Source organism: Cladosporium halotolerans, assembly GCF_011745625.1.
Source record: "Cladosporium halotolerans strain TM138-S3 chromosome Unknown Sca15, whole genome shotgun sequence".
Taxonomy (NCBI): Eukaryota; Fungi; Ascomycota; class Dothideomycetes; order Cladosporiales; family Cladosporiaceae; genus Cladosporium; species Cladosporium halotolerans.
Genome location: NW_027191466.1, coordinates 1 through 510,862, shown reverse-complemented (window position 1 = coordinate 510,862; position 510,862 = coordinate 1). Strand labels below are relative to the sequence as shown.

General features: G+C 56.4%; 182 protein-coding genes across 182 annotated transcripts in view; 92 read left to right on the top strand and 90 right to left on the bottom strand.

The window, feature by feature from the left end:
• Window positions 1-638, top strand: part of WHR41_05551 (uncharacterized protein) — a gene marked incomplete at its 3' end in the record, with an annotated part of 2,904 nt that extends 2,266 nt beyond the window's left edge. Inside the window, exons 1-2 of the mRNA XM_069374156.1 lie at window positions 1-535; window positions 597-638. The exon at window positions 1-535 is cut by the window's left edge and continues 2,266 nt beyond it. Of these exons, the coding sequence (XP_069229283.1) occupies window positions 1-535; window positions 597-638 (577 nt within the window). The remainder of the gene's footprint in view (window positions 536-596) is intronic.
• A 626-nt stretch (window positions 639-1,264) lies between these two features.
• On the top strand, window positions 1,265-2,301 carry WHR41_05550 (uncharacterized protein; the record flags this gene model as incomplete). The annotated part of the gene is made up of 2 exons (XM_069374155.1): window positions 1,265-1,334; window positions 1,391-2,301. 2 exons carry the CDS (start codon window positions 1,265-1,267, stop codon window positions 2,116-2,118), a joined length of 798 nt encoding a protein of 265 aa, XP_069229284.1. The 3' UTR covers window positions 2,119-2,301.
• Window positions 2,302-2,315: 14 nt separating this feature from the next.
• Window positions 2,316-3,143, bottom strand: WHR41_05549 (uncharacterized protein; the record flags this gene model as incomplete). The annotated part of the gene is made up of 2 exons (XM_069374154.1): window positions 2,705-3,143; window positions 2,316-2,645 (listed from the first exon to the last, which is right to left on the bottom strand). Exons 1-2 carry the CDS (start codon window positions 2,993-2,995, stop codon window positions 2,316-2,318), a joined length of 621 nt encoding a protein of 206 aa, XP_069229388.1. The 5' UTR covers window positions 2,996-3,143.
• A 3,137-nt stretch (window positions 3,144-6,280) lies between these two features.
• On the bottom strand, window positions 6,281-7,684 carry RPS0 (40S ribosomal protein uS2). Its single transcript, XM_069374153.1, has 2 exons — window positions 7,417-7,684; window positions 6,281-7,265 (listed from the first exon to the last, which is right to left on the bottom strand). The coding sequence occupies exons 1-2, from the start codon at window positions 7,584-7,586 to the stop codon at window positions 6,518-6,520; spliced, it is 918 nt and encodes a 305-aa protein (XP_069229387.1). The 5' UTR covers window positions 7,587-7,684; the 3' UTR covers window positions 6,281-6,517.
• Window positions 7,685-7,779: 95 nt separating this feature from the next.
• Window positions 7,780-9,013, top strand: WHR41_05547 (mitochondrial 37S ribosomal protein uS15m). Its single transcript, XM_069374152.1, has 2 exons — window positions 7,780-7,898; window positions 7,948-9,013. Exons 1-2 carry the CDS (start codon window positions 7,811-7,813, stop codon window positions 8,877-8,879), a joined length of 1,020 nt encoding a protein of 339 aa, XP_069229392.1. The 5' UTR covers window positions 7,780-7,810; the 3' UTR covers window positions 8,880-9,013.
• Window positions 9,014-9,485: 472 nt separating this feature from the next.
• On the top strand, window positions 9,486-14,309 carry WHR41_05546 (uncharacterized protein; the record flags this gene model as incomplete). The annotated part of the gene is made up of 1 exon (XM_069374151.1): window positions 9,486-14,309. The coding sequence occupies one exon, from the start codon at window positions 9,486-9,488 to the stop codon at window positions 14,307-14,309; it is 4,824 nt and encodes a 1,607-aa protein (XP_069229391.1).
• A 191-nt stretch (window positions 14,310-14,500) lies between these two features.
• Window positions 14,501-15,883, bottom strand: WHR41_05545 (uncharacterized protein; the record flags this gene model as incomplete). The annotated part of the gene is made up of 1 exon (XM_069374150.1): window positions 14,501-15,883. One exon carries the CDS (start codon window positions 15,881-15,883, stop codon window positions 14,501-14,503), a length of 1,383 nt encoding a protein of 460 aa, XP_069229390.1.
• A 571-nt stretch (window positions 15,884-16,454) lies between these two features.
• On the top strand, window positions 16,455-17,863 carry WHR41_05544 (uncharacterized protein). Its single transcript, XM_069374149.1, has 2 exons — window positions 16,455-16,821; window positions 16,880-17,863. Exons 1-2 carry the CDS (start codon window positions 16,710-16,712, stop codon window positions 17,179-17,181), a joined length of 414 nt encoding a protein of 137 aa, XP_069229389.1. The 5' UTR covers window positions 16,455-16,709; the 3' UTR covers window positions 17,182-17,863.
• WHR41_05543 (uncharacterized protein) lies at window positions 17,232-18,149 on the bottom strand (the record flags this gene model as incomplete). The annotated part of the gene is made up of 1 exon (XM_069374148.1): window positions 17,232-18,149. One exon carries the CDS (start codon window positions 18,147-18,149, stop codon window positions 17,232-17,234), a length of 918 nt encoding a protein of 305 aa, XP_069229396.1.
• Window positions 18,150-19,239: 1,090 nt separating this feature from the next.
• WHR41_05542 (uncharacterized protein) lies at window positions 19,240-20,211 on the top strand (the record flags this gene model as incomplete). The annotated part of the gene is made up of 3 exons (XM_069374147.1): window positions 19,240-19,435; window positions 19,594-19,686; window positions 19,738-20,211. 3 exons carry the CDS (start codon window positions 19,240-19,242, stop codon window positions 19,998-20,000), a joined length of 552 nt encoding a protein of 183 aa, XP_069229395.1. The 3' UTR covers window positions 20,001-20,211.
• A 1,141-nt stretch (window positions 20,212-21,352) lies between these two features.
• On the top strand, window positions 21,353-24,195 carry WHR41_05541 (uncharacterized protein; the record flags this gene model as incomplete). The annotated part of the gene is made up of 3 exons (XM_069374146.1): window positions 21,353-21,512; window positions 21,564-21,992; window positions 22,048-24,195. Exons 1-3 carry the CDS (start codon window positions 21,417-21,419, stop codon window positions 24,193-24,195), a joined length of 2,673 nt encoding a protein of 890 aa, XP_069229394.1. The 5' UTR covers window positions 21,353-21,416.
• Window positions 24,196-24,669: 474 nt separating this feature from the next.
• Window positions 24,670-27,505, bottom strand: WHR41_05540 (uncharacterized protein). The gene is made up of 5 exons (XM_069374145.1): window positions 27,167-27,505; window positions 26,947-27,115; window positions 25,910-26,894; window positions 25,668-25,854; window positions 24,670-25,615 (listed from the first exon to the last, which is right to left on the bottom strand). Exons 1-5 carry the CDS (start codon window positions 27,309-27,311, stop codon window positions 24,795-24,797), a joined length of 2,307 nt encoding a protein of 768 aa, XP_069229393.1. The 5' UTR covers window positions 27,312-27,505; the 3' UTR covers window positions 24,670-24,794.
• A 1,052-nt stretch (window positions 27,506-28,557) lies between these two features.
• On the bottom strand, window positions 28,558-33,376 carry WHR41_05539 (uncharacterized protein). Its single transcript, XM_069374144.1, has 7 exons — window positions 32,778-33,376; window positions 32,642-32,711; window positions 32,519-32,581; window positions 30,709-31,435; window positions 30,434-30,604; window positions 29,616-30,294; window positions 28,558-29,549 (listed from the first exon to the last, which is right to left on the bottom strand). Exons 4-7 carry the CDS (start codon window positions 31,388-31,390, stop codon window positions 28,829-28,831), a joined length of 2,253 nt encoding a protein of 750 aa, XP_069229485.1. The 5' UTR covers window positions 31,391-31,435; window positions 32,519-32,581; window positions 32,642-32,711; window positions 32,778-33,376; the 3' UTR covers window positions 28,558-28,828.
• Window positions 33,377-38,463: 5,087 nt separating this feature from the next.
• On the top strand, window positions 38,464-39,434 carry WHR41_05538 (uncharacterized protein; the record flags this gene model as incomplete). The annotated part of the gene is made up of 2 exons (XM_069374143.1): window positions 38,464-38,796; window positions 38,874-39,434. 2 exons carry the CDS (start codon window positions 38,464-38,466, stop codon window positions 39,318-39,320), a joined length of 780 nt encoding a protein of 259 aa, XP_069229486.1. The 3' UTR covers window positions 39,321-39,434.
• Window positions 39,435-39,646: 212 nt separating this feature from the next.
• WHR41_05537 (uncharacterized protein) lies at window positions 39,647-41,719 on the bottom strand (the record flags this gene model as incomplete). Its single annotated transcript, XM_069374142.1, has 1 exon — window positions 39,647-41,719. One exon carries the CDS (start codon window positions 41,717-41,719, stop codon window positions 39,647-39,649), a length of 2,073 nt encoding a protein of 690 aa, XP_069229479.1.
• A 1,398-nt stretch (window positions 41,720-43,117) lies between these two features.
• On the bottom strand, window positions 43,118-46,201 carry WHR41_05536 (uncharacterized protein; the record flags this gene model as incomplete). The annotated part of the gene is made up of 2 exons (XM_069374141.1): window positions 45,129-46,201; window positions 43,118-45,013 (listed from the first exon to the last, which is right to left on the bottom strand). Exons 1-2 carry the CDS (start codon window positions 45,264-45,266, stop codon window positions 43,118-43,120), a joined length of 2,034 nt encoding a protein of 677 aa, XP_069229480.1. The 5' UTR covers window positions 45,267-46,201.
• Window positions 46,202-46,879: 678 nt separating this feature from the next.
• On the bottom strand, window positions 46,880-48,560 carry WHR41_05535 (uncharacterized protein). The gene is made up of 3 exons (XM_069374140.1): window positions 48,040-48,560; window positions 47,605-47,982; window positions 46,880-47,540 (listed from the first exon to the last, which is right to left on the bottom strand). The coding sequence occupies exons 1-3, from the start codon at window positions 48,173-48,175 to the stop codon at window positions 47,194-47,196; spliced, it is 861 nt and encodes a 286-aa protein (XP_069229477.1). The 5' UTR covers window positions 48,176-48,560; the 3' UTR covers window positions 46,880-47,193.
• Window positions 48,561-49,997: 1,437 nt separating this feature from the next.
• On the bottom strand, window positions 49,998-53,816 carry WHR41_05534 (uncharacterized protein; the record flags this gene model as incomplete). Its single annotated transcript, XM_069374139.1, has 1 exon — window positions 49,998-53,816. One exon carries the CDS (start codon window positions 53,814-53,816, stop codon window positions 49,998-50,000), a length of 3,819 nt encoding a protein of 1,272 aa, XP_069229478.1.
• Window positions 53,817-54,818: 1,002 nt separating this feature from the next.
• rpl-15 (60S ribosomal protein eL15) lies at window positions 54,819-56,036 on the bottom strand. Its single transcript, XM_069374138.1, has 4 exons — window positions 55,961-56,036; window positions 55,744-55,830; window positions 55,487-55,643; window positions 54,819-55,432 (listed from the first exon to the last, which is right to left on the bottom strand). Exons 2-4 carry the CDS (start codon window positions 55,828-55,830, stop codon window positions 55,065-55,067), a joined length of 612 nt encoding a protein of 203 aa, XP_069229483.1. The 5' UTR covers window positions 55,961-56,036; the 3' UTR covers window positions 54,819-55,064.
• Window positions 56,037-56,196: 160 nt separating this feature from the next.
• WHR41_05532 (uncharacterized protein) lies at window positions 56,197-59,171 on the top strand. The gene is made up of 3 exons (XM_069374137.1): window positions 56,197-57,450; window positions 57,503-57,646; window positions 57,745-59,171. Exons 1-3 carry the CDS (start codon window positions 56,587-56,589, stop codon window positions 58,774-58,776), a joined length of 2,040 nt encoding a protein of 679 aa, XP_069229484.1. The 5' UTR covers window positions 56,197-56,586; the 3' UTR covers window positions 58,777-59,171.
• A 132-nt stretch (window positions 59,172-59,303) lies between these two features.
• On the bottom strand, window positions 59,304-59,822 carry WHR41_05531 (uncharacterized protein; the record flags this gene model as incomplete). Its single annotated transcript, XM_069374136.1, has 1 exon — window positions 59,304-59,822. The coding sequence occupies one exon, from the start codon at window positions 59,820-59,822 to the stop codon at window positions 59,304-59,306; it is 519 nt and encodes a 172-aa protein (XP_069229481.1).
• A 2,808-nt stretch (window positions 59,823-62,630) lies between these two features.
• WHR41_05530 (uncharacterized protein) lies at window positions 62,631-65,131 on the bottom strand. The gene is made up of 5 exons (XM_069374135.1): window positions 64,733-65,131; window positions 64,253-64,682; window positions 63,726-64,202; window positions 63,277-63,635; window positions 62,631-63,212 (listed from the first exon to the last, which is right to left on the bottom strand). The coding sequence occupies exons 1-5, from the start codon at window positions 64,796-64,798 to the stop codon at window positions 62,826-62,828; spliced, it is 1,719 nt and encodes a 572-aa protein (XP_069229482.1). The 5' UTR covers window positions 64,799-65,131; the 3' UTR covers window positions 62,631-62,825.
• A 1,284-nt stretch (window positions 65,132-66,415) lies between these two features.
• WHR41_05529 (uncharacterized protein) lies at window positions 66,416-69,148 on the top strand (the record flags this gene model as incomplete). Its single annotated transcript, XM_069374134.1, has 2 exons — window positions 66,416-66,536; window positions 66,594-69,148. The coding sequence occupies 2 exons, from the start codon at window positions 66,416-66,418 to the stop codon at window positions 69,146-69,148; spliced, it is 2,676 nt and encodes an 891-aa protein (XP_069229378.1).
• WHR41_05528 (uncharacterized protein) lies at window positions 69,112-70,492 on the bottom strand. The gene is made up of 3 exons (XM_069374133.1): window positions 69,849-70,492; window positions 69,488-69,797; window positions 69,112-69,435 (listed from the first exon to the last, which is right to left on the bottom strand). Exons 1-3 carry the CDS (start codon window positions 70,286-70,288, stop codon window positions 69,205-69,207), a joined length of 981 nt encoding a protein of 326 aa, XP_069229377.1. The 5' UTR covers window positions 70,289-70,492; the 3' UTR covers window positions 69,112-69,204.
• A 545-nt stretch (window positions 70,493-71,037) lies between these two features.
• Window positions 71,038-72,237, top strand: WHR41_05527 (uncharacterized protein). The gene is made up of 3 exons (XM_069374132.1): window positions 71,038-71,436; window positions 71,487-71,825; window positions 71,875-72,237. Exons 1-3 carry the CDS (start codon window positions 71,198-71,200, stop codon window positions 72,107-72,109), a joined length of 813 nt encoding a protein of 270 aa, XP_069229384.1. The 5' UTR covers window positions 71,038-71,197; the 3' UTR covers window positions 72,110-72,237.
• A 2,508-nt stretch (window positions 72,238-74,745) lies between these two features.
• Window positions 74,746-76,243, bottom strand: WHR41_05526 (uncharacterized protein; the record flags this gene model as incomplete). The annotated part of the gene is made up of 3 exons (XM_069374131.1): window positions 74,746-75,228; window positions 75,284-76,040; window positions 76,104-76,243. 3 exons carry the CDS (start codon window positions 76,241-76,243, stop codon window positions 74,992-74,994), a joined length of 1,134 nt encoding a protein of 377 aa, XP_069229383.1. The 3' UTR covers window positions 74,746-74,991.
• A 793-nt stretch (window positions 76,244-77,036) lies between these two features.
• On the bottom strand, window positions 77,037-78,384 carry WHR41_05525 (uncharacterized protein; the record flags this gene model as incomplete). The annotated part of the gene is made up of 2 exons (XM_069374130.1): window positions 78,047-78,384; window positions 77,037-77,993 (listed from the first exon to the last, which is right to left on the bottom strand). The coding sequence occupies exons 1-2, from the start codon at window positions 78,233-78,235 to the stop codon at window positions 77,037-77,039; spliced, it is 1,146 nt and encodes a 381-aa protein (XP_069229386.1). The 5' UTR covers window positions 78,236-78,384.
• Window positions 78,385-79,080: 696 nt separating this feature from the next.
• Window positions 79,081-79,908, top strand: WHR41_05524 (uncharacterized protein; the record flags this gene model as incomplete). The annotated part of the gene is made up of 1 exon (XM_069374129.1): window positions 79,081-79,908. The coding sequence occupies one exon, from the start codon at window positions 79,081-79,083 to the stop codon at window positions 79,906-79,908; it is 828 nt and encodes a 275-aa protein (XP_069229385.1).
• A 57-nt stretch (window positions 79,909-79,965) lies between these two features.
• On the bottom strand, window positions 79,966-81,485 carry vma-6 (V-type proton ATPase subunit d). The gene is made up of 3 exons (XM_069374128.1): window positions 81,263-81,485; window positions 80,300-81,195; window positions 79,966-80,227 (listed from the first exon to the last, which is right to left on the bottom strand). The coding sequence occupies exons 1-3, from the start codon at window positions 81,384-81,386 to the stop codon at window positions 80,144-80,146; spliced, it is 1,104 nt and encodes a 367-aa protein (XP_069229380.1). The 5' UTR covers window positions 81,387-81,485; the 3' UTR covers window positions 79,966-80,143.
• A 155-nt stretch (window positions 81,486-81,640) lies between these two features.
• WHR41_05522 (uncharacterized protein) lies at window positions 81,641-83,307 on the bottom strand. Its single transcript, XM_069374127.1, has 2 exons — window positions 82,634-83,307; window positions 81,641-82,573 (listed from the first exon to the last, which is right to left on the bottom strand). The coding sequence occupies exons 1-2, from the start codon at window positions 82,983-82,985 to the stop codon at window positions 81,897-81,899; spliced, it is 1,029 nt and encodes a 342-aa protein (XP_069229379.1). The 5' UTR covers window positions 82,986-83,307; the 3' UTR covers window positions 81,641-81,896.
• Window positions 83,308-83,754: 447 nt separating this feature from the next.
• WHR41_05521 (uncharacterized protein) lies at window positions 83,755-85,270 on the bottom strand. Its single transcript, XM_069374126.1, has 2 exons — window positions 85,124-85,270; window positions 83,755-85,062 (listed from the first exon to the last, which is right to left on the bottom strand). Exons 1-2 carry the CDS (start codon window positions 85,192-85,194, stop codon window positions 83,850-83,852), a joined length of 1,284 nt encoding a protein of 427 aa, XP_069229382.1. The 5' UTR covers window positions 85,195-85,270; the 3' UTR covers window positions 83,755-83,849.
• A 484-nt stretch (window positions 85,271-85,754) lies between these two features.
• Window positions 85,755-86,981, top strand: WHR41_05520 (uncharacterized protein; the record flags this gene model as incomplete). Its single annotated transcript, XM_069374125.1, has 1 exon — window positions 85,755-86,981. One exon carries the CDS (start codon window positions 85,755-85,757, stop codon window positions 86,979-86,981), a length of 1,227 nt encoding a protein of 408 aa, XP_069229381.1.
• Window positions 86,982-87,223: 242 nt separating this feature from the next.
• ubc2 (Ubiquitin-conjugating enzyme E2 2) lies at window positions 87,224-88,238 on the top strand. Its single transcript, XM_069374124.1, has 2 exons — window positions 87,224-87,527; window positions 87,590-88,238. The coding sequence occupies exons 1-2, from the start codon at window positions 87,421-87,423 to the stop codon at window positions 87,936-87,938; spliced, it is 456 nt and encodes a 151-aa protein (XP_069229475.1). The 5' UTR covers window positions 87,224-87,420; the 3' UTR covers window positions 87,939-88,238.
• A 136-nt stretch (window positions 88,239-88,374) lies between these two features.
• WHR41_05518 (uncharacterized protein) lies at window positions 88,375-91,497 on the top strand (the record flags this gene model as incomplete). The annotated part of the gene is made up of 2 exons (XM_069374123.1): window positions 88,375-91,149; window positions 91,212-91,497. Exons 1-2 carry the CDS (start codon window positions 88,760-88,762, stop codon window positions 91,495-91,497), a joined length of 2,676 nt encoding a protein of 891 aa, XP_069229476.1. The 5' UTR covers window positions 88,375-88,759.
• Window positions 91,498-91,763: 266 nt separating this feature from the next.
• Window positions 91,764-93,144, bottom strand: WHR41_05517 (uncharacterized protein). The gene is made up of 2 exons (XM_069374122.1): window positions 92,569-93,144; window positions 91,764-92,498 (listed from the first exon to the last, which is right to left on the bottom strand). The coding sequence occupies exons 1-2, from the start codon at window positions 93,017-93,019 to the stop codon at window positions 91,888-91,890; spliced, it is 1,062 nt and encodes a 353-aa protein (XP_069229471.1). The 5' UTR covers window positions 93,020-93,144; the 3' UTR covers window positions 91,764-91,887.
• A 603-nt stretch (window positions 93,145-93,747) lies between these two features.
• WHR41_05516 (uncharacterized protein) lies at window positions 93,748-97,501 on the bottom strand (the record flags this gene model as incomplete). Its single annotated transcript, XM_069374121.1, has 3 exons — window positions 97,083-97,501; window positions 95,576-97,010; window positions 93,748-95,077 (listed from the first exon to the last, which is right to left on the bottom strand). Exons 1-3 carry the CDS (start codon window positions 97,114-97,116, stop codon window positions 93,748-93,750), a joined length of 2,799 nt encoding a protein of 932 aa, XP_069229472.1. The 5' UTR covers window positions 97,117-97,501.
• A 725-nt stretch (window positions 97,502-98,226) lies between these two features.
• WHR41_05515 (uncharacterized protein) lies at window positions 98,227-100,293 on the bottom strand (the record flags this gene model as incomplete). Its single annotated transcript, XM_069374120.1, has 1 exon — window positions 98,227-100,293. The coding sequence occupies one exon, from the start codon at window positions 100,291-100,293 to the stop codon at window positions 98,227-98,229; it is 2,067 nt and encodes a 688-aa protein (XP_069229473.1).
• Window positions 100,294-101,156: 863 nt separating this feature from the next.
• On the bottom strand, window positions 101,157-102,873 carry WHR41_05514 (uncharacterized protein). Its single transcript, XM_069374119.1, has 4 exons — window positions 101,879-102,873; window positions 101,753-101,829; window positions 101,341-101,698; window positions 101,157-101,282 (listed from the first exon to the last, which is right to left on the bottom strand). The coding sequence occupies exons 1-4, from the start codon at window positions 102,749-102,751 to the stop codon at window positions 101,226-101,228; spliced, it is 1,365 nt and encodes a 454-aa protein (XP_069229474.1). The 5' UTR covers window positions 102,752-102,873; the 3' UTR covers window positions 101,157-101,225.
• Window positions 102,874-103,292: 419 nt separating this feature from the next.
• Window positions 103,293-103,970, top strand: WHR41_05513 (uncharacterized protein; the record flags this gene model as incomplete). The annotated part of the gene is made up of 1 exon (XM_069374118.1): window positions 103,293-103,970. The coding sequence occupies one exon, from the start codon at window positions 103,293-103,295 to the stop codon at window positions 103,968-103,970; it is 678 nt and encodes a 225-aa protein (XP_069229467.1).
• A 464-nt stretch (window positions 103,971-104,434) lies between these two features.
• WHR41_05512 (uncharacterized protein) lies at window positions 104,435-106,993 on the bottom strand (the record flags this gene model as incomplete). The annotated part of the gene is made up of 1 exon (XM_069374117.1): window positions 104,435-106,993. The coding sequence occupies one exon, from the start codon at window positions 106,991-106,993 to the stop codon at window positions 104,435-104,437; it is 2,559 nt and encodes an 852-aa protein (XP_069229468.1).
• A 613-nt stretch (window positions 106,994-107,606) lies between these two features.
• WHR41_05511 (uncharacterized protein) lies at window positions 107,607-108,492 on the top strand (the record flags this gene model as incomplete). The annotated part of the gene is made up of 2 exons (XM_069374116.1): window positions 107,607-107,709; window positions 107,777-108,492. The coding sequence occupies 2 exons, from the start codon at window positions 107,607-107,609 to the stop codon at window positions 108,490-108,492; spliced, it is 819 nt and encodes a 272-aa protein (XP_069229469.1).
• A 3,380-nt stretch (window positions 108,493-111,872) lies between these two features.
• On the top strand, window positions 111,873-115,402 carry WHR41_05510 (uncharacterized protein; the record flags this gene model as incomplete). Its single annotated transcript, XM_069374115.1, has 2 exons — window positions 111,873-112,313; window positions 112,407-115,402. Exons 1-2 carry the CDS (start codon window positions 112,064-112,066, stop codon window positions 115,400-115,402), a joined length of 3,246 nt encoding a protein of 1,081 aa, XP_069229470.1. The 5' UTR covers window positions 111,873-112,063.
• A 3,785-nt stretch (window positions 115,403-119,187) lies between these two features.
• WHR41_05509 (uncharacterized protein) lies at window positions 119,188-120,932 on the top strand. The gene is made up of 2 exons (XM_069374114.1): window positions 119,188-120,490; window positions 120,545-120,932. The coding sequence occupies exons 1-2, from the start codon at window positions 119,879-119,881 to the stop codon at window positions 120,569-120,571; spliced, it is 639 nt and encodes a 212-aa protein (XP_069229376.1). The 5' UTR covers window positions 119,188-119,878; the 3' UTR covers window positions 120,572-120,932.
• Window positions 120,933-121,860: 928 nt separating this feature from the next.
• Window positions 121,861-122,721, bottom strand: WHR41_05508 (uncharacterized protein; the record flags this gene model as incomplete). The annotated part of the gene is made up of 1 exon (XM_069374113.1): window positions 121,861-122,721. The coding sequence occupies one exon, from the start codon at window positions 122,719-122,721 to the stop codon at window positions 121,861-121,863; it is 861 nt and encodes a 286-aa protein (XP_069229375.1).
• Window positions 122,722-126,361: 3,640 nt separating this feature from the next.
• WHR41_05507 (uncharacterized protein) lies at window positions 126,362-127,048 on the top strand (the record flags this gene model as incomplete). The annotated part of the gene is made up of 1 exon (XM_069374112.1): window positions 126,362-127,048. The coding sequence occupies one exon, from the start codon at window positions 126,362-126,364 to the stop codon at window positions 127,046-127,048; it is 687 nt and encodes a 228-aa protein (XP_069229374.1).
• A 1,198-nt stretch (window positions 127,049-128,246) lies between these two features.
• WHR41_05506 (uncharacterized protein) lies at window positions 128,247-131,332 on the bottom strand. The gene is made up of 3 exons (XM_069374111.1): window positions 129,855-131,332; window positions 129,397-129,803; window positions 128,247-129,345 (listed from the first exon to the last, which is right to left on the bottom strand). The coding sequence occupies exons 1-3, from the start codon at window positions 129,957-129,959 to the stop codon at window positions 128,712-128,714; spliced, it is 1,146 nt and encodes a 381-aa protein (XP_069229373.1). The 5' UTR covers window positions 129,960-131,332; the 3' UTR covers window positions 128,247-128,711.
• Window positions 131,333-132,429: 1,097 nt separating this feature from the next.
• WHR41_05505 (uncharacterized protein) lies at window positions 132,430-136,725 on the bottom strand (the record flags this gene model as incomplete). Its single annotated transcript, XM_069374110.1, has 1 exon — window positions 132,430-136,725. One exon carries the CDS (start codon window positions 136,723-136,725, stop codon window positions 132,430-132,432), a length of 4,296 nt encoding a protein of 1,431 aa, XP_069229372.1.
• Window positions 136,726-137,615: 890 nt separating this feature from the next.
• WHR41_05504 (uncharacterized protein) lies at window positions 137,616-140,315 on the bottom strand (the record flags this gene model as incomplete). The annotated part of the gene is made up of 7 exons (XM_069374109.1): window positions 139,559-140,315; window positions 139,482-139,503; window positions 139,220-139,420; window positions 139,047-139,168; window positions 137,920-138,988; window positions 137,828-137,844; window positions 137,616-137,772 (listed from the first exon to the last, which is right to left on the bottom strand). Exons 1-7 carry the CDS (start codon window positions 139,705-139,707, stop codon window positions 137,616-137,618), a joined length of 1,737 nt encoding a protein of 578 aa, XP_069229371.1. The 5' UTR covers window positions 139,708-140,315.
• A 2,292-nt stretch (window positions 140,316-142,607) lies between these two features.
• Window positions 142,608-144,099, bottom strand: WHR41_05503 (uncharacterized protein; the record flags this gene model as incomplete). Its single annotated transcript, XM_069374108.1, has 2 exons — window positions 143,109-144,099; window positions 142,608-143,003 (listed from the first exon to the last, which is right to left on the bottom strand). The coding sequence occupies exons 1-2, from the start codon at window positions 143,793-143,795 to the stop codon at window positions 142,608-142,610; spliced, it is 1,083 nt and encodes a 360-aa protein (XP_069229370.1). The 5' UTR covers window positions 143,796-144,099.
• Window positions 144,100-144,304: 205 nt separating this feature from the next.
• On the top strand, window positions 144,305-146,098 carry WHR41_05502 (uncharacterized protein; the record flags this gene model as incomplete). Its single annotated transcript, XM_069374107.1, has 1 exon — window positions 144,305-146,098. One exon carries the CDS (start codon window positions 144,305-144,307, stop codon window positions 146,096-146,098), a length of 1,794 nt encoding a protein of 597 aa, XP_069229369.1.
• On the bottom strand, window positions 146,090-147,589 carry WHR41_05501 (uncharacterized protein). Its single transcript, XM_069374106.1, has 3 exons — window positions 147,402-147,589; window positions 146,900-147,337; window positions 146,090-146,828 (listed from the first exon to the last, which is right to left on the bottom strand). Exons 1-3 carry the CDS (start codon window positions 147,441-147,443, stop codon window positions 146,319-146,321), a joined length of 990 nt encoding a protein of 329 aa, XP_069229368.1. The 5' UTR covers window positions 147,444-147,589; the 3' UTR covers window positions 146,090-146,318.
• A 592-nt stretch (window positions 147,590-148,181) lies between these two features.
• On the bottom strand, window positions 148,182-150,224 carry WHR41_05500 (uncharacterized protein). The gene is made up of 6 exons (XM_069374105.1): window positions 149,325-150,224; window positions 149,140-149,266; window positions 148,968-149,088; window positions 148,830-148,909; window positions 148,492-148,773; window positions 148,182-148,435 (listed from the first exon to the last, which is right to left on the bottom strand). Exons 1-6 carry the CDS (start codon window positions 150,052-150,054, stop codon window positions 148,288-148,290), a joined length of 1,488 nt encoding a protein of 495 aa, XP_069229367.1. The 5' UTR covers window positions 150,055-150,224; the 3' UTR covers window positions 148,182-148,287.
• A 1,060-nt stretch (window positions 150,225-151,284) lies between these two features.
• Window positions 151,285-152,301, bottom strand: WHR41_05499 (uncharacterized protein; the record flags this gene model as incomplete). Its single annotated transcript, XM_069374104.1, has 1 exon — window positions 151,285-152,301. One exon carries the CDS (start codon window positions 152,299-152,301, stop codon window positions 151,285-151,287), a length of 1,017 nt encoding a protein of 338 aa, XP_069229466.1.
• Window positions 152,302-152,842: 541 nt separating this feature from the next.
• chsG_0 (Chitin synthase G) lies at window positions 152,843-156,396 on the bottom strand. The gene is made up of 3 exons (XM_069374103.1): window positions 155,910-156,396; window positions 154,141-155,848; window positions 152,843-154,091 (listed from the first exon to the last, which is right to left on the bottom strand). Exons 1-3 carry the CDS (start codon window positions 155,967-155,969, stop codon window positions 153,127-153,129), a joined length of 2,733 nt encoding a protein of 910 aa, XP_069229465.1. The 5' UTR covers window positions 155,970-156,396; the 3' UTR covers window positions 152,843-153,126.
• Window positions 156,397-156,936: 540 nt separating this feature from the next.
• WHR41_05497 (uncharacterized protein) lies at window positions 156,937-157,701 on the top strand (the record flags this gene model as incomplete). Its single annotated transcript, XM_069374102.1, has 1 exon — window positions 156,937-157,701. The coding sequence occupies one exon, from the start codon at window positions 156,937-156,939 to the stop codon at window positions 157,699-157,701; it is 765 nt and encodes a 254-aa protein (XP_069229458.1).
• A 1,045-nt stretch (window positions 157,702-158,746) lies between these two features.
• Window positions 158,747-160,678, top strand: WHR41_05496 (uncharacterized protein; the record flags this gene model as incomplete). Its single annotated transcript, XM_069374101.1, has 1 exon — window positions 158,747-160,678. One exon carries the CDS (start codon window positions 158,747-158,749, stop codon window positions 160,676-160,678), a length of 1,932 nt encoding a protein of 643 aa, XP_069229457.1.
• A 1,140-nt stretch (window positions 160,679-161,818) lies between these two features.
• On the bottom strand, window positions 161,819-162,973 carry WHR41_05495 (uncharacterized protein). The gene is made up of 2 exons (XM_069374100.1): window positions 162,572-162,973; window positions 161,819-162,408 (listed from the first exon to the last, which is right to left on the bottom strand). The coding sequence occupies exons 1-2, from the start codon at window positions 162,770-162,772 to the stop codon at window positions 161,962-161,964; spliced, it is 648 nt and encodes a 215-aa protein (XP_069229460.1). The 5' UTR covers window positions 162,773-162,973; the 3' UTR covers window positions 161,819-161,961.
• A 396-nt stretch (window positions 162,974-163,369) lies between these two features.
• On the bottom strand, window positions 163,370-164,527 carry WHR41_05494 (uncharacterized protein; the record flags this gene model as incomplete). The annotated part of the gene is made up of 1 exon (XM_069374099.1): window positions 163,370-164,527. One exon carries the CDS (start codon window positions 164,525-164,527, stop codon window positions 163,370-163,372), a length of 1,158 nt encoding a protein of 385 aa, XP_069229459.1.
• A 617-nt stretch (window positions 164,528-165,144) lies between these two features.
• WHR41_05493 (uncharacterized protein) lies at window positions 165,145-166,868 on the bottom strand (the record flags this gene model as incomplete). Its single annotated transcript, XM_069374098.1, has 3 exons — window positions 165,145-166,220; window positions 166,274-166,284; window positions 166,342-166,868. 3 exons carry the CDS (start codon window positions 166,866-166,868, stop codon window positions 165,145-165,147), a joined length of 1,614 nt encoding a protein of 537 aa, XP_069229462.1.
• A 1,388-nt stretch (window positions 166,869-168,256) lies between these two features.
• Window positions 168,257-170,109, bottom strand: WHR41_05492 (uncharacterized protein; the record flags this gene model as incomplete). The annotated part of the gene is made up of 7 exons (XM_069374097.1): window positions 168,257-168,401; window positions 168,460-168,635; window positions 168,692-168,912; window positions 168,983-169,250; window positions 169,313-169,561; window positions 169,623-169,717; window positions 169,791-170,109. The coding sequence occupies 7 exons, from the start codon at window positions 170,107-170,109 to the stop codon at window positions 168,257-168,259; spliced, it is 1,473 nt and encodes a 490-aa protein (XP_069229461.1).
• Window positions 170,110-170,831: 722 nt separating this feature from the next.
• Window positions 170,832-172,088, bottom strand: WHR41_05491 (uncharacterized protein; the record flags this gene model as incomplete). Its single annotated transcript, XM_069374096.1, has 1 exon — window positions 170,832-172,088. One exon carries the CDS (start codon window positions 172,086-172,088, stop codon window positions 170,832-170,834), a length of 1,257 nt encoding a protein of 418 aa, XP_069229464.1.
• Window positions 172,089-177,435: 5,347 nt separating this feature from the next.
• WHR41_05490 (uncharacterized protein) lies at window positions 177,436-179,601 on the bottom strand. Its single transcript, XM_069374095.1, has 2 exons — window positions 178,740-179,601; window positions 177,436-178,680 (listed from the first exon to the last, which is right to left on the bottom strand). The coding sequence occupies exons 1-2, from the start codon at window positions 179,146-179,148 to the stop codon at window positions 177,527-177,529; spliced, it is 1,563 nt and encodes a 520-aa protein (XP_069229463.1). The 5' UTR covers window positions 179,149-179,601; the 3' UTR covers window positions 177,436-177,526.
• A 252-nt stretch (window positions 179,602-179,853) lies between these two features.
• On the bottom strand, window positions 179,854-183,647 carry WHR41_05489 (uncharacterized protein; the record flags this gene model as incomplete). The annotated part of the gene is made up of 3 exons (XM_069374094.1): window positions 179,854-182,759; window positions 182,813-183,215; window positions 183,276-183,647. 3 exons carry the CDS (start codon window positions 183,645-183,647, stop codon window positions 179,854-179,856), a joined length of 3,681 nt encoding a protein of 1,226 aa, XP_069229364.1.
• A 208-nt stretch (window positions 183,648-183,855) lies between these two features.
• WHR41_05488 (uncharacterized protein) lies at window positions 183,856-187,434 on the top strand (the record flags this gene model as incomplete). Its single annotated transcript, XM_069374093.1, has 2 exons — window positions 183,856-184,834; window positions 184,923-187,434. The coding sequence occupies exons 1-2, from the start codon at window positions 184,134-184,136 to the stop codon at window positions 187,432-187,434; spliced, it is 3,213 nt and encodes a 1,070-aa protein (XP_069229365.1). The 5' UTR covers window positions 183,856-184,133.
• A 914-nt stretch (window positions 187,435-188,348) lies between these two features.
• On the top strand, window positions 188,349-189,420 carry WHR41_05487 (uncharacterized protein; the record flags this gene model as incomplete). The annotated part of the gene is made up of 2 exons (XM_069374092.1): window positions 188,349-188,491; window positions 188,543-189,420. 2 exons carry the CDS (start codon window positions 188,349-188,351, stop codon window positions 188,946-188,948), a joined length of 549 nt encoding a protein of 182 aa, XP_069229362.1. The 3' UTR covers window positions 188,949-189,420.
• A 1,601-nt stretch (window positions 189,421-191,021) lies between these two features.
• WHR41_05486 (uncharacterized protein) lies at window positions 191,022-193,093 on the top strand (the record flags this gene model as incomplete). Its single annotated transcript, XM_069374091.1, has 3 exons — window positions 191,022-191,475; window positions 191,537-191,658; window positions 191,713-193,093. The coding sequence occupies 3 exons, from the start codon at window positions 191,022-191,024 to the stop codon at window positions 192,778-192,780; spliced, it is 1,644 nt and encodes a 547-aa protein (XP_069229363.1). The 3' UTR covers window positions 192,781-193,093.
• Window positions 193,094-193,635: 542 nt separating this feature from the next.
• Window positions 193,636-194,406, top strand: WHR41_05485 (uncharacterized protein; the record flags this gene model as incomplete). The annotated part of the gene is made up of 1 exon (XM_069374090.1): window positions 193,636-194,406. One exon carries the CDS (start codon window positions 193,636-193,638, stop codon window positions 194,404-194,406), a length of 771 nt encoding a protein of 256 aa, XP_069229360.1.
• Window positions 194,407-194,656: 250 nt separating this feature from the next.
• WHR41_05484 (uncharacterized protein) lies at window positions 194,657-200,038 on the bottom strand (the record flags this gene model as incomplete). Its single annotated transcript, XM_069374089.1, has 2 exons — window positions 199,819-200,038; window positions 194,657-199,762 (listed from the first exon to the last, which is right to left on the bottom strand). Exons 1-2 carry the CDS (start codon window positions 199,882-199,884, stop codon window positions 194,657-194,659), a joined length of 5,172 nt encoding a protein of 1,723 aa, XP_069229361.1. The 5' UTR covers window positions 199,885-200,038.
• Window positions 200,039-200,555: 517 nt separating this feature from the next.
• WHR41_05483 (uncharacterized protein) lies at window positions 200,556-201,200 on the bottom strand (the record flags this gene model as incomplete). Its single annotated transcript, XM_069374088.1, has 1 exon — window positions 200,556-201,200. One exon carries the CDS (start codon window positions 201,198-201,200, stop codon window positions 200,556-200,558), a length of 645 nt encoding a protein of 214 aa, XP_069229358.1.
• Window positions 201,201-201,876: 676 nt separating this feature from the next.
• On the bottom strand, window positions 201,877-205,836 carry WHR41_05482 (uncharacterized protein; the record flags this gene model as incomplete). Its single annotated transcript, XM_069374087.1, has 1 exon — window positions 201,877-205,836. The coding sequence occupies one exon, from the start codon at window positions 205,834-205,836 to the stop codon at window positions 201,877-201,879; it is 3,960 nt and encodes a 1,319-aa protein (XP_069229359.1).
• Window positions 205,837-206,257: 421 nt separating this feature from the next.
• WHR41_05481 (uncharacterized protein) lies at window positions 206,258-209,198 on the top strand. Its single transcript, XM_069374086.1, has 6 exons — window positions 206,258-207,171; window positions 207,255-207,749; window positions 207,809-208,036; window positions 208,126-208,273; window positions 208,328-208,451; window positions 208,508-209,198. The coding sequence occupies exons 1-6, from the start codon at window positions 207,068-207,070 to the stop codon at window positions 209,062-209,064; spliced, it is 1,656 nt and encodes a 551-aa protein (XP_069229356.1). The 5' UTR covers window positions 206,258-207,067; the 3' UTR covers window positions 209,065-209,198.
• A 192-nt stretch (window positions 209,199-209,390) lies between these two features.
• Window positions 209,391-211,053, top strand: WHR41_05480 (uncharacterized protein). The gene is made up of 2 exons (XM_069374085.1): window positions 209,391-210,008; window positions 210,065-211,053. Exons 1-2 carry the CDS (start codon window positions 209,514-209,516, stop codon window positions 210,767-210,769), a joined length of 1,200 nt encoding a protein of 399 aa, XP_069229357.1. The 5' UTR covers window positions 209,391-209,513; the 3' UTR covers window positions 210,770-211,053.
• WHR41_05479 (uncharacterized protein) lies at window positions 210,986-212,295 on the bottom strand. The gene is made up of 3 exons (XM_069374084.1): window positions 211,716-212,295; window positions 211,348-211,664; window positions 210,986-211,289 (listed from the first exon to the last, which is right to left on the bottom strand). The coding sequence occupies exons 1-3, from the start codon at window positions 212,271-212,273 to the stop codon at window positions 211,112-211,114; spliced, it is 1,053 nt and encodes a 350-aa protein (XP_069229408.1). The 5' UTR covers window positions 212,274-212,295; the 3' UTR covers window positions 210,986-211,111.
• Window positions 212,296-212,746: 451 nt separating this feature from the next.
• Window positions 212,747-215,389, top strand: WHR41_05478 (uncharacterized protein). Its single transcript, XM_069374083.1, has 5 exons — window positions 212,747-213,077; window positions 213,133-213,758; window positions 213,815-214,571; window positions 214,627-214,852; window positions 214,907-215,389. Exons 1-5 carry the CDS (start codon window positions 212,903-212,905, stop codon window positions 215,025-215,027), a joined length of 1,905 nt encoding a protein of 634 aa, XP_069229407.1. The 5' UTR covers window positions 212,747-212,902; the 3' UTR covers window positions 215,028-215,389.
• WHR41_05477 (uncharacterized protein) lies at window positions 215,069-217,112 on the bottom strand (the record flags this gene model as incomplete). Its single annotated transcript, XM_069374082.1, has 2 exons — window positions 215,069-216,101; window positions 216,156-217,112. 2 exons carry the CDS (start codon window positions 217,110-217,112, stop codon window positions 215,136-215,138), a joined length of 1,923 nt encoding a protein of 640 aa, XP_069229416.1. The 3' UTR covers window positions 215,069-215,135.
• Window positions 217,113-217,577: 465 nt separating this feature from the next.
• Window positions 217,578-219,478, top strand: WHR41_05476 (uncharacterized protein). The gene is made up of 4 exons (XM_069374081.1): window positions 217,578-217,825; window positions 217,876-218,097; window positions 218,150-218,201; window positions 218,260-219,478. Exons 1-4 carry the CDS (start codon window positions 217,681-217,683, stop codon window positions 219,332-219,334), a joined length of 1,494 nt encoding a protein of 497 aa, XP_069229415.1. The 5' UTR covers window positions 217,578-217,680; the 3' UTR covers window positions 219,335-219,478.
• On the bottom strand, window positions 219,463-220,655 carry WHR41_05475 (uncharacterized protein; the record flags this gene model as incomplete). The annotated part of the gene is made up of 2 exons (XM_069374080.1): window positions 219,796-220,655; window positions 219,463-219,746 (listed from the first exon to the last, which is right to left on the bottom strand). The coding sequence occupies exons 1-2, from the start codon at window positions 220,628-220,630 to the stop codon at window positions 219,463-219,465; spliced, it is 1,119 nt and encodes a 372-aa protein (XP_069229414.1). The 5' UTR covers window positions 220,631-220,655.
• Window positions 220,656-220,883: 228 nt separating this feature from the next.
• Window positions 220,884-222,787, bottom strand: WHR41_05474 (uncharacterized protein). Its single transcript, XM_069374079.1, has 3 exons — window positions 222,768-222,787; window positions 221,360-222,700; window positions 220,884-221,307 (listed from the first exon to the last, which is right to left on the bottom strand). Exons 2-3 carry the CDS (start codon window positions 222,546-222,548, stop codon window positions 221,096-221,098), a joined length of 1,401 nt encoding a protein of 466 aa, XP_069229413.1. The 5' UTR covers window positions 222,549-222,700; window positions 222,768-222,787; the 3' UTR covers window positions 220,884-221,095.
• Window positions 222,788-225,512: 2,725 nt separating this feature from the next.
• On the top strand, window positions 225,513-228,615 carry WHR41_05473 (uncharacterized protein). The gene is made up of 4 exons (XM_069374078.1): window positions 225,513-226,121; window positions 226,181-226,397; window positions 226,459-227,644; window positions 227,702-228,615. The coding sequence occupies exons 1-4, from the start codon at window positions 225,856-225,858 to the stop codon at window positions 228,487-228,489; spliced, it is 2,457 nt and encodes an 818-aa protein (XP_069229412.1). The 5' UTR covers window positions 225,513-225,855; the 3' UTR covers window positions 228,490-228,615.
• A 2,019-nt stretch (window positions 228,616-230,634) lies between these two features.
• Window positions 230,635-232,062, top strand: WHR41_05472 (uncharacterized protein; the record flags this gene model as incomplete). The annotated part of the gene is made up of 1 exon (XM_069374077.1): window positions 230,635-232,062. The coding sequence occupies one exon, from the start codon at window positions 230,635-230,637 to the stop codon at window positions 232,060-232,062; it is 1,428 nt and encodes a 475-aa protein (XP_069229411.1).
• Window positions 232,063-235,500: 3,438 nt separating this feature from the next.
• On the top strand, window positions 235,501-237,846 carry WHR41_05471 (uncharacterized protein). The gene is made up of 2 exons (XM_069374076.1): window positions 235,501-237,067; window positions 237,124-237,846. Exons 1-2 carry the CDS (start codon window positions 235,902-235,904, stop codon window positions 237,368-237,370), a joined length of 1,413 nt encoding a protein of 470 aa, XP_069229410.1. The 5' UTR covers window positions 235,501-235,901; the 3' UTR covers window positions 237,371-237,846.
• A 3,636-nt stretch (window positions 237,847-241,482) lies between these two features.
• Window positions 241,483-242,087, top strand: WHR41_05470 (uncharacterized protein; the record flags this gene model as incomplete). Its single annotated transcript, XM_069374075.1, has 3 exons — window positions 241,483-241,564; window positions 241,745-241,813; window positions 241,876-242,087. The coding sequence occupies 3 exons, from the start codon at window positions 241,483-241,485 to the stop codon at window positions 242,085-242,087; spliced, it is 363 nt and encodes a 120-aa protein (XP_069229409.1).
• Window positions 242,088-243,768: 1,681 nt separating this feature from the next.
• Window positions 243,769-245,780, top strand: WHR41_05469 (uncharacterized protein; the record flags this gene model as incomplete). The annotated part of the gene is made up of 3 exons (XM_069374074.1): window positions 243,769-244,802; window positions 245,043-245,477; window positions 245,540-245,780. The coding sequence occupies 3 exons, from the start codon at window positions 243,769-243,771 to the stop codon at window positions 245,778-245,780; spliced, it is 1,710 nt and encodes a 569-aa protein (XP_069229294.1).
• Window positions 245,781-246,465: 685 nt separating this feature from the next.
• On the top strand, window positions 246,466-247,742 carry WHR41_05468 (uncharacterized protein; the record flags this gene model as incomplete). The annotated part of the gene is made up of 2 exons (XM_069374073.1): window positions 246,466-247,109; window positions 247,165-247,742. The coding sequence occupies 2 exons, from the start codon at window positions 246,466-246,468 to the stop codon at window positions 247,649-247,651; spliced, it is 1,131 nt and encodes a 376-aa protein (XP_069229295.1). The 3' UTR covers window positions 247,652-247,742.
• A 5-nt stretch (window positions 247,743-247,747) lies between these two features.
• Window positions 247,748-248,107, bottom strand: WHR41_05467 (uncharacterized protein; the record flags this gene model as incomplete). Its single annotated transcript, XM_069374072.1, has 1 exon — window positions 247,748-248,107. The coding sequence occupies one exon, from the start codon at window positions 248,105-248,107 to the stop codon at window positions 247,748-247,750; it is 360 nt and encodes a 119-aa protein (XP_069229300.1).
• Window positions 248,108-248,819: 712 nt separating this feature from the next.
• On the top strand, window positions 248,820-250,082 carry WHR41_05466 (uncharacterized protein; the record flags this gene model as incomplete). Its single annotated transcript, XM_069374071.1, has 1 exon — window positions 248,820-250,082. One exon carries the CDS (start codon window positions 248,820-248,822, stop codon window positions 250,080-250,082), a length of 1,263 nt encoding a protein of 420 aa, XP_069229301.1.
• A 143-nt stretch (window positions 250,083-250,225) lies between these two features.
• On the bottom strand, window positions 250,226-252,124 carry WHR41_05465 (uncharacterized protein; the record flags this gene model as incomplete). Its single annotated transcript, XM_069374070.1, has 1 exon — window positions 250,226-252,124. One exon carries the CDS (start codon window positions 252,122-252,124, stop codon window positions 250,226-250,228), a length of 1,899 nt encoding a protein of 632 aa, XP_069229302.1.
• A 442-nt stretch (window positions 252,125-252,566) lies between these two features.
• Window positions 252,567-253,745, bottom strand: WHR41_05464 (uncharacterized protein). The gene is made up of 2 exons (XM_069374069.1): window positions 253,023-253,745; window positions 252,567-252,895 (listed from the first exon to the last, which is right to left on the bottom strand). Exons 1-2 carry the CDS (start codon window positions 253,538-253,540, stop codon window positions 252,886-252,888), a joined length of 528 nt encoding a protein of 175 aa, XP_069229303.1. The 5' UTR covers window positions 253,541-253,745; the 3' UTR covers window positions 252,567-252,885.
• A 1,153-nt stretch (window positions 253,746-254,898) lies between these two features.
• On the top strand, window positions 254,899-255,783 carry WHR41_05463 (uncharacterized protein; the record flags this gene model as incomplete). Its single annotated transcript, XM_069374068.1, has 1 exon — window positions 254,899-255,783. One exon carries the CDS (start codon window positions 254,899-254,901, stop codon window positions 255,781-255,783), a length of 885 nt encoding a protein of 294 aa, XP_069229296.1.
• A 463-nt stretch (window positions 255,784-256,246) lies between these two features.
• On the top strand, window positions 256,247-257,734 carry WHR41_05462 (uncharacterized protein). The gene is made up of 5 exons (XM_069374067.1): window positions 256,247-256,474; window positions 256,541-256,780; window positions 256,840-257,058; window positions 257,145-257,203; window positions 257,270-257,734. The coding sequence occupies exons 1-5, from the start codon at window positions 256,429-256,431 to the stop codon at window positions 257,495-257,497; spliced, it is 792 nt and encodes a 263-aa protein (XP_069229297.1). The 5' UTR covers window positions 256,247-256,428; the 3' UTR covers window positions 257,498-257,734.
• A 134-nt stretch (window positions 257,735-257,868) lies between these two features.
• On the bottom strand, window positions 257,869-261,769 carry WHR41_05461 (uncharacterized protein). Its single transcript, XM_069374066.1, has 4 exons — window positions 261,473-261,769; window positions 261,249-261,292; window positions 260,871-261,194; window positions 257,869-260,689 (listed from the first exon to the last, which is right to left on the bottom strand). Exons 1-4 carry the CDS (start codon window positions 261,538-261,540, stop codon window positions 258,096-258,098), a joined length of 3,030 nt encoding a protein of 1,009 aa, XP_069229298.1. The 5' UTR covers window positions 261,541-261,769; the 3' UTR covers window positions 257,869-258,095.
• A 6,967-nt stretch (window positions 261,770-268,736) lies between these two features.
• WHR41_05460 (uncharacterized protein) lies at window positions 268,737-271,173 on the top strand. The gene is made up of 3 exons (XM_069374065.1): window positions 268,737-269,796; window positions 269,944-270,042; window positions 270,098-271,173. The coding sequence occupies exons 1-3, from the start codon at window positions 268,811-268,813 to the stop codon at window positions 271,050-271,052; spliced, it is 2,040 nt and encodes a 679-aa protein (XP_069229299.1). The 5' UTR covers window positions 268,737-268,810; the 3' UTR covers window positions 271,053-271,173.
• A 242-nt stretch (window positions 271,174-271,415) lies between these two features.
• Window positions 271,416-272,996, top strand: WHR41_05459 (uncharacterized protein; the record flags this gene model as incomplete). Its single annotated transcript, XM_069374064.1, has 1 exon — window positions 271,416-272,996. The coding sequence occupies one exon, from the start codon at window positions 271,416-271,418 to the stop codon at window positions 272,994-272,996; it is 1,581 nt and encodes a 526-aa protein (XP_069229426.1).
• A 1,919-nt stretch (window positions 272,997-274,915) lies between these two features.
• On the top strand, window positions 274,916-277,843 carry WHR41_05458 (uncharacterized protein; the record flags this gene model as incomplete). The annotated part of the gene is made up of 1 exon (XM_069374063.1): window positions 274,916-277,843. The coding sequence occupies one exon, from the start codon at window positions 274,916-274,918 to the stop codon at window positions 277,841-277,843; it is 2,928 nt and encodes a 975-aa protein (XP_069229425.1).
• A 954-nt stretch (window positions 277,844-278,797) lies between these two features.
• Window positions 278,798-279,823, bottom strand: WHR41_05457 (uncharacterized protein; the record flags this gene model as incomplete). The annotated part of the gene is made up of 2 exons (XM_069374062.1): window positions 278,798-279,181; window positions 279,335-279,823. The coding sequence occupies 2 exons, from the start codon at window positions 279,821-279,823 to the stop codon at window positions 278,798-278,800; spliced, it is 873 nt and encodes a 290-aa protein (XP_069229422.1).
• A 1,490-nt stretch (window positions 279,824-281,313) lies between these two features.
• WHR41_05456 (uncharacterized protein) lies at window positions 281,314-281,676 on the bottom strand (the record flags this gene model as incomplete). The annotated part of the gene is made up of 1 exon (XM_069374061.1): window positions 281,314-281,676. The coding sequence occupies one exon, from the start codon at window positions 281,674-281,676 to the stop codon at window positions 281,314-281,316; it is 363 nt and encodes a 120-aa protein (XP_069229421.1).
• A 764-nt stretch (window positions 281,677-282,440) lies between these two features.
• Window positions 282,441-283,409, bottom strand: WHR41_05455 (uncharacterized protein). Its single transcript, XM_069374060.1, has 2 exons — window positions 282,981-283,409; window positions 282,441-282,929 (listed from the first exon to the last, which is right to left on the bottom strand). The coding sequence occupies exons 1-2, from the start codon at window positions 283,406-283,408 to the stop codon at window positions 282,536-282,538; spliced, it is 822 nt and encodes a 273-aa protein (XP_069229424.1). The 5' UTR covers window position 283,409; the 3' UTR covers window positions 282,441-282,535.
• A 3,479-nt stretch (window positions 283,410-286,888) lies between these two features.
• On the top strand, window positions 286,889-287,587 carry WHR41_05454 (uncharacterized protein; the record flags this gene model as incomplete). Its single annotated transcript, XM_069374059.1, has 1 exon — window positions 286,889-287,587. One exon carries the CDS (start codon window positions 286,889-286,891, stop codon window positions 287,585-287,587), a length of 699 nt encoding a protein of 232 aa, XP_069229423.1.
• A 202-nt stretch (window positions 287,588-287,789) lies between these two features.
• On the bottom strand, window positions 287,790-290,042 carry WHR41_05453 (uncharacterized protein; the record flags this gene model as incomplete). The annotated part of the gene is made up of 1 exon (XM_069374058.1): window positions 287,790-290,042. The coding sequence occupies one exon, from the start codon at window positions 290,040-290,042 to the stop codon at window positions 287,790-287,792; it is 2,253 nt and encodes a 750-aa protein (XP_069229418.1).
• A 275-nt stretch (window positions 290,043-290,317) lies between these two features.
• On the top strand, window positions 290,318-291,049 carry WHR41_05452 (mitochondrial 37S ribosomal protein bS21m; the record flags this gene model as incomplete). Its single annotated transcript, XM_069374057.1, has 1 exon — window positions 290,318-291,049. The coding sequence occupies one exon, from the start codon at window positions 290,318-290,320 to the stop codon at window positions 291,047-291,049; it is 732 nt and encodes a 243-aa protein (XP_069229417.1).
• A 243-nt stretch (window positions 291,050-291,292) lies between these two features.
• On the bottom strand, window positions 291,293-291,991 carry WHR41_05451 (uncharacterized protein; the record flags this gene model as incomplete). The annotated part of the gene is made up of 1 exon (XM_069374056.1): window positions 291,293-291,991. The coding sequence occupies one exon, from the start codon at window positions 291,989-291,991 to the stop codon at window positions 291,293-291,295; it is 699 nt and encodes a 232-aa protein (XP_069229420.1).
• A 162-nt stretch (window positions 291,992-292,153) lies between these two features.
• Window positions 292,154-294,322, bottom strand: WHR41_05450 (uncharacterized protein). The gene is made up of 2 exons (XM_069374055.1): window positions 292,465-294,322; window positions 292,154-292,407 (listed from the first exon to the last, which is right to left on the bottom strand). Exons 1-2 carry the CDS (start codon window positions 293,980-293,982, stop codon window positions 292,345-292,347), a joined length of 1,581 nt encoding a protein of 526 aa, XP_069229419.1. The 5' UTR covers window positions 293,983-294,322; the 3' UTR covers window positions 292,154-292,344.
• Window positions 294,323-294,633: 311 nt separating this feature from the next.
• WHR41_05449 (uncharacterized protein) lies at window positions 294,634-296,244 on the bottom strand (the record flags this gene model as incomplete). Its single annotated transcript, XM_069374054.1, has 2 exons — window positions 294,634-295,920; window positions 295,972-296,244. 2 exons carry the CDS (start codon window positions 296,242-296,244, stop codon window positions 294,634-294,636), a joined length of 1,560 nt encoding a protein of 519 aa, XP_069229304.1.
• A 1,389-nt stretch (window positions 296,245-297,633) lies between these two features.
• On the bottom strand, window positions 297,634-300,726 carry fox-2 (Peroxisomal hydratase-dehydrogenase-epimerase). Its single transcript, XM_069374053.1, has 4 exons — window positions 300,422-300,726; window positions 300,027-300,363; window positions 298,534-299,970; window positions 297,634-298,484 (listed from the first exon to the last, which is right to left on the bottom strand). The coding sequence occupies exons 1-4, from the start codon at window positions 300,581-300,583 to the stop codon at window positions 297,697-297,699; spliced, it is 2,724 nt and encodes a 907-aa protein (XP_069229305.1). The 5' UTR covers window positions 300,584-300,726; the 3' UTR covers window positions 297,634-297,696.
• Window positions 300,727-301,259: 533 nt separating this feature from the next.
• WHR41_05447 (uncharacterized protein) lies at window positions 301,260-302,832 on the bottom strand. The gene is made up of 2 exons (XM_069374052.1): window positions 302,146-302,832; window positions 301,260-302,088 (listed from the first exon to the last, which is right to left on the bottom strand). The coding sequence occupies exons 1-2, from the start codon at window positions 302,394-302,396 to the stop codon at window positions 301,365-301,367; spliced, it is 975 nt and encodes a 324-aa protein (XP_069229308.1). The 5' UTR covers window positions 302,397-302,832; the 3' UTR covers window positions 301,260-301,364.
• Window positions 302,833-303,698: 866 nt separating this feature from the next.
• WHR41_05446 (uncharacterized protein) lies at window positions 303,699-306,032 on the bottom strand (the record flags this gene model as incomplete). Its single annotated transcript, XM_069374051.1, has 1 exon — window positions 303,699-306,032. One exon carries the CDS (start codon window positions 306,030-306,032, stop codon window positions 303,699-303,701), a length of 2,334 nt encoding a protein of 777 aa, XP_069229309.1.
• A 571-nt stretch (window positions 306,033-306,603) lies between these two features.
• Window positions 306,604-307,764, top strand: lap1 (Leucine aminopeptidase 1; the record flags this gene model as incomplete). The annotated part of the gene is made up of 1 exon (XM_069374050.1): window positions 306,604-307,764. One exon carries the CDS (start codon window positions 306,604-306,606, stop codon window positions 307,762-307,764), a length of 1,161 nt encoding a protein of 386 aa, XP_069229306.1.
• Window positions 307,765-309,429: 1,665 nt separating this feature from the next.
• On the top strand, window positions 309,430-310,642 carry WHR41_05444 (uncharacterized protein; the record flags this gene model as incomplete). The annotated part of the gene is made up of 6 exons (XM_069374049.1): window positions 309,430-309,535; window positions 309,590-309,758; window positions 309,811-309,955; window positions 310,013-310,184; window positions 310,238-310,510; window positions 310,566-310,642. 6 exons carry the CDS (start codon window positions 309,430-309,432, stop codon window positions 310,640-310,642), a joined length of 942 nt encoding a protein of 313 aa, XP_069229307.1.
• Window positions 310,643-311,039: 397 nt separating this feature from the next.
• WHR41_05443 (uncharacterized protein) lies at window positions 311,040-311,735 on the top strand. The gene is made up of 3 exons (XM_069374048.1): window positions 311,040-311,228; window positions 311,298-311,375; window positions 311,443-311,735. Exons 1-3 carry the CDS (start codon window positions 311,139-311,141, stop codon window positions 311,548-311,550), a joined length of 276 nt encoding a protein of 91 aa, XP_069229312.1. The 5' UTR covers window positions 311,040-311,138; the 3' UTR covers window positions 311,551-311,735.
• A 370-nt stretch (window positions 311,736-312,105) lies between these two features.
• Window positions 312,106-313,794, top strand: WHR41_05442 (uncharacterized protein; the record flags this gene model as incomplete). Its single annotated transcript, XM_069374047.1, has 4 exons — window positions 312,106-312,296; window positions 312,347-312,809; window positions 312,862-313,572; window positions 313,634-313,794. The coding sequence occupies 3 exons, from the start codon at window positions 312,106-312,108 to the stop codon at window positions 313,546-313,548; spliced, it is 1,341 nt and encodes a 446-aa protein (XP_069229313.1). The 3' UTR covers window positions 313,549-313,572; window positions 313,634-313,794.
• On the bottom strand, window positions 313,726-314,937 carry WHR41_05441 (uncharacterized protein; the record flags this gene model as incomplete). Its single annotated transcript, XM_069374046.1, has 1 exon — window positions 313,726-314,937. One exon carries the CDS (start codon window positions 314,935-314,937, stop codon window positions 313,726-313,728), a length of 1,212 nt encoding a protein of 403 aa, XP_069229310.1.
• Window positions 314,938-315,510: 573 nt separating this feature from the next.
• Window positions 315,511-316,991, top strand: WHR41_05440 (uncharacterized protein; the record flags this gene model as incomplete). Its single annotated transcript, XM_069374045.1, has 2 exons — window positions 315,511-315,702; window positions 315,753-316,991. 2 exons carry the CDS (start codon window positions 315,511-315,513, stop codon window positions 316,989-316,991), a joined length of 1,431 nt encoding a protein of 476 aa, XP_069229311.1.
• A 274-nt stretch (window positions 316,992-317,265) lies between these two features.
• Window positions 317,266-317,979, top strand: WHR41_05439 (uncharacterized protein; the record flags this gene model as incomplete). Its single annotated transcript, XM_069374044.1, has 1 exon — window positions 317,266-317,979. The coding sequence occupies one exon, from the start codon at window positions 317,266-317,268 to the stop codon at window positions 317,977-317,979; it is 714 nt and encodes a 237-aa protein (XP_069229436.1).
• Window positions 317,980-318,364: 385 nt separating this feature from the next.
• Window positions 318,365-320,225, bottom strand: WHR41_05438 (uncharacterized protein; the record flags this gene model as incomplete). Its single annotated transcript, XM_069374043.1, has 5 exons — window positions 320,020-320,225; window positions 319,531-319,963; window positions 319,316-319,479; window positions 318,904-319,222; window positions 318,365-318,849 (listed from the first exon to the last, which is right to left on the bottom strand). Exons 1-5 carry the CDS (start codon window positions 320,077-320,079, stop codon window positions 318,365-318,367), a joined length of 1,461 nt encoding a protein of 486 aa, XP_069229435.1. The 5' UTR covers window positions 320,080-320,225.
• A 260-nt stretch (window positions 320,226-320,485) lies between these two features.
• WHR41_05437 (uncharacterized protein) lies at window positions 320,486-321,950 on the bottom strand (the record flags this gene model as incomplete). Its single annotated transcript, XM_069374042.1, has 4 exons — window positions 320,486-321,262; window positions 321,316-321,333; window positions 321,384-321,850; window positions 321,908-321,950. The coding sequence occupies 4 exons, from the start codon at window positions 321,948-321,950 to the stop codon at window positions 320,486-320,488; spliced, it is 1,305 nt and encodes a 434-aa protein (XP_069229430.1).
• A 625-nt stretch (window positions 321,951-322,575) lies between these two features.
• WHR41_05436 (uncharacterized protein) lies at window positions 322,576-324,892 on the bottom strand. Its single transcript, XM_069374041.1, has 4 exons — window positions 324,467-324,892; window positions 324,307-324,411; window positions 323,125-324,247; window positions 322,576-323,072 (listed from the first exon to the last, which is right to left on the bottom strand). The coding sequence occupies exons 1-4, from the start codon at window positions 324,665-324,667 to the stop codon at window positions 322,657-322,659; spliced, it is 1,845 nt and encodes a 614-aa protein (XP_069229429.1). The 5' UTR covers window positions 324,668-324,892; the 3' UTR covers window positions 322,576-322,656.
• Window positions 324,893-326,003: 1,111 nt separating this feature from the next.
• Window positions 326,004-327,334, bottom strand: WHR41_05435 (uncharacterized protein). Its single transcript, XM_069374040.1, has 3 exons — window positions 327,163-327,334; window positions 326,587-327,094; window positions 326,004-326,532 (listed from the first exon to the last, which is right to left on the bottom strand). Exons 1-3 carry the CDS (start codon window positions 327,203-327,205, stop codon window positions 326,166-326,168), a joined length of 918 nt encoding a protein of 305 aa, XP_069229428.1. The 5' UTR covers window positions 327,206-327,334; the 3' UTR covers window positions 326,004-326,165.
• A 1,002-nt stretch (window positions 327,335-328,336) lies between these two features.
• Window positions 328,337-329,101, top strand: WHR41_05434 (uncharacterized protein; the record flags this gene model as incomplete). Its single annotated transcript, XM_069374039.1, has 1 exon — window positions 328,337-329,101. One exon carries the CDS (start codon window positions 328,337-328,339, stop codon window positions 329,099-329,101), a length of 765 nt encoding a protein of 254 aa, XP_069229427.1.
• Window positions 329,102-333,020: 3,919 nt separating this feature from the next.
• WHR41_05433 (mitochondrial 37S ribosomal bS1m domain-containing protein) lies at window positions 333,021-335,168 on the bottom strand (the record flags this gene model as incomplete). The annotated part of the gene is made up of 1 exon (XM_069374038.1): window positions 333,021-335,168. The coding sequence occupies one exon, from the start codon at window positions 335,166-335,168 to the stop codon at window positions 333,021-333,023; it is 2,148 nt and encodes a 715-aa protein (XP_069229434.1).
• Window positions 335,169-335,511: 343 nt separating this feature from the next.
• On the bottom strand, window positions 335,512-337,443 carry WHR41_05432 (uncharacterized protein; the record flags this gene model as incomplete). The annotated part of the gene is made up of 1 exon (XM_069374037.1): window positions 335,512-337,443. The coding sequence occupies one exon, from the start codon at window positions 337,441-337,443 to the stop codon at window positions 335,512-335,514; it is 1,932 nt and encodes a 643-aa protein (XP_069229433.1).
• Window positions 337,444-337,954: 511 nt separating this feature from the next.
• met-2 (Cystathionine beta-lyase) lies at window positions 337,955-339,292 on the bottom strand (the record flags this gene model as incomplete). The annotated part of the gene is made up of 1 exon (XM_069374036.1): window positions 337,955-339,292. The coding sequence occupies one exon, from the start codon at window positions 339,290-339,292 to the stop codon at window positions 337,955-337,957; it is 1,338 nt and encodes a 445-aa protein (XP_069229432.1).
• Window positions 339,293-339,681: 389 nt separating this feature from the next.
• WHR41_05430 (uncharacterized protein) lies at window positions 339,682-341,183 on the top strand. The gene is made up of 5 exons (XM_069374035.1): window positions 339,682-339,940; window positions 340,073-340,584; window positions 340,649-340,672; window positions 340,724-340,839; window positions 340,895-341,183. The coding sequence occupies exons 1-5, from the start codon at window positions 339,785-339,787 to the stop codon at window positions 341,014-341,016; spliced, it is 930 nt and encodes a 309-aa protein (XP_069229431.1). The 5' UTR covers window positions 339,682-339,784; the 3' UTR covers window positions 341,017-341,183.
• Window position 341,184: 1 nt separating this feature from the next.
• WHR41_05429 (uncharacterized protein) lies at window positions 341,185-348,103 on the bottom strand (the record flags this gene model as incomplete). Its single annotated transcript, XM_069374034.1, has 3 exons — window positions 341,185-342,574; window positions 342,624-347,430; window positions 347,482-348,103. 3 exons carry the CDS (start codon window positions 348,101-348,103, stop codon window positions 341,185-341,187), a joined length of 6,819 nt encoding a protein of 2,272 aa, XP_069229322.1.
• Window positions 348,104-349,768: 1,665 nt separating this feature from the next.
• On the bottom strand, window positions 349,769-351,453 carry WHR41_05428 (uncharacterized protein; the record flags this gene model as incomplete). Its single annotated transcript, XM_069374033.1, has 3 exons — window positions 349,769-350,033; window positions 350,089-350,476; window positions 350,532-351,453. 3 exons carry the CDS (start codon window positions 351,451-351,453, stop codon window positions 349,769-349,771), a joined length of 1,575 nt encoding a protein of 524 aa, XP_069229323.1.
• A 735-nt stretch (window positions 351,454-352,188) lies between these two features.
• Window positions 352,189-353,973, top strand: WHR41_05427 (uncharacterized protein; the record flags this gene model as incomplete). Its single annotated transcript, XM_069374032.1, has 1 exon — window positions 352,189-353,973. One exon carries the CDS (start codon window positions 352,189-352,191, stop codon window positions 353,971-353,973), a length of 1,785 nt encoding a protein of 594 aa, XP_069229314.1.
• A 1,380-nt stretch (window positions 353,974-355,353) lies between these two features.
• WHR41_05426 (uncharacterized protein) lies at window positions 355,354-356,025 on the top strand (the record flags this gene model as incomplete). Its single annotated transcript, XM_069374031.1, has 1 exon — window positions 355,354-356,025. The coding sequence occupies one exon, from the start codon at window positions 355,354-355,356 to the stop codon at window positions 356,023-356,025; it is 672 nt and encodes a 223-aa protein (XP_069229315.1).
• Window positions 356,026-356,441: 416 nt separating this feature from the next.
• On the bottom strand, window positions 356,442-358,109 carry WHR41_05425 (uncharacterized protein; the record flags this gene model as incomplete). Its single annotated transcript, XM_069374030.1, has 1 exon — window positions 356,442-358,109. One exon carries the CDS (start codon window positions 358,107-358,109, stop codon window positions 356,442-356,444), a length of 1,668 nt encoding a protein of 555 aa, XP_069229316.1.
• Window positions 358,110-359,137: 1,028 nt separating this feature from the next.
• On the bottom strand, window positions 359,138-360,178 carry WHR41_05424 (uncharacterized protein; the record flags this gene model as incomplete). Its single annotated transcript, XM_069374029.1, has 1 exon — window positions 359,138-360,178. One exon carries the CDS (start codon window positions 360,176-360,178, stop codon window positions 359,138-359,140), a length of 1,041 nt encoding a protein of 346 aa, XP_069229317.1.
• Window positions 360,179-360,626: 448 nt separating this feature from the next.
• Window positions 360,627-362,211, top strand: WHR41_05423 (uncharacterized protein; the record flags this gene model as incomplete). The annotated part of the gene is made up of 2 exons (XM_069374028.1): window positions 360,627-360,662; window positions 360,715-362,211. 2 exons carry the CDS (start codon window positions 360,627-360,629, stop codon window positions 362,209-362,211), a joined length of 1,533 nt encoding a protein of 510 aa, XP_069229318.1.
• A 302-nt stretch (window positions 362,212-362,513) lies between these two features.
• WHR41_05422 (uncharacterized protein) lies at window positions 362,514-364,385 on the bottom strand (the record flags this gene model as incomplete). Its single annotated transcript, XM_069374027.1, has 1 exon — window positions 362,514-364,385. The coding sequence occupies one exon, from the start codon at window positions 364,383-364,385 to the stop codon at window positions 362,514-362,516; it is 1,872 nt and encodes a 623-aa protein (XP_069229319.1).
• Window positions 364,386-367,729: 3,344 nt separating this feature from the next.
• Window positions 367,730-371,096, bottom strand: WHR41_05421 (uncharacterized protein; the record flags this gene model as incomplete). The annotated part of the gene is made up of 2 exons (XM_069374026.1): window positions 367,730-368,742; window positions 368,801-371,096. The coding sequence occupies 2 exons, from the start codon at window positions 371,094-371,096 to the stop codon at window positions 367,730-367,732; spliced, it is 3,309 nt and encodes a 1,102-aa protein (XP_069229320.1).
• Window positions 371,097-372,355: 1,259 nt separating this feature from the next.
• Window positions 372,356-374,454, bottom strand: WHR41_05420 (uncharacterized protein; the record flags this gene model as incomplete). Its single annotated transcript, XM_069374025.1, has 3 exons — window positions 374,179-374,454; window positions 373,144-374,119; window positions 372,356-373,091 (listed from the first exon to the last, which is right to left on the bottom strand). The coding sequence occupies exons 1-3, from the start codon at window positions 374,252-374,254 to the stop codon at window positions 372,356-372,358; spliced, it is 1,788 nt and encodes a 595-aa protein (XP_069229321.1). The 5' UTR covers window positions 374,255-374,454.
• A 5,064-nt stretch (window positions 374,455-379,518) lies between these two features.
• WHR41_05419 (uncharacterized protein) lies at window positions 379,519-380,644 on the top strand (the record flags this gene model as incomplete). The annotated part of the gene is made up of 4 exons (XM_069374024.1): window positions 379,519-379,568; window positions 379,728-379,822; window positions 379,888-380,483; window positions 380,567-380,644. The coding sequence occupies 4 exons, from the start codon at window positions 379,519-379,521 to the stop codon at window positions 380,642-380,644; spliced, it is 819 nt and encodes a 272-aa protein (XP_069229438.1).
• Window positions 380,645-381,394: 750 nt separating this feature from the next.
• WHR41_05418 (uncharacterized protein) lies at window positions 381,395-382,189 on the top strand (the record flags this gene model as incomplete). The annotated part of the gene is made up of 1 exon (XM_069374023.1): window positions 381,395-382,189. The coding sequence occupies one exon, from the start codon at window positions 381,395-381,397 to the stop codon at window positions 382,187-382,189; it is 795 nt and encodes a 264-aa protein (XP_069229437.1).
• A 1,475-nt stretch (window positions 382,190-383,664) lies between these two features.
• Window positions 383,665-384,859, bottom strand: WHR41_05417 (uncharacterized protein; the record flags this gene model as incomplete). The annotated part of the gene is made up of 2 exons (XM_069374022.1): window positions 384,604-384,859; window positions 383,665-384,536 (listed from the first exon to the last, which is right to left on the bottom strand). The coding sequence occupies exons 1-2, from the start codon at window positions 384,719-384,721 to the stop codon at window positions 383,665-383,667; spliced, it is 990 nt and encodes a 329-aa protein (XP_069229440.1). The 5' UTR covers window positions 384,722-384,859.
• Window positions 384,860-385,709: 850 nt separating this feature from the next.
• On the top strand, window positions 385,710-386,600 carry WHR41_05416 (uncharacterized protein; the record flags this gene model as incomplete). The annotated part of the gene is made up of 1 exon (XM_069374021.1): window positions 385,710-386,600. The coding sequence occupies one exon, from the start codon at window positions 385,710-385,712 to the stop codon at window positions 386,598-386,600; it is 891 nt and encodes a 296-aa protein (XP_069229439.1).
• A 188-nt stretch (window positions 386,601-386,788) lies between these two features.
• Window positions 386,789-391,867, bottom strand: WHR41_05415 (uncharacterized protein; the record flags this gene model as incomplete). Its single annotated transcript, XM_069374020.1, has 2 exons — window positions 386,789-387,225; window positions 387,287-391,867. The coding sequence occupies 2 exons, from the start codon at window positions 391,865-391,867 to the stop codon at window positions 387,079-387,081; spliced, it is 4,728 nt and encodes a 1,575-aa protein (XP_069229442.1). The 3' UTR covers window positions 386,789-387,078.
• Window positions 391,868-392,980: 1,113 nt separating this feature from the next.
• On the top strand, window positions 392,981-395,557 carry WHR41_05414 (uncharacterized protein; the record flags this gene model as incomplete). Its single annotated transcript, XM_069374019.1, has 2 exons — window positions 392,981-394,515; window positions 394,570-395,557. The coding sequence occupies exons 1-2, from the start codon at window positions 394,106-394,108 to the stop codon at window positions 395,555-395,557; spliced, it is 1,398 nt and encodes a 465-aa protein (XP_069229441.1). The 5' UTR covers window positions 392,981-394,105.
• Window positions 395,558-395,994: 437 nt separating this feature from the next.
• On the bottom strand, window positions 395,995-398,964 carry WHR41_05413 (uncharacterized protein; the record flags this gene model as incomplete). The annotated part of the gene is made up of 1 exon (XM_069374018.1): window positions 395,995-398,964. One exon carries the CDS (start codon window positions 398,962-398,964, stop codon window positions 395,995-395,997), a length of 2,970 nt encoding a protein of 989 aa, XP_069229444.1.
• Window positions 398,965-399,178: 214 nt separating this feature from the next.
• WHR41_05412 (uncharacterized protein) lies at window positions 399,179-400,843 on the top strand (the record flags this gene model as incomplete). The annotated part of the gene is made up of 1 exon (XM_069374017.1): window positions 399,179-400,843. The coding sequence occupies one exon, from the start codon at window positions 399,179-399,181 to the stop codon at window positions 400,841-400,843; it is 1,665 nt and encodes a 554-aa protein (XP_069229443.1).
• Window positions 400,844-402,121: 1,278 nt separating this feature from the next.
• On the top strand, window positions 402,122-404,032 carry WHR41_05411 (uncharacterized protein; the record flags this gene model as incomplete). The annotated part of the gene is made up of 2 exons (XM_069374016.1): window positions 402,122-403,551; window positions 403,618-404,032. The coding sequence occupies 2 exons, from the start codon at window positions 402,122-402,124 to the stop codon at window positions 404,030-404,032; spliced, it is 1,845 nt and encodes a 614-aa protein (XP_069229446.1).
• Window positions 404,033-405,007: 975 nt separating this feature from the next.
• WHR41_05410 (uncharacterized protein) lies at window positions 405,008-408,596 on the top strand. The gene is made up of 3 exons (XM_069374015.1): window positions 405,008-406,033; window positions 406,087-407,393; window positions 407,447-408,596. Exons 1-3 carry the CDS (start codon window positions 405,667-405,669, stop codon window positions 407,969-407,971), a joined length of 2,199 nt encoding a protein of 732 aa, XP_069229445.1. The 5' UTR covers window positions 405,008-405,666; the 3' UTR covers window positions 407,972-408,596.
• Window positions 408,597-408,883: 287 nt separating this feature from the next.
• WHR41_05409 (uncharacterized protein) lies at window positions 408,884-410,162 on the top strand. The gene is made up of 2 exons (XM_069374014.1): window positions 408,884-409,418; window positions 409,479-410,162. Exons 1-2 carry the CDS (start codon window positions 408,980-408,982, stop codon window positions 410,012-410,014), a joined length of 975 nt encoding a protein of 324 aa, XP_069229324.1. The 5' UTR covers window positions 408,884-408,979; the 3' UTR covers window positions 410,015-410,162.
• A 1,034-nt stretch (window positions 410,163-411,196) lies between these two features.
• WHR41_05408 (uncharacterized protein) lies at window positions 411,197-413,031 on the top strand. The gene is made up of 2 exons (XM_069374013.1): window positions 411,197-412,596; window positions 412,667-413,031. The coding sequence occupies exons 1-2, from the start codon at window positions 411,297-411,299 to the stop codon at window positions 412,855-412,857; spliced, it is 1,491 nt and encodes a 496-aa protein (XP_069229325.1). The 5' UTR covers window positions 411,197-411,296; the 3' UTR covers window positions 412,858-413,031.
• An 871-nt stretch (window positions 413,032-413,902) lies between these two features.
• Window positions 413,903-416,151, top strand: WHR41_05407 (uncharacterized protein). The gene is made up of 4 exons (XM_069374012.1): window positions 413,903-414,608; window positions 414,706-414,901; window positions 414,958-415,079; window positions 415,133-416,151. Exons 1-4 carry the CDS (start codon window positions 413,953-413,955, stop codon window positions 416,031-416,033), a joined length of 1,875 nt encoding a protein of 624 aa, XP_069229332.1. The 5' UTR covers window positions 413,903-413,952; the 3' UTR covers window positions 416,034-416,151.
• A 129-nt stretch (window positions 416,152-416,280) lies between these two features.
• Window positions 416,281-418,083, top strand: WHR41_05406 (uncharacterized protein). The gene is made up of 2 exons (XM_069374011.1): window positions 416,281-417,032; window positions 417,089-418,083. The coding sequence occupies exons 1-2, from the start codon at window positions 416,413-416,415 to the stop codon at window positions 417,960-417,962; spliced, it is 1,494 nt and encodes a 497-aa protein (XP_069229333.1). The 5' UTR covers window positions 416,281-416,412; the 3' UTR covers window positions 417,963-418,083.
• Window positions 418,084-418,274: 191 nt separating this feature from the next.
• Window positions 418,275-420,201, bottom strand: WHR41_05404 (uncharacterized protein; the record flags this gene model as incomplete). Its single annotated transcript, XM_069374009.1, has 3 exons — window positions 418,275-419,849; window positions 419,899-419,994; window positions 420,046-420,201. The coding sequence occupies 3 exons, from the start codon at window positions 420,199-420,201 to the stop codon at window positions 419,826-419,828; spliced, it is 276 nt and encodes a 91-aa protein (XP_069229331.1). The 3' UTR covers window positions 418,275-419,825.
• On the top strand, window positions 418,328-419,961 carry WHR41_05405 (uncharacterized protein). The gene is made up of 2 exons (XM_069374010.1): window positions 418,328-418,816; window positions 418,875-419,961. Exons 1-2 carry the CDS (start codon window positions 418,493-418,495, stop codon window positions 419,703-419,705), a joined length of 1,155 nt encoding a protein of 384 aa, XP_069229330.1. The 5' UTR covers window positions 418,328-418,492; the 3' UTR covers window positions 419,706-419,961.
• An 84-nt stretch (window positions 420,202-420,285) lies between the features above and the next one.
• WHR41_05403 (uncharacterized protein) lies at window positions 420,286-423,664 on the top strand (the record flags this gene model as incomplete). The annotated part of the gene is made up of 2 exons (XM_069374008.1): window positions 420,286-420,533; window positions 420,588-423,664. The coding sequence occupies exons 1-2, from the start codon at window positions 420,485-420,487 to the stop codon at window positions 423,662-423,664; spliced, it is 3,126 nt and encodes a 1,041-aa protein (XP_069229328.1). The 5' UTR covers window positions 420,286-420,484.
• Window positions 423,665-423,990: 326 nt separating this feature from the next.
• Window positions 423,991-425,407, top strand: WHR41_05402 (uncharacterized protein). Its single transcript, XM_069374007.1, has 4 exons — window positions 423,991-424,124; window positions 424,180-424,385; window positions 424,442-424,756; window positions 424,812-425,407. Exons 1-4 carry the CDS (start codon window positions 424,105-424,107, stop codon window positions 425,300-425,302), a joined length of 1,032 nt encoding a protein of 343 aa, XP_069229329.1. The 5' UTR covers window positions 423,991-424,104; the 3' UTR covers window positions 425,303-425,407.
• Window positions 425,408-426,052: 645 nt separating this feature from the next.
• On the top strand, window positions 426,053-429,502 carry WHR41_05401 (uncharacterized protein; the record flags this gene model as incomplete). The annotated part of the gene is made up of 1 exon (XM_069374006.1): window positions 426,053-429,502. One exon carries the CDS (start codon window positions 426,053-426,055, stop codon window positions 429,500-429,502), a length of 3,450 nt encoding a protein of 1,149 aa, XP_069229326.1.
• A 1,506-nt stretch (window positions 429,503-431,008) lies between these two features.
• WHR41_05400 (uncharacterized protein) lies at window positions 431,009-431,215 on the bottom strand (the record flags this gene model as incomplete). Its single annotated transcript, XM_069374005.1, has 1 exon — window positions 431,009-431,215. The coding sequence occupies one exon, from the start codon at window positions 431,213-431,215 to the stop codon at window positions 431,009-431,011; it is 207 nt and encodes a 68-aa protein (XP_069229327.1).
• A 1,576-nt stretch (window positions 431,216-432,791) lies between these two features.
• On the top strand, window positions 432,792-433,613 carry WHR41_05399 (uncharacterized protein; the record flags this gene model as incomplete). Its single annotated transcript, XM_069374004.1, has 2 exons — window positions 432,792-433,249; window positions 433,313-433,613. 2 exons carry the CDS (start codon window positions 432,792-432,794, stop codon window positions 433,611-433,613), a joined length of 759 nt encoding a protein of 252 aa, XP_069229334.1.
• A 3,384-nt stretch (window positions 433,614-436,997) lies between these two features.
• Window positions 436,998-441,683, top strand: WHR41_05398 (uncharacterized protein; the record flags this gene model as incomplete). Its single annotated transcript, XM_069374003.1, has 1 exon — window positions 436,998-441,683. The coding sequence occupies one exon, from the start codon at window positions 436,998-437,000 to the stop codon at window positions 441,681-441,683; it is 4,686 nt and encodes a 1,561-aa protein (XP_069229335.1).
• A 1,208-nt stretch (window positions 441,684-442,891) lies between these two features.
• WHR41_05397 (uncharacterized protein) lies at window positions 442,892-443,823 on the bottom strand (the record flags this gene model as incomplete). The annotated part of the gene is made up of 2 exons (XM_069374002.1): window positions 442,892-443,001; window positions 443,076-443,823. The coding sequence occupies 2 exons, from the start codon at window positions 443,821-443,823 to the stop codon at window positions 442,892-442,894; spliced, it is 858 nt and encodes a 285-aa protein (XP_069229342.1).
• A 451-nt stretch (window positions 443,824-444,274) lies between these two features.
• WHR41_05396 (uncharacterized protein) lies at window positions 444,275-445,276 on the top strand. Its single transcript, XM_069374001.1, has 2 exons — window positions 444,275-444,569; window positions 444,677-445,276. Exons 1-2 carry the CDS (start codon window positions 444,479-444,481, stop codon window positions 445,000-445,002), a joined length of 417 nt encoding a protein of 138 aa, XP_069229343.1. The 5' UTR covers window positions 444,275-444,478; the 3' UTR covers window positions 445,003-445,276.
• Window positions 445,277-449,319: 4,043 nt separating this feature from the next.
• WHR41_05395 (uncharacterized protein) lies at window positions 449,320-451,041 on the top strand (the record flags this gene model as incomplete). The annotated part of the gene is made up of 1 exon (XM_069374000.1): window positions 449,320-451,041. The coding sequence occupies one exon, from the start codon at window positions 449,320-449,322 to the stop codon at window positions 451,039-451,041; it is 1,722 nt and encodes a 573-aa protein (XP_069229340.1).
• A 1,832-nt stretch (window positions 451,042-452,873) lies between these two features.
• On the bottom strand, window positions 452,874-453,938 carry WHR41_05394 (uncharacterized protein; the record flags this gene model as incomplete). The annotated part of the gene is made up of 1 exon (XM_069373999.1): window positions 452,874-453,938. The coding sequence occupies one exon, from the start codon at window positions 453,936-453,938 to the stop codon at window positions 452,874-452,876; it is 1,065 nt and encodes a 354-aa protein (XP_069229341.1).
• A 573-nt stretch (window positions 453,939-454,511) lies between these two features.
• On the top strand, window positions 454,512-457,961 carry WHR41_05393 (uncharacterized protein; the record flags this gene model as incomplete). Its single annotated transcript, XM_069373998.1, has 1 exon — window positions 454,512-457,961. The coding sequence occupies one exon, from the start codon at window positions 454,512-454,514 to the stop codon at window positions 457,959-457,961; it is 3,450 nt and encodes a 1,149-aa protein (XP_069229338.1).
• A 280-nt stretch (window positions 457,962-458,241) lies between these two features.
• Window positions 458,242-458,961, bottom strand: WHR41_05392 (uncharacterized protein; the record flags this gene model as incomplete). Its single annotated transcript, XM_069373997.1, has 1 exon — window positions 458,242-458,961. The coding sequence occupies one exon, from the start codon at window positions 458,959-458,961 to the stop codon at window positions 458,242-458,244; it is 720 nt and encodes a 239-aa protein (XP_069229339.1).
• Window positions 458,962-462,940: 3,979 nt separating this feature from the next.
• WHR41_05391 (uncharacterized protein) lies at window positions 462,941-464,230 on the top strand (the record flags this gene model as incomplete). Its single annotated transcript, XM_069373996.1, has 1 exon — window positions 462,941-464,230. One exon carries the CDS (start codon window positions 462,941-462,943, stop codon window positions 464,228-464,230), a length of 1,290 nt encoding a protein of 429 aa, XP_069229336.1.
• Window positions 464,231-465,693: 1,463 nt separating this feature from the next.
• WHR41_05390 (uncharacterized protein) lies at window positions 465,694-467,594 on the top strand. Its single transcript, XM_069373995.1, has 3 exons — window positions 465,694-465,876; window positions 466,050-466,559; window positions 466,615-467,594. Exons 2-3 carry the CDS (start codon window positions 466,066-466,068, stop codon window positions 467,465-467,467), a joined length of 1,347 nt encoding a protein of 448 aa, XP_069229337.1. The 5' UTR covers window positions 465,694-465,876; window positions 466,050-466,065; the 3' UTR covers window positions 467,468-467,594.
• A 720-nt stretch (window positions 467,595-468,314) lies between these two features.
• WHR41_05389 (uncharacterized protein) lies at window positions 468,315-469,478 on the top strand (the record flags this gene model as incomplete). The annotated part of the gene is made up of 3 exons (XM_069373994.1): window positions 468,315-468,830; window positions 468,890-468,999; window positions 469,058-469,478. 3 exons carry the CDS (start codon window positions 468,315-468,317, stop codon window positions 469,332-469,334), a joined length of 903 nt encoding a protein of 300 aa, XP_069229448.1. The 3' UTR covers window positions 469,335-469,478.
• Window positions 469,479-474,847: 5,369 nt separating this feature from the next.
• On the top strand, window positions 474,848-476,230 carry WHR41_05388 (uncharacterized protein; the record flags this gene model as incomplete). Its single annotated transcript, XM_069373993.1, has 1 exon — window positions 474,848-476,230. One exon carries the CDS (start codon window positions 474,848-474,850, stop codon window positions 476,228-476,230), a length of 1,383 nt encoding a protein of 460 aa, XP_069229447.1.
• Window positions 476,231-479,434: 3,204 nt separating this feature from the next.
• WHR41_05387 (uncharacterized protein) lies at window positions 479,435-480,709 on the top strand (the record flags this gene model as incomplete). The annotated part of the gene is made up of 1 exon (XM_069373992.1): window positions 479,435-480,709. The coding sequence occupies one exon, from the start codon at window positions 479,435-479,437 to the stop codon at window positions 480,707-480,709; it is 1,275 nt and encodes a 424-aa protein (XP_069229450.1).
• Window positions 480,710-480,800: 91 nt separating this feature from the next.
• On the bottom strand, window positions 480,801-481,835 carry WHR41_05386 (uncharacterized protein; the record flags this gene model as incomplete). The annotated part of the gene is made up of 1 exon (XM_069373991.1): window positions 480,801-481,835. The coding sequence occupies one exon, from the start codon at window positions 481,833-481,835 to the stop codon at window positions 480,801-480,803; it is 1,035 nt and encodes a 344-aa protein (XP_069229449.1).
• Window positions 481,836-482,355: 520 nt separating this feature from the next.
• On the top strand, window positions 482,356-484,059 carry WHR41_05385 (uncharacterized protein; the record flags this gene model as incomplete). Its single annotated transcript, XM_069373990.1, has 3 exons — window positions 482,356-482,469; window positions 482,715-483,697; window positions 483,765-484,059. The coding sequence occupies 3 exons, from the start codon at window positions 482,356-482,358 to the stop codon at window positions 484,057-484,059; spliced, it is 1,392 nt and encodes a 463-aa protein (XP_069229452.1).
• Window positions 484,060-484,319: 260 nt separating this feature from the next.
• WHR41_05384 (uncharacterized protein) lies at window positions 484,320-485,517 on the top strand. The gene is made up of 3 exons (XM_069373989.1): window positions 484,320-484,747; window positions 484,814-485,125; window positions 485,183-485,517. The coding sequence occupies exons 1-2, from the start codon at window positions 484,495-484,497 to the stop codon at window positions 484,864-484,866; spliced, it is 306 nt and encodes a 101-aa protein (XP_069229451.1). The 5' UTR covers window positions 484,320-484,494; the 3' UTR covers window positions 484,867-485,125; window positions 485,183-485,517.
• WHR41_05383 (uncharacterized protein) lies at window positions 484,892-486,210 on the bottom strand. Its single transcript, XM_069373988.1, has 2 exons — window positions 485,362-486,210; window positions 484,892-485,305 (listed from the first exon to the last, which is right to left on the bottom strand). The coding sequence occupies exons 1-2, from the start codon at window positions 486,074-486,076 to the stop codon at window positions 485,193-485,195; spliced, it is 828 nt and encodes a 275-aa protein (XP_069229454.1). The 5' UTR covers window positions 486,077-486,210; the 3' UTR covers window positions 484,892-485,192.
• Window positions 486,211-486,328: 118 nt separating this feature from the next.
• Window positions 486,329-487,678, top strand: WHR41_05382 (uncharacterized protein). Its single transcript, XM_069373987.1, has 3 exons — window positions 486,329-486,585; window positions 486,643-486,936; window positions 487,013-487,678. The coding sequence occupies exons 1-3, from the start codon at window positions 486,466-486,468 to the stop codon at window positions 487,367-487,369; spliced, it is 771 nt and encodes a 256-aa protein (XP_069229453.1). The 5' UTR covers window positions 486,329-486,465; the 3' UTR covers window positions 487,370-487,678.
• Window positions 487,679-487,779: 101 nt separating this feature from the next.
• WHR41_05381 (uncharacterized protein) lies at window positions 487,780-489,615 on the bottom strand (the record flags this gene model as incomplete). The annotated part of the gene is made up of 1 exon (XM_069373986.1): window positions 487,780-489,615. The coding sequence occupies one exon, from the start codon at window positions 489,613-489,615 to the stop codon at window positions 487,780-487,782; it is 1,836 nt and encodes a 611-aa protein (XP_069229456.1).
• A 368-nt stretch (window positions 489,616-489,983) lies between these two features.
• On the bottom strand, window positions 489,984-491,034 carry WHR41_05380 (uncharacterized protein; the record flags this gene model as incomplete). Its single annotated transcript, XM_069373985.1, has 2 exons — window positions 489,984-490,475; window positions 490,533-491,034. The coding sequence occupies 2 exons, from the start codon at window positions 491,032-491,034 to the stop codon at window positions 490,183-490,185; spliced, it is 795 nt and encodes a 264-aa protein (XP_069229455.1). The 3' UTR covers window positions 489,984-490,182.
• An 818-nt stretch (window positions 491,035-491,852) lies between these two features.
• On the top strand, window positions 491,853-492,907 carry WHR41_05379 (uncharacterized protein). Its single transcript, XM_069373984.1, has 2 exons — window positions 491,853-492,170; window positions 492,255-492,907. Exons 1-2 carry the CDS (start codon window positions 491,933-491,935, stop codon window positions 492,845-492,847), a joined length of 831 nt encoding a protein of 276 aa, XP_069229352.1. The 5' UTR covers window positions 491,853-491,932; the 3' UTR covers window positions 492,848-492,907.
• A 129-nt stretch (window positions 492,908-493,036) lies between these two features.
• On the top strand, window positions 493,037-493,983 carry WHR41_05378 (uncharacterized protein). Its single transcript, XM_069373983.1, has 2 exons — window positions 493,037-493,610; window positions 493,689-493,983. The coding sequence occupies exons 1-2, from the start codon at window positions 493,114-493,116 to the stop codon at window positions 493,750-493,752; spliced, it is 561 nt and encodes a 186-aa protein (XP_069229353.1). The 5' UTR covers window positions 493,037-493,113; the 3' UTR covers window positions 493,753-493,983.
• On the bottom strand, window positions 493,708-495,558 carry WHR41_05377 (uncharacterized protein). Its single transcript, XM_069373982.1, has 6 exons — window positions 495,397-495,558; window positions 494,956-495,337; window positions 494,814-494,892; window positions 494,637-494,765; window positions 494,486-494,580; window positions 493,708-494,436 (listed from the first exon to the last, which is right to left on the bottom strand). Exons 1-6 carry the CDS (start codon window positions 495,542-495,544, stop codon window positions 493,905-493,907), a joined length of 1,365 nt encoding a protein of 454 aa, XP_069229348.1. The 5' UTR covers window positions 495,545-495,558; the 3' UTR covers window positions 493,708-493,904.
• A 272-nt stretch (window positions 495,559-495,830) lies between these two features.
• On the top strand, window positions 495,831-496,915 carry WHR41_05376 (uncharacterized protein). The gene is made up of 3 exons (XM_069373981.1): window positions 495,831-496,189; window positions 496,253-496,523; window positions 496,579-496,915. Exons 1-3 carry the CDS (start codon window positions 495,983-495,985, stop codon window positions 496,626-496,628), a joined length of 528 nt encoding a protein of 175 aa, XP_069229349.1. The 5' UTR covers window positions 495,831-495,982; the 3' UTR covers window positions 496,629-496,915.
• A 513-nt stretch (window positions 496,916-497,428) lies between these two features.
• Window positions 497,429-499,060, top strand: WHR41_05375 (uncharacterized protein; the record flags this gene model as incomplete). Its single annotated transcript, XM_069373980.1, has 1 exon — window positions 497,429-499,060. The coding sequence occupies one exon, from the start codon at window positions 497,429-497,431 to the stop codon at window positions 499,058-499,060; it is 1,632 nt and encodes a 543-aa protein (XP_069229350.1).
• Window positions 499,061-499,821: 761 nt separating this feature from the next.
• Window positions 499,822-503,290, top strand: WHR41_05374 (uncharacterized protein). The gene is made up of 2 exons (XM_069373979.1): window positions 499,822-502,016; window positions 502,066-503,290. Exons 1-2 carry the CDS (start codon window positions 500,109-500,111, stop codon window positions 503,116-503,118), a joined length of 2,961 nt encoding a protein of 986 aa, XP_069229351.1. The 5' UTR covers window positions 499,822-500,108; the 3' UTR covers window positions 503,119-503,290.
• Window positions 503,291-503,597: 307 nt separating this feature from the next.
• On the top strand, window positions 503,598-504,125 carry WHR41_05373 (uncharacterized protein; the record flags this gene model as incomplete). Its single annotated transcript, XM_069373978.1, has 2 exons — window positions 503,598-503,943; window positions 504,067-504,125. 2 exons carry the CDS (start codon window positions 503,598-503,600, stop codon window positions 504,123-504,125), a joined length of 405 nt encoding a protein of 134 aa, XP_069229344.1.
• A 1,497-nt stretch (window positions 504,126-505,622) lies between these two features.
• WHR41_05372 (uncharacterized protein) lies at window positions 505,623-507,305 on the bottom strand. Its single transcript, XM_069373977.1, has 2 exons — window positions 507,076-507,305; window positions 505,623-507,018 (listed from the first exon to the last, which is right to left on the bottom strand). The coding sequence occupies exons 1-2, from the start codon at window positions 507,215-507,217 to the stop codon at window positions 505,730-505,732; spliced, it is 1,431 nt and encodes a 476-aa protein (XP_069229345.1). The 5' UTR covers window positions 507,218-507,305; the 3' UTR covers window positions 505,623-505,729.
• A 119-nt stretch (window positions 507,306-507,424) lies between these two features.
• On the top strand, window positions 507,425-508,126 carry WHR41_05371 (uncharacterized protein). Its single transcript, XM_069373976.1, has 3 exons — window positions 507,425-507,641; window positions 507,714-507,783; window positions 507,903-508,126. Exons 1-3 carry the CDS (start codon window positions 507,528-507,530, stop codon window positions 507,944-507,946), a joined length of 228 nt encoding a protein of 75 aa, XP_069229346.1. The 5' UTR covers window positions 507,425-507,527; the 3' UTR covers window positions 507,947-508,126.
• A 1,117-nt stretch (window positions 508,127-509,243) lies between these two features.
• WHR41_05370 (uncharacterized protein) lies at window positions 509,244-510,782 on the top strand (the record flags this gene model as incomplete). Its single annotated transcript, XM_069373975.1, has 1 exon — window positions 509,244-510,782. One exon carries the CDS (start codon window positions 509,244-509,246, stop codon window positions 510,780-510,782), a length of 1,539 nt encoding a protein of 512 aa, XP_069229347.1.
• Between the last annotated feature and the right edge of the window lie 80 nt (window positions 510,783-510,862).

Here is a 510,862-nt window from a genome sequence, read left to right as displayed (position 1 = left end):
GCTCTCTTCCAACGACCGTGGTATCCTTGACGCTGCCGTCAACGTCTCCAGCTTGTCTGGCAGCACCGAACCTCACACCCTCACCCAGACCTACCAGATCCCTGAATCCATCGCCAAGCTATCCGTCACTCAAACTCGCCAGGGCATTACGTCCCGCCAGCTCCTCGCTGTACTTGCGGACTCCAGCGCCATCGTCGGTATTCCGCGCGGCGTCATCGACCCCCGCCGCCCCGTCGGCCGAGACCCCACCAAGAACGAACAGATGGAGGGCCTGGTCCGCTACGCGCCCGTGATCGAGTTCGACCCCAAATGGCACCTCAACCACGCGCGCGAGGTGCTCGGCATCAAAAACGTGGTCACCAGCCCCGCGCTGCTGGAGAGCACGAGCTTGATCTTCGCGTACGGCCTGGACGTGTTCGGCACGAGGCTTAGCCCCAGCTTCAACTTCGACATGATCGGGAAGGACTTCAACAAGTTCCAGATGCTGGCTACGGTGGCTGCGCTGGCTGTCGTGACGTTTGTTGTTACGCCTTTGGTGAGTCTTGCGCAATGAATACCTGATTCAGACTTAGCTCAGAATACTAACGATCTTTCAGGTGAAGCGGAAGCAGGTTAATGCCAGGTGGCAGTTTGCATGAGCGTTTTGCATTTGTCGGAGATACACAATAGACTGCCTGTACGATGCAACCTGCTACAAACGCCGCAGGTGTCCATTCATGAGCCGCGCATCCGACGCCTACGTGGGAAGCCATTGCGCAATGCCACAGGATTTTAAGCCTTCTCCCCAGGAAAAGCTTAGCAATACGATTAAAGGCTAGCCGGCATCCCGACCACGCTTAAGCGAAGCGCATCGCTCGGCGGAAGCCTTGCTTCTTGCAGCTCTCTGGGTGGGCAGTGGACATAAGGCAGGCATGTTTGTAAGAGAGCCATCTTTATTTACAATTTATTTCAATCGGATTTTCGTTACTCCAGCTGATCGTACAGTAAGGCGAGCGCTGAGTATGCTCCAAGCAAACGTCCCGGTGTCGAGAGCCGCGCAACTACCGTGACGTGATGTCATTATCTCCGCCACTTAAGTCCGCGACATCTTCAATGTCCACACTTCTTCAGCATCATACCAACTGTTAAATCAACGTTGCTGCCTTATAAAGAATACGCTGGGTCTGCTCTTTATCAATTTCATTCTATCTCACCACCAACATAGATCAATCTTTTTAGCATCTGAATCTTTCGATTCATACTAAAAAGAGCCCAAACTACAACCATGGCCGACCAACAGAAATACACCAACAAGCTCCAAGGCAAGAACATCCTTGTCATTGGCGGCTCTTCAGGTACCCTCTCACCCATCTCCGACTCTATGGCCAACCATACTAACATCCACTCCCAGGCATCGGTTACTCCGTCGCCGAAGCTTCCCTCGAATACGGCGCCACCGTAACCATCTCCTCCTCCAACCCCTCCCGCGTCTCCACGGCCGTCACCAACCTCCAAACCGCCTACCCCTCCGCCGCCTCCCGCATTACCGGCCACGCCTGCGACCTCGGCACCGAAGCCACCCTCGAATCCAACCTCGCCACCCTCCTCAACAAGACCACCTCCAACGCCACGCAGCCCCTCGACCACGTCGTCTACACCGCCGGCGACCCCCTCGCCTCCATCAAGCTCGCCGACGCCGACTTCGCTTTCATCAAGAAAGCCGGCATGGTGCGCTTCTTCGCGCCCCTGCTGCTCGGCAAACTCCTCCCCGCGCACCTCCGCCCCGGCCCCGCGAGCAGCTACACGCTGACGACGGGCAGCGTCTCCGAACGCCCGATTCCGGACTGGAGCGTCGTGGGCTCCTACGCGACGGGTTTGCACGGCATGACGCGGCAGCTGGCGCTCGACCTGAGGCCGCTGAGGGTCAATCTGGTCAGTCCTGGCGCGGTGGAGACGGAGCTCTGGAGCGGGATTCCGGAGGCACAGAGGGCGGAGATGATGAGGGGTTTCGAGGCGAAGATGACGACGGGCAAGGTGGGGCAGCCGGGGGATGTGGCGGAGGCGTATTTGTATTGTATGAGGGATAGGAATGTTACGGGGAGTTTGATTAGTACTAATGGTGGGCATTTGGTTATGTGAGGGGATGACGGAGGGATCGGGGATGGCAGGGATATAACGATCGAATGGGAGGAATTTGTTCACGTGTGAGAGAAATGTATCGTTCGTATCATTCTATCGTGCTCTCTAAACTCCATGCTCTCGCTGAGGAGATTCCTCTATTCAGATAATCATGTACCATGCACATGAACGCTTAAATATCGACTCCGTCCACCTCTTTACTTGCCATGCACAAACAGCCTGCCACCCAACGGCTGCTCCGCCCTCTCCGCCAGCTTCTCGCGCGCGCCCTCCTGCAGGCCGCCGAACACCAGCTGCGCCTTCAGCTGCCACTCGAGCGGGATGTTCCAGATCTCGCTGGCCTTCTGGTCGGGCAGCGGGTTGTAGTGCTGCAGGTTGGCGCCGAGCCCCTCGGCCTCCAGCGCCGTCCACGCGGCGTACTGGTGCATCGCGCTCGTGTGCTCGGACCAGACGGGGAACTTGTCGGCGTACATGGGCAGGTTGGTCTGCAGGGTCTTGACGGGCTCGGGGTCTTCGTAGAAGAGGATCTGAGGAAGGTTGGGTCAGCGGCTGCGGTGGTTTGGGGAGGGGATGGAAGGAGGCTTACGGTTCCGTAGCCGGCGCGGAAGCCTGCGATGCGGTTGCCGGTCGACTCCCACTTGTCCTCGGGCACGACGGCTTTCAGGATGTCGCGCACGACGTCCCAGAACTTGTCGTGCTCGTCTTTGAGGAGGAGGACCAGGCGGGCGGACTGGGAGTTGAAGGACGAGGGGGTGTTCTTGACGACGTGGGTGACGATCTCCTCGATGCGGGCGTCGGAGATAGGAGAGGTCTTGTTGAGGGCGTAGATGCTGCGACGGTTGGTGGTAGCGTCGAGCAAAGACATGGTGGATGCCATCTTGGTGTTTGTTTGGCCTGCTTTGGGAGTGGATGAGGTGAAGGCGCGGGTATTGAGAGTGGATCTGAGTGGACGGGATGTAGAGGAGATTGAAGGTTTTGCGAGGGAGAAGAGCGATGGCTTTTGTATCAAAGATCGTGTATTGCTCAAAAGCCTGGGGAGTAGTGGGGCAGACATGGCGGGACGGAGTGAAGTGGAGGGGCTAGAAGATGATGGAGCAGGAAGATGTTAGGAATAGAGTGTGCCGGGGCTTTCGCGTGCTCTAGTGGGAGAATAGCGCGATGTGGTCGAAAAATTACCTAGTCATGAATGCGGCATTGATACCGATCTGGCTGTTGAACAGTAAGGCTCGCGTTGTTCGGCGTTGAATGATAACATAAGCGTGCTAACTTTTGGGCGGTTTCTATGAACTGGTTGGAAATCCAGCGCGGAACGGAAGCGAGCGATCAATTTAGCGCCGGCACGTGGAGTCCCCGGCTGCCGGGCGGCTGGAGGCGATAGGCAGATCGTCAGAGCATGCATAACTTGTCTTTCTTTCACTCTATACCAAGAGAAACAGATTAGGTGATGTTTACCTATTGCCGCTTCACAGGTGCTCTACACTTAGGTCGCCTCGATCAGCCTGCTGCTCCTGCAGCGACAATTCGATCGAAATAGCCACGCGGAAAAGACAGACTCTAGGATGTATACGTCGACCTGTACCTCACTTGGCCGGCCGATTCATATCTAAAGCCATTCCACTAGAACGAATGAGGAAACATCTCAAACCATTTATTACTACCCCGAATCTACACTTTTCCGATCTTCCTCAACATCCCCAACGCCACATCGACAACATCATGCACCATCCAAAGCTCCATGTCGCCACTGGCCGCTAGATCCGCGCTCACCTGCGCCAGCTTCCTCTCATAGTACCTCGCCTGCTGATCTACACCGGTGCTCATGAGATTTCTCAACTTCGGTGAGATGGTCACCACATTTTCAAGTGGCGCTTCGCCGGTGTAGAGCCTGTGCCCGAAGTCGCACGCCGTGATATAAGCTTCATGGTCTTGCGGCAAGGACTTGAGGCGTCGACGTGAGCCGACGAGCTTGCCTTTCTTCCGTTGAGGCTCTTGGGTCCTGATTGGGGTAAGGGTCTGGTTGAGATGTCTTCGAGAGTTGGGAGACGATTTCAAAGCGGAGGGGCGGACCGCCGCCAGGGCAGCTGCGCGCCGACGAGTCGTGACTGGCATCGCTGGTATGTGAAACTGGGCTGGATGTGAAGGTGAATGCTCTGATCCACGTTGATGATATCTATTACCAAGGGCAGATTAGGGTCCTTGGTTTGATTTGTGGCGAACAAAGAAATGCCTGCCTTTGACCGGATTTGGCGCCGGAATTGATGGATTGACCCCCAGAAACAAAGAGCTTGCCTCGCGAAGATCGGATCATTGGCTAGAGCTCGGCAGAATGCGATCCGAATCACGAGAACATGACATCGAAGTGCTGAACGGATTGAAGATCAACAGGGCGTGATGACGATAGCTCCTTAATTGACTGCACCTATGTATCAACCTCTCTTCCGACCACGACCCAACGGCGCCTGCATGCGATTCACCGCCTTCAAAATCCGCACTCGATCCTCCAAAGACTCAATCACCTCCTCAAACGTTTGTCGTGCGCCAGCCAACTTCGCCGCCAACTCACCGAGCTCGTCGATCATCTGCGCCCGCTCGCGCCTGACAGTAGCGACAGTAGGGCGCTTGAAGGCCTGCGCATTGCTAACAGACACGGGCGTCTCAGGCGACTGGCGCTCAACCTGGTCAACGATCCCACGGACGACGCTACTCGTGCGCCGAGACGATTTGCGAGTTGGGGGTGAGGCTGTAGGAACCTGCGTGAGGATCTCGCGCACGACGCTGCTGTCGCGTCTTCCTGCTTTGCCTTTCTTGCTTGCCTTCGAAATAGAAGGAGCAGGAGCAACTGTTCCTACGAGAATAAGATCAGACGAGCGGCTCGAAGGCCGTGAAGCGTTACTCGATGGATTGCGAGTTGCCGTGCGATCAACATAGGTTGGAATGTCTGCAAGCTCCAGTCTGGTTTTGGGGCTCGAAATGTGTTTATAGGCGTTGCGTTGGCCAGCAGTGTCCTCGAAATGCACGCTTGGTGGGGAGTGCCTACCCGGCCTCTCCACGAATCCCAAGCCATTGTACGGATGGACTGCAGTCGGCGGTGGAGTAGCGGTGATGTGAGGCATACCTGCAAGGAAACCCCTGGAAGCAGGTTTTTGACGGCTGTTACCATTGGAGGATGAATCGCTTAGGCCGTGGATCGAGAAAGATCGTGGCACTGGCGCGGGTGACACGCTCCTGGCCTTCTTCCTTCCACCCGCTCTCGCCGAGCTATACGTGGCAAACTCGGGACTGTCCAGATAGGGTAAGATGCGGTAGCTCTCGGCCAACTCCCAGTCGTCTTCTAGAGGCTCAGGAATGCTGGGCTCTGGCATCCGCCGATCGCGAGAGCGTGTGGCACTAGTCGTCACCATGAGCGGGAGCTTCGTCGCTTTTCCTTGGTGCTTCTTCTTGCTCGGCGGCGCCTTCTTCGCGGGCTTGCTGATTTTGGCGGCAATGGCTTTCTTTCCACGTCTTGCCTTCTGCACTTTGCCAACCTTCTTCTTGGCAGCGGTTGGGGCAGCGGTTGGGATAGCAGAAGCCTTCGGGGTCTTAGAGCGTGTGACTGGAGCCATCTTGTGGAAATGTTGATAATCAAAATGTAAGCGCTGTCAGGAGGCGTGCACGAAGCATTTGATATTCATGTATCGCTTACCCTGAGGTTCTTTGTTCGAACAGTGCCGCGACTCACGAGTTAGCCGGAAACAGATGCAAAGGATCACATTCCCCTTTGTTCGGGGATCACTCGACACAGTGCATTGCCAACCTTGTCTTGGACTCAGGGTATGCGACAGGAAATGCGGTCTGTTTGCCCGCCAATCCACATGCGAGGGTGCGTCTCTCCCTGGAAACGGATGGCTTTGTTGGTCAAGAGACATGAACCACAATAGATCTTCCGGTGTCATTGAGAGTGCAAAAGGACGGGTTTTGCAGTCGCACTTCTGCATTCAAGCTTGTTTGCATCTGTAGACCGTTTACCGGGGGTTCTGCGTGGAATGAGCGGCTTTGGGGAGTGGGCAACGATGACCAGAGCACAATCAAGATTCAACCACGAAGATGTTCCGCAAGTAAGGATCAGAAGCGAGCTCAAACGTTCACAACGTCAATGAGTACACAGGATCAAGTAGTCAAGAAGCGGGTTGCACGGATTGTATTTCTAGGCCTGAGCAACTGTTACGTCCGCCCACTCCTCAGTCCTAGGTGCAGGGCTTTCCCCTCCCTTCTACAAAGAAGGCAGGTATCTTTCCCTCATAAAGCACCGAGACATATTGTAGCCGAGATCGTGCAAGCTGGGGCTCGTTTGTGCGAGAATAAGTTCAATTGGTTTTTTGATGGTAAGTGTCCAGCGCTCTCTCTAACGTGGCGACTGCATTTACCACTGAGACTCAGGCTGAGTCTGGGCACCGGCCTGCTCGGCCCAACCCTGGTTGCCAGTCTCGACGGGAGCGGAGCTGGCGGCCCAGTCGGCACCATCAGCGTCCCAGGTGCTGGCGGCGGGGGCACCAGCGGTGTTAGAGGCAGCGGCGAAAGCACCGGCGGTGCCGCCAGAGACCTCCCACTCGTTGTTGAAGCCAGACTCGACGGCACCGGCGCCAACCTCCTCAACGCCAGGGACCTTGGCCTCGTCCTGGCCAGCGGAGTCCTTGTTCTCCTCGGCCTCAGGGTCGCGGTAGAAGTACAGATCGGGCATGACGTCCCACTCGGCCTCACGGCTGGCGATGGTGCCACGGAGACGGAGGACCTCACGGGCGAGCATCCACCAGACCAGACCAATGGAGTGACGGCCCTTGTTGTTGGTGGGGATGGCAACGTCGACGTACTCGGTGGGGGAGTCGGAGTCGCAGAGGGCGATGACCGGGATGTTGACGTAGGAGGCCTCCTTGATGGCCTGGGCGTCGGTGCGCGGGTCGGTGACGACGATCAGGCGCGGCTCCTTGAAGGAGCGGGTGATGTAGTTGGTGAAGTTACCGGGGGTGAAACGACCGGCAATGGCGCCAGCGCCGGTGTGGGCGGCGAACTTCAGGACGGCACGCTGACCGTAGGGACGGGCAGAGATGACGCAGACGTCGGCGGGGTTGTCAATGGCGGCGATGATACGGGCGGCCAGGACAATCTTCTCCCTTTGGTGGAGTCAGCATTGAATTCTCTTGATACAAGGCTTGGCATATCCGTATGTGTAGATGCTGCGAGCGGCGCAAAGTTGCTCATGTCGTTGCGATCGCGCCGCTCGCGCGCACTTCCTTGCCAGACATATCGCCATAATCCACGTACCAGGTCTTGCCAACGTTCAGGACGTTGATACCGTCGGCGCGGGTCTTCCACAGGTACGGCTCCATGTGCACCTGCATGTTCTTGCTGCCGAGGTGGCACTGGGCAGACAGGAGCATCTCCATGTCCTGGGAGGTGGCGTTGAACGCCGCGGGAAGGTTCTTGGCGGCCATCTTGATTGTCGGTGTGTCGAGAGAGTACTTGCGACGTTGGTGTTCGAGATGGTGGGAGAGAACACTTGAAGCTGCCCGCCAAAGTAGCGACGAAATTCGGTCGGCGTTTTGCGATTTGGTGCGCCGACCGCACAGTGCGCGCTAAACCCTGTTTAGCACCACCCCAGCTGCGGCCTTGGCGGCCAACCCCGAGCGGGCGAGAAGTCGGGCATGCGCTGGAGTGTATGGCAAAGGTTGGTGTTGCGCATATCATCCCATCAGCCGCCATGCCGCCCAGGATACCCATCTTCACGTGTCTTAAGGCACCTGCCGGTAATGCCGCCGATTCCATACATCAACATCTTGCGCTGACCCTCAACAGCCCAGCCGCCCTCCTCTCTCCACCGCGCATTCTCTACCACTCCTTCTCACTATGCCTCGACTGTGACCCAGCGCAAGAAACACCGAGACCCATATGCGATTGCTCAGGCAAAGGCGCGCAAAGATGCCAACTTGAGCAGGCGTGAGGTCCTGACCAAGCAGCGAGCCGCGGAACTTGGAGACCCCATCAGAGGCATCGAGACACCGTTTGTCCGGTCATTCGACACAGCACTCCCCTCAGAACCAGAACCACCTTCGACCGCTACTAGACTCCGCGTGGACCAGTCACCCGACGTCGACGCTCCGGGACCCTCTGCCGACCGCGACGAGCACCTCAACTTTTTCCTTACCAAAAACGAGCTAGACCGGGGCATTGAACACAGCAACTGGTTGATGTCACCGTCAGAAGCGGAAATCAGTGGCCCCAACGCCAGGTTCGAGACTGGAGAAATCACAGAAGAGGAGTACCGAGCACAGCTCGCGCAAGAGCAGAGCAACGCGTCTGAGGCTCTGAAACGCATTGCTTCCCTGTCCATTGGCAATTCCAAGGACCGTCTGCGCGTCAACACCCAGCGCTGCATCGATGCTTTCGGCCGTCACAACACCGACCAGGTACTGGACCCTAAGCCTGCTGGAGCCCATGCTGGACCTGTGACGGAGAAGAAGGAGCGTGCTGGTCCCGACACTGGCAGCTCAGAGGTGCAGGCTGCCATCCTGACGGCCAAAATCAGGACGCTCGCGGAGTACTGCGAGACTAGAGGGCGAACGGACAGAGTGAACAAGAGGAACTTGAGGTTGCTCGTACACAGGAGGCAGAAGCTCCTGAAGTACTTGAGGAGGAAGGAGAGGGGTGGCCCTAGGTGGCAGAACCTGATTGAGACTCTTGGTCTGACTGAAGGTACATGGCAGGGTGAGATCTCACTTGGCGCATAGATGTGGAATTGGGCATAGCGTGGCGTATGGGACTGTATAGTATCGCAACATCAGACGGCCCAAGGGCGTCCAATGTATCATTACGAAAGAATTATCGCAAGGCGACTTGTAATCGATTTTTGGTTTTGAGCTCACTCATGTCAATGTAACGAGTGTCCTAAAACTGGATGTGAATGGGCGAAAAGTAACGTTCTTGCTGCCCATTAGCTACATTTGCTCGTATACGAACGAGACTCGAATCCCGCGAGCATCTGCCATCAAAGTTGAGCCAATGATGGCTGCACCAAAGTGAGCACCGACAGCGGAGACCCTGGCGTTTTGGCGGAGAAGAAATCTCCCGGCTGGCGCGCACGGCCAGCGTCGTCAGAAGGTCGAGATGACTCGATTGCCGAAGGGAATAGCTCCATACTTTCACGCCATTGAAGACCATAATAATATTGAGTCAAGCCAGCTTTTGTTCGCTATGTCATCGTAGAAACCGGCCTTGTATGCAGCAACTTCGCCTCTGGGATATACTCAGCCTACACTCGACCGACCTCATCCTCGCCGATTCGGCGAAACAACTCATATCCGAACAACTGATCAGCTAAGGCACTTCAGTTCGCCATGGCAGTACCCAATGGCACAGCATCCACCGCAACGAAAGTCCCGATCCTGGGCAAGGAGAGCATCATTGTCGACTACGGCCTCTGGAACAACTACATAGCCCGCGACTTGCTCGAGAACATCGTCACGTCGACGTACGTCCTTGTCTGCGACGAGAACCTGGCCAAGCTGGACTATGTCCCGGCCTTCACGAAGAAATTTGAGGAAGAGAGGGAGAAGCTGGGCAAGACCGCAGAGGACACGAGGCTCTTGGTCTACGACCGCGTGAGGCCCGGCGAGACGTCCAAGAGCCGCAAGACGAAGGCCGATGTGGAGGACTGGCTGCTGAAGCAAGGATGCACGAGAGACACTGTCATCCTGGCTCTGGGCGGTGGTGTTGTTGGCGACATGATCGGCTTTGTCGCTGCCACCTACATGCGCGGCGTGCGCTTCGTCCAGATCCCCACATCTCTGCTGGCCATGGTTGACAGCAGTATCGGCGGCAAGACTGCGATCGACGTTCCCATGGGTAAGAACCTGATTGGGTCTTTCTGGCAGCCAGAGAGAATTTACATCGACCTTGCTTTCCTGGAGACGCTCGACAAGAGGCAGGTTTGCAACGGCATGGCCGAGGTCGTGAAGACCGCTGCCATCTGGGACGAGAAGGAATTTGAGCGCCTGGAAGACGGCGCAGATGCGATCATGGCTGCACTTGAGAAGCCCGCTGGTCCGGGCAGATTCGAAGGTATTGAGGAGGTCTTCAAGAGAATCGTCCTCGGAAGCGCAAGGGTCAAGGCAGAGGTTGTGAGCGCGGACGAGAGGGAAGGTGGATTGAGAAATCTGCTGAACTTTGGTCACTCGATCGGACACGCTTACGAAGCTATATGGACCCCGGAGATTCTGCACGGCGAGTGTGTCGCTGTTGGTATGGTGAAAGAGGCTGAGCTTGCGCGTTACCTGGGTGTGCTCCCTCCCGGCGCTGTCGCTCGATTGACGAAAGCCATTTCGAGCTACGGTCTTCCTACTTCGCCTAGCGACAAGTTCATCACAAAGAAGACTCACAAGCAGTGCCCTACTGAGGAGCTATTGCACCGCATGGCCGTTGACAAGAAGAACGCTGGTTCCAAGAAGAAGATTGTTCTGCTGTCAGCCATTGGAAAGTGCTACGAGCCTCAAGCTACCAAGGTCGCCGACAAGGACATTCGCATTCCTCTGAGCTCCTCGGTCCTTGTCAAGCCTGGTGTTCCTAAGGGCTTGAACGTATCATGCAAGCCGCCGGGAAGCAAGAGTATCTCCAATCGTGTCCTTCTTTTGGCAGCCCTCAGCAAAGGCAAATGCAGAATCGGCAACCTTTTGCACTCAGACGACACTCAGTACATGCTGAGCGCTATTTCCAAGCTTGGTGGTGCCACATACGGTTGGGAGGACGAGGGCAAGGTCCTTGTCTTGAACGGCAACGGCGGTGCTCTCAAGGCGTCGCCGGAGGAGATCTACATCGGCAACGCGGGCACAGCGTCTCGCTTCCTCACCACCGCCCTTTCTCTCGCCCATGCGACCCCTGAGGCATCTCACACCGTTCTGACTGGCAACGCTCGTATGCAGGAGCGTCCTCAAGGTCCTCTTGTTGATGCCCTGCGCTCCAACGGTGTTTCCATTGATTACATTGGCAAGCCTGGTAGCCAGAGTCTGCCGGTTCGCATAGCTTCCACTGGTGGCTTTGAGGGCGGTGATATTGAACTCACTGCCAAGGTCTCCTCCCAATACGTGTCGTCGATTCTGATGTGCGCCCCGTACGCAAAGAACCCGGTCACCCTCCGTTTGGTTGGCGGCAAGGTCATCTCGCAGGCTTACATCGATATGACCATTACCATGATGGCATCTTTCGGCGTCCAAGTCACCCGCAGCAAGACTGAGGCCAACGTTTACCACGTGCCGAAGCAGCCCTACCAGAGCCCGGCCGAGTACGAGGTCGAGAGTGACGCTAGCTCGGCGACGTACCCTCTCGCCATGGCAGCTATCACTGGTACCACTTGTACGGTCCCCAACATCGGTTCCGCATCTCTGCAGGGTGACGCCAGGTTTGCCGTTGATGTGCTGAAGCCCATGGGCTGCTCTGTTGAGCAGACCGAGACTAGCACTACTGTCACCGGCCCTCCGATGGGCGAGTTGGCCCCTATTCCCGAGGTGGACATGGAACCTATGACTGATGCTTTCTTGACCGCGTGCGTACTTGCCGCGGTCGCTAAGCCGGGCAAGCAAGGTGCCACCACCAGAATCACTGGTATTGCAAACCAGAGACAGAAGGAGTGCAACCGCATCAAGGCCATGTACGACGAGCTGGCTAAGTTTGGCGTCACCTGCCGCGAGCTTGAGGACGGCATTGAGGTTGATGGACGCGGTATGGACATCCAGCAGGCGAATGATTACATTCACTGCTACGATGATCACCGTGTTGCCATGAGCTTCGCGGTCCTGGCATCTGTTGCGCCCAAGCAGACACTTGTCACTGAGCGCGAATGCACAGGCAAGACATGGCCTGGCTGGTGGGACGTTCAGCATCAGACCTTTGGTGTTGAGATGGAAGGCACGGAGCCCGAACATCACCAGCAGAACGGTGCTGTTCAGAATTCCACTGGCAAGCTAGCACCTGGTGAGATCAAGAAATCTATCTTCATCGTTGGCATGAGGGGTGCTGGCAAGACAACATGCGGCCAATGGGCGTCGAAGATCCTCGGCTGGCCGGTCGTTGATCTTGACACCGAGCTCGAGCAAAACGAGGGTATGACGATCCCGGAAATGCTCAAGGACAACGATTGGGCAGGTTTCCGCGAGAGAGAGCTTAACCTTCTGAAGAAAGTCATGCGTGAGAAGCCCGAAGGTTACATCTTCGCTACCGGAGGCGGCGTTGTCGAGACGACAGAAGCACGCAAGCTGCTCAAGGACTGGACTAAGGAAGGTATGGTCCTCATGGTCACCAGGGATATCAAGCTTGTCATGGATTTCCTGCAAATCGACAAGACCCGCCCTGCCTACGTTGAGGACATGATGGGTGTCTACCTCCGTCGCAAGCCTTGGTTCGAGGAGATTAGCAATCTTCACTTCCACTCTCAGACTGTCGACCCATCTCAGATCATTGCAGGCTGGAGCAGCCCGCTCGACGATTTCGAGCGTTTCCTATGGACGATGACGGGCCGTAAGAGTGCCATCCAGAAGATCAAGGCCAAACAGCACTCGTTCTTCGTGTCTCTCACTGCGCCCAGAATGGACCAGATCGTGCATCTGCTCCCTGATGTCACCACTGGTGTGGATGCCATCGAGCTGCGTGCTGACCTTCTTGCCGACCCCAAGTCTGCTGAGGGTCTGCCTACGCCTGACTACCTCATCGATCAGGTTGCTCTGCTTCGTGCCTCAACTACGCTTCCACTTATCTTCACTCTGCGCACTGTCTCCCAAGGCGGCCGCTTCCCTGACAAAGACCTCAAGGGCGCACTGGAGCTTTACCGTGTTGCTCTCCGCATGGGCTTCGACTTCGCAGACCTTGAGCTTACTGCACCTCAGGAGCTGAAGGACTTTGTGCTTTCGCACCGCAAGATGTGCACCATCATTGCGTCGCATCACGACCCGAAGGGCACCCTTTCGTGGGCTGACGATGCCGCGGATTGGATCCCTCACTTCGATGCTGCTCGTGAGTACGGTGACATTGTGAAGCTCGTTGGCGTTGCCAAAAACTCGGACGACAACGACGATCTCAAGGCTTTCAAGAAGCGCATCGCTTACGAGCTGCCGGATCTCCCTCTTATCGCTATGAACATGGGCGAAGCTGGCAAGATGTCCCGCGTTACGAACGCCTTCATGACACCCGTGTCGCACCCTGCTCTCCCAGCCAAGGCAGCCCCTGGGCAACTCTCTGCAACTGACATCCGCAAAGTGCTCGGTCTCGTGGGCGAGATCGTTCCCAAGGAGTTCACCATCTTTGGCTCTCCCATCGCCCACAGCAGAAGTCCTGCCTTGCACAACACCCTCTTCGACCTCTCCGGCCTCCCGCACACCTACGGCCGCCACGAGGCCACCAACGCCGCCGACGTGAAGAGCATCATCCGCTCCCCCAACTTCGGCGGCGGCAGCGTGACCATCCCCCTCAAACTTGACATCATGCCCCTTCTTGACGAAATCGACCCCGCCGCCAAAACCATCGGCGCAGTCAACACCATCGTCTGCACGCCCAACTCCACCTCCTCCCCCACCCTCGTCGGCCACAACACCGACTGGCAAGGCATGATCCTCGCGCTCCGCAACGCCGGCGCCGCCGCTTCCTCCACCGCCCGCCCGGAACCCGGCATGGTCATCGGCGGCGGCGGCACCGCGCGCGCCGCCATCTACGCCCTCAAGAACATGGGCTACAGCCCCATCTACCTCGTCGGCCGCAACAAGGCCAAGCTCACGGACCTCGCGTCGGCCTTCGACGACTCCTACCACGTCCGCCTGCTCGCCAGCGACGAGGACGCCCGCGCCCTCAAGCCCGCCGAGTACCCCGTCGTCGCTGTCGGCACGATCCCCGGCGACTCGCCCATCGACCCCAGCATGCGCGAGATCCTGTGCCATATCTTCCAGGCGTCCGCGCCGAGCATTACGGGCGTGAACAGTGGTGGGGCTAAGGTGTTGCTGGAGATGGCGTACAAGCCGGCTGTCACTAGTTTGATGCAGCTTGCGAGCAATTCCGGGTGGAAGAGTATTCCCGGTTTGGAGGCGCTGGTTGGGCAGGGGATTCATCAGTTTAGGCTGTGGACGGATATCGTGCCGACGTACACTGTTTGCCGCGATGCGGTGATGGGGAAGACGGAGTAGGGCTGATTTTGAAGAGGTGTAGGGATTTTGGTTGAAGTGATAAAAGCTGATGCTGCTTGCGTGTATGTATATGGGTATAAGATACTAAGAAACACGTAAAATACTCGCTCCCCAAAGACATCAAATCTGTGACGTAGCATTGGTAGTCCGAGACACCAGATGGATAAATCAGCTACTCGTTTCAAAATCCACTACTCCTCCTCGCTGACGTCTTCATCACTCTCGTCCACCCTCGCCAAAGGCGCGGGCTCTTCATCTTCCTCCTCAGCCGCCATTGCCAAAGCCAACTGCGCCTCCATATCGTCTTCGTCATCCGCAGCCGGCACAGCAAGGCTCGCCCGCCTCGACCGCGGCTGCGCCGCCGGCTGACGCGGTGGTTCCGGTTGAGGAGGGCTTGGCACCACCGAGTCTTCCACATCGCCATCACCGCCAACCTCGTCATCGTCATCGTACGAGAACTCAAAGTGATGCTGCTCCTGCTCTGGACTGCTGTCGCCTCCAATTTCGAACTCCTCCCCTTCCTGCTTCGCGGCGCCATTGAGATGCGGCGAGTTGATTCTGCTGGCAGGCGAGGAGGCGGCGGAACGCAGGCTGATGGGCCCGGCGCCGCGGCTGCCGAGGTGGCCGGAGAGCGCGAGCGACATCGCGGAGAGGTGCGTGGGTTTCTGGCTGGTGTCTGGCGTGGAGTTTTCGAGGATGAGCTCGCCGTCGTCTTCGTAGTCTGGCTGCCCTGATGGTTGCGAGGGTTGTTCGATCGACGGCGCGGGAAGGGTGGCTTTCCGCTCGACACGGACTTCGGGAACGGGTTGGGTTTTGGGCTTGGGTTTGGTGGATGGTGTGCTGGTGGGGGTTGGGTCTTCGCCTGCTTTGACGCGCTTGGGGTTGGGTCGGGTTGCGGCTGCGGAGGGTGTTTTGCGCTTCTTTGCTGCGGCGGTCGATGGTGCTGGTTTCGATGGTCGCGAGGTCGGTGTGCTTGTCGGTGGTTTGTGTAAGGGTGTCCCAGCGGTACTTCTATTGGGTTGTGAGGATGGCTCTTCTCGTTGAGGCGTGGCTTCGACTGATTTCAGGAAGTGTCGAAAGTCGAAAGGATTGTCGGCGTCTGGTGCTGTGTCCCTTGGCTCTTCTTCCTCGCCGAACATTCCCTCATCGTCATTGTCGCTATCGTTCTCAACCAGGTACGGGTGCTTCTGTGCCAGACTCCCTCCATCCTTATCCTCCGGTGCTCGGGTCAGGTTCATGGTATGTGAACTGCCTAGCCTCTCCAATACGACCTCCTTCTTGCCCTCCCCGCTAATGACCAAGACATACATGTCCTCATCCTCCCTGTTCCGACCCGTGTACTCCCATTCTTTGTCGCCGTCTTTCACCGAAAGCATACTGGCATCGGCCTGCTTGCCGGGCAGCAGCTTGCTGGTGACATTTGCTCCTTTCGTTGACTGTGGCTTATGATTGTAACGAACGTTCCTGTATCTTCTGGATTCGCCGTCTTTGAGCACGCTCGCTCCCAAGCGTACGTGAAAAGTGCCGGGCGTATTGAGGTCGATGGCCGACGCCGGCACCACCGCGGCAGCCATGTTCTGTATCGGCAGGCAATTGAGGATTCCAGGTGGTTGTTCTTGCTGGTGAAGCGAGTTTTGGGTGATTTAGGAGCGGAGTAAAGAAAGAAAAGGCTGCATGGTATGTTTGCCTGGAGAGGGGTGTGTCGAACAAAGGCGAGGCGGCGGCTTGGGTCTGGCCGTGAATAGCATCAGCCATCAGCCATCGGCCGTCACCAACAGGGCGACCCACATCGGAGCGATTGCGCCGGGCTCGTGGCGCGGGCGCTAAGCTGTGGGGAAGAGTCCATCTCCCGCGCCTCAGGCAGAGGCCGCTGCGCGCCCGCTTTGTGCAGGCGTTCACGCCACGGGCTGCTGTCCTGCAGGTCATCTACGCATCTGGACCTGCGCCTCACCGTTTCATGGCTGGCTGACTGGCCGCGCAGGACTTTGATGCTTACCAGATATGCTCTGATCGTCACTGATGGGCGGCCCTTCTCAAGACTAAATGTGTATGGTACAGTTGCTCCGTCCCTTTGTGAATATGCGTAGGGACAAGGATCAGGCACCTCTTCAGCAAACCAGGTAGTCATACGATGGTTTGTCATCCTGCATATCGTAAGACAGAGTTCAGCTTACCAGTCCTCATTCTGGTCGAAGCAAGTCTCGGCTGCGTGGCGTACTCCTGTACCAGCACCACTTCAGCCCTTTGAACGGTATGCATAATGCAGTCATAAAATCTACATACGGCCAGGCTCAGCCACGCGTGTAGAACAGATATAAAATCCAGCAACCATATCAGCATGAGCTTCTCTCTTTCGTCACCCGCATCCACACAGCATCGCTCCGTTACTCTTCCATCGCCATGTCTCAACCTCACTTCAGCTCCTACGAAGGCCTCGGTGAATGGGCGAAGGCAAATATGCACTACAGCCAGGCCGTCCGCATCGGAAACACGATCAAGACTTCAGGCCAAGGTCTCTCCTCAGCCCCCTCTCTTGCCCGCGAAGCTCGTGTCAGCTGACCTCGCACCAGGCGGTTGGCACCCAACCACTGAGCCCATCTCTATCTCCTCCAATCTAGACACTGAAATCGACCAAGCGTTCGCAAACGTCGATCTCGCCCTAAAAACCGCAGGCGGTAAGGGCTGGAGTCAAGTGTACAGCGTTAGAAGCTTTCATGTTGCCCTCGACGAGCAAACCACGGCAGCTATGGTGAGCAATCTACGCAAGTGGTGTGGTGAGGATCACATGCCCATTTGGACCGAGATCGGAGTAAGCACTCTGGCTTTGGAGGCAATGAGAGTTGAGATTGAGGTGGAAGCTTACGTCGGGTGATGATGCAAGCTGTAATGTCAGGCTCAATCATCCTGCAAACAAATTGAAGACTACTTCCACTCCCGCATACCAGCGAACACAGCGATCGCAACACCAACTCCAGCAGCTAATCCCGCGCCCACCATCGTCATGTTCTTCCTGATTCCATCTTCCGCCCATGCCCCGAGCTGCGCGGTATTCTTCGCGAAGACTGCAGTGTCGTTGCGCCTTGGGAAAGGCTCATCGGGCACGCTCTCGCCCAAAAACCTACACAAAGGGGTCCAGCCTTCTTTGACGTTGAACACCAGCAAATTTTCCTTCGGCACGATGGCCTGAACCTCCGCATTGTAGTCCTCATAAGCCTGCTTAGCAGTCGTCGTGCCATTATGGAAATCATTCCACAGCTCCTTCCGAATCGGCGAGTGGTACATAATAAGCTTAGCGAACTTGACCGTCGTCGAATCCCAAGGTGCAAACAGTACTTTGATCCTATCAATCCAGCCGGACGGCAGAATCTGCGTGGCGTACGGAATAATCGTGTTCATCTGCGACCTGTGCCACTGGTCCGCGCTATCGCGCACCGTCAAGACAGCTTTCGCATCCGGATACGCCTCCAGCAGCTCGCGGTAGAAAATCGTGCACGGCGTGTCCGTGGCCGCCTGGCAGTGGCCCAGCAGCGCGTCCCACTCGGCCTTCCCGTACGGTTTGCCGACGCCCTTGAGCTTCGCGTCCAGGGCTTCGACCCACAGCTCGGCGTCGCGCGGGTTCTCTTGGATGATGCTCGCGTAGTGGTAGCAGTCTTTGTAGCCTAGGTCGACGAGCGCTTGGCGGAGGGAGGTGGTGCCGGTGCGGGATTGCCCTAGGCAGAGCACGCGCAGGGGTACGGTGCGCGTGGCGTGGCGCCGGTCGATGTTGGTCATGTAGGCCATGGCGGCCATGTCGCCGGGGTCGTAGACGTGGTCTTTTGGGGGTTTGGTTGGGTTGGCCATGGTGATTCCGGTTGGCTGGCGCTTGTGCTTGGAGCTATCTTTCTATCTGTCAAGAAGATCCCGGCAGTACTCTTCTAACTGGCATTCGCTGACGTTTATCAAAGAAAGGAGCTTGGTGTGGCCACAGCAGACATATATGCCTCAATAATATCAACCTACCTGCCAGTTGAACAGCTCTAAGTCTATCCCGTGCTGACTGACAAAAAAGGGAAGTCGGTCTGTCCACGAGACCTAGACCACGATCCTGAGTGAACGCGTTGTCATTTGATGCCATGTCATGGCACCTAAGAACTCCAGCTGAGCGCTAGGAAGAGCTTCTTTTCATAGCAGGTAGCCGGATGGAGCTTGATGACTGTAGATCATGGGAAGCCTTAAACCCGCACCTGGGTAGGGCTGGAGATAGTCTACGCTCAGCTGAAAGACACGGCGATAACGTTACATTTCCGCGGTAGTATATGTGGGAAGGAAGGATGAGTTGAGGTGCGTCGGTCGGTTTCTATACGGGGCTGAGGGCTGAACCCTTGGTGGCTGAAGTCGACTGCTTGGGTTTCGTAGGGTTAGGGTTGGGGTTGGAGCTCACATCAGATTTGACGAACGCGCAGAACGACACTCGTCTCAGGGCTCATGTAAAGCATATAGACCTTCCGTATGATATTTTGGTTTTGGTAGGTGAGTTGTCTAGGGAATCGTGCTCACATTAGCATGGTCATCGATATTCTGAAGATGGGATGCCGTTGCGTTGAGATCTGCCTCGGCTTCTTGCACGGAGCTACCTTATGTCGTGCAGCTGCACAGCGATCACAACATTTGCAATACGTTACTTGTGATTCGAAAAAACGGTACACGTTTCGGTTGCTTACCATCAATAATCTGACCTATCAACACAGTGACATGATGGGTGAGTAACTTCACAAACTGCCAGCAAAGTGAATCTGGAAGCAAGCAGCAGAGACCCTTCCTCTCGCCAGTGACGCAAAGCTTCCCGCAAAGCTCCCATGTCCAGCACCGTAATGCTCCATGTCCTCTTCTTAAATCACACCGCCTTGCCCATTTCTTCGCCCGCTTGACAGCCCGGAACAAATCTGCCAAGATGGCTTCGCCTCTGGACCGCAGCACAAGCTCGCCTTCGGGCCAGTCGAGTGCAGCGATACTTCTCGCAAAACAGTTCAAGCAGATTCAGACCGACAAGGATATTCCTGGGATCAGCTGCGGGCTTGTTGGAAGCAATGTGTTCGAGTGGGAGGTCATGCTCATGCTGAGCGATGATCAGGATAGCTTGTACGGAGGTGAGTAAGAGGAAAAGGAAGATTGGGACACACGAAGGCCCAGAGAGAGGGTCCGGTGCGGTACGTCCGCCTCGCATAATCGGTGCCAGGAATATGGACGGAGCAAGAAGAGGAGATCAGGGTTTGAACAATTCGAGAGGGCTGCTGACGAGTAGCAGGCGGTTGCTTTCGAGCAAAGATGACTTTCCCGCCCAACTATCCCCTCTACCCTCCCAAGATGAAGTTCGAGACTCCAATCTTCCACCCAAATGGTAAGCGAGCCGAAAATGCCCCTAAATGTGTCATGTCTGACAAGATTCCAGTCTTCGAGAACGGCGAGGTCTGCATCTCCATCCTCCACCCACCCGGAGACGACCAATACGGCTACGAAAGTGCCAGCGAGCGCTGGTCACCCGTGCAGTCACCTGAGTCGATCCTCCTGTCGGTCATCAGCATGCTTGGGAGCCCCAACGATGAGAGTGCCGCCAACATCGAAGCGGGGAAGCTGTGGCGCGAGGACCGCAAAGAGTTCAAGAGGAGAGTGCGGAGATGCGTGAGGGACAGTATGGAAAATGCTTGGGACTAGCCTGGACTCGTATACTTTCATGATTCGTTGCGGATAGCTGGCGTTATTGGACATTGGGCGGCAATGGAGTCCATCCACGGGGTATACCATAGCGTTGTAAATTTGCGAATTTGCGCAAGAAAGCAGTGTTCTGATGCAAGGTATTACGACTACGATCTTACCATTTAGCTCGGTGTATAGGTGCTTCAAGCTGAATATCGTTCCGAATTGATCTTTAGGCTTTATATCAGTACTACATATGGGATCGCCCGATACCATCGCAGACCCAAAGTTGAGCACTATCGCGTATCCGAAAGCCTGTAGGCTTTGGCAGACTACGACGCGTTCTGGGGAATGAATAGATTTGACTCTCCGATTGAAACTCACTCTCGGTAGTCGACCAAAGAAGGTACCTAGTACCACGTAACTTCCCATTCTTTCTGAGAAGTCATGGCTTTGCTGTGAAGCCTTCTGAACTTCAAATTTTCGGACAAACAAAGGTAATCGCATTCATCTCGGATGAATCCACCGGTAGGCAGCCCGATCCCTGGATAACTTTTGCCTGCTCTCAGTGCAGACAGCGACGCATAAGCTGCCATAAACTGATCAGGGGGCCAAATAATACCTCAGTGGCACAGACCTGCATCTGGGTATTGCTTAGCCATCACAGCACTCTTAGGCCCGTGAGGTTTAACAGGTCCAAGCATCGCAAGCAAAGCGAAGGCCACGATGCCAAGTCGCGGTGCCCCATGGAACCCACAGTTTCCGCATGGTGGAGGATCTCATCGTTTTCTAGTACATATGTCAGGCAAGACGGCTCTCGCATCGTCTTATCCACATCTATCCGATGAGGGTGAACCTGACCCTGCGCCGCGGAAGCCGCGAGCAGGGTAAATTAATGCAGGGAGTGAATCAAAAAATGAACGGCATTGCTCCTCACGGCAGGATAAGCACGTCTGATGATCGGCATCAACGTGGCTATGCATGTCAATCGTGATGCCGGCAGCCGGCAACGAACGCGAGAGGCATTTGAACCGTCGGATCTTCGGTGCCGGAAGCGAAGGCACGGTTTCTTCGCCGTCACCAACCACCCGTGCAAAGGCCCTCAAGATCACGGGAGGAGTGGGTATGTCAGCGAACGGAATTATTCGAAAACTCCGCCCTCGACCACTCCTCTCCGTTTCCCTCCACCTCCAGTCCCCACCATCTCCAAATCCCGCAACTCGCAACCCGCGCTCTTGAACAGTGCGCGTCCAACTCCATCGGCTACTGAACTCATGGCTCCACATCAACGGTCATGACGACCTCTCTGCCCTGATCGGCGGTCGAGCGTGTCATGTACCGTTCGATGATGGAAAAGTAGAAATATGTCGTACCTGCAGGTCTTACGGTAGGTTTCTATCAACTCGTCATTTTCGTATTTCGTATTGTATCAACATGCGTTCTTTCGCATCTGCGGCCCTGCTGGCTGCGACTACAGCATTGGCCCAGGATAGTCAAGATTTTTCCAACAGAGGCAACTTTGGCTCTCCGGTACGTCCTTGAAATTCCTCCGAAAGGAGGCATTACTGACAAATAGACCAGTTCCCCAATACAACGTACAACGAATATGTGAACGATAACCCAGTCGTTGCAGCCGGAAGCAATGGCCACCAGATGAGCCCGCCTAAGTACCCTTCACCGTGGACTGAGGGTCTTGGTGATTGGAAAGAGGCGTACGACCAGGCTCGCGAGTTCGTGGGTCAGCTCACCCTCGAAGAGAAGGTCAACCTCACCACTGGCACCGGATGGCAAGTCGACCGTTGCGTCGGTCAGACTGGTTCTATCCCGCGTCTTGGATTCCGTGCCATGTGTCTTCAGGATAGTCCTCTCGGTATCCGCTACGCAGACTTGGTGTCTGCTTTCGCAAGCGGTGTGAACCTCGCCGCCACGTGGGATCGCGGCCTCGCTTTCGCGCAAGGTGCTGGTATGGGCTCTGAGCACAAGGGCAAAGGTGTTGACTTCCAGCTGGGTGTACGTAACACTCTCTAGAGAACTGCTAGACGTGTTGAGACTGACAATCATATAGCCTGTCGCAGGTCCGCTCGGAAGGACCCCTGAAGGTGGTCGCAACTGGGAAGGATTCTCGCCCGACCCAGTCCTGACCGGCCAGCTCTTTGCCCAAACGATCAGAGGCATTCAGAGCCAGAATGTCATGACCAACCTGAAACATTACATTGCCTATGAGCAAGAGCACTTCCGCCAAGTGCCTGAAGCCAATGGCTTCGGTTACAACATCACCGAGCCGTCTTCTTCCAACCTGGACGATGTAACCATGCACGAGCTCTACCTCTGGCCCTTTGCAGATGGCATCCGAGCTGGCGCTGCTTCTGTTATGTGCTCTTACAATCAGATTAATGGCTCGCAAGCCTGTCAAAACTCCTACACGCTCAACTATCTGCTAAAGGGAGAGCTTGGCTTCCAAGGCCCCGTTATTACGGACTGGCTCGGAGGCCATTCTGGCGTCTCTAGCGTCCATGCGGGGCTCGACATGCTAATGCCAGGTGACTCTGACTCCTACAACAATGGGTACTCGTACTTTGGGTCGAACCTGACCATTGCTGTTCTCAACGGCACTGTTCCCGCGTGGCGCGTCGACGACATGGCGATGCGTATCATGGCCGCATACTACAAGGTCGACGCCGACACCAACAGGACAGATATCAACTTCTCCAGCTGGACCAAAGACACCTACAACTATGAGCACTACTACGTGGGTCAAGGGTGGACCAAAGTCAACGACCACGTCAACGTCCGTGCGGACCACGGTGCACTTATCCGCCACATCGGCAGCGCTAGTACTGTGCTGCTCAAAAACGTAAACAATACATTGCCGCTCTCTGGCAAAGAGCCTCTGACTACAGTGTTTGGTGAGGACGCTGGCCCTAGCCCCCATGGACCGAATGGCTGCGATGATCACGGTTGCGATGATGGTACCCTTGCGATGGGCTGGGGCAGCGGGACTGCCGACTTCCCTTATCTCGTGACCCCAGACACTGCTATCCAGAATACTGTGCTGCAGAACGGTGGATCCTACGAATCCATCTTCGACAACTACGACCTGGACACCATCGGAGCGCTTGCTAGGCGCTCCAATGCCTCGATCGTTTTTGCAAACAGCGATGCTGGCGAGACCTTCATCCAGGTGGATGGAAACCTTGGAGATCGCAACAACCTGACATTCTGGCAAGGAGCCGACGACATGGTTGCGACGGTGGCTGGCAACTGTAGCAACACAATTCTGGTCGTCCACTCCGTTGGACCTGTCCTCCTTGAGGAGTACAAGAACAACCCTAACATCACTGCTATTCTTTGGGCTGGCTTGCCTGGCCAAGAGAGCGGCAATTCCATTGCTGACATCCTCTATGGCCGCGTCAACCCCGGTGCCAAGCTTCCGTGGACTATTGGCAAGAAGAGAGAAGACTGGGGCACTGACATTCTCTACAACGACAATGATGATGCAGGCGTTCCTCAGATCAACTACAAGGAGGGCAACATCATCGACTACCGTGCCTTCGATCTCCACAACAAGACTCCGACGTACGAATTCGGCTTTGGTCTCTCTTACACCACTTTCGAGTACTCCGACCTCAAGGTCGAGAACCTGAACGCCTCCGCCTATGTGCCCTTCATGGGACACACCACCGCGGCACCTACCTTCCGCAACTTCAGCATGGACCCGGCCGACCACACTTTCCCGGCCAACTTCACTCGCGTCAACCTCTACCACTACCCGTGGCTGAACTCGACCAACCTCACCGAGGCCTCTGGAGACCCCAACTACGGTTCCTCCGACTTCTTCCCTGAGGGCGCGCTTAACGGTTCCGCGCAGCCCGTTCCCAAGGCCGGTGGCGCCCCCGGCGGCAACCCCTCCATCTACGATGTCCTGTACAGAGTGCACGCGACCATTCAGAACACCGGCTCCGTCGTCGGCGACGAAGTTCCGCAGCTGTACCTCTCCCGCGGCGGTCCTTACGACCCCGTCAAGGAGCTCCGCGGCTTCGAGAGATTATCCATCGCCCCGAACATGACCGCCAGAGTCAGCTTCGACATCACCAGGAGAGATATTGCCAGCTGGAGCACGGTCGAGCAGGACTGGTATGTCCAGAACACGACCAAGCACGTCTGGGTCGGCAGCTCGAGCAGGAACCTGCCCCTCAGCGGCGTCCTTGCTTGAAGGTTTAGTGAGCGAGACTGAGTGGTTCACGCTTTCATGACATGACATACATAGATATAGACGTACCTATAATACGGTAATAAGCACAGCGAGGCTGTTGATAGTACTGACACTCCGTTCCACGTGCGATTTCTGCCGATGTTGCTTTCGAAATATTCTGTCGAATGATGATGGAAGGGAGTTGCCCACTTCTCATCAGGAAGTGGGGGGGCTTCCTGCGTTAATTCTGCATTTGCGTATGCTCAGTATGTTGGGCTCCGAGAAGGAATCAATCCTGGATAGTCCAGAGAAGAAGGTAGCAGCACGTTGGCAACAGTCTCTTTCGAGAAGCCAGGAGCCTTGAACAAATCATTTCACAATGAAAATCATCAACTTCAAACTATTGAATGAGCAAGGACAGCATCTGCACAGAGAGTGCTGGGATTCCAGGACCTACTTTGATCCTGCTACCGTTCCATTGACCAAGGAGCGTATCGTGTGTGGTCACAAAAAAAAAGATTCTTGTAGTTATCTTTCTAAATGACATAATGTGATATGCTTTCAGATTCGTGAAGCTCATGTTGATGCACGAAGGGCCTGAGGCGCAAACGTGATAGCTGTTACACCTCGATAGTGCCAGTCAACCTGATATCCCTGCTACTCGCGCCAACATAGATAGGATATTGACCCTTCTGAAGCTTCCACTTCTGAGCAACCACGTCCCAAATACTCAAGTCTCTCCTTGTGACCGGGAATGTCACCTGCTCTGTAGCGCCGCAAGCGATGTGGACGCGGTCGAAACCGCGCAGCTGCCTAGCTGGAGCCGTAGCGATATTGACGTACAGCTGTGGGACTTCGTTGGCATCGACGTCGCCAGTGTTCTCGATGTTGACCGTCACATTGAATAGCACATCCCAAATGTCTGAGGGGCCACCCTGTGGGACGGGCACCTGCTCAGTGGGGTATTCGTTCGTGTTGCCACCTAGGGAATCAACGGAGAGGTCCGCGTAGGAGAAAGTGGAGTAGGACAAGCCGTAGCCGAACTCGTATCGAGGCGTGATGTTGTGCTTGTCAAAGTACCTGTAGTCGATGTACAGGCCTTCGGTGAAGTTGTCTTGAGGGTATGGACCCGAGCCCACGGTGGAGTTGAGGAGGTGGCCGTAGTCAGACTCGTTTCTAGCGACAGTGAACGGCATTCGGCCGGAGGGAGAGATGTCGCCGTACAGGACGTCGACGATCGAGTTGCCTGTCTCTTGGCCGGGGAGGAGGCCGTAGACGACGGCGGTAATATTGGGATGCTCGATCCACTCATCCACAGTTCTGATGCCGGCAGAGTGAATCACGACGATGGTGTTCGAGCAGTTGGTCGCAACATTCTTCACAAGCTGGTCGCTGAACTCATCTTGCAGGGAGAGTCTATCGAAAGCCTCGCTCGCGTAGCCTTAGATACGTTAGCTGGGTTACCATGTGTTGGGAAGCAGTTGACGGTTTACCGTTGATGAAGACAAGGCATGCCTCGGAGTTTGCATAAACTGGCGGGTTGATGGCCGCGAAGTCCCATCTGACGGTGCCTTGGTCTTCCATGACACGCCTCTGGATAGCGTCGAAAGGGGAGATAAGGTAAGGAGGGGTGCTAGTGCCAGAGCCACCACCCGTAATTAGAGTACCGTTTTGTGTGTTCTGTATGACTGAGTGTTAGCGTGCTCCCAATGGCAAGACATTCGGTATCTCATACCCAGCCGAAATTAACTTCATAGCCCCCGCCAAATCGAGCTGGATTTTCCCAAGGCGAGTCTCCCAGTCTTGCATCATAGCCGTAGACGCTGAGATATCTTGGCTTCTTCAAGGGCAGGGTGTTGTTAACGTTCTTCACCAGAATGTGACCAGCTGCACCAATTTCGCGGATGAGCGCTGCATTGTCCCCGCGAACATCAACGATCGGGTGTTGTTCGGTGTAAGGAGAAACTGCAACTTCAGGGTAGCCATCGTCCTGTCCAGTGTAGTACCAAGCAGCAAGGATACGAGTGACCATGTCGTTCAGACGGGTCTCGGCAACGGAGCCGTTGTTGACCGCTTCCGTCAGATTTGGCCCCCAAAAGGCCTGGTTGGGCATAACAAGGTCCATGCCTGCGTTAGCCGAAGCGACACCGGCATGCTGCGCATACCAGTCAGAGGTGACAAAGCCTTGGAAGCCCAGCTCAGTCTTGAGGATACCATTCAGAAGCTTGCTGTTCTGGCAACCGTATGAGTTATTGACCCTCTGATATGAGCACATGAGGCTTGCGGCACCTGCCTTCAAGCTGTCCATGAACGGGAAAACGTAGAGTTCATGGATCGTGCGGTCATCGGCGTTGGAGCTCAGCGATTCGCCCTCAGGGCCAGGATTACGTCGATACTCTTGCTCGTTGAGCAGCCAGTGCTTCGACTGGACGATGACGCCCTGATCTTGGACGCCAGTAGTAACGGCTTTCATTCCAGCGCCAGAGAGGTAGGGATCAGCCCCAAATCCTTCCCAGTTGCGGCCAGCACGAGCAATTCTTCCCAAAGGACCAGCGACCGGTAGCAAAGCGACGTTGATACCCTTGCGGAAGTATTCCATTCCCATCGCTTCTCCAAACCTCTTCATGAGGCCGCGGTCGAATGTCGCGCCAACCGTGATCTGTGCCGGGAATGCACTCACGAACTCCTGACCTCTGATGCCAGAAGGGCCATCGGCAAAGCTACACGAGGTCAACCATGTGAAGCGCGCATTGTTTGTCGTCATGAACTCACCATAGTTTTGGGATACCCAGACGCTCAATGCTGGGAGTGTTGCCGACACAGTCTCCCTCGTGGCCATGGGTCATGTTGACCTTCTCATCAAGTGTCATCTGAGAGACAAGCTCACGGGCTCGAGCGTATGCATTCTGCCATGACTTATCAACGCCACCATCACCCTCAGCTAGGTGCAGGTCAGAATGCGGTTCAATAAATAGGGCTCTTGTGTTCTTACGTGTTGGGTATACAGGCGGGCTCTGTCCGTAATAAGGGTCAGGTACCTCAGTGAACCCATCAAGGCTAGCGACTCGAGGGTCGGACTGCGCAAGGACCTGGTGAGACGACAGGAGCAAGCCCCCCAAAAGTGGAATGGACTTCATGATGGGCAAGATACTGGCTGCTCATCCCGCAGAAAGGCAGCACCTCTTATAGCTTTTATATGCTGTAGATCGATGCATCACCCGGGCAGCCATGCTGCCATTTTCTCTTGGCCTGAGGGGATACAGAAGATCATCGCTGGCACCTGTGGATCCCCTGCAGCGACCGGACAACAGAGCGCGAAAAATTACGGCGATATCGCAGTAGAGTGCTGGATCGGCAATTGAAGTATTCAAAGAGGTTGGTTTTCGTGATGCAGGCCAAGCTGCGGAGTCTTTCCATCGGGCGGAGCTTGTGGCGGCATCTTGACCATCGCATGGAGGCAAGACCCTCATTTTGACCGGCTCGGATGAGCTCGTCGGCTATCCGTTCGGTGCTGGCATGGAACTCACTCTTTCTCGCCGCGGGAGATGGCTGCTCATAACGGCTCTATCTGGAGATATTCCCAGAATGTAAGCTATCTGAAGCGGTCATACGATGTTTAGTATACCATCGACGCCCTCACATTTGCTTGCTTCTCCCGGGATATTGTCCGGAGTGTCCGGCACCATTTGTCGTCGGCCAAGGATGAATCAACCTGGTCTCCGGCGAAGAAGTCCCTGACTCAAGGTTGACGGGGACTTTGTGGGTCTTGCGGAGACCCCGCTGCACCAAGATCTCGGGGCATCAAAGGCCGAGGACATCACGCCTTCCAAGGATCGCCGAAGAACCTCTCAATGGACTTAGGAATGACGACAGATACGACGAGTCAGCGAGATTGTCGCGTTGCTTTGCACTCAACAAGCTTCCCCCACCTGCAACCTGCCATTGGCTGGAAGACGTGCACGTCGAAACAAGCCTTGGGCGAAGCAACGAGAGCAAGCAAGCATTGCGAACTTCTTGGTTGGTATTAGCCCAGAAGCGACGCTGACTCAATGGAGCACCTGAAAGAAAAAACATGTCTCGAGCGCTTGAGAAGACCCCGATCTCGGCAAAAAGCAGTAGCACCACAATCGCTCGTCGGCCCAAAATCGTCGGTGATCGCAGTATCAATGTGGAGAGACGCATGGCAGAATCGCATATAGACAAAGAATAGCATCAATGGCTTCCATGTCATGCTATCGAAATATTCGAATCGTACTATGCACCTAGAAGACTTTCGCAAGGTGCTCCGCCTAGATTGTCAAGACATCATGCAATTAGACTCCAGAAGAGCGGGTCACAATCGACTAGGGGTGATCATCACGTCCACAACACTGTTCAAGATCATTACAAGGAAAATTGTAGTCGCATTTCATCATCTGTCGCTATGGTCTTACGTTCTGTCTGCCATGCCTCCCTTTTGAGCACCCGAACCAAACCATGTAAAAGAAACACCGAGAAGTCTGTCTGTCTGTCTGATATTTGGGCCCGCTCATGCGTAGCATCAGATTTCCATTTTTGTGTCTTGCAAGCACCAATAGAACAAAAGAGATTCATGTCCTCAGGCCTCAATCCCAAGATCGGAGTCTGCCGGCCGTGATCGAGATTCTTGCATCGTCTAGCGACGGAACATGCCGAGGGCGTCCCAGTCGACGTTGGTCTGGTAAGGGTTGATGCGACCGAAGTCGCGCTGAGCGACGCCGCCCTGCTGGCGCCCGTTGTCGTTGTCGGTGCCGTTGCCTCGCTGCTGTTGCGGAGGCTGAGAGCCGATGGGCTGGGCAATACCAGCCTGCTGCGAACCGCGGCGCTGCGACCCGATCGGTTGCATCATGCCCTGTGGAGCTGCCTGAGTTCCGATAGGCTGCATCATGCCTGGCTGAGTCTGACGACGAAGGTTCATGGAGTGCGGCGGGACCTCGTACTGCGGCCCCATGGAGAGCTGGCCCAACTGCTCCCAGAGGGAGTTTTCCTCCGCTGTCTGCTGCTGCATAGGCGGCCCCACGGGGTAGGAGTTGGGCATACCCGGGATGCCGGGGAAGTTCGGGTTGTAATTGTTGTATGGAAGAGGGTATGGAGGAATGGCACCATAGGGGTCAGTGTCGATGCCGTAGTTCATGGTGTAGGTGTTGTCGAAGCCTGGGCCGGAAGACGGATGGTTGGTGATTGCACCAGGGCCGATGCCAGCGGGCGGCTGATTGATGGCGTTCGGAGAGAAAGAGGCTGGGTTGACCGCGGACATCCACAAGCGGACCTTATAAAGCTTGTAGAGGTCGTTGACAAGATCTTTGAAGTTGACATAGTGATCAGCGTAGTAGTAGAAGATCAGCTTCTGCCAGTCCCTATGTAAGATTAAGTCAGCTAGTGCTGGGTATGGATCTGGCCAGCGGGGTCGATGTATGGCTTACCACTGAAACTCGGCCTCGAGAATCTCCATGTCAAGATGATGCTGGAACACCTTCTGCTGGCAGGCACGCTTGGCTTTGGCCTCGTTCCCTTCTTTGTCTCTGAGCATGCGGATTTCGTGCGGAGCGGCCATGCGCTTGATTGCCTTGGCTTTGGCGACGGTAAACAGCTCGCGCGGCGGGCGCGTGGAAGGAGCGCCGGCGTTGCCGGCGGTGTTGGCCTCACCATAAACCGCTGCGTTTGGATTGACAGCCCCTGCCTGGTTGTTTTGTGAAAACATCATAAGCCACTTGTACTGCTCTTCGCCATACTTGGCGAGCAGGGTGCGGGCTTCCTCCTGTGAGATTTCCGCGTGCTGAACCACCCCAAGATCCTGTCCGCGGTCAGCCTCGACGATGACCATATCGCCCTCTTGGATCACAAGGCCGGTGTTGTCGAGCAGGAAGAAGACCCCGACACGCGAGCACTTGAAGGAGATGAGGAAGAGGAGCTTGCGCGGGCGCCCCCCGTTGGCGTAGGGGAGCGCCAGGGCGCGCTCGGCGTCGGTGGTGCGCTCGTGGGGCTCCAGAGCGACGTGCGGGACCTTGTAACCCTCTGGTAGAGTGTAGGCCTCGTTGGTGTTGGTACGTTGGACGCGATCCATGGTCGCGTCGTCTTCTGTCTGCTGTGTTGTGTTGAGGTCTAGGGAAGGGTTAGAAAAGGTGTGGGAGACGGTTGATATAGCCCGCTGTCACATGTCACCTCCCGCACGCTACAGTGAGGCAGTGAACAGGCAGGTTTGTCGCCACGTGTGGGTCAGGCCGACGAGGTGCGCACTTACAATTGTTATTGAACATCCCAGTGGCACGCAAATCACGATTCCCGTTGCCAGCGATAGTACTACGTCTAGTGGGCAGTTCCGCCATTGAGTGGCGGCGGCTCTCACTATAAGTGGGAAGCTCTTCCCAACCAAGCGAGGACTGCCATTGCGGGCGCCTATTAGGCTGATCTGCTGGCACTGCTGTCAGCACAACATCACGAAACGTGCATCAAGGCCACGCGCGTTCCTTCTAGAAACAAATAGGCCTGATGTTTGGAATTTGGAAGGTAGCTCACCATATTCACTCAAACTCGGATCACCAAACGGTACTTCGAAGCGTCGGTCAAAGCCGCTGCCATCAAAAGTATCCGAACGCCGCGGATTGCTTGACGCAGAGAACGGCGAATCGTATTGCGTTGGCAAGGTTGAGGTTCGCTGAAGGTTGCTGAACACCGGGTGCGAGACCGTCTGCGTCAACATGCCACCAAGTTCAGAATCACGATCAGACTCTCCATCTGCGTCCTCGACTTCTTCGTTCAAAAGGCCAAGGGGCAAGACTGAAGGCCTCTCCATACCCCCTACAGCCTGCTGAAGGCTGGCACCAGTGGATGCTGGCATCTCACGCTGGCCTTGGGAGTGAGAAAGGGATCTGCCGGCCTTTGGCGTTGGCTGCAATGGAATGGAAAAGGGCAGCGAATTTGCTCCATGCTCACTGCTCGTCGCAGGAGATGGAGTATTTGCAGACCTGGCCGATCCACTCGTCGGAGCTCCCAACCGAGCCTCACGCGCGGCATTACGACGAGCCTGCTCCCCTAGCTTGAAGGACCCACGGGACTGGCTCGATGACCAGATGCCGCCACCCAAGCCTGGAACGCCATTTTCCTTCCTTGGGAGGCTTCCAAAGGTCGTTGCCGAAGGCCACGGCTTCTCATCCTCTGATGAGGCCAGCGCCTCAGAATCTGGTGTTGCTCGCCGCATTGTCAAGCGTTGGTGGTCGATGCTGTAGTTAGGGTAATTTTGTTTCTGTGGATGGCTCGTTAGTCAGCAAACATTGAGAGACTAAATACAAAGCAAAAACAGCTATAGAACGCTAACTGTGGGGCCAGATAGTCAAAGCCAAATTTTAGGCCATCGCCGAGAGGGTTGGAATGAAATCGAATGGAAGAGACTCCACATCGAAACCATTCTATCGTTCTCATAGGGCCAGGTAGGCATGTCCAAATCTGGGATAGAGCCTTCGAGACGCGCTCCAAGCCATGAGACTCCTGCAGTAGCGATAAGGCGGAAGTGCTGCATGATGCAGCCTGTGCCACCGGACCAAGGACGGTAGAAGGGCAACCGTATAGTCGCCGCCTTCGATCATGCGCATTGTGGCTTTGTTTTCCACAACGCGCAAACATCTTGCCTGGAACAGGAATGACAGAGTCTTCAGTTGCTGCCAGAGCTGCAGCCGCTTTGCAGGCACCGCCAATCCGGCGGTGCCCCGTGAGGTGCCTCTCAAAAGCGCACTCCGAGAATCCACCTTTGACGACCCTATGGATTCAGCGCAGGCCTTCAGTCCGACACAACCTCCACCGCAGCAAATTCGGACCATCGTCCAGGGACCCAGAAAAAGCCACATCAGGTCGTTGCAGCGAGAGGAGGTCGACCTTGAGTGGGTCGGTGAGCCACACCCGATCGCAGCAAAGGCACGCGACAGCTGGAACGCGGTCGCGCCGGCGACAGGACACCTTGCGACCGTCCGAGTAGGCGGCCGATCGAAGACCTCTGATGAAGATGGCCAGAATCATGCCAGGTGAGCGAAGAGCCTTGAAGCCTTTCGAACCCGCAAGCCACCGGGTTCCGTCTATTTGCGCATCGCGCACACGAGGTGCATACTCCTTCAGCGTCCTCGCACCACGCATGCGGAGCGGCAACACCGATGCAATGATAGTATTCCCGCCACAGGAATACCATCAAGTAGACAACGCGAGAGCCTTGCGATACCATTCGGCCTCTTCGATCTTGCTCCGTCGGCAGACACCAGTGATGCCCGTAACACCTTCAATAGCCCAACCAGCAACAAAAACAACATTCAGACAGAGCGCGAAAAAGAGCTATACATACCTAGTGGTACTTTCTGTCGTAAGAGATCGTTGCGGCGTATAATCTATGTCTACAATTGCAAGGCTGAGTCTGTCAGCAATCGACCTCAAACTCATGGTCTGACGGGGCATGCGAAAGACTTACTGGATACCGACAAATATTACATATCCCATAAAGCAAGAACAAGGAGGAGTCTATGTCGTCTCGTCGTCTGCTTCGGGGCGGTCAGCATACGTCGCCATAACAGCAGGGGAAGCTCGAAGGGAAGCTGGCGACTCACTGATTCGCATGTCCAGCGCCCACCACCGCAACAGGCCTGGGTTCCCGGCAGAAACACAAAATGGTACGGCGTATGTCTGTCAGAAGCTACTCGCGGCTCACATGAAGGCCACAACCACAAGGAGAAGTGCGAGTTATGCCGCGTGGCTCGGCAGAGACCGACTAGGCGTGGCAGGCTATGTCAACAAGGTTGCTCGCGTGTGCGGAGACGGGACTGTGGGGAAGATGCTCCCTGCGCGTGATAGCCACGGCGGTTTCTCACCCCAGGCCCACGGGTTGCCGATCCTATGCTACGCCGGCTGAAAGACCCAAGCTGTCGACTGTCACCGACACGCGGCCAAGCGTCGTGCTGGATGCCAGAGCAGGACGCAGACGGCGGAATCGGGCTCCAGTGGCGGGGGACGCAGGCGGTTGGCTTTCTGACTGTGGAGAACGAGTTCCGCGAACGGGCTGCAGGCTGGCCAAGTGCTGAGGGGCGACACGGCTGGCGTTCCTCTTCCAAAGTTCGCTTCGAGGCAGGGTGTACCTGTCGCAACGGAGACTGTCGTCGCGGTTTTGCTTCGATGTGGCGGTCCGAGAGAGTCGTGCAGAGGCTCTGCGCTACTACTCGGGCAGGCAGAGAGTCGGGCGGGCGTGATGCAGCTAAGTACGCTCCGCGACGCAAGACCCAGACCATCGCCCTGCAGGGCCAGAGCCAAGGGTCAGGGGCACAGTGGGTGACCCTCCTGCAAAGAATGCGGAGACGGAGAGCTGGTGGGCGACGCCACCTCGCCAGCGGAACACCAGGCGTGTACGGACATGTCACGAGAGCGGCCAGAAGCAGCGCTGAGAAGCTATGGGGCTGTCCCTACCCTCGAGCCAATGGCTGACATGCCCATGGCACCTTCGTGGGCACTATCCAGCACAACAAACATGGCTCTCGGGAACTGGAAGGCCTCGCTCACGATCCAGCCGTGCCAGCGGTTTTTGCGCGGAGGGCGCCTATGACAAGTTGGCTTTCAGCTGGGCTTGCCCTGCCTCCGCGGTCGACAGAGCTGTCATTCTCCTAGGCCAATCAATCTTCCTTCGGATCATTTCGCTCCAGCACGCTAGCGTCGCATTTGGCATCAATTGTTGACCTTAAATTTTGCCGACTTCAATTTACTAGAGCCGTGCGCCCAATAGCCCTGAAACGCAAAGCATCGTTGGTAGCGACGCCTCAGAGGTCACGAGGCCACTCCGCGCTGATCACGCCAATGCAGACCTGCCACCAGTATGCGGAGAACCCGGCCTGCCATGAGGGGTTCGCGTTGCCGGCCGAATGATCGCCATGGCGCACAGAGCCAGCATATCCATGAAGGCTTAGGGTGCGCACCACAGTCGAGAGAGTAACTTGATGAGACGCGAAGAAAGCATGATGAACGATCGCCAGATTACATGCATTCGTCCTCGGCATGCGCGCATGATGATTCTTCCCAGGGTCTCATTTCCTATTGATCAGACGGCCCGCACTCTGCGACTCTCCAGAGCGTACACTTGTACCTTCCTGACCAAGCTTTGGCACCCTTCGCATCTTTACGATCTGTGCACGCGCTCATTTGCGTCGAGGAGACACAGCATGCTGTATCTGACGCTTGCAGGTGGGAAAAGCTAGGCTGCTGCTGCATGTACTTGCGGGGTGCAGCATGTCTTGTCCTATGCTCACAAAACCCGCGGACTTGGGCATCTTGCTCATGCAGCCGGCTAGGCCTCGGTGGACTGTCATCCAATGCTCGGTTTAGATTATAAGGTTCGCTCCGACGTTGAAGCAAGCCACTTGCTGATGCTTGGCTGTCGGCGTGTGAACGGTGGCGCCGACCCTGACTGACTTACCCCCATGGCAAAGCTTAGGGCAGGTATGGTCTTTCTGAATCCGTTGAACTGCTGGGTCCGGGTCCCCTCGGACAGCGGCAACTCGACGGTCTGACAGTCATGTCATGCACAGGAAGCTGTGGAAGCAGTGGCATGCGCTGATGTTTCGGCTCCGGAGATGCCAATGCGTGATACCCCTGGGTTTCTGAACCTGCTGAGCGTTCATTCATACAATGGCCGAACATCTGACACAGAGGTACCACCATTGTCAACGCATTTCGTTCGACCAAGTTAAGCATGATGCCACCATGCGGTTATCCTCAAGCTTGGTCCGGTTCCAAGTCCCCCACCCAGTCTTGAAACGAAACAACAGGACCGCTCGTCATGTGTCGCCCTCACCATGGTTCGAGGGCATGCCTGGGTACACTGCGCGTTCATGAGACCCTCGATTCTCTGCTCTTTCGTGACACTGGGATGTCTGGCGACGCCTGTGCTCGTTCGACGATCGAGGTGAAGTCAAGGCCGCCATGCAAGCTTATGTCGGCATAGGGCATGCACGCTGCCCGTTAGGACTCACAGGATCGTCGCTACTAGGTTTACAGTCGTCCTGCGTGATTATTACAGTGCCTGGCGCGTACTGAGCAGGTATAGTCGTTCCAAGACCGGTGTTTGCGTAATGCTCTTGCTGACTTGCTTCAAGACAGAGGGCAGGACAAGTTGCATCCGCGAGGTACCGCTTTTTGATCGACGATGCTGTGGCACGCGGTTGAGAGCCGGATCAGTCACGGTATGTCGGCTGGTCAGTAACAAGTATGCGTGAGCAAAGGTGCGTTCGATGGCGCCATAGCGGTCGAGCCAAGGCGTCTTTTGCCGACGCTGCCAGGAAAAGGCCGAGAGGGTCGCTATGCTTATGACATTATCCTGGTTTGTTGAAGCTGTCCGGTCACTGGAGTACTATACCGTGCTGACTTCGTTCATTGTAGGAGTTGGCGCAGCCGAATCGGTCGTGGACTGGAGCTGGCAGCCAGGCGACCTTATCTTTCGTAAATCACTGTTCAGATGACGATGAGGATTTGAGCAAAGACATCAAGAACCATGACGGGAAGACCTTATTACTCTACTCTCGGATTCAGAAAAATTGCAGGCTGTGGATGCGCGTGGTGTTGGTCGCGTTTCCGGAGCGAGCTGGAAGTTCGCCGGCGTGAGCTCACACGACCCCCAAGAGCGCGACTGCAGAGCCAGCCCGCCAAGAGCTGCTTGACTCGATGCCCACCAACCTCTGCGTGGTGACGGTGTATCTATGGCTTGCTATTAATGATAGGAGTCAATCAAGCTACGCAGAAGCACCTCCAGCGCTTCTTGTCCCTTCTTTGTGCACTCTTCGAGAACGTTGGCGAGCGAGGGCACAGAGCGCCTATGAACCTGCCCAGCAGCGCCGACTAGCAGTTACTTCAAGCCCAAAAGCCCTTGCCGCTTGCACGATTCTTCCTTCCTTCCTCCCTTCCTCCCACGCCCACCCACAGTGAATTCGACATCACCAGCCATCTTCCACGCCAGACAATCCATCAACCCCAAGCCCTACTCGAGTATTCAGAGCCTCTGTTCATCTTCCAGACCTCTCTTGACTCGTCACCCGCTTAAAGGACTCCTCCCCAGAATTCCCCCCGCTGTCGCTGTCCACCGGACAAAGAAGAGCGAGCGAAAGCCTCGCAAAACACAACGTCCCCCTGACCCGTGAGAGGCCTGCAAGACCCTCCGAAGACGCTATCCCACAGCCTCCGATCAACCGCCACTCGTCTACTGCAGGCAGATTCTCGAGCTTCTGCGGACTGTTTGCCAATACGAACCATCCAGCGCTGGTGGTGAAACAGACTCACTGTCGACCAAGTCCTTCGGCAACTCAGATACCAAGCCACCATGCAAACATTGTCTTGAGCAACGAATCAAGCCCTCAATATATCACGTCATGGCATACAGAAACTGTTCTATCAACCTGGAGCGGCAGACTGAGCCCCAACAGCCAGACAAGTGCCAACCACTGGAGACCATCGCCATCGAGATCGATCAGATCACATGTCCACTCGACATGCCATTATTTCACATGGGGCGGGGTCATATAGCCTCGCCCATGTTACAAGACGTTACTCGTCTTGATACTCCGCTCTCTTCGGAACCCCGGCTCGAGCCTGGGGTTTCCATCCCAGGCTCCCGCCACCCCTTGACTGCCGCAAAGCGCAGACCACCAAGACGAGGAACGTCTCTCACATGAAGCGAGGTTATATATCCTCGCTTCATGTGGAAGAAATGCGTTCCTCGTCTTGGTATTACGTTCTCCTTTGAACGCCGGCTCGAGCCTGGGTTTCTACCTCAGGCTCCCGTCACCACGTGACTGCCGCCGCGCGCAGGACGGCAACGCGCCTTCCTGTTTTTCTTTCACACCTCAAAAGAGGTGCTGATTCTGTTGCTGGACTTTCTCCAGCGACATCACACTTCGAAGTGCTTTTATCAAGCACCATCAATTACAAAGCACCACTACCACCAAGAACACTTGGAAGACAACACCACCACAATGCGCAATCGCCCAAGCGCTACCATCGGGCCCGCCGCCGCGACCGCCGACCGCGGTCGCAACGAGTCCGAGCGAGCCATCGAGAACGGCTACGCGAAGTGGCTCGACGAGATGCGCGTCGAAGACAAGCGCTTCTTCGCGAACCTGCGCGAGATGACTGGGCACACGGATGCCCTGATGTAAGCATTGTCATGCTATTGGTACTGCCGCTGGTGGACATTGCTCATGCAAGCAACAGCAAATCCAAGGAGATCGCCGGCCGCTCGGCCGAAGAGGAGACCAAGGGCCTTTCGGCCAACAAGTACGCGCTGCATTCGCTCAAGATGATGCGCGCCCAGCTCGCCGGCCGTGACGAGGCGTTGGCCGACGCCATCAAGTACGTCGAAGGGGCCGCGACGCCACAGCAAGTCGCCGGGCGCATGGCGGAGGAGACGAAGGTGGCCGAAGGGTATCTCGGCGGCGAGAAGGCTCGCGCGGTCAAGGTGCACGGCGATAAGAGCTCTTGGGGCAGCATCGTCAAGGCTGCAGAGAACGGGACGTTGGAGTTTTCGAAGGGCATGCCTGTTTCTGAGCGCTGAGTGAGGTGTGAAACGGAACCATTAGCTGAGGGATGACGAGGCACCATTGAAGATAAAGACCAAGGAGAGAAACGACGTTGCTGGCTTCGAATGTTTCTCCAATCCACCGATTGATCCTGTGCTCGTATCCTCAGCTCTGGAATACTGTCAATGCTGCCATGCCATTGAAAGCCCCTGGAGCGCTTACCATCAACTCTAAATAATGGCGAAGGATGTAGTGCCATTGAGATGCTCGCATGGCACAGTAATCAGTCTTGACAGGGTGGCGATGTACAAATAGCAATGAAATACCTTCTCCAACAGTGGTCAGCTGCAGATTCATCAGAAGTTCTTCTCGCGATTTTCAGTTCACGAGCATCTGTAAGTAGCTAAGTCCTTCAACAGGGTCCCTATCGCAGTGAGATATTCTTCAGCATGCTTCCATCGAACACCCACAGTAACCAATTGATATCAAGCACGCATCCTCCGAAGTTATGCATTCACTTGCACTCGACCACCAAAGCCAACGAAGTGAAGTCCCAACCAGCCAGCCACGACCGATCTCGCAGCCGACGTTCGGCGCGTTCGGGTCCCTTGCAGATTGCATTGCAGCCGCATGACGCCATCCTCAATGCAATAATCCCAGAGCCCTCAGTCCCCAAAAATCACAACACCCCTCCCAACTCCCCCCAAACCAAAGCTCCCATCAAATCCAAACCACAACAGCAAAGATGGCCTCCCTCTTCGCCCGCGCCCTGCGCGCCCCCGCCGCCTCCAACCCGGCCCTGACCACCCTCCGCGCCTCCAAGACGCCCACCCTCCGCCGCTTCCTCGCCACGCCCGCGCGCGGCGAGCAGCCCCGCCTGCGCATCGGGTCCGAAGCGCCCAACTTCCAGGCCAAGACGACGGCGGGCGACATCGACTTCCACCAGTGGCTGGACGGCAAGTGGGCGATCCTGTTCTCGCACCCGGCGGACTTCACGCCGGTGTGCACGACGGAGCTGGGCGCGTTCGCGAAGCTGGGCGGGGAGTTTGAGAAGAGGGGCGTCAAGATGATTGGGCTGGTGAGTTGTTTGTCGTCTTGCGTTGTCTTGAATTTGCGTGGATCCTAGGGCGATCTGCTAACGAAGTTTCCCTTCAGAGCGCCGACGACCTGACCAGCCACTCCCAATGGGTCTCGGACATCAACGAGGTGTCGCAGACCTCCGTGCAATTCCCCATCATCGCCGACGCGGACCGCAACGTCGCCTGGCTGTACGACATGATCTCGCAGCAGGACATCGACCGCCTGGCCAAGGAAGGCGGCATCGCCTTCACCATCCGCAGCGTCTTCGTCATCGACCCCGCGAAGAAGATCCGCCTCAGCATGATGTACCCTGCGTCGACGGGCAGGAACTCGGCCGAGGTGCTGCGCGTGATCGACAGCCTGCAGATGGGCGATGGGCAGGGCGTTGTTACGCCGATTGATTGGCAGAAGGGCGAGGATGTGATTGTGCCGCCGAGCGTGAGCACGGCGGACGCGAAGAAGAAGTTTGGCGAGGACAAGGTTACGGAGTTGAAGCCTTACCTTAGGTTCGCCAAGGTGTAAATGGCGGGTGTTGGATGACGAGTGTAAGATGAATGGGAGATAGATGTGATATATATACATGAACAAGCTGTATACCAGACTTAGATGATCCTGAGATGAATCTTTGCCTACGCATTGAGCCAGCCGTTCGACTTTCATGCGTTCTAGATCGCCACGTCAGACGTCTTCCCTGCCCTCATCAGCACACTTCCACCTCACCTCCAAAGCTCAAACAATCCGCCCGCCTAAATATACACAAATACCTTTTTAGATCTCCCAACCACAATACCCAACACCCCCAAATGCAAAACGAAAACGCTCCAAACCAAAAACAAATCCACCAAATCTCACCGTCCATTCCCACTCCCCCCTTCTGCCCCCTCCTCCTTCTCCTCCGCCTCCTCTCCGGGCAGGAAAATCTCATGCCCGCTGCCATTTCGCACCCAATACGCAGCAACACAGCCCAGCGCGGCAATCGACCCCACGATCCACCACGCCATACCGATGACGCCACGCTCCATCCAGACGCCGAACCACCAGCCCGCGAGCATGGGGCCGATCGTCCTGAACGTCGCGGAGCAAGCTTGCCCGAGGCCGTGGATCGTGCCGAGCACGGAGGGGTGCGGGGAGGAGTTGTTGAGCAGGATGATGGTGGCGGGGAGGGCGAAGGTGCGGGCCGCGACTTGCAGGAAGAGGACGAAGGAGATGCCGAGCCAGACGGGGGCGCCGGAGGCGGGGTCGGGGGCCTTGGAGGTCGACGGGAGGAGCGCGATGTAGGGCGCCAGGTAGTAGGCGGCGGGAAAGAGGACGAGGGAGCCGCGGAAGCAGCGCATGAGGCCGAAGCGCGCGTTGGCCCAGGGGTAGAGGAGGAATTGGAGGGCGACGCCGATGAAGCCGATGATGGCCATTGCGAAGCCGATGGTGGGCGGCGGGAAGGCGAGGCCGGAGGCGAACTTGAAGGCGCTGCGCGGGGTGGGGTCGGGCGGCGCGTCGTCGGGCACGTATTCGCGGGGCGTTGCGAGGAAGAGGATCCAGAGGTTGGCGAAGGCGCCCATGTGGAAGTCGAAGATGGCGATGCTGACGAGAGTCCAGAGGACGTTGGACGTCCAGATGCGGCGGAAGGCGAGGCGCTGGACGGCCGGTTGAGGCTCGGCTTTCTCGCCATTGGAGTGTAGGCGCTCGAGCTCGAGAGATCCGTTGCGCTCGGTGGTGCTGAGGAGGCCTTCGCGTTGCCATTCCTGCGTCTGGCGGTATCCGTGTGCTTTGGCGTGCTGGAACTTGGCGTATGTGTCCCTCAGGAAGTTTATAGGCTCGAAGGGCCTCTTTCCCTTCAACGTTTCGTCCAGACCGTAATGTACAAGAACAGCTTCGAGGAGCAACAGTACAGTACAGAGCAGATTAGGCAAAGCATAAGGATACGTCTTCATCCACTGCACCCCATCCGGTCCACCAAACGTGCTCCCCTCCCCAAACAAGCGCGGGAAATTCTCCAGCGGCTCCGACAGAACACCGCTGAGAATCGGCCCGGCGACGTTCGCAACATTGAACGCCGCAGGCAACAAGAGGAACGCGCGCGGGTGCCAGGGCTTAGGCGTGCACTCCGCGACCATCGTGCGCGCCGACCCCACGGTGCCATTGATCGCGCCGCTCATTACTCGCCAAAAGACCGCCTGGCCGAACGTGCGGCTGAACGCGACGCCGATGCAGCCCAGCGCGGTGCCCACCAGTCCGATATTCAGCACCAGCTTCCTGCCCACGTCCGGCTGATCCGCGGCGCGCCCCCAAAGTATGCTCGTGATGATCTGCGACGCCGTGAAGGCGCCCTGCAGCATGCCGGCCTGGTGTGAAATTGTTCCGTCGGGGAGCTCGGGGTCGAAGGACCGCAGCTGGTGCACCATGTACGTCTGCAGCGCGGCCATTTGGAAGAAGTCGACGAAGCGCGACGCTGCGAGGATGGCCAGTTGGCCTTTGTTCGGCATGTTCAACCACGTTGGCGCCGGCGGCTGTGCAGCAGACACCGCATCGTTCTGGCTCGAGGTGGCCAGCGTGGGCGTGCGCGGATCCGATCGCTGTCTCGACAGGGAAGCCGGGCGGGGCTCGAAGGCGGAGCTGGACATCTGGCGCGAATGCTTGTTGCTGCTGTTCTTCGGCAGCACGCCGTTCTCCGCCGCGGCCAGCGTCCAGTCGTCCTCCTCGCGCACGGCGCGGGCGGGGTCGAAGTGGGAGTGGGTGTAATCTTGCTCGTCGTCGGCGGCGGCCCAGGAGCCATCTACACGGGGAGACCTGCGGTCAGTCACGCTCCGGCGGCTGTGCTTCAAATCATCGGCGCGGAAGGAGTCCGAACCGTGGCGTTGGCGCAAGTGTCCCGAGGCATTGCGCTGGTGCGCGAGCGACGCGGACGCCTGCCGCTGGTGTGCCATCGCCCGCACGGCGTCGCGGCGGCGGCAGGCGAGCTTTTATGTGTGTGCGAGGGCGGGGAGCCCGCGGTGGTGGGGTCGAGGCAGTGGCAGCCGGCGTGGGATGGGCGTGTGGCAGGGCGCAGGGCTCGCGAGCGGTGCGATTGCGTGATCCGGGGACAGGCTTCTGGTCGTCCGCGGACGGGTTCGAGAAAGATGTAGCGAACTTGGAGAGAGGGCCGGGCGATTCTGGGATTCGGACTAGGCCCCGCTGGAGATATGAGACGGCGGCGAGAAGGGTTCTGGCACGTCGGCAGAGGCCGCCAAGCTACCTGGTATACCGGGCTTGTAGACGTGTAGCGGACGGAGCTGTATTGTATTGTATCACCACTGCAGTCCCTCCGACTCTGGTGCTGCCGTCACAGGTCCGAACTGCGGCAGATCCAATGCGTAGGCACTCGCGCAGCCGACTTCGCAACAGCGCAGGCGTGGTTCGTCGTCCGTCGGCGCAGCAGGATGTTAGTGCAGCTCACGGCGCGTGAAGACGCAGTTTACCCGAGACCGTCCAGCGATGGCCCTCGGCGCGCGCTCAGACAGGAAGGGCTGCAGCAGTAGTCGTCGGACTCGCAAGCTGCGGAGCGGAAGAAGGGTGCCGCGCGCATCTTGGCAGGACGGGGCCAGGGCAGCAAAGAAGGTGTCGAGGAGAGATGGAGACCGGCCGGGATAGTGGATCGAACCCTCTAATGTCATTAGATCGTGCGTCTGCCGGCCTGAGCTTGGGGCGGCGCTTGTCGACAGGGGGGGACCGCACTGCTTGCGTTTCAGGCTTCGTCATCACAATCGCTGGCGCACCGTCCACGTGTGTTTAGCTCTGGCTAATGAGGTGGATACAGACATCGGCCCTGCCTAGTTCGACGTGTGCACGCCGAGGCGTGGGACGTAGGGCTGTGTGATGGACGCTCGTCCACGTCGCACGATAATAACTAGTGATCACAGCAGCCACAGGAACACAACCACGTACGTGTCTGGTTCAATAATGTCACACGTAAGCCGACTCGAAACCTGCAGCTTGCCCTATCTGTAGCACAACTCTACCGAAAAAGAGCTGGCCGCATTTAGGATGGCCAAGAGCAGGCTGGCCTTGTAAGGCCAGCCAAGAAGGGTTCAATGGAGACATGTCTCATCGAAAAACAGCGCCCCCGTAAGAGATGTTGGAATAATCAATGTTGAATTCTAGATGCTGTAGTGGTACAGATGACCGGAGGATTATCTATGAAACAAATAAAAAAAGAGAGCGTTCGTCAGGCCTCACCCATAGGTAGCCCAAAACTCCATGCCAGCGCTTGCGAAACTCGCGGCAAAATGCATATCCGCAACGATAAAACTTCAATGAAAATGCTCCAATAGCGCACCCACCCACTCTCACGACTGATGCCGCCAGTGCTGCCTAGGGCTCGCCAGATCCTCATCCATCTCCTTCTCCTCAACCCTGGTATACGCGCCCAAAACGCGGCTGCCCAGCCCCGTCCGACCCAACTCTTCCCTCAGCCCCATCGCCCTCTCCCTCAACCAAAGCGGCAGAACGTTCTTATCGTCGTCCCCCTCCCTCGCCCCGCCCAGAACCCTAAGCCCCAGCACGCCCACGGCGCCCACGAGCGCCACCGCGCCGAGGAAGACCGCGACGGCGGCGCCCATTCTCGCACCGAACGACCTGCGTGCGCGGCCGCGCGGCGAGTCCTGGTAGTAGTGCGTCGTGTCGAAGCCGCGGTTGGGCGAGAGGTACTTCTGGTCGACGAAGACGCGGGCCTCGTAGCCCGTGCGGTTCTCGTCGGGCGTCTTCTCGGACATCGCGCAGCCGCGGTCGTCGCAGAAGTTGACGAGGCCCGGGGAGGGGACGAAGGTGCGCTGGAAGGCGGAGCGCTCGATGGGGTGGCCGGCGGCGTCGACGGCTTCCGCGTACGCCCAGGGCGCGACGGCGGGGAAGGAGTATTCGGTCTCGAAGCCGGTTTTGGTCGCGTTGCCGATGAAGGCCCAGGGCCCGGCGGAGGAGTTGGCGGCGAAGAAGTTCCAGCCGCGGACCTCGGTGGCGCCGTTCCAGGAGACGAAGAAGCGCATGCCGCTCTGGCGGTCGCCGGTGCGGGAGAAGGTCCAGAGGGCGGGTTTGGTGAGGGGTTGCGCGGTCCAATTGTACTTGTTCGAGCGATAGATCATCACGTTAGAGTCGCGTTCGGCGAGTTTAGCGTACATGACCGGGGTGCCGTCGGCGGTGTGCTCGGAGAAGTAGGGGTGCTCGCCCCAGCCGATGTGGACATTGCCGCTTTGGAGGAGCTGAATGTTACCCTGAGAGCCAGAGAGAAGGCCACCTTCCTTTTCAGGCGCGCCCCATTGCGCAATCTTAGTGGCAGTGTTGGCGATGTGGTTTATAGAAATGATCCAGCCATGAGAAAACTTCCCGGTAGAGTTGAAAGTGTTGCTCGCGTTGTCGTAAAATGAAAGAATAGTGTGCGTCGAGTTCTCGTAGATCCAACGCGCGTGATGCTGGTAAGAAAACTGGAAGTTGGTCTGGTTGAAAGTCGGGTTCAAGCCGCCCATCTCCCACATGATGTGTCCGTCCACGCCAGAAAGCTTGTAGATGGCGCTCATGTGGCGCGCGGAAATCAGGTAGTCGCCGTCCTCGTTCTTGTCCACGCTATTAATGTGGAAGTAGTCCCAGGGCGACTGCTCGTGGAGACCGTCTCCGCTGGTGTCTGTGGACTGCGGGAGTGTCCAGCTCAGGCCGGGATCGAAGTGGTCCAGCGAGCGCCATTCGAACACCACGTTGCCAGTCTCGATGTCGATCTCCTGGAAAACACCCTCCACAATCCAGCCCATTCCATTTTGCACATTGAATCGCGGGTTCGTGGTCAGATCGTACTGCCTAGGCTGGTAGACAGTCATGAGCACAGTGGTGCCATCGGAGTAAGGTGCCATCTTGAACTCGTGCATATCGCTGCTGGCGCCTGCGCCAGAGCTTTCCACCGTCTTGACTATCCTGTAATTCTTGTCCATAATGACTCCGTGCCCTCTCGCGAATCCCTGATGTTGCTCGCCCTGAAAATAACACAAGTGGTCCTCTCCCTTGTACTGGCAGACGCGCGGTGTATGCGCCGTCTTGGGACCGGAAGAGCCGGCACCAGACCAAACCAGGTTGCCATTGTTGTCGTAGATGTAAGGACCAGGATCGAGGTTTCGGTAGGGAGCGAGGAAGATGTAGCCGGGTGTTATGAGTTCTGGTCTAAGAATGGAGAAGTCTACTATGGGTGCGTGAAGGTCGGGTCGCTGGGAAGAAGGGCTAGGTCAGCATATAATTTTGGAGAAGCCCAAAGTGCCGTCCCTGAGCATAGCTATACTAGCATGTTGACTCCGCGGAGTCCATGTCTGTAGAAGTACTTACCGACTTGAACTGTGATGTAGGGCTCGTCGCATTATTCAAATCCGCATTCACCCCACTGCTCCCAAGCAGCGCCAGCAATGACAGTCCACATGTCGCGCTGCGCACAAAAGCGCCCACCGAAGAAGAAAAGCAACGCATCAGGCCGCGAGATCCAATATGTTAATAAGCGTCCAAACCGGTAATCGGGCAATCGGCGCGGCGCGAGTGGAGCGGAACAGCACGCAATCGCAGGGAACGATGTCGACAGACTTCCTGGCCGCTGTGCAGGGCGAATAACAGGCGAAAGAGACAGAAGATAGATAAGGCAAGGCAGTTGAACGTGCCCCACGGCAAAAGAGAATGTGAGTGTATAAAGGAATGTGGTGGTCCCCGCTGCGCTCTCTGCTGCGAGCCCTGGTCGCCCTCAAGAAAGCGGATCTGGCGAAGTCGGCCTGCTGTTTCAAGCGCCTGGGTGGGTGAAGACTAGGAGCGAATAGTCGGCGGCTGAAGCGTTTCCCGGTGGCGTGCACAAGCGCACGGGTGTCGCAGGCGAGGGCGCGCGGTACGTACACGGCTAGTCGTAGGGCTAGCGAAAGGGGGATTTGCTGATGGTATGCAAGAATGGAAGTGACAATAACTCAGCAGACCGACAACGTGCACTGCAGCCAGACAGCAGTAACAGAAAGCTGAAACAAACCGCGGCGCAGCCTCCAAAACAGCCAGATGGCGAAAAATCCAGAGTCCCATCCCTGAGCGGCGATAACAGATCGGCGGCGCGCTTCCAGAAGCAGCCTGCTCGCCTCACCACTGGACAGGGCCGCGCAACCATCGACGTTGTCGTTGCAGCAGCCGTTGGAGCAGCCCGCCCAAAATCCCGACCCATCTCCACTCCACCCGCTCACCCTGACCTTAGCACGCCTAGCAAGATCTCGCTCCCGTCGCCCTCACTCGACGTCTTCTGGTCCCACCCGGAGCACGCTGCACACATCAGTGGCACCGTCGCTCGCTACCACTCTACCCGCAACGGAAAGAATCCAGTGGCGTATCTGGCGCCCGCCCAGCCGGATCCCAAGGCCAGTTCTGCCGGCCTGGCGAACCAGCAGAACGCAGGGGTACAGCTCCCGGCGGCAACATGGCTTGCAGCCCCAGAAGCGGCCAGGGCGGCCGGCCGGCGTGCGTGATGGCGTCGACGAGGAAGCTTTCAGCCAGAGTTCGTTCTTCGCCGTTCTGGCGCGCGCCTGTTGGCGATTAGACGTTCACGCTGCTGGAGGTCTACCAGAAGCCAGTATAGCCCAGACGACAGTGTGAAGTCCAGCCCGTGACCATGTCAGACTCGCCGCCGCAGCTAGACTCCCTTGGCAGCTCTGAACAATAACTCTCAAACGAGCAGATCATTGGCTGGCTGCAGCCCGAAACCGCCTAATCAATCGCGCGCAGAGAAAGGGCGACAGGCCCGGCCGGCGAAGCGAAGCGAGCGCAGTGAGCATGTGGGGCTCTACCAGCACCGCGCGATCCGCGAGTCTATGATCCTGTCAACCTGTAATACCCCCTCACGTCCCGTCGATGGATAAAAGCAGGCGGATAGATAGGCGAGCGCGGTTTAGGCGATGATTTGCGATGGGGGAGGAGAGCGCTCCGACGGCTTTAGGGCGAGTGAGGTACCTAGGAAGCTGGGTTTGAAGGCGGCGTTGCCGGGCAGGTCGTGCGCATCTTTTGCCACTCGGTGTTGCTGCGTTGGCTGACCCGGGCTCGAGTGAAAGGTGAGATTACAATTCAAGGTAGGTCAATGATGTTGGATTTCTGTTGGACACATCTACGTAAAATCGAAAAGCCACCTTGTTAACACCAGTGGCTTTCTGCTCACAAGCCCTCTTTTGAGTCAACGCCGTCGAATGTTGTAGAGCCCAAACTGTGAGCGCCTTGTGCTTCCCCAAGGCGCCGTTGGAAGGAAATATGCCGAATAACCCGTGACACCTGTCAAGAAAAACGCCACTCCAGATCAGGAGAAAAACCAAAGAAAATAACCAGGCCCCCCAATGCAAATGCCTCAGCCTGTCGAAACCCCTCTCATCCCCAGAAAGCTAGCTCAAGCCCTACGGCCGAAGAACCTCCTCACAGTCAAACCGGCACCAAACACGACAGCCGCCAAGCTGCCGCCGACAACCGCCGCGCGGAACGCGACGTTGAGCATCTGCATGCGGTTGCGGCGCTGGCAGCGCTCGACGAAGCCGTCGGTGTCGTTGGTGCGCGGGAACTTGCGGCCCTCGGGCACGGGGACCTCGAGGAAGTCGCACAGCGGCTTCCACCCCTCGCCCATCTTGTACTCGAGCAGGTTCTCCGCGGGCACGAGCGAGCGGATCTCGTCGTAGTATTCTTTGTAGCGGCGCTTGCCGTTCTTCTCGAAGTCGCCTTCCCAGAACTCGGTCCAGAATTCTGTTGGGGTTTGTCAGTGAACTGTACTGTGACTGCAGGTAACCATGGATAATTGGTGACGTACTGTGAAGCATAGGCTGGTACATGCCGGCAGCCCAGTCGAACTTGCCGACCATCTTCAGCTCGGGCTCCGTGGCGCGCCAGTGCACCGTCTTCATGGTGCTGGCGTGCCAGCTGTCGATGTCTCTGGTGGTGACGAGCACCTTGGCGTCGGGGTATGCCTCAATCAACTCTTTCGCGAAGGCCACGGCGGGCCAATCGCACACGGCCTGGCAGTGGCCCAGCAGCTGGTCCCACTGCTCGCGGCCGAAGGTGCCCTTGCCGTCGTACTTCGCCGCGAGGGCGTCGGACCACATCAGGCAGTCGGGAGGGTTCTCGACGGAGGCGGACATCATGTGGTAGCAGTCGTCGAAGCCGAGTTCTGTGAGGGCGCTACGGAGGGCTGTTTGGAATGGTCAGTGTTGGCCAATGGGTGTCGCAATGCGCTGTCGCAACTTACAGGCAGTGCCGGTGCGACCAAGGCCGAGCGCGAGGACGCGCATGGGCACGACACGGCGGCATTCTCTGCGGTTGATGTCGGTGTCGTGGGTGAAGATGTCGGTGACGGGCTTCGGGGTGTAGGGTTGGAAGGCCATTGTGAGGTGTGCTTGGGGGATGCGCCTCGAAGAATGAAGTGTGGAGGTATTAAATTATCGGAGGTATATCAGGCTTCTGCAGAAGGCGGGCAATGGAAGGCTCGATGTCGGGCGCAGTGACGTGCTTTGAGAACCCGTGAGCCAGATCTGAAATGGGTGGATGCCGAGAAAGTGAGAAGGACCTGGGCGTCAGAAAGAGAAAGTATGGGTGGTGGCTGTAGGAGTAACGAAGGAGTAGCAGGCTAGATGGATCGAGCCAGCGAGCGGTGACAGACGATCAAGCTAGGATGGAGAGAAGCAAGAGCCAAGAAGAGGAGGTGTGAAGGGTCAGGACAACATCTTCCGCGGCGGCGATAAGAGAGAGGGTATATGGCAGAGCGCCGCGACGAATGCTGGGTGTAGCGAATGCCCCACAACCCGCGGCGAGGCACCCCTAGGCAAAGGAGGCGCTTCAATTGACGATCTGCACACCACGCCTGGGCAAGCCACGGCCGGGCTCGTTGGCCCGCCGCCCTTCGCTTCACGCCGCGTAGCCGCTTGGCGGGTGATTGTACTTCCCCTGCCACGAGTCGCCCCCACGCGTACAGTTATTACCATGCCGCATACCATACGGCCCACCTCATGCGTGTGCTGACGACTTGCATCTTTGCGCCCCAGGAACAGCTCCTCACAGCGCCACCGTCAGATCCGTCCGAACGCAGCCAAAACCCCATCGAAACCCTCAAACACCCCATCCGCCCGCCGTCGCGGTTGCGTAGGGCAAACAGGCTCTAGACGGCGCGGTCTCCGTGCAGGCCACGCGTGAGCCCAAACCCAAATGGACCGCTCAAACGGTCCCACCGTTCAAGCCTCGAAATCCCCAAGGCCCACTCCCGCGCCGTGGCCCACTCGGCCCCGGCTCTGGCAAAAGGGCGCTGTGGCTTGCAGAACCGGGGCATGTCATCTCGCATGGAACGCGAGCCCTGTCAGTAGTGGTGCCATCAACCGCACGCAGTCTCGATAGCCTGACAACCACACCACCAAACCACCCAAAGCAAGACAAACCGACAGCCCATGACGTCGCACCGCGACGCATCCTGAAACCTCCCAACCGTGCGCCGATCAAACCGCTGAGAACACGTCGTCAGGGCTGAGACAGCGCCAGACAGGCCCAGCAAAACGCTTGCGTCGTCGCGCAGCTGGCTGCTGGCAAGCCGGGGTTTTGCGGGCGACGACGTGAAGCTCAGGCCATGTACACGTAACGGGGATTCGTGGATTTCACCTATATTCCTGTACTGTATTCTGATCTGCTGTGTTGAGGACGATCCGACGATTTGCGGTCGCGCGCGCGCGCGCTCGTCTACATGGCTATATGGGTTATTGCTGTATACGCGGCGGTCTTCTGTCGGTCTGTAGATTATCGGTCGATCGGGCGCGGTGTGCTTGGAGTCCGGACTGCGGTGTGAAGCATGAAGAACGTCTAACGAGATGGCGATTTTCTGCTCCTCGAGCCCGCCTTCGCAGTAGCTCAAGATGAAGTGATGAGTTTCGACTTATTGTTAGAAAGGAATCTCTCATTCATCCATTCTCAGGGTAACACATCTACAAATAGTGTGTAGGTAGACAGAACACCGCATCCTGGCATGATCGTATACCTCGATGCCCCAGTTCATCTGCAATGTCGCTTTTCCAATGCCTTCTGCCAAAAGCTGCAGTGCATGCAAATGCTCCCAAGCATATCCAAAACGCCTGATAAGCCAATACATTCGCAACACGCAAACGAAAGTCTGCGCAAAAAGAAAGATCCCTAGGAACGACGCGCAACCACGTCTCTCTTTCTCTCTCACTTCAACCCAAAACCCTCGCTCTCCTCCACCGCGCCCCAAAGCTTCGCCTCCAGCACCGCAGCGCTCGGATACCGCCACAGCACCAGCATATTGAAGCACGTCCTTGCAACCGGATAGCGGTCCTGCTCCTCGCGCGTAGTGCGCACTCCATCGCCACCGCACACGATCCTGAGCACCAGACTCGTCGCGCCCACGGCCGGGATGCGGTCCGAGCCCGTGACGAACGTCAACAGCTTGCGCTGGCGCGCCGGCGCCGCAGACGCAAAAGCCGCCCAGAACCAGGCGACGACGGGCTCGGAGTCCGCCGGCCGCGGTTGCAGCAGGTGCGGCGGGGCGGGCTGCTTCCAGTTCTCGTAGACGGCGACGGCGCGCAGGGAGTCGACGTCGAGGGCCTCGTCGGAGCCGCGCACGAGCAGCTCGATCTCCTCGGCGCGGAAGAGGCTGAGCGCGTTGCCCGCGCAGACGGTGAAGAAGCCGCGCTTGAAGGGCTCGAACTGGCGCGCGACGGCGCCGTCGAGCAAGTGCCGGATGTAGAGGTCGACGAACTCGGCGCGGTTGGCGTTGGTCACGGGCGTGTTTTCGCCGTTGGAGATGAGTGGGTGCTCGACGACGGTGCCGTAGCGCTCGATGGGCGCGACGAAGGACCAGCAGTAGGTGTTTTCTACGTCGCCGTCGTAGTCTAGGAGCTTCTGCAGGCCGGCGGCGAGGGATGGGCGGTATTCTGCGAGGTCGGCGATGGTGTAAGTCATCTGGCCTTTGGTGCCTGTGATTGAGGTGATGTTGCTCGTTGCAGCACTGGATGAAGCAGACGAGGGCGCTGAGGCGAGAAGCTTGCGGAAGGCGAAGGGAGGTAGTGCCACATCCAGAATGGTGCTATTGTAGATCGCCAGACCAAGGAGAGCACCAACGAGGTAATACTGATCGCTGGTCTCGAAAGTGTTGGGATTGAAGTAGCAGGTCCTGCTCTCATCATCGTAGACGAACAGACCGTGGTCCGCGTCGAAGACCTCCCTTGCCACCATCAGGAACCATTCTTTGCGTGGTCCACCGGCATCCACACCTTCTTCGCCAGAGAAGTGCACCCGAAGGCCTTTCTTGAGTTCGTCCTGACCAGCGCCGACTGCTTCGCTGATGGCTCGCAAAGAATCGTCAACCATGCAGTCTCTGCGAACCCGCAGGTGGAAATATCCATCGATCGCTCGTTGACGGATGACTTGGTCGAAGTAAGCCTCTCGTGCTTTGATTTCCATTTGCCTCCGAGCATCGTACTCCAAGATCTTGATCTTGGCACCCATACTTAGGAACAAAGGATACTGGCAGAACGCGAATTTGTCCCTCCTGCTTTCCCACACCTTGAAATCTGCGATCAAATCATGATAGTCCAGGAGCGTATTGTAAAAACAGCTTGTGTGGAGCAACTGGCCGCTCCGACGCGCCTTGTCTTGCGGCTGGACGACACCTGCGCTTTCGAGCAGCTTGTCATCACGTCTCTTGCCCTGCCACACATTGTTGGCGGCGAATAACAAGCTCATGACCTTCGCTGCAACCTTGGCTTGCCAGTCGTCAGCCCACTCCGTCTCCTGGTCATTGTCTTCGGGCCTCTTCTTGACGCTGCCACTCAATCCCATGGCCGCGTGTAATTGTGCCGAGGTATTCATGGCGCCACCGCTGAGGTCAGGAATGAGTCCGCCGTCCGCCGCATGACTCTTCCTACGAGGCTTGTTGGCGCGGCGGGCGATTCGATGCGTGACGAAGGATGCAACAAGGTCGATAAGTGATGTTACATGTTCTTCGTCGAAGCGTGTGAACCAGGTGATAAGGTAACGATGGCAGATGTCAGATGCGTTAGCCATAAGGCCAAATATGCGCTTTAGAATACCGGAATGAGCACTGCCGTCCCTTGGCGGGCTTCTGGGAGGAGATGCGGGTCGGAGCCCTCCTTCGTTCCTCGCAGAGTTAGTGCGACTGACACGCCTGACAGTACCGAAAGCCGCTCGTTGAGGCATCTTCGAAGGATACAAAGATGGGTTTGCCAGTATAATTAGTAAGAAACGTACATCTGCAGGCTCCTGTAATGGTTTGGTAGGTCGTTTGAGCAAGTTCTCGGTGAGTTTGAGCAGCGCTCTGACTGCATGCTCCCTTCCTTCAGCAAGATCGTTTTCGATTTCCTCCAGATTGAACGGCCCCTCAAGACTAGCTCTCCCGGCAGTTGAAGTCTGCGGTACTAGTGCATCCAGTCTCTGTCGCCATGTTTCGCCAGCTGAGTGGACAGTCCGGTACCAGGCATCCAACTGGCTCCAGTTAATGTTAGGTGCTTTGCTCGAGACAGGCTTGCTCGATCCAGATCCAGCCTTCTTGTTCCTTAGCACCTTATCAGAGCGGTCTCGCTCTCTCTTCCCAGCTGCCCACCAGCTTCCATTCTCGCCTATGTCGCCTAGCAGGAGCATCTTCGCATCAAGCTCGTTGAACATGTTCACTGGACTAGGCGAGAATCGATTATCGTCCACAGGTTCGGGAGGTGGTGTGACGATATGGCTTTCGCTTTTTGTTCGGCCAGCGGCAGGGCGGGCGGTGCTGAAACTGGTGTTCAGACATTCGTAGTCGCCGAAGGTTGCTAGCATATAATCTTCCAGAGGTCGGAAGATCGTTTTCACACGATCGTAACGCTTCCTCGACTCGATCTCTTCAGGAGTAAGGAGAGGGCTCTGTTGAGGCCTGGATGGACGTTCACCGTTGATGGCAATTGTGGGACCGGAGCCCTGCCGTGAGGGCGGCGGAGGAGGCATACGCCTGTGGCCATCGCCAGGAGGTGGAGGTGGCTTTCGGGTTGGTTGTGAGGGTACCGGCTTTCGCGGTACTGATGGCGGAGGAGGCATTGAAGAAGCCGTTCCTGAAGCTGGAGTCTTCGTGGATGGAGGTGTATCCATTCTTGTCCCAGCAAACAAATTAAAGTCGCTGAAGTCTCGAATCATCGCGCTTGACATAGATTCGGTCGGGTCGGTTGCAGGTGCTGCATCGGGTGGTGAAGAAGAAACTGCAGCGTCATTAAGCTGCACTGCGGGCTTCTTGCCCTCTCTCTTCGGTATCGCCAGTCCCTGATGTGCATCATCTGCTGCAGGCGGCGTCTGAACAGGCAGGTCAGGTTGTTTCCAGGGAGCTGGAGCTGGCTCTTTCGGCAAGCCGCCTACTCTTTCCTCATGCCTTCTGCATCTGTCCTGCAGATACACCGCCAGGCAGCTGTCAATGATCGCTCTAGTCCTGTCGATGCTCAGTGGAACCTTCATTTGGCGATCCCGACCGGTGTCTCTGCTATTCCCTCCGACCATAACCAGATCATTCACAGTCAAGCAGCACATGCATCTGAACTTGTCCAGCTCTTTCGGCACGCGCACACGACTGTCACAGCACATACACCGGCGCTGGATCTTTCCGTCATCGTCCTCTCCTGGATGCTTCTTCTTGCCACTGATCACTCTCCCAGGTAGCGGAGCCGGTTGTCCGGCCACGGGCTGGTCCAGCACTGGTACGAGTGCATCGTCGACCAAGCCATCTCCATCATCTATGTTTCCCAAGTTCCCCGTGCTCTTCTTCCGCCCGAACAGCTTCGGCAGCGGGTGCGAGGCAGTCCGGTTATGTTTGCCAGATGAAGTCCTCGGACGAGTCGGCGAGCCAGATAGCGCGGCGTCCGGGGCGCGTGGGAGTGGTTTGTTGCTATTACTTGTGTTGGATGTTGGGTTGCCGCCGTGTTGGGGCGCGTTGTTGCTCGAGCTAGACGAGGACCCCGCCAGGATGCGAGAGGGCCATGTTGGAGGCATGCCGGCTGCAGCGAGGCATCGCAATCCTTCGCGACGATCACACGGCGCAGCTGCAGTACAGATGGCGAAGCGTCTGTCGCCGATCAGTGCCAGATGCACCACTCTGCCCAGGACAGGGACGGATGTTGTCGCGCGTCCGAATGCGACCGGCCGTTTCGCTGCCTTAAAGCTGACGTAGTCCGGGCTTCCACGCCCTGAAGGAGTGCCGCCCGAAGGAGTTCCCACTTCGCTTCCCCTCACCAAGGGGGTAGTCGCTCCGCGAGAAACGCGTCAGCCCTGTCAACGGTCGAATGACTGATCGAAGTCGGAAGAGGTGCCGTGAACGCAAAAGGCCAAGAAGTGTGTTGGTCAAGGCGAGGGGGAAAGCACGGCAGCTCAAGATGCAGACGCCACTTCTTCACACTCGGGTAGGGAGTGGATAAAGAAGGAACAGTGGTAGGGCTACGATTGCGTATTAAGAATAGAACAAGCAGAACACGCGAAGTATTTCGATCGTACTGTTTGACTCGCAACAGCATGCTGCAATGTCCGGCCTTTCCCCATAATTGACTGGAACGTGACAAGCGCATCACGAATACGAACGATCGCCAAATTTGCGACTTTGACCGAACAAGCATTGCCCCGTACCTACAGTCTTCTCAGGGTTCACTTTTTGGTAATAGACCATGATTTGGCCAGATACATCATACTGCATTGTTCTGGCTCTGTCCTGCCGCTCGCGCCACAGGCGTTTGGTATTGACATTTTGTGTGAGATATTGGCGTCAAGGCTGAGATCACCCCACCGATGGGCGTACACACCTTGCCTTCGCTGGCCGTGGGGTTCGATTGTGTGACAACAAACCTAGTCCCCTATCTCAATGTCGCCAAGGAAGCGTAATGCAGAACCCGGTTGCCATTGGAGCCACTGGTAAATGGACTATTATCCCATCGGCATGAACTCCACGCTTGTTGATGAGAGGCAACTATTGGGACACGATGACAGGCTTTCGAAGATCGTGGGTAGGGGTATCAAACATGAGAACTTTTGTAAAAACGCACTAACACAGCTTGAACGCGGTTGAATATGGGCTTTTGAATTCCTCCCAGGAGTACTAGCATACGCCCTGCTATGCAAGGTGATGTCGATTTTGCCCATTCCATATGCCACCGCACACGCCAAAGACATTGGGAATTCGTAGTAGTCCGGAAGCCCGAGCGAGAAATGACAAACAGAAACGCCTGCCAAATCCCAACTTCAAGAAACCGTTTACCTGTAGCGCCACAGGGACAGGGTGTTCTGCCTCTTCCAGGTCTTTCTCCTGCCGGCAGAGGTGTTGTTGTACTTGTGGCCCTTGTTGATACCACGGGACTGCTTGCCAGTGGCGGTGAGACCGCGAGCCTCACGGTGCTTGTGCACCGGGTTGACGATCCAGTTGATGCGGGCGTCACGGCGGATGGCCTTGTGCTGCGGGTCGACGAGGATGACCTCGTAGTACTTGTAGGTGGAGTCCTGGTTGATCCAGTAGGAGTTCAGGACGCGCAGGTTGGCGCAACGGCGGCCGACACGCTCCTCAGCGGTGGACTTGAGGGCACGCTGGTACTTGAGCTGGTTGATACCCTGGTTGGTGGGCTTGCCTGTTCTGCAGTTAGTACTGCGACTTTATCGACATGTGCATTGCTCCTGCGTACCGTAGGTGGCACCCTTGGGGGCAGGGCGCTTGCGGCCACCGCGGCGGACGCGGGCACGGTAGATAACGTAGCCCTGCTTGGCCTTGTAGCCCAGACGGCGAGCCTTGTCGGGACGGCTGGGGCGCGAGGCGCGGTGGATGACGTTCAACTGGCGGAGCTGTATGAAAGTACTCTCAGCAAATGTTCAACGAGTACCCCAAGACACAGACGGACGAAGCGTCTTATGTCGCTCTTTTTCAGGTGATGGTTTGTCGTACCTCCCAGCAGCGAACGCGGAGCAGGAAGCGCATGACATCGCTCTGCTTCTTCTTCTGCAGCTCCTCGAGGTACTTGTGGGCGCCCATCTGTACAAATTGCGCTGTTAGCCAATGCTGCGACTGTGCGGGTGCAGGCGGTGCGGCGAGGTGCGGTCGATCGGCGAATTGTGCGTTGCGCTTGTCGATGTGTGCTACTCGTCGCGGTGTTCGTACATACCTTGTCGGTATTTGGCGGTGGTAGGTGGTGTCCCTTTCCTTGTCGAGTCGAATCTTCAAATTCACCAAAGGCGCTGCGTGAAAACGATTTCGCGCAGGTGTGGATGCTTGGCAGCTTCGAGGGCCGCTAGTGTCATGGGCTTTTGCGGTGCGGGCCGCGGGCCGGTGCGCGAGCCCGCCTTTCGGCGTCGCGAGATGACAGCCGAAGGCACCTCGCGGCTGTGGCAGACCACGTCGGAGACCACAGGGACGGCGTGGTGGGAGGTCAGCAGAGTCTCTGTCCTGTCTGAGTTGTCATCCGTGTTGTCTACCTGCTATTCATCCGAGACTTGGCCAAGATATCTGGATGCCGCTTACCTTCTGGAATCGCCGAAGCCTCGCACTAGGACATGCGCAGGAGGCTGTGCCTTCAGCTGAACTCCATCCGTACCGCTCGCACTACCCTGGCGGTGTCTTATCTGCCATGTCGTCTTGAGGAAACGAAAAGCGCTGTCTCGTGACCGAGGATGCGATATATCGTCAATTATTCTTAATCCCAAGTACGACTGTGTCGCCGCCAAATTGATCCCAATCTGAGGCGAGCTAACTACGTCGATCAACTCAATATCTGCTCCACATATTAGCAAAATGGTCTACCGCGGCAAGCCATCTGCTGGCTGCGAGAACTGTCGCAAAGCGAAGAAGAAGTGCACTCTCGAGCAGCCTGCCTGCTCCCGATGTGTGAAGCTCAACAAGCCCTGCTCTGGGTACCGCGACACCACAGGCTTGCAAATACAGGATGAAACCCTTTCTGTCACCCGAAAAGCCGAGAGGAAAAAGGCACAGCAGGTGCTACCAATCACTTCACATACAAACTTCGCCAAGTCTAGCACTGCAACCCCGACTCCTGACCCGACCTGGTCCACTCAAGTGCCTAGCTTTCAAAATTCACAAGCGCGTTCCGAACGATCTTTAATACCGCAATCTAGACGACAGTTCGGGAAGCTGAATCTCTGTTCAGGATCCGCGACGCCGTCGGGTACCCTTACTCCTCAGACTTGTTACAGCGATTCCTCGTCAAGTAGCGAGGGCACCGTTGATGTGTACGGAGAGTTCGAGACCTACTTTTTCCCATTACGTGAGACCTCTTCGCAATCAACATTAGGAGATGACGCACATGAGTACGACCTGTATTCGATACCGGCAGCGCTCGGACCCAAGCCTGATGAGATCGCCACCTCGTACTTTCTTAATTGCTTCACAGCAAGCGGGCACTGGGACTACATTCTTAAATATGCAGAAACCCCGCGGCTGGATCCCTGCCTAACTATGGCCATCAAGGCATGCGGGATGGCGGCGTTGGAGAACGTGCAGAATGTTCCCCACGGCCGAGCATGGTCACGAAGCATGTATATGAACGCAATCACACTCCTCAACACGGCACTACGGGATCCGGAGCGAAGTAAGACGGACGAAAGTCTCATTGCCGTATCTATGCTCAGCTTCTTCGAGGTGGGTACACCCCTCAAGTTCTAGCTTTTCACCTGCTGACTCTAGTGACCAGAACCTCGTATGTGACAGCAAGCAATCCATTCAGTCATGGAAAGCGCATGTTGCAGGCGCCACGCAGCTGTTGAAAATGCGAGGCAAAGCTCAGTTCAAGTCTTCCGCAGGCCGCGCGTTGTTTAGGGAGACGCGATCGCAGATAGTAAGTGAGGCTCTAGATCCTTTACATCCATTATATCATTCCCACCCTGGATCAATATCCGTACCCGTGCGATTACCAGGCTAATCAAGATATCACAGTTGATACATTGCATCTGGGATGAACTTGAACCACCGCCGTTCCTGATAGAATGGAATGTGGATCTTCAAGCGCAGGATAAAGATCCCGATCTCATACGTCCTGCAGACGTCATCAGCGACATCTGCTACGATTACGCGAAACTCGAGCACAAACTCAAGATCAATCAAATATCCGACGAGCAAGCACTGGCCGAGGTTGCAGACATCGACAGGCGCATGGTGCAATGGAGCATTGACACAGTGGCGACGGAAGAACGATGGAGATACTATGACTTACAAGTGGACGATTCCCCCGAGGTTTGGAACGGGATGGTCCACGCATATGCTTGCCTCCCAGCCCCGGGTGTCTGGAACATGTGTCGAGGTGTGCGAATCATGGTCACCCGCACACAAGAGCTGCTCGCTCTCCGCTTCAATCCCTCCCCTGCAGCACGCCAGTCTCAGCACTCATACTTCCGCGCCATCCGCCGTCAACTAACAGACGAAATCTGCGCAACTATCCCAGTATCTCTGGGCCACTCACGACCTGCCTTTTCATCACCGTGTGTCCTCATTACGGCTTACAACTCGATCTGGCCTCTCTTCTTTGCGGGAACCTGCGTCCTCGAGCGCATCGGCCAAAGTGCCAGCAACGGCAACAACGCCATGAACGCAAGCTCGTCAGCAGCCATAGCGCAGCTAGCCTGGATCCTCGGCCGCTTCGATTTCATCTCTCAACATATCGGTCTGCGCTGGGCCGACGGCGTGGCGGCCACTTTACGCGGCGACTTCAATCTTCACGACACCGTCCTGCCAGAGCTGGCGGCGGAAGTGCAAAAGACCTCAAGGCCGCCGGAGCTGCAGCGTGTGCTGGAAGACGGCACGAGCAAGCCTGAATGGATAATGGAGGTCGAGCAGTCGGGGCGAGGGCCAAGGGTTCTGATCGAGGGCGAACGCGCGTTACCTCGAGGCCCCGGTGGCTTGTGGGATGACGGCCAAGGGCCTAAGTGGCTGGGTAGACTGGCTGAGCACGACGAGGCGCACATTGGCTGATCATCTTTACGCTCTGACGTGGGCGTGGTCAGCTGATGAAGTCGAACCTGAGGCGTAGGCAGGTTGAGTGCTCAGACACCCGTACCTAGAGGCGCGGCTCCTCGGTCGGAGATTTGGCACTGCAAGCAGCTGTACTCAACTTGTACGTGCGGACCAGCTCACAAAACATAGGGTCATGATATCACGGGATCTCAATTAGGAGTTCGGCGATACACATCGGGAGCTAGAAAGGATCTGAATCATTGTTCTAATTACGGAGTTTGGCCTATTGGATGATCCAAGGAGGCAGGTCTATCCCCATTGTATAAATGCTAGCAATCGCAAACGTAGTGTAAATTGAGCGCAGACTCGCTCGCGTATCGTAATACATGAGTTTCGAAGAGAAAACTACATAACAATGAACGCCATGCTCGCGTATCCCTCGAAGCCCTATGCTGAGTTCAAGAAATCTAATGAGCCTTTTTTGGGCGTGGTATCTCAATGCGCGCGTACAATATTACATCTCTTCATCATTCTCAAAACAACGCTCACCTCGCTGGTCCACCCGGGCTTGCACTCCTCCCCCTCCCACCACCACTTGGGCTATTATCCCTCGTCGCCGCTCTCCCCGGCGCCATAAGCGGCTCACTCTCTGGTACGACCACTTCCGGCGCGTGCGAGCTGCTGCTCCGCTGCGGTACCCGCGTCGGGCCAATCCCTGCGATCGCTCCGATCTGTGGCGGCGGCGAAATAGATCTCGGCGGCGAACGAGGTGGATCGTAGAGCCAGGCGACTTCTGGGAAAGCTTGCTTGGGGTCCGGTGTAGCGGCGCGCTTACGCTGTCGGCGGCGGAGGAAGAAAAAGAGGGCGAGGACGATTAGGACTACACCGGCGGCTGCGCCAGTCGCGACACCGGCTATGGTGCCGTTGGATTGCTGTTGGGAGGGGGAGACGCTGGGTCGTGTGGCTTCGGCATTCGTGGTGGAGTTGCTGGCGTTTGTGGATGTTGTGGTGCTGGAGGGCGATATCGCCGTGGAAGATGTCATCGTCGAGAGGGTGGTAGGCATTTGAGTCGCAGGCTGATCAGATGGAGTTGACGTAGGGCGGAACAGTGGTGGTGATGTTGGCCTTGACGTTTCGTCCGCCGTCGGTGATGATGTACGATTCGGGCGATCACTAGGCTGTGAGGTTGGCCGTGCTGTGTATTCCGACTGTGGACGCTCATGCGAAGTGCTTCCATGCTGCGTTGGTTGGGATATCGAGGTTGGAATGCCAGCAGGGTTGAATGTAGGTCGTGTTGCACCGGGGTTGCTTGTGGCGGCAAGCTCTTGTGTCAAGACGTTGTATCCTGCCTCGATGCTTGATGCGATGTCGCTAGGCAGAGCAGAAAGCAGTACATCAAGGGCGTTTTCTGGTCTTTCCGCCGACTGCGGAGCCGACATTACTGATTTCGGTGATGCAATGAGAGATGTGAATGCGTTTTCTGGAGATGAAGCAGCTTGCTCAGATGTTTCAAGGAGTTGGTCTGAGTCCGAGGAAGGTTCCGTTATTACATTAGTGACTGCAAGAGGAAGTGGTTGATAAGTGCTAGTACGCAGGGGCGAGGTGGTAACGCTTCGTTGGTGAGACGATAAGTCGGTCGATCCTCTGCTGTGGAGCCCTGGCGTCGGGGCTGAGGGTTCGGTGCCAAAACTGGAGCCTGACTGCGGTACACCCTCAGGTACGCCTGATAGAGTTGTCGCCAAGCTGTTGGCGATGCGGCTCGGGTGGGCTATGCTGGAGAATGACTCTGGCAGCGATGTACTAGTATGGCAGGAAGCGGCGTGAACCGTGAAAAGATGGAGCGAGTCCGTGGTTTGACGGTGAATCCGGGAGCCAGTGACATCAACGTTGCTTTCAAATGATTGTGGAATTCTGGCTCTTACTCCAATCGTGTATATGAGAGTCATTAACGGCACATGTTTGACGTAGGAAATCATGCTTGAGAGCATTGCATAAGCGAAAGATAGCAAGGAGATGTGCGCGGGCTCCAGCCCGAGTTGGGCCGCCTCGAGTCGAAAGTATGCTGCGTACGATGTGTGGAAGACTCCAAGAGGTGCCAACTAAGAAAACCAAGAAAGAAAGTCATCATATACTCAAGCCGGGCGCACCACATTATCCGGGCAGCAGTTTGCACAGCTTCGAGTGGAGTGGTCGAAGGCGAAGCACTACGATAATAGTAATCTTGTGATGGCGTGGCCATAAATCGGCAAGGGTGCAGGGGATGGCAATGTAAGAGGCTCACCCAGGCGTCGAGTCAACCTGCATGGCGTGGTTGCTAAAGATGGACAGGCTCACGCGAGGCGCAGCCGGATCCTGCAGGTGGGGTGACCGGCGCCACGGGCGTGGGATGATCCCAGTCAATAGGTCACATACGAAAAGCATGGTACCCACGTTATCTTCCTCGATACTGTGCCAGTGCGATGGTACATGAAGTGAAGTGTGGGACAAAGACCCTTCTTCAAGTAAATGGTTATGGCTACGTCGTGGCAGGGCTGTCGGGAAGAGTGAGGTTCATCTTTCTTGGCAAAATCAAGTGCCTCAGGTTGAGCAGGCGGTCGAATTGCCGCTAAGCCAAAAGCGTGAGGACCCGCACTCGTGTACTTTGTACTTGTTGAAGGGAGTACTAGGAGTAGCTTTGTCTGTAATCCTAGCACGCTGATGATCGCTGTTGTTGATGACATATTCCGGAGAGTCTGACAGCACGCAATCTGAGTCGTCACTGTAGACTCGATATGCTCTCGGAGGCTGACAGCATTGATAGCCAACTCCAGGCGCACTAATCAGTCTCAACGTTCAAGCCCAAGGAGCGGTCCGCGCGCAGTCCGATATCGAGGCACGACTTGTTGCTGAGAGACCATATCAACGAGGTTGAAGGTCAAAGCCTTAACTCCCATGTACTCATTGGGGTCTAAGGCTCTGTACGTAATACGCATCCAGCAATGGTCTCGCTCGTCCCGGCCGGAGGCGTGCCCCGGTCTCATTCCGCCCAAGATCCTTCGACAACCCAAGTTAGAGAACCCATTGCCTAAGGTATCCGCTCGAGATGCTGGCTCGTCGATGACAGAGTTTAGTGCTTCCTGGTCACCGTGAAGGCAGTAGTCGTATCGCTGTGAGCGTGCCATATGTTGCCTTCACCTTGTTCCTGTGGCGCTGTCGCGACCCATTACGTGAATTGCTCGAGGACGGCAGAAGGATGCACTCTGTCGAACTGATCCCGGTCTTCAAAGACTCGATAGTTCAAGCTTTGTTGCATGTCGAATGCATTATCAAATCGTAGGGTGTCTTCAATGTGATAGCGAAGTCGCCACTTGAATTCCGCCCATTCCTCGTCACTCTCGTAGGTAGAGCGGTAGATCACCCAGCCCCAAGTCTGATGGCCATCCTCCTGTAATTACCTTTTGGTGTTGTCTGCATTATTGAGATTCGTTTCACGGTCTGGTGTCCGTTGCGAAGGGGTTTCCAACCTTTGGGCACGATTACGAATGCGATCTAGAAGTTCGGCCTCGGAAAGAGGCATCGCAAGTGATCTTGGGGATGGTGCTTTGGTGGCGTCGAGCAGGTGATTGATGGTACGTGCCGTTCAAACAGAGTAAGAGGGAAACGGCCGACTTCCAGGGTCTAGAGTGATTCATGCCATCTATCTTCCCTACAGACAGAAGAGTGGACTGTATGCACTACAATGGATTATCATATGTTCTGGTTCTGGGACAGCGTGAAGAGTACTCGAATCCTCTAGCGCTGAAACAGTGGGCGGGATGGGCAGCCGATGCGCGCTCGCTCGGCTCACCTCCGTCACCCATTGCGAAGGGAAGATATACATCTCTGACCTGTTACGGTCTTAAATATTTCACGGGCATGTTCGCCGGGCAGGTCACGGAGCCAGAATCGCGTGTCCTCGGAAACGAATCCTTAACCGGAATCACACACGCCCTTTGCAATCCGATCGTAACTACCCGTATTAAATCTTTACTAAGACTGAGCAACAGCTACCAAACATTTATCCGCATTACACCAGGCGAGCGTCATGATCAAGCCGGAAGAGCACGAAGCTCTTCACCATCAGTCGCCTTGGGTTTTCGTCGCCACCTCGTCTGCTCTGGCGGTAGCTCCTGTAAGGGGATGTTTGCATAAAATGGCGTCGAGGGTGTGCCGCAGAAACATCCTCGTCTTGTGTTCTCCGCATTAGATCTCCTCTGGACCTTGGGCACGAAGAAGTGCGAGCACAGCGCTCCCAAGGCCATGCAACCCGCATAGGAGGCCAGCAAATATTGGATATCGGACGAATTGGGGTCGTTTCTGAGGGACGGGATGTTGAGGATGACGATTTGCACCAGAACGGCACCGAGCTTGCCGAAGGCGGCGGCGAAGCCGTAGAGGGTGCAGCGGAATTTTGTTGGGAAAACTTCGGCTGGGATCTTGAGGTTGTCAGTGGCTCGCGAGGCAGCATCAATATTGAACTCGTGTTAGCGATGGACTTACGATAAACGTCAACGTGTTCGGTCCAGCGCTGAACAGGAAAGATATCAAGTTCCAGAACATGATCAGCACGATGCGCAACTCGCCTTTCTGAAAGAGCTTGTCAAATGTTGCTGCTGCCAAGGCCAGCACGATGGTGAGCAGCGAGAATGTGAACGTAAGCATGTGCTTACGATTGACCCAGTCGATGATCGCGATGACGAAAATCGACCCGGCGATGGCGGCGATCGAGAATGTGAAGATGCCGTGTCTCATATTTTCTCTCAACTTGACTTCGATGGACTTTTCTGTGGCGTCGTCGGTAATAGGCCCGTAAGCCCACAGTTTCTCAAGAGTCGAAGGGGCGCTGAAGCCTAATCCATCTACGAAGCTGTTAGACATGTGATAATTTTTGCAGAGATTTTGGAGTATTGAAATGATTGGTGAAGGGAGGTAAACGGAGGCGAACTCACAGAACGCAAAGTCCAAGAGCGCCCAGCACATCGACGTTCCGAATAGATCGGCCCAGTGGCCTTCGACATAGAGGAAATGCCACATCTTGGACCAGGAAATCTGGTCTTCAACTTCGTCTTGATTTTCGGGCTGCTGGATTCGTGTAGATGCATCCGAGTCATCATGGCGTGTACCAGTAGGCTCAATCTTTTGCAGGGGCGTAGTCCGCAAGACTTCGTACGTGTACCTGCCACTCTCAGGCATGAAAATGCGAAATCCGAGTGCCAGAAGCGTCGGAAGAGTCCCAATACCGACGACGTATCGCCACTGCTTATCAATTTCAATCTTCGAGTCGCCGAAGGCTTGCAGTGTTGTTAAACCAGCTCCGTAAGCACACAGTTGACCTAGTGGCTGCATGAAAAATACAGTGGCAAGCATGCGGCCTCTGGCTTCTGTAGATGACCACTCTGCTGCAATGCAAGCGCTAAGGGGATATTCTGGTAATGACATGAGCACGGTGTCACTCATACAGTCTCATCGATCTCACCTGCGCCGATCCCTATTCCCATGATAATTCGCCAGAAGAATATCCAGCCATCAATGTCCCACGTGTGCGCGGTGAGGCCATTCACTGTTTCTGAGATGCCGTTTGAGCACTGAAGAAGCCCAATCGTACTTGTGATTACAATGATGAGTTCGATGCCGTATAGCGACTTCCGTCCGTATCTATCTGCAAAGTAGCCAAAAGCAAGCTGACCAAACGCGGACGCTACCAGCGTTGCCAGGTTGAAGTATAACGCTGTTTCGTGTTGTCCCTCGCCCCAGTAGACGTAGGACAGGGCCGGTAGGATCACATTGGAGGCAAAGAGGTTGTAGGAATCTGTAAAGAATCCTGAAGCCGCGACTATAAGGACAAGCCAGTTGAATCCAGAGTCATCGACCGATCGCATGAAATGCCGACGTGCTTTTTCTAGAGTCTATGAAAATGTGAGTCGAAGCGATGCCCATAGGCGCAAACCCTCTTTACCTTTCCTGCTCCACGCGCCTCTGGATCTCTGCCCGGCCAGAAAAAAGAGCTGCCAGCTTGGCCCATGATGGAGTTCTAAGGCATCAGCTTGTTCGTCGTTCAGGGATGGATGTAGGGACGTAGGGTGTGTACAGGAGGAACAGGCGTCGTGTTTGCGTGGTATTCGAGGCTTATGAGGGCGCCTCGATCCGCATCACTCTCGAGTGGCTGCGGCTCAGGTGTTCTCGCGGCCGCACGCCCATGCTGGCCTGGGCGGGCAACTTGCAGCCTCGCCGGCGTGCATACAGCATGGCTTCACTGGCCAACGACGGGCGGGAGCAGGCAGTCCGGTGTCCGGTGGATGCGGAAGCCTATGCGAACGCGGGTGTGGCGAGATACCATCGTCCAGATCTGGTCACACCAAAGTCGGTTGCAATGGCTGAGAACGGAGGCGGGCGATTCGAAAGCCAACAGCATGCGCCTGAGGCAACACGTGGGAAGTCGGCATCCCTGCACGCCCACCAACGCCAACACCACCACCGAAGCCACCAGCGCCGATAGGGAACAGAACGAGCTGCAGCGCAGATGGCACACTATTCATGGCTTCCGGTGTCCTATTAAAATCAGCGATTGGCGAGGCTGCTGCCAGAGGCCGCCCCGCGGCTGTCCTGGCACGCGAGCCGCCACGCTCTGCAACCCAGCGCAAGGCCGCTCATCAAGCCTTTTCTCTCCCGGCCCTGTGTCGCATCCCGTGAGGACCTATCATCATATACACTTGATACCAGTATCACGAATAAACTTTCCCTGCGAGTCACGCCGTCTGGATGGCTGCGAGATAGAATATGCCCGGATCTGGATCGTGCGGTGCAGGTTTCATGTGCCCTGGACTCCGACGCGCATCGCCTGATTCACCACGGGATATGGTTTGCATCAGAGCAAATTGCATTGTCAATGGACCCTCTCGTTGCACAACGCACCAACAGTAGCAGCCGTTCCCCGGGAAGCTCTGCTTCACCTGCAAGCAGGCAGCATGGCGATGGCGACGTCCGGATGGAAGGCCTTGTCATTATTGTTCTAGGGGAAGGAGAGCTCAGACCTGAGGTGATCGACTGTTTGCGACCGAAGCTTCGAGTCAAATCGTCCGACTACACATGGCTTGATGAGAACGACAATGTGATCCTCAACCATGTCTTCAGAGATTCGTTGGCGAGCCACCATCCGTGGAGGGATGATACCACGCAAACTCCTTGGACTGTTGATTTTCACACCGGCGAGATGAATGTGTCAGAAGTTAGATGTCGTAACGACCACCAACAGACACACCACAAATCCATGTCGTACGAGTTTTCAAATTCCAACGACTACGCACTCTTCCACAGCAAAATCCGAGGCAAACAATTCATACGCGAGTACGAAATAGAATCCGTCGCTTGGATGCATCGCGGTACTCACAAACAAAAGAGGCAATGGATTAAATTATGGGAGTCAAGCGCAGAGACTTCTGTGACCATTCCAATCACCCTCAAAGGCCCCGGTCCTGCTTCTCATTGGAAAATCAAGCATGTAGAGATTACAGCATCCTGGATGAAATGGGATAGAGTCAAATATAAGGAAGTCAAAGCCGAGGTGAAGAAGGCCGACAAAAAAAGGTCATCCTCCAGCGAAGAACCAGCACCACTTCGACGGAGTTCGTCATCCTGGCTCATGTCCATTCGGTCCAATCGATCCAGTCCGCCCGTGGCAAATCCATTGGAGCAATTCACAGTACCGCCAAGCTTTACCCAAGAATGGCACAAGGTTACAATCACGTTCAGCGAATCCCAAGGTACGATTGTTTTCTCTCCTTTTTTTTCCACTGCCGAGCATTGCTGACACCTTACAGTGAGAGATGACTTCTTACGAGACGTGACAGCAAGTCCGATCGCAATGCCGTATTCTCCATTCTCAGCCACACCGACCACAGCATGCTCGCTATCACCACCAGCATCGATATCAACGGCTCCAGTCGCGCGAACAGCGTCAGTATCGGAAACGCCGCCCACCAATCCACAATCATTCAAAGAAATGACCCCTTCTGAGCAGTGCAGTGATTCTGATTCCGGAGATGAGTCATCACTGGACATGTCCTTGGATGCCCCAGATGCTCCAGTGCATCCTAGTCACCAAGCACTTGACTACACGCGCGTCGGCGGCCCTGCAGCCAGGCCGCGCGCGATTTCTGCGTCTTCTTCACAGTTCTATCGGAAACTCTCAGTGACTGAGGACGAGTTCCGTATTCTGCGAATTGCACAAGGCGAACAAGACGCCCCACTTAGCTGCTTCCTGCACTATCACAGCCTCAACGCGCCGCCCAAGTATGAAGCTTTGTCGTACTGCTGGGGCACGGAGGAGGCCATTCGCGAGATACCTGACGGGGATCTCAGAAATTGTTATGTTTCGGAACATTTGTGGCGTGCCTTGAAACGCCTCCGAATGACCACGCAAGATCGTTTCGTTTGGGTCGACGTGATATGTATCAATCAGCAAGACGTCGACGAGCGTAACCATCAGTTGCTCTTGATGCGCCACATTTATGCCAAGGCACTGAGGACCATCATCTGGATCGTCGACTTTCATCCTGGCAAGCGCACATGTTCGCGGGCCTTTCAAGATGACGAGGACATCGACGAGGACATCGGACTTACGCTCTGCATGCTTCCAGGCCTGGCAGAGACTGAGCACGAAAATGCTGCCGAGGAACTACGAAATCACCTTCAGCGGCTTCGACTTCAGAGCGACTCAAAAGGCAAGTCTGAGGTTTGGTGGCGGAGACTTTGGTGCATACAGGAGTACCATTTCTCGGCCAATAAACCATATGTCTATATCGGGAGACATGCTGTGACATGGGACCACTTTTATGACCTGTTTGGGGCCGCCAATCATCCGCTCACAACATTCCAACAACTCGGGCATAACGCGCCCAAGTCCCTTCACGAGCTGCTCGTACTCGCCGGAGCCTTCAATTCTACTGACCCAAGAGACCGCATCTTTGCATTGTTGGGTATGGCGTCCACCGCTGGTGCTGCTATGCCGCCGGACTATCATCATAGCGTCATCAGAGTCTTTGAAGAAGCTGTTCTCTACCTCATCAAGGAATCCTCCACCGTCGACGTGCTGATCGATCAGCGCATCACACGGTCGGTTTGGGGCAGAGATCGGATTGAAGGTATCATTCCCACCTGGATTCCGGATCTCACTTGCCTGCTTAAGACAGGAAACGTAATCAATTCGCGCAAGAAGACAGGAAACATACTCGATGCGGCCGGGGAGAAACAAGACACCCCAGAGAGGCTGAAATACAACGCCGGTCTTCTCAACGACAAACCACCGACAATGCCTTACGTCGAGCTGAGTAGCGGAGCCAGTCACACTTCTACCCAGGACGGATTCAAACACGACATACCGCGGACAATGCATTGCCGTGCCTGGTACTTCGACGTCATCGAAAAGCGCACAATGGGCAAAAATGTTCCCGAATTTGAACAATCTCCCGGCGGCTGTCTCATCTACAACAGTCGAGGAATTAGAGGTGAAATTATCGACTGGATTCTCGAAGAGTTAGAATACGACTTCGAAAAGCTGTATGAGAGCGAGAAACGGACGAAGCACGATCTGGACTCGAATCCGCGGCTTGGTCTACTGCTGCTCGACTATCTTCTTGAAGGCCGTCGAAGTCACATCTTAGAGCTGGAGGAAAGGATCAAACCTTCAAAAAGGGACACAGTCATGTCCTATGAACACCAGCGGAAAGAGGACCTAGAGTACGTCTTCAAAGAAGGCAAGCTCTCTTCTATCGATGTCAGCCTAGATGCTACATACGTAGAAAATCGCTGGAACGTCAAAGTCTCCCGCTTCAGAGACAAGAAGCGTTTCGTGCCCGAAAGGCTAAAGCCAGCTTTCAAAAACCGCAACAAATCGGATCACAGGAAAACGATTGAGGATGACTTCGAAGTTGCCCGCGAGCTCGGTAACCTGTTCGCGTACGCTCGTGGCACCCACGGCCGCTTCTACCTCAACAAAACGAACTTCGACGCCCCAATGCGCAAGGACGTCCTCGGGTGCTCAAACATCGCCGAGGTCCAAAAGCTGCCCACTCAATTCGAGGCGGGCGATATCGATATTGAGTTTCACGAGTACAATGCTAAGAGCCGGGAGAGAGACTTCTTCAAAACGAGATCGGGATTTTTGGGATTGGGTCCGGCGTGTCTGGAAGTCGGCGATAAGATCGTCGTGCCTTTGAGCGCCAGCCGGCCGTTCATTCTCAGAGAGATCCCGGGCGAGCCTTGGTTCCACACACTCGTTGGAGAAGCCGTCGTTCCGAGTATAATGAGTGGCAAATGGGCTCGATTGGAGAAAGCCTCGCGCGCGGATTCGTGGACGGAGTTCAAGATCAAATGAGTTCAGACACTTCACCTAATTACCCATACTTTACGGTCTTTTCACGACTCCAAACGCTACAACTTTTGCTGGCCCAGTTGGCCCGCAATTCCACCGGCAGCAAATGTTCCCATCGCGATGGCCTGTGGTACCGCCTTGAACGGCGTCGCGCAATCACCGATTGCGAACACGCCTGGCACATTCGTGGCGTAGAAAGGCGAAATGGTCTTGATGAACCCCTGCTCAGTGATCTCTAGCCCCAGCTGCTCCACAAATGGACCATTAACCTCCGCCGGTGGAACCGCAACCTATCGCTCATGGTCAGCAACATTTCAAGCGGTTGCTGGCGCGAGTACTCACCAGAAAGGTCTCCTCTCTCGCCTCGCCATCTCCGAAATGCACGAGCACGTCCGTACGCTCTGTCTCTTTGCGCTCGATCGCTACGATCTTCCTGGGCTCGACAGTCACGCGCTTGCCTTCGCTGGCAGTTTTCATTCGTTCTGCGACGCTCGCGTCGCCATTTGCATAGAGGACCACATCTTTCGCCAGTGACGCAGCCATCCCCGCCATGTGCAACGCCATGTTAGGATCAGTGAGCATCCCAGAAGCAAAGATCCCAGCAGATTGGCCGCCGGCTTCTTCGTAGCCGTGGCAGAACAGGCAGTGGAATCTAAACGTTGTCAGTAGACGGATAGAGAGATGGGAGCGATGAATCACGAACATAGACTTCCCCCATAGAGTACTGAATCCTTCAATCGCCGGAACGAGATCAGTAACCCCAGTCGCCAGTACAACTTTCTTTCCTATCGTCCTGCTCTGCTGCCCGTCAATCGCCTCGAACGTGCCGTCATCGAGCTGCCGAATCGTCTCGACGCGCGCCTGACGGAACTCGATCAGTTTGTAGCGGTCGGAAATATTTTGTCGCGCGCTGGCCCTGAACTTCTCCGGTGGTTGGTGGTCCCAGGTGATGACATTGTGCATGCGGTCCGCTGGGTGGTTGCGGTATTGCTGCGAGTCGAACACGACGGCGGTGTAGAGTTGGCGAGCGAGGCCGAGGGCTACGGAGAGACCGGCTGGGCCGGAACCGATGATGAGGGCATCGTAGATTTTGGGAGAGGTGGTCATGGTGATTTTCACGCTCGCAACAATAGGATGGAGCATGCGACGGTTGAACGGGTGGGTTTCGAAGAGGTAAAGCAACCGGCTGTGTCCTACTAACAATGTAACAACTTCTCCTGTTCCCTGAGCAGATTCTAATCGACTTTTTAAATATTGTTTTCGTCGGACGATTTCGCCTAGAGCCCCGTTCGTGGATCACTCCGTGGTTGCATTGTTTCCGGGGCTTCGTACGCGGTGCTCGAAAGTGTCCGAGCTGCTGAGCAGCTACCTTATACTGCTCTGTATACTGTATAAGAAGTCTCCGAGCTATGCGAAGCCTGTATTCGCATGTCAATTACTAATTACACACTCTCATGCGGAAGATACAGTCTTCCGCGTATTTTCAATTGTGCTTGGCCTCAGAAGAGAGGGTGCAAACGAGGTGCTCGACATACTGGACAGTCATATTTGGCCTGCGCAAAGCTTGACGTGCCCCATGGAGCGTACCTCGCGCCGCAAGCCGATCATACCCTCGATCTTGCAACCTACAGAACCGCATGTTTCATGGCATTATCCTTTTTTGCATCGATCAAAGCCCGGAAGGTGTTGGCCGAAAGAACCATCAAGGTAGTTTCACTTACTCTTGGCACCCATCCGTATTTACTACGTTGGGTTCCTTCGCTTCTTGTGCAGAACGCTATCTTTCTTGGCTCACCATTCACGAGATTGCAACTTGCTGAAACTAGGAGCATGGCTTCAATGGCGTTTAGAACAAGCATCAGCCAAGCGCCTGGTCAAGTTTTCCCTGCGAGAAAGAGCCCGCTTGCTGAATGACCTTGATGGATAAGGTGAGTGTATAGAGCGGCCGTCGCTGGTGTGCCACCAATCTTCTTCCGGTGCTCGATCGCTTGTCGCAAACCCTCACGTGCACGGCAGCTCGTGTACTTTCGTTTTTACTTGGCTTCACGAACGATGCATTCCTCACAGCTTCTTGCTCTCACAGCCTTCGCGGCTTCTGCGATTGCACAGTCGTCTTCTACCACCAGCAGTGCTTCCAGTCTTCCAGCTGAGGTTACCGGCTGCCACGAGCACGGAGCCGGCGAATTCTTCTGCTTCGATGGCGATGACGAGTGGGAGGTCGTTTCATCTGGCATGACTGCCGAGACCCTTCCGAGCGATTTCGAAGACTGTCATGGCCATGGAGAGGAGCTGTAAGTTGCACCTGACCTATCTGGCTGAAGCTCGAGCTTACAATAATCAGGCATTGTGTCGAAGGGGAGGTCGATGCCACTTTGGCACTCGCTTCGTCCGAGGATGAGGGTGAGCAAGATGACAGCCATGACCACGATGAGTCCCACTCAACAACTTCTGCCACCGCGACCGCGGCGGCTGCGACTGGCTCCTCTGCCATGAACGGAACTACTACATCCTCTTCGTCCTCGTCCTCGGCGTACCCGCCTGCAGTAACGAGCTGTCACGCCCACGACGAGACTGAGCTCTACTGCTTGGACGGCAGCGATGAGTGGGAAGTGACTTCGGAGTGGGACCAGAACAATCCCCCCGAGAGCTTCAATGACTGCCACAACGATGGTGACGAGCTGTATGTCGTTCATCCATGACTTCTGAGAAACTTTACTGACATAGACAAGGCACTGTGTTGGCGACAGCGGTAACGAGGCTACGCTCGTTGCGGCTACTGAGGCACACTCAGCTGAAGACGACAGCCCGAGTAGCACCGCCTCTAGCTCAGGCACAAGCGCAAGTGCCAGCGCGACAGCTGCAAGTAGTGACTCCGACTCAGCAGCCTCGCCGTCTGCCTCCATGGGTCGTGCGGGTATCTTGCTGGCTGCATCTCTCCTAGCATACGCTGCGTACGTGTGCTGAGTGTAAGCACATCCAAGTCGATGGGTTTACTGCAACCCGACGTCAGACGGCTTTTCGGCGGCTCAAGCTTGTATACTAGAGAGAACATCCCTAAATATGAGAACAATATTGCAAGGCGCACCAAGACATGCAGAGATGCCTTAAAGTACCTCGCTAAATCACAGCACCTGAGACAGCTTGGGCGCTTAGGCTTCATGCGTCACGCTGAGATTCTCAGCCTTGCCCTTCAGCTTGATTTTATCGGCCCCGGTCTGTAAACCTTGTCCTCCCTGCCCTACTAGATACCATGGAAGCGTCGCATGGTTGCCTACAATCGGATAATCTTCGCAATGAATTCCCCACTCGAGAGGACCTACTCGTCGCGGAACCAATACCATGGAACTGTCGTGCGTGATCAAGCTCGAGTGATAAACGGCAACGTCTATGGAGACGTCCACATAGGTGAATTCAACCGCAGAGGTCTGTGAGCCACCATCTAGCTCCGACAACAAGTCTACACGTGCTGATGAGGATTTTCTGGCGTCAGATACTATCCTGGACAGCTTGTATTTTGACGGCATGGAGCGCTACCATGACCGTCCTCTGGACAATCACCCGGGCACATTTGACTGGCTTTTCGACGAGCACTCCAAACGCCTCCTTTGCAATCGCTGCTCGAAGCTCAATGACTGGTATGACTCTCAAGTGTGCGAATGCCACCGTCTCAAGGGGTATGCGACTCGACTTAGGTACTAGCTGGAGACTTCGGAAGAAATATTTTGGATCCATGGCAAAGCAGGCTCGGGAAAGTCGACTTTTATGAAGTTTCTCCTAGAAAATGACCAGACGCAGCGGTGCTTGCGCAAATGGGCAGGCAAGGAAGTCTTGACGGCTGCCTTCTTTTTCTGGAAGGCGGGAAGTGACAAGCTGGAGAAGTCACAGGAAGGCCTTCTCCGGGCTCTTTTGTATCAAATCTTGCAACAACACCCTGAGCTGGTGTCATCGACGTTCCCTGTGAGATGGAAGTGCTTGGAACGATCGAGAAGGGCAAAACCTTGGACGAGGAAGGAGCTTCTCGACGGTTTCCGCTTGGTTCTCAAAGAGGTCTCGATCGAATCGCGATTTTGTTTCCTGATCGACGGACTCGATGAGTTGGAGGGAGACCACAATGAACTCATCGCTGCTTTGGATGCTCTGAACACATCGTCAGCCGTCAAAATCTGTGTTTCGAGTCGCCCTTGGAACATCTTCAGGACAGCATATATGAAGAATGCTAACACTCAATCTACTCTCCACGAGCTGACGTCGCAAGACATCGACGTCTATATTACTGATACGCTCAATGCTCCAAGACGAGGAGCCGTAAATTTGCAAAGAAGCGAACTAGCTACATTCCGGCAATATATTCGCCAAAAAGCAGAAGGAGTCTTTCTATGGGTGACGCTTGCTGTCAAGGACCTGAGAAGAGGCATCGATGAAGGCGACAGGTGTGGGGATGCTGCAAAAGAGATTCAAAGCGTATCCAACCGAGCTGCAAGATTTCTACCAGCACATCTTCGACAGCATCGAGCCCATTTACCATGTGTACACGGCTCGCTTGATTCTAATGATGCTACACGATTCTTTGTTACCTTCTTTGCTGGAAACTGCCTTCTTGGAGGAGGATGTCGAGAGAAATGGTTCAGTTCCATACCAGTGGACTCCAAAGAACCTCTCCGAGATGCAGAGGCTCGAGAGCTATGCAATCACTTGCGTCAACAAGTGGTGCAGAGATTTTGTAGCGCCTTTTGATCGATTCGCAGTTCGAGAAGATCTCTGGGAGCGTCGTGATAACTTTGTGACCTTCAGCCACCGAACGACGTATGAGTTCTTCCGGGTAAAAGCAGAACAGGACATACTACTTGATTTAGCAGGAAGTCATTTCTGTGAAGAATCGACCGCCTGGAACTTGCGCCTAAGAGTTCTCAGTTGCGCGCCTGGGGTAACTGAATTCGGAAGCCTCGTGCTTGATGTCTTTGACAATGACTTCAAGTATCCACGGATATCTTCGAAGGACGCTCTGATATCAGCAGTGTCTTATTCAGATGCCCTCGGTAACACTATCTCGAGCATCGATCAGCACCACTGGGCTGCAGAAAAGCTTGAGTCCAATATTGCGTCTCGAAAATACAAGCTTGTGGCTTTGCCGACGACGGCTCTGCAGAATAGCACTCTGCTATCTCATCTGCTGTCTTATGACTGTACCGGTCTTATTCACTATTTACTAGAAGCACACATCGCTTCGCTCACGATCGGGCAGAAGCAGCTCTGTCTGGAACTGTATTGGTATGAGATATTCTGTGACCTTTTTGACGTGCAAAAGTACTTCCCCGAAAGCCTAGACTTGTGTCGCGATATATCTATCCGACTCATTGAAAGCGGAATTGACGTCAACAAGCCAATCGAAAGGCCCGGCCCGTGTCACTACAGCATTTGGCAAGTCTTTATCTTCTGGATGTATTATGCAGTCCACTTGGGATCCTTCGACGCCTCACAGGATTTAATCTCTGTTGTTTTCGGCACGTTCCTGGAATGCGGAGCCGATCCTTGGGCGGTCGTCGCTGACTCACGCAGAAATTACTCAATTACTGATGTTGAGAATCCAGAGCCTCTGGTAACACAAGTGATGAGCATTGCAGACATTCTAAAGGGGCTCAAATTTCCTATATACAAGGACCCGGCGTTTGATGATCGACGGATCTCGATAATGGAGAAAATGGAAAGGCTGCTGAACGCGGCGAAGGCAAGGGCGACACCCACGCCTGTATAAAGACCAACTACCCCCTCGCTCCCACGTATCACCCGAGGCAGGACGGAACAATCACGATGGAGAGATGTCGTCTAACAATTTCTCCAATCAAAATCTAGAGATACGCCCGATTCAGTACGACTCCACCGCCAACCTGCTGCGCATCTCCGTCTTCGATGTGGATCTTGATCGAACCCGATGACCTATCAGCCGAAGCCTTCAGAGCCTCGTCGGCCTTCTCCAAGGGATACCGGTGCGTGATGAGTTGTTTGAGATCGAGCACGCCGTGCGCGAGAAGGCGCATCGCTGTGGGCCACGAGTGGTGGTAGCGATTGATAAATTTGAGATCGACCTGTTGTCATGTCAGCATGGCTCTGGCTGGGACCAGCAGTTCTGGGAAGACTCACCTCCGCCATCGACAAGTGCATGAAAGGCAGCTCATTCATGATCGATTTTCCGACACCAATGACAATCACCTCACCCGCAGGCCTTGGCACATACGAAGCAGTGATGACACTGCTCTGTATGCCCGTACACTCATATACCAAGCGAGGCACATCGCCTCCCTTCTCCGCGACAGCCTCACGCACAACGACCGCCATCTCCTGCGGAGACCTGCTCAGGTCGACCTGCAAGCCAACGGCGCCAGGCACGAATTTCTCGGCAAAATCCAGCCTCCCGCGGTCCAGGTCCGTGATGATCAAAGGACACGCACCAGCCGCCTTCGCAATAGCGAGAGAAATAAGCCCGATCGGCCCCGCGCCGAAAACGACGCCCGCCTCGCCCAGCTTGAGCGGGCCACGCTCGAACCCTCTCAGCGACACGCTTAAGGGCTCCAGCAGCGCGCCGTCCGCGTAGGTCAGCTGGTCGGGCATCTTGTGGAGGTAGTCGGCGTGGTGGACGTGGTAGCGGCGCATGCTGCCGGTGTGCGGCGGGACACCGGAGAACTTGACGTCGAGGCACAGGTTGTAGTGGCCGCTGGTACACTCGAAGCAGTGGCCGCAGGGGACGCCAGGCTCGATGGAGACGCGGTCGCCAGGTTTCAGATGGGCGACGTCCGAGCCGGTCCAGACGACCTCGCCGGCGCCTTCGTGGCCCAGGCAGTGTTGGGCTTGGATTTCGAGGCTGCCGATGCGGCCAGTGTGCCAGAAGTGAACATCGGAGCTGGAAGCATCGTTGGTCAGGGCGCTTCGTCGAATGTGTCTTGTTGGGATGATGTGAGCTTACCCGCAAATCCCGTTACATCTTACATGGACTATACATTCGTTTGGTTTAGGGTCGAGCTCCGGCGACTCTCCCATGAAGATCTCATGCTGCTCATTGGTAAACAACGCCGGATTAGGCAGAGGCGGTTCGAATTTGGCCATCCCTTGGGTGAACGTAGACGGATTGGTACAGGTGCAGGTCCAGTAAAGCTAAACTGGAAAGGCACAAAGGGCAAGTAGAGATTGAGAGAGGAAATGTGTCAACGCGAAACAAACCTTCAGTAGACAGGAACAGCACAGCACAGTGACGAAGTGGTATTTACTAGCGAAGAGGGTTGGGTGACAGGGCTCGAGGTCACTATTCGTAGCGGTGATGTCGAGAGTCTTGTTTCCGACCCACGATTTGAGGAAGATTGGGGCAGTTTGGGCGGGGGAAAGTCGAGCCACCCCGCGCGTCTGCTGCGGCTGCCCTTCCAAGCAACGTCAGCTCAACGAAGAGCGTTTCGACCTGCCGCTTTGCTTTTTTGTGGCGCTCTTTGAGAGAGGGGTACAGGCTCTGGTCCACGCCATTATCAAATATGCCTCTCGGAATGCGGCATCTTAGAGGCAAACGTGGCGATAAGAAGAATCTTCGTGCACCCAACATACGCTTATGCAAGGAACGCGCCTGAATGTCGGCAATCTTTCTCTATTCTCTTGCAGATCTCCGTCATGCCGTCATTTTATGCGGAGTTTATATGCCTCTATGGCAGCATTGCCGGCTGCTCCGTCCTTTGCCTTGCCTGATTGCCGTGTTACGAATCTTCGTTTTCGCAGTGAGAATTGAGAGACTGAAATTGTAAATTCTGTGTGAGATGGATTGAATGTTGATGTATAGAATAAAGGAAAACTAAGCTGGGTGAGGTACTCCTGGTGTCTGGCTTCCAATCTTGTCGCTACTTTCATGTTTTGCGCTTTACATGAAGAACGCCATGAGGACAACGCCACCAAGGCCGATGAAGATCTGGAGACAGAACATCTGGGCGTAGAGCTTGATGAGCCTGAGTCTAGCGGCGGGCTCGAAAGACTTCCAGGCCTGCAAAAAGACGGAGCGACATGCGCCACGAGTCTGAAGGTCGAGGTCACCGAGGACAAGGCTACGGTCGAAGGGGACGATAGTCTCCTGGTCCTCAGGAAGGAGAGCTGCCTCAATGCGGGTCAGAGTGACCGACGCAGGGAGGAGAATGGCCAGTGCAACGAAGATGGCGGTCAGAGGGATAGACAGCAGAGCGAACATCCAGTAAGCAGCGTCCGCGCGGGAAAGCTCGGTGTTCACAAAGTCGAAGCTTCCATTCTGCATGTGCTGAGGAAGGCCAAATGCGAAAGCAACAGCGATGGGCATAATAACAGTGACCTGCTGGGAGACAGCGAAGGCCAGAGTCGGAAGAAGGATGGCCTTGCATTGCTTACGGGGGACCATGCGGCGCAACCAAGACTTGCTGCTGGGGGCGGCGATCATGCTGTGAGTCCAGGCCATGTGGACACGAGCAAGGGCGAGAGACGAAAAGATGTGCATGAGTGCGTGGCCAGCAATTCCAAAGCCGATGAAGCCGGCAAGGAAGTTGGTCATGATGGCGTGAAGCATGTGGTAGACAGCACCAACACCCGCTCCCCTCCAGCGCCCGAAGAAGCCACCGACGCTGTGGAGGTGGCGGATGGCCGTAGAGATTCTGGCAGTGACCGGCTTGTGGTTGACGACAGTAATCTCGATATCCTGGTCCGCCGTTGCCTCTGCCGGCAGCATAGACTCTTTCTCGAGCGGCGCATCCGGCTCATCGGCATACTTCTGAGGCTTGGACTCGATGATGGCAGTAGCAGAGGGCGACTCGATCATGGCAAGAGAAGCGATCACTTCACCAAGAGTGTAGCGGACCTGTGAGAGTGGTTAGCCCGGCGCGTCATGTGATGGCAGCTGGAGAGGCGTACGGATGCGATCAGAAGGGCAGTAATAATGCCCACGATCATGACAGGCAGGTATTTCCGCGGGTTGAAGTCAACGATGATAGTTTTACCGCCATCGGTGGGCTCTGGACCTGCTTCGGAGAAGTGCACCTGGGCGGCAGACACGCCGCGACGGACGAGGTGGCCCAGCATTTGGCCATGAACGCCAGACATGGTGGCGGGTCGAAGTCGTGAGGTATTCAGGTATGAGAAGAAGGAGGTGTGATTACAAAGGGAATGTGGATAATGTCGAGGGTGTGAGGGAAAGTAAAGGTAGGTAATGTATGTGAAGTAGGCTGTGTTGGAAGGAGTTGTTGCCTGGAGTTGCAGTTGGAGTGGCGGAGACGCGCGCTAACGGGCGTAGGATCGTGCCGAAATCCGACGTCATCTATTTTGGGTGGGCTTTTGATGGCCAGTCAATTGAGGACAAAGGCGATGATATGATGCATTATTTGTATATAACCCCGGCGATAGCTTCTACGCCCATGTCATGCTTGGGTTCAGGCTGTCCGTGAAATAAAATGCCATACCGCTAAGAGCAGCGGTCAGTTTTTGTGTCGTATTACGACAATGCACCGACTGGTAGGCGACTGAGCACAAAAATGACCACTTGTAATGCAAATCAACGACGACGACCAACCTTGAACGGCACTTATATGACATTACCGTCGAAAAGAGGCCATTTCTTAATTGACCGAGCGATGTGATATTCGCTGATCCAGCAGTAAATAGCCACTAGATGGATCATTTACACAGGAACGATCCTAGACTACAAAAGGTCATGGTTCGTAGGGTTAGGGTTGGGGTTACCCTGTATAGAGTCTCCACACTTCATAGAGGCGGGGACTGAAAGAAAGACCTCGGAAGCCACAACATAGGGAGACTCACAACACGGAAGAAAAGCACACTTCAATTGAAAGCCATAGACGATAGACATCCGATTTATATCAAAGCTTCTCATCAGCCATCCCACAAATCACAACCTCTCACCGTCCCCCCGTCACCCAAGCCCACCAAAAATGCCCACCCACAACCTCACAACAGACGACGGAATAACATACCACATCACCATCTCCGGCCCCAGCACCTCCCCCTTCACCATCCTCCTAACCCACGCCCTCATGTCCAACTCCCACATGTGGGATTCCACCGTCCGCGCCCTCCACGCCGCCGGCCACCAAACCCTCCTCTTCGATCACATCGGCCACAACGCCACACCCCCTCCCTCAGATCCAACCAAGTCCTACAGCACGGACGACATCGCCCGGCACATGCACGCCATCGCTTCACGCTTCGCTCCCGCCAGCCGCCTGAAAGCCGTCGTGGGCTGCTCGATCGGCGGCGTGCTGGCGCTGCGGTACGCGATGCTGTATCCCGAGGAAGTCGACGTGGCGGTCTCGCTGTGCGCGCCGGGGATCACTTCGCCGGAAGCGACGAAGAGCGTCTGGAGCGAGCGGATCGCGCAGTTCGAGAGCGATGTGTCTTCGGGCGGCGACTCGCTGTGCCGCGCGACGGCGGCGCGGTGGGTGCCGGGGGATGGGGCGCGGGATGTGGCGGCGCGGGAGGCGGCGCTGGGGCATACGCGGACGTGCTCGCTGGAGGGGTATAGGGTGCTTGCGGATGCGATCAGGGGGTATGATTATGCGGCGGAGTTGGGGAGGTTGCGTGGGGTGAGGTGTGTGGTTGTAGCGGGCGGGAGGGACACGGCGTCGAGCGTGGAGGTTTTGAGGGGGATTGCGGAGGGGATTGAGGGGGCGGAGTTTGTGGTGCTGGAGGAGGCGGGACATATTCCGCCTATGCAGAGGCCGGAGGAGTTTGAGGAGGTCTTGCTGAGGGCGTTGAGGTGAGGTTGTGTGGCTAGATGTGCTGATGGTTGAGTATTGGTGAGAGATAGAACGCGTCCGTGTCTTTCCTGGTGATCAGGCTGGTCGATTGAATTCTACACGCTTGGTATCTCACACAAAAGATAAGTCAAAAATATCTCGACAAGAAGTCTTTTCCCTGCTCTCGCTCCTCGAACGCCATTGGAAATGCACAAAACCCGCACAAGAGGCACTGATGTATCTGGGCAGCCATCTTTCTTTAAAACACGGAGATGTAGTTGCCGATCCTGTCTTTCTGGTTTTGAGCGATGCACTCAGAGATCCAGGTGATGTTGCGGATTTCCTAGAAGATATATGTCAGCTTGCCACTCGTCGTGTAGTTTCCTCGTACTAGAGCACTCTCATTGACACATACCTGTTCCCTCAGCTTCAACCACGCGTAGACGATAGAGTGCGTGAACTGGTGAGTGAACGCCAGCTTGCTGATCTCCATCTCCTTCTGGTAGAACAAGTCTTCCAAACTCTTGCCCTCGTCGCCACCAATACCACCACTCTGGTTTCCAATTCCGCCGCTGGAGCCGCCCATGCCGGTCTGGTCGAGCATAGTCCTGTAGTCCGCCACACCATCGACCGCGATCCGTACACCTTCAGGGTCGTCCGCACGCGAGAGCATGAGAGTGCCTTCCGGGTGCAAGCGGCCGAAGTTCGGGTAGAGCTTCTTGCGGTCGGTCTTTGTGAGCTCGGTGCCGAACGAGTTGATGGTGATGTTGATGCTGCGGCGGTCGGCCTCGAACTCCAGGATCTCGCTCATGACCTCGCATGTGGGTGTGCCCTTGATGTCGGGGTCCTCGTTGACAAAGCGGTGAAAGTCCTCAAGGTAGTTCTTATACAGGGTGTTGCGCACGATCTCGATGTTCAGCTCGTCGAGATCCTGATGGCTAAGGCTGCCCTTGAAGTACGGCGCCAGAGGAGTCTCAATGAGGACGGAGTTGTACAGCTCTTCGATGTTGGTGGCGACGCAAAGTGCGGGCATGGTCTCGAACCAGCCGAGGGGGTGGCAGCGCTCCAACAGCTCCCGGGTGTCGCGCTCGTGGAGGGTGCCGGTAATGAGCAGGGCCACGTTGTCGATCATGTATGCGTATGTCAAGTACTCCATGAACTTGGCAAGCGACCCTGTGGCATTGGCTTGGAGGTATCGAAACTCGGCGACGAGCTTGTCCATGGCTTTGTCGGCGAGGGCGGAGGTCGAAGGGTTGGGAGGGAGGGACGCGAGGTAGTCGCCGTAGGCAGGGCCGAGCTGCAGCTTGACATCTAGCAGGACAGTCAGTATCATGATATTGCTGTGTAATTCAAGCGCATTGTCTCCTGTATTGCATACCGTCGATTGTCTCGCATTGTGTCAAGTTGCCGTAGCTCTGGCCGGTGAGCAGCGTGTTGCGGTAGCCGCGCACGATACCCTCGATGTACCCGGCGGTAACATTGTAGAACATGCCCTCCGACATTATTGCGACGTGTGAAGTGGTGTGTTGCGGAGTTGAGTTAGCAAGAGGCGATGCGATGGCGAAGGTGGCAGCCTTCACGCCCGGGTCTGGATGTCGGTCGTTGAAGCTCGCTCGAGCTGCCGCAGCCAAGCCAGGCCGTCATCGCGTCTGCGCAGCGCGCTGCCCTGACCATCAATTGCGCGAGGCAGGCCCTAAACAGCGCGAACTCCTGCAGAAACTACTTTACGATCGCACATGCACAGATCCTATCGAGGCACACGGAGAAATGTTGTAAATTTTCATAGGTCTTGAGCTTTTATAATACAGGCCAATCATTGATCGTAGCAAAAGGACGCGCGCCGACGTTCCCACCGAATAAAGCAACCTAACCCCGAACCCTCTCTCTATAGCCATGCTTCAACCTCAGCCGCCTAGCTAAAGAGCAAATGCACCCTCTTAGAGCTCAGTTAGAGCTCAGTTAAATCGTTTGATAATGAAATTCAGATCATCCCGGCACAGAGGGCCTCATTTTTAGTCAACCTCCATTGAGTGGGCAGCACAGATACCCTGCGGCTCGACAGGTGCAGGGTTGTACGCGCTCGGAAACACGTAGTCGCGCTCACGACCCCGCAAGATACCGTTGTTCTCGACCTCCTTCTTCACGTAGTTGCTGACTTCGTTCTGCGCAATAGTGACGGGGCTCATGTTGGCTGTGATCTGCCCACCCGGCGCAGCGAGGTGAAGAGCGGGCAGCATGTTCAACCTTGGGATGAGCTGAGACGCGTCGCGCGTGACAAGCCGGGCCTCTGTGAGGTCGCTGGAGAAGAGGTAGAACTCAGTCTCGCCGGAGTAGACGTTGAGGCATTGAACGAGGTAGCCGGGCAGCGCGGCATTCTCAAACCACACCTTGACCTCTCTCAAGGCAGGGTAGTGGTTGACAATGAACTTCGCGTACGCAGCCTGGCTGATCTGACGATGCTCGTTCGAATCCATGCGTGTCCAGCTGATGCCAAGCTTTCGCGTCGCCTCATCGATCAAGGGCTCTGCGGTGGCTTCGCGCATATTCGGAGGCAAGACAAGCTGAGCGAGCTCGTCAGCGCCGGACGATGAGTGGTCCATGCGCTGTGACTTTCTGCTGGGGATGGACGGACGTCTCAGTTCTGCGACCTGAGGTGGCATGCGAGGCTGCTGCTCTTCAACCCAAGTGCCTGATTGAGACTCAGCGGACATTGGGTAGGAGGGATCGCCGGGGTATATGAGTGTCATACCGGGACCCATGATGGGCTCGCCGCGAGGCTGGTTTCCTGAGTCTGAAGCTGGCGTAGGGAGGGATCCGTCAAGTTCTAGGTCGTCCTCATCGCCGAGAGTGTCGCCGCGCGAACGTTTGCGACCTGCGACTGAACCTGGAGTGGTAGGGATGGATGCAATGGGGGTAGGCGCGAATGGGTTGCCAAAGCCAATGGGCGTTTGCGCGTTGCCTTTGGCTGGATCATTGTAGTGGCTGCTTGCGAAGTACTGGTTCGGCGCGTTTGTATCCATCATTTCGGTCGGCGATGGCATGAAGTTGTTGGAGGTAGCCATCGTGTAGTGAGCTGCGTCAGTTAGGTGATCTAACAACATCAATTGTTTCTTAGCCTGCTCCTGCTGAAGGCAAAGGATGAGGCCCTGGAGAGCCTGCGACCCGCCTATTTTGGCGGCTTGGGTGTCGGTGTTTGTTGGTGAGACGAGCTGAAGCGTTTGCACGCGACAGGCGATGTCAATGCGCGTGCTCGTGTGCTGCGCGGCCGGGAGGGCGAGGAGGGCGAGGAGTGGATGCGGGTGACGTAGTAGTGTGCAAGTGAAAGAATGAGGATCGCGTGAGTGATGTGAGCGGGATCGATGTGTGCGGTGAGAAGACGAGTGTGCGGTGGGCAGAGAGATGGGCAGAGGAAGAAGAGCAGCAGGGCAGATGGATGGAGGAAGGGCAGGGCGCGCGTGCAGGAGGGTCGTCTCGTCCCTTCCCGATCTGCGGGACGACGAACACGGGCGCGCCTGCCAACCAACCGTTTCCTTGCCGTTGCGCGCCCGGCCACGCTAGCCGGCCTTCCCCACGCCGGCGATCGGCGCCATGGCGTAGCTTTGCGCAACCCGCCCTCGCGCCCAGCTGTCGGCCTTGCCAGTTTCGGCCTGAGGCGAGAAGGCGAGAAGGCGAGCACGGCGACGAAGGCTGGGCCTTCCCGCTTTTTACGCTTCCCGCGCCAGAACCAGTGAACGATAGGCTGCCTGAGGAGCCCTGGTCAGCACTACCCACTTCGCCTAGGTATGTCGGGGCGGACCCAAACTAAGTACTGTCGACCTGTCGACCGCCGTTCCCGGCAGTATCACGCGCGCTGGTACACGTTCGATGAGATTGGTAACAGAATCCAAGGCGTGCATACCTAGTTTGATCGAGATTTCAGCTTCTACGGCATTATTAGCGTCTATAACAACAACTCTGTATTGATTCTATGCAACGATCTCGCTGGCATCCTGCTCCTTCCTCTCCTCCTCTCCCTTGGGCATACCATTGGCAGCCTTGCCGCTGTGAATCTCAGCAAGCACACCCTTGAGCTCCTCCAGGAACCTTGACACCTCCTTCTCCGTGCCGACCGTGACTCGCAGACATCCCAAGCAGCCCAGCTCCTTGCCTCTGAATCGTGTGACCACACCCCTTGACTCCGCCAATCGCTCGTACACCTGCAGCGCCACCTCGTTGCTCGGCTTGCCCTGGGGTCCGTCGAGCATCTCCACCAGCAGGAAGTTCGACTCGCGGCCGCCGAGAAAGCGTCCGACGCCGGGGATCTTGGGCATCTCCACGAGCATGCGCTCGCGCTGTTCCAAGATTGCGGCGCGGTTCGCGTGCATGACCTTCAAGTTCTGGGGCAGCAGCGCCTGAATGGCAAGCTGTGACGTCGGGTTCGAGATGTTGTAGGGTGCCTTGAGGCTGTTGAGCAGCCTCGCGATCTGGGGGCTGGCGAAAGCAGCGCCCAATCGAATGCCAGCAAGTCCAAAGGCCTTGGACAGCGTCTGCATGACCACCAGGTTCGGCCACTCGGCAACCCACTCTGCAAGTGACGAGCCGTCGGGTGAGAAGTCGATGTACGCCTCGTCGACGATGACAACACCGTTCCACGTCGGGTGCTCGAGAACCTTCCTCACGTCTTCTTTGCGTACCAGGTTCGCGGTCGGGTTGCCGGGTGAACACAGGTAGACCATCTTGATGGTAGGGTCTTCAGCCAATTTGGCATTGATCTTGTCTGGTTGTGCGTTGAAGCCATTGTCGACGTCCAGAGGAACCTTAACAACTTCGACATCGTTGACGTGTGCGGAAACAGAGTACATGCCGTAGGTCGGCGGACAGGTCAAGATCTTGTCTTTGCCCGGTGTGCAGAACGCACGAAGTAATGCATCGATTGCTTCATCGCTACCAACGCCGACGAACAGGTTGTCAACTGAGAGGTCCTTCTGAGTGTGGACTTTTGTGTTACGCAAGTTGATCAAGTGCTGTTTGAGCTCGTGCTGGTGCGGGTCGGGGTATCGGTTGAGGCCCAAAAGATCGATCTCAATTTCAGAAGCAGCGCCATTGGCAAGCTTGCCGTCGTACTTCAATGCCAATCCAGGGCCGTAAGCGTTCTCGTTGGCATCGAGGAGAACGTTGGTTCCGTCGTCCTTGTAGTCACTGCCAGCAATCAGAGACCGTGCATTGAAGATCGAGGGCTAGGAAAAGATTGGCAACCTACTCTCTGGCACACCTGTACGGCTCGAGAGCCAGAATATTAGGCCTTGCGCACTTTTCAATGTCGAACGGCATCTTGTATTTCGTCTATACCGAGGTCTCACAATGGATCAATGGACGCTCGCGAATTTTGTCACCAGCCCGCCACTCGACGCCGGCCATCCCAGTCATCACATGTCAAAAGAGTCACGCTCGGCGCTTGCAATCTCCGCACCGAGCCGCTTGCGCGCGACGCTCTGACTTCGGCGAATGCCTTCAGCCACATTTTCATAACTCTAGCGAGTAGGCACCTCGCGGCACGCGGGCAGGAGCTGCTCCCGGGGTCCGTATACGAGACGTGCAAATGAAAGAGATTGACGGATTGTTGGCAGATCAGGGTATGCAACGGGCTTTGGGCACGAATGCGACCGCAATTCAGGTCGTGACCTGACGGAATCCTGCAGCGGCTATGTCATCGATGTCACAGTACACCACCTAACGCGATAACCAATTTCCTTTGCCAACGCGCTACGGCCGAAGGCTGATAGTTTTCTTTTCGCTGCCCGTGAAGACTTCACTCTCAACTCCGTCCTTCTACTTAAGGGACCTCGTTCCGCTAAGACGACCCGCTGCCGCATACTTCCACCCATACACAAATGGCTGCCTCGCAGTCGCAGGTTCCGGCAACACCTCGCGTGATCTCGCCGTCGCCGACGCCCTCCGAGCACAACGCAAAAGATGGATATTTTGGGCCCGAGACGCGCTCTAAAACATCGCATGTAACTTCGGTAGAGCCCATAGAAGAGCACGAGGATGGGGACAACTCGTCGGACGACCCAGAGCTCTCACGCGCGCGCACAAGAAGCAGGAGCCCTCAGATCGAGCGCCGTCCAACCCGACAAACAAACGGCACCGCCCTCGCACCAGGCGCCAAAACTGGCTCCTCCAAGACCACGCGCAAACAGAAACCCGAGCCCATAACAAAACCGCCCAAAGGCGCCGCCGACGCCAACGGCTTCCTCTCCCCCTCCGACGCGTACAGAGGCTCAGGCTTCGGCAGCTCCTACTGGCGCAACCTCTCCCGCTCGCCGTCTCCTCTAGGTCTCATCCCCGTGCACCGCGAATGGCGTGCCTTCGTCCACAAGCACGAGATTCCGCGCAAAGCGCTGCACGTCAGCATCGGCTTCGTCACGCTCTGGCTATACCACGTCGGGGCGCAGATCTCCGCGGTGCACCCAGTCCTGCTATCCGCTCTGATTCCGATCGCGACAATCGACGTGCTTCGCTTCCGTTGGCCGGACTTTAATCGCGTCTACATCCGCTATCTCGGAGCCTTCATGCGTGAGAGCGAGGCGCACGACAGATACAATGGCGTCATCATGTACCTCGCAGGATTGTGGTTTACAATGCGCTTCTGCCGCAAAGACGTGGCTGTCATGAGCGTGCTGCTGTTGAGCTGGTGCGACACGGCAGCGAGCACGTTCGGACGCCTGTGGGGCCGGTACACGCCTAGAATCCGCAAGGGAAAGAGTCTGGCGGGGACTATCGCATGTTTCATTTGTGGTGTTTTTGCAGCGGTGTTCTTCTGGGGTTTCACGGCGCCTAGGACGGACGGGAAATACGACCAGGGGATCAACAGTTTTGCATTTGATGGAAGTCTTGCGCTTCCCGGTATAGCTAGGGAGGCGCTGGGATGGACTGAGGAACAGTCGACGATCACCGGCCCGTTGGCTGTGGCTGTGATGGCACTGGCTTCGGGCTTCATCGTGAGCGTTAGTGAGCTCATGGATGTGTGGGAGCTGGACGACAACTTGACGATACCCGTGTTGTCTGGCTTGGGACTAAGCGCATTCTTATCGGCGTTTGGCAGTGTTGGTGTTTAGAACTGTCAGTATACCTTAGCTTTTAGTAATGCATAAATCTTGACTTATATATGGTGTGCACGAGAAAGGGGTTTGTGTGAGAACTCTAGTGACTCTCTCTTTTCTTGCCTTTCGGATATGAACTTGTCCTTCTGCTAGAACGCCGGGTCAATAAAGGCGTGAATGTGGTGACCAACGGGATCACGTGACGATGTCGCCATCCAAGTCGTTGCCTCCCGCTTCCCGACATCCACCTTTATGAGCAGTGACCTACGAAACATCCCGCTCACACGACCACGACCCATTACCCTACAAATCGCTTCGCAACATCGCACCAGGACACTCTCTCTACCTCGAGCTCTGACTATCGTCAAAACAACCTGCCGCCGCGAGCAAACGTGCTCAACGACACCACCAGCCACAACAGCCGGCATCTCAGACCCCGCAATCAACCGCCAAAATGTCGACCGCAGCAAGGAGAAGATTGATGCGCGACTTCAAGCGCATGCAGACTGATCCCCCGGCCGGTGTCTCCGCATCTCCCATAGCAGACAATGTGATGACCTGGTACGCCCGCAGCACAAGGCTCTCACAACCACCCCGCAACACCCGCTGACTCCTGCCACCAGGAACGCTGTGATCATAGGCCCCTCCGACACGCCCTTCGAAGACGGCACCTTCCGCCTCGTCATGCATTTCGAAGAGCAGTATCCCAACAAGCCGCCGGGCGTCAAGTTCATCTCGCAAATGTTCCACCCCAACGTTTACGCCACGGGCGAGCTGTGTCTCGACATCTTGCAGAACCGCTGGAGCCCGACCTACGACGTGGCGGCGATCTTGACCAGTGTGCAGAGCTTGCTCAACGACCCCAACACCAGCAGTCCAGCGAACGTGGAGGCTAGCAATCTGTACAAGGACAATCGCAAAGAGTACACGAAGCGGGTGAGGGAGACTGTCGAGAAAAGCTGGGACGACTGAACGACTTTGGCTATACGTGTTGAGAAAGGCGCTCAAAAGGCGGCTCACTCCCAAGGTACCGCGAACGAAGTGCCTCCACCTTATGGGTGGGAGCTACACGACGGAGGACAAGATGCATGACATTGGTGTTTTGGGCAAAGCCCTACCGTTCAGGATTGCCGGGCGTTTTGACGATGGCTTTTGGTGGCACCCAGCGAGGCGTTTTCTGCGGCGTTGCTCATGACGCTCTGTGCATACGAGATATCACGCCCTTTTTCATAGTTTGCAACGAAAGATATGAAAAATCAAATTTTACCCACGTGTCGGAGGACCACATGTATCATTCTTCAACGTCGTGCTGCAGCCTTGCGTTCTTCACGCTGATGGAGGGGTAGGCAGGCTCATGCACTGACGCGGATCAGATCCGTTTTCAGGGCCGGCTGTTGATAAACACTCCACTCCACCAGCTTAAGCATTCGCACCGGGTCACCGCACGCACAACGTCGCGACTGTGTGCAACCCCTCGTTCCACGGCCGCCCGATCTACCTGTGACATCTCCGTTTGGTTGCATACGATTTTGTCGCCAACACCATCGCATTCCCAGCATACCCATCGGCTGGCAGAACTGCGGCAGGCCGCTGTCCCAGGGGCTTCTTCGCCTGACCGAATCCCCCACGGGACCTGCATTTGCGCACGCCCGGTCCGACCTCGAAGCATCACACTCCCCTCACATCACAAAGCATCCCGGCAACTCCTACGACCGCATACGAAAACCACTTCCTACTAGGGCCGCCCCGAGCGCCCGCCGTCGCCTTCCCCTCCCACCTCTCCCACCGCCACGATGTCGACGCCGAACACCATCAAAGTCGTCGCCCGCTTCAGGCCGCAGAACCGCATCGAGCGCGATGCCAACAGCGAGCAAGTTGTCAGCTTCGAGTCGCAGGAGAGCCTCAAGGTCGCAAGCAAGGACTCGTCCTCCTCCTTCACTTTCGACCGCGTCTTTCCCACCAACACCGCGCAGCACGATGTCTTCGACTACTCGATCCGTGGCACCGTCGACGACGTGCTGGCAGGCTACAACGGAACCGTCTTCGCCTACGGCCAGACGGGCTCCGGAAAGACGTACACCATGATGGGCGCGGACATTGCCGACGACGGCTCCAAGGGTATTATCCCCAGGATCGTTGAGCAGATCTTCCACTCCATCATGAGCAGTGACGGCAGCATCGAGTTCACGGTCAAGGTCAGCTATATGGAGATTTACATGGAGAAGATCCGCGACTTGCTGGTGCCGCAGAACGACAACTTGCCCGTGCACGAGGACAAGGCGAGGGGTGTCTACGTCAAGGGTCTGCATGAGTTCTATGTTGGATCCGTGGAGGAGGTTTACCAGGTCCTGGAGCGTGGTGGTGCGGCAAGGATGGTCGCCGCTACGAACATGAACCAGGAGTCGTCTCGATCACACTCGATCTTTGTAATTGAGGTCGCGCAGAAGAATGTCGAATCTGGTTCTGCGAAGTCTGGACGACTCTTCCTGGTCGATCTGGCTGGTTCCGAAAAGGTCGGCAAGACTGGTGCAAGTGGTCAAACCTTGGAGGAAGCGAAGAAGATCAACAAGTCGCTCACATCGCTCGGAATGGTCATCAACGCTCTTTCGGACGGCAAGAGCTCTCACATTCCTTACAGAGACAGCAAGCTTACACGTATCCTGCAAGAATCCCTCGGCGGCAACTCACGGACAACACTCATTATCAACTGCTCGCCTTCAGGATACAACTACGACGAGACGGTCAGCACGCTCCGCTTCGGTGAGAGAGCCAAGACGATCAAACAGAAGGCCAAGGTCAACGAGGAGCTCTCTCCTGCCCAGCTCAAAGCGCTGCTCAAGAAGTCTCAAGGCCAGCTTTCCACATACGAGGGCTACATCTCTTCTCTCGAGAACGAAATCGGCAACTGGCGAAAGGGTGACCAGGTACCCCAAGAGCAATGGACACCTGCCCTCAAAGATATCTCAAGGGCGCCTACCCAAGCGACCCCCAGACCCGCAACACCTAGCAGACTACGCTCCGGCCAGGAGACACCCAGCACGCCGCGGCCCGACAGCCGCATGGACATGGACCGCGCGGGCACACCGTCCATCCCGATGGACAAGGACGAGAAGGAGGAATTCCTCAAGCGCGAGAACGAGCTGCAGGACCAGCTTGCGGAGAAGGAGAGCTCGCTGGCGAAGGCCGAGGAGGCCCTGCAGGCGGCGCGCAACGAACTGAAGGACTTACGAGAGACCCACGCGACCACGAACCGCGACAGCGAGCGCCTGCGCTCTGAGAGCGAGCAGCTGCGCATGCAAGTCGAGAAGATCGAGTTTGAGACCAAGGAGGCGGCCATTACGATGGACTCGCTCAAGGAGGCGAATGGCGAGCTCACTGCTGAGCTTGATGATGTGAAGCACCAGCTGCTTGACGCTAGGATGTCTGCTAAAGAGAGCAGCGCGATGCTTGATGAGAAGGAGAGGCTCAAGAAGGAGCGCATGGCGCAGATGATGGCTGGCTTTGATCTTGGTGACGACCTGTCGTCTAGCAGTGAAATGCACGTCCGTGCCACCCTGCAGCAACTTGACAGCTTGCTCGAGATCGCTGAAGCTGGCGATGCTGTCCCGACAGACGAGCTTCAGCGTCTTCGCGAGCGACTTCTTGAGACGCAAGGTCTGGTACGCCAAGCTGAATTCGGCGGTGCCAACGGCAATGGCGAACAATTCGAGAACGGTGAGCCAGGCGACATGCAGCAGGCGCTTTCTCGCCAACAGGAGGACAACGCTCGCATGCGCTCCGAGCTCGAGGCTTTGCGCAAGCAGGCCATTGCAGGCGGCAACGGTGCCTCCATGAACAAGCAGCTCGCCGACTTCGACACAATCAAGAAGTCGCTCATGCGCGACTTGCAGAACCGCTGCGAGCGTGTCGTCGAGCTCGAGATCTCCCTCGACTCGACCCGCGAGCAGTACAACTCCATCTTGCGCAGCTCCAACAGCAAGCAGCAGCAGAAGAAGCTCGCTTTCCTCGAGCGCAACCTAGAGCAGCTCACGCTCGTGCAGCGCCAGCTGGTCGAACAGAACGCGCAGCTGAAGAAAGAAGTCGCCATCGCAGAGCGCAAGCTCGTCGCCCGTGGCGAGCGCATCCGTGGCCTCGAGGGACTGGTGGCCGAGAGTCAGGAGAAGCTCATGGTCGCCAACCACAAGTACGTTCCTACACTCCCCGACTTTCCCAAAACTCAGAACACCTCGCTAACAATCATTCCAGATTCGAATCCCAACTCCTCGCCGTCAAAGAGCGCCTCGAGGCTGCAAAGCAAGGCTCCACCCGCGGCCTGGGCGCCGCTCCCGCCCAGCCCAACTTCGCTAACAACCCCTTCGGCCGCATCGCGAAGCCCCTCCGCGGCGGCGGCGGTCCCAACGCCAGCACGCCCGGCGAGGGCGCCGGCACGCCTACCTTCGCCGGTCTGCAGGCCAGCCGTGTGCAGAGCCAGGAGGGCGCGGCGCCCGAGGGCTCGAAGCGCACGAGTTGGTTTTTCAACCAGAGGGGTTAAGGAGGGTCTGTGGAAATGACGTGAAGTGAAGTGAATTGTTCTTGTTCGTCGTCACGACGTGGGCGGTCGGGTTGGGGGGCTCTGCCTTTGGATACCCTTTGGTTTTTCTGTTGTTGTTCAAGGTGTTGGTGGCTCTCGCTGTCTTCTTGATGCTGCGAGGGAGCTGCGGACGACCCTTCATGTTCCGCCGGCGTACATATTTCGCTCCTTTTTTCTCGCGAATAATGTGGCTGAGGTTGAGTACAGGAGATAGAAGCAAAGACGCATGTAGAGATGGGTTGCATGAACGATCCTTACATCATCATCGCGAAGCACACTCGATGTCTGTTCGATCTACTCGCATGCTTCCAAAAATGCCTCGTCAAACCAGTTTATATCTCTCCGCTAAATCTACTCAAACTTCATAACATTAACCACCTTCCCAATCCCCTCAATATCCACCACAACCTCGTCCCCATCCTTCAGCCAAACCGGTGGCTTCATTCCAAACCCAACACCGCCCGGCGTGCCCGTCATGATCAAACTCCCCGCCTGCAGCGTCTGCCCCGTGCTCAGAAAGCTCACCAGCTTCTTGACGCCAAACACCAGATCCGCCGTGTCGCTCTCCTGCCTCTTCTCGCCGTTGACGAACGTCCTGAGCTTCAGCCCGCTCGCGTCGCCCAGCAGGCTCGCGCTCGCCACGCAGGGGCCCAGCGGCGCGTACCCGTCGAAGCTCTTGCTGAAGCTCCACTGCGGCATCATGCCCGCCTTGTCCTTCTCCATCTGCCAGTCGCGGCAGGACACGTCGTTGCCGGACACGTAGCCCGCGACGTAGGAGAGCGCGTCGGCTTCGGAGACGTTCTTGGCGTCCTTGCCGATGACGATGGTCAGCTCGCCTTCGTAGTCGCACTGGGGCTGGCCGAGCTTGGGGATCGGGACGGGCGAGCGCGTGTCGCCGACCGCAGGCGAGGGCTTGATGAAGAGGGTTGGGTTCGCGGGGAGGTCGAAGCCGGTTTCGAGGACTGCGGTTGAGACTGCTCAGTATCTGGTGTCTTTCGGATACTCCCCGATGTCAAGGCGGGGGCAACTCACTGTGCGTCTTGTAGTTCAACCCCACGCACCGAATGATCGGAACATCCTTCGGCGTCAGCGGCCCAAGCAAGCGCTTGACCTCGTCCTCCTCGCCCGTCGGCTTAGCAGTGATAGGCGTCGGGCCCTCGAGGACCTTGACTTTCAGCCCGCCCTTCTGCGCCAGAGCGTCGATGTCTGGCCTGTCTTCGTTGACGATGGGGTCGCCGTAGCGGATGCTGCCATCCTTCGCGGACTCGTAGCGAACCAGGCGGGACCAGGCAGTGAGAGGGGCCATGTTGGTGCTGAGGGAGCGGCAAATGGGGGCGCTGAAAGTGGTGCTGGGTTGCGGGATGCTCGGCCTGATGGCGGTTTTTTTTGTGAATCCGGTAGAGGTCGGTGTAGAGGATGCTGTTCTGAACGCTCTAGACGAAACTGCGACAGAGCTTCTGCAAGCGAGTCTCAAGCTGAACATTCAAGCTAGAACAAGTGACAAGAAGAAAGAGAGAGGAACAGCGAAGCAGTTAAAGGCGGAGCATCAACGGCAGAGAAGCATTCGGCAGTTGCAGTAAACACGCGGTCCCACCATCGCGCATTGCGGGTCGGAGTGGGCTGGCGCGGGGCAGCGCTCAGGGTGGAAGTCGGTCATGCATCATCGTGCCGATGTAGGAGACCCCGGGCCATTGGACGCCGACGGCATCGGCCGCGTTAAACATTTACCCGGAAGAACATATTCAACATAGGTACCTAGGTAGGTTTGATCGGTTGCTATATTCCACAGACTAATGTACCAGGCACGATAAAAAGAATGATTCCAGTAAACTTTGATGCTTATGCTACCCTTGACTATGCAACAATCGTAGACAGGAGCAGGCTCGCGACAGCAGGGCAAGAGTAAAAGGTATTATGCCCGCGGCACGCTCTCAGAAGCTCCTCTCTGCCCTTCCTTGATCCCCATCAAAACCAAAACCGATGAGTATGCCGCGCTTCTTCATGCGTCGCTATGCACCATCCGTCCTCGCTCGCTCATGCCCGACCCAAAACCGAGGGTATCGTCTAAAAAAGCACACCGCCTCAAACCGCTCGCTCGTGAAAATCAAAAAGAACAATCCTCCGTCTCTCACAAAATCTCTCCCTCGCAAAAAAACCTCCTTCGCAACACCCTCCTTCAAAGGGAGAGAAAAGAAACACTCACCCCACCGCTCACTGCTCCCCAATCGCGCCCGCGACCGCCAACCTCCTAACCCTCTCCCTAACCTCATCGAACTCCTTGACGGCATCCGCATGCCTCTCGCAGCCCATGTTCCACGTCTCGCGCACCCTCTCGTCCTCCTTGACCTCGCGCGCGAACGTCCCGAACCCCCCGCCGACCGTCGCGTCGCCCGCGGCCTCGAGCCAGGCCATGCCGGCCTGCATGCGCAGCGCGGCCTGCTGGTCGCGCGCCTGGAAATGCTGCAGCATGGCGCTGTTGAAGGAGTTGAAGGCGAGCAGGTAGACGCCGAAGTTCTGCGCGTACTGGTGCCAGGTGTGCTTGCTGAGGCGGGGTGGGGACTTGGGCGGGATGGGGACGACGGGGAGGGAGAGGGTTTGCGGTTTGTGTGGGTTGGTGGGCAGGGTGTTGGCTGCTTGCGAGGGGAAGGGGAGGGTTGCGGACATAGATTTGAGGTCGGAGAGGCCGGCGCCGTCGGTGGTTTGCGTGAAGGGGGCGACGTTGGCGAGGTCGTTCAGGTTTGTCTTGAGTGGGCCGCCGTTGCTGGAGCCGCTGGAGGTGGCGCGGTGGTGGATGGTTGATGCGTGCGGGCCTTGAGACTGGCGCCAGGCTGACGGCGGTACTGAGACAAGACGTGGCTCCTTTTGATGCTCCGCGCGGGGCTGCTGCTCTGTAGCCGGAGGTGTGTTGTCAATGTCCATGGCATCCGCCTCTTGTGCTGGCTCTGCAGAAGCCGAGTGGCCAGTCCTCGGAGGATGAATGGTCTCGTCATCTTTCTCATCGATGACATGCGGGTTCGCCGCTGTTCCACTCCCGCTTCCAGACGACGTAGGCTTCGACTGAGCTCTGCTGTTCTTCCTGCTGGGCTGCCTTCCCTTGGTACTGCCCTTAGCAGGACTGCTGGGTGGCGGCATAGATGGAGGCGGAGGGTACGTCCATGAAGCGTCTTTGAAAGTCTGCTCCCATTGCTCCTTGCTAAACTTAGCGTCACTACCTGCGGTCTGCGGTGCAGAGGCGGTGTCGTCCGTTTGAGCAGTGTAAGGTCTCGGTGGAGGCGGCATCGACGTGTTAGTCGGAGACTGGGTAGCGCTGCTGGGCTGTCCATAGTTCGAGTTCGCAGTGCGTACACCAGGCCTCTGTGCTCCGCGCGCCGACGGGGAGCCTCGCCTCTGAGGACCCTGCGGCGGCGCAAAATAATCCGCCGAGCCAGAGAACGTTCCGCTCCAGCCATTAGCGGAGAAACTGGTGTTGATGTTCTCTTCGCTGCGGCTCTTGGAGTTCGCCGAAGAGCCAAAGAAATCTGGAGAAGTTGGGTAAGAGAATCTGTTTGAGGGAGAGTCGCTGTCAGCATTCGTTGTTTCGATCGGCCTGTAACCAACACTCGGATATAGGGCGATTGCGCGGGTAATGATTTTGTCAAGATAGCTCAGGCCCGACGATCCACCTGAGCGCGCAGTTGATGCAAGCTTCAGGAATACATCGATGTCGAGACTCCCGGGGATGGAGCCGCGCTGACGATTTAACGACTCGGTGAACCAGTTGTATGCGATGAGATCATCATGCGTTGGTACTACCGAAGAATCGTCTGGTTTATCGGAAGTAGCAGGCGGAGAATCTGGTGTGAGAAACAGACGCGGCTTCCGCGGGCTTCCTTCGGCTCGTGTGACCATGATAGAATCTGGCACTGCCCAAGGCGGTACCGTCGGACTACGCTGTTTGGTCCTGCGAGTTGAATCGAGACCAAACATGCGCGATACCCATTCACGCGCGGGAGAAGAGTGGGTAGGGGTTTCACTAGAGTAGAAATCTGGTTGGACGTACATGTTTGGGTTGCTCTTTGGCTGTATTCCACCATCAGCTAGACCGCTGCCGTTCGCAGGAGGCGGCGATGTTGGGTTAGTGGAGCCGTTGAATCGCCTGCTGGGCGGCGAGGGAACGATCTTCGGGCGGTTGATCGGCGGTACCGCAGACTTAGGTGGTTGACTGAAGGGGCTCTGGTATTGATCCGGTGTATCGGCGGAATCTGGTTCTGAGCTGACTGAGCTCGTGCTCGAGCTGCCTCCAACACTGAAGGCAGGCTTTTGCGGCTGTGCGTTGGCTTGGTTGTGACCGTTGCCACTTGGTACCGCTGACGAGCGGCGAAGTGGACTTGTACTGCGCGCTCTTGACGAGTTCGACCCGTGGCTCATCCTAAAAGTATCACGGGTACTGTTCGAGCGTCTCATGTCGCTGCCGAAGTCTGTACGCTCACCGCTGAAAGATGAGTAAGGCGTCCTTACACGGTTACCCTCCGAGTATGGCGCATCGTCTTCGCTCGTGCGAGACTTGAAAGGTCTGAGAGGGTCTGCGTGCGGACGTGAAGGAGTTGACATCGGCGAGTCGGGCTGAGGCTGCCTCGGTGGAGGCGGCGGTGGATTGGCGCTTGGGCGACCGAAGTCAGCGGACTTGTGACGATGCGCATACTGGCTATCGGGCGCAGGTCCCTCGTCAGGACCAAGCACGTTAGGGTCAAAGCCTTGCTTCTTGGGCGTTTTGCTGGTGTTGCTGCGCTTGACACCCGGCGAGTTGACGTTTGCATGTGATTTCTGGAACGCAGCCCACGCCGACTGCCGCTCCTCTGCATTGTCTGCGCTGCCCGTAGGCTGCGGCGCCTCGCGATATGAGAATCCAGCACGGATCTTCTCGTCAGAAGGAAACTTCGGGTCAGCAGCTCTCGGCGGCGGAGCAGGTCTCCTCGGGGAAGCAGTCTTAGGCTGCGGCTGCGCGCCCGCTTGTGAATATCTCTGCTGCTGCTGGCGGTCCTGAGCATTGTTCATATTCTGCCACGCCCTGAATGCATTCTGTCGCTCAGCGGTAGGATCGGGTTTCTTGGCCGTCGGCGCGCCGCGAGGGAAGCTCGAGAAGCGGTCCGCGCCAGTGTTCGTCCTCTGCCATGTCCCAGGCTGCGTCCTCCTAGGCGGCGGAGGATAGGCCGAAGTCGCCTGGTACGGGTTCCCTCTCGCTCCCGTAGCGGCACCTGTGCTCGTCCCCACGCCGCCTGTAGGGTAAAGGCCGGCCTTGCGGCGGTCGGCGTCGTACTTGCTCTTCTCGGAGGGCTCGCCTAGGATTTCGTGCGCGGCCTGGATGGCCTGAAACTTGGGGATGTACTCCTCCTCTTTGCCTGCGTTGCGGTCTGGATGGTACTGCAGGGCTAGCTTGCGGTATTGCTTCTTGACGTCCTCGCAGGAGGCGTTGGTGGGCAGCTCGAGGTCGGCATCTGCGAAGATTCAAGGTCAACGAGGAAAGACTGCGGGAAAAGGTCAGGCCAGGCCGGCGAATGGATACTTACAGTAGTTGCGCTTGACGTCGTATGCCTTCGGCATGGTTACCGGCGAATCAAGGACACGAGCTGCGAGCGTGTGCAGAGCGGCGCATAATCCGGTGGTGAGGTTGAGTGGACGCGGTGCGACGGTGTAGGTTCATGTGAAAGCGCGGACGGGCGTTGCGAGTGAATTCGAGGTTGTCGGCAGGCAGACGGACGGGGGTTGTTCGCTTTGGCGGGACGGCGCTCCGGCGCACGACAAACGCCAGCGGCGGCAGCAGATGTCGCGGGAGAGGGAGCTGTGCGGTGCGGTACGAGTGCAGGCGGTGGTGAGGCTGTGGGTGGGTTGTTGGGTGGTTGCAGCGGCGAGGTTGCGCAAGTTGCTACCCGAAATCTTGCCCCGCGATAAACAAAGTGCAGCGAGCGTGAGACGAGCTGGCGGCGCAGCAGGCTGAGGCGACTGTATAGCGGCGGCGCGGACGTTGGAGCGGTCGCATGCGCCACGCTGCGATGACGGATTGCAGGCACACACGGCAGAGTCGTTCAATCACCGCAGTAGGCTAAAGGAGCACTGTGCTCGCAGGCTCGGGCTCGTCAGGCGCAGGCAGGTCCGGTGCGCGCATCTGCCTCTTCGCTCGACGACGCATGCACGCGTGACGTGGTGTGCAGCGATTCGGCCTCAGCCATCCAGGCCCTCAAGGTTCGAGGCAGGACTCGCGCCGTCGCCGCCCTCTCCACCAAACACCCGCGATCCCTGCCTGTCCTGCAGTGGCGCCCTTCGCGCCGTTCCCGTGCGTGTCATACATTAGCCACCCACACCATCAGCCTGGCAGGGCGGGCTCAGGGTCTATTGCATGGTGGTTGTGGCTGGCATTCGAGTCGTGGTAGAATTTGAGGCGTGAAGCGGTTGCAGAGCGCAGTATACAGCAAGAGCAAGGACCTTGAATGGAGATGTCTAATATCACAGAGCTATAAGCTATTACAAGACCTGGCGAAATCAATTACACGTCCCACACGCTCATTGTCTTACACGCGGGCTCGCCGACCCGTCTCCAATTCGTGCTTTTCCCAGTGATTGAACCCAAACCCAAACGCCCGCGCTGTGCGTGCAAATATGCCGTCCGTTCGGACCTGATATCGTACAATTTGTGCCCGTCGTGTCCCATGCCTATTAGGCAAAGGGGTCCGCGTTCATCATGCCGCGGCCACCGTCACGGCCGCCGTCGCGGCCAAAAGAGCCGCCAGTGCGTCCTCTGCCTCCGAAACCACCTCCCCTGCCTCCGAAGCCACCGCTGCGGCCGCCGAAGCCGCGGTCACCTCTGCCTCCAAAGCCGCCTCTCGAGTTGCCGTCCCTATTAGACGATCTGCCGCCACCTCTCTGGGAACCAAACGGGTTGGAACTGAAGTCCTCATAGCCAGGGCGAGAGGGCTTGGTCCTGGGAGCGTCTTCCTCAGGGTTGTGACCGATGGTAACGCCAGGAAGTCTGGCGAGGCCCAGCCTCTGTGCCAGCATCGGCGAGATCGCAGGAGGGTTGCGCATGCTCCAGCCCACACGCGAAAGGTTGTTCAGGTTCTCGATGAGGTCCGACTTGCGAGGGTACCACTGGTACACGCCCAGCAGCGCCTTGAAACACTTGATCTTCTCCACGACGTCGATCTCGCGGAAAGCTGCCTGCACCATGCTCAGGATCTTGCCAGCGGCGGGCGAGACCTGCGCCTCCTGCGTCAGGTCCAGCGACGCAGTCTCGAGGGTCGAGTCGCGCTTGAGCGGGATCTTGCCACCGAAACGGTGGCGCGCCTCGCGGTCTTCCATGTTGTTGAGGATCAGCCAGCCCTCACCTTCCTTACCCGCGCGAGCGGTGCGGCCAATGCGGTGAATGTACTGCTCGACAGACGAGGGCAAGCCCATCTGAATAACATGGGTGACGTTGGGGAAATCCATGCCACGGGCAGTGACGTCCGAGGAGCAGAGAATGCCGGATGTGGCGCGACGGAAGTTCTCGGCGGCCTTGGTGCGAGCACTCTGGGAGAGCTTAGAGTGAATCTCCAGGATGCGAGTGGACCTGCCGAAGGGGTGTTCCTTTCCGCCAAAGGCATCTCTATCCTCTCCAGGAGCCTTGAGCTCAAGGAGGGCGGATGTGGCCATGGTCACCTCGGCAGTGCTGCCAAAGTAGACAATGGCCTTGAAAGGGCGGTTGTTCTGGGGATCCTCGTTGTACTTGGCGATCTCGCGCGTACACAGCTCGGTGAGGGCCGGAATGTTGTTTTCAAAGCCTTTGGTAGTTACGAGCTTTTGAGGCACACGTGCGTGCGTGGGCTCCTCATCCTCACGGACGCACTGAACAAACTGGTAGCCGGGCTTCAGGGTGCTGCGAACGATGGAAACGACCTCTCTGGGCACGGTGGCGGAGAACATGAGCGTCTGGCGATCCTTCTCAGCAGCCGTAGGCAAGAGGCGCATGATCTCCTGAAGTTCGGGCCAGAAACCCTGGTCAAGGAGGCGGTCAGCCTCGTCGAAGACCATGGCGCTGAGGTCAGGCGCTTCAACTCTGCTGTAAGGGTCGGAAAGAATATCCTTTAAGCGACCAGGGGTACCGACGAGAATGTGACATCCTTCTCTTTGAATGGCACGCAGACCTGCCGACTTCTGGGTACCTCCGACAGCAGTCTGCACAATAACGCCAGTACCGCTGACCAACTTCTTAGCCTCCGCCGCAATCTGCTCCGCCAGTTCTCTTGTCGGGGACACGATGAGCGCTCTGATATCGTCCGCCGTGCTCCTGGGCCCTCTCCTGCCACGGAAGCCCTTGGCAAGCTCGGGATCGACGTTGATGATATTCTGCAGCACCGGGAGAAGGAATGCCATGGTCTTGCCAGTACCTGTCTTGGCCTGTGCGATGATGTCCGTGCCACTGATGGCGGTGTTGATAGTCTGGCTCTGAACGTCCGTCATAGTCTCCAGACCCATATTGGTGAGATTTCTGATAATGTTGGGGTGTATGATGTTTCTGTCTTGGAGTTCTTGGAACTTTGTAATGGGCGCCGACTCTTCAGGAGCGGCGGCGGCGGCAGCCTCATTGCGGAGAAGGGGAGATTGGTGTAGGCTGCGCACGATCGAAGGCTGCGATTGTCTGACGATGCGATTAAATCTCAATGCGCGGTTTGCGAAGAGGTTGCTCGAGGGCGCCGACAAGGCCCGAGGGAGCGATGCCGAGCATCTCTGGAAAGCCCTGCGCATCTTCGCGGTGGTTCCGACTCTTGTTACAGCACAGTTCTTTTCGCGGAAGAAGCAGAAACGAAAAGAAGGGCTATGCTGTGTTTTCGGCGTGGAAAGGGGTATCACAGAGAGAAAACGATGGACTGTGTCGACGGAGGGCAAGTTCGCGCCCCCAGGTAAATTTTGGGACGATAGAGGCGAGACGATCGACGCTTGGACCACATTTGCCGCAAGGGGTCTTATCAAGCGGCGAACTCGAACTCCCGTCTTTCTCGTCATGACCGCAACGATGTCGTCTTGGAACCTTCTCGCGGCCTTCGAAAGAAATATATGTACTTGAGAAGATAGCCAAAATCCCTCGACCTAATTGCTCGCCGATCGAGATTCGTCTTCCAGAGGGCTGTATCACAGGCCTAGAGTGATCAGTATGTCACTTGCCAACCAAAGGCCTATCGAGGCGTCACGTGAGCTTTGCTACGGGATATGAATAGATACGCGAAACCCCCCAAAACCGGACGACTGATGTCTTTCAAGCCGGTTATGGCCGCTTCATTGCCGTGCTCACACTGCTGTCCAATACATCAGTGTGAGCGTACTTTTTCTCGGATGCCTGGACTATTTCATGATCGCCATCGAACGCTTCGAGATCATTCAATCCACGAGGGAAACTTGCATGTAAATCTTCACCCTCATTTCCACTTAGACAACCATTCCGTGCGACCTTGAAACCGCGAGTTAGATTCGGAATGTAACAGCAAGCGCCAACCTGAACTTGACATTGGTCAAGCATCCACGATTCTCATATAAATCTTGGAGTGTACCATGCGCAAAACCGAATCATCCAACGGGGCCTTTTCCTCACACGGAGCCTAATGGGTCGCGGATAAAGAACACTGAGCTGTGAAATTGGTCTATACAATTGTTATTGCAGGCCGAAACCATCGTCATAATCTCTAATAGCTGCGCGGCAGCTTCAGCACCTTCTCACCCACGAAGTTCATGATCATCTCCTAATTCTCTCGTCAGCCCAGTCTCCAACGCAAATCTCATCAAGCGCAAAATACTCACCCTACTGACAGGCGCGATCCTGGGCACAAAGCACTCGCGCATATACCTCTCGACATGATACTCGGCCGCGTAGCCCATGCCACCCATGCTCATGACGCTGCGCTCGCAGGCCGTAAACGCCGCTTCGGCAGCGAGGTATTTGGCGCTGTTGCAGGCGACGCCGACGGCGTGTGTCGTGATGCTCGGGTCGTGCTTGGGGTGGTCGGGGAAGGAGCGGTCATAGAGCGAGGCAGCGTGGTATGTGGCGAGCTTGGCGGCTTCGAGGTGCATGTAGGCGTCGGCGAGCGGGTGCTGGATCGCTTGGTTTTGACCGATGGGGCGCGAGAAGACGACGCGGTCGCGGGCGTAGTCGGTTGATCTGGGGGAGTTGTTAGCTTTGACTTGGGGAGGTGAGGTTGGGTTGGTGGATGACTTTTTCAGAGCGGCGTAGCCGAGTCCTAGGGCTTCGCCGGCGAGGAGGCAGCGCTCTGCATTCATGCCGTGGAGGATCTGTGGTCATTAGTGAAGACGCTCGTTTGTCAGTGTTGGCAATGCGTACAATCTTGAACCCCTGCCCTTCCTTTCCGATCAAAGCATCCTGAGGAATCTTGTAGTTATCGAAGAACACCTGGTTAGCATCGACCGCACGACCGCCCATCTTCTTGATCCTCTTGGCTTCTAGCCCAGGCTGACTCAGATCAAAATCGACGTAAAACATCGAAAGCCCCTCAGAAGGTTTCGTCACTTCCTCCAAGGGCGTCGTCCTAGCAAGCAGCACCATCTTCGTTGCCACCTGCGCGCTCGAGATCCAGATCTTCTGCCCACTGACGGAGTACCCATTGCCTTCCTTCGTAGCAGTCGTCTTCAACTTCAACGTCTCAAGACCAGTGTTAGGCTCCGTAACGCCAAAACACGTCCGCCACTCGCCCGAAATGATCTTCTTCAAGAACCGCTCCCGCTGATCCGGCGTCGCGAACTTCGACACAGGCTGCGTGGCGTACACGTTCGCGTGAATGCTCTGAGCGCCCGCGAGTCCAGCGCCGCTTTCTGCAATGCTCTGCATCATCATCGTGGCCTCGGCGATTCCCAGTCCGGCTCCGCCAAGGTCCTCGGGCAGAGCGATTCCTATCCAGCCGTCTTTGGCCAGGGCGGCGTGGAGCTCGTGGGGGTAGGTCTCGGTTTGGTCGTGTTCCATCCAGTAGTCGTCGTCGAAGTTGGAGCAGATCTTGAGGATCGCTTCGCGGACGGTCATCTGTTCTTCGCTGAAGCCGGAGGTTTCCATGAGTCTGCGGTGGGCGGTCACTGAGAATGGGCGGGAAGAGCATTGGTTAAGTCTGGTCTTTGTTATTGGAAGGATACATGGTCTTCTCGTTGTTGGCGCTACGGCCAATCGTGAGGCTGCTCTGATCGAAGATATAAGGGATCGAGACATTGTGGGCGGCTTGTGAGAGTAATACGATTGAAAAATGGACGAGTAGAAGAGGGTTAGATGTTATACAATGAGGACTTTTAGGAGGATGACTCTGACAGAACTTCAAAGACATGCATGTTCATTGCAATGAACAAAAGTCCAGTCGACGTTCATATAGAATCCGGAAATGTCGTGGAAATAAGACGGCCTGTATGATGCATCTCCACATTATGGCACGCGCGAGGCGGATGCGGAGGTCGGCACTCGGGTACCCTTGGTAGATCTTCGTCAAGGGAACATTTATTGCCCGAAGGTTATCTGTATGGTCAGATTCAGGAAAGCGGTGTCAGAGCGTCTCGGTGTAATTGACCAAAACTCGAATTTATTTGGTAAAGTGTGTATTTCCCTGAAGACATCGCGATGTGGTCACACGAGTGAAGCCAGCAACTCGCCGAACCGCGGCATCTCCAGCCACACTTTGCGGCGTCGGAAGCTCTGGCAAACTTCCAGACTGACGTCGCAGGCGCAACCATCCTTCACCCAAACACAACCACACACAACCATGGCCTCAGACACAGAAGAACGCCAGCGCTCGCGCTCGTCCCCGCGCGAAGACTCTCGACCTAAAAAGCCAAAATCCGGCGGCTTCAAATGGAAGGCGAAGCGGCCCGCCGCAGACGCCGACAAAGCGAGCAGCGACGACAGAAGCCTGAGACGAGGATACAGAGACCGGTCGCCGCGCCGCGACAATTACACCCGGAGAGATCGCGACAGAGAAGATGATCGTGACCGCGACCGCAACCGTGACCGCGATCGTTCGCCGAGACGCCGGGATAGAGAGGGCGGCGACGGCTATCGGCCCTCTCGCGACGATGCGCGTAAGAACGACGACCCTCTGGACCGCGTATCTTCGAGCGCACGCGATCGGCCGGCAGCTTCGTCTGAGAAGACCGAGAAGAAGGACAAGCCTAAGAAAGCGCCCAAGCATGCTGCTCCTTCGGAGCCGATGATTATCGTGAACGTCAACGACCGACTGGGTACGAAGGCTGCGATTCCCTGCTTGGCGTCGGACAGCGTGAAGGCGTTCAAGGCGATTGTGGCGGCGCATGTTGGACGGCAGCCGCATGAGATCATGCTGAAGAGGCAGGGCGAGAGGCCGTTCAAGGATATCTTGACGCTTGCGGATTACGGCGTCAGTTCTGGTGTGCAGCTGGATTTGGAGATCGACACGGGCGATTGAAGTGATGTGACTTTTGCTTTGGGTATGAGTATGAGACCAAGAGTCTGGGGGCTCATGTTGTTAGCGATGGCGTTACAGGAAGGGCTGCACTGGGAATAGGGCACTACTATGCGCCGACGTTGGAGCAAATCAAGCGAATTGAAATCATGCGGAGTCCGTTTCTGCAAGTCCACTGAAATGCGAAGCGAAGACTTTGATCAACAAGCTCGGCATCTACAGCAATACATTGAGTGGAACGATTATAACCTGCATCATTCCTGGGGCTCTACTTGCTCGCTTGATCGTCTGGTAAGCAGCGTGGAAGCGAAACATAGCCTAGTCTCAAGAAAAGAAAAAGACATATAGTCATGATTGCGAAATACCATCAGCGTCAAAGGTCTGAGTCTCAGGCTAACAGGCAGTATCAAATTACCACGCTAATTAATCATCATCAATCTCTCTCCCATAACACCAGCCTTCTCCTCCTACCTCCTCAACGGCGAACTCCCCAACTCCCCTTCATCATCGTCCAACCCCCTCAACGCCCCAATCATACTCATCTCCTCCTCGCCCCCCTCCAGTAAACTGGGACTCATGACCGGACTGTGCGCGACGCGCGGCCGGCTCTTGAAAACCGAGTCGTACTCCGCGCTGGCCTCGAACAGCTGCTCGCGCGGCGTGATGGCGCGCTTTCCGGTTCCCCTGCCGTCTTCCTCCTCGCGGCTGGGCGACAAGCTGCCGACGCTCGAGCGGCGGACGCGGGGCGTTGTGAGCGTTGGCGTGTGTAGGGAGGTGCGGGAGCGGGTGTGTTTGGAGGGGTTGCGGCGGGGGGTTCCGGCTGGAGATGGGGATTGGGTGTTGGAAGCGGAGATCGATTGGAGGGTGCGGTCGGCGAGGGTGAGGGGTTGCTGGTGGCTGTCGGGAGAAGTGGGGAGGGGCGTGCGGGTGATGTTTGAGGGCGGGAGGGGGAAGTTAGATGTTGTGATGGCTGGGGAGGGCGGGTCGTTTGGTGAGTTTGTTGTGGGGATGAGGTTGCGGGTGTTTTCGCTGCTGGTGAAGGCCATGGAGGAGCGGGTGCGGTCGGCGAGGGAGGGGCGGTGGGTGTGCTGAATTGGTGGGAGAGAGGGTTTGGTGATCTCCGAGTCGTCATACGTGGAGTCTTGCTTTGGCGGGTCGAGAACCACTGAAGAGGCCGACCTTTCGGGTAGTGCGAAACCAAGGCCGCTGTTGACGGACGTTGCACCGTCCATCTGACTTCTCTCGTGGCGGACGGAGTTTCCCAGTGCCGCATCGATGCTAGTTGGAGACTCGAACTGTGCTTCTTGCGGTGATGGCAGGATCGAGTTACCTCGGAAACTTCTGCCACCCCGGCTATTGGTCTGCCGACCAGAGTCATCTAAAGCGCCTTCAATGCTGCTGAAGGACTCATCGCCTTCCTCGTGAGGTGTTGGTAGCGCAGATGGCGGCCGAGAAGTGGAAGCGGAATAAGCTGAGTTAGGGCTCTCATTGCCAGGTCTCGCCGTCTTGAGCGGTGAAAAGAGTTCAGTCTTGAGAGGGATTGGACCACGTTGTGAGATGACCTTTGGTTGGTGGTACGAGCGAGACCGTGACGAAACACGCCGTCCCATCCCTGGTCTGAAAGGCGCCGGACTTTGAGAAGGCGAATGCGAGTGCTGGCGAGAATGTGCTGATTGAAATGAGGAAGACCGACGAGCGCCAGTTATGGCATCCGACATCGAGCGGTTGTGTCGTGCGTCTTTAGGGCTTGCGTTCCCGTTGCGTCTTGCATTCTGCGCCCGCCTAAGCTCTTCTCGCATCGCCGAGAGGATATTGTCGTAGCCTACCACATGCGCTGATGCAGCTCGAGAGTGAGAAGACTTGGTCGGAGAGGTGCTGCCACGTTGTTGCTGAGCATCTGCCAGTGTGAGATCAGAATGCTTGTCGAAACGGATCGTCACTGAGCCACCTCTAGCTCTGGCTTCATCCTCCGGCGACGGCTTCGGTTTAGCAGCCTGGATCTTGTCATAAAGAGCCTGCCACCGCTTCATCCGCAAGCTCTGTCCTCTCGCCTTGACCTCGATGTCCTCAACCAGACCAACGTCTTTCCGAGCAGATACTCCCGTTGCAGAATCGCGATCGAACAGCGATTCCGTAGAATCAATCAACACCCTATCCCCACTCGCAGCATCACCCCCAAACAATACAGCCTCCCTCACCCCATCATCCCCAACCCACCCCTTCCGCAGCGCATCCTCAAGCGGCCTCAAATCCCCCAACCTCCTCTCCACCTCTTCACCCTCCGCCCGCCTCAGCACATCCCTCCTCTCCCCCAACTCCTCCTCCTTCCCCCTCAACAACCCCTCCAACTGCGCAAACTCCTCCCCCAACTTCCTCCTCTCCGCCAATCTCCCGCCCAACCCCACCCTATGCGCCAGCACAAGCGGCGCCAACACCTCCCTCTCCGTCCTCCCCAGCCCCTGCGCAAGCCCCAACCTCACCCCCAGCGCCCCCTCATACCCGCTCCTCCCCCTCCGCGCCAGCACCCGCTGCCTCAGCACGACCGCCGAGAACGCCACGCACGCCTCCCAGAACTTGTCCCCCGCGCACTCGTCCAGCATCGTCTTGCGCAGCACCGCCTCGCGCCCCAGAACGCCATTCTTCTTCAGCCCGTCCAGACACCGGTACAGCGCCGCGCGCAGGTTGATGCTCTGCAGCGGCTCGAGCGGCGGGAAGAAGGGCTGCAGTTTGTCGGCTGCGAGCGCGGGGTCGTGCAGGCGGAAGAGCTGGTAGAGCGACCATTCGGCGGCTTTGATGCGGGCGCGGGAGTCGGTTGCGGAGAGGGTTGTGGGGGTTATGGAGGGCCAGTCGGGGAGGAGGTCGAGGTCGAGGAGGCGGAGGTTGGTGAGGTAGAGGGTTTGGAGGGCGGGGGAGCCGGGCGCGGTGCCGGTGCGGGGGGTGGATTTTGTGCGTTTGTGGGTGGGCGTGGAGGCTGCTGTGGTTGTGGTTGTGGTTGTGGTGTTGGAGGCGGAGGGTGGGCGGTCCATGGTTGCTGTTGTGGGTGGTGGTGTGGTTGTTTTCGCAGGGCGGTGTGGGTGGTGGATGAAGCCCTGCGTGATCAGATCTTCATGTTTCGGACTGAGGTGGTGTATGGTGTTCCTCTGTTATTTTCAGCAGTGCTTAGCAGAAACTCTGTGTTCCTGCATCGGCATGCGGGCGTGCTGCGCTACGTGGAGGTGGAGGCGGTAACGTTATAAGCGGGAGTAAATAAAGCCCAAAATGGGCCAAACAGCAGAAGCCGAGGGATCGGCAGGGCGAGTTAGGGCTTCCGTTGCTTTGCGGTCCCCGCCGTCCCGCCGCCACTTCTCAACCCTGCCAGTAAAAGTGAAAGCAGATAAGGCGAGCGCGTTTGAGTTTTGTTTCTGTTTACACGCGTGGACGTACTTCACTGCCTACCGATACACTTGGCTGCTGCCTATTCTATTTGCATTGTCCTCTGGGTGTCATATTGCACAAACACTTCACACCCACGGCGCACACTCTGAGTCAACCACTCTTAACAACCAAACCCATCACCCCAACGCAGCCCAAGCCGCCAGACACCACCGTACAGAACCAAGAACAGCACCACCAACAAGACCCAATAGCCACACAAGAACCATGACGCTCGAAGAAGCCCCCGAAACCAACGCCCCCGCGGCCCCCACCTCCGGCATGCTCACGCCCAACACCGCCACGAAAGAACACTGGACCCCGCAAACCGGTACGCCCCATGTCACCCACCCCCAAAGGCGCGCCAGCCTCTGCCCAAAAACTGACAACTCTCCCAGTCCTCCGCACCCTCCCCCACCCACCGCCCACAGACCCCCAACCCACGACCCCGATCCCCTTCTTCCACCTTCTGTCGCGCCTCAAAACGACCAAGCGCGAAGGCTGGCGCCGCTTCGGCCTCAACCACGGCGAGTCGATCGCAGACCACATGTACCGCATGAGCATCATAACCCTGCTCTGCCCGCCGGCGCTGGCCGCGCGCCTGGACATCGCGCGCTGCACGCGCATGGCGCTCGTGCACGACATGGCGGAGGCGCTGGTGGGCGACATCACGCCGATGGACAACGTGGCGAAGAGCGAGAAGAGCCGGCGGGAGGCGGAGACGATGGACTTGCTGACGAAGGAGTTGCTCGGGAGGGTTGGGGGTGGGAAGGCGGGCGAGGAGATGCTGAAGGTGTGGTGGGAGTACGAGCTGGATGAGACGGAGGAGGCGCATTTTGTTCACGACGTGGATAAGATGGAGCTGCTGCTGCAGATGGTGGAGTATGAGCGGGAGGCTGCGGGGAGGCTGGATTTGGGGGAGTTTTCGCGCGTGGCGGCGAGGGTTGTGTTGCCGGAGGTTAAGGAGTGGGCGGAGGATGTGTTGAGGGAGAGGGAGGAGTTTTGGAGGGAGAAGGGGGTTGAGGCGAGTTGGATGGGGGATGTGGAGGGGGGGAAGAGGGAGTTGCAGGATCAGTATTATGGGGTGAAGGGGGAGAATGGGGAGACGAAGTGAGGGGGGACTTTGAGCGATGGTGGAGAAGTTTTGAATCGTGTAGGTCGATGAAAGCGTTGCTGCTTTTGCGAAGGCGCCGGGGATAGACAAGATACATGGAAATTTGCCGGTTTGCGCGTGCGCAGAGCGAACGGAAGAAGTCAGACACTTGGACGCATAGAAGGCACGCCACACGTGCAGCAGTCGAAACTGGCATCCACCTCGATCGATGAGGCTTCAAAGATTCACGATCAGAGATAGAAGAACACTCGAACCAGACAATCAAACAAAAATACATGAAACCTCACGAACAAACAACATTCACAAGGCGTAAGAAGCATAGAACGCACCCCACACGCGCAGCAGTCGAAGCCGACACTCACGTCGATCACCGAGGCTCCGCAAATACACGATCAGATCAGAGATAGAAGCACACCCTGAATCAAAACCAGATAACCAAACAACAAAACACTCACCAAATCTCACCAAACAATAAACCCCAGCATACCTGTATCCTCCAATAATAACAAAACCCAGCCCCTTCCCCAGAATCCCCACCCAACTAAGGTGACAAGCACCCAACCCCTCCCTCCTTACCGGTTTCGCTACCAGCCCCAAAACCAGCAACCCGACACCACGCCCGGAAAAGCCCCCAAACATCCCCATCCCCATCCCAACTCCCCGGCTCCCATCCCAGAAAAAAACCGCCCCCCCAAGCCTGCACCCCGCCCGCGACCGCGTGACCAAACACCCCAGTCAACCAGGGCGCCGGCTGAAGCTGAAGCCGAAGCGAGGGCACCCGCTACCTTCTCCGCGGGCGCAGGGGGGCGCAGGGCGTATGTCAGCAACGTGGCGGGCTTGCGGCCGTCGTCGTCGTCGTCGTCGGCCGGGGAGGCCGGTTGGTTGGTTGGGTGGGAGTGAGTGGTGTGGGCGTGGCTGAGCTGGGGAGCAGGCAGGGCGGGAGGGAGGGAAGGTGTTGGTTCTTTTGTTTTTTTTGGACGGAGCGCGGGCACGCTACAGCGACGGCGCGGGAGTGAGTGGTTCTGCGGCGCGATGCTGCGCTGCGCTGCTCCCGGGGGCCTGGCCTGGCCTGGCCTCGCTCGCTCGCGATTAAAGCGAAACGGGTTAATCTGCTTGCGAGCGAGCGAGCGAGGACTCGGACTAATGTCGACTTGCCGTGTCCGTTTCGAGTAGTACCGGAGGAATTAAGCGACAGTAGTGCTTAGGGGAACTTCGGAAGGAAGGGGCGATCGTGCGGCGAGCGCGCTGCTTGGTACCGTGCCCCGGATCGATTGGGGATATGCAGAAGCGAGGACTGGTGTGTGCTGTGCTGTGGTGTGCTGTGTGATGGCGGCGGAGTAGTCGACGGGCTCCACCACGCAGGAACGACATGATTCAGGCGTGCACCCTGGATTGACGTCCAGGGCTCGCATCCTCTGGGCCCTGAGTGTGAGGCAAGGGCGGCGGTGGTTCAGGCGGGGAGGGGGGAGAAAAGGCGGGCCGGAAAAGGGCGCATTGCGAGCCGCGCGAATCCAGGTCCCGCATGACCTGGCTGACAGGCTTCATGGAATGTGCAGGAGGCCATACAGGAGGCAGCATTTCATTGAGGCGTCGGTCTCTCGGCAGCAGGCCCACATGGGGTAAAGTGACTGATCACCCGCAGCGGCTGGGGATTGGTTCCGATCTGGGTGGAGTTGGAAGGATCTCCGGGGTGGAGTCGTCACTGGTTAGTAGTAACGTAGCGGATTGGAGCCCAGAGGGCGGGCGATACGATGCCACGGCACGAGTTGGGTGGTCCTGCCGGCAGCGCCCTGATGTGCAGTTGCGGCTTGCGTTAGACTCGAGGGTTTGCGAGCGCTGTAGCCGCAGTAGCGTGTAGATCGCTGCGTTCTCCTCACCTCGTTCGATGTGTGCGCGTCAGCACGCTCAGAATTGCACCGACACGTGAGGCAGCAGACCGGGTTGCGAAACGTTCAGAGTTGCTGGGTGACGTCCTTGGTCACACTCGTCCTCCAACGACACGCCCACAGCATGCCTCAGGCGCGGCGCGATCTGCGGGGTGTGCGCACAAGCTCGGAGATGTTCATCGCACTCGAGTCAGTGGTCGCGCGGCCGTGTGCTGCGAGCCTGCGAGTCGAGCAACAATGGACCAGCGACGCCTCGGAATGGCCTGGGCCGAGTCCTGCGGCGCGGCGTAGCTGGATGCGATGCGCAGGAGTGCATGCGGTGGCTTGCCGCAGCGCGCATTCCCGCGCCGGACGGGCAGAGCAGCAGAGCAGCAGAGCAGCGCACAGCACAGTCACCGGGACACGCGCGGTTCCGTGTCGGTGGGAATCTTGCGGGCGCCGCTCATGCAGCAGCAGGAGGCAGGGCCGGGGCCGGCGCAGGCTGGCGCTGGCCAAGAGAGCTGTATCAGCCTGCAGCCCATCATTGGCGAGGCGGCCACGAGTGCTGGCGTCAGCGACTTGCGCAGCGCACACCACCGCAGAGTCAGACACGAAGGCAATCTGGGCCATCTCGCAGTCTGATGAGCCGGGGCAGCGCGCGCTCAGCCATTCTCAGCCATCATCTCACACTCCATCGACTGCCTCTGCCCATCGCGGCCGCGTGGGACCCACGCACGGCAGGGCAGGGCAGGGCAAGCAGGACAGGGCAGGGCAGGGCAGGCCGAAGCGACTCTAGCGCCGCCGGGCCAGGCGCAGGGTGGTCAGCGGCGGCTGGTGGACGGGGCAGCATTGTTTGGCTGTCTGTTGGGTGTCTGCGGCCATCTGTCTGCCTGCAGCAGTAGGAGCATCGCAGTATGCCAGTATGCTCCTCCACACAGATCCCCCCGCCGGGCGCGCATGGATGCAAGGCTGAGGGCCCGGACCGCGGATGGGCAGGCGGCAGACCCTCAGGCAGACCCTCAGGCGGACCCTCACGCAGACCCTCAGGCGGACCCTCAGGCAGACCCTCAGGCAGACCCTCAGGCAGACCCTGCGGGCGCTGGCTTCGCTCGGGTGCGATGCTGCCGCCCCGTGAGCGAACGGCCGGCCGTCTGGGGCGTCTGGGAGGCAGCGCTGGAAAGTGCGGAGAGAGCTGCACGGCGGGCTGCCCGGCGCATCCTCGTGCATCGTCGTGCATCGTCGTGCATGCACCCATGCAGCCCATGCATCCATCCCATGCCCACCGACACCCATCACAGAGCCACAGACGCCTGCCGCGGCCGGGCTAGCCACTAGCCCCATTGCGTGTGTGCGGGCGAGCCGGCCGCTGCCTGTCAGGCGCATACGCCGACGCCCACACGCCAGAGCTGCGTAGCTGCGTCCTGCCGTGCCATGCCCACCACCACCACCACCTCCTCTTCCTCCTCCTGCACCCCCAACATCTCATTGCACCGCCGTCCGTGACCCGCCACGTGCTCGCACGCAAACCGCACCCCGTCAACTCCCTCGCCGCCGCCAGCAACCCGCCGACCCACCCGCAGCACCCTGCGAATGAGCATGCTGCTATCCTGGCTCCGGGCCTCGAGCGTTGTCACCGCGCCCCAGCCCTGCCTCTCGCCGACCGCACCCAACTCTCCCTCTCGCAGTCCAGCAAATATACCGCGACCATGGTGAGCGGCGTCGAGCTCAAGCGATCCATGTCGGGCACCTATTCGTCTGAAGATAAGCCGCTTGCGAAGCAGGAAGTCGACGAGCACGAGCTCGATGTGGAGAACGACGTCGAGGACGCGGACGGCGCGAAGCCGCGGAAGAAGAGACGCCTCGTCCAGACCAGCGACAAGAAATACGAGTGCCCCGAGCCCGACTGCGGCAAGAAATACTCTCGCGCAGAGCACCTATATCGACACCAACTCAATCGTATGTGTAGAACCTTCCCGAGTCAAGTGGCTTTTTGAGTTTACATCTCCACGACCCTGGCCAAGAGCACGACCCTGACTGACGATTGTGCAGACACCCCTAAACAGATATATCGATGTGACCACCCTGATTGTCATCGACACTTTGTCCGTGCCGACCTTTGTGCCCGACATAAGGAGCGACATACCGCCAAGGGTTCGCATCTGCAGCGGAAGGATGCCTTCAAGACAAATCATGTCAATGAAGGCAATATGTCCGACCCGTCCTCGCCCACCGGCACACACACCATCAGCGCATCACCTGTAGAGCCTGCACATACGTACCACCAATCCACGCAACCGGAATATTACGCACCCCCTGTACTGCATCATCACTCATCTCAAGCATCGTCAAGCGACTTCTCTGGACATGGCGTTCCTCATCCCGCTCCCCCCAAGATCGAGACGAGAGGATCTCTCGACTCGCACCTTCCCAATGGGAATAGTCAGACTGCTTATCCTTCGATGAATGGGACTTATGATTCGTCGATGATGCCGCCTGCCACAATACCGGAACGCCGCTTCAGCTACGACAGTTCATATTCTTCTCGCCCCGCGTCGAACACCGGCAATTACTCAAATCAGCAATATCAGCAACCTCTCACGCCCATGCAACCATTGCCAATACCCTCGCCACAGTCATTAGGATCAACCTATCCTCAAGCATACCAGACTCCCACCTCGACGAATTACCGATCACCAACCGCCTACAATTCCTTACCACCACTTCCGCCTTTCGGCTTTCAGTCTAGTTACAGCGTCCAAAATGGCGATCGAGGCATGGTTCTCTCAGCGCCCTCCATGGGAACGGCAGACCAAAACGGGCTATCGAACGGTCGCAGTGACAGTTTTACCGACTTCAACGTCAGCGTCATGGACATTGCGGCCAATTCATACACCCTGCCTGTCTTCAACGACGAGTATGGCCTAAATCGTTCGCCTCCGCTCGCCTTGAATGACGACTTTCTTGCGTCTCTCTTGGGAACAGCTGGCATGGCGCCTGACCCGATCATCCCCTCTCCGCCCGGCCCCGAACCTGTACAAATACCACAGCAAACCTACAATGTACCGTTGCCGAAGATTGAGCCGAACGGCACTTCGTACGAAATCCCGCCGATCAAGCCAGAGTATCCCGGCTCGCCGACAGCCAATGGCACGCTCGACATCAACATGAAGGAGAGCGCGGTCAGCGAAAAGAAGCGATTACGCTTGATCGAACTGATCAACAAACGCTTCACCGACTCGGAGCAAATGCCCGATCGCCGGTCGAGGGACGCTATCATGGAAGGCTGCTACGACGACCCGAGACACGTGATGAGCTTGAAGATGCAGCGTACCTTCCTGGCGAGTTTCTGGGCGCATGTCCACCAGCAGATGCCGATCCTACATCGACCTACGTTCAACCCAGAAACTTGCCCGGATCTGCTCCTCATCGCCATGATGTGTCTCGGCGCCAGCTGCCTCGAGCGTCTGTACCCGCTGGAGTTGACGGAGAGGTGCGCGGAGTTGTCTTCCTTCTTGGCTTATCATGTTCGCTGGGAGGTGTTCAAAGACGTGGAGTTCAGGCCTACCGCAAAGCTTTGGACATTCCAGACGATGCTTCTGCTCGAGATGTTCGAAAAGATGTACAGTACACGGAACCTGCACGAACGAGCACACATCCATCACGCCACCACCCTGATCGTCATGAGGAGAGGTTCTTCCCTCATCGGCAGAAGTGCAATAGAATCTCCCGGCAACTCCAACGATCCCACACGCACCCCGCCCGGTCCAGACGGCAGCATCAACACCAGCGGTGTCAACACGCCCGACGCAACCTGGAACAGATGGATCACCGCCGAAGCCACCCGCCGCGCCGCCTTCGCCGCCTTCGTCATCGACTCCACGCACGCGACGCTCTTCGGCCACTCGGCCGTCATGGCACCGCACGACATCAAACTCCCTCTCCCCTGCGACGAAGCCCTCTGGGCCGCCACCAGCGGCAGCGAAGTCCAGCGCGTCGAAGCCAGCCTCGCGGCCAACGGCTTCCGCGCGATGCCCTTCCTCGAGGGCCTCCGCCGCACGCTCAACGGCATCAAGGTCCGCACCAACACCTTCGGCCGCGTCATCCTCATGGCCGGCCTGCTCAACGTCAGCTGGCACATGAACCAGCGCGACCTGCAAATCACCTCCCTGGGCGTCAACAACGCCCTCGGCAGCTCGATGAAGTGGCGCTCCCCGCTCACCCGCGCCTTCGACCACTGGCGCCGCGACTTCGACGACAGCCTCAGCAAATCCGACCACTGGCAACAAAACCCCCCCAGCAGCCCCTCCAACCCCTCCAAACCCAACCCCGACCCCGCCGACCCCGACCGCCCCCCCGCCTCCTCCTCCCACCCGCACGCCGAACCCCCGGACTCCGTCTTCGAGTCCCGCACCTGCCTGCACTCCCTCGCCCACATGGCCATGCACGTCGACATGATCGACTGCACCGTCTTCGCGGGCTCCGAGCGCGCCCTCGGCCGCGCCGTCACGCCCGCCGACCGCGCCGCCGTCCGCAAGCGCATGCGCGACACCTGGGCGCCCTCCGCCCGCGCCCGCGACGCGGTGTTCTACGCTTTCCGCTTCCTGCGCGAGGTCCTGCTGCCCCCCGGCTCCGCGGAGCACTCCGAAGCCGAAGGCCAAGAATTCCCCTACAGCGCCCGCGACGACTACCTCCTCAACCGGCCCTGGGTCCTCTACTTCGCCGCCCTCATCGTCTGGGCCTACGGCTACGCGCTCGACGGGCCCCTGGCGCCGTCTTCCGTGCCCCATCTCCCGACTCGCGCGTCGCAGATAGCCGATATGCGGGCTTTCCTGACGCGCGTGGGCGGGGTGCGGACGCCGGACGATCTGGAGGCGCTGCGGGGCGGGCGCAATGCGTGTTTGGGCCTGCTGGTGCTTTTGCGGGAGTGCTTTGCGCGGCCGAGGTGGGAGTTGCTCAGGGATGCGAGCGGGATTTTGGGGGCGTGTGTGGGGTTGTTGGTTGGGGAGGTTGGGGAGGGGGGCGAGGGGAAGAGGGAGGGGAAGTGAGGTTGGGTTTTTTGGCTGGGTTGTACATGATAGGTATGGTATGGGATTGGATGTGCGAAAGGATGGATGAATGCATGGCGCGGCGCGGCGCGGTGAGGGGACCAGTGGTCATCGGTCGCGCGTGGGACGGCGTGGCGTTCTTTTTTCTTTGCGCTTTGCGCTTTGCGGTGTTGAGGTTGTTTGTATGTTCTGGGATTTTTTTTTTTTTTTTTTCTGGCGTTGATTGCGTTTTCCGGGCGGCATGTCGTGATACCCTGCTTACCTTTTTCTCGTTTTTGTTTGTTTTTCCCCTTTCCTTCAGCAAACGGGGGCTCGAAATCTACCTTACTGTATGTACACCCTGCTGCTACTTGTTGGAATGTCTGTCTGTCCGTCTGTCTGTCTGTCTACCTGTACGTATGCGGAAATGATAGGAGAAACGCAAAAGTTTGAAAGATACCTCGTACTGTACCTCGTTTTTGCGACCTGCCTTACCTTGGCGCTTCTGGCCGCTCTGAATGCTTACATGTACCTACCTTCTGTGAGAGTAGGATGACGCGACGATTCTTCGGTTTTGAACGACTCTGCGGAAGGGAAGACTGGAGAAAGGCGGCTGGATGCCGCGACGAGGAGGAGGAGGAGGACGACGACGACGACGACGACGACGAAGCGATGCCCGCCAGATTCCAACCCGGCCTCCTCACTCAGCGCGCCGAAAGAGACGCTCAAGGCGGCCGTAGCCATGAAGCCCCGTCGTCATCCACTCAAATGTACACAAGCAACACAGCCAGACACGCCGTCCCCAACCACCGCCCCTGCCACGCCATACGGTGAGCAGAAAACGGCAGGCCTAATGCGCAGGCGCTCGAAAGCCCATTTGGATGCCTTGCACGAAATGGACACGGCGATTTGTCACGACTTTCGCGGACGCGACGCCGAGGCGCTGGATGGAGCGCGATGACTTGAGGCGGTGACTATCCGGGGGGAGGCATCGCGGCTGTGCTTGCGTTGACCGGAGCATTTCACCGCGAAGTAGCATTCGAAGTGGAGGAGCCGGCCATGATCGGACGGGCGACCGACGACGTGGATGGGGATGTGAGACTCGCAGCAGGCAGTGGAGGCGCGTCTGCTGCGTTGCGCGCGCTGCGTCCAGGTGTTCGCGCTGCGCTGCGCTGCGCGGCGTCAGCGGTGCGTGCGTGTCGTCGGTGCGGGCATGCATGGGCGTTGGTTGGGGAAGGCGCGTACCTGGGGGTAAGGCTGGGGTTGTGCGTGCGGAGGAGAGGCGAAGCTGTCGGCCAGCCACCAGTCGTTCTTATCTTGGCCCGTGGGATGCAGGCGACGGTGCTTTGGCGGCGGTGAATGGGTGATATATGCACGGCGGCGTAAAGTCCATGGTATAAGTCTCCGATGTCCTCAGGCAGGCAAGTTCCGGTCAGGTTCGCGTTGACATGGCTGTGGTGAGAACGGGGTCTGCCCATTCCAACCGGGGAGCGCGAGCCATTGCTCCGTGGATCTGGTTCCGACGGTTGAAAGGATTCGAGATATTGTCCGAGCGCTGGTACGGGCGATCTTCACACGTGCGCGGGAGGCGGTGACAGGATCCCTGCGAGGGGATGGGCCATGGTACCAGCGTGCGACGTCTGCGGAAGAGACAGCGGTGGAGGCGGCGGTTCTGGACCCGCACACAGTCAACGTGTGGGACTTCAGGAGAGATGGCATTGAACGCAAACCGCGTGAGTTGATCCAGGGTAGAGGGCCAGCCATAGAACTGACTGTGGATGACGGCAATGCTCCGGATCCCAAGATGTGACCTTCGATGTATTCGAGGTAAGCTGGGTAGATGGCTTCCTGGTCGATCATATGCAGCCACAAAGAACAGGTAGTTCCCAGTCACAGAACTCTCGTCTTGGCTGGGCTTTGCTGTGGAAAGCTTCTGTCGTCCTGAGCTCCTGGAGGATGTGATTTGACAAGAATGCGATGCCCACAACTACCAGCAGAGATCTGCAATCGTCGATTTGATGCGGAGATCCTCTGGAGAGGTATATGTAGATGGCCTTTCCTGCCCCTCGGTCTCCTGTATGGAAAACGGTCGGGGTGCAGCCACCAACGATCGGCGCGAGAACCGAGACGTTGTCTCACATCATTGTCGATGTGAGGGGATGCGAAAGCTCCGCTTTTCCTGATCGTCTAGCGATGCCATTGTTCAAACAGGCTTTCGGGATTCTCAATGGACGGAATCTGGAAGCTAGCTTCGTGGGATCTGACTTCGTCCACACGGTAGGAAAGTCTGGCCGTCGCTCGAGAAGGAGAGCCGGCGGAACGGTCTCAACAAGACGGCATTAAGAAGATCGACCGCGGAACAGCCGTAAACTCCATGGAAGATTGAACGGGCTGGAGTTTACATGAGAGTTTCGACCTTTTGGGGACGAAAAGTATCACCGTTTTACTGTTGGAGCCCAAAACCTCCTCGATCATGACAGATAGTCGGGTAGAAATAGCAAAGCCGCAGCTTTATCCTTGTAGCGGCCACGGAAAGGCTGTATAAGGCTGGGCAGGGTCGAACAGCCTCCAGCCGGCTAATCTTGCTCGTCAAAGTCGCTCGGAGCATAGGAATCACCTCCGTGGGGAGTCAGGACGTGTTTGTCGATAGTCGCGAGCCATCAGGCGTCGTGTCTTACCGCCACCCAGTATAAGCCCCATTGCAGATGCTAGTGCTTCGCCTTGGTTCTCTTATCGAGGTGCGCATTAATGGCTGGAGACAGATCCGTGGGCCAGTAGTATAGGCGTGTGATAATGTTTTCGGAGGGGTTCATGTGGTTGGGAGAGGTTGCCCCTCCCGGAGCGATCGGCGTTTCATCCCTGTGCGTGAACCCGTTCGGTCGGGGGCGTTCCAGGCGTCTGGGGAGAGTTCGCGGCAGACCAGACGGCTGGTATTTTCGGTCGCCGTTGCCAGCTATAGCTGTCCCCTATAGTAGTGGGCTTGCTGAGTGCAACCTCAGAGTCGTTGATGCGAGCACGGCAGGTGTCCCGCCCCCCTCGGCGGGCCTGAGGCTACTGCTGCCGCATGCTGCTGGGCGGAGTCAAGCAAGTCGCCGGAAGTGGCTGCGCGCGAGCGAGTCTCTTGCGCCGGGCCGCGGCTCTCTGCTGCGATGGCCCACACACGAGCGACTCCGGTGGCACGGATCGGGTGCGCAGCGTGGGCAGGGAGGCCGGCGAGCAGGACAGGACGCACGCAGACGCCGAGCCTGCGCGTGTCGCTGCTGATCGCAGGCAGGGGAGGCGTCTGGGGGTGCGACAAAACGCGTGACGGGAGCGGTGCGGCCACGCTTTCTTCACGATGCGCAACGAAGAGCGGTACGCCAGCCTGTCGCCGTTGCGTCTGTCTCACTCGCGTTGCTGGACGGCGCGCAGGGGCTGGCCGCGCTCACGTGCCATCCTCTGCTCGTCGGCCACCGGCCTCAGCGGCGCTCTGGTCAATATTGTAACATGGTCATGGCTCCTGCGACGACACCACGCAGACGGCCGCCGTTCAGGGATGACGACGCCTCGCCTTGCCGGCGCAGAGCCACACCTAATCGGCAGATACAGTGGCGCGCCTCGCGCCTTTTCGTATTCCCTGGCGCCGCCGCCGACTCAGGCCGCCGGAGCCAGCAACGCGCCGCGCTGATTTAGTGCTGGGTAGCGACAGTAGCTCCCCTGCGCCCACGTCCGGCTCGCGGCCCCGGGCCAGCGCTGGCGTGCCGGTCGATCGAGGCGTCTCTTCCCGCCGCCGCCCTGGCCCTGCGCGCAGCCTCTATAGCACTCCCTCATAACACGCCCATATCATATAGCAGCGCCTCTTAGCACAACCATGCATCGCGTCTGCGGCTGCACCCGGCCTGTCCGGAGCTGGCGGTCCGCCTCTAGCGGCCTGCTGCCCACTGCAAATCACCGCTCCGCCCTCCCAGCTCTCATCGTGGCCCATGTCCCACTCGCAAACGGCCACCACGGACCCCGTCCTCGCGGACCATCCGCACTGCATGATCCCGGCAGGCTTGCGGACTAGTGCCGGTGCCGCGTCCTGCCGCTTGGGAAGACCTTCACAAGCGCGCCTTGCTGCGTCGTTGGGCGATCGTCGGCAGCTCCAGTCACTAGGCTTTGCACCACACCGTGTTGGATCGGCTCCATTCTGCTCCAGTCCTTGCAACCCTTGGGTCCCTGTCGCATGCAGGTGTCCGCGCGGGTCTAAACTACAAGGTCTCCCTCAACCCTGCGATCCCTGGCCAACCCAAACATATTACTTAACCCTACCCGGTTGCTGTCCTTCTTGGGTCACTTCCCTCCTCCACTCGCAACCCATTTCATCTGCCTCGAAGCATCACTCTCCTGCGTTGCGAACAACGACACTACCAAGCTTGCAACCTTCTCCCTAGCACGCGCAGGCCATCGATATCAAACTCGATCTCTTCTCCACCAGGCACTCTCCCCACTCCATCAACCTCGCATTCGCATAGCATCATGTCTGTTCCTACTCTCCGCCACAGGCCTTCTCGTCCTGCCTACCTGGATGGCCTTTTCAGTCCCAAACAATCCAACCCAGACTATCGACCAAGGACACCGAGCTTGACCAGGAGCGCATACTCTTCGACTGAGAGCATCAATGCCACCACACCAAGCTTCGACTACACCAACACCAATTGGCAGCAGAGCCTCAACCACACTCGACCATTGACTCCTGCCTGCGAAGAAGAAGCCGAAGTCGAGGCCAACTCTTCCGGCGACGACTCCAAATCCGTCCTCTCGCTCTCCATCTCCCGCTCTCTCAAGCCTCGTCTTCGCTTGCGCAACTTCAGTCTCAAGCGTCGCTCCGAGCCTTCCCTTAGCCGGTCAAACTCCTCCCGGCCAACGAGCGGCGACTCATCAAAATCTCCCACCTTCTCCAATTTCCTTCCTGGCAAGAGGCACTCCAACCCCACCAGCAAGCCGCTGCCTCCCCTTCCCGCACAGGCAGTGCCACCGCCCGTGCAGACACAGGAATTAAACTGCAACCGGTGCTACTACTTCGCCGCGAGGAACTGCAAAGGCTGGACCATGGGCGGTTCCTCAAACGATGCTTGCGAGGCTTGCTTGGTATGTTGCATTCATAATAACACTTACAAGAGTAAACGCTAACAACCCTTACAGCAAGCTGGCTTCTTCGGCGCTCCTTGATTGACTGCCTTTCACTTCATCTGTTCAACTAAGAACATTCCTTCTTTTCATTTGTTTCCACTGCGCTTAGCGTGGGTGTTTGGGAAGGTGACGAAACCTTTATGACCGGCCTTAGCGCCACCACACGACAGCCTGAATGTCCCGGCGCGGACCAGCGACTGATCTATTTTCCTTCTTTTCTTGGGTGTATGATGACGGATGGGCTGTCAAATTTACGAATCAAATCGATACCAAAAAGGGCAAACAAAAGAAACCAATCGGGTTGGGACTCGCGTCCCGGAGATGGAACTTGCAGCTGTTGATCGGCTGCAGAGAGAGTATCAAATTAGATGAATCAAACAAATCGATCTCGTCTACCACATCACATCACACATCACGCCATGTTTCTCTTCTCCAGCCTTCAATCTCGTCTACGAAACAATCTACGAAACAACCACGATCGCGAAACGATGACATGCGTGACAGATCGGTTCTCGACACAGAACAAGCGACGCCATTGACGCCTTCGTCGTACGAGCATCTGTCAAAAGGTACGTACCACCACCACCCACCCTTCCTTGCCTCGTCAACCCCATCAACCCCGAACGCCACCGCCGCCGCAGGTTTCTGCCCAGCCTCCCGCCATATCCAGAAACAACCAACACGCGCAACAAACCGTACGCACCACGCCACCCTGACGTCCTCGCGCATCCAAACCCAACAGGCTGGACTGGAAGCTGCGCGCCAAGACGGCGCGCAAAAGCGGACCCCCGCCATCGCAACAGGCTCAGCTTCCCCGGCGCTGCCGCGCCCATATATCGCCGTCCCGCGAGCGTTATATGTCAGATGTGATATGCATTTGTGTGGACTTGCGCATGCCAGATCCGATACGCTTGCGTGCATGCATATGACGGGCTGCGCCCTGCCCTACCCTATACTTTACGGAGCGCCAGCCTCTCGGAGGCGGCGGCGGCGGCGGCGGCGACTGCGCCGCGTCTTAACGATTGCGCGCTTTTGCGGCTGCGTGTCTATGCTATAGTACCAGTAATGCTGCGGCGTCTGAGCCGTGTGGGTGGTTTTGGTGCGTGTTCCGGGTTACTGGAGTTGCTCGGTATGGGGCTCGCTCTTGCTCTCTCTCTCTGTGGTTGTAGTGGCGAGCTCTCTCGAGTGCCCGTTTTCGGACAACGCACCACGGCCGGCCGGCAGGCAGGCAGGGCGAATGACACTGCCCGGAACCTGTTCCCTCTTCCCACTGGCCGTCACCCTGCTTTCTCCACACACACGCATTGCCTGTTCCCTTCACCTCCCTCTCAAGGCACCTCAAACACCTCCGTCCTATCCTCCAGCACCGGCAGCAGCGGCGCCAGCGCATTCGCATCCCTCAGCACCTCCGCGACATTCTCACGCATCCCCCTCAGCCTCTCCCGCAGGGCCTCGTACCCCGCCTCGCGCGCCGTGTACTGCCTCACGACCTTCCTGCCCCCGTGCTCGACGTACACGCGCGTGTCGCGCAGCCGCACGACGACGCCGTCCAGCCGCAGGAAGAAGCGCGCCAGCAGCAGCAGCCGCTCGGGCATGACGCGGACTTTCACGCTGAGCAGGCCGATGCCGTTGTCCGCGAGCTCGTCCTCGTACAGGTCGACCGAGTCGAAGAAGAGGATCGGGTCCGGGCGGCTGAGGAGGTCGGTGCGGATGGGGTCGCGGCTTTGGTCTGTGAGTTGCCAACCTTCCTCGCCGGCTGCTTTGCCGTCCGGCGAGGTCGTCGTCCCTTTGTAATCCGTGCTGTAGCTCCAGTCAAACGGCCTCACGACCCTCTCCGCGCCCGCGCCCATGCCCTCGCGGTCCTTCTTCCACGCGTCCGCGACGGCGACCTGCAGCATTCCCTCCTCGGTCTTCGAGACGCGGTCGAGCGCGTCTTCGGCGTTGAAGGACAGTTTCCAGCCGGACGGGACGTGCTCGATCGCGACGAAGTTGTCGCCGAAGATCATCTCGGGGATCGGGATGCCGATGCGCGCGGAGAGGGCTTCGATCGGGTCCGCTTTGAGGATGGGTTGTTTGCGGGTGAGGATGCGCCAGGCGTTGTTGGGCGTTGTGAAGGTTTGGGTGCGGGCGTTGGGGCCGGCGGCGGCGGTGTTAGTGGGGGGAGAGAGGCGGCCGTTGGGAGTCGCCATGGTAGGTGGGTGGTGCCGGGGAGCGTGTTCTGGTGTTTGTCGACGAAGGTGGTGGTTGCTGGAGCCTGAAGAGCTCAGGTACAGCAAGGTACCTGCCCGCGATCGCTTATCGATAACGCAGGTCGTGCCTGATGCCCAAGGCCGTCCACCCGCCAGCCAGCCGAGCGGGTAAGTCTCGGGAAGGGACGGCTGCTGCCGCCCGGCTTCTTCTCCCCTTGACCCTTGACAGCAGTCAACAACGACGCGGACGCAACCCACACAACAAGCAGCGACGAAGATCCCTCGGTCTCGACTTATCTTCGCGCCCGCACTGTCTGCTTTCGCGGCCCTGCGCAGGCCGGTGACGACGAAGGCGCAATACTCCGGGCTAGGAGAAATCGCCAGACACCGGGCTCGCTTGCTAGCTAACGGCGGACCCGTCGCGCGCGCTTGGGCCCTGAAGAAACGCTCGACGGACGGTGTGGGGCTGTGTGAGCACATCTTCATTTCGCAACGGTGTGCCCTGGTGAAGACGGTGCCTGCTGGGTGTTGACTGCTCATGGACGTGTGCGTCGAGGTCTAGAAACGTGTGCCCGGCGGACGGTAGGTCTATTTTTCGACGAGCTGGCTGACACTCACGATGGATATCAACCGCAACGAGTTGCTCGCCTAACAAATGCGCATCGCGATCGAGATACTCCTCCCGGCCAGCCGACCTGCCAAACCACCTCCCCAACTCCACCACTCCCCAATCGCCCGATCTCCCACTCCCACCACTTCCTAGAGTTACACCTCGCACGCCCCTCTCCTTCCCTCCCCTGCACCGCACAAACCACTCCCTGAGCGACGACGATCACCTGTCACCTCAACCCCGGCATCCCAGTCTCGCGTTCAACCGGCGGGCCCAGCGGCCCGACCGCATTGACAGCCCAAGTACCGATCGACAGGCCACGGCAGACGCGAAACCCGGACGAGGGACCTCTTGCCCGTTTTTGTATGCTCCGGACGCTGAGGCCGGGTTGCTGGTCACTACGTAGAAGCCTGGACAGCAATCTCCGTTGCTGCGCAGGTGTCACTTTTGACGCTGTGCTGGAGGGCTGAGTCCGGGATGGTGGGAGAGGGGATCTGCGGTACGCGAGGGCGAGGGCGAGGTGTTGGTTTGTGCTGGTGCTGGGGATTGTGAAGCTTTGTTTCAAGTTTCGATACCATGAATTCTGTAGCCGAGGTTGCGGTGCAGTGCGGTAGCCGAGGAATACAGCCAGGTATCAATTCGAGCGATCGACATTGATAGGTGGTGATGAAGAAAGCTTGCTTTCCGGCTGCCGCTGTGCCGGTAGCATCCTGTATGCAGGCGCGAACGCTTTCGCCTGTGTCTGCGTACGGAAAGCGAATGCTTGTCTTAATACATGGCTTATGAGCTGGGTAAAGCGGCATCAATCACAAGCCCTAAAGTTGTGATGACTTTTTTCGACCAGAATTCGTGTGAAGCAAACTTTATTTTCTGATCAGCTGGGGCTTGCGGTGTCGATGAAATGCTGCAGCGCGTTTCCTCTAGGCGACATGAGGCCATATGCGCGCGGGAGGACGTGCTGCTGTGTCGGCTTCATGGGGATCTGGTATGAGTTGTGTGAAGTTAGAGGGAGTTCGGGAGAGAACAATACGTTTCATTCCTGGCTGTCTTTCCAACAGAGCATTATGAAGAAAAGACTGGCGCATGTATTGACGAAAATCAGCTGCGTCCCAGCCCGCCATCATGACCATTTCCTATCCGTCGTACGAAGGCGAAACCCCGTGTAAGGCAGAAGAGCAGTGACAGATGGATTGCTGATCACGAAAGCCAGGATCAGACCGGAGATGACCGCAGTAGACGACACAGTATCGATTGTAGCAATTACAGACGACCATGCGCCAGTTCATCGCCTCGCAATTGGCAGCACAGAGGCCGATACTGACGCCTTGCGAAGCAACATTCATGTGGCTCATGTCTGAATTGCTAGGAGTCGCGATGTGGTGGCGCTGTCCATGATTCTGGTTCGAATGGCAATGTTGAATGACACCGTCGAATTAAGTATCGCCTGGACACATTGATGCCAGCTCCGCCAATGTCAATCTCAAACAGAGTAAATGCAGCAAAATACTAAGGTTGTGTCGGGTTTGTGGGCCATGACTCCGACAAGGGGTTTTCCACGGAGAGGGACTTGAGATGTTCGAGGCAGCAGAGGTGATACGGGTCAAAACACGCGGCAGATATCGTGCGCATTGTTGAGCTCGGTTAAGGTCCTATCAAATGCTGCCTTCCTTCAATTTGGACCGCGCCCAATAAGATATCAAACATTCCGCCACCAGATGCGGCGGAAGCCGGCTGGAGTAGTGCACACGAACATCCGCTTCAGTTCTTCGCGTGACACGAACAGAATCGCAGTTGCCAGAAACGTGAAGTTGTGAACTCTGGCTGAAGGGATAAGGCCATTGCAGGGCGATAGAAGCTGCTGATTTCACATGCCTGCTTGAGGCCAGAACGACAGCGAAGCATGCGTAAAGCCAAAAACCACTGCTATCGACCTTGAGCCTTGATTTGACGACTGAAGAGCACAGAGGCTTGCGCCATGTTTCTCGGGTGACCTTCGAATGGGATTCATACATTACCGCTTCTCTGGACCTCACTCTTCAACAGTCTGGATACCTCACAGCACCAGCAGCTCATTATGAGTCCTTCGACAGGGCGGTCGGTGCGCCAATACCGGATAGTGGCAGCTTTCGTGGCAATAGCAGGCTTAGTCTTCGTTGGTACCATGCTTCAACTTGGATCGTCGCCTAAACTTCGCCTTCTAGATTCAGGATTCGGCACGACGAAGGACTTCACCAGCGACCGACGTTTCTACGAGATTGAGGGCCTCTCTTTGGGAGAACCATTCACAGACGACGTACTACTGGGGACAGAAGACGGTCATATTGAATCGCTAAGGGAAGCACTTCGATCACGCTTCGCTGCTACCCTGGCACGAGCCGAGAAATCGCCTGCGTATCCGAACTGCACTTTGCGACCACAGAGGTACACCAGAGCAATGCTGCATTCCCAGGAAATTGGAACATCATGGCAAAAAACCAGGCGAACCGCCATTGTCAGCATTGCAGTCAATCTTCACAACTCCGAAGGGATCATTCCATCACAAGCGCTCGCTCTGCTCGAAGCGGTTTTCCTTCTTCTTCGTCGGAATCGGGTGTTTGTGAGTATATACGAGAACGGGTCCGCCGACAGCACACGGCGGCTGTTGGCCGACTTTGCATCTGCCTTGCAAGCGATCGGCGTAGATGGACTCTGGCTGCATACCTCCCGAATGCTGTCTGATTTCAGAGTTACGGATCGCATCGTCATGCTGTCGGAGATCAGGAACCTGGCCCTTGCACCCATGATTCCATACGCTACGGATGATAGCGGCGCCGGGACACTCCTATTCATGAACGACGTGATGACTTGTAGTTCAGACATATTGGAGTTGATCCACCAACAGCGGCTTCAGAATGCAGACATGGTGATGGGAACGGACTGGGGAACGATCAACCGTACAATACGTCAAGACGAGCCGGGCTATGTGAGCCAAGAAGATTTGAGTACGACCCAAAAAGTCCGCCATACACACAGGCTCCTCGTCTGTACGACATGTGGGTCACACGTGGCATCAGCGGTGATCTAGTCTATCCATTCAGAACACCGGGGGGCTATACACCGATATCAGACTCCGAAGACTGGGTCACCGACGCTTTCTCAACCGAGAGCAAAGGCAACTGCGAGCGTTGGCTGCAAGGCCGACCGTTCCCTGTTTACAGTGGATGGGGCGGCATGGCTGCTTTTGATGCCTCCCTTTTCACGAGCCAGCATCTGCGCTTCCGATCTTCAACCACCTCAGGCTGGTCAGGCGGCAGCTCTACCGGCGCTCTGGGCCCTTGGGGCCGCCTCGTGAGCAGTGAAGGATACCTTGCGTCCGACTGTCCAGGCGCCAGCGAGTGCGAGTACATCGCTCGCGACATCTGGAATCTGCGGGATGGCAAGGCTCGAATTGTTTTGGCACCGCAGGCCCGCACAGCTTACAATCTCGATGACTGGCTTGTCATGGCCGAAGCGGTGCCACCTACACGTCATGTGGAATCCGATCTTGACGATGACGACTTGATCGACTGGTCTGGTGTTAATGTACCAGACACTGTGGTCTGTATTGCTTCTAGAGACAAGGACGGGACGAGCCTGGACGCCTGGTCTGAGGACAATCATAGAGTGCGTCTGGATCCGGTGTGGCGACCAGGCAACAACTCAGTCGCCAAGATCGATGATCACGAGGGTCATAAGTAAAAGGCTGTGGAATTGGAAGCTCCTTCACCCATCGGAGATGGCCTTGAAGAGTAGAAATTGCAGCTGGTCGCTGACTCTCAGGGCTAAGATGAAACGCAAGTCCAAATTTACGTGGAGGTTTCTCACCCCAATCGCTCTGCCATTTGACAGGTGAAACTGGTTTGATCATAGTGTATGAAGTTCCCTTTGCAACATCATGCTAGTAAGGACATAGCGTGGCTAGGTGGTGACGAGGAGACGTCTATATAGTCACACCGCTAGATAGATGTACAGCAGGTCACCGAGTCCGTCGGTCCTGCTCACTGGTCGTCTCGGCGCCAAATCGGCGCGCATTGGCAACGGAGGCCGCCAGTCGGATTCACGCCCACGACGACTGCGCTCGGTACGCCAGAAGGCAGAGAGAATGCTCAAGTGCATGCAGTCCTTAAGTACCTCAGCCCTGTCATAGTTGCCTGTGAGGAGATCTATCGTCCCTTAGATATTTGCAATGGGACGTCGAGAGGCCGCCCTCGGCGAGGCTGATGGGGCGGCTGGGATTCCCTTCTGTTTAGGATCGGGGCTGGATCAGCAAAGATTGGCATGGTCGAGCCGGTTTTCCGGGGCTTTCGCCCAGTGATTGGAGGAAAGACGGATTGCGAATCGTATGCATAATCTTAGTGACGGTCATCGGGTAAGCGATCTTGGGGTCTTCAGCAAGATGTCGCTGAACTTCACGTGGTTTTGATCGTGAAGTTCATTGTTATGATCACGCTTGGAATGAGTTGCAAGCACACTTTACAAATTCGACAGCCTCGTTGAATTGCTTTAGTCGGCTCCAGATCGTGTTCAAGAGCATCTCCTGCACGGCACGCCCGATCATCGTTACTTTCAGGTACATTCGGCTGCAGGCTGCAGCCTTCAGCTCCGTTATGTCGAGGTACCATGGGCGCTGGTCGCCATAGCCGACTGCAGGTGAGCTCTCGTGCAGGGTCCGCTGACCATGCTTTTCGTATAAGCCAAGGGTTCGGTGATAATCCTCGTGGCAAGTCGGTGGCGTTCCTAGTCTACGGTCCATGAGCGCTGGCGGCAAAATAGATCGGCTGGAGACGGAACGTTGTTGGCCGATCAGCTGGCTAAGCGAGTGTCTGCGGAGGCAGAGGGAACGTCTTGGGGCTGATGAGAAAGCAAGATGGGACTTTCAAGAGTAAAACGAAGACTCCGGAAACATGGGTCAAGACTGACAGAGTGGCTTAGAAGGCAGGCCTGGTCACGGGTACACGAAAAGATCACGCCAGGGTTGCTTCAATGTACGGACTCCGAGCGTGATGGTGGCACGCCGTCACACGGCACACCAGGCTGCTCTAGTGTAGGTTAGTATGCGCATGGTGTGGGAGGAACCGATATTGGTGGGTGGGAGGCCTCTGCGAGGCTGGGATGGCCAAAACGCAATGTAACGCTCCGTTCTTCACTTGCACGCTTAGCAGTCTTTCAGTTTTACCCAGAAATTATTCAAAATCGTCGTAACTCAAGACCAGTCTTCTTCATGATTCGTAACGCCAACTAGCTGCACTCGAGATGGCTGCCTTCACTTGAAACAAACACTCAGCGCCGCTCAACCGAAGGAGAGACATGGAAGATTCAGAACCATGGCCCGCCAAAGTTGCACGGAGGTTCGTTCTCGTTGTCAGGACCAGGTCCAGAGAGATTGAGCCGTGTTGACATCTCCAGGGGGACAATCGATGGCCAACGCGAAGCCGTTTCCACTGCCGTTCGCTCGGTTATCCTTGACGACCGCGACGGCGCTTGCGGGATGCCTTTGAGAGCCGGCGCCCAACGAGGGAAAGCTAGGGTCGACACACCCATCAGGAGACATACCCTCAAGCGAGAACGATGTGGCGGAGGAATCATCACCGAAAGCCATGTTGCCAACCCTCATCGAAAAAGGAGAGCGAGTCTCGGACACGAAAACAGAGCCTGTCGACGGGATGCCTCGTGGACGTGGGCCAGCAGATGCCATGACATGTGCATGAGTGCGGGCTCGAGGTATGTGCTCACTCACGCCTAGGGTGGGTACCTGCACAAGGTTCGGCTCTGCAAGCGCAGCTTTGGCGTGTTCCCGAAGATGCCTTTGGAAGTTGTCGGAGCGCTCGATAACGCTCTTGCAACCTGGCTCCTGACAATGAAACTTCTCATCCTCTGAAGTTCTAAAATGCGTTGGACGGTGACGCCTCACCTCTCGCGGGTACCTAAAGCCACGACCGCAAATGTCACATTTATGCCGACCCTTGATCACCGGGTCATGCGACTCTAGATGGTGTCTGTGAGACAGTCAGTGGATATTCCAGTCTCGACCCTAGGATGGTGCTTACCTCAGTGCATCGCTATCTTTCTGCGGCTTGCCACAGGTTGGGCATCTCGGAAGAGGTAAGTGAGCGGTCTGAGCGCTATGAGCCGACGCCGAGATCACTGAACCGCGTCCTGCAGGGGCCGTTTGAGCATAGCCCTGCACCGAGCCGGTGACGGGGAAGTAGGAATCGATCACTGCTTCTGCGGCTCCACCGAGCATCCGATAGTCTCGAAGTTGTGGGTTACCGAAATTGAAGAACTGAGTAACAGTATGCTCAGGAGCACGATAGGGACGATCACGGTTGTTATGACGTGGCTCGGCTTGTGGCGACGCAAGAGCATGATAAGCTAAAGGGACCGGCGAAGGAGGCGGCAATGGCTGGAGATGTTCAAGGTCACGGTTGAAGTCACTTTCAGCATGGTAGTATAACTTTGGAAGTCAGTCAAGGGTCTAGTTTCCGGCGGCAGGGAGGCATCGTACATCATCGTGGCCTGCGGGTTCCTGCAGTGCCCACAGTCCTACGTTGCTGGTTAAGTGAGCGTTGGTGAAAACACGACTGATATAGTCATCCGGCCTGTTGTCCATAGTTCGATAGAGTGACTGAGCTGGTGCGGCACTGCTCGACCACGCTGGTATATCGGGGGTGTAGTGAATCTAATCGTAGTAGATTGCATGTGCGGTGAGCAACAGCAAACGAATGACCGGGCGATGTAAATCGACCTTGTACTCGCTTCTCCAATCGAGTACGAAATCTGAGGAGTCTCGAAAGATGGTCTTACTCGGGGTTAGCAGCTTTAGCCAAGGCGCGAGGCCGCCGCCAGCGAAGCCCAATCGGGAACAGGTGACTTGGAGCAGCGTGTAACAAATCGTTTACAGACTCCATGTACCCGAAAATGTTGATTGGATTCGGTTTGTCGTGGAAGAAAATCACAATGTCTTCAGCGAGAGCGTTGCATCCAAGTGATGTACAAATCGCTTCAATAACCTGTGTCCGTGGACTGCGGATCAGAGCCTTTCTCCCGGATAGCTTGCAGATGTAAGCCGCTCGCCCCACTTCTCGTTGATCACGCAGCCAGGAAGACATCTCAGCGTTGAGCCAAGGTCGTGAAGTGAGTATCCTCACCAGCCCTCTACACCTAGGAAGCGGCGCTCGACCGGAATGCTGTGTCAGAATACCGGCCAGTTGCTAGGAGCGGGGACGGCTGTTGTTTGAGTAGTCAAAGCGTGCCCGAGACGGTAGCTCAATTGTCGCAAGCATCACGACACACTGGTTCTGTTCCCACGAACTTCAATGTTCGAAGTCCCTCGAAAGCACCTGGAGTTCAGGAGACGAGCCATATCCGAGATTTGATCAGCTCCGGGTCTTAAGCTAGGACTGGCAACATTAGTAGCGACAGAAGTTCGGGAAAGAGGTGGAAGTCGAGCTTCGATTCACGTCAGGATGCATACCGCAAACTCCAGCCGCCTTGCCTGGCGAGAGCGCATGCTGATTGCCTGTTGGTTGTGTACTTCTGATATTGAAGCGAATTCAGAGTGGGAAGACGACAACAATCTTGCCGTTACGCAACAAATAAGTTGGAAAATTTGTCAAGGACCAACGACCTCGACTGCGGAAGGAGTTTGGCGAGAGAATCGAGAGGTCTGGCACTCGTAGTGCAGGTCAAGGCTGGCAAAGGTCCCTGGCGCAGAATCGCTGGTCGTATTGCTATGTCTGCTTGTAAGAGAGTCCAGAAGATCGTCATACAAGAGCTGGACCTCAGAGCGAACAGGACAGGGAGACTTGTGAGTTCCCGTGCCCAGAGGAGCGCGAAGCGGACATAACCATCCTGCGTGTTGATGCACGCGTCACAATCCATCATGGACAGGGTTGTTCTTGTTGTGATCTCAGGCACCGCATGGCGACACCGTAAGGACAGCAGCTTTCGAAACGGAGTTGGACGTGTCGTTGAAAGAGAGTTGCGGCTCAAGTGGGACGACGCGCTCAAGGTTTACCGCGAGGACACCCTTTGAAGGCGGGCCAAGCCGGGGAGGGCGGACCACCGACGAGCCCCGTCCAAGGGTCCCGTCGGGGCGGTGAGCTTGAGAGCAACTTGCCACTCTATTCGCCACACGTCTGACGGCAACGTACGGGAAACGAGGCGAATGAGATGGGCTCAGAAGCCGGATCGACGTTGTGCCACTTACACGGCGTTGAGTCACGCGGCACGAAACAAGAGGCTTCAACGTTGTTGAGTGGACGAACGAGGTGGTTTCCATGCCGTTGTGATCGAGGCATACCAAGGGCCTCATGTGCTTCATGGATGGATGACCGGTCTCATCGGGTGCTCGCTTGCGTTGTTCTCGTTGTTGTGTCACACAAGGTGTTTTTTGAGGCGTCTATTCGGGTTACACGCGTCCCAATCTGTTTGGGTGGCTCATTCTGGAATGATTCATAGATGATGATGCAAATGCTTGAAAATGCAGAGTCGAGAGCTTTTCTCAGCTGTACTGTCCTTTGGCAATATCTGCGCCCAACGGTGACTCCTCACCTGCGGTCAAATTTGGGCATCATGCAGCTATCGAACGGCACGACGCTCCAGAGACCGTAACCAGCTTCATCCAATTAAACTCTTCTTCAACGCATGATGCTAATGCAAGCCTGTGAGAGTCAAGATGTGGCTGCTCCATAATCTTCCATCGGTTGTTCCAAGGGCACCTGATACAAGACATTTGCAATGGCCGCTCAGTGAAGACAAGGAAATTTGCCACGCATGTCGACAATGACTCAACGGAAGGCAGCACCTTGCGCTCTTGGCCACTCGCAAAGGCCGATCATTCACAGCCCCATCGTTTGTTATTACGTTGCCACTGGGGGTACACTATGCTGACCTCTCAGTGCGTGATTTGGTTCTCTGTGACCGAGTACATATCACGTGGGCGTTTTTGGAGAAAGGGAAAATCTCCACATCCATAGTAGGCACAACAGCAAAGAATGTGCACCTGTACATGGCTTGAATATCTCGACTGCCAACTACTAAAACAAAGCAAAACAAAATTATCGCTTTGGCGCAACTAATCAGAATCCAAAACTATCCAAAATACTGCTCGCCTCCGGCTCCTTGAACTGCGTCGGCTGCTTCTGCTTCTCTTCCTCCGGCGGCTTACTGGCTTGTTCCTTCTTCGCTTTCATCTTTGCCAGAAGCTCCGCTGCCTTGGCTTCTCGGCCGTCTTTCGCGGTGTCCACTTTCGGCTCCAGCGAGAGCGACTCGAATCCGTCGAGCATGGATTTCGGCGGTGCTGTGTTGGAGAAGCCGAAGTCGTCAAGCATTGACTTCGGCGACTGAGCCGGTGCAGAGGGGGTTTCAATATCGTCGAGCATGCTTGATGCGGGTCCTTGTGCGGTCGGTGGCTTGTCGTGGACGCCATTTGAAACGGTGGCGCCGTTGGTCTCCCCCACGGGCGGAGCCGTCTCGACAGGCTTGAAGTGCCAGGTACTCACAAGCTCTAAAGCTAGGAGCCAGAGTCCCATCTTACGTAAGATTCTGGCCGAGCGTAGAACTGCGCGATACTCGTACTGCTCTCCGCCCAAAGATCTCGCACCCTTCTGTCCAGGCTTAGCGGGCTTGTCGCGAAGATGCTGGTATAAACGCAGAGTCAGGGGATCATCTTGCTGCCATGACCTAGGCATACGTTCCGCTTCGTCGACCTCAAGCTGATCGATGGGAACAACCAGAGCTTGAGCGGCGAGCGAGGTATGACCCATGATCTCATGAACCCAAGATAAAAGCCACCTGTCACCCGCTTTGCGCGCCTCCGGTAGCACTCGATCCTCCATGAACTTTAGAAGCTCCGGACTACCGTCATCGCAATACACTCTCGCCACTGCAATCGCCAGAGGCAGATCTTGACACTGCCCTGCAAGAATGCGAATAGCACTAGCTGGATCATCCGCGAGCAGGAAGAAAGCTGCAGCATATTCGAATCTTCGCTTGCCCATGAGCGCGTAGGCATTTTTGCGAGCTGCGGTGCGGTTCTCCTCCGCTGAGAAGTCTCGCTTGAGAAAGTTGGACGTGCTCTTCTGCTCTTTGTTTCCAACGGCAACCCGCCATAGCGCCAGCAGCGTAGCCTTCTTCTTCAAGGCTAGGAAATAGAGCGACGCTCTCGTTGGATCCGGAGGATAGACTGATCTGAAAGAGGTCTGCGCTAGACTATCGAAGATCTGCTCAAGGGAAGCAAGATCTGAACCTTCGGATTGCGCGGCTCTGACTGCATGAAGCCAAGCCGGAATGCCGAGTTTACGGACAGCGGGCCAATCCAGCTTACTACCATAGTAAGCGTGTAAGGCTTCGAGGAGAGGCTGCTGAGTCTCTGAGTGGTACGCGAAAACAATTTCCCGCCAGCTCATCGCAGGGACGCTTCGAGGCGGTTCAGCTTCACCATTGCTTGTCACTTTGTCATCGGTCCTGTGGTTGTCCAGCTCAAGAACGTGGAGCTTCCAGCTGAACAAATAGCGGAGAGCGTTCTCGTCCAGTGACCCCATGTGGTCTTGCACGTAGACTATAGTCTGAAAAACCAATTTCAGACGCTCCTGTTCCGCGTCCGAAGTTTTGGGCAGATCGATGTCTTCAAGCTGCTGTGTGAGGCTGTTGACCGAGTCATAGTCTAAGAAGGCGTTGTCTGGATGATCTTTGTCGGCACTGATATCGGTCGGTGAGGCGTTCAGCATGGGATGTAATTCATCACCCTCGGTGTAAAAGCGAAGCGTGCGCTCTAGTCTCCTGAGGATGCCCGCTGCCGTATGCAACCGTCCACGCAAACCGAGTTGTTGCAAGAAGTGTGGATGCCACGACACCAGGGGCTGTCTTAGCGCGCTCATGAGCGAGTGCGACTGCACCTCAGCAGACTCACTCATGTCTATTCGATCACGCAATTCCCACATGACTTCGTTGCCAGCGATAACAGCGTTACTTCTAAAAATGGCGTTACCGGCCGCAATTGCCAGCTCTCCGCTAGATGTCCAGGCCAGGCTACTTATTGTTGGCCCGATCCCAAATATCGATATGCTCTTGAGATGATGCCAAGTATGCTGTTCGGCCGATTGCGCGGGCTCGTAGCGTGCTTGTGCGAGGATCTCAACACTCGCTCTCTGGGCGACCGCTAAAGTACTGTTCGCGTCCCCTCTGTGACTTGGAAAGTCAGTGCAAATACTCAAGCGCATTGAGTGCACCTCATCGATGAACCTTTGTCGATGCTCAACGTAGCCGTCTTTCAAGTCCATGATGTTAATACTGCGGCTATCGTTCGACGCGATTGCAGCGACGCTGTCTGTAGCCTCGATGAAAGACGGTCTGGTGAAGTCTGATGGGAAGGAAAGCGATGCCTCTGTCGCTTTCACCTCTTCGTTTTGTAGTGATTGGGCTGGAACATCCCGGCGTGATAAAACCCCTTCCTGGTCTATACCAACTAGACGAAGCCAACTTTTACGCCGAGGATGCGAGGTGATATGTACATCTCTCCAGATGATTTCAGAATCTAGTGAATCGGCCAACAGGGGTAGTTGCCTTTGTCTGGAAAGAGTCAACTCTAGATCAGAGGTCCCTGTCGACTTGCTAAGGTTGATAGCAACGTAGCTACCAGAGTAGTCGAGGAGGAGGAACGTCCTGCAGGGCGCTATGTCCTGGGAGGTGAGAGCAAGGATCTGCAGACCTTTGTCGCTTTTCAATTGATGATTGAAGGATGAAGTGATCCGACCAGAGGCATGGAGAATAAAAATCGCGGTATTGCTCACGCAAAGTGTGCCACATTGGTCTTCAAGTTCAGAGGCATCCAAGACGACAGCTTTTTGTGAGCCAGGGGGCGGTTTAGATCTTCTGCCAACCTGAAGCTCGCCCTCCTTGTTCGAGGGAAGTTCTGTCACAACGCCTGATTGCGACCACGCAAGGAGCCCTCCAGTGGCAGAAGAATGACGAAGGCCGACGACGGCATCTTGGGTGCCGATCCAACGTCCAATGTGCGCAAGCCGATCCGAGCCTCGAGCGGGACTGAAGAATTGTTCTACGTCGCCCTTCCACCAGTCGATAGACCCATCGAATTGATGGACCAGGACGTTGAGCTGGTCGCCATCAAACCAAGTCTCAAAACGGACATTCGTACCTGGCGGGAGCTTCATATCCAAGTCTTCGGCGTGGGCAATGTGATATGCTTGTTTGGCGTTTCCAGACGGTGTACTAGGTCTCCGTTTATGGCCAATGGTCTGCAGGCCCCAAGCAGACATCCGTCCGTTTCCATCAAACGTTACAACTGCGTCGGGTTGGCGAGTGCTGATCTCTTTGAGGTGCTCGAGAGAGTGCGTAACCGTACCAATCTGGTGCTTCGAGATTGCCGCGCCAATGGCACAGGAAAGGGCGCCGGAGCGCAGGATGAAAGCATACCGAGGCGGCTTCGGTGGATCCGCGCCTTTTGAGCTCAGAGAAGGGGAATGCGGTATTGCAGTCACAAGATCGATCTGAGTATGTAGCTTCAGGATTTCGAGGTCGTTTTGTCCGCCAGTTTTCCAGACACGCAAGACGCCATCGGCACAGAATGTGTACAGCAGCTCCTGATCCTCATCGTTCCTCGTGCCGTAAGCCTTGGCCCGCGCTTCGTCCGACTCCTCTGCATCTTCCTCGAGTTTTGGTGGATCGGGTTCGCGCCACTCAATGTGTGTCACAGCTGCAGGGTGTGGCAGATAGGCGTAGTCGAATAAGCCTTCCTCGAAAGAAAGGCGCCTCCAAATCTTGACCAACCGATCTCTGGGTCCACAAGATGCAATCAAGCTAGCGCTCGGGCTGAAGGATGCAATTTGTACCGCAGATGGCAAGCTTTTGCTCCATAGTACGTGCCTCTCTTCCACCGGAGGTGCATTCATGTGTGCTCTGACGGGCGTTCCTTCTCGACTTGAAGGCAAGACCGAGAAAAGCGACACCAGCCTAGTTCCTCCAACCAAGAGTTCTCCATCGTCGCCCCAGCTCAAAGATCGCGTCTTATCTCCAGCATCCTCACGCCTTAACAGCAGTGCTTTCGTCCATGTGACACGGTTCCAATTGTCCGTCTCGGGCTCCAATACCCAGACATCGCCCTCAGAAGCGACTGCGACTTTGGCGCTCTGTTCGCCCTCTGCTTTGACTGCAACTAGCTTTTCCTCAAATGTGACCGCTTGTACGAGCTCGTTCGGGGAGCGTAGGATGTTCAGCTGGTTTCCTGAGATGTACACCACGTATCGTTTCCAGCGGAACGTAAAGGTTGTGAGAGATTGCAATGATTCGATCGGCGCGCCAGGAAGGATTTGGGCAAAGGAAGAGTAGGACTCGGGTCCCGGGGAAAGGGAAGGCATTTGGGTTGATTGCTACCGGGTTGTGAGGTTCATGATCGTGTATCCGGAGCGTGTCTGATCTCAGGAGCTAACGAATGCGCTGCGAATGTGCCAGTGATTATGCGGCGCTTTCGAATGGCCGCAGCAAGCCTTCGTGGAATGTATGCTCTACTCGAAAGGTGGACAAGCAGTCATATGCTTGAGGGGTTAGTCTCGTGGTCAACTAGAGACGAATCCTACCTCGGCGACAGGTCATCTGCATTCGCTCTCTCCATCGATCGCGCAGCGCGTCAAATGACGATCACTGCGGCTTTTGCCGAGAAATGACCGGCACGACTGCGCATGGCGTCTGCCACTCGCCTAGGCCGTGGCACCACTCACAAACATACTCACTTTTCTTGTCACCGCCATTTGGAAGCATCACTCGCTATAGGGATCATTGATTTGCTGACGACCCGCGAAGTACCCAAGTATCTTCAGTACTGTGGTTGTCTGCTACAAAGATACACCCCACATCGGGACCCATCAAGGGGGCTTCTTCTACGCTATTGATGATGGCAACATGAAGCTGTCTGAACGACGGAACATCAATGGACTCAAATGTCCTATCTCAAACCATCGTATCCAGCATAGCGCAGGTTTCTGAAGCCCTGCAAGGTTTCTGTCGCTGAACTTGGTTGAAGCCTGCTTGGCATTAAATCTCATGGGACAGACTGTATATTGACAATTGGACGAGCTCTAAATAGATTAAATCATGAATGACTATTACCCTGAGAGTCGCTGCAAAACATGGGCTTGGCATCAGTCTTTGATCAACATGGCATTATTAACTCGTCGTCGAGCTGAGGTCGACATATCATGGAAAGGACTGCAGCGTGTGAAAAGAACTCATGGCCGATGCCTGCGTGTAATCATAACCCTGAATCATGTTTCGGATATACATTCTTGCTCTTGTCGTTTGCATACGCTTTGTAATTGTCGCATGTCTTTGCGAACTCGGTTCGGTCAGGAAAGACAATTTGATCGGGCGATTCCACGTATTGCATTCCGAAGCCTTGTCCGATGTGCCTGCATAATGTAAGTGTGGATTCATGGTTGAGCTCCAGTGGTTAAGAGGTCTTACCATGCGATGTGGCAGTGCTGCTCACGAAGATATCGGGTCAGCAATCTGCTTGCAACATCTCATTCCAAAATATGGCAGGTTTTATGACTTACCATTAGCCAGGCTCCAGGATTGTTTGACATGAAGGCCAACGCCAGCCAACCACGTGCGGGTAAGTTCGCAGTATCGCGGCGGACTGGAGTCTCCCAGTTGAGTTTTGCGGTTGCTTCATCATAAGCACCGGTACCCTGTCCGATGACGAAAAAGTCATGGCCATGTAAGTGGATTGGATGATCGAACGACACCTTATCGGGGTCGGTCCAGATCAGCCAGTAATTCCAATTTCCTCCGGATCTGGCGTCAATCACATTGTATGTTTCTGGATAGCTTGTATTGCCATCCATGATGTACCCCATCGTTGGTTGGGCGTAGTCGATCCAGATGGGTTTGTTGAGCACCCACACCACCATACTTTTGCCGTCAGGTGTCACAACCGCATTGGTGATTTTCGTATCGAGCGTGTTCTGGAAAGAAGCGCTTGGCACAGGCTGCTTCCAGTATGGTGACATGTCCGGCTCCAAGCCTTCTGAGAACTCTCTCCGTGGCGACGTCGATGGTGTCCTGGAGTTAGATCCTTCGTATGTCCAGATGGCCCGGCCGCCATCGGCTTTGGCATTTATACCTCCGCCTTGAACCACGCGGAACCAATAGTTCCCGGGGGATTGATTTGCGTCAATGACGACGTCGTATCGCTGGCCAACTGCGAGCAACAGCCACTCCGTTGTGAAGGGTTTGATTGGAACAAAATCAGCTGCGATGACTTCCATGGCATGTTGGTCCAAAGAGACATGGATGTAAGAGTCGATGGCAGCGTTGAGGAGGCGTAGTCTATACTTCTTGCCTTTGGTGATAGTGACTTGGTTGTAGTTGCCTCTTCCGCTAGTAGGGCTCATCCCGGTTCCGTTGACGAGGATATAGCTGCGGGTTGGAAACCCACTTCTGGTGCCCTCTTGAAGGTTTTGCTGGGCGATTGCAGCCACTTGAAATGCAGTTAAATCCTGATATATTTCATGGACCATGTATGGCCCAAGATCAATGTCGTAATTCGCAGAGGCCGGGCCGTCGAAAACGAGGTTGCCGAGGACACCATCTCCGTATTGGGCTGAAGTGTGTGAGTGATACCTGAATTGAGGTCGGTCAGCGGCTGGAGTACACCTGATTAAGTTTCCGGAACGCTTACCAACCAGTGCCGTACTGTGTTACCGGAAAAGTATAGGTCTTGGAGTCGCCGGGTGCTATCGCGCAGGAGCTGATGCCGTTGACGCCATCTTCGCCTGGTGTGTTGTATTGTCGGATACCGTGCTACCTCTAGAGTCAGCAATTTCCCAGCTGTGACAACTGCACATTGAATACCCAGTGTATTGAGGTCGCATTGTGTTGCAACTTATTGTTCACGGTGACGCTGAGTATGTCACCCCATGTAGCTCTGATGATTGGTCCGGGGCTTTCTCCATTGACGAAGAAACAGACTTTTTCGCCACTACCTCCTCGGTTGCATGTGCCGTTGGTTAGATCCAAAGTGTAGCTGACGGTGTTGCCAGTGTGCGGGAATCTCTGCATGCTATATCAGACATTGTTGCAACAGATCGCATCACTTCCGCGGCCGAGTACTGACTGTATCGAAATCTGTCGAGATGCTACGCAGAAAATCAGTGACTACTCTCCTGATACCCCATTCCCCATCGTTCATACCTGAAGTCATCCTCCCAGCACCCTCTCGTGGTGGGGCCGTGACTGCAATCGTCGCGCTCAAAGACGCCGCGACTTCGCGAAGGCACAGCAGAAACAAAAGCTAGAGACGCTAGTGTGATCAAGCAGAACAAGTCAAGCGGCGAAAACATAACGGGCAAAGTTTATCAGGCGTGAGTCAGATTCGGGGGAATCAGCTTGTTCTGAGAACTTATACCTACATTGTGGGCCAAGTACTGAGCCAAAGTATCCAGTACACCATTCATACGATAGAGGCTCCTACGGCGTTCGTCTTTCTCGTAGAGACCGGCAAGCATGAGCTCAAGCTGCTGCTTATGTGCGTATCATAGCTTACAACTATTCTCGTTCGAGATCTCCGACTGGCTTGGCGATAAGGAACGCCTTTGATCGGCGGCGAAAGTATGCTGCGATGAGGAGTGGGAGAGACTTCGAGAAGACCCTCGGGGATCCGGACTATCCATTTTCACGGAGCGCAGGGCAACCCGTCGTTGCCGCTATGGCATCTTGATCCACCTCAGATCATCGAAGGCCCGTGAGCAATGCAAGGTTCTCGGGTCCCCTCCTGAACCAGAGATGCACCAGAAGAGCTCTTTGGTCTTATTCTGCAATGCTCACACATGTAACATGAGCACGGAGATTCCAAGATACAGGCATCTCGTGAAGGTGGCAATTGCTGACATTATGACGGCAGATGCTGATAGGAGGTGACGTGGAACGAGTTGATCGCATACCGTACAGACGGAGACGTTGTTAGTCGATACTTGTGCTTCTTCGTTCGTAACCGCCAAGAAGAGAGGATGTTGTCGTAAAGCCCAATCGTTCTAGGGCCAGTGTCTGTGAGACGCGTCATGCTGATCTCTACGTTCGGCTCATTGGGAACATAAGCCTCACCACCAAAAGTCCATAGACTAAGCTCTTGCAAAAGGTAAAATCAACAGACTCGCGTGTATAGTGCTGCAGTCCACGCAGCAGCCGCGTGCTCTTCCAAGACTGTGGTGGTCAGCTGCCGATCTTACCGGGCGGATTTGTACTATCCCGTGGTCCACCTTCAACTCTGAGCTTCGAGGGTGGTACTTAGGTTGCCTCAGAGCGACATCCCCCTGCAAATTCAGTTCCAATGGACCAGGCGATTTCAGTGTGGTGCGACATGTTGAGATGGAGCTCTCTTGAGCTGCAGCACCGGACTCCTTCGCTTCCTAGCCCTTGAGCTTGGTGAATGCCGCCAGCGAGGCCTAAACCATCGCCAGTCCCTACGCAGTCCCCTGGAGATGATGCTCTCTTCGAGGAAACGAGAGGTACTTCGCTTGAGTGAGTACAAACAAGGAGCCTTTGGAACAAGAACAAAAGGTTATTCCGACGCGGGGAATTGAACCCCGGCCTTGTCGGCACTGATCTTGTCAGTTCTTGACGAACCGAAGATTGAGAGCGACAAATCCTAGCCACTAGACCACATCGGAAATGAATTTTTGGATGCTGGGTGGAGGGAAATTATCTTGATGAACACATAGAAACAAATCAAAGTCAATTCGGACATGGTTAGCCCATTTCACTTCCATGCAGCCCAGATTTGGAAGGCGCGCTTGGATCGTGCCTTTCTGTCATGGATTGCATGTAAGTGAAAAGAAGTGAAATGAAAGGCTAAATTGACGTGAATATTATTACTTGGATGAAGATGCCACGTGGGACACTGAAGTCCTGTGCTCCGCCGTACCACAGGGGAATACCAATCTAGAGGCGCCCCTCCCATTCCAAATACTCCATAGCACGCAGGAACGAACCTTATCCGTGTTTACGTTCCATCACTCAACTGGAAGTTTATAGCCTGCCAGCTAATAGTTTCTTTCATGGAAAGTCACCTACGAGAATTTTAGGAGGGATGGTAGTATGGTAACATATCTACTGACACTTAGGTTACCTACTGGTATCTGCGAGCCTCTCCGCGATCTAAATCCAGCCTGGAGTTCTATCATTTCCTAAAGGACTCAAGAAGATGATATTCACCAGAGAGAGCCATGCCAAAGACTTCGGGATGAGTAATGGGTTGGTGATGGAATTCTGTGTGGCATACCGAAGATTAGACAGATCACTACTGAGCCCGTTCCGCCCTGCCGGTCACCAAACGTCTTCTTTGCGCGTATCGACCGATTCCATGTTCGACCTTGCAAACGAAACCTTCGTTCATGCTTACCCTAGGGCCTGACCACCTCACTCATCCAGAAAAAACCCAGATACAACAGGATGCGCCCTTGGTTCGCAAGATGCTATCTTCCCTGACTCTGCATGCTTATTCTGCTACCAATTTGCTAGCCCCAAGCAAGTCGTTAATGTAAGCATTGTGCAACGGCGAGTGAACCGGCAGTCCATCCGTATGCCCTGTACAGCCTACGCGAGAAAATGAGCAATTTGAAGCCGTATATCTCGGACACATGCTTTCCGTAACCCCCGCCTTCGATGAAGCATGTAATTTTCCCCGGAGAGGTTTGGGCATGACGCATGCAAGTTCTCCTGATCAGCCCGCGACCTCCAAGCACTCCATTGATGCCCTCATGAAGCTTTTGAAGTGCGTCTAGAGGGAGGGGGCTGCGTTGCATAACCCATAGCGAGTATCGGTTTTTTCCAAACAGACGAGAGAAGCACATTATGCTTCAGCTGTTTCCAAGGGGTGAACACTATATCTTGCTGTTGCATTCTTGACAACATCTTAGTTGCCGAAACAAATGCATTGCTCTGCCGTGAAATCTGACCTTTCGGAATAGGTAGTCGGGAAACGTGTTTAGATCACTTGATCAGACACTGTACTCGATTTTCCCAGTTCACCCGTCGCTCCCGCGCTACTACCACCGGGCGCCAAAGCTACTATGACTTGTATCCATTGAGATTCAAAACGGAAAGACTATCTGTGTCAAAGCTCCAAGGACATGGTGTCCATACGCTGTTTCATTTCCCTCTCTTCAATTGTCAAAATAAGCTGGAAGGTACTCGATTAGCAAATTCGGCCTCTATTTGGCACACGAACGTAACGGGGTGGAGGCTACTCACACAGAACCGCGCCGATACCACCAGTAATCCAGGACGGCCATGCTCTCATGGTCGAAAGGAAATCCATTCCTCCAGAGAGCAAGATCTGTCTGCCACGTCCACTCAAAATCTGATTCACAACGGCATCCGCTACGAGCTGCGGGTCGATGACTGTCATGCCTGTCTTGTCGATGTTGCTGCGGTGCGGTGCGATCATGGGAGTCGCGGCCCACGTAGGGTGTACGCAAGTGAGCTTAATCTCGGGTGCTGCAAAGCCAAGTCTGTTGGTGCGCAGCTCGGCTGCAAGACCTTCGTGGAAAGTGAGAGCCGCCGACTTGGTCATGCAGTAGTGCACCATGCCTCTATTGCGGTAAGTCTTGTCAGCATGTGGTCCAAGTTTCATTTGGTGCTTTGGATGGAAACGGGTCATGACTTCAACGACTAAAGAAGGAAACAACATACTGCGTCATATGTCAGCGAATTACAACATCAGGGTTGATCACTATTAACTCACCGGGCCGGATAGGAACGAAGCCATGGAGGCCATAGTGACGATATGGCCTTTGCGCTGCTTCACCATGGAGGGTAGGAGCGCTTGAACCGTGAAGTAATGAGAAAGTGTGTTGACATCGAAGATCCGGCGCAACTTTTCAGGCGATGTAGCCATAATACTTGTATCGAATGCGATGCCGGCATTGTTGACCAAAATGCTAGGGTTGCCGTAATCTGACCTGATCGCGTCGGCAACAGCGTTCACAGCCTCTGCGGAAGTAATGTCGCACTTGTAATAGTTGATCTTCTCGTTTGGCGGCATGTCTGCTGGCAGCGAATCGTGGAGATCGAGGGCCATCACTCGGATGCCCTTTGCAGCGAGCCCTTCGCTGATCAGTCTACCAAAGCCACTCGCAGCCCCAGTGACTACAGCAATCTCATTCGGCCAGTCATATCTGTGCTTTTCCGACCTTAGTCGAAAGTTGTTCTGACCAAGCTCGGAGAGGAAGCCATGCACAGAGCCAGCAAGACCAAGTCCGAAGAGCCACTTGAGAGCAAGAAGGCCACGCTCAACAGGTCGATAGTATGAGTAAGATTTGAGACTCTCCAAAATCGGTTCTCGTACTTGCTGAGGGCCAACGGTAAACAGGATGAGCAAAGGTCCTGTGACGAGGGGGTTTAAGACCACGTTCCTGATCAGAGCAGCCATCTTGGAATGTTGTCTCAGGCAGAGATGTGGGCCGCAAAGAGAAGTACCGAAGATCGCCTGGAAGTTGCAATGGAACCTAGTCTCGATGTGAGATCTATTCACTTCTTTGTAGTCGGCATGAGAGCCGTTAAGGGCCCTGGGAGACCGCGCACCGGAAGCGCAACGGCCGGTGCCAGGTGGGCAGAAGCCTCGGCACCTGGCTTTGAGGCTCGTACCTAGGTGTATACGTGCAGAAGTATTCAGGCCATTTAAACCGGCGCACTCGCTAATATCTTACTAGTCTTTAGCCTCGATAGTCTACACCGCACAAGAGCGAATGGAATGCATCTAAAGAACACGCCTGTGCTGATCTCGGCGGTGCCACCTCGATGCCTGAGATGATCTCCGCTGAAGAGCGCGGAGAAGTTCGTGGGATGGCCGACATAGACATCATCAATCATTCCTAGCAGCAGGACATTCTGTGGCAACCACCAGGGATAATCTATCCTCTCTATTGCGCAATTACTCGCATGTCTTCGGCACTAGGCCATTCGCGCCTGCTGTCAAGCACCCTTACACCGTTCCTATACCCATACCTCGATAGTTCATGGTCCGCCGCGGCCACGCGCCTCGCCAGAAACACTCGCACTCGAGCCGCCGGTAACAGACATCCGGATCGGAGATGGCAGACTACCACATCGGTTCCGTCTGAAGCGACTACGCAGCCACCTCCGACCGGACCTGCAAGAGATGTGACCCAATACGACCACCTGAACCCGCAGCCTGCGGACTATCGCGAAACACCGTTCACAGACGCGTGCGCTCTTACTCTCGCCGCTGGGAATGGTGGTCACGGCTGCATCTCCTTCTTAAGAGAGAAATACATCGCGGACGGTCCGCCCAATGGGGGAGACGGAGGAACTGGAGGATCGGTCTACATTCAAGCCATCCGTGGCGAGACGAGCTTGCATAAGTTGGCTCGACGAGGGATCATAAAAGCGGATCGAGGAAGAAACGGACAAGGTTCGGCAAAAGGAGGGAAAAGAGGGGAGGACGTTTTGCTGACGGTGCCTGTGGGAACGGTACTACGAGAGATTTCGCGCCATGATCCTGTAGCGGAAGAGGAAGCGGAGCTGAGACGGAGTAGGCGGTATTCTATGGAAACAGAAGACCCCGACGACACCGAGGCCGCGGAGGCTGCAGAGCACCAGCGGACTCACAAGCGAGAAAAATGGCTGCTGCATCCCGCTGCGCAGCCTCACCACTACACTGCGGAAGATTTTCCTAGACTCCCTAAGCCCCGCCGCAGTACACTCGCCATGTCGGAGCCCCGGGGACCGATTCGTCTAGATCTCAACAAGCCTATGGAGGTGCCGATGCTGCTCATAGCTGGCGCGAGTGGAGGACTGGGAAACACTCATTTCGTGACTCCGTCGAAGCCAAAGCCCAAGTACGCGACCAAAGGCGATGGTGGAACACGAATCGCGCTCCAGCTCGAACTCAAGCTTCTTGCAGATGTCGGTCTGGTTGGGCTTCCCAATGCTGGCAAGAGCACACTGCTGCGTGCGCTGACCAGTAGCCGCGCTCGTATCGGCGACTGGGCCTTCACCACACTTGCGCCCAACATTGGCACTGTCGTACTCGACAACCAGCGCGGTCGCTTGGAGAACCCGCTTTACTATCCTACTGGCGAGCTACGAACGAATTTCACCATCGCTGACAACCCCGGCTTGATTGAAGACGCACATTTGGACCGTGGGCTCGGCTTGGGCTTCCTACGACACATCGAGCGCGCGGGCGTGCTAGCTTTTATCGTGGACTTGAGCGCGGGCGATTCTATACAGACACTGAAGGGTCTGTGGAACGAAGTGGGTGAATACCAAGGCATCCGTGACAGAGAGATTGCCGAGGCGACTGAACGGAGACATGTCCCGAACGAAGAAGGCAAGGTGACATGGTCTCCCGGATTTTCTGAGTTTGAGCCAGACTCTGCCGACAAAGTGCATGGTGTTTCAGCGCCGCAGGAAGATACTCTGCTCCAGCCTCTGCCTGGCCAGTCTTTGCCGCCGCTAGCCCTGCCGCCCATCTCCTCTAAGCCTTGGATGGTTATCGCGACAAAGGCAGACAAACCGGAGACGCAAGAGAACTTCCAGGCCCTGCAGGCTTACCTGGCGAAAATCCAGGATGGTATTGAGGAGCATCCCAGCGGGAAGCCAAATGCGTGGAAGAAAAAAGTTCGTGCTGTGCCTGTCTGCGCTATGAAGAAAGAAGGTGTTCAAGGTGTCCAGGACATGATGACTAGCCTGCTCAGGGAGTTTTCATGAGTGCATACGCTCCGATAGAAGCATTCGATTGACATCATTGTATATTGACTTGTATAATTAGCAAATTCTTTCGAAGCGTCTTTCTCCTCCGCCAAGTTCACCAGATCACCTATTTGCGAACAAGGGGGACTCAGCACACGCATGGGCACAACGCTCACATAGGAGTCTAAGACATATCTAATCGAAGTCACAATCAAGGGTAATGGGACAAACTCAGCCCTCACTTAAAGACCTTCTCCACCTCGCCCGCATCCACCGCCTTCTTGACAGCAGCGTCCAAATCTTCTTCCTCCAACCCCAGAACCTCCCTATCAACCTTCGCTTTCGCCTCATAATTCCCTCCCCTCCCCTCTCCCATGTAGTTGACAAAGATCAGCCCCCCAGCAGACCTCATGTCGCCCTTCGCGAGCCCCTCAAAACACGCCTTCTCCCACTCCTCGATCGAGCTCTGCGTGATCTTCCAGTCGCCGTCTGCGGTCCCCGTCACGCGCTTCAGCGAGTCGAAAAGTACATCCTGGCTGATGAGGAAAGACGACAGGTAGACGAAGTTGTTCGCGTAGTAGGCTAGCGAGGCGCGAGGGTTGGAAGAATTCGTCAGCGGGAGGGAGAGGAGGCGTGCGATTCCGAGGCCGGCTTGGGGCAAAGTGACGCTGTTGAAGAGGCCGGCGCCGGAGTAGAGGGTCGCGGTCCGGGATGGGATGTTGAAGCCCAGGCCGCCTTGGGCGAGATTCTGGTAGGTGGCGTTAGCGCTGTTCTGAAGGATCTAGGCATCTGAGCGATGCAGGCAGGTTATTTACTCACGAACTCAGTCCATGGGTTGGTGGCGACGCCGATCCAGCTCAGGCCTGGATAGGCCTGGGCGAGCTCTTCGACCTGCTTCCGCGCCATGACTTTAGGCAGCATGATAGGTACCTTGGACAGGTTCTTGGCCAACGTCTCGTTCAGTCCGTCCATGGCGTACTCGGTTGGGACGATCCATTTGACGCCTGCTTTAGCTGCGGCTTCAATGATCCCGGGCTGAAGGCCCATGGCCATGAAGTTGAGAGCGATGACCGCAGCATCCTGGTTACTGAAAGCGGTTTGGAGAAACTCAGGGTCTGAGTAGGAGCCCTTGTGGACGGTCAAAGATGAATGGCTGGGGAACGTGGCTTTCGAGTCCGAGCGAGAGATCACAGTGACATGGAATTTGTTGGTCTCCAGTAGGTGGTTCAAGATCTGGGAGCCAATGGTGCCGCTTGCCTGTAGGTATACGTGTCAGCTGAGCTTACTGCATCTGCGGCATAACATGTCTCTGAATACGTACGCCGACTAAAGCGATGTTCTGGAGGTGGCCTTCGTTGGTCATCTTGAGTGTCAGAGTCGAAAAGATTGTAGCAATCTAGTTTCTGAATGAGATTTGTTGTCTTAATAGAAGAGCGGATATTAAGTGTATTTGTACACAATCAGCACGAAGACGGATGCTTCAAGCTCCATCCTCATCCTCATGCAAGACAACGCTCATGCATGAAGGCTCCACCTTCTCGGCCCTCCGCTTCTCTCCGTGGCCGACGGATGAAACCTACCTACCGCAGTACATGTACGCTTTGACCATATTATGCAATTGTTCCGACGCCGATTTGAAGCAGGCAAGGAGACTTCACGCAACTTCCAAGTATTCACATTGATGCGGGCAGGGTCCAGGTTCTGGCCCACCTGATGTCAACGCCGGACCCAAAGTTCACCCGAGCCCGACGTCGACAAGGGTTGGATTGCAATTAAACCACCAGTTCTGTGACATAGCTCTCTATCTCTGGAGGATACAACCTTCCCAATTTCTATAGGAGATAGTAGCACTTGAAGCTCGATTTGGAAGGGAGTGTACCTATTGTCAAACGCCGATAATGGTAGCTTCCTAATGCACATGAATATGTTCCCTTAGTACCATCCCTCCCAGGTTTTCTAGATGTAGCTCTCCCGTGGAGAAGCTACTAACTGACAGGCCACAAATTTTCCGAGAAGTGGCAGGCGAACTTTCTAAACAACGCCGCAGTAATAACAACTCGGTACCATCTATTACTTACGCAAAACATTATCAGTCTATGTATACCCCAAAATCATATGCGCGTTTCGTAAAATGCAAGGGGTATAAAGCAAAAAAGAAACATGTACGCCAATCGCGCTCCAGAAACCACGTCTTTTTCCATTGATCCCTAGCATCGAGCCTTGAGATCCCAGCCGCCCTTCTTGAATCTGGCGCCCAATACCAGAAAAGCGCACAGTAATGCAGACGTCGACGCCCATACCTGTGGCGCGACAAAGCTGCCATTGTTGGCTGACTGCAATACACCGCCTATAGGTCTGTACGCGAGTTAGTGATTGATGCTTCGCCTAGTATAAAAAGCAGTCGAACTCACGGGCCAGTCAAAGCGGCGAAAGAAATTGTCGCAAACGCCATCCCCAATCTCGTGCCCACCACGTTCAAGTTCGGCGTCAGGCTCGCAACGGCCGTCGGGATTAGACACTGGAATGAGGCGTTGATCATGCCGTAGAAAACGGTAAAGATGTAGAAGCCGGTAGTGCTGTCGACGGCGAGCCAGGTGTAAGAGACGATTGCGACGCAGAAAAGGACAGGGACCACAGTATTGAGAGGTCCGAATTTGTCGGCAAAGAAGGGCGGGATGATTCGGGCTGGTATTCTAGAGAATATGTTAGAAATGGTCAGAGTGCTTTGTACCTTGATGGCTTGACATACCCGACTCCGTTGATGATGATGACCAGGGTTGTCGAAGCTGAGTAAGGCAGTCCGGCATTCTCGATGCCGTAAGAAGCGATCTAGCGGTATTATGTGAGCGAGCGGACGAAGTTGGATCGTCAAGACAGGGAGCCTTACGTAGTAAAACGTGAAGTACACGTTCCAAAGGACGAAAAAGATGCCGCCAACGAAGAGCACGTACACAGGCTCAGTGAATGCTTTCCAGTCGATGATAGGTCCAGTCGCTCGAGGTGGAAGTCTGAACACGTTAGTATCAAGATTTTGTGACAAGTTGCGAAAAAAATGATACCTCGGGCGCATAAAAGCAAATGCAATAGCCAACAAGCCGAGATTCAAGAACCCAAGTACACGCGTAGTCCAAGCAAACCCGATCTTCGGCAGAAGCTCACGTGTCAGGATGGGGTATATCATGCCGCCTAACAAGCAAAAGATCAGTACCGATTGTCGGAAAACAGACCCAAAAAGTATCCTCACCAACTGAATTGCCCGTAGAAGTGATGCCCACAGCAAGCGCACGTCTATTAGAAAAGTATGTAGCGATCAAACCCATACTCGGACAGAAAAATATCCCTCCACCAATGCCGGTCAATACGCCCTGGCTCAGCAATAGTTGCCACCACTTGGTGGAAAGGCTCATCATGAAGATCCCCAGCAACTGCAAAATGCCACCAACGAACAGCGTAGGCACGAAAAGTCCCGCATCTAGCAAGCGTCCCGAGAAGGCTCCAATGAAGAAAGTCAAGAACACCTGGATAGAGCCTATCCAGCTGATCGTGCTGGCATCTTCGGGCAGGGTTTGCGTGTAGTAAGCCTGGAAAGAGCCGAAGGAGTTCACGTAGCCCCATGTGACGAAGATGATGAGCCAGCCCATGGCGACTTGCAGCCATGCCTGAAAGCCGCCATCTGGAGGCGGAGGCGGGTCACGAATGGAGCGAGTTGTGATTCGCGAGGCGACACGGTCGAGGACGTTGCTTGCCGTCTGGCGAAGCTCGAGTGAGTGTTGCTGGGGCCTTCGAGATCCATTGGTTTCAGTCTTGTGGGACTCCTCATAGGACTCGTGGTCTTCCTGGGTGGCTATACGCTCGAGAGCGGACAGATCATCCTCATGAGACTGGTAGCTGCTGTCGGAGTTGTTCTTCTCCTCGATCACCTCCTGCCTGGACGGCTTGTAGTCGTCATCACGGTCCTGATGTGTATAGAACATGATCGCCAAGGCAGTAGAAGGATTGGCGAACGAAATTAAATGCTAGCCAACATCTGCCGAATGTTTGTCACGAAAAAGAAGAGAGGAAGAGGAATCCACTTAGTCAGAGTAAAGTCAAACACCGATGACACAGAGAAGAGCGCAGCAACACGCACGCGTGGGTGAGTAGGGCGCTCATGGCGGTAGTAGGGCGCAGTATCTACGATTTCGCTGGGAGGTTAATGATACCCCGAGACGCGAAATGTCCCCACTGTCGACATTGAGGCATGGGGATTGGGTGGCACGGGTAGAAAGGATGCAAGGAAGACGGACTAAAGTGTGCCCAGGCGGGATCGCGGGGTGCCTCGTGCCGGAAAACGAAGCACGGTGAGCGGGGGAGGGCCGATATCGTTCTAATGCAAATCCACGCTGTTATGGATTTGCTCGGCTTACTGCTAAAGCCGATGTGAATCGGGTTGCGGATTGAAAAGTTGAGCCGAACGTGGTCGGTATAGTGCTTTGCTTTGCCTTTTTCTTCTCTGTTGGGCAGCACCAATCTCAGAGTGGCTGAACCTTGGTCCCAACCCATAGGCCTTTTTTCCCCCTCTTGTCTGAAAGTTTCTGCGTGCAGGAACAAAGCGATACAGCGCCGATCGGATCTGCGGTCGTTGCTTGTGGCACCCTAATCAGGTATACTGTGCGGTCTACTGTTGATTAATGATTCCGTACTTGCAATTGTTTTCGTGGTCTGGTGTCAAATGCTTATGCCAGGTGCGTTTGTTACATATCACTTGTTCGTTGACTTTTGTGATCTTTCCAGGAAGGGAATCACGAGTGAATCTCGATCGAAGAAGAACAATGGTCGCGAAAGACGCCCCTCGTACCCTTCCCGGATACATTCAGCTACTGATTCGATGTCTACGGAGCTATTCCAGCGCAATTGGTAGATCATGACGGAGCTTGCTTGCTTCTCCGCCAGAGCGAGCCTCTTGACGAAGTGAAATCCTGTTGCATGTCGAGATCGGTGCTCGCATGCTTTTCATGATGATCCCCTGGCATCATCCACTGTACCCTCGTGGCGTGCTCGCAGCGCGGCCCTCCAGATCCGGATTACAGGCTCCTCCGGTGATGGCAGGGCTGGACGGTTACCGTCTGGCTCTGGTCGGCCAGCTCGGTCGTCTGAAATTGAATCCTCCCAGGCAGTCTCGCGCCTGGTCAGAATATCGTTGTAACCCGTCAAGATCCCTCCCCTCACGCACCACTCAACACCATCTCACAAATCCTCGCGCCCCTTTCCCCGTTCAAAAAATCCACCACCCCCTCCTCCTCATCCAACTCCAACCCCGCCTCATACCCCCTCCTCACATTCTCCTCGTCAACCTTCACACTTCCCTCAACCAATACCCTTACCACGCCCGCCACGCGCGCAATATCCCTCCTCGTCGCTTCCGAAATCTCGTCGTTCTGGCTCGAATACACCGCCTCGCTCGTGCTCTGCTCCAGCCGATTGATCCCGACCTCCTCCTTCTCCTTCGCCGCCTCCTCAGCCTTCTTCTCAATCCACACGTACCCATTGACACCCAGAATGACATCCACCTCGCCCCCGCGCGCCTGCAGCGTGAAGATCTGCCGCCGCGCGCGCACCACGCCCGCCCCGCCGCCGACACCCGCGACCGCCATGAACTGCCCATTGCGCAGCTTGCCGTACTTCAAGCTGCGCGTGTGCAGCGACGCGCTGCCGTCCTGGAAGAGCCCCTGCACCTCCGCGACGAGCAGCTCGCCTTCTCCAAAAAAGGACCGGATGTTGAGCTCGTCGACGCTCGTCCTGCGCCTCAGAATGCCGCCCGGCAGGTTGATGGAGCTCAGCAGCAGGTTCGCGAGCAGCGGCGCCGCGACGTCGACCTTCCACCTGCGCGCCTGGACCTCGACGATGCGGCCGATGACGAGGTCGCCGATCTCGGGCGTGTAGCGGGCGCGCAGGGGCACGACGGAGAGGAGCTTGTTGGTTTTTTGCAGCGTGCCCGCGAGCGTGGAGCGGATCGTGCTGGAGTCGGGGGCGGCGGTGGTGCCGTGGCCGCGCATCCATTGCGGGTCGTCGGTGACGGTTTGCCCGGGGGTGATGATTGTTGTGTTCGTGCGGGATTTGGTGGTGGGGAGGGAGTCGATGTCCATTTCGTCGTCGGAGGGGGAGGAGTCGGCGTCGTCGTGGTAGGGTTTGGGGTTTGGTGGGGGCGCGGCGGGCGCGGGTGGGAGGACTGTGATTGCCATGGTGTGTTGGAGGTGTAGCTGACACGGTATGCTCGTGCTAGCTAGAGTATACGCTGTTTGGAGGGGAGGTGTCGCGGTGTGAAGCAGCTGTTCGTCGATCACTACAGTTGAAGCTCCAGCCCAAACTAAATTTCACCATCGTTCATCCGAAAGTTTGAGGTGTATGAGGTCATGTGATAGAGGCATCATGTCTGAATGTATCCATTCTCCGTTCAAAAAAAGACGTGTAACGTACTACCTTCTCCTCTAGACTATTAACACCGATTTTTCAGCCGGAGTGACTATGATATTGACTATACTCGGACACGTCGTGGTCGACCAAAGCCTGCAAACTTTCGGACGAAGGTTGGCACGCCGACGCGGGGTCTGGCTTTCGGAAGCTGCAAGGCTGGCTAAAATTGATTGATCGAATGAAGTGTCCCGCACAATGCCACATCTATACACTCTCACACTGCGCTCTTTATGGCTCGCCAGCAGTTTAGGCATATCACGGCAAATTTCGATTTCTCAGGACATGGAGGTCACAAGACGTCATTGCACGTATTGTATTGAGAACCAAACATTCTTTTCGTATGGCATATCGCTACTACCAATACACCCTATTCCCAACATTGGTGGGGGTTAAAAAGACACTAGAGAAGAAGCCGCTGTCGTAGAGAAGAAAAGGCCATATCCAAGCATTCTTGCCTCGCCGCAGTCTCCAATGTGGGCAGGCATTCGCTCCCACCACTACGGCCCTTCCATGCAATAATCGGCCACAACAATCGGTGGTGATCCACGCGTAGAAACAAAGCACCAGGCGTTCGTTTGACGCAGACTGCACGTCTATCTCCTGGCGAAGCAGCACAGCAAGCCAGTCTTGCCGAGGAACCACAGACAGCCGAGGAAGCGGACGAGAGACAGAGCTGCCGTGGCGTACAGCAGCGCGCGGAAGAAGTTGGCCGTGCGGTCGGTGGCGCCGCTGCTGAAGCCGAACTTGTCTGCGCTGTCGTTGGTAATGATGACGGCGAGGAGGGCGTTCGAGAAGATCCAGAAGGTGACGAGACGGGTACGGAAAGATTTGTAGGAGTCCTCCAGCGTCTTCTTCGTGTCTTCCTTGGCAGCGACGTGAGGCGTGAGAGCGCGCTTGACGGTCTGCTCGAATTGCGAGTCGATGTCTGCTTGTGATAGGTCGGCTTCTTCAATGACGGCTGCTTTGCCGTCACCCGTTTTCTTAATCTGAGCCGAGGGAAGAGCGTCGGCCTTGTCGGATCCCTTGGTCCCCCAGGAAACGTCATGCCAGTTGCTGTAAGCGTAGACGTTGAGGATGTTGATGTAGCTGCTGGCAACGAGCATGTACTGCGGGAATGAGGTGAACATGTGCCACGGGTCCAGGTAGAGAAACGAGGCAATGAAGTAGAGACCGAAAGTTGCTGCAACAGCGACAAGGATGACACCAGCTCCAGAAGGTGAAAAGAAGTCCGAGATTACCTTCGACGTGTCGCCACTGGTATCGATCAAGCCGCCCTTGGTGAATGCGTGCACGACAAGGTAGAGCGAGAGCACGATGATGTAGAGCTGAATGATGGCGAAAACGCAGAAAGATGTGATGTAAGACCAGCGTGAACCCTTCGGTCTGTTTCCAAGCGCAAGAATGAATTGCAGTAGGAGGAAGCCGAGGTAGATGTACTTGAGGACGGTGTTGATGATCGGGGTTGCGGAGTTGCCGAAAGGCCACGCCTGGTTGTTGTTGTTCGGGCTCGGTGTTCCGACAAGGTCCATGATGACCATGGTAGTCAGCCAGTAAGAAGCTGGGAGGAGTTAGTGATGTGCGTCGCAAGAAACGCGCAATTTACTTACCCAATGCGAACCAGGTCATGATAACGTTAGCCAAGTTGTAAATCAGTTGGACGTGAAGGAAGATCATGCGGATGATGTTGTGGCCAGAACGGTACATGCGGCCGAAATGCATCAAAGAGTAGATGGTGGCGGCGAATGAACCGTTCAACCAACGACGACGCTGTCCGATGAATTCAGCTGCACCTTCTGGCACATCGGTCTCACCCTTCGAAGACTTGACGTAGGTCAGATGCCACTTGCTGCCTGCCTTTGCAACAAGCTCGAAACACAGAATACGATCCTCGGCCAAGAACATGTTCTTCTTGAAAATGTTCATACCCTCGATACCCTTCGGTCCGAGCTGCTTCGCCAGGGTGTGGTCACCGTGGAAGTATTGCTCGAGAGGGCGTCCCATGATCGCGCGGAATCGGTAGGCGGAAAAGGCACCTGGCAGCACCGAGACGTAACCGAACGAGGACTCGAGCGGCTTGTCGAGAATATTTGAGATCTTGTACTCGAAATTCTGGGCAGCAACCAGTGGGTTGACCAGGTTCTTCCAACCGCGTCCCAATAATGCGTGTATCTCACCGCAAGAACCTCCAAGATCCTTGTCGTTGTAGAAGGCCTCCCACAGGGCGAGCAAAGCCTTGTGGCCGGGCTTGGTACCGGCGTCAAGAAGAATACAGACTTCGGGGTTGAGGATGCGGCCGAAGGCGGTGAACAGCCATCTGTGAGAGTTGATCTTCTTGCTGTTCTTCTGCTTCAGACAGAACATCATCTGCACGGGAGGCAGAGTGGAGGGGCCGTCGTCCATGGGACGGATGAGCTGCTGGTTCGGGGTGACCGACAGCTGGGTGGTATACTCGAAAATGTGCGCAACGGTCTCCTTGCCGTCAATGTCCTTCTTCATGATACCATCCTGGTACACACCGATCGTGGCCAGCACGTCGAGAGTACCCTTGTCGCAAGGGTCGATACCGTCAAAAACCAAGCAGACGACAATTTTCTGCCAAGCCGGGCCTCCTTTATTCCAGAACTCCGACTTCTTGATATTAACGATGTCGCGGATGTTCTGCATGACACCGTGAAGGGTACGCGCAGTAAGCTCCTTGTCTTCATTGTAGTAGGTGATGGCAATGAGCAGCTCCGTGTGCCTGTTGTACATGGCCGGCCTGAGATTGTAGCCATTCTTGAGGGTGAAGTCGTTCGGGTCGCAAGTCGCAGCGGTGTAGCGCATGTGAGTGAACTCTTCACTACCGCTCTCCAAATCGTTCCTGTACTTCGCCTGCACAGCGTTCTGGATGGCAGAGGGAACAGGATAGTCGGCACTCAGGACAGCGCCCTGTACCAGCTTCACTTTGCGGGTAGCACCACGCTTGAGAGCGCTGGCGCCGGGTGCCTGGCGCGCTGCCCACGCTTCAGTGCTGCCGGTCTCGCTTCTCGAATAAGGGCTGGGTACGCGATCCGGCGCGTTGCCATAGCCTGGGTCATGCAAGGTGGTACCCGCATAGCTTGTGTCCTCCTGATAGCCGTTATTGTAAGGGGCATGAGCTCCCATGTAGGAGTCCTCGAGCTGGTAGCCTCGGGTGTCTGGACCGCCAGGAGTTCCTGTGCGGCTGGTGGGATCGTCGAAGGGGCCATTGAAAGGGCCATTGGGGTTGGTGTGAAGAAGGGAACGCTCGACCTCCTCATCACTGTCGTGATGCGGTGGAGGCGCGTGGTAGGGCTGCTGATCATCAATTTGTTAGCTTCCACGTCATTCACGTGCAAATCGAGCGCTTCACACATACCCCGGCGGGCGAGGCATCGCGGTGGGGAGCGCCGTAGCCGCCTCCTCCCTGATATGCCATGGTGTCTGCTGGAATGCCCGCAAAGCGGAAGGCTAGGACGTCAAGCGGCGCGAATGAGCGGCGGTATCGCGCGGTCTACGCGATGATGGTAATGAGGAGGCAATGTGTGTGCCGCGGATAAAGAATGGAAAGGAGATGTAGGTGAAGATGCCCAGGCGTGCAGTGGGAGACAAAGGGCTGGCTAGTGGATGGCAGGGCAGAATGTGAGTTGCGGAGGTGGGCAGCTCGCTGGCGGAGCGACCTGCAGGGTCCGAGGGTCGTCAGTGGCCAACGGCGGCGCCAGCAATCCGCCTCCTTGTTTCAGGCCTTTGGGCGAAACGCCAATGTTTGAAGATGCCGCTGACTGCTCCCGCGAGATGAGATTGCAGTGCTTATGGCTTTCCGCAACGCTACCTACCGCGCTGCGTCTGTATATCTGCCTCGCGCTGCAGTGCAGGTCTGCTGCCAACGCCGGTCACGCGCTCTTCCGCGTCCACCATTCCTCCTCGCCCTCGCAGCTCCACCCCCGGTTTCTCGACGCGCAACGGTTTTCCATAAATATCATCCTTCCTCGCGCTAAACACCACCAGCCCGCTACACCCGCTGCTGCGCCTCGAGCAACCTCGTGTCCCAAGCAAAAGGCGCCCAGAAGGAGGATGGAATTCATTTGCCACCGTGCCGTCGCCTTTCACACACGATGTGACCCACCTCACATGTGGCCTGCCCTTTGAGAGACCCACACCCTGTGGTAGCGGCAGATCTGCCTTGTGAAGAATCCTTGACTCGTTCATCCACCTGTTCTCTTGACTCGTGCGCACAAGGCATTGTCGCACGCCCGCCCCGGCGACTGCATACAGGACTGTCGCACGACAGCACGCAATCGCACGAATGCGCTGTCGTATCGGCAATCGCTGCCGTCTCTCGTCTAGAAACTAGCAAAAACGACTCGGCGACTCCGTAGCCTCTGACTCCAGCCATATGCTCCAAAATGCCGATGATCTACACGCACCTCATCGTGGTCTGCTGCCATGCCACATACAAAGGCGGTCATCCGAGCGATGAGAGCTCATGGATCCTGCAGGACTTCCAGCGCTCCGACCCCAGCACCGGCAAAGTCGGCGAGCACGACACTTTCCATGCCCACATCTTCGCAGGGGTCAGAATCCTGCCGCAGGACCCGTACTCATTTCTGCTCTTCTCCGGCGGCAAAACGCAAAATATGATCAACCGCACGGAGGCTGAGAGCTATCGGCTCGCGTTCAATAAAGCCCACCCCTATCAGTTGGGTGTGGACATGGCGAGGGTCGACGTTGAGACGAACGCGACGGACAGCTTTCAGAACCTGCTCTTCTCCATCGTCCGCTTCAAGCAGATCGTCGGCAAATATCCCGAGAAGATAACGGTCGTCACGCACGCTTTCAAGGAGCGCCGCTTCCTCGAGCTCCACGGCCCTGCCCTCAAATATCCGGCCCATAGCTTGCGAGTCATAGGCATCAACCCTCCTTTCACTCTTGAAGAGCTCCAAGACGTGCAGAAGGGCGAGCTGGCGCGAGGGTACGAGCCCTTTGCGAAGGACTTGTATGGCATGAGCGAGCCCTTGAATGGGAAGCGCCGTGCTCGTGGCTGGACGGGACGCAAGAGGAAGGCGTTGTTCGGGGATCTTGAAGGTGAGGTTCAGCGGCTCATGGAGTGGAAAGGAGGCAAGAGCGGGACCGAAGTGTTCAATGAGACTTTGCCTTGGGAGGATCTGTGATAAGGGGTGGGCTTGTTGCTAGCCGTGCGGACTGTCACGCAGAAGCTCAAAAGCACGGGGAACATCATTCTGGCATCGACCACTCTTCAGACGCCGTGCTCGCTCCGTGAAGCCTGCTCGAGGAGAATGCGCAACCTCGACCCCTCCGTGGTGCACTCGCAAAGAATGTAGATTAAAAATCGTGCGAGGTACGATCAACGCAGGCCTCCCCGTCTAATCCATCGTACGGACGAAATGCCGGAGAAACCTTTCCAAGCATGAAGCAGACCGCAATTCCTCAAGCGCACGCCATCTCGAATCGCGATGAGAAGCCGGGAGCCAGAGCAACCTATGTGCTAAACGATTACCCCCAGCATTGGTATATCGCTCATCCGACATCGCAGTATATTGCAACACGTGCGTGGTCCCTGGGTTTTCCAATGTCAAAGGGAGTGGTGGGAGGGCTACTCATGACTGATTTCTGGGTTGCTATCGCGTAACAGCCTGCGGCTTGAGAAAGTGATCTTCGCTCGCCAAGTGGCACGGCTTCCTTGGCCGGATCTTATCTGCTCCAAGATCAGATTTTTTTACAGAGGCCACGACGTCAGACATCAAGGTTCAAACGTGCGATTTTCAAATATGCGAAGTGAGAAAGAAACGAATGCGACAAAACAGATCTGCAGCTCCTCAGCACGGCGTAGGAGGATGCGACTCGCCCCGCATTGGCCCCACGCGGCATCCCGCCGCGTTATTATCGTGGAGTCGGAACCTCACCACAATTCAGTTTTCTGGTATAGAAGCCTTGACACGCAGATCGCCAGGATACGCTTCCTAGATCCTTCCGCCGGGGCTTAGCCGTGGATCACCAAGGAAGCATCTATTGAGGGCACGACCGCGTGGAGTGAGGACGCGGTATCCACTCCGTCGGTCGTTCCTTAGAGCAATTGACTTTCTCATGTGTCCTCACTGCTGCTCGCGGCTTAGGAGAGAATGTTGCAGCATATAAATGGCGACGCCCATGAGGCAATCGAGGTGAGTTTGTTTCAAGGCCAGTAGGGTTTCCATTATGCCGTCTCTCTTTTCCTCAGCTGCCGCTGTGGCATGCTGCATTCTCGTTCCCACATTCGCTTCTTCTCTTTCATCCACAGGTCAGACGGTCGTGCTTGATGGCGTCTCGTTCTATGTCCCAGCAGAGTCTGTTGCCACCCTTGATGCCTCTTCGCTTCCTCGCAAGGTCAAGGCAGCCGATCTGACGCCTTTGACCATCATCTCGACCGAAAACTTTGGCTACAGCGCTGAAGACTTTGGAGCTGCGGTGTCCAACTTCACTTCGACGGACGACGTGTTCTCCGCTGGCTTCCTGGAGTCTGTGTTCGTCCAGTATGTCGGCCAACAGTCGTACGGCCGCCGTGGCTTCTCCCCGAAGCTGAGCAACGCCGAGAACGTGACCAGCGTCTGGAGCAGCGCCGTGACAGGCAACAATAGCATTCCGAACGGACCGTACTTTGTGTCATCTACCGGCGACGTGTATGAGGCTTGGAGACTTTACAGCGACTTCACTGGCGCTTTCTCTGAAACACTCTTCCCCGCTGCCGACGGTACTTTCAGCATCCTTCCGGCCAATCTTCCTGGTCAGTCCCTAGCTGTTGCGGTGCCGTCCAGGCTCTACTACACTAAGACTGCAGACAAGCCTCTCGCTGGTGTGCGTCTAGGCATCAAGGACATTTTCGACATCAAGGGCATAAGGACGTCAAACGGCAACAGAGCATGGTACCGCCTCTACCCGCCGGCCGACGAGACGGCAGTCGTTGTCCAGAGGCTCATCGATGCTGGCGCTGTTATCTGCGGCAAGATGAAGACTTCGCATTTCGCAAACGGAGAGGTTCCGACTGCCGACTGGGTCGACTACCACAGCCCTTTCAACCCCAGAGGCGATGGGTACCAGGACCCTAGCTCTTCGTCTTCTGGCCCTGGAGCTGGCGCTGGTGCCTACGACTGGCTCGACTTGACCCTCGGCAGCGACACTGGCGACTCGATCCGTGCTCCATCCAACGTGCAGGGCGTCTATGGAAACAGGCCCAGCCACAACCTCGTCGAGCTCACCGGCGCCATGCCCCTCGCACCCGAGCTCGACACCGCCGGCTTCCTCACCCGGGACCCGCTCCTCTGGGCTGACGCCGCCGAAGTCCTCTATCAAGGCAACATCAGCTTCCCCTCCACTCACCCCAACCGCATCCTAGCCAGCGGCTTCCCCACCGAAGCCTCCGCACCCGGCGACGAGCTCCTGATCAACTTCCTCGACCAAGTCACCGCCTTCCTCGCCGCCAACACCACCACAATCGACCTCCCCTCCGCCTGGTCCGCCGCCCAGCCCTCCAACGTCACCGCCTCCCTCGACGCCTACCTCAACCTCACCTACCCCGTCATAATCGCCCAGCAACAAATCAAAAACGTCCGCGACCCCTTCTACGCCGACTACGCCGCCGCCAACGACGGCCGCAAACCCTTCGTCAACCCCTCCCCGCTCGCCCGCTGGGCCTTCGGCGAGTCCTTCCCGCCCACGCAGCTCGCCGAAGAGAACCGCAAGCGCAAAGTCTTCTCCGACTGGTTCTCGAGCGAGGTCCTCGCGCCCAACGACGAGACCTGCAGCGACGGCTTCCTGTTCTACGTCGGCTCGAAGGCCGACACGAAGTACAGGAACCTGTACCGCGGCGCCCCGAAGCCGCCGACGGGCTGGACGGACGCGATGATGTCGACTTTTGGCGGGGGCCCGGATTTCGTCGTGCCGATTGGGGACGCGACGTATTTTTCGAACATTACGCAGCATGAGGAGAAGTTGCCCGTCACGGTGGATATTATGGCGGCGCCGGGGTGCGATGGGCTGATCTATGATCTTGTTAGGGATTTGGTTGGGGCGGGGATTCTGAAGAGTAGTGTTGCTGGCAGGAGCAACGTTGGTGGTGGGGAGGTATTGTTGAGGAGGGATGCGGAGTATTGAGCGTAGGTCTTTTAGGAGGTGAAAAAGGTATTGTTTGGTTTCGATAGAAGGCTGCTGTATGTGCAGTCAAGATACTGGAGAGGACTCATGGCTGGACAACAGTCATCCACGCAACCCCTCTTTCCAACAAAAGGACCTGTAGACAATGAAAATACCAAAGAGAGTTCATGGCAGGAAAAGAGTCAGAACTGCAACCCCTCTGTCCATCAAAAGAAACACCAGGTCCCGCAATCCCTCAATCCCAGCACCAAACCCACAATCTTCTCCGTGAATCTACCACACTTCACAAACCCCTTCCTTCTTCTCTACACCTCCACCTTCTAAACCCCTTCCCTAACCCACTCCTCAATCCCGCACACTCCCTCTGCTTCTCCAGCGCCCTCGGCATATCCCCCAACGCCAGCTCCCTCAACCTCCTCCGTGCCGCCGAACTGTGCCCCTTGTCGTTCGAGCAGTAGCACCACTCTGCTAGCGCTTGAGCAGTCGGGTGAGGACCGTGCGTGTTTTTGTTTTTGTTGCTGGCTCGCAGGGAGGTCGTCGAGCAGCGGCAGGTGTAGGGCGTGAAGTTGGCCGTGCTGGAGAGGAGGGCTGTGTGAGTGCAGGTCATGCTCTTTCGGTGCGGGCAGGGGGTGGGTGTTGGTGTTGGTGGGGCCGTGTGGGTGCGGAGTTGGTGGTATGGTGATAGGAGGGCTGTGTGCCGGCGGAGGTTGTTTTTGAATGCATCAGAGGATGAGTTCGTATAGGCTGTGATGGGTTCCGAGTTATGCCGGAAACATTTGGTCGAGCTGTTGTGGTTTGGGCCTGGGTTTTGGCAGGCGCCTTGCGGCTTTTGTGCTCTCATCTTTGGTCAAGTAGGTGCTCGGAACGTTTGTGTTTGTTTCTTCGATGGTAGGCGTTCCTGGCGGTTCTGGAAGCAGCAATCGCATTTTCTGATGGCCGTGGCCATCGAAATGCTACATGCAGCGAAGCGCAGAGCGATGAAGAGGAATCCCTCGTCAAGTGAGGGGAGTGTCGGATCATAGGAGTGTTTGAGAAATAGAATGAGCGAAAGGCAGCTTCTGGACCATGCGTAACATCACAAGGGTTTGCCCCTCAGTGCATTGATCACAGATCAGTCTCATGGTTCGGCAGTCCAGGACATAAATCAAGGGGCAAATTTGAACAATATGGCAGTATGATTTTCATGACAGGGCATGCACGTGTCATACACGGCGGCAGCAGCTCACCTGTGCACAACACCGCTGCATCCTCAATTCGTCTCGTACATATGTCCACCCAAGCTCCTAGATCAAATGCTTCGACCTGAAGTAAGCCCTCAGGTACACGATCTGCCACGCACCAAGCGCCATCAACATGCCCATGGTGCCGATAGCAAACCACTTGACGCGCTCGTTCGTGCTCTCGTTCGTATCCCTAAGCCTGATCTCGCGGCCCCTCAAGTAGTCCAGCTCCGCCACGATCTCCGACGCTACCTCGCTCACCCTCTTCAGCTCCGCTTCCACAGGCTTCAGCTTCTCGCCGGCCTGGATGGCGTTCCAGTCCTTGGCGTCGGCGCCGATGTCGATGTCGAGCTCGACGTTGCGGTACGGGTCGGCGATCGCGTGCGTGGCCGTCAGGATGTTCTCGAAGCACACGTCGAAGGCGGTGTCGGCCATGGCGTGGAAGGCGTGTCGCGACTCGCCGACGACGTCGCGCGGGCGGCCGTAGTCGTTGTTCACGGCGTCTTTGATCTGGGGGTTGATGTGTCAGCATTACTTTAGCCCTAGGACTCGCATATGCTTTAGAGCTCCAATTGCAAGTTTCCCTGGCAATAATCCCTCTCATAGCTCTTCCGTACAATTCCTATCCCCCAAATAATCCCCCAATCTCATCCCAACTGAGGGCCACACTCACATGCATATTTAACGTCTGCCCGTCGCCCCTGCTGCCACTAACAGTCGCCGTCACAACAACGAGCTGGTCCTTCGCGACGAAATTCCGAATGCAGCGCTCCTTGCTAGCCGACTCGTGACCCGGGTGGGCTTGGATGTCGAATTTCAGCGCCGCGACGAGCGGGAGCAGGAAGGCGAAGAGGAGCTCGAGGGCGAAGAGCATCTTGGCGGTTTCTCGCCGAGCGAGCAAGTGGTCGTTATTTGCTTGAAAGGGTGGTGCGACGACGGCGACGGGGAGTGTTTAGGACACGCTGCTGTTGCTGGCAGTTGTGCAGGGGGCTCGGAAGCGTTCCGCGCTTGGGGGTGGGAGGAGCTGGGTGCTGGAGTCGAGCTTCACAACTCCTTTGCCTTGCACCATTCTGATACACTATACTCATCGATCTCGCGACTTGCTGCCTAGTCTTGTTCCAACGTTGTATGCTCAACGTTCTGACTGAGTAGAGGAACATGTGGGCTTCCATGCGAGGAAGTAAGCATAGAAATCAGCGCTTGAAACGCCTCTTCCAGAAGCTCGAGCACATCCCAAGAAGTATAGAAGCTGGCTATCAAATATCTGTGGCCAACAGTAGATGAAGTTCCGACACAGAAAATCCACAGAATGCACATTGGACGATGCGTTTGAAGCACAAGTTGCAGGAAACCAATTCGTGTATACACATGGCATTACATTACGTCTTCGCCGCCACCAGGCAGCCGTGTATTATATAAAGGTAAAAGAAGATTACGAAATCATCATCACATCCTCTTCATCCCAAGACCCTTAAGCCTTGCCACCACCAACCCTCATGGCAAAGAAGTCGTTGACGGCCTTGTAGGTCATGGGGTGCGAGTACTCCAAGTTAAGGCCATGGCCCGCACCAGGGATGATCTCAGTGGAGATGTTGGTGCTGGTGAAAGTCTTCTGGGCCTGGGCGGGGATGGAGCTGCCGTTGGGGGCGCCGTTGAGGCAGCTGCCGCCGCAGAAGGGCACGTCGCGCTCGCCGGTGACGACGATGACCGGGCCGGCGAAGTGGTTCGGGCTGGCCGTCTCGCCGCCGATGGTGAGCAGCTCGCCGATCGTCACGGGCTGGCCGGTCATGGCGGCGAAGGCGAGGATCTCGGGGTCGAAGGCGCCCGGCGAGAAGAAGTTGGTCTGCACGGCCGACGGGTTGCCCGCGGCCAGGTAGCCGTGGTCGTACTTGGGGGCGAGGGCGGCGTTCTCCTTCACGTCGATGAAGTTGCCGCCGAGCTGGAAGTAGGGCAGGAAGGTGCCGTTCTGGGAGAAGCCGGTGAGGGCGATGCCGTCGCTGATGTCGGGGTACATGGCGGTCAGGGCGTAGGTGTGCGTGCTGCCGAAGCTGTGGCCGACGTGGACGACCTTCTCGAAGGGCGGCACGCACTCGACGGCGCCGCTACGGACGGCCTGGGTCAGGGCGCGGAGAGCGTCGACCTCGAGCAGGGCCTGGATCTCCTGGACGGGATCGCCGTGGTCGGACATGCCGATGCCGAGGCGGTCCCAGGAGAAGGTGGCATAGCCGTACTTGTCGGTGGCGACAGCGCTGTAGGAGTAGTTGCCCGAGTTGTACGGGGAGTTCCAGTAGCTGCGGTCGAAGCCGATACCGTGGGTGAGGATCTGGACGGTGTTGGGGGCCTCGGTGGTGTTCTCGCCAGGCACACAGTAGGTGGCAGCAAGATCGTACTTGCCGCTTACAGTGGTGTACTCCTTCAGAAGCTCAGCGGTGTAGTTTGTACCCTGCTGGCTGTTGTTGAGGATGAAGTTGGTCACCTCAATGTTGTTCTGAGGCGCCTTGATGTCGAAAACACCGTTCCTGGCGCTGACCTCAACGGGAACAGTCAGGTTGGTGCAGGTCATGGCCGAAGCGGTGCCAACGAAGGCGGCCGCGGCCGCTGCTGTGAGGGACTGTCTCATGGCAGACATTGTTGGAAAGGTAGCAATGGAGAGGAGATGATTGCTGTGAAGAACAGAAAATCACCCATCACCTACCTGCTTCCGACGTATATATGTATCCTGCAGAACCACTTAGCAATCCAGATGTGACGTGACGAGTTCCGGAGCTACCGCTGCGCGCGGGTTGGTAACGGCGTCAACACACAGCATCATGATTTGGAGAGTGATTTGGAAGAACACAAAGTTGACCCTTGGGCGGATGCGGGGATGCGGTTCGACGAACGACCGGAGAGCAAATAGTGTCTTTGAGCCAAACCATATGGAGCAACGGGAATTGGCGCTATGATGTTGAAGCGGAGAAAGGCAGAGACGGATCGTCAGGCCGATCCACGAACTGAAAGACGGCGCTAGGCCCGGACCTGCGTCATGCAAGGATTGGTTTAATTTGTCGAGCAAGGTACAGAAATCAAATCATTCTGTGGTCAGCGGAGATGACTGCGTGACAGCCGTGACAGCCTTACTAAGGGCGAACTATGTGGGCGCCTTATTCTGCATATCCGCGGCAACTTTGAAAACATGTCACGAATTCAATTCGTTCCATCACGGTGCGTTACTGATCAGATACAGGGAGTATAGAAATGCGGCGTTTAGCTCGCAGCCGCCAAAGCCTTCTGGTACGCCTCCCGGACGCCACGCTCAAGCGCCGCATCCACTTTGCCGAACTGCTCCAGCAGAGTCTCGCGGATGTCATCGTTGTCAACATTGACCAGCGTGCCCGCAATGTTGCTGTGAAGGTTGTCGCGATCGCCTTGGCTGAGCTGCACCTGGTAGAATTCCCTCGGCTGCTCGTAATCGATGTCACCCTCGATCTGGCTCTCGTAGTAGGTAAGGTTGCCCTCGATCTTTGGCTCGGTCACAGTCTTGGGCTTCTCCACGACGTTCAGCTTGTCGCGGTATTCGTCGGGGAAGTTCTGGCGCGAGCCCTGGTTGCCGTGCACAGACAAGTGACCGTCGCGGTCGAAGTTGGCGACGGACGAGAAGGGGCAGTTCACGGGGATCTGCTGGTAGTTGACACCAATGCGGTGACGAGCAGCGTCGTTGTAGGCGAACAGACGCGACTGCAGCACCGGGTCGTTCGAAGGCTCCCAACCTTCCACCATGTTGGCAGGGCTGAAGTGAGCCTGCTCAATTTCGGAATGGTAGTTCTCAGGGTTTTGCGTAAGGACCATTCGCCCCACGTCGTGGTAGGTGACATTGAGCCAGTCCTTGGTCAAGTCGAGAATATCATAGCGGTAGTTTGCAGCCTCCTCTTCGGTCATGGTGGCGAATGAGACCTTCCATGCCGGGTAGTCACCCTTCTCAATGGAGTCGTAGAGATACTTGGTGGCCCATGCGTCGTTCTCTCCCGCCTGCTTCTTGGCCTCGGCGTCGGTGAAGTTGCGAACGCCCTGCTCGGACTCCAGCTTCACACGAGTGTACACCCAGCTTCCATCGTCCTGAACCAACTTGTATGTGTGGCCAGACCAGCCGTGCATGTGCTGGAAGCCGTAGGGTGTTCCGAGATCGGAGAGGAGACGAAGGAACTGCAGCATGGCTTCAGGGAACTGAGCGGGCCATGCCCAGAAAGTGTTCCAGTCACGAGCATTCGTGGCAGGGTCGGTCTTCTGGGTGTGGATGAAGCGAGGGAACTTCAGCGGATCGCGAATGAAGAAAACGGGAGTGTCTATAGAATGTTAGCGTCTGTGAATGCTTCTGGTATCGTTCCATTGAACGTACTGTTGAAGACCCTACATCGATGTTAGCGATTGTGCTTCGTCAAATTGAATCGATCAATCAAGACGTACCAGTCAAGAATACCCTTCTTCGTCCTCATCTTGATGGAGAAACCGCGAGGATCCCGAGCTGTATCGGCAGAACCCCTGGCGCCACCCACCGTGCTGAAACGCATGGTGATCGACGTCTTGGTGCCGGGCTTGAAGACATCTGCAGCCGAGTACTTCGACGCGTAGTCGCCAGTCACCTCGAAGTATCCGTGTGCGCCAGCACCTCGAGCATGGACGACTCGCTCCGGGATGCGTTCACGATTGAACGTAGCCATCGTGTCGAGCAGGTGCCAATCTTGCAGAAGAAGAGGGCCGGACGCTCCGGCTCTCTGAGCACCCTGGGGCTGGAACCAGGTTCGACCATTTTGTTGGGTGTAGGTCAATTGAGAGGCATTGAGGGTGGATTGGTCCTCCTTCAAACGAGTGCCTTCGAAGAGGTCGGTGTGGTAGGCTTCGGAGCCATTGTCACGAGCCTGGAGACGTGCCACCTCCGGGTATGCGAGAGTAGCCAAAGGGCAGAGCGCCAACGAGATAGCAGAGACCTTCATGATCGAACGAGACACAACCAATGGTGCTTACAACAACAACCGACTGCGTAACAACAGCGAGCCATGCTTACCTTTAAACTCGCCCTCGCTGGCGTCAGGCCGGCAGATTCACACGTGCGGCGTCGCCATTTACATGCCAGACTGGGAATGGCACAGCGATGGGCCATACCGGTGCTGACCATTGGAGGCACGTTCGTCCGCACTGGGCAGGCCGAGTGGAGCCCGTCGAATGGTTAAGGCTCAGCGCCGAGACGACGGTGACGACACCCCCACCGAAAGCCTGCAGAGTTATCGCGCCAAGTCACGTATACCATGTTAAGCGCCCAGGGCGTGAGACGACAGACAAGCATTGCGAGGCGTCCGTGTGTACCTGTGACTTCGAGCGTCCCGGAGGCGCGGATCGGTGGGCGCGTCGTACGTGCATCCCGTACGGCACTTGCTGTGACAGGAGGCTGGCGGGCAGGCCCAAATTGCAGCGAGCGAGAGCCCTACGCGTCTACGGCGATGCCAAGGCGTCGCTGGTGGCCGAGTCGTGCGAGCTTGCGCTGCATCCCAAGGTTCTTGTGATCGGCCAATGCAGCACGTGGACGGCAACCCTTGATCTCGGTCCTTCGCGTGCAGACACGAGAATAGCATCGGCGGCAACGCAGTGCGGCCTGTACTATTGACGAGATACCGCCTGGGCACGGCAGCCAGGCGAGCGCCGTGTCTTGTCGCGATACACGTTCATTCTGGCCGTCTTGACCTCGAGATCGGACGAGGAATGGCACCCGCCCACAGATCTGCTATACTTGCAGGTTGCTATGGAAGGAAGCTTTGGTCGAGCCGCAACGAAGAAGCTCCGCATTTCTTCCGGCCCGTCACGACAAGAGTTGGTAAACTTTTGGTTCGGGGCGGGAAGGATCGGCCAAACGGAGGCACTCTCACGTCCCGACCCACCAGCGAGCGACCTCATCGCTCGGCCAAGAAGATCGCGTCGAGTCGCGGGACAGCGAGGAGCGAATGCAGGAATTGCATGGCGAGGGCATGAACTGATTGCCGGCGTCAAGATGGGATTATCGTTTGTATTTTCAGCACGCTGACCCCTGGCCGGGCTGTTCCCCGACCGCCGCATGCAGGCCTGAGATTGGGTCGCGGAGTGCATACGGTATGGTTATTGGAACGTTTCGTCTTGGCTACAGCTTGGAAAGTTCAACGCGTGCAATGCCCACCGCGAATTAGCCCGACACCCGTCCAAAGTCTCGCCTCTGGGAGCCCAACAGGCAGAAATGCGCTTGCGGCGTACCATGTATGAGCGTCGAATCATCATGCTCTCCCTCCGGATAAGGGCGTTTCCAGCGCTTCCGTACAGCGTAACCGGTTCATCTGGAGATCTAGACCGAGGTATTTCACAGGATATACCGGAATCCGACGTCACCTTCCTCTCTGTCGAGCTTCTCGTTCTCTTTCTTCAGCCAAAAGCGCAGAGCCAAGGACGCAGAAGCGCAAGTGACAAGGGCAACGGTCAATACAATGCAGCCCTTTCGGTATAGTCTGAATGCAAGGGTTATTAGCAGCTTATTTGTGTGAAGCGAGAGAAAGGTCTACCCACGGTGCATCAGCTGAAGGATAAAGGTACGCGGAGCTGATATTCGTCGCATTCGCCACAGCGGTGCAGATTGCCACGGCCACACCACGCTTCGCCTTGGGTCTTGGGATGGTCGAAGAGATCCACGCCAGGATCAATTGGAAGATCGAGAAGGAGCCCATGGCCTGGAGAAACATGGCCTGAATCATGCGCTTGTTAGAGATTTGCGCTCGCTTGCGGTTTTGACGTTACTCACGAAGTACCGGGCACCGAGATTGTGCGTCGTTGTCGAAAGGATCTGACCCACTACAGAGATCGCCGCTCCTGTCACAATGTGATACGACCTCTCCTGCGTCTTGCCGCTGTGCCACGAGTTGAGTAGCGAGAAGATGCAAGCGAGGAAGTATGGTGGTGATGTGAGCAGCAGGGTCTGGACTCGGGGGTAGCCCAGCGTCTGGACGATGGATGGGAAGAAATCTTGGTCGCAACGTCAGCTGCTGATACTTATGGCAGCCCTGAAGCATATCAAGTCAGGTGCGATACTTACAAGTGAAGCTCATGCTGATCACAGCGCACGTCAAAATCAAGACCAGCAGCCAAGTCTTGGGATCCGCAGCCGCTTGTTTCAGGCCTATGAAGACCGACTCTTCGACTTCATCCTTGTCGCCGTCGCATTCGCGGGACAGGCGGTACTGTGCGAGAGCGCGCTCGGCCTCGTTCAGCCACTTCGTGTTGCTGGGATAGTTAGGTAAGAGCGGGTAGGCGAAGAAGCCCAGGACGACGGTGATCGCGCCCTCGACGATGAACATCCATCGCTGTCAGGATGCGCTGATTAGCAACACAAGTCTTGAATGCAATGGTGCTCTCTGGATCGTACCCAAGATTGATACCCGCCCAGGCCATCCATGCCATCAAGGATACCAGCTGCGATGAGGCCGCCGAATGCCGACGCAAGCGTATAGCCAAGGTAAAATATGGCGATGCGAAAAGGCAGCTCAGTCTTCGTGTACCATGCGGAGAGGAAGAAGATGGCTCCGACAAAGTACGGCGCCTCAGTAACACCGCACAGGAACCGCAGCGCCACGAGGCCAGAGTAATTCTGCACGAAGCCCGTCGCGCCGGAGACCTGATCACGGTCTGTAAGCCACGACATCACAATCCTCTCGGCGGGTGTTGGTGGTACATACCAGCCCCCAAACGATCACCACCGTCGGCAAATACAAATTCGGCCTCAGCAGCGAAAGCATCATGTTCGACGGTATCATCATCGAGATGTAACCAGCTGTTTCATCGCTCAAGTCAGCTACGTCCACTCCCCTATTACACCCATCAATCAAAAGCAACAAAAAACATACCCCAAAGCACCATCAACGCGGTCTGGTACTGCGTGTCCGACATGCCCAGCTCGGCTTCCAGGCCGCCCAGCCGCGCGTTGGCGATCGTGTTGCGGTCAAGGATGTTCATGATGAACAGCACGACGAGGATGGGGAGGGTGCGGAAGTCGATGCGGCGGACGATGGTTTTCTCCATCGCCGCGAGCTCGGGGGGCGTGAGTTGGCGCAGGATCTCGGGGAGTTCTTCGCCGGGCTGTTGTGGCTTGTCGGTGGTGAGCTCGAGGTGCGAGAGGTGGTCGGCTGGGGTTTTGATGTCGGGATCTGTTTTTGGTTGAGCCATTTCGTTTAGATTCAATCAGTACCTCAGTAAAAGTGATCCGTGAACAAACCACGACGGACCCAGCTGAGGCGAATATACATATAATATGTCCAGGCATGCATGCGTGCACCTTTCGGACCTTCATTACGCCGCGATACCGGAGCCGTTCGCCGACTTCGTCGAACTCAGCTAAGATCCCCAAGACTCACAAGCCCGCGTGCATTTGGTTTACCAAGGTTATGATATGCGCGACAGTGCATATAGGTCTTCATACTGTACCCCTCGCATGTTTTCTCCGCACGCCAAGTGATGGCTCGAGACGGGCCTTCGTGGTCAGTTCTGAGGAGGCATGTTTTAGCTTTGACCTGTATAGGAAATGGCACAGTGGCTGTTGGATCTGGAAGGATGGTTTATGATTGAGAAAACAGTAGTCTATCGTGTATTGTTTCGGTATCTGTCACGCCAATGCGTCTATTATGTATCTGTTCAAACACAAGCGCCGAGCGCCTGATGCAATTTTACAGGGAGTAAGAGATAGAGGGGGGAACCTAAGCGAAGGCCAAAAGGCATAGCGCCAGGGCAACGAAAGTGAAGACCGCCTCGCAAGACACGCGGCCGGCGGCGGACGTCGAGGAAGAAGAAGACGACGCCTTGCCGCCGGCGCCGGAGCTAGGAGCGGGTTGCTGGACGGGCTCGTCCGGCTGTTCAGGGAGAGCGCTGGGGCTAGCAGCACTCGCTGGCCGTCAGGCGTCGGGCCTCCAGCCGGTGGGGACGTCCTTGCTGAAGAGCGCGGCGCGGCCCTCCTTGCCCTTGAAGACCTCCTCGGCGTCGTGGCCCGCGTCCTCGACGACCGTCAGCCGCGTGTTGATCTTGTTGTTGGACACGTCAGAGTAGTCCGGCAGCTCGTCGAAGGTGCCGGGGAAGCCGTCGAGGTTCTCGTTCGTGCGCGCCAGCATGTTAATGTACTGCCACCAGATCAGGTTGCGGTCGCGGCGCTTGGTGCCGCCCTGCATGCGCGCGGCGCATAGCGTGTCGCCGGCGGCGGCGGTGTCGTCGTAGCCGACGATGGAGACGACATCGCGCGATATGTACTGCTGGAAGTATTCCTTGGCCGTCTTCAGGCCGTCCGCCGTGCCCTTGAACTCGTTGAAGCCGTAGCGCCAGGTGTTGTAGTACTCGCACTCGTCGCGGCTGGGGAGGTCCTCGCCGCCCTTAACGGACTGCGGGCGGTTCCTGGTGAAGTAGGCGGCGGTGGAGGCGTCGCCGTGGATGTAGCGAATGTGCGCGTTGCCCTTGGCTGGCGTCTTAGCGACCATCGCGTAGCGAACGTTGAGCTGAGCACCACCTCCGTGTCCGACGACAGTGATGTTCTGCATGTTGGGGTACTTGTCGTCGTCGGAGAACTCGTCAACAAGCGCGTCCAGCGCGTCAAAGGAGGTCAGCTTGGTGTCGTCCGGGTGGATGGCAGGGTCGCCAGCTTGCCACGCGTTGACGTCGTCCCAAGCAAGCATGTTGTCGGTGTACTGGCCAGAGTTGAGCTTCTTGGAGAAGAACTGAGGAGCAACAACGATAGCATCGTCATCGGCGCCGGGGATGTTGTCGTCGATGGCGGATTGAAGGATGTCGTTCATCGTGGTCCAGTAGCTGTCGCCGTCGCGAAGCTTGCCGTGGAGGATAATGTAGGCATGTTTGGCGTGCTCGTTGTCGGCATTCTCGCTCCAGAAGGTAGCAATCTCCTCGCCGTCGTTTCCGAAAGGGAAGCCAGAGAAGGTTGAGCCTTTGGGGGCTTCAATGTCGTCGTGCCTCTCGCCCTCGTTGTTCGAGTCGTCGATCTGGGTACGGACGTCGCGTGCTTCGACAGGAATGGCATTGGTTGCCTGAGTCTCAGCGAGTTTGCCGACCTGCGGAGCTGCTGCGACTGGGGCAATGAAAGATGGGACGGCTGTGAGGACGCTCAGTAGGGACAGGACGCCCGGCGAGGCCGCGGCATTCAGCTTCATGATTGCGTGTGGACCAGAACAACGACGGGCTCTGGTGAAAGGAATGTGGTTGAAGAAACCAGAAGGGAATGCCTCTCAAAGACACTCAGCGAGATAGGAAAAACAATGGATGATAGATCAGGATGTTATCCGACTGGCCATCTCCTAGTCGTGCTCTACCGCGCGGCATAACACCAAACCTTATACGCGCAATTTGATGTGCGATTGGCGGCCGATCAGGGAGAGCGAGGAAGGTCGGCGAGCAACAGTGCGGTGGCTGAGCCTAATGCGATGGACATGAAACACAACAGTCGAGCAGAACCACTCACAGGCTGTCACAGCAGGCGCGGCGGCGCTGCCTCCATCGACGTTGAGCCGCAAGTGACATGCCACGGGCCTCGGATCGTCGTCAGAAAACCTAATGTGCGCCCTCCCACGCGTGACGAAGTGCAGCGGCCGCCGCGTCAGTGGCGCTCGAGCATGTGGTATAGCAGTTTGGCGCTCTGTGCATTTCTGCAATCAGACACCGTGCTGTATAGCAGACTGCTGATATACGAAAGGGTCTCTCTCGCGTGGTGTCGAGCCGCCAGAAATGTTGGGGAGTGTCGCAGTCACACGCCTTAGCGGCCTGGGGTGTGTGTGTGGATTAGATTGCCGTGCCGCTCGGGCAAGTGTCGGCGCACGACTCTGCGGAGGCTCTCCGTGCCTTGTGCCTGGAGCGAACCGGACCGTTGCTTCACTATGACACTCTGGGACTCCACTCCGGCGATGTGACGATACACTAGGCAGGTAGAGGCGTTTCTAGCGGAGGGCGTTCCTGGCGTACCTGAGCACCTGAGCTGCAGACGATCTCGCGCTGTCGCTGTCGTCACAACCCCTGGTGGCGCTCTACCCAGAGAGTGGTACATCAACAAAACGGCGCAGATCCCACTGAAGTCGAGATAAGAGTTGGAGGCGTAAACCTTCGGAAGTGTTTCACAAGATTGCGTCTACCGGCCAATGTCTCAGTGAAACCTCCGCACACCATGTGCTTGCCGAAAGGGGACAGGTCACTCGACCACCACCACCACGAACATGAATTGCGAGCGAACGCCTACAGTGACAGACCAAACGATGTTGCTGATCAGCCGCACTCCTGTCAATCATCGCGCTTTGCCCAAATGTCGCAACCAGCGTGCCAGCGCACCTCTTGCACGGCCATCAGGTCCGCTTCACGACGGCCATACTTCGTGATGCGCTGTGGTAGGTAGGTCATGAGCGCATCAAGTGACCGGTGTTTGGGGGCAAACGATCGGAGATGACCACAACTGCAGTACCCTTTCAGACGCTTGAGCTCGTGGCGTCTTTTCTGAAGCTGTGATTTCTCTCGGACGTGCCTATGGATGGGCTCCCTCCTTAGCGTGAGCTTTTCCCGGAACGCCTCCGAATGCTTCCAACATGGCGGGGATGCCTACTCAGCGGCTTTTGCTGCAGTTGTAAGGTCTCGCGTGCACAGTGGATTTGTCTCAACTCGAGACAGACCTGATTTCCGGCGTGCACTTCTCTGAGTCAGGCAAACAAAGAGGCAGACACCTTCCCCGTCACATCTCTCAGTTCAATGCCTGGTCGTGTGGGTTGCATTGAGCTCGACCTCTAGGTTTCCCAGAATCATTCTTTGAGTAGGATTTTCGGGCGCGCGGAGCTCGGATGGATGTCTTCGGACATGAACAAGTCATTCCTCATGTCTAGGAACGTGAGGCGGATCCTCGTCGCACCTCTGTGCAACTTCTGTGGCAGAAGCATCACCACCGGCTTTGTGGGCATTGCCAACATCAGCACGACGACACGATACCTGCCCAACTCCGACCAAAGCATTGCGAATGTGCTGAAGATCTACGCGCCACGTGGCGGTGAGGGCGTTGATTTCTTCTCGCCGTAGCGCTGCCTCCGCTGAGAGCAAGCCAGCGAGCCCAGTTAATGCTCCGTCAGTCGAAGACGAGTGGACATTAAACATAATTGTCCCAAACTACCATGCCGCCGAGCCGGGGCTCCGAGCATTTCACCTGAAGAGACTTCGTACCAGTTCCTGAAACGCAGCAAACTGTAGGGCCTGCGCGTCAGCAAGAGAACCCTGCGAGGTGCCCAGATTCACGGACGGAGTTGATCGCGTCGTGTGCGGCGAGGCTGCGGCCTTGCGATTGGCCTTGTCGAGGGAGAGGTATGGCAACTTGTGTGCGGTGTACGCGCTGCCTGAGAGAAGGGGATGTGCGATTTGTGTGAGGAAGGGCGAGTTGTGTGCGCGTGGAATATGTGCAAAAAGCTGGCGACAGATGCAAAAGATGCTTTAGCGATACAATCGCTCCAGTGCATGCTGAGGTAGTGCTGGCCCAGTCCCATCGCGTAGCTAAGTCAACAATGAATATGGGTAGACCCCTCGTCGCATCTAAACTTATATCAGCGCCATGAGAGATGCCATAGCTCGGTGCCCAGTGAGCTGAATTCGACTCACACAAATCTCGCTCCGAGCAACAAACGATACCATGAGCTGCTACCATCAGCTTCAGGATACTCAAACGCAAATGCCACACGGAGAGAGTGATGGACTACACAGCATGTGAAAGCCTCCAAACTCCCAGCACTCGGCGCAAAAAACAACACCACGGGCAACTATCATCAGCCATAGCCTATTCAAACACAATCACAAAGCGGAGAACATGAGAATCAAGAAAGCCATCAAGATCGGGTCTGGGAATGTCTGTTTCATTCATCAAAAAGCTAGCTAAAACCAAGGGCGCATGGGGTCCCGTTCGGGGGTACCAGCGGGGCTTAAGCCCACCGGTCTCTTCCGTACTGAGGCCCTGTCAGGCGGGTAGGACACCGGCGACCAGCGCCGGTACCGCCTACCCGCCTGCGGGAGTCACCCCATGCGCCCGACGACTGCGCTCACATGTCCATCAGGACCTCTCCGGACTCCTGCCAGTGGTCGAACGTCTTTGTGAAGATGTCGACGGCGGAGTCTCTCCTGGCGAATTGCTCCGAGTCCTGCGTCGGTGGCAGCTCGGGCCAGTCTTCGAAATCAATTTCTGAACCGCCAGCTGAGGTCGTGGCTGGTTCGGGGGTCGGCGGGGCGGCGGCGGCGGCGAGCGGCGCAGCGGCAGCGAAGGGGGCGGTGGCAGCCAGAGGGGCGGCGGCAGCAGCGAGTGGGGCGGCGGCAGCGAGGGGAGTGGCTGCAGGAAGCGGGACGGGGCTGGTCGTGGTGCCGTCGTCGAGGTTGTCGGTGAGCTCTGCGCTCTCGTCGACCTCCATTTCGTCCTCGGAATCTCCCTCCGGAACTCTGAAACAACCCTCGGACTCTCCCAGACGGTTGTGTGGAATGACCTTCAAATGGTCAAGCTTGACCCTCTTGGTCTTGCGCGGCTCGCGGGCGGCCTCAGCGTCCTCCTCGGCCTGGAGCTTGGCGATCTGCGCCTCCAAGGCCTCCTTCTGCCGTCTGAGGAGCTCGATCTCTCTCAGACGCTCGAGTCGCTTGTCGGCGTTCTTGTTTCGCGGCCGCGGCGGAGCGGCGGAGCGGGCCCAGGCTGGGCGCATGTGAGGGGGCGCGTCCTTCATCGACATGGCGCCGGCACGTTTGGCGGCGGCGGCTGCTTCGGCCTGGCGGCGCACTCTGGCGGCTTCTTCTTCTGCTTGGCGCTGCGCTCTAGCGGCGCGCGCATCTTTGATCATCCTGCGAGCTTTGGACGCAGTCGGTGTCGCTGAGCCGGGCCTAGTAATGGTCGCCGGTCTCGCTGGTGTTCTCTGCGCCGGCGTCTTACTATGCGCCGCGCTTGATTCTGGGGACTCTTGTATGCTGGTCAGTGCCGGCAGTCCCGTGATGTCGCTGGCAGAGCGCTTGCGCTTGCTGCCGGTCTCCTCCTTCTGCTCCGTCGTGTTGTCGCCATTCTTGATGGCCTGGCCGATCTCGTGGTTCAGCTGGTGCTGCAGCTCGGCGTGCCTCTGCAGCTGGATGAGGTCGATGCGCGCGTCAGTAAGGCGCGCGTCGCTCGACAGAGAGGTTGTCGGTCGCCTGAACGGCGAGATGGTGGCCATCAGGCGGCCGAAGAAGCCCCGGGGCCGCGGCGTGGGCGGCTGCTGGGAGGGCGACGGGTACGTGCCCGGCCCCGGTTTGGTGACCTCTTCGGCCGCCTTGCGTGCGGCGGCGAATCTGGCCGCGTTCTCGTGGAACAGCGAGTCTTTCAACTTGCTGCGTTTTTTCGGTGGCTGGGCGACCTCCTCCTCCTCGTCGCTCTCTGCGACAGACCCGCAGTATTGGCGCTTGGGCAACCCAGGCGCGAGGGCGAACGAGGAGGGAGGCAGGCCCTCGGCGGTGGTGTTGGTGCTGGCGGCGACGGCGGCGACGGCGGCAGGAGGGGGAGCTGCGGCGGCGGCAGGGAGAGCGGTGGCTTCGGCGGCGGTGGGCGGCGGCGGCGGCGAGAGGTCGCGCGAAGCGCTGCGCTTGCGCGTGGTGGCCCCGAGGGGCGAGGCGAGGGCCGCTCTCTGGGAGCGGGTTGCAGGGCGGGACGACATGGTCGCGGGAGGTGGTGGTGCTCTGCGATGTCGTGATGTCGTGTCCGAGGAAAGAAATTTTTCAGCGCGAAGCGGGCTTCTTATGTGCGCGGGCTTGGCGCGCGCGGGGTCTTGTGATTGTGCGCGCTCGTGATTGTGGGTGATTGCGCAGGCAACAAGGCGTCTCTCAATGGAAGGAGCGCCCTCGAGTGTTCATGGTGAGGAAGGTACGAGCACCTCGAAGCTGAGAAAGACTAGCGCAGCCCGGCCGGCACGGGCCTTGAGCGCCGCGAACCCTGTCCGTGCGCACTCTCCAGGGTGCTGCTACCGGCTGTCGCGTACCGAGCTGCTACGATCGCCAAGTCTTAGATGCTTGTAAACGCTCGCGTGGCCGACCTCTCTTTCGCATGCTGCTGTGATGCCAAAGATACGACTTACATAGGTGATTCCAATGACGTCCTGTATGCTTCTGAAGAGCCTGCTTCTGCAAGTGTTTCCTCCACCTTGCCGGTGCTGCGATCAACCAGACCCTGGACATGATACCGAACAACGAATTTGAGACTTTTTATTGGCTCAACAATGCGCGACGCTATTCTCAGTACCCTGTCTTTAATACCAGTATGGCGGGTCAGGGTGGTCGCACCACATGGGATGCTATCATGGCGGGAGCGTCATAGCTCTCAATCAGCTTCTATTTCCCTTGGGCTTTTTCCATCTGTACAAGGAACAAGCCATACCCTTCCCACCACAGAGCGGATCCATCTTCCCAATTACCTGCCAACTACCACTGTGGCGGTTCCGGAAGGCCGCACCACATGGCACACTTATCGTGGTGGGGACGTCATAGCTCTCAATCAACTCCTGTTTCCATTCGGCTATCACCTTTTGTACAAGAAACACCCCATGCCCTCCTCACCGCAGAGATCCCATCGTTCCAATCACCTCGCTGTAAGCCCAACCTTCGCCCCCTCCAAATTCACACACGTCAGCGCAATGCTCTCCTGCCACACGTCCACCGGGTCCCTGCTCTCAATACCCGAGAAAGCCTGACAAAGCCTCACAGTCGTATAGCTAGCCTCCGTCAGCGCGAACTGCTGGCCTAGACAGATGCGCGCGCCGCCGTTGAACGGGAGGTACTCCCAGCCGGGGCGCAGACCCTTCTTGCCCGTCGCGGGGTCGTCGAGCCAGCGCTCCGGGCGGAACTCTTCGGCGTCGGCGCCGTAGAAGTCCTGCCGGCGGTGCATGCCGTACACGGTCCAGCCGACGACTTGGCCTTTGGGGACGAAGAGGGGCGATGTGCCGTCGGGGCCGCCGCCGACGGGGAGCGTGGTGTCTTCTTGCGCTTGGCGGGAGTTCTGAGGCACGACTGGGTAGAGGCGGAGGGACTCGTTGAGGAGGGCGCGGACGAACTTGAGCTCCTTGAGTTGCTCGAAGGTCGGGTGGGCTCCGTCGAGGGTGGCGACTTCGGCTTGGATCTTGGCCCAGAGGTCGGGGCGCTTGGAAAGGGTCCACCATACGTTGGTCAGGAGAGAGGCGGTCGTGTCACGGCCGGCGAGAAGGATGTTGAGCAGTTCGCTGCGGATGCGAGTGCGGTCGTTGGTCTGGCTGACGAGCTCGTCGATGAAAATATAGCGGTCGGACTTCTCTTCGCTCTGCTTCTGGCCGCGCATCTGATCGCGCTTGGCGCAGCCCTTTTCGACGTAGTAGTCGACAAACTTGTGCACGAATTCCTGGTCCTTGGTCGAGTCGGACTCGCCGAAGAGGAACGGGAACCATCTGACCCAGAATCCGAAACGAGCGCGCATGGCAATGAATTCCTGACTGCGGTTGAAGGCTGCCGCGAAGCCTTCTTCGCTGTCGCGGGTGAGGGAATCCGTGCTCTCGCCAAAGAGGAATTCGGTTGCAGAGTCCATGGTCAGGCGGAAGAAGTAGTCGGCGAGATTGACCGTGCTGCCATCCTTAGGGAGCTTCGAGAGCAGATGCGCGACGTGTCTTTCGAAGGTCTTCACATCGCCGACCTGGCTCCTCACGAAGTTGGGACGCAGCATCTCGCGCGAGTGAGCCCAGTCAGCGCCATCATTTGTGAAAATACCTGGGCAGGAAATCTCAGTACCAAGCATGTGACGTATCGCGGCAAAAACCTAGACATACCATCACCCAGAAGCGGCTTGAAACTGGTCTTCCTCCTCTCGCCCAAGCCCCATTTCTTGTGCTCGAGCGCCTGAATGACCTTCAGATTCTGCGGCTCCTGCGTCATGACCATGGACCGTCCGAGGACTACAATCTCGTAGGTAGACAGACCAGAAATCTGGAAACGCTCCGTGCTACGCCTCAGCATGCGGTGCTCACGGAACGCCGTCATGGCGTCGCGGAACATGTCGAAGCCATAGACGCGATCCCATTGCGGGTAGTGACGAGCTGATTGTGCGCCGGTTGCCTGCTTGAGAGCCGCGCGAGAGCGAAATTGCACCAATTTCTGCGCGAGTGTGTAGAGGATGAGAATGGCGGCCAGGAAAACCGAGGCCTTCGCAAGGTGCGGGAAACGGTCAGCGAACCCCATGATGGTCGAATTCGAGCCGAGGATGATCTGCGCGAGAGCCGGTTCGCAATTGATCGCAGTGTTTCAGCTGGCCAGAGGACGCAAACCTTCGCTTGCCGGCCGTCGCGCCGATGTTATAATGAATTGAAAAGAACGACGGCAGCTGGGGAGTGCCACCGGAAGGGCCGACGGCGTCTGCAGACTAAAATATGACGTTCGCGATCGTCTCTTCCAACGCGGGCTCTCTGACTGGCTGCGCTAACGTTTGGTCTGTTCACTGCGACGACTCGAAGACGGGAACGCCAGCTCTGATAGGAAGCCGCAGTAGCCGTTGCCGGAAGATGCGGTCCACTTCACCAAAAGGGCAGTTCGCGCCACCGCTGCCAAGTGACAGCAGTGTACATATGTGTGCATTTATCTTGCTGCCTGCGTGGCGATCCGGGCCAGCCACTTCTCATCTAACTGGCGCCCCTCGTTTAGCGGGACAGGAAAGATGAAAGTAGCTCGTCGGTAACTCCGGCAGGATGTAAAAGCACGTGCTGTCATTGGCTGCGCGCCACGAGGGCTTGCTGGTCCTGCAGGACGCCTTACATTTTTGTGCAACATCACACAGCTATTATGTTCGGCACATCCGCAAGTGCGCGGGGTGGTGGCAACCACATGTTCTGGATTTCTGAAAGATGAGATGTACACAAGGTGACCGCTACCTGTTTTGGGTGAATCGCTCTACTCGTCGTCATCCTCGTCCTCGTCATCGTCCTCATCGTCGTCTTCGTCCTCGCTGACCTCGCCACCAAGCTCCTTCACCTTCTCCTTGTACTCGTCGCGCTTCTTCTCAATGTCCTCGATCACGAGCACCATGTTCTCCAGCTCCTCCCTTGCCTCCTTCTCGGCGGCCTTCGCCGTCTCCGCAGCCTTGTTGGCAGCTTCAACCTCCTTCTTCGCAGCCTCGGCCTCTCCCTTGGCATTCTCGAGCTCTTTCTTCGCGGACTCGACCTCCTTCTTGCTATCCTCGAGCTCCGCCTTCGCAGACTCAACTTCCTTCTGACTAGCCTCAAGCTCCTTCTTCGCGGCCTCAGCGCTCTTAGCAGCCTCGTCGGCTTCCTTCTTCGAAGCTTGCTGGTTGCCCTTCTTCTTGCTGTTGCCGCTGTTGTCCTCGCTCGCTTTCTTCGCCTTCTCCTGCGCATCCTTAGCCTTCTTCTCCGCATCCTGAACCTTCTTCTCGGCCTCCTTGAGGCTCTTCTCCGAAGCCTCCTTAGCTTTCTTCTCCGCATCCTGCACCTTCTTTTCAGCATCCTTGAGACTCTTCCCAGACGCCTCCTTAGCCTTCTTCTCAGCCTCCCTCACATTCTTCTCCGCAGCCTCCTTCGCCAGCTTCGCCTTCTCAAGCGCCTCGCGAGAGCTCTCCTCGTTCTCAGCAAGGTTCTTCTCCGCGAGCGCCTTCGCCTCCTTCGCAGCCTTGACCTCGTCCTGCAGCTCCTTGACCTTGCCCGTGAGGTTCTTCGACAGCGCCTCGAGCTTCTCCGCCTTCGCAGCAGCCTCGCTGTCGCCAGCGGCCTTAGCCTCAGCCGCCGCCTTGGCAGCCTCGAGCTCTTTCTCCAGCCCCGCGAAACCCTCACGCTCGCTGGCGAGCTCCTGCTCTTTGCCCTTGATGTCCTCTCTGAGCTCTGCGAGCTGGCTTTGCAGCGCAGCGATTTCTGCATCGCGGTCAGCGAGCTGCTTGCGCGCTTGGTCGAGGCCACTCTCGGCCTGGCCGAGGCGGTCCTGCGCTTGCTGGTGCGCGCGCTCGAGGCCCTGGTGCGTCTTCGAGAGGTCCTGCAGTTTGCGGGCGGCACCTTGCTCGCGCAGCGTCAGGTCGGAGTTCTGCTGGCGCATGCTGTCGAGCTGCTGGCGCATGGCATCGGCCTGTTGCTTGGCGCTGCTGTGGCCGGTTTGCTCGGCCTTGTGCGCGTTGGTCAGCTCGGCGAGCTTGCGCTCGTAGTCTTTGGCGCGGCTGGCGAAGGACTGCTCTTGCTGGTCGCGGGCCTGGCGGGCCTGGCGATCGGCTTCTTGGCGGGCGGAGGCGATGGCGCGGGAGTGTTCGACGTTCAGGCTCTCTTTCTCGCGTTGGCGTTGGGATTGCAGCTTTGTGGTCTCCTCTTCGTGGCCCTTCTGCATGGCCTCGTTGATCTTTCGTAAGCGCTCCAGCTCCGCGCTCGCGGTCTGGTACTCCTTCTGTAACGATAGCTTGTCGTGCTCGGCTTGCTGGCTGGACTGCTGCGCATCCTGTTGGCTTTGCGACAGTGCGTCTTTGGCAGTCTGCACCTGTTGTCGCAGGTCGTCCAGAACATCGCGATCGACGCCAGCGTCAACGTCGCCGAAGGGCAAGACTTCGACGCCAGGGTCTTTGTCGATCGCTTTTCGCAGGCGAGGATATTCAGTCTGAAACAGATCGACGAAAGTCTCGTTGACGAAGACAGACTCGCCATCAGGCTCGTCAACGCCAAAGTCCCGGATGGAAGGGTCTCTCCGCAGCGCCAAGAGAGCATCGAGGTACTTGCCCCTGCCCATCTTTTGTGTGAGCAAAGGCGCGAGCGTGCGACGAGATATCGGTGAGTCTTTCGTGCTAAACTCATAGACTGTGCCCAGCAGTGAGGCGGATAGCCCAGCGATTACAGGGGGGCTCGCGAGCGAAGAGACGCTGGCCACCAATGCTTGTACGAGGCCTGAGCCTTCCGCGAGGAGATCGTTGACGCCGTCGGCAAACTCCCACAAGAAGATTGTCAGAGTGCTGGCGTAAGACACAATCACTCTCTCATCAGCCCCGGTCTGCATTGCATTCTCGAGTTGGCTGCCCAGGGCTTGCACGGCGGTGAGCACCTCCTCGCCTTCGCTCTCGTTGCCCTCTTTTACCGCCGCCAACGCCTTCTTGGCTTCGTGCTCGTCAGTGATGAGGTCTTGGACTATCCAACTAGCGAAAAGCACGCCCAGAGCGTCCGTGCCAGGTTGGAGAAGAGCGGTTACCACATTCGCAGCATCTTCGCCTTGCTCATAGCCGCCGATTGCGCGTTGTAGAAAATGATGTCTGATACGATCATGCTTGGCCAGATACGCTTGGATAAGAGCGCAAGCTGCGGCACGGAGTGATGCTTCGACCCGGGGTTGGTCCAGGGTCGAGTCTAGGAGGGCTTCGATGACATAGGTACGCTTCTTCTCCACGCTCGGCCTCGCGCTGTTTCGCGCCGATGCAGTGTTCGATCGCGAGCCGTTGGTCTGTGAGCCGACGGATGATGCGGTATCGCTGTCCGAGGGAAGGATAATCTGGAGTGCTGCGAATTGTTCCTGGATGGGGGCGTTGTTCGAAATCAGATCCGCCGTGGCTTTCAAAGCGGCTATTCTGACAGGTATAGGCAATCCGGGGTGGAAGCTCATGTCAAGTAAGGACTGTGCCGTGCCAGCTTTGAAGAAGGCGGCTTGGTTCTGAATCGTGCTGCTCTCACCACGAGCGAGGAATAAGCGTAGAAGTTGGAGTACTCCCCAGCCTGCCTTTTCTCTGCTTTCAGCGATGAATGGTGCTTCGGAGACTTCTGGAGGGAAGATCTCGCGCATCAGATGAGCAAAGTGGCCTACGCATCCGGACTCGCGGAACATAGCTGCGAAATTGTTAGTATGTCTCTTCTTCGATGCAGTTTCAGGCAGCCCATACTTTGGTTGCTCGCCGATCCTCGTATGAGGTTCGCCAGCAAGCTAAGACAATCCTGTCCAGCTATGCCTGCGTCCGCCAACCCACCCTCCATGCGGATGAGCGCGAAGACCTTGCCAAATACATCCTCGAAAGCGACAATCTTGCGGAGGTCCTCATTCGCGCCGCCCGTCAAGTCTACCAGCAGGAGTAGTCCTGCATTTCTTACAGCGTCCCTGGCATCGTCCAGTACTCCAACGACGCGGCTTGTGCCCAGAGGCACGTTGAGCACGCATTCTTGTAATCGCTCGGGTCGTGCGGCGCAAATGGCGGTCAAAATCTGTACGCTATAAAGTCGCGAATAGTAGTCGGCATACGGAGAGGTGGGATCGAGGAGGTTCAGGAGTAGGGATATGTTGTCTTGGCGCTGGCATTAGCTTAGCTCTAACATGTCCCATTGAATGATTATGAGTGGCCAAGTACATACCATTGAAAACTCGTCGGCCAAGAAGAACGCTATCTCGTCGCCAGCTTCGGGGCTATTGCTGTCCGGGTTGAACAGCATGAGTAGCGTTTCCATGACCAGCCTGATTGTGTCCACATCACCGCCCTCCTCTGCGCCATTCTCGTCTTCATCTTTGTCCTTGCTGCGTAGTGCCTCACCTAATCCATCACGGCGGAGGATGGTGATGAGTTCTCGAAGCGAACCGCTAGCGACTGAAGCAGGGTATTGTTTCGCGAAACTACGCAGACCTAGGATGGCCGCGCGACGATCCTCGAGGAGGGTTGCTGAGGAAAGCCTCCCACATAATGTCTCGATGGTAGCAGTAGCCGATTGAAGCGGCGGGGTCTTGAGCATCTTGTATTTGTTGTCGCCGCAAAGCAGCAGGTACGCGACCTAATTATTCCATCTCACACTGTCGCGCTCAGGAAGTTGTAAGTTGTACCTCAGGCATATTCCACATGCGTAGCTCCTTTCGGTCGCGTTACCCCGGATTTGACGCGCGACCCGAGCCTCTCCCGGCGCGCCAAATGCGTCCCAGTGGTGCATCAGCAGCATCTTCGCGACTGACGATGAGACTTCGAGCTTTCCCACCATCGACACTTTTCTTCCCGCCGGCGGCTTGTCAATATCCTTCCGCCAGGCACACGCTGCGTCGCAACATTCGCAGCTACCCATCTCTTTCTTCGCGCTCGCACGAGCTTGCGCAGTCCCCACTTACTACCTAGGTTCCTTTATTCGACAATCGTTACTTCTGCATTCGCATAAGGCTCCCAGCACACATCAACAGGCCGTCGCGCAATATTCGGCATACCACACTCGAATCGCAAACCTTGAGCGACCATGGGTGTCCCAGCCTTGTTCCGCTGGCTCAGCCAGAAATACCCCAAGATTATCTCGCCGGTGATCGAGGAGCTACCTGTCGAGGTCGACAACGGCGATGGCACACAAAGCGCAATCCCCATCGATGCGCGCAAAGCCAACCCTAATGGCGAAGAGATGGACAACCTATATTTGGATATGAACGGTATCGTCCACCCATGTTCTCACCCCGAGGACAGGCCGCCACCGGCCAACGAGGAGGAGATGATGATCGCTGTCTTCGAGTACACTGAGCGCGTGGTCAACATGGTCCGTCCCCGCAAGCTGCTCATGATCGCCGTTGACGGTGTCGCTCCTCGTGCGAAGATGAACCAGCAGCGATCGCGCCGTTTCCGTTCTGCGCAGGAAGCCGCGGAGAAGGATCAGGCTGTCGCCGAATACCATGCCATGATGAAGGCTAAAGGTCAGGCTGTGGAGGGCGAGGGCGAGGAGAAGCCCAAAAAGACGTGGGACTCCAACGCGATTACTCCTGGCACACCCTTCATGGACATCCTCGCAGCCAGTCTGCGTTACTGGGTGCAATACAAGCTGAACACCGACCCTGCTTGGGAAAAGCTCAAGGTCATCATCTCCGATGCAACCGTTCCAGGTGAGGGTGAGCACAAGATCATGAACTTCGTACGATCGCAGCGCAGCTCGCCTACGCACGATCCGAACACAAGGTAAGCTTAACTCATTCCTTTTGATTTCTGTAGCTTCTTTTTGCTGCGCTTGATCAAGTCAAACCTTTACTATGGCTGACCTTTCTAGACATGTCATGTACGGTCTCGATGCCGACCTTATCATGCTGGGCATTGCGACACACGAACCGCATTTCCGCATTCTAAGAGAAGATGTATTCGCAAACGACACAAAGCCAGGCCACTGCAGGAAGTGCGGCCAGCCTGGACACATGGCAGACAGCTGCCGAGGAACAGCGCCTAAGCCGGATGAGACTGCGAAGAAGCCGCTCAAGCCCTTTATTTGGCTTCACGTCAGCGTTCTTCGCGAATATCTTGCGATCGAGCTGAGTGTACCTAATACTGGCTTCGCATTTGATCTTGAGCGCGCACTCGATGACTGGGTCTTCATGTGTTTCTTCGTCGGCAACGATTTCTTGCCTCACTTGCCCTCCTTGGATATTCGCGAGAACGGCATTGATACGCTTATCGCAATCTGGCGTGACAACTTACCCATCATGGGTGGCTACGTCACGAAAGATGGGCACGTGGATTTGCCACGCGCACAGATTATTTTGGATGGACTCGCGAAACAGGAAGACGGTATTTTCAAACGCCGAAGACAGAATGAAGTCCAGAGAGAAGAAGCACAGAAACGCCGTGCTATTGCCAAGGAGCGTCGGGATGCTAACAAACGCCAGCGCTTCTCTGGGAACGGAGGTGACTTTGGGCCCTCTGGGTACGACGAGACCGTGATCACTCGAGGTCCTCGTGGTGGAATCAAGCGTGGTGAGCAAGCGCCAGATATCAACGCTCTGCCGACGTTCGCTCCCGGCGCCGCTCAAACGATGAACGACCCACGTTATGCCAATCGCCTCACACACGCCGACGTCGTCGGTCAGGCCAACATCGACAACAAGTCTGCTGCTGCTGCAATGAAAGAGAAGCTGGCGAACAGCAAGAAGCCGGCTGATAACCAGAAAGCCGAAGTCGACGCTCTGTTTTCCCAAAACGGCACATCCGGCGGCTCCCAGGTGCTCGGTAAGCGAGTGCGGGATATCGCTGATGAGGCCAAGGACGAGTTGAGCACCGCACCAACGACACCCGGCCGTAGCACGCCGGACAAGGAGTTTGCGGACCCAATGAACAAGGGAACTTCTGGTGCTCTCGGCGGAAACTCTGAAGATGTTGATGCCACGCCTGAAGACACTGTCAAGCTCTGGGAAGATGGTTACGAGGGTCGTTATTACGAGCAGAAGTTCCACGCTTCCCCAGACGACATCTCATTCAGGAATAAGGTCGCCAACGCTTACGTCGAGGGTCTGTGCTGGGTGTTGCTTTACTACTTCCAGGGTTGCCCCAGTTGGACCTGGTACTACCCTTACCACTACGCACCCTTTGGTGCTGATTTCAAGGACATCGGCAACCTTAAGATCGACTTCGAGAAGGGCAAGCCTTTCAGGCCGTACGAGCAGCTGATGGGTGTTATGCCTGCACGCTCTAACCACACCATTCCCAAGGTCTTCCACCCCTTGATGACGGACGACGACAGTCCCATCATCGAGTTCTACCCCGAAGATTTCGAGATCGACCTTAACGGCAAGAAGTTCAGCTGGCAGGGCGTGGCCCTGCTGCCCTTCATCGATGAAAAGCGCCTGCTTGAGGCTATGGGCACCAAGTACCCGCTCTTGACCGAAGACGAGGTGCGGCGCAACGAGTTCGGCAACGAAGCTCTGATCTTCAGCACCCGTCATCCGCTGTACAACGAAGTGGCTCAGAACTTCTACTCTAAGAAAGCAGGAGCACCTAAGTTCAAAATCGACAGCAAGATCTCGGAAGGCCTCTCAGGCAAAGCAGCCAAGTCTGAGGCGTACACTCCGAATAGCAGCCTTGAGTTCCCCCTCCCGACTACTCAGGAGAAGTTCACGCGGCTCGAGCAGGACGAGAGCGTGACTGTTCACTACCACATGCCCGAGTTAAGAGGCGTACACAAGAGCATGTTGCTCCCTGGAATTGTCTTCAACCCCAGCGCTCTCGACTACGACGACGTGCAGGCCACTCGCAACCGCGCCAATAAGACTGGCCGGAGCCACGGTGGCGTGGCACTCACGCAGAACGGCGGTCGCTCGGACGGTCAGAGAATCAACTACGCTGCCCGCGACAATGGGCCACCACAGAACGCCGGCGGCTACAACGCCCACAACGGCTATGGAGCAAACGGTGGCTACGGCTATGGCGCTCCCTCAGCACACCAAAGCAACTTCTCCAGCCTGCCCCCTGGCCTCGCCGCGCAGGCTGCTGCTCACGGTATCCAGAATGGTCCCCCTCCTGGCTTCCCCGCACAAGGCCCACCAAGAGGCGGGTACGGTGGGTACGACCGTGGCGGTCGTGGTGGCGGGTACGATTCGAGGCCCAGGCCTGATCAGCGCGGAGGATACGGCCAGGGCGGGTACGGGGGCGGCGGCTATGGCCGCGGAGGCTATGGAGGGTACTCTGGCGGAGGGTACTCAGGTGGAGGATATCAGGGCGGAGGCGGATATGGCGGCAATGGCTACGGAGGCGGTGGCTATGGAGGTGGCCGCGGCGGTGGAAGAAGGTATTAGGGAGTAATCGCTGGGGCATCCGTGCACAGCTACGGTGTGCCGTTGACGAAACGCATACAGTGATCTAGACACGCAGTGATCTAAAGTGCCTGAGCGCAGACAAGCCACAACTGCAGCACTTGCCCTGCCAGATCCACGTTTCGTTCCATTGACCGTAGGCGACGTGTAGCTGTCGTACTGTATCGAGACCTGCATGGGTCCCTTTGATCCACTTGTGCCGGGATCGCCGGCTTGGAGCGGGGATCGACAAACTGCCGGACGGCGTCTTGACGTCGCACAACCACAATCCCTTCACTTCACTCGTGACTTCGCCCAATGCTCGTCGTCATGTCTTGGGCTCATGTTTCCAACGACGGTGTCCGAGGCTAAGCATGCACCATTCGTCTGTGGTCCCAAGGTAACCTGCTTACATTACCCACCCGGGCTCGGACTCGGCATCAAGCCTCCACCTCAAGCCTCCACAGCGCCAGCCAGCGCAACATGCAGGCTGGCCCAATCGGTGTAATCGCGATCCTGCAGCTGTTGACATGGCTGCACGTAATACCGCCAAAGTTGATCTTGAATGTAAGCTAGTGCCTCGGAGGCTGTGGGCCGGGCCTACGGTCAGGGAATCTCTCAAGAGCCCAACCTCATCACTCGTAAGGGCCGCAAGTATCTGGACTTTCTTCTTCACATTTCCTTCCTTTGATCTTGCGGACTTTCGCTCAGGACTCCGATCAGCGCTTGCGCTCGTTCTAGTCCGCGCTACATGTACGCTTCTGCTGCTGGTCGGATGACGATAAGAGGCATGGGCGAGGTCTTTTGCCTGTAACTCTATTGACCGCCACATATCCGGAGAGCGGACTTCAGGCGAACGCCTACGACTGTCTGCTCAGCTCCACTCACTCTGCGGACTTCACATCACCTTCACTATCATGGACAGCGTCCACCCACCCTTACAGCCTCGCTGCGCCATCTGCAATGCTCCTCCCTTTCCCGAATGCCACCACGAGGGAGAGCGCTTGGAGCTGGCTCTACATCAAGCGCAAGATAGGTGGGCCGGAGTCCAGAGAATCAGGTAAGCATCACGGTCTCCTAGGCACCTAGAAAAAGCTAAGATTCCTTCCAGCGACTGGGTCCTGAACCAAGCCCGCCTCCAAGTCCTGCATCTCTTCGCGCGCGCCAAAGCTTCTCGACTCGAAGCTCACATCCAGTACCTGCACACGCTCCCCTACTACGGCTTGTGGCAACACTACAACGGCCGCCCGCCGCTGCCGCCGCGCGAATTTGCCTACTTGCAGGACCAGCTGAGGAACGCGGAGACGAATCTAAGAATAGGTGTCGACGCGGACTGGAGGAAGGCTTGCTTGATGTACCCGGAGATGTTGGACTACTTCTTCGGGCTGGTGGAGATTAATTTCCCGGACGAGAAGAGCGAGATGGTGGTGAGACCGCAGCCTGGGAGGAGGAGGGCTAGGAGAGACAGTGGGCACAGTGATAGAGGCAGTAGTAAGAAAGGAAGGGGGCGGGGCTGAAGTTTTCCTCTGGAAGTGCGGTTCTATACATGACGGGTGGCGTGTTGGCCAGGGTGGTATTGGAGCTAGTCGTCCTTCTGGGCTACCCTAGGACCTCGGATCGCCAATTTTGGCTGGACTATCAGATTACTCCTACCCGATTCCAGGAAAGTGAGATCGAGTTCAATCTCCTGAGATTTCTCATCTCCTCGTTTCCTTGACTCGCAACATCGAGACGGACGGCGCCAAGCCCAGAGACAACACCTCACGCCGATATTGGCGGCTACTCGCAGCGTCTCGCCACACCAGCCTCCCGTCATTCCATCGCCATCGACCTTGGCTCGGCAGGTCCTCCGAGCCTACTTGGCTGTTTTCTGTGCGACGACCGCGCCTATGGCGTCCTCGGCCGACCTGACGGCAACCCTGTACGACTGGCCTGTCAATCGAGTGGCTTGCTTTGACAGGCGGGAACGTGCCGGACGAACGGTTGTACAGAACAGCGGTCTAGCCGTCGCGGTGAACCAGTTCGAGGCCTTGATTGGCCGAGTGCTATTTCTTGCAGGGCGATGCGCCCCAGGAGGCCGTGCCTGAAACTAGTGCAGCGCAGGCATTCTTCCTTACATCTGCAGGACCGCCATGGGCCGCTTCAGCCTTGCAGTGGCGGTGACGAGTAGCCGATGTCAGGCATTGGACTCCTGCATTGATTTAGCCATCGCCTTCATGGACAGAAGCTGGCCGAGCGTCGCGGCAAAAAGCACCTCCTCGACTACGCAAGAGCTTGGGCGATGTGACCTCGGACATGAGTTCGAGTCACCTCTATTGACGGGAGTCGCTGTGCCAGCATCTGCGACATTGGCTCCCGTAGCCATCGGGAGATTTTCTCATTGGGCGCCATGCCCTGCTCTTGGAGCTCAAACCTGGCTCGGTTCACGGAACGACGCAGCAAGCACCTGCAGCTTCACGGCTCGTTGCAACAGGACCCACACAGCCCGTTCGTCAAGATCTGCAGACCCCATGTCGCAAAGATGCGAGAAATGCATACACGCCTTCGAAGTAGGCGTACCTGGACTCCGGCGCGTGGCGTCCCATAATCTTGCTTTGTCTGATTGTGACGAGCTTTCAGCCTCCAATCTGCCGAGCAAATGTTACGCCACCACCCTGAACTCCGAAAGTGTACTTCGACGTATCCGTGCTATCCCGTGCGGATGGTGCAGGGGCTTCAACCGTCAAAGGCTGTTGACGAGGTTCCACAATCTTTGAGCGCGTACTGTGGACGAGCGTGCGACAAGGTAACTATTGTGAGACTCCAGATTACGTGCTTTGGACTGTCATCGCACTATGCAATTGGCTATGAGCACCCTTCAAACCTCCAACCCAGCGTCACATCAATAGTCCTTCGGCTTCTCAAAAGTGGGACATTACACCCTGCCAAAACCCTCGTCTGACTTGAGGTCTTAGTATCGCCACTTACCCACGAGCCTAGACCTTTCCACGCACGTAGCCTCGTGCATCTGGATCAGCGTCAAGTGTTCCAAAGCTACAATTACGGACAGGCCTATACTTAAGGCTGAGATCGCATGAGTCTAGCGCAAGCAAGCGCTCAAGACGTACATGCTTTGTCCCACACCGCAAACTCCAAGCCTCCCACACCACCGGCTGGGCCTTCCATGCAAACACTGCCACGATCCCGCCCATGCGAAGCACCGCAAACCATGCTGTACCGAGCCGTGCGTTGACCGTGCTCATCTTTGATCTGCATGTCTCTTTGACAGAACTGCAATACATGTAAATCGCTGCCGTCCGCCACACGCACGCCAACAGTGTCTCAGAGAGCTTAACGCACTGGGTCAGAAATCTCACCTGGTGACTGGCTCCTTGGACTCATCCCCTGCAGTATAAGGCTACTCCTCGCTCTTGGCTGATCCTGCTTCGACACAACCCTGTTGATCGCCTCGCTGGGTGTTTGTTCGCTCCTTTGAGCACTGCTCTTCTCCTTAACTCTGCGGTATGCCTTCAATTCCAACCACACAGGAGGTGCCTCTCACTCCTGCCACCCCAAACCACACTCGTCGGGACAGTGTGACCAGCGATATCATGGCTGAAATGACCACGAGCGACCAAATGAGAATCCAGAGGATCCTCTGCCATGAGCTTCCTGACAAACAAAACAACGAATCGGCGAGCCCACCACCAACGCCAGCCTCTACATCAAACGACTCCACGCAGTCATACACGCCATTTCCGGATACCCCTGACTCGGCCACACCAAACGTGCCTCCTTCAAGACGTCAGAAGACGGGCAAAGATGGTGGTTTGACTTCTCCAAAAGCTCCCCAGAATCCAGTCAACTATGAGCCGACCGAGTGCAATGCTCCGTCGCTAATTCTTACTTTTGCCCAGAGGGCAGAGCTTACGGAGCAGCACAAGAGGTTCCGTCTCTCACCTTTTGATCTCCCACGCGATAAGATCAGAGAACTTCCAAAACACATTCCTTATACGAGTGAGAAAAAGGGTTTCTTCGAAAAGACCGGCAGGGAAGCGTTCGAAGGTAAGCCTACACTTGACCATTGCTTTGATTCAGTATGCGAACATCCGCTGACGTATGTTAGTCTTCCAATACACATTTGTCGTGCCAGAGGATCCGGACCACAAGCTCTACACCGTGATGTGGGACTACCAGATCGGTCTTGTGCGCATCACGCCTTGCTTCAAGGCTTGTGGCTTTAGCAAGGTACGTTCGCCGGCAAATCCTCGAATAGTTCATGTCTCGCTCACCTCTTCTAAGACTACTCCAGCAAAAGCGCTGTCGACGAACCCAGGACTCAAAGAACTCTGTCACAGTATCACCGGTGGCGCGCTCATCGCTCAAGGCTACTGGGTCCCTTTCGATTGCGCTCGCGCGATTTGCTTGACTTTCTGTCATCCCATCCGCTGGGCTCTGACGCCTGTTTTTGGTCATTCATTCGTCAAGGATTGTTTGCCGCCAGACCACGTCGACTACAAGCGCTTCAAGATCAGCGCCGACATAGTCCGCAAAGCACAGTCCGAAGCGGATATTTGGAAATCTCAAGCCAGTCGCAGCGTGACTCCAGCAACAGAGGCCACTTACAACGCCGGTGGCTATCCGGCTCCGCTGCCTCCCACTTCAGCACCAGCTTCGGGCCATGACATGCGTCCTAGGAGAGACAAGCCTGCTTTCAAACTCGGCTCTCCTTTCACTCAGGACACCAAGAAGGGGTACCACCGCCAACTGAAGGATGGCTTCGATAACGGTGACTTTGCTCTTTCGCCCAAGTCATCGCCCTCCGCTATCTACGCTCGTGCCAATACAGGCTGGACCAGCATCAACGGTTCACCTAGTTCCTCATCAGCCTACCAACAGAATGACCCGACCGAATCTTCCACCCACCCTCTTAAGCTCCTTACGACTTCGCGCACCCTTCCCAATTCGCCTTGCAACTCCTGGCGCGACCAAGACGGTCGGCGCTCTGCCTCACCTGCGCCAAATGACATGCCATTGCAGAAGGCTGCGATGGGAAGACACTACACTCGCAAGCGCCCGACATCCGAGCGCGAAGGCGATCTTGACAGCGCCGCTATCACGGATAGCTCGTCAACAGATGGAAAGACTTCCAACATGGACGCCTCTCCACTGCCGGCTTTGCCAAAGAAGAGGGCTCGGCGCGCTCACCGTGTTCCCTCCTACAAGGAAGAGGCATCTGAGTCCAGCGGTGACGACGAGCCGGCCGTCAACGACGATACCATGACCAACGCATCTTTCGATACCCAGAGTGCTGCCCAGGTGCTCTTCGATCTCTGCCGCGGCGAGTTTGGTGGTCGCTCACAGGCTTGAATGAAGGACACTGAATGAATTGAAGGACTAGTGTCATTGACATACAAGCGACTTTCTTGGTCGCCGACATACATGAATTTGGATATCTGGACGGAATAGGACGACAGGACTCAACGGCCGGGACATGCAGCGATCTCTTTTCTCTACCATGATTGCTCGATCGAGCACGTTATGCATGATTGCGCTGGGTTATCGACCAATGATGTGTACTTACGTAGCTCCATGGCGCCTAATCTCGGACGCGCTATAGTCAAGTCCTACATAGCTGTTCTTAGTTCATGAATTGTGCGTTGATTCGCTATCTGCCCCTTTACGACCATCTCGTGCTTCCAATGCCTTGGTTTGTGGATTTATGCAAGCTGTCTGTTGAAACGCCTTTCCAAACCGCTGTTCATCATATTCACTAAATGACAGCACCAGATCATAACGCGTACATTTCGCGAGGGCACCAGGGAGACATCTTGACAAATGCGTGGCACGGGGTCCGGAGTTGTTTGTTCGCCCGAGCCCGAGAAGTCGACGCCGAGGAGGATGGCATCGCGCAATCTCCTCAGTTGCTGACCAATACACTTTGGATTTCATCTAGCACAATGCCGTGTTTATACAAGACTTAGTCCTCGTGCATATGCTCGCATATTTAGTCCGGTCCACTACTTCTGAAGCCCTTTTGATGTCCGCTCGTAGACTCGCTTCTCTCGCTGCCCATTTCAAGCCGTACGTCATCGGTGTTGTGCTTTTGCTGCTTCAGAACATCACGCACACAACAGTCGAACAAAAAGCATAAAGCTAACAGATTGGCCCAGAGTAACAAGCAACTCCCCAACTTCACTCCAAACTCCCACAAGCATTCAGAAAATGGCCGCCCACACTAACGGCGCCGCCCACGCAACCGTCAACCCGGGCCCGACTCCCCCCAAAATCACCCTCTACACCAACCACAAGTGCCCCTACGCCCATAGAGCCCACATCGCCCTCACGGAGCTCAACCTGCCCTACTCCGAAGTCATCATCGACCTCAACACCCCGCGCCCGCAATGGTACCTCGACCTCAACCCGCGCGGCCTCGTGCCGACAATCGCCTACTCCGTCCCCGGCGTGCTGGATGACGAGATCATCACTGAGTCCGCCGTCGTGGCCCAGTTCCTCGCCGACGCCTTCCCGGGCCCTTTCCTGCCCGCGAGCAAGGAGTCGCCGACGTCCGCTCTGCAGCGCGCGCGGATTAACTTCTTCGCCGACACCTGGAGCACCAAGGTCGGCTCGAACCTGTTCCCGCTCTTCCTGGCTTCTGGCGAGGAGGCGAAAGCCGAAATCGCCGCCAAAACTGTCGCTGCCGTCGAGAAGGAAATCGAGCCTTTGCTCAAGAACGCGGCGCCGTTCTTCAACGGCTCGCAGGAGCTCACGCTGGCTGAGGCCCTGATTGCGCCGTTCCTGGTCAGGCTGATTGACGCTTCGGAGGATGGCGAGCTGGCGCCTAAGTCGCTGGCGAAGCAGCTGGACGCCCTTCCGAACTTCAGCAAGTGGGCTAAGGCAGTGAGGTCGAGGCCTAGCGTGCTGGGTATCTACGATGCGAAGGAGGTTCTTGAGGGTACTAAGGCTAGGCTGGCGAAGATGGCGGAGAAGAAGTAAGCAGTCGATCAATCGAAAAGCCGGCAAAGATTCCACGTGAAAACCTAATTGGCAGAATATCATATTGAATGAAAGTAATGAAACGTGCATTGGCGGATATCGAGTACTGCATGAAGCATAGCTATTATTACACACCGCGAACCGCATGATCCTTTCCGAAAGAAACACCGTGTGCTGCTTGAAGCCGGCACCCGAAAAGCAAAAGGAAATACGAAAAGTCGTTGGCCATTGGCCGTCTTCCATCATCCCCTTACTCGCTGTCATCTTCATCGTAGTCCTCCTCGCTCTCCTGGTCGAAGTCATCCTCGTCCTCATCAGAGAGAGCATACTTGGCCTTCGGCTTTGCAGCTGCAGCTCTCCTCGAGGGCCTGGCAGCAGCAGGAGCGGGCGCAGCCGACTTCTTTGCGGGCGCTGGGCTGTCCAGATCGTCGTCGCTAAGGATGTCATTGGCTAGCGCATCGACAGACTCGTCCTCGTCGTCGGAGATCACCTTCTTCGCTTTGGAAGCTGGCGCCTTGCTGGCAGCTCCGCTCTTCGCTTGCTTAGCAGCGTAAGCCTTCGCAGCTGGAGAAAGAGTCTTCGGCGCCGCCGTGGCAGCAGCAGCAGCAGCGGGAGCCTTCTTGGGCTTGAGAGCACCGGTCGCCTTGGGGGCCGCAGCGGCCTTTGGCTTCGAGGCCGCCTTAGCAGCAGGCTTGGGCGCAGGCTCCATGTCGAGATCCTCAGAGCCCTCCTCTGACAAGAGCGTGCGATCGGTAGCCTTCATCGGCGAGTTCTGCGCAAGAGCAGCCCAATCCGTCTCATCGGCGGAGATATCCTCATCGTCCATGATCTTCTTTTTCGCCTTGAGACCGCTGTGACTGCTGGACGGACGAACCGCGGACGGCGGGTGGAAGAACCTGGTGGCTCCCTCACCGGCGCCAGCACCAATGCCCTTAACCATTGCGCTCACGTCCTCGAGCCTGTCGTTGACGTCGGACATCTCTTCGTCGCTGTCCTCGGCGAGCTTGTAGCTCTTGGCCTTCTGCGCGGCGGCCCTGCCTGTGCGGCCGGTAGCAGCGGGCTTAGCGGGCGCTTCTTTTGCGATGGCGAGGAAGTCATCCTCATCATCGCTGAGCTCGACAGGCTCTGCCTTCTTCTTCGGCGCGGCCTTTGCAGGAGCCTTTGCGGGTGCTTTGGCCGTCGCTTTCTTGGCTGCACCAGCGGTAGCCGGCTTGCTTTCGACTTCCGGCGTCGACGTCGAAGACTTCGACTTCAACCTCTCGAACGCATTGTCAAGTGTGCTCTGCTGTTCGGCAGGAGGCCTGGTCACGGGTTTCTGCTCAATGCCGTTGGCCATCGCAACGTCGTCACCGCCGGCTCCATCGATCTGCATGGCCAGAAGAGCGCTGCTTGCGGCGCCCTTCTTCGTCTTAGGAGCAGCCTTTGGCTTCTTCGTGGCGATGAAGTCCCCGTCGGAGTCGTCGTCACTGTCGCCAGCCTTGCGTTTCTTGGAAGCCTTGCTACCGATGCCAAGTTTCGCAGAAGTGCGACGGCCCTTCGATTTCACCTTCTTCTCGAGCTTCGCCTCCTCGTCCAGCTGCGTCTGCCACTCTTCCAGCAGAGCGTCGAGGTCAAGGGTCCACAGGTCCTTGGGCGACTTGGCGCTCAGAGAGTCGATCTCCATCTCCTTGTCGCCGATTTGGCGGTTCAGCTTCTCCACTCGCTCTTGAGTCAGCGACCAGATAGCCATGCCAAGCAGGTAGTCGAAGTCGTTGGCGCCGGCGGCGGTTTCCGCGTCGTCAGCTTCCTCGTCGTCCTGCTCGACGACAGCCTCAAACTCGCCCTGCTTCTTGGCGTCGATGACCTTGGGGAAGCGAGTGAAGCCGAGCTTGTCAAGCTCAGCGACAAGTTGGGACTTCTTCTTCTTCGAGACGACGAGCTTGCCGTCGATGATCATCTTGACGAAGCGCGCCTGGTTGGTGAACTTGTCAAGCTCCTTTTGCAGCTCGTCAAGCATGTACTTCTTGCGCTTCTGGTAGAAGATCAGGCGGACGCCGTAGAATTCCTCCAGAATGTCGAGCGGCGAGGCATACTTGTGAATGCGGCCCTCCGCGTCGAAGGCGACGAGGTTGGTGGTCGCCATCGTGGTGGAAAGCTTGAACGTCTCCTCCAGCACCTTCTCATTGCCGCGGCAGTCCTTCATCTTCTTCTCCTCCATCTTGACGATAAAGTGGACCTTCGATGGGGTGTTGTACTCCGTGTAGTCCTTGATGAAAGAGGGCACCTTCTCGGCCTTGATGATCTCCTCGAGCCTGTCTTTGAAGGTCTGGGTCCACAGACGAACAGGAAGCTCAGTGATCTCGACCTCGCATTCTCCAGTCTCAGTGATACGGCCACTGAATTTGTAGCGCTCGCCGCCAATGTCTTCGACCTCACCAGTCCAACCACGGAACCAAGGCTTCATGGGGATCATAGATGACTTGTCGGCGTCCTTGAGCATACGGCGCTTGAGGTTCTCGATCACGTCGACCGGGCTGTAGTTGGGAATGGAAGTGCTCCAACCAGTGCCGATACCATCCGCTCCGTTGATCAAGATCATGGGGACGATCGGAACGTACATCTCGGGCTCGATCTGCTTGCCATCATCGGTGTTGTAGGTGAGCAGCGGCTCGTCGGTCTGGTGGAAAATGCGACGGGCGAAGGGAGACAACCGGGTGTAAATGTAACGGGCGCTGGCCGCGTCTTGTCCACCCTGAAGACGAGAACCGAAGTTACCACTCGGCTCCAGGCAGTTGATGTTGTTCGAGCCGACGAAGTTCTGCGCAAGACCCACGATGGTCTGCTGAAGGGAAACATCGCCGTAAGAATAGGCAGTCAGACCAGAAACTGAGCCAGCCAGCTCCACGACCTTGACGTCCTTCTTCAGATTGCGGCGGAAACAAGTGTAGAGAACCTTGCGCTGACCAGGCTTGAAGCCATCAATGACGGAGGGGATAGATCTCTGGTTGTCCGCCATCGAGAACAGAATCAGTTCCTTGTTGATGAAGTCATTGTACGTGATGCGCTCGGTGCCAGACATGTCGAGATAGGTGCCTGGCTTGAACTCTTGCAGCCAACCCTTACGAGCATCCGCCTTCTTCTTGGAGAAGGCCAAATCGATGAGCTCGGGTTCACCCTCCTGCATCGTGTGGAACTCCTTGAGATGCTTGTCCAGGTCCGCGAAGTAGATTTCAGCGTCAGTTGTGTCCGAGGTTCCCAGACCCTTGTAGTACTTGTGCTCCCAGCCTTTCTGATGGCCTGGCTCCTGCTTCCAGCTCTCGTACTCAGGCATGGTGAAGAAGTCTCGCTTCGCCTTCGGGTGTTTTGGGTCGCCCTTCCAGACTTTGACAATGGGAGTGATGAATTCCATGAGAAAACCAGGCAACTTGAGCAAGCTGGGGAATTGGACTTGCAAGAAGTTGATCAGTAGACCCTTGATGTGAGAACCGTCATGATCCTGATCGGTCATGATCATGAGGTGGCCGTATCGCAAGCCTTTCGTGTCGGAGTAGTCCTTCTTATGCTGAAGTCCCATAAACTTCTTGATGTTCTGGATTTCCTGGTTCTTCGAGATCTGATCGATGGTTGCATCACGTACGTTCAGCATCTTACCACGTAGAGGGAAGACACCGAAGAGATCGGGGTTGACGACTGCACGACCAGCCAACGCAAGTAGCGAAGCTGAGTCACCTTCTGTGAGGATGAGGGTACACTTCCAGCCGTCCTTCGTGCCAGCCTTGTTGGCATCCGTGAGCTTGGAGTTGTTCATGCGCTGACGTCTGTTGCCATCAGACTTAGCCAGGACCTTGTCGGCCTTCTGCTGCGCGAAGTGAATAATGTTGTTGACCGCCTCCGTCTTCGCGATATCCTTCAAGAACTTGTCGCTGACTTGAGGCTTGCTGCCGAAAGCGCTAACTTTCGTTGTGAGCTGCTCCTTGGTTTGCGATGTGAAGGCGGGGTTGACAATCAGACAATTGACAAACAGGAAGATGTGGTTCTTGATCTGCGCTTTCTTGAGCTTCACGCCACCCTTGTTCTTCTTCATGACAATCTCCTCGAGTTTGTCGATGATTTGATCCGCAACGTAGTTGACGTGCGAGCCACCGTGAGTAGTCGCAATGGAGTTTACGAAAGACACCTGCTGGAAAGCACCATCTGACACGGCGAAGCCAATCTCCCAACGCTCGTGAGGGTTGTCGGTCAAGATGACCTGTTCAGGCGCAGTGCCGTTGTCGGCAATGTTCTCGGTCTTGATGGCCTTGGTGTACATTTCCATGTACTGCTTGAATTTGTTGATCTTGATTCGTTCGCCGTTCAGGTATACCTTGATGCCAGTGCATGTGCCAGCCATGTCGTAGACACGGCGCTTGACGAGAGCCTCGAAATCATCATCCATCTCTTTCATGCCAAATTTACTAAAATCAGGCTTGAAAGTAATTTTTGTGTAGTCATCGCCCTTCGCCTTGTCGATACGCGCTTTCTCCATGTTGCCCATGTTGTTGCGCCATGTTTGACGGTACCTCTGCTTCGATTTCGAGTCCACTGTGTCCAGAGAGAATTCCGTACTGTAGATGTTGGTGAGCTTGGCACCGTAACCGTTGCGACCACCGGTGACTTTGGCTTCTTCGTCGTCGTAGTTTGAAGACGTGAGAAGGTGACCGAAAATCATTTCGGGAATCCAGATGCCCTCTTTCTCGTGCATCTCAATAGGGATACCACGACCATTGTTGCGCACGGATATCATGCCCTCCTCGCGGTTCACTTCCACACGCATTTCGTTCATGTTCTTGTCCCTCTGCTTGTTATCCGCAGCGTTGACCAAGATTTCGTCGAAGATCTTGTACAGACCAGGCACGAAAGAGACTTTGCGGTTTTCCATGGCAACAGTTTCCGAGTTGAAGACCCACATCTGCTCCGTTGTGCTCTCGACTGAGCCAATGTAGGTATCGGGACGCTTCAAGATGTGCTCCAGCTGAGTGAGCTTCTGGTACTGATCCGTCGCCCCCTTCTTCGTGGCCTTAGGCTTGCCCTCTGCAGCCCCATCGACAGCATAGCTCTCGTTCTCCATCTCTGCAAGGGGCTGGCTGGCTGCCTTCTTCGCTGCGGGCGCCTTTTTCTGCTTCTTGGCGGAAGGGGGTGTATTTGAGAGAAGGGTGTCGTCGTGCATCGAGTCATCCATGTCCTCGTCGGAGTTCTCGATATCTGAATCAGGTTTTGCGCGCTTCTTGGGCGCAGCCTTTGCGGGAGCTTTGGTGGTCTTAAGGGTCGTCTGCTTCGTTGCCTTGGGCTTTGGTGCTGCTGCTTTCTTCGCGGGTGCTTTAGCTGGAGCCTTCGCCTTCTATTCACGTGTCAGCATGTGACTCTACAATCATGTGAGTGGAACACTCCACTCACAGCCTTGGGCGCAGGCTCGAAGTCACTGCTGGCGTCCATCTCGAACGCGGATTCGTCCGAGTCCATCCTGCTGATGAGGGGTTTTGAGCTGTATGATTAGTAGACTTGCGCTGAACGAATCACCGAAGCCTCGTCATGCGCTGCGAAGAGAAAGTAAAGCAGAAATTGTCAAGGAGTGAGCGCTAAACTGCGCGGAAGGGCGCTTGTTGTTGTACTGTTGCAGCTAAGTTTGTTTCTGTTTACCTTGAAGCGCTCGGCGATCGGCGTTTTGGCGCGCGGGAAGCACGTCCTGGACGCGCTTCATGCAGGGAATGATTACCCGCAGAGCCTCATAGAAGCACGTGACGATAAGTGAAATGGCTAATGACATATGAAAGGCAAGTGAGTAGTGCGATGATTGTCACATGTACGACCGGCACATGGGAGCTATCGATATAAGAGATCTTTCGATCCCCAGGACCGTCGTTTCCCGATTGCCATGCGCTCAAATACATACAATGACACAGATAATCAGTTCGCCGTGCCGTGATACGTCCCAATTTGCGGCCGTCGCGAAGAAGATGCGATGTCTATGCCAAATTCATGGTTTATTGTCATTCGCGTTTCTTATTCATTGATACAATCATGACTGTGCAGCCTTGCACACATTCAAAGTCTCCCAACGCCTCGCTAACCCATAGCAAAGTAATTATCCCAAGCAAGCTCGTCTTCTTCATTCCGCGGTGACTCTCGCCTGCTTAGAAGATGTTCCCGTCATTCTCGACTTTCACCTCGGGCACACCCATGCCATCTTTGGTCTTGCGTCTCTTCTCATTCCTCTTCCGCCTCTTCTCCTCTCTTTCCTTCTCCTCGATCTCCCTCGCATTCTCAATCCTCGTCCCAAGATCCACCGCATCTTTCGCGGTCTCCTCGTCTCGCTTCCTTTTCAACCACTCGAACCGATCCTTCACCTCCTCGAGCGTCGCTCTCCGCACCTCGCCACTCTCTCCAGTAGCAACAAGATGCTGCTTGCTGTTCAGATGCTCCACAAACTGCAGATTGTCCTTGAACGTCAAGTCGCAAGCATCGCAGTAAAAGCCCGCGCCCTTGCCTCGTTTCCCTTGTCCTGCGCCCGCCGGCACAATTGACGTCTTGCCCACCTGGTCGGCCACATTGAGGCGAGCCTTGCGCGCTTCTGTATCTCGCGCGTCAGGCGGTGTCGAGGCGCGGCGAACGTATTTCTTTCCAGCTGCGGCGGCTTCGTGGCGCGCTTTGCCTTCTTCTTTGATGCGCTGGTCGCGTTCGACCGCTTTGGCGGCATACTCGTCGCGGTCCCATGTTTTGCGAAAGGCGGTGTCGCCGCCTGTTGAAGTGCCGTATGCGCCTGCTTTGCGGTCACCCATGGTTTCGTTGCGTTGTGGTAAGTGTTTGTGGCAGCTGGATCTTTCAAGGCGTCAGGTGCTTGAGCTTGAAGCCGACCTGCCGATTGCGAGACTTACCCTAACCCTGACCCTAGCAACACCAACACATTATACGATCCGATGCAATTCAATCCAATTATTGACAGTTTCAATCAATGCAAAGTCAGTCTTAAGCCGGTTCAATGCATGCTAATGCCAACTCGACCGCGTCCCATGCTTTGATTGATGTGGCTCGATTTCTCTTCGTCACAAGCAGCCGTCAACTTGTGATCATGTTGACATGTACACGCCCACATCCTGTAGTACAGAGGCGTAAAGACTTGCGATATAATTCTTCGTCAATGACAATGTTCAATGATAATACAGGCAAGCTCAACACATAGCGACTGAACACTTGACTGGTGATGAGCAAAATGATTGATGCGAGCCGAAAGTTATGAACAAGGCACCACTGCATGACATATTTAATCTACAGTAAGAACCTGGGCATCCAGCAACTGCACTGGTGACGGCACTGGCCGCAGCCCGAACGATTATCAAACATTAAGCGCCTCCCAGCTAAGAACCAGAACCTGCCAAACACGAGAGCACGCTGCGAACGCATGGGATGAGAAAGAAAAAGGCTCGACATCATATCCACAATCCCTCCGCTCTTCCGTCAAGGCGTCATCACCTTCGCCTGGTTGGTACTGGCAGTCCTCCTTCCCCAGAACCATCCTCCAACCGTGCTCGCAGCAGACGCGACAGCCGGCTTCGCCTCCTTATCCGGTGTTTCTGATCCGTTCAGACTAACACCGCCGTCATCTCCAGGAGTCCCAGGGAGACTGTCCTGGCTCTTCTCCGCGACAGCCTTGCTCTCTGCAGCCTTCCAAGCCTGAGTCTCGGCCTTCGCCGTCTCCAGCTCCGCGGTAATGCGACGAAGGGCTTCTTCCTGGTTTCGCTTCTCCTCCTCCTGCTTCCGCCTTTGCACGGCCAGACTGCGGCGGAGCTCGTCGACTTCTTGTCGCGCCTGCGCTTCAGATGTCTTCGCATTGACGAGCTCGAGGAGGAGGTTTTCATCGGCTGCAGGTTCAGGCTCAGGTGGCGTCTGTGCCTGCAGGGAAGAGGTTCTATCGCCGAACCCTCCGCTGAGGGGCGTCGGTGAGGTGACAACGGGCTGCGAAGGGGACGGGTTGCGGTTAGTAGAAACCGATCTCGCAGCACGCAGAGACTGCACGGATGAGCTGCTCTCGCGCCGGCCAAGTTTGAGCTCACGCAAGCCAGACGGCGCTGCGATGGGTGAATGCATGGACACGCGGCGATTGTCGTTCGACATGTCACCGCGTCCGAGCGCATTGACGTCGTTGCCGCTCTCTGTTCGCAAGAGTAATTCTCGACGCTCGATCACACGAGCCTGCGCTTGCAGCTCGCGAATCGTGTGCTCGAGTCTTTGGCGCTCTTTGAACTCGTCGCTGACGCGTGTGCGGAGCTCGCTGACTTCACTCCGTATGTCTTCGTTCTCGGCCTGGAATGTTGCGAGATTGGCTATGAGTTCTCTCGACCTGCCTTCTTCCCCGGCTAATTGGTCTCTCAGGCGCGAGATTGTGTTACGGAGCTGTGCCTTGGTCTCCAGACTGGTCGAGAAACGCGCGTTGATCTGAAGCCTGTCGTTCACTCTTTCCAGAATGTCGTTCAATTCTTGCTTGGGACCATTCTGCGGCTTGACTGGCTGGCTCAGTTGGCGATGGTGAGTATGATTGCGAGGCGGTGGCTGCATTGTGCGCCTTCGCTCCTCGGGAGTCGTACTTGATTCCTCCTCGCCGTTCTGGATGCGATTCACGAGTTGGCGCACGACACGGTGGTCATCATTTCGGTCTTCGCGTTCCTTTTGCAACATCGCAGCCAGCTGAGCATGTTCCCTCTGCATCTCGCTAAGAGCAGTGAGCAGATCCTCGATCTGGCTGTGCATGTCCCTGTCCTCTTTGCTTAGACCCGGTACGGGCGTAGCGGACTGCGTGCGTACCGAGTCCGCCTTGGATTTGAAGCTCATCGTCTCTGCCATGCTCTCTCGTGCCATGTCCGCGTCAGTCTCCGTGGGTGCTGTGCTAGCGAGACTAACTACGCCACTGCTACTGCCATCATTGCTGTCGTTGATGGTGCTGATGCTTTGCTTGCTGGCGCTCCTGCGCAGTCTAGAATTGCGGTCCTTTTCTGCAGAGTTGGGTGAGAGAGTACTGGTGGATTTGGTAGAAGAGTGTGATGGCGCCCAAAGCCGCCCCAGGAATCTGCTTGCAGCCGCTTGCACGTCGGGCAAGAAGCCAGCCTTTTCGCCCACAGCCTCCTTGGACTGCATCTCGAACTCCTTTTCAAGCTCAGCAAGCCGCGCGTGTGTGATAACGTCATCGAGGCTTGTAAAGTCGTCTACCAGCTCGTCTGCGTTGCAGCCATAGCTGTCAAAGACCGTTCGGCCGAGCAGTAAGTGCATCACCTCTTCGAACTCTGAGCTCGCGAGAAGTTTCTGCTCGTTTCTTCGCATGATTGCGAGAGCCACGCGCATGACGGTCTCGTTTGCTCCTTCGGCGAAGATCACGTCGTACATGCGGAAAAGCATCGGCAGCGGGCATGTCACAGCAAAGCAAGACAAGAACCACTGGCTGAGATACGCCGGCTCGACACCCATTTCGTTCAAGTGATTGGAGAGATCCGGGCAGAGCTGCTTCAGAAGCGCACTGAATTGGTAGATCCTCATGTGAAGGCCGGATAACGATGGGAGGAATGATGGCTGGAGCGAATAGTGATCCATCAGACGGACGAGGGTGCAGAATGCCTCCCTCTCGCCCATGTTCATCAAAAGCGGTCCCACCAAGAAGCCCAATCCTTGACAATATCCGATGTCCTTGTCGTGAAGAGAGAAACATTTCAGCACTCGGCCCAGCATCTTCTGGCCGTCACCCCCAGCGTCGCGGAACAAATCAACGCCAGGGAATGAGCGACCGACGTCCTTATTGATAATGCCCTCATACGGGCTCTTCTCGTCCAGTAGGCGATCGAAGGCGTCCTCCAGCGATCTGTCTCTAGCACCGGCCATGCTTGCCCAGACGACACCACGCAGCGGCGGCGGAATACCGGCTCGGATCTTTGATGTCGTTAATGTCGGCAATCGAGCAGCTGTAGATGGATAATCCTGAACAAGCGCGGTCCAGAACTCAAGCTCAGTCATGGGCGGTGGCTCCTCGGGCAGCATCTCAGGAGCCATGCTGTACCGAATTGAGGGTGCATCGGTCTGCGTGACAAGCTTCCTGAGATGGGCCATGCTGGGTGGCCGGCTCTGTCCTCGTCCCCTTTTCTTGACGTGCTTGTGCGTAGCAGCCTTTGGATCTGAGTTGAGGATCGCGTTTTCCTGTTCCAGACGGGCCAGCAGAAATGCCGTAGAATCATCCTCGGCGCCTTCGGGAATCTCCTTGTCTGATTTTTCTTGCCATTCGTGACGTTCCAGTTGTTTCCAGTCTACCTCGTTAGCCTCATCTTCGGAGGATTGTGATCCACGCGTAGGAGTGACATTGCTGCTCGCTATGCTTTGAGCGCGAGATGATTCATGCCCTTTAGCCGCGGAAGTAACACCTTGCGCAGCACCCATAGTTTCTCCTTGGAGAAGCTCCGGGGTCACTGGAGCTGAGGGTTTGTTCGCATCAAATAGCGTACTCTGTCTTGCTGGCTCCCAACCGCCCTGAAGGATCTCGAGACTGCTAGGCCTTCGAATGTGCTTGCTTCCATTGTTTCGAGGAGTTGCGAGAAAATCTTCGACTTGCTCGGCCGAGAGGTGATCGTAGGACATGTCGGTTTCGGAGAGTGGGACCGATGTCATGCTAGCATTCGAAATGCGGATCCCTTCTGGTGTGGTCGGCGTTTGTGGATTGGGTGATTCGACAAGCTCTGATGCTAATGAATCTGTGCTCTCTCCGTCTGACACTTCTGGGGTGGTCTCGCCCTCATTTGTGGTGTTGCTTGTGTCCAGAGAAAGCTTCTTATCCTGTGACGATCCGTCGTCAGACAGCGCCTTTTCAGTGGGGTCGTCCGACCCTTCACTGGTGTCGAGAGAAGGGCGATTAACAACGTCGGATTCAGGCGATGAATCTCTCACAGCGTCCGGCTTGTCTGGCTCCTCATCAAGCGATTTCCTCTCGATACTGCTCTCGTCCTGCTTGTCCGAAACCTCGTCTAGTGACTCTCTCTTGACCACGACATCGTCCTCCTTGTCCAAATCCTCATCTAGTGACTCGCCCTTGACCACGACATCGTCCTGCTGGTGCAAATCATCATCCAGGGACTTTCTTCCGACCGCACTGTTGCCCTGTTTGTCCAAAGCCTCCTCGAGCGGCTTCCTTTCGATCGCTTTCTCGTCCTGCTTGTCGACGTCCTTATCGAGCGCCTGTTCTTCCACCAAGCTCTCTTGCTCTTTCGCTTCTGTTTTGTGATCGCCAACCTCAGACCTTTGCTCCACTGAACCAACTGTCTTTTCCATGCTTTGCCGTTGTCCCTCACTATTATCATGCACTCCTTCTTCAACGACCTGCTCTTTACCCGCAGCGGTGGACATGGCCGGCTGGTCGGCTAACATTTTGCTTTCCTCCTCGTGCATCGTTGGAAAGCGGTTCACAATGGACCGGTCCAAGCCAGCAGGACCCCGGAACTATGCCCTAGGGAAAGCCATGTATCCTTGTCTGGTCTGTTCTTAGCAATTTCGCCAATGGCGTCCTGTTGCACGCTAGCGAGAACCGCTGTCCAGAGAGCGTCGTGGTCGTAACTGGCGGTAAAGAACGAATGGTTAGTGCAGCATAGGAAAAGAGAAAGTAATAGCTTGAATAGCAGAGACAAGCAGCACCGGCCGCGCAGAGAGTCTTGTCTTCCCCAGCCTAAGACATCGATCAGGAGGGCACCGTTGCGGGCACGTTCGAGATGCCCCTTACGAACGCGGATCGCATCGCGTGGGCACGTGCGGCCGCTCGCGCGATGAACTTTATTCCACTCCACCCTTTATGCACAAGATGATAGTGTGGATTCGATTGGCTTTGCGATACAATACTTCCATTTGCCGATTCTCACAGTAGAACGTGTGAATCACGCATGCGATGGGGTACCGATTCTATTCCAGCTGTTGAAACAGGGCACATTTTCACCCCACGCATTCAAAAGTCTGTCGCACCACCCACCTCATCAAACCCAGCAGCGGGGTCAACACTTGGGTCGTTCGCGCCGACAGAACATGACCGACCATGACGGATGCGACCTTCACTTTCACCGAGATTTTCAAGATATGTGGTCGAGCAGTGGTCTTATCATCTTCATGCCAGTCGGAAATGACACCTCTTCCGAGAGAGTCACAGGCAACGCGCCGCGAGCCTTCAGATGTGCGTGGTCGATGAACCTACTGGTAATAGAGCGAATAAGATCCGAACGAAACGAACACAGATGGGTACGACTGAGACCGGCTCGCATATCAGATGATGCTACATTCAGGTACTTATACACCGAAACGCATGTTTTTTGATTGGAATCACTTGATCCTGCAAGGTACCTATTTAGGCGAGACGGATTTCGAGCTTAAATCCGATCCATGTCCGCTCGTTGAACCTCAGCTGTGATGCTCGTTGAAGCAGCCCACGGCCTTCTATACTCTGAAATAAGAAAAAGACAGTGCTCATGAATGATCTTTCTCATACCAAATCCCGTCAGCATCATCGCGCGCAACCGTCAAGGCCTTCTGCAGGCTACACATCGTGACCGACCAGCTTTTGGCAGCCCGGGATTCAACAGCGGAGAAGGCTGCGTTGAAGACGCCTCTTGAGGCTCAAGCCGGCGTATCCGAAATCATGGAGACAACGGGGACACCTGCAGCTTACGGACTAGCCTGTCAGGAATGCGTTCGAGCCAAGTGCAAGTGCGTCGTGGGCGAACAGGGCGAAGCATGCGAGCGGTACGCCCATGATATTACTTGATTGCATAAGGCGGATGATGATCAAGCGTATAAGAAGGCGTTGATCGCTAACACCAGCTCAGCTGCTATCGTCTCAGAAAGACGTGCCTATCCTCCACCAGTAAACGCAAGCTGAAGTCTGATAATGTTCGATCTGGACGAGTCGCAAAATCGCCTGCTGCGTCAGACACATCTCGTCTCGAGCGAAAACTGGATGATCTTGTTTCCATGCTTTCAACCACGAATGCGATCAAGACACCTGCACCTGAAGCCGTAGCATCGTCGGGCATCGACTATCCTGGAGTTACTCTGGAGGAGACAGAAGCCAGCCTTGCCGACTTTGATGCTCACATGCTCAAGTTCTTGCCCTACATATTCATCCCACCCGACACCACCGCAATACAACTGTTGGCGCACAGACCTTTCTTGATGCTTTGCATGTGCGCGATATCGACGAGACATGTAGCCCGGCAGCTACAGCTTTTCGAGATCATGCGTGAAACGTTGGCCCAGAAGCTCATCGTCAAGCCTGAGCCGTCTATCGACCTGCTTCTCGGCTTGCTCACATTCCTTGGATGGTAAGTCCGATTGACATCATGTGGCTTGTTGTAGATCTGACTTAGCTACTTCGCCATAGGCTTTCCTGCACACCCAGGCCATCGATCGACACAATCAAAACTGCTGCTTCCATCTATAGCCGACTAGCGTTATCTATGATAACCGATCTTGGGCTCAACCACTCGATGCAAAATGATCCGCCTCATATGCGCTGCTTCCACTTACTGAATCCGAAAGCGGACTTGAGTATCGAGCGAACAATGGAGGAGCGAAGAGCCGTTTTAGCTTGGTTTGTAATATCATCAGGGTGAGTGGTAGGACTAGATGGATCGTTTGAAGTTGCCACACAGTCAGGTCTCAACCCTCACTCACAAGGTCCTTAGCTAACGTACACAGGCTGGTGAGGTCCGACGCCCTGCGCTGGACAGCTCACATGGAGGATTGCCTTCGCGCTCTGGAACGGAACCCAGAGTCTCCGCTCGACGCTGTTCTCGTGCAACAAGTGAAGATCAGCCGCATTGTCGAGAAGGCGAATCTGTCTCTGGTGAGTGTAGCGTGCAGACTGAAGCTTCATCAGACTGACAATGTGTGATTTCAGCATTATCACACCACGTTTGAAGCAACACAAGAGAATGAGTCGCTGCCGATGATTTACATGCAATCCATGCAAGTAGAGTTGGACAAGCTCAGAAATGATCTGTCCGCCAACATGCAAGACAACGGTAGGGCGAATGTTGTGCTGTCACTTTCATAGAGCTGCAGGCTGATTAGTTCATAGTGACTTTGCGTGGTTGGCACCACGCCGCAAAACTCCAGATTCGATGCATGGCAGTGTCATGGAAATCATTGACGGTGGACTGCAACCAGAACCCAATGCAGCTCACGAACTTGACCGCTTGCCTTGATTTGATCCAGACGGTGTTTGACAACTTCTTCGAGATCAAGACGAGTGACGTGATTGGCATCCCTTTTGCTATTTTCACACAGCTACGCCTTTGCCTCGGTCTTCTGTACCACCTCTCAACCATGGAATGTCCCGGTTGGGATACTGGAGAGGTGCGCCGACAAATCGATATCCTTGCGATCATCGACAAGACAATCGACAGATTCCAAGAAGCTTCCAGAGAAAGTGATGCCTATGGAGAAGATTCTCTGAGACGAATAACGGGCCATCTGCAGGTGATGCGCTCAACGTGGGCAGTGAGAATCCAGCAGACGGACAGTCAAAGAGCCACCTTCACAATGACACCGGACTCAGTTGGAGAAATAGGCGTGGCGGAGTTACCGCTTCTTGATGATTTCCTCGATATGGATTGGCTGATGAGCTCTCTTTAACCACTAGACTTCCTGTATTGGTGTCTGCATGGTGTGGATCTGTATCAAGCGAGGTCCGTTACGTAGATCACAGCATAGCAAGAGCTTCGCAGTGTTCATAACACCACAGCTGTATGGAAAAGTAGTTAGCAACGTGTTGCCGTCCGTTTGTGTAAAAGGAGGATGCATGGGGCAAGCCACCGCGGTTCATGGGGGCTGGCTGAAAGCCAATCCGAGGGAGGGACAACCAAAGACCCTGAAGACGGTCGGCCGTAGCGGGCCGAGGCTGAGGCATGCGTCCAACAACACAACTCGAGGCGCGCAATTCTCCATCGTGACTTTCTCACGCTGCCCACGACTCGTGATACCGCCCGCTGGCTGCCATGGGATCATAAGTGCCACCTCGCCCCAGCTCATACCATCCCGCCTCCTCTCCTTTGCCTACCGTCGCCGTCAGGTAGACCTGCGCCATGCTCGATCCCAACCCAATTCAGGCGCCCGTCGCCGTGCGATCTGCCTTCCAGTACATCGCCGACTTGTGCGCTCTGCCCACCCTTCCTCTGCACGCCCACGAGGTTCTCTTCGCTCTTGGCCTCTACACCTTCATCGCCAACGTCGTCTCGCCGCTCATCTCCAACCGTTTCTGCCCGCAGACTTACCAGAAGCTCAACCGCCGCACCAGGATCAGCTGGGATGTGCACGTCGTCTCGTTCGTGCAGAGTTGCCTCATCAACACTCTCAGCTTGTACGTGATCTTCTTCGATGAGGAGCGCAAGACTTGGCGCGATCCCAACAACTGGGAGAAGAGAATTTGGGGCTACGATGGCATGACCGGACTGCTGCAAAGCTTTGCACTGGGATACTTCCTTTGGGACTTGTACATGTGCGCGCGGTATGTCAAGGTCTTCGGTGTGGGAATGCTCGCGCATGCTGTCTCAGCTGTGACAGTCTTCTCCTTCGGATTCGTGAGTTCTCTCCTTGATCTAGTCTTCAGTTTGACATGCTAATCACTGAGTGGCAGCGTCCGTTCGTCTACTACTATTGCCCCGTGTTCCTTCTTTACGAGCTTTCGAGCCCGTTCCTCAACATTCACTGGTTCTGCGACAAGCTTGACCTCACCGGTTCCATCTACCAGGCTGTCAACGGCGCTTTCCTCACCACCACTTTCTTCTGCTGCCGCATCCTCTGGGGCAACTACAGCAGCTACCTGGTCTTCAAAGACGTCTACCGCGCAATCAACGAGGGATACACTGTGCCGAAGAAGTTCATGGATCTTGCCGCCGAGTTTCCGCACCACGGTGACCTCTCACACCCCGTTGGCCAGACCACGGCCTTTATGGAGCTGCGCTACCTGCCGCTTTGGCTCGGTGCCGCATATCTTGCCTCCAACATCACTCTGAACCTCCTCAACGTCTTCTGGTTTTCTAAGATGATTCAGACGATCCGCACCCGCTTCCCTCCGCCTTACGGCACCAAGGGCTTGGGCAAAGAGGTCCACTACCACCCACAAGAGAAGAAGCCCATCAAGAAGCAGGGCAGCGTGCGCGCAGCAAGAGAGAAGGCGGAGGCGATCATGGAAACCCACCCGGAGCAGGCGCCGGCGGCCGATGGATACTCGAACGAGCCCACCGTCCAACGTGCTCTGTATAATGACGGACACAAAGGAGTTGAGGTGACCGGCTCAACTACTTCTCAGCGTGCTACTAGGAGCAGAAGGAGGGGCTGAAGGGTGTGTAGATACTCCGCATTGGGGTTATTTTGAATTGATTGTTTGGCATGGGAGCGAGCGTTTGGCGTCCGTCACCTGACGTGGGTGGCCATTCGTTCAAGAGGCACTGGCCGTCACCACTAGGGTTGGTATCATGAGGTTGATTACGTCGATTTAACGAAGTAGCGGCGAATCTTCCATTTCTTTAGAAGGCTGGCTGCGCTGGCTATGAACTCCGAGAGTCACGACTTATTGGATTACTATTTAGATTAATTACAGAACTGAATTACTCGTTCAACTAAGCTACGGACATGCGCGGAAAGCATGCTTGTTGTTCCGCCACCGATTTCGAGTATGCGCTCAGAAGATCGCTATGGCGCCTGGCGGGCTGCCAACGCCACCCTTGACATGTAAGGGCGCGCTGGTTAGGAAGAATGTCCACCTTCCTTCCTTCTCGCAGACCTTGCTCAAAGTCTCAAGATCCCACATCTCGCCGATCGGAGTACCCCATTCCGTCAAGAGCCATTCATGCAGGCACCTGTGACGATACTGGTCAGTTCTCTAGAAACCTATTGCTAAAGCCACGAGGTGCGTACCATCCTGTCTCCATTGGCGGCGGCCAAGCCTCAAAGGCGACAGTGTCACCCGCCAAGGCAGCAAAGTGATGGCCGTACAACCAGCGGACTGTCGTCTCGTTGTTCTGCAGCCCGATCGCTTTGCTGGATTTCTCCGTGCCGTTGCGGCGCTCTTCCGGCGGAGCGTAGTTGTGCCAGCGGACGTAGCCCGATCGAATCATGAGAATGTCACCTGGTCGAGTAGCAGTGCCTTGCCACTTGAGGCATTCATCGATCTCGGATACGGGTATCTCATGGCGGGAGACAGCGGATGGCGGGTCGCCGTGCTTTTTCTCGTACTGTCTTCGTCAGTATATTCGAAGGCAAGACAAGCTGCAAGATAGCTATACCCAGCTAAGCCAATCGACCAACACGCCTCGCCCGACTATGCCTCCTCTTTCGCACCAGTTGTGGATACCATTCTTGGTAGTCTGGGCAGCTTCCTCATGCGAGAGGCCGTTGTAGTACATCCGCGACTTCTGGTGAGCGAAGTGTTTCAGACTATCCCATTGCGAACCCGACTGCGTGTTGATGTAGACTTCATCGTCCAACGCCGCGAACCCTAGTGACGCCAGATCAACCACCTTCTGCTCAAATTTCTTCCTACCAAAGCCTGGGAACTCGACGTTCTCCAAGCACCAGTCGAGCTGCACGTGTTCGCCCGTTCGGATCTCGCTCGCGGCGCGGCGGACGACATCGGGGCTTAGCAAGTTGAGCGTGCCTACTTCATCACGAACGCCGTTCTTGTCGAAAAAGCCCCACAGGCACCCTTGCGGTTGGCCTTCCACCTTTGGGAGCTGGTCAAATTCTGGAAAGTGGTGGGTGGATGTTCCCGTGAGCGAGCTAGCGATTGAGGATATGCGGTCCTGAGCCTTTTGGAAGACCGTGCGTTCCTTGCCGTCGGCCATACTTGGTCCTAGAGTTTGTGGAGCTGCATGGAACGCACGAAGGATGGTGAAGAATGTTCTATATACCTGCGCAGCACCCCGCTCATTGGGAGCACTGGAGCTCTGTCAATGCCCGAGGTCGATTACACATGCTTCCCCTCACACGGCAATGCGGAGGGCGACGGTTCATTTTTGTCGTCCACATGCCGTTTAAGCGACTCAGACCGGCCCTAGTCTGCGATCCCGATGTCACTGTCGCGCAATTTAAAAGCATTGTTTCGACACGCTGGTGAGAAGAAAGAGTTGACATCGTCGGTCCTTGGCTCAATGACGCCGCAAAGAGGCCGAAAAGTTTCTTCTCCACTTCCCCGGGCAATTCAAGCCGTACGGCCCACATCTCCCATCTTCTCCAAGCTACATACTGCAATTGCGACGACGATCGTCTTCCATAGCGTGCCGACAGCGACCGTAGTGTACCTCAAACGCCGAAGTCAGTACGCCCGCGATGACGCCGTTCTCCAGGGCCTCCGGGAAGACTTTCGGGCCAGTCCCAATGGCATCGATGAAGACATGGACATAACATATAATAGCAGGCGGTTTTCCTACAATGGCTACGATTTCACACGACTCCCACTCGATAAAACATCACCATGGCAAGCCTCGTATCCGGCCTTTTGAGCCTGCACGCTAAGCGTCAGGACGGCGGACTTGATTACAACTCTGCACCGCCTAATCTCTCTATTCTTGCAAACAACAGCATTTTTGAGACATGGAGGCCGAAAGCTCACGTTTTGCCTCCCTCCGAGCACATTGGTGATCCATGCAGTGAGTTACATCGCAGCCGGGGGCGGGTAACGTAGTAGCTGATCCCAATCTCAAGTGCACTACACCGACCCCAAAACCGGAACGTTCCACGTTGGATATCTGTACAGCTCGGACAACTCTTCTGGTGCAGCTGCTGGTATTACCAACGATCTTGTGACTTACCGCGACGTCAACCCCGATGTCCCGCTCTTCATTGAGCCCGGCGGAAAGAACGACCCACTTGCCGTGTTCGACGGTTCGGTGATTCCTGACGGCATCAATGGCTCAGCAACCCTGCTATACACCTCCGTCTCGTATCTGCCGATCCACTGGACCATCCCTTACACCAAGGGCGCAGAGACTGCATCTCTTGCGGTGACATCCGACGGCGGACGTAACTTCACCAAGGTCAATCAAGGTCCCGTCATCCCTGGTGCGCCCCAAGGCTCTAACCAGCTCAATGTGACCGCCTTCCGCGATCCCTTCGTCTTTCAGAACCAGTACTTCGACGAAGTGCTTGGCAGCAACAATGGTACCTGGTACAATGTCATCTCCGGTGGCGTGCACGACTCGCGATGCTCGCAATTCCTGTACCGCCAAGTGGATCCTGAGTTCAGGGATTGGGAGTACCTGGGCGAGTGGTGGACGGAGCCTTCGAACACGACCTGGGGCGATGGTACCTGGGCCGGTCGTTGGGGATTCGTGAGTACTTCTGGCTTTACAACAACAACAACGTGAGCTGACATCAAGATCAACAGAATTTCGAAGTTGCGAACGTTTTCACCCTGTCCGAGACCGGCTATGGCAACGAGGGCAAGTCCAGCGACTTCTTCACTACCATTGGTACTGAGGGAGGAGATTTCCCCGTCCCTCTTCAGAAGTCGCCGGACCACGACATGCTCTGGATCAACGGCAATGTATCCCTGTCTGAGAACGGCACCATCCAGTTTGAGCCTACGATGGCTGGTGTCCTGGATTGGGGAAGTGAGGCGTACGCCGCTGCTGGCAAGCTGGTACCTGCTTCTTCGCAAGCATCCAAGAAGAGCGGAACTACCGTTGACCGTTACCTGTCCTACGTTTGGCTCACCAACGACAACTATGGCCAGAGCAACTTCCCCAAGGCGCAACAGGGCTGGGATGGCTCGCTTCTGACCGCCCGTGAGCTGAGCAAGGGAACCATCCCGAACGTCGTCGACAACAGCCTTGTTCACGAGAAGGCTTCTTGGCTCGTCACTGGCCACGACAACAGCACCGGCACCGTCGAACTCACTACCCTCCGCCAGTGCATCGTGCGTGAGCTTTACAGCGCTATCACCGACGACGCGCAGGAGACATACCACCAGCCTGCACGCAATCTCAGCTCAAACGCGGACCTGGACATCGCTCCCAAGTCCAAGTTCTACGTCATGAAGGCTAGCATCGATTTCCCCAAGTCCGCTCGTGGCAACGACAGTGATGTCAAGGCTGGCTTCAGGATCCTTGAGTCCGAGCAGGAGTCGACGAGCATCTACTATCGTGCGTATAAGCTCCAACAATTACGCGGGAACAACTTGCTAACAATGCACCGTAGAATTCAACAACGAGAGTATGATCATCGACCGCGCCAACTCCAGTGCCGCCGCCGCTCTGACGCCCGGCATTTTCACGACTGTCGAAGCTGGCAAGCTCAGGCTTTTCGACATTCGTGAGCCCTCCGGCAGCTCCAAGGTCGAGACTCTCGAACTGACCATCATCGTCGACAATGCCGTGGTCGAGGTTTGGGCCAACGACCGCTTCGTCATGAGCACCTGGGTTTGGTAAGTCATGTTGCAATACTTGTTCCGCAAGTCGGTTTGCTAATATCTCAACAGGTCCTGGTACAGCGCCTCAAACAAGCTTGGTTTCATTGTCGAGGGATCTGAGGAAATCAGCTTCGGCAATGTCACCGTCTACGAAGGACTGGTCGATGCTTGGCCGGAGCGTTCGGACTAGATGATGTAGGATGCGGATGGTTCGAAAAAAGGTGACACGGCTGTAATAAAAGTTAATCAAGATTGGCGACTCTTTATCGGAGAGACACGCTATCTTACTACCCAAATCTCAGGTGATCCACACAGGCGTCTGGTTATTGAAAAGATAAGACGGTACTGCCTGGCCGGGTCCTGCGCGTCCAACGGTACCCATATCCCAAGCGACGCCGCGCAACATCAAGACCCACCAGGCATCTACAATAGTAGCCTCCGGTAGGCTGTTGTCTCGGTCCCGGAAATATTTCACGACGCCGAAGTCTGGATGATCAACGTGTTCCGCGTACGCGATACCGTACTCGTACATGTTCTGTCCGAAAAAGTACGAGTGAACGCCGTCGAGGTCGTACTTCCTCTTCAGTGCTTCTTGGCCGACGTCCGCCTTCGCATCTTTCTGTTTTCTCAGCATCTCGTTGACGACCTCGATCGCGTCGTGGATCATAGACAAGTGTGCTGCAACGAGTCGAGTGTAGGGTGTCATGCCGTTGATCTCCCAACTGCCAAATCTCATTGATTCTAAGTACTCGGTCGTCCAGTCGAAAATGTCGCGAATGCCTATCAGGTAAGCTCTGGATTTCACTGGTTTATCCCCGCTGTTAGACAGATTTGAATCCTGCCATCGGGAGAAGAAGTCTTCTTCATATTCGCCGGAAGACAAAGCCTCGAAGCGAACCAGAGCATCTCGGAGTACCTTGCTCTCACTTTCCGCAAGGTGCGACACACGCTTCCGTAGACTGCGCAGAAGAGCATATCGGCCCTCCCACCAGTGAAAGACTGAGAACGGGCTTGCTTCACGCCAGTACCAGCAGTAATGGTTTGCGGCTGACGAGTCTTTCTGCGGGAGGAAAGTGCACGGCAATGTCAGGATATCGTTGTGCGTCAGACGACGGTCGCGCTTCATTATGCTTGACCGGATGTCGTCGCTGATCTCCAGCGCTCCCAGGATCTCGTCTTTGAGTAGCTCGCGATCTCGTCCGATGAGGTTGTAGTCTCGATGGACCAGGTACGGACATCCGGGAAGAACACCGCACATGAGTTTCTATATCGATGTTAGAGAATGCTTAAGAACGAGGGTGAGAAGGACAACACTGACATCGACAGCACGGCTGGGAACAAGATACGGCGAGGCTCCTTGTCCTCCTGCAGCACTGAAGCTGGCGAGAATCCCCAGGCCCCGAACCTCGGTCGATGTCAGACTGCAGCCGTTGCCAGAGGCTTGCATTTTGCCTTGACCGAGATCAAGTTCTGTCCACTCCATACCCAGCCGGAGCGCAAGCACTACGATGTCACCAACGGTGGAAGTGGCCAATGGTCGGACCATGTCTGGCATCAGGTCCCAACTCCAGGTTCGATAGATGACACCCACATCGGATCTCTGTTCGTTCTGGTGACCGACTGCGGGCCGGGCTTTCCTGATGGAAGACTTGAGCGCCATTGATCCGCTTGTGATCCGAGAAGGTCGATCTGGCCGATTACGGTGGAAGATCTTATCCGAAAACTCGTGCTCGAAGCAATGTTCGTCAGGCCAGTACTTAACGTACACGCTGTGCGCCTCGCGCAGCAACGTGAGCCAGGTCACCATGGACCCACTCCATACTTGCTGCCTGTTGGCAATGCGAACATGCGTAAATATCATCCGCGTTTCCAAGTCGGCCTGACTCTGCAAGTTGCTGAGCTTGCGGCCTGACGAATCTGTCCTTCTCACGCGGGTGGTATCGCTGTTTGGGTGTAGCGATAATTCCACTTCAGGGAAGTCCTTGCGATCTCCGCGCTGCAAAGACAACAAGCATGCATTGTCTCCAGCAGCCACTAACTCCAGTGGAGTGAACAGAACAATGTGCGGTGTCACGAACTGTGTTTCAAACCGGAATTCGGACCAGAGCCATCTGCGATGTCGTTTCGAAGACCAAGGCCCGATGATAGACTCAGCACACTTGCTATAACCTACTGCCGTGCTGAAGAGCTGAACCGAAGCCTGTGTGAGTGCTATGAGCAGTGCTATCAACGAAACAATAAGAGCGACGACTGCGACGTTGCCCTCGAAACTCATGCTTGTCAAATGCTGGATTTTTCATGCCTTTGTTTTTGCAGTATCTTTGACCAGCTTCAAATATCTTCAGCTCTCTTACCTTTCACACTCAGCCGCACGTACATGCAGTCGGATAATCCTTGCGATACAGGTTGCAGCTGGACTGTGCGTGGTCGACGAAAGCCCTCGCTTAGAGAGCAAATCATCTTGCAACGCTGCCGACCACGTCAGACCTATGCAGTGCAACCGAAGATCTTGCGATGCATCACAAGAATGTTTTCGATTAGATCCTGTGACTGAAATCCGATCAAGGGTTGATGGATTTAACACTTCAGAAATCAGATCATGAAGTCAAGTAGGTGGTTGGTAAGATGTTTCGGAGCAAAGAAAGCCCGAAAAGGGCGGCACGGCACCTGCCCCGTTGAGCGAGCGAAGTCGGCCTCGTACATCCGAATGACCAGCCAATCTGATGACTCCGAAAGAGAGCTGAGCGAACCCGGGCATAATTCAGTAACTTCAGTTTATACTTGACCGCTTACAAGGTTGCGCTGCTTGCAGTGTGAGATTCATCTTCTGAACAAACTGCTGCATGGCGTCAATTGCTGGTTCGCTTCGCTGGTTTTACAATGAGTTCGGCCTTGTGTCGATCCAGGCCACTGGCCGCAATGCCTATCTCATTATCACTGCGAGGACAATGAGGATGGTGTCTTTTGGCATGACACAGGTGATGCTAGGTATCTGTGTAGCTTCGAATGGTCTTGAGCTTGTGCTGATTCCAACATAGCTTTGTTCTTTGCTGAGCTGAAGTTTTCGGATTTTCGGATCGGCCTGTTCATGACACTCACACTACTCGGTGATGTTTTTCTGGGGATTCTTTTAACGATGATCGCTGACCGAGTTGGGCGGCGGAAGATCCTCTTCGCAGGCTCGGCCCTGATGATCGTCAGCGGTCTTGTTTTTGCGTACTTTGAGAATTTCTGGATCTTGCTTATCGCGGCCATTGTCGGTGAGTATCCAAGAAGACATTTTGGGGATTCAACCATTCTGACACTTCATAGGCGTTGTCAGCACGACTGGCGGAGATTTTGGTCCATTCCGAGCCATTGAAGAGTACTAAAATATTCCACCACTAATCGTTCCACCCATACGCGGCTAATAACATCCCTAGGTCCATAATTTCTCAGCTCACGACACCGACAAGTCGCTCGGATGTCCTAGCATGGTACGTGACGATCTCAACATGGGGCTTGTCCGTCGGTAGCGAAGCCGCAGGGCGAATCGTCGACTTCCTGCGCGACGAGAAAGGCTGGACTTTAGCCAATGCCTACCACTCGATTTTCATCGGTTACGCAGTTATGGGATTGGTGAATGCGGCACTGGTCTCACTTATGACTAGCGCCTGTGAAGCTAGCGAAACGTCCGACAAATACGAGCAAGTGCCACAGAACGAAAACGACGATGTCGAAATGGATGAACAGCCTTCATCAACGCAACCACCACGGAAAGCCAGCGAGCCATTGAGTTCTGGAAGCAATTCATGGTTGGCATGGGCCGGCAGCTGGCTGTCGAACATCTCGCGACCCACCCGCCACATCATGTACAAGCTCTGGCTCCTGCTCATGGCAGACAGCGTGGCTGACGGCATGGTCCCCTTCGCCTTGTGCAATTTGTGGCTGGAACGAGAGTTCAAGCCCTCCAAAGCAACGCTCGGCGACGTGACGGCCGTCAGCTACCTCCTGGCAGCCGTCGGAGGTGTCTTCGCTGGCCCACTGGCTCGCAGAATTGGTCTGATCAACACTATGGTCTTCACCCACGTGCCGTCCTCCGCAGCCGTGTTTCTGTTCGGTTTGCCGTCGCACTTCTGGATGTCCGTTATTCTACTCTTTGTTCGTGCCGGGCTGAACAATATGGATCAGGCGCCGCGTGCCGCGTTCATTGCCGCAGTCGTCAGGCCGGAGGAACGCACGGCCGTGATGGGCATCACGAGCACGCTGCGGACGCTGGCTGCTATGGTTGGTCCGTCTATTACCGGCGTTCTGGCGGCTGGCGACCGATTCTGGATTGCGTTCCTGGTCGCTGGTGCGTTGCGGCTGGCTTATGACTTCGGACTGTACGCGCTATTCGTAAACATGAAGCTGCATCAGCATGAAACTGTGCCGCCTGCGGAAGTTGTGATTGACAGCCGCCGGGCGAGCGATGTCAGTCTGGAAGAAGGAGAGGACGATGCGGAACAACGAAGGTAGTCTCCCGAGACGTGTTTTACGATTTGGTTAACGAAGAGTATGCGGCAAGTCTCTTTGTAATTTCATTATCTCTTTGCATAGACGTTGCACAAAGTTTCTTTCTACATATAGATCGAGTCGACATTCCATCAAGCATGATCAATAGCCGGCGGCCCAGAACCAATATCGACAGTGTAAATGTACAGAGGCTTCTGCACAAAACTCGAGCCATTGTTAAACGGAGTGCCACGGTTCAACTGCGCCGCCGGCATCCAGAGCCGCTGCTGTGTGTCGACCCACATGGCGTCGACCCAGAGCAGTCGTTCGTCGCGGATGAAAACGGTCATCGTGCCGTTTGGGAAGACCTTGAGGATGTTCTGGCGGTCAGTGTCGCTTACGTAGATATTACCTTCTGCATCGATAGCGGTGCCGCCTGGGATGGATGTCAGTACTTGTGATTGTCCAGCTTTTGGGAACGTTACCTGTCGACGGAGTCAAAGCGTACGGCTCCGTGTACTGCGACAGTACGCTCGCCATGGAAGAGTTGTAGAAAGCTTGATCCAGGTATTTCGTCTCGATCCGGTACATGCCGCCCGAGGCAGGTTGGTAGTAGAACCATTTCGCATCCGGTGATACTTCCAGTTGATCGGCGTAGATGTACTGAAAGTCTCCATCGGGACCACGCATGAGCTTGCCCTCGCCGGAGACAGGCATGTTGCCGCGCGTCGAGATGTCGTCTTCCAGGAACCGTCTAGCCGTACCAGAAGCGATGTCGAGCACGATCAATGCCGGCACGCCGGCATCGGTGAGGTACGCTTTGCCTGCAGCTGGGTTGAAGCGGACGTCGTCCAGTAAGCTGTTTGCGAGGGTGACATTGCCCATTGGGTAGACTTTCGAGACTTCGTTCGTGTCGAGGTCAATGACCACAAGTTTAGGGCCTTGAGGCAGAATCACCGGCTCGCCGAAAGAAGGGCTTCCGACGTCGACGATCCAGAGTTTGCCGTCGGGACCGATGCGCTGGCTGTTGATGCGTACGAAGTGGGTCGAGGGGTCCTTTGATGCATTGTAGGAGTTCCATTCGAGGTTCGGGTAAGGCGTGACCGAGCCATTCTGGTACTCGACCACTGTTGGGCCAGTTGATCCATCGACGCGAGCATACAGCAGGAACGTCCGGCCGTCGGGAGTTGTGCTGACGGCGTTGACTGGCGTCTCGGTGACAATGGCGGTGTTCACGCGAGGATCTTGCTGTGCGCCGACACAATAGAAGAGGACTGCTGCGCAGACGGCAGCCTTGAGGCCGAAGAAAGCCATGCTCATCTGTCGGAAAAGTGAGTATTGTTAGTCAATGCGAAGCAAGTCATTGATCGGTTGTAGATTTATACTGCGGATCTGTCAGGCCTCCGAAGTGACGTAAATAATTCGGCAGAGCGTCCAAGGATAAAACGCGATTACCGAAGGTTGGTCACACAAGGTTGATGATCAGCGTGCGGAGAAGAGGGGAGGAAAAGCGACCAAACAGTGCTGCGTCCAAAAGTCAAACGGAATGAACAAGGACTGCGAAAATAGAAAATGAAGTTAAAGCGTCATTAGAAATATCTCGACTCATGCAAACTCTCGTACAAAAAATGCCTCCCGTGGGTATCGCGTAATTTTTTGATGCCAAACCAGCCCAATGCCAAATAATGCCAAATAATGCAATGTCCAAAACTCCGGTCAATCATGCAAATCATTAGTAAGTGTCGTGTATGTGTATCATCTTTCGCTTCATGCGAATTCGTCCGATTAGTAGAGCGCGGATTGGAGGATAGCAGCGGCCTTGTCCTCGTAGCCACCGACGACGATGGTCAAAAGCTCTGGGTTGGTGCCTGTCACAACGCCGGCAGCATCGTGCTTCGGGTCGATTGTCACATCGTCGTACGAGAAGGCGTAGCCGCGGTGATCGATTTGCACGTCGTGGGTAATCTTAGAGTACCAGTTGAGGGAGGATGAAGAAGCTGTGTAAAAGTCAATAAGGTGCAGGCTGAGAAAACTTCCGATTCTGCTTACCAGGGTAGTACTGTGCAGGGTCAACACCCGGCTGGACATCGCCACCGTTGATGAGCAATGTGCCACGGTTGTAGGCTGCGCAAAGACGGGGAACGATAGCCTTGTGAACGTCGCTGTCGCCCTCTTGGATGGCGAAAGGACCAGTGTTGCATCCAAAGACATCCTCGGAGGTAGGAGGCGGGAAGGGACGGGTGTCGCCGTCGCACACGAGCTCCATGTTGCCGTTGGCACTAGCATTGGTAGATGCTTGCCACCTGCAGTCGACCTTGCCGGCAGGGGATTGGGTGTCAATGGTCAGGACGTCGCTCTCGTATCTGTCGGCAGTCTCGTTGGTGTAAGGGTACCAGTAGTTTTCAAACGCGGTCAAGTTGGTGGACAGGAAGCCTGCCGGGGAGACGACACGCATCAGATCGCCCTTGTCGTCGTAGACACAAAGCTCGCCCCAGGGCTGGCCATCCTTCGCAGCTTGAGCTTTAAGGTCGTCGCAGATTTTGTACTTGCCGGCTGTGGGCACGCCTTTTGCCTCCTGTGTGTCGTTTCCAGAACGGCGAAGCTTGATGCCAAGCGCCATACCAACGAAGTCGACGAAGCTCAAGTTAGCGTAAAGACCCCAGTCCTTGGAGTTCGTCAACTCGACAAATCCCCAGTTGGTGACGTTGTTTGGATCCATGCGGTTCAGAGCTGAAGGCTCAGCAAGACCTTGACCATCCGGCGTCTTGACGACAAACATGTCAAGGCCTCCGTCACCGAACCAAATGCGAGAGCTGTAGATGTAATGGGGCAGGGTGAATTTGGTCGTGCTGAATTGTGGGCCAAGCTTGTGCTTCACATGGTCAGGCAAAGGTGTCTTTTCTCCCTCTCCACCCTCCGCCTTGGGGTAGAACCATTCGTTGTTCGAGTCCAAAAGGATGAGTTGGCCTGATGCATCTTGACCGGTGACGTATGCGTAAATGTTGTCACTAGGCAGGTGGTTGATGAGCTCCAAAGGAAGCTTGCCGCCGGTAATGTTGTTTGCACCTTCGGCGGCTAACATAGTAGAGTTCGCAGCAGTGGAGTTGACTGCATTGTCATCTTGGTCAAGTGTCTGAGTTGCGTTGGCCGTAGAGTTCCATGATGATCCAACTGGGAGTGAAGAACCCAGCTGTGCCAGAAGTGTTGCGGATAGGGCGATGGTCGAGATGAGATGCATGATGCTGGCTGGGTGATGCTGGATGGAGACGACAAGGATCACACGGTTTCTCCATCATGCTATATACAGAGCCAAAATGCATAGTCGCGGTGTCGAGTGGCTGTATACAGAGGCTGGTTGTAAAAACGCAGTGGGCTGTAGTGAAAGGCCCACTGCGGGACTGTAAGACCGTAAGGTTGGGGCGCAAGACCTGAATGAGGCTAGGACGAGTGCACGTACAGTATCGAAGTATCGTGAACGCATTGACCTCACCCACCCGCGGCAGTGAAGTGCTCGAGGCCTGAGTACGGCCAGTGCTGCAGTACACATCATGGAACTGCATCTGCTTTCCGTAAGATAAGTGTGCAGCCAGTTCACCTCTATGTACTCGCATAATCAGCTCTCCATGACTTGTGAGTGTTTTCATTAATGCGACGAGCGAGGCATTGCGTTCGCCTATACCATTCCTTGGCAACGGCCGCTGAGCGTTGTCCAGCCGCATCCAGAGTCTAAATCGATGGCCGGCAGCCTCAAGGCCACTATTCCGAAACGAGTCTCTAAACAAACCTCTATCTCTCCGAACCCGCGAAAGTGGCGGGTAAGAGAAAATACTAGTTGCGCCAGTGCTGGGGATGAGTGCCGAGAGGTTGTTTCTTCGCAATGGGGTGTCTGAGACCTCATGTTCAGACGCGCGTCCGTGACGAACAACGTCCAACGGTTGCCATCTCTGCGTGAGGCGCTCACCTTCTAGAAAGTCGAGTTGCACTTGTGATGAAACCCCCCCGTCATGGAGCGAGTGCCGGTAAAAGGCTGTTGAGGCGTGTATAGATCGAGACCAGGCATTGTAGACTGCAATGCGCTCGAGGGCACGGAGATTTGGCGAGATGTGGCGCCATGCTCTTACTGACTCGAACACATTGTCGCTTGCTTGGCCCTTGGCTTGCGACGAAAGGCATAGCAGAGCGACAGCGTGGCGTTGGTGGGAGCGAGGAGAGGAGTTCGTCCAGCCATCCCCATTACCTGGTAAACAGATCTAGCCAGCCCTCCATGGTCCGTGCACCCAGCCGTTAGATCTTAGCCTCGCGCTCCACCGGCACGACCAGATACTCCTTTGACTTCGTCTGCACGTCTGCATGCTCGCCGGAAAACGTGGTGGTATGCGTGACTGATACGTGTACGTAGCGATGATGATGTCCGTTTTAGATTGCGTGGCCGCTGGGGAACGTGGAAAGGCTGAAGTATGTGAACGCTTTGCCAGTATCCCACCTACAGCCACTTCGAGATCAACGATCGAGCTAGTGGCCAGGACCGTTACGCCGCTGTCTGTAGTCAAGCCGCCGCGCGCTCAGCGATACGTTTGCTGCGTTGGCACAGGCGCTGTGAGAGGATGCGGTCAGCAGAATTTGACCCGTTGAGAATGTTCTTCCTTGGTCTTCGCATTGCCTCCTACGTTGACCGGAGAGCTACTTCAGCTGCTTACGTTCCTGCTGGCCTATTGTTCAGTCGCGAATGGTATTAGCCTTCCGAGCTCACAAGCACGGTATCCGAAAAGGCAGAAGAACATTGTTCGCGTGACTGTCGGAAAGAGGTGTCGTTACCGGGCCAGCACTGTCAACAACCTCGCCAAAACTGCCGCCGGTATTGTGAGACCAAAGAAGACCCAAACCCTGCATACGAAGCAGACATGAGAACATAATCTCGCCCAGGGAGTCCCCCTTGGTGCTGGGTATCGCCGAGCTATAGCAGGGGCGAGAGACAATAGACACGACTCTTTTGCGAGACCTGCTGGCCACAGTTTCCTCAGCGGTCATCGCATCCGGATAGACCGCAACGGAAAGGGAATGATGGCGAACATGAAAAATCCAGCATTGCCACCCTTGCAGGCTTCAAGCCTGAGCACGCATTCGAACGTGCGGTGAGATAATCAATGCCCAGCTATGCCCGTGCTTTCTGCACAGATTTCGGCCAGTTTATGCAACCGACCGTACATGGTTGCTGAGCCCGCAGTTGGCCGCACACTCTACCAGACAGGAGCTGCGTCTGCCGAGAGAAGGGCGAAAAGGAATACCAGCATCGTGGCGACGCCCAGCCCTTGGTATAGGACAACAACGGCAGGCGGCATGTTCATTTGTCTTGTCTGTTCGCCAAAGACAGGCGATGTCCGCAATCACCAGCGGGGTTCGGCGTCTCGAGCTGCAAGAACACGTTGAAAGTTTCGTCTGATGCACAGTCAGCATCGTGCGTCGATTCCCCTCATGTTCATGTTGCTCTGCGTGCTCGAGAGCGCTGTCATTGCAATGCCTGTATTTCCCTTGCTGTGATGTTCGGAAGGACACGCAACGCTTTGTCATCGCTGTGTGGGTTTCTCAACTCGTGGTGGAATTCTCGTCTGGCCGCTCGGCAGCCGGCAACAGCAAGCAAGCCACAGCAAGCTTCGGGCGGCGGCGGGCTGCGGCGTGGTCGCCGATCCAGCGATCATTTCTGCCCTAACGCGGTGTCACCGAACTGCATGTCGACCTCAGTATTCCCCGATTGAAAGTAGGAATGTGCACTTGAGACAGAATCAGGACATCAGACGAGTCGCGTGAAGCTCGCCTCAAGCTTCGTTTGCGCAATATGAAGGTCAACACGTGGCAGCAACGCAATGTGTAATAAGTCTCGGCGGGGGAGACTGCTCCGGCGACGTCAAAGTGGAGGCGAACAGAGTTTTGATATGATGGCATCCGGCGGCTAACTAGACGTAACGCTCATGGTCGAGATCCTTTATTTCCAGCTATGGTTGACTCGCCCGGGGCGTGCAGCTCTTCGTTCCTGTCCCTGATTGCCACAAGTAGGCCAATTGCGGACGTGCTGCAAACATGTGAATAGCTTCTGCAAAACCGCGGCCAACCACCGGCTCGCCTCGAAGCGACAAGGCAGCTCTGTTTGCAGCATCCGGCGGCACATGCTTGCAGCTCCGTCTCGCGAGGAGGGCGGGACGCGGTCAGAATAATGCACGCGCCGTGGGGATCGCCTCTGCTATTTGGCCGGCAGTGATGTCAGGGCCAACGTGGGACCAGACAGCTCCGAAGCTTCCCAACCGCGCAACCACGCAACCATTGCACGCGCATCCGAAGCTTCCGCGTACCGCGTCTACGGCAAGCCGTCATCAGGCGATGTCCGTGAAAGCACCTAGACGGAAAAGGTACGTGAACCAGGCAAGTGAGCTTTAGATACCTTACCCTCCCAAAACCGTTCTCTGTACCTCACCGAAGCACATTTCTCCCTCCCCCACCTCACCCACATACCTACCTACACCCAGTAAAATACAACCTCAAACACCAGCGCAATGGCGTCCGAAGTGGCCCAGCGCACCCTCACCGAAGGCCAGGGCGAATGGTCCGTTTACAACAAGACTCGCTCGACCGTCAGCGGCGAGCCATTGAGCAAAGATGAGCTCGACAAGCTCACCCGCTACTTCCACGCCACCATGTACCTCTGCCTGGGCATGCTGTATCTTAAGGAGAACCCTCTCCTCCAAGAAGAGCTGAAGAAAGACCACATCAAGCCAAGATTGCTCGGACACTGGGGAAGTGATGCTGGGCAGTCATTCACGTGAGTTGGTTCCACCTTTGGGCTCACATTGACGATTGCAAGGCACTGACCAATCGCAGATACATTCACTTCAACCGTATGATCAAGAAGTACGGTCTTGATGCGTTCGTCGTTTCTGGTCCCGGCCACGGTGCTCCTGGTCTCATCTCGAACTTCTACCTCGAGGGTGTCTGGAGTGAGACTTACCCCAATGTCTCCGAGAACAAGGAGGGCATGCAGCGATTCTTCAAGCAATTCTCTTTCCCTGGCGGACACGGCAGCCACATGACCCCCGAGGTAAGCACATCGCCTTTACAGACACTCACAGGCACAATTTACTGATCACAACTGGCAACAGGTAGTAGGCAGCATCCACGAGGGCGGCGAGCTCGGCTACTCGCTCTCGCACGCCTTCGGCGCCGTCTTCGACAACCCAAAGACCATCGCCCTCACAATCGTCGGTGACGGCGAGAGCGAGACGGGCCCGCTCGCAACATCCTGGCACAGCAACAAGTTCCTCAACCCGATCCGCGACGGCTGCGTGCTGCCTATCTTGCACCTGAACGGCTACAAGATCAACAACCCGACAGTGCTCGCTCGCATCGACGAGGAAGAGCTCATCTCGCTCATGCGCGGCTACGGCTGGACTCCCTACGTCGTGGCCGGCCACGACCTCGAGAGCATGCACCAGGCCATGGCGGCGACGATGGAGACGTGCGTGAAGGAGATTCTGAAGTTCCAGAAAGAAGCCCGCGACTCCGGCAAGGCCTTCCGCCCCAAGTGGCCCATGATCATCCTGCGCTCGCCCAAGGGCTGGACGGCCCCGCGCAAGAACAACGACGGCCACTACCTCGAGGGCTTCTGGCGCGCCCACCAGGTCCCGCTCACCAAGGTCCTGACGAACCCGGAGGAGCTCAAGACGCTCGAGTCGTGGATGCACGGATACGAGCCGGAGAAGCTGTTCGGCAAGGAGGGCAAGCTCATTCCTGAGCTCAGGGAGCTGGCGCCCACGAAGGGCCAGCGCATGTCCGAGAACCCGATCACGAACGGCGGCTTGCTGCGCCAGCCGCTGCGCCTGCAGAACTTCCGCGAATTCGGGCTCAAGGTCGACAAGCCCGGCGTGACCATGGCCCCGACCATGAGCACTTTCGCGCAGTTCCTGTACACGATCGTTCGCGACAACCAGGAGACTTTCCGCGTCATGGGCCCCGACGAGACGGAGAGCAACAAGCTCAGCAAGATCTACGACGCCGGCAAGAAGGTCTGGGTCAACGGCTACCTGCCTGAAGACGAGGATGGTGGAAACCTGAGCCCCGACGGCCGTGTCATGGAGATGTTGTCCGAGCACACGGTCGAGGGCTGGCTCGAGGGCTACATCCTCAGCGGTCGCCACGGTTTGCTCAACTCGTACGAGCCATTTGTGCACATCATCGACTCGATGGTCAACCAGCACTCCAAGTGGATCGAGAAGTCCCTGGAGGTAGCGTGGCGACAGGCCGTGTCGTCGCTCAACATCCTGCTGACCAGCACCGTCTGGCGTCAAGGTTCGTTCTCCCCCAATCTCCCAAAAGCATCAAGAACATCACTGACAAACCCACCAGACCACAACGGCTTCACGCACCAAGACCCAGGCTTCCTCTCCGTCATCGTCGACAAGTCCCCTCAAGTCGTCCGCATCTACCTCCCGCCCGACGCCAACTGCCTCCTCAGCACAATGGACCACTGCTTCCGCTCGACCAACTACGTCAACGTCATCGTCGCCGACAAGCAAAACCACCTGCAATTCCTCCCCATGGAGGCCGCCGTCGCGCACTGCACCAAAGGCATCGGCATCTGGGACTGGGCGTCGAACGACGCCGGCGCCGAGCCGGACGTCGTGATCGCCAGCGCGGGCGACGTCATGACGCAGGAAGCGCTGGCGGCGACGGCGCTGCTGCGCCAGCACTTCGCCGACGTCGACGTCAAGGTGCGCTTCGTCAACGTCGTCGACCTGTTCAAGCTCATCCCGCATGGCTACCACCCGCACGGCCTCACGGACCGCGAGTACACCGCGCTCTTCACCGCCGACAAGCCCATCGTCTTCGCCTTCCACTCCTACCCCTGGCTCGTCCACCGCCTGACGTACAACCGGCCCGGCCAGCACCTCATGCATGTGCGCGGGTACAAGGAGAAGGGCAACATCAACACGCCGCTGGAGCTGGCGATCAGGAACGAGACAGATCGGTTCTCGCTGGCGATTTTGGCGATTGACAACATGAAGGATAGGCTGGGGAATAGGGGCGCGGGAGCGCGGGAGAAGTTGGTCGAGCAGAGGATTAGGGCGAAGAACCATGCGTATGAGACGGGCATGGACGTCGAGGAGTTTACGGATTGGACTTGGCCGTATTAGGTGGGTGTTGTTGTTTGCGATTAGGCGTTTGAGGACGGGAGGGACGGCGATTGAGGGCTCTGAGTGTTAGTAATGACAGGGCTTGAAAGCAGAAAGCCCGTATGATTGATGAATGTTCCTGATGGATGATTCTCAAGCGTCGTCAAATCTGTGAGTGAGGGTGGTGAATGGAAGACAGCCAGCGTGCGGATCGCGCCAGTCGAGACGGACGACATTGTCCGCGTTGGTCGACACAGCCGTCCAGCCTCAGACAGGACGAAGCAAGACTGTTGTCACCAGGCCATGCATGTCTGGCCCAGTGACATCTTCATCATCCCGACCAACGTCGACGTCAACCTTCTAACAGCGAGCACCGACCGTTGAAAATAAAACGGGCTGACGACGCCCGTCATATCCATCGCAGCAAACAAAACAAGCGAGATTCCTCGTCCCGCCCGCCAGGCCAGCGCAGCAATCAACCAGCCCAATCCCGGCCGCTCCGGCGCGAGATTACCTACTCTAAAATCCGAAGTCGACGCCAGGCCTCAGGCCGCATCCTCCCAGAAGACACCAAATCTCACTCCCCCAAAAAAAAGCCTAGAACATTCGCGCGCACCCTCTGCAGCGGGTCCCCGGGCTGACGAGAGCGCGGGTCTCCCTTCGCAGTCCGTGTGCCAACATTGGCTCAAGAATCAAGCAAAGACTCGGCGCGTTTCGGCGTCGCAGACGTGATTGCGGAATCGCCGCTGCTGGGCGGTGGGACTTGCTCCGCTCCACACGCGCGCGCGCGCGACCGGGATGGAGGGAAATTTGTAGGGCTGATACACTGGCTGGCCGGAAATCGCTCGTGCGTCCTTTTCTCTCTCTCTCGTGCGTGGGGACGGACAGACAGACGGACGGGCGGGTGGTTTTTCTGGCTGTCTGTCGTCACTGTTCGAGGCGCCTGGCACCCCCGAGTCAGAGGTCTCTGTTCTGCGCGGGGCGCCGAATCTGACGTGTTTCGTGCTGGACGAGACGCGTCTCAGAGGGGATGCATCGAAGGGGAGCGTGTGGCTGGCGGGAGTTGAGACATGCCTTACCATGGCGCCGTGGGCGCTTGTGCGCGCGCGCGCGATGAGTGCTTGACCGCGGTTGTGCTGCCTGCCTTGCTGCTCGCGGGTCCGAGGCGGCAGGCATGGGGCTCTTGCAGGGAGCAGGGAGGGAGCGGTTCATCCCTGTCGCTCCCGGGGTGCTGGCCGAAGTTTGTGGGTACCTGATGCCTTCGGACGGCGCGTGGTGAGGGGAGCGTGTACTGAGGCACGCGTTGGAAGAGTTGCAGAGAGGGTGTTTGAGCAGATTTGAGTGCTGCTGCGATGATTCTTGCTCGGCCGCGAGGGTATAACTGCTAGAGCGTTGCCGGCGTTCTGCTCTTCTGCAGACGCCAGGTCGAGCACCGGCTGCTAGCTCACGATCAATCTCAGCCACAAGCATTGCTTGTCAACAGATCGACACGCATCGCCGAGCAATAGTCCGCGGGTGGGCGATGACGGCCTGCCATCGTCGAGGCTCACACTCGCACACGCTCACACGCTCCGCGGCCGGGTCATCACCACCGCTGATCGCTGGGCCAGAATGCTGCGGTGGGCCCCCCAATCTGCGGTGTCGCCTCACAACACGAGGCGCGCAGCCGCAGTCGTGAGCCAAGCTTCGCTCGCGGGCGGTGGTAAGATTGCGGTGGGGCCGCCGCCTGCCGCCCACCGCTGCCGGCGCCTGCTGAACACCGCGCAGGGCCCTCGGACTGCTGCCGCCAGCCAGTCACGGGGCCTGCGTGCCTGAGCCCGCCAGCAGCCGCAGACAAGGTTCGCGCGCCCGCGCGCTTGCCCACCGCGTTCCTGGCCCGCCCGCGCCGCCAAGCTCTCCGCCGTGTTTCACGATCTGCACATCAACTGCCTCCGCGCCGATTAGACTTCGCCCTCCCTCTCCTGATTTATATCGTTTCCTTCTGCCCACCGCGCCTACTTGTTGCTTGCTCCATCGCAACGTCCAGTCTTTCGCAGCTCTTTGCGCCCACTCTCTTTTCACAGTCCGCGACTCACCGCATCCATTCATTTCTGCGCAGCGTTGTGAAGACCGTTTCCGTTACGACCAATCCCCCCCCAATCCACGACACATATCAACACCAGCATCATGAAGTACACCGCAGCGACTCTGGCCCTGGCGGCCGGCGCGACCGCCCACACCCTCATGTCCGAGATCTACGTCGACGGCGAGGGCCAGGGCTCCGGCACCTGCATCCGTTCTCCCAACAACGCCGACGGTGCCGTCGACCCCATCATCGACCTGGGCTCCAGCGACATGGCTTGCGGCCAGGACGGCACCATGGGTGTTGCCCGCACTTGCGGCATGAACGCCGGCCAGGAGCTCACCTTCGAGTACCGCCAGTGGCCCGATGACCCCTCCAGGCAGTCTCTCGCCAAGGGCCACATGGGTCCCTGCTCCGTCTACCTGAAGAAGGTCGAGGACGCCACCCAGGACTCCGCCACCGGCGACGGCTGGTTCAAGCTCTGGGACGAGGGCTACGTCGAGTCCTCCGGCCAGTGGTGCACCTGGAACATGATCGACAACAACGGCCGCATCACCGTCAAGATCCCCGAGTCCCTCCAGGGTGGCGACTACCTCGTCAGGCCCGAGCTCCTCGCCCTCCACAACATCCCCGAGAAGCACCAGCCCGAGTTCTACATCGGCTGCGCCCAGGTCTTCCTCCAGTCTTCTGGCTCCGAGGGCCCCGCCGAGACCGTCTCCATCCCCGGTCACGTCACCGGCGAGGACCCCGGCACCACCTACAACCCCTTCGAGAAGCCCCTCAAGCCCTACACCGTCCCCGGCCCTGACGTCTACAAGTCCGTCAACAAGGGCTCCGCCATGAACGACCTGAAGCAGACCACCGGCCTCCCCAAGGAGGGCACCATCGTCTCCAACCGCAACTGGTGCGGTGTTGAGGTCCCCAGCTGGAACGACGAGGACAGCTGCTGGGACGCCGACAAGGACTGCTGGGCCCAGCTCGACGAGTGCTACGACACCGCCGGCGCCACCGGCCTCGAGGGCTGCAAGATCTTCCAGGACTACTGCAAGGGTAACCAGGCCACCTGCAAGTCTGGCGGCTCCGGCCCCCAGAACGCTGGCAAGCACCTCTCCCAGCAGTTCGACCACATCCAGACCCCCGCCGCCGTCAACGGCATGACCTCTTACGGCTCCACCGGCGGCTCCTCCGACTCCCAGAGCAACGACCAGGCTTCTTCCTCCTCCGCCCCCGCCCCGTCCCCCGACTCCTACAAGAAGAAGGAGATGGCCGCCCCCGCTCCTTCCTCCGAGGAGGCCGCCCCCGCCCCGCAGTACACCTCTGCTCCCCCGGCCTACTCCGCCCCCGCTCCCCAGGCCCAGGCCACGACCCTCGTGACCAAGGCCGCCGCGGACCAGGGCAACCCCAACGTCGTCTACGAGACCGTCTACGAGACCGTCAACGCCTACGCCACCGTCACCGACATGGCGTACGCCACCGAGACCGTCCAGGCCTACCGCCGCCACGCCCACCCCAGGCACGCCCGCCACGTGTAAGCGAAAGTATTGCACTAGCTCGTGATCGAGAGAGGGCTTTTTTTTTTTTCTCTCTCGTCAAGCAAATCATGCCACGACGGCCACGAACTTTTCGTACTTTCTTCTTCTTCGGATACACTACCATTTTCTTCCCATCTTTCTAGCGGCTTGGATTCTTTTTTTTGGGGTTCAAAAAATCCGAACTTTTTGGGGCAGGGCTTCAATACATGTACCGCGGCGAATCTAGCTTCTTTGTCTAGCGTGTCTACGCATGGCATTTCGCCAATGTTCATGTTTCTATACTTCGCTTCTTAGCAAAGCAAAGTGGTGGGCGACTCCGGTAAGACGGCGGCGCCGTCTCTGCGCAGCCGGCTGGTTCTGTCTGACGCCGGTTTTTGGTTTTCATGCCCGAGTTTTATGTACGTACTGTCGTGCGTGTATACATACATAGCGAGGAAAAGCATAGCGTGACCACCACATTACATACCTCCGCTTTCATTTTCAGCAGACTTCCCAGTGGCTCGTGGCCATTTCAATCTCGCAATTGTCCCTCGTCGGCCCTTCCCTTCGTCGCCCAATCCATCCGACGAGAAGTAAAGTAGAGTTAAGTAACAAGTGAAGTCCAGCCCCTCGCAACACCCACCCCTCCCACCGTCGTTTCAGCCCCCCGCGCCGCCCGCCCCTCTTCCATCCGTTTTCCGGGCTGTTGGCTCCTCTCGTCGCGTGGGAACTGCACCGGCGCGCTCGACTCAGCGTCCGGTAGCTGTCTATGTACTCTGCTTGAAACGCTCGCGCCGGGGAGCGAGCGGCTTGGGCGATCTGGGGGTGGGGAGGGGGGTTGGATAGGGCTGAAGAAACAATGTATGGGCGGGGTTTTGAGGAGTCGGGAAGGCGAGGGTTGGGTGTTGTAGGATATGAGGTGTGGTGTTGAGCGGAGAGGGCGTGGTGGGTGCTGGGGGGTGGTTCGATGCGGGCACAGTACAGCGTAGGTTTCGCGCCGGCGTGTCCGTTCGTTCATCCGTTCACGTGTTATGACACGTCGGATTCCAACAAGCGCCTTGAACAGGGACCTAGAGAGGAAGGAAAGTGGTGGAGAAGAGAGTGGGAAGTTGCTTGCCTTCCAGCAGCCAGTCCTACGCTCAAGTGTTCGGCTCGCGATCGTCGTCATGGAGAACGATGGATGGGAGCACAGCATGACGCAGAGCGAAGCATACATCGACCACAGAAGGGGCTCACTCTCCCCAGTCTCGAGCCGTGAAGTCTCGTGCAAGCGGGATGGAATCCCCGTGTTATTTAGCAAGCGGGCATTTCGAACAGCTCCCTCTTCCTACGACTGGCCAGGCTAATATCGAAGAAACGGTACTGGGAGTGTTGGCGCTGGATTTGACGTCTCAAACATCGTATTTGAATCCCGATGGATGATATCCGTCCGTCGTCTGGGCCAACTATGTCTACGGAAGGAGGGAAATAACCCGCTCCAACACTTCGCTCCTGAGGCAGCACCACCGTCGGCCCCAATCTCACTCAGCCCAGACATCGGACACCATCCGAACGTTACCTTACCGTCCAGCCACAACCCGCGCCCATCCGAGCGAATCCTCCAGCTGACCGCCACAGGAACAGACACGAAAAAGGACCTTCTTCGGGCAGCCGAGCAGCTGCAGGGCTCGCATGGTCCTATAGGCAGTCCGACGAGGTTTCCGCGCCGTGGAAGCGAGAGGCAAGGCCGGTACCGGAAGTGTGAGACGTGACGTTGTCGTGCTGCTGTCAACTCTTTTTCATAGGTAGGGCGGCGAGTATCAGACTTGACAGCGGGTGGTGGTGAAGTGTTGGCCGGAAGGGCCGAGTTCGTCACGGGCAGCGCAGCTCGCCTCCTCGCACGATGTGCTGTCTTGTCTCCGCCACTGCTCGGCTGTAGACTTTGTTAGAGCGGACGGTAGCGATGGGAATCGAGATTCGTCTTGTTGCGCGCTCGCTGTCGCATGGTCGTTTGGCCGATGGATATCGTGCGATCTTGTGCGATGCACATCTCGTGACAGGTACTCCTGACAGGCATGCGGAGGCCGCGACCGCGCAGGTTCTTTTCTCATTCGCGGGTGGAGGGGAAACAAGATTATGCATAGTCGCGCAAGGTGCAGCCTTAGCAGGTCATGCAGAGAGCTCTGTGGTAGTATAGCGCTATAGGCAGGCATGAAGTATAGAATGCTGGCGCGAGCGGGGAAAGACGCATCGGTGATTCGAAGCGTGTTGAACGACGCGGCCGCGGATGCCACGCTTCGGGTAATGATGGGATTGGGGGTTTGTGGCGCGGTGGAGTTGATCAACGTGTACCTGGCCGAGACCACGAGACTGAACGATCCGAAGAGCCTTCTAGGAAAGGGCGAACTACGATCGGCTTCTGCTCCTTCGTGCGATTACTGTGCATGGCGAAGACCGACAGTGAGCGAGGCAGCGCTAACACTGCGAACGGGCGAGGTGGTGGTGAGAAGAAGCGAGAAGGCGCTGATAGAGCTGCGCGTAGCTGCATATCTGTCGCACCCGCGCCACGCACATGGCGCGGCCGCATTTCGCTCGCACTCACAGGTGGGAGGCGATTTTGGCGATGTGCGAGATCGGCCGAAGGATGGTACTGGATGGATGGGATTGCTTTTCGCGGGACTATTGGTGACAGCTGCTACAGTTCCGAGGGAGGTGGCTGTCAGAGGGAGGTGATTGTGGACAGGAGGATGTGAAGGAGCGCATGACTGCCTGCCGCCGGCCGATGCTACAGGCGAGACGATGCGACATAGGGCAGGACACGGTATAGGCCAGCTCCACGCAAGTCACGCCCTCAAGTCGTGACTGTCCGCACGAGCTTGGAGCAGAGCAGAGCATACCTAGGGCGATGAGTGAGGGAGAGCGTCACGAGGGAGGTGTGCTGGGCGGCGGCAGGGCGGCGTGTGAAGAGACGGCGGGCGTGCAGGATGTAGCGTGGTGGTGGTCCGGGTATGTATGTAGCTTGTGAGTTAGGCCAGGGTGGCCGGCGTGGCGAGGGTGGCATGGCAGCAGGCGTCGGTGCGGTGCGTTGGCCGAGGATTCGCTGCGCGGGCGTTGGTGGGGCTCGGGGGGGGGACTGATTGACTGCAGGCAGCACCAGCATCCCCAGCGTGTTCGCTCCTTCGCGCCGCCCCAGGCGAGACCAGCGGCACGGCCAGGCAGAGGCCGCTCAGCCAGACTGCGAACGTGGCCATCCATCCATCCACCCACCCACGCGGCGCATCCTCCCCAGGCGGCACCCGCTCCCTCTCCCGTATCATCCCGCGGCCACTCAGCCAGTCACTCCGCCAGTCACTCCTCTGCGCGCCATCACTGGCTCGCGTGCGCCGCCTGCCTGCACCCGAGCAGACGCAGCGCATCACTACTCACCCTCGCCCTCGCCCTCTCCTCGTCGCGCCTCGCTCTCCGCCCATAACCGCCCCCATCGCCGCCCTCTCCCTCTGTGCCACCACCCGCTCGCTCTCCCCGTGCCTCGTGCTCTCACTTTCTTTCACTGCTGCTCACTACATCTGCCCATCTGCCGACGCGCCATCCTCACCCCAGACAGCCATGCTTACCCTCTAAAGTCTAAACCGCCGAGCCTCAAGGGGCACACGCGACGCCGCCGACAGTATCTTGAACCACTTGCAACACCCACCGCGTGCCTCCTACGCGCTCGATTGCGAGCACCACCGCGGACCACAGCGCCGATCGGCACAGACACACGCCACTGGGTAGCGCAGGTGCTACGACGTCCATTGTCTACATTAGCGGCCTCACCTCTGCAGCGAGACCCATCTTTTTTATCCCCGCCGGCCCTCTCGACCTGTGCCGCAGGAACAGGCATGGCGTCACACGTACTCCGCCAGCGTGCAGAGTACGCGAACATGCGCAACGCTTATGAGAGCGACCGCTCGCATCTCTCCAACACCAGCAGCGAAGGCTCCACCTCCTACCGACAGCGCGCTTCCGACAGCGACCGCTCATATCAAACTGCAACCACCGCCGACTCGGAAGAGGTACCGCCGACAAGGCCTGTCCTCCGCCACCATGAGACCTGTCATGGCAGGATAGAAAGACATCCCGTGCGCTTCTTCCCGGAGAAAGAGCCGTTGGCGAGCCCGCAGACGTCGGTGGAGACATATGCCTCCACGCGACCCAGCGAGGAGGCCCTTGCCGATGACCTGGATGAGTTCGAATTGCCCGAGTATACCGCGCGGCAGTACGACGCCGTCATCCCTGCGACGCCCTCGGATTTTTCAGAACTCTTCCCTTCACATCGGAGATTGGCCATCCGACATGACGACTCCACTCTTGACGGAAACATGAATCTGCGCGTGGACACCGAGGTGCACACCAGCAGGAGGGCGTGCGACATGACATTGTTCCACCTGCGCATGCACGACTTGAAAGAGCGTGAGTTCTCACTGCGCAGATATTGCAGGGATTCCGGCAGGGAGGTGTGCCACTCAGTGTTGAAGTCGCAGAAGCCCGCTGCGGAGAAGCGACCTGGCTTTCAGCGTTCCCTTAGCAATGCGTTCAACAGCATGCTGCCCAGATCGGATTCAAGGACACCTACCATGTCCAGTCTGGAGCGCAACGATTCTGGCTATGGATCGATGCACTCTGTCGTCTCTGATGATGAGCCAATCTCGATCCATGAAGAGCCCAGGCCCGAGCAACACATGTCGCATACCATCAAGATGGAGTTTTCAAATTATGCACAAGTCGAGGTCAAGCGCGTTGGCGCAAAGGCAGGCAAGCGCTATGAGTTTGATTATTGGGGTGTGAATTATGCTTGGAAGCGCGTTGTCCAGAAGAAGCATGATCGTGATGAAGTCTCGTTCCACCTCGTCAGAGCTGGGAGCGAGCAAGTCCTTGCGTACATCATGCCTATGACTCTGTCACGAGCGGAAGCTCTCGAAGAGGAGGACAAAGGTGGATGGATCGCACCTTGTTCCATGTGGATTGCCGACGAAAGAATCGTGAGGAGCCAGAAGGACGTGTCAGAGTGAGTTCAACATCGATGCATCCACAACTCAAACATTCCCGCTAACACCTGCCCAGCGTCATCGTCTCCGCCGGCCTCATGGCACTCGTCGACAACACAATCCGCGACCGCTTCCACACCAAGCAACCCAAGCAATTCTCCCTCCCCAAAGTCGAGTACGTCGGCCCCAAGCGGCTCCTCAGCGAAATGCTCCGCTCCGGCCGCTCGCATAGCTACACGAGCCGCCCTTCGACCGCGCACGGCTGTCCCACCGGCTCTCGGATGCACTCCGAGGCGGTGAGGCAGAACAGCTACGACTCTTGACGATTCTCTTCATTCCCTCAAGACCAAGACTACGCGGTCGTAACGGACGTCACCGGTGCTACTCTCGGGTAGCACTTGATGTGGTGTCCTTTTCTCGCGGTGCGACTCTGCGCGCTCACCGACGCTCTCAGCTCAGGTGCAAACCTGACTGCCGCTCTGCTCCCGGTCCAGTTGGCGGCCACCACTCCGGTTTCTTGGTTCTTTCTTCCCTACTTTCAGCACGCACAACGCACGTCATGGCCGGATTCACAGTGACGGTTTTTCTTCGTCGTCGTCGGCGGCGGCGGCGGCGGATTTCACGACTCTCTCCAATCAATCAATCAATCAATCGAGCAATCATCGACCCCAGTGGGTTTCTTCGCGATCGAGTCTTTGAGCTACTGCATCGTACAGATTGGCATCGTGCTTTGGTTTTTGTTTTTCTTCTTGGGTTTTGTATTGTTACTTTTTATCGTGCTGTGGTGCTCGCGCGGCCGCGGACGAGATGGGTGGAGAGGACCTGGGATAGGTTTTTTTGGGAAGGCACGGTCACAGTCGCGTCCTGGAAAGGTAAGGTAAGGCAGGCAGGCAAGGCATACTTGGAGGGACTGATGGCTCTTTGCCCGGCTGCTGTTATGTATCGATTTGTTGGCACAACCCTAGGCTATCTTCAGCTACCTTGGGATGAATTTCACTTCCACGCTGCTAGCCAGCTGGTGGGTACGAACAACAAAAATCACACGGCTCGTTCTATCAGCTCCATGCCTGACCTACAGTAGGCGTGAAACTCACCCCTGACCGCGTCAAAGCCAAAGCGAAAGCAGAACCAACCTGTCAACACGCCCAATCCCCACCGTATCACCTTACCACCTACCACTCCCTCCCCGCCCCTCCAGCGATGCAACGCATCCAATCCCAAAAAGCAAACAACGCCCTTCACCGCCCTTCTTGTCCGTTTGCAAGACCCCCTTCCTCCATCAAACTCTGTTCGCTTGCTCCACACCAGGGACCCCCCGCCGTGGACCCCAACCCCATCAAGCTGTAACTTCGCCGTCCCCGCCCCCCCCGTCCGCCCGCGCCGAGCGGAAGGAAGGGAGCGAGCGCCCTACCCGATCCCTTTCCTTCCCCGCGGGACGTTTTGTCTGGGACGGGGCGGACGGGCGGACGGACGGACGGACGGACGGCAGCGTTGCTTAGGTTGGGACCGGTGCCCTTGGGTGTACGACGTCGCTTCGCTTCGCGTCGCCGCAGGCTCGACACGCAGTAAGCTACGTTTACGTTGGCTGTGGACGGGGCCGAAAGGACGGTGGGAGCCTCGCTTTGCTTCCGGTTGCTGAGGGGGCGGCGGGCTGCGCGGTGCGCGGTGCGGGTTCTGGGATTGTGATGCGCTGCGTTGCGTCTGCGGCTCTCGAGATGTGATTGGGATGGCAGGGCAGGATGGGGATGCTGTGCGGGCGGGCGGGCGGTCAATGCGGTGGGCGCGTGAGGTGGGTTTTCGAGGCTGCTGTTTTTCTTCTTTTGGCTTGGTGAGGTGGGTTGAGGCTCTGGACTGATCTGATCTGATCTGTCCCGAGCTGAGGGGGACGTGATGGGTCGCGTACGTGCGCGGGGCCGAGCAACCTGAGGAGAGCGATCGCGCGCGTGTCGTGTCGGATTGAGATGGAGGCGTTTGATCGCTTACACTTACAGTACGGTAGGTGACGTGACGAGAGATGACCGCTCTGCTGTGCTCTGATCTGGTCTTCCAGCGCCGAGCATTGCACAAGGCCTAAAGGAGGAGAAAAAGGAACAAATCCTCGAGCCTTTCTTTCCCTCGGCTCCGTCGCCGCATCGCAAACAAACAGCAACAGCTTTGACCGCCAGCAGGACCCGATCGCGTACGAAACGACCAGATCAGACAAACGGCAAACGAGCGACCTTGCCGGTTTATTTTTTTTTTTTTCTTTTTTTTTCTGTCCTCTTTCCTATGCCAGCCAGACGCTGGGCACGCATGCGTGCTGCCGGCGCTCGTTACATACATACTTACGTGGTCAGCCCAGCCCGGCGCGCTGTCACTCCCGGCTGCTTGCGTGCATTGCGGCGGCGCGGAGCGCGGATGGCTTGCTTGCTTGCTTGCATGAGTGTGGTGTCGGGCAAAAACGAAAGGAAGGGAGTGACGATGACTTGCTTGGGCGGTTCGTTTGCGACGTGCATGAACGGCTGCTGGCGCTGAGAAGAAAGAAGGGGGAAAAAAAATACCTATGACCCGCTCGCCTGCCGGCAACTGCCTTGACTGACGTGAGGGCGTGCATAAGGCGTACTTGCTACTGGCGCTGCTGTAGGCGTGGGTAGAGAGAAAGGCCCCACGCTCACGCTCACGCTCACGCTCACGCGCGCGCGCGATGATCACATCGCTCGAACAGATCGCCCGCGCCTGAGGCCGGTCGTTCATGGATGGATGCAGACAAGACGAGACGGCGCTCCCGAGTCAAGCTGGCAGGGCACGGATGGTGGGGTGGAGTGCGGTGGAGCGTGGTGGGTGGCCGCATGGCGCAAAAGGGCGCGAACGTGTCGCGGTTGCTGCCTTTGACAGCTGAGTGGTGGAGGGCCTGGGCCGGCTGGGTGCGCTGCTGCGTCGCGATGGAGCACGCAGGGCTTCGTCCACCACGCATCCAAGACATCGTCCACCATGCGTCCAGGGCATCGTCCACCATGCATCCACGCCATCATCCACCACGCATCCAAGCCATCATCCACCATGCACCCTTGCCCTGCCCGCATGCTGCCGCTCACTGCCACGGCCCACGGCCACTGCCACTGCCACTGCCACTGCCAGCACCCGCTCCTAGGCGTGTTTGGCACCTGCGGGCGGCCAGGCGGCCCAATCCCTCGAGCCGGGCCTTGATCGTAGCCCCGCTGCTGGGAGCTGTCGAGGCTGTACAGCGCTGCATCACTCGCATGTCCATCTCCGCCGCCCGCCCGCAACGCAACGCAAGACAGAGCCCGCCGCAGCAAACCCGCCAGCCCGCCCTCGTCCAGGAGCCGGTCAGGTCGGTGTGCACGCACGCGGTCGCCGCGCCGGGCTGGCTGAGGCGAGCGAAGTTTGTTTGTCCCGTCATGCCCATGCCCATGCCCATGCCCATGCCCATGCCCACGCCCATGCTCTGCCCTGCCCTGCCTTGCCCACTTCCAGCGCCAGCGCCAGCGCCAGCCCAGCACACCCCGCCGGCCGCGGCCAGCACAGCACAGCACACACCCTCCACCCTCCCTCGCCGGTCCCCCAAAACCTTCCTGACCCATCGTCTCGGCACCGTCCGGCCGGTCTTCTTGTTCCTGCTTGCGCTTGCCATCGCGAAGTGGCCGACTGCATCATGCCATGTACTCGCCCGGCACCGCGACACCCCAGCGGCCAGCTGACGTGCCGGCAGGCACTCTGCCGTCTGCCGTTGACGTGGCGAGTTGGGCAGGACGAACAGCGAAGTCGACGGGTAACGTGTGGGCGACGCGAGCGCGACGCTGCAAGCAAACGAACCACCGACCCTCCGTAGTCCCCCTTCTGCCCACCCCCGTCCATGCAAAACGCCGGGGTTTATAAGAACGCAGCGCCGGCGAAGGGCAAGGCAACCTTGAGCTAAGCAACACAGTCTCTCCTCGCCCTCCTCCTGCACCGCCCATCTGATACTGCCCTGTACTGCTCGTTCCACCGCTGCCTTCTTCCTTTGCGGCTGAACTTTTTTCCTTCTTGGACAGTAAAAACACCACCTCTTGTCCCATTCGTCGAAAGCAGCCCCTCCCCTCTCTCTCCACCCTCTCCGAACTCCACACATATCGTCTCGCCTCCCTCGGCCCTGCACGACATAGCGTCTCCCCGTCTCGCCAACGCTACCGCGTCTCCACCTGCTCGCGGCATCTCTAGCCCCAAGAAAGACTCCGCCCGCTCGCAGATCACCACTCTGCTCTGCACACCACTCTCCAGTCACGCGGCCTAGCTACGGTACCGTAGCCCCAGGTGCCCGCGCCAACCCTCCTTCCCGACCCCGAATCCTTCCCTCCCTCCCTCCCACGCACCGCACTATCCTCAGGGCCCGGACCGGACCTTAACTCGCGCCCGCCTCTTCCTCTCGACCTTCCCCTCCCGACGACAGAACAACAGAATGTCGTCGCCCGCCGCTTCTTCCGGCTCCGCTTCCACGGGCTCGCAGCAGGGCCAGTCGCTGTATCAGGATAGGCTGACTAGTACGTTTTGCTTTCTCCTCTCCTTTCTCGTTCATGTCCTTCCCTTCTTGAGTTCCTCTCGGAAGAAACCCCACGTGTTCCCTAAGCAGGATCGGAAGAAGCTCGAACTCCTCCAACCTCCTCCTCCTCCTCTTTCCATACCACCCAAGCCAACCCAAACTAACAATCCCTCCCTCCCAGCCTACTGCCGCCAACTCTCCCCCCGCACCCCCCTCGCTCCAAACTACCAAATCATCTCCGACCGCCGCGGTACGTCTCGAGCCCCCTCCTCCAATCATTCCCCCCCTCCCAACCCATCTAACAACAACAAGGCGGCCGCACAGCCTGGTCCTGCACCGTGACGGTCGGCGCGCAGACGATCCAGGCGCGCTTCTGGTACGACGGGCAGTACGTCAACAACGCGCGCGAGGACGCCGCCGAGCGCGCCCTGCAGGCTTTCGGCCAACTGCCCACGCCGCAGGGCCCGCAGATGCAGCACTTGAGGATGGTTAGGGAGAGGGGGTTGGGAGGTGTGGGGAGTTAGGTTGAGGGAGTTTTTGGTTCTGGGCGGTGGTGGGGTTGGATTGGGTGGGTTAGGGGAGAGTGCATACTTGCAAGATTGAAGGTCTGGTTGGGTTGGGATTGGGATTGGGATTGGGATTGGAAAAAGACGGGGCATGGTTTCGTTGGCAGGTGACGTGCCCGAGGATCGTTCCAGGGACCAGGGCTGCTTCTTCTCTTTGCTTCCATTCGACACGACAGCGACGGCGTCTTTGAGGCCTAATTTCGGGACCGGACATTATTTCTTCCTTTTTGCTAATCTCTTTTGTTGAGTGCAGCGAATCGGGTCGTCCATTGCATGGCTTGCATGGTTGAAACGTTATTTGTTGATGATTAGGTATCGATACGAACATATTTTGACCTCATTTTCGTTCTTCTGTCAGAATCGCTTTGGAATCACCCTAGTGGTATTGTATCGATTCGCAGCGCCGTTGCGTTTGGTCACAACCATGATTTTTAAGCTCAACTGTCAGTAGGTGTTTCGATCACGTCCCAAAGTTCATGAGAGGGCTTAAAAGAATTGGACTTACGAATGAATCGTATCACATCAAAGCTCCGTACGAAATAAGAGATATTCATAATTCGATCGGCCATGACCTTGCTTTCTAATATCATCACCTGAAATGCACTATCAGTCGCAACACGCACGTGAGGTTCAACCCACCCTTTCCGGATAACGGAACATGAGGCTCACATGCAAATGCAACAGGGACGTCTGGCCCGGCACACAAGAAGCAAACGCATCTAGATCCCACGACTAACACCCTCCTGTCAAACAGCATTGATAGCCGAGCGGCGCCTGAGCCCTAACACATTGCGTACTTATCAGCACAAGCCTCCCGGGCTCGGCGCACAGTCCCTCCCGCACCCTCACAACTGCCGCCCGCTCCGGGCGTCGATCGAGCCCTCTCCACCTCCAGTCACCTCGAGTCCAGTCGCTTTATCTCTGCCCGCTACGCCTTCCGACTGGATGCGCCGAGCCCCGTTATCGCTGGCCCATCGCTGCGTCGGCGAACTCCTGCCAGCGACCTGGAGATATCGCTGTCTGCACTCCAGATATGGACGTCTGCAAGTAGGCGAGGGGACAAACTCTAGATTGATCTGATCTGCTCTCGCGGGGTAGATGTCGTTTTCTCGCGTGGCGAGGTGTGGTTTTGCTTTTCTATATAATGATATCAGGCCGTCGCCGTTGATCTCGGTCCCAGACTTCTTCTGCACGCGATCAAGAAGCTTTCTATCTCTCGCTGCTATATTTCTGGCCTTGCCCGCCTTCTCACGCGACTTCAAAATTGTTACCAGGATTCTCCTCGCTACACATCCCGACCAGGGCTCGAACGCAGCATTGGCCTCGCCATACCCAGCGTCGATCCTCGCGTCAACCTCAGGGCATCTGAACCATTTCCGCTGACCACCTTGCAAAAAGCGAGTCACCGGGGCAGGCTTTTCATTGTCAACATCGCTTCGTGTGCTATTTTGCTGGTGCGCTCGTAGCATCTGCTTCTGAAGCGATTTCGCATGCGGTGGCAATACAACCAGCCTCACGATTGGAGAGTGGACCTGGTCTTTAACTAGAGGCCGACATTGGAGATTTGTTTGCAACATTGAACATCCGCCATTGGACTACCTGAAAGCACTTGAATTACCGCTTGAACAATATTGGAACCATGTCTTCCACGCACGACGTCAAAGACGACTCTCCGGATCGCATAGGACCGGACACCACACCAAAGTTATCTTTTGGTGACAAACTTCGCCTCGGAGTACGGAAGTTCACCACAAAGGATGGCCTCATTGGAAACTACGACTATGCGTTCCTCTTCAAGCCCAACCTTCCATTCATCAAGAAGGAACGCCGGGCAGCGCCATTCTTTGGACTCCACCAAAGTATGCCCGTACTCCTCGCCCTTCTCTTGGGATTCCAGCACTCCCTTGCAATGCTGGCAGGCATAATCACGCCTCCAATCATCCTCTCTTCCGCCGCCAACCTCACCGGCGAAATGCAGGCCTACCTAGTCAGCACCTCCCTCATCGTCAGCGCCATCCTCTCCATCGTGCAAATCACTCGCCTGCACATCTACCGCACGCCTTACTATCTAGGCACTGGCCTGATCTCCGTCGTCGGCACCTCCTTCGCCACCATTCCCGTCGCCACCGGCGCCCTTGGCCAAATGTACGCCAACGGCTATTGCCCGTCTGACGCCAACGGCGACGCCCTGCCCTGCCCCAAGGGCTACGGCGCCATCCTCGGCACTCAATGCATCTGCGCCTTGCTCGAAATCCTCATGTCGTTCACCCCGCCCAAGCTCCTCAAGCGCATCTTCCCTCCCCTCGTCACGGGCCCCACCGTCCTCCTCATCGGCGTCAAGCTCATCGGAACCGGCTTCGCGAACTGGGCCGGCGGCTCGAACGACTGCAAAGGCAGACCTGAGAGCGGCCTCTTCGCCCTCTGCCCCAACATCAACGCTCCCCGGCCCCTGCCCTGGGGAAGCGCGGAGTTCATCGGGCTCGGCTTCCTCGTCTTCGTCACGATCATCCTGTGCGAGCGCTTCGGCTCGCCGATCATGAAGAGCACGGCTGTTGTTGTAGGTCTGCTTGTTGGTTGTATCGTTGCCGCGGCGTGTGGGTATTTCGATCGTTCGGGGATTGATGCGGCGCCCGTCGCGAGTTTCATCTGGGTGCATACGTTCCCGCTGAGTCTGTATGGGCCGCTGGTGTTGCCGTTGTTAGCGGTTTATATCGTGCTTGCTATGGAATGGGTGAGTACTCTTCTGAATGTCTTCGAGGCTTGGAAAGATGCTAACTGCGTGATAGTATGTCAATTTGCCCGTTCACACCGTCCGTCCGCTTTGTCGATGACAGAGATCATGGAATCCGACCATCCCCAGAGCCCACCCCAAGCCATCCTACACAGCCCACCATACTAACATCCCATTCACAGCATCGGCGACGTAACCGCCACCTGCGACGTCTCCCGCCTCCAAGTCGACGGCCCCCTCTTCGACTCCCGCATCCAAGGCGGCGTGCTGGCCGACGGCATCGGCGGCTTCATCGCGGGCCTCTGCACCATCACGCCCATGTCCGTCTTCGCGCAGAACAACGGCGTGATCGCACTTACGCGCTGCGCCAACCGCAAGGCCGGCTACGCCGCCTGCTTCTGGCTGCTGGTCATGGGGATTTTCGCGAAGTTCGCCGCGGCGCTCGTCGCGATCCCGTCGGCTGTGCTGGGCGGCATGACGACTTTCTTGTTTGCCGCGGTCGTCGCGTCGGGAATTAGGATCATTGCGACGATGCCGTTTACGAGGCGCAATCGGTTCGTGCTCACGGCGGCGCTGGCGTTGGGCTTTGGCGCTACGATGGTGCCGACTTGGTTTAGGTTCGTTGACCAGCATCTCCACTGACACAGCTAGAGGGCTCAGACTCACTGACATCACACAGCTACGTCTTCACTTACTCCGGCAACAACGGCGGCTTGACCGGTTTTTTCAACGCCATCGAGCTCGTGCTTGAGACGGGTTTCGCCGTCACTGCTTTCGTGTCCTTGATCCTCAATCTGATCCTTCCTGAGGAGATCGAGGATGAGGAGACACCGGAGCTTACGGCTAACGAGCTCGATGATGCTGCTGATGCGGCTGAGTGGGAGCGGATCCACGGGAAGCAGGAGGAGAGCAAGTCGTGAGGGGTGTCGGGGGACGTTTCACGATTTTGTTCTCAGGCGGTGGCTGGTTTTTGTCATTTGAGCGAGCTTGATATCCGCAGTAGCATTTTGATTTTGTTCAGATTTTGCTGCGCAAGCGCGTCAATGTTTTTCGCATGCAGGTCAACTGCCCAAAAGTTCGCAATGAAAATGCATTTTCAAGTACAACCTATGCAGAGCACCAGCTGATAATGACCACGACGACTACGGCCCTTGGCGCAGAATATGGTCTAGACAAGTCCTAAGGACTATTCATAGGACGATTGATGCAGCCTCACGTGCGTCGCCAGCGCAAGCCGATGGTTCTCGCGACGCGGTGCCATCGGATTTCCTCTTTGGGAATCGCGATCTACGTCTCCACACCTCTTCCAGACCCTCTTTCGCCTTTCACTGCTGGCTGTCGGCCTACGAAGCTCGTCTTCCGGACATCCATCCAGCAGAGCGCGTCCGGATACCCCGCAGCACGCGCATCACTGTTTGTAGTAGGCCGTCAACAGGGCCAAGGTTCGAGGTCGGTAAGGTAGGTATATCTCTTTTGTTCCTCTTTTCCTTCAGGCTCTGAGCACTGCTTCTCCTTCGACTGTCCTTTTGATTACTACTGCCATTGCTTTCTCAATCAGCTTCATAATCCATTGCCAACCTCACACCCCAACCCCAAACCGCCACCATGGCCACCGCAACCCAAACCAAAGCTCCTCCAGCCAAAGAAACCTTCCACTTCATCAACTCCCCCTCCGACGCCATCAACGACGCCCTCACCGGCCTAACCCACCTCAACCCCAACCTAACCTACAACACCGAGTTCAAAACCATCTACCGCAGCGACCTCTCCACCTTCGCGCAAGACCACGTCACGACCATCGGCTTCGCCGGCGGCGGCCACGAGCCCATGTTCGGCGGCTTCGTCGGCGCCAACTACCTCTCCGCCTACGTCTCCGGCAACGTCTTCGCGTCCCCGACCGCCGCCCAGATCTTCCACGCCATCAAGCTCTGCCAGCCGCACGGCGGGCAGCGCAGCAAGGGCACGCTCGTCGTCTGCGGCAACTACACGGGCGACATCCTCAATGCGGGGCTGGCGATCACGCGCGCGCAGGCGGCCGGGTACAAGGTGCATTTCAAGCCGGTGGGCGACGATGTGGCGGTGGGGAGGAAGAAGGGCGGGAAGGTGGGGAGGAGGGGCCTTAGCGGGCATTTGGTTGCCTTGAAGAGCGCTTGTGCGCTTGCGGCGGCCGGGGAGGGGCTGGAGAGGGTCGCGGAGGTGATGGAGTATGTTTGTGCGAATGTGGGGACGATTGGGGTTGCTTTTGATCGGTGAGTGACTTCTACGCAAGGGTAAAGATGGCGCGGTTGCTGATTGATGTCGCAGGGTCGCTCTGCCCAATGCTACATTGACAGACCTTCAGGTGCTGCCGCCTGCTACGATTGAGCTTGGAATGGGCGCGCATGGCGAGCCTGGTCTGAGGCAGATTTCTCCGATTCCGACTCCTGAGGCCCTCACATCGCAGATGCTCGACCTGCTGCTCGATGTTTCAGATAGTGACAGGGCTTTCGTTCCGTTCTCGAGATCCACCAACCCGACGACCGACAACGAGGTGGTCCTCCTGCTGAACTCGCTCGGAAGCACATCAGACGAAGTCCTGGCACGATTCGCCGAACTGGCAACTGTGGAGCTGAAGAAGCGTGGATTTACAGTCAAGAGAGCGACTCTCGGCCCGCTCGTGACGAGTCTGAAGATGAGCGGCGTTGGAATCACAATCTGGCGTCTCCCACCCACCAGCGGCGAGACGCTCGAGCGCGAGCAGGCGCTGAAGCTCTGGGACACGCCCGTCGACGTTATCGCATGGCGACAGTAGAAAGAGCAAGCACGAACGAAACAGATCTCACGCGTCAAGAACCTCTCTCATAGCCTAGGCATTTCTCTAATACAACCGTCTTCCCTTTTCACTCCTTCACTCAACCCTAAACACTTCCTCCAACGGCCTCCACCACCCGTTCGGATCCATGCTCCCGCTGCTCCCCTCCACAAACGACTCCTGCATCCCGTCCGTCATCTTCCACCACCGCTGCACCTCCGTGTTCGCCCGCATCGCCGCCATGTCGGCCTCGAAGTCCTCGCCCGTGTATTTCATCGTCGCGTACAGCGTCATGCTCGCCTCGTCCAGGAAGATCGAGTAGTCCGCGATGTGACAGTCTTTGATCTGCTGGAGGACCGCGGGCCACACGGTCGCGTGGCAGTCTTTGTAGGCTTGCAGGGAGTCTCGGCGAAGGCGGACGATTTGCGCGAGGCGGAGGGGTTGGGTGGGGGACATTTTTGGTTGTTTCGCAGGAAGTGGTATTCTTTGGTGAGGTTGGAGGGTTTGCAGAAGCTTTTAGTGCTGCTGAATGGGGGTCGTCTAGCTTCGTATCGTTGAGACCTTTGACATATTTTCCAGGCACAGTTGGCCGATCGTCGAACACCCACCACGTCTGCCCCTCAGCCAAGTGGAGGCGGGGTCAATGGTGGGATGTGTCGGTATTCTCGGCTCAGCTGACGCCGAAGCATGAGCCAGGCACGTTGCGGCCTTCGACGTCTAGGCGTCTTTGTGCACCCGTCTCCTTTGCCATATAACACAATGCTCGATCGCCTCGGCGTTTGCTTCTGCGTCCGTCGAATCCTTTTGCCATGTCACCTCGGCTTTCCCACCGGTACCTCGTGATGCAACAGCGACGAGACGTCCAGCGCTCCACAAGGGACCAGCTCGAAAGCGGAGAGCTGGCGTGACATTCGACCGTCGTGACATTCCTCCGACGTCGCCCGGGCCCGAGTGACGGCAACGGACTCCATCGGCAACTGTGGGCAGGCGTATGTTTAGCCTGATGGTGAAGTACCACAAACCTCAGCAGAATCGCCGTTGATCATTTTTCGGCCACCTTACTCTATTTCAACCACTTCCATCTGCAAGAAATTGACGGCTAGCAGTGATACTAATTGAGCCTATCGCCGAACGTCCAACAGCTACCTTCAAATCAGGAATCTCAGATATGGCACCCAACGTTGGCTTCGCGGGCCTCGGAGCCATGGGCGGCGGCATGGCGAAGAACCTCGTCAAGAACGGATTCCCAGTCACAGGATACGACGTGTTCCAGCCCCTAGTAGACAGCTTCGTGGAAGCTGGTGGCAAGGCCGCAAAGTCTCCCAAAGAAGCAGCAGCAAACGCCGAGTTCTTCGTCTCCATGGTCGCCAACGCAGCACAGAACGCAAGCCTCCTGTTCGACGGACCCGACGCCCTCATCCACGGCATGGGCAAGAACACAACCTTCATCCTCTGCTCGACCTGCCCTCCCGCCTTCCTCCCCGAACTGAGAAAACGCCTCGACGACGCCCAGCGCCCCGACATCAAGCTCCTCGACTGCCCCGTCTCCGGCGGCACCATCCGCGCCGGCGACGGAACCCTCTCCATCTTCTCCTCGGGCCCCGACGCAGACCTCGACAACGCCAAGGAAGTCCTCGAATGCATGTCCGGCAACCTCTACCGCATGGGCGAGATCAGCAACGGCACCAAGACCAAGACGATCCACCAGCTGCTGGCGGCGACGAACATCATCTCGGCGTCCGAGGCCATGGGCCTCGCCGCGACCGTCGGCCTCAACACTCGCGCCGTCGTCGAGCACGTCAACGCCTCCGACGCCGCCAGCTTCATGTTCGAGAACCGCGCCCCTCACATGCTCAAGAACGACTGGCACCCCTTCTCCGCGCTCGGCATCATCCTCAAGGACGCCGGCATCGTCACCGAGGCCGCGCGCAAGGAGAGCTTTCCGACGCCGCTCGCGTCGACCGCCGAGCAGGAGTACCTGCGCGGCGTGCAGGCGGGTTTCCTGCGCGATGACGACGCGCGCCTGGTGCAGATGTTCTTGCCGAAGGACAAGGGCGATGCCGTGGCGAAGTGCGCCGAGGCGGACGTCAAGCTCAACTCGAATTTCCAGATCAGCAAGGAGACGGTCAAGGATCTGCTGTGCGGCATCCACCTCGCCGCAAGCGTGGAGGGCATGGCTTTCTGCAAGAAGCTGGGCGTCGACTCCAAGACCATGTACGAGATTATCGCGAAGGCGGCGGGCTGGAACGCCATGTTCACCAAGTGCATTCCCGACATGCTTGCTAAGGACTCTTGGTCGCTGGCTGATTGCTCGCACGCCGAGGAGGTTAGGGCGAAGCTCGCAGAGGCAGTGCAGAAGTGTGCGGAGATCAAGTATCCTTGCCCTATGGCGGCGGCTGCGCTGCAGCAATTCAACTTCGCTTCCAGGTAGATTGACGAGAGAATAGTAAAAGCCGTGCTTTTGGAAGAATTTGAACTGAAGGAATATACATGCTCGTAACTCGTGGCGCAAGCTCAAACTTCACATGATGTGCTGATCGTTATTTACAAACTCAGAAATGAAAGCGAACATTTTCATGTCTCAAGATCGCCCCAATACTCCACCAGATCGTGCGCCCTCCACTTCGTCGACCAGCCCGTCTCGCGCTCCACTCGCTCATACAGCTCCAAGATCGCCTTATGCTCGCTCGAATGGCTCATGAGCTGGCCGGCAATCCATATCGGCTGTGTGCTGTTCGTCCAGCACGCATGGTTGCCGTTCGATATCGAGATCGCGCAGATCTGCCTCGCATGCCACAGCATCGACCGCGGCTTGTGCGTCAAGTGCAACGACGCCGGCTTGTGCTTGAGCATCAGCAGCGCAGCCGTGTGGTACATCTGGTTGCCGGCGATGGCGGGCGGGTTGGGGTAGAGGACTGTCGGGAAAGGTCTCGGCGGGTCGTACTGCTGCGAGGGGATGACGAGGATGGACTTCATCTCCTGCGGCCGTCCGCGGTGCCAGGTCTCGATGAGGTCGAAGAGTTTCAGCCACTCGGCGACGTACTGGCTGTTGGTGTAGATGACGCCGGGCCCGGTGTGTCGCTGCTCCCAGCGGCCGAAGTTGCAGAGGAGGTCCACTACGCGTCCCGTGAGATAGATCATGGAGTTCGCGCACATGTCGAAGGTGGCGTGCGAGCTGAGTGAGCGCGAGTCGTCCACCAGCGAGCCGCAGCTGACCCACTTCTCGATGGGGATGAGCGTGCGCTCGAGGGAGATGAGACCACCGCATACGTCCATGCGGGCGAAGCACCAGAAGATGGCCTGCTCTAGCCCGCCGCATGTGCCCGTGATGCCGAGTGCTTGGATGAGTGCTGCGCAGCCGTCTAGGTGTCGTCGCCATGCTTTGGGCGAGCAGCTGAGCATTTCTAGGACACACAAGACTGCTGAAGATGCGAGGACGATGGTGGAGCGTGTTTCTAGTTGTGGCGATAGCAGGTGGATGGCGAGCTGGTAGAGTGCCAAACTTGTGTTCAGCTCGGATTTTCGCTCTTTCAGCTCGATTTGTCGTGCAGATAGTGCGAGTATGGAGTACTTAAGGTGCTCGGCGTCCTTTGCAAGCATAGGCAGAACGAGCTCGAAATGCCGATTGATGTCGAACTTGTCTATCCAGGGCGCGACTTCTGTGATATAATTCTGCCACAGGGTGTACTCCTGCTCGGCTGATAGGTGAGCCAGCCGGCGAGGATCTTCTTCCACGACGCCATTTCCTATGGATGGTGGCGTCTGGAATGACTGAGCAGCAGCGTCGAATGATCCTCGCCTTGAAGGTTCGACTGACTGAGCAGTGTCGAATAGCTTGGACCTCAGTTCAGCGTGCAGCTCCAGGTACTGCGACCCGGGCAAGAAGATGCCGTCCTCGAAGCTGGTGTCGCTGACATGAGGCGATGCAGTATTGGCGAAAGGGTTTCCACCGATCGCAGGCATGCCTTCGGCAATAGAGGATCTCGGAGTCTGCATAGGTAGCGAGAAGAGTGGAATCGTAGGCTCGAGAGCCGGCTCCTCTATGATTCCTGGGACGAGCGGCTGATCTGGCGGAGGTTCATCGCACCCATTCTCGTACCGGCCAGACGGCTCCGGCCCGTCCACTATGTAGTCGCGAGCGATCTCAGAGGTGACATCGACAATCTGGTAGGTGCGACTGGGCGCGTTGGCGTTGCGGAACAGCGAGTGGTGCTCTTTGCCAACGGTCTGCGCGTTTTCAGGCCTGAAGGATACCTTAACGCCCCATTCGCAGGCCTCACCGCGTGTTTGGCACCCTTCGCAAGTCGGTTTCGTTTCGGAACATTTTCTTCGTTTTCGGCGGCAGTTCAGACAGCCGTTTCTGCTGCGTTTCTTGCCGGCGGACTGCAGTTTGCCGGTGTTGGTCGGAGGGGGAGGTGAGGACCCGCGGTTGTCGGAGCTATTCTCGTTTTCTTTCTCTCCCGGTGTCGCCATCGGCACTTTGTACTTTTGCGTTCTGTGGTCGCCACTCAGAGGCCTTTGAAGTGGGCAAGCAACGTTGCCCGCGATCGGAGACCCGAGGAAGCTTGGTCGCGAACTCGCTGGAGGCACGCCGTCCGTTGGGCCAGCCAAGAGCGTCACTACCTTCACTGCTTGGAAATGATGTGGCAATCACCTCGCAGCACCGATACAGCGAGAATTACTTATGTTAGAGCGAGATGGGAGTAGCAGGACAATACCAGTCTGGCAATCAGTGTATGTAGCGTGGAGTTGGTGAAGAGGCACAATTTCGCCTGGGCTTTCTCCACCTTCGAGCGGAGGGAGGGCCTAGACGGAAGCTTAATATGAGGTACCGTACCATTCATTCGCTTCACCAAGACCACTAATGCTCGTCCGCGGTAGCTTATGAGTGATACGTAAAGGTGACTGAAGTGGTCTTCACGGGTAGCCTTGAAACGCCACTTTCTCCGTCCTGTCAAACGTAAATGGCAACCTGCATGCGCCACTTGCTACGATCAATCAAAGGGCAAAGACGTGAAAGCCGAGACTCTACAATTCAGAGCCCAAGAACGTATGCAAAATGGTGAAGTTGCGGGAAAAGCCCGTGGACTACAGCATCCTGATTCACTATTGGAAAGGTTGAATTTGAGCTCTGTCATTGGAATAACGAGCCGAAATGTGTAGGCAAACGGGACGCGTCGTCATTCTGATGCCTGCTTTCTCTTTGGTGGTTCTACGGGCATTGGTTTGGTATGTCAGGTAGAACTTTTCGCCTGGTGTCAGCAAGATCCGCAATGCCAAAGAGGTGGCCTCGAAGTTGAGGGGATTGCAAAGCACAAGATCATGTCCTCAGCATTTACCCCCTAGCAGACAGATCTTTGCGCCGACTCACCTTTTGACTGTAGGCTGCTCACCTCTCATCAGCCCATATCGCCATCCCAGGTAAACCACAACACCGACAATACTTCCTACGCCAGCTCCACCGGCAATCTTGAGCGTTTTCACGCCAGCGGTTTCACGCGGTAATGTCTGTCTCGCGCCCACCAAAGCTCCCAAAACCGTACCGATGCCGCTGCAGTCATCTACAGCTTTTTGTCCTTTGTTCTCTAGCAATCGCCAACTTCGATCTTTCCATTCGATCTCCTCGCGATCACGCATGCGCATATATAGACCTGGAACCATGAGTGCCGTGCCGGCGACCGCACCGATGCCGGCTGAGCGCAGGGTAGAAGCGAGTATGGGCTCGGCGCTGGGTGATCGTCCCTTTTTGAGTGTAATTCGCGCGAGCTCAAGAGCATGGCCGACTACGGCGCCGGTCTGAAACCCGCGGTACAGAACGTGTGTGGTGAGGACTGTATGCGACATGGGCTGGTCTTCAGCGTAGTCCGTATGTGGGAAGAAGCGCGACATGGCTCCTGTGAGTGATCTGTAGCCTGGAATCGGGCGGGACTGCTATGGTCCAAGTAGTTACGAGCGTTCAGCGGTAGTTTGCAATACGATATCAGCATGTGTCACATTAAGGGTGGTACTTCTGGCAGCGTCCGCGTGGCCAGCGGTAAGTATGCAGCAGTAAGCGAGCACGAGACGCATGGTCAGAGTCGCCGGCAAGCTCTGGAATGGACATGGGATGATCAGAAAGTGAGGGGTTTTGAGAGACCAGAGCAAGCGCCACGTCGGTCTCGGCGTCTGCATCGGGCCGGCAAAAGCCGAGGATGCCACGAGCGAGGCCCGCAGCAGCACAACTCCTACACAACTCGTTTGACGCCTGCAAACAACGACGCGACTACGGCCATTTCCACTGCTTGAACTCACATCCTATACACTTGGCTCCAATTTGACAGCTGTGGGGAAGTCATTCTGATAACCTCGGGCATGCAAAGTGTTGTGGACTGAACGGGAGCGCTGTGCTACGTGGCGTCGTCTTGGTCCTCCTCCAGCCCACGGTGCCTTTCTAAGCTGACGCGTTGGCTAGCTCCGTTGATACTGGACCGCGTCGAATCGCTCCGTGTGGAATTCCAGCGCTTCCTAGCAATGTCGGTGAAGGGTTCGTGGCAGTCCAGAACGGATGCTCCTCGCCAGGGGCCTCCAACGGCCATGTCCTACCCACAAATATCAGACTGAGATACCCACGACAGCGGCATCAGGGTTCCGGATAACGATCGGTATGGTAGGCCGAGCGAACAGAGCGACTCAAATCTGGTACGTGTCGTGCCCACCACGCGACGCTGGACGAAAGCCTCTCACAGAGAGATCGGATTACCCAATGCGGAAAGTCCATCAGACGGGACATGACTTTGGCTCTGCGGAATCTTCATACTACCCGGCGCTACAGTAAGCATTTTCAGTCTTACTCCTTCCGCCACTGTTCATCCGGTTTCCACATACGCCGGGCCGGCATGTTGAAGGGTCTTCGTAAGGCTGAACCGTTCTTTGACCAGAGGACCCTGTCGGCTTTCCATACACGGTCGGTTACAACGGGTCGTGGAAAGACGAACTCGCAATCTCTTTGCATACCTGTCAGTCAGTGCTTCTGGAGCAGAGACTGCACTGTCAACGCTTGAAACTAGTCGTACGTGTTTTCACGATGATCCACTGCGCGGTAGGTATATGAGTAGGTGAAGTCGGGCTTGAGACGCCTCCCTTCACCTTCATCATCTTCATCACTCTCCGTCTCCAGCATTCTTCTCCTCCCAGCCAGTCGTTCTCGCAGCATCTATCACTTTCGCTTCGCATCTTCAACTCAAGCTTAATCTTCCTTCTCCATCACAATGGCTCCCGCAGCTCTCGCCGATCTCGCTCTTCCCAACGAGATCCCTGAGGTCAAGGAGACCGAGGCAAACCAGACCGTCCCTAACCTCTTCTCACTTCGCGGCGGAACCACCTTGGTCACCGGTGGCGGCCGTGGCCTCGGTCTTGAGCTCGCACACGCCGTCATCGAAGCCGGTGGCTGCGTTGCTTGCGTCGACATCCTCCCTCACGAGGTCGTCGAGAAGGACATCGCTGCCCTCAAGTCCAAGGCCAAGCTCGCCGGCCTCTACGCGTCCTACGACCGCGTCGACATTACCAATGAACCCGAGCTCGAGGCCGTCTACGCCTCCGTCATCTCCGCCGCAAAGGAGCAGCGCAAGCCCCTGCAGGGCGTCATCGCCTGCGCTGGCATCCAGCAGATCACCGAGGCTGTTGACTACAACGTGCCTGACTTCAACCGCATGTTCAACGTCAACGTGACCGGCGCCTTCCTGACGGCCAAGCACGCCGCACGCGAGTTCATCGCCACCGGCACCAAGGGCTCCATTGTCATGATCGCCTCCATGTCCGGACGCATCACCAACCGCTCCCTCAAGTGCTCCGCCTACAACTCCTCCAAGGCCGCCGTGCTCCAGCTCAGCCGCTCGCTCGCCGCCGAGTGGGGTCCTCAGCACGGCATCCGCGTCAACACGCTTTCTCCTGGCTACATCCGCACTGCTATGACCGACAAGCTCCTCCACGACGAGCCTGAGGTCCACGAGACCTGGATGAGGGGTGCCATGCTTGACCGCCTCGGTGCGCCGCAGGACTTCAAAGCCCCGGCTATCTTCCTGCTTGCTTCTGGCAGCGCTTGGATGACTGCCGCCGACCTTACCATCGACGGTGGCCACACTGGCTGGGCTTAAGCGTAGCCGATTTCTGGAGGTTTGAATTGATGGGAAAGTGCTTGATGGGATAATTTTTTTTTGCGTGGAGTTCGGGCGCTGGGCAGGTGGTGGTTTTCGGCGAAGAATTGATTGCATTTACATTTACACTGATAGATCTTATGAACTCATCAACATCCTTAGAATTCCAAAAAGTACTATGTTACCTATCTATCCATGTTGGCAAGGAAGCAATTTATGAGGCGAGACAGTTCCTCAAGTGCTCTTGACGCGGCATTGATCAACAGGTCAAACGATCTATTGGATGTAAGAAGCATGTCTTACTTTGTTAGTTGACATTGTACAGACAAAAAGGTCATGAGTCTATATGTACTCGCGAAAGTGCTGCCGTCTTTTGATCGTCACAAAGCGGGCCTCATCAGCGGAGACCTCGCGTTGCGTAAGGAAAACAGCTCGATTATGTTATGGCGACCCATCCATCGATCCAGCATCATCGGCTAAGCCGAACGACTGCAGATAGCTGACAGGCCTCTTCATCGATTGAAATGTACTCACTTCTATCGATTCGATAGAAAAACATCTCACCTCCCCCGCGACCACCCCTCTAAGCATCCTCACCCAGCTTATCGACTCTCCAACCACAACACCAACCTCACAACTGCCAAAATGTCCCTCTACCCAGGCGTTGCCCTCATCACAGGCGCAGCCTCCGGTAAGCTGCTCTCTCCCACCATCCCTTCCCCCTCCCGTCAAACCCACCTTAACCTCCACTCCCCAGGCATCAGCCAAGCAACCGCCGTCTCCTTCGCCCGCGAAGGCTGCACGAAACTCGTCCTCGCCGACCGCGACGAAGCAGGCCTCGCCAGAACCCAGCAGCTCATCGTCCAAGTCGCCGGCGAAGGCAAAGCGGCCGCCATCGCCGTCAAAACAGACGTCACCAGCGCCGAGCAAGTCGAGGCGCTGTTCCTGCGCGCCGTGGCGGAGTTCGGGAGGGTCGACTACGCTGTCAATGGAGCTGGTGAGTATCCCCATCGCCAAGTCACATTGGCCAATGAGTGCTTTACTGACGTGCAAAAGGCGTCCTGAGCAACAACAAGCGCTCGCACGACACCACCCCCGACGAGTTCGACCGCATCAACGTCATCAACTACCGCGGCTGCTGGCTGACGTCGCGCGCGGCGATCAAGCAGATGCTCTCGCAAGACCCGCTGCCGACGCACGATGGCCGGCCGGGCGTCAGGGGGAGTGTTGTCAACATTGCCAGCCAGCTGGGGATCGTTGGGCGGCCGGCGGCGCGTAAGTTGCAACCCTACCTCCCACTGAGCTATTATGACGGAAGGCGAGGACGCGGACGCTGATGTTTTCTTGTTCCAAACCGACAGCGGCCTACTGCGGCAGCAAAGCAGCAGTCATCAACATGACCAAGTGCGACGCGATCGATGTACGCCCCATCCCCATCTCCCGTCCCCTACCCCATCTCCCCTTCCTCCCGACTGACCCTCCACAGTACTCCCGCGACGCCATCCGCATCAACAGCGTCTGCCCCGGCGTAATCGACACTCCCATGACGCAGCCCAACGCCTCCGTCTTAGAACCGGCCATCAGCATCGCGCCGATGGAGCGCATGGGGACGGCGCAGGAAGTCGCGGATTGCGTACTGTTCCTGGCGAGCAGCAAAGCGAGTTTCGTGCAGGGGGCGGCGATGGTTGTCGACGGGGGGTACACGATTAACTGAATTGCCTGAGGAGAGAGTGACTGGTTTGCCGGGTGGGAAGGAGAAGATAGGGATGGTACGAGGGAAGAGGAAGCAGGGGTGGGGGAAGGGGTTGAGGGTTGAAGTGAGGGATTTGTTACTATGTGTTGAGAGTTGCAGAGCATGTTAAGCAAGAACTGAAAATCGATTGCGGTTGGAGAAGCCAATGTGATAGCATGTAGTAAGAAGAGACAAGGTCAGAGAACCCAGTACAGGCCGTCCAAGTCTAATCACGTGACAAGAGGACTTGGTGACTTGGTGGATGAGATCAAGACAAGGCAACAAGACACCGTCGAAGGAGAGATTTTGCAGCAGACTGGATGAATAGAAAAGGGACACGATGAGACTCAGCATGTTATGCGCAAGAAGGTATAGTAAAATTATTTCAAAGATCGCCAGCTATGACTGTCGAATTATGTACAACAGCTGCGCTACCTCCACCTCCTTTTCCCACAGCAAAGCGGTATAGAAAAATAGAGTAGTAACACAGTACTGTCTCCACTAATACGAGAATAGGAAAAACGCATAAGGTATCATGCTATACGAGACCAGTTTAGGCAAGACAAGTGGAAATGGGAGTCTACTCCTCGTCGGCCTCGTCGCTGGCCTTCTGCTGCAGGAGGTAGCGACCCTCGCCGTCAGGGGTGGTCTCGTGCTGCAGAGTGAGCTTGGTGAGGTGGCCGATGATGTTCTCCATCTGGGTGTCGTGGTGGCTGCGGCTCTTGCGGCCAATGTCGGCAAGGGCAGGGATGGAGTTGAGGAGGTAGTAGACGATGGCGATGACGATGGTAACACCGATGGAGTAACCCCAGACAACGACGGCGGTGACGACGTCGGTGTGGCCGTTGAGGGTCTCGGTGAACTGAGACATCGGGTTGTTGAGGGGAACCTGGTAGGGGTTGCCGGCGAGCCAACCGAAGATACAGAAGAGGGTGGCAATGGCGTCGACAACACCAATGGCACCGATGAGCTGCCAGGAGGGGAAAGTCTCACCGCCACGGGTGACGAAGATGAGCCAGTTCTCAGTAAGGGCGACCTCGAGGAAGATGATCTCCTGGGTGTTACCCCAGTTCTGGACGATACCACCGTTGGGGACGTACATGGAGGCACGGACAACCCAGGTGGCAATGGCGAGCAACACACCGAGGACGGTGGAGATGATCCAGATCTTAGGAAGCTGCCACTCGACGGGGCGCTGCTCGGAGTGGGCGTTGTCGTAGGCGACGGCGACGGTGGCCAAGTCAGCGAAGAGGGCGATGAAGACAATAAGCTGAGAGCGGATGGTCTCGTTGAGGATGATCATGGTTGTGACGAGGTAGATCTCCAAGTGAAGACAGAGGGCGATACGGTACTGGATGTAGGCCTTCATGCGCTGGAAAATCTGGCGAGCCTGCTTGATGGCAAGAACGATGGTGGACAGACCAGGGGCGAGGAAGACAATATCGGCGGCGGCCTGGGCAGCCTCGGAGGAACCCTCGACGGCAATACCACAGTCAGACTTCTTGAGAGAGGGAGCATCGTTGACACCGTCACCAGTCATGGCAGTCAAGTGACCACGCTGCTGGAGCATCTCGACGACCTGGTACTTGTGCTCGGGGAAGACCTCAGCGAAACCGTCGGCACGCTCAACAAGGTCGTGCTGGGTGGTGCCGGTAAGACCGCCGTGGATGAGCTTGTGAGAGTTGTAGACCTTGGTACCAAGGGCAAGCATCTTGCAAGTCTCCTTAGCGATGGCAATGGCGTCACCAGTAAGCATCTTGACGGGAACACCAAGCTGCTGGGCCTCGATGATGGTCTGGGCAGTGTCCTCACGGGGAGGGTCGAACATAGAAAGCATACCGAGGAGGACCCACGGGTCGTTGTTCTTCTGGTAAGCGACACCGAGAGAGCGGAAACCACGACGAGCGAACTCAGTGGCCTTGTCACGGAAGAGGTCGGCAGTCTCCTTGGAGCAGTCGGTCAGGTTGAGGACAGCCTTGGGAGCACCCTTGGCGCAGGTGAAGCGGTCGCCGCGGAGAGTGCAGACAGTGGTGATACGCTTGGAGACGGGGTCGAAGGGAGTGAATTTCTCGGTCTTCCAGTCGTCCTTGAGGATGTCACGGGCCTTGGGGTAGCGCTTGAGGGTCAGGATGGTGACCTTGTCGATGGGGTCGAGGTTCTTGATGTTGTGGGAAGAGGCAAGGGCGGCGCAAGCCATCATCCAGTTGACATCCTCACCCTCAGCGACGTAGGGCTCGCGGATAGAGAGCTGGTTGGCAGTGAGAGTACCGGTCTTGTCAGAGCAGAGGACGTCAACACCAGCGAGGGACTCAATGGCAGTGAGCTTCTGAACAATAGCCTGCTGCTTGGCGAGGTAGGCAGCGCCGACAGCGAGGGTGGTGGTGGTGACGACGGGAAGACCGACGGGGACACCGATGATGAACAGAATCAGAGCGTAGTGGAGGAGGGTGTTGGAGGACTCCTCGGGGGTAGCGATCTTCAAGTGACGGAAGAAACCACCGATCCAGGCGAGCAGGATCCAGAACATGACGAGGACGAGAAGAGTGGTACCGATGTGGTTCATGATGGCCTTGAAGTGACCCTGGTCCTTAGCGCCCTGGACAAGGGTGGCAGTGCGACCGACGAAAGAGAACTTGGCAGAGGTCTGGCAGACAGCGTAGGCCTTGCCGCGCTTGCAACCGGTGGTGTAGTAGACGATGTCGCCCATGAACTTGTCAACAGCGAGCGACTCACCAGTGATGGCAGACTGGTCAGTGGCGACAATGGAGTGGCCCTGGTGGGCGACACCCTCACCATCGTCCTCAGCGTCCTCAGAGCCAGCGGGGTCCTCCTCGGGGTTGAGGGCGTGCTGCTCGCGGAGCTCCTTGTACTTGGCAAAGTCCTCGGGGGCATCGTAGTCGCAGATAAGGCGGGCATCGGCGGGGACGGACTCACCCTCCTCGATGATGACGATGTCACCGGGGACGAGCTCGCGAGCCTTGATGTCAAGTTCCTGGCCCTCACGGACGACAGTAGCCTTCATGGCAATGTCACCCTTCAGAGAAGCGACGACATCGGCAGCCTGCTTTTCCTGGTACCAACCGACGACGGCGTTGAGAAGAAGAATACCGATAATCACACCAAAGTCGATCCAGTCACGGAGACCGGCAGCGAGGAGGACAGCAATTTCCATAACTGTGCATGGTTAGCGCTATCGTTCGGAGGAGATTGCAGCTGCTAGCGGGTCGGGCGGGGTGCATGGTGTGGTCATAGCTCGACGTCGCGACAAAGCTTGCAAAAGCAAAACAAACGACGCCACTAGCCATTGGTCGCCAACATGGTCCACCACGACCATCGCAGCAAAGATAAGACTTACCATAGAGGACAGGGCCAGTGAAGAAACCGAGGAACTTGATGAACAGGTTCTCCTTCTCGGTGGTGATCTCGTTCCAGCCGAAGCGCTTGCGGCGGGACTCGACATCGCTGTTGGAGATACCCTGCTTGATGTCGGCCTCGAGCCACTCCTCGGGGACGACACCGGGGTCGCCGCTGGCAGCCTTGGAAGAGTTGCCAGAGCGCCAGAACTGCCACCAGGCCTTGCCCTTGCCAGCGTCGGCGGCGTCGGCAGCCTGGCCCTCGGGGGTGCCAGCCTTGGGATCTCTGTAGGTAGAGATGTACTTCTGCAGAGCAGTGTACTCGTCTGGTCGGTCGTTAGCAGTTGTTGCAGTCAAAGTAGAAGTTGATAGCCACTAACCGAGATCCTCAATGTTGCCGGGAGCCTGAGACCACTTGCGAGATCTGTCGCCGATGTTAGTAGGGGATGCGAGACGCGTTCAACCCCGCCGTGCCATCGCACTGCTGCATTGAGCCGGTGTCGTCGGTCGATCGCCTGGAGTCGTCGTGGGAATCGCGGGCGAGTTGCACCGGCGTCGAATGCGAGCAGGCGCTGGGCGACGGGGAGCTGTGGGTGGTGTGTACCTCTCGGCCGCGCCGTCACCTCCGTTCTCCATATCCTTTTCGCCGAAGCTAACGCGGGGAGCAGCCATCTTGGATAGCGATGCCCAAGTGAATGGTCGCTACAGATGAGATGACAGAGAGAGTTGGCGTGGTGCTGTCGATGAGGAGAGGAGAGGAGGCACTTTTGAAGCGGACGGGCAGCTGGTGAAAAAGAAGCGGATGCGCAGCGGGAGCGAGCTCTGTTGCAGCGGGCCCAACCGAGCCTAATGCTGGATGGAGCTAGCGGAATTTGGAGCGACCGCTGGGCAGCCGACAGCTGTGGGCTCGCGCAACGGCCTGGCACGGCGAAGAATTTCTTAGCTAACGGCGCGATGGAGCCCTGGCCGTTGCTTAGGCTGAGCGATTTTCTGGTCGCGGCCCCGGCTGGCGGCGCGAGTCGTGGGAGCGGGCGGTCCTCACGCAAGACACGCCCGCGCCGGTTGGGGAGGGCGGGTGGAGATGCCTGCAAAGGCCCGAAGAAAAGCACGCCGGCCGGCGCGAGCGGCACTGCCATTCGCCTGCTGCGTGCCGTCGTGTCCGCCAGCCGTCGCCGCCAAACCCTATTGCCGCGTAGCCCGTCGCCCATGCGCCGCCGGCCCCAATGAGCGCGCGCGGGGGGGCCCTTATCGCGCGAGTGATGAGTGTCGCACCTCTGCCCGGCGAGGCGTGGGCGTCCGGCGTGCATCTGCCTCTGCCTGCGCTGCTGACCCTGGCTGACTGCGCGGATGGCTGCTGCGTGCCAGGTGCTAGGTGCTAGGTGCTGGGTGCTGGGGCGCTGGCCCTGGGGTGGTGGACTGCGAGGCCGCCTTACGCAGCGTGATCGCCGCCGCCCACGCGCACACCCTCACCTCCCCGGCGCCGTCATGACGTGGGCGCCGCAGAGATCGCTCGCTCGCTTCAGCAGCCGGGTGTCGTCGCCGTTGCAGTACCACTCGCGCCGTGATTTGCGGCCGTGCAGCCCGGGCGTCATCGCGAGCCTCCAATGCTGCCAGCAGTGAGCCTGTGCGCGCCGCTCCCCCATGGTCCGGGGCCTGTGCCAGAGCCAGCGCCAACAATAATGATATGGTCGCGAGGGCGCTGCCTGCCCGTATCGCGGCCAGCAACACCTCCCGCAAAGCCATCGGCCATCGCAAATAGCAGCCCACTCCCAGCCCACCCAAATCTCTCTGCGCGCCGGCCGCTAGGCGCATCGTCGAGGTTTAATGCGCGCGCGGTGGGGCGTCTGGCCCCGGCGGCGGGCGCCAAGGCAAGCGAAATTGACCTTGGGCCAGCGCTCGCATCGCCGCGATCCAGCACCACGGCCGTCGCTGCAGGGCAACAGCCGGCGCGCAGGCAATAAGCTCGCCCATCGCGCCGCCAGCGCTCCCTAACCCCAATCTGCCGCCCGGGCATTGGCCACCCGGCCCTGCCCGTCCTCACACAGACAGCCGCCAGTGTTACGCAGTAGTTGCTGCTCACCACCGCGTCCTCGTCGGGCCTGCGAGTCTTGTGGAGGCCCGCCCTCGGCAGCGCCTGCCAAAGCTCTTCTGCTCATGCGCGATGCAAGTGAATTATTACATGGGCGGGCTAGTCAGCAGCGCTCTCCAATCTCACTTCGCGCCCCGCGCGTCTATCTGCGCCCGTGTGCCTGGCCTGCACTGTGCGATGGCCGCGATGGCGTCTCGCAGCCAGCTCTCGCCCGGCGCACGACACTCTGGCCATCGCTATCCGCCTTCTCCCCAACTGCCACGCACACCGCGTTTGATCCCATTGGAGTGATACTCCCGCAGAACCCCCGGGGGCTCGGCAGTCTCGGATCGGTTTCCAACGCAGGCACTTCGACACGCGCGCGAAGCCCGAGGATCGCGCGCTTCGGCCTCTGCTCCCAGCCTCACAGCTGATCCCCGACGCAAGGCGAGAGTTCCCTAGTCCTGGCGATGAATGGTTGTCGCGCGGGCTACCGTTTCACGTCCACCTTCTCCCGCTCGCGTGCCCGGCACCATGAAGACTCTGCTCTGTGTACCATCCATTGCCGCTGGAAGCATCTCCGAGGGCATCCGTCTTCAGGCACTTACCGCGCGATCGTGATACATCATGTCATTTAGCCAGACACTCACCGTGTCGCCCATTTCGCTGCCGTCCAAAACTCCCCGTCCGTCAAACATGTTTGATTGACCTACAATACGGAAGCACGACAATAGTCCGGCTCCCCAGGCTGGGCATCGCGAATACTCGCGTCCCGATCTACCTATACACATACGCTCTTGAGCTTCTTTGCCTCCTAAAGGGCTTGGTAGTGCAGTATTCTCGTCTTGGTATTCTTCGAGTGCAGTCGCCAATTCCCTCTCTTGGCGCAGCCATTGCGATCTACTCCGACGCCCATCTGTGCTTTCTTGGAGAAACGCCGTTGTTCGCCGGTGTGCCAGCGCGTGTGACAACGTGACTGATTACCGTGAGACTGCAATCTGGGGGAGATATGCTTCCTCCCTGCGTCGTGCAGCGTTGCGAGTCTGCGACAGACAAGACATTGGCGTTCACGCAACCCCATATATGAGAGCGCCTGCTACATCTCCAGTGTGGAGGGGTGGAGGCTTGGAGTCGCAAACTCCTTTCGACGTGTTCACCACGCATGATGAGCATACCCTTAGTGGAGCAGACGCTATGGGGTTGACAGTCCACCACATGCTGGGCGCTCGATGCTTGGTGTTTCATTACTCGGAGTTCCACCGTGATCAGCTACCCCTTTCAACCCCAGCCATCCGCCACCTTTTCCCCATGCAATAGCCCTCGCAATGTGATATCAACAACAAAGAGCGCCAGCATCCTCGTGCTCGCGTGGCCGTCGCCCTCCTAGTTCGGTATCCCAATCCGGACATTCGTCCCTTCGGAAGTCGGTATCTCTGCTCTGACCTCATCGCACGCTTTCGGGTGCCCACATAACCTCAAACACTCCATTGGCTCCCAGCCACGCCGTAACACATCTCTCGTCATGACTTGCAACACGATGACTGCACACCGGCAGCGCGTGCGGCATAGAGGCCCGTCCGCTCGTTCTGACCTGACCATCGCCCAAGTAGTCAGCTCATGCATACACTCGCGGTGATAGACTACGATTCATTGTTTGTCTTGGCGGATCTACGCCAGGCCGGCACTCGCACCGCTACGTGGGTATTCGGAAGTGCCAAAAAATCCCTCTCTCTCTCTCTCTCTCTCACTTCCCCCGGCGGAGCCCGTGGGGCTCCCAACACGGGCCCTGCAACCGTGCGGGCGTCTCCAGAGAACGAGCCCGCTGGTCTTTCACGCTTTGTGGGCTTGCCGTGTTGACCTGCAGATGGGCTGCTCAGTGGGCCTCGGTCGGGGCGAGCGAGAGCCAGGGCTGGCACTATTCCTCCAGACATTATTCTGCGAGGGCGCTACCGGAAAATGGTCGAAAAAGCACGTTCGTTCGAAGGCCTCCATCCCGGCCGTAAGCAGCCAAGTGACCGCGTCCTGAATTACCCGCCCTGGAGCGCGCTCAACCTCAGCGTTGCAGTCGAGTCCCTTGCACTTTGGTGTGCGACGCCGGACCTCGTCGGCATGACACTGCAGTGATACCACTGACCAGATGCGCCTTACGGCTCTGACGTGCCGCGGCTCCTGGCAGGAACGCCACATGCGTCTTCCTGCGATCGCGCGCTGTTGCTACCGCGGCGCTCAGATCTCTCTGCGCTGGTAATTTTCTTTCGAAAAAATGAGATAAGCTCTGCTGACGTCTCGCCTGGCCTTCAGCCGCCGGTGCCGAGGTGTGTGTGGGTGGAGAGGTCCCTCTGAAGGCGCCCAAGACGTTCAACGATCGGCTCTCGCGTGCCGTCCACACCGCATCGTGTACCGAAGTACTCTTCTCTCCGTTCTCTGGTCCCTTCTTCGCTCTGAACCCAAACCGCGAAAGCCCGTGGTCGAGGAAGCACTTCCGCGCGTCGCGCGCGTGCTCGCCGCCGCCGCCGTCGTGCCGATGGGGCGAGCTAGAAGCTGCAGAAGGCGTCCTGCCCTGTCAGGTACAGGCACGGCATGCATGCCATGCAGGTGGGCGCGCCGTCTGGGCCCCACCCAGGCTCCCAGGCTAGACGCACGCGCGCCCGGTCCGCCTAAAGTGCTCTCCCTCGGCACACGCGACGCCGCGACGGAATGCGCCATTAAATGGTATGCGGCATTAATCGCCTCGCGGCGTCGGCCACCGCTATCAATTGTCGCCGCTCCCCGGGTGCGTCTTGTGTGTTACTGTGTATTGCTGTGCTTGTGCGTTCTTGGTCGCTCCGGAGGGCCTTGCAGCGTTGAATGCGCCCAGGCCGAAGAAAGACTGTCGTTCCGTCGTCTGCTCCAAGCGACGCTTTTCCATGCAGTTCCGTGGGACCCTCGCTCCCCCAAATCGAAAGGACCTCTCCCTCCGCGATGATGCCGCCACACTACTGCGGGTGCTGCTCGTGACGACTTTCTGGTGATTATTCCGCGAGCTGTGCGAGACGACCGGTGTGTTGTATGCTGCGTGGCGGGACTCTTTGAAATGTGCCAATTCTCGGCAAGTCGACTCCGGCAGTGGCGATGTTGCGAGTGTCCCAACGTTGTCGTGTGACCGGTTTGCAAAGAGTAGGCACAATGGAGCTGGAATCTGGGTGGCCATTGCGATCGCAAGCAACTCAAAAATCGTTTCGTTAAAGAAGGCACATTCTTATTGAAGATAAGACGCTCTGAGAAATAGTCACGGTAGGTATTCGTTGCAATAATGACACGCCCAGCTGAACATCACTCTCTACGTCTCCTGGCCAGCGAGCTGCATTCCACGGGCAAACATGGCTTCAATGGCAATATCAGCAAGATTGGAGGCACCGCCGAAGAACTCACAATCACAGGATCCTAAGAAAACACCCATTTCGACCGCAAATCCGCAATATCAATCAACCGCTCCCCAATCAACAACAGTCCCAGAGCTCTGCCCGCCCAAGTGGCGCCTCAAACCGACCAACAGCAACAACAACAACAACAATCACCACCCCTCGCGAACCCTCCGAATCAAATCCCTCGCCCGCAGCCTCCTCCTGAAACAGCTCACCATCACAACGACGACGACGACACCCGCGCTCCCCCCTCCCCCTCCAACCCTCCAAACTCCAACCCCAACCCGCCGCAAAATGCGCATGAAGGACTCCGACGACTACCTCACCGCCCGCGCCGCGAACCCCCGCACCGGCCTCGTCAGCCCCAGCTTGCCCTCCCCGACGCCCCAGACGCCCGAGTCGCCCGCCGAAGCCCTCAAGCTACGAGTCCAGTTCGACCGATCGCCCATCCTCCCCGACGCCGGAGAGGAACAGCACGCGAGACCAGCTCTCACCCGCGCCAACTCCGCCCGCAAAATCAGCGCCCGCTGGCGCGCCGGCGCGCAGGGCTGGGCGCTCGAGGACGCTGTTGCTGTTGCTGCTGCGGCGGCGTCGCCTCGCGCGAGCGACGCCACCGCGAGCGCCGGCGCGGCTGATCTCGTGGGCGCGGTTTTTCCCCAGGACGAGAACGAGATCGCCCTCGCTCAGCTGGCAAGGAAGCCTCTGGGCCCCGCGGCCGAGGACCGCTTCGTGCTCCCCATGCCTTCGGCTCGGGAACCGCAGCCGTACGCGTATCCGGGCCGCAGCGCGGAGGAGATCCGCGCGTTCGAGCACTACAGGAGCAAGGCGAGGAAGACGAGCGGCGAGGGCTGGGATAGGCGGTGTGTGAGGGGCGGTGGGGGAGGGGTGAGGAAGACGAGTCCAGCGGATACTGGGGGCTGTGGTGGGAGGAGGGTGGTTTCGGCGGCGGGGCAGGAGAGGGGCAGGAAGAGGGCTGCGGTGCCGGGGCCGGTGCCGCTTCAGGGGCATTTTCCTAAGAGACGAGAGGGGACGGTCATCAGGCGCGGCGCGCCGAGTCTGGAGGTTTTGGACGGGACGGCGACGTCTGGGGCTGAGCAGATGCTGCGCGGCGCGGCGCTGTTCGCGCCGTATTCTTCTCCCAGGACGCCGGCGAGGAGGTCCAGTGGCTCTGGTGGAAGAGGTGGTGGTGTGCGGAGACCACACGCGAACGCCCACGGTCCCATCACGCACCTCAGCCAGCTGCCGAAACTGCACCTCGTGCACCCCGAGCTCGCCAGCCTCCCCATGCCCAAACTCCGGCGCGCCGCAGACCACGCTCTCGCAACAGCAGCAGCAGCAGGGTCGCGCTCCTGCTCTCTAGGCTGCGATCGCTCGACCGAGCCCGGCGCCTGCCAACGCCTCGCCTCCCTGCAACATCAAAGCCCCAACTCGCACCCTCTCTTCACAGCCCCAGACCCACCTCCCCAATCCCCCCTGCAACACCTGATCGCCCTGCTCACCTTCCTCCTCAGCAGCCTCCGCGCCGCGCACACCCGCCTCAGCGCCCACGTGCACATCCGCGTCCCGACGCCCGCGATGGTCGCGACGCTGGCGTCGCCGGACGCTTCGGCGGAAGAGAAGCTCGCGGCGTCGAGGGTGCTGATGTCGCTGGTCGGGCAGGTCGTTGCGGTTTTGATGGCAGTTACGCTCGTTTGGAGGGTGTGCGATGCGGTGTTGGGGGTGTTGGGGGTGGTGTTTTGGCCGTTGAGGGGGCCGGTTAGGTTGGCTTGGTGGGTTTTGAGGGGGTGATGGGGTTGGTGGGTGAGGTGGGAGGTGGGAGGGTTGGGGATGGGGTTTGGTTTGTAGTGTATTGATTGGGTTTTGTGGTCTGTTCACTCCGTCGGTTATGGGGGCTTTCTGGCTCCCTGTGTCTCTCTGGTCCTTGTCAAAATGGTTGATCGATGGTTGTGTCTTGAGAGCGTGATCTGATGGGTCTTTCTCAAGGCCTATAATTTTCTTGCATGAGATATAGAGACTTGATGTGTTGTCCGTTGCGCGTCGAGAATTTCGTCTGTGTCGTGAAGCTGCTCTGTCATAGACTAGCAGAATGACAGTACCTCATATACATGCCGGCACTTGGCTCAAGAACACCAAATTGCCCTTGAAAATTATCAGCTAATACCAACGGAAGTCCCAGATCATCTTAAGATATGCAGCAACGTCTACAAAACAGGAACGCGTCGACAATCGATGTGTTGCGGTCACCCCAACCCTAACCCTACTTACAGCGTTGCAACGACTTTTGCCGACCGAGGCACAGCATCGCGCTTGTTCGCGGTGTCACGAGGTCGACCAGATAGGAAGGAGCTCGGGTATCACGTTCCACACTGACCAACAATAAAAAGAGTCACGCAATCCACTTTGTCATTGCCGGGTATCTGCGTTGGGTCCAAGGAAAAGAAACTTTGCTACGAGAGGACTTCCTTGCCGGATGAGCAGCAAGGCCGCAGGTAGTCTCTTGGGCAAAGTCACATCTACTTTGAGAGAGTGCTTTGCTTTTAAGCCTCACGGATTTCAACGCCAATCTCAGCTGCCATACTCGCAGTCAAAAATGGTCATGCGGCCAATCTCTGACGCTGCTGCCGAGAAGGCTGCTGCTAGCATTCACGCACCGAGAGACCCGAACACTCTGGCCAACTACAATGCCTGGAGAACGCAGCACACGACCGCCAACTATGCGATCGACTTCGAAGGAAAGCGTCTTCACGGCAGTGTCAGCTTGACCCTGAAGAAACTCGCTGATGAACGCAAGATCGTTCTCGACACCAGCTTCCTGGACGTCTCTGCAGTCACTGTGGCCGGAAAGAAGGTCGATTGGGAGCTTGCGGCTAAGCGCACCGAGCCATACGGTACTCCTTTGACCATCGGTCTCGCCGACGAGTACGTCGCTTCTGCTTCCGAGGTCACCGTCGACATCGAAGTCTCCACCACCAAGGACTGCACCGCTCTCCAATGGATGACCCCGGCCCAGACCAGCAACAAGAAGCAACCGTACATGTTCTCGCAATGCCAGGCTATCCACGCCAGATCGCTGCTGCCATGCCAGGACACTCCGGACGTGAAGTCGACTTACACCTTCAACCTGCGCTCGCCCCTGCCGGTCGTTGCATCTGGACTGCCCACTGGAGCTAAGGACTTCGAGGTCGGCAAGGATGGCAAAGACGGCACCCTGCTCTACACATTCCACCAGAGCGTCCCCATGCCCTCGTATCTGTTCGCTGTTGCCAGCGGTGACCTCGCTTGCGCGTCGATCGGTCCTCGCTCTACTGTGTGGACAGGCCCTGAGGAGCTCACTGATTGTCAGTGGGAGTTCGAGGCGGACACTGAGGATTACATCAAGACTGCGGAGAAGATTGTCTACCCCTATGCTTGGACTCAGTACAATGTTCTTGTTCTCCCGCCGTCTTTCCCCTATGGGTGAGTTTGAGAGCCACTGCCTGCATGAGAAATATATGCTGACATCTTCGTAGTATGTTTCAAGTCCTAAAACGCTTGCCACAACGTGACTTTGCGCAAAAGCGAGCATTCCGCTGTTCAAGGTCCACGAGCTAATAGATGTTCAGGCGGCATGGAGAACCCAGTCTTTACTTTTGCAACCCCCACCCTGATCAGCGGCGACCGTGCTAACGTGGATGTGGTCGCTCACGAACTTGCTCACTCCTGGTATGTATAGAAAGTACAACATCTGCTCGGCAACATCAACTGACGCTCTCTGCAGGTCCGGAAACCTCGTCAGCTGTGCTAGCTGGGAGCACTTCTGGCTCAACGAGGGCTGGACTGTATACCTTGAGCGCCGCATCCAAGGCGCCGTGCACAACGATGACAAGATCCGCGACTTCAGCGCCCTTATCGGCTGGAAGGCCTTGTCCGACAGCATTGCTCAGTTCGGCGAGGACCATGAGTTCACCAAGATGATTCCTGACCTGAAGGGCAAGGATCCGGATGACGCCTTCTCCAGCGTTCCCTACGAGAAGGGCTTCGTGTTTCTGTACCATCTCGAGAAGCTGATTGGCATTGAGCAGTGGGACAAGTTCATTCCGCACTACTTCACCACTTTCAAGGAGCGCTCCGTCGACTCCTACGAGTTCAAGGCCACGCTGCTTGACTTCTTCGCGTCAGATGCTGATGCCAGCAAGAAGCTCAATGACCTCGATTGGGACGCTTGGTACTACAAGCCCGGCTTCCCACCCAAGCCAGCGTTCGACACCACTCTTGCCGACGCCTGCCTCGCACTTGCGGATCAATGGAAGGCTCTCAGCGAGGGCAAATCAGACTTCAAGCCGAGCGCCGACGACATCTCCAAGTTCACCTCTCAGCAGAGCTACGTCTTCCTTGAGGCCGTTCAGGGCTTCCCGTCCCCGCTGTCTCCGGCTCTTGTCGAGACTATGGGCAAGGAGTACGCGTACGCCTCGTCGAAGAACGTCGAGCTTGTCAGCAGATTCTATGTCATTGCTCTCAAGGCTAAGGCGGAGAAGTTCTACAAGGACGCTGCGGCGCTCGCTGGAAGAGTTGGCAGGATGAAGTTCGTCAGGCCTTTGTACAAGGAGCTGTTGAAGGTCGACGTCCCGTTGGCCCGCGAGACGTTCGAGAAGAACAAGGATTTCTACCACCCTATTTGCCGCAGCATGATCGAGAAGCTGCTGGAGGGCAACGCGAATGTTGGTCCGTTCTAAGGTGCTCATAGCGGCCTTTACTTGATCTACGGAGTATGTAATCACAATATGCTTGATGACGTGTTCAAGTAGCATTGTTAGCATCAACATAAATAACAAAAGAAGAGCATTGTACGGCCAATCCCATCCTCCTACGAGCAGCCCTCTCATTGGAGCGCAATCCAGCTCAGACCACGACTTCTGCCACCCAGCAAAGCCCGCTGGTGGGCTGTTGTGCGAAAGTCGCGTTCCAGCAAGCCATCACGCGTCTCGTCCAGAACGTCATCACCCACCTCTCTTCCCACCACCACCCTGGAAACCATAAACCCTCTGGCCCTCGAAAAACAATCCGAATACATCCCTACCCAACCGGCCGCGCCAACAATGGCCCGCCTCCGCAGCGCCCGCGCGCCGCCCTCCGCGACGAAGCCACCGCCCTCAGCAACCAAAGATGCGCCCGCAACAACGACGCGACGCCCCGCCCTGCGCGAGAAGACCAACACGACCGGCACGCCCGGCCCGGCCGTCGAGACGAGCATGCTGGCTCTGAAGAACTTCAAGCGCCGCCCGCGCCAGGGCAGCATGCTGGAGATGGTCAAGCGCCGCCGCTCCAGTATCGCGCAGCAGAGCATGCTGAGCGCCAGGCCGCAGGTGGAGGACGATGGCGTGGAGAGCACGAGCGTGTTTGATCTGGGCAGCGCGAGTGAGGATGAGGAGGATTTTGCGCCGGAGGCGGAGGGCACGCCGGTTTTGGTTTCGAAGGGGAGGAGGAACGTGGGTTCTGCTGCGAAGAGTGTCGCGTCCGCTGCGAAGAGTGTGGTGTCTAAGGCGGCAGAGAGCCCTGTGCCTGTGCAGGCGACGAGGAGGAGGAGTAAGCGCAAGTCGGATGAGATGGAGGCTCCGGGTTCGGCTTTGGGTGCGTTGAGGAAGAAGAGAAAATCAGACGATGTGGATGTTTCGCACTCGGCTTTGGACGCGTTGAAGAAAAGGCACCGGAAGTCTGCTGTACCGCCTGCGGAAGAGGAGTCACTACCTCAAGTCGACGCTGAAGGCGAAGTGGAAGAGCACGCCTCATCAGACCGCGAGGAGAGCCCTGTGCCCAACCCCATCACCTCAGACGTACAGGTCGTCAATTCCTCGCCACAGTCAACACCGCCTACAGAACCTTCGTCTGCTGAGAAACCCGCTGGAGCCGAACAGGCAGACTTGGCAGTGCCATCCACGGAGGAGCAGGAGCGTCGAAAAACAGTCCATGACGAGGAGCAAGAAAGCGACTTCGACGCGCCCAACGCTACCATGGCCGAACCAGCCAGCAGTAGCCCACTCGCCTCACCAATACCGGAGACACAGCGCACGGACATCTACGCAGATCCTCTCACGCAAGTCTCGCCACCGCCACGTGAACCAGCAAAGACGAGAAGTAGAGGTAGCAAGAAGCAAGTCAACATGTCAACGGCAACACTACGCGCTCTCCTGCCTAGACGCACACGAAGAACGCAGCCCAGCTACGGCCGGACAGAATACGACATACCCTCGGACGAAGACGACGACGGCATAGCGTTCGACACTACACATCTGGACGAGGACGAAGACGAGCTGGGCGGCAGGACCAGACGGCAGACCCGAGCCCCTGCGCAAACCAAAGGCAGGAAGAAGACCGCCGCTCCAGCGAAGACAAAGCCCAAGCAGACTCGCAAATCCGCCGCTCCTGCTCCGTCGACGAAAAACAAAGGCAAAGCCACTAGGACCTACGGCCGCGCAGCAGCGTCCGACAAGGAGAATGCAGGCGAGGAGTCCGGCTTGGAGGAAGAGGAAGGGGACACAAGCCTCACAATGCACGAGGTGGCGCACAGCAAGGAGCTGGAGGAGGCGCGGCGGAAGTTCGCGGAGGTCGACGAATGGGATTTGAGCTTTGAGAGTATGAGCAATGAGGACCATCGCAGTTCGAGCCAGGGTTGGCGATGATGAGAGGTTTGTTCTAAAGAGCGCATCTTTCGAGCTAGATATCTGATTGAGGGGAATGGATGCCTATGATCTCGATCGGAGCGTTGCAGATGCGAGTGTCTAGTTTCCAGTTGAAGAGCCTACCTTGTTCTTTATCGGCTCCATGTGGCAATGTTCGGAAGGCAACTCCAGCGCAGGCTGAACGAGCAGAAGTCAGATGGCGTCTGTCCTCGCCCTTCCGCAGGAAACGGCTGTCGCCATATCACAACAACGACCGTTTCGCAGCTTTCCATGCAACTGAGACATAGCCCAGGACCCGTTTTGTCCTTTGATCATCCCACCTCGTGTTTTGGTTCTCCATTTCTTTTGACTGGTGATGATAGGAATGTGTCGCCTACTACAGTGCGACCACTGGACATCTCACTAGATGAAGGTTGTACACGTCGATGTTGAGTGCGCTGCAAATTGCATGGAGACTGTTGTTGGCACCGTCGAAGATGCTCGCAAAGCCTAATCGTGAGTGAGAAAGGCCTGGTGTCTAGATGACTCGTACGACAGTGCGGTCGTCAGCACGGCGGTGATGCGATGGGCATAGGACGGCGTGCGGGAATTTGCGGATCCCCAACTGACGAGTTTGATGAGACGAGAGCTCGAGGGGCGGAGGAGAGAGATGATGGCGAGAGGCTGGCTCGTCCGCTAGGGCCACCGTCCTTTCGAAGGTCGCGGGTCCGGGACAAGCGCCGTCGCGAACCGTGGGAAGGAAGGCAGACAGACACGAGTCCGGGCGGCAGACTCATCGCTGCGCTTGCCTTCCGGAAAGCCTCCAGCGCATGTCATCGTTCGCACATGGCAGCCATCTTCGCCGTATCAGCTCAGCGACACGGCAAACGTTTGTCGCACGGGGAGGACAGAGTGTGGTGCGATAACAACAGCAGGGAGGAAGCCGCCCACGCTGCAGAGGCCTACGCGCGCGAGTCGGATTTAACCTTCCTCTTAGCGCGAACCTAAGCGCCGTTCTCGACGATGATTCGCGGACCGTTCGAGGCTGCTGGCAGCGTGCTGGCTTCGTGCTTTCGCAGCACGCCAACCTTGCCTCCTGCCTGCCGCCCGCCACGCCCGCCTGTGAACGCACATCCGCGACCTCTACTGTCTTCTGTGCCAGCCCACAGCAGACACCTGCTCCGCCCAGACTCATGGCCCGTTTGAGCGCCGGCGTGGGCCAGGCCGCCAGGCCGCATCCCGCACGCGGCCTCAGGCTCAGCGCGAAAGCTGGGCCAGCGCACGGGCCGCCTCCCTCGCCGGTATGCAGCGTGCGGCGTGACGCGGGCTACGCGCAGCAGCACAGAAACTCGCGCTGAAGGTGGTCGGGTTGCTGCTGCGTCCGTCCCCTCAGGTCTGAGTCTGTCACCCAATTCCCTCCCACACACACTCCACCACCCATCTCTCTCCTCACCCTCCCAGGCTCGCGCTTGACGCCTTTCGATTCTTATGCGACTCTATCACGACCGTATTTGAGCCCGGTTGCAGCCTCCCACCCGCCCGCCCTCCCTTCCGCGCCGCCGCTCGCCCACCACCACCGCCGCCACGCACGCTTCTTCGCCCTCAAACCGCGACCGTACTCGACTCCCTGGCCCATGTTCGATCGCCACACACCCTCACCCTCCAGCGACACCGTGACGCGCCGTCATCTGCACGCATTGGCGTCCTCCGCTTTCTAGACGCCGCCGAGTCCCCGCCCTTGACCGCCAGCGAAGCCGCTCTTTGTCCCGCCCGTCGACGACCTTCAAAGACGCGGCACCGATTGCGCACACCGTGCGGTGTCGACCATTTCCGCCATCGGGCGCCGTTCAGCAGCCTTCCCGTCATGCGACGCAGGCTCGGCGAAGATCCCGTCACCTGAACCCGTCACCACCCACGACTCTGATCGCAGACGTGATAGCATGACAGACACCTTCCGCCCTACCGCTGTCACTGGTCAGGACGTTAAGCCATTCTCAGGCCGTATCGCCAGCCCCGACGATTACGCACATCTCGCACACCAGCAGCAACTTCCGGACGACATCGAAGAGGAGGACGATGGCCAGATAAACTGCATCTGCGGCTTCAACGAAGACGATGGCAACACGGTCGCTTGCGATACTTGCAACAAGTGGCAACACATTATTTGCTACTATCCGCAGTACGGCGACAGTTTGCCAGACGAGCTGCAGCACTGGTGTGTGGAATGTCGTCCCGAGCGTCCCGTAAATGCGCAAGCCGCGCATGTTCGTCAACGGGAAGCAAGAGCTGAGCGATACGCTTTGCAGAATGGCAATAAACGACAGACCAGTAAGAGCCACAAAAAGAAGACCAAGGACGCCCCAGGCGCGGCCGCGACGAACGGGTGGCCGCTGGACAAATCACGGCACGATCGAAACAGCGCGAGCCCCCGCGACCAGCAACCACCCGCGAAAAGACCCAAGACAAGCCATCGTACATCCAACTCGACAACCAACCCGCTCCAGGTCCCGAAGGATCGCAAGCGCAACAATGGCTCGTCCACCAACCACAGGCGAAGCGTTTCGCGATCGCCAGACGCCCTATTCCCTATGTACTCGGCGGACTTCATCCGCATTTACCGCGAAGACGACTACAACGTCCCGCACACTAATGTTCCAGACATTCAGCTCTACAGCTCCATGCAGAAGTGGCTCACCAACCCAGATGAGTGCTTCGAGGTCACGGGTGGTGTCGAGCCACATAACGTCTTCCAACGCTGGGACGGAGACATCAGTATTATTGATGGCGTTCCCTCGTTCGAAATTCGCGAACGCCGTGATCCCACATACAAAACACCCGATGGACAGCCTGCGATGTGGAGATATGCGACCGTGTCGGAGCCACTTGCGACACACGCTTGCATAGGTGAGCTTCGAGGCCATTTGACGTGGAAGGGCGACTACATCGAGGACCCAGCGACTCGCTGGTCTACTCTGCGTCATCCGGAGCCTTTCGTCTTTCTGCACTCTCAGCTTCCTATCTGCATTGACGCGCGCAATGAAGGCACGCCTGTACGATACATCAGGCGCAGCTGCTCGCCAAACGCAGAACTCAAGATTATCATTACTGGACCGGCCGACTATCATTTTTGCTTCATCGCAACGCGCGACATCGAAGCGGGCGAAGAGATTGCCATTGCCTGGGATGTGAACAGCGGGCTTTCCGGGTTGAACGCCCGTCACAGCGGCAACATTTCGCAGAAAGATATGTCGGGGATATCGTCATGGGTGTCAACCATTCTCGCCAACTGCGGCCCTTGCGCATGCTCTCGAGGCGAGAGCTGTTTGATGTCTCGCTTCGACAGGAGAGACCCCACTGTCGATCCTGAGACCGAGCCCGCGAAGATTCCTAAGCAGCCTGGAAGGAAGAAGAAGGCTGGATCCCAGATATCGCCCGTCAATACCCATGCCGTCAATAGCCGCTCAGGTAGTGAGGCGCGCAGGGTCGATGTAGATGACGAGCCCACTGACTCACGCTCGACTTCAGGCTCTGCCGACCGGGGGTCCGCTAGTCGCGACATTACGCCTAACACGCATTACTCGACGAGCGGCACGACGGAGATGTCGGAGCGCGAGAGAAGGAAGCTAGCGCGAGTGGAAGAGCTGTTTTCGAAGCAAGATGAGCAAGCTACTAGCAAGCAATCGAAGAAGAAACGCAGCAGTGGCGGTTCGGCACTCAACACACCAAGCACCACGACTCCGAAGCAACCCAGTCTGCCTTCGACTAGCTCGTCCAGATATGCAGACGCTGGAACGTCAAGACAATCTGGCTTACCCCCTGCAAAATCATCCAGTGGCAAGCGACCGAAGCCTGCCACCAAAACGAGCGCCTCAGGCAAGCCTTCCACCAAACGGTCTAGGACACCGAAGCCGGCGTACGTTCACTCCGGCGTGCAATGCGATATGTCTGATGAGGAAGCTTCACAAGCGCAGGAGCCTCCACGCGTTCGGAGACCCTTCATTTCCCTCCACCAGCGTTTGCTTGAGCGGTGCGCGCGTAATAATGCGATCAGCAAGGAAGTGCGCTTGAAAATCCGGGCTAAGACCGCTGAAGCTGAAACAAAGATGGACGTGGATGTCAAACCATCAGAACGCGTCAAATCTGCTTCGCCTGCACCAAACCCCGACGACACTAAAAAGCCTGAAGTCGAAGACCCACCATCACTACCGACGAACGAAGATGTGGAGATGAAGGATTCTGGTGAAGATGGCGTTGAGAGTTCCAAGCAGGAAGACGAGGGACCAAAGGATGATGAAACACCGGCAAAGGAGCCTCCTGCTCTTAGCAGCCCTCAGACTTCGCACCTCCCCTCAGATCCGCCAGCGCCAGATCAACCATCAGAAGCACCAGACTCAGACCAAGGACCGCCACCTGATCAAGCGCCACCGATTCCTACTACTGACGCCGCAAAAGCGCCCGACATGAGTCTCTCAATGCCACCACCGCCTGTGAATCCCTTCGCTGCCGGCCAGCAACCTCCTTCGAGCAGCGGAACAAATAGCGCCCTCGTGCAATCCCCTGCAGCTGCCGGCCCCGCCGGCCCCATCTTTTCTCCGTCCGTCACCGCCGCTGTCGCGCCTAATCCGACGCGCAAAAAGCTGAGCCTCAGCGACTATACCAAGCGCAGCAAAGCCAAAGAGCAGCCTTCGGACAGCAAGCCTGACCGCGAGAGCTCACCGGCTTCCGTCGCGTCGGGCCCGACATCTGCGGCTGGGCCTCCTGCACTGCAAGCTAGCAGCTCGGAGATCAAGAGCGCGCAAGAAGGCGGCAGCGCGGTCGCCGAAGAGGATGTGAAGATGGACGACGCAGGCACGCCTTCCAACTCATAGCCATTGACGATCTCGAGGGCGCTGCGGACTGTTCACTCAAATCGGCGTGTGTCCTGTTTGTTACAAGCGATGGAGTTCCGCGGCGCAGCTTTTCTCTCTCCCTTTCTGAACCCTGTTACTTTAACAAAAATTTGCTTGGGATGATGGCTCGGTGCTCTCCTTTTCACGGAGGAACGTCAAGAGAAGGAGGCACACACACTCACATGTCAAGACTATCCACGGGAAAACGAGGCGTTGCTTTTTCCAACCTCCCTCTTTCATTACGTCCGGATCGAAAATCGAAATCGATCCTTCACCTGATGAGGCGTTCTGTTCTGCTTTTTCTTTTCCGTTATTTCGTGAGTCGATGGGTTTCTCTCGGGGGGAAACGGAAACAGGAGGTTTGTTCTGTGTCTTTTTTTTTTTTCGCTATCGGAGCGGAGCGACGGATGGACACGATGATTGACAGGCTGGCGCGGGCGATCGACTCGCCTTTCCAATGCCCCTGCGCGAACCGGGGGAATCACTATTGCGCGAGAAGGAAAACTTATCACCATTTTCTGTAACGCCCTGCTTGCGAAGACTTGTATTCTACTTTGAGTTCCACAATCTTCTCGTCCCGCCCTCTTTTTCTCCTCGCTTGCAATGTCGCTTTGGTTCTTGGAGGAGCGGCTCGCTTCTCTGTAATTGTAAGGTCTGTGACGGTGTTGGGGTCGAATGGAGAGCTTTTCACATGGAAGTTCTTGATGTGAGTTCAAGGAGCAGGTAGGAGACATGAGGAGGGCCCGAATGCTGCTTTTGGCACGTTTTTTGAGGGTATCTTGGGACGACGCGGCGCCGATCGAATTGAAGACTCGTGAGCAATTGTGAGCATCAGTAGAATTAACAGGGTATCTTGGGCAATCGCACAAAGCAGAAGAGGAATCGCCTCCAAGCCACGGAAAGAAAAAATTAATATTATTAGGACCAACGACCTCAAAGCCTCCCATCACCATCGCCACTGTCAAAAACAATCTCCGGCTCCCTCTTCACCGCCCCTGTAAGACTCCCCCTCTGCCCTCCGCCGACCTTGCTTTTCCGCTTCTGCGCGCTGGCCAGCATGCTCTTGCGGCTGCCGTGCAGAGGACAAATGCTCCTGCCGCCGCTCTGGTGATTCGTCGGCTCGATGGGACACAGTGGGCTGCCGGGCAGGTGGTCCGGAACGTGCATGCGCAGCAGGGCGGGCGCGTCGTCGCCGTCCGAGTCGTCCTCGGCGTTCGCCTTGCTGATGTGCGAGCGCATCAGCGCCTGCTCGCTGCGCTTCTCGTCGTGGTAGCGCTGCGCGAAGGGCGTCTGGCTGAAGCCCGTCACGGTCAGATCCTATTCTCGGGGGTCCAGGGCCAGGGCGAGGGAAGTGCTGGTGGTGTTTGTTCTTTTGAATAGGGTGAAAGTGCGCTTGACGGGTTTGCTGGTTGTGCTAGTGAAGGTGGCCTGTCGGGTGATGGGTGTGATGGCTGAGCGCCGTCGCCTTGCGAAGCGGGCGATGCGCTCGCCGCTACTGGCGGATGCTTTGCGATGGCTTGCGATGGCGTTGAGTTCTGGTAAGATGTTGCGGTATACGCTAGAGCGCTTGCGAGCAGGACCCGGCTCGCATGACGGAGGATCCGGCCCTATTTGTTGACCACTGGGAGCTCTTGACCGGAAGGAGAGCCTACGGATGAGTTCCGGTCTACCGATCGATACAGCAGTGGTATCCTCCTTGTCAGTGCACTGGACTGGCGCAGGAGGTAGTTTCACGATGTCATGGACGGGGGATGGAGCGGGTGTGTCTGACGGTCGATGGTGTATGCCAGGCGTGCCAGGAATCTCGATAGACACCCTTCTGTTTCGGTCATAGTCTTCGCGCAGGGGAGGAAGCGGAGTGAACGGAGAGATTGGGCCGAGCTCATCACTTGCGTCTCGTGAATGCGGGATTTTCGAGAACGCTGACTCGCGGGTATTGGTACTCGCTGGCGATAACATTGGAGATGGCGAGACGTCGGAATTAGCCTGACGCCGTTTGGGACGTGCAAAGTAGGGCGGAAGCGGATGATCGTTGGATAGGCGTCTCTGGAACTTCTTCAGAGATTCCTCAGATGCTTGATTCGCAGTGTCTGGTGCTCGCCCAGCGGGAGAATCGTGAGGTGTCCGGTCAGAATTTTCAAGTGTATTTGGTATTGAACTCTTCCCAGGCACCGGCAATCCAAAGATGCTGAAGATGCTCCCACGCTTCTGTCGCTTTTCCATTGCGTCAGGGCTCATTCCTGGCCCCTGCTCCACTGAAACTTCTGTACTACCTTGCAGGCCTGGTTGCTCTGTTGTACGAGGATCGAGGCTAGGCTGGTCGGGTTCCATTGGGGAGAGCGTCGGCGTGAATGCTTGGCGACTTGTGATCTTTGTGCGCAACGTTGAGAAGTAGTTATCGTCGGTCTGGAATGGATTTGTTTCTGACTTCCCTGTATCGGCAGATTGCGGCGTTGACGGTAAAGGGTCGCGCGTCAACGGACTTATTGGGGTTTGCCGGCAGGATGAGCTGGTATATTTTCCTGCGCTCGACGAGCGCGCCGCACGAGCCGTCTCTGCGGAGCCTTGACTCGAATTCTTGGACAGAGATAAAGATGGACGTTTTGCTCGGACAAAGGGTAAAGTTGGCAGCTCCGTGACATCGAGTGAGGCCGACGATCGCAGAATGCCCGGCCGCTTCTGCTTGACAGGCTTCGAGCGTGCCGATGCTGGTGACGATGATCTATGCCCTGGCGAGCAGTCTCTTGAACGTTTTCCCGGGCTACTGTTCGGAGATCTTCGCGGCTGCTTGGGCGGTGGTAACTTCAGCGACTTGACCGCTGCCTTTGCGGACTTGTCTAGATATGCCTCAAGTGCTTCGTAATTCTTGTGCTGTCTTTCATCGACGCAATTGCTATCACGACTGTCTTCCACAACCTTCGGTATGCCATACGTAGGGGAACGTAGGGGTGGCGAAGTTTTGACCTTCGCGATAGCATGTTTTTTCCTGTGCTGAGACGGCCTGTACCGCTTGCGCAAGAGTCGCATGTCAACTCTACGCCGCAACTGGTAAGCAAAGCTCGATGCAGCAGAGCTAGGCGTCGAGGATTCCGAGCTCGATGTATTTGATGGGGTGTGTTCGAAGGGTTTCGTGTTGAAAATTGTCGCAGCTTGGTCAGATGCAGTTGATACCTCCGCAGTTGCTCTGGCTTTGGTCGCGAATGGATCAGAGAATGTATGGTGGGTATTTCCCATGTCCTGCTGAATAGGTGTTGAAGATCTGCGGGACTGCTCTTCCGAAGATTCTTTGCTTGAGCCTAGGGCATCGGCCCCAAGACCCCTTCCCATGAACTTCAGTGATATTTCCTCGGAGGAGGATGCCCACCATGGCGCTCGAATCTCTCCCGATCTAAGGCTCGGTCGGTCGTGTGGGTCCTGCGAGGCTTCATGGGATCCCCAATCTCGTAGTCCTACTGTTGATGTACCGGGAAGCTTGGTTGACGGTTGGTCATGGTTTCGAGTGGGTAATTTGGTGGCGATCTCGCCGAGGAATGGCGGCGATGGCGATGTGGGCGGTGAGAAGTTCGGGGTGGTGAATGTGACCGATGCCTCGCTCGTCTTGGGCGGTGATTTCTCTCCCATTCGCTGTCCTCCTGCTGCTGCCGCTCCAGCTCCGCCAGTTCTGCTTTCATCTTTGCTTTCTCCTTCCCGCTGAATTTCTTGAAGCACGCTACCGGGTAAACGCTGCATAATGCTGCGAGTGCGATCGCTGCGCATAAAAAATTCGCCCTGTGATAACTCTTGTCCTTGTTGAGATCTTTGTAGAAGCCCATGGCTAGGTGAGACGCGGATCAAGCTGAGGCTTAGAGTGCTCCGGTCGAGTGCATTGAGTTGGTAATAGGTTATGATGATGTACAGTGCAAGTTTCTGTCGCGAAAGGCTCCAATGTGAAGTGACCAGTCCTCACTGCAGTGGCGGCGTACAACGTTGGGCGTGAAGGGACTGGAGGTGCGCGTGTTGTAGGGGCTTCCCAGGCTGATGTGCAGTGATAGTCGTGTCGTGTGGGTGTTACGCAGCTTGGAACAGTGGCAACTGCACGGGTGAGAGAAATTTCGAGTGATGGAGTCGAATCTGGTCGTGAAAAGAAGGTGCTGCAAGTTGAGAGGCTGCTGCGACTGCATAGAAAAGCGACGGCAGGCGCGCTCGCAAATCAAAATAAGCTTTTTCGACCTCACTGTGTCAGTCACATGCAATCAGGCAAGACCGGCGCCCTATCCCGAGAGACAGAAGGCGTGGAGGCAGCCGTGTGTAGCCTTTTTCACGTCTTCTGTGACCTGCATCCGTAGCGAACCGCTGTCACTGCTCCCGAAAGCACGATTTCCACCTGCAACTATTACATTTGGTGCGATCAACCCTCCTGTCAGGGCACCTGAGCGACTCCCACAGACAAATAGCGCACGCCGAGAAACAAACTTCAAGGCACCTTCGCGTCATAACCAGAATCTTCCTAGTATATTCATACGCGGTTCGCGATATGTCATGGGGGTGCTTTCGCTCGCGAGGTACCTGTGAAATCAATTGAGCGTTCCGAGCACAGCTTCCTCAAAACGTTTTGCAACCACGCGATAAGGACGCAGAACGCTGGAATACTTGCTGGAGACCAGCAGGACAAGCTCTCGATACCATTCATGCCTAACCTGAAGACTCCGAGTCAAGCCAAGCCCAACTGACACTCACCCTCCCTTTCTCACTTGACGCGAGCTTCTCAAATGCGGTGATTGTCACATCGAGATCATCCGGCTCACAGCCTGTGCAGCGGTCCACGACCTTCAAGTCTACACTTCTTCGCTCTCCGCGGTCTTCATCAAAGCGCTCCGCGCGCAGCATGAGCCCACACAACGGGTTGTGATTGGAGTTGCCGCCAGTCGAGCTGGAACTGCCTGCCGCATCGAATAGAAAGTGCGAGACAGAAACAATGTCGTCAGCGTCGGTGTTGGTCAGACCACAGGCACCAAGCCCAGGCTGGTAGTAGGTGAGGTCACCTGTGAAAGTTTGCGCGTTCGACGGAAGAGGCAGGTTCTTGGATCTACACAAACAGTCAGTCGTAGATTGCCAAGCTTAAGACAAGGCTATGTACTTCGATCCTTGAGTCAATCCGACAGACAGACCGATAACGATAGCGAGCAACGCCAATGTTGATGCGAGCAGGACTATCAGGAAGAGTTTCCTCCGCATGCCGAGGTATTTCTTGCGCGAGGGCATTATTGAGTCCAGTTTTTGTCGCATTGTAACCACGATAGACGCCGAGGGCTTCGCTGAGGTGTCATTCTCGTTTCCATCGGGATTGTGCTCCCAGTCAGGAACTTCAACCTCCTTGTCCGCAACGGAGTGGGAATGCTCGTGGCCAGCCATGTCGCTTACGGTGGAGTTGGTGTTGAACAGTTGAGGGGAGGTATGAGACACGGCTTGGAGGTAGGAGCAATAGACTTGTTCTTCAGTCCCTATAGCGAAACAATTACATGATGATGCTGGCGTCACCTGCGACACGGACGGTGCTATATACATGCGGCGGCAATCTAAAAGGAGGTGGATGTTGTTGGCGTGCCGGCAAAGTCGCCGCACGGACCAGTAGCTGGTTTTGACTTCAGGAACTTCTGCTAACAGGGAACGTCTATGGCACAGGCGAACAACACCCTGCGCGCCTACAAGGCCATCATCCCGCACTTACTGCAAATGGATCAGGAGGAGCGCATTCGGTTTATTCAGGATGGATCCTATTGGTGCAACAAGAAAGTCCCAGAGCTGACCCATCCTACAGATCGTGTTTGCTCAGGGTTCAGCAGGAAACTGGTAGCCCTAGTGAGCGGTGTACGGCACGCTTTGAGCTCTAGCCGCTGTGCTATAGTGCAGTCATGTAATACTGTATCTTTCGAGCCCCCAAGCTTCTCTCTGGACACGACAAAGCCCGGGCCGGCCCCACCTCTACCGCAGAAAAACATCGCGGAAGATGGCATGCGACCGAGACCGCAAGCATGACATTTGCAAAATACTGCCTGTCCCATAGTAGAGGAGGGCGTGCGGCTCAGCTTTGAACAATAACCATTCCCAGTAGCGCAGTGCTCTTGTGGAGACTGGTCAAATTATGAATACACGCACGTCTCCGACTTCGACTCTCACCTTGCCAATGGAGTTTGGGTAATTGCTTGCGAGTCCAGGCATGGTTCGACGCGTAAGTCTGAGCGATGTTCATTCGATCTGGCGAAGCCGCTTCTGCGAGACCCAAAGTCCTCGTGTGTCATAGCCTCCCTCGCTTATGTGAAGGCAGCAGGATTGAGTCTTTCGGAGCGTGGGCGCTTCTCAACATAATACACATGAGAACACTACGTGACAGCCCCACCAAAGACGACAGACCGTATCTTGCTTCTACCTTTAGTACATTTACGGCAGCCTACTTACAGATCTATGTTGCTGGTATTACTTGGGCGTATTTTGCGGCAGCCGGAGCAAGATGGCACGACAATGTGCGAGTGCACGTTATGAGAAGCTTGCTTTACCTCAAGAAAATCATCGCAAAACAATGTGGTGCTTTTTCTTGTGATCTGCCTCGCTTGAAAATCTCGGATCACTCGAGTGTTTCCTTCTGGCTCTTGGGAAAGCTGCTGATAATTTTCTTGAGCGCACTGGAAAGTGGGAGATCTAGTTGATTCATTCAATTGCCGACGGTCGTCCAATTTGACGAACATCTCTACAAGGCGGATTAGACATTTGGTGTCTGCTGTGGGCTTTGTGCCCGGGAAATCGAAGCCTTCTGACTGAGACCACCTTCGTGCGTGTCAATGAAAGGAGAAAGAATGTGAAAAACTTGCTGAGCGGACGTCGCCTGATGTTTGCAAACGTGAGCTAGTTCGGCCTGAAGCCAGGCTGGCAGTGACTGTATTCGTGTAGCACTCGACTCCGGTTACTCACGTGTCAACACGTCTATTTCCGATGAAAGGCGCTCTTTATTAACTATGTGACAGATCTAGTGCGGTAACGACCGCAATTGGTGCGCGAAGACTAGAAGCGCACATGTAATGCTCAGCCCCGGGCAAGCTCGCGATCATCAGGACGAAAGCACGAGCAACGGGCACTCAAAAAGTTACATGGGCGAATTCGTGCGTTTGACCCAAGTCGAGTATAATTGTTTCGTGACAGATGAAGTTGTTGTCTCGACGCGTGATTTTCACTTTGACTAGGCTGGCGCCACGCCATAGCCATAGCCACGTCGACCAGGGTGGAACATCTCACGTGGCGCTGTGTAGCTCGTTGCCTTGAACCCAGTCACAGCCTCCTTTGTCTCGAATTCACGCACTTCACCTACATCTTTGGTTGTCCGAAACATCTTTGACGCTTAAATTGCAACATTGGTAGATCACCGCCGTCTTTCTCCCGCACCCCGGATTGCCACAATCTCAACCCAAATACACATCAGATCGCATATCACGCCTGGCATATTCAACTGCACCATAAACACATTTCTCACGCTTCACAAAGCGTACGTCTCGAAATTGGAGCTCTTACACAAAGTTTAATCATCGTTATCACACCTTGGAAAGCTCAGGAGAGATCGAGTGAGAAACCACTGGCTGCATCCTTCAGGAAATATAGCTGACCGCGATTCTTAGAGCTTCGCTGCATATTCAATGGGGGACTATCCTGTGCCACATCATCGATGGGATTGTCCTTTTCCGGCCACATCCGAGGCAAGACCCAGCTGGAGACGTGGACAGGATGGCGATACAGCTGTCAGAATCCTTATGCCCCAGGAGCCACCTGAGCACTCTGCGGCATTTCTAGTCGGCACAGCGGATGGTAACCGCATGAACGTCTACAAAAGCCCCCACTTCGAAGCTCCTGATGCCGTTGCGGCCCAAGATGCTGCGCTTGCCACACGCCTGACGGGTTACGACCACGATCTTCCACCTAGTCCTCGGCTCAAAGCTGAGAAGCGCAGGGACAGCATGCAAGAAAACAGCAGTGTCACTCCCGAAAACAGTCAGATGAAGACCCGATCGTCGACGCCAGCAAAACTATCAGGCAATGTGCCGCGAAAGGGGCCTCCAGCTATAATCGTATCCACTGAGACGTCCACCACTGACGCATCAAGGTCTGATCTCGGGGACATTGTGAAAGTCCCCAAGGAGCTCGAGGTCAACGGTAAAGCTGGTTTTGACCCTCTTCGCTCGACCGACGAGGAGCCGCCCAAGAAGACCTACCTCTGGAAAGGAAAACGCTACGAAGTCCAAGGGGACGAACCGCCGGAATGGCTCAAAGACGTCAAAGAGGTACCTCGCAATCCCAGATCGACTCGCATGTCGAGCCAAATTGCAAGTCAGCGAAGGCAAAGCTCTGTGACTTCTAACAGCATGTTGTCTGGCGTGGGGTCCCGTGGCCGTCAGTCTTCCCGCAGAGACTCGAGAAGAGCGGAGAATGACAGGGCCCGACGGAAATCAGCACGGCCTAGACGAAGTGTTGCCGATTACGACCAGGTCTTCAAAGATGAGCCATCTGAGTAGCTGGAGAGATAGAATATTGCGTGATTGGAATGGGGATGCTGAAGTGGCGGGCAAAATAGCATTTTCGATGATGGATCTATCTTCCGTATATTGTCATTGAAGGTATTACCCCTCCACAAGACTCATGTTACTGCATCGTGTATGTTTTTCGCTATCCAAAACGTTCGCTTGAAGAGAACGGACAAGTCTATTAGATCAATTCCTGGAAGATCTGGAGGATCTGAATAATGATCATGATGGTGGGGCCTCGACCGCAAGCGGTATGGCTGGTCCCAACCTGCAGACGTTTAGCGCGAACCGCCCAGCCTCTGGCTCCGAATCGCACCAGACCTCACTCCGACTTCGCGTGGGCGGGGCGTGGGCTGATTACGTAGAGGGCCGTTGGAAACATGGCTCCGCGAAGAATGTTGGCAAGTACTACCTCCTCGCCAGTTTGACCTTTTGTGTCGCAACCTCGCAAGAAGCCTCTGCCTTACTTTGCGGCGCAAACATGCCCTCTCTAACTTCTCACCTCATCGGCCTTGAGCCTTTGCCCTTGCTCGAAGCGACTCAGCACCCATTTCTGGCCGCTGCAGCGACGTCTCAGCTCTCGCCTGCCCACCTCAAGACATGGCTGGCTCAGGACCGGCTGTACGCCATGAGTTACGTGAACTTCATGGGAACCATGCTGTCCCGCCTGCCCATTCCCGGAACCACGCAGCGAGACAACACGTTGGAGTGGCGCGTCGCAGACCTGTTGATCGATGCGCTGGTTAACATCAAGAGAGAGTTGAAGCTGTTCGAGGATACTGCGGCCGCGGAAGGCTGGCTGGACGACATCTGCGACGCTATTCCTACGCCTCAGACGCGCGCGTACCAAGACTTGTTCGCTGGCGCCGCGGCTCCGTCGAGACCGCTCGTTGTCTCTCTCGTGGCGCTGTGGGCGACTGAAGAATGCTACTTGCGCTCCTGGAGACATGCGTGGTCGAAGATGGACCATGCGCTGGCGGCGAAGGATAAGGATGTCATGCAGCGCGTCTTCATCCCCAATTGGAGTTCGTCGGAGTTTGAGGCCTTTGTCAGGAGAATTGGAGGGCTAGTGAACAAGTTCGGTGCTTCAATGGAGGAGGGAGGCTGGGAGTGGGGCGAGTGCGAGGAGGTTTGGAGACAGGTGCTTTGGGCCGAGAAGGGCTTCTGGCCTGATGTGTGAACGATTGAGAGACTACTGGCAGTCATCGAAGGAGTTATGATTTCAGGGAACTAGATACCCAAGGCTCGTGCTACTTCACTACCTCGAGGCTCTTTCCCATCGTTTGTGACTAATGCTACCCTCTCCGCGATACAGCGCGCATGCTTGAACCAATTCTGCCCCCATATTAAGCTAATTTTACCCTCCAAGTCGAGGCGACGGCTCAGTTCAGCCCTCTACCTTCGCTTTCACTGAGGAACACGACCAATCTCCACACTTTCTTCACGAGAACCTTAGCTTCTTCCTCCAGTGCGGGCTCGAGCTCTCCAACCAGCTCCTCCGGAGCGCGCTGATCCTTGATGCCATCAACGACGGCGTGAACGAGCAGTTCCTCCTGCACGCCCAAATATTCGACCACCTTCTTCTCAACCATCGGGCGAATCTGCGTTTCGATGTTCTCTGATGACAGCGAGGACCAGCGTACCTTGTAGGCAAACAATGCTTCGGTGTCAGTCGGAATCTCACCAGCGAGCTGTTGTCGGGCGGCAGCGCGGTCTTCATCGCTAAGGTCCGCACCGTTGGTCGGAAGTGTAGAAGTGTCGGTGAGTGGCTTGAGAGCAGTCTTGCGTCTTCCCTCCTCGTCTTCGAGAAGTCCTTCCAGCTCGGCAACGGTGCGCCGGGAGCCAGCACCTGTGGTAGCGGCAGAAGCCTTGTTTTTGGCAGCTCCAAGGTTGAGTTTGAAAGCTTTTCCAGGTCCGGCAGGTTCTGCAGCAGATCTGCTCGTAAGCTCGCTGTCCAGCTGGTCAAGAAAAGCATCCGCCTGGCCACGAGCTTCGGCATCGCGAACTTGCTGGTCAGACTGTTCACGCATCTCGTTGGCGCGATCAGAATCATCGCGGCGAGATTCATTGTCGCGATAGGCAGCACGCTTGCGCAGCCAAGCCGATCGATCAACGTAGTACTCTTCATGGCCAAGACGATTCTCTTCGTCGTCATTCCACTCCCGTAGCCTTTTGATCATGGCATCCTTCTGACGGTCTCTCTGCTCTTTCGACCTTGCCTCGTTGTCACGATCGCGCTGCCTGGCACTAGCAGACACGCGCTCGCGATTCAACCATTTGCGCTCTTGGTCCAGATATTGCTTCTCAAGTTCATCCTCCCGCTTCTTGCGGCGTCGCGCCTCAAGCTCTTCGTCGCTTTCTTCTGCGTCCTCGTCTTCGCGATTCAGTGAGATGCCATTTCCCGCGCCATTGGCACCAACGAATCCAACACCATTAGCGTAATCAGACGGCATCTGTACACTGCGGTAACCTTTCGGCCCAGACGGCGCACCTGAAGGTCCAGCGGTACGATCACGCGGCCCAGAAGGAATCCCATCGTTTGGGGTACCCCTGGGAGGCGAAGACAGCCGACTGAGACGGCTTCCCATCGCGCGTTGGCGTTCCTTCTGCTCCATCTCCTCCTCCTGCCTCAGCCGGTCAAGATCACGTCTGTTTGAGCGGTCACGGAAGGCCAGAATCTCCGCAGCCACAGTCGCACGCATATCCTCTGGAACGTCTGCAAGATCGTCTTCGCCCTGTCCGTTCAGCGTAATGTTGACGACCTCAGCGCTGTCACCCCCCTTCTTTTCTGCATTGGATTCGTCTGCGGGACCATCCTGCTCTCCGTTCGCGGCAGAATTCGCCATGAAGGCATCGGCATTTGTAAGTGATGTGAGGCACTGGCGCAAATCTTCCTTGCAACCGTCGAGGCGGAACTGACGCGCATCCTCGTCCTCGTTCCGTTTGCTCGTCCACTCCTCGATATACTTTTGGCTCTGCTCGTCGACAATGACCGTGAGCTTCGTGAACTTGACTTCATTGTTCTCTCCATGGCGGATCACTTGACGAGCCTTGAAGGCCGGCACCTCAATGCCGTCTCCAAACAGCTCGTTGGCAGCCTCGAGCGAATCGACATCTTCGTACTCCGCAAAGCCGAACTTGCACTTCTTGTCGTCAGCGTCTCGCGCTCTAGTCCAGCGACGCAGCTTGCCGGCGCACCGTAGAATGTTCTCAATAGCCTCGTCCTCAGGCGCGTCGTTTCCGATTCCGCCCACAAAAATCGTCCGTGCCACTTCCTCTCGGGTCGGCTGCTGGATAGCCAACATGCTTTCGCGAATCTGCGCGCGGTCGCGCTCAAGATTCCTGCTGCCGCCATCGGCACCGAGGCCGGCTCTCCTGCTGTTGCCGCCTAAAGAGTCGGCGTTTCCTCTGCCGTCGCGTGATCCACGATCTGCAGTTGGCGCATTCGGCTGGTCAACCCCCAGTCTGATCACGGGCGCATTGAAATTGATCCCTGGAGGAATATTTGTCGGAGGTTGGAATTGGTTCTGAGCGGCAGGAGGCGCGTCCATGCCAGGCGGCGCTATGCCTGGAGCACCGTAGCTCGGCTGACGCCCGCCATAGGCACCAGGAGGTGCACCATAATTGTAGGACATCCTGATGTCCAGCGCTTGAGTGCCCAAGAGTGTGCGCCGTGCAGACAGTATGATCAGTGGTGTGCTGTTCTCCGACACATCGACAGCAAATGAAAGGTTGCTTGAATGTTCGGCTGAGCAGCTTGCGCACGCGAGTCATGCCAAGCTTGCCGCAAAAACTCCCGCGGCGTCCCCAGAAGCGGCTGCAGGCGACGGTTTGCGGGAGACAGTCGCCCATTGCCCTTCCCAATTGCGCCCCAGGCTCTTCTACAAGGGGCTTACATTCAGACGTCGCGATGGATCTCATGAGGGCTGGCGAGACGGTGCTGCGCTCGTCGCAGCCGCTGTTGCCCTTTCTAGCCCCTGCGGCATACCGACAGCCAACCGCGAGGATGGCCCTCGTCACCAGGCATTGCCGAGCACAGCACATTCAATCTTCGGGATCACGGTCATTCGCGACATCCATGCGAGCGAGGAAGCCAGAAGACACAGAAGCGCCTATGAGGCCCTCATCACACATCAGCAACATCCTGGACGAAGCCCTCGAGGGCAACAAGGGCACACCGACCGCTCCGTCCGCACGAACTTCGCGCTTCGCATCTCGAAATGCCCAGGATACCAGCACACCCTCTCGCGCTCAGCTGGCGGCGGACAAGAGGTCTAGCTTCGACGACATGCAATCCTCGATAATGGCCATGACCAGCAAAAGGAACGTCGCTCGCTCTCTTAATCCCAGAAGTACAATCCCTGCGGCACCTAAACCAGCGCCCATGAAACTTGGCCCCAATTTGGGCAGAACAGTCTACGTTGACGAATCGCGAGGCTTCGACGTTGCGAAGGCTTTCAGGTCGGTGGACATTATCATGGCGAAGAACAGCGTCCGCAAAGATTTCAACAGGCAGAGATTCCACGAGAGAAACGGTGCTAAGAGGAAGAGGCTGCACAGTGAGAGGTGGCGGAAGCGGTTCAAGATGGGTTTCCAGGCCGTCGTCAGGCGCGTGATGAAGATGAAGAAGCAGGGCTGGTAGAGGAGACGCTGGCTCGGAAGGTTGTTCTTTTGAACGTGTATTGCATAGCGTGGAAAGTGCCGCGAACGAGTCTTGTCACCCGATAGGCCTAGGGTGTAAGCACTTTACTGTACAAATGGCTTCTGGAGCTAAACGAATACAATTGCATTTTAAGCTTCTTGTTACGTCTATCATCATGATGTGAAACCAGATGCTCAGCGCGAAAGCTCAAAATTCACCCAATCAACAGAAGACTGGATCTCCTCACCTCTCGTCTTCAAACTCAGCAGCCTGTTTTCTGGCCGCACGCTCGATCTCACTCATCACAAGCTCATTCTTGGGGATGAACTTTCTCATGACAGCATCCACGTACTTCTCCGGCACGCCCTCCTTGACCGCATCCTTGATACCCATATTCATCCGATAGATGTACTCCCGCTTCGGCTCGCTCGGCTCGACCATGTCACGGTTAATATAAACCAGCATGTCCGTCCGCTTCGGCTTCTTAGTCACATTCGCCGGGCCCGCGCCATCCTTCACAGCCCAGAAATCACATTCGAGAGTTTCCTTGGTGTACGCAAATGGCACGCCCTCATTACGGTCCAGACGCTTCTCGTCGCTGGCTTGAAGAGTGTAGACCAAACCCCACACCTCATCTTCGTAAGATTTAGCAGTGTCCGTATCGCTGTGGTGGCGGTTGATCTGGACGACGTTGGCGTAGCCGCGCTCGTTGATGATCCACCTGTAGTCGTTCAAGCGCGCAATGCCGAGGTATTCTGACGTTGGACAGCGCTGTTCCATCTGATTGCGCCAGAGGTTGGAGCCGTAGCCGAAGTACATTGTCCCGTTGAAATTGCTACCCATGGTGTCTGCTACGAGGGAGTCGCTGGGAGTTGCTTGTGGTGAGGTATGGTTGGTCGGAGCGGCGAGGAATGCTTGGGAGACGTAGTGCCACAGCCGCATTTTCCTGAGCTGAAAACGTGCTATCGTTTGTCTTGGTGCGCAAGAGTGCGACAATAGCTTCCAAATGCCGGGTGCATGCAGAACGTGAGGTCATTGTAGGAGAGACTTCAGTGCCAAGACGAAACAGTTGGGAGACATCTGAGGGGAGGCATGCACGAAAGAGGGAGGAGCATGAATTGTATTGAGAAGGGGTATATTCTAATTTTGCGGCCTGCTATTGCTGCTGTTCGCCATTCACATCGGTGTTTTACCCAATGCAACAAAGGAAATCCTATGTGTAGTGTGTTCGCCAGCGATACAACAATTCGTCTACCAGTCTGCCTGGAGACCTTTCGGAGCCCCTTCGAAGACGCTCACATTTCTTCCTGCAAAGCGATAATGTTGTCATAGAGCTCAAGGGCAAATTGTTGCCGGACCTGTGAATCGTGTTAGCCTATGCGTCACACGTCTTATCTGAGGAACCTGTGTCTCACCTTCAGCTGCAGCATTTCCAGGTTCTCTCTGCCATCGAAAGTACCCATGAAGTAAATGAAGCCGTTAGTAGGTGCTGCACCGCTTGGTGTGCCGAATGTGATCTCTTTCTTGATAGGAGTGTTCAAAACCACACGGTGGGAGCCATCAGCGCGCATGAGGAACCTGGCCTTGGGCTTTTCGTCGTCATCACCATCGCCACTAGCTTTGACATTGAGTCTGAGCATGCCGAGTCCGCGTTCGCGCCACTCCTTCTTTCCGTCTGGAAGAGTTGAGTAGTTGTAGAGCTTGGCTCGGCAAGAGTATTTGGTGACCTCATTCTCTTCGCCAGTCTCGACCTCCTGTTCGAAAAAGCGCTCGTCCTTCTCATCTTCTTCCACGACTAGAGGGCTTTTGCTGCCATTACCGTCATCATCGTCGCCTCCTTCGTTGTCGCCCTCTTCATCATCGTCCGGAGGCGCTCCAAAAGCCTTGGCCTGCTTGATAGCCCCGGACAAGGGCGTCGATTTGCCACTTGCGAAACTCGTAAGGCCTCCACCACTGCTGCCAAAACCACTGCCGCTGAGTCCCGAACCAAAACCGCTTGATTGGCCGATTTTACCAAAGCCAGAAGCACCTGATCCGAAACCACCGCCAGAAGTCGCAGGAGCTGCGAAAGCAGACTGCTGGCCGAGGGCACCACCGAACGAGCTGCCCGTCGATTTGGCGCTCTCGTCGTTTGTTGCAGCGCCGAGTGGGCTCTTACTCCCGGAGCCAAAACCACCACCTCCGGAGCCGAAACCCCCGTTGCTCTTGCCAATCGCTCCAAAACCGGAAGTGGATGAGCCAGCGAGCGCACCGAAGCCGGAAGCCGCAAAAGCGCTTGCAGAAGTCTGAGGCTGTTTCGAAGGCGGAGATGAAGTCTTTGCTGCAAGGGCACCAAAGGGCGACGCAGCAGACGTATTGGAGAAGGCACTTCCCGGTGGAATCTTAGAAGTCTCCGTAGATGCTGCCTGATCGGGCTCTGTAGTCGTTGTATCTCCCTGAATCTTACTCCTTTTGACCTTCGGACTGACTACAGCCTCGCCAGCAGATTCGGGCTTGCTACCAGTCGCGGGGTCGGGGGTGCTAGAACGATCAACAGCCTTCGGCTTCGCAGCGCCATTCGCGGTGCTCGGGTCAGCTACCGGAGACTGTGCTCTTGATCTTTCGCCGGAGATTTTGCGCTTGTGTTCTTCCAGCTCATCAGTCTCGGCTGTGCTATCTCGTGACCGCTTGCGAGTGTGGTGGCGCCCAGTCTTGATCTGCACCTGTGGTTGCTGCACATCCGCCTTGTCATTGATATCCTTTCGCTCAGTGTTGCTGACTTCTCCTGATGTCGCTTCCGATGCCTCCGCATGCTGCGCAGCATCATTGTCCGCGCCCTCGGTTCTTGCGGCCGCAGCAGCCGAGCGAGCCTCATCTGTCATGCCTCCGATCGAAGCCTTCTTCAGCTGCTCGCGAACGGGTCTCTCCGGTCCTTCGACATCCTCAACGGCCATGTTGTTTGATTGACGCGGTTCTCCCCGTCACAGTGTCTGTCCGTGGAGATCAGAGTCCAGAGGCAGCCTGCGGAGAGGTTGGCAAGCGGGTATGCGGTGAAGTGCGAGATACTGGGCGCGCCCGTGTAATTCGTGGTGCTAAGAGTCGAGTCCGGTGCTGTCAACGTAAAGCCAGAGTATGTACGCGAAAGCTCTGAGCAAGTGCCGAGGGGTCAAGGGTGGGTTGTTCATAAGGCGTAGTGCAATTCCAATGAGCGTGGTGGGGTGGAGAGCCACCGGGCGACTGGTGCAGCGCGGCTGAGGCTGAGGCTGCGATCAGCGGCTGGCTTGCTTCTGCTTTGGCGGCATCCAACTCCCGCCCCTTTACTGCCTACAACAGCTCTACATATGAAATAATAGAGACCGATACACGCCGACCGGAAACAGTGCAAAAATCCTCGGTGATATGGGTCCATCGCATTCGGGACTGGAGCCCCAGGGTGTACACTAGCCCTCGCCCTCCGCCAATCTACAGACTCATGATCACTCACCCGGGCTCGTCGGGTTCCTGATGGACGTCGCGCGCACGCACGTACAAGGTCGGCAATCTGAGGAGACATCACAAATTTTCAAATTCGCGACATATGCCATCGTAAGAGCTGACGAAATACGCTATGAAGGGGATTCCAAATCCAAGACGATCTCTTCCTTCCGTCGTCTCAGCGAGACCTTGCTTTTCGGGCTGATGGACTTGTTCACTTCGAAGTTGATCGTCGGCGGCACCTCGCCGTCAACGAGGTCAAAATCGTATTTCAGCAACAGATGGCAGAGGATCACTTTGATCTCGTTGCTGGCAAAAAACCTTCCTGGGCAAGCATGCTGGCCGTGGCCGAACCCGAGGTGGCTGGAGTTCGTCGTCACGTGGCCCCAAGCGTTTGCCTGTCCCGGCTCCTGACGCTTGTCAGAGAAGCGGAATGCCTTGAACTTCTCGGGCTCATCGTACATGCTAGGGTCTTGAAACGCCGCAGCGACTAAGAAACGTGAGCCGACCGGAAGAACAGTGCGGTCCGAGAGCTCCAGCTCTTTCTCAACGTATCTATTCATGGACAAGGTCGACATTGGGGTGAAGCGCTGGGACTCTTTGAGAAAGCTGTCCATCAGACGCAGCTTCTGGAGAGAGGCTTTGGTCCAACCATTCTCGGAAATGACCTGAATAATCTCCTCTCTCATCGGTTGCACAACCTCGGGAAACCGGCAAATGTCGATGAGCGCTTGTGCCGTGGATTCTGTCGTCGTGTGGATAGCAGCCAACGAGAGGGAGAGTTGGGCAGCGACGTAGTCTACCTGTCTCCCACGACCAACCTCGTACATCCAGCCGATGGTATCCGCGGTCTTCGGAGGCTTCTGGCCAGCTTCCAGCGCCTTTTGTGCACGTTCCTTGCGACGCTCAACTTCCGGCATGATCAACTTCCTGGCGTCGCGAACTTGCTTGCGTAGGCGTGTACAGTTGGGAATCAACCAGTACGAGACTGGGCGGAGGATGGGAGGTGCAATCCGCATCAATTGCGACCCGATGAAGCTGTCGATTGTGTAGTCCTTTGCAATGTCTAGCCAGCGCCTGTTCCGGCACAGAGGCAGACCCAGGAAGACACGCGAGGACAGACGCGCAACCATCTCAGCGACATTATCTTTGAGAGCTGCAGTGTGCCACTCGGTGTCCTCGCCGAAGACGTCGTGAACAGCTGCTGTGGTCTCGTCGACGAGATCGTGAGTAATGAGGTTGAGAGATTGGGTGAGCTTTACGCGAGTGATCTCTTGGATAAACCAGTCGTCGATGAGACCCTGCCTGTGCCCATCGAAGCCAGGATAGTTGACGAAGAACTCTTTCTCGAAAGCTTTGGGGAAATTGAGCTCTTCACGAGCGCGAAGTTCGTCGGCGAATCGGTTCGGCAGTATGATCTAGAGCATTGTGAGCGCGCGTTCAACACCTTTGATCCTGCATGAGCTTACTTTAGGACCAGTGCCCGTGATGACCTGGAAAGGAGCATTGTGCTCCTTCAGACCTTTCGCAACCGTTTCCGTGCCGGCAGAATACCAGGACCATTTGGGGCTCAGCCCTCGCTCGGTGAGCGCAACAACCGGGAAACCCTTCAATGGCCTTTCGATTGTAAGGAGGGAGTAGGCGATATAGGCAGAAATCGCAATGGCCCCAAATGCGATCACTTGAATGGAGACTGGAACGTTCTCCAGGAACGCTGGCCGGTAGGCGGTAAGCACGTCCATCCTCACGTAGCGGAAGGATCAAAAGGACACAACTGAGGCGCTGAGTTACCGGACTTACTCGAACGTGCCGTGTGGCAATCTATATAGTCAGCATGCACAGTCACCGCCATTCCCTGTTCCTCAGACCACCCACCCACCCACTCTTTGTATAACTGCCGGCTGCACAACTTTCCAACCTGTAATGACGATGGCCAACCCTCCCGCCTAAAGGGAGTTGTAGCAAACCTTCTTCGCGCAGCAGCCAATGAGGCACGTGGCATCTCGTGCCAAGTGACGATCCACACCCTCGTATGGTGTACGAGGACCCATCTTGAAGGCTTCAACCCCCGAAGCCGGAAGTATGCACGCATCGCACGGTTCGTACCACGAGGACCTCGAACGCGATCGTTCTGAAACGCTTAGCCAGCCCTATCTCGTAAAATGTCGTACATGTACTGCCACCCAGTTGAATGATAGGGTTTTGGGGTTACCATTCCACTCGACGACGCTTCGTTTCCTAGCTTTGGGTGTTGCGCGTCGCCATTGTGTAACATAATAGTGCGTCGCGAGTATATGTGGTGTTTATATGGCATCCGATATGCACAAGTAAACGTCATCCGAAAGGTAGAGACTGCAACGCTGAAGTGGAGGGGAAAGTTGTGCAGCGTTGGTCCATGCAATGCTGATCAATACACATTACTGATACATCGAACGGCGAACGACGGCTAAGTAGTAGTCTACCATGATCTCGACATCCATGTTCGAGCCGTAGATTGCAGAATTCCCAATCGTAGTTGCGAGTGGCGTTGAATAGGTTCGATTGCGCGTCGCAGACCTCGCACATCGCGAAAGTTTTCAGTCATGGAAGCGATCCTCGTGTGGAAACAAGCATTTGGATGTATTGAACGTGATTCTAGGCTCTCCACAAAGAATCGTACGACGGGCGTGGTTGTGCAAATAACGTATGACCGTCAAGCCAACCCGCCTGGTGAAACGTCCTGTGCTTACCTATCCCGGCCCCACCCTTCCAGGGACCCCAGCGCCGTCGCTCAACTCGTTCCATTCGCGGGTCGTACAGCTCGTATCCCCAGACCCGGCACGTGCTCCCGATTGAAGCTCAGTACAGCACTGCACTACCCTACATAAGTTCGGGCCTCGAACACATGCTAGTGCCCCGGGCCCTGGCCCTTCTTCGATGGAACGTTAGAGTAGAAAGCTGAACTAGCCTCTGTCAGTAGTGGTAGCCAAGACGGCTATGACTTGCATCCGAACTATACTGTAGCGTTGTGAAATGACGGATGTGGCCCTGTCCCGAGCCCGAGATGGATGGATTCTTAGGCATCGTCATGGGACTTGTGAGTGAGCTGTCAGACATATGAATACGAAGACCGTTCAATCGAGGGACAAGGATGTTCGAAATGGTCAAACGAAGTACAAAATTACATAATCGGTCAGCCGTAACTACCGCGTAAATCAAAGCTTGCTCTTTCCAGCGCCAGCCAGCTCCGCGCCGGCTCCAGCGATACACAGCTTGCCCGTCTCTTTCACCTTGGTCTGGAAGATGACCGTGTTGCCCTCCTTCCACATCTCCGTGACCAGCGTCTGACCGGGAATGACGACACCCGCAAAGCGCACCTTGATGTTCTTGAACTGGCCGTAGTTCTTGACGACGGCCTTGCCCGCAATACCGAAAGAGCATAGGCCGTGGAGGATGGGGTCCTTGAAGCCACCGACCTTGCTGAACTCGGGGTCGATGTGCAGCGGGTTGCGGTCGCCCGACAGGCGGTAGATGGCGGCCTGCTCCTCGGTCGTCTTCTCCTCGACGACGGAGTCGGGCTGGCGCTGGGGAGGCTTGTAGACGCGAGATGCTGCACCACGGTCATTGCCCTTGCTAGGGCCGCCAAAGCCGCCGGAGCCGCGGATGAAGACGGTGCTCTCGTTGTAGAAAAGGTCCTTGCCGGTCTTCTTGTCCTTGGTGGTCGAGCCAGTGACGACGATGCCGGCGTTACCCTTGTCCACAACCTCGACGAGGCTGGGATATGATGTAGTGGTAGCCTCTGTGGGAATCGGGTTGCGGATCTCCAAGTATTGCTCACCGTGCAGCAACATCATGGGGCTGAAGTTGGGGACAAGGTCGCCCATGCTGAAGGGAGCAACAGCATTGAAAGTAGGAATGACACCGAAGGTGGGCAGGACTTGGAAGTTGTCGTCGTTCTCGAAGACAAGAGGCAGATCTGTGCGCTTGGCGCCAACGCCGAGGTCTAAAACGTGTCAGTAAAATTCTGCATGATGAGACACTCTGGACCTTACTGTAGAGAATGACATCGCGCTCATCGTAGGAGAAGTCGGTGCCCTCGGCCTTTGCCTTTTTCGCCGCCTCAATATTGGCCAAAATCTCCTTGTTGGGAGCGCCGCCCTTCTTCTCCTTCTTCGCAGCAGAAGAGCGGTTCTCCATGTTGGCCATGATCTTCTCCGTGCCGGCAGATGGGTCCTCAGGGTGGTCAGCGCGGCCGTCTTCGAAGTTCAGGATCGTGTTGAACTTGGCGAGAACCTCCTCAGGGGTGAGCTGCTTGTCGATAGGGAAGCCGACACCGCCAGTACGCTGCCACCTAGTCTCGCCAACCCAGCCAGAGCCGACCTCGAAGAGACGACCAGTGGCTGGCTCGGGAACCTTGTCCGAGCAAAGCAGGACAACGGCAGGCGCCACGTAGTCGGGCTTGAAGGCCTGCACCATCTCCTCGGGCATGATGGACCTGGTCATGTTGGTGCCAGCATTGGGGGCGATGGTGTTGACGAAGATGTTGTACTTCTTGCCTTCTCTAGCAAGAGCGCGTGAGAAGCCGAGAATACCGCACTTGGCAGCAGCGTAGTTGGCCTGACCAAAGTTGCCGTAGATACCAGAGGTGGAAGTAGTGTTGATGATGCGGCCGTACTTCTGCTTGAGCATGTAGGGCCAAGCAGCCTTGGTGACCTTGTATGTGCCGCGGAGGTGGACATCAAGCACCTGCTTGAACATCTTGTCATCCATGTTGGCAAAGGCCTTGTCGCGCAAGATGCCAGCGTTGTTGACAATGATGTCGACGCGGCCGTAGGCGTCGATAGCTGCCTTCACGACAGTCTCGCCTTCCTCAGCGCTTGCCTTGACGCCAGTGGCCTGACCACCGAGCTTCTGAATCTCCTGTACAGTTGTATCCGGGTTGACGAGGTCGTTGACCACAACCTTAGCGCCATACTTCGCGAATTGAAGGGCGTAGATACGACCAAGACCAGCACCAGCGCCAGTGATCAGAGCGACCTTGCCTTGGAATTCTACCTTCTCGGCAGGAGGGTTAGGAGGCAGCTTCTGTGCATCTTCAAGCAGCTCAAGGAAGTTGGCCGGTCCCGTAGGATAGCTAGCATCAGCAGCAAAGTTTCCCACATCGTCCCACTTCTTCAGCAGAGCACCAGGTGTGAAGCTGTCGTCTGCTCTGAGGAGAGCACCCTTGGAGCGCTCCCAACGCAGCTTGGCGACGTGGCCACCACCGACTTCGAAGATGGAGCCAGTCTCAGAGTCGTTAGATTTGTGCACCAGGACAGCCACAAGAGGAACAACCCACTCGGGCTTCAATGCGTCCAGCACCTCCGGGGGCATGACAGTGGCAGTCATTCTCGAGGCGGCGATGGGGGCGATGACGTTGCAGATAATGTTGTACTTCAGGCCCTCCTTTGCCAGAGTCTCGGTAAATCCAACCTGGGAGAGTTTCGCAGCTAAGCCATGTCAGCTTCCGTCTTCAGGATTCCAAGAAACGCAATCGCGCGCTTACCAGAGTAGTTGCATTGTCCAAAGCTGCCGAAAAGACCCGCAGCACTGGCTGTGTTGATCACGCGGCCGTACTTCTGTTTCCTGAAGTGTGGCCATGCGGCTCTCGCACACTTGTATGCTCCCTCGACGTGCACCTTCATAATGAGGTCCCAGTCCTGATCCTTCATGTTCTTGAAGCTGATATCCCGGAGGATGCCGGCATTGTTGATGAGCACGTCGATCCGGCCAAAGGCCTTGATCGCCGTCTCGATGATCTTGTCTCCATTCTCAACCGAGTCGTAGTTCGCGACGGCTTTGCCGCCGGCGGATGTGATTTCGTTGACGACGGTGTCGGCGGCCTGGAAACGCAGTGATGTCAATAAGGAACTTGGAGGGAACGGATACACGAATACACACCTTGTTGCCGCCGCCCTCGCCCTTGAATGAGCCACCAAGATCATTGACCACGACATTGGCTCCGCGAGAGGCAAAGAAGAGCGCGTACGCCCTTCCGAGTCCGCCGCCAGCGCCGGTCACTACGACCGTCTGGCCGTCATAGCGTAGTTGCTCTCCAGCCATGTTTGCAGGGAAGAGATCGCAAACCGGGTATATGGAAAGTGTAAGTGAAGGGTGGGAAGATGAGACAGAAATGAGAAATGGCAGAAGGAAATCCACCGATCGCAGAGTCGGCTACATGTAGGCACCTGATCTCCCCGGCTCGTGAAGCTGGATGATGCTGTTGCTTGGCTCTGCCGAACTGTCGCTGGACCGAGGCATCCTCGGACCCTCTGCTGCTCGGCTGTCCCCGCGGCATTCACATGAAACCCGGGGGTCCACGTGACGTCTGTCGAGTCTTTCCGGACGAGACCGGCAATGCGATTCGGTCATATACCCTCATCTTCGGCTGTTGGATCTAGTCATGCTGGTCTGCTTCTGTGGTCCTCGGCCTGTGATCATGAGCATTCACCTGGTACCGGCCACCGCTAAGGGGAGAGCCTGTGGCATACGGCTTAAACGTCTCTCCGAGGAATTACTACTTCTCCTTCGAACGAAGCGAGGGTAGCACCTGTTACTTCAAACGTCTTGAAATAATTGCAAGCTAATTATCACGCTCATCTAAGCCATGTGATCAAGTATTACCCTTTACTTCAGGTTTAAAATTATGTAGGCCTACGAATGCGTGGAATGCACTAGGGTCTCCTAAGCACCCGCGCCTCCAACCTGCGTACTCGGCCAACCCTGGAGAGACTGCAACTGTATCAAGACATCGAAAGATTACAAGACTTCTATATTACAATACGAAATGCAATGAATCCATCACCTAGGGCCCGCTCTTAGGACGCCCTCACAGCTCGGACACTTAAGTGCCGTCATCAGGCTTCGCGTTCGCAAAAGCCACGCTTCCACAGCCCCTAGCCACGAAGAGTCCAGCACCTCGCTCCATTGGGTGATTCGGCCCAGCGTTGTAATACGCCTGCAGCCCGAGTCCGCAGCTCATCTCTCCGCTGTCGAACTTGACAGGGAACTCAAGTTTGCACGCGCCGTTCCTGATGTCCCAGGCGCTGGCGGCGCAGCCTTCCGCTTCAACGCACTGCTGGCAGCAGGACGACGCGTCGGTTGTGTTGGTACTGTATGTCGCACCGGAGGACGTCCTTTGCGAGTACGACAGGCCGAACTGCTCCGATGTCTCTGACGCCCCGGCGGCGGAGATGAGAGCTGAAGGAGCACAACGGGCGTCTTGCGTGGTGGTGGATGTGGATGTCGAATTCCTGCCACAATGGTCAGGTGCGGTGGCCAGCGCCGTGGCGATGGCATATGCTGTTCCGCCGGTAGAAGTGCTTGTCACAGTTGCTTGCGTAAATGCCGTGAAGCGGGTGTACGTGCTGGTTGCGTCGGCCGGCACAAAGGTGTAAGTCTGGCCGTAAGTGGTCGTGGATGTCTTAGTCACTGTGCACTCTGCGTCTCGACGAGAGTGTAGGCTCTTGTCTTGGTTCCCTAACGCTGCGGATGCAGTGGGGGACTGCGAAGAAGAACCGTTGGTGTCGCCAGCGGACGTGTAAATGGTGGTAGTTGGCTGAGAGGCACTGATATCTCGCGTTAGCTCAGTCGGCTTGGGGACGATGTCATACCAGAAAACTTACACCATGCCACTGGCCGTGCAATCAATCTCGGTACTCGTCAGAGTCTGAAGCGTCTTTGTCGAGCTTTGGCGAACGATCTCGGTGAAAGTACCAAGATCTTGGGCAGTCGTTGCTTGGACCGTTTCGACATGCGTCGAATAGTAAGTCGCGGTGCTAGTCGGTACGATGACTTGCTTGGTAGTCGTCTGGCAAGACTGCGGCAGGGCATAAGCAATGCCAGCCATTAGAGACGCGGCCGTGAAAGCCCTCATGTCGCCTTTGAAAGAATGTGTCCGAATCTCAAAGACGGTGAAGAGGCAGTAAGCAATTCGATCTCTGTACAGTACAGGCAATGCAAGAACGACAGAAAAGTATTCCAAAGCAGATGATTAAGAAACTGAACGCGAGGTCAAAGCTAAGCTGTAGATGCAGTCAAGACGGTAACGCGCTCTACGCGAAAGATTCTCCAGCTCCCGCAGAGAAGCGAGACATGCAGAAGGAAAAGGTAGCAGCGCAGGGACACCACCGGCGTCCTGAGAACGCGGCTTGAGCGTGAATGGACGTGCATGCATTTCCCCAACTGATCAACAGGCCCGCGGACACTGGCAATTTTTAGTTTCTTTAGGGCTTGGGTTCCTGGCATATCTGACGCCACTGCCGGCCGCATCCTGCGCGGCTCCGTGGTGATCCCGGGGTTGTGTTTCGTGTGATGACCCGTCGCTTGGATTTAATCCTGGCATGGCGCGGCTGAGATACGAGTCTTCACCTGCAGTTTTCTCAACAGCGGGCAAGGTGCAGACCGCCTGACGCACCGTTGCCATGCGCCGTTTGTGCCCGGAGGAGGTGGCTGGCAAGATTTTGAGTTTTCTGCCGTGCACCACACGATATGCATGATTCGAAACAGGCGTGATATCCGTTATCGATTATGGTCAGGGAGTGCATGATGTACAAGCAGATCACAGCTCATGACGTATGACTTCTTGACCTGCTATTTCGACACATCGGGAGGCTTTGGTACGTTTCTTTACAGTTTGGTCTGCAGGAACTCATGTCCCTACTCACTGCCACTGACGGGACATTGCACCGAACTTGTACCCGTATAACATACCATGTGGACGACCCGCCATCAATTCTGCGAACGTCGGCGGAATTGTCAGGATGCTCTTTCGCGAGTCATCACGGTCGCTCCTGAGTGGAAATGGACCAAGGAGGCCTTGTAGAGTCTCTACTTATAACGATGTTACCTAGCCTACGAAGCCCCGTAGGCTGCTATACTCCGCCCTAGACATTCAGGACTAGCTATACGATGGGAGAGCATTTACCCTGCAAACGCTCGGAGAAGGGGTGGTTGACGCACATGTAACCCCTGATACACACAGCATAACCTCAAAGCCAAGGCCTCGTTGCAGTCAACATGTGGTCTGACCCTAGTTGACAAAGAACTGGTATTGTAGATATTCGAGTAGATTCATTGCAACTGAAATTCGTTTCATGATTAAGACATGTGCACGTAGGTATCTCCCAATCTTTCGCTTTTCCTATTTCGCTGAATTCCTCCAATCCCGTTCCTCCATTTACCACTCCAGCGGCTCGGCCTTCTCCTCGCCGCGGTTGGTTTTGGGCACAGGCGCAGCATCCACCTTGACGGGTCCGGTGCGGTGACGCGACAGATATCCGCTGCCGTCCAGCCAAGGGGTCTCTTCCGTACGCCTGCGCTCGAACTTGGTAATGTAGTCGTCCTTCTGCATGGTCAGACCGATCTCATCGAGGCCGTTGACCAGGCAGTGCTTTTTGAAGCCGTCAACCTCGAAGTCCGCGAGAACGTTGCCCTGCGCGTCCTTGACAACGTTGTTCTCCAGGTCGACCTCGAGCTCGCGGCCGGCCTCGGCTTCGCCGTAGATCTTGCGTAGCTTCGCCTCGTCGGCGACTCTGAGGGGCAGCATGCCGTTCTTGAAGGTGTTGTTGAAGAAGATGTCGCCAAAGGAGCTGGCGATGATACACTTGATGCCGAAGTCGAGCAGGGCCCAAGGGGCGTGCTCACGACTGCTACCGCAGCCGAAGTTGGGGCCGGAGACCACGAGGATTTTTGAGTTGGTGTAGGGTTCCTTGTTGAGGACGAAGTCGGCGTTCTTGGTGCCGTCCTCGTTGAACCGCCAGGCGTGGAAGAGACCGGCGGAGAGACCAGAGCGCTTGATGGTCTTGAGGAACTGTTTGGGGATGATGGCGTCGGTGTCGACGTTCGAACGGTCCAGTGGGGCGGCAACACCCTTGAGCTGAGTGAACTTGGGCAGACCGGAGCCGCTGCTAGAGGGTGCAGAACTCTTGACTGTGTTACCCTGGCCCTGCTCAGGAAGGTCGAGAACGTTGTCGAGATCAACGTCAGACTCGGGCTCGTCAAGCTGGCTAGTCGGCGACTCGATGCGGTTCGATGCGCTCTTAGCAGAAGGCAGAGCCTGCTCGTAACCGGCAAGATCCCTGACATCCGCGAGCTTGCCAGAAAGTGCAGCAGCCGCAGCCATGGCAGGGGACATCAGGTGTGTGCGTCCACCAGCGCCCTGGCGACCTTCAAAGTTGCGGTTTGACGTGCTGGCGCAACGCTCGCCTGGTGAAAGGATATCGGGGTTCATACCCAGGCACATGGAGCAACCAGCTTCTCTCCACTCAAAACCAGCGTCCTCGAAAATTTTGTCAAGACCCTCGGACTCAGCCTGCTTCTTCACGAGCCCAGAACCAGGCACGATCATCACGCGCTTGAGGTTAGGCGCGGCCTTCTTGCCCTTCACAATGTGTGCTGCAATTCTCAGGTCTTCGATACGAGCGTTGGTGCAAGAGCCGATAAAGACCTTGTCGAGCACAATGTCGGTCATTTTTGTGCCAGCGGTAAGCCCCATGTAAGTGAGAGCGCGTTCGCATGCCTTCTTCTTGTTGTCATCATCGAAATCGTCAGGGCCAGGAACGACACCAGTAATGCCGATGACATCCTGAGGAGAGGTGCCCCACGAGACGGTAGGCTCAATATCCTTGGCGTCGATGAAGATGTCGACGTCGAACTTCGCGCCCTCGTCGGTGCGGAGGCTGCTCCAATACTTAATGGCCTTGTTCCACTCCGGGGAGTCGACCTTGGGTGCGAGAGGCTTGCCCTTGAGGTATTCGAATGTGATCTCGTCAGGCGCGACCATGCCAGCACGCGCGCCACCCTCGATCGACATGTTGCAAATTGACATTCTAGCCTCCATGCTCAGGCTGCGGATGGCGCTGCCGCAGAACTCAATAACGTGGCCAGTGCCACCAGCAGTACCAATCTTTCCAATTACGTAGAGGACGATATCTTTGCTGGACACGCCAGGTGCAAGCTCGCCGTCCACTTGGACTCTCATGTTCTTGCTCTTGCTTGATAGCAGAGTTTGCGTGGCGAGCACGTGCTCGACCTCAGATGTGCCGATACCGAAAGCCAGGGCGCCGAAAGCACCATGGGTACTGGTATGGCTGTCACCGCAGACCACTGTGGTACCGGGCAGAGTGAAGCCCTGCTCGGGGCCGATAATGTGCACAATGCCCTGCCTCTTGTCGCCCAGACCAAAGTATGTGAGCTTGAAGTCCTTGACATTCTGCTCGAGAGTCTCGCACTGGGTCCTGCTGTCATCCTCTTTGACAAAATCGCTCACGTTCTTGAAGTTTTTCCTTGTGGAGGTGGGAACATTGTGGTCGGTGGTGACGAGGGTGTTATCGGGTCGGCGGACCTTGCGGCCAGCATTGCGGAGGCCCTCGAAGGCTTGGGGAGAGGTCACCTCGTGGACGAGGTGGCGGTCGATGTACAGCACACAAGTGCCGCCCTCCTGCTCGTGGACAACGTGATCGTTGAAGACCTTGTCGTACAGGGTCTGGGGGCCCTTAACAACGCCAGGCATGTTGGTGGTGGGTTTTCTCTGCTCTGCCGAGAGGCGTTTGGGGGTAGGTTCCTTTCTGTGACGGATAATATACAGTGGAAGAAGCGGACGAACTTCTTTATGAGCAATGGACGAAATAGAGGCAGAAATGGAGAGGAGAATCCAGCTACGTCCGTCTCACGACACAACGCTCCAGCCTTGAATACTTTCCCAGAGTCACCCCCACCAGCGATGTCGGCGATGTCGGGAGCTTGACTAAGACGTCAAATGAGCGTGCTCTCATTTGTTGCCCACTCGGCCCCTCGTGCAGCGATCGCCCAGACACCGCCCCAGCGCCGCCGCGATCGGAGCGAGCTGCGACGTTCGGCAACCTGGAGTCGTGCGATCTTAGGCCTGAGGCACCCGCGTCACTCGGGGAAACGCGGCCGACGATGATGACGCCACCTCGGCGTGCTCGGCTGATCTGGCGAGCTCGAGAGATAGCTGCTGCCGGGCAACCAGACGCGAGGTGCACACGAGGAACGCGCCTCATAGCTAAAGCTTCTGCCCTACATCTGCCTCAGAGGTGGAATCACCACGCATACTGAACAGAATGAGATCTTCATTGATTGCTGCAGGCCTCGGTGCCTCGCTCGCTCAGGCCATCTACCTTCCAGCCAATCTGCAGACTGGTGTCGACTGGCTCAAGGGCCAACAGCCTATCGTTGAGGCGGAGAAGTTCTTGATCGAGCTTGCACCTGGCGACACCAGACTTGTTACTGAAGATGAGAAATGGCAGCTCAGGAGAGAGGGCAAGAGCTTCTTCGACATCACCGGCCTGCCAGAGCGTGACGCTTCGATCCGCACCCAGGCAAACGTCCACTACCCTAAGAAGCCGGCATTCAACGAGACCGTTTCGCCGTTGTTGAAAGAGCTGGATGCGAAGAACATGCGGAAGCACCTTGAGAAGTTCACTTCTTTCCACACCCGCTATTACAAATCGGACTACGGCAGACAGTCATCCGAGTGGCTGTTTGACCAGGTCAACAAGACACTGGCGCATGCCGGCGCGGGCGTCGCTCACTTCTTCGAGCACGAATGGGGCCAGAACAGCATCATCGCCACGCTGCCGGGCAAGAGTGAGAAGACTGTGGTCATTGGCGCACATCAGGACAGCATCAACCTCTTCTTGCCGTCCATCCTGGCTGCTCCAGGTGCGGATGACGATGGCTCTGGCACTGTTACTATCTTGGAAGCCCTCCGTGTTCTCTTGCAAGACAAAGACATCCTACACGGCAAGGCCGAGAACACTGTTGAGTTCCACTGGTACAGTGCCGAGGAGGGCGGCCTGCTGGGAAGCCAGGCGATCTTCAGCGCATATGAGAAGCAAGGTCGCGATGTCAAGGCTATGCTACAGCAGGACATGACCGGGTACACGCACGCTACGATCGCCGCAGGCGAGCCAGAGAGCGTAGGTGTCATCACGGACTTTGTCGACCCAGGACTCACCACCTTCATCAAGGAGGTCGTCAGCACGTACTGCACGATCCCTTACGTCGAGACGAAGTGTGGTTACGCATGTTCTGACCACGCTAGTGCCAGCAAGCATGGCTACCCGTCTGCGTTTGTGATTGAGTCGGACTTCAAGTACAGCGACAAGAAGATTCACACTACGGATGACAAGGTTGAATATCTCGACTTCAAGCATATGCTGCAACACGCGCGTCTCACGCTTGGGCTGGCTTATGAGCTTGCTTTCGCGAAGTTTGATTAGAACGGGCATCTGCAGCATTCTAAGTATGGCATGAACAAGCGCGCAAGGCATCTGGTAAAGACTTGGTCTCAATGATTAAAAAAGAAACATGTATTTCGAATATAATGGGAGATAGCATGCGTACATATCATGTCTTAAACATATCAACCCAAATCCTCGAGAGGCCGTCAACACGGAAGTTTCTCGAGGGTATACCAAAGCTGCTGGGGGCCAAACCCAAAGCCGGCCCTAAGAGCGCCAAGCTCAAGGATCAAAGCGATCGGTCCCTCGCCGAACTTTCGAACATTGACTTGACACTTCACAAACACCGCTACCTCCGTCGAGTGCCTTACCAATGCAAGTATACTTCGGGCGTCCGCTCACAAGACACAACAATGCGCGGACGCCTGAATCGGCGTGTCTCGTGTTGCGACCGAAAGAGGAGTAATCTGGCGGCGGGACGCCACCCTTGAAAGCGGACCAACCCCATTTGCTGAACACCCTGGAGCTAGGCGCACGGGAATAAACGCATCACTGATGCGCGGCAGTCTCATCTCCTCGCCGCGTTTCCAAGATCCGCTTGGGCCGGCGCAATGGGTTGAGAGGAACCCGGTCAGACGGTGTCATCTCATTGGAGGCATGAAGCGCCATCAGATGCAGTCTACCGGAATGCTTTCACGGGCGATATTTCTCGGTTTTCCTCGAGCACGAAAAGACGCAAGGTTCAGCTCGAATTCTAGAGCGAAAGACCGTCTAGCACAGTATTTGGAAGGTGATTGAGGATCGTTCTGCTAAGGCGAAGGTTAAAAGTAATACTTGCAACCCGGCATGCTCTGTTCCCGTCCCTTGACGTCTTGTCCATGGACCACTTCTCCGCATCCCCAGACCTCACCCCGCAAACGATCGACCGCCACAAAGGCTATTCTGGCACCAGTGAGACATGCTCTGGGAGTGCTTGGGCCGGAGTGCAATCCTTCCGTATGCCCGGCTTCTGTTGTCTGGGCGGGAATGGTGTGTGTGTATACCGGAGTGTGGATGGGAGAGCCACTGTCCGAGATTCCTCCTAAGTTTTGCAGCTACCTGAGCTATACAGCTGCACTGAGGTACTGCCTTGCGATATGCCATTGACTGCGCATGCCCAGGCGAGTGTCCGGTGTTGGTAGTCAATGGCAAGATGCCGTGTCACCTTACCGCACCATCAGAACAGGCACAAAAGAATGGCATTTTGCAGATTCGGTGAAGACGCGGCTCGCTTCTGCGCCGACCAGCTACGCATAGGAGTCGCTTCGCGGGCACCAGGCTTCTTTGGGATAGCTCACCAGCCTCGGTGGCCGTCGCATGTCACGATGAATCTTTGACACAGCGTTCGAGCGGAGATTGAGGAGGGAGGGTTTCGAATGGGGGCATAGGTTTGGCGCCGCGTCTCCGTTCCAGCCGGTCCACCGCATCTGTATTTGATGTCTGAGTGGTAAGATCGTCTAGACCCAAGATGCACAAGTGCGGAGCCGCGAGCTATGCTTCGTAGAGGGTCGTCTTCATAAGGTAGGGGTTCGCCGCTGCTTGCTTTCATCTTCGGCCTTGCCAATCGTGAGTCGTAAGATCTTTCTGTGACTTCGCCCTCCCCTTGCACGTTTCATCTCCCTCAAGCTTCTTCAATTGCCTTGAGACTCGGATAAGCCAGCTTCGATGTCGGATACATACCAAGCGACCCAAGAGAACGCGAACCTTACTGCTGGAGTCCACAGAGGTTCCGACGCACCTCTCGAGAAAGACTTCAGCAACGGGCACAACGGTACTTGATCGTCCGGTCGCTTGATATGGAGCTGTAAACTAACGCGTAGGCAAGAATACCACAGTCATCTCGACAAGGACATGGATCCTGAACATGCATTGAACCGCATCCGAACCACGGGCAGCCTGTCCATCTCCCCAGAGCTGTTCGAGAAGATCTATCTTCAGCCCCATAACCGTGTCGCTGGTGAACTCCGAAAGACTTTTGGCAACCCTACTCCTCTGTAAGACAGCGACCATTTCAAAGGTCATGGGGGATGAACTGACTTCCCTTAGGGCGCTTTCCGGCTTCATTCTATCTTTGACTCCTCTCTCTTGCACTCTGATGGGCTGGCGTGGTGCTGGTGGCAGCGGTGCTGCTAACGTCGGTGTCTACGTCGGCTTTGGCGGCGTTCTCATGATTCTCGGCTCCGTTGGTGAAGTAAGCTTGCTCACGCCCGAATGTTTCCCTTCTTTCTGTGATTCTAACAAGTATTAGTGGATTATCGGCAACACTTTTCCGTTCGTCGTCTTCGGTACTTTCGGTGCGTTCTGGATTGCTTTCGCCTGCACCTTGACTCCGTTCTGGAACGCCTACGGCGCTTATTCCTCAGACCCATTGAGCAACCCTGGAGAAGGCTTGACGGCACCGGCTTTCAACGCGACATTCGGTAAGCTCGTTCGAATAGTCAAACTCAACAGCAGCAACTGACTTTGACCGCAGCTTTCTTCCAGCTATGGATGGGTGTTCTCTGCGTCATCTACCTGATCTGCTCCCTCCGCACCAATGTCGTCTTCTTTATCATCTTTCTGACCCTCGTCCCCGCTTTCGCTTGCCTCGCCGGCGCTTACTGGCACCTTGCCCTCGGCAACACGGAGATTGCAACGACTTTGACCGTTGCGGCGGGAGCGTTGACGTTCGTCTCGGACATGTGTGGGTGGTGGATATTCTTCGCCATCTTGCTCGCTTCTCTGGACTTCCCATTCCAGCTACCTGGTATGTTGAGCAATGTCATTGCTCGTTGTTGTCAGATGCTAATGTAATGTCGCAGTTGGCGACCTCTCCGGTATCATCAAGGGTGCTTCCCAGAAGGCGAAGGAGAGGGAGAGGGCACAGTACAGCGCTTGAATAGCTTGATGAGGATATCTTGCAAGGGCCTCAGCGCCAATTACTGGTGGCATAATTGTCAATAGTCGCGCAGTGGCGCTTTGTCGGTCTGGATTTCGATGATTTGGAAACGTGATGCGGTTGACTGTACGCAGAGATATGGTAATTAAAGAGTTCCTTTGCAGCTTTCCCTTTCTTCCATTTGAGTCTCAGCTCAAAGATTGATTTCAGCCTCTGCCAACCGTCTTATTGCCCCCACGTGTCACGTGAATCGCAAGGAAGATGGCGTGGATGGTAAGGTAGACGTCTGCAGAATGCATTCGTGCCTAAGGCGTCAAGGCCCTGAAGACAGAGCCCCGCGGCGCCTGGAAGCTTGCCCTTGGAAGAGACGCATTACGTCGCTGGCATCCCACTTTCCTCTGCCCCCTGCAACACCCTCCCAACAAACACCGAACCGACTTCAGACTACTTCGCAAATACCGCCATAACTCTCGAACACCCACTTAGTCCGATCAAGATGCCTGCCGCCCAGTCCGCCGAGTTCAAGAAGGCCGTTGAGGACAGCCGCTCCCTCACCAAGAAGCCCAGCAACGACGAGCTCTTGGAGGTAAGACTTAGTCTTTGAAATGGGTATAACACGCTCGAGCTCCGCTGACTGTCTCGTTTGTCTCCCTAGATCTACGCTCTTTTCAAGCAGGGCACCCAGGAGGTCAAGTATGAGGATGCTCCCAAGCCCGGCATGTTCGACATGGCTGTACGTTTTACTTTCCCTTGAGTAATATACCCCGACACGGCTTGCTGACGTCTTATTTCTTCTGCAGGGCAAGGCCAAGTACAACGAGTGGGCCAAGGTCAAGGACATGAAGCCCGAGGAGGCTCAGAAGAAGTACGTCGAGGCTGTCAAGAAGCTGGTCGCCAAGTACAAGTAGATCGGAGCATATTGGGCGTTTGCTGCTATCGAATGAGATGATAACGACATTCTGGTACACTTACGAGTATGAATGTTCGATTGGCATGGTCATGGATATTTCGGGCTTGCTTTTGAGCGATTCAGGATACTCTTGACGACCTATCATATCACGAGATACATTGTAAGATCTCTTGTGTTGCTACACTTTCAGAGATGCCTGAGGGTGGGTTCACTCAAAACTACTGGCCTCTTCTGTGGTGTTCTGGGATGAGAGCTCATAGCTCAGCTAATCAGCTCTCCCGCCTGCCCATGACCTTGGCTTTACATGCTGTAGGGCGTGAAGCAAGCAAAGGGCGTGAGTTGCAATCATCATCATGTTGTCAAACAATACTTGGCTCGCTCGTTTTGGATACGGAATCCAGTGCATTAACATTATTCCGTCCTCCCGGGTGGCGTGGCAGCATTAGGGCAAGCCAGGCTGACATGAGTCAGAATCGGATGGCTTATAACGACGGACCCTTCTCCATCATGGAGTTTATCTTCACATCAGCTGCCTCGCTAACTGACTCTGGCCATGGTGCAACCGTCACGTCCTGTTTCTATTGCTGATGATGAGGGGATTCACAGCTCATCAACAGCCTTCGCCCATCCTATGCAGGTCGAGGAAGGGCTTGAAGACACTCAAGCCTTACCTCGCGTAGACGGTGGCAAAGACGCATGGCTTGTATTAGCTGGCTGCTTTGTGCTGGAAGCGCTCGTTTGGGGGTGAGATAGCGAACCCGTCCAATCAGTATTATGTTAACGTTACTTTCCAGATTCCCATATTCCTTTGGCGTTTTCCAAAATTACTATTCTACCCATGGGCCTTTCAACTCTCAGCGATCCGGTGTTGCGGCTATATCAACAACAGCAAGTGGCATCATGTTCATTGCCTCGCCTTTCGTGGCTGTTCTAGTGCAGCGTTACCCACGGCAGCGGCGTCTTGCAAACTTCGCTGGCCTTGTCATTCTTGTAAGTGGGCTGGTCGCCGCATCATTCACCAGCACTACAGGCGCTCTGTTGGCGACGCAGGGCATCTTGTTTGCCATTGGGGGGTTGACATTGTACTTCCCGGCCATGTATGTGATTGATGAGTGGTTCATTGCTAGAAAGGGACTTGCTTTTGCTGTGATTTGGACCGGCACTGGATTCGGAGGCGCTGTGTTTCCATTCGTCTCGCAGTGGCTACTGGACACTTATGGTTTTCGAACCGCTTTGAGGGTCTGGGCTGTGGTGATAGTAAGTCGACATTCTACAATGTGCCATATTCGCTAGCTGATGTCTATTACAGGCCGTCCTTGCCCTGCCATCGATACTCGTCATGAGAAATCGCCTACCATTATCTGGTTCCAGTGCCTTACGTCCTTTGAATCTGGCTTTCATGAAGTTAGCGCCTTTCTGGATCTATTCCTTTGGCAACATGATGCAGTCGATAGCATACTTTCTGCCACAGCTGTGGCTGCCGTCTTTCGCCCGAGAGGCCGGTATGCCCGCCATCGCAGGGCCACTCGCCCTGTGCTTGCTGAACATCGCAGCCTGCGGCGGCTACATATCACAAGGTATCATTGTCGACCGGTACCACGTCACAGTAGCAATTTGCGTTGCGACGCTTGGCTCAATGCTAGCAGTGTTCGTCTGCTGGGGCCTTACTACATCTCCCGCAATGCTCTACGTCTTTGTAATACTGTGGGGCCTCACCGGCGGCGGGTTCGCTGGCAACTGGGCTGGCTGCGCCGCTGCCATCAGGAAATCGGGACACCATGTCGATACTGGAATGGTCATATCGTTGCTTTGTGTGAGTAAGGGAGTCGGTTCAGTTGTTTCTGGACCTATCAGCGAGAAGTTGCTTGAGGTGGCGCCTTTTCAAGACGCTGATTTCGCTTACGGCACTCGATATGGTGCTGTCATTCTGTTCACAGGATTGAGCGTGACTTTAGGTGGAGTCGCCTGCATTGGAAAATTGGCAAAAATAGTTTGAATGGGGTTGATCACCTAAACAAGAGTATTGTCCGAACCAATATTTCCATTACTGATCATAGCATGAGCACTGAAGCCTTCGTTAGACCAGATTCAAGGCGCTGTTAAGATCGTCGAACGCGACGATGAGAAGTCGATCGGCCCAAAACGGCCTTACTTTGAGATAAATGCCGGCATCTCATGCCGCAGCACCTACGGCATCATCATCAAGCGCCTGCACAACTTGCGCCCAATCCGCATCATTGTATGCCCCGGGAACTTGATTGCCATCGAACAAGCTCGCCATGATAACCCGATCCTCCTGCTCCCCTTGCCAAGGCTCCCTCCCATGCTGTGCAATAACATTATCGTACACCAGGACATCACCCTGATGCCACTTATGCAAGACACGAATGTCATCTGTGATCCTCGCCAGGCCCGCCAGATACTCTTCGGGGATTAGTGTACCGTCGCCGTAAAGTTGCTGCGTGATGTTCCGCCCAGCTCCATTGACCTTTGCGTTTTTATAATACGCAGCTAGGCCTGTGAAGAGAGTCGGTAAGCCAGTTTGTGGCTGAGTGCGGATCGCAGGCAAGCGGTGCGTCAGGACCAGGCCGCCGTCGTCAGTCCATTCCCAGGTTGTGTGCTTCCCGCGGCCATACCTGCTGATCTGGGCCTCCACCTTTAATCGCCTTGTGGCCTCGTCATCGCCGGGTTCGACAAGCTTTCCAAATGCTTGCTTGAGGGTTGAGCCTCCTTTGTACTGCTGGTCGACTTTGTAAGTGACTTTGCTAAGGATGCCTTTCTCCGCCAACTCATGGATAAATTCGGGCATCTCTTTTTGAGCTCGGTGGAACAGCTCGAGCGAAGAGGAGATTGGAGATTCGCCGCCACTTTTGGGTGCTTTGTGGCTGTAGAAGAAGATGTATTCTGGTGCATAGGGGACCTGAGGCGACTCGTTATGGTTGTAGACCAATACGTCTTTGGGTGATTCATTCGCTGGTCCTTTATTGGGTGCCAGTAACGGCCTGTCGACCACGATCCCAATGATTTCGTGGGGTCTGTATCCAAAGGCATGGGCAAACTTGCTGAAATCGTGAGCATCACGGATGGGCAAGCCTCGGAAGAGAAGAGTCCCGTGAACGGCCAATTTCTTGGTAAGGAAGCTATCTTGTGCTTGCAAAGTCTTGATCGTGTTGACCACTGCATCAAGCTCGACACTTGTAGGGTCGGCCTCCGCCAGCCGTAGGGCGAGAGGACTTATAGTGCCTGGCAAGTGAGGTAGGCCGAGCTTCTTCTGATTAGTTTCTGGCAGGTCAAATGCTTCGAACTTGATCGCCCGCCCGGGTGCAATCGCCTTTGACGGTAGCGCTATAGTATGAGCATGAGATGGGTCGCTCGCAGCGGCCATGATGGTTAGTATGGAAATACGACAAGAGCGTCATCAGAGCACGACTTCTTTCAGGAAACACCTTTTCTAGTGCGACCAAAGCTCAGCAAAAGCCACCTTAGCGCGCAGCTTGTCGCTGCGTCGGAGCTGCAATCATGTGCAGGCAGGCACGGCTGACAAAACATGTGACGTGGGAAAGCGATGAGGAGGGGTTGTGAAAGTCGACTCCACAATGTTTCTCACAACTCAAAGGAGCAGAGACTGATAACCTCGGGCGCAACCTCCTTGACGTGGGCTGTGGGGAACAGGAGATCATCGCATAGTCAGCGGCATTGGCAATTCAGATACCTCTCACTACTTTTGAGAGATCGGCATCGATGGCGGTGGATCGTCATATATCTGCCATGCATTTCGAAAACTCAACCGACATGGCGTGCTTGACCATTTTTCGGCTAATTGGCCTGCTCATCGAGCGAACCCTCTTCGGCTTATGAAGAGTCGTTTCGAGTGTCAGGTTTCGATAGACGAGACGTTTTTCATCAAACATCCTTGATTGCACGTGCTTTTCGACACGGTTGCAGATACAGCATCGTCATGGCATCCAATCAACCAGTACTGGAAAGCAAAGAGCCACCTGGATATGATGTCGAGCTCCAAAACACTTCGCCGGAACGATCTTCAGAGAATAGCGCGACTCACCACGTGGCGAAAGGTCATGTACCGTTCTTCCGAAGCACTCTGTTTCAGATCCTCGTCGTTGGCTCATGTGCTTTTTGCGCGCCTGGAGTAAGTTCATTAGATGTCGTTGCGACTCGCAGATACTTATCCGCTCGTAGATATGGAACGCCATGAATGGTCTCGGAGTTGGTGGCTCGCAAAGTCCTGACCTTGTTAATGCGGCCAATGCTCTGCTCTACGCCTTTATGACAGTCACTTGCTTTTCTGGACCATGGCTAACCAATATTATTGGATTTCGCTGGACGCTGGCGATTGGCTCCATCGGTTACCCTCTCTATGCTGCTGGATTGTACGTCAACAACAAGACTGGCGCGACATGGTTCGTCTACTTTGGCGCGGTTGCTTGCGGCATAAGCGCCGGATGGTTCTGGAGTGTAGAAGGCGCCATAGCCACAGGCTACCCAGAGAGCCACAAGAGAGGAAGGTACGTTGCCACATGGTTTACATTCAGAAATTTTGGCAACGTTGTCGGGGGCTCCATCTCGCTTGCCTTGAACGTGGATAGGACGGAGTCTGGATCTGTCGGGTATCAGACGTACCTGGCCTTCATCGCAATTCAATGCCTGGGATTCTTCATCGGATTGCTACTTTCAAACCCAGGGAAGGTGATTAGGGACGACGGCACCCGTATTGAAGCGCCAAGAGGAATCAACTGGAGGGTCGAGCTGCGAGAGATGTGGCGTCTGATGAGAAGCAGATCGATACTTCTGCTCGTCCCACTCTTCTGGTACTATGGCTGGTGCCAGGCATATCCTGGAACCTACTTGGCGACCTACTTCACCGTCCGGTCGCGCGCTCTAGGCAGCCTCATGTTCGCTTTCAGCGGTACACTTGGCACCTGGCTTAGTGGAATACTTGTCGATGTGCCATGGGTTAAAAGCCGCCAGACCCGAGCAATAGTCACTTATGTCATAATCGCCTCGCTCAACAGCGGCTCGTGGATATGGGCAGTCTATATCCAGAATGAGTTTCGGTACACCAAGCCCGTGCTAGATTGGAGTAATCAATCGACCTTTGGGCGAGGCTTTGGATTATATGTGTTCGAGCGCGTCAGTGTGTCAATGGTGGAAAACTACATCTATTGGTGTATCTCCAATCTCTCCGATTCTCCGGGGGACCAGATCAGATACAGCTCTTTGCTGCGCGGCATCGAGACGGCGGCAGTCTGCATCGGCTTCGGCGTTCAGGCAATACCGACCCCTCTGATTGCCACTGCTAGCATCAATTGCGGATTGTGGTTCTTCGCGCTGCCTTTCAGTTACTATGCCACTCGCCAGGTGGTCAGGAAGTTCAGGGAGCAGGAGAAGAACAAGTTTGAGGGTGTCCATAGCGAGTGATAGCGGGAAGTACGGGGCGTCGTATAGGATACACGGGTATAAAGATACCATACATACCATCTGCATGGTTCTGCCTTGTAACAAACTTGAAAATGGTCTTGCGTCGAAGATGCGCCGATGCAATGTTGTCGGGAGTGAGCCCGGGCCAATCGCGAATGACGTCCCTCCTCACGCTTGCAGAGCTCAAAGCTTCGGAGACCTAATAACACAAGACGGTCAAAACAGACACCCTCTGCATTCTCACCAAGCCCTCTGTGTGAAGATGGCTGCCAAGATGGCTCCGTTGAGGCTCACCTCGCCTCTGTTCGTCTTCCGCGCCGGCTTCCGCCCAGCAATCGCCCCAGCAGCGCCTCTTAATGCCCGCCTCGCGACCCAGTCCTCAATTCCAAACGCTCCGCCTACGCCCAAGAGGAGATCCGTCACAGTCGTAAACGACACCGGCCGCGTACCCTGGGAGAGTCTGTCGCTTGGCGAAAAGGCCGCCCGGACAACACAGCAGACATTCAACCTCGGACTCGTCCTTGTCGGTATCGCAGCAACAGCCGGCGTCTTCACAGTCCTCTACCTCGAGGTCTTCAGCACAGACAGCAAGACCGCCGTATTCAACCGGTCAGCAGATCGCGTCCGCAAGGACCCCAAATGTATCGAGATTCTGGCCGGCGAGGGAATGCACACGAAGCGCGAGATCACGGCGCACGGCGAGCCGTCACATAGCCGCTGGGCCAGGAACAGGACAATTGCAAGCAGAATTGAGACGGACAGGACTGGTGTTGAACACTTGCACATGCACTTCTACGTCGAAGGACCGGCGGCCCATGGCACTGTGAACCTGCACATGACCAAGGCCCCTGGCGAGAAAGACTTTGAATACAGAACACTTGCACTTGATGTGCCAGGACACCAACGACACTACTTGGTAAATGCTGACGGTCTATCGTCGGGCTTATCCAAATCAGGAGGAAGATTGTTTGGCGTGAGATGGAATTGAAGGATATCAAAATGAAAAGACATCATTGAGCAGATACCTCCGAGTCTGATGTCGAGCCAACGTGCCAACTGAATAAACCGACTCTTGAGATCCTTAGCATGCATTATTCCCTCTGCACACAGGACGTGCAAAGGCAGATGATCGAGATGAGGTCCGTCACAGTTGACTTGTGCCGACATCGTCCAGCTCCAGACCGGTCATTTGGAGACTGGATACGACTCTGCACCTAACCAAATGAGACAAGCGCGATAGCACATATCGATCATACTCTGGTTTGGACCACTTTTACACAGGTTCAAGCAAGCCATTCTATTGTATATTTGTCGTTGTTGAAGCGACATCTTCATTGAGTGTCTGAGTGTCGCGCGAGCCAAAGTCTTGTGCTCTACAGCATCCAGGTTCGCTTATTGCCCCTGGCATCTGTTGCACCAATAGCGTTCATGCGACCATACCACAAACGAAGACCAAACGCCAGCAACGCGGTGGCAAAACTGCACGCAGCGCAAGTAAAGTTGCCTGTCGGGTACCCGCTCTCACGCTCACCCGTAATCCAGATCCACTGTGCGATAACCTGACTTACGCCAGCGCCGCTGTTGTTCATTGCCGCTGCAATACCCATGGTGACGATAGATGGCACGTTGCAAGTCACCCACGCACTCAGAGGACCGGAGCTGGGAAACGCTCCGCAAGCGCAAAGAAACAGGCAGCCGTATCTTGCGGTGTATGCGTCGGCTGGCAAGAGTCCGGCTGTGAGCCATCCGATACCTCCAATCGTTGAGCTCACGGTGACATGCCAACCGCGAGCGTTGGTGCGATCTGCGCTCCATCCGAGGAAAAGGCAGACGAAGTAGCCACAAACCCATGGTGGCACTGATAGATCTTGTCAGCACAAAATTGGCCATGCCAGGATAAGAGGGCAATCACCTGTCATCAGCTGCGCTCTAATCGAGGAGAAACCCAAGCCGTTGACGATTTGCGGCGTGAAGAATGTGAGCGAACCCAAAGGCACGCAATTGCAGATATACGCCAGATAATGCGCCAGCATCCTTGGGCCGAAGAATGTCTCCAAGACTTCCCGTCTTGATGCATGCTCGTTGGTGTATCCGCCTCCTTTGACTGCAATACGCGCCTCGATGAATTTCTTGTCGTCTTCGGTAAGGAAATTAGCCCGGGAAGGATAGTCCGGAAGGCAGTAAAGCGTCAGTATTGTGCAGAAAACGGTGATCAGGCCCTCGATGATGAACTGAGAACGCGCATCTATTAGCTTTTGTTCATGGAAGTATCCTTCCATGTCGAGCTATTGCAACAGACCGCGGCGTATACACGAGGTACTTACCAACCAGCGAAATCCTTCGAGACCTGCGGCACCGTTCATGTGGCCGACACCATAGGCGATACACCCGCCGAAAGCACCTGCAGCAGTTGCTGATGCCAACACGAAGGCGATGCGGACCGAGCGTTCCTCGACGGGGTACCAGAATGTGATCAAAAAGATGATACCTGGAAGACGTCAGTGCTTGACAATTGCAGCTACTTCAGACAGTCTCTCACCTGGGAAGAAACCTGCTTCGAAAACGCCGATGAAGAAGCGCAGAATCGTCACTTGAGCAAAGTTCTGCACTCCAGCGAAACCGATGGTGAAAAGGCCCCAGCACAGTAGCAATGTTGCTAGCCATCTTGACGGCCGAACGTAGCGCTTCATGATCCAGTTGGATGGCACTTCAAAGACGGCGTATGCAACGGCAAAGAGGGAGACTGCAATGGCATACTCGAGATTGGTCATGTTGGTCTGCTGGATGAGCGAATCACCCGTCTCAGAGTTGAGCAGCTTGCTGTTGCCAATGTTGCCGCGGTCAAGATAGTTGAGCAAATACATCCAAGCGCAGAGGGGAAGGATACGCAGATCCATCTTTCGTCGGAGCCTGGCTGCTCGTGGCTTATCGTTCAGCCATGAGTTGTGTTCGGCTTGTGCTGCATCTTTGTCCTACAGAGTATCAGTAGTCTGTACCGCATGGCCGACTCTTTTGCGGGTGATTTTACCAGTGTATCGCTGGCGTTCTCCAGCTGGAGAACGTCTTCTTTCTTGGTCTCATCCATCATCTTTTGATCGGATATCGCTATTGTATCGAGTGAGGGACAAAGGACATGAACATTGAGGTGGAAGGGAGGGGCAAGAGATATACAGACCGCTTCGGGTCATCATTGCAGCCGCTCGGATATACGCCAGCGAAAGCCCGCAGATAGTTGGCCGGCAATCTGCAGCAGGCATCGATCTGCATGACACGCAGGCCCAGCATGTGGTATGTTTCATTGACTCTATCGACTCCACGATGCGGGTGGTAGAAGAGGAGATTGTGGGGACAAAACGTGGGGAAATCATGCGGGGGATCAAGAAAGAACAAGATCGTCGTCACATTGTGGACCGTTTGGCGCTGCTTCCTAAGACAAGGTACTGCCGCTGGACAATAGTCGAGCCGAACGGGATCTGTTGGCAGGCTTGGGCAAGTCAGCCACTCCATGTGTACTCCCTCGCCGGATGCCAATCTCTGGCCCTCGGACCTTTGCCATCCTGCAGGTAGTTCTCTCGCATGGTCGAGCCAGCATACTGTTTTTGCAGAACGCCTCTATTGCGCAGCTCAGGCCACAGGTACTTGACCAGGTCTTCGAAAGTGCTTGGAGTAGTGGCATAGCTAATGTTGAAACCATCGACACCCGCTTCTTCAACCCATTGCTCCAAGATATTCGCGACCTTCGTTGGGCTACCAATAGCACGTGGGTGAGCACCGGAGACTGCCAAATGCTGCAGCACTAGCTTCTTTGTCCACTTGACGCCACCAGTGCCAGGGACCGACTCTGTCCATGAACTGATGAACGACTGGATAGCCGGCACCTTGGCGTTGAAAGTAAAGTCCTCGTCGTCAGAGAGCTTGGAGAGATCTGTCCCGGTCCAACCTCCGAACAGCGAGGCCGTGCCCTCGAGGTCGGCATACTGTAGGAGATCGTTGAACTTCTCCTGCGCCTTCTCGTCCGTCTCATCCACGACGATGAAAATGCCAGCGATGAATTTGACGCTATCATCGGGCTTTCCGAGCTCGCGAAGCAGCGCCCTCGTATCCTGCACAACTTGCGCTGTCTTTTTGGGAATCATGCCGGGAAGAAACATTGCTTCTGAGTGCTTTGCGGCAAAATCTTTCCCGGCTTTAGATGCGCCTGCTTGAAGCAAGAAAGGCGTCCGTTGCGGCGAAGGGTCGACGATGTTGGGACCAGCGCACTTGAAGTATTGCTGCGACTTGTCAGGATCTCTCAGCTTGATGTACTGGTCACAGATACACTTACCCAATGTGATTGATCTTTCTGACCTTGTCAGGGTTCGTCCAAACAGCGCTCTGCTTATCCGCCTCAACGGCACTATCTTGCCAGCTGCCCTCTAGCAACTTGTACACAACTTCCAGAAATTCGTCTGCGATCTTGTACCGCTCATCGTGCTCGATACCCTTTTCGAGGCCGAACGACTTCGCAGCACTCTCAAGGTAGCTTGTGACGATATTCCAGCCGACACGTCCATTCGTGATGTGATCAAGAGTAGCAAATTTTCTTGCCAATGCGTACGGATTCTCATAGGTAGTGGATGCCGTAATGCCAAATGAGATGTTCTTCGTCGCGTGTGCTAGAGCAGATACTAGAAGACTGATATCGAGGATTGGCACTTGAGCACCTGATTTGAGAGCTGGGCCGTCTCCATTGTAGACGTCGTAGATCCCTAGGACGTCCGCAAAAAAGATGCCATGGAAGCCGTTCTCGTCAAGGAATTTGGCCAGGCGGACCCAGTGGTCTAAGGTCTGCTTCTCCTGGGCTGGGTGTCTCCAGAGGCCTTGTCTCTTTCAGTCAACACAGAGTACCTGGTGCCTCATTTTCCATGGAGACTTACCTGGTGCCAAGTGACCAGGTGCTGTCATCGCGAAGGCATTCATGATCCATGGCTTGCACCCATCTTGCGCCGTCGTCGATCCCATTCTGTCCGCAGTATCTCAATAGCTTGGAATGGCCTCGTTGCAAGGGATGTCTGCAAGCTATGTGTCTTGCTGCAAGGTAAAAGAAGGCTCGTGAAGAGCAACGCGACGGGCAGGGAGGAATACTCTTCCGAGTAAATAGGAAAATTTTCTAGAAAGATTCAGATACCTCACCTGCGTGCTGACATGCACCATTCGTGGGCGCGGCCTCGGAACCTACCTGTACCCTAGTGGATGGCACCAAAGCACGTCAAGCGGGCGCTGTGGCGTGCTCGCACGTCTTGCGCACCAACGCATGCCCTACTTTAGCATTATTATTACTCTTATCGCCTCATAGCCACGTGTAACTCGTGCCCGACGTCTGCGCGCTGAGGACAATGCGATAACGATGGAGGAAGATGGCGAGAAGTTTGGACGCCAAAGACACGCCCAAGTGCGGACGGATCCTGGCTTCCCCCACCTATTGTATGCATCATGTTCCCCTAGCAAGACCTCAGGTTCCAGGCATCTAGGCGCTTGAACATGGATGATAGCAAAGCGAGCTCGCCGTCTTGTGAATCCGTCCTGCACGGACTTTTTGCAGGCCCAAGGTGCAACTTGTTTTGTATGAAGGTCTATAGGATGTCTATGCATATATGATCTCGCTATTTTCAGTTACTCTGGAGTTCTAGAGATCCCACCACCTCTCATGTAGGTCCTTGAGATCATTCTCACTCTCCAAGCGCAGCCACGGAGTAAGATCACTATCAGGATCTTGTTCCTTCAGAGTCCAGCCGTTACCAAGGAAGCCAAAGCGATTCTCTCCCTTCTCGTACGTGTACTCAAAGTCCTCCCACTTCGGCTCTCTCAAGACACGAGTCAAGTGCGACGCGCTGCCCGGCCACACGCCGTGAATGCGTGCTCCAGGTCTTCCGCCGTTGTACCAGGAACTGCACTTGCGGCTCATGTTGGTGCGAGGGAAGAAAGCGTCACAGTAGGCCACGAAGTCGTCTGTGGCACGCTTTGAGGGGGTCATTGTGCGGATACCTTGCGAGGAGATCTTGCGGAGAAGTTTGGCAATGTATGTGGTTTGCGTCTCGGCGCCTGTGGGCGATTAGCTACTCGTCGGAATTTCCATGTAGCTTTTCAAACTTACCGTGAGGGACTGTGCCCGAAGTACCCGGAGGATGCGGGCCAAGGATGTAAGCACAATTGGGGAAGTTCGGCGTGAAAAGGCCAAGGTATGTGTATGGGAAACCAAACTTGCCGTCTGGCTTCCAGTCACGAGAAAGATCGTACTCGCCGGCCACGATCGGGAAAGGTGGTGCAAAGTCCACGTTGGCACCCGTGGAGCAAATCACCGCGTCGACTTCACGATGAACGCCGTCCTTGGTTACGATGCCAGTTTCCGTGAAGTGATCAATTGGATCTTGGATGAAAGTAAGATTGTCCTTCGTGATGGCTTCGAGATATCCAGGACCAGGTGTCAGTCGACGACAGAAAGGAGGGAAGTCAGGCACCATCTTCTCCAGAAGCTCCGCATCGTCACCAAGCCTCTCGCGCATAATCTGTTTGAAGCGGTCGGCACCGATGCGGGTGGTCTCCGAGTCTCGTAGAATGGCTTCGAATCGACGAAAGAAGCTACCCTCCAGCTGCTTTCTAAATGCGAGGTACTTTTCGGGATCCTGAAAGTCCTTGAGCTGCTGCTCCGAGAACGGCATGGCAGTTTCTTGACGTTCTCTCTGACTGGGGTTGAATGATCCAGCAATCCAAGTCTTGTTACGCGCGTAGTGGTCTACGTGAGCTGCTTGTTTCTGCAGAGCGGTCGTGACTTGGATGCCCGAGGCGCCATTGCCGATTGTAGCGATGCGTTTGCCGTTGGGGTCAAAGTTCGGATCCCAATTTGAAGAGTGGCGAATATGCCCTTTAAAGGTTTCGATGCCAGGATAACTTGGCATCTTCCACTCGTTGAAATGTCCATTTGCCGTGATGATGAAGTCAAACTCGGAGTCTGCAGTTGTAGCTGCTTCAATATCTAAGACGTTCAAGATCCATTTTGACTTGTCGGCATCCCATTGAGCGGAGTTGACTTTGGTGCGGAAGCGGCACTTGGAATGGACGTTAAACTTCCTCGCCACGGACTGCCAGTAGTTTCTGATTTCGTGGCCTTGCGCGTATTCTTCGGACCAATTGACGTTGGGCGAATATGTCGATTGGTAGCAATGAGAAGGAATGTCGCACCGAACACCTGGATAGATGTTTTCGACCCATGTGCCGCCCTGTAGTCCTGAATTAGTGAGGATTTCACCAGATTCTGAGCGGGGTGTCGTGTACGCACAACATCGCTATTCTTGTCGAAAATGGTCAACTGGATTCCAGGCACTTTGATTGGGAGGAGGACGCCGGCAGTAATACCGGAAATGCCAGCGCCTATCACAGCGACCTAGAATCGTCAGTAATATATCTCAGCACCATCGATTCCGCTGGCTCATGCTCACTTTCAGTGGCCTTATGTCGTCAATGGCGCGTTCTCGGATCTTGAAGTCGGTGGGATAAGGATAGTCCCAATCATCATCATCTTCGGGCTTCTTCGTAGCAGGCAGATCATCCTGGGCGACCAAATCTATCGTTGGCCCTGGAGCGTTGACGTTGCCTTCGCCGAAATGCGTGGCAGCGGGGAGATCGACTGCTTCGCCCATGATGAACCCTTTTTTCTGTGCAGGGGAATCTGCAGGTCTCGGCCAAGTAAATATTGAACAGATGAAGATTGGCAGAATAGGCGGATACGGGTGGCAGTCGATGTCTGTTACGTTGATTTGCTGACCGCAGCCCGTTCTGAGGAAGATCCAGTTGACAACATGGCACCATCTAGGCTCCACTTTGCATGACAGCTTGCCCCGACATCATCCAACCACTATGTATCAAGTGGGGGCAAAGGCCAACGTTTTGCCCGAACGAAGGGCAATCAGTCATCACATTTAGGTCAATGGTATCACAATACAACGAACAATCTGGCGTTGGTTGAAATGTACCCGTAGAGCAGTGTAACAATGCAAGGGTCCAGTTGCAGTGCGACGAGGAGGGGTCACTGGGGGTCTTTGTCCTGAGCGATTACCCCAACCCTGACCCTGGCCTTGAGCCTTCTAATTTTTGTCATGACATGGAAGCCTTCACAAGATCGAACGTACGAGCACGAGACTTTTGGAATATCATTGTGCAATTCTCAAATCGAATATCTAGTGTAGTTCCATAATGTGGTCTGCTCAAAGGGTCAGATACGCTATCCTTTGACCATGCTCGAAATTTCAATCTGCCGTAGCCTTCAGTGCGACGCGTCGACGTCAACGACCGTCGCTTACGCTATCAACTTTAGCAGCACAAACGCCTCATGTTTGATGTAAGACTGATGAATGTGCTCAATCTGAATGATTTAACGCCAAAATACAAGTGTTTGTGGTGCGATCGAGCGAAAATCGAGCGATATGCTCCCTCGATTTCACACCTCATAATTGAAAAAGGCTATATATAATAGTTTATCGCCACCCGTGTCAAGAAATCGACGATTTCGAGAGCCGATTGGCTCAATGGTAGAGCGTCCGCCTCCTAAACGGCCTGGAAACGGCCTGTATGGATAGCGGAAGGTTGTGGGTTCGAGTCCCATGTTGGTTGTAGCTCTCATCCGTGTAGGATTAGATCGATCAATGCCCAAGGTTAAATTCCTTGCGTCACCAACTCTTTTGCATCCTTTGCACTCTATTGGGATAGAAGAACTGGACATTCATCGATGGAAGATGTCTTTTTGAGTCGAATATCACTTTTCCCTCGACGAACTGGAACAATGACAATTTTGTTCACTCTCCGAATTCGACTTGATCGTTTGGATGCTCATGGTCAGATTGACATGATATCAGGTTAGCAGGCAATTGAATCCTTGAATGGGGACGTGATGGTCTTCAAATCCATTTCGAAGGGATTGTGTGACCTTTCGTCCCGAATCTTGGATTTTATGGACACTATGAATGATAAAACTTGACACCTGATGAACATTGACTTCTTGCCGTAGCGACTAGCTGGCGAACAACTACTTGGACAATTCGAGCTTATATTCGGCAGTTTGATAGTATCCCATTTGTACGGGCTGCTCGCGGAGCAAGCATCCTAATCATCAATTGCTCGCTGAACCGTCCGATGTCGCACTCAAAAGTCTACATCAAGTTTCACCCTCAACCGATCCCCCTCCACAATCGCCCCCCGCTTCTCCTCCAACTGAGGCATATCCCAAGTCACATTAACGTATCGCCCACTCAGCCAATCCCGCTTCTCCGCCGCCAGCCAAACGATCGTGTCAGCAGGCAGTTCAACACTCTCCGTGAAGACGAATCGAAGCTCCTCAGGCATGTCGGCGGAAGTTGCCATTTCAGTCAGGATGTTGCCCGGGTGGATGGAAATGGCTGTCACGCCCTGCGCGCCGTACTCGCTGTGGATGAACTCTGTGAAGCGGACGACGGCTAGCTTGGAGGGTTGGTAGGCGGATAAGGAGGGGACGGTGAGATGGGCGCCGACACTGGATGGCAGTCAGTGGTTTGCGATTAACGTGACCCTATACTGATACGCGTACCTCGCTACTGTGATGACTTGCTTCAAGGAGTCTTGGGTCTTAAGCACCAATGGTAAGAAGGCCTTGGCGACCAAGTAAGGCCCTTTCACGTTAACTTCCCAGACCTTCCACCATTTCTCAGGATCACTCTCGATGATCGCCGTCATGTCGATGACGCCGGCGTTGTTGATGATCACATCTAGTCGTCCGAATTTCCGCTCGACTTCTGCAGCGGCATTCGAGACGGATTCGAAGTTGGTCACTTCCATCTTCACGCCCAGGACTTCAGGAACAGGTCGACCTGCATCCTTGGCCGCCTGCTTGATAGCATTCTCAGTGGCTTCGATGCTAGACCGGGCAGCCAACACAAGTCCAGATGCGCCGGCGTTGGCGAAGCTGGTTGCAATCGCTTGACCTATGCCTCTACTTGCGCCGCTGATGAAGACGACCTTGCCGGAGAGGTCTTGCTTTGTGGGATCGATGGCGGGGTAGGTGTCGTTGTGGACAGTCTTGGTGACGGTGAAGTCGCCTGGAAGGAATCAGAGATTTGATTGTACTGGTCGTGAATGTACTGTTCGAACATCGCAGACTGCTTACCAGGTCCTTCGATGGGGTTGGGTATTCCTCGTGGAGGCGGCATTTTCTGTTGTGTCAGGAATACTGAGTCGACGATTCTGGGAAATCGTCTTCAAACTGACTGGCAAGTAAAGGAATGAAGAGAGGATAGAACATCGTTGATATACTCAAGCTTATGGCCATCTATCCATTGCTTACGAGTAGCATGTCATGCAGTAGGTCGGATATACTGGACTTAAGCCCGCGCGACCGCCTTGTCCGCGGGTCGAGAAATGATCCTTTGTGCAAACGCCGTAATCGTGCAAGGGATAATTTGAACATTATCAAGAAAAGCTTTCACTACTGTTTGAGACTACGTGACGGTTTATAAGGCAGCCTTCGAGTAAATCCCACCCACTTACTGCGACCTCCCACGCGGAGCTACGTGGCTTGCATGGAGAAAGTTCCGCCTATCGGAGCGGTACCTAACCCCGCGTGGAGGGAGGTGACTAAGTATCTTGTATGAGAAGACGGTACAAGATCTGATCGTGGTAGATCATCACATACTGCAGTGCACGAAGCTGAAAGGGTGAACAGGAGGGCTTGCTGGGTGCAAGGGTGCAAGGGCCCTGGCGGAGGAACTGCGTGTAAACTTCGCAAGCGGCACGGAGAGATGGAGCGCTGATAACCTGATAGTCTATGATGCCTTGCGGCGATAAGATCATGGCAGACTGATGGCGGTGGACTGGCAGTGTCTGGCAAGTCATATGGCATTGTACGCAGACCGAAGATGCACAAAATGCATTGCTGTAGTATGCGATATCTCGTTTCGGTCAGGCCACCTCGCGATGCTTTCTCAAGCTGGCGCTCGCGACCAATGGCCACCGGACGCACTCGCCCGGCGTCCAGCAGGCTAGAGCGTCTTCAGCGAGCCGCACCACCACCGGTAGCATTGCCTCCGCCTCCCCTTGTGCCCGCCGTGGGCCTGCATGTCTGAGCGCCCGAAGGCGCTAAAGAAACCACTGTCCTCGTGCCTTCGCCCGCCAACGTCTCCCTTTCGCAGGCAACATCCTCACATCGCAGAAAGCAACAAAAGTACCGCATACCAAGCCCACGCTCGCTGCCACGGCCCATGTCTTGAGCTTGCTTGAGTCGACATTCCCATGGGCGCCGATCACCTCACGCATCGCAACCTTCCCTCTCACCGCACCGGAGCATGGAAGATGCTTCCAACCACAACAACAATGCAGAGCAAGGCGCCGTGAGCTCGCCGCCTGCCCCGCCAAACCCCAACGCCGACGGCTCTCTGCCCGCTATCGACCCTCACTTCGACCAGCTGTCTCACGAGCCCGTGCGCCTCGACAGCGCCACCTGGGACATCACCACGCTCTCCGCCCTCGGCGCCCTTCGCACCCTGCAAGTCGCCCTCGAAACCCTCACCGAAGCCGCCGCCGACGTCCCGCCCACCCCTCCCATCTCATGCCCCGCGACGCCCACCCAGAGCAAACCCGCCGACGAGAACGCGCCCCCGCCGCACGCCCTCATCGGCGCCGACGCCGACCCGCACCACGTCCAGCACGCCGCGATCGCCCGCCGCTTCTTCTCCAAGCACCCGCCGCCCTTCTCCATCACAGCCTACCTCGCGCGTCAGCACGCCTACTGCCCGCACAGCCCGGGCGTCTACCTGACCGCCGCGCACTACATCCACCGGCTGTGCGTCGTGGAGGGCGTGCTGCCGGCGACGAACCGCACCGTGCACCGGCTGTCGCTGGCTGCGACGCGGATTGCTGCGAAGGCGCTGGAGGACAACAAGTGGAGCCAGCAGCGCGTCGCGCAGGTCGGCGGCGTGAGCCCCACGCAGCTGCTTAATCTGGAGGTTGCGCTGTGCTTTTTGCTGGACTTTGAGCTGGGCGTTGACGCAGAGGGGTTGGCGAGGAGTATGTACGGCTTGCAGGTTGCGGGACGATCGGCAGGGCGGTGAAGGGCTTGCTGCAAGGTGGCCATTTGGACAACCATGGGGGTTTTGGGTTTGGCGTTCCGCTTCTGTAAGGAGACTGGTGGCTCCATCACTGAGAGCAAGGAGCATGTGGGTGAGCATGGAACAGGCGCATGGTGTTCATACTGCACGACGACATGAGGGACGGACCGGATTGTTTGCTTGGATACCCCCATACGCGATTTCGTTTCTATTTCCACACAGCCTCAGCAAAACAAAATTGGTGCCCAGCATCCAGAATAGCAATCTTTACGACCATGAAATCAAGAAGTTTCGACGTGAAGATGGGAGCTCGCCTGTGTGTGCCTTAAGGCCGCAAGCACTCATCGATATTGTCTTCTCAGCTGTTCTGACGACGCAGGGAAGCAGGCGAACTGCGGAAGCAAGAATCAGAAATCTCAGTGCCACAGCATGACGTGGTTAGGACGCGCACAAAGTGTCCACCTCTCAGAAAACGACGCTTCTTTTCGTGGAACGTCTCGCTACCACGATATGATGTAGCAGCGCGAGAGACTGCGCATGAAGCATGAGCACCCATAGACGCAACAAGCCACAAGATTCCTTGGCTGCTCGTGCAGCACAAGACATTCATTATCAAGCGAGCGAGTGAGCAATCCGAGGGTGCGGTTTCAGACTATCTGCCGAACTGCGATTGGCTGTATCACTCGAAAACCAACATCAACCCTTGCAATGCTGAGGCTGAAATTCTTGGTCATCCGGGTGTCTGCAGCGCTCGCTGAGCTGAATGTTGATGTGCAGCAGGCATCGAAGCGACTCGCTTGTTACTTTATCAGGCTCCTTAGCCACATTCTGTGCTCGTGACTGCTAGATGTTAGCCACGACAGGGGAGCAGAGTGCACCGCCTGTTTGTGGCTTCTGGCGCCCAAATGTGGCGGGTGTTGGTTTACTCGTGGTATTGGGATTTTTGGAGGGATGTCAGCATATTAGGAATACTCGTGAAGATTCCATGCACCGAGGTCGAGTACATGCTAGGTATCATGAATCGTGGTGTTATCGAGCTGGAGGTGCTGCGGCGTGGCACTCGCAGAGAGGAGCGTGCCAGAGCTCCCATGCGATTCTGTTGTACCAGAAACGAGGCAACCTTTCCGTCATCTACCATACTTGACGCATTAGTCATTTCCTACTACCCACGGCCGAACATGTTCGCAGGCTGCATTCGTGGGGGCCATTCTATCCAGTCGGCCTGCGGGAGGGCAGCTGGCATGTGCCGCGTGCCGCTCCTTCAGCCTGGCCGCAGCACCTGAGGCGCACTTGCATCGCCGCTGCTCCGCCACTCCGCCTCCTCTTCAACAGTCCACAACACCCACCATCGTCATTTGGTGCATGGGCTGTCGAGGTATCGTTGACAGACCGTGTGCATGGCATGACATGTGACTGCTCCACGGAGATCGAGTGGATACCAGGAGGCTGGCCCCGTACACTGCATGCCATGGCTGGACAACGATTACCTACGCACGAATGAGGGCCCAAGGAAATAGTGGCAGTACCTGACGATCGACGCGAGTAATACAGCAGCTTGGTCAACGCCTGGAAGCAGCCTAAGCACCGGCGAGCTTGAAGACTATTCGGACGTAGCTTGCAACGAAGACACCACCGCCCGCTGAGAGCTGAACAACCTAACGCACGGACGTTTGGGGAGGCGCAGCCATCACTGGCTCAGCATCTGCAACCACGCTTCTTTCGTCTCAACACGAGAACAGAGTCGCTCTTCGCGCTAACGTCGTTCCTGCGAATTGCTGCGCCTGTATTTACCGAGAGTGCACATGCTATGATGTCGTGGTAGGTGTGGTTTCCATCCATTCCCTAGCGTCTATAAGGGCAAGGCTGCAGCTGCCGCCTGCCGCCAGCCAATACACCTTCACTCACATCCAACCATATCTCACCACTGTATTTGCACATCTTTGTCTGCGCGCCTACTGTTTGCTGATCTCAGGTGACTTCTTTCTTTCGAAGTCACTTCACAACTGCATACTCACGCGTCTCTCTGTGTCGCACCAAGGAAGAGTGCTCCGGAGGCCGCCCTCAACCGCGCCTATAAGAGTCATCTGACCGTCGATCCCGACCCGGTCCCATTGCAAACCAACACTCTGCTGCCTGCCGCTAGTGGACCCCTTCCTACCTTAAGGCACCATTGAAAGTCGACCATTACCTGAGGACTCTTCATCATATTCAACATCGCCACCCTCTCATCGATCAAGGACAACAACTCATCGTCGTTATCGTCGTCGTTGTCGAAGACCCATCCCAACGCAACTTCTCACTTCAATACCCCTATCTCGGACCAACTCGACTTCCATGTGCGTTGTCGAGCAGAAGACCTACTACGAGGCTGACGGCAGTCCAAAATCATTCGAAAGAATCCGTCGCTGCGAATACGCAGTCGGTTCGGGCACTTGCCCCAACGTCACCAGATCGTTTGCCCGGATCGTTGAGACCAAGCCAGAGTCCTATTCGAAGGCTGATATCGTCGTGACCGAAAACAACGGACACACGCGGGTCTATCGCGACCTGAGTCGCCGTTCCAGCCTCAAGCACAAATCAACAACAACCAAACGCACAGAAGGCCGCAGTTCCCTCGACAACAATCGTGCTTCTCCATCTCTACGGTTCAAATCAAAAAGAGAGTCGCCCATTTCTCGCTCAACAACACCGAACTCAGCACCACCAAGGATGTCTTCGTTCCCGCAGGAACCTCATTACGACCGAGACGTCCATTTCACAACTAACGGCACGGCCGTATACGATCTTCCTCCATCTCTCAGCATGCCACGTGCGATGATGAACGAACGCCAAACGACAAACCTCCCTCCCAGGAGGGTCTCATTCACCACATCCACAGCCGGCGACACAGAAGCAGACCAATCACTCCCGCGCCGCCCTCCAAACCTCTCGCTCAACCCAGACCGCCGTGGCACCACTCCACCCCCTATCAGATCCTCCCCAGGCCTCAGCCGCATCCCCAGCATCCGCCACAAGCGCACCGACTCCGCCCAAGAAGACGACAACGAACACGAAGCCCGTGCCTCCGCCCGCGCCGCCAGCCGGCGCCAACTCGCCGACCTCGAAACCTCCAAACGCCGCCAGGAGGACCTCGAAGCAGCGGAGGACGAGCAAATCCATCTCGAAGGCCAGCGCGCCCGCTTGCGCCGCGAAACCCTGCGGCACCACCGAGACCAGGACCCGGCCTTCCTCGGCTTCGACGACCACCGCTCCTGGAGCAGGCACACGAGCCCCGTGCGCTCTTCCCGCCTACCCATCCAGCCCGACCGCCAGCGCTACGCTTCGTCCTCCCCTCGCGTCCCGCCCGCCACGCTGCGCGCGCACAACTACGGCCCTGCGACCGTGCACCACTACCCCGCCGATGGCGGGCGAGCGGACGAACGCGAGAGGTCGCGCGCGCTGACGGAGGAGCTGCGGGCTGCGGTGGAGGAGGGGACGAGGGCTGGGGAGGCGCGCTGGGAGCAGCGGGGTTTCGACGAGTTTGTGGTGAATGGGCGCGAGAATGAGAGGGAGTATGTTTATTTCTCGGAGGGGTCGGCGAGGGAGCGGATTCGGAAGAGGAGGGAGGGGGCTGGGAAGTTTTGGTCGTGAGGGGGTTGGAATCTCGTTTTTGGCAGGCTTGGTATTGAAAGGAGGGCATAGAGGTTCAGGCGTTACCGGAGAGGGATTTTGTTAGGGTCTCGTGTATCATTGCGGGCTGCTGAGAGTTGGTCCAGGCAGAAGCGAAATTGCAAGAGATTTCTATTTTTACATGTATTGTATTTACAACATCTGCTCGGACGCACCTGCAGTACGCGTCTCGACACGCTCTCTCGCTTGTGCCCGATGCAATCGTGAAAAGTAGACTTCAACCGCCTTCGCAAGAGCAACGCCCCGCCTGCTCTCACTTCTGCTCCTCCTCGCTCTTCTCAGACATCTCCTTCAGCTGCTGCATAGTGCTCATCTCGTCGCCCGCGCCCGCGCCCTCACGCTTGACCTGCGCATCGAATCCAGTCACGCGAGGCTTCCTCGCAACGCCCTGGCCGAAGGCGCCCGCCCTCCAGTTAGGCAAGCCGGTGCCGTAGTTGGCGCCGGGCTGAAGGGGCTTGCGGACAAAGCTGGACATGAGCGGAGATGTCTGGCGCAGGGCGCCGGCCTCGCGGTCCTTGTAGATCTGCTCGACGTTGCCCTCCTTGACGGCGATGGACTCCTTGTCGGCGCGGGTGACCTGCAGGCGCACGCGGCCTGCCTCGTCGACGTAGGCTTGGTTCGGGTGCACGTAGACCTTGTTGCCGTGCGGGAGGTCCGGGTCCAGGTGCTGCGCGGGGTCCTCGTCGAGCGTGCGGCGGATCGCGGCGCGGCTCCTGCCCATCGTGGGCGTGTTTTGCGAGTCGAGGGCGACGAAGCCGCCGACGCCGAGTTTGGCTTGCGTGTTGAGGACGCGGCCGTGGTTGCGGGCCGCGAGCACGCGGGAGAGAACGGGGGAGGAACAGGCTTGCGGGCCGTAGACAGGGTGGTTCTGCATGATGGCGTTCGTGCGAATATGGGAGAGACCGGCAGCAGGATGGGTGGTCGGAGGTGCTTCTGCCTGCTCTTGTGATCCTGCGAGTAGGCTTTGGTTGAAGCTGCTCGTGCTCGCCCCAAGACTGCTGGTGCGCCTTTCCGGGCTCACTGCTGGGATATCAAGGAAGGAAGTGATCAATTGGGTAAGAGGAGATGACAGATTGTCGTGGCTGTCGCGCAAGCCCTTTTCAAGGTCGGAGAGCGCCTCGAGACTGGGACGGAGTCCCCGAATGCGTAGGGCCTCCCACTCACTCTGAATATGCATCTTGGTGAGGTTGAGGGCACGAATCTCATCCTTGTAAGCTCTGATAAGAGCTTCAGCGTCGGCCATGCTGCTAGATTCAGTGCTCTCGGCACCCAAGATGTGGAAAGCTTTGGCGACAGCGTCGGCCCTTATCGCCTCAATCCTGGCTTCCCTTTCCTCGCGCTGCTGTCGTCTTAGCTCCTCCAGTCTGTGGTGTTGCTCTTCCTCCTCTGCTGAATATTCAGCCTCAGGGGAATAGTCGCTCTTCTTCAGGGGCTGCATAAGCGCTCTCTGAGCTTTGATCTCGCGCTGACCCTCAAGGATCACCTTACTTGCCTCCTCAGGCGCATCCCATCGGACAGCTTCGGCCGCGTATTGGGCTCCTTGTTCGCGTGCCATTGCCACCAGACGCTCACCCTCTTGTCTCGCCTTAGCCTCCGTCTCAGCGCTGCCACTCTTCAATGCTTCCTGAAGTAGCTCCTCGGCCTTCTCCCGAGCCTCTCTCTCGGGCTGATCCACCGTCATCTGGTACTGAATCCCGGGCGGTGCGCTCTCGAAAGGTCCAAAGTGCTCTCCCCGGGCACGCGCCTCTTGCCTCTGTTTCTCAAAGTCCTCCTTGGCAAAGTAGTTCATCAAGTGTTCCGTCCACTCGTCACGACGTGCTCGAAGCTGCTTCCCAACGTAACGCGCGAACTCGCCCTCCTGCATGCCTGCGATGAAAGGCCCCGAGTATTTCCACCGCTTTGCCTCGATCGTTTGTTGGCCGTCGAAGCCATCTGATCCCGTCTGGATAGGTGCTGCGTTGGGATCGGTGTTGTCGAGGTGCTCTTCGTAAACGCTCTGCACGAGCTGCCTGCTCAAGGAAAAGTCGCGCTTGTTGCGCATGACCAAGGGCACGCCCATTTCGGCCCACTTGGCTCGCGATCGCTCATGGTCCGCGGCGCTCTCGAATTCGGTGATGTGATCGGGTGTATCCTGCTCCAGCACGCGGATGCTCGGAGTCGAGGAACGGGTGGTCTTGCCGGGGATGGGTCGCTTCAGACCCCAATCACCGCGGAAATGCGAAGAAGATGGGGTTGCAATAGCCTGGTGCGTAGGATAGAATTCCGTTGCAGTCTCTGAAGCGCGGTAAGTACCAGTTGAGCTGACATTCTCGAGCGGTGCGGCAGGGAGCGGGCGAGGCAGAGAGAAGAGGCGTGAGGATTGCAGCAGGCGCGCAGTGGGTGAATTGTACGCCTTAGACATGGCGGCGGCTGTGGCACTGCCAGGCGTGAGTCGGATGGATTACCGGCGATGCTGCTCTGCTGCTCGACTGCTTCGGCCGTCAATCAATGTCGGGCAACTTTTGGCTGGATGGAGGGAGAGACGTGCCAAGCCGGGGGTCCGCGATCGCCGCTGGCTTCGCCTTGCCGTGTACAACGCCGCGAGAACGTTGGTACACCGCAATGTGTGGACTTAATTTGAGATGCATAAATGCCAATGAAGTGAACGTACTGCAAGCTGAACCATGTTGCTACCAAGAAAGAAGTCTGCTTATAGGGTATCTCATGAACATGTAAGAATACAAAACGAGAAACCGCGCAAGTCGTCACAAAACCAAAGCATCCACAGCACCATCCAAGGCATCCTCCCACCATTTGCCCTTTCTCCCAACCAACGCGTCAACCATGGCTCTCGTAGCCTCCTCGTTCCCGCCACCCATCTCAATCCCCTCCTTCTCCTTCCACGCCTTCTCCGCCCTCTCCGCAGCCCGACGGATCGCATCTCCCTCATCCTCATCTCCATACAAATCGCACCTCTCGCACTCGCTGCACCTGCCGCCGTGTGGGCGAAAATGCTGGCAGAAATGCGTGTAGCCCTCTTTGCTCGAGATCTCTGAGCGGCAAATGTAGCACATGGTGTAGCCGCAGTTGCAGACGAGCTTGTTGCAGCCAGAGGATTTGACGAAAGAGAGATGGCACTTGGGGCAGGTGCGCTTAATGGCCGCTGTTGCTGAGGCTTCGATCGCAGTGCGCAGCGATGTCTTCTCTGTTTCAAAACAGGCGTGTGGGTCACGCCATTGCGAGAGGCAGCGGGTGCATGAGGTTTTGCGGCAGCTGGGGTTGAAGCACTTGAACTTGAGACCGCGGCGGCGTTTGTGCACGCGGTTCCAAGATTCCTGAATGGTGCAGGCGGCAGGTGGGAAGAGGGAGGTCACGAGATAGAAGAACGCTGCGAGGAGGAGGACGGGAAGTGTGAGAAAGGTGGCCAGGACAAAGAGAGCCAGGAAAGAAGCTTGAACTTCCAGAGTTGACTGATGGAGGATGTGATGTCCAAGCTGGCGAGGATTGCGCAGTCGTGCCACAGGCGTCTCATCAACCTCACCGTATATGCAGAAAGGACATCGTTGTAAGGGCAATCGACTCTTGCTCAGTGTGTCGCTAGTCGCCCGGCTTTGGAAAGCCGCCCAGACATCATCGTTTAAAGCACGTCGGACCAGGTCCGGAGGAATACTGCCAGAACATTCTTTGAGGTCGGGCGCAAAGCAGCGTATAGTCACTCTCTCGAGATCTGCACTTCGAGCCCAGCCCTGGCCGTAGACCGCTTCAGTGGTAGTCCTTAGTATGCAATCAAAACACAGAAAATGTGAGCCATCGGAGCAAGTAGCAATTTGCTCAAAAGGCACAGACGAGTAACAACATTCGCAGTCGAAGACGGCACCTAGTTCTTCAGCTTGCGCCTCGTTGAGTTGGTTTGCGTAGTTTTGATCTGCTAAGAGCCGTTCCTGTTGTTTTTTGAGCAGAAAAGGTTCAACAAAAAGTTCGTGTAGTTCACGGTCAAGTACAGCACTTCCAGTTCGTTTAACGCTTGGTGTAGGGTCACTGCCCGGGGCATCCACGTGCCAGTGCAAGGCTGCATGATCAGTCGAAGCGCCTAAGGGAGATTTCTTGGTCCACAGAGACGAGAGCGAAAAGCGCCAGGACTTAGCCGAAAGCTGCTGCAGCGTGGGCCGAGACAAGGTATACGAATCGTTGTGCTCCGCCATGACGCCCCTAATAGTCGAGTGACTGAGGTTCTTGAACTCCAGGTAGAGTAGCTGCTTGACCGCCTTGCGGTAGTTCTCACCACGAAACGTATCCTCAGCCGGCAGAGGGCCATCATCACCGCTCTTCCGCATCTGTGCCTGCGTGATCGCCGCCTCACCGCGCCTCGCCGGCCTTAATCGGCCATTGACATAATTCGCCTTCTTCTTCAGCAACTGCTCCGTGACGACCTGCAGCCGGCTTTCCTTGCTGATGCTCAGCAGCATCTCGCGGAACACCTCGGGCTGCACATCCGGGAACAGCTCCACGAGCACCGCAAGTGACTCGTTCAACTCTGCAAGATCGGGATCCTCTTCTTCATGCTCGTGCTCTACAAGCGAAGGATTGTACAATGGCGTGATGTTTTCGCCGGCATCGCTGCGGAACGGTTTGAAGAAGTCGGCTTTGCTACGCCAAGCAGGCAGCCGAGAGGGGCGCAGGAGCGGCACGTAGTCCATTGTGTGTTGAGCGTTTGTGCGCGGACGAGCCGCTGATTGCTATCGGTGTATTGTCATATGGATGGGTTTTGGTGGCTTTATGGGCCGGAGGGGTGCTTTGTTGTGAAGAAGGGCCGGAGTGCGCTGGTGGTCTGAGGTGGTTTCACACTGACGTTGTCCACGTGAAGCCAGGCACCCGACGCGGGCAGAGCTTGTGACACTGCGTGGCATCAGGTACCTTTTACCTAGCAATGCATGTTCACATGCATTCTTACAATTCTTCTCAACCGTACGAGCATAGCTACATTTCTGACAAATTTACGTACCGAATCTGGCAGCCTCATAAGCCGGTAACAATATAGAAGGCATCGGAAGATGCGCCAACGAAGACTGTTGCAATGAAAACTTCGTGGAAACGGGTTGTACAACATTGAAGAGGACGTGTGAAGTGCATCGAGTGTAAGAGTGCGTTGATATCATTGATCGCTTTTATCAATTTTAGAAAATTGTATTCACAAACAGACATCGTCCTCTACGGCTCATCTACAACCTGTGTAGTCTTTCCGCTCTCTCCACGAGTCTCGCCGCTGCTCAAAGCCTCGAAACCGCCCTCGGTCAATCTGACAGCTCCGGCGCGGACGAGAGCTTGCGACAGATCGTCAATCAAATCGTTCAGATCCTCGATACCGACGCACAGTCTGATGATGTCCTCCGGCAGCTCGCGCTCCTTGCGAGTGGCGGGGTCGATGCTGGCATGGCTCATGCGGCACGGCATGCTGATCAAGCTGTTGACGCAGCCGAAAGAGACAGAGATTCCCCAGAGGTTGGTGGACTCGACAATGCGCTCTGACAGCGCGACAGAGCCCGTCTCAAAGCTGAGCACAGCGCCCGCGCCACGGGCCTGGCTCCAGTGCAAGGCGTACTGCGGGTGGGACTTCAAGCCGGGGTAGCGGACCTTGAAACCGTGGTTTTCGAGGAACTCTGCAACGGCCTGGGAGCTGGTTTGCTGCTTCTCGATGCGCACGGCAAGGGTCTTGATGCCGCGTAGCAACAGCCAGGAGTCGAAGGGTGCGAGGCCGCAGCCGGTCGAGTTGATCATAAAGAAGAACTTCTCGCCCAGAGAGGCATCGTTGATACCGATAACGCCGGCCATGACATCGTGGTGACCGCTGAGGTACTTGGTACCAGACTCGTAAACGACATCGGCGCCGAGGTCGAGCGGGTTCTGCAAGTAAGGCGACAGCATAGTGTTGTCGACTGCTACAATAGCCTTGGGATTGGCCTCGTGCGCGGCGGCAGCGATTCCGGCAATGTCGACAATCTTGATGAGCGGGTTGGTCGGTGTCTCGAGGAGGACCATGGTGGTCTTGTCATTGACCGCGGCCTTGACGCTCGCAAGCTTGGTGGTGTCGACATGGTGCACTTTGATGTCGTTGTTGTTCTTCAGGTATGTGAGAAGACGGTTGGTGCCGCCGTAGAGGTCATCACCAGTGACGACCTCATCACCTGGCTTGAGGATTCGGGTGATCACGTCCAGCGCGCCCATGCCCGAGCTCACGACCAACGCCCTGTTGGCGTTCATGATCTTGGCCAAATGCCTCTCCAGGTGTGTCCTCGTAGGGTTGCCGCTGCGAGTGTAGTCATACTCTTGGCCAGGGCCACCCTTGAAGGTGGCGCTCTGGTAGATCGGAGTGCTGCTCGAGTTGAACTGGTCGTTGCTCTCGGTGTAGACCAGCTCAGTGGCGAGCGCATACTTCCTGCCGTTGGTCGGAGTGGAAGGGGTAGGCGAAGGCGGCAGATCGTGGCCGTCGAGGTCAAGGTGCTTCATGGCCTTGCCAATGCCATTCGGGGCGTCTCTGGGGGCGGACATGGTGGATGTGTGGTTTGGGAGATTGGTGGTTTTTTAGTGAGGGCCAGAGACCTCAGCGCTGTGTTGCTATGTTGGGTAAATGGTGGGCGGAGTCCGAGAAGATGGGCTCCTGTGATTATGAGATATCGAATTGTAAGAATCGCGAGGAGAGATTGCTACCGATCCCACGGTGGAAAGAAGTCAGCCCTCATGTGGAGTCATGCAAGGCACCTGGCGAGGCCACTCGCTGCCAAACAAAGTGTGGGTGCGCGATGATGTGATTGCCGACTTCGGCAGATGCGGGCCAGCTTTTTGCCAGCACACGTGACCGGCTGATGCCCTCACGTGAAGCCAACATCGGCCTATCAAAGGCCGATACTTGGAGCAATGAATTGCCGCCGCCATCGTTGAGACTCATAGCTCTGTATAGATATAGCTTGTGGCGACCGGCCTCCGTGGAGAATCCTGAACCCAAAAAGACACAATTCGATCCTCATTATCACGTCTTCAAACATGGCTCAGATCATTGACGATAAGTCAGAGCACTGTGTGCCCTTCATCATCGACCGCATAACCAAACACCGTGAGCTCTATGCCTCAAAGGGACAACAAGCTCCGCCGTTCTTTGTAGGACTGAATGGTGTACAAGGCGCAGGCAAGACTACTTTGGTATGCACATGTCTATGTTCTCGTGTTCCAGCCACATCGAAAGCAGACCCCGAGAGAACCTGCACACGTCGTCCAAAGCACTGCAATGGAGGGTCCCAAATGCGCGGCCGCTAAGATTTGAGCAAATTGTAGGTAACGACCCTCTCTCAAACCCTCTCCTCCGCGCCTCACAACCTCCCCACCCTCGTGTTCTCAATCGACGACCTCTACCTCCCGCACACCCAGCAGGAAGCCCTCGCCGCCTCTCAGCCCGCGAACCCCCTAGTCCAGCATCGTGGTCAGCCATCTACGCACGAGGTAAAGCTCGGAACAGATCTCTTCTCCTCGATTGCGAGCCGTAAGCCCAATGTCCGCGTCCCTTCATACGACAAGTCGGCGTTCAATGGCGCGGGTGACAGAAGGCCGGAGGGCGAGTGGGAGACGTGCAACCGCGATGGCGAGAAGCCTGTCGAGGTGGTGATCTTTGAGGGCTGGTGTGTGGGGTTCAGGGCGCTAAGCGATGGGGAGGTAGAAGCGAAGTGGAAGGCTGCCGTAGAGGAATTTAAGGCGAAAGGGGAGAATTATGAGGGGAGGTTGGGAAGGCTGCAGTTGAAGAGTGTGCTATTTGTTAACGAGAGATTGAGAGAGTATGATGAGATGACCAGGTAAGGGGGTTACACCTGCTTGTGTGGCAAAATGAGGATGATGTGAGCTGACTTTGTTGTCTAGCCAGCTTGGCGCGTTCGTGCACATGTGAGTATTGCCGTTTGAGTCCCATGAATTCTATTGACCGATCATCTACAGAGACGCAGAGGACACCCAGTATGTATACGATTGGCGTCAACAGCAAGAAGCAGCGATGCGGGCCTCCAAAGGTACCGGCATGAGCGTAGAACAGGTCAACAATTTTGTCAACGGCTGTAAGAGCTCTGCCTTAGCATTAGTAGGGAGATCGCTGGTTGACAATGAGATCAGATTATCCCGCGTATGAGATCTATACGGAAGTGCTAAGAAAGGGCATCTATCCCGAGCAGGGACGCCAATTGAGGTTGGTTGTTGGGAAAGACAGGAGGGTAAAGAACGTCTTCAAGCTTTGATGGCTCAACAAATCAAAGGGTGAAACCATGCACGGATTATGCGCCAAGATATCAAGGCTCAACAAAAAGCATGAGATGAGTCTCAAGCATGAGAGTAGACGTGATTTTGAAGTCGAAGTACATTAGAACTGCGTCTAGAATGAAATGAAAGCTTTCGTTCCTCCCCCTTCAAGCAGTACATCTCGGCGCGCCCGCGCTGGTCTTCGTCGATGTCTGGAAGATCGTTGACACACTCTTCAACGTCGTTGTCTTCGTCACAGCCGGCGCCAGAATCGTCGACGTCGACGTCGTGGCTTTTCCAGACATTGTTCGGAAAATGGTTGTGGTGGAGGCCGGCAGAGTGGTCGTCAGCGTCGTGACTCGGTTTGCGTTGTTAACGATCGTGGAAGTGGGCGTTGGCAGCGTGGTGTAGCTCGTGCTGGAGACGATCCTGTAGCTCGTCGAAGTTGTGCCAGGTTCGGTCAGAATGGAGGTAGATGTCGATCGGACGACGCTTGTGATCGTGGTGGCGGGCTGCGTGACCGTCGTCACTGAGGTACGGGTGGCCAGGCTCGTGATCGTGATTCGATTTCCTGAGATTGTCTGGGTTGCCGTGGAAGTGGCGAAGGAGGTAGAGAGAATGGTCGACGTCGCGGGCTTGAGAGTCGTCCCTGGACGGCCGGAGCTCGTGCTACTAACCGTTGCCCACTCCGTGGGGCCTGGCAAGCTGATTGTGGACGTTTTTGTGAAAGACGTGATCGTCGTATTGACCGTGATTGTCGTGGAGCCTTCAGCGCGGGCCTCCAAGCCTCTTCGGAAAAGACGAGCGCCCGAGGATGGCGCGCACGTAATTGTGGTTTTCTTGGTCGAAGTCTGAGTGGAAGTCGTAGACTGTAAGACAGTGCTCGCTTTTGCTGTAGTAGTTTTGACAACCAAGGCTCCAGAAAGGGAGATAGAGCTCGTTTTGCTGACGCCTTTCTCTGTCCTCGTGACATAGGAGGTTTGCAGCTGGCCTTGGTTGTCGGTAACCGTAGTTGCCTTAGGCGTAATGGTGGAAGTAATATGCAAAGTCGTGGTTGCCTTCACAGTTACGGCTTTCGGAGAGTAGGTAGACGTCCAGTAGACGAGCTCAGTGGTCTTGACTGTTGAAGGTTTGCCCTGAGTCGTCGAGGTCAATCGCGTCGTCTGGGTCGACTTCAAGGTCTCGGTAATGTCGGCTCGTGTGACTGTGCTTGACAGAATAGAAGTAGCCTTGATTACAGAGGTCTTGAAAGCCGGCGAAGGCGTGATTGTGCTACCGTCGGCGCCACGGAGAACAACCGTAGAGGTGCTCGTGACTGGCGCGTTAGTCACGCTGATCGTGCTGATCTGTTTCTCCGTGTAGGTCTTGGTTGTATAGACAGTGACCATGGGCAGGGTGGTGGAAGAGCTCAGCGTGCTTGAAGTACTGGGCACCGACACGGTGCTCGACGTGACTGTCGGCGCAACGCAAGCTGGGACATTGCCATCGCCTACGGCAAAGGGCTGGACGTCAACAACGCTGAAGTCGATCCAGGTGGCGGATACGAAGAAGTTTTGGCTGTCAAAAGTCAGTACGTGCCACCGGATAGAGAACAGGATACACTCACAGCTGATAAGACAGCACCTCGGAATCGGTCAGTTGTTTGGAGAAGCTTGCTCTACCGCAAGTGCTGGATCCGGGACCATTGTTGTGGTACTCGCCAAAGGAAACACCATCGGTTTGTGGGCTAGATTTGCTCCATTGATCCCAGCCTGCAGCACCAACCATGCCATGCAGGTAGGTATCGATGTAGGCCACGTTGGCAAATTGGTTCCAAGGCCGTCCGAGACTGACATTCTTCCATCCAGATGCATCAACACCAGGGGCAGGCACCACGGAGCACTTGTCAAAGACGAAGCCTCCTGCCGTGGTGCTGGTAGCACGCTTGGCCGCAGTGATTGAATTGCCCTCCTCGTTCGGAGCAATGGTACTATTGAGGAAGTAGCCCAGCCCTGACCCAAAGATAAAGTCGATGTTTCCAATAACCAGACTTTTGAAGGCGAACATAGATCCGGAGATGTACAGCGTGTCTTGGTTGCCGTAAATCTGGCATCCATGCATGAACGCGAACTTGCTACTCTTGACCGCAAACCCAACCGAGGCAATATCTTGTTGCGTGCCATTGTTGTTCTTGAAGTTGATGTTGTAAGCATAGAAGAAATTACCTGTAGCATAGACTGTGGCTGCATCAACGTTGCTTCCGTCGCCTTGGGTATCAACGCCATAACTCTGCTGAATAGTGACTTGGTTCTGGTTGTAGTCGTCCGTGGCGTCAGAATAGCCCATGAGAATTGTTGTTCCGGCCTTGCTAACGATGAGCTGTTCATTGTAGGTACCTGGGTAAATGAAAATCGTGGCATTCGTCTTGCTAGAGGTAGGTGCAGCATTAAGGGCCTCCTGAATTGTGGGAAAGACGGTTTGACCGTCGATGGGCTTCTGCGATACCACGAGAGCTCCAGCAGGCGGAGCTGTGCCATTATAGGCAGAATTACCGGAGACGGTCGTGTTTCCAGGGGCGGGAATTGCGACCGCAGGCTGCGGCGTGACGATAGAGTTCCAGTAGGTCATATCAATCCAGTCGGTAGACGGCATGACGTTCGAGAGACCATAAGTATCAGAAGTAAGCAGCGTAGCATTCTCGAATGCAAGACGTGCAGCAGAGTTGTTTTCCCAATTCGAAGGACCCGAATTGTTGAACTCAGCGAATGTGATGAAGTCAGTGCGAGGATCAGTCGGTGACCAGATCTTCCATCCAGCGGGCTGAATCGTTTTGTCGAGATACGAATTCTTGACCACCACACGAGCGTAGGCAGAGTACGGACGACCAAGGTAGACACGGCCTGTCAGATCCACGGTGGCATCCGGGGCACTAGTGAAAAGACACTGGTCGAACACGTAGCCACCAATTGCAGAGGAGGAAGCTCGGCTTTGTGCGGTGATCGCGGACGAGGATCGCTTAGCGCCAATGGTGCAGCCTTTGAAGTAAGCCATTGAATAGCCGTAGATGAAGTCGATCGCGCCTCCGATGTAGCAAGACTCGTAGTATTGGTATCCAGTTGTGGTGCCAGTGAGAAGAGTGTCTTGCCACCCATTGAAAGAGCAAGCATAGAAACCGATGTTGCTGCCGTAAATGGAAGCAGCAAGGGTAACATAGCTTGCTTGAGCGCCATCCATATTCTCTGTGTTCACAATGTTGATATTGTAGAACGAAATTCGGCTTGATGTGGTGCTGACGACAGCGGTCTCTGAGTTACTGTGTCCGGCAGGAAGAGGCGAAACCGAAAGTCCACGGCTGAAGGAGACAGTGACCTGGTTATCCTTGTAGGACTGACCAGAATTGGCGGAAGTGTATCCGATCAGACGGACAGCTCCTGGTCGATTGATAGATGGCAATTGCTCGACATAGGAGCCAGCGTAGATGAAAATGGTCTGGTTGGTGTTGTCATTCGGGAGAGAGGAAAGAGCGGCCGTGATGTTAGAATACGAGCCATTCACCTCGGCATTTGGCGAAACCAGCACAGCAAACTGTGGAGGCACCGATCCACTCTCCGGATGGGCATTGATCGACGCGGTTGAAGTAGGGCGAGATGTAGATGTCGGATCCGGTGTGTTGCCAGTCGTCGGGTCCGCGCTGACATTGAAAGGAGCTGGGTAGTTCCACGCTGTTTGGTCGATGAAGGAAGTGTCTCCGACGACGCTGGACAGAGAGTAGACTGCTGCCTGATCTGAAGTCATATTTGTGGCAAAAGAAGCGCGGACAGAGCCAGCCTGCCAGCTCGCAGGGCCACTGTTGTTGAATTCACCAAACACGACGTTTGATATTTGTGGGCTACTGGTGGACCAGATAGTCCAGCCTGCAGAGTTGATGTGCTTGTCCAGATACGAGTTCTTGTAGACGACAGTCGAGTAGCTGCTGTAAGGTCGGCCCAAGTATGTGTTCCCGAAAGTGTTGCCGTATGTGCTCTCCTTGTAGGTCACCTTGCACTCATCATAGACGTAGGCAGCTGTCGTGCCCGCAACGCGTCCTTGAGCAGCAACGAACCCCCTTGTGTTAGAGCTGAGAATGGAGCGATAGAAATACGCAGTGCCAAAGCCCCAGCAAAAGTCAATGCTTCCCTCAATGTAACAGTTTGCAAAAACTTGCGTGCCCTTGTTCGCGAGCAAGGTGTCCTGAAATCCGACGAAGGAGCAGCCGTAAGCTGCGAAGTTGGTTCCATAGAAATCGGCAGCTAGAGCGGCAGTATTGGCCGTCTGAGTATATGTGTTGATGAAGTCAATGTTGTAAGCTGCAAAGTCTGGCTTTGAGCCTGTCTTCTTCACGTTCAAGACTGGAGTTTGCTCGTTCTTGCCGGCGCTAGTCAGCTCGCCTCTCGAGAACTGCACCGTGACTTTATTCTGACTGTAATCTTCCGGACTGCTGCTTTCGCCGACCAACGTGACTTTTCCGTTGCGAGTTATGCTAATCTGCTCTTCGTATACACCGGGTTCAATCTTGATGGTGTAAGGCTGATTGTCGTTCGGAAGAGCACTGATAGCTGCAGAGATGTTGGCATAACTGCAGTCCGGAGCATTTTGTGAGACTACAAGCGTCGCAGAAGGTGTAGGCGTGACGCATGAAGACGCGGTGGAGGATGCAGAAGAGGTTGCAGTGCTGCTGGTACTGGTAGGCGAGGCAGATGCTGAAGAAAGCTGAGCAGCATCAGATTCTCGGATGGAAGCGAGGATCGTCTGGTCAATCCAAGTGGTGTCTGAAGATGCATATCCGGGATATGTGTTTCCAAATACAGTTGAGATGTTGTATGCTGAGACCTGATCTGCAGAGAGCAAGTAATCGCAAGAAGCAGCCCCACGGCTGGCCGCATTGTTAGAGTAGGATCCAGCTCCAGTATTCTGGAATTCGCCAAAGACAGACCCAGGCGCAGTGCAAGCGGATGAGTAAACTCCAGAGGCAGCTATCACGCTACTCAGGGAAGAGCCGCGGTACACCACATTGATCAAACCTGCCGCACCGTTAGGAGTTGCGAGGTAAACGTTGCTTGCAGATCCTTGGACGGAGCTCGAATCAACTACAAGCGTTGCGTTGTAGTTGACACCTGCATTGGCGACGCCCTTTCCGTAAAAGATGGATGAGCCGGAGGACGTAGGAACAATGAAGCTGTTGTAGACATAAAGCGTTGGGTAGTTGTAAAAAAGCTTATCGGTACCTTGGATGAAGCTGTTTGCGATCAATGTGAAACCATAAGTGGCTTGGTAAACACCCTGAGCGCTGCTGACCAGGGCACACGTGTAGATTCCGAGGTTGACTCCTTTAGCATTAATTGCCGGACCGACGTTAGATGTTGCGGTGTTTGTGATGTTCAAATTGCGCAAAGTCAAACCCCGGCCATTTGCAGTGCCGAAGCTGACTGATCCGGCAGCGCCATTGGATGAGATAACAACCTGATTGTCCGACACAGCGGTAGCAGACGGGCCAGCAATTGTGAGAGTCTGAGTGCCAACGACGGTGACAGGGCCATAAGTGCCGGCCAACACAGACACTGAAGGAATGCCGGAGTTTTGCGCAAATGAGACTGCCGCATTGATGTCGGTAAATTGTGCCGAAGAGGGGGCAACTGTAACAACGGAGCTTGCAGAAGATTGCGTGCTAGAGAGAGTCGACGAAGCATCTGACGTAGTCGAGACCAGGCTGCTGCTGGATGAGCTGCCAAGGCTTGATGTCGGGCTCACCGCAGATGAGAGGCTTGAAGTATCCGAACTGGTCGTTAGAAGGCTTGAAGAAGCGGAGCTCGTGGAGACGGAGCTTGTGGTTGAACTGCTTGCGGTACTGCCCGCGCTCGAAACACTTGCGATCTGCGAAGCATCCGACTCCTTGATAGCTTTGAGGATAGAAGAAGGCACCCAAGTAGTATCGAAGCTGGAGTATCCAGGGAACGAGTGACCGAAGACTTGGTCAATAGAGAAAGCGGACATCTGATCGGCAGCAAACGCTCGGTCGCAGACGGCAGCGCGAGTAGCGGAATTAGAAGCCGTCATGGCACCAGGGCCGGTGTTGCTGAACTCTCCATAGTATGTTGCTGCATACTTTGTGCAAGAAGTCGATCGAAGGGCTGCCGGAGCAATCAAGCTCCCGAGAGCGGTGTTTCGATAGACAGCAACCGTCGAGTTTCCGTTGGGTTCAGCCAGATAAACGAAGGTGTTGGTGAGGCCCGACTTTTGCTGGACGCTGCTAGAGTCTACTATCAATGACGAGTTGTACCACACACCGCCGGTCTGATAACCCTGAAGGTACCCAATGGACGCCGAAGCAGCCGTTGGAACGATTACGGAGTTGTAGACATAGGCGGTGACATATTGATAGAACAGTTTATCAGCGCCTAGATGCGTTTAGCTCGAGGTCTCCCTATAATTGACTAGATCTACCGTACCTTCGATGTAGGAGTTGCTGATGAGCGTCGTACCCAATCCAGCTTGATAGACACCTGTACCACCTGAGATTAGAGAAACAGTATCTAGCAGAATGTTGGATCCCCAAGCGTAGACAGCTGGAGCCTTGACAGAAGCTGAGGTCGCCAAGGTGTTGATGATGTTCAAGTTGCGAAAGACTATGCCGCTGGACTTCTGGGTGTTGAAAGAAACCACACCATTTGCGGCACTGGCTGAGATGGTGACTTGATTGCCAGCATAGCTGCTGGCCGCAGGGCCAGCGATTGTGACGATCTGCGTGCCTTGAATGACAATGCTCTCGCTGTAAGTGCCCGCTTTCACGCTCACCGAGGGAATGCCTCGAATTTGTGCTGCTGAGACGGCTGCATTGATGGCGGTGAATTCGGCGGATCCATCGGGAGCAACGGTAAGCACGCTTGGGTTAGAGGTAATGCTTGCACTAACCGACGCAGTGGTAGACGACACGGAGGATGAAGAAGTTGATGAGATGGTAGTGGCCGAAGATTGTCCATAAGTCGACGACGAAGATGTATCCGCTGAAAAGCTCGACTGTGCAGTGACAAGACTGATAAAGCCTATGAAGCCAGTAGCTAAGGATCTCATCTCCGCGGTTCGAGAGGCAAATGGCAGCCCCAAGCAGCTTGTGAGCTGTACAGTGGCAAGGTGAGGCCTGCAAAGAATTGGTAAGAGGGAATGCTCGCTTCAAACATCTGCGTGAGCTGCATGCCGCCTCATATACGCGAGCATCAAAGTCATCGCCCGCATCTTCCAATCATTGTTGGCGGGCGATAACGACGCCACGTTTTTCTTTGCCATCACCTGGATTCGATCAGATTGGGATGATTCTTGCGTGGAAAGAGCCGTGTGGTCGTTCTGGCTCGCACGAATACGCCATTGCCGTTGTCGGCCGCGTCCTTAGCTCGCGGCGCTATCCAGGAGGGCGGGTTGCGTTACCGGTGGCGGTCCGTGTCTTCCACGTGGGAGAGCATACAGAATGGCGAGACTAACTCTTAAGTGGGTCCGAACGGCGTGGATACAAGACTCCCTACAGAGTCCATTCTGACCTTGAAGAGGCGATGAGAACCTTTTGTCGAATATACGCCACAATGTACGAGGACGTGGACCATTACGTGCCTCGTCGGCGCTACGGGGCCCGTTCGTCAGATGTGAGCAGCCGCAACATTCCAGCATCAAAAAAGTCGATCGGGTGCTACGGACATACGCGATACCCGGTCTGCCCACAGAGACGACAACATGCCTGGGTCGATCTCGCCTGCCGGGTCGTTCGGGGAAATCTCCGTAGTTTCCCTGGACATCTAGGGCATTTCTCAAACCGGCACAGAAGAAGACTATGGCATCGCTTGATCCTGGAAGTTTCGACTTCGCTCAGCCAAAATAGGAAATGCGCCGAGGCCATGGTTGCGGCAGATGGGGGGCAGCCTTGAGCCGAAGCGGGTGAAGTCCAAAAGAAAAGCGTGACGGACGTGGCCAGACGCCGCGCTTGTCGGAGGCTGAGCGCCTCCGACCAACGCTCGCCAACCATTGGTGCATAATTTCAAGAAGCTTTGGTTGCAAGCTCGCTTACGTGCAAGAGGCGCTGCTGTGTTAAGTATTGTGCAAGAAGGGCTGTGTCGGCTCTTGCCGGCTCGTGAGCTATATCGGTGGCATAACAGGCGAATGACCATACAGCATTGCGCCGAATAAAGGGAGAGCGTGACCGCCTAGGTTTCATAGCGGGCGATAAGGCATGTGCGCAGGTAAGCGAAGATGCAAACAGCCTCGCATTGCTCGTACCCAAGAAACAAGGTTGGGAGGAAGAGAAGAGAGTACGTGAAGTCTCCTGAACCAAGGATCAAGATCTCCCCCCGGAATTATGGTTGGGGTTCCTTGTGGGATCTGGCGAACAGTGGGGCGATCTCCGTTGACCTCTCCACGTGTGTAGGATCTCAACTCCTTGGCCCCGTGCTTCAACTGCCTGTTCCTGAATGCTAAGCTTTCTTCATGCATCCTGACCGGGTACTACTGTACATGATCCTGACTCTCGTTACATCCTGTGTGAAGTTGCGTAACAGGTTTACCACAGCTCATGCACCATTTTGTGGGAACGAGCCGGAATGAAGAAGTCGGTCATCTGATTTTGTTTAGACTGGCCAAATCAGCAAATTTGGCAGTGGCACTGCAATGAGCTCCGGAGGCCCGTGGTAACAACGCGATAACATGAATGCCCATTTTTTCCATACTGCGTAATCTACATCTCAAAAACATCCCTCAGACCTCCTCGGTGTGATCGACGTGCGTGACCGTCTTCTCGTGGCGTTCCTTCAGCGTCATATCGAGGGATGCTTGGCGAAACGCGGCAGTCTCAGCAGCCTCGCCATCGAAAACCTTGGCGATCTCTTCAAGGGTTCTGCCCTTTGTCTCCGGGAAAAGGAAGTAGATCGTCGGAATCATGGCCGCCAGCGTACCGATGTAGACGAAGTAGAACTTCCAGGCGATTGCTTCAAGGGCGATGGGATTGCAAAATTGGTTGAAGCTGAAATTGAGTCAGCATGAAGCATTTGAGTGCAATGTAGCGGAGAAGTACTTACAATCCGGCGCCGAATACGGTAGTCAAGTTGACGGCAAGACCCTTGGCTCGGAGGGAGAAGGGCAGAATCTCAACTGGGTAGGCGATAGAGAGAGGCGTGAAAGCGATGTCGTAGAAAGCGAAGAAGATGAAGAGAAAGGCAACCGTAGCGCTGCCAGCAGCTTTGATGGCATGCTCAGCGAAGGTGGCACTGAGAGCTGTGACAACGACGAATGATACGAGCATGCCCGAGGCGGAGATGAGCCAAAGCGGACGGCGGCCAAAACGCTCTGCGCTGATAGCACCACCGAATGCAAAGAAAGCATTCCAGACCTGCAGGGCAAGGTTGATACAGGCCTGAGTGACGGAGCTCGTGATGCCAACGCTCTTGAGGATGGGCGCCAGGTAGTCTTTATCTGCGTTAGCATTTGTCCTAAAAGTTGGGAAAAGACAATAGATACTCACAAGATACGATACCGTTGCCAGCCCACTGGATCATGAACCCAACCAAGACGCAAATGAGGAGACGATGTCTGTTGCCTTTTGTAGCGAAGAAAGTTGACCATCCGGTAGACCTGGCGACTTCTCGCTCGAGTTCCAGAGCTTGGCAGATCTCCTGATATTCGAATTGCACCAGCTGATCGTCAGTATCGCCATTTGCATGGAATCTCGCAAGAATCCGGAGAGCGTCCTGATGGCGATTCTTTGATACGAGCCATCTTGGAGATTCCGGGACCCAAAAAAGACCCAAAAGCTGGATGCCAGGGAAGAAACCTTGAAATAAGCAAGGGATGCGCCAGCTCCAACTATTGTCGACGAACAAGAATCCCAGCGACATGATGGCGGACATAATTGCTCCCCAGAACCAGATGGCCTGAAAGAGGTTGGTAACATTGGCGCGGTGCTTCGGGTGAGCAATCTCCGCTGTCAGAGGCGGCGCAGCCGTCTGGGAGAATCCGAGACCAACACCGAGCATGATGCGAGTACCCAGGAAGGCGTAGACACCAGACGTGGCACACTGAATGATGGCCGCGGCCAACATCAGGGCTGAGCCGATAGCGACTGTGATTCGGCGACCGAGGTAGTCGCTGACATACGAAGCTGGGATGAAGGATGGAAGACCACCGAGACTAATTCCAGCAAGAGTGACGCCCAAGAGGCTTGAGTTCGGGTCTCCCAGGTTGGAGTTGAAGTAGGGCATGGCCAGCAGTCCGTTGATGAGTGAGCCATCGTAACCATTGGCGGCCGCAGATGCGAACATGGCACCTATAGCAAAGTTTAGATGCCTAAGGCCCTTGTCACGTATCCACGAAGGGTTCACATTGTTGGATAGAGACTTGTAGACCTCATTGCCGCTTGAGGCGACGACACCCGAGGGACCACCCATTGTCGTTGGCGTTGCAGTTGCAAGAGCTGTTGGCAGATAGCCAAGAATTGATCAATCGAGATATCGCTGGTAAGTGAATTGAGTTGACCGGTGAAGATGAGAGTGATGGCTTGCGGTGGGGCTTTGTGTATCCTTATATCTTTGTCTTGCGATGCTGAAGGGACATGTCTCGAAGACTCCCGCTAGGACACATTCGTAGGGACCAGGAGCTGGCCGCAATGGCGCAAGCCGAAATCCGTCTCCAGACTGCCATCTATGGAGATCGTGGAGACAGTGGGCGGAGAGGCGGGGTGCCACATGGACGATGCGTGGATCTTCTGCGGCGAAGATTGGCACGGAAGACAATGCGAGAGAGGCTACGAGAATCTCTCCGAGAATCTCGAAACCACACAGAATCAATGTGGGGTCCGAGTCGCACAGTTGGGCGCTCAGCGGCGAATGAAGCAAGGTTTAGGCAGGTGACGCGTCTGCAGACTTTTGAGACGCACGGCAGACCACAACGCGACAATCTTCCCGAGCAACCCACCGCGCGTCTCAACGAGTTCCATCCAGACTTACTGTACACCACATGACCGTACATGTCGGCATCAAGATCCGGGCGTTCTTGCGGGACACCTAACAGCTTTCCAAGTTCGTCCGCGCGTTGGATAGGATAGGTATGTAAGTCGCAAGCTTCTCGCACCATTTCTCTTCCCTTTCCATTCACTTTCTTTTGGTTCCTCTTTTTCTTCGAAGATGTCCCTACAAGTCCAGCCGCAATACATCAACTCGCCGCAGGTTCAGCGAGCTTGGTGGAAAGAAGCGTCAATTTACCAAATTTACCCTAGCTCTTTCAAGGACTCGAACGGCGATGGCGTTGGCGACATCCCTGGAATCATTGAAAAGCTCGACTACATCAAGGCGCTTGGTGTTGATGTAGTCTGGGTCTGCCCAATCTACACAAGTCCGCTAGTGGACATGGGATATGATATTGCCGACTACAGAGCCATCGACCCGCGGTACGGGACCATGCAGGATGTGGACAATCTTATCGCCGGGCTGCATGCAAGAGGACTCAAGCTGGTCATGGACCTGGTCGTGAATCACACCTCAGATCAACACGAATGGTTCCGCCGATCTCGCTCTTCTAAAGACAACCCTTATCGCGACTGGTACATTTGGCGCAAGCCACGCTACGATGCACAGGGAAACAGACATCCGCCGAACAACTGGAGCTCGTACTTCAGCGGAGGCGCATGGACTTACGATGAGCCCACGGGAGAATACTATCTCCATCTATTTGCGAAAGAGCAGCCAGATCTCAACTGGGAATGCGATGCCATGCGGGGGGCGATCTACAACACCATGCGCTTCTGGCTGGACAAGGGCGTCGATGGCTTTCGCATGGACGTGATCAACCTCATCAGCAAAGACCCTGAGCTCCCGGACGCAAAAATCATCCATCAAGATCGACAATACCATCACGGATCAGAGCACTACGCCAACGGCCCTCGAATTCACGAATTTCTGCAGGTCATGGGCGGTATCATGAAGGAGTATGACGCTTTCAATGTCGGCGAGATGCCATGGGTGGAAGATCCCGATGAAATCCTAAGATGTGTGGGCTCGAGCCGCAACGAGCTCAACATGATCTTCAACTTTGAGATCGTTGAAGGCATTGACCACGGAGAGGGTGGCAAGTTCACCCCTCAGCAATGGCAAATGTCAGAGCTCAAGAGCATCGTCAACAAATGGCAACGGTTCATGTACGAAAACGGAGGCTGGAATGCTTTGTATCTCGAGAACCATGACCAGGCCCGCACAGTGTCGAGGTGGGGCTCCGATAAGCCTGAGTTCCGTCAGCTGGCAGCGAAGATGTTTGCAACTTTCCTAGGCCTCCAGAGCGGAACATTATTTCTTTACCAAGGCCAAGAGCTTGGAATGTCGAACATACCTTCCGACTGGGGAATGGAAGAGTTCAGAGACCTAGAGACTCTCAACCACTGGAAAGAGCTCTGCGATACTCGACCGAATGATGAAGAAGCTAAGGCGCTGGCTAAGACACAATACCACACGAAATCACGAGACAATGCGCGAACGCCAATGCAATGGTCGGAGCATCGACATGCAGGCTTCACCACCGGAGATCCATGGTTCCGTGTCAATGACAGCTATAAGCAGTGCAATGCTGCCAACCAAGTTGGCAATCCCACCAGTCCTTTCGAGTACTGGGCAGCGATCCTGCGTCTACGGAAAGAGATGGTCGATATGTTCGTCTACGGAGACTTCGAAATGGTCGACGCTGACAATGACGATGTCTTTGCGTACATGAGGAGCTTCGATGGCAAGTCAGTGATGGTTGTGTGCAACTTTCGAGAATCCCCGGTGGAATGGAATGTTCCGTTGGGATTATATAGTCCAAAGGAGGAAACTCTCCTTATCACCACTTACGGTGACATCAGTTCGACCTCACGATCTGTGTCTTTGCGGCCATTTGAGGCGTTCGCATGCACACAGTCTCGAATCGCCAGCCGTTTGTAGATCTTATGCATTACAAATCAGACAATTTCTACTTGTCTCTGCATCCTCACAAGTAGACGTTTGATCGAGGAGCGCCAAATGCAAGCACATTACGACCTTGAGGATTTGCGGTGTAAGGCGCAGGAACCTGTTATGAACACGAACATACAAGCGTGATATCCCCTCAGTCACATTCAGACGAGGTCAGAACCAGCTTCTGGTGATCAAACCGTTGCCTAAGTGTTAGGTGCTTTCCTTTCTATCATTAGATTAATCGGGTTGACCCTAAGGGTCGCCCCCGCTTGCTTGGCATTTCCCTCACATCACTTCGCAACTGTACGACCTTCCACAAATCTTACACAGCAACGCGTCTTTGCCTCTCACTTATCACCATCTGAATCCTCGATGAGCCAACGAAGAGTGTGCGATGCGTGTGCGGTCAGGCGAATACGATGCGATGGCCTCTCTCCATGTGCAGGATGCATGAACGCTTCGCTTGAGTGCACTAGACTGCGACAAAAGCACAAGTCGGGCCCAAAAGGCATCAGGAAGAGAACCATCGATCGACTTGAAAAGCTCAAACATCAAGAAGCACCCCTACGGCCCCTGCGATCCGAGGATTTGCGGTCATTGAGTGCAAGTAGTACGTCATTCGAAGGCCGGCCTTCACAATTCCCGCAAGACAACAGATTCGATCAAGATATTTTGTCGGCAACACCTATTACATTCGATACATTTACGACGGATCACCTCGTACAGGCAGACTTCAACACTTCGCCTCCAGTGCAACCCACTGTATATCCGTACCGGATCAGCCTGGAGCATCTTACATTATACCTGGACATTTATCATCACAAACTTTATCCAGTCTGGCCGATAGTGAATAGGGACGACCTGGTAGCGAGACTACATGTATTGGCCGACTACGAGTCTTACGTACTGGCATCTAGCATATGCGTTGCAACCATTTTGCAACTCCAGTTATCCGCCACCGATCCGAGTGGCGCCACGCTGCAGCCAGAGTCTGTCATCGAGGAGATCGAAAGCCTGAGACGAGCAAATGACTATCGAGAGCATCTTTCGTCAGACGCGTTGTGCACATCATTCTTCCTACATGTCGCATACCTGCACATCAAGAAACAACATACCAGCACGCTCACCCTCCGTGAAGCCATCTCGGTGGCGCACTTGCTAGAGCTGCACAAGCCTAGCCATTATGAGGGTCTTTCAGAAGAAGAAGCAAGCAACGAATTACGCAAGATATGGCTTTTGTACATCACTGAACGGGCTCACGCACTCCAGTACGACCTGCCGTGTACCTTGACTCTACCTCAAAATCTTTCAACACCCAGTGCTGATGCCGAGCCATATACCTTGTCGGCGTTCGTCTCCCTCTGCGACATGTTCAAAGCCCTCTCAGAAGCATCAACGGACACGGGTCAAACCGCAACGGCGCTCTCACTGGTTCACAACAAGCTCCTGCAATTGCCAACGCCGATACAGCCCTACAATCAGCTGCAGAAAGCCGACGTTGGGGTGACCCAGCACTGGATGCGCCTCCACTTGTGGAAACTCGCCGTGTCACGAATAGAAATGTCCACCGACCCCGCCGGAGACATCACCAGCCTACTTTTCCCGCTCCGCCTGGCGCACGACCTCCTGTCTGAAGTCTCCACCATCACAGTCGACAGCCTCGAAGCCCACGGGTCAGGAATGGAGCTGAAGCTGTTCGATTTCGTGAACGCCGTGGCCGACGTGATGGTCTGCATGCCGCAGTGCTGGACGGACGCCACACACATCGGGCCGCGAGAGTATCTCATTCATTTGGGAAAAGTGCTTGGGGGCTTTCGAGGTGGGAACGAGGCCCTGCTGCCTTTGATGCAGTCCCGCTTCACTGAGCTTGGCCTGGCTTTACCGGCTATTCCGAGGTTGATGGATGTTACGAATGAAAGTAGTGACAGCTCAATGGCCAGGGTCACTTATCTCGGCGACGAAGTTACTCATCAGTCTGAGGAGGAGTATGTACCGCACGATGATTGGTCTCGGACTCGGCTGCCGCAGCCGGCCGTGTGAGTTTGTCTGTAAATGCCCGATAATTGGCCAGAGCTTCTATATCCGGCAGGGCTCCTATATCACGCCGTGCTCACGCTTTCGGGGAGCGGGCATGCCTTCCGCGCTTTTGGTGTTGCGCCACGCATCTGTCATGTAGAATTATGCTACATTGCAACACGAACTGGGCGGTTCTCATGCTTCGCTGAAGGGACAACGACTCGTCAACCACGACTGACTCATCAAGTGACAGTCGCGTGACTTTCTCGCCACTTTGTCACCGTTAAGCGCTGATTTGATAGAACTAAACGAAGGCTCCGAGTCTAGACCCTCTGGCAAACCAACAACACACGGCATTCCACCGAAGGTCTCGGCGAAGGTCTCGCGCCCAAAATAAAATCGTTGATCGTGATCATACATCGTACGGGCAATCTCTCTATCTACAAGCTGTTGTAAAACTCCAACCCACCCAAGAACCACCGATGCCGCGCTTTATTCGGATCCTGTGCCGCGCCCGCCACGTTCTGCGTCGGCGCTATTCGCGGTACCAGGTCCGGGTACCGCCCTCCCAGCATCTGCCACACCGTGTCGATTTGTACCGGGTGCCAGTTCTCCAGCCACGGCCAGCTCCGCAGCCGCTTCTCCAAGTCCTCGCACGTGTTGATGCGCGCCATCCGTAATGCTTTGTAGAGTAGCCCGAGCACCTCGTTCGTCTGCGGCAGCTCGTGTGCGTGTAGGCTTGCGAGTAATGTGAAAAGAACCCAAAGGAGGGATTCGAGGCCTGCCGCGATGTACCACTGCGTGACCATGTCGTCGAAGCCTGCCATCGTCTCGGTCGCGACTTTGATGAGGCCTAAGTGCGTCTCGCGGGCCTGCGGGGTGTAGAAGCGCGAGGCCATCCAGACGTGTAACTGTATCGCTGAGGTAATCAGCATGATGGGCGCAGTGAGCACGTCGCCCTCGCCGTTGCGTTTGGCGCGCGCCTGGATGACTCGTAGGCCGTATTCGAGGGCATACACCTGACCGAAGGGCGGCGTTTCGCCTGGCGGCGGAATTTCAGAGCAGTGGCAGAGGGCGTGGAGCTTGCCGAACATGTCGGATGCCATGTCGAGGGTGAAGACTGAAGAGCGCGGGCACTGCGAGGCGTTGAGGCCACCTAGGCGGAAGGCTTCGCGTTGGTAATTCCGGAGGCTCGAGGGTAGTTCGCGAAAAGGTACTGGTACGTAGAACGGAAGAGAAGGCTCTTGGCTGGTGAAAAGAGCCTGGCGGAGGTCGATCCATGTGCAGTAGAGCCAACCCTGTACCGGGATGGCGGACATGTCGACAAATTTCGCTACTGCTTGCAGATGCGTGCCAGAAGCATCCAGTTGATTGTCTCGAATGTCGAGGTACGCCAGAATAGCCATGGCCACGATGGTCGAGGGGTCAGGTCCTGAAGGATGTCGTCGAAGATCGGTAACGATGTTTTGAATGATTTTTCCTTTTTGCTCAATATATTCGGGTCTGGCTTGCGGTCCGCCGAGGAGCGCTTTCTTGTGCAGGGCAAAGGCGCCGAGGACGGAAAAGATAGGTTCGCTGTTTTGGCCCATTTGCCACATATCTTTGACCCAATTGTCTTGCACAGATCTGAAGAACTCAATGTCGTGCTCGGGTAGTTGGCATGCGAAATACCACTGGCCGATTTCCTCCACGTCCTGATTTCGAGATGGCGTGGTGAGCCACTTTGAGCTCGCCCTGTCTGCATCATCGCTTGCATTGCTGTCATTGCGCTGCTTCTGCCACAGCGCGTCTGCGCGACCAGACACGATTTCCTCGTCGGCACTCTCATCATCGTGCGTATCTCCAGCCATAGTCAGGGGCGCAGTGCTGCAGCCGTCCAGTCGGCCAGGCGCCTGCAGCCGCCTGCGTCGCGCGTCTTTGGCCTCAGAACGCCTCCGAGAGTGCCCATGGGAATCCTGAGCCGGCGCCTTCGCCAGCTTTGCAGCTTCCGTCTGCCTCGGTGAGGCCTGTTGTGAGTCCCAGCGTGTCAAAACATGCGGTGGCGCGACGTCGCCCGGCAAGCTATCCGTGGAGAAGAAAGCGTCGTCAAACGCATGGGCATCCATCATGCCGGCTCCGGGCGCGCATGGCGGTGGATGTCATTGAAGAAGGCTCCACCGAGGCGTTAGATGTAGACTACCACCATGTGCAACCAGGGTTTCACCAGGTCACCGCACGGCGAGAAGCAGCCTGCGGCTGAGCCTTTAATTGCCACGTAGCCCCGCACGGGAGGGTGGAATAAGGTTGCCGTTATCCGCCTCGACATCCCCGGGAGGACGAATGATGGAGGATGGCCCGAGTGAACTCTCTGGAGCGCGTAGCAGGTGGCACGCGGAGGGTCGGCAGATCAACTGCTCGTGCAGCGCCGTTGACGAAACCACCATCACCATCAGGGCTGATCTGCAGCCAGAATATACCTCAGGTCGCTCTCCGCCCTGTCGCCACGCCTGCAACCGCCAAACAAATGATATAATACAATCGCGACGCCCACCGGATGAGAACCCGCCGCCGCAGAGCATCATACCCTCGTGGCCCTTGCAACCGGCGGCACCCTACCGCACCCAACGACTGCTCCCGGCGCTGATCTTCATTGACCAAGGCGACCGCGGGACCGGCCCTGGGAGCCTGGGTAGCCGCTCGTGGTGTGACCTGCCGCTGCCCACCGAACAGGCAAGCCTATCCTGCCAATATATCCTGCCACTAATGCTGTTGAGAAGGCAAATACCAGGAACTGTCGCACAAGTCACGCCAGTGTTGCTGCGCAAATACTGTTGTGACGGTCGCGGCCCTCTTGTTAGCGAGGTGGACGTGCACACCATGCGATGATCAATCCTTAGCTGATCAGTGTTGTCCTGTCATCCGGTTTCGGCGACACATCATGCGTCGATCGGACCTGGCGCAAGCTTGGTACACGCATGCGTGAAGTAAACATGCCACAATATTCTGGAGAGTTAAGATCAAAAGGCGGCGATTGCTCTTTCTAAACCATCTCGGCGTCTGCAGCTCGCTTGCTTCTACGGCCACACCCATTCGTCCAATCCACGCTATGAATCGGCCCTTCCCTCATGCTTTTGCTTGACGCACGTTGTCTGCTTGACTACAACAACTCTGGCTCGATCACACCAGTCTGTTTGTCGATCAGCCCATACGTCTCAATCCGCCTGTGACGCGCGAAATCAAACGTCTTTTCCTTCCCTTGCCTACAATCCCCCAAGTCTATCTCCGCCACCACCAGCTCATCTTCCGACGTCTTCGCCTCAGCCACTACGTGCCCCTCCGGGTCGACAATACTACTCCCAGCGATCAGGTCATACTTGCCGTCGTCCAGTCCACACCGCGCAGACGAAATCGAAAAGCAAGCATTCATATAGCTGTTCGCCTGCTGCACCAGGCGCGAATGGAAAAGAGCTTCTACCTTTGCCTGCTCCGGCGTCATGGGCTTGCTGCCCCATAAATGGCTCATGTTCGCGCCTGTGTTGTAGCCGAACATCAGGATCTCGGCTCCTTGCAGCGAGTACATCCTCCACGCCTCGGGCCAGCGCCTGTCGTTGCAGATCATCATGCCGAGGATCGGGTCGCCTTTGCCAACAGTGCTCTCGCCGCTCTGCGCAGTGGCTTTCTTCGCGGCGTCTGGGATCAAGCCTGGCGCGCGGAATGCTTTGAAGCCAAGGTCTCCGGGAGTGAAGTAGCGTTTTTCCAGCTGGTTGATGGCCTTCGGATCCTCGAATGGCTCCTTCGTGCCGGGTAAGTGGATTTTGCGGTACTTGCTAAGAACTCTGCCTTCGCTGGCGGAGTAGTAAACGCAGGTGTTGTAGCCTGTGCCATTCGCGGTGCGCTCGGCGTAGCCAAGGACGATGTCAATGTTTAGGCTGCGCGCTTCGTCAAAGAGCGGCTTGACGTCCGGCGATTGCGTGATGTCTTCGCCGTGCTCGAAGAACTTGTCCAACTCTTCCTGCGACGTGAAGAGGTGGCGCGGAAAGAAAGTCGTCAATGCGACTTCGGGGAAGACAACAAGCTTGACGTTCTTTTGCCCGGCTTCTCGCAGCAGTGCAAGCAGTCTGGGGACTGTCTCTGATTTAGGAGCGTCGCGGTTTATTGCGCCAATTTGCGCGGCCGCTACTGTGATCTTTCGTGACATGATTGGAGATTGATTTGGTACAAATGCAGTCGACATGCACTGGTATCACTCAAAGCGAGCGGTATAGAGTTGAAGTACGCTCGGCTACTATCACCCAGGAACTATGTGTTGGCCGCCTTGGTATGCACGCTGCCGGCCGGCCAGGCGATATGGTCGACTGCTTGGGCAGAAATCCTTCATGTATCTCGCCGGCCGCCTATCGTTGCCCGAGCACATCTTTCCCTATTGAGAAGGTCGTTGCCCGTGGGCGCTCATCCTGGCTACAACACATTACTCGATTCTGGTGGATTTCCAAAAACTCGAGAAAATTACTAACTGATCTGAACCTTTGGAAGTCACTTCTGTAGAACAGTTACTTTGTTCGCGATTGCTTATCCCCGTGGTAGGTAGCACAAGCTTGCAAGAATTGTGGACCCGGGTCAGCTTCAATCGACCTCGGCATTTGAATATGGACTTTGACCTCATCATATCCAACGGCATTCTCGTAAGGTCTTCTGACTTTCACAGATCATCCCCAGTACTTAACGACCTTCCAGGTGACAGCAAGCGAAGTCCTTCCGGCAGGTCTCCAAATCGGCATTAAAGATGGCATCATCGCTTGCATCGGCAAAGACCTGCCAGTCTCATCTACAACCAAAATCATCGACTGCGAAGGTGCCTACGTGACCCCCGGCGGCGTAGACTCACATGTCCACCTGGCTCAAAAGAACTCACCAACAGGCGATGGATGGGAGACCGGCTCCCGCAGCGCCATCGCAGGCGGCACGACGACCATCCTCGCCTTCGCCTCTCAGTCCCGCGACGACGCATCCCTCTACCCCGTCCTCGAAGACTACCACCGCAAGTCCCGCGGCCAGAGCTACTGCGACTACGGTTTCCACTTCATCCTCACAAACCCAACCGATGCCATCCTGCAAACCGAGCTCCCCGCCCTCGCCGCCGACCACGGCATCACCAGCGTCAAACTCTACATGACCTACGACGCCATGAAGCTCTCCGACCGCAACATCCTCTCCGTGCTCCTCGCCACCCGCGCCCTCGGCATGACGACCATGATCCACGCCGAATCCCACGACATGATCGCGCACATCATCGCCGGCCTCGAGCGCAACTCCCACACCGCCCCGCACTTCCACGCCCTCGCCCGCCCCCGCATAGCCGAAGACGAAGCCTCCTACCGCGCCATCGCCCTCGCCGAGCTCGCCGACGCCCCCGTCCTCATCGTCCACATGTCCTCCGAAGTCGCCATGTCGCACGTCCGCGACGCCCAGACCCGCCTCCTCCCCATCCACGCCGAGACCTGCCCGCACTACCTCTTCCTGCTGTCCGCCGCCCTCCGCCCCTCCCCCGAAGACCCCTTCTCCGGCGCCAAACACGTCTGCTCCCCGCCCCTCCGCCACCACCCCTCCGACCTAACCGCTCTCTGGCGCGGCCTGCAAAACGGCACCTTCACCGTCCTCTCCTCCGACCACGCGCCCAGCTCCTACGCCTCCCCGCTCGGCAAGCAGCTGGGAATGGTCGACGGCATCCCGCGCTTCAGCGCGATCCCCAACGGCCTGCCGGGGCTCGAGACGCGCCTGCCCCTCCTCTTCTCGCAGACGCCCGCGTGCCTGCCGCCCGAGCAGGCGAAGCTCTCGCTCCCGCGCTTCGTGGAGCTGACGGCCAGCGCGCCGGCGGCGCTGTACGGGCTCGCGGGGCGGAAGGGGAGTCTGGCGCCGGGCGCGGACGCGGATCTGGTCGTTTGGTTTCCTGGGGCGAGGGGGAGGAGGGTGGTGAGGCAGGCGGGGTTGCACCATGGGGTGGATTATACGCCGTTTGAGGGGGTCGGGGTGGGGAATTGGCCGCGGTGGACGGTGTTGAGGGGGAGGGTGGTTTGGGATGCGGATGCGGATGTTGAGGGGGAGGGCGGAGGGGTTGTTGGGGAGAAGGGGTTTGGGGAGTATTTGAAGAGGGGGAGGGGGAGGGTGTTGGTTGGGAGGACGGGGGGTGTGCCGAGGGGGATGGAGGTCGGGGAGAGGGAGTTTTGGCTTTAGGTCGGGGTGGTGGTTAGAGGATATATCTGATATTGATAAGTATACTTGGAAAGGAAAACTATCTCTACATGCGCCCAAGAATGTCGAATCCAAGGAAAGTAGTCCGGGTATCATGAACAGGGGTAAACCTCCACCGAAGGAAAAAGAGAAAATCATCCGTGACCTTTCGCTGAAACGCAGCAGAAGTCCGACCAGCCCGATGGAACGCCTTGACAAAAGAAAATGCAAAGAAGAGAGGATGCCTCAAGCGTCCATCTCCCATGCTAGTCCGTATTCGAAACTTACCGATCATCGATTCTCACTCACTTCCCAAGCAGTCCGCCAGCGTCCTGTATATCCATGCTCTCGTATCCGCCGTGCTGCTGGTTCGACGGACTTTGTGTGCCTCCTCCTCGCGGTAGTGTCGCAGATCCGACGTCCGGCCTCCGATCCGCCGCCAGAAAGGTACCGAGGTCCTGCAGTCTTCGCGCGCCTGCGCGTCTTCCGCCTTCAATGCCGTCGTCTTCATCGTCGTCGTCGGCTTCCGGAGGCCGCCCATTGCCCATTTGCGGTGAAGGCGCGCTCGAATTTGAAGGTGAGCTAGAAAGCAGTCCGCCCGCGTCCTGTAACGAGAGCTGTGTCTCTTGCCGCTCGAGCATAGGGCCCAAAACGCCCGTCGGCGCTCCACTGCGCAGGCGGCTTCCAGGTAGAGAAGTGCGCCGCATCGCCCCGTTGGCAGAGAATGAGGTCTCGCCTCGGCTCGTGGTGGGACTGAGGTTGGCGCCCATGTCTGAGAGAAACGCTCTCGATCCGCGGCGCGATTGTGGAGGGGTTGGCATTGAGTGCGCAAAGTCCGTGGCGATGGTATGCGAGGTTCCGCTACTGACGAGGGTTGCGGAGCGGGAGTGAGACATTGATGGCGAGGGAGGGCCGACGGAGCCCGTTTCGAGGAGGCCGCCCACGTCGAAGAAGGAGACGTTCTTCTTCGCGTTTGTGGTTGTGGAGGGTGATGGGGATGGCAGGGGGATGTTGTCTTTGGACTGGTGCGTGGGTGAGATATCGCCGTCGCTGCCTTCAACAGGTTCTTGTCTGGGCGTGTCCACACGTTTGTTTTTCTCTGCGAATGGCGAGCTCATAACTGGCAGAGCGGGCGGTGCAGGACGAGGCAAATTATCGGAATCGAGCTGGAGGTGTTCTGGCATGCGGTATCCTAAGAAGCGGAAAAGGTCCTCGTCGCTACCCAAAGGTTGCGCATGGATGGTAGGCCGCCGCGTAGAGGTCCGTTCGATAGAGTCGGAGACGCTGCTAGACTTGTACTTGTTCTTCTTGGTGCCTTTGTCGCGAATGAAGGATCCGATGATGACAAAGTTAGAGACAATTGCTGAAGCCAAGATCTCAGAAGAAGCCCAGACGGTACGGTACTGCTGTCTTCCTAGGTTCGAGATAACTTCTGGCATACGCATGCCAGTGATAATGATCAGCGCGACGGAGGTGCTGAATAGAGCGGTCGTCTGCAGCTTCCGTTTCCAATTCTGACCAGAGCGGAGGACGATCGGTATCGGGAATGCAACGAGTAGAATGTCCGTGATGATATCAGCCGTACCCATAGTAAGCAGCTGAGCGTAATTCTGTCGACACGAGGGACCGGGATCCGGAACCACCTGCCAGTAGTGGTCGAACGGCTGACATTCGGCGAGAGTTGCGATGACGACTCCGATAAGCGTAGCGAGCAGAAAGATGCGAATGCAGTGCAGCGTGAACTCGTAGCTCGACCGCCAAAGATGGATAGTGATGCGCTTGAGGAACTCGGAGACGGTCCACTTGCTCATCCAGATGAAGATGGCGTAGAAGATGCGGGCGGCGAGCACCATTTTCGAGCCCAGCTGGCGATGGCGGATCTCCTCTTCGGTGTAGTCGATTCCGACAGTGGCGACGTTGTTGGTGCCGTAGATAAGCACAACATGGATGAGGCCCATGCGTGCAAACAGCGGGATGAGGGAGAGAAACATGATCCAGTCTTCGCGGAAGAGCTTGTTGCTCCTCACCTTTCGACCGCACAGGCGGGTGATGATGATGACGGCGGCGAAGCATGTCGCCCACCAGCTGTAGAGCACGGTCGGCCAGTCTTGGAGACGGGTGCGCGGCGCCGGAGGAGTGCTTGACCATACCGCACGCTCGTGCAGAGTGGCCAACATGGTGAAGGCGGAATAAGTGGCAGCTCAGGCCCCAAGGCCGAGCTGGGTAGGAGGGTCGCCGTATGTGTGGGAGAAATGGACGATGAGGTGCCTAGCCGAGCAGGTGAGGCGCGTGAGGGTGCGAGGAGAATGGCGCGCGGCTGCGACGGGCTGTCGGGTGGGCATCGTTCACACGCGCGCAGTCATGGCGGTGGGCGAGCGGGCGGTTTGCTGAGCGGTGCGGTGCCTGCTGTTTCCTGCCTCACGTGCGGCCGGGTCCAGACGCAGGCGTGGCAGCGAGGAGCGCAGGTCCAGCAGCAGCAGCAGCAGCAGCAGACAGCAAGCAGGCGGCATACAAGTGAGGCCTCGCTGGCAGCATCGTGCGCGGGAGGAGGGCGGCCACTCTGGGCCAGAAGGATGCGGCGTGGACAGCTCGAAGGCTGGCTCGGCCAACAGGCGGGCGCAGGCAGCGCCTCTGCCGTCAGGCGCAGTGCGACTGATGAAGATAGCCGTTGCGCGCCCGCCGATAATCCCACACCAAGGCCACCCTCCGCCCACCCAGGCCCTGCCACGCCCGGCCCTTATCTCGCCGCGCCGCCCACATGTGAGATATGGCGTTGCGGGAGGCCCACGCCCGCGAGCTCCTCCGCCAGCCATGCCCACCAGGCGCGCCCTCGACACCACACCGCACCTCTCTGCCCAGATACCTACCGTAAGGTACATCCACACCCCCTTCCCACAGCAGCGCGACACGCAGCCTGCACGCCGGACAATTCGCCCTACCGCGTGCCCGGCCCTCGGCGACTCTCCCCTCGCTCGTACCACGCCCGCCCAGCCCCAGCGCGTCCCCGGCGCCCAGCAGCCATCCAGCCCGGCCAGCGTCCCTCCACCTCCGCACGCCACGGCCCCTCGCTTGCGCAACCCTCGGCAGCCTGCGCGTGCATGCGAGAGACGCACCCCTTGCCTCCGCGGCCCTAAGTTGGACGTATCCATCACATCACACTCGCCTAGTCTCGCCTCGTTGCCTGTCAATCGTGGTTCCGGATGTCGGATGAGGAGCGAGAGACCGGAAATGACCGGATGAACGTCCACTACCCATCGTAACGATTTGGCACCGTTCTCGTATCTAAGCTCACACCGCCGCCGTGGCATCCCAAGCGCGGCGATAATAAAGTGATGCCACACCGAAGGTAGATGGAGAAAGCCGGCTCAACGGCGCAGAGCCAAAATCCCACGTGCAGCGTTGCCCGAAAGAGAACGTTATCCGAGTTCGCGGACCTCAGGTATGATGAGGAAGGACATGCATTTGTAATTTGTGCGTGGACAGCGGCTCGTCTCTCGAACCCACTCTCGCTTCGGACGACGGCACAGTTAGGTAGATGCGTATTGTCATTGTACATGTGAAGCGTGCTAAGCGACCGCGACAACGGCAAAAGCAAGTCCGGAACCTGATGGGTAGTGATCCCCGGCGCGGCCGTAAGGAACGTGTGGTCCGTAGGCGCGTTGCCAGTGACATGCCGCGTATAGTAGACCCTTGATCCGTAGCATCTTGATTGGTATAGCCTGCAAAAAGCAAAATTGCAATTCTCCCGTCTAGTGTTTCTGCGATGAATGCTTTGCAACAACCGCACGAGCGTCCTCTTGCTCTTGGAAGCTTTCCAGGAATGACATCCTCTGATTGGCCCGGGTAGCTTTGACGCTAGTGGGATGTCAGCCTTGGCGACGCGTTCAAGTAACGACGGCATCGATGCCTTCAACTTCGATCAATTGCATGAGAGAAGAAGAGAGTAGAAGCTCACGCGCCTCGTATATCTACTTACTGCAGTCTCATTGGCTCGGCTACTCCAGGCGCTAGTGGGATGTCGGCCTTGGCGACGCGTTGAAGTTACTGACGACGTCGATACGGTTGATATCGATGAAAAATGGGAGAGAGGCTTCGAGAGCATGAAAGCGCAAGGGCTAGAACTGCATGCTCATCGATTTCCCAGCTTCTATCCTCTGATTCGTCCAGACAAGGCGCTATTGGTACATTGACAGTCTTGACATATCATTAAACGATCGACGACCATCGATCGGAGTCGTTAGGGAACAGACCTCTTTTTAGATGCACCGAAGCTTCGGATTTCTTTCTCCAGAATTCGCCTTGTAAGGTATAGAATATTCGTTTGAAGCATTTCACTAGCTTGTACTATATCGCTTCTCGCGGACCTCATGGCCTCTCGCGTAATGTCCTGTAACGTAGTAATAGAGTGAGTAAGGGACGACATGGTGTAAGCGACGATGCGGTATGAGAGCAACGCTACTGTGTGAGCGACGACAGACACCGTGCGAGCGACGATACGATACGAGCGACAATACGGCATAAGAACGACGACGCGGGAAGTGCGAATCACGTGCACAAAAGTTCCGCCGCGTATTCGAATCAGAGTATGCAGAAGCAGCCGAAGGCCCAGTGAGTCTGAAAAGTGGCCCGTTCCCTAACAAGTCCGCCGTAGATGTGCCTACCTATGGTTGATCCAAGACTGGGAGAAGACGGATCAATGAAAGCTCGGACTTCACGCGCACCTTCCAGTGCTCTGATTAGCCCGGTCAGATCCGTCGGTAGACGATTGTCAGGTCTGGCACATGTTCGATCGATCAACGTTCGGAGGTACGCGTCGACCTTTGTTCAAGAGATGGAGAAGATGGATTCATGTAACGCTGGAACTTCACGCGCAGCAGATGTGTTTCTTACTTTCTTGTTGGGTCTGCTATCTCCGCCGCTAGTAAAACGTCGGTTGGTGCATCGCATGGATGAGCGTCGACTCTCGACCTAATGTCGGGGAGAGAGAGGATTTAGCAACGAACGCTCGATTTTAACGCGTCAATCATGAAAACGGGAAGGTGCAAGGCACGCGGCTCGCGCAGTAGGCTCATTCATAGCAAGCATGCTTGCACTTTTCGAGCGGGAACAGAATTGATCGTTAAAAAGTAGAGTGTCATGTCGTCAAAACTACCCTCCGCAAAAGGAGTCAGTCAGTCAGTAAGTCTATATCAAAACAAATCGGCCGTCAATCCAATCCGCGCGCTCTCGGTCTTCGAGAGGCTTACGCAAGCGGAGTGGTATTTTGTTTTTTCCGGATGGTTGGTCTGTCCCTTTCTTTTCCGCCGTCTATACGCGACAATTCTCCTTCTTCTCTCCTCGTCCCATCGCAAACCTCGGCAGTCTGGTCTACCCAGCCACGAATTAATCCTCATGTCCCAAAAAAAGATCCTAAGCTCCTGTATTCCCCCATCCAATAAATGTGAGTTGAGATCATCCCTCCCCTTCCCCTCTCTTTCCCTCCCTCTCCTTCCTCCCTTTCCCCTCAACCATCCTCACAAAATCACCCCCCAAACCCACCCCCACCCCCACCACCCCCAAAAAAGAACCCATCGAACAAATCCACCCCTCCTCCACCAGCCCCAACGCCCTCCATCCCACTCGCCCCGGCCCCCGCGCCATCCTCCCAGCCCGCCAGCCCGCCCGTCCCGAACCCCAGGTCCAATTCGCCCGAAGGCCAGAAAGCGTTCCCGCCCGCGCCGGCGCTGCTGTTCGTGCCGAGCGTGTTGCCGTTCATGCTGAGGGAGGGGTTGCCGGCGGGGTCGGAGGGGAAGGTGTCGAGGAAGTCGAGCGTGTCGAAGTTGAAGTCTGGTTGTTGCGGGTGGGAGATTGTTTGCGAGAGTTGCGAGTGGGGTTGGTAATTTGAGGGTTGTTGGTAGGGGCGGGGGAAGTCGGCTTGTTGTTGTTGTTGGGTGGTGGGCGGGAATTGCTGCAGGGGCGAGGCGGAGGCGCCGGCGGAGGTGTCGGGCGTCGCGGGGATGGTGTAGGTTGTGCCTGTGAAAGGGCCGGGGTCTTGGGGTTGTTGCTGTTGTTGGCGCTGCTGCTGCTGCTGTTGTTGTTGCTGGGCTCGAGGGTTGCCGAATTGCTGGAAGAAGCTCTGCGGGCGGCCTTGGAGTTCTGTGTCGGAGAAGAGGTCGCGGAGGTTCATGTCGAACTTGGGGATCTGTCTTCTCTCGCCGCCGGAGTCGGGGCGGGACATCTCGGCGCCTGCGTCTGTGAGGCCGCCAGCAACGCCATCGTGGGAGAGCTGGCCGGGGCTGACGTAGCTGATGGGGCTGTCGAGGGATTGTGAGCCGAGGCTAGAGGCCACGCCGAAGCCTGTTGTTGACATGCACATGCTGATGGTGGCTTTGGCCATGCGTGTGAAAGCGTCCCGGCAAGCTTCTGCGGGCGGGCAGTTGACCATGAGGTCTGTGAGGACTGAAGTCGCCGCGAGGATCGTGAAGTCGACGTCGTCTAGCGTGAGGTGCGACCGTACCACGGGGCTGTGCCACAGCGCGTACAGGAACGAGATTCCTGGTCGATTAATCAGCCACCAATGTTACCCAGGCCAACATCAGAGAAAAAGACTTACCACTCATAAACAAATGATGCGTCGCCAAAAAAGTATAATTCACCAGCCTCAGCCTATGCAGCTGCCTGTACAGCTTCAGCACCGTCTGCGCCGCCTGCGCGACTTTCAAGCACACGAGCTGCTCGTCCTCCTCCAGCTCCCTGTGCAGCGTGCTCGGGCTCTCGACGTCCTCGCCCGTCGAAGCGCTCAGCTCCTCCGCCAGCGGCGCGGGGACGGCCAGCGACTGCCGGTACAGCATGATGACGCCCTGCCAGTAGTTGAGGTCGAAGAAGAGCGGGTTGAAGCTGACGCCTGTCTCGGGCTGCGTGGGAGCTTCGGCTTTCCATTCGCGCAGGCGGCGGTCGACGTCCGCGCGCCAGTCGCGGAAGGAGGCGAAGTGTTGGAGGAAAGGCGAGGGGAGGTGTGTGTGCATGAATTGGTTGGCTTGGTTGGCGCCTTGTGAGCGTGCTTGTTGTGCTTGGCGGTATTGGAGGACTTGGAGGATTTCGGATTGGAGGAGTCGGAGGCGGAAGTAGTGGTGTGTGACGAGCTTCGAGGTCGGCGGGCAGTATTCTAGCGAGGGCTTCAGGAAGCCGGAGGTCGTTATGTGTCGGTCGTCGAGGAGGGAGGGGAATTCTGTGGTGATGACTTGGTCTGTGATTCCGAAAGGTCGGCCGACGCAAGTGGAGACTAGCCGGTCGAGGGAGTAGACGCTCCACCATAGTCTCCGTCGCAAATCTCGTGTCCATTGCCTCCGGCCGAGAGATTTCGGTATGGATGTGCTGCTGCCTGGTTCAGACTTGATATCCAGCGCGTCGAGTTCCGGATCGCTGTCTTCGTAGTGCAAGCCAAGGTCGATGCTCAAGCGTAGCGCAACACCAATGATATACCACAGCCCAGGCGCCACCGGCCTAAGCAATGCCAGACCTGCGAGAAGCAGGACAGCCTGCAGTTCCTCCAGTCCACCTCCATGTCCTTCCGAAGCGGCAGAGGTGCTGAGGAAGCTCTCCAAATGCACAATCGCCGAGGAATGATACTGTTCAGGCTGACACTGCTGATTCCCGCTGAGCTTCGTCCTCTTCGTCCTAGGCGACTCCTCTTTCATCTCATCCGATCCATTCGAGCCGTAAGACGGGTTACTGGTTCCAGACGAGTCCATGATAATCCCGCTGCCGATCGCAAACACAATGTTCATGAGGTAAAGCTCGCGAGACGTCCTCTCCTTCGCGGGCTTGCTGTACACCCTGTCGAACAGCGCCATGAACTCCCCGCGGTGCAGGATCGGAATCTGAGGATTAGTATGTTCAAAGTACAGATCGACCAGCCGCCGGCCGAGCTGCACGTCGGGAAACGGCGCGGGCTGGATCGTAGGCCTGGTGTGCAGTCCGAAGAACGAGTCCCGCATCGTGCTGCCGCCGCCGCCAGCCGCATCCGCGGAGACAGCTTTCGTCGACCTGGCGCCGGCGCCGCTCCGCTCGGAGCCATTCTGCTGCTGCGAGACGGAGCTCTTGACGGCGGCGAAGACGACCCGCGCGAACGAAATCCCAGACGGCGACCCCAGCGCCCGCGAGTCCGACGTGCCTTGCACAGACACCATGCCGAGGTTGTTGACCAGCTTGTCGATCTTCTCGCGCTCGTCGCCTTCCTCCAGGTTAGGATCGATGCCGGCGTTCGCGTCGGGCAGCTGCTCGCCGTCCTTCCCGTCCGCCTTCGCCACCGCGCCAGCACCAGCACCAGCACCACCAGCGGCGCCAGACTTCTTCCTCCCACCCCCGCTCTGCCCCTCCCCCTCGAGCACGGGGAAGGGCACATTGACGCCAGGCTTGATGCTCTCGTCGACGGCAAAGTGGCCCTCGACAGCCGGCACGGCGCCGCCCAGCCGCCCGACCAGGTCTTCCAGGCCCCTCACGCGCGTCTCGAGGAAGTAGACGTAGCTGCGCGGGATCTCGCGCTTGCTGACGGGGTCAAAGCCCACGCACGCCGCGATCCCGGCCTTCACGCACGCCGAGCAGCGCGGCAGCTTCTGGTCGCAGCGGTTCTTGCGGTGCCGGCAGCGGTTGCACGCGCTGACGTTGCGGAAGTTCGAGCTCGTGCCGCCGGGGCCGGGGCCGTGAGCGTGCTGACCGTGGGCATCGTCGTGGTGGGGTGGTGGGTGGTGCTGGAGGCCGTTATCGTCGCTGGGCGAGCCGGTGGGGTTGTTGCTGCTGCTGTTGGTGTTGGTGTTGCTGTTGCTGTTGCTGCTGTCGTCCAGAGAGCCGCGGTCGCGTTTCTTGGAGGCGGCCGTGACGGCGCTACTACCGCCGCGCGGGCCTGCCATGCTCGCGGTGGCCAACTCGCCTTACGATCTTCCCAGAGTTAATTGGGCGTCTTTCCGTGTGGAGGGGCGCGCGCGCGCGGGCTAAGAGGGCGGAAGTAGCCGAGCGCCGCGAGAGCGAGAGAGCTTCTGCTGCCAGGTTGACTGACAATCCGGGGAAAGGCTCGGTCGCGGGCGTGCGCACATGCGATGGAGATGGAGGGAACGGCTGGCTTGCCAGAGCTGGCTCGTCAGACGCAGCCGGCCGATTGTTAATGTGGTGTGGCAGAGGGATATGGGCGGAGCGGACGAGGGGCGGAATAAGGATGGAGACCCTTGGATTCGCAGGGCAGAGTGGTGAGACGTCGCCAGCGGGTTGCGTTCGTGCTGTCAGCGGGTCGCGTCCTGGCGACTGATCGCTTAGCAAGGGCCGGCAAGGATCGCGGCAGAGATTTTGCAGTGTGTTGCTCGCGCACCCTGGCTGAGGACGTTGGCAGGATGCAGCAAACGTACGACTCTGGTGTCGAAGGGTGGGTTTGTTGGGCGGTGCGTCGGGGAACGCTTCCGTCACAGCAGAGGAATTCCGGTAGGGCTGCGTCTGGCCGGGTGCTGGTTGGCGCCAAAGGCGAAGTGCGGCGCTGTCCACGACACATCTCTGACAAAAATATATTCGGTCGACACACGGTGCGTGCGGAATGCGACGGAGCTAGTGCGGGAGTCTCGTGAGTGCGCAGGGAAAAGGTTGTCAGTCATCTGCCCTTCGTTTTCGTGCGCTACTGATACAATCTATGCTGTGGTTCATTGCCGGAAGAAATGAGTTCCCTGTCCTTGACGATGCCAGCCGTGCCTCTCCTGATGCCGTTTCCACGCTTCCTGAACCCGGCGAACCCAGACCCTCGCTTGTCACCCCATGCAAATCCTCGCCGCCTGCCCCTCTTGCCCGGAAACAAACAAAATATACGCCAAAGCTGTCCTAGGGTATCATAAGATGGAAAAACCAACGCCTTTTGGTGTTGCAACCCCGAGGCCTGCGATGCACATTCAAAATCGCGGAACGCGCAAACGCTCGCCCAGGCTGCCCGCATGAACAAATGAAAAGAAAAATTCAATCGAGTCAAAAGGTGTGCGAAGGGTCAGGTGTCTGACGAAGATTGCGAGTCCAGGTCCAGATAGCTATGACAGAAAAGAATTAACCAAACGCTCAGAAGACCAGTGCAAGGCGAATCCAGGAATAGCGCACATGGTACAGTGGGAATAAATTGCGATCATGTCCAGTCATCAGATTAGAAGCCACTGCTGCGGCGGTCAAAGCGTGTGAGGAGCGGCGAGCTCGGAGTCGACTGGAGGGTCTCGAGCGACGCATTAGGACCCTCGACAGCCGCCTCGTCGTCTTCAGGCTCGTCATGGATGGGAGCCTCCTTCTCGTTGTCGAAAGTGCGGCGCTTCTCCTCGCGCATGAAGACTGCGATGACCATGCCGATCACCGCAACGGCAGCGTTGGTCCACCAGGGAAGGCCAAGGGTGCCGAGTGAGAGGCCAGCAGATTGCAGCAGACCGGAAAAGGTAGGACCAAAAGTCCTGCACAAGCTCGCAGATGCAGCCATTGCGCCGTTCAGTGTTCCAGAGACCTTGGGCGATGGAGTGTTGTTGGCGAGCATGATGAGGGCGGAAGGCATGGTGAACGCCTGCGCGCACACCTTCCAAATGAGGATGAGGTAGACGCATGGCATGCGCAAGGAGTGAGGGACCAGCGTCAGGTACGGCGTGACGATGTAGAGGAATGGGTAGGTGAAGACGGTGATGCGGAAAAGGTTGAGGCTTCCCAGGTGGCGGGTGAGAGCTGGGAAGGCGAAGAGCATGGCAATCACCTGGATGAGGCCCTGGATGGAGAGGATGCCACCAATGGATCTAGTCGGGAGGTCAAATCCACCGGTGAATTTGAATGGCAGAGATGGAGCCGTTTCGGATTCGGGCAAGCTGAAGAGCACTGGAAGGAGCTGCTCGGCAGAGATCGTGTGGCTGCAAAGATGTCAGTGTTGCGTTGCTGGTTGAGAACGACTCCGTGACTTACTATGCCAGAATGCCATAGCTCACAATGATCAAGTTGACTTGCTTCGTGAAGGCGTTGGAAAGGCTGGCGTTGCGCTTCGCAGTCTCAGCTTCGACCGCGAGAGCCTCCTCGTCGACGCGCTCGGCGACCAGGGAGTTGCGCGGCGAGCCTTCAATCGACTGGTACGCGGGCGGCGGAAGGCCCATCGGCGCAGCAGAGGGAGAGAGCTCGGGCGAAGAGGCGGTGCTCTTGTAGTCGGGCGGGCAGTCGATGTCCTCGTGCATGAGCGTGAAGGTCTCCAGGGTGTAGTCGCGCTTGCGGCTGGAGAAAGCGGGAGTGGGTGCCTTGTTGGTGATGAGCCTGAGGATCCACTTGCCGACTTCAAGACCGCGGTCGCGCTGGTGCTTCTTGTCTTCGTGGGTCTCCTCCAGGAACAGAATTCCAACAAGCATGCCGACAATGACGACACCCGTGCAGAAAACATTAGGAAGCAGGAAAGGGAACTTGTCCCAGATGCTGCCCTGGGCCCAGCCGTAGTTGCGCACAGGATCCGCCAAGACTCCGCCAATCGCAGATCCGGCGATGGAGCCAATGCACCACACGACAGGCATGATCGAGTAGGCGCGCGCTTGGTGCGCTTCCACCGTAACGACTTCCGCCACCGTGCTCTGCAGCACTCCAATGTTGCCATTGAGCAGGCCTCCGAGCGCACGGGCAATCAAGGCCACTGGCAGGTTTGGCGCGAAGCCGAAAACGATCATGCTGATTCCAGTGCCAGCAAGTCCAGTGAGGAGGATCGGTTTGCGGCCGTACTTGTCGCTCGCGCGACCCCAGAACATACCAGACGAGAACTCGGCGAAAGCAAATGCCGAGGTGACCATGCCGGCGTACAGGGAAATCTTACGATCGTCGTCGGTCATGTGGAAGGACTCGATCATGTAGTAGACATAAGGAAAGATGGACATAAATGCAATTGGCTCGCATAGTCGACACAGAGCTGGGGTTTGAGGTCAGTGTGAGGTCCCAAATGAGGCAATCGCGCATCGTCGGACATACCCAGAACAAGCATCTGGCGGAGCGGGAACGGCGGTGTCGACGAGTCCTTAGGACTCGTTCTGCCGAAGCACAACATGGTGGTATGTGTAGCTCAGGCGAGGATGTGGAGGAAAGCGTGAGCAGAGTAGGTCGTGACCAGCTCTGATTGGTCAATGGCGCAGGTTCGGCTTCTGAAAGTGGATGTAGGAAGGATAGTGTATGATGGAACAGCTGCTGCGACGTGCCCCAGGCATTCACCAGCGCGAGGCAGCTATTAAGGTTTTTCTGGAACGGCAGCAGGCGCGGTGCAGGTCGAGGGTACCGTGGCGGTGATGGTGGTGGCGACGGCGGGCGAGGGAGCGGGTGACGCAGAGCAGGGTCTATTAATTGGCGAGGAGCGTCGCACGTCCGAGGCTGTGCAACGAGCAAAAGTTGGATCTGGTTCGGGCTGCGGTGGTGAAGGCGCAGGTGAGACAGCACAGTGTACGGCGCGGGTGCGAGGTCGGAGTGGTTCAGGAAGGGGCGCAGGTGTGAGGCTCACGGAGGGTACCACGGCGCGAAGGATGGGGACGGAGGTGGGAGCGGGCACACGAGAGGTCGGCGGGCGCGCGGTCGAGGAGGAGGAGTAGGAGGAGCAGAGGTGGCAAGGTAGCAAGCAGGTGAGGGAGGGCGACGGGTGCGGTGACGAGGGCGCGGGAGTGCTATAAAGGTACCTTGGGCGGCGGGCGCGCCACGATTGCATCTGGCTTGGGTGCCACGGACGGTGGGTGGTGCAGCAGGCATCTTGCATTCGGGAGGGTCCACTTGCACGCAAACGAAACAACCAGCAAACGGGGAGAGACACGAGAGGTTTGGGCGCAGGCATGGGCATGGGCATGGGCATGGGCTTGGGCGTGGGCGGGCGCCAGGGCAAGCTTCCGGGGACGATGGGGCGCGGTGGGAGGTGTGCACCGGGCGCCGCTGCAGCGCGCGAGGCCAGCGATCTGGCAGGCGGCGGCCCCTGACTGCCTGACTGCCGGCACCGCTAGCGGCAGCGAGGCGCGCGAGTGCCGCGGTGGGCGGGAGGCCTAGCAGGGCCGGCTGCAGGCTGCTGCTGCATGACAGGCGGCGGGCGATGCGGCGGGCGGCGGGCGGCGGGGGAAGGGAGAGGCCGCGCGCGTGGCGGGAGCTGGCGGGAGCTGGCCGGAGGGCGAGGGCACGACAATCATGACAGTACATCCAGTCGTGCCAGTGCATAAGGTTCACGTTCACATTCACCTGCTGTAGCGGGTGATTCATGGGCAGCAGGCCGATGCTAGCGCGCCCGGGCCGGCAAATTCGGCGCTAGAAGCTCGCAGCGCCCGCGCCAGGTGCCCGGAAGCGATTGCGGGTGTTGATTGGCGCGCGGCAGCCGGCGCGGCGGGCCCGGCGCAAGATCCGGTGCGCGGCATCGCCCATCCGCGCCGCACAACGCCTGCGCCAGACTCTCGGACAGCCGCCCACGCTACGAGCCTGCGCGAGCCTGCGCCGCTGCTAGCAAGCAAGCACCTGGGCCGCTGGGCCTGTGAGGCCTGCTCCCCCCGCCCGTCGAGTGGGCTGTTAACCCGCCTGCTGCCATCCCTCCATCCATCGACCCGTCATCGCTCAGCCCTGCTCGCCCTGCCCGCTGCCGGCGCACGCAATCAACCTCCTGCGCCAGGGCAACCCGGCCGGCGCGCTGCAGCCATCGCCACGCTGCCGAACACTCGGTGAGCCGCGCTGCCAGCTGCCACCCTGCCAGCAGCTGCCATCTGCCTGCCTGCCCGCCCGCACGCCTTTCACTCCGCCTCCTGCCGCTGCCGCCGACTCATCACACCTGCCAGTGCTGCCGGTGCTGCCCTCGCCGCGCGCCCGCCGTCCCACGTCACCCCCGACACCTGACTTGCGACCCAGTCGCGCCGTGCCAGTCCTCCCTGTGCGTGGCTCCACCAGCGCGTCTGGGCAGCATCGTCGTCGCCGTCGTGGCCGGCCATGCCGTCGCGCGCTCAGGCGGTGTGTGTGGTGGGCGCGCGCACGCTGCAAGGGCCGGCGAGGCCGCACTGCGGGCATGGGGCTGGGCTGCCTGGCCGGCGGGCACCCAAGGCATGGGCAGGCTTGCGAGGAGGTCGAGGTGGGTTTAAGGTTGCGCGCGCCCTCTCATCCCTCGCTTGTCACATTTGCCTGCGTCGCGCCACGATGCGTCGAGGCGTCGATGCGGCACGCTGGTGCAGCGACCCCCCGGCTGCACTTCCGCCTCCGCCGCGACGTGCAGTAGCTCGAGTCTCGAGTGGTACACGTTATTTGTCGCAGAGAGTCCCGAGGCCCGCGCTGGCGTCGAGCTTGTGAGGTCGCGAAGCCTGTCCTGCCTGCCTGCCTGCCTGCCTTCCCTGCACGGCCCCTATGTGCGATTGAGCAAATGCGCTCGCTACCGCTCCCAGTCCCAGCTCGGTCGGTACGGTAAAATAGTCGCCTGCAGAGCGCAGACCAGGCGACCACTGTAAGGCAGGTAGGGTAGATTAATGAGCACTATGACTCTTGCGACCGCTCTCAAAAGCCGGTCGCCGTGGGCTGCGCTGCGCTGCGCTGCGCTGTGCTGGCTCGCGGCCGCCCGAGACCTCGTGTCGCCAACGCCAATGCCACCGCCCTCCGCCGCCCTCCGCCGTTGGCCTGCCACGTTTTACCCTTGTCTCGTCACAGGCCCTGGCTGCGGTAATGGCGGTGAGGGCCAAACGGTGCGTAGCGACCCGAGGCGTGACACAGCGCGCACCGGGTAGCCGTCCTGATTTGCTGCACGGTACACGCGCTGGGCAGCAGCAGTGAGAGCAGCACAGCGGCACAGCAGCACAGCATTCCGGCAGCATCCCAGGCTTGCAGGCTGGCACCCATGCGATGCCGCGAGACAGGCCTGCCTGACTTGCCTGACTTGCCTGACACGCCTGATGACACGCCTGACTCCCGCGCGGCGCACGCTCGCCTTCGCCCTCCCTCCGTTGCTCGCCCTCGCCCTCGCCCTCGCCCTCCCAAGGCTCGAAACGTTGGAATGCACGGCGGGCCGGGAGATTGGGGCGCAACCCCCGTCGAGCCCCTCTCATTCGCCACCGCATCTGAGACAGGTCGGTTTCGAATCCTTCGACTCCTATTCTAGCCCTCCCCACCTTCGCCCACCACATGACACCACCCTGCCTCGCCTGCCGCCGGCGCAAACCCTGCTGGCGGCCTGGCGCTGCCATCCCGGCTCGACGGGCCCCGGGACCACAGATCGCCCCGACGTCATGGGCGGGCTTATGCACCCGTGATCGGGGGCGGTAGCGCTGCATGCACGCTGGGTTGGATTCGAGCTGTGCTGCGCCTGCGCGACCACGCTTTGGGCCTGGCACGCCGCCCGGCGAGTGCCGCCAAGCCGGGAGATGTGATCTGTCAGACGCACGCCCGGATGTATTTGTGTGCGCGCGCCGCCAGCGCCAGCGCCAGCGCTCTCCCTAACTTCGGTGAGCCGCCGTCGCCTCGCACAGCGCACCGGCCGATGCGGTGTAGCGGCCTGCCGTGCCATCGAAGGCGATCAAGGATCGAGAGTCGCCGCCCTGCCCACGGCATGCCGCTGCGGCGCCCGCGACCCGGCGGCGGTGTGGATACATAAAGTCAGGCCGGCGTGCCGTGAGCTGCGCGGCGTGTCAGTGTCAGTCGTCCTGTCTGCGGATGCTACACGCGCGGAGCCTCGGGTCCGTCATGGTTCGCAGTGCGCCCAAACCCCACCGCTGGCAGCGCTGGCAGCACCGGCCTGACGTTTCGCCCTGGGCCTCCTGCGCACGCCCGCCGTTTGGGCCGACGCCAGCAGAACCGCGGCACCCGGGTCGTGGTCATGGAGATAGATGGTCAGACGCCTCGTCGACCCGTCAGTCGACGGCATGCCGGCCGGAGCAGTGACCACGCGCGCTGGAGCAAACCTTGGGACTTTGCGGAGGGCTCGTCCGACGAGCGATGGCAAGCGGGCGATCACCCCGAAAGCTTGCGCTTGAGCCCGTCAGAGCCTCGAATGCGCCTCCGCGACTCGCGAGCACCTGACCGCCCGCACCCTTCCACCGCATCATCGAGGACAAAGCGGCCTCTGATCTGTCCATCGTGATACCGCAGCCCGCCCGATCCTGACTTGTATGTAACCACCGCGCCACACCGCCGGCTCCTCGCCCGGTAGATGACGATGGCAACGGCACGGCGGTGTGTTGCCCTGCCTGCCCGTGACGTCCAACGCTTCGTCGACACGGCTCCTTCACCGCCGCGGCGTCCCTCCCTTCATAATCTTGAGCCGGCCGTTCATCAAACGACGCCAAACCTCGGCAGATCCGCGCTGCCCACCGACATCACAATAATCACAAAGCCTGACCTGAGTCGCGCGAAATGACTTTGCGGCAACCGGGACGCGCTCCCCATGCGCCGCGCCGGCCTCATGTCCGCTGAGTCCTGACCGAGCCGCGAGCTGCATGCGAGGGCACCTCCCGGGTCGCAAAAAGGCAATCGCAGGACGAACTGGGTCACTGCAAACTTCTCACTCCCAGCCCCACGACGGGGCTATAATGATCTATAGCAATCGAGCCACATGTCATAACTGATCCCGACGGCCGGGCCCCATGCAGGAAGGCCGGTGCAAACCTTCCACAGCGAGGGAACCCGCCCACGCCGCCGCCCGTAGGTCCCCGGGCCAGCCAACCCTAACCGCACAGGCTTCGAGTCCGGCGCGCGGCCGCGGGCGAATCGCAACGCGTCCCGACGTGAATTTCAATCTGCCTCTGCGTCAGGTTGAAAGTCGTCCGGCCGGCCATTGGGCCCAGCGCCCCATTTCCCTCCTGCGCCAGTGTTTGACCTTGGTGCACGGCTTGCCGCCGCTCGGAAGGGGAGGGCGGACGCGCGCGCCTCGGTCTCGGGGGTTTGTGTCAGGTTCATCGATCTGCGAGGGCTCGCTGCGCATCGTCATCGGCTGTGATGAGGCGGACAGACAGACAGGGATGCGCGAGCCCGCATGAAGCTCCAGTCATGTGACCTGACTTCTGCCTCTGGGTGCTGCCGGCTGCCGGCCTTGCATGCCAGGTGGATCACTCGCGCGTAGATTAATCAGGAACATACTACTGTAGCTTCGTTTGCGGTGCCGGTATTTCAAATGTGACCGCTCTCTCCCTTGGCGCGCAGATGCTCGGGACGATACCACACCTGCCATTGATTGTGGCTTGAAGTAAAGCCGGCCGCAAGCGGGTTCCAGCCCAAGCTTCGCGTGCCTTACTCCAGACGACCGACCCCGCGAGCGCCGTCGGACGGCGAGCGAGCTTCGGCGTGTGACCTGAGGAACCGCCATACCGCACCAATGCCCACACCATGCCCTTGCGGTCCAGCGCGTTCGCGCGCCAGAAGCTGTGTCTAGACTTGTACGTGCTTCACGTCCCATTTCCCAATCGCTCCAGCGAGCAAAATGCCTCCCTCCAGTCCAGAGCTCTCGCGCAACACCCTCAGCCCAAGCATACCGGCAAACGCAGCAACGCAGTAACGTAGCACCCAACTGACGCCCCCGGCCTCGCCCTAAACAGCGCCAGCCTCAAACACGCCAACCTCAAAGGCCTCTACGTCTCCCCCGTCCCCGACGAGCCCCTGCAGTGGACCGCCGTCCTCTCCGTCCGCAAAGGTACCTTACGCGCCCCCCAACCTCCCCATCCCCGAAACCGACCCCAACTAACCTCCCACTTCTAGGCCCCTACGCCTCCGCCCTCCTCCGCCTCTCCCTCTCCTTCCCCGCCTCCTACCCCTCCGCCCCGCCCGCCATCACTTTCGCCCAGGACGTCTTCCACCCCCTCGTCGCGCCCCTTACGACTTACACCCTCTCTTCCGCCCGCGACAGCGGGCCCGTCGACCCGCGCTCGCGCTTGCCGCCCGGCGGCCTGGTGCTGCGAGAGGGTTTTCCGGAGTGGTTTGCTGAAGAGTCGGAGTCGGAGCATGGGGATGGCAGGAGGGAGCCGCATATCGTCGAAGTGCTGCACTACGTGAGGCTGCTGTTCTGCACGCCGGAGCTGCTGGACGCGGTACCGCTAGAGGCGGCCGCGAACCCGAGCGCGTGGCATGCGTGGCGGAGTTATCGCGCGAGGGTCTTGGGGGAGGCTGCGCCGGTGAGGGTGGATGGTGGTGGTGCTGGGAGGGAGGGGAGCGCGGCCACGCAGCAGCAGCAGCCTGGTGGGGCTAGGAGGCCGGGCGAGTGGAATTGGTCGGGCGTTTGGGAGGATCGGGTGAGGAAGGTTGTCGCGGCGAGTAGGGCGGAGGGGGTGCTTTTTGGGGGGGAGGGGGGGGAGGTGGTGAGTTTATTTCTTTTTGGTTTTTGTTGTCTTGGGGGGTGGTGCGGTCAGGAAGGGCGTTTTTTGCTGACGTGATTTTGCAGATTTCTTTTGCGAAGATGGACGATGAGGCGCTTGCGAGCGTTATGCCGCAGATTGAGGCGGTGGCTGCTGGAGGATGAAGATACGCCATGCCCTCGGAGGCTGTTGCTGGACAACTTGAGGCTTGCTTAATGAGGGCGATCCGAATATAATATAAACAAAGGAAACCTCATATCGAGACATCTACCCGTTGGCAACGAGACGTCAATCAAACGAATGAGCCTGCTGCAATGAGATTTTCAGATTGTCACCTGGATCTATGATGAGTAGGTAGGTAAAGTCAAGGTAATGAGTTTGGCATATCTGGCAGTGCTTGCCAAAGTCGCCCTGATGAGAAGCCTCAAGGCGGGCAGGATCTATTGCAGTATTTACCGGACTGCCCTACGCCTTCCCGGTCATTGCTCATGCCAGTCACCTCTTATGGTAATCCGTGATGATGCATACAGTCCGACTCAGTCTGTAGATTCTGACCCAAGAAACGGTTTTCAGCGCTGAGAGGAACACTTTATGGCGAACGCCAAAGAGGCGAGACTGCGATCTCCACGTTTGTTTCCCCTTTTCACGGCTAATTTGTCGCGCAGAATATCCCACCAACCCCAAGAGGCGCGCGATTGGGCCAGCATGCCTTGCCGTCGAACGTGAGGCCTCTGCGGCCACTGTCTCCCAGTGACAAACCAGCCTTGAATCGCCAACGAGACCACTCTGCTTGCAGACGACCGGACACGCCATTGCGCGTCCGGAAGACCAGGGAGAACCTGAGAAAAGACGGAGCGCTGGGCAATGTGCCGCCGCCTTGCGTCGGGTGTGCTGGAGATCATGAACTTCAGAACATGCCGTTCCCGGAAGTCGCTCAAAGCGATTGTCAGCATCTCCGCGGTCAAGAATCGTCAAACGCTTCCAGCAGCCTCCGCAGCATATCGCCAGAGCCGCTTCTCTCACCAAATTCTCAGCCCTCACCGCGCGTGACTCCTGGGCTCAAACCAGGAAAGCCACAGATCCAACGTCACAGGTCCGTCAGCAAGCGCATGTTGTCAACTCTCAAGAGCGCTGCTTCCCGAACTCGCAGCACCAACACTATCCGACCCATCGAATCAGAGGCAAGTCTCTTACGCAGGCTGTCCGGCCGTCGCAAACCCACCATCGAACTCCCACCCGAGAGAAGAGCATACAGCTTCGATATCAGCCGAGACAGCGTCGCTAGCGAGGTTGACGTACCTGGTAGCGATGATTTCGCCCGTCAGGGGCCGCTTGGAAGCGAACATCGCTCTTTCACAGACAGCACCGTGAGCACCGCTGCTCTGGTGCAGGAGCTGGAAGAGATTACGCCGCCTTTTGGAACGCCGACACCTGCCAGGTTGCCTTTCATGTCTCGATTCTCCAAATCGCCGGAGTCGCCGCCGCCTAGATATCCAGCGAGATTCGATGTCACTCCAAGACTTCAGGAGAAAGTACCCCAGGCGCTACCGGTCGAGGCTACCAACGGCAAGATCTTGGTACCGTACGTCCGCCTCGAAGCTACCATGGACACATTTATCCTGGACCCTAGTGAGAAGAAGGATATGTGGATTGCTATAGAAGCAAGCACCGAGACGCAAGTCGTCGATCAGAAAACGATTCAAGGCTAGCAGCCTTCGAGCCCCGATTGTCCCAGAGACAAGGTGCTCGGCCGAATCACAAGCCTTCGATTATGCTACAAACCCAGCTCTAGCAGTAAGATATTGGATTTGGTCGGGCGCAAGTCGACCGATCAGTTGCTCCCGGGAGAATCTTGTTTACTTTTCATCAAGCTGCATATTCCACGCATCCGTCCGAGCAGGTCGACTCATGCGGATGACATCGATCAGGCTTCGCTCTTTGCGGAGATTCAGAGCATTGTTGGCACCCTTGAGCAAGACATACTTCACATTGAAGCACGGTACAAGCACTCGCTTGTCCATCAAACGAACACGGCCACCTGCCGCACGACATGCAAACTCCGCAGACCCAAGACTGACTCCCGCTGGAGTATCTGCTCGTCTATCGACGGACTCTCGAGTCGTTCTAACGTCCACGAAAAGCTGGCCAGATACATCACGCACCATTGCCCACCACAACAAGCCCTAGACTTGATCCATTATCACCTCGGCACCACAAACTCAGCAAAACATCCCATCGACAAAATTTGCGAATCTCTCGAAACCCAGCTGCATTCCGCGGCCCTCGACACAACAGACAAACCTTCCATCCTGATCTCCGACACCTCCCTCGAAACAAACTCCCCAACCGGCTCCCCCGCCCCTTCAGACTACTACAGCACAGCACCCTGCTCGCCCACCTCAGATCCCACAACCACCCTACCACCACCACCACCACCACCTCCTCCCCCTCCTCCCCTTCCACCTCTCCGCCAAGCAACCGCCCACCTCAAACCCCCCTCCCACCACCCCAGCCCCGCAACAACCACCACCGCCCTCTCCCCTCCCGCGTCCACCGAGCCCGACAACGCCCGCGCCCTCTGGAAGCACATCCGCCAATCCTCGCTCAGCCGCCTGCAGCAGCTCGTCGACGCCGCGCCGGAGACGCTGGAGCGGCTCGAGGCGAGCGACGAGGTTGTTAGGGAGTTGAGACGCAGGGCGCTGGCGAATAAGAGGAGCGTGGGGGCCGAGACGCTGAGGGCTTGGAGGTGGGATGAGGGGAGGGGAGGTGGGGCTGGGGGGGTGGGGCCTTGGATGTGATGTTAGGAGAGGTGGGTTTTGGATGTGGATGTGGGGTGGGAGGCGTTGGGGTCGAGCGACATCACGATGGCTGTGTGGGTTTTTGGGTAATTGCAAGCGGCGTAGGCATTTGATATATTGGCATTGAGACTAATGTATGGCTTGTGAAAGAAAGGCTCTGGTGTCTGTTTTCTACGAGATTCTCTACCACGCTGGCATCATACCCGCCAGAACTGCAGATTTTTTATTTTTGTTTTGCACTCTGAAAGCGTCGACAACAAATAACACGACTTCAGGAGCCAGATTCTCTCATTCAGGATCGACTGCATATCGTTACCAATCAATTTCTCTAGCCATCGGCCAATGAACTATCACGCCAAAGCACCAAATCGTGACGGCCTTCAACCTCAGAACAGAATCTTCCCACTAAACGCCCTATTCGCCCCACCCAACAGATTCGTCGCAGTGCTCCCCTCCTTCTCCCCCAGCTTCTGCAACGCATACGGGCCCTTCCCATTAACAACCACATACGCCTCGAAAGCCGGGAAATCATCCACCTTGCCATTGAACTCCACCGACCTCCGGTCCCAATCGACCGTCAGCGTGCCCAAGACATCGATCTTCGGCGCCCCCGAGACCAGCGGATCGCTCGCCTTGCCGCTATAGTCCAGCACGACTTTTCGCGACGACCCTGACCTGAGGCTGAAGCCCATGTCTTTCGTCGACGCCGTCGCGGAGTCCTTCTCCGCCCCGTCGTCGCAGTCCACTTTTACCGTGCGCCCGCACCGGTGCGTCTGCGTCCAGTCGTAGGTGCCTTGCGAGGACAGCAGGATGCGCGCTTCCGAGTGCATGCGCGCCGAGGCGGTCGTCAGGCTGCTCCAGCTGCGCTGGTCCGTCACGAAGCAGCCGCCGAAGTTGGGCACCCACTCGAGGGCTTGCGGGATGCCGTTCAGCATCGTCTTGCCCGGGTGGTTGGGCCAGGGGGACGTGACGTCGGGGACGTTGAGGGGGATGAAGGACTTGAGCCAGAACTGCACGACGAGGTTTGTCACGGGCTCAGGGGCTGGTTTGGGGGTGGAGGATGGTGCCGGCGCCTGGGAGACGCAGCATTGCACGTCGGAGGGCCCTGGGCAGCGGTTTTTGACGAAGCTGCCGCTGCAGGTACTGCCGGGGTTGTTCTTGCAGAGCCCGGACTGCCCGCTGGTGCTGGTGCAGGATTTGGACAGGCAGCATTTCACGTTGGTAGGGTCGTTAGGACAGGCACCGGTGACGGTGAAGCCTATGCGGAGGGGGAGTTAGTAAGGAGTCTGGTTTGTGTAGACGCGAGTCGATCGATATCGACGTACCTTGACCGCAATTGCTGGTCTTCTGACAAGTGCCCTTGAGACCATTGTAGGAGCAGGATCCGCCTATCGCGCCGAAAGCGGAAGGAAGCGTGAAGAGTAGCCAAACGATCGGTTTCATTGTGTCAGGGCGATTCTTGTTGAAGGACGTAATGACAACGTTATTCCTCAATCGTTATCCGCGGAAATATCATCTGCTTAAATGCAATGAATTGTCTTTCGCCGAGCCTAAGGTAACCACCACATGATGATCTCCTCTCCACATGCTGGCATCGTGGAATGGACGAAATGCTCTGTTGGTTGATTGAACAAGAACAAACGAAAGAGATGCAATGTTATTGGACGCTGCAGGCTCAGCCTCGAGGCTTGCGCACAAAGTTCAGCCATGAAACACAATCAGGAGATGAGCAATTCGCCCGTCTTTCAGCTGGCGCTTGGCGACCACGCCGGAAGGAGGATGATAGACGTGACTAGCAGTGGAGAAACGATCAACCTCCGCGCTTGCAACCGTTTCCTCGCTTCTTATTCTGAAGACGTCTCAGCGGTCGACGGTCGATGCTTCTTGACACCGCGTTTGGACTCCAGGGCCCCCAACCTCGACCGCGCGAAGGAAGAACTCTCACATGGGCAATAGTCGGGTCCATCGAACGAGAATGATTGGCCGGCACGCGCCGATGCGCGCCTCTGCACGACGCGACGTGCTGGGGATGGATAGCCGCATGTCTCCAATACTATCGACCGTTATGCACTCTCGCCTGATGCGGCGGCGCGCTGCTATTCATGGCCTTTTGTGGCATCGCGGACCGCTCATGGCTTTGACGCCTCGCCCGACCAAGCATCTCCTGCTATACCCTCCGAACTTAGCATCTCCTATCATTGGACGGCCTTGAAAGGCTTGTGCGTGATGAGATGACTCCTGCGTGGCTGTGGCTGTATAGCGCGCAGGCGCCTGATGTCGTGGAATCGATTGACCGGTCTGGAGGGCGATGGGCTATGTATATATCAGCCGCATCGCGTCCATGGGTGTGAGTAGTAGTCATTCCTCCCAGCACGACATCACACCTCGACCAAAGCGAAGTCGAAAGCGTCCTCGCCATCCACCAACAAAAATGGCCCCCACCACCTCCCTCCTCCTCCTAACCCTCCTCCCCACCTCCCTCATCGCCTCCTTCACCCCCACTCTCCTCCGCCGCGACACCCTCACCTTCTCCTCCGAGCTCACCAAGCGCTGCATCGGCGACTGCGTCACCTGCTTCGGGCCCACCTACCAACCCTGCCCAGGCTCCGACTACTACTGCTACAGCCCCGGCGACAGCTCCTACGGCATCGAATCCTGCACCACCCCCGAGTCCTCCGACTCCTCCCCGTCCTCCCCCTCTTCCCCCTCGGACACGACCGGCTACTCCGACTACAACATCACGTACACCGACTGGTGCGACAACGGCGACTGCAAATCCTGCTTCGGCAGCACCTACGTCCAGTGCCCGGGCGACAACATCAACTGCTACGACCCCGCGAACGCGACGACCACCTGCCCCGATTTCGCCAGCGGCGGCTCGTCGTCCGGCGGCGGCGTCAGCAGCAGCTACAGCTACGACGTCTCCGCCTCCAGCTCGACGACGACGATGCTGAGCTCGCTCGACACGTCGATCGCGTCAACGCCGCCTTCGTTCCAGACGACGGCGACCACCGCGCCGACGACTGTTCTCTCCGGGATTGGCGGCGGCGGCGCCTCAGCGACCGATTACAGCGCCAGCGGAGCGACTGCATATTCTTCTTCGTCGTCGTCGTCCTCCTCCTCTTCGTCGTCGTTTGTTTTCAGCAGCGCCAGCGGCATCCGCACGATGTCTGCGTCTGACAGCCCCGCTGCGACGTCGGCTGGCAGCTCGCCGATTAGCCAGACTGTGAATGGGGCCGGTGGGGTTGCGGAGAGGGTGTTTGGGGGGTTGGTGCTTGGGGCTGTGGGGGTCGGGTTTGTTGTTTTGGGAGCGTTGATTTGAGGGGGTTGAGAGGGCTGGTGGAAGGCGTGAGAGAGGGGTTAATGGTTTTTGATGTGAAGGGGGATACGATTTGATGGGATGGGATATCATGGGATGGTGTGGTGGGATTAAGGCGTGCTTTTCTTGTTTGTGTCGCTCAAGACAAGATGATAATCGGATGAATCGAGACGATCGGAATGGAACCCTAGTAAAGTTATGAAGCATTGTGCTCGCTTGTTTTTGCATCGGATCGATGTAACTAATAAAGATCAATTATAAAAAGAAAACGCCAACGCTAAAGGGCCACAAAAGCCGACCCCGCCTTGTATAACAACCCGTAAGATGTAAGGCCCTCCACATAAGATCTATCGCGTCTATTTTTGATGATGTCAAGTCGGAGACACCCCCGTGTCCTGTGCGTCCCGTTGCCACATCGAGGCATTAATAAGTAGAGGTAAAAAGAAAAGAATGAAGGATTGTCAGAGGATGGGAAAAGCTCCTACTCCTGCTGCTGGCCCTCCTTCTTCTTGAACAGGCCCTTGAAGGGAGCCTTGATGAGCTCGACGAGCTTGCCGAGCGCACCGAAGACGTAGCCCAGGCCGAAGGCCCAGCCCTTGACGCGGACGGTGTAGATGAAGAAGTAGACCTGGGAAAGACTGTGTTAGCATTCTGCATTTGAATTGCAAGACTGATAAGCAGGTACTCACCAGCATGTAGTTGGTCGCGACGAAAACCAAGAAAATGCCAAAGTCCCGCCACTTGTCGGCGGGGCTGATGTTGAGCGTCGACAGGTAGCCGTCCGCGCTCGAGTACGGGCAGTACATGCAGTTGTTCGTCGCGTCGGGCTGCAGCAGGTAGCCGCCAGAAGACTGCGCGAAGGCGCCCGCGTACGACTGGCAGCTCTGGCCGGGCGGCGGGTCGAAGACGGCGGTCTCGGCCTCGGCGCATTCGATGGGCTGGCCGGCGAGGGTCGCGGCCAGCACGCCGCCGATCCACCACGTGGATGGGTTGACGTAGTACATCCAGTAGCGCCAGAAGACGGGCAGCTCGGCGTAGGGGCGGACGACGCCGTTGAAGAGAGAGAACATGACGAAGAAGAAGGGGAGGACGTTAGAGATGACGGTGAAGCTGGGCGCGAAGGCCGTGATCCACTGTCCCCAGCTGGCTTGGAAGAGGAAGAAGAGCATCGTCATGAGGAAGACGTAGCCGGCCGTCGAGCTGTCGGTCGGCAGGCCGGTAGGGAAGTACCAGATGACATAGTAGATGACGGCGCCGATGATGGCCCAGGGGACCTCGGCGACGACTTGGGCGGTGGTGAAAGCGACCCAGCCGTAAATACGAGAGGGGTACTCGCGAGCTTGCCAAAGAGCCATGTTGGTGAAGAACTTGGGAACGACGGCGTTGACGACAGTCGGAGGGATGGTGAGAATCAGGAAAGCCGTGAACATGCGGTTCTGCATGTCCTGGATGGTGTTGCCGAGCTGCCAGAAAGTGAAACCGTTGAAGATACCGACGATGACGGAGACGAAGAGCTTGCCGTAGATATAGCTGGGATCACGCCAGTATTGCTTGAAAGTGCGGTTCGTGATCTCGTAGATCTGGGTCCAGACGGGCGCGGCGTACTCGCGTTGCTGCTCCTTGCGGACCTTCTCCGGGATGGACTTGCTCCTGGTGAGCTTGAGTCCCTCAATCTCCTCGATGACGTCTTGAGCCTGCTGAGAGTTCTTCCACTCTTCGTTCCAGTCGATCCTTGATCCGTCAGGGCGCTTGTGTGGCTTGGCCGCAGTCTCGAGAATGAATTCGGCGACGTTCTTCTCCGGCGGGCAGTGGACGCCACGTTCACCGAAGTACCTGGTCACATCGGAACCGTTCTCGCCGACAGGACCGAAGTAGAAGGTGTTTCCACCAGGGTTGAGGGCGAGGATCATATCGAATTGTTGAATGAGAATCGAAGATGGCTGGTGAATGGTGCAGACAATGGCCTGGCCAGCGGCAGCCAGCTTCTTCAGGAAACGAACAATAGAGTAGGCAGACTGGGAGTCCAGACCAGAAGTCGGCTCGTCCAAGAACAGAAGAAGGGAGGGCTTAGCGGCAAGTTCGACACCAATGGTCAGACGCTTGCGCTGCTCGACACCCAGACTCATGATAAGAGCGTCCTGCATGTCTTGAAGCTCGAGCAGATCAATGATCTGGTCAACGTACGCGATCTTCTCAGAGCGAGGAGTGCTGGCGGGCTGACGGAGGACGGCAGAGAACTCAAGCGCCTCACGAATGGTAGCAGTACCATCGTGGAGGTCACCCTGCAAACAGAAACCGGTGTTGCGCTGGAATTCAGGACCCAGAGGACGACCATCAACGAACATCTCGCCGGAGACGACACCCATAGACTGACGCTGGGCAAGAGTGTTGAGCAGAGTAGTCTTACCGGCACCAGAGGCACCCATCAGAGCGACCATGACACCGGGCTTCGCGTAGCCGTTGACGCCGTTGAGAAGCTTGCGCTCGCCGCCTAGGTAGGGAACAGTGTACTCGACGTTGCGCCAGGTGAAGATGGACTCGCTCTTGGAGATGTTGGCGAGCGCCTCCTCCTGAGCTTTCTCGTCAGGGCTCTCACCCATCGTGGACTCCTTCTTGGTGGAGGAGCTGCTGTCGCTACCAGCGGCAGCGGCGGCCTTCTCCTCGTCGGAAGACGTGTTCTCCTGGAACTGAACCTGCTTCTTGGCCTTGCGAGATTTCTTGAAGATGAGGGCGCCACCGCCGGCGCCAGTGAACTGGAACAGCTCGTTGGCAATGACGGTGATCAGGATATAAAGAACGGTGAAAGCGATGACAACGCCGAAGTTGCGCCACAGGTGGCTGCGGGTGTAGTTGTACTGCGAGCTGAGGTAGGCCGAGCCATCGACGTAGTCTGCGTTGACCTGCGCACCGCGGAGAGCGCATCCCTGGTAGGCAGGGTCAACTCCCGGTCCTTGCGGCACGAGCTGACTGGGCGCACATTCCATCCTTCTGTCGGAAAACTCGTTCGTCAACACGGCCTCGAAACTGTACGAGATCGGGTTGACGTGGTAGAGCCAGCCGAACCAGATGTACTTGCTCAGCAACTGAGTCTTCGGGATAACATAACCAGTGTAAATAATGAGCAGGTTGAGCGCAATACCAGAGAAGCGAACGGCAGTGTCGATTTCTGGACTGAGCGAGGCGAACATGCGGTACAGGGCAGTCAGAAGAATGGTGTTGACATAGACGAAAAGCAGCCAGATGAAGAACTTGCTCACGTCAACGTCGAGTTCGGTCATGAAATACATGATCACACCAAATATGACGACCTGGACGAAGATAACGGGAAGATCGGTAATGACACGAGCAATGCTGACGGCAGACGGGCGGTAGAAGGCATATTCCTTATGCCTTGCAACGACCGCTCTGCCACTGACCGCCTTCATAAGTTCGGTAAGTTGCAGCCAACCAAGGAAGAGAATGCTGAAGAAGAGGGCACCGCCACGGCTGAAAGCACCAGAAGTGTTGAGAGATTCGCCATAGAAGAGAGAGCCGACAATGAGACCGTTAGAGATAATGATGAAGATCTTGGTCCAGAGGGTAGTCGTGTCACCAAGGATGAGCCAGAACTCACGCTTGGTGCATGCAAGGACCTGGCTGGGGAAGCTGACAGTGTAGGAGGAAGACTTCTTGACGTGCTTCGACTTGCTTTCCTGAACAGCACCTTCGAACTGCTTAGCATCGGCGTAGTCGGTCTCCTTGATGTGCTTCTCGTAGTCAGCCATGTCAGCGAGCAGCCTCTGGTAGTGCTCAGACTGCCGGAAGGCTTTCTCAAGTTCTTCCGGAGTCTTGGGCGTACGGTCTTCCCAACCAGCACGGAAACGACGCTCCACAGGATCGGTGACGGCTGTCAAGAAATCCGCGGTAGTCTGTCTCGGAGGGCACTCAAAGCCCAGGTCGATGAAGTATTTCTTGGCCTCGCGAGCGGGGCCCATGAAAATTTGGCGACCAGCGTCAATGACCAGGACCTTGTCCATCACGTCGTAAATGCCTTCACCGGCCTGGTAAAGGGTGACCATAGTAGTGCGATCAGACACGTCGGTCATGATACGGAGAGAGCGAGCATAGTCCAGAGCGGTGGACGCATCGAGACCTCTGGTTGAGTTGTCCCAAGCGACAACGGTGGATTTCGAAGCAAGAGTTTCAGCGATGGAAACACGCTTCCTCTCACCACCGGAGACACCACGCGTGTACTCGTCACCAACCATGGTGTACTTGGTGTGAGAGATACCGAACATCTTCATAAGCGCAGTAGCAATAACGTCGATCTCCTCTCGGGCCTTCTTCTTCGTCTTGGTCATGAGGGCGAAAGTCAGAGTCTTCCAGACGTTGAGGACGGCCATGTGGGTGTCGTCTTCCTGGTTGTAGACGACCTCACCACGGTACATCTTCTTCTGCTTCTCAGCAGAAATACCGCCGTAGGATACATCACCAGTCACTTGGGCATAACTCTCACGGTTGTTGGTGATGGACTTGAGGAATGTGCTGCATCCGGAGCCGGGGCGGCCGAGAACGAGCAGCATCTCTCCGTCGCGAACGCAGCCATTGAATCCGTGCAGGAGAGTCTTGAGGTTACCGCCGCCGAACGAAAGCTGGGGAATGAAACGGGTGATGACGTGGTAAAGATCAGGTCCAAAAGTACCAAGGATAGCATCGGGAAGTGTCCTGGCGAACATTGCGCCTCCGCCGGCACCCTTGACTGTGAGGTCCTTGAAAATGACGCCAACCTTCTTGGCCGACTGGCCTTCCGTCCTCTTCTCGAAGTGACCTTCCCGCATGAACTGGTCGAGCTCAAATTCGTCTTCCTTGTCATCTCCGCCAGCCTCGAGGTCGCCAGTAATGTCGGTTCCATCTTCGGTTTCGCGGTTGGTGTGGCTTGTTTCAGGGCGAGCGGTGCTGACTTTGCTCTTTCGGCGGCCAGCACTGGCGCCACTCATGGTTCTTTTCACCGACGCTTGGGTTTCGTGCGTCCGGACTCGTTCCATGTTGGTCAATTCGCTGCGGAGGTTCTGGAAATCCTTCAGGGCGCCTTCCTCGTTGATCCCGCCAACGTCCTTCTCGCCCCATGTTCCGCTACGGTCGAGTTCTTCGGAGGACTCGGCGGGCTCGTGGGGTGGGTGCAATCTATCCGCATCATCATGGGCGTCGCCACGGTGCCATGCGTTCTGTGTCGGCAAGTTGCCGGTGTCGGTGCGCGTGAGCTTGCGCTCATCAACGCCTGAGCCCCACATGTTGGGGCGTGTGGTTGATTATTGTGCGAGAGACTGTGTGAAGTTGGGTGTGAAAGTATTAAGAGAAATGTGGTGGAGAGCGTGCGGCGTCTGGCGCTGCTGTATACGCTCTGGGATGGAGTGTCGTCGCCACACGAACCGACAACAATGGTGATGCAAGCGGGTCAGAAGGAGAGAGGAAGGGGAGGGGAAGAAAAGGAAGACATGCGCTTCTCACCAACGACGGTGTCGCATTGGGGCTACGGCGATGATGCGAAAGCTACCCTCGGACCTAAGGGGAGTTTGCGGCGCTGAATAATGCGGCCCTCGCGGCCGTGTGGTCAGGTCCACCACGGCAAAAAAGCGATGAGGCAAGACTTCACCACGGCAACACGCAGCATCGTCATCGCTCGGGCCAAGCGCTGCTGCAGCCATCGAGCCAAGCGTGCGGCACGTTGTTCGCCGGGCCTTCGCGTGTGCCGATCCGTCAGCAGGCACGGGGGACGAGCAGACCTGGAATCCTACAGTTTCATTTGGATGCGCCGTCTCTTTGGCGTCTCTCTCGTTCGCCTGAACACGCGCTCTTTCGTCCCATCTTGTGCTGCTGTCGTCCAAACACGCGCGCTTGGCTCCACCGGCAGACGCACGCCGCTCACGTCAGCATTAAGCTTCTCTCATGCCACCACTTCTGGCACCGAGTCTGCCGCTCCTCGCTAATCTGGGGGGCGTAAGATTTTCCCACGCCGCGGCGCCCGCGCAGCCCTTAGCTCCATCCTAAACTCCGGACGCGGCCGCGCTGCTGCGGCTTGCCATCCGGCGCTCTTCTGCCCTATCGAGACATGCCGCCAACATTGCGCCAGCTCTCCCTCACGAACACTCATGCTGCGTGACTTTAACTCCGAGTAGCGTCAACGTTCGCTTTGACCGCCGAGAACCTCTCGCTTGCGGTGTGCGAATCGGTATAGCAGGCTGCATGCATGAGGTGGGCATGAGTTGGATGTGGTTGAGAATTGCTCACCAAGCAAGCCCTGCCCGAACCACCCTATGTACCTCATTTCCTTATCTCGGCCTACCGCGTGCAGCAAGAGCGTGTCTCAGCACGTCGCGTACAGTCTGACCGCATGTTGATTGCCAAGGCATCTTTGCGAAACAATGGACCACTAGGATTGTATTAGTGAGCCACCCGCGCTGGACATACACTGTCTGGATTAGTGATAAAGTCTCCGAAGGCACCTGTCATATGGGACTCCTGAGCAGATAATATTGTGGACTGCGAGCCTCGACTCAGACTCCAACGACAACTCCACCGTGCCTGACACGAGGGATCTCCACGCGAGCGCCAACGCTTCCTCGCGAGTCCCACCACCAGATCCACCTCGACGCGCAGCACAGTCGGCTGCCCGGCAAGTATATTAGGCCCTGGATTTCAAAGCAGGAGCATTACCACGCACACGAGCAAATTCGGGCATTGCAGCTTCCGAGACGTGGTGGAAAATGAAAATTCGTGATCTGATCTGTTCGCCCTACCAGGCTGTTACCCCGTAGTCGCCACCCCTGCCCAACAAAAGTCTCGACCCGCAACTCGCGCCGATGGAACACGCGAAGAACAGTCCCGGGGCGCATGGTCATGAGCAGCCCGCTTCTGCAAGATACTTGACTTGTCCGTTCTAGAAATGAGAGATTCTCCAGCCCGAAAGACCCCAGGTATCGTTGACGGATGCTTCAGTGCATGTCAGAAACGTTGTCAACGAAGACGTTACGATGATGAGCATCCGATCTGTGCCACCCGAATCGCGCTCCGCTCAAGCTTTCACTTCATGTTCTAAAGACTCGCTGACAAAAGAGGCGGTAGACGCATTCAAAACTCTTCCGAGGTTCCGGACGAATTGTTCCCTGCGGATAAAGGCCCACTAATCTTTTCATGACTGATGTGAGGCTTCAAGGCAGACCCACGCGACTCATGCAGCCGTTCGGCAAGGGTCTTTCATAAGATGCGCAGTAGCGCGCTTCACCTTTCACGGATTCATGGCCGCCATTGACGTCCATACTCCTCATAGGGACTATTTCGTGCCTCACTTGGTCGACAGTGACAACACTCGGTGTTTGTCATGTCAAAGTTGGGCGACAACATGCCAATTGCTCCTCACCGCATTTCTACCCATGGCGATCTGGACGCGGCTTCATCTGCGGCTTGTGGCTTAGGGCCGGCATGGCATTGCGCTTAACGCACAGTGCATACAGCCTCAGCTGAGCCTCACAATGAGCCGCCGAAACTCATGGCAATCGTTTCGTGTAGGTGTGCTACCTACGTTTGACTTTCTGTTCAGCCAACCAGGTGGCCCACTCTCCGGCATGGAAGAGATTGACCCTTCTATCCTCATTTCCAATCCTGGCCCAAGATGGGGAATGCGATGGTTTGACGGCGGTCTAGACGACCTTCAACTGGATATTGTCGGCTTTTTGGCTATCCTGGGTGAAGATGCGGTCAGGAAGACCGCTCGACTGGCCTCACTATCCTCCATCTTCCTGCTGCCTCGATTGATGCCCGCGCCTCACTCACTGCTGTATGTCGAGCGACCCGAGAATGTAGAAAGCGTGCGTGCCTCAGTCACGGCCGTCCATTCCGGCAACCAACGAGACTACCTCAGCCATGTCACCGCGGCCCTCTTGTAAGAACCACACACCGTAGGTCCCCACACCCACCCACTAACCCACCCCTCCAGCGGCTTCCAAATGCAACCCTTCGAAGTCCGCTGCCTGCGCATCCGCAAAATCGACCCCGACTCCCAGCGCAGCACCAGCGGCGGCTCCGTCCGCGCCGCCCTCTACGGCCCCGTCAACCTCGTCAACATGTTCGGCTGCATCCTCTCCATCACCCTCTTCACCCTCTCCGCCGTCTACGGCGACGGCATGTCCCTCATCGCCACCGTCCTCCTCTCCCTCCTCTCCTCCCTCATCGGCCTCACCAGCCGCTGGCACATGCAGTTCGCCCGCCGCCCGCCCGCCGCCCGCGACCCCCGGGGCGACTGCGTCATCCGCTGGCCCAACGGCTCCTACCTCGTGCTGAAGTGCAGCGACTCCCTCGCCCACCAGCTGCTCTTCGCCCCGGACGCCATCGCCTACAAGCTACAGAACGCAGGCCACTTCATCCCCGTCTCGCTGCTGGGGACTCTCATCCTGATGATCAGCGTCATCGCGCTCGCCAACGCCAAAATCCAGCTGCAGATCGCCTGGGCCGCCAGCTACGTTATCCTCAACATCGGCCACTGGATGGCCGCCGCGCTGCCGCGTGGCTGGAACTTCCACTTCGCCGGCTACGAGATCGAGGAGGAGCACTTGTCGTCCGGCGGCAAGGCGGCGAGTTTCGCCGAGGGCTTGTTCAAGGCGATTGTGTTCACGAAGTCGACGGCTTGGATTCGGCTGAGCTCGGCGGTGCCGGACACGGAGGCTTGGAGGGAGTGGTTGCGGCGGGCCGAGGGGGTGGCGAGGGGGTGTAGGACGTCGGAGGACGCGGCCGATGAGCTGCCGCTGGCGTTGCCGGGGGGCGCGAGGAGGTTGAGGAGACATGGGACGTGGGGGAAGGCGCATCAGTGTGGAATTATGTTTGAGGAGCCGGAGAGGGGGGTCTGGTGTGCTGAGAGGGCTTACGAGGAGATTAGGGAGGGGGTTGGGGAGGGGAGGGCCGAGTTGAAGTCTATACCTGAGGTATGAATGATGTGATAAGTTATGATCTGAGGCCTGTTTCGACGAAGCCCAGATGTTGGCACGAACAGTGAATTGATGTTGGCCAGCTCTTCCTTCAAAATGGTCAACTCCATCCCAACCCCAACCCTAACCCTATTATCAAAACCACCATTCTTCAAACGTCACACACGACTATGTAACCAGTCTTAAGGGGAAGCTGGCTATAAGAACAATGTTCCCTGCCAACTTCTGGTCACTGATGTCTAGTGTATCCTACCCTTGCGCTCGGATAGGGTTGTCGCCACTCATTCACCTTGCGAATCAATCTAGCGTAGCGCCTTCCGTACAGTTCACAATTACTTTCTGGGAGGATCTGCTGAACCTAAAAGTGGCTGTGGTACATGGAACATTTAAAATCCTTTTTGAAAATTGCATTCAGTTACATATACATGCCCATCACTCATCTAAATCGTCTTGTTCGACACATCCTCCTCGCCAGCCCTCTCAGGCATGGCAGCCGCAACCTGGTTGAGAGGGTCGTCCTGCACCTCGACCTGCGCCTTGCGCTTCGCGTCTTCCTCCGCCACGCTGTTCTGCTCGATGCTGGCGCCGGGCTGCGCGGTGTCTTCGGGCACGACGTCGACGCTGGGCTCCTCCGGAGCGTTCGCGGTGGCTTCTTGCACCTGGAGAGCATCCTGCTCGGCGGGCATGCTTCCTTGGGTGGTACCCTCGGTGCCTGCCTTGCCGGTGGCGGGGGCGGGCGTGGCGGCGGCGCTGGAGTCGGTCTTGGTAGAGTGGTTGACCAGCTCGACGTCCTCGTTGTAAATGCGCAGGAGCATGGCTTTGCGCTCCTCCTTCGGCAGCATGAGGTTGAGCGAGTGCAAGCTCCTCCACAGGGGGAGCGTGAGGCCCTCTTCGAAGCTGTCGTCGGAAGTCGCGAAGCTGGCGCCCTCGCCGCCCTCGAGCCCACGAGAGACGACGTCGTCCTTGCCCACGACGCGGAGCACGCAGCAGCCCATGCCGAGATCTCGGACCCGCTCGCCGATCTCGCCGAGCTGCCTCCAGCCCTCCTCGCCTTCGGCGCCGCCGATGCGAGGGAACATCTCGGTGAGCAGCTTCCTGAGCGTGGACTTGCGCCACAGGTGAACGACTCTCTCGTCGCCGACCCAGCCTTCCAGGATGGGCAGACCCTCGGTCTGGATGCGCCAGCGGCAGACGCCGGGCTGGTTCTGCACGTCCTGCTTCATGAACATCTTCACACCTGCGTGCACGAACTTGAAGCCGCGGCCCTCGTTGGCGGTCAGGATATTGCGGACGAGAGTGGAAGAGTAGTAGATACCCTTGACGGGGTCACCGGCCGGGTTGCGGACGAGGAAGCGGTCGCGCGGGAAGACGGGGTGCACCTTGTAGAAGCTGTAGATGGACTCGAGCTCGGGGTGCGCCGGGTCGAGGTACTTGAAGCTCTCCTCGATGACATCGTCGCCTCGCCGCCTCCTAGGCGCGGGCTGCATGTCTGAGGGCACGCTCTTCTCAAAAGGAGCGTTCTTGACGGCGTCGTTGACGGCGCCATTGACCGCCACGCTCTTGGCATCGCCGTTTGCAGGAGTTTCGGCAGAGGCGCCAGCTTCGGTGGGCTGCGCTTCCTTGGAAATCTCCACCTGAGGCGGAACTGGAGCGTGCTCAGAAACGACTGGAGCCGCTGCGCCAGCATCTGCCATCGCGGTGTTCTCGTCCTCGCCGGCCGCTGTCTTAGACTTCTTCACGACACCGGCGCCTTCAGCAGGCTGGTCGTCTGCCTTGCGCTTGCCGTTAGCAGCGGAGTCAACGACCGGCTCATTCTGCCTTTCGGCGGCGGTCTCAGCGTCGTTACCAGAGCTAGCGATGGGGCCTGACGAAAGCTTGTCGGCCGACTTGAGCTCGATGCCGTTCTCGTTTGTCTTCTCCTCAGCCACCTCATTCAGGATGGCAGAAACTGGAGCCTTCTGGGGCTCCTGGTAGACCCAGTTGCGGTTGGAGCACTTGCACTCAGGTTCCGGCTTCGCCTTGACCTCGCTCTGCTTCTCCAAGATCGCGATGAAGAATCCACCGGTGTCCTGCTGGTGAGGGTACACACGCATGCAGTTCTCTAGAGGAATCTTCTCCTCAGCCTCCGGCGGGAACATGCCAGGCACGACCTTGGAGCCCTCGCCCTCGAACTGCTGCGCCTCAGGCCAAGACTCGTAGATCTGTCCACTGCGAGCCATGATAGACCAGTCGTTGAGGCCAGGGGAGCGGACAAGGCCCGGCAGCTGGTCAGAGGTGGGCAGCAGCTTGACCTTTCCGATACCACCGCAACGCTCGATCGCGGAGGAAACAACGGCCTCGTTCTCCATAGGGTTCATGGAGCATGTGCTGTAGACCACGCGACCGCCAGCCTTGAGCATCTGAATAGAGCGGACGAGAATGCGGACCTGGGTAATGTACAGACCAAGGGCGTTCACGGGAGTCCAGTCCTTCCAGACATTGGGGTTCTTGCGCGCGGTACCGTCACCGCTGCAGGGCACATCGGCCAGGACACGGTCGAACTTGAGGTAGCGGGGGTGCTTCGGGTTCTTGCTGGGAAGCTCAATAGAAGGGAACATCGTAGCATCGTGGTTCGTAACGATCAAGTTGGGCGAGTTCAGGCGCTTGACCTGGTGCACCAGCATCTGAGCGCGCTGGTAGTTCACGTCGTTCGCGACCATCAGACCAGTTGTACGTCCAGAGTCCGACATGTTCACCTCCTCGCCCTCTGCCTCCTTCAGCTCGCCCTTGGCGCGCTGCAAAGCCTTCTGAACACGCTCTTCCTCATCCAAATGCAGGAGTTCAACCAATTGCGCGCTCTTGCTTCCAGGTGCGGCGCAGAGATCCAGAACGGAGTGGTGGGGCTGCACGTCCAGAACCAAAGGCGGGATCATGGAGACCTGCTCCTGCCTAGAAATGTTGCCGACGCTGGTCTCGCTGACCAAGAACTTCTGGAAATCCTTGAAAGGCTCATACTTGCGAACGACGTTCTTCGGCGTGGTCATGCTGTAGGCCAATCCTTCGGGGTACCAGGGCATCTCCTTGGGAAGATCGACGGGCTCGCCATTGTGCTTGATTTCCTTGATTTGCGGGAGGAAGCGTTCGGTCAGGTTCTTCCTGACACCGAGCGCATGGCCTTTGCTGCCGCAGAAGCGGAAAGCGTTGGGGAGCTCCCTCTTGAAAGCGGTCCAGAAAGCCTCGCGCTCAGCGCCTTCGGGCACGATGTTCAACGTATTGTAGTAGCGTTCGAACTTCTCGTTCTCTTTATTCACTTGATCGAACGACTGGCGGTTGTCGACGAAGGGCTTGCCGTCGCGGCCTCCCTTGTTGCCACCTCTTCCGCCGCCGCGACCGCCACGGCCGCCACGTTTGTTTCCTCTGCCGCGACCCATTGTGCTTTCGTGTGGAGTGGATGTCGCAAGCACGGCAACTTTTTGCGCCGAGATCGAAGGTGAGAGCCTCTAGCCTTCAGAGCGTCACTAGCCTCAGCGGCCCGTGCGGCCCGTACCTTACTGGAGCAGGAGCTGCTCTGGCTTCACGCCGCCCCAAGGCATTGGAGTGCTGTGTTGCAACAAGCTGAGGCTGACTTGTCGCATTCACAGCACGATGTGGGCGCGCACAGCAAGTGCTGCCACGCGCGGTAGTCGCTTGCGACTTCACCGTACGCCGCTGTTCACGAGGAGTTACAATGGCGCCAACCATGGACCCCCGAAAACATATTTCCAGGCGCCACAACAACAGCCTCCAAAGCCTCGACGAAGAATACTCAGGGGTTTTCTCTTGGGCACAACTTTCTTCGTACTCGGATTCTACGGCCATGCCTATCTTCAAGCCAAGGCTGTCTCGCTCGGGCTCAAGCTCGACCACATGGATGATCTGCCTCTCATCGAGGAGGCGCTCGCCGCTGGTGCTGCCGAAGCTCAGGCGAAGACCGTCCATGCGATGACGGTAGACATGGCAACTGAGGTCTTGCGGAGCAGGTCTGGTTACTCGATCACGCCGGCCGCGGTCTCTCACACATGTCAGAGCGCCTCGAATATTCCTTGCGAAGACACCTGGTCAAGCGGGACGTTCACCTACTTCAACGATCCGGGCCGGGACTGGAGCGAATGGGCTATCTTCGATGGCCATGCTGGGCCCAGAACCTCTCACGCTCTGAAAGAATATCTGCCTGGTCTCGTGGGTGAGAAGCTTCACGACAGCGGCTGCATGAACAGAGCATACGTGCCGAACGACCTGCACATTCACCGGATCATCCAGAACAGCTTCAGGTATCTGGATGAGACGGTCTTTGGTGAGGCGATGAAAGAATTGCGTATGGGAACCATGAGGCGCGCCGACATCGTAAGCTTGATCTCGAACTGTCTAAGTGGAAGCTGTGCTTTGATGGCGATCTTCGATCCCAAGAATGGCGTGTTGAGAATCGCAAACACTGGCGATTCACGGGCCGTGTTGGGACGGTGGCAGGACGGCAAGTACGTCGCGGAGGCGATGAGCGTGGACCACACTGGGTTCAACAAAGACGAGGTGGAGAGATTGAGCCGAGAGCACCCTGGCGAGGAGGTCATCGACGAGAAGACCGGTCGCATCTTTGGCCTCGCCGTGACGCGTGCTTTTGGCGATGCACGGTGGAAGTGGACGGAAGAGTTGACGCGGAAAGCTCACGAGATGTTCTTTGGCCCTGCGCCCCGGCCGAACGGGGTGGTCAAGACACCGCCCTACCTCACCGCCGAGCCTGAGATTCAGGAAAAGAAGGTGCAGACTGGCGCTCACCCTGACTTTCTGATCATGGCAAGCGATGGTCTGTGGGATCTGATGAGCAACCAAGACGCCGTGACGTGCGTCCAAATGTGGCTTGAGAAGTACAAGCCCACCAACTTCATTGAAAAGGAAGCGAGCGGCGAATCTGTTGACACCCTAGCTGAAGAGCGGGTTCATGCCCAGATGCACACACCCGTAGACAAGACGCCGGACAGAGATGACGAAACCTATTATGACGCGGAGGAGAAATGCCTGAAGTGGCGCGTCAGCCCCAAACACTTCGTCGTCGAGGACGAACATGCTGGTGTTCACTTGATCAAGAACGCTCTTGGCGGCAGCAGGAGACGGCTCTTTGAGGCAGTCATGACCATCCAGCCACCCCTCAGCCGAAATGTGAGAGACGACATCACGGTGCACGTTATCTTCTTTGGCGTGGAGGCTGGCGATGCGGCCAAGCAGCTGTTGGACAGCAGCCATGATGCAATCAAAAAGCTTGGTAAGGCTGCATAGAGCAGTGGAGGTGTAGGATTACTCTTGAAGGATCCGATAGAGGTGTTCGATCCTTCATTCCATAGTTGTAGCATACAAACAATTTTTCTTGGAGACACAAAGGTCTTATCCTTTGGAATGAGCTCGCTTTGCAATACGAAAATCAAGTCGACCAGCTTCGAGTGCGAGATATGCTGAGATCGACATGCATCGAAGTGCGATCCCACGTGCATCAAGCCTAAATGGTGCATCAAGAGCGACTCACCCAAAACGCATCAACCTCATCTCTCCGACACAATCTTCACCCCAGCCCTAAAGATCATCCTCTTGCTTATCACCGCTTCCAACAATGCCAACCGCCAGGAACACAGCCTCAGACACACGTGCCCAGCACGCGGCTTCCACGCCTCCCAAAGTGGCAATAACGTCGCGACCGCACGTCGCTGCAGACGTCGTCAGGAGCACGTTGAGAGCGACGCCGCGCTCGTCTTATCGGCCCTACGGTGCAGAGAGACAAGACCGAGAAGATGGCGAGGGGGCGCTTGGCGAAAGCTTTGCCTGCGTCGTCGATCGTGGATCCTGACGTTCTGCAGATGTTCTGTGGCGCTCGTCCAACGCTTGACTCAGCCGTCGACCTTGGCCGGCTTCGCGAACTGCGTTGCTACTCTAGACGAGACTACATTCTACAAATGCGCAGAGTTGCCTGGAGAATAATTCACTCCACACCAATCGAGGATAAGTACACCACTAACGATGAATACTCAACCATCTCCAACCAAAACCCTCCCCCCGCCAAGGCCCCTCCCAAACCTAGACAAGACAAGAAACTCCAACGGCCGCCCAGCCCAGCGCACCGAACCGCCGTAGAACCGCCCTGCCGAAGCCTCAACGACGATAGGGCCAGCCGTCCAGGCACAGGCGCAGAGGACTCACTGACGTACACGCGCGCCCAATTGGCAGCGGCTCTCCGAGCACACGTGAACTCAACACCGACCTCGATGTCGCACGCCAAGCAGCGAGACGTAGGGACCTGAGCGTTTGGTTTGAGCGACGATGCGCGACGGACGGATGCGTTGAAATCGGGCCAAGAGTGGTTGATGGGCGTGCTGCTGAGGGCTGTGTTGTTGCGAGGCGAAGGTGTGAAGTCACGGCGAGATAGGGACGGAAGGGCGAGAGTACAAGTAGGATGCGAGGCGCCCCGACGGTCTGGTTCGTAGAACAGCATCTATCTATTTCTGACGAACTCTCTTCTCGTTCCTTCCAACCCGCCACGGCTTAGAGGTCATATCATCGATCACGATGATCTCAGCTGCCCTCCTCACAGCCGCGCTCGCCGCCGGCGCCCAAGCGGCGCCTCATGTGAAATACGCCAACACGACCCAGGGCATCGTCACCGACGCCCAGCAGGTCTCTAACAAGACCTTCGACTACATCGTCTGTGGTGGCGGTTTGACCGGCCTGGTCGTCGCCAGCCGCCTCTCCGAAGACCCAAACGTGTCTGTCCTGGTCATCGAGGGTGGACAGGACGACCACGAGGACCCGCGTGTGAACGACGTGCGGACGTACGGCCAGGCGTTCGAGTCGGACCTCGACTACAACCTTACTTCGACACCGATTCCCTGGCAGAACGACACCGGTCTTCTGCTTGTTGCCGGCAGGACGCTCGGTGGGAGTGGTAGCATCAACGGTGCTAGCTGGACCAAGGGCGACAAGACGCAGTACGATCTTCTGCCTGTGCTGACCGGTGACGACTCCTGGTCTTGGGAGGCTGTCAACGAGCTCATGCTTAGCATCGAGGAGTTCCACGAGCCCAACGACAGGCAAATCGCTCTCGGTGCTGAATACGAAGAGGAGTACCACAGCAAGGCCAACGGCACTGCGGTCCAGGTCTCTTTCCCGAACGGCATGTTCGGCGGCATCCAGCTTCCGGCCCTCGAGGCCTCTTCCCTCGTCTGGAAGGGCATGAAGAAGGTCGCTGACTTCGCGGCTGGCGTCACCACCGGCTCCACCATCATCCCCAACATGCTCCAGGCCAACGAGGACCAGAACCGCTCGTCTCCCTTCACGGTCTACGCCGAGGAGCAGGTCCAGAAGCGCGACAACTTCCTCATCCTGACTGGCCACCGCGTCGTCTCGATCGAATGGAAGGACTGCGACGAGATGGTCGCCAAGGGCGTCACTTTCCAGGCCTGCCGCGACTGCGAGTCTCACTCCGTCGGCACCAAGCGCGAAGTGCTTCTCGCCGCCGGCTCGCTGCAGAGCCCTCAGCTTCTCGAGCTGTCTGGCGTCGGTGACCCCGACGTCCTCGAGGCTGCTGGTGTCCCGCTGAAGATGGCCTCTCCCAACGTCGGCAAGAACATGCAGGAGCAGACCAAGAACACCCTCTGGCTCGATCCCGTCGACACCGAGTTTGACGGCTCCGGACCGCCCAACGCCATCTCTTTCCCTAACGTCGATCAGCTGTTCAAGAACGACAGCGCCGCCATGTACAAGGACATCATGGCCGGTCTCTCTCAGTACTCCAAGGACCTCGAGGCCAAGGGCCTTGTTGTCAACGCTACCGCCACTCACCAGATCCTCGAGGCGCAGGTCAAGAACCTGTGGGAGGACAAGGCGGGCGCTGCGGAGATCTTCTTCGTCAGCTCCCCGGCTACCGGCCAAGTCGGCATCGACCTGTGGAACCTCATCGTCCTCTCCCGCGGCTACGTGCACATCACCTCTAACAGCTCGTGAGTCCACCCTTCATTCATTACACTTACCGCCAAAACGTGAGCACATCACTGACCCCGCCACAGCTGGGACCACCCCGAAATCGAGCCCTCCTACTTCGGCCACCCCTTCGACCTCGACGTCCAGCTCGCCGCGACCAAGCAGTCGCGCGAGGTCTTCCAGACCTCGCCGCTGGCCTCGCACGTCGCGCGCGAGACCTTCCCCGGCTTCGACGCCGTGCCGCAGGACGCGGCCGACGCCGTCTGGGAGCAGTGGGTCAAGGCCACGTTCACGTCCGTGTGGCACTACATCGCCACGCTGGGCATGATGAAGGAGGAGCTGGGCGGCGTCGTCGACAGCAGGCTGCGGGTGTACGGCGTTGAGAACGTGCGCGCGGTCGACGCGAGTGTCTTGCCGATTCAGCTGTCGGCGCACTTGAGCTCGTCGCTGTACGGTATTGCGGAGAAGGCGGCGATGATGATCAAGGAGGATTGGGAGTGAGGCTTTTTTGAGCGAATTGTTATTGGCGAGTGAGTCCTGCAAAAGTGCATAGCTGGCATATTGTTTCTTGTCTCTCGATACCATTGAACGCAATTGAACATTTGATTTATCGGACCTTGGCCAGAGGGCTTGGATATGTTGGCGTTTTCTCCTATCTGCACTGGTCTTGCCGAATTGCCGTGCCTAGTTGCCTGGATTGAAAGTGACACGATCTGCTGCGGAACCAGAGTCATCCACGCGATCAGCTACGCTGTTTTGTGCTCTCAGAACATATTAGGGCATCATCAGGATAGCATCTCCAACCACTGGTCAAAGCCAGGGATGTTGGCCGTATAAAACACGCTCACTTGAGACGAAGCCGTTTACCTGAGGCATCCCACGAAGAGAGCGCATCGCAAGGCCAGACCCAGACGTTAATTTTGGATGAGGGGCGCGCTAATGGCACTTAGGGTGCCGGTGGGAGCCGGACACCAGCGGCTTCCGCGGACGCTTTGCACGGGATTGGCTGCGGTGTCTGACCAGTGTGCAGAGCGACGTTGGAGATGCGGAGGGCGGTCGCTGAGGATACGGGCTGAGTGAGGGTGAGGGCGCGCGGCGAAACACGGTGACGTGAGGTGTGTTGTGCAGGCGGAGCACATGCAGAGACTTGCAGGCGGGAGGCTGGCTGGCTGGCTGGCTGGCTGGCGCGGTGGTGACGGCAGCAGCAGTAGAAGAGCAGCGCAATGCCAGCGCTGTACACGTGTTCCCGGTCACATGACGCGCCCTTGGGCGGCTCACAGCGCTGGAATGGGCAAACAACAATGGGGCGCATGGCGCTCTCCAGGATCCCCCACAGCCGTAGGCAGGAACGCGCGCCCGCGCCGGCGCCAAGGAAGGCTCTCCTGATCCGTTGCACTGCCTCGAACGCGCACCACGCACGACGCCCCTCGCATTCTCCGCCCGCGCCGCCGCCAGCGACCTTCACCTCTTGCACCCACGCTGGCCTCCTGCTGTCACCCTCACCAGCACCCTTCCGTTCTCCTCCTGTTCTCACTTCACTTCACTTCACTTCACCTCACTTACCTTCACTTCCTCCTCCCCGTTGTCACTCGTTGTTTCCTAAAATACCCCCCTCCCGGACACCGCGTGCAGCCTCCCAGCCGCCGCGCCGATCGTACCCGCAACGCCCGAGGACGATTGCGCAGCCAGACCCTGTTTGACACGCCAGCGCCCAAACTTGGCTCGCCTGCCCGTCAGCTCGCCCACCCGCCCGCCAGCCGTCGCTGCAGGCGCTGTCCGGCCTCCTCCCAGTCGTCCCTGCGACCACCCAGCCGCCCGTCGTCACTCCCAGCATCATCATCATCCATTTCCCGCCTACCCACCGACTCTCGTTAACACCACCCTTCGCCAACCCCCACCGCGTTCGCCCGTTGGCTGCCGAGCACACCTACTCCGGCCGCGCCACCACAACACAGCCGTCACCTGGCCTCCTCTGACGCCCGCTGTCTCACCGCGGTCGCATCGACCACATCCACCGTTCAGTCGCCCGGTGCCCACGCTTCCACCGCCGACAGTGCCTCCGCCGCCTGTCGCCATCTCCTGATTCTCCACCATAATCATATAACGCCGCCGACGACGATTCGGCCACATCCGCCATGCGGTTCGCCTTCACTACATTAATATCTGCGCTGCTCGCGCTTACCTCCTTCGCCTCCGCCGAGCGCAAACTCTTGTCGCAGTCGCTCGCCCAGTGCCAGCAGAACAGCAGCTTCAGCGCCAACTTGTTCGACGTCCTGTTCACTCCCGACGATGGAAAACTCCGCTTCAACGTCACCGGTGTCAGCACCGTCGAGGGCAACATCACGATCGAGGCCTTTGTCTACGCATACGGATTCCTAGCATACCAAAAGAGCATCAACCCTTGCGACTCCGATCTCCTCGGTCTGTGTCCTATGCAGGAGGCTCCCATCGATCTCAGGAGTAACTTTGACGTGCCCAAGGAGGCGCTCAAGGAAGTACCAGGTTCGTCTGGCCCGTATGCAATCCTTGCCACCGAATCAACTGACCTCTTCTAGGCATCACCTACACTGTTCCTGATCTCGACGCGAAGATTCAAATCTACTTCAACAACACAGACACTGGAAAATCTGTAGCATGCGTCGAAGCCGAACTGTCAAACGGTAAAACCGTAAATCAAAAGGGAGTCGCGTGGACAGTAGCCGTCATATCTGGCCTTGCGCTCGTCTCATCAGCCGTCACTTCAGGCCTCGGACACTCAAATACTGCTGCTCACGTTGCCGCCAACACGATGGCACTCTTCGGCTACTTCCAGGCTCAGGCTTTCATCGGTCTTACTGCGGTCTCTCTGCCACCCATTGTCGCTTCGTGGACTCAGAACTTCCAGTGGAGCATGGGTATCATTCGCATCGGCTTCATCCAGGATATTGCGACTTGGTACCAGCGCGCCACTGGTGGCACTCCCTCCACGATCCTGTCCAACCGCGGAACACAATCTGTCCAAGTGCAAAAGCGTGCTCTCGATGGCGCTTCCGCTGCCATGGCTTACGCTGTCGAGAGCTTCAGAACCAAGGTTCTGGCACCTCGCACGAACGCTGCTGGCGCCAACTACGTCGACTCGTCCAACACCGTCGTTGTTAAGGGCATCGATCGTGTCGGATTCCGTGCTGGCATCGAGGAGACCAACATTTTCATGACTGGCTACATTTTCTTCCTGGTCTTCGTCATGTTCGTCGTACTCGGCGTACTAATCTTCAAGGGCATCTGCGAAGGTCTTACCAGGATGGGCCGCATGCAGGGCGACAAGTTCAAGGACTTCCGCAACGGCTGGAACACTGTCCTCAAGGGCATCATGTTCCGTGTCATCCTCATCGGTTTCCCGCAAATGGTTGTGCTCTGCTTCTGGCAATTCACTCAGCGCGACTCGGCTGCGATTGTCGCTCTGGCCGTTTTCACCGTCTTCACCATGATCGCCATCCTGGCCTGGGCCTCCGCCAAGGTCATTCGCCTCGCACGCAGGAGTATCTCCATGCACAAGAACCCGGCCTACATCCTCTACTCGGATCCTGTCTCGCTTAACAAGTGGGGCTTCCTCTACGTTCAGTTCAAGGCCACCGCCTACTACTTCATCGTGCCCGTCCTGGTCTACGTTCTCGTCAAAGGAATGTTCGTCGCTCTTGGACAGGAGAATGGAGTCGCCCAAGCTATTGGTCTTGTCATCATCGAGGCTCTGTACCTGATCGGTGTCTGCATCATGCGCCCGTACATGGACAAGAAGATGAATGCTTTCAACATCTCGATTGTTGTCATCAACTTCTTGAACGCCATCTTCCTGCTTGTCTTCACTGAGGTTTTCAACCAGCCGGTAAGCATCTTTCGTCACCCAAACGCGTATTTCAAAGCTAACGATGAATGCAGGGCCTCGTAACCGGTGTCATGGGCGTCATTTTCTTTGTTTACAACGCCGTCTTCTCCCTGATTCTGATCATCATCGTTCTCGTTGCGTCTATCATTGCCGTCTCCGCCAAGAACCCCGATACTCGTTACCAGCCTATGCGCGACGACCGCGGCAGCTTCATCAAGTCGCAGTCCAACCTGAACACTGAGCTGGATGCCCTTGGTGCCACCGCTCGTGGAGACCACAAGGGTTACGGCAAGGGCGGCGCCCGTATCGAGGACGACGATGATTCCTGGTCTGGCGGAAGCAGCGACCGCGTTCCCCAGCAACAGACAGCATACAACCCTGCCTACCAACAACGGACTTCCTACATGGACGCCCCTCGGTCACCAATCAGCACTTCTGGCGCCGGCATGGGTGACCAAGCACAAGGGCGACACGCTCCCCCTAGTTACAACAACCGCACCGCCAGCCCTTACGACCAGGCTTTTCGTGGCCAAGGAGGTAACCCCAGTCCGTGGCAACGTGGCGCCGGATACGACTAGAGCGCTCGCGGAGTCTTACGAGAAGGAGATTCTCTCCATGCAAGCGCCTCCACTGCCCCCTTACGAGGATGTGCCACGGATTCTGAGGGTGGCAAATCCTGATCCTCAGCATCCTGGGTTCCGGGCAGAAAAGGACCTCAGCAGCGACGAACTTGATCGCGTGGTCTCAATGTACTATGACCGCCAGTCGCCTGTCAAATCTAACAATTGGTTGTGAGGAGACAAGACAGACCTTGGCCAGAAACAGAAGGGAAGAAAAAAGGCGCAAAGACGATACAGCACCCGCATCGGGGCCGCGAAGCAAGCGTGTACATACCGGTGTTTCTTTCCTTGATTTCCAAGTTTGCGGACACCCCAGAGAGGCTTATGAGGCCTCGGGCGGAGGTCCTCTCAGTTTTTTGCTTTGTTGACAAAAAGCGTGCGGTCTCGGAACAATTCCTGCTCGTTCCTTTTCCAGGCCGCCGCTGCTTATTTCATGATCGGATGGGAAATATTGGATGGACCAACGGCGTTCTACGAGAACTTGCGAGTTCTTTTGACTCTTATTACTTTAGTTCACCTCTTCCTTGTTCGACCAAAGGATTGAGATGGGGGCTTGAAATGTAATTGTTTTTCCCTACTGTGATCTGTCTTTTCATCTGCTTCCCAACCGTAATCATAGTGCAGGCCGTAGCCAGAACTTCCTGACCATGGCTCTGCAGATGCTCAGCACCGACTGTCTTGTAATGATTAATTATGTGCCACCCACTTAGAAGATCTACTGGGAGCGGATCACGTGTGATCGTCTTGGCCAATGCCTCGATCATGGGGAGAAACGTGAGGTGAACCCTGCGTTCGATGCAGCATTGCAATGGATGACGTCGCGATTGAGCTTTCTCCAAACTCAGGGCCAAAGCCCGCTGCGACCAAGACCGCAGGACCGCATCTCTTCCGTCTATCTCCTGCGCTCTGCACAAAACACCCTTTCTCCTCGCATTGTCATCTCCCCACAACACCACGATACCCACCATGTCCGCACCACGCATTGCCCTCCGCTCCAGCCGTCTGGCAGCACGCAGCTTCCGCCCTTTCACCACCTCCTCCTCGCGCTTCAACGACACAAACCACCGCGCCAATGACACCGCCGAGCAATACCGCAAGGCGCAGACCGAGAAGCCGCTGAACCCCCACCTCACCAACACCAACTCCACCATCGCCAACGACATGCCCAGCCTCGGCAAGGACAACCCCCCGCCCGAGATGCTCACCAGCGTCGACCCCTCCTTCACCCCCAAGGACTCCGTGCCCGAGAACACGGAGCGCATGACGGGCGGCACGCAGAAGCCCGCCCCGGACTCCGGCGCCAACGCCGAGCTCGATGTAGGTGAAATCGAAGGCGGCACCTTCAAGGTCGAGCCCATCCGCCGCTCCGGCGAGGACGCCGCCACCACCCGCGCCCGCCTGCTCTGTACGTCCCGTTCGCGTTGCTCCAGAACCCCCGAGCGCTGACTGATCTCGCCCTCCGCAGACCAAAGCCGCAAGCGCGGCACGCTAGAGAGCGACCTCCTCCTCTCCACCTTCGCCGACGCCCACCTCGGCTCCATGACCCCCGCCCAGCTCCAGCAGTACGACGCCTTCCTCGACGAGAACGACTGGGACATCTACTACTGGGCCACGCAAGAGCCGACCCCGACCTCCGTCGGCTACGCCGAGGGCGCGGGGCCCGATCTCGCCTCGCCCGAGGCCCAAGGCAAGGCTCCCGCCGACGCGCCCTCGCCGCACGGCGACGCCCAGCCCGGCAACCAGTCGCTCGACGAGGTCTTCCGCCAGGACAAGGCGTACTCGGGCGAGTGGGCGCAGACGGCCGGGCGCTTCAAGCCGGCGTACAGGCCTGTGCCGCAGCGCTGGAGGAACAGCGAGATTCTGGCCAGGCTGAGGAGTCATGTCAAGCAGCGCAGTGCGGGCGGCGTGCTGGAGGGGGAGGAGGTGGAGGTCGAGAAGGATGAGAACGCGGGCAAGGGCATGGGGTTTATGCCGGCGCTGAAGAATTTTGAGAAGGCGTAGGGAGATGAGTGATGGCTTTTGGTATTTGTGGGATTTTGTATATCTACATCGTTTTTTTCTGTATACATGGGCCCTTTTTAGACCAATATGCATAAACGTCTCTTTGTTTTGAGCGAAGAGCGAATCAAGTGTCGACCAGCCCACACAACCATCACTTAGGTCTATTTTCAGAGAGACGAATGAGAAGAGACGACCGCGGAGATTTTGTCTAAAAGCCTGGCAAGCACGTGTAGATCACGTGCCTAAACCTCGCAGGTGTTCGGAACTGATGGAATTCCTACTCACGTACTCTGTATGCGAGCAGTGCAGTTCGTCGGAGGTACGCCCTAACAACCCTGTCGCCCAGGCCCGTGACGTGCTATTCGCAGGATCGACATCAGTGCCGATGACGCTTCTGGAGAAGAACATGAGCTCTCACTTGCGGGGATATTGCACGACCATGGTACGGATCTCTCTTCATCCTAGAAAACCATCTGCCGAAAGCATGTCCACCGGGCCCGACGCGCAATTGATGCTTTGACAGGCGTGCCTGACATCGGTAGCTTGTTCTTCCGACGACGGCGAACGGGCCGACCACTCTCTGTCGCCCTACATACCTTAATGCCCGGACGAACAGAAGGATTGTGGCAATTGCGGTCCGTCCGGCGCGTCCGGCACCACCACTCAGAACCAACTTCATACCATCGACTCCACGCCCCACTGCACTTGCACCACCGGGGAGAAAGGCTTGGTGAGCTTAACATCTACAACCACCGTGCACGATGGGTCTCGTACGTTTTTGGAATTGCTCGCTCGAAGCCAAACAGCAGCACACTACCACCTAGGAACCAGGTCTCAGACGTTGAGGTCATGGTAGCATCTTTAGCGTTCGTCCGCAGGGCTGAAGGGTCCAATCGCAGACGGCTCCGTCTCCATAGCTCGGTCACCACTGGCAGCGACTGGTTGGAGATGCCTCCTCACAGGTCGCGGCAGTTTTTGCTTCCCAGTATCGATCAAACGGGCTGACGTAGGCCTGGCTGCCGCACAACCGTCATTCTTCACTCTACGAGCAGGCATCCCACGCTATCCGCGCATGCCGCAGGAACCCTATTCGATGTCGAGGGCAATAAGTGCGTTGCCGGTGCAGAGGGTGCAATATGGATTCATGTCGGTCGTCCCAAGGTGTGTCCGATCGTGTGAGGAGGTGGCTATATATATGTCCTGGTACGATGGTTTGACTTCGTTCTGGTCCATCAAGCTTGCCTCCGGGGTTTTTTCAGCAGTTTGAAATTGAATCTTCACGATGTGGTACCAGACCTTAACAGCAGCAGCATTGCTGGCATCTGAGGTCTTCGCAGCTCCAGCCCCGGCCGTGATTCACAAGAGACAGGATGGTACTGATGCCGTCGTTGCACCCACAAAGCTTCCGACTGGTCCGCCTGGGTCATCTGGTTCTCTGCGTGGATCAGAATCCCTAGCTGGCTATCGCTCATCGTACCCTTCGTCGGTCAAGTCGACTGAGAGTTCCCCAGACGACTACGAGCTTGGAACCAACCAAGACGCTGATCCGGATCTTGGCCTTCCTATCGATCTGTCCAATACAAGGAACCCGCAACCTATCACTCCCCAAGATGGGGACCCGACGGACCCAGGCCCTCGCAACAGGATGCTAGAGAAGCAGAACCCATCGCTCTATGTTCCGCCGAGCACTGATTCTGGGGATGCACCGAACGCGAAATGGCCCCTGGGGCTCTCTCACAACCGCCACGGCCTTGATGGCTCCGGCTACGCTCGTCAGCAGAACAACGAGCAACTCCCTGTCGCTTCCGCCATGGCTGGCGTCGACATGCGCCTCGAGCCTAACGCCTATCGCGAGTTGCACTGGCACAAGGCGAACGAGTGGTCACTGATTCTCAACGGCAGCGTCCGTCTCAACGCTGTCAATGAAGCCGGCGAGACCTTCGTCGACGACCTGCAAGCAGGAGACGTTTGGTTCTTCCCAGCCGGCGTCCCTCACTCCATCCAAGCCTCCGACGCCGGCGTCGAGTTCCTGCTGGTCTTCGACGACGGCTCCTTCAGCGAAGACGAAACCTTCCTCGTCTCCGAGCTCTTCGAGCGCAACCCCAAGTCCGTCCTGGCCAAGAACTTCCGCGTCGACACCTCCGCCTTCGACAAAATCCCCGACGGCGAACTCTACATCTTCAACGGCACGCCCTACCCCAACTCGACCTCCGCGTCCAACGTCACCGGCCCAGCCGGCGTCATCCCCCGCCAGGGCACATACAGCTACCACCTCTCGCAACAAGAGCCCTTCGAAGTCCCCGGCGGCAGCGTCAAGATCCTCGACCCGGCCACGTTCCCCGTCGCCAGCAACTTCGCCGCCGCCCTCTTCACCGTCAAGCCCGGCGCCATGCGCGAGCTGCACTGGCACACCACCAGCGACGAGTGGAACTACATCATCAGCGGCCAGGGCCGCCTGACCGTCTACGTCGCGCCCGAGGCGAGCAGGACCTTCGACTTCCGGGCCGGCGACGTCGGCTACGTGCCCGTGCCGGATGCGCATTATTTGGAGAACACGGGGAATGAGGACTTGGTCTATATCGGTATGTCAAGCTGTGGCGTTTCCGTCCGCTGATGGCTTTTCGATGTTTGGTGACTAACGAATGGAACCAGAAATCCTGCAGGCGCCTGTCTACAACGACATTTCCGTCGCCCAGTGGCTCGGTCTCACGCCCAAGCAGGTCGTCAAGGACCACCTTGGTTTCAGCGAGGATACGCTTGACCGTCTGCCGCAGGTTAAGCCGTTCATTCTGCCGGGTGATCCGGATTTGTCGAAGACTAACTTCACTGGTACTGGTCTTTGAGATCGGAAGTGTACGAACTTTAAGGCGGGAGTCAAGTCGTTCTCGGACTCTGTGACGAATTGATGTCTATCGATCGATGAGTAGACTGTACGTACAAGAGCTTGGATAATAGAGAATATACGGTAATGAGATCAATAAACTATACATACTATGTCTGGAAAGAGGTTCAGGACACTTCCATGCGTCTTGCATCGTTCTCGCAGATTTTACGCTCGTGCCGCCGGGTCTCTGCCACATTACCTGCGGTTCCCCATTGAAAGTACTGTATTTGCAAGATCGATCAATCATGACTGCGACTTCATATCAATAGCCCACAAGTCCTAAGCTCACTTCGTCAATTCCATTGGATTTGGAGCTGTCAATCGATTTGAGAGCAAGTGATGTTGTCAGATTCATCTATCGATAGGTACTTGGCCGTGTTTGTTTTATTGTCGTCAAGGAAATGCAATTCACTTTTTTTCGTTCTCGGACAGGTTTCTACTCAACCAAGACCGCCTATGATCGGTCCACAAAGCCATGATGGTGCGTTCCATTCCCCATTGCCCATTCATTTCTTTCTTTCTCGCATTCCCAAGGTACCTAGACTTTGCACCTAGACTTTCTCCACGCTGCCGATCACAGAGCTTCATCAAAGTCCCGCCCCGCAAAACATGGTGCAAGTGCCGATGCTTCCGCTTCACAACCCAATGGCTGAGCACTCCTCTGCACGTGTCGCTCGATATCCGTTCAACCTTTGTCTACCCTGCTGCTGCCATCCCACGTCGGGCAGGCCAAGAGCTAAGCTTCCTGTCCCTGGTCGATAAGCTTGCTAAGCTCCTCAAGCATGCCAAATACCATCCTGGTGATTGGGTGCGCCAACACGTGCTGCCAACGTGGATACCGTGGAATTGGTGCCGAGGATGGGTCGTCAATATTATTGACGGCATGAGGCGTTTTCCGACGACGTCAGTCGTGTTGAGGGTACAAAAGCTATGCGTCGTCCTGCGCTGAAGACGATCTGCCCTCCATCGCTAAGGCGCTCGTTCCGTTCGCTTATTTTTTGTGCCTTGCATTGAATCCTCATTGAAAGAGCAAGGATTGCAAGAGCAGAGCATCATGAAGGTTCCCAGTCTTGTTCTCGCTTACCTCGCGGCCCACGCTGCAGGTAGCTGGACGAGCAACTTGAACTACCGCTCGCCGTCCGAACACCACCCCGGCCTGGGCATCTCGCTGCACAAGGTCAACAAACGCAACACCCCGGCCAAGTTCTCTCCTTCACAATTGAACTTCACACATGGCGTTGCTTCCGGTGACCCTTATGCGGATTCCGTGATTCTGTGGACTCGCATCTCGCCCCAGTACGCCAGCGTCGACGACAACTCCACCGTCAGCGGCGTGGTACCTCTCTACAACCACGGGCCCAACCTCACGGTTTCCACCGCGCCTGTCTGTGTCGAGTACAAGGTCTCGGAAACAGAGAGCTTCGACAGCGTCCAGTGCAAGGGCCGCGCCTACACCAGCAGCGACATCGACTACACCGTCAAAGTCGAGGCCACGAACCTGCAGCCGTTCACCAGGTACTACTACCAATTCAACGTCTGCGACAGCAACAACACGAGCCCCGTTGGCAAGACTAAGACCGCACCGACTGTGGATGACCACGTTTCGGACATCGGTCTCGCGGTGTATAGCTGCAGCAACTATCCGTTCGGCTTCTTCAACGCCTATGGCAACCCGGCTAGGAAGGACAGCGTCGACTATGTCGTTCACCTGTAAGTGTTTCGATTCTCTGTATATGCTCGAAAGATAGCTGCGTTGTGAGGAGGGCGCAGATCAACAGCCATCGTTGCACTTGCTGACAGAACTTAGCGGTGACTACATTTACGAGTACGCCGGTGACGGTGACTACGGCTACGGAGGCTCGATCGGCCGTATCCCGAAGCCCGAGAGGATCATCTACACCTTGAACGACTACCGCGAGCGCCACGCCACCTACCGCAGCGATCTTGATCTGCAGCTCAGCCACGCGAGCTTTCCCTGGATTCCCGTTTGGGATGACCATGAGGTATTACTGGCATTGATGTTTGGTCGATGTCTCTCCGATGACTGACAGATACATAGGTCTCTGACAACACCTACCGCGACGGCGCCTCAGAGCTCAACAACACCGAGGCTTCATTCGTTCAGGATGGCGGCGTGAGCGTTGACCAGCGTAAGATGAACGCGGTTCGCGCATACTTCGAGTAAGTCATCTGTCTTGCCCAAGTTCACTGTTGATTGGCTGACCGTGGATCAGGTGGATGCCCATTCGCCAGGTGGAGATGGACGACAACCTCCGCATCTGGCGTAGCTTCTCTATCGGCTCGCTCTTTGATCTCATTATTTTGGATACTCGTCAGTACGATCGTTCCATCACGGATCTCTACTGGAACACCGATTATATCCACGAGATCAGTAACGATGCAGGCCGTAGCATGATGGGCTCCCGCCAGGAGAACTGGTTCTACAACTCTCTCTCTTCTTCAGCCGAGCGCGGTGCCGCCTGGAGAATCATCGGTAGCCAGACCGTCTTCAGCAAGGTCAACGAAAGCGCCGCCTACGGCAATGTGAACCCGCTCGACTACGACGCCTGGGATGGCTACCAGGCCAACCGCAACCGTACGCTCCAGCACTTAACCGAGAACGACATCGGCAACAACATCGTCATTTCCGGCGACAGCCACGCCAACTGGGTCTCCGACCTCGTCTGGCTGGACCACGCCAACTACTCCTCTTCGTCCGGCGCCGGAGGCCTCGGCGTCGAGTTCGCCGGTTCCGCCGTCTCCTCCCCGTCCCCGTACGGCCAGAACATCACGATCCAGAACGCCAACAACGCTTCCAACTGGCTGACGACGCACAACCCCGAGCTGCAGTGGAGCGAGATCTACTACCGCGGCTACTTCGAGCTGCACCTGAACTACGAGGAGGCGAGGGCGCAGTTCTTCGGCCTCCCCACGATCGTCACCCGCAACCCCTACGAGATCTCGCTTGCCAACTTTACGGTCAAGCACGGCGAGAACAAGCTCGCGCGCCCCGTCGCTGGTGGCATGACGGAGACTGGGTCGCTGAAGGATGGCCAGATCAGTGTCTCGAATGTTACTAACAACACTGCTACCGGCGAGTGGTTTGTTAGCCACTTTGACCAGGAGGACATCTAGATTGATGAAAGGAAGATGCAAGGACAACAAACGGAATTCGAAAAGAGCGTGTATAGATGAGTGATGTGTCATACCGATGCAGAATTCCTGAATCAAAACATGAACTGCAGTACAGAAACGATCCATTAGCTCAAGAGTAACGACCTGCCGTTTGTGATGTTGCCGCTATCGCGCTATCTCCTGCATGTCAACCACCTCGGAACGCGGCGGTCTGTGCTCAAGCTCACGCGCACACCTACCACCATGATGGCAGTGCATATCTTAGCCCACGCGCCAGCCTGGTAGTGCTCTCGTTCCACTTCTCGACCTTCCTCCTCTCTCAATTTATCTGATCCATCTAGATCTAATCTATACCATACATCGCGATCTCTCTACCATCATGGGAGGTGCGCAGTCAACCCCGCTACAGCCCACCCAGCGCCCAGTCCGCCGCACAGCAAGACCAGAGTCAGACATCTACACCACACTGGACGAAAAGTTCGATGCCGTGAGAATCGAAGACAAGCGCTCCGCTGGCCCCTCCGACCGCGTTCTTGACCATGGCTCTGAGACCGTCTCCGTCTCCAAGGCGCAGAAGTACGTCAAGAGCCTGCTGAAGGAACCCAAGAACCAACTCGGCCTCTCTGCGCTCAGCACCAACCCTATCAGAACGATTCTCGAGAAGCAGTCTGCTATCCTGCACGACACCCAGACATTCAACCTGGCCATTCCTCATGAGGGTCTGCCTGTCACCAACCAGCGCAGCTCCGGCCGCTGCTGGATCTTCGCCGCATGCAACACTTTCCGCATTGCTATTATGCAGAAGCACAACATCAAGTCGTTCGAGCTGAGCCAGTCGTATCTGTTCTTCTGGGATAAGGTGGAGAAGGCGAACTACTTCTTGGAAACTGTGCTGGCCAACGCGGGCGAGGATGTGGATGGCAGGCTGTTCACCGCGCTGAACGCCAGCCCGGTGGGTGATGGTGGTCAGTGGGATATGATTGTCAACCTGGTGTCGAAGTATGTTTCACAACAATTCCAAATGGCGAGATTATATCGCTGACAAGCAATGACAGATACGGCATCGTCCCGCAGACACTATACCCCGACTCATACAATGCGAAAGCCAGCTCTGCCATGGATTCTCTTCTAACTACCAAGCTGCGTGAAGATGGCCTCAAGCTCCGCAAATTGAAGGCCAGCGGAGCCTCAGACTCGAGCATTACCGCATCCAAGGAGACGATGCTGCAAGACATCATCCGCATTGTCACCCTTTGCCTTGGTCCTCCTCCGTCCGCTGACGAGAAGTTCAACTGGGAATTCTACGATGGAAACAACAAGCTGAAGAACGTTTCCCTCACTCCCCTAGAGTTCGCCAAGTCCACTGAAATCGAGAAGTTCGTCTCCTTGGTCAACGACCCTCGCAACGAGTACATGCGTCTTCTCAGCGTTTCCAACCTCGGCAATGTGTGGAACGGCCGCCCTGTCTCTTACATCAACGTCGACACCATTGTTCTCAAAGAAGCCTGCGTCTCTATGCTCAAGAAGGGCTTGCCGATTTTCTTCGGCTCCGATGTTGGTCAGCAGTCCGATTCTAGCAAGGGTATCATGGACACTGACCTTGTCGACTACGAGCTGGGCTTCAACGTCAAGCTCGGCATGAGCAAGGCCGAGCGCCTTTTGACCGGTGAGAGTCAGATGACCCACGCCATGGTTCTGACGGCTGTGCACCTCGACAAGGACAACAAGCCTGTTCGTTGGCGGGTTGAGAACTCTTGGTCAGATGCTGCGGGAACTGATGGATACTTTGTCATGAGCGACAAGTGGATGGACGAGTTCTGCTACCAGGCTGTCGTCGACACCTCGGTGCTTGCGAAGGGTGTTAGAGATGTGCTCAAGCAGGAGCCCAAGGTGCTGCCTCTCTGGGACCCGATGGGTGCTTTGGCTTGAGCGGGTGCCTGGGCTTTGCTGCGGCTGCATGCGTTGTTTGGCATTACATTGCGTTTGCAAGTGCTTTTTCCCTCTATATATAACTACGATCACGATTTGAATGCAAGACGATTTTCCGATATTGCTGCAGATTCGTGATAGCTGATGCTTCCCTAGAGCAGCCTCAATCCGTACTCGGTAAAGAATCCCCCCGCGAGTCCATCTGAAATATTGTTGTTCCGTCTCAAGGTAGTAGGTATACCCCCGCCCCAAGGCAACAAAGAGAGCCGATCTTCGCTGCATTGTTCCTCCGATCTCGGTAGCAAGGCTGCGGGGAAGCTCAAGTGATGCGCCCTCGGCGATTGCAACTGTGTAGATCAAACAACACATGTAGTCGCAAGGCTGAGCGCCTTTGCCGACGAATACGTGTTTCTACATCTCTAAAATTATTTTGCAAGACTCAATCCACGTTTCGCTTTAGCTACACTTTTTTACACAGATTCTGCCTTCGAACTCGCATTACATACCCAGAAGTTCGTCTTGCAATACTCATGTCTACCAACGCGCATCCCCCACCAGCGAAAGGCGGCAAGATTCTCGTACTACCCGGCGACCACATTGGACCTGAGGTTGTCGCCGAAGCTCTCAAAGTACTCGACATTATCGAAGAACACAACGGCGTGAAATTTGAGAGGGAGTTCGACCTTTGCGGAGGCTGCTCATTGGACAAGCACGGCATTGCGTCGACCGAGGAGGTTCTGCAGAAGAGTGTCGAGGCCGATGCTGTTTTCTTTGGAAGCGCTGGAGGGCCGGAATGGGGTCATAAGCTGCCGAACCCTGAGAGTGGACTGTTGAGGGTTAGGCAGAAGATGCAGGTGCGTCTATTCGGCACAAAAGGCCTGGTTCTGGTAGAGCAGGTACTGACAGTAGCAGATCTTTGCGAATCTTCGGCCCTGCTACTTCGCCTCGCAATCCCTCATCGAGCGGTCGCCGATCAAGGAGGAGCTGATCAAGGGCGTGAATTTCATGCTCATCCGCGAGAATTGCGGTGGTGCGTATTTCGGCAAAAAGGTGGAGAACGAGGACTATGGTCTCGACCCTTGGGAGTACACGCGCTCGGAGATCGAACGCGTGGCGCGTGTTGCTGGAGCGCTGGCGATGCAGACCGATCCTCCGACACCCGTGACGAGCGTGGACAAGGCGAACGTGCTGGCCAACTCGCGAGTCTGGAGGAAGATTGTGACGCAGGTCTTTGAGAAGGAGTTTCCGAAAGTGAAGCTGCAACATCAGCTAGCAGACAGCCTGGCGATGCTGTTTATCACGCAGCCGACGAGGTGGAATGGAATCATTCTGACGGATAATACATTTGGTGACATCCTCAGCGATGAGTCCGGCGGGCTGACCGGATCACTTGGGTTGCTACCTTCGGCTTCCTTGGCAGGTGCGCCAGGCGGTCAAACAGGCCAGAATAGCGTTGGAGGTGCAAGAGGTCTGTACGAGCCAGTTCACGGTAGCGCACCCGACATCAGCGGCAAGGGCTTGGCCAACCCAGTGGCCCAGGTACTGAGTTTGGCAATGATGCTGAGATACTCGTTCAACATGTATCATGAAGCCGAAGTCGTCGAGAAAGCCGTCGAGAAAGTCCTGGATGCGAAAGACATTGGTGGGCTTGGATTGCGGAGCGGTGACCTTGGTGGCAAAGCCGGGACGAAAGAGATGAGTGAGGCGATCCAGAGCGAGGTGAAGAAGCTGCTGAAAGCGTGAAGAATCATTCAACGGATGCCGTTGGACGAGTATCGAAGATAGATGGAAATCGTGGAAAGCCTCTGATGAAGCGAGATAAGAGCCATTACTGTGGGTATCAAACATAATTTTACGAGGCATCTATGCCTTCTTGCCAGCCGCCTTCTAATCTACTGTCAGCTGAGATCAAGCGGTTAGATAATGCGTCACGTACAAGATAGCAGTCCTTCAGCAACATGAATTCTTTGGCGCACATGTCCTTATGCGCATTCTGATAGTTCGCCGCAATACATTTGCCATACACAGCGCCCTGAACGAGGTTAGTTTGCAGCTTCAAGTTGTGGCTTGCGATGGCACAAACCTCCGGCGAGCATTTGGCGGTCGCTTCTGCAAATTTCTCGATGGGTCTCGTACGGCCAGGCATGATGTGGTCAAGACTGTGATTCAGTGAGATGAGACGAGACGAGAACGAGTGCATTCGTCTCGATGTTCGCTCGTCCGCAGTGAATGATTTCATGGGTGGTTGGAAAAGGAAGGTCAAGCGGCGGAAGTGATCAACAAGCAGCAACGCGCGGGGAGGCGCGTCTCCTTCGGCGCATCATGTGAAGCTTCGCGTTTCTTGCGCCGAAACGCTTCAGACGACATCTACGAGCAATTCTTTGCCTACGGCCTTGGATTGGCATGCGATAATCTACCACCAGCATACTATCGTACCGAAATACACGCATGGAGCACCACACCCGATGACAGTGCCATACTCAAAGCGCGTGCGCCGGAAACCCATTGTCGAGTAAGCGCCTATGAATGGCAACGATGAAGAGCTGGCACTCGGGGAAATCAGCGACGATGGTATGTTCATATCTGGCCGAGCTCAATAACGGCATGCTGATACGATACGTCTAGATATCATCCTACTGGAGCAGATTGTCCGACGCGCGGAGGCCCGCCCACCGCATACCAAGATCAACTTAGCCCTCACGGATGCGTATAAGGCTGTATTCGCGGAGAAAGGCATAGACACGAGACATGACAAGGTCATCTTCAATTGGATACTCGTTACCAGCAAACGTTGCGCCAATGCTTTCGCAAGCGAGGGAGAGGTCAACTTTCTGGGACAACTGCACGAACTTTTGGCCACGAAAGGGATTACACTAGAACCGACGGACGCCGACGCCGAGAGCGAGCCCGATCAGGACTACAGTGATTCCATGCCCAATGGCCAGGATCGACCGAAAGGTGGACGAGTAGTTTCATTTGAGGAGCCCCCAGGCGAGGCGACATGGCCTAGCGAACCTTCAGAGGAGATCTATGGGCATACGCCAGAAGGCAAGGGGCTTTCAAAACGTCCTCAAACCCCGGGCCGCCCATATTACGAGCAACCACCGCTATCCTCAGAGATCGATACGGATGAAACAAGGCCATCCGAGACTGATCGCTATGATCCGCCGTCGTTGCGCGATACGTCGGATCCCGATGGACCTCCAGATTCGGGAATGTTTCACGCTACACTTACCGAGGATGAGCAAGCGTCTCAACTAGACGTGACCATGGGCGCATTCCTCACCACCAAAGATATTCGGACAAAACGGCGTTATCTACACATCTTGTATGATGCCTTTGTTGAGCAACTTGGTCGAGACGTACCCGCAAACGCCATTGCTGTGGCGCACGATGCACGTACACTCCTTCGTCAAGCTTGGGATCAATGGCAGCTGGCGATGCAGGCCAGGCGCGATGAGCGACGCCAAGAGGAAGAGTTCGAACGGATGGAGCGCAGAGCTGTCTGGTTCCGAAGTCTAATGTTGGCTCAGAAAAGCTTTGAACACTGGCATGCGCGTCAATTGGCCCTCAAAACGAAGACTTTCCGGGCAAGTCAATTGCTGCTAGCCATGCGCTACTTCCGGCGCTGGAGAGAAATCACCATCGAGAATAACCTCAAAGCACGGCAAATATTGATGCGAAAGTTTCTGGATAAATGGCGCCACCAAACGGTCTTCCGTCGGCTCATCAGCGATCAAGCGACAGCACGCTACGAGGAAAGGCTCGAGAAGCGGCTCTATCGCAGTTGGTTCTGGCAGTTCTGTTCCCGCAGGGTAGAAGCTGGACGTGAGCAACGCCTAGAACATCGATTGCTCTCTCACTGGCGCGAGAGCAGTCGGCACGTCCAAGCCATGACTGACCGGGCTGAGACCTTTATGTCCCATCGATTATTGAACGAGACTTTCTCTGCATTGCGTTTGCGCCTAAGTCAATTACAGCAAGCATCAGCCTCCGCTCAATCATTCTGCGATCGGAAAATTCGCTCTAGCTGTTTGGAAACAATACGCATACAAGGGCGGCTGAAGCCACTTGAGGAAACGATGACCTTGAGGGTTACATTGACATTGCAGCGGAAGGCTTTCAAGGTCTGGCATTTGCATCTCTCTTTGACTCGTCAGGCCGCCGAAGTTGATCGAAAGCGTGTACTTCATGACGCCTGGAGGAGCTGGAACGATGGGCTCCGAACTCGTGCGCTTGGGCAGCGTATCGACGAACGCATACTAATCGATTCCCTGTACAAATGGGTGCTTCAGGAGCGACTCAGTCTTTTCCGAAGAGCAGCAGATTCGCGTCTCCTCCGCCACGGGTTGTTGACGCTACATGGAGCTTTCATCGAGATAGAGGCTGACCTGGAAGAGCAAGCAGCGGCATTTGCAGTGCATCAAAAACGTCGCAGACTAGCTTCTACCATGATTCGTCTCAACATCGCCCTCCGACACCGAGAAGACGCGGAAAGAGCTGCTCTTGAGTTCGCCAACAGCCGCGCTTTGCCCGATGTACTGAGTGAATGGAAGGAAAAGACTAAGCATGCTCGGCAGCTGGCGGTGTGGGCGGCGGATGCGCGATGGTACTGTCTCTGTTCCTCAACCTTCAAGACCTGGCGGACACGCACTACAGAGCATCAACACCAACGTCGAAGGGATGCTTATGTACAGATCCGTGCTCGAGTGAAACGCAACATGGCGAGGAAATGCTTCACTTCTTGGCGGACGCAAGGCATGCAGATCCGGTCGATGCAACAGGAGGCCGAGCGTCGTGCGCAGGTCCGGCTCTTCGCGATAGGAACACAGGGTTTCGACCAATGGCGTGAGTTGACTGCGGAGCAACAAAATCGCAATCTTGAGGCGGTCGACGTCGATCGCAAGAGACTGGTGGCGTCAGTCTTGTCAGCGATGTCTATGAGGCACGCCCAGGTGCAGGATCTCAATCAACATGCTGTTGCATATCGTCTTGACACCAATCGAGCTCTTCAAGCCTGGGTCTGGAAACGCTTGGAATGGGCAAGATTCACCGCATCCCGAAATACCCAAACCGCCGAAGCGCTCCTTGCGCGCAACCACGATCAGCACGTAAAGCAAATGCTGAGGGTCTGGTTTGCCAAAGCTGTAGCGGCGCGCGAAGCCAAGAAGAATTCCTACGAGCCTTTCGATGAGCCCGAGAGCCCAAGTATCCGAGCTTCGCAGGTCAAGGAAAGGTCGACAAGTCGTTTTTCCGCTTCCAGACCGACTTCGTATACCCCGAAAACTCCAGCCTACATGCAGACACCATCACGCAGCAGAAGACCAGGTCGCTTGAGGCTCATACCAACACCGGCGCCGGGCACACCCTTTGGTCTCGACCCTGGGTACATGACAACTACCCCTGCCCCTTTGACAGCTGGTGGAAACGGCAGCAGCCCAATGGCAGGCGTTGTGCCTGGGCTGACGCCGCAAATTACACCCTTCTCTCGAAAACTCAGGGCGGGAGGGTTTGGGTCGGTGCCACCGAGCGCCCTAAAGACAAGTGTTTTCGGTCGGCCAGGCGCTTCAATCGGCACTGGTAAAAGTGTGCGGTTTGCTAAGGCTGGAAGGTTTTCGCAGAGCACTGCTGGTCGGATCGAAGATCCACAAGAGGATGAAGAAGGGGAGGACGAGCGGGAGTTCCACTTCAAACGTAGTTGAGAGCGAGTTAATCCAAGATACCCAATGTTATACGCGCTAGCCATTATTCTCAACCTCAGAAAATATCAGGAGTCCAAGAGTCAGCGTGGAAACGAATTCTGTATCAATACTGCACAGTCGATATGAACGGGATTAGTAGCCTTGACGGTTTCCGCTAACAGAGCATGGACGACGGACCAACGCACCGATGCGTTCGTTATCATGACGGCCAGATCAACAGAGATCTAGACCCCACTCCAAAGTAAGTCGAGTCAAGGAGCATGGGTTGTGATGTCGACATGAATCCACGGGCTTGACGTCACCGCGGCTATATGTTCATCCACAAAACGGCAATATGCATTGGTAATCAGGCACTCATTGCACATAATATAGCGAGTGTTGAATTGTTCAAAACAATCTATCGAGACAAATCATTGTATCCGACATATCTATAAGTCAGAATGGCACCGAAAATCTTTCTGTAAGAACAACTATGGGAAGGTGAATTCGAAAGAGTATGCTGACGAACAAATAAGCACCGGAGTCACGGGCTACATTGCTGGCGACGCTCTTTACGCATTGCACCAGAAGCACCCTGACTATGAGTATGCTGCGCTCGTGCGCACTCAAGACAAAGCGGACATTGTGAAGAAGGCATACCCCAATGCCCGGATCGTGCTCGGCGGTCTGGACGATTCAGACCTTCTGAGGGAGGAGGCTGCCAAAGCCGATGTCGTTTTACGTATGCCATTCAACACTACTACCTCCTGATTCATTGTTCGCTGAGTAACTTTCTAGACGCCGCCGATGCCTCGGACCACGAGGGTGCCGCAAAGGCCATCGCGGAAGGCATTCGCAGCGGCCACTCCAAGGAGCGCCCTGGATTCTGGCTGCACACGGGAGGTACTGGCATCTTGACTTGGGAAGACAGCAAATATGACAGACTTGGTGAATGGTCTGAGAAGGAGTACAACGACTGGACGGCCGTTGACGAGCTCACCAACCTGCCCGATGAAGCCTTCCATCGCAACGTGGACAAGCTCGTCATCGATGCTGGAACCAAGCACGGAGATGTGATCAAGACCAACATTGTCTGCCCTCCAACTATTTACGGTAAGCATGCTGTCCTTCTACTCTCGACGAATAGATTGCTAACACATCTGTTAAGGCAACGGGCGTGGCCCCGTCTCCGGCCGTGGCCGCCAGGTATACGAACTGGCCAAGTTCATCCTGACCAAGCAGTATGTTCCCATCATCGGTCCTGGCAAGGCCCGCTGGAACCACATCCACGTTGCGGATCTCTCGGACGCCTACGTACTCTTGGTCGAAGCTGCGGTGGCAGGCAACACTGACCCCGAGCTTTGGGGCGCCAAAGGTTACATCCTGACAGAGCGCGGCGAGCACGTGTGGGGCGATGTTTCCAGGAAGGTGGGCGCAAAGGCCGTCGAGCTTGGCTACCTCAAGGACCCAGAGGAGAAGGCTTTGAGTAAGGATGCCGCGATCGACCAGGCCGGTTTTGAAGCTGTCAGCTGGGGTCTGAACTCGCGTGGCAAGGCTGAGAGGGCAAACAAGGTGCTCGGATGGAAGCCGACCAGGTGCTCTATCGAGGAGGAGATTCCCGAGATTCTCAAGGCAGAGCACGCCCGTCTGAGGAAATAGATCCTAAAAATTGAGGTGCCAGACAAGGCACTCTTAACGAATGTGACTATCGAATTACGCAAAGCTATAGAATGCAAGATTGAGTTTATGCATTTGATATCAGAAGTTCGCTGCTTGCCTTTGCCAGATGTCTCCCACTACGATGTATGGATCATCGAAGTTTTTGAGGCACATTACTTCATGCAGAATGCAACATTGTGACTGCTGTGTTGCGAGAATTTGAGCACCGTACAGGTTAATCGGCTGAGACGGGATAATGATATGCTACCCGCCACCTTCACGCGTAAGGTCAACATAGATAAACCTAAAATGCCAGTGGAACCGTCTAGCGACGTCTCGAGACGTCTGCGCCCGTTTATAGAAAGATAGGCGTGCATGATTGATCATCATTCCAGTAACCCTAACCCTACGTGCCCCAAATCCGATGTCGCACGACTTTTGCGTTCTGCATGTGAATTGGTGCGGGAACGACAAACGAGAATCTTGCTACAAAGAGATAGCAATCTTTCCTGCAAATCACACGTTCTGACCCGATCTGACAATTACCACTTGGAAGTTATGCTTTGTTGCTGGGGTGTGCCTGTGAAGCGAACTCTATCTAATCGCCCGCTTGGTGGCGGTGCGGGTGGAAGACTCACCCCGCGATTTTTCGAGCGACTCATCCTCAGAACGTGCGCTTGTGATAATCACAATCTACAACCCCTCCCCAAAGTCACACGAGCCGTGTAATTGCTGCGCGGCGACGGCACCATGGGTTCCATCAACTTTCCCGCCGAGGAGGAGCGCGTCCTCAAGACCTGGGACGAGACAAATGCCTTCCACCGCCAGCTCGAGCTCTCGAAGGACAACCCGCCCTATGTCTTCTACGATGGCCCTCCTTTCGCGACTGGAATGCCTCACTATGGCCACCTGCTCGCCTCCACGATCAAAGATATCATCCCTCGCTACTGGAGCATGCGCGGTCGCTATGTCGAGCGTCGTTTTGGCTGGGACACCCATGGTGTGCCAATTGAGCAGATCATTGACAAGCAACTGCAAGAGGAGCTTGGTGTGAGAGGCAAGGCTGCAGTGGACAAGATCGGCATTTCTGAGTACAACAGACGGTGCAGGGAGATTGTCATGACCTACGCGAGCGAGTGGAGGAAAGTTATCGGTCGGCTGGGACGTTGGATCGATTTCGACAGAGATTACAAGACGATGAACCCGACTTTCATGGAGACTTGCTGGTGGGTGTTCAAACAGCTGCACAGGAAGGGTCTGGTCTACCATGGTGCACGTGTGTTGCCGTACAGTACCGCCCTCAATACCCCTCTCAGCAAGAGCGAGGCCCAAGAAGAGTACAAGGACGTGCAGGACCCGGCAGTCACTGTTTCTTTCCCTGTTCTGCCAGTAAGCGAGCAGCCAGAGTCAGTCCGATCAAAGGTCGAGGAGGCCCTCAAGGCGGCTGGAAGCGATGAGATCAACTTTGTCGCATGGACGACCACACCCTGGACATTGCCCAGCAATTTGGCACTTTGCGTTCACCCGGACTACGAGTACCTCCTTGTGCATGACACCGAGAGTGACAAGCGTTACCTCATGCTTGAGGCTGGTCTCAAGACGCTTTACAAGGACCCGAAGAAGGCCAAGTACAAGGTTCTGTGGAAGACGAAGGGCTCTGACCTTGCGGACTGGCGCTACAAACCTATCTTCAACTACTTCATAAGCACCTTCGGCGAGATTGCGTTCAAGGTTCTACTCGACACCTACGTCAAGCAGGATGACGGTGTGGGTATTGTCCACCAATCGCCCACATTCGGTGAGGACGATTACAACATTTCGTGGAGATACGGAATCATCAACGGCGACCGACCGCCGCCTTGCCCGCTGACTCCGGGCGGCGAGTATACCAGCGAGGTTCCCGATTTTGAAGGACAGCACGTTAAGGCCGCCGACAAGAACATCATGAAGCATCTGGAGACCATCGGTAGACTGGTCCGCAAGTCACAGATTACCCATAGATATCCCCACTGCCCGAGATCGAAAACGCCTCTTATTCAAAGGACCGTTCCCAGCTGGTTCATCAAGGTTGAGAGCATTGTACCACAGCTTCTTGAGAACCTTGGAGAGACGCACTGGGTTCCTTCGATGGTCAAGACTGGCCGTTTCCACCAGTGGCTGGCCTCTGCTAAGGATTGGAATGTTTCCCGTAACCGCTACTGGGGTACTCCGATGCCACTGTGGGTCTCGGATGATTATGAGGAAGTTGTATGTGTTGGATCTGTTGCAGAGCTGAAGGAACTCTCTGGCCACCAAGGCGAGATCAAGGACCTTCACCGTGACTCTGTAGACCAGATCACCATTCCTTCGAAGAAGGGCAAGGGTCAGCTCAAGCGTGTCGAAGAGGTCTTTGACTGCTGGTTTGAGTCAGGAAGCATGCCTTACGCCTCATCGCACTACCCCTTCGCCTACCCTAACTTTGATGCCTCCAACCCCGACTCTGGCATGTCTCCTACCGACGGCCCCGGCAAGGAGCTCTTCACTAAGTTCCCTGGTGATTTCATCGCTGAAGGTCTGGATCAGACTCGTGGCTGGTTCTACACTCTCTCCGTTCTCGGCACTCACCTCTTCGACACTTTCCCCTTCAAGAACTGTGTCGTCAACGGCATTGTTCTGGCTGAGGATGGCAAGAAGATGTCCAAGTCGCTCAAGAACTTCCCTGATCCCATGGTTGTCATTGACAAGTACGGCTCGGATGCTCTGCGTCTGTACTTGATTGACTCACCTGTCGTGCGTGCTGAGCCCTTGCGCTTCAGCGAGCAGGGCGTCAAGCAGATTGTTTCCGGTGTGCTCCTGCCTCTGTGGAACAGCTACAACTTCTTTGCACAGCAGGCTGCGCTTTACAAGAAGAACACTGGCACTGATTTTGTCTTCGACCCGGAGATCCAGAAGACCAACACCAACGTCATGGACCGCTGGATCCTCGCCTCCACCCAATCTCTCCTTCAATACGTCAACGCCGAGATGGAGGCTTACAGGCTCTACACTGTCGTGCCGAGGCTTCTCAAGATGGTCGACGACACAACGAACTGGTACATCCGCTTCAACCGCAACAGGTTAAAGGGACAGGTCGCCAAGCCTACTGGACAAGCAAATGGTGTTGTCTCTGACGAAGAGGGCAACGACACTCTGCACGCTCTTAACACTCTTTACGAGGTCGTCGAGACCCTTGTGCGGGCTCTCGCACCTTTCATTCCTTTCCTCTCCGACAACATCTTCGAGCGCCTGGTGCCTCACCTCCCTCCCTCGATGACTGAGGGCAAGGACGTCCGCAGTGTCCACTTCCTTCCTTTCCCGACAGTCCGTGAGGAGCTCTTCGACTCTGCTGTGGAGCGTCGTGTCGCTGCCATGCAGAAGGTCATCGAGCTCGGCCGCCTGTGCCGTGACCGCCGTACTCTGTCGCTCAAGACTCCCCTGAAGACCCTGGTGGTGGTGCACCAAGATCAGCAATTTCTTGACGATGTCCGCACTCTCGAGGGCTACGTCCTTGAGGAGCTCAACGTCCGTGACCTGATCCTTACCACTGACGAGAAGAGCTACGGTGTCGAGTACTCCGTGCAAGCCGACGTCAAGAACCTCGGCATCAAGTTCAAGAAGGACGCCGCCAAGATCCGCAAGGCCCTTCCCAGCCTCACGGGCGACCAGATCCACGCTTTCCTCGAGACCGGCAAGCTGACCGTCGAAGGCCACGAGCTTCTGGCCGAGGACCTCCGCGTCAACCGCGGCCTCAAAAAGAGCCCAGAGACCGAGAACTACGAGCCCGGCATCGAGGGTCAGGTCATGGTGCTCCTTGACTCCTTCGCCTACCCCGAGCTCGCGCAGGAGGGTCTCATGCGCGAGGTCCTCAACCGCGTCCAGCGCCTGCGCAAGCGCGCTGGTCTCATCCCAACGGACGACGTCAAGCTCGCCTACACCGTCCTCGCTTCCAGCCCAAGCTCCGAGGCGCAGACCGACGAGAAGACTGGCGACAAGGCCGCTTCAGCCGAGGCGTCCAGGCTCGAGAACGAGAGGGTCATCGAGGAGATGTTCGAGCAGCAGGCTGCGGCTTTCACTAAGGCTGCTAGCAAGGGTGTGATCAAGGATGACGGCAGCGCGGCTGTCGCTGAGGAGGAGACTGATGTCAAGGATGTCAGGCTGCTGCTGAAGTTGCTGAAGGTCTAAAGGACTAGATGCTTTCGAGATGAGTTTTACATGAATAGACGAAGAATCAATAAAAAGATTGTTTGAACGTAAGCATGTCCCTTGCCGTTGTCTGTGGTGATTATTCCGCAGTAGTTGTAGCTTGATTTCTCTGGCAGCGGAATGTCACTTTAGTGATCCTTGCATTGGTCGTGGTCTTTTCGCTTCAAGTGTCAGTTTAGTCACTGTTGCGATCTTCTTTCTTCATCCGTTTCTATTTCCGGAAGAGGCCAATTACTCAGGAACATGATGAACACGTCCAGCCCACATCGTAGCAAGGCCTGATGGAATATGTTGTGTTTGGTGAGGCATTGGTGGGGGGGTTTGGGGAGGAGTGAGGCTGGGTGGCATGGGTTGGGGAGGGGTTGAAGTTGTCTCTGTGTATAGGTACAATGATTACAAACAGGGCTTCGTCTCTTGTTGCGATGTGTCTGCGATCCTGGCGGCGGCGGCACCAGCTGTTTGAGGTCCTTCGACATTAATTCTTGACGCCGGTGCCTCACGTAACCTTTCTGAGTGTCGTTCGGGACTCAAGTGTCTAAAACTCCCTTCCGTGCATTCTCGACCGACGAATGCCTGAAAAGGTCTCTGCCAATGTTTTGAATGACTATACGACTTTTCATCTCCAAACCGAAGTTTAATTGAGGCCTGATGGTTTAGTGGTATAATTCGCCCTTCGGGTTTCATCACCCTTGGAGATTTCTCCATGAGATTGGGCGAGGTCCCGCGTTCGATTCGCGGTTAGGCCCCTTGCTTTTGCTCATCTTTTGCCCATTGCGCGAAGGTTGCATGCTCTGCATGTGCTTTGTTCTTTTGCGATGCGGGAAGTGAACGTGGTGCTGAAAGTTCTCGACCCTTTTCCTCTCGAGCGCAGATGGACAGGAATTTACGCTGGCGACGGTGCGGTTCTCCTGAGAACGAATGCCGAAGCATTTGGCATGTGACATCTTCTCATGCAAGGTCTTGATAGCTATAGAATGACTGACGCTATAGCAATGCTCTGAGTAGAGAGGTGGGGTTCCCTGTAGGCCGCCGGGTCCGGGCATTGTACGGCGGATATGGCAAAGCCCGTATTGAGAGAGGCAAGCCATATGCAGCCCGTCCGAGGCTAGGTGCCAACCAGATCCGTCTTCCGATGATCCTAGATCTTCTATCTAATGCTGGGTTCGACCAATGAATAAGAGGCCCGAGAGATGCTCCTGCTTTCGCTTGGATGGCTTCGCTCATCGCATTGACAGTCATGATCGGTCCACGAGTGCTCCTGGGAAGATGTTCACCCGGGCCCGGCGCGTGTGTTTTCTTTTGCCAGACATCCTTCTCCGGGGCCGACTGTTACCGATGCGTTTCATCTTGCTGCTCAAGAGACCCATCCTCCCTCTGCTCTGGACGACAACCCGGGATACAGCTCCCTAGCCATTCCCTGCCACCCTAAAGGAGTAAGTTCCCATCCAGTTCATATTCAAAGGTCTTCTATGCCGCTTCCACCCCTCACTTCTCCCGCCGATCAATCACAGACACCCTAGGCAACTGCTCTTCCCTCAAACGCTTACGGTCCTCGTCCGTCGCAGTCCATCCCAGAAACCTTTCGATTTGGTCGGATGCCAGGAGACCGAAAGCTGCGTAGGCCATGACGCCGCCGCCGATGAACAGGCGCGTGCGCGGAGAGAGGTTGCGGTAGGAGTCCCAGAGGGACATCTTGGGCAAGGTTGCGTGGGAGGATTGGAGTAGAAGTTTCCGGAAGTGGGAGTTTCGTGTTTTCGCAGCACCTTGTTTGGAGATTTGGGGTCGGTCAAGGCTGAGGTGCTGGTGATTGTGTTTTGCGATCGGCTGGGTTGATGCTTTAGGGAATCCATCTCGGCAGGGTAAGGATGAGGTTAGAGATTCGCGACTTGGGATATTAGGGTTAGGGTTGGGGTAGAGTATGCCCGGACTGTGTCCATTTCTCAGATACAAGGTACCCTGCCATTCATTACTGGTAAGATGAGTCTTGTGTAAATGGCTCGATCAGGTTTCACTCAATTATTCATGGAGTCAAGTGCAGTCGTCGCTAGAACGGACCATGATCCATTTTCAAAGAACGCTTTCACCGGTTTATTAGCGTCTAGATGCCAATTTACGCATTCGATGAATGGCTGACAATAGCTCAAGAAGCCATACACTTGCAAGGCTCCCTCGTCCAACACACAAGGCCATAATAAACATCATGTCGGAGCGAACCATCGTTCCTCCAGTGTACAACACTCAGCTCATCAGCAAACGGGCTGACACGGTGTGACAGCAGGTCGACCGCAGCCCAAGTGCAACCCTGCAGGCTTGCTCCTACAGGCACGGGTAACTCGGCCATGCGTGTGACCAGGCTGTCGGGCCATGCTGTCTGACCAGACGGGGCACGGAGGCGCTCAAGAGGGCTATTGCAAACTGTGGTGAGGGCATGCGGTGGCACATGGGCGCGTTGATTGCTTGCGAGAGGAGAGGATAGAGGGCATCGTAGGCGAGGGGTTGCCGCTTGGGCCGAGCAGGTTAGGTATGCGTTTTGGGCCGACGTCCGATACAGTTGCACGGTCATGGATGATAGGTCTTCATATCGTACAGGAGGTTCTCGTGTCAAAGGTGGCCCGGATACTGCTTTACTAGATTAATCCGTGCCAGGACTTCTTCTACAGACTTCCGTCGGTCGCGATGCGCTGGCAGCCTTACCAAAGCATGCGTCCCAGGACTTCGCAGCACGCTTTCCCTACCTACGCTTCGAGAACAACCTTTTACTTGAGATCATGAGCTTATCTCTCCTAAACTTATATGAATCAATCTATAAACTCCACCAAACAACCAGACACTTTGCCACCCTAGGGCTCCAAGCGACGAAGCCCTCACAAGCTCACGCCAGCCCTCTGTTTGCGAGCGGGCCCGGAGCTTGGTGCTAGCTTATAGTAGCGCTACGGACTGTTTCAAACTCGCACGTCGTCTACTGACTTTCCCTGGGGAGTGCGAGCTCCGTCGCGGACTCGGTAAGGATGGGTGCGGATCTCGGAGCATTTTGTTCTGGAAGCGAGGCGATGGGTGGAAGAAATATAAGAGCCCTTTTAGAGCCTCTTGGTTGCAGGACTTCTGCTTGGTTGTTGAGTAAGGCGAGTGTATTGTTACAGCATTGCTATTGCTCGACTCCATTCATTCATCCAACTCCTTTTGACAAACACTCTCTTGATTTCGATTCTCTTCGTCTATCCCGCCGAACAATCTCTTCACGCTTCCCGATCACGAAACCATCTTCAACATGAAGCTCACCACCGCCCTTCTCACCTCCGCCCTCGCGGCCCTCGCCACCTCCAGCCCCCTCGTCCGCCGCGCCGACATGTGCGGCGACTGGGACAGCGTCGTCAGCGGCGACTACACGCTCTACAACAACCTGTGGGGCAAGGGCTCCGCGACCTCCGGCAGCCAGTGCACGACGCTCGACGGCAAGTCCGGCGACACCATCAAGTGGCACTCGACCTGGTCCTGGGCCGGCGGCAAGACCAGCATCAAGTCTTTCCCCAACGTCGTGGCCAAGACGCAGGCCGTCCAGGTCAGCAAGGTCAAGAGCATGCCGTCCAAGTGGACCTGGAGCTACGAGGGCAGCGATTTGGTCGCGGATGTCGCGTATGATGTTTTCACGAGCGCTACCGCGGGTGGTGCTGAGGCGTACGAGATGATGGTGTGGTTGGCGAACATCAACGCTGGGCCGATTTCGAGGTGAGTTGTTTCCACTGCTCTGCTGGAGAGCTCCAGAAATCCGATGCTGACGACTTTCATTAGCAACTACGGCGCCGACGGCAACGCCGTCCCCATCGGCAGCACCACCATCGCCGGCCACAAGTGGAACGTGTACAAGGGCCCGAACGGCGACATGACCGTCTTCTCCTTCCTGCCGGCCAGCGGCGAGCAGATCAAGAGCTTCAGCGGCGACGTCTACGAGTTCATGAACTACCTCGTCAAGCAGCAGGGCCTGCCGGCCACGCAGTACCTCAAGAGCTTCGGTGCGGGCACCGAGCCGACCCTGGGCAGCAATGCGAAGTTCACTACGACCGGGTATGAGGTTAAGATCAACTATGCTTAAATTGTTGGAGAAGAGAGGCGGGAAGAGATTGTTTGGACTGGACGGATAAGGCGATCGTCGCGTCAGGCGTAGAAAGTCCGTATGATTAATGTAGTGGTGTCAATCAGAGAAGGCAGCTCTTTCCAATTCCGCTGAAACCGGTGACATGAACCTTCGTGCTCGCGAGAGTCCCTTGGCAAGACAAGCTCAATCTGGAACAATGTACAATTGTTTGGTGAGCAGTGTAGAATTATTGGCCAGACCAGAAAAGAAATTCGGACAGTATGGCGTTAATTGACTTGTCATGCATATGAAGTGCTTGCATTCCGACTGCTTCACTTAGAGTGCCTGAGGACCGGGATACCAGAAGCAGCTGCTGGACGAAGATTTCGGGAAATCGGACAAAAAGAGTCCACAAACAGTCCGACGACGATATTGAAGTCACATCGTGACTACTCTAATTCATTAGCAGGTCGTCACATTAGATTTGATCAGCCCTGCAAAGAAGCGGCAGTGGCGCTGGAAAAGATTGCGGGAGTACCACAGACTTTCGCCGGTGACGAAAGTTCAATAACGAGTACGCGGTCTCCGGTCAGCATCACCCAGGAAGAGCAATCTATCGCCGCGCGCAACATTCCGGGTGTTGGGGAGCAAACCAAACCAGCCTTGTGCGCCCGACACCACCAAGAGAGCACAGCATGTCATCGGCGGGACGAATCTTCAGACAGAAAATGACGACGAAGATGTGCACGCACTCTCTCCACTATTGGCGGCTGGTCTGGAACGACGACACACGTTACGAAAGAGTGGGGACCGCGATCAGCGTACGAGAGATCTCGTCCCAACGGACATTCCTGCTGTGCTTTTTCGCGATGAGTCCGTCGGCTGCTGCAGGCGCGTGCGAAAAGGGTACGCAGGTACATGCGCGATCGCCCAAGCCCAAGCCCAAGCCCAAGCCGGCGCGGCGGCTTTCGATCGTTTTGGTCGCGGACGCCCGCTGGCTTTCTTCTCCGGCCCTGCAGCAGCGCGCTGCGAGTTGCTGACGCGTCGGTCTTGTCCTTCGAGCAGCAGCGCGGCGACCGCAGCTGGGCCAGGGAATTACCTGCGCCCGAGATCTTGTCGTCGGTGTGACGGATGAGAAGCGCTGCGGCGGGAGGCGTGTGCCCGAACCGGTTCGTGATCTGTCTGCCTGGCACCTGCCTGCGTGCTCGCCTGTCTGTTCGTTCTGTATGTTTCACTGGCACCCGGCCGCCGATCCGGTCTCGACTGCGCTGAATGGCGCTCGCAGGCGGCGGGCCGGGCAGGGCAGTGCTGTGGAGGGGACAGCGTGATCCTTAATTAAAGTTGCTGCTTTGGCGTCGAGCGAGGCGTCGCTAGCGGGCTGGGGTTACGACGCTAGGTGGGCCTGCTCGTTTCTGTTCCTGCGCCAGCGTCAGACCAGCGTCGATGGCCTTCTGCACGCCCCGGCCGCTGCGATGCGGGCGGGCTTGGACGGCCATGTGGTCTTGCCGTTCGTTCGCATGCCATCGTGGCCATCGATGCTGTACTGCGCGCACCGCGCCGTGCGGTGCAGTCGTCCAGGCCGGGCGTGCGCATGGAAGTACAGTGTTGTGTCCTGTGCCGTGCTGTGATGTGGTAGATTGTCCGCGCCAGGGTCGACGACTCCGGCTCACGTGCGGCCGGCATGTGGGGGCGATGGCGGCGCAGGATTATTGCCGGGAGGGCGCTCTTACTAGTCCTGGTAGTATTATTGTCTTTTTATTGAGCACTCTGTGCAGATGAAGAAAGCGGCTCCATGCATGGCTAGCACGGGTGCACGCCAGGCCTGCGGCGGCTGCATAGGGCAAGGCGCGCAGCGAATGCCACCCGCGTGCATGCGGCAATACCTTAGTCACGTCGTGCGCTGCCCTCTGCGGCCATGGCTGACTGCTCTGGGACTGGGCCGCGCAGGCTGCTACGGCGGCGGCAGAGACACGAGCGAGGCACGATCCGCATGCGACACGGCGGCGTGTGTGGGAGTGGGCGGGCGGCGGGTGCGTGAGGCGCGAGGCGTGCAGGCGTGCTATTTACGACCCTTGTCCTGGCGCGCCGGCACTCTGCCTTTGTGCTAGCCGGCCAGCACAGGTGGCCTGTACTGTAAGGTAATGAGAGGGGGGAGGGTGAGAGCCTGAGGGGAGCTAGCAGTAGCAGCAGCATCGGCAGCAGTCGTGGGAGGAGTGTGGCACCGAGAGTGCGAGCCTGCGCGTGGGCGCGCACTACTACTGTGTGAACAACTGCCTTTCTCTGTAGCGTCTGTATACAGTACCTGCTAATAACCTGCTGTCCACCCTCCCTGCCCATGAAACGCGCCGTCGCCCGCCAACAGCCCTGCAGCCGCGAAATTGCACTCGCCCCGTGCGCCGCCTGCGCCTGCCCTGCACCCGCCGAATCCACGCCCGCCAGCCGCCCGCCCCGGTGCAACTCTGCCAGCGCTGGGCCCGCGCCGCTCGCCCTCTCCAGACGACGGCGCGCCCTGAGTGAGCGTGAGCGTGAGCGTGAGCCTGAGCCCGCTCGTCCACTCCACCTCACCACCACCGCCGTCGCCGTCCTCGACCACCACCACCCACGGCCGGCCACCGCGACAACTCCCACGCCCCGGCGCTCGCCTCTCCCTTCCTCGAGCCAGCCGCCGCCCGCGTGCCTCCGCCGTCGACGAGCCCAGTCCCCCTTTCTTCACGACTCTGCGCCTCCAACCGGTTCGACCAGATCCGCTCACACTCGCTTGTACCGCCTCTCCGCCTCTCCGCCTCTCTTCCACGACCCCGTCTGGTCCGCCGCCCTGTAACATTCGGCGCTGCTGCATCCCCAAGAGCACGAGCATACCGCGCGCACCCAGTCGCTCATTTCCCGCTTCCGCCGCGACGAAACACACGCCCATTGTCTCGACACAGCTGCGCTGTCTCGCTCGCTCAGCCTCGCCATCACCACTCAAAGCGGCGCCCCGCCTTGCAATTGGCTGAGTAGGACTTTGCAACTGGATTGAAAGACCGACGAGACCTTGCTCTTTGTTTGCCCGGGCCGGACCACGCGCGTTTCTTTCACTGGTTTGAAGAACGCCGCCTCCTTCGAAATTGGTCAATCTCACCCTACCCGGACCTCTCTATCTTCTGCACACCCTCCTGTACTTTGACGATTGCTTTCGCCACTCCACGCGACGCGCTTTTGCGATACGCCCACACTCCTTTAGCACCACCCGCGCCGCCTAGGATGTCATAGACGACCCTGCGCGCATCTCGTACATCCACCATTTCGCCTCAAGCAAGCGTTCGTTCATTCTTTGGCGAATCGTCAAGTACACTCGTTTACCTCCAACTCCGACGGCCACAACCCACCACATTCGTGACTACACACTACTAATCACCCAACATGCGGACATCATCAGCCGCATGGGCGGCTGCCCTTGCGGTCATGTCTGCCAACGGCCCTTTCACGACCGCCGAAGCCGCGCCCGCTCGACAATACCAGGCGCGACCCGGTTGGCACAAATATCATCCGATGAAACGGCAATTCACCAATTCGACGATTACCGCAGAACCTTCGACAACATCGGAAGCACCACCTGAAACATCAAGTGCCCAGGCGGAATACTTTGATTGGGACCCTTATCTCTCGAGCTTGAGTGCGGATGAGCCCTGGTCATATCCTGGCCAGACTGAGTACACGACTACCATCGAGCCGACGATGGATGGCCTCTACAGCACTCACACCGTCACTATCACGAACACAGCACCGTCGTCGTCGCCACTCACCACATCTTCGACATACAGTTCCCAGGCCGCGACGACATCGTCGGACGATGCATCTACTCAAAGCTCTGGTTCTCCATTTGAAAGTTTGTTCAGTTCCATTGGTGCTGGACTAGGGTTTGGAGGCGGACGCTTTGGCGGCTCGACAGGCGGAATGCCGTCCAACCCCGTGCAGCCGACTTTCAGTGAGACAACCACCCCGGCAACTTCGTCCGCTGTCCCCACCACGACGAGCTCATCCACCACCAGCGAGGAATACTACGACCAAAGCGAGGAGACGGGTTCAGACGACTCCCCTTCTCGTGGCTTCCCTGACTTCACTGTCCAGCCGACTCCGCCCAGCTCCCAGCCCTCGGTCGGCATGCCCGCGAGCTCTGATGTCGTCCAGCCGACTACGTCTAGCTCAACTCAGTCGACGGCTCCTTCGCAGGCTTCGACTGGTATGCCCGAGAGCTCTGCCGTTGTGCAGCCGACTTCAAGCCAGGTCGCTTCCACTGGCATGCCCAAGAGCGAAGACATCGTGCAGCCGACTTCCAGCCAGCCGACTGCTGCTGCTGTCGGCTCCACCGGTGCAGGCGTCCCGTCGAACGAGCCGCAGCCTACTGTGCGTAGCTCGGCTGCTTCGTCCGCTTTCGCTGAGACTTCCTCTCAGCAGGCCGCCGCTGCCTTCGGATCGACTGGCGGAGGCGTTCCTACGAACGAGCCTCAGCCTACCGCGCGTAGCTCAGCTGCTTCGTCCGCTTCCACTGAGACGTACAACCAGCAGGCATCGACTGGTATGCCCAACGGCGGTGAATCTGTCTCGCCGACTCTTGCACCCAGCTCGCAGCCTTCATCCGGCATGCCCAACAGCGATCAGATCGTGCAGCCGACGTCAAGCCAAGTGGCCTCAACTGGTATGCCCAAGAGCGAGGACATCGTCCCGCCGACTTCGCGCGGTTCTGGTCAGGGCTTCAGGGGATCGCGACCCTCGGCCGGCTTCCCCGGCAGCGACGATATTGTGCAGCCCACCGCGCCCAAGTCTTCTCTCGGTACTGCTGTTGGCTCTACTGGAGGCGTTCCGGTGAACGAACCCCAGCCTACTGCGTCTTCCAGTAAGGTTGAGTCCGCTGCCACCAATTCGAACTTCGTAGGCTCTACTGGCGGAATTCCCGATACTATTGTCTCGCCTACACCCAAGACCTCTGACTCGAGTACCGGCATCCTTGGATTCTTGACCGGCGGTGGCTCTAGCAACAACGCACAGCCTACGGCTGGGACTTCAGAGGGAGCAAATGAGGCAGTTGGCTCAACGGGTGCGATCCCAAGTAGCATTGTGCAACCCACTGTCTCCAGCAACTCTGGCGAGGCGAACTCGAGCTCGGAGGAGATCAACACCCAGAGCGCCTTCCCCTTTGCTGGTCCTTCTGGCAGCAGTGTCCCCGCTGAGAGTGTGCTTGCAACCAGCGGATCGTCCGTCTTCCTCACTTCGCGTTCCGCAACGCTGCCGGCTAGGCCTCTGCCAACCGGTGGGTCCCCTGATTTTGGTAGTGGTGGCCTCCGGCCTTTCAATGAGCCCGAGCCTACTGGCCCGAGCTCTGATGTGACCACTGGAAGCTCGGCCGACTCAACTCAATCCTCTCTTGGTGCCATCACCGTTGGTCTCTCCACTGTCATCGAGGGCACCGCTTCCACTACTTCATCTGCGTCTTTGAGCGATGCCACTACTAGCGCTGAGAACGCCTCAGCACCTATTCCCTTGACTTCCACCGCCCCTCTTACTGGGGAGTCGGACAACAATACCAGTGCTCTCACCGGCTCCCAAGCAGCATCTGCGAGTGCCACGACCACTGAGTCCCCTGGCTTGATCGGATCTGTTGTTTCTGGCTTGCTTGGAACATCCACTGAGTCTTCTGAAGGCGCAGCCTCCACCAATGCTACCGAATCATCGGCTGGTATTCTTGGCACTGGTCTCCTGCCGGTCCCTGTCCCGACCACCTCTGATCAGCCTTCGGGTGCTTCCTCTGCAGCTTCGTCTGGTACCGGTGCAGGTGGCGTGGTGAACTCTGCCGCATCCGACTTCTCCAGTGCTGTTTCTTCTGCAGAGTCGTCTGTGCTCTCCGAAGCCAGAGGCGGTGCCACCGCAGCTCCGACCGCCTCTGTTACGAGCGAGGCATCTGCTGCTTTGTCCAGCTTGGCGTCTTCGTTCAGCTCCAGCCTGTCCAGCGTTGCTGCCACCGCCACTGACTCGGCTGTGTCGGAGAATGTCTCCTCTGGATTCTCTAGCATCCTGTCCAGCGCTGCTTCCTCCATGAACTCGGACCTATCCAGCCACTTTACTGGTAGCGCTGCTTCTGTTCTTGCCACTGGCTCGACCCTGAGCACGCCCGCCATGTCCACGGGCTCCGAGGCCAATGAGACCCTGGCCACTGCAACTGAGACTGGTAGCAGCGGGATTGCTGCGTCGACTGGTACTGCCCAATCGGCACCCACATCGAGCACGATCCTTACTACTGACGGCACTTCCGTCGTTGCTGTTCCTCAGACATCCTCAAGCCCATCTGTGACTTCCAGCACCATCACTGGCTCATCCGGCCCTACCGTGATCCCCGTACCGGTGTCTGATGCGGAGACTTCTTCGCCCGTGTACAGCTTGAGCACTTCCACTGGAACCGATGGCACGACTGCTGTCCCTGTCCTTTCCACGGTTGTTTCTGACAGCTCCACTGGCACTGGCGTTTCTACTGGTGCCTCGATCACTGAAGCGTCTTCTACGCCCAGCGTCCCTGCAACTGCAGCTGAGGAGACGACTTCCTTCCCAACGCTGGAGCCCTCCTCCGTCGCCTCGAGCAACTCGAGCGGGGAGGCAACCACGACTGACAGCAGCACCATCATCCCTATCGTCCCGATTCCTACTGGTTCAGACGGTGAATCTGCTACCGGCGGCTCTGGGGATGCCACTTCGGGCGTTCAGTCCTCGGCTACTGGCAAGGCGTCAAGCGAAACCGGTTCCTCTGAAGCATCTACCACTTCCGCAGCTTCTGCTACTTCAGGATCTTCGGCGTCCTCGGGATCGCTCGCGTCCGAGACGACCGTTGAGACTGTCAGCCCGTCTCCGACCACGAGCACTGCTTCGGAGTCTGATGATTCGGCGACTCCCATTGTGCCTATCGTCACGAGCACCGAGCCTTCCGTCGAGTCCACCCCTGAGACGACTCCCATCCCTTCGACCACTACTGAAGCTCCGCATTCGATCGTGCCAACAGGCAGCGACGATGCGACCACGCTCGAGGTGCCTACCAGCCTCGCTTTTGCGCCGACCACGACTGCCCAGCCGCCTACGCCCACTGATGCGGGTGAGACCAGCGCTTTGGCTTCGGACGGTTCAAGCACTACCGCCCCGACTGGCTTCCCTACTACCATGCCCCGTATGATCCAGCCTCCTGGCGGTATCCCGGAACAACCTTCGAACGGCTCGCTCATCCAGATTGGTTTCAACTATGGCTTGAACTATGGATTCGTCGCTGGAAGCTCGACCGCTATCAGCCAGATCTTTGCTTTCCTGCCTCAGGGTCTTGCATACGGTCTCAGCGTCGACCCCAAGGACGTCAAGATGAAGGGTCTCATGCCTTACGACACTTCCAAGGAACTCGGCTACATGACAACTCTCGCGCAAGCCTACATTCCTTCCGACCTTGTGAATCAGCTGCAGCTCGACCTTCACACTCCCGTCAGCAACATCTACGGCAACCCATCTCCTTCTATTCGCACGCTGATGTCCATGGTCAACCCTTCCTTGCCCGTTCAGCCCGGCGCAAGCTTGGATGGCAGCAGCGCTTCCGAGGACAACCCAGCCGCAACCACCTCCGCGTCCGCCGGCGACGGCGCTCCCATTGGTGGTGACTCCGGCTCTTCTCAGCCCGTCCGCGGCACCAGTGTTGGCATTGGTGTCGGTGCTTGCGCGGGTGCTGCCTTGTACGCCGCTGCCATGGTCTACGTCGCCCGCCGCTACAAGCGCAAGCGCTCTAGCCACCAGCGTACCTCTTCCGTCCCCGCCTCGCAGCCCGAGATGTCCCAGCGCGCCTCCAACCTTACCGGTGGTGGCATGGGCGGCTACTTCATGTCCGGCGCCAACGGTCACAATAGCGGCAGCGCCAACGGACGTGCTTCGGCAGCCGTCACGGCGGCGTCTTCCAATGGCCGCAGCAATGGCAGTGGAGGTAGCAGGGGCAGCCGCAACAGTGGACATAGCTCGAACGGCCGCAGCGTGCGAGAGCAGGGCATCTCCGCGCCGGTCATGAGCGAGAACAGCTTGGGCTGGAACTGAGCTTCGTGAGAGCATGAGATCAGAGAAGGAGGAAATAGGAAGGAAAGGGAAGGTATTGGAAGGGAATTGATCTTCGGAACCACAAATGGGGATATAGACGATGCATTGGGGAGGCCTCACACTGACTTCTTTTTTCTTCACTTACTTCTACTACTACTACCCTTTTCCCTTTCTTCTCTTCGATTCTCGCTTCTCGAAATCCAAAAAATTTCGTCTTTTAGTTCAAACCTCTTGCTTTCACTTTGTTTCACTTCACTTCACTTCGATGTCGTTGTTCTTCTTTTCTCTTGTCTTCTTCTTCCCTTTTGCTATTCACACACACAAGCAAGACCCTCATTGCATGCATGCGAGACAGCGAGGCACAGCAGAGCCCAGCACGGCACAGCACCAGCAGACGAGAGCTGGCGAGAGAGACGGATGGAAGAAGGCAGACGGGAGGAGGCAGGAGGAATTTGAAGCAAAGAGGTCAGATACCTGAGCCTCTTCTGGTTTTTCGAAAGTTTAGTCATTTTGATTCGCACAAGAACAAGGAAACGCCTTTCTTGTCACACGCTTGTTATTGACGTCGACGGGCTTTGCTTTTTTGAGTTGCTCGCTTTGCCTTTTCTCTTCTCCCTTACGAAGTTACCTTAGATATCCGATGTAGGTTTTTGGAGCACGCCTTCTCTCCCTGACTGATGGGGGGAGGGGGAGAATATGAGAAAGTTTAACAAAAGATTGCTCTCATGTTTTCTTTTACTGAATGTCCTCTCACCTTCCTTCTTTTTGGACGCTCGCTTTTGGGCTGTCTCCGCTCACGGTCGGAAGGTGCGACTACCTTGTTCAGACAAGGTCTTACTTTCGGTGCTTCGATTCTAGAGGTCGGCTTTGCCCGTACCTGAACACCTTGATAGTTGTTTTACCGATGCATACATACCACTTACCTGGACTACTGAACGGATCGTGAATTACGATCGCGGAACATCATTCTTTGGAAGTTCGAGGTGGCGTGCATCCGATGCTATACCATCTCCTTTTGTATGAGACGCAGAACCTGCTGCTGCACGACATATTCCACCTCGCAAGACGGACAGTGGACTTTCGATCTGCGCTGTGAGCTGTGATGGAGGAATTGAGGTGAAGGCGGGTGCTGAAATTCTCTCTTAAGGGCATTGCAGATGGGCCCTTTGGGCAATATCTATCAATTTTTGAGATGCTCTGCAATGCTATCACAACTTCGCGAACGTAGGCTTCTTCTTCGTCAATCCGGCTAGCATGGCATCTTTCACGTCGGTCGACTGCACCATGCTCATGTTGTACGCGGCAACATAGTTGAGACCTGTGATAGAGAAAGTCAGCTGAATCCGCGACAGACGATTTGTCTACAATTACAAAGAAAACGACCAGACTCACCATCCTGCACGGAATGATCCCGCGAGAAGTTTAACACCTCCTTCGTCGCCTGCACCGCCACAGGACTCTTCTCCGCAATCTTCCTCGCCAGCGCCAGCGCCCCCTCGACCGCCTCCTCCCGCGTCCCAAACACCCCCGACACCAACCCCACGCGCAGCGCCTCCTCCGCCCCAAACTCCCGCGCCGTCAAGCTCACCTCCTTGATCCAGCTCATCGGCACGTTCGCTTTCGGCAGCCGCGTCAGCGTCCCCACGTCCGCCGCGAGCCCGATGTCGACCTCCTTGACCGCGAACCGCACGTCCGAAGAGCAGTACCGCACGTCGCAGCACGTCGTGATGTCCAGCGCGATGCCGTAGGAAATCCCGTGCAGCGCCGCGATCACGGGCTTCTCGCACCGCTCCAGCGCCGACACGCTGTCCTGGAACTGCAGGACGTGCCGGCGCAGCAGGGCCGCTTTGCGCGCGGTGTCGAGGGGCTCGTCGCGGTTGGTTTGCGAGAGGGGCCCGGATTCCGAGGCGGACTGCACGTCTAGGCCGGCGGTGAAGGCGCGCGGGCCGGCGCCTGTGAGCACGATGGCGCGGATGGAGGGGTCGGTGGAGAGCTGCGTGAAGATTGCGCCGAGGCTGTGCACCATGGGTTCTGTGAAGGCGTTGAGCTTTTCGGGGCGGGAGATTTCGACTTGGGCGACGTAGGGGGAGGGGAAGGTGAGGTTGAAGTGTGGTTGTGGGGGGTAGTCTGAGGGAGGCATTTTGAGGTGTGGTTATGTGGATTTATCTGATGGTGAACGTGGATAGCGAGCTCGACGGGCGGTTTCGAGCAAAAGATGTTGTTTCTTCTGAGGATATTCTTATATAGATGTTGCGGCCGTAGGCGAGGTTGCTGGCCGAGCATAGGTGATGGACGAGCTGACGAGCCGAGGTTCGCAGACGGCCTTGGTGATTGGCTGTCTGAGGCACTGGCGCGCCGTTAGAAAGATGGAGAGCATCGGGCGAACCGTCGCCCTGCTTCTTGCTAGTGTGAAGATGCGTTCATGCATGACTTTAGACAATATGTTTCTAGCGATCTGTATGTAATTGATCTTTCCTCGGTCCTGGAAGCTACGATTATTTAGCAATAGCGTACAACGTCAACAAATGTCCGTGCAATCGCAGCGAAGTAAACAAAAAGCGACGTCATGCAGACGCCGCACCAAAACCTGGCAAGCTCCCCTGCCCCAGAGCTGTTCAGCTCTTAAGCTGCGTGGATGAAAATCGATCTGCTCAATGAATCTGAGTTCCTACACACTTCTCTAGCTTCGACCTGCTGAGTCACAAGCTCAAGGGTATACTTCCACTTGCATTCAAACTTCACATCAACCTAACTATATCAACCCCCGCCACCAAAACACCCCACTACCAGACAAAATGGCGTCAGGAAAGAGAACCTCCCTCCCACGCACCGGCGAGCACGAGTTCCCCGCCCTCTTCACAATCGACGGCTCCGCGCGCCACGAAAGTAAGTACTTACCGGCAAACCGCCAACACATCGACCAGAAATTCCCCACCTCCCATCCCTCGCGATCACTCCCACCACGCCATCCAACTGACTGTTCGAAACCCCAGTCCTCCTCATCAACCCCGGCCTCTCCCTCGCCGACCTCACCACGCAAATCGAATCCCTGCTCTCCTCCTCCCCCAACGCCCAGGAGTTCATGGGCAAGTACCGCGGCAAAGACGTGCGCGAGGCCGTCCGCGAGGTCACGGTCAAGTGGGCGGCCGAGGGGCGGGATAGTAGGGTTTGGGTGAGGGAGACGCTGCTGACGGAGGAGAATGTGGAGGCTGTGTTGAGGATGATGGCTGTTGGGGTGGGGAGGGATGTGTTTGATGTCAAGGTCAAGGTTGTGGAGACGAAGGGGGAGGAGGGGAAGGGGGAGGGCAAGAAGAAGTAGGTGGGTTTGGGGAGAGGTGGTGGCGTTTGGGGAGTTTTTGAAGGGCAAGTTGGTAGCGAATTGAGGTATTGAGGTCTTTGAAATTGAAGGACTATGAGTTTAGTTCGAACGTAATTATCAGAGTGTTAACGATTCAAGATTGTTTGGTTGAAGAGAGATAAACAGCGATGCGACTCGATTGAGGCGTCGTTTGATGTTGGTTTCGAGCTATGCGACGACCGATTGCTCTAGCGCGAACCATCTCTTGCGGGCGCTTTTTGTGTGATCCTAGTTGCGGCGTACACCAGACCGACATTACCTACCTCAATCAGACCTCGGTTTACCGTCTCAAAATTTGCAATCTCGTCTCGAAACTGTCACGTGCACATTCTGGCGCTCAGACGTGCCTCAGCGACGATCCTGGATCACTCGCACGTGAATCAGACCCTCACACCATGTACGAAGTGACGTTCCATCGTCAACCACGGCTCTGTGATTTGTCGATCATCACTCCACTCCGCGACCCTTCCTGCCTAAACGACGTCCATCGCGGAAAAAGGTCCTGACCCACCTAGCTACCTACCTCTCAGCCTGCAATGCACAACCAAATCCGATCAATCCGGTTGCGGTGGTACGTTCATCTATCGAGAGGCGTACAAGTACACTGCGCTCGCGCGCTCAAGTGCTTGCCGTAGGTTTGGCGTTGCAGGTCGGCTGCGCGAGTGGGCGGCGAGTCCGCGTCCGGCGACGGGTGCCAGCTGGAACGGCAGGACGATCATGCGGCCGGGTTGGGGAGGATGCTGGAGTGGATGGCATAGCTGTGAGGCCTTTTGCTTCTTTCTGGTCGACGGGGAGATGTCGTGCTGGCGCGGATCAGGTTTCGTGTGTCAGCTTCGGCTTGCGGGGATTGGGGTTTCCTTTGGCACCGCTGCTTTTCCCGGCTGGGAGTCGTGGCTGGTTGCACGGATGGCGTTGGTGCTGGTTGTGGCTTGGTTCTGCGTGGGAGAGGCTGGCTTGTCGACGACTGGTCAGTCTGTGATACGATGCGATTGCGCCGATAAGGCGTGGATCGTATCGTCCATCGACAGACACGCGGGTCGTGACTACGGAGGCGGACTCGCGCGGTCATACAAGCGGTCCGCGACACGACCACGCAAGCCTCGTGTCGCCACGACGGAAGCACGTGAAAGACGCGCGAGGGCTTGTGCAGGCGGCCGAGTCCCGAACCCCGGCACTCAGTCTGCTGGGACTGGGAAGCAGTCGTGCGACAACGGGCAAGCAGCGATGTGCCTGTCGCGCTTGCAGCAGTCGGAAGCAGGGCTGCCGCACATGATCAGTCACTTTTTAACGTGTTTCCCAACGTTTAAGATGCCGCAGCACGTTGGACAGGTCGCAGGTAGACAGACGGCTTGGAGGTGTAAGACGCCTGAAGGCCTGAGGGTTCAGGCTGGAAAGCGGGCGATGCCGGGATTCGACGTCGCCTTTTGATACTGTACCTTGAGCGTCACGAGCCTCCCATTCGACGCGCTAGATGCGTGCGGCTCGAAAGGCCTGCTTGCGAGGTTCTTGTGCGACGGCAATTCCTGGATAGGACGACGGCAGCGTGAGCATGCCTGTTCGATCATGGACCTGTCGACTTCCGGCCGGCCTGCCCTGCCCCGGGAGTGGCTGCATTTCGCCTGGGCGTAACACACTGCCGCCTGGATGCCGCAGCCTTCTGCAGCCAAGGCAGCTCTCCCGTCTGCGGGTGTCAGCTTGTGCCCGGGATTCGAGGCTCGAGTTCATCTGGGCGGATGCACGTGAAGGCGCACTCGATGCGACACCGCGCGGAACGGCCAAGCGCGGGTCAGCGGCGGTGGTTGCTTTGGGGATTCGCTGGCGGGGATTTGCCTGTCAGGGTCGGGATGAGGAGCAAAGCTGACGGCGAAGTATGCGGCGAGTAGGCTCCGGGGAGCGACAGGCCGCGCCGACGAGATGGCAAAGTGGGTGTGGGCGGCGCGGGGATCGAGAGGTCGCTGTGGGCGGAAGGGGAAAGAAGGTAGCGGGCAGGGTCAGGGATGTGTGGTGTTGTCTGCACAGCAGATTGCGCGGGTGGGTGCGGCGTGCGCGCTGGTCGGGGACGGAGAGCGGCTTCGGACCCCAGACCGCTGCAGGGACAGGGCTGCAGGCCCGTTGCAGCCCTGCGAGTGGGCGGCTGGCCGTCGCACGCCCAGCACGGCGTCGGTGACGCAGACAACGACGGCGAGACGGCAGGGCGCGGGCGGGCGAGCACACTAACTATCAGCAGCTGAACTGCCAGCGGCAGACTGGCGCGCTCGCCTCGCCGGTAGCGGGTGTAGTTGATGGTTCGCGAGGCGCGGCGAGCTGGTTCGGCCTCGCTGCGGCCTGCCCAATCACGGCGGCGGGGCGCGATGTGCTGCGGGCAGAGTTTGGACGGACCAAAACTGTCTTGGGTCGAGATGGCCCGCGGGACGAGGCTTTGGTAAAATGGCGCAACCACGGCCGCCCGGCGCAGGCCAGCGCTGCTCGCGACCGGCGGCGCGACAGCACGACGGCGGGAATGGCATGTGAAGGGCAGGGCGAGGAGGGAGATCTCGTGAATACACCGTGGACACACCCTACCGCGACGCGCTGGAGGTACCGGACTACCCGGCTCTTCTGCCCAGTACGCCACGACGCGTCTCCTGCTGCTGGCGAGAGGCGTGCAGTGCAGCGCGCGTGGTCGAGGGATGCGGCGGCCGGCATTCGAGTGCTACCTCCCCCCAGCGCCCGTCTGCGCCCGCCTGCGCCCGCCTGCACCCGCTTTAACGCGACGCGTGCAGCGCGAAAGGCTGTCGCACGCTGTCGCTGGTGGTAGGCAGGGTAAGGTAGCTTGTAAGGCGGATCGGAGGAGGTCGCATACATGTCAGCACAGTCCGCCCGCCGCCATACCGCCGGGCAGTCAGCGCATCCAAGGTACGCGGTCTGGCCGGGCCCGCGCGCTGGGGTGCTGGGGCAGACGATGAGGGGGCGGGCGGCGAGCAGGAGGGGCGCGAGCCAGCAGCGCGCGCAGTTGGCGGCGGTGGTATTGGTGGCGGCGAGACTATCTGGCGAGACGAGCGAGACGAGCGCGGCCATCTGCCACCTGTGTCGAGGGTCTCGAGGCCCGGACGGGCTCAGGCAGGCGGCGAGGGGCCCCATTGGCGAGAGGGCGGGTGTCTTTGGTGGGAGAGACTCGGGCATCCGCTCCCCAGCGCCATCCCAGCACTCCCAGCTTGCGTCCGCCATCCGCCATCCGCCATCCCCACGGCCTCCCACCACCCGCCTCTGCCTGCCCTGCCCTGCCTCTCTGCGTCTCTGCGTCTCTGCCTGTCTCGCCTTCTCGCCTTGCCTTAACTGACTCGACTCCCCGTCGCGCGCCCGAGCCTGAGTCTGCCTGAGTCTGCCTGCCTGCCTGCCTGCCTGCTTGTCTGTCTGTCGTCTGCCCGCCGTGGTTCGCTCGTCTCGCCTCGTCTCGTCTCGTCCCGCCGTCTTCGGCCTGTTGATCTGCCCTTCGGCCTACTACTGCTGCCACCACCTGCATCCTACACCTCTTCCTCCCACCTCTCCCTCCACCAGACCACTCGCCGCGCGCACGCCCACGCCTCGCCCGCGCACCTCTGCCCGCTGCACTGCGACTCCAGACTACTGCACATCCAGCGCGCACGCCTCGTCCAGCTCGCCAATCGCGCGCCCGCCCATCGGCACCTCGCTCGCCCGGTGGCTTGACAGCGCAGCCCTCCTTCGCGACCCTTCCGCATCTCACCGTCTGCCGCTGCCGCCTGCCTGCCTGCGCGCTCCCGCTCTCGCTCCTTTGCGCCGCCGTCCAGACCGTCACTGCTCGCTGCTCGCAACACTCGACTGTTGACGTTAAGGTATATCGCTCTCGCAGCCGTCGCCGCCCCAGCACGACGTCCTCGGCCATCTCCACCCCTCCCGGTCGCATCGCGTCGCTAGCATCGCGCGTGCGCGTCACTCTTGCGATCGCATCCTGATTGGCTGCCCGGCCACGGCGCACATCCACTCTTGCGCGCGCCCTTCCCATCTCAACCTCTCTATGCGATACGGCACACTCATTGCTCTCGCAAAACCAGCTCGTCGCGCTCTCACGCCCGCCTCGCGCGTCGTACGACGAGCGCACTTATCTCCTGCCTCTCGCCTGAAAGCTTAAGGCCCAGTCGAGCGAGCTTAAAGCCCAACCCGCCGCCCACTCCGGCTGCCATCACATCACACACGCCAGCGACACCTTAAAGACGCGGATCCGACTGCCAGTCGACCGCTTGTCAGAAAATCGCATCCTTTCGGTCACAGCTATTCACAATGTTACAAGACAAGAGCTTCGGGTCTGGAGGCTCAGTGTCGCCGCCCATGACCTCCTACACATCAGATCGCGCCTCAGCTGGCCCTGGCCGGTCGCTCTTCCCCTCGCAGTCCTTCGCCTTCCCAGCACCCAACGACCGACACCATTCCGATCGCTCCCTCGACTCCCATCCTCCTCCTTTGACCGCCAGCAACTCCGACCCCTCCGCTTTCACAGGCGATGTCCGACCGATGCCGACCATCATTATCCGGAAATTGCCGCGATCCATCAGCAACGATGCGCTTAAGAGCATGCTGCTTTTCGCCGAGGATCTCATCAGCACCGAGATTGTCCGCTCGCCTTACCAGGAGGACTATCAGTTTGCGACTGCCGTTGCGCGCTTCCGCACATCAGCTGGCGCTCACGAGGCGCAAGCCAAGCTCAACGGAAAGTCAAGCACAAAAGAGGCGAAGATGATTGTTGAGGTACAGGCACCTGGAATATTCGAAAGAAGAGCTACCATCGACAGCATCATCCCCAGGCAGGAATCGGGCTCGACTTCGTCAGCGAGCTCCCACGGCGCACCCCCACTGGGCCGATCACGGTATGGGAGCACTTTCCAGTCCACGGATAAGATCTCACCACCACTGCCCACTCCAAGCTCAGTTGGCAGCGGCAGCGATTTCCCTGCTTCCGACCCGAACCACATCCAGAACCTGTTCTCGCCTACATCGCCTCTGACAAACGGTTTCGACCGGAATCGGGTGTCTGGCAAGTCGGTCATCAACAACGACGACGCGGACGACGAGACCGGAGAATTACTGAAAGATCCGCTGGCCTACGCCAAAAGCGGACAACAGCTGCGTCGATCGAGTCACGCGCAGGTACCCGTGTCTCGCTTTGGCAGTCTGTCTCTGAGCACGGGCACCAACGGTAGCAGCAACGGTTTTATGTCATCTGCCTCCAACCACCTCACAACGCCTCGAGGGTCGCAAACCTTGCAGGCACCGCGATCGCCCACCAACATCACCAACATGAATGCAAACAACCCTTACAGCATGAACCTGGCCCGGCCGCAGTACCCGCCCATCAACCCTGCGGACCAGAACCCACCTTGCAACACTCTATACGTCGGCAATCTTCCTATCGAGACTTCAGAGGATGAGCTCAAGACCATCTTCTCAAGAGCACGTGGCTACAAGCGCCTGTGCTTCCGCACCAAGCAGAATGGGCCAATGTGCTTTGTCGAATTCGAAGACACAACATTCGCCTCGCAGGCTCTCTCAGACCTCTATGGCTACCCTCTGCATAACAGTGTCAAAGGCGGCATCAGACTCAGTTTCTCCAAGAACCCTCTCGGAGTCCGATCAGGGCAATCAAACGGCGTCAACACTAACGGCGCATACTCGCATCACCCCTCGATGAGCGGAGCAGGCTACCATAATCATAGCAACGGCAATGGCGCTGCGTCCAACTTCACCGCCGTCTCAGGCCCCCCACCTGGCTTCTCTACCCCTCCCGGGCTTTACACCAACAACAACGTTCGCCCGGCGGCTGAATCACAAACTAACGGCGCTATGATGTTCAACGACCCTTTTGGCATGCCTGGTGCATCCATTCAGCAGAATTTCTCCGAACAATTCGGCCCGCGCAATCTGTCCGGCGGCCTTCCGCCTAATATGAGCGGCAAGTATGGCCGCGACAGCCGCGGCAGCATTAGCAACTATATGCTTGGGCGCTAATCGGAATCATCTCATCGTCGCATTAATCGAAAACAAATCACGACACACGGATGTCGATCACGGCGTTACTGCTTTTATCTCCTTGGGAACCACCACGCGCATACCATCTCCATCACTGGATCATCTGGATTTCTCCCTTCGGAGTACATGCACGAACAAACGGCCGGGCATATGCAATCCCGCGACGGTCTCTTCGCGGGCGGCATGGTCATCGCAGCATGAGCGGGTGTATGGAAGGGTGGCGATTATTGGCTATTGCTTTTCTATGCTTTTGGGAGATTGATCTCCAGCTACGGCGTTGGATATCGAACCCCCGGCGCGCCGTAAACGCAGCATCAAATCGCATGTGCGGACTCTTTATTATTAATGGACGGATACGGACTGTCATCTGGATACCGACCGGCGCGGACATGACTGGAGGAAAGGTTACTCGGAAAGAAAAAACAAAGGCGAGACAGAAGGAACAAAACTCACATTGCCTCTTCGGGACTGGACTCCTCTCTTCTGAACCTTTGGAAAGGGAATAAGAAAAAACCGCAAAACCCACAAAAAACAATAACAACAACACTGATATAACGGTTGATACCCACACACATTACTTGGAGCTCTTGGGGACCTTTGCTTTTTGTCTTTCTTTTTTTTATCGCAGCACAGCAGCAAACAGCAAACAGCAGGAGTATGGACTACCACTCGCACTAGCACTAGCACTAGCACTCACTGACAAGGAGTCTTCGGCTTGGGGGCTTGGGTTGGGTTGGGCTGGCTTTTTCATCGTTTGCTTGATGATGCGGTCGGTCATCGTTACCTCGAGGTAGCATGATGCTCCGCGCAAGGGCCACGGTACGGTACATTGGGCGTTTCCTTCTTTGGAGCACGGGCTTTCACGCGCATCGCTTCTGTCTGGCTTTTGGGATACCTTGGTTTTGTTTCGTCGTTTCTCAGCTACGCTTACGTACGTACTTTGTCTACCTTTTCGATTGATATCTAGCTATTACTGATGCGATCTGGTTTTGAGCTTTGGTGAGGTTCGATTCGATAGTGAGATATTTACTATTTTATCTATTCTATTGCCTTACTCTTGATTTTGATCCCCCAAGGACCCTTCTGTCATTCCGTAATATTTGGGCTTAAGCGATTTCCATGGTTTGAGATGAGAGCGTGAGAAGGCGAGTGTAGGTAGTAGACATTCTCTGTTGATGATTGCTCAGTAACAGCTCGCGAGAGTCATCTACGTATATCAGGGATCGCAATGGTAAGATAAAAACCGATACAGCGGGATCGGAATCTCGGACGATGACTTAAGGCCCTCGTTCGTGCGCGATCGTCAAGAGCTCACCTGTTGGTTTCTCGGTTCCTTGGTCTGATGGCTGCTGCCTGCCTTGCCATGCCTTGCTCTGTCCTAGCTGCGCCCAATTCCCGTCTCTCCCTCCACCTGCGTGTATGGCATCTTCTTGATACTTGTTGGTAGCTAGTCCGTAGCACGAGTTGACCAAGCGCTGTTTTGCTCTCACACTTCAGATCACGCCGCGAGTTCCGTTTCTTCGGCAAGCGCCAGCCTGCGTTCCCGGGCGATTCTGATCGTCGTAGTAGAGGCGGATCTGTGCAGCACAGCGAAGGCGACAGCTGACGGGGTCTCTGCCTTTCGCACTTGACTGCTTCGACCACAGCCGGGTCGCTTGCGTGCCTTCCTCCACCAGCGTGCTCCCTGCGGTGCACCTCGCTGGTACCACTCGAAGAATGCCATCCGTGATGCTTCTCAAGCGAACAGACCGCACCCAGAGAGAGACGTCTTCATGGCAAAACCTCAACGATTCCTCCTGCCAGGCCCTCCCTCACCTCCAAAGCCCATACCCACCGACCGCAGACTTCCACAGCTTGATCGTGCCGTCCTCACTGCCCGTAGCGTATAGTTTCCCATCCGGGCTGAACCCCGTAGTCCACACCGGCCCGTGGTGTCCCTTTCCGGTTTCCACCTCCCGCTGCGAGTCGTAGTCCCACACGTGCACCCACGTGTCGCCCGGCGAGCCCGTCACGAACCTCCGCGTCGTACCATTCAGCGCCACAGACGCCACTTCCCGCTCCGTCGCGATGTGGCTCAACAGTTGGCCCGGCTGCGAGCCCGAGAAGAAGTAGACGTTCTTGCCTGCGGCGACGGACACGGTGCCGTCGGGGTGGTTGTCGAGGCCGGCGTTGAGCTCGCAGGAAGAGGGAGGGGCGGCGAGCAAGAATGTCGCGACTGTCCGGCCCGTGCGCAGGTCGTACCAGCGGAGCGTCTTGTCTTCGCACGCTGTGATGAGGAAGTTCGGGTCGCGCGTCCAGATGATCGATTTGATGGATCCCTGGTGGTCGCCCGCGCCGATCTCGTACGAGGGGCAGGCCTCGCCTGTGGTGCCGTTGGTGGGCACGTCGGGGTTCGAGGCCGCGCTCGTCGCGGCGGAGATGTCGAAGAGGCGGAGTTTCTTGTCCTGCCCGCCCGTCGCGAGCACGCCCGGGCGCTGGCCGGGCGGGAAGGCCACGGCGCGCACGATGTGGGGGTGGTCGAGCGTCACCAGCGTCTCTCCCGTGAATGTGTCCCAGACTCTTGCGCTGAAGTCGGCGCTGCCGGTCGCGGCGAGCGTGGCGTCTTCGGACAGGCGCGCGCTCCAGACGGCGCCCTTGTGCCCGATGAAGGTCCCGATCCAGTCGCCAGTGATGCCGTCGCGCAGCATGGGGTTCTGGTCTTTGCAGGCTGAGATCATGTAGTACTGAGGGCTGCTGGAGCCGGAGTTGAGGGCGGTGGAGAAGCCCAGGTGGGTGATGGGCCGCGAGTGGCCGTGGCAGGTCAGAGGCACGGTCTGCGTGGTGCCGGAGGTGATGACCTTGCTCTCATCCTGTCTCTGGAACGCGAAGTCGGCCATGGTGAGCTACGCAGTGATGCTAGGTGGAGCTGGGGGCGGCGGATGCGAGGAGAGTCGTGATATCGTCTATCGTCAGGCGTAAATCGTGATGCCGCGCAAGAGTGCTGTATGCCAAATGCCAACTCCCGAGAACAGAAAGCAAAAGGAAAACGCGAAGGGCGAGGAGGTGGCGGTGCGGCGGGCGGGAGAGAGGAGGTGTCCAGGGATATGTCAGAGTCTTTATTTTTCCATGGTGGGCCAGGAGGAGTTGAAGAATGGAGATTGCTGTGCCCCTCCAGACGCGCTAGACGCCCCTGCCTCGCTAGCCGGAGCAGGGCTGACCTGACTGACACGCCTGACCTGACGGGCTGCGGCTGAGGCTGTCAGGCTGCCCACGCGAGCCACCACCACGAGCCAGCTCCTACAGCTCTGCGCGTGGCTGCCTGACGTCACCATCTCAGAAACATCCACCCAATGCGCGTAAAGTGCCTGCCAGAGCGCGTCGACCTTACTTGCAGGGAGCTGTGATGTACACTCCAAGTCTATGTGGTAACCTCTAATTGCAGCGCTCTTTGCGCCCTAACTCATTCAATCATGCCGCCCTTCGTATCTCGCAAGCGGGAGCGTTCGGCCTCTCCGGCGCAAGACAGTCCGCCATCGAAGAAGCAGACTACGGCCAAGCCCAAGTCGAAGCAAGACAAGAAGTCGTTGTTCGATGCTGCTGATGAGCTCGGGAAAAGACAAGGGTCATCCGAGAAGGCGAAGAAGTTTCTGAAGGATCTGGACGACGATGACGAGTCGTCTCTGAGCGAAGCGGACAGCGACGAGTTCGAAGACGTACCGACGGCGAAAAGACGCAAGACAGATGTGAGCAAGGACGAAAATGACGACGACGAGGACGATGACGATGATGGCATAGATTGGGAAGACGCCTTTCAGCAAGCAGATTCTGCGAGCACGCCTGCAGCACTTTCTGCTGCCGAGCTTGAGATTGGGGACGTGTCCGTATCGGTAAACGAGGATGGAAGCTACATCCCCGAAATCACTACGACCGGAACCAGCAAGGGCCCTTCGAAGCGAGAACGTCGCATCAGAGTGCAAACGCATTGTCTACATGTCCAGGCCCTCATGTGGCACAACACCGTCCGCAACTCATGGCTAAACGACAAAGAGGTGCAAACCACGCTCGTGGATGGTCTGACAGAAGGCGTCAAGCGTGAGGTGACACGTTGGAGAGAAGCGATGGGCATGTTGACGAAGGACGAGCTCGATGCGAAGAAGAAGGCCGTGGCGGCCAAGCATAAGAGCAAGCGTGGTAAAAAGGGCAAGGACACTTCCGTTGGGCGAGATTGGAGCTACAACGCTGCTCATCTGGAGCAAGGCGTGCCGGATCTCAGTCATGGTGATCCTCTGCTGAGACTCCTCAAGATATTGACGGCCTATTGGAGGAAGCGTTTTGCCGTGACAGCGCCTGGACTTCGCAAGCAAGGATACAAGCCGCTCAGGAGGCTGCGTGATGAGATCAAAGATTGGGAAAAGAATCGTGGTGATGCAGACAGCCATGGCGAGCGATTCGACAGCATCAAAGATTTTCGCAAGGCAGCCAAAGAATGCGAGGGCTCTCGCGATGTTGGTGGGCAGCTGTTCGTTGCTTTGCTGCGAGGGATTGGACTTGAGACAAGGATGGTAGCAAATCTGCAGCCGGCTGGTTTTGGGTGGAGCAAGGCGGAAGAGGCTGACGAAAAGTCATCCAAGCCAGCAGCGGCAAAAGCTGACAACACGAAGGATGAAAGCGAGGTCGAGGAAAAGCCGAAGAAAATTGCACCGCCGAAGTTGAGGGATGCTTTAACGCCCAAGCAAACGAAGAAATCGATCAAAGAAGAGAAACCGACTCGAACGTCGTCGCGCGGCAACAAGGGAGATCCGATTAGCCTGGATGATTCGGACAGTCCGCTGTCGTCAATACCGTCAGACAACGATGACGAGAATGCCGAAAATGGCGGGGATAACGATGATGACGATGTTTCTGTAATAGATGTCACTCCATCTGCCCCGAAGAAGAAATCCAACAAGAAGTACGATAGATCGCTCGGGTTTCCAAACTATTGGACCGAGGTGCTGTCTCCAGTATCGCATAAGTTCATACCAGTGGATCCCATCATCCTCTCAACAATCGCTTCAACCGAAGAGCTTTTACAGACATTCGAACCTCGTGGTAAGAGGGCGGAGGTTGCGAAACAGGTAATGTGTTACACCATCGGATACGCAGCCGACGGAACTGCGAAAGATGTCACCGTTCGATACCTCAAGAAGCATCAGCTCCCTGGTAAAACCAAAGGCACCCGCATGCCCGTCGAAAAAATTCCCATCTACAATCGCAAAGGCAAAGTGCGAAGATACGAAGAGTACGACTGGTTTCGCACTCTGATGAGCGTCTACGACAAGCCAGAAAACAAGCGCTCGAAAGCCGACGACTTGGAGGAGCAGACTGATCTCAAGCCGTTCAAGCCGGGCAAAGAAGTCAAGGAGGCAGAGAAGGAAAGCTTGCAGTGGTACAAGCAGTCTGCCGACTACGTCCTCGAACAGCACCTACGCCGCGAGGAGGCCATCGTCCCTGGCGCGCAGCCTGTCAAGACCTTTTGCACAGGCAAGGGCGACAAAGCAAAAGAGTATCCTGTTTTCCTCCGCGACGACGTCGCCGTGTGCAAGACCGTCGAGTCCTGGCACAAGGAAGGCCGCGCGATCAAGCCTGGCGAGCAGCCGATGAAGCACGTCCCAATGCGCGCCGTAACTCTGATTCGCAAGCGCGAGATGGAGGATGCCCTAAAGGAAACTGGGGAGAAGCTCAAGCAGGGTTTGTACGCTCAGGACCAGACTGACTGGATCATCCCGCCGCCGCTCGAGAACGGTGTCATTCCTAAGAACGCTTATGGTAACATGGACGTCTACGTTCCGACTATGGTTCCGAAGGGTGCCGTGCACTTGCCCCTCAAGGGTTCGGCGAAGATTTGCAAGCGACTGCAGATTGATTTCGCTGAGGCTTGCACGGGCTTTGAATTTGGCAAGCAGCGTGCTGTCCCGGTTTTGACGGGCGTTGTCGTTGCGGAAGAGAATGAGAGTCTCGTACGGGACGCTTGGCATGCTGAACAGGCGGAGCAGAAGAGGAAGGAAGATACAAAGCGTACGGGGCTGGCGCTGCAGTGGTGGCGGAAAATGTTGTTTGGGCTGCGGATTGTGGAGCGCATGCAGAAGGAGTATGCGGATGCCGAGGGTGAGGGGGACGAGGTCAACCCTTTTGTCAACAAGGCACTGCGAGAGGGCAGGCGTGAGGTCGCTTTTGACGCACCTGCCGCTGATGACGGGGAGGAGATGGAAGGCGGGTTCTTCAGGCCTGGCCATGAAGAGGAAGAGGTTCCGCAACAAAAAGCAGACAGGGGAGACGAGGTTGAGGGAGGTGGATTTTTCAACGAAGAGGAGGATGAGAGTCAGGCGGCCGGCGGTGATGGTGGCTTTCTCATCGAAGAGGGCGCGGAGGACCAAAGCGGTGGTTTCATCGCTGAAGATGCAGACGATTCCGCTGCTTCGAAAGCACCAATCACTCCTGTGTCTCTGCAGACATTGCACAAAGCCACGGACGGCGCCATGGACGATGTCGAATATGAGGAGGATGCCGCACCACCGAGTCGCAAGCCTGCGAAGAAGGCAAGCAAAGCCCAGCCCAAACAGGCGAGGCATAAACAGCCGGTCATCCCTAGCCCCTCGGACAGCGAAGACGAGAAGGAAGAGTCAATGTCAGATCTATCGGACATCTCCTCAGACATCGGAGGGGTGGAAGACCCCAATGAGCGTAGAGCTGCTTCGCCACAGGTTGTGATCACTCCGCGTAAGAGCCAAAGCCGAGCTTCTACTCGTACCCGCAAGGCTGCCCCTGTGAGGAGTCCGTACTTCAGCAGTCAAGTGCAGGACGACGGCGATGAAGAGAGCAGTGGCAGCGAGGTAGTGAAGCCCAGGCGGACGACAACGAGGACTAGGAGGGCTGCTTGACTAGGCTGGTAGGTGGGAGAGTCGCTGCTGTATGATAGCTCGGATGAGATTCGTTCGATGGCCGAGATGGACGGGGAATGTATCATAGCTGAAAGTATTTGCTGCAACAAGGACATTGAGTGGAATGCCGACATTTATCGGTGCCATCACTTTTGGTATCTTTCAAAGGTTTACGCAAGATGAAATATCTCGAGCTCGTTTGGGTATCGTTCGGTTGTTTCGTCTATAGGCATTTTGCACATTGCAGCATCATCTCCAGCGTTTCCGGATCACGGATTCTCTAATCCGTAGTGCCGTACTGCCTGTAGTACTCCTCCATTTTCTCGACCTCTTCCTTCTTCCCCATGGCCTTGATGCCCTCAATGAGGTCCGACAGAGTCAAAACAGACATGACCGGCACGCCCGTCTCCCTCCTGACCTCGCCAATCGCGCTGCCCCTCACGCTGCCATCGTCGCCCTTGCCCTCCTTCTCGCTCTGGCTGGGCATCTTCTCCTGCCTGTTCACCGCAACCACAATGCCAACCAGCGTGCCGCCCTGCGCCTTGATGATCCCAATGCTCTCGCGGATCGCTGTGCCCGCCGTCATCACATCGTCGATGATCACCACCCTCTTGCCTTTGAGGCTCTCACCAACCATCAGTCCACCCTCGCCATGGTCCTTGACTTCTTTCCTATTGAATGCGTAGCCAACCTCACCCCAGCGCTTCTCGTCCAGAGATCCAAGCTTCTCCACGGTGGTCGCGCACAGCGGGATGCCCTTGTACGCCGGTCCGAAGAGGACATCGAAGCCCCAGCCGGCGTTCTCCTCGGCGTGTGTGTTCAGCGCTTGCGCATAGGCAGAGGAGATCGCGCGAATCAGCTTTGCATTGGAGAAGAGGCCGCAGTTGAAGAAGTAGGGCGAGGTCCGGTTGGATTTCAGCTTGAAGGTGCCGAAGGAGAGGACGTTGGAGGAGAGGCAGAGGGAGATGAGGTCGGATTTCCAGGCGGGGAGTTCGCTCATGTTGGGCAATTGGCAGATCAGTGAGGTCGATTTGGTTGTGGACGAAGACTGGCTTGTGGTGGTATTTGGAGGACAATAATGAGTTGTTCGAACAAATTTCGGGACCGCAAAGTTTGGCGGGGTTGCGTTTGCGCTCGTTCCTTTACGAAGGTGGGGTTTCGGCGGGAGAGATAGAAGGAGATAACAGACTGCCACTTCGCATTCTATGTCTTCTCCATCACCCTACAACAATCTTGACCTTGCTTCTATCGCGCCTGACATGCCTGTTGAGAGCAGATGGGAACGACGCGACTTATTAGAGTGAGATCGCTGCAGCCGGCTCTCGGTGTCATCTACGCCGCAGGCGGTAGGGCGCGTCAAATCACCCACAGATTGAACGCGAAAACATCGCGAACTATCCACTCAGATGACGAGGCGCGTCAAAGATGGGGGCAGCTCGTATGAATGGAACCCGGAGGGCGCCCATGCATGTACAGCAAAGCGTCGCTTATACGACCGGTGAAGAGGCTGGGCTGAAGCTGGCATACCTTCAAAGACACCTCCCTCCCCAGGGTGTGGACTGTAGCACTTCTCTATCTGTGCCTCTTCCGTGAAGTTTCTTGTCGAGGAGCGATATACGCAACGCGCCGTTTCACCCCAGCCATGCCATCCACATCCGCCTGTAGATGCTCGGAAGAGCTCGATCCAACCTGCTTAGTGTCTGAGATACTTGAGCTCGGGAAACTCGCGACAGAAAACAAAAAATCCATCTCGTGGGCCGAAGAACTGGAATGCTTGCGTTCAGAGTCCACCAATACCCTCGTGCGCACAAAATTGCCACGCAACGCGGCTAATTTTGTCGCCGTCTCGTACTCCTCAGAGGCAACAAGCCCAGGCAGCAACGTCACAGGCGGGTATGAGTTTTACACCCTCAGCCATTAGTGTCTCACGAGCGAAGTCCGCGACGATATCCTGCGTCGAGTTATTCGATATTGCCGGCACGTCGACGTCCCTGACTTTTGGGTTGATAAAGACTGCCAAAACCCGGGAGAGCACCAAATCGTAATGGACTCTATGGATCTTGTGTACAGCCGAAGCAACTTTCCTCTCGGTGTTCTCGACATTTCACTTGGTCAAGAAGAATTGGAATTGCTCCACGCCTTGCTCTCCGGGAGTCTGGTCTCAGACAGGCATGAGGATGGCGATCAAACTGGCGTCCCTGTACTCACGTGCAACTCGACTTATACCGAGAGTACGCTTCAGCTGTTGACTCACATCCGCAAAGACCGCTGGTGGACTAGAGCATGGATATTCCAGGAGGAATACCTCGCGGGACTGCGGATGGAGTTGCTAATTCGCCATCAACCAGATGCAATCAAATCGCACGATTTTGGCACTCTGCATGGAAAGCTTTGTATCTCCGCATGTGACTTTCGGGAAGAAGCGACCCGGTTCCTCCTTGCTGTAACCCGAGGTGACACGAAACATGGTTCTCTTGATCATGACCCTGAGTCCCTACTCGAGGCTTTCGGAAAATACAACTTGCTCTACCAACTCAGAGAGAGACATGCGAATCGAGCCATGTCGTCAAGAATCTTTGCAGATGTATGGCAGCGAGAAGTGACAGAACCATACGATCGATTGCCAGTAGTGGCCAATGCTTGCGACTATGCGTATCGCTTCAGCGCGAAAGCGCTGCAAGAGAAGTACGGAAATACAGATAAATTGAATCCCTGCGCGTTAACGATGTATCTACGGAATGGAGAAGTCATCACCGACGCTAAGGAAATAACGAGTCTTCCGGATCCTGCAGACCTCTCAAGCTACCTGGAAAGAATATCGTTCAAGAATTTTGACCCACCGGTTCATGGGAAAAAGCTTACATGGTTGAAGTGCTGCCGGTTTTCCGACGTGAAACTTCGCAAGTGCGGAATCGAAACGAAGGAATACCTTTGGCGCAAATACGAGTCAATTGACACCTCCAAATGCGATCGTCGCAAGCACCCGCCTCAATTGGAACGACCCCCCTGCGATAGAAGGCTCATGAATCGTCATCGAGATCGCTTGTTAGACCTGGCAGACTACCTTTTCAAATGCGACGGCGAGGGTGAAACCAAGGGGTGCAGCGCTGCGAAATTTCTCAGGGAATTTGTTCGAGAAGACAGTATTGTTGAGCATCCACTTACCTCGCGAAAAGTCTACATGGACCAGATGGCCAAGAAAATCGCCCAAGCGATAGACGCGGGAGACCACCTTGTCATCGCTGACTTAGGTAGATCCAAAAATGCTGTTGCAATATTTGTCAGTCCTCGAGAGATGAAATTGTTCTGGGCCTTCACATCATGGCACAATGACCTCAAGCCCGACGACGACGGGAGACTTTGTATGCGACATTTGTCCTTACACGTCGAAATCGATGACTCAAGTGATGAGCTTCCGCACATGAGGAACAAAAGATGGGTCAACGGCCTCGCCTTTTTCAAGAAGATCCCTATCTCCAATGTAGTGGTCCGTTGGCCCGAAGCCTGGAAGAATGGAGCGGAAGCGTAAGCAGCATTTGAAAAGACAGTGGTAACACACCGGACCTGGATGATCAATCCTTCGGTACTACTCTCTCGCCTGGGTCATTTTACGGAACCCTCAACCTCGATACCGAAACTTTAAAGGTGGTCGACGCTCCCTCCATATGCCTTAAGTGCGACTGTTAGGGGTTCTCATGTCACTGCTAGCCTGTTAAACGTGACTACCGACCGGATTACCGGACACGCAAGCCATCGACCCCTCGGTATTGGTTTGATGCATAAAGAGTCGGACCTCAGCCAAGCTGTTTACGCTCTTCGCCCGAAACAATCTGACGTGTCTAGTGTATTCCCAAGGTGAAGGGCTTGCCCTCATCAAAGAACGTCGGCAACCGACATCCGATTCGGATCTTGCCTCATAGTCAATCGATTGAGTGATTTTTGTTTCTGCTGCTCGAGCTGGAATGTCAAACGAGGTACTATCATTATGGAGCTCAATCAAACCCCTTGGACGTTGTGCCACGTTCGGGATTCATCATCACAGCAACGCGATTGCGTTGCGTTCGCCGGGCTGATTGAGGCAGGCAGACCCTGCTGCTAAGCTGAGGCATCATCACATCGAGCGGTTCTAGTCGTGCAGAGTGCAACGGTCTGCCTCTTTCTTTGAACTCTGGACCGGCGCTAGTTGATGATCACCACTGGCTTCCCCACAAAAGCTTCCGGGCCCGAAGCCGGCTCGGGCAAACCCTGAGGGTTCGCGTGGCGTGCGACCGGCTGTCTTTAGGGCAGACATCGATCGTGCTTAGTGACCTTCAGTCGTTTCTCCTGATCGTAGTCAGCAGCAGACTACTTGGCGCTTCAGCGTTGGGTAAGCATAGACATCAAGATGGCGGGTTCCAATCACACCAACACTGCCAATCAGATGATCGCGACATCAGTGGCGTTTTTGACAGCCGACACATATCCGAGAACTTGGTAACGATTGCCCTGCTCCGTGATCGGCGGGAAACGCCATTGAACGACTCTTGCGAGCGGGAAACGGTGGCCCTTTGCGTTGTGTGTTGCGCTTGTCCGTATGAGAGTGTACCATAACAAGCCTTCTGTTACCGGGGAAGATAATCTATCCTGACACAAAGCTGCGGTTCCAAATGAGCGGATGGCCGTGTACACCTGATCAAAGAGCCATGCGGCTGAACCATGACTGGAGATCATTTCTACAAACATACACAGCACGGTACCCCCACGGACAAATTATGAGCCCGCAGAAAGCAGTTGGCCATTTCACAAGGCCCGTACTTCACATGCGGCTCACGATACATTACTCGCGTAGCCTTGCTACTGACTGAGCTTAATTCGATTGGACAACGAGCCAACAGCAAGGTCATACATAAGCCTTCCCCTTTCACTCACCAGGCGGGACGGCTTCCCTGGCCCTTGTTCCCTCTCTTTCAATCTATTCATTTTCTTGAATTACCGCAAAAATGAAGGTCGCTACGATCTCGGCTCTGATTGGATCCACTGCGGCCTTTCCGGGCTTGCTTAACCTTGGCGGTGATGGCAAGCTGCTTGACCTTTCGGGACTCTCAGACTTGTCAGTACTGGAGTTGAACCAGCAGAAAACCAAAAACAACACCTATCCTGCGGCCGACCCCAAAAACTGCCCGTTCAACCACGATCACAAGCCTGCTGCGAAATGGAACCCCGATTTCCCCTACAGCCATGCAAAGAATGGCCTGCCCGGCAATGGAAAGGGTGGCTATCAGGTTCCGATGCCTGGTGACGAGGACCATAAGTTCATCGCTCCTGGCAAGAATGATATCCGTGGGCCATGCCCTGGCATGAACATGCTTGCCAACCACGGCTTTATTGCGCGTGATGGCATTACAAACTTTCAGGAGTCCGTCGATGCCTGTCAGAATGTTTTCAATATGAACTGGGATCTTGCTACCGTTATCACTCTGATCGCGTTGGTTCTAGGAGATGGTGACGTGTTGAGCCAGAAGTTCTCTATCGGCTGCGATGCTACCAGTCGCACAGCCGCTGTCGAGCTCATCGCCGGTAGTCAGCCTGGCTTGAACGGTCACGGTAACTTCGAGGTCGATGCTTCCATGAGTCGCGACGACTACTTCCTTGCGGAAGGCGACGCCTTTACTTTGAACGTCACCCTCTTTGCCCAGATGGTCGAGACCACTGGAGGCCAATTTACTCAGTCCGGAATCTCCTCCCTTAAGCACCAGCGATGGCACCAGTCTCAACAAGAGAACCCTAACTTTTTCTTCGGTCCTATCGGTCTTATCTCATACGCTGCTTCTGCCTTCCTGCCTGAGCTGTATGGTGATGGCAAATCCGCTTCTACCGAGACCGTCGCCACGTTTTTCGGCGTTCACCAACAGGACGATGGCTCCTGGATCTACGGCCACAACGAGAGCATTCCGGAAGGCTGGACGAGCCGTAAAGAGCCGTACGGTCTCGTCGGCGTCGTGGAGAACTTCCTCAAGATGTACCTTGAAAAGCCTGTCCTCTTCGGTGGTAATACCGCTGACGGGCACTTCGACGGCCTCGACTTTGGTGCTATTAAAGATGGCAAGATCGATGCTGCGATCAGTGTCGATGACACCCTCTGCTTGGTCTACCAACTCCTACTCTGGCCCGTGCCTGGTCTTCTCAATGGCGTCCTTGATATCGGAACCGATGCTCTTGAGCTTGTCACTTCTACTCTCGGTAGTACTCTGACCGACCTTGGCTGCCCTGCTCCTGTCAATGCTTCTTAAAGCGCAAAGCTCACATCCGGGCGGTTTTGACTAAGTGAGGGTGGAGCATTTACCCACCGAAGACGTTCGCTGCTTTTTCTTCGTTACTACTGCTCTTGCAATTCATGCGAGGTGGTTTTATTTTCTTCCATTTGACAGCTTGTATTAAACCTACATCGCACGCGACTCTTGAGAGCTCAAGCGGCTTTCGGGAGTTAGATTCTTTTCTCAAATTGCCTTCCTGAACGACCACACACTTATACATGTACAGGAGCGTGACTAACTCAAAACACCGCCATGAGAACTCATCGAGAGCGGTATCGGCGGCGCCGCTAAGAAGTGTGGCCTAAGCACACCAGATTCTGTCATTCAAACCGTTGGCATCGCACAGCATGCCTGACGCAGGGGCGTGAGGACATAATCAATTACTTTAGTATCACGCGCGGCTCAGTGCTCCAAAACACAAGTCGAAAAGCTTATATGAGACCCCATTCGGGCCGTACGGGGGGTGGGGGAGCCTCTCCGGATGGGTTTTAGTCAGGGAGCTGCGCAACGGAGTCCACCTGATGAGGAGATCCCTAGAGGACCACAAGATCGCAAGCTTACTCGAATCCAATCTTGAACCCTACCTCGAACCCCAACTTGTCTGTTGCCTTCAACCATGCTGGCGCTCTACAATCAGTGCGACACCCAAAAGCTTGGGTCAACGTCGCTACGGGCAATCACGATATTTTCTCGATTCCATGCTCATTTAGCGTTGGTAGTGCCAGACTGCCGTTCCCAGAACCCTGCACACCGGGCAAGGGGCAGGCCGACTCTCCACGATGGGCAGCGCTATGGGAGGGCGCTCAACGGCGAGTTGCCCGAACTACTGGGCTGGCACGCTCGGTGGCTGGACCATGGGCGTGTTGTTCGGACGACAACGTTTGAATGGTGCCGTGAACATGTGGGTCAGGGTTTGCGGTGACATGGATGTCGCCTGCGCATGTCGGTAGACAGCGCTGCGGTCCGGGTTCTCTGCAGACACGCCGGGGCCCATGTCTGCTGTGCCTTTTACCTTGTTCCTCCTGATGATCTCGCCAGGGCGCCCCACAGACCCGGCGACTGGCTGCTTGCGGTTTGCAATTTGGCGTTCCGCCCGTCATGAGGCCTCGCGCTGACTACCCAGAACAGGCTTTGCTTGCGCAGCACAGGCGTGGATGCTGAGTCAGTCGCGGCTGAATCGTCTCTCTCTTCGTGTCAGCGCCGAAGATTACCAGCTGGCGGGGCTGCCTGAGGATCGACAGCTCGAGGCCGGGGGATCTGCGCCATCGTCTGGCTCGCGCGTCCCTTGATTGGCCGTTGCAGCCGGCACCAGCGGCCGAACACTGTGCGAACCTAATCCGACGCAGCAAGCCCACTTCTTCACCAACGCCTCCATCTTCTCTCTCGCACGAATGCCGGCAGAAGTGATTTGAGTGTGTCGCCGCACCCATCAAGGCCCACCGGAGTCAAACTGCCGTCTTCACAATCACATCGCGATCCACCGCGCCCAGACTGCCATTTCCATCGGCCATGTTAGCGCACGGCAGACGATCAACGCCCCTACGGATTGAGATGTCTGCCGTCGTCTAGCCTCACGCTTTGCGCAATGCACTGCAGCCATCGGTGCCTGTGATAAGGAGAGTGTAAGTACATGACAGCTGCTGCAGGTTTGCACGAGGCCTTGTCCTGTTCTGGCGCCATGTCTCTTTGTCTTTTCGCATAGCATCTCCAGCGAGCTTCGTTCATTTCTTTTTTTGTTGTCGTTGCACCAGGTTCACGGACTCGTCTCTGCTGCTGAACACTAGGTCTTTACTAGGAGCGATACCGTCGACATGAGGGAGATCCCTTTGAAGGTCTTCGCGGCATGGCCGGCACCGAACTACGTCAACCCGGTCACTCGCGGCAATGAATTGCTCGCAATCAACATTGTCTTCATCATCTTGGTTACACTCAGCATCGCAGTTCGCATGTACTCCCGCATTCGGTTGTCGAAGCCAGGATGGGACGATGCTATGATCTTGCTTGCTTATGTATTCGCCATTGGAATGACGGCTGTTGTGCTCCTCGCCAACCAATCTTATGGCTGGGACCGCCACATCTGGGACGTACACCTCGATACTCTACAAAGCGCATCTATTATCGCTTTCGTTGCGAAGTTGATGTTTGTGTGTGCCTCCAGCTTCACGCGGCTCTCCCTAGTCCTTCTGTACTACCGCTTGATCAAGGACACGAATACCTGGTGGTACGCTTGGCTAATCCACTTCGGACTGGCCTTCAACATCGCTGTATTCATCGTGTTGATTTTTGTTGGTGTTTTCGAGTGCACGTGAGTATTTGCAACTTTCCACGCGTGACGACCTCGGCTAAAGCTCTCTTACCAGACCTGTACAAGCGTATTGGCAATTCCCCGACATTATCGAGGGCAGCCACTGCTTAGATGAAGGTGTCATAACCATGGCTGCAGGCATCATGAGCTGCGTCTCCGACCTCTTGTGCACTGTCCTGCCAATCCCGATCGTCATGCGCTTGCAAATGCCCCTCAGAGACCGCATAGGCGTCGTCGCTATGTTGGCCACAGGCGTGATCGTCACAATCTGCGGTATCTTTCGGACGGTATTCATCTGGATGAGTCTGATCGCCCATTACGACGAGTCCTGGTACACCTACCCACTCTGGATCTGCGCTGCCCTGGAGGTTGACCTCGCAGTCATCTGCGCCTGCGCACCAGCCATGAAGACGGTCCTTTGGAAGCCGTTCCGAAAGTGGACTGGTCACATATACTCTCAGTACTCTTCAAACACTCGCTACACAAGGAACAACACAATGAAATCGGGCACCGGGATGGAGCTTACCTCGCAAGACCCCATCGTCGACGACCGCCACCATGACAATCATTCTCAAGGCGACAGCGGTTATCAGCTGTCGGTCATGGATTTCGAAAAGCGCCAGTCCGACGAGGAGCAGGAATACGAGATCACCAGCAAAGGAGTCGTGAAGATTCCTGCCCGCTCTAACAGCAGAGCCCAGAAGTCGAACGCTTCGCCAAGTGTCTCGGCTGCGCCAAAGCTGGAGATCAGCAAAAAGACAACATTTGCGATCACGGAAGATGAAGGAACGTCGGAGGGAATCTCTAGCCCTACTTCACCTGCAGGTGAGGGTAATACGGCTCGCAGAAGTGCGCCGAATGCGTTACCACCTATGGATTTCTCGGCGCCCTCTTCGAAGCAGTGGTGAGAATGGGCTTCGTGAGTGGCATCTTTGCGCAGAGATCGGGTCGTCTGGCATCGCCAATCAGGACCATCTAGTGTAGGTAGATCAACAATCACATAAGCTTTCTCCAGATCGCTGGAAGTATGAACGAGTGTGACCCATCGCGCTGGTGCGACTTCTACTGAGTACTGCATCTTGGTCGCCACTGCTTGGCGCATTTTACACGCATGTCAAACCCCTCCAGGAAAGTTCCATGGGCGCGCGGTTCGTCATCCGTCCCGTCGACGCAAGCCGGAAGTAGCTCCTTGCCGCTGCCACGTCTTGGCTTCGTGGCCTGTAGTGGAGGTTGAGTGCATGGACGGGAAACCCTTGTAGCGTGAGCCCGCTCGTGCCCTCTTCAATCAGTCGCCTATGCACTCATGGTTACGTCCTCCGCTTTAGGTACCTAGTACTGTGCTCACCCCAGAAACCACCTGTAGGGACCGTGTGCCACCTTTACATCATTTGGAAGTAGAGCGCTTGCGGCCGTTGCCGGTTCCTTCGAAAAGAGCGCCCTCTTTCGCATTGAGCTTTACCAATGCCGTGTTTCGATTCGCGATCTCGCACATCCTTTCCGGGAGGGCGGCGACAGAGCACCACACGTCCTTCCGATGATGCCGGCTGACAGTGTTCGGCGCTTGATAAATCAACCGAAAAGCTGCAAGCTTGCTGAGACCACAACCTTCTGCAGCAGGTGGCCCAAGTCGCCTGAACATACCTGGCGTTCGAACGTCTCAACCGAAATTCTTTTGGACCACCGGAGCCAGAGCCGTAAAGAGGTAGGTGCTACTCACTCAAGATATTAGCCGGCCAATTCATTGACAACACCAGTATGGACGACCAAACCGACTTCGTTCAGAGATCGGGGTCTCACACCACCAGAACGCCTAGCCGACCTTGCGAACCTGCCGGCAAGGGAAGCGACGAGGATGGGATTTCACAGTCTGGAGCTGCAGCCTCCGCCATGCAGCCATTCAGACTCAATCGCCTGCCTCAGCGGCGCGAGACCGAGCACAGGAGATCAAAGAAGAGTGCCAGCAGAGGAACGGACCACACCGAAGCGTTCATGCATCTGCTGAGGCCCTTGCATCTCCAAGAGACATTGCCAGAATGTCAAATGCTCGACGCTTTTGTCAATCAGCAAAGACAGCTCATCTGCGATGGCTGGCAGCCTGAGCTGGTTCTCGGTAACGTTGACATCGACCTAGACGAAGTCTTCGTTGTGGCCAGGATTGAATCAGACCCTACTACGCTCAATCGATACGTGACCCGAACTGCCATGCAGCATGGCAGCCTAGGAGTGCCGGAAACCTGTGGCCTTGTCACTCTCATCACAAGATACCTTCGTGTAAGACTCCCAGTGAAAGCGAGAAGACCCGGCGCCATCATCGCTCATTCATGCGGCAGTGGTTGATCAGTCCAACAAGTGCCCATTACGAGAGAGTTCCGTTCTTTCTGAGGCCCACCATCGCTCAGATGAGCATTCCACATCCATCTTGGATCGACCTCATCCTATGGTAAGGAGAACAAGCCGAGGTATTGTCAAGCTTAGTCCGGACACTCACTTTCCACCAGGCCCGACATCCGCGACGCCCTCGTCACTCATCCGGAGCTACGAAAGCCCATCTGGGATGCTCGAAACGAAGTCGCCCAGTTCCTGAATGCAAACTGGATGCATCCTCCAGCACAGCTTTTCGAGCCCCTATATGGATCTGCTAACCTTGGACTGACCCCTTTGTTTGAGAGCCACATACTAGAACTGAACAACTGGTCTATTGATGACGATGCAGCTTCTATATCCCCAGTGCTGTCGGCGAAAGTGCGGTCGCAGCCTGCCAGAACATGTCATTGATCTCGGGCGCATTTTGTGGGAGAGACATATCCATTCACGGGTGGAAGTTGTTACTGTGGAAGGAATATTCTTTCACGGGTTCTCAATGTGTACGAAGTCCGATTACATTCGTGCACGATCAGATCAGCGGAGACTCGTCCCCTCAATAGAAACAGCGTTGCGACTATCTCTTGGTTGATGGGACCATGAATTCTCACCATAGTACATGCTGTCTCTCTCTCTCAAAAAAAACATATTCTGGTGCAATTTTCACAGTGGCATATTCAAGTGCAATGACACGAAAAGCCCAGATCACGAACGGTCTTCGAATTGGACTGGCAGTCTAATAGGTGGAAAATCCATTCTGAAGAGTGTAAGACCAAGATGTTGAGGAACCCAGTACGATGTTCCTCTATTTGATTGCATAGCGTAAATCTGAGCGCGTGAATGTCTGGACGAGGATAATTAGGCTCACAGGTATCATGATGATCAAACCAACGACATTTGGCTGGTTTTGTTGATTTCAAGGACTAAATCAGAAAGCCTATCCTGGATTGTTCTCCTAAGATCGCGTTCTGATCCTGTATGGATGCCCTTATCGCGCGGGATTCACAGTCTGGCATTTTCTACACTATCTTCTCGCAGAATCATAGAATGGTGAACGGCAGTCAACGCCTCGACTGCTTCCACATCGATTCGCGAAATCGCAAGCAGGAGGTGACAGAGTAGACACTGACACACTGCTTCGGACGATTCTCGTAACTCTGAGTCACGAATCGCTGTGCGATGTAGCGGTCGTCTCATTTGAGGCAGACTACCGTACATGCTACCCGTTGAATACTTCAGAGTACCAATTCAAGACACCTCTTGTTCTGCCGAGGATTGTAGCCGGCAATGGGCAGCCTGAAGATCCCATGTTGCAAGCCTGACAATTCCAAACTCGGAGTCGCGGAATCTCGCGGGATACTGCTGATGTAAATTTGCAACTACCCAGACGATCATTTATGCGAACGAATCGAATAGACTGACACCCAGAAAACGCCTGTGCAAACGTGATTGCCGTTGGATTACATTCGTGGGGATGGCGAAAGAGGAGAGAACTGGATTTCGATTACATGTGCTCATTTGACGTTAAAGTCTGTTACTCTCGACCTGCACCCAATAGAAGAATTTGTGTTCTCCCAGACCAGCCTCTTGTCCTGAATTGCGGTCGTGGGTATGGGGGGTGGAACCGTGCTCTGTCAATCTCATCACTCGCTCGATTTGCATCTCCGCCGGGCACGCGTTACGAGCGTCGCTTGTACAACTCTCCGTCTAGCTTCAGTGGTAGACCAGACGAGTTTTGACTTTGCTCTTTTGTGTTTTCGGGTGTGGCGTGCATGCTTTCCAACTGAGAAGCTTCTCGTGGGAGGGTCTGGCAAGTAGGGTCTTCCGATGTGAAAAGCTCTTGGTGACAAAGCTGTCTCGCGGTGGGGGCTGGAGGTGGCTTCATCTGGAATTCCGGAGGATACGTTTGGTCAAAAGGGATTGTGAACGAGGGTAGGGACGCCGAGTTTTGAGATGGTGGTGGTTGATACGCAGCAGGATCTCCACTGGCCAATTGAGCGCAACCGTCTGGAAGTACCATGAATTTGAGGAGCGGCTGATGCTCTGAAAAGCCATCCTCTCCGCGTAAGGCTGGCCAATAGGACTGATTGCCAAAATGGTTCCGTTGCTCCCAGCCGTCTGCAAGACTCGACTGGAAATCGAAAGGAAGCGTCGAAACATTCTCAATTCCAGAGACACCACATGTGCGGCCGTTTGGAGGCACACTCCAAGGCCCAAACCATGAGTGGGTAGACGAGAACGACGCATTGGAAGTTGAGGTGGGAGAGCTGTCCAGCTGCTCACCGTTCCCGAGAGCCCATCCTGAGTAATGTCCGGCGAGAAACGATGACTTTTCGACAGGTGTATCAACTATAAGCCTGGCGTTGTCCGAAGTCTGAAACCGGCCGGTATAGCTATGCTGTCGTTCGGGCGGATGGAAGGCACAAGTTTTCTTGAGTCGGATGCAAGTGACACAACGCTGTCGAGAGTCACCTTCTGCGAGTATGCATCGTATCTTCCGTCTCCGACAAGGCTCTACAGCGATATTAGCAATCGCAACGCGTTGAGTAGATGCTTTGCAGGACACGAAGCCGTTCCGTACAACAAGATATAGACTTACCACATGCGACGGGCATCCTCATGTACCCAAGGCTAGATTTCTTTTTCGCATCAGAATTTCGTGCTTCTGGAGCTGACTTCAGCCCCTGCTGCTGATTGTGATTTCCAATGCCCTTTTCTAATGCTTTGGTCCTCTGTGAACGAGGTGCATGAGTTTTGCGTGCTTTGTGATTAGACAAGGCCTCAGTATCGGCCATGGTCCTTGAAGGTTTGGCGTCGGCTAACTCGGGATCGACTCGTAGACTTTCGGTCTTTCAATATACAGGTTGGATCTTGAGCTCGTGCATGGACTCGTGTGCGAACGGCCTAGAAGTACGGATCTTGAGGTGCTGCAGCCTCAGGCTCACACAACTTGCCGAAAGCATCGTCATCAAGAGGGTTAGGCATTTTCCTGGTCGTTTAGCTTGTGTGGGGATTCCTCTCGTTGTGGTGAGAATGTGCCGGACCCGGGTCCGATGAAGACGCAATGATCAACCTGATGCCACGAGGCGGGACAACGGTCGTGGAATCGGTGCGATGAATGCCGAGCAAGTTCAGTCCAGTGGCCTCCATCACTGGGCCAGTCATTCCCGCAGCGGCAGATGATGGGACCGGGGGTACAAGTAGGACCGAATGTGGCTGCGTGAATCATACCCGCCGTACTTCATTCGTGGCCGAGCCGCAGGCCTGCCTTGTTTTGCTACCTTGGCTCCAAGGAAGCTTCGTAGCCACCTCCACCGACCCGCTACGCCACGCCTTTCCTCCAGATTGCCTTTTGGATTCCAGCAAAGACTTCCCGTTGAGCCCACAGCGGCCCCCCATGTGTGGCCGTGGCTACATTTGCGGTAGTTGCGCACCGGTCGCATAGCTGCTTGGAATGAGTTGTAAGTACATTAACCTGCAGACATCACGACTCGTGTTTAGAATTTTTCCAGTAGAGTAGCGCTGGAAGAGCTCGAGATTGTAAAGTCCAGACTGCCTAAGCCGCTGTGGCTGCAAGTTCGCCTTTAGGTTCAGCTGACAAGTGGGTAACGGTAACTTAGAAGGACGGTACCAGCGATGGAGTGACGAGAACTTTTCGCTTATCGCAAACTCTAAAGTGTCCCAAATGCCATACCCACCGGGGATGCTTGCGCTTCTCGGGCAATACTGGTGACACCACAGTGTCCGTTGTTGCATCCCGTCTATCTTGCTATCCCGTGTAGCTGCGTGATACACGGTAGCGGCGCTTCATTTCTTGATTGAGGGCGGGCTGGTCTCCGAGCAATGTGATGAGGCCCTCATGACGCTGGGTGACAGTCTGCGAGTGCTAAGCCAGCATCAGTGACATTCCCGTAGTTGCGAGATAAATTGGCCATTTAAGCATGAGATTGATGTGGTTATCCGTACTGTTCCAGCTTTTTATTTCCGATATGCCGGCCCTGAGGTCCATACAGCTCGTCGCGTTCATATTTGCTTCGATATTCCTAATCTTTCAAACGACGAAATACTTACAATACCCCGGATTTGGGAAGCCATCTTGTGCAACGGAATTGCAGCTATGTCCATCTTTGGGGCAAGATTACTCTGCAGGCAATTCGACTTTAGGGGTATGATAAGGCCGTGCTGTCCGCTGGGGGAAATATCTTGACGCTGACACACGATTCCCATAGTTTGAGGCCATAGTCGCATTGTCGCAAGGGACAGCGTGGCGGGTTGATGGTCTACGGGCTGCCGCCGAAGCAAGTGGGATCCAACTCCAGATTCCAACCCAACCGGGCTGGCCAGATCAACTTATCAAAGCGTTCAAAGAGTCCGGTCCAATCGATGCACATGGCGCTGCATTAGCCTGGCTTGGGCACATCGACCTTTTGAAATTGGTCCTTCAGAATGGCTGGGGCTCGGCTTTGATCCTCGAAGACGACATGGACTGGGATGTTGAGATTCGCAATCAAACTCGCCACATTGCGTCCGGAGTCCGCGCTCTCACGGCCTCAGATGACGAAGGGCGGCAACCTTACGGATTAGACTGGGACGTTCTCTGGATGGGCCATTGCAGCGATCCAGTAGACAGCAAAAAACCCATGATCGTCTGGCCTGATGATTCTGTCACTCCCTTGGACGAATATCGTGGCCTCAACCGTCATATTACTACGGTTCTCAGCGAAGGTCAGCGCTCTGTGCATTACGCCGAAAATGCGGTTTGCAGTTTCGCCTATGCTGTATCCGCTAAGGGTGCCAGAGAGGTCTTGCGCCTTGCATCGTTGGGACATGGCGGTGCGTTTGATTTGATGCTCATGAGTGCGTGTCGAGACCAAGACATTACTTGCATATCCGTCAACCCGGAGGTTTTCGACCCTTATCGTCCAGCGGATGGTGAGCTGAGCGAGGTTCGAGCTGCAGACCAAGGTGAAGTCGTTCGAATACCCGTCCATGATGGTATTGGCACCACGGATAACATTCGACGGAGTGCGAGATGCTTTGGATTGTTTGGATCGCCATGTCGGCCTTCATGAACCCTGACATACTGCGCGTGGCAACGGGATGTAGGAGCAATTTTTTTTATAAACCGCAATCTTTGACAAGCGAAATTCATTTGAATGTTGCACGTTGCTCAAGTGCCAATGTGATAGATTGGGAGGCACACATTGGCGCCCAATTGATCAAGTGATCGACTGATTCATTGACTTCACAAATCTTCGATCGAGTGCAACTCATGTCTCCCAAAGGTTGATCGAGATTGTTGAAGATGGATAGATCGGCTCATCCATCGAGAGTACAACATCGATATCTTGGATCGATCGCGGAAAACCATAGGAATCAAGGCATGGTCGTTTTTAATGGATCCCCCAACAAAGCATATAATTGCAGTGTAAGATTGGAAGCAAAACCCAGAAATTGAAACACTTTCACCTTCCAACCTTCCAAGCTGCCGGGGTCGTACTCGCAAGTAAGAGAAATGCATCTTCGAAGGAGTGGGTTTGAATGCTGGTGTTCGACAGCAGGGCGCGTGATATACATAATGGCGTACAACGCTCTCGGGCACACCTTTTTGAGGTCCCATGATCAAACTTTTCGATTTTGTGCTTGAGACTTATACTGTTTATATCGCCCACAATGCCCTGATCGATAGTTAGACGCGACTCCCGACCGACTGCAGTGAGCAGCCATAGAGAGACGAATTTCTACTCCCAAAGAGGATGACGACACAGACCCTTGACAGCTCTGCCTCGGCTTCCACTCCTCGCCTTCGTATGGAAATGCGTAGGGTTGATGTCAACTTAAAGGAGAATTGTAGTGCCAGGGTTAAAACGAAATGCATTGAACGGAACCATCGACGGAGATACAGCTGATTTTGAGCCACGCGCAGCATGTCTCCTCCAAACGCTGCCCCAAAGGCGTGTCTTCGGACAGCTGCTCTGCAGGTGCCCAGGCGGGGTAAGCTGCGCGCAACAAACACCTGGATTACACATCATCATTCCTCTTCCGCCCAAACCCGCGCCCATTGCACATCCACAGCTAGGAGAATCGCGATCCAAGATGGTTTCGTTCGACAATCTCGTCTCTGTCGGTCAGTCACACCCACACTCTTCCAGCAAGCCCGACACAAATCGAAGATGACAGATTCCTCGCAACACCCTCTCGCAGGGCTTTGGAGACCCACCCACCTCGAACGCCTATGTTATGGGCCTGATAGTGTCAAGAAGCACCTTCTCGAGTGCCTACCGAAAGACAGTAGCAAGGCGTTTCTCATCACCGGAAATTCACTCGCAACGAAGACGCCCCTAATCAAACAAGTGGAAGAGCTTTTGGGAAACAAGCACGCGGGCACATTTAGCAAGATTGGGCAACATGCCCCAGTGGAACAGCTAGACGAAGCCACGGAGCTGGTGAAAAAGGATGGCAGTATCGACACAATCATTTCCGTTGGTGGGGGCTCGCCCATCGACTCCGCTAAGGCCATCTCCTACCGAGTGAACGAGCATACCGGCAAATTCCTCTACCACATCACCATCCCTACCACCCTCAGCGCCGCAGAATGCACCATCATTGCAGGCTACACGGACAAAAGCGGGCTCAAAGTCGGCGTGGCCAATGCCAAATTGGCACCGCAAGCAGTCATCTACGACTCGAAATTCGCGCTCGAGACACCGCCGTGGCTTCTGATGAGCACCGGCCTGCGGGCAATGGATCACGCTATGGAGCTGATGTACTACCCGTCCTCGACGGAAATGCCATGTCGATTGATGGCTCTGAACGCTGCAGGTGACCTGTTCAAATGCCTGCCCAAATACAAAGAGAATCCCAAAGACGAAGACGTGATTACCCGTCTGCAGCTTGCGTCCTTTGCATCATTGGGCTTCCTTGGGCTGAATCTCAAAGGCGGCCTTGGCTTGAGCCATGTCCTAGGCTACGCCCTTGGGTCTCCTTACCATATCCCGCATGGCATCACTTCGTGCATGACTCTCGGCCATGTGGTCAAGCTCAAGGCCCAGAATTCGAGCGAGGATGCTGAGCAGATTGCTAGAATGGCCCCTTTCGCCGGTGTCGCGAGGTCCGGCGATGATAAAAAAGATGCGGTCGCTGTTGGCGATGCGATACTCGCCCTTGTGGAGTCTTTGGGGTTGAAGACGACTTTGTCTGAGAAGGGAGTTGGGAAAGACCAAGTCCACACCATCACCAAGACTGCCACAGGCAAGGAGAGCGGAGACCTGTACGAGCAGGTGAAGCAACTTGTGGAGAACTTGTACTGAGTATAGTCACGCTTGCTCAACCGGCGAGCCTCCGCTGTCATCGAATGTCATAAGAAACGACTCTCTAACCATCTCGTTCTTCTCAATATTATCATCTGCAACTACTCTTCTCCGCCGTCACGCAGTACCTAGAGCAAAGTGACGTTATGACTCCCAATTGAAGTTCCCGTTCTTGCCCATAACCACCTTAGGCCTCTCGCCAGGGAGCCAATGCCTCAACATTGTTTCTCCATGAAGGATCCAGTGCACAACGATGCTTATCTTGGCGCTTCCCGTTTCCGTGGTTTCGTTCTTGGGGTACATGCATCGGCGCAAGAGAAATGACCACATGAAATAGAGCACACTTCGCTGCTAAGGCGGTATCGAAAGAGTGAACAGATGGTCGAAACAACACTCATTATACCCCGAGCGCAGCCTCGGAAAGATTCCCTGGATGCCGAAAAGAGATCGACGTATTAGAACAGCTTATCACACTGGAAAAGCAACGAGAAGCTGCCCAAGCTGGGATGTCCAGATGGGTCTTGCTGGGGTGGCCGTTCTCGGAGAAGCTTCACTCCTCCTGTGGGAGTAAAGATCCAGATATTTGGATGCTATGGCCATTGCTTCGTTTCGAAATGGCATGGCGCAAGAGCACATGGTAAGGGTTTACGGACCAGAACGCAGATACTTCTGACTGTCATCCAGCAGTTATCTCTTCCGTCCTCAACCCCCATGTAGTAGGTCGGAAAGTCTCCGGATCCGGAGTTGTCGTCTTATCTAGCATCTGCTTAGGCCACGTCAGATACGGAATGAGCTCTACTGGGAGACACCTTTCCAGCTCTCTCAAAATCAGGCCAGGCATAGTACGGAACCACCAGTACTTCGACTGCATGCTCATGAGCACTGCAAAATGTGCAATGATCACCATTGCAACAGGCTCCTTTCGCTCAAGTTGTTCTATCAGTAACTCATCAATCTCGTTCGGCCATGACATGATGAGATAGGAGATTTCGTCTTCCAAGTCCTCGTCGCGGAGGAGTAAGGCAATAGTGTCTAGACACCTGCGCGCCGCAAACAGGTATACGCTGACGAAATCAGCGCGGTCTATACGAGACCTTATTAGGTCTTCTAGGTTGTCGAGCTGACGAAAGTTGAGGCCAGAGTCTCGTAGCTGCGATATTAAGGGCTCTGCATTGAACTTCAGCATTTCGGAAGTCCAAGCGGCTTGTATCTCTTCGCTGTGGGCTTTCAATATGGTGCTGATTCCTTGAGATAGCCGGAGGCATGAAGTCAAAGACCTGAGAACGTCTTCCTTTACACTTGGGCTCGCCTGTAGAGATACCTCTGCGTAACTGTAGATAGCTGCGAGACCGGCGAAGGCAAACAAGCTCACACTTGAGCCTGGCGTCCAATCTGCCATTACTGGAGCAACACCCTCTAGAGCAAGCTCACGGTGGCGAGCAGCGATTGACAATAAGCCGGACTCACTTTGACTGTCCGTCATCACGTGCAAAGCAGCGACGGCGAGAAGCTGGTGGAGCAGGTAGGCGTTCTGAAAAGCAATCTCGGGCACTTGTGTTGCCCAGACCCTGGCGCGGTGTGAGTCAGCGGCCAGTCCGACACAGCTGCAATTCATGTAATGATGTAGAAGTTGCATGTCGGTCGTTGTCCAGAGCCCAGGAGCAATCGGTTGGTTTGGAGGGCTGATTCCTGCTGTGGACGGAGGGCTGCCGCTGACTTTGGTGTGACCAAAGTCACATTGGAGATCCAGACGGTCACAACCAGAGCATTTCGGGCGGATCTCGTCGCATTTGACGCGGCGCTTTTTACACTGACCGCAACCTTTCCTGGATTTTTTGTGTGCTACTCGCTTCGTGTTTGTCGAACTCATCGCACCTTATGAGACTTGTCGATCACAGTTGTACCATTGGATGGATCTCACGGAAAGAAGAGATGCACAATGCCAATGTTGTGCAGAAGTAATGCCGCTCTGAGTAGATTGATGCCGAAGAGTAGACGAAGACTCTCGCGCCTTTCGGCGGATGGCTGCGGGAGAGAACAAACGTGTCGCTCAGCGCTCTTGACGGCACTCGCAGTGAACCTCAAATCCGTTTCCAAGAGCCTGGACGCATTCCATTTGACTTGATAGTAGGATAAGGCCTCCCACCCACAAGACTGGCGGATCTCACCGCCGTTGAGATGCCTTTTCGGCCTTCCTGCTCCCTAGTCCTGAGATCTCGGTGGCTCTACGCGGCGCGGCCCGAGCCTTGCCAGCCCACCGCATGCCGGCAACGAGTGGTACTATAGGCATCCGAAAGCTGTTGGCTTTGGACGACGAGGACGCGTTCTACCTAAACATGATGATCACGTTTAGACTCTCAGGAAGAATCTCGGTCTCAACACTCGAAAACAATCGAGTAATACATGTTTGCGTCATCTCTCTAGAGAATAGAAATACCTAGAGGGAATGCCTCTACTAGCATACTACATGGGTCTCTGAATTTTGGACGAGCGGTGATCAAATTGCTTGGCCTGTGAGACAGAAGGATGCAGCACCTGAGTATCCAGACTCTTCGATTCCTTTTTGCGCGAAACTCCGCTTCTGCGACTCTGGACACGCTGATTTCATTGAGCTTAGTGATCCAGGCTGATGACCAGATAACGCTCCTACGGAAGCTCAGGGGCCGTCTTCCGGTAAATTATGCTTCGAAGCACAGCGCAAGGCGAACTATTTCAGGCTAGGTATGCCGTGTATACAATGATTGCTGAAGCAGCTGAAGGAGCTCACTGGCAGTATCTGTGAGGACTTCAAGCGTCGTTAAGCTTTTACGCCATCATAACCTTACCTCAGCGGACCGCAATAATAAGCTCCTACAGCTGCTCCTCCGGCTTGCTGCTTTTGTTAAGTCTTGCGCAGCCAGGGCGAAGGAACGACGGAAGATGGGACGCTTAGGAAAAACCTTCACAAGCGATTCGCCAGAACTGTAAGTACGCCTTCTGCCTTTGCTGATACTTCGTCAGAATCTTGCTAGTATTCCCAGACCGTGAGTGGCTGGAATCAGGACGGACGGAGGTGAAGCAATATTTATCTTCGCATCCGGCACCCGAGCAAAGGAGCTACAACGTATCATCGCACTGTTTTGTCCGTTCGACTCGTCGGATCTCTCCTTTGCAGGACCGTCAGATCTACTTAGCGACTCTAAAGTTCTCACCATTCCCGAAGACATGCCTCTAGACATAATCATAGTCGGCTCCGGCATCGCCGGTCTTGCTACTGGCATCGGTCTACTGGCTCAAGGCCATCAAGTTCGTATCTACGAACGCCGAGATGCATCTAACTTTGAAGAGACCGGTAGCGGCATTCAACTCCAGACAAACATCAACCACATACTTATGAAATGGGGAATGCTGGATGCGGTCAAAAAGATCGCCCACGACAACGTCGGCGTTGACATGCGAGACCAGAATGGCTCTACGATTGGCCAACTGCATCATCAAGGTCCTACGTACTACGCCTCTCGCCAGGCTTACAAGAGCCTATTCCGCGACGTCGCTGTGAGCAGGGGAGTGCAAATCCATGAGAATTGCGTCGTCCAAGCTATCGAGCCCGGTACCTCCACTGTCATTTTCGCAGACGGCTCTCGCGCGCTCGGCGATATCATCATCGGCGCAGACGGCTCGGGATCGAAAGTCCGTCAGGCTTTGTTTCCCGATTATAAACCCATCATGAGGAGCATGGCGTGCTTCCAAGTCGCACTGCCCTTGGAGACGGTGGGGAATGACGCTCTATTGCGAGACGTAATAAGCGGTCCGAACAACACCATGACAATCGCGCCTGGGCGCAGCATTTTCGCCTCGCCTGCGCCTGCGGACGGCGTCTTCCACATGCAATTCATCGACCACGAGTATACTCTCGAACAAGACCCAAACTCGAGCCAACCCACAGAGCGTATCTACGATCTTGTCTGGTTGCGACAACGGTGGAGCGACCAGTCTCCCGCTCATCGGAAAGCGCTCGACATTGCGTCGAGTGCTTTCAAGTGGAGGTTTATCGAGATTTTTGGGCTTCCTTCTTGGTCCAACGCCAAGGGCAATGTTGTGCTGGTTGGAGATGCGTGCCATGCCATGACACCTTTCGCAGGCCAAGGCACAGCGATGGTCATTGAAGACGCTGCTGTACTCGCGAAAATACTGGGTAGGCAAGCTTCTGTAAGACAATTGCCTCGACTGATGAGGTTATATGAGAAGGCTAGACGGCCTCGAGCGGAAAAGGTGCAAGGCTTAGCGGCTGCATACGGCAGGTCTTGGGCATCTAAGGATACTGAGCACGTAAGAAGCCGAAATGCACAGATCCAATTGCAACCTCTGGGAAGGACACCGACGGCTTCAAAGCAAGACGGGAATGCCCCGTACGGCTCTCCGGACTTTCTGTTGTGGCTCAATAAGCAAGATGTACTAGAAGGGCTGGAGAACGTGGACCGTGAGTTGGCAAGGCTTTGAGGGTATGAATTCCCTGAGATCGCTCGGTTGCTCGTAAGACTGAAGGCTTGCGTAGAAATACCTGAATGATGACTGCCTGAAAAACCTCATCTCAAAGCCGAAGTAACCTCTCCGCGTTCCGGTAATACATGTCCTTGATCTCATCCTCCTGAAACATTCCCTTCATCCCCTCATCCATTTTACCGCGCAAGTATTCCACCCCCTCCGCTTTCGTGAAAGGAAAATCACTGCCATACATCAATCTCTCATGGCTGATTCCGGCTCCCTGCAATAGCCCAATAATCTGCCCAGGGAACGGAAATCCAGCAAGATCGAACCAAAATTGGCGGTTCAGCGCCTCCTTCGCCTCGGCTTCAGGACATGGCTCGAAAGCTCCCGGCACCAGCGTGCTGAACCCCGTCCACCGAGACAGCAGTGGCGGGCTGGCACCGGCAAGATGCGGAAGGATAATTTTGAGATCAGGGCAGCGCTTTATCGTTCCGCTGAGGAACATGTTGCTCACTACGCGCGCGGTGTCGAAGAGAAACTCTAGCATCGGGTTGGGGAACTTGGCCGCGAGTGGCGTCGCTTGCGTCGGCTGCACCGTGGATGCGTGCGTCCTCTCTGCGAGAGCCGGGTCGCATTTGATGCATGGTGTTGTCGGATGGATGAAGATCGTCGCTTTGCGTTCGTTAAGCTCGGCGAAGATGGGCTCGAGAATGGGGTCCCCAAGGTAGTGGCCATGTCCGTTCGTGAGGAGCACATAACCGTCACAGCCTTCGTCGGCAGATTGAGTGATCTCTTTGAGGCAAAGCTCAACGTCAGGGATGGGAAGGCTGGCCCAGTAGCCGAACCGGTCTGGCATGCGCTTCTTCAGATCTGCGGCGTAGGAGTTGCATTCGCGAGTGACTTTTGCGGCGAGTGCCGAGTCGTTGTAGACAAGATGAGTGCCTGGCGTTGAGATGGAGAGAATGGACTTTTGGATGCCGTTCTTTTCCATGAGCTGCAAATGCGCTTCCTCGCTCCACTCAGGGAGGTATGGCATTCCATCTGGGTTCGCGTGGCCATGCTCGAGGCATGCTTGTCGGTAGGATGGAGGGAGGAAATGGACGTGCACGTCTATCTTCCCGGGCTCGTCGACCGCCATTGTGATGAACGAAGTGGATAGGTCCTACCGCCGAGCTTGCCAGACCTTGACCCAGTCAATTGTTCGGATATGTCTTTATGCCAATGCTGAAAGAGTGTAGCCGCTGATGATGAGACCGCGTTTCAGCTTCTATGCCCGCGTCGTCTTGCAAGTGGATAGACTGGTTGCCTTGAAAGAATTGGTCTAGCCCCGACAACACATGTATCGGCCGGGCACCGTCGACTTCGTTACACAGTCTGGCCGTGCGAGATACTTATATTATGTGGTCAATGAAAGGTGGGGCATGATCGCCTCGGTGTGTTGACCGCCGGTCCGGTTATGCAGGAGTTCCAAAAGCATCTCCGAAATAAGCTCAACGAAATAAGCCTCCAAAGAGACTGGGACTGTGATTCCAAGCCCGGAAAACTTCATGATCGAGTGACAAGCAAGACATCGTAGCTTCAGATCACAAGTGACAATTTGGCTCTCTATATCAAAATCCAGAAAGGCGTAGGTGGCGATACCAAGATCTTCTTTCGGCATGCGCAACACAGGATCTCCGCAGTGGGGTCCGTTGCAATCCCTCCGATTCCGGCTCCACCTGGCTCTCACCGGATCGAGGAGATATTACGACGTGCACGCCCACAACCGCTTCGTGAATGCCTAGAGCTGACTTGCGTCAATAATGTGAGCAGCCTTTAGCTCGTTGTCATCATTCAGCCCGGAGCTACGAGGTCAGCTCGACTCAAGGCCGGCAGCCCATCTTCTAGCCCATTTCCGACCCCTCATATAAACTTCGCCCATCTTTGCTCAGATATCGTTTGACACAAGATTATGGTTGCGAGAGGATAATTAGTTTCCGTCAATTGCACCAACACATTCATCACTACTTGAATAAAGCGCAGACATAGAGTCAATGAATATGAACTCCTCCTCCTCACCAACGTCCGCATCTTCGACGGCCAGAGCATCTTTGGAACTGGCGCCGTCCTCATCGAAGATGGGAAGATTAAACAAATTTCTTCAGACCCTAGCCTGTCCATTCCGGACATCCCCACTATCTCTAAGCCCGGCCATACACTCCTGCCAGGCTTGATAGACTGCCATGTGCACTGCGACAGTGCCAATCCAACCGCCCTGCCTCAGAGCCTGAGGTTCGGTGTCACTACCGTCTGTGACATGCACAACGAGTACCCGAATATTGTCACCTTGCGCAAGCAGATCGCCGAGCAAGGTGATTGCGCGGATCTTAAGACGACGAGCTTCGCCGCAACCGTTGAAATGGGCTGGCCGATGCCGGTTGTGCTGGCGCATAGTACGAACCCGCATGTTAAGGAGGAACTGGCGCTCTGGCCGAAGCTGGAGAAGCCAGAGGATGCGAAGGGCTACCTTGCAAATCGAATGGAGGAGGGCGTAGATTACATCAAGCTCATGCACGAAAGCGGCGGGCTCATGGGAGGCGGCTTCAACATGCCTTCTATCGAGCTGCAGAAGGCGCTGATTGCGGAAGCCCACGCGAATGGGCTGATTGCCGTCGCTCATGCGCTGACGAAGAAGGATACGCTCGAGATCTTAGAGGCTGGTGTTGATGGGCTGACGCATCAATTTTGCGACCAGCCGATTGATCAAAGTGTCATCGACGCTTACAGGAAGAATAGCGCGCACCTTAACCCAACCCTCGCTGCGCTGGGATCTCTTACGACAGAGGGTAAGGATACGCAGGAGAAGTTCGCCCACGATCCCAGGGTCCAGCACCTGTTGCCAGAAGAGGCGAGGCACCGGGTGTGCGCGTGCATGGCCATGGCCAAAGAAGGAGGGGCAAGCGTGGAGTATGCCTATGAGGCCGTGCGGCAGCTGAAGGCTGCTGGTGTCGACATTGTAATGTGAGTGTTTACGAAATCCTTCGTCGTCGTGGAAGGTAATCGGGCCAGAGCTGACCTGAATTCCCAGTGGATCAGACGCCGCAGGACCCGCGGTCGGCACCGCCTGGGGTCTGAGTGTGCACCACGAGCTCTACCTCTTTGTCAAGCACTGTGGCTTCTCGCCTGCAGAGGCTTTGAGAGCTGCGACGTATTTGAATGCGAAGCGCTTCAATTTCCCCGATAGAGGGCAGATCAAGGAGGGATTGAGGGCAGATCTTTTGCTGGTAGAGGGTAACCCTTTGGAGGATATTGACGACGCGCTCAACCTGAGGGGTGTCTGGAAGGAGGGCGTTCTCTGCAGCACTTACGCTGGTCTGGCATGATGGGCTGATGTGCAGTCCACCGGCATCTTGGCTGATTAGCCGCAATACGCAATCGGAGACAGTAGTTCGCCTCAACGGGCCACCCAAGATGTATGACAAACTGATTATGTTCACCTTGTCTCGTCGCTGTGCGCGGGTGGGCAACGCGAGACCTGAGAAAGCGATGCGCGAGTTCAAGCGAGAGCGGGGGTTGTTCCGCCCGTAGATCTTGGCGCGACTGAAGTCGAACTTCTGATCGCGAGCTCAGGCGCATAAGGCGCGACAGACGAACAGCCCTGCCAGGACTCCCGCGACAACTCCACCACCGCATTCAAATCACCGATAAAATTACTGAGCGGCGACCGTCATCGAGCACACAAAAGCTGCAAAGCACTCGAACTGCGTCCCGACCTTATCTCCCTGCCTCCCGACCACCGACACTTCCAACCAACAACCATGTCCAACCGCCAAGGAGGCGGGCGCAACAAGGTGCTCCTGCCGCCGATCAACTTCATCTTCAAGCTCTTGCAGCAGCACACAATGGTACAGATCTGGCTGTACGAGCAGGTGGGCATGCGCATCGAGGGCAAGATCCGTGGCTTCGACGAGTTCATGAATCTGGTCGTCGATGATGCTGTGGAAGTCAAGCAGGCCACAAAACAGGAGCCCAATCCGCAGGATGCGCCGGACGGGGGGAGGAGACATGTGGGTATGTACATTGTGGAGACGTGACCTGACGTATGATACTGGGTGTTTGACTGACTTGGCGCGACAGGCCAGATTCTGCTGAAGGGAGACAACGTGGCGCTTATTCAAGCGCTGGAGTAGAGGATTCGTGAGAATGGGATTCAAATTGGCTTGAGCGTCCACCGAGGCACGTTTCAATACTGCATGACATAAAGGACGCCGTATGAGGCATCAAAAGGGACGGCCGTCACGAAGATGAAGAGGCCGTCACGTGGATTTCACGTGGGCACGTAAGATGGCCAGGAAATGGAGACGCACAATAACCGCAGCAAGACGCCTTTGAGCTAAGATCACAGAGCGTCGGCGTTCAGGCGCACTCGAGCTTCAAAGCTCGGAAATTGTAAGTAGCCCTTCGCGCGCAGCTATTTTACCAATAGTTCATAGCGCTCATGAGAAGACTTCATATTTCAAGTCAGCAATTTGCCATGGCCGGCTGCGACGGCGTCCACTCTCCAATCCCAATCGGCGGTAGGCAGCTCGTGCTCTTGACCGAGTATCTGCTCAGCTAGGCATAGACCGACTAGATCAAGTTAGCTTTGGTCGCAGCTTTCGTTCGCATTCCTGAACGAAGCTTACCGAGATATGGCTTAGGCCGCTTGCCATTCTGGCAAAAGCGTGTGAAAAAAGCGTCATAGAAACCAGCGCCGTGACCGAGTCGATTCATCTGCGCATCGAATGCGACGGCAGGGACCACTACTAGATCCAAATTACCATCTTTTCTCCCAGATTCGGGGTCGAAATCGTTCGCAAGCGTCAATCCTTTCCCGCCCATAGCATTCTCTCTCTCGTCAACTCCCTCAAGACCCAGGCTAGGAATTCCCCATGCATCCCTCTCCAAACCCTCGTACTCCTCCACGGATCGCAAGCGCAGCAGGTCCATCACCTTCCGCTTCTTCCCGCTTGTCGTCGAGGAGCCTGCGGGCGTGTACAGGAAAGGCACGAAGACTTTCTTGCCCTCGCTCAGCGCGTCCATTACCAGTACGTCTGTCTGAGCTTCGGCTGCAGGCATCGAGAGGTAGATGCTAAGCGAGCGAGCGCGCTTATAGGCGTCGAGGTTGAGGATGACATTTTGGGCTTGTTGCGACTGGGTGGCGATCTCGGACGGGTCTAGGGACGAGAGGCGGGCTTTGATGTCTTTGCGGAGGGCTTTCTTTGCAGCTTGGGCTTCGGCAGACATGGCGCGCAATTGGCTAGAGGACACAAGGATCTTGTCGTGGCCTGTAGGTGGGATGTGATTAGAGAATAATGATGGGAAAGAGATTCGTGAGATATGCTGGGCGCGCGAAGACATTGGGGCAGTTCAGCAAATGTTCAAGGCGCCATTCCGCTTAGTTCTCCCGAGCTCTTGGATGTCGTAGGAACGTAGCGCAAAGTAGGCAAATCTTGATCCATGCAGGCAATGCAGTCCCCACCATGGACATGAGTCGGACGGACGGCGCACAAGCGTGTGGAGAGAGAATGGGCGAGGCGGCGGGTAGGGCTTAGCGTGGCTATGTTTGGCGACGACGAGCGGCTTGCGACGACGCCAGCCAGTCCAAGCCCCAAGCAATCCCGCCGCGCCATCTGCGCCGCCTCCCATGCCCAACGCCTCGCCTCGCTCCCTCCACATCACCGCAGACCACGACCCTCCCGCACACGCCGTACCACGATCTCACGTCCTCAGCGACACTCACGACCATCATGAAGTATTCCATCGCCGGCTTGGCTGGCCTGGCCGCCTTCGCGACCGCCCAAGGGACCTGGCCAAGCGACCTCGTGGGGACGTGGAGCACCAAGTCCAACAAGACTCTCACGGGCCCTGTATGATCAATGCGCCGCGCCATACTAATGCCTACACCCTGCTGACGAGCCTCGCAGGGCTTCTTCGACCCTCTGAACGACGAACTCATCGAGCCCTCCCGCACCGGCATCTCCTACTCCTTCACTGACGACGGCTACTATGAGTCCGCCTACTACCGCGCCATTGCCAACCCGACTAGCCCCGACTGCCCCGGCGGCATCATGCAGTGGCAGCACGGAAAATTTGTGAAAAACGCTGATGGCTCCCTGACACTCGAGCCCTTCAAAGTCGACGGCAGGCAGCTGCTCAGTAAGCCTTGCGACGGCAAGAACGCCATATACACGCGCTACAACCAGACCGAGACCTTTCAGGTAAGATTCGAGGATACCGGAGCCTATACTGTGCCTCTACGGTCAGCGGGACATGTAGGCTGACCCTCTCACGCAGAAATACGAGGTTCTCACCGACCCCTACCACAACATCCCGCGTCTCAACCTTTATCAATTCGACGGCTCGCCCGTGAACCCGATGTATCTTGCCTTTAGCCCACCCCAGATGCTGCCCACCAGCACTCTCAACCCGATGCAGGCGACCGCCTCCGCCTCCGCGACCGGCAAGAGCAATTCAAAGCGCGGTCTTGACCCAGAGGTCCCGCTGGGCTGGAAGGTCGAGCTCGAGAAGGGGAGCACGCAACAAGTCGTCCAGCACATCAATGCCGACAGGCTATGGTGGCTTGGACTGGGCATGACTGGCTTTGGTGGACTGCTGTACATGGGCCCAAGAAGGCTCGGGATCCGCCTGTGAGAGGACTAATTTTTGAGACTACATGGGTAATTGTGGAGTTGTAAAACAAGTACAGATGGGCATTTCTGTGCGAGCGTTCGAGGGCGTTTCAAGGACGAAGCTCTGGTTATATCAAATCTACCTTACGCTTTTATGGGTTTTTTGAGGGTTTAAGCGCACTACAGATGTTTAGGTACGAGACCACTTATTACTCAAAGCTGATATGTTCAGATATATCCCATCAGTGTGTCAAGTTGGAACTCTCCTTCGCAAAACTCGTTTACAGATCCAGAAAAAAAAATTGCCTTCGGGCAACTCGTCATCAATTCCGCAGCTATTCAAAGTTACCGAAACTAACAAGTCCGGCTGAGCTCTTCAACAAAATATCCTCCAGCTTCACGTCCTCACCAACGAGCTTTTGCACCGGTTATTCACTGCCTGCCACGCATGTGCGGCGGCAAAATCTTGCCCTGCCGCTTCTTCTCGCCTGCCTTGGTCGCGCTGTCGCGCAGCTCACGAACAGCCTTCATGTCCGCTCCATTGTAATCAGCAACCCGGATTGCCGCCGGACGTCTGGGGCGGACAACGCCAACTGGGGTCATTGGTAGATTGTCGGGAGCTGCTGGGAGTGAGCTCGCGGCCTGTTGGCCGCCATTGACAACCTTGGCCTTCTCTTTCGACTTGACCTGAGACACGACAACTCTTTTCTCGCCAGATGAGGCCTTTGCGCTCTCGCCGCCACCGCCCTGCTGCAGCTCGACAAGCTCTCCATACAGCCCCTCGTCGAACCCCACACACTCCAGGTACTCCCACCACAGCCGCAGCCCTTTCTCCAAATCCAGATCGCTCTTTCCCCACATCTCCATCAACGCGCCCTCGCTCAGCAGACTCACCTTCAGCCGGGAGTCCTTTTCCCAGTCACAAAAATCCTTCAGCCAAACATCCACCGCCTTGTCCATGCCGTCACACTCCTCAGCCAGCGGCGTCGTCGCCGCAGAACCTCTCGGGATGGGGCCTGCGTACGTCGGTTTCGGCCAGAAGTGCTCGCGCAGCTGTTCGGTCACCCACTCCGGGCGCTGCGGGTCGGCGAGCTGCGCCGCCCAGTACTCCCTCACATGCAACGGGACGCGCTCGTACACCTCCGAGTGCGAGAGGACATCGCTGTAGCGGGGCTGGCTGTATTGGCCTAGGTACTGGTATCCTTGCCCTTCACCGAGGGAGATGAAGAGCGGCACGTCGGAGTAGTCGTCTGCGTCGAGCGGCTCGCCGGATGTGGGCGGCGTGTCGTTGAAGAAGGCGGTCAATTTGGCGCCGTGCGCGCCTGGCTGCCTCGGAGCATAGGGCTCGAAGTGCGATTCGAGAAGCCAGTAGGTCCTCTTGCCGGAGCGCAAGAGAGGCGTCAGTGAGGTGAGATAGAGGCCGGGAGAGTACTGCGCCCCGCCCAGCTGCAAGTGTAAGAACTCCCATGTGAAGGTTGTTGGGTTGGTGAGAGGTTTGATGGAGAGAGGTCTGAGCGAGGTGAGGGCATGCGGCAGCCATTCGGCGACGATAGCCCGATTGTGATCGATTGAGGCCTCGTTGTTGTCGAAATGATCAGGCTCAGTGATCTCTGTCTTGCCTTTGACAGGCGCTGAAGTCGATTCCAGAGTCTCAGGCTTGGATGCAGCGTCGATGGCAATAACAGAGACGTCGTTTCCACCCTCCGCATGTGCCAGATGCTGTCCATCAGTCAACTCCAGCATCTTCGCAGGCTCCGCACCAAAACACGCAACGCTCTCTCTCAGACGCCGAGCATACAGCTCCTGCGCCTCCGCATCAGCCAAAGCCCTAGCCTTCAGGAAGCTCATCATGTGGTGTCTCTCTTGGAACAACACGGCATTCTGCGCCTTGAGCTCTTTCAAGTCCGCATCGAACGCTTCAAGCCCGCAACCAACGGTCTGAAAGTCGTTGCGGAGCACAGCTTGCATGTCGGCAACATCTTTTGCGTTCTTGTCGGCTTGCTGCTGGACGGCGGCGACAGTACGGTCGTGCGCGAGGTTGGCGGCTGCGAGACTGTTGGCTAAGTCGGTGAGGGACGTCGCATCGGTCTCGACCTGGGTAGTGTAGTTGTTGTTCGATTGGCTCGGTTGGAAGCTGGGGAGGGACGGGTTCAAGTAGGAGGTTCGCGGAACTGAGGATTTAGGGCTGGGGAATGATGGTAGGGTGTTAGTGCTCGGAGCGTTCGTTGGGGCCGGCGTGGCCGTGAGTAAGGGTTTGTTAGGCGGCATCTTCTTTCCGCCGTAGTAGTAACCAAATAGGAGGTACTGAGTCCGCAGCACGAAGATTGTGGTATAACAAAACACGAAGATAGGTCGTTGTGGAAGGTGGTGATGTTGTTGTTCGGGACAGAGAGGAGCTCAAGAGAACAAATATTATAAACGCTCGCTTGAACAAGTATCATGTGAATATCAAACAACTACCACAATGACGCTGGTATTGTGACAAACGTGGCGGCGAGTAGCGCCGGCTCAGCATGTGAATGTGTTGCAGGATCATGTGAACATTAACAACACATGCGACGTTAACAGCCGAACACAATAGATATATCACCGTTATGATTATGATGGCTTTTGAAATACCGCTGCCAACCGAACCGCTCAATCTTAGTACAAGCGAAGGCAAACATGGATCTGATATAGGACTAGCATCGCACACTAGTATCTAGAGCTGTGTATGGACGTTTATGTACAAAAAGCAGCTTGAGCAAGATCGTGATAAACCAAGCCTAGATCCGCTTTGACGAGCACTTCATCGTCACAAGGCCAGTTGGACCGATACTAGTCAGCAATGTTCCCTCAGGTCCTCTTCTTGAAGAAGCGGCTTGTGTCTCCCATGGGAAAGCTGAAACCCAAGGCTTCCTGGCACATCAGATTGGCGACGGTATAGTATCCTAACATGCCGGAGGCGAAAGCAAAAGCTCCTGCCGCCGTATTCACAGCTTTGGCCGTTTCCATCAACCCGTCGGCGGTGAGGAAGTAAGCCGCCGAGACCAGAGTGAAGGCAAGTTGTACAGTGAAGAAGATCCCGAAATAGACAAGGTTGAGTGGCGCTGATCCGATTAGGAAGAAGAGGTTGAATACAGACCACACTGTGAAGATGATTAGCAACAGCCAATGGGAAGAATCACGGAAACAGCGTTTCTTACTTAGTACGAAGAATCCAAGCGCATTATTGTACTCGACCGAATCAGTCCCGCCGTAAGATTCCGCTACGCCAAACAATGGCGTTACGATAACTCCAAATCCAAAGTAGAAAAGACCGAAGGCGCTAAGCACCGTGTAGGCGTAGGTGTTACCCAGAACGATTTCCCATTGAGCCGAAACCACCATGCCGATACCTGCAACGCCGAAGAAATTGCCGATGAAAGCATTCGTTACGGACATACCTCGCCAGCCCATCAGAGCGAAAGACAAGGTCGTCAACGTCGTCGCGAAAGCGCCAATGGCGAGCGCTGTGGGCGATCCGAGCTGTGCCTTGATGGTGATGGGCACGGGTATGTATTGGACATTGGAAGTGCTGGTAGTCGATCCTTGGGGCGAGATGCTAGCGCGCGCTGCATGGCCCCCTGCGAGCTTTTCGTAAAAGTCGTGCTCTGTCGGGATGTTGCGCAGGCCCTCGAGCTGCTGGACGCGGTTGGGGTCGGACATCGTAGTAGGGTTCTGCAGGCACTGATGGAATGCCGACAATCACTTGTAGCGAAGGACGAGGGTATGGAGCGATTGGAGGTAATGGATCCACGCTGAATTATGGCATTTTGTTGGCAAATACAGGAAGCCACGGCACGTTGGGCATGATGGGTGCAGCAGCCTTATATCGACTGGCAAAGAGCGTTTGAGCTACCGCCAACGGACGATGTCGTGCCTGTCGATATTCCGTCCCATCACGCTGGCTGGACAGATGGGTTGACGGCTAGTGGACGTGGTCCAGGGCTGCTTCGAGGCTGGTGGGCGATCGCAGCATTGGCAATCCTCGCGCTGAAGCACGCCATCTGCATCTGCCTCGCGGAGAGAAGCTGTATGCCGCGGGTAGCGCGTGTGGCCATTGGCCGGATGTCGCATCATTCCTGATACCGTGCGGGTGAAAGAAGAGTACGAGGCAGTATTGCTACCGCTATTCTCCATCCCAGTGTGATGGCGTCAAAGGTGTTCGGCCCAATGCAGCTTCACAGTCGATGGCGTGAGAGGCAGCCCCTTCTGCTGCACTCCCTGCCGCGGTCCGGACTGCATTCCATCCCGGCGTCCATCAAACCTCCTTCGACGTCGACTCATTGAAACAACCTCTTGAGGACGGTTCCGCGGGCACGCATTCGCCTTGGCTACTTATCCTGTAAGAAGACTTCCTTACACAGCTGGTAAGATGTTGACTGGATGAAGCGTCGTTGTCGCCTCGAACCTCGGCTCCGCGCCCGCTGAGCTCCCCGCAGCTCCTGCGTGGCCTCGGGGCAACAACGTAAGATGAGCTGCTGTTATTGTTGAGCTCAGGTGGTGTTCAGATATTGCATTGCGACTTTCTCATCTTGTTACAAACCGTTGGGCCACCATCAATATGTCCAAACCCAACTTCCAGCTGCCAGAGCCTTCGGGCAAGTACTGCGTGCTGTCGTATCCCGCGCCCGGAGTCTTGCTCGTGCGGCTCAACAGGCCTAAAGACCTGAACTGCATCAATCAGGAGGGGCACACTGAACTCGACCAGATCTGGTCGTGGCTGGACGCTGAACCTACGCTCAATGCCGGAATCATCACAGGCACCGGGCGGGCGTTCTGCGCTGGAGCTGATCTCAAAGGTATGGAGACGTGCGCGTTCACTATTGCACAAACAAAAAGCAGGTATGCAGACCACATTCTGACACTGGCTGACCATTTCACAGAATGGAATTCAATGAACTCTGAGAATCGCAGCCGCCCAATGCCGCCATCTGGCTTCGGAGCCCTATCTCGACGAAATGGCCGCAAGCCGATCATAGCGGCAGTCAACGGTTTGGCCTATGGCGGTGGCACTGAGATCATCGTCAATTGCGACATGGTCGTGGCCGCGAAGAAAGCCACCTTTGCTCTGCCCGAAGTTAAGCGCGGCGTCGTCGCCGTCGCAGGCGCTCTGCCCAGGATAGTCCGCACGATCGGTCGCCCCCGGGCAATGGAGATGGCGCTTACTGGCCGCACGGTTCCTGCGCAGGAGGCTTTCGAATGGGGTCTAATCAATAAGGTCGTCGGTGATGGGGACGGCGAGGTTGTGGCGGCGGCGGTGGAGTATGCGAAGATGATCGCGGAGAACAGCCCAGATGCTGTCATTGTGAGCAGGGAGGGCATCAAGATGGGCTGGGAAGGGGTCGGTGCTGAGGAGGGTAGCAGGCTATTGATTGAGAACTGGTATCCCAGGCTGGTTGCTGGTGACAATATCAAGGAGGGTTTGCGGGCGTTTGTAGAGAAGAGGAAGCCGCAGTGGAAAGCGGCGAAGTTGTAGCTTCAGCAGTTCTCCCTTCAATATTTGATTGGCGTGCAAAAAATTCTGGATTTCCCTCAAGCCTTTAGTTTCATGCCTAATGTGGAGAAGTCAAATGCAATGTTTCGGCTCAAGGATGGATTTTTGCAAGACCGCCTCTGCTTTCAAGCGGGGTGAAACTGGTTGGCTTCAGCACAACAAGACGTCACATCATCTATTGGTTGCTTTCAGCCCCGAGAACTTGACTTTTGTGTCGTGCTCATTTCCTTTAAATAAGAAGCCACTCAATGATAAGAGGACCTTGCAAGCTTTCTACGGCAACGACTCTCACCCCGCGTAGGGTACACCATCGCCAGCACATTACACACGCCCCCGCAAAAAGAACCCTCATCAAAATGTCCGCCTATAACATCGCCAACCTTCCACGGATGTCGCGCGAGAAACTCGCCGAGCTCGTCCGCGCAAAACATCCTGGCCTCACTGTCATCGACGTGCGCGACAGCGACTACATCGGCGGTCACATTCTCAACGGCATCAATGTCCCCGTCGCCTCACACGACTACCGCATGCCTGAGCTCGTCCGCACCCTCAAGGACAAGGATACGGTCGTTTTCCACTGTGCACTTAGCCAGCAGAGGGGCCCGAGCTCAGCTTTGAGATATCTGAGGGAGAAGGAGAGGTTGGAGGGTGGGAAGGCAGAGGGCAGCGGGGATGGCCAGGGGGTCGTGGAAGGTGGGCAGACGGTTTATGTGCTCGAGGGAGGGTTTGTGAAGTGGCAGGAAGTGTAAGTTCTTGTCCCTTTTTCTTTTTGCCTGGTTTTCCTTCATTGGAAACAGGTGGCGATGCTGACAGTTTATGATAGATATGGTGAAGACAAAGAGCTCACGGAAGGGTACGCAAAGGATATTTGGGAGTTTGGCTACTAGACAAATTCCACTTCTGCTGAAGCCTTGGCCTGGAGCTCGGCCTTGCAAATGAAATCTTCAGTCAAATGTACCAAATACAGACCACAATACACGCGTCATTACGTGCTGCAACTTTTCCTTCCTCCTCTCGAAAGACCACCATACGTGCCTCCTCACCTCGTGTCCATTAACCGCTCCAGCAGTGCATCAAGAGCGCGCTCGCCCTCACGATCAAGCATCGACCAATGACCGCATAAAGGAAGAGTCGTAACGCTGCCTTGGCCGACCGACGTATGCTGCACCTCCCGATCGAATTTGACACCAAGCTGGCGATCACCGTTCGTTCCATTCGGCATAAACAGCTCGACCCCATCCAGAGCTATCCTCCTGTCCAATGCGATATCTCCGAGCCCGAAAATGGTATGCATAGGACAGCTGAACTGTCCCTTCCGCATCTCTGGGTCAGATTTCCACAGAGGCTCGTGGTGCCCGGCGTATATGGGTTTCCACTCGCCGAGCGCAAGTCCTTCGCTGTAGATCCTGACGCGTTCATCCCAATCGCCTTGGGGATGCTTCGTTGCGCGGAGGCGCACAGACTGCCCGTAAGAACAGCCTTCTGGGGTTCGCGATGTGCATTCTGATAAGCCGGGACCGTAAGAGGCCGCGAGGTTTTTGTCCAGGCTTGGCGACGATGTGACAGAAGGGCTAGTACACGTTCAGTAATGGGTTCCATTGCATGAATTGGGTAACTGACTTTCGCAGAGCGTTTTCGTTGCACACTCTGACCAGTGCGGCGGCGAGCCAGGGAAACAATTTGGCAAGGGGCAGGCGCAGGTTCAGCATGAATATCTGCAAGGATAGATTGTCAGGCAAGCCGTAGTCCTGGTCTCCAGACGGGAACTCACGTAGTTGGACTTGAGTAGCTGCGAAAATATCGGCTGCAATTGTGAGAGGGCGTCTTTGAATCGGCCGGCGCGCCATGCGATTCGGCCACTCAGCAGCAACGACGCTGTCCGCTCTTGAGCTGCCAAACGCTGCGCATGGGTTAGTCCTGAACTAATAGAAGGCGGTGTGCATCATACATATGTCGAATTCAAAACGACAACTTCATCGAACAGGCCAGATGTTTCGCCGGCAAGACGATAGGCGATGACTCCACCCCTGTAATCGCAAGACTTCACGTCAGCAAAAACAGTAGAGAGCAAGAATTAAAGAGCCGCTTACCAATCGTGTGAGACGAGGATACATCTTTTCTCTGCACCTTGAGCCGAAACCCCACTGATGTAACGATGCTTCAGTTTCACGATCATCTCAGCCACAGCGTTCAGCATCTCATCCGGACCATAACGCGAAAGGCTGTCGCTGCCACCGCACCCGGGCAGATCCAAAGCAACCAATTGCGCGGTGGGAGAATAGCTGGACCGAAGCTGATGCTCCCAAAGGTGACAAGTGTCGGGAAATCCATGCAGAAAGATCACAAGCGTGTCACACGATTTTGACGCGAGATAAGCAGCGATGTAATGGAGCTGCAGCCCGTTCTCTAGCTTGACGAAGTTGTGAGACAGGCCATCATGGGCGGCTTCCAGCGACCAAAGGTCGTGACATGCTACCACAGTCAGGACTACGACAGATTAGGCGCTCGGCGAGGTTTTGCAAGATATCTACCTTGCTGGAATTCCTGCTTCTCCTTCGCGGATGGTTGATACCAAGTCTCTCTCCGTGTAAGACCGTATGCCACCGAAGCTACGAGCGCAAGACCACCGTATGCCTTGGCGATGGTCTTGACGAGCAAGACCGTCAGGAAATGAGGCATGGCGTGGCGTCTGCAACAGCAAGTTATTGACGCTTAGGATACCTGGTGCAATCAGCTCACACTGTTCGCCTCAGGTAATTATCTACAGACAAGGTTTGCGGGATGGCGGCTCCTTCCCCGGCTGTGCGGTAGGCGCCGTGCCGCACATGAAGCCAATAACTGCGCGAGCGCGAGCCCTGGCACTGGCACCCTGGGAACGACGTCACAGAAATTTGAGGGCGCGCGCGGTGGCAGCCAAACTGCGCGCGTGCCGTGCTTAATCTCAACCTGTGCCGCGGCTCAGACCGCTCGCTACTACACATCTGCATTGATCGGCAATTGCATGCCCTCGACCACTCCTCGCACTCTCCCGACATGCTTCTAGGACGATTCTTTGTTTGAGCGAAGCCAATCAGAAGCCACCAGTGTCCAATCGACACACCCTCCTCCACTTCCGCCATGCCTCCAGCGAAGAAGACCGTCGCAGAGGACTCGCGGTCTGACGCATCTACCGTGCGAGAACGACAGATAGCCGCGGCGGCGCATGCCCGGAAAAGCAAACAGAATGCCGCAGCAGCGGCAGCACAAGCTAAAGAGAATGGGAGCGCATTGAAAGAGTTGGCAGCCATTAGCGCTGAAACCGCGGACTCGGCGCAAGCACCTGGCGTGAGTCAAAAGATGCTTTCAGTCGTGGCCGCATGAGGTGCAAGGGCTGATGAAAAGGCACAGGTCTCGTGGAATACTGCACCGCTGTCGCTACTCAACACATACCGAGTCTCTCACCACCTCTCCACACCCGCAGCTTTCACGTCACCTCTGCGGCAAGCGCTGCTAACAAACCCGGGCATTGGGCGGCAATCACCGACGATGGCTCGACGCAAAGAGAAGAGGCGAGTGTCGAAGGAGCAGCTGGCGACCAACGTTCGCAAGCACTTCAATGGCGCTGCAGTGAACGAGATCGACGTGGTAGTGCAGTTGGTGTACAAAAGCAGGAACAAAGGTGAGCCAGACGTGGTCATACGTGCAAATCCGATTCATTGCTGACATCTTCCCAGATAAAGCCTTCCGCATGCGATCAGCGCCCAACGTCACCAAGAAGACATGAGGTTGCTGCGTCACGGGTACTTCTGCTGCCTTGCATAATCTGGATACGACACGAGACAACGAAGATCTGCTGCATACCTTACGATAAAGTACAGCATTTTGGACATACAGCAAAAAATCGACAAAGACGTTGGGCACCAGGCGTTGGAATCTGGCGAGCCCACTCACCAGGGCAGGAAATTTGGCGTTAGTGGTTACGGCGTTTGGGCATTTTTGACAGACGACATTTCCGGACATTCTAGATACCCTTTGAATGTGGATTTTTTCTCTCTCTTGTCTTAATGAAGAGCAACTCGGACTCTCCCGGTGATCAAGTTTGTGGTGTGAGTTGTGTTTCATGTTACGAGAGAGGTAAGCAGTAGGTGGCCGTTCGTCCGTGTCTTTGAGGATTCCAGGTTCTCTTGCGCTTGGAATGGGGCTTCGCTAAACGATAGCGACAAAGTCAATCCCCTGAGACACATCGACAAGACAAGTAATGTTGTAGAACCTGGTCATAAGCTTCCTAACAGATGCAGAGTCGGACTATGATTTCCAGCTATAAGGAATAGTGTCACCGTCGGCAGAGCGCAATCTAGGTAACGTGAAAGTGCTCATTGGCTCTGGAAGCTTCCGCGGCGGTCGGCAAAGCGCAACCCCGACGAATCCCGCGGTAGAGCCAAAATGTTCGAAGCCGACTTTCGAAAGGGAGCGCCGCAATCGGATTGACTGCATTTCCCATCTCGCAGCCCGTTCAGCATCCCAGCGCTACTCGTCCTTCCATTTCTCATTTCCTAATACACTCACACACAAACGGCCGCGACGATGAGCCTGGCCTCTCCCGCGCTGCTCCCGCGAGCAGCGCAGCCGCTGCGCATCCTCGCCGCCAGCCGCACGACCAACCCGCAGAGGCACCACGATCGCACCGCAGAGCACCGTCATTTCACAACTCAGGCTCGCCCTCAGCCTTCACAATGCCACCATTCCCTGTGCAGGAGTCGGTCGAACCCTGAGCAGCCGCAACGGCGGGCATTCCACACTTCTCCTCGGTCTCTAGCAATGAAAGACCCTTACGCTACGCTGGGCGTCGGGAAGAACGCTTCGGCGGGCGAGATCAAGAAGGCATACTATGGTCTTGCGAAGAAGTACCACCCGGATACAAACAGCGACCCCAAGGCGAAGGAGAAGTTCGGCGAGGCGCAGAGTGCGTACGAGCTGCTGTCGGACTCTTCGAAGAAAGCGCAATACGACCAATATGGCTCCGCGGCCTTTGATCAGAGTGGTAACTCGGGCGGTGGAGGACCTGGTGGTTTTGGTGGCGGAAATCCGTTCGGAGGTGGGAGTCCGTTCGGCGGAGGATTTGGAGGCGCGAGAGGAGGTGGCTTTGGGGCGGATTTCAATTTCGAGGACCTCTTCAATGCGTTTGGCGGAGGTGGTGCACGGAGGGGAAGGCCCGGAGGCAACCCGTTCCAGGAGGAGGTCATGGTTGGCGAGAACATTGAGGTGCAGACGAACATTTCGTTCATGGATGCCGCGAAAGGCGTGCAGAAAGATATCACGATCACGCCTTTGACGCAATGCAAAACATGCACGGGCAGCGGATTGAAGAAGGGACAAACCAAGACGAAGTGTAAGGTTTGCGATGGCACGGGCGCCAGGGTACACATGATGCAGGGCGGCTTCCAGATGGCCAGCACGTGCAGTGCTTGTGGCGGACAGGGCGTGGCCACGCCCAGAGGTGCTGAGTGCGGCACATGTCACGGCGAGGGAGCGACAAGAGACCGACGTACAGTCACAGTCGACATTCCAGGCGGTGTGGAAGACGGTATGCGCCTCCGCGTGATGGGCGAGGGAGACTTCCCACCTACGGGACAGGCGTCCAACCCCGGCGCGAGCACACAGAAGGGCGATCTCTACGTCTTCATCCGCGTTGCACCAGACAGCAAATTCTCCCGCAACGGCTCGGATGTCCTCTACACCGCCTCGATCCCGCTCACCACCGCCGTTCTTGGAGGCGAGATCCCGATCCCCACGCTCGATGGTGAAGTCAAAGTCAAGGTCGCCACAGGCACAGGCACAGGCGACAAGATTACCCTCTCCGGAATGGGCATGAAGAAGCTAGGCAACAGACGAGGCAACAACGGCGACTTGCGCGTCGAGTTCAAGGTGCAGATGCCCAAGTATCTCAGTGTCAACCAGCGGACAATCATCGAAATGCTAGCGGATGAGATGGGCGACAAGAGCGCAAAGCGCGTCATGAACCTCGGCCAGTACAACAAGGAAACCACATCAGACGAGGACTCTGCCAGTAAGACCAACCACCAGGACGAAGGCTTCTTGAAAAATCTCTGGCACAACGTTTCTGGCCAGCACAAGGACCAGGAAAAGAGCAAGAACGACCAATCTTCGAAGAAGGACGATGAGAAGTCATCTGGCTCTGGCTCCGGCTCCAACTGAGGCATCCATTTTTCAAGAGGGGAATCGGACATCAAGAGGTAGGAAAAGGATGATGAATTGTGTACGATGAAGCAAGGAAGGAGAAATGTCATGTATTAGTTGCCTACGAGCGCGCGATTTGCATTCACACTGGCGTTTCCACCAACGGAGGAACAACTCGGCCAGGAAAAACAGAGGGGCGGCTCAATCTTGTGTACATACGTAGACCGGCAGCCGTGTGCGGCACTCCTGTATAGTAGAACAGTTAGCGCTGACAGCTGTTAATCTCGACTCAGTCGATTTCGTCCATTGGTCTGGCGTCTTCGCCTCGATCCACGCGCGAAGAGCAACTTTGGGTGGTGTCCAGGCGCCAACGCTACTGTGACAGAGCAGCGATGATGCCGGTAGTGCGTCGGAGCGGAGCGCGGGATATATGTCGTGGGCGGGGCTGAACCAGGCCCGTGGAGGAGAGTGACAACGTAGACGCCGGCGCTTAGGAAGGTTGGGCTGATGTTTGGGTGTCGCCTACCGATTGGCCGCGCCTCGGTGGGCATGAACGTCCTCACCAGAAGTCAATGGGCAAGGAAGCGCCAGCCGCAGCGCGACGTGGTGCTGGCGATATGGGCGTGGTCGCGTGCAGCTACTGTGGGATCGTACAGTATAGAGCAAAGTACGTTGTGGTTTCTTGAAGTGGCGGCAGGTCGGGTGGCCCCACTCCCACGTCGTCACAGCGAGCCGCATCGTCACCAAACCCTCGCCTGCACCCACGCCCAGCTGTCCGCCGATCCTGTATCGTTTCCCGTCTGCCAGTGCACCGCCCATCGCCTCTCTGCCCGTCGCTGCAAGGCTGCCACGGAAGAACAGATACACATTGCTTCCGCCTCGCGAACCCACGTCCACGCTCAACTCTTTCGCCGGCCTCCCCACCTTTCCCCCGTTCCCAGCGTCCTGTCCGACTGCCTGATATGGCTTGGCAATAAGCAGGCCGCGGTTAAACAGTACCACACCATCGCTGCAGTGAATACTGCTACTCAGCAATACATTTCTCGCCGAGCCCGCGTCCACATCCATGCTACCTGTCCGCCCAACGCTGTCACGGCAGCTGTCAGCCGCCGACATGCAGATTCCGATGATATCGAGTCCGCTCAAGCAAACAAACGAGATCGACTGGATTGGCCCCCTGAAGCACCACATCCGCACCTCCTACGGTGATGACCCGGAAAGATACACGGAAGAATGTGCGCAGCTCAATCGCCTGCGGCAGGATATGCGAGGAGCCGGCAAGGACAGCGCGGCCGGGAGGGACCTGTTGTACCGATACTACGGACAGCTGGAGCTGCTGGACCTAAGGTTTCCGGTTGACGAAAACCACATCAAGATCAGCTTCACGTGGTTTGACGCCTTCACACACAAGCCTACGAGCCAGTATAGTCTCGCGTACGAGAAGGCAAGCATCATCTTCAACATTTCGGCCGTACTATCATGTCACGCTGCGAATCAGAACCGGCATGAGGATGTCGGCCTAAAGACCGCGTACCACTCCTTCCAAGCCTCGGCGGGGATGTTCACATACATCAATGAGAACTTCCTGCACGCTCCCAGCACGGACCTGAGCCGCGAGACTGTCCAGACTCTCATTCGGATCATGCTAGCGCAGGGCCAGGAAGTGTTCATCGAGAAGCAAATCGCCGACGGGAAGAAGCCGGGTCTACTCGCTAAGCTGGCTTCGCAGGCCGCTTATGTCTACGCGCAGGCCGTGGAGGGAACGCAGGATAATGTCTCGCGAGCCGTGTTTGAGCGGGTCTGGCTTCTCACCGTTCAGATTAAGCAGCATCACATGGCAAGCCTGGCACAGTACTATCAGGCTGTCGCGGATTACGAAGCAAACAATTACGGTCAAGCAATTTGCAGATTGCAGGCTGGACTCAACGCCAGTAAAGAGGCACAGAAGCTTGCCAACAGTTTCCCAAGCAGTGTTCCATCAAGTAGCAATCTGAGCTCGGAGACTGGGACCGTGTTGGTTGAAGTTGTCAAGAAACACATGGCGACTATACAGGAACGAATCGCTGAGTACAACAGAGACAACGACATGATCTACCACCAGCCGGTGCCTGTGGAAGCCAATCTCCCCAGCATACCTAAACTCCCCGCAGCGAAAGCGATCCCTGTCAGTGAGCTCTATCAAGGCCAGGATATTCAGAAGATCATCGGTCCGGATATTTTCCAGCGCATCGTCCCGATGAGCGTCACGGAAAGCGCGAGTCTGTATGATGAGGAGAAGGCGAAGCTAGTGCGAGCAGAGACCGAGCGCGTTGAGGGCGCAGACGACGAGCTGGCTGCCTCGCTGGACTATCTGAAACTCCCTGGAAGCCTCAACATTCTGAAGGGAGGCACCGATCAAGAGAGTATGGGCGTAGACGAGGAGTTCCGGAGCTGGTGCTCGGAGCTGGCCGGACATAGCTCGTTCGACCCTACTTTCGAGAGGTTGCGAGAGGACAAGCAAGGCATACTGTCGACGCTGGAAAATTCGTTGAAGCAACTTGACATGGAGGAATCAGTTTGCGAAAAGATGCGAAGCAAGTACGGTGGCGAGTGGACGCAGCAGCCGTCTAGCCGACTGACGACAACCCTCCGCACAGATGCCCGATCGTACAGATCTGCTGTCGAAGAAGCGTCAACTAGCGATGCTCAGCTCTACAACACATTCAGACAATTTGATTCCGATTTCGATGAGATGAGATCCGCTGGGGAGACTGATGAGGCTGATGTCTTGTACCAACGAGCTATGATCAAAGCGGGCGCCGGGAAGAAAGATATGTCGAGTCCGGCAACGGAAGGCAATCTCCTGGATGACGACTTTGTTGATGATTCGCAGCAGACGGTTTCTGATCAGATCGAGCGAGTGGAGGAACTTCTTCGAAAATTGCAGCTTGTCAAAAGGGAGAGGCAGCAGGTGTTGAAAGATCTCAAGGACAAGGTACTTTCTCCAACGGCAATACTTTTAGGTAACCACTGACCACGAACAGATTCACTCCGACGACATTAGCCAAGTCCTCATCCTCAATAAAAAGGCGACAACCAGCCAAGAAACACAGCTGTTCAAGTCTGAACTTGAGAAATTCCGGCCCCATCAGACGCGCATTCTGCAGGCCATGCACAAGCAGTCCGCGGTGATGAAGGAATTGACCCGCACATACGGCGACCTTCTGCAAGATAAGCGCGTGCGAGGCGAACAGAACAAGTACGAAGCATTCTCGCGCCAACGAAATACCGTCCTCGGTCGCTACCGTAAGATCTATCAAGCTTACATCGACCTTAATGCTGGCCTGGAGCGAGCTCGGCAATTCTACACGGAGATGAAAGAGACGGCGGAAAGCCTGGAGAAGAACGTCCAGTCCTTTGTCGAGAACCGACGCAGCGAAGGCAGCCAGCTGCTTAATACCATCGAAGCCGCGAAAGGAAGCGGCGCAGATCGAGAGCAGGCCCGTCTCAAAGAGCTGATGGAACGCATGAGCGTGAACCCTTCACCAAACCCGTCGTCAAACTCCCCAAGTCACGCCGCGCCTGCCCACCGACCACCACCTATTCAATCGCAAGGTGTGCAAGCAATGTATAACCCTGTCGCCAGCCCACCCGCGACACCGCAGTACCAGAATGGGCTCCGATCTCCCAATAACTTCACAGGCTATCAACCTCCAGGCTCAGCTTCCCTCGCTGGAACTTTCCGCCAGTCTACCCACACGCCCCAAAACCCTAACTACAACCCATCGACCTACGGTCCCGTCTCTCCGCCCGCCCACCAGCAATATTTCTCGCCACCACCCAACCAACAGCCCTACGGCTCGCAACCCATTACGACACAGCACGGCCAGGGCCAGCAGTATGGTGCGGGCGTTCCACCAGGCTGGCAACCCCCTCCTCCACCACCTGGGCCGCCGCCAACTCAGGACTACAGCGCCATGCAGGCCGCGAACTATCCCAGTGGCCCTGGCGGCTATGCGAACGATCCGCGACGAGGACAGCAGCAACAAAGTGGCGCTGCAGCGGATCCTTGGGCGGGGTTGAGTGGATGGAAATAAGGAAGCTTGAGGCAATATTGCAAGGGTTGAGAAACAAAGCATCCTGTCGGAAAAGGCGAAGCGGCTTGACGGTTGTGGAAAGTAGATTGATGAAGTGTATCAAGTGCCTGGTGTAGCCTACGTACGTATGTAAGACGCAGTTGCGCGACAGGCGTCGCCAGTCCTATCTTCACGCCTGACCAGTCCTGTGAACTGCTTGTGCCACAGTGAAAATGATCGAATGTTACACGCTTACGTCAGCTAGCTTGGTATTGCACGGGCATGGATTGCGTGCATGAATCGATCAGCTGAGGCTGAGCATCTCACCTCCCCTGCTGACAAACCGGGATGAAACGTTCGCACTCTTGCTCGGCACATACCTGTCTCCCTGCATTGCAGAGAGTGTTATATAAGCTCGCAAACCCATTAAATGCTTCGAACACAAAATTAAAACGCCATACCAATCTCAAGCCCATTCGTAACCTTCAAAGCCCAGAAAAATGACAGACTCTCCTGCGCATTTGAAACAAATTCGCCCTCTGGCCTTCATCCTCAATGTCCGCATGACTATCCTTGCCATTGATCTATCAGCTTTTCTCGCCGCCATCAAACCACCCTACGACGCTGTTATCCGCGAGTCTGAATGCGTCTTCTTCAACCTCGGCGTCGTCGAGCCTTTCGATCCACTGACGGGCGGCAAGCCTGCAGATGATGGGAAAGGAGAGGTCGTTGTGTCCTTCAGCGAGGGCTGGAATTGCTCGCTGGAGTGGTTCTCGAACGTGCAGTTGAAGAAGGAGTATTACGACGAGTACAGAAGCATTACTGTGCCGATGTACAGGAAGCCCCGTGAGTCCTCATTTCGTGCTCTCGACCTTGCATCTTCGTCTCCTTTGAGGCTGGCTGCTCGCATTCCACATTGTGGCTTATGGTGATTCTGAGCTGAACTAATTTGTGGTTGGGTGGGTCTAGCTGCGTTCGAGATCGTCAGGCCTGACGAAGAGTTCTGTCATTACAAGGTTGGTATGTGATCAATCTGGGGGGGCCGGATTATATCATGGTGAGGTGCTTCTTAACGATGTGGATCATGACACTTGATTCGAAGCATTGCTATGCTCGTGACACTCGAAAGTAGGACATGCAACCCAAGCACACCGGAATTGTCCGAATGTGCTTCGTTCTATGAAACACTATCTTGCACTTAGTCAATAGGGTATCGAAAGCAAAACAGAATTAGCTTTATAATCGTCTCGATGAAACGATCCTTCGCCATATCTCGACTCTATCCCTTCCTGCCTCCACTTATCTCTGTCATATTCCCATCCCATCCTCAAATGCCGAACTTCTCTCGCGCCCTCTTCCTAATTAACTCTATCTCCACAGACCAATACTAGCACCAAGCTACATAAGCCACACTCAGCAAAATCATCATCAAGCAAACCCTCTCCATGAATTTGCGCTTCTTGGCTTCGGCCTGAGCGCCCGCCAGGGCAGTCGCTACTCTTCGCTCTGCCAGCGCGAGCTGTGACGCGGAGGCCTGATACTGCAGTGCACCAATACGCGAGCGCAGGATGAGGCGGTGGAGACGGGCCTCTACGGACGAGGAGATTGAGGGCGTAGGAGCGTGGGCTACGCAGTCTGACACTGATGAGACGTTGGCGCGATTGAGAGCTGACAAGTTGCTTTCTGTAAGCCGGAAGAGGGGAATGAGGGTAGATTGTGGGAGAGGTGTTTCGGAAATCCAAGAAGGGCTCTGGGACCACTTGATCTGATGATCTGGTGTTATTGCCGGTTCTTCGGATAGAGGGCACTCCTGAACGGTGGCGAAAGAAGCTGATGTCTTGCTGGTAGGGGCATTAAAGGCCGGCTCAATTACGGACAGAGGTGACGGAGAGGTAAACGGCAATTGCGTGCGTACTTTGCGGTCATCTAGTATAGAGGGCAGAAACCTCTCGAGGATAGACTCGCCTTGCGGGTTGGCTTGAGGCCTAGACGGAGTTGGCTCTGTCGACATCGGACTACTCGGCATGGAGCCACCAGTGCCTTCGACATTGAGTCGTCTGCGCGTTGCTGGAGAACCGATAATGAGAGAGGTAAGTGGCGTTTCAGTACAGTTGTCCCGGTCGCGATGTAGACGGTCTCTCTTTGGGCATCTCCAAGTCGAAGTGCTGTTTGTACTCGAGCTGCGGGCTTGGGTTGCCATAACATGTTGTTTCGGAGAACTCGGTGGATGTTGTGCTTGGCTGGAACATGTTGTCGACAAGTTGTCGTGTGAGTCTTATATGGTATCACGGAGGCAGACAGGCGCGTTGTCTTAGACACACTGCTGCGTAGTGAATGAGGTGGGCAGTGAATTTCCCTTGTTGCAAAATTGGGGCGTCGAGATCGTGGCGTCGACTTTGTTTCGAAGTGAGTAGATTTTCAAGTCGAGATAACATAACGAGACTCGCATGCCACCATAGAGTCGCAACTCTGAGCTCGGTAAATGCAGATTGAGCCGGACAAGCGAGAGCGGGAGGAAAAAGAAATGAAGGCATTCATATGCATGGAAAAAACCATCGCATTTTATGATTTCCATCTATCCTCAAAAGCATAGTCACAGTGATCATACATACTACAAGGAGATGACTCGACATCAAAGCGTCTTCTGGGTCTTCAGATCCGCCTTGGGCTGACTGGGCTTGCTGTACAGCCACAAGGCCACAAAAGACAACCACCCAACGATTGTCACCCAGATACCACTGATCCAGGGGTAGGCGCCGGTGATGACGTAGCTGCGAGGGTACTCGTCATGCGCAAAGTGGCGTACAGTGACAGTGCGCTTCTCCTCGATGTTGGTAAGGAATGGGCGGCGGTATTCAACGAAGAAGTTGAAGATGCCATGCTGATCGGGGAGCTTGAAGGTCTGTGTGTAGACCGTGGAGTTTGATGTGGTGCTTGATGGGATGAGATTGAGGCGGTGGAAGGGGGACAGCATGCTGAACTCGAGTTGCACATTGTCACCGGCAGCCGGGGTGAAAGGCTTCCAGTGATCGCCGGCCCATTCGGAGAGTTCGATGGCGTAGTAGACATCGTTCTTGATGCGGTAGATGCCGGGGTTGACTTCAATGCCGGCGAGGGCGACATCGGAGGTACCGTTGGCGGCGTTCTTCTGAGCGCCTTCATTGAGGAAGTGCGTCACCGGACCAGCCTTCAGCACGCCCGCTTCCTTGAAAGTCCAGGCAGAGAGCTTTTGGGCGAAAGCGCGGTTGCTGGTCTTGGAGGCTGGCTTGTCAGAGCTAGCAAGCTTGACCGAAGCGTCGAACCAGGCGTCCTCGAGAGCTTCGCTGCTGCCAAGTACAGAGAAGCGGGCGCTGTTCACGGCCTGAAACGCGCTCACAAGACTGATCTGATTGCCCGTGGCAAAAGGGTCCTCGGCGCCTTCGGCGTCATCTTTAGGGTTGTAAGTGTATGCGTTTTTTGAAGCGCGCAGGACGGGCGCGAGTAGCGGGCTGGCATTTCCAAGTAGTTGTCCAACCGCCCGAGGCAAAGCCACCAAACCCTCGACGCCAAAATAGTTCTTGACGTCCTTGCGCACAAAATTCGGTGACGGCAGAAGAAGCACGTCATGATTTTCGCTCGCGCTGTTGGTGTCATAGTTGAAGTGATCTACCACCAAGCTTGTCCTGTCTTGCGGAAGCATGATGTCCAACTGGGAGAGCAGGCTGCTGATTGCGCTGGGGACGGCGCTCTCGCCCGACAAGGCAAGGAGGACATTCGATCCGGCATTGACAAAGTCGACGATCAGATTGGGAGTCAGCGCCGGCCCAAGGCCCTTGGATTTCGTGGGAAGGAGGAGGAGGTGTGAGTAGGCGGGTTCGCCATGTTGGAAGAGGGCGAGCGACGAGTCTTTGGCGGCGCGGAAGGTGAGCTGGAAGCCTCTCGCTATGAATCTGGATCAGTCCGTCGTCCAGAGGTTGTCCGAATGGCTAGAACCCTTACATTGAAGATCGCCCCAGAAAGTGGAATACTTCCCTCTGTCGGCCTCGTCGTCGACGACAACGAGCAAGTTGCTGCCCTCAGCCGACAGCGCTGAGACAAAGCCAATGAGGCCGAGGAGAAAGCCCAGGAAGATCGATCGCATGGCGGTTGGTAAGATGTAGTGCGACGACCTCTCGTGAAGCAGTCGTCGGAGAGAGGCTCAATGCTGCCCGCTACGTAAGTTGGAGCTACGTGGAGGCTGCCTCCAGTGCTCGCTGGCCGCCGGCTAACCTGCCGTTGCTCTACGCAGCCATTGGAACGCCATTCAGCCCTGCGATGCGGGAGCAGCTCGCGGCTTGAACGGCGCTACCAACACCACATCGCCGGCCTGCGCGCCAACACACATCGCGACCTCGCCACCTCTCATCTCCTCTTCGCATCGACACGCAGCGATACCGCACATTCGAGTCAACATGGCGCCCGTCACTTTCTGGGCCGCGCCGCGCCAGTACATCACCTGGGCCGCACGTAACAAGCCTGCCATCCTCTGGAGTCTGGCCATCGGCAGCTGCGGTCCTCTGATTGTGGTATGAGAAATCCTGGAAAGCAACAGAGCTATGCGAACATGGTGGATGTGTTACTGAGGATGTCGTCCACAGGCTGTCGTCCCTGCCCTCCGCGAACGCTTCGGCGACCCCAACAGGCAGCAGATTCCTCTCACATACCCGGGTAAGCATGCCTCCACATCGGAAGACCGAATCACAAAACGGCGGCAAGGTTATTGCTTTCTGAAGCGAGGAGTCAACGGACTGGTAAGAGAACAGTGGACACTGGCTGATGCGCGACAGTCCCCAAGGGCCCTCGCCAGATACCCCAAGGCTACGACGATTAAGAGCAGGACAGCGAGGAGAAGAATAGGGCGCGAGACGAGAGAGCATTCAAGACGGCAAGGATGTGGATGTTTGCGGCACAGGAGAAGCGCAAATGTCCGATGGCCACCGAAGCCATGTTATGTAAAACACACGCCAAAGCCATACGAATGCCAAGACATCAGTCGCCTTGAACAAACATACCATGTACCGTGGCCCACAGAAACCAACGAGCGGTCTACAGGTCCTCATGCTGAAAGAAGCAGTTCAGAGAGCTCTTGTAGCTCAACATTACAAGGGCCACGGGAACCCTAGCATACCGCGCGTAAATTCACTGACCAGAACGAGGCGCTTTGCGCACCTCAATACTAAGAACGATCAGATCCTGATAATTGAGTCTGTCTGCCTGGTTCTTACCAGCCTGCCAAACACCGGATCCTACATGTCAGTATTGGCTTTTCTGAACACCAAGCGGTTGTGGCTTGAGTTACGTGTCCCTCTCTGACAACCTCAGGTCAATGACGCTCGCTGCCGACTACATCCCGCCTTCAAGTGGCGTAAAGGACGAACGCTCAAACGCAAAACATATTTTTTGGCTTTCATACATCACCCGCTGGAATTTTTGAGCTCGGTTCTTACGGAGGTGCCCATAATCTCCCAGGGCATCATGATGGTGGGCCTCACTGTCACCAAGCATGCATGGTGATTGCCTGACTGGAACCGGGCGTGAACAAATCCCCTTAAGGCCATCACATAAAACAGTAATGTGTGCGATTAGTGACTGCGAAATCGCTTGCCTTGTTAGCAAACGTAGTTGTTATGGGTGGCCGACCATTCCCGCAACCCAAATGTGTATCAGAGCGGACGTTGGTGTGAACTAGGGGCGCCGCCAGGCGTTAACATTTGTTCTAAAGGATATTAAAAGATATTGGAGACGACGGAATGCTGATAGTATGCCAGAGATGCTTGCGGCACTAATCCGGTAATCCGACAATCTGCTCGGCTCATCGAAAGAGATTATGGTCTTGAAAGTACACTACCAAAATGGTAACATAAGGTTTGGTCCATTTCGCGGGGCGCAAGAACAAGTAAGGTACGCGGTAGCCGGTGTCTGTCCGCACTCAAACCTTGAGCCATGCCAGCTTTCTTACCCCATCAGACTGACAGGCCGCGCAGGCATCCCACGTCATCAGAAGGTGAAGGATCCCGGGGCCAGCTCCGAGGACTCCCGCACTACGCCATGGCGGGAAGTGTGTGCATCACCGCGACATAATAATCGCAACCACATGCCTGTGCACGCCGCGTGCTATTTTCTCAGAAATGCATGTGGCGCGACTTTCACCTCGCGAGCACGAGGTCCACGCCGTACTCGAGTCTTTATCGCCCACCCAGCGGAGCCCTAGGACAGACGAACAGACAGCTGCCTCTGCAGACAAGAGCCTGCTCGTCATCGCTAATCTTGTCAGATTGCGATGGAATGCCCAGCAAGTAACCATATCCCTCGTCGATAACTCGCACCGATACATCCTTGCCGAAGCCACCGAGGACCTCGTCGCCAAGGATGCCCCGCCCAACAAGTCCCGTATCCCACGAGGGGATGCATTGTGCGAAAACTCATTAGGTGAAAGAACACCTTGTCCTGGGCTGGCGGTGAAGGACTGTAGCCGAGATCATCGGTTTGAGAAAGATGTGGCTGTCGCAAGAGAGGGCGGGGTACACTTCTATGCTGCCGTGCCCGTGGTTACAAATGCTGGCTATCAAATTGGCATGCTAGCCGTTATAGATCCAGTGCCACGAGAGCAGCCGGCAGATGGAGAGGTGGAAGAGTTGAAAGAATATGCAGCGTGCGCAGCGGGACATCTGGAGTTACTCAAGACCAAGGCCGACTGCGAACGGAAATCTAAGCTTCTGCGCACCATCTCTGCGAGCATCGAGCACCAGTACCCCTCGCTACGAAGGCAGAAGCCCAGTGAAGATCACCAAAATGCCGAGGACGTATTGAATGGTAGCTTGCAGGACAGTGAAAATAGTCTGGACGCCGTCGACAAATCTCCGCCAACAGCGCGGTCACACGCGACGCAACAAGCTCTCACGAAAGCTTTCAGTGACACCGCCAAAGCGCTGCGATATCCATTGCTCGCTGACAACGTAGCTATGTTTGGGCCCGTCGGTATTGACAGACTTGCCGACAGCGAAATCGACCGTGTCGATATCAGTAATTTCGATGACCTGAATCCCGACGGAGAAGCTCCAAGTGCTTTGCTCACCAGCGTATCACGCGAGAAAATCAACCTTCCAAACAAGCTCCAACGTTGCCCGCCCATTGCTGTGTTGAGCCGCCTGGCGTCCAAGCACCCAGGTGGTGCGGCTTTCCGTTTGCTAGCTGGTACCTCAAGAGAGGAATCAGCCGCTTCAGCAATACGAGAATCACCTGCTGCATCGCATGCGGCTTTAAGGCATGAAACGTCCTGCGATGCTATCGATGAAGAGCTTCTCAACTATCTTCACCTGCCAGGCTTGGATCCTAACGAACACGATGCGCGTAGTAGAGACATTGTCTTTTTGCCGGTCTACCACCCTCAAACTGGCAGCATCTTGGCTGCAAGTTTCCTCTGGAATGCCAATACGGAGAGGTCGCTTCTCAACATCGATCTCGCTGATTTACATGCCATCAGCAGCTCTCTGAGCCAAGATGTCGCTCGAATATTGTCACAAAAGAAGGAATCGGATTTTCTTTCCAATTTCTCACATGAATTAAGAAGCCCCATTCACGGCGTGATGGGGGCCGCGCAGTTCATGCAGGACACTAGGCTGAGCTCCTACCAAAGTGGACTGGTGGACATAGATCTTGAATCTTGATTTTCTCAATCAGATAATCAATCAGGTAATCAATCAATCAGGTCCCTGATTGAGCTCGGACCTGAATAATCAGATTCAGT

Coding starts and splice junctions, on each gene's coding strand:
- ubc2 (XM_069374124.1), top strand. CDS start 87,421: ATGTCGACCGCAGCAAGGAGAAGATTGATGCGCGACTTCAAGCGCATG. Junction 87,528..87,589: donor GCAGACAATGTGATGACCTG/GTACGCCCGCAG, acceptor TCCTGCCACCAG/GAACGCTGTGATCATAGGCC.
- WHR41_05447 (XM_069374052.1), bottom strand. CDS start 302,396: ATGAGGGCTTTCACGGCCGCGTCTCTAATGGCTGGCATTGCTTATGCC. Junction 302,089..302,145: donor TGCACGGCCAGTGGCATGGT/GTAAGTTTTCTG, acceptor GCGAGATATCAG/TGCCTCTCAGCCAACTACCA.
- WHR41_05402 (XM_069374007.1), top strand. CDS start 424,105: ATGGCACCGAAAATCTTTCT. Junction 424,386..424,441: donor CAAAGCCGATGTCGTTTTAC/GTATGCCATTCA, acceptor GTAACTTTCTAG/ACGCCGCCGATGCCTCGGAC. Junction 424,757..424,811: donor CTGCCCTCCAACTATTTACG/GTAAGCATGCTG, acceptor ACATCTGTTAAG/GCAACGGGCGTGGCCCCGTC.
- WHR41_05396 (XM_069374001.1), top strand. CDS start 444,479: ATGGCGTCAGGAAAGAGAACCTCCCTCCCACGCACCGGCGAGCACGAG. Junction 444,570..444,676: donor CGGCTCCGCGCGCCACGAAA/GTAAGTACTTAC, acceptor TCGAAACCCCAG/TCCTCCTCATCAACCCCGGC.
- WHR41_05407 (XM_069374012.1), top strand. CDS start 413,953: ATGAAGGTTCCCAGTCTTGTTCTCGCTTACCTCGCGGCCCACGCTGCA. Junction 414,902..414,957: donor CCGTTTGGGATGACCATGAG/GTATTACTGGCA, acceptor ACAGATACATAG/GTCTCTGACAACACCTACCG. Junction 415,080..415,132: donor GCGGTTCGCGCATACTTCGA/GTAAGTCATCTG, acceptor ACCGTGGATCAG/GTGGATGCCCATTCGCCAGG.
- WHR41_05535 (XM_069374140.1), bottom strand. CDS start 48,175: ATGGCCTTCCAACCCTACACCCCGAAGCCCGTCACCGACATCTTCACC. Junction 47,983..48,039: donor TGGTCGCACCGGCACTGCCT/GTAAGTTGCGAC, acceptor CATTCCAAACAG/CCCTCCGTAGCGCCCTCACA. Junction 47,541..47,604: donor GTACCAGCCTATGCTTCACA/GTACGTCACCAA, acceptor AAACCCCAACAG/AATTCTGGACCGAGTTCTGG.
- WHR41_05462 (XM_069374067.1), top strand. CDS start 256,429: ATGTCCCTCTACCCAGGCGTTGCCCTCATCACAGGCGCAGCCTCCG. Junction 256,475..256,540: donor CATCACAGGCGCAGCCTCCG/GTAAGCTGCTCT, acceptor TCCACTCCCCAG/GCATCAGCCAAGCAACCGCC. Junction 257,059..257,144: donor CGTTGGGCGGCCGGCGGCGC/GTAAGTTGCAAC, acceptor CCAAACCGACAG/CGGCCTACTGCGGCAGCAAA.
- WHR41_05430 (XM_069374035.1), top strand. CDS start 339,785: ATGGCTCAGATCATTGACGATAAGTCAGAGCACTGTGTGCCCTTCATC. Junction 340,585..340,648: donor GAGTATGATGAGATGACCAG/GTAAGGGGGTTA, acceptor TTTGTTGTCTAG/CCAGCTTGGCGCGTTCGTGC. Junction 340,673..340,723: donor CTTGGCGCGTTCGTGCACAT/GTGAGTATTGCC, acceptor GATCATCTACAG/AGACGCAGAGGACACCCAGT.
- WHR41_05376 (XM_069373981.1), top strand. CDS start 495,983: ATGCCTCCAGCGAAGAAGACCGTCGCAGAGGACTCGCGGTCTGACGCA. Junction 496,190..496,252: donor ACTCGGCGCAAGCACCTGGC/GTGAGTCAAAAG, acceptor GAAAAGGCACAG/GTCTCGTGGAATACTGCACC. Junction 496,524..496,578: donor GTACAAAAGCAGGAACAAAG/GTGAGCCAGACG, acceptor ACATCTTCCCAG/ATAAAGCCTTCCGCATGCGA.
- WHR41_05461 (XM_069374066.1), bottom strand. CDS start 261,540: ATGGCTGCTCCCCGCGTTAGCTTCGGCGAAAAGGATATGGAGAACGGA. Junction 261,293..261,472: donor GGTGACGGCGCGGCCGAGAG/GTACACACCACC, acceptor CATCGGCGACAG/ATCTCGCAAGTGGTCTCAGG. Junction 260,690..260,870: donor CACTGGCCCTGTCCTCTATG/GTAAGTCTTATC, acceptor AACCATGCACAG/TTATGGAAATTGCTGTCCTC.
- rpl-15 (XM_069374138.1), bottom strand. CDS start 55,830: ATGGGCGCCCACAAGTACCTCGAGGAGCTGCAGAAGAAGAAGCAGAGC. Junction 55,644..55,743: donor TCCGCGTTCGCTGCTGGGAG/GTACGACAAACC, acceptor ACTTTCATACAG/CTCCGCCAGTTGAACGTCAT. Junction 55,433..55,486: donor CCCCAAGGGTGCCACCTACG/GTACGCAGGAGC, acceptor ACTGCAGAACAG/GCAAGCCCACCAACCAGGGT.
- WHR41_05382 (XM_069373987.1), top strand. CDS start 486,466: ATGAAGTATTCCATCGCCGGCTTGGCTGGCCTGGCCGCCTTCGCGACC. Junction 486,586..486,642: donor ACAAGACTCTCACGGGCCCT/GTATGATCAATG, acceptor CGAGCCTCGCAG/GGCTTCTTCGACCCTCTGAA. Junction 486,937..487,012: donor ACCAGACCGAGACCTTTCAG/GTAAGATTCGAG, acceptor CCTCTCACGCAG/AAATACGAGGTTCTCACCGA.
- WHR41_05464 (XM_069374069.1), bottom strand. CDS start 253,540: ATGTCGCGCTTCTTCCCACATACGGACTACGCTGAAGACCAGCCCATG.
- WHR41_05409 (XM_069374014.1), top strand. CDS start 408,980: ATGTCCGCACCACGCATTGCCCTCCGCTCCAGCCGTCTGGCAGCACGC. Junction 409,419..409,478: donor CACCCGCGCCCGCCTGCTCT/GTACGTCCCGTT, acceptor CGCCCTCCGCAG/ACCAAAGCCGCAAGCGCGGC.
- WHR41_05383 (XM_069373988.1), bottom strand. CDS start 486,076: ATGTCTTCGCGCGCCCAGCATATCTCACGAATCTCTTTCCCATCATTA. Junction 485,306..485,361: donor GCGGCCTAAGCCATATCTCG/GTAAGCTTCGTT, acceptor AACTTGATCTAG/TCGGTCTATGCCTAGCTGAG.
- WHR41_05501 (XM_069374106.1), bottom strand. CDS start 147,443: ATGACCAACGAAGGCCACCTCCAGAACATCGCTTTAGTCGGC. Junction 147,338..147,401: donor AGAACATCGCTTTAGTCGGC/GTACGTATTCAG, acceptor GTATACCTACAG/GCAAGCGGCACCATTGGCTC. Junction 146,829..146,899: donor CCAACCCATGGACTGAGTTC/GTGAGTAAATAA, acceptor GCCACCTACCAG/AATCTCGCCCAAGGCGGCCT.
- WHR41_05480 (XM_069374085.1), top strand. CDS start 209,514: ATGCTCGATCCCAACCCAATTCAGGCGCCCGTCGCCGTGCGATCTGCC. Junction 210,009..210,064: donor CAGTCTTCTCCTTCGGATTC/GTGAGTTCTCTC, acceptor ACTGAGTGGCAG/CGTCCGTTCGTCTACTACTA.
- WHR41_05436 (XM_069374041.1), bottom strand. CDS start 324,667: ATGGGCGAAGCAGTCGATCTCCCCGCTGCCACGCATTTCGGCGAAGGC. Junction 324,412..324,466: donor ACGACATAAGGCCACTGAAA/GTGAGCATGAGC, acceptor TGACGATTCTAG/GTCGCTGTGATAGGCGCTGG. Junction 323,073..323,124: donor TTCGGGCACAGTCCCTCACG/GTAAGTTTGAAA, acceptor AATCGCCCACAG/GCGCCGAGACGCAAACCACA.
- WHR41_05530 (XM_069374135.1), bottom strand. CDS start 64,798: ATGGGCCAAGCTGGCAGCTCTTTTTTCTGGCCGGGCAGAGATCCAGAG. Junction 64,683..64,732: donor AGGCGCGTGGAGCAGGAAAG/GTAAAGAGGGTT, acceptor ACATTTTCATAG/ACTCTAGAAAAAGCACGTCG. Junction 63,636..63,725: donor GCTCTTGGACTTTGCGTTCT/GTGAGTTCGCCT, acceptor ACAGCTTCGTAG/ATGGATTAGGCTTCAGCGCC.
- WHR41_05390 (XM_069373995.1), top strand. CDS start 466,066: ATGAGGGAGATCCCTTTGAAGGTCTTCGCGGCATGGCCGGCACCGAAC. Junction 466,560..466,614: donor GTTGGTGTTTTCGAGTGCAC/GTGAGTATTTGC, acceptor CTCTCTTACCAG/ACCTGTACAAGCGTATTGGC.
- WHR41_05450 (XM_069374055.1), bottom strand. CDS start 293,982: ATGGCCGTTGAGGATGTCGAAGGACCGGAGAGACCCGTTCGCGAGCAG. Junction 292,408..292,464: donor TGGAAATGCTGCAGCTGAAG/GTGAGACACAGG, acceptor CACGATTCACAG/GTCCGGCAACAATTTGCCCT.
- WHR41_05490 (XM_069374095.1), bottom strand. CDS start 179,148: ATGGGGTTCGCTGACCGTTTCCCGCACCTTGCGAAGGCCTCGGTTTTC. Junction 178,681..178,739: donor CAAGCCGCTTCTGGGTGATG/GTATGTCTAGGT, acceptor TTTCCTGCCCAG/GTATTTTCACAAATGATGGC.
- vma-6 (XM_069374128.1), bottom strand. CDS start 81,386: ATGTCGGAGGGCATGTTCTACAATGTTACCGCCGGGTACATCGAGGGT. Junction 81,196..81,262: donor ACAATGCGAGACAATCGACG/GTATGCAATACA, acceptor CTGTCCTGCTAG/ATGTCAAGCTGCAGCTCGGC. Junction 80,228..80,299: donor GGTTGAAGCTGAGGGAACAG/GTATGTGTCAAT, acceptor TATATCTTCTAG/GAAATCCGCAACATCACCTG.
- WHR41_05495 (XM_069374100.1), bottom strand. CDS start 162,772: ATGCTCTTCGCCCTCGAGCTCCTCTTCGCCTTCCTGCTCCCGCTCGTC. Junction 162,409..162,571: donor GGCAGACGTTAAATATGCAT/GTGAGTGTGGCC, acceptor ATCAACCCCCAG/ATCAAAGACGCCGTGAACAA.
- WHR41_05527 (XM_069374132.1), top strand. CDS start 71,198: ATGCATTCCTCACAGCTTCTTGCTCTCACAGCCTTCGCGGCTTCTGCG. Junction 71,437..71,486: donor CATGGCCATGGAGAGGAGCT/GTAAGTTGCACC, acceptor TACAATAATCAG/GCATTGTGTCGAAGGGGAGG. Junction 71,826..71,874: donor CACAACGATGGTGACGAGCT/GTATGTCGTTCA, acceptor GACATAGACAAG/GCACTGTGTTGGCGACAGCG.
- WHR41_05371 (XM_069373976.1), top strand. CDS start 507,528: ATGGCGCCCGTCACTTTCTGGGCCGCGCCGCGCCAGTACATCACCTGG. Junction 507,642..507,713: donor GCTGCGGTCCTCTGATTGTG/GTATGAGAAATC, acceptor TGTCGTCCACAG/GCTGTCGTCCCTGCCCTCCG. Junction 507,784..507,902: donor GATTCCTCTCACATACCCGG/GTAAGCATGCCT, acceptor GATGCGCGACAG/TCCCCAAGGGCCCTCGCCAG.
- WHR41_05479 (XM_069374084.1), bottom strand. CDS start 212,273: ATGGCCGACGGCAAGGAACGCACGGTCTTCCAAAAGGCTCAGGACCGC. Junction 211,665..211,715: donor TGGTCGATTGGCTTAGCTGG/GTATAGCTATCT, acceptor TGACGAAGACAG/TACGAGAAAAAGCACGGCGA. Junction 211,290..211,347: donor CCGCCAATGGAGACAGGATG/GTACGCACCTCG, acceptor GTATCGTCACAG/GTGCCTGCATGAATGGCTCT.
- WHR41_05547 (XM_069374152.1), top strand. CDS start 7,811: ATGGCAAAGGTTGGTGTTGCGCATATCATCCCATCAGCCGCCATGCCG. Junction 7,899..7,947: donor GTGTCTTAAGGCACCTGCCG/GTAATGCCGCCG, acceptor GACCCTCAACAG/CCCAGCCGCCCTCCTCTCTC.
- WHR41_05517 (XM_069374122.1), bottom strand. CDS start 93,019: ATGTTCAGCTTGAGACTCGCTTGCAGAAGCTCTGTCGCAGTTTCGTCT. Junction 92,499..92,568: donor GTTGAACTACAAGACGCACA/GTGAGTTGCCCC, acceptor TCTCAACCGCAG/TCCTCGAAACCGGCTTCGAC.
- WHR41_05435 (XM_069374040.1), bottom strand. CDS start 327,205: ATGCCGCCTCCACGAGGAATACCCAACCCCATCGAAGGACCTG. Junction 327,095..327,162: donor CAACCCCATCGAAGGACCTG/GTAAGCAGTCTG, acceptor GATTCCTTCCAG/GCGACTTCACCGTCACCAAG. Junction 326,533..326,586: donor CAAGTCATCACAGTAGCGAG/GTACGCGTATCA, acceptor ACTGCCATCCAG/TGTCGGCGCCCATCTCACCG.
- WHR41_05473 (XM_069374078.1), top strand. CDS start 225,856: ATGGCGTCCGAAGTGGCCCAGCGCACCCTCACCGAAGGCCAGGGCGAA. Junction 226,122..226,180: donor GATGCTGGGCAGTCATTCAC/GTGAGTTGGTTC, acceptor GACCAATCGCAG/ATACATTCACTTCAACCGTA. Junction 227,645..227,701: donor CAGCACCGTCTGGCGTCAAG/GTTCGTTCTCCC, acceptor CAAACCCACCAG/ACCACAACGGCTTCACGCAC.
- WHR41_05509 (XM_069374114.1), top strand. CDS start 119,879: ATGTCTGTTCCTACTCTCCGCCACAGGCCTTCTCGTCCTGCCTACCTG. Junction 120,491..120,544: donor ATGCTTGCGAGGCTTGCTTG/GTATGTTGCATT, acceptor CAACCCTTACAG/CAAGCTGGCTTCTTCGGCGC.
- WHR41_05410 (XM_069374015.1), top strand. CDS start 405,667: ATGCGGTTCGCCTTCACTACATTAATATCTGCGCTGCTCGCGCTTACC. Junction 406,034..406,086: donor GGCGCTCAAGGAAGTACCAG/GTTCGTCTGGCC, acceptor GACCTCTTCTAG/GCATCACCTACACTGTTCCT. Junction 407,394..407,446: donor CTGAGGTTTTCAACCAGCCG/GTAAGCATCTTT, acceptor CGATGAATGCAG/GGCCTCGTAACCGGTGTCAT.
- WHR41_05460 (XM_069374065.1), top strand. CDS start 268,811: ATGAGCAGCAAGGCCGCAGGTAGTCTCTTGGGCAAAGTCACATCTACT. Junction 269,797..269,943: donor CCGCCGTCTTTCCCCTATGG/GTGAGTTTGAGA, acceptor TAGATGTTCAGG/CGGCATGGAGAACCCAGTCT. Junction 270,043..270,097: donor CACGAACTTGCTCACTCCTG/GTATGTATAGAA, acceptor CGCTCTCTGCAG/GTCCGGAAACCTCGTCAGCT.
- WHR41_05384 (XM_069373989.1), top strand. CDS start 484,495: ATGTCCAACCGCCAAGGAGGCGGGCGCAACAAGGTGCTCCTGCCGCCG. Junction 484,748..484,813: donor CGGGGGGAGGAGACATGTGG/GTATGTACATTG, acceptor TTGGCGCGACAG/GCCAGATTCTGCTGAAGGGA.
- WHR41_05514 (XM_069374119.1), bottom strand. CDS start 102,751: ATGTCTCGATCCCTTATATCTTCGATCAGAGCAGCCTCACGATTGGCC. Junction 101,699..101,752: donor GGCTACGCCGCTCTGAAAAA/GTCATCCACCAA, acceptor CAACTCCCCCAG/ATCAACCGACTACGCCCGCG. Junction 101,283..101,340: donor GGATCGCGCCTGTCAGTAGG/GTGAGTATTTTG, acceptor CGAGAGAATTAG/GAGATGATCATGAACTTCGT.
- WHR41_05506 (XM_069374111.1), bottom strand. CDS start 129,959: ATGGACAACAGGCCGGATGACTATATCAGTCGTGTTTTCACCAACGCT. Junction 129,804..129,854: donor AACCCGCAGGCCACGATGAT/GTACGATGCCTC, acceptor TGACTTCCAAAG/TTATACTACCATGCTGAAAG. Junction 129,346..129,396: donor AAAGATAGCGATGCACTGAG/GTAAGCACCATC, acceptor ACTGTCTCACAG/ACACCATCTAGAGTCGCATG.
- WHR41_05372 (XM_069373977.1), bottom strand. CDS start 507,217: ATGCGATCGATCTTCCTGGGCTTTCTCCTCGGCCTCATTGGCTTTGTC. Junction 507,019..507,075: donor TTTCTGGGGCGATCTTCAAT/GTAAGGGTTCTA, acceptor CCAGATTCATAG/CGAGAGGCTTCCAGCTCACC.
- WHR41_05455 (XM_069374060.1), bottom strand. CDS start 283,408: ATGTATATAGCACCGTCCGTGTCGCAGGTGACGCCAGCATCATCATGT. Junction 282,930..282,980: donor GGATTGACTCAAGGATCGAA/GTACATAGCCTT, acceptor CTGTTTGTGTAG/ATCCAAGAACCTGCCTCTTC.
- WHR41_05476 (XM_069374081.1), top strand. CDS start 217,681: ATGGCGTCAATTGCTGGTTCGCTTCGCTGGTTTTACAATGAGTTCGGC. Junction 218,098..218,149: donor GCTTATCGCGGCCATTGTCG/GTGAGTATCCAA, acceptor GACACTTCATAG/GCGTTGTCAGCACGACTGGC. Junction 218,202..218,259: donor CCATTCCGAGCCATTGAAGA/GTACTAAAATAT, acceptor TAACATCCCTAG/GTCCATAATTTCTCAGCTCA.
- WHR41_05443 (XM_069374048.1), top strand. CDS start 311,139: ATGCCTGCCGCCCAGTCCGCCGAGTTCAAGAAGGCCGTTGAGGACAGC. Junction 311,229..311,297: donor GCAACGACGAGCTCTTGGAG/GTAAGACTTAGT, acceptor TTGTCTCCCTAG/ATCTACGCTCTTTTCAAGCA. Junction 311,376..311,442: donor CCGGCATGTTCGACATGGCT/GTACGTTTTACT, acceptor TTTCTTCTGCAG/GGCAAGGCCAAGTACAACGA.
- WHR41_05405 (XM_069374010.1), top strand. CDS start 418,493: ATGTCTACCAACGCGCATCCCCCACCAGCGAAAGGCGGCAAGATTCTC. Junction 418,817..418,874: donor GGGTTAGGCAGAAGATGCAG/GTGCGTCTATTC, acceptor TGACAGTAGCAG/ATCTTTGCGAATCTTCGGCC.
- fox-2 (XM_069374053.1), bottom strand. CDS start 300,583: ATGGCTGGAGAGCAACTACGCTATGACGGCCAGACGGTCGTAGTGACC. Junction 299,971..300,026: donor TGGACAATGCAACTACTCTG/GTAAGCGCGCGA, acceptor GACATGGCTTAG/CTGCGAAACTCTCCCAGGTT. Junction 298,485..298,533: donor GCGCGATGTCATTCTCTACA/GTAAGGTCCAGA, acceptor GACACGTTTTAG/ACCTCGGCGTTGGCGCCAAG.
- WHR41_05406 (XM_069374011.1), top strand. CDS start 416,413: ATGGGAGGTGCGCAGTCAACCCCGCTACAGCCCACCCAGCGCCCAGTC. Junction 417,033..417,088: donor ATTGTCAACCTGGTGTCGAA/GTATGTTTCACA, acceptor AAGCAATGACAG/ATACGGCATCGTCCCGCAGA.
- WHR41_05474 (XM_069374079.1), bottom strand. CDS start 222,548: ATGCATCTCATCTCGACCATCGCCCTATCCGCAACACTTCTGGCACAG. Junction 221,308..221,359: donor CCCTGCACAGTACTACCCTG/GTAAGCAGAATC, acceptor ACTTTTACACAG/CTTCTTCATCCTCCCTCAAC.
- WHR41_05540 (XM_069374145.1), bottom strand. CDS start 27,311: ATGAAGTCCATTCCACTTTTGGGGGGCTTGCTCCTGTCGTCTCACCAG. Junction 27,116..27,166: donor CCCGCCTGTATACCCAACAC/GTAAGAACACAA, acceptor ACCTGCACCTAG/CTGAGGGTGATGGTGGCGTT. Junction 25,616..25,667: donor ATGCCTTGTCTTCATCAACG/GTAAACCGTCAA, acceptor AACGTATCTAAG/GCTACGCGAGCGAGGCTTTC.
- WHR41_05544 (XM_069374149.1), top strand. CDS start 16,710: ATGTCTCAACCTCACTTCAGCTCCTACGAAGGCCTCGGTGAATGGGCG. Junction 16,822..16,879: donor GATCAAGACTTCAGGCCAAG/GTCTCTCCTCAG, acceptor ACCTCGCACCAG/GCGGTTGGCACCCAACCACT.
- WHR41_05481 (XM_069374086.1), top strand. CDS start 207,068: ATGGAGACAACGGGGACACCTGCAGCTTACGGACTAGCCTGTCAGGAA. Junction 208,037..208,125: donor TGGTTTGTAATATCATCAGG/GTGAGTGGTAGG, acceptor TAACGTACACAG/GCTGGTGAGGTCCGACGCCC. Junction 208,274..208,327: donor AGAAGGCGAATCTGTCTCTG/GTGAGTGTAGCG, acceptor GTGTGATTTCAG/CATTATCACACCACGTTTGA.
- WHR41_05522 (XM_069374127.1), bottom strand. CDS start 82,985: ATGTTGTTAGATCACCTAACTGACGCAGCTCACTACACGATGGCTACC. Junction 82,574..82,633: donor CGAGCCCATCATGGGTCCCG/GTATGACACTCA, acceptor AGTCTCAATCAG/GCACTTGGGTTGAAGAGCAG.
- WHR41_05500 (XM_069374105.1), bottom strand. CDS start 150,054: ATGTTCTATACACATCAGGACCGTGATGACGACTACAAGCCGTCCAGG. Junction 149,267..149,324: donor TTCTACGGGCAATTCAGTTG/GTGAGGATACTT, acceptor TTTGCTTGTTAG/GCGGCATGATATACCCCATC. Junction 148,774..148,829: donor ATCATCATCAACGGAGTCGG/GTATGTCAAGCC, acceptor CATATTCTCTAG/AATACCAGCCCGAATCATCC.
- WHR41_05379 (XM_069373984.1), top strand. CDS start 491,933: ATGTCCAAACCCAACTTCCAGCTGCCAGAGCCTTCGGGCAAGTACTGC. Junction 492,171..492,254: donor CGCTGGAGCTGATCTCAAAG/GTATGGAGACGT, acceptor ACCATTTCACAG/AATGGAATTCAATGAACTCT.
- WHR41_05374 (XM_069373979.1), top strand. CDS start 500,109: ATGCTACCTGTCCGCCCAACGCTGTCACGGCAGCTGTCAGCCGCCGAC. Junction 502,017..502,065: donor TGAAAGATCTCAAGGACAAG/GTACTTTCTCCA, acceptor GACCACGAACAG/ATTCACTCCGACGACATTAG.
- WHR41_05378 (XM_069373983.1), top strand. CDS start 493,114: ATGATAAGAGGACCTTGCAAGCTTTCTACGGCAACGACTCTCACCCCG. Junction 493,611..493,688: donor TTTGTGAAGTGGCAGGAAGT/GTAAGTTCTTGT, acceptor AGTTTATGATAG/ATATGGTGAAGACAAAGAGC.
- WHR41_05539 (XM_069374144.1), bottom strand. CDS start 31,390: ATGCGGCGAGCAACACCAGATTCTGAGGCGCTGGCCTCATCAGAGGAT. Junction 30,295..30,433: donor TGGGATGTTCAATAACAATT/GTAAGTGCGCAC, acceptor ACCCTTCCCTAG/ACCTCAACACAACACAGCAG. Junction 29,550..29,615: donor CTCGAGGCCGAGTTTCAGTG/GTAAGCCATACA, acceptor AATCTTACATAG/GGACTGGCAGAAGCTGATCT.
- WHR41_05377 (XM_069373982.1), bottom strand. CDS start 495,544: ATGCCTCATTTCCTGACGGTCTTGCTCGTCAAGACCATCGCCAAGGCA. Junction 495,338..495,396: donor GAAGCAGGAATTCCAGCAAG/GTAGATATCTTG, acceptor TGACTGTGGTAG/CATGTCACGACCTTTGGTCG. Junction 494,893..494,955: donor ATCCTCGTCTCACACGATTG/GTAAGCGGCTCT, acceptor TTGCGATTACAG/GGGTGGAGTCATCGCCTATC.
- WHR41_05471 (XM_069374076.1), top strand. CDS start 235,902: ATGGCGTCACACGTACTCCGCCAGCGTGCAGAGTACGCGAACATGCGC. Junction 237,068..237,123: donor AGCCAGAAGGACGTGTCAGA/GTGAGTTCAACA, acceptor ACACCTGCCCAG/CGTCATCGTCTCCGCCGGCC.
- WHR41_05478 (XM_069374083.1), top strand. CDS start 212,903: ATGGCAAGCCTCGTATCCGGCCTTTTGAGCCTGCACGCTAAGCGTCAG. Junction 213,078..213,132: donor GCACATTGGTGATCCATGCA/GTGAGTTACATC, acceptor CCCAATCTCAAG/TGCACTACACCGACCCCAAA. Junction 214,572..214,626: donor GTCGACGAGCATCTACTATC/GTGCGTATAAGC, acceptor AATGCACCGTAG/AATTCAACAACGAGAGTATG.
- WHR41_05521 (XM_069374126.1), bottom strand. CDS start 85,194: ATGCCGTTCGACATTGAAAAGTGCGCAAGGCCTAATATTCTGGCTCTC. Junction 85,063..85,123: donor CCGTACAGGTGTGCCAGAGA/GTAGGTTGCCAA, acceptor GATTGCTGGCAG/TGACTACAAGGACGACGGAA.
- RPS0 (XM_069374153.1), bottom strand. CDS start 7,586: ATGGCCGCCAAGAACCTTCCCGCGGCGTTCAACGCCACCTCCCAGGAC. Junction 7,266..7,416: donor CTGAACGTTGGCAAGACCTG/GTACGTGGATTA, acceptor ACTCCACCAAAG/GGAGAAGATTGTCCTGGCCG.
- chsG_0 (XM_069374103.1), bottom strand. CDS start 155,969: ATGGCATATCAGGGAGGAGGCGGCTACGGCGCTCCCCACCGCGATGCC. Junction 155,849..155,909: donor GCGATGCCTCGCCCGCCGGG/GTATGTGTGAAG, acceptor ATTGATGATCAG/CAGCCCTACCACGCGCCTCC. Junction 154,092..154,140: donor CATGACCTGGTTCGCATTGG/GTAAGTAAATTG, acceptor AACTCCTCCCAG/CTTCTTACTGGCTGACTACC.
- WHR41_05408 (XM_069374013.1), top strand. CDS start 411,297: ATGTGGTACCAGACCTTAACAGCAGCAGCATTGCTGGCATCTGAGGTC. Junction 412,597..412,666: donor TGAGGACTTGGTCTATATCG/GTATGTCAAGCT, acceptor GAATGGAACCAG/AAATCCTGCAGGCGCCTGTC.
- WHR41_05532 (XM_069374137.1), top strand. CDS start 56,587: ATGGTCTACCGCGGCAAGCCATCTGCTGGCTGCGAGAACTGTCGCAAA. Junction 57,451..57,502: donor CTATGCTCAGCTTCTTCGAG/GTGGGTACACCC, acceptor TCTAGTGACCAG/AACCTCGTATGTGACAGCAA. Junction 57,647..57,744: donor GGGAGACGCGATCGCAGATA/GTAAGTGAGGCT, acceptor AAGATATCACAG/TTGATACATTGCATCTGGGA.
- WHR41_05528 (XM_069374133.1), bottom strand. CDS start 70,288: ATGCTCCATCCTATTGTTGCGAGCGTGAAAATCACCATGACCACCTCT. Junction 69,798..69,848: donor ACTCTATGGGGGAAGTCTAT/GTTCGTGATTCA, acceptor GACAACGTTTAG/ATTCCACTGCCTGTTCTGCC. Junction 69,436..69,487: donor CGAGAGAGGAGACCTTTCTG/GTGAGTACTCGC, acceptor CATGAGCGATAG/GTTGCGGTTCCACCGGCGGA.